This window comes from Chionomys nivalis, chromosome 14 (assembly GCF_950005125.1).
Source record: "Chionomys nivalis chromosome 14, mChiNiv1.1, whole genome shotgun sequence".
Lineage (NCBI taxonomy): Eukaryota > Metazoa > Chordata > Mammalia > Rodentia > Cricetidae > Chionomys > Chionomys nivalis.
Genome location: NC_080099.1, coordinates 37,388,581 through 37,965,296, shown reverse-complemented (window position 1 = coordinate 37,965,296; position 576,716 = coordinate 37,388,581). Strand labels below are relative to the sequence as shown.

The following is a 576,716-nucleotide window of genomic DNA, read 5'->3' as shown; positions in this document are numbered from 1 at the left end:
TTCTGGGACAGGCACCAAAGCTACAGAGAAACCCTGTCTCAAAAAACCAAAAAAAAAAAAAAAAAAAGAAAGAAAAAGATCTTTTTAATCCTGTGACATATGTTGGCAATATGGAGATGAATAATATTGATGTGTTTGAGGGATGTGTCAGTGAATGTCATTAATTTTACTAATAACCCATTACTCCACCTCTACAGAACACTTTTTTTTTTTTTTTTTAATTTTGAGACAGGCTTTCTCTATGTAGCCCTGGCTGTCCTGGAACTTACTTTAGACCAGGCTGGCCTTGAACTGAGAGATTCGTCTGCCCCTGTCTCCTGAGTGCTAGGATCAAAGGTGTGTGCCACCACTGCCTGGTTGAATATTTTTAATTAATATATCTAAACTTTTATAGAAAAGATATGATTGGCGAAATACTTTGCCTCCTTCCCTGAATTTTTAGGCCCTATCCTCTGGAACTTCAAATATTATGGGATATGTAAAAATGTGTTTTTGTAAACATGAGAATTTGGGTTCTTGAGGGAGAGAGATTGTCTTAGATTATCTAGTGAGTTCTAAATGTCACACAACATACTCAAAAGATACTCAGAAGATGGAGTGAGGAAGAGGAAGAGTGAGAGAGGGCTGTGATAGGGCAGAGAAAGATGTAAAGATATTGGCATTGAATGCTGGAGTGATGTAGGCTCAAAGGACATTAGGGCTGGACCCATTTCTCATATTCAAGAGCTTATAAAACCAAGGAATGAAAATCAACACTCTAACTACAGCTCAGAGCAATCTGGATGAAGTCACATTACTTATCCAAGAAGGAGACACGAGTCAATATCCTGAACTGCCCAGAAGGACATTAAGTCATACCTGTTTCCTGAAGCCCAGAATCTTGCAGGATTCCTATCTAGCAGGAGTCTAGAAGAGCATATATAGCTGCCCTTCCTGAGACAGTCAATCACCTGGACAGAAAAACACTAGTATAGGGACTTTAGAAATAGTACAAAGCCTGCTTCAAATGTAGATGGAGTAACAGTCTCTTTGATCATCACCCACTCCTTTAGATCTCTAACGAACATGCTCTGTTTTACTCTCTAGTAAATTCTGCCCATCTTTTAAACTTGCGGCTTGTTAGAATTCTTTTGAGGGTGATCACAAGGCCTGGGGAGTGCAGGGGAGGCCAGAGCAAGATACTGTGGCAATACAATAACAGGAAGAGAGACTGAAGATGCTGTTTTTGAAGATAGAGTTATAGAGTCATAAACCAAGGAATGTCAAGTGAGAACACAGTCTGGAAGAGACGCGAGATGGCTTCTCTTTTGGATTGTCCTGCAGAAGTGCAGACATGCCGATGTTTTAACTTTGGCCCAGTAGTGCTAATTTTGGACTTCTCCTTCTAGAATCTTGGAGAATAAATTTCTGATATTTTATGTCATTAAAATGTGGTATTTTATTACCATACCAAGAACTTGGCAGTTTTTAGAATCAAGAAATGTTCTCTTCTAGTCAACATAGATATCTTAGATCTTTGGGGTTTCTATAACTAAATATATCACAGATTAGGTGAATGGTAAACCAGCTATATTTATTTCTCATAGTTCTGGTGGCTGGGTGTGCAAAATTAAGGTACTAATAAATTGGGGTGCTTTTAGCATGGTATCTGCTGAGGGTTACTTACTGGTTCACACCCTTGTTTTATTGGTGAAAGCGCTGGGCAAAAGTTCACTGTTGAGTGGGGCGGTGGTGGCGCACGCCTTTAATCCCAGCACTCGGGAGGCAGAGGCAGGCGGATCTCTGTGAGTTCGAGACCAGTCTGGTCTACAAGAGCTAGTTCCAGGACAGGCTCCAAAACCACAGAGAAACCCTGTCTCGAAAAACCAAAAAAAAAAAAAAAAAAACCAAAAAAAAAAAAAAAGTTCACTGTTGTATCTTTTATAAACACTTTCTGAATGGCCTAATCTCTGCCCAAAGGCTCTATCTCCTGATACCATCATTTAGTGGGTTAAGACTTTGACAAATTACAGAGTGTGGTACACAAATATTCAGTTTTTAGCATTAAAAGACATGGTTTCCTTCCCTACCCACAACAACTAAAAGTGGGAAAAATATATAAACCAGTAGTTCTCACAACATCAGACATCAGGAAGTGAAGGCAAGTGGCCACTGAGAGACAGAAAGTGACAGCAAGTGGCCACTGAGAGACAGGAAGTAAAGGTAAATGGTCACTGAGAGCAAGGGAGTGAATGATAGGTTTTACACTTGCCTCAGCCTACTGCCTGGAGAAAATTTCCAAGTTATGCACAGAAAAGTATTTGCACCGAGCCTAACCTTATCTCTAACTTAAGAGGTGGAGACGAAAGTTCAAGGAGGTTAAGAAAGAGAATTCCCTCCAAAGAGCAGTGAGAATCCAGTAGATTGGTGATCAGCAAGGGGCTGAGGCATCTATCATGGTGTGTATGTGTGTGTTTATGTGTGTGTAGGAAGATGAGAAAGAGAAGGAGGTAGACCACCTTAAAGATTATGAGGAAAAAGTGATAAAAGCTTATGGTGAACAGGAAATAATGTCTCTAAAAATGGCAATAATGGGGAAAAAAATCTCATACATCATGGGACTTTGGTTCAAATATTTGAAAAGAAAAGAATCAAAATAACTTATCCTATCAGATCATAGTACAACAAAACTACTCAGATATATGGAGATTAAGCAATATGCTCCCAAATGTTGATTAAAGACACTGTAGCAAAAGTTACAAGACTTGAAAGAATGGGCAAGAACAACTTACCAGAACCTTGAGGATACATCTAAGAAGGTTTATAGCTATGAGAGCTTACAGTCCCTAAGAAACAGGAACAATCCAAATCCAAAGGCAGCAAATAACTATGACTGGGGTAGAAATTAGTGAAATGGAAACTAAAGAACAATGCACAGACTCTGTTAAATACAGAATTGATTTTGAAAGAAAATTAATATTGGCACCATGATCCCTGGGAAGCTAACCAAAAGAAAGAAAATTAATTAAATGAATGAAATTAGAGATGAAAATGGTAATTAATGAGATTCCAAGGAAATAATTGTCAGGGAATACTTCAAAAATTTATATTCCAGAAAATAAAAAATCAAGAAGAAATAGAAAAATTCTTTGGCACATGTGAACTATCAAAGTTAAGCCAAGTCAAGAAGCTATAAATATAAACACTTAAAATCAGTAGTTATATATATGTATTCATTGATAAAGCTATCTGGGAAAATCCCCACAATAACCACAAAATAAACAATACAGGAATAAACTCATTCACGGTTGTGAAAGACCATTACAAAAAAAAAAGTTTAGCCTTAAAGAAATTGAAGATACTTAAGAGAATTGGAAAGACTGCCTATTGGTGTAGGAGGAGCTTCTGTCTATGTGTTACTTTCATTGGTTAAATAAAGAAACTGCCAAGTCCTTTTGATAGGGCAAAACTTAGATAGATGGAAAAAAGAAAACTGGATCCTGGGAGGAAGAAGGCAGGCAGAGAGCCTCCAGCTGTGAAGCTGCCAGGTCAGACATACTGAATCTTTCCCAGTAAGCCACGGCCTTGTGGTGACATACAGATTATTAGAAATGGGTTGAATCATGATGTGAGAGTTAGCCAATAAGAGGCTAGAGCTAATGGGCCAGGCAGCAATTTAATTAATACAGATCTCCATGTGGCTATTTCGGGGGTTAAGCTAGCCGGGTGCTGGGAACGCAGCCCCCTTCTCATTACAACAACCTGTGCTCATGGATTAGCAGAATTAATATGGAAATGGCTACCCAAACACAAGTAATGTAAGTCATAATTCAATAAAAGTCCCAGTGACAGTGTACAGAGAGCTAGAAAAGCAATTTCTAAAATGCTTATGGAAGCATAAACAGAGGAGGACTGTGAAGAACTAAAGCATTCTTACGAGAACGAGCAATGCTGCATCTTTCACAAATTCCATTAAAAAAGGCCATAGAATCACCAATAGTAAGGTGCTGGCACACAGTCATGAAATCACTAAGATAGAGAAGCACAAAGAAATCGACAGTGATAGCTTCCTATTTTTTATAAGCAAAGTGGAAGAAAACACAAACTGTAGAAAAAACAACATCCTTAACAAATAGTACAAAATTGGACAATGACATGAAGAAAGGTAAATTAGATCCACATTGCTCCTCCTGCACACATACATTCAAAATGTACCTAACGCCTTAACATAAGACTGGAGACGTGGAAATAGTTAAAGAAAAACATGAGTAAATACTTCGAGATGCAGGCATAGCAAGGCTCCTCTGAAATGGCCTCTTAACAGTACTGAGATGACCCTAAGAACTGCCAAGAGTGGTTCAGTGAAGTTAAGATGCCTCTACACATTTTAGGATAGCAGGCAATGTAATGGAGTCTTCGTACACACCATTCATCCCTCTCTTCCACTAGCCACTCCATCCCCCTCCCTTCTCCAGAGTCAAGAGAGAGCCCATAGAATGGAAAAATACCCATTACCAACTATGCATTAGACAAGAAATCCATACCCAGGCTATCTAAATAATTTTAAAATTAAATACTTCAAAAATCTTCCAATCGATAAATGGGTCTAGGAACTGAGTAAACATTTCTCAAAGATGAAATACAAATGGGCCACAAATACTTGGAGAAGTGTTAAATGATTTTAGCCATCAGAGAAATGCAAATTAAAACACACTTGAGAATCCTGCCCTTGCTCTCATCAAATATAGGGAAAAAGAACTAGAGAGGGTGTGAGGGAAAGGAACGGAAGGCTCTCTAAACTCTGAAATTAGTACTATTATGTGGTCCAGCTGTACTAGAGGGATTCTATCTCATGCATTTTTATAGCTACAGTAATCATTAGAGTGAAGAAACAGAACCAGTCTAGACGCTCAAGAGATGACTGGGATAGAGCATGAATTTCATGCACAATGAAAGCATAGAATTTGCAGGAAAATGGATGCCATTGGCCATCATGATGATGTTTAGCAAAATAGGCCAGACTCAGACTCTAATATGCAGATTTGAAATGATATATGCATATATATGTATCTATTTGTAGTTCATGAAGCTAGAAAGGGGGTCTTGAAGGGGAGCAGGCGATCTTAAGAGAGGTGGGAGATAGGGAAATGGACTACACACACCACAAACTAATGGAAGGCTCATGTGGAAGAAGAAGGGAGCCAGCTGGAGAAGAGAAAGGGGATGGGGAGGCTAATGGAGAGGGATGAATGCTGTGTACAAAGACTCCATTACATTGCATGCTATCCTAAAAATTCATTAAAGCCCAAACACAACTGTTTAGGAGCTTTCCCTGTAAAAGCAAAACTAAATTTAGACTACATACGACTTTCAGTCTTCCAAACAAAACTTAAACACACTATACGAGAGGACAAAAAGTAATGCCCGGGTAGGGGGCACCTATGTGTGTCCTAAAGTAAAATTCAAGGATATTTTTGGAAATGTAGAATCAGTCAGCATTTGGCAAGATATACTTATTTCTTCTTTGTACACTTTGAATAAACATTTTTGTCTCCCGCCCACTGGAGACTGACAGAAGAATCTGCCTGAGGGAAGCCACACACTGACAGTAGATGACTTACCTTTAGAACACATTTCCTGGTTAATAAAATCAATTAACCTGATCTATTGGGAGCCCACCAAGGCCAGCTGGACTGGGACTGAATAAGCATGGGTTGAAACTGGACTCTCTGAACATGGCGGACAATGAAGGCTGATGAGAAGTCAAGGACAATGGCACTAGGTTTTGATCCTAATACATGAACTGGCTTTGTGGGAGCCTAGCCTGTTTGGATGCTCACCTTCCTGGACCTAGATAGAAGTGGGAGGACCTTGGTCTTCCCGCAGGGAATTTGGACTGCTCTTCAGTATGGAGAGGGAGGGGGAATGGAGTGGGGGGAGGAGAAGAGGAGTGGGGATAGGGGGAGGGGAGTCGGGGGAGGGGGCAATATGTGGGAGGAGGGGGAGGGAAATGGGAAACGGGGAGGAGGCGGAAATTTTAATTAAAAAAGAATAAAATAAAAAATAAAAAAATAATAAAAAATAAAATCGATTAACGTTCTCTTCATTTGTTTTTGGCCTCAGCTGCCCTGCAGGATTTTAGAAGAATTTGACTCACAGAGGTGATGTCCTTTGGCAACCATTGGGAAAAGGAACACTTTATTCAGCAATTTATTGGTGTTGGGAGGAAGATGCCCTGGTAGAGCGGTCTCATTTCCTTTTATTATTTCAGTTTTATGACCATGCTGACCATCTGTCTTCAGAAGAAAAACTTAATGGAGAAGGCTACACAATTACGAAGAAATGAGAATCTTGTTAAGACATCAGCAAAATAAAGGCTGCATTAGGAAAACCAAAATGAATGCAAATCAGCAAAGTCTGCAGAGGTGTGGTTGTCAGTCTAAGAATGCTATTTAGCTAACTTAGTGACTTGCTTGAAATCCATCCAAAAATAAAGATTTAAAATAGTTTAAATAGAATAATTTTTGGCAGGTAGACTAGATCTACCCGTGTTGCCTAAAGAGATGTGGGCAGACACTGGAATCATACAGAGGGGTGGGGTTCAGAACACGGGTGGAGCCCAGAGAGCAGCTGACTCCAACCTCTGGGAATCATCGCATTGTCACTTATTAGCACTGTGCTCTGGACCATTTATTTAATATTGTGCGGTCCCAGGTTTCTCAGATATAAAATGAAGACAATAGTATCCACCTCAGAACAGTCCACAACGCACAGAGTTTGAGTCCATCAATACATATTATTCAAGTGTAATCAATAAGACAGAATTAATAAAATTCCATATTAGCTCATGTTTTGGGATGGTATTGTAATAATATAAGATAAAAAGCTTCAATATCATCTCATGCCAGTTTACTGACATTTCATAATTCAGATTCTTTTGGAGTCCGACTTTATTAAACATGACAGTATAAATAATCCAGAAGGGGCAATCCTGCTTGAAATGCTTTACTTAAATTTTTATGGATTAATCGTTAAGAATCAACCTATATATGTCACATGGACATGTAGACGTCAGGATCTTAGGGTTTGCCATTATGGAGAAATAACTGATACATAGGTTTAGAATGGTCATTGCCGACACTGGATTTATTCATGAAAATAATCTTGAAAGATTTGAATAGAACAAATCTGTACTCTTGACTCTACAAAGATTTATCAAACTTCCCTGAGAGATGACTAAGGGAGCAAATACGATAAGGACTTGACATAAGAGTGACTGGCAAATATCAATTTGGAATGCCATTTGGCATAGAAATAGAAAAGTTTGGTTTGGTTGTATCTCAACATGGTTTTAAAAGCTCTTATAAAACCTACTAAACATTAGAGCTATTGAGCGCTTGGAGATTCTTTCCCATTTAACATAAAATGGCAGACTGGAAGATGAAGGATGCGGTCCTTTCACCTGTCCACACTGGTGATCTAAAAAGTTTCCAAAGTATTCAACTTAGAGATAGATGAACTATAATACTGCCACCTTCTTCCAAACATTTGCTTACAGAAAAATACTTTTGGAGAAAAAGAGAGAGAGACAGACAGACAGATAGAGAGAGAGAGAAAGAGAGAGAGAGAGAGAGAGAGAGACAGACAGACAGACAGACAGACAGACAGACAGACAGACACTGTCTGGAAAAGTAGAAAGGATGGCTTGGGAGAACGAATGGAAAGGATGATAAATCCATAAATTGCTAACAAGAGATTTTTTTTTGTTTTGTTTTGTTTTTAGAGACAGGATTTTTCTGTAGCTTTGGAGCCTGTCCTGGAACTCTTGTAGAGCAGGCTGGCCTTGAACTCACTCTGCCTCTGCAGTGTTGGGATAAAGATGCTATAGCTTCTTAAAATAAGAGGGAGACACGATTTATCAGGCCAAGAATCAGAGTGTTTCAGTATCTATCAGGTAGTACGGTTTGTAGACCTGAACAACACACAACACAGTTACATCTATGCAGAGAAGATCAATGCAGAGGAGGTTCAGAAGTTGGGATCAGCGAGGTCCAGGGAGATCGTGTGTGTGTGTGTGTGTGCATGTGTGTGTGTGTGTGTGTGTGTGCGTGTGTGTGTGCTGGTTTTCCAGAACCTGATTGTTCTATCTTGGTCTCTGATATAATAATATCAGTTCTGGACCCACAATAAGCAACCTTTCTCATCATGCCAATATCTTTTTCTTCCTCAATGTTTAAGCCCCCAATGTAAAGGAAGCTTCTGTGATGTGTACCTCTATGCACCCATTAGAGTGACTCATTTAAAACCTCATGACGCCAAAGATATTGAACTGCGATTTCCACACATTACTGGGCATAGACTCTTGGGGCAGATATCTCATACTTTCTTGTAGAGTGAAATATTTAATTCCCATTTTTAAAATTAACTTATTTTAATTTCTGAAATCAGCTTACAATCGTTAGTATTAGTTTTCACTGTGACACTTTTAAACTTAACATGCTGTTGCTGATCACTTCTCTCCCCCATCCCTCTATCCCTTTGTGTCCTTCCATCCTCAGTAGCCCCTTTCTGCTTCTTTAATATCTCTTTCTCCCCTTATGTGAGTTCCTTCCCCGTCATATATCACACACAGATATTAAAAACTAGTACTTAAATATTAGGTTAAACAGGTGATATTGTCTCTTTTGTATTTGCAACATCCCACTGAATGTAATCCCCAGATTCATCCAGTTTTTGAAAATTTTGTTTTCAAAATTTCTCCAAATATAGGTACCATATTTTTATTATTTAATCATCTGTTGATGGATGGATAGCTAGGCTGGTTCTAGTTGCTTGTTACTGTGCCTAAAGTAGCAATTACCGGGATGTACAAATGTCTTCCGGGTAGGATACAGCCCTTTGAGTACACACCCAGCTGTGGTGTATTTGGGTCATCGGGCAGTTCTCTGAGAAACTTCTGTTTTGGTAGTCAAAATGGCTGCACTAATAATTTACACACACACACACACACACACACACACACACACACTCACACACCTTCCCAACATGAAGGATTCCTCCTTCTCCATATCCAGGGCAGCATTTGTTGTTTGTTTTCTTGATGTTAGTCATTCTAATAGGTAACAGATGGAATCTCAAAGTCCTTTTCATTTGCATTTTCTGAGAGATGATAAGCACTTTATAAAATATTGATTGGCCATTTGTCTTTCTTCTTTCATGGGTTATCCATTTGTTTAGTTAACCCATTTATTAATCGGCTAGTTATTGATAAATTTGGGGTGTTTAATTTTCATAGTTCTTTACATATAGCAGATTTTGACTCCCTGTTTGGAACAGAGCTGCTCCCCCTCTGAAGGCTGTCTTGTTACTCTGTAGAATTTTCTCGAGTGTAAAGAAGCTTTTAATTTCATGTAATCCCTTCTTGGGGCTATGTATTATCAGCATTTTTTTTTCAGGAAAGTCTTGCTTGTTCCTATCTCTTGAAACAGTTTCAGCATTTCAGGCTTTAAATTAAGGTATTTGGTCCATTGTGAACTGATGTTTTGGCAGGTGAAGGAAATAGATCTAATTTTATTCTTTATATGGAAATCAGTTTTTTCACCATGGGCTGTCTTTTTTCCAGGGTCTGTGCTTGACACTTGTGTCAAATATTAGGTGTTTATGTTTGCGTGAATTTATTTACAGGTCATGTTTGGGTTCCATCGGTCTACATATCTGTTTTTGTGCCATGCTGTTTTTGTCAGTATGGCTCTGAAGTATAATCTGAGGTCAGGCTTTATGATACCACCATTTTTTTTTTCTTTTTAGAATTGCTTTAGCTATTTGAAGCCTTTTTGTGTTTCCATATAAAACTTTGGGTTGATTTTTCTTGAAATTTTAATAGGAAATAAATGTCTTGTTTACATATGGCTCTTAGATCAGTTCCTTGTTAAAAATAAATGCCAAGAAGTCCAGTTTCTGGCACAGCTAACACTTAAGCAGAATCCAGTTTGATATGGCCAGCTGGATGGAACCTCATGGTGAAATCCCAGCACATTTTTTATAGATACAAGAGAATGGCTGGTTTATATAATGGGAAATAGATGAAACATAACACTTGGGGATTCATTTAATTCTAAACTAAGAGAACCCAGGAGATTCTGCCAAATGACAATTTTCCCAGAGACAGGGAAGGCTTATCACACTCTAATTTGTGTTATTGAATAAGAGCAAGACACAAATGCCCATAAGTGATAAAAATGGCTGTCTCAGCTTCTGTTTTCTGTAATGAAGTTAAGTTGCAAACTGAAATTTTTGTTCTACTGTTGTCTTTGACTCATCCAACGGGCATTCTAAGCACATCAAATGGAGACTCATTACAGTATACTGTGTTTATTCCCATTTCTCCACACTTTCCAGTATTATTTTTCAATTTGTGTGACTAAGCCTTGCTTTGCAAAGAAAATTCAAACTTTAGCAGATATTAAAGTAATAAGGAAAAATCATGGAAGTGCAACAGAGTCCGCTCAGCTATAAACAATGCTAATAACTGGTAAACCTTATTTAGTTGCATTTTAAAACACATATACAGACAGGAAAAAAAATAATTTAGGAAAATAGGCTATATGGCATATTTTCATTTAAATAAAATGATTTTTCCTTAACATTCACTAGATTTTACGAGATAGTAAATTAAACTGAAAGATAGTAATGTTTCATGCTGTTCAGCATTTTCTTTTAAAGACATACCCATATAGCTATGAAAGATTTTGGAAAATTAAGATATGAATATACGTACATGCTTTTCTTTCTCTCTCTCCCCACTCTCTCTGTATGACTATGTATGTAGAGGGCAGATAGTTCACATGTACACACACCTGACATGGTACATGTGTACATGTGTCTGTTTGTAAGAAAATGTCAGTTTGGAGCAAGACTCTCAGAGTCCTCCCATAAACACTCCCTGAGAAAAATACGTTTAAAAGCAGCAGATTCAAAAGAATTACTTCTTCAGCATTTTCTTTATTGTTCCTGTTAGATTTTTCTATTTTGAGGATTAGTTTTGGCTCCTTCTATTTTACTTGAAATTCATCCAGGTCTCCTAGGTTTTCGAAACTATTGGTGTAGAACTTAGGTGGTAGTTTCATCTTCCTTTAACCTCTTAATATTAAATGTTGTCACAGTCACACCTAATTTTGTCAATTTTTAATTTTTCCCCTTTTATTAACAGGGCTCACAGTGCTAATTTATTTTATTCCTTTATTAGAAACAACTTATGGTTTATTTCTTCTATTCATATTGTTTCTTTAATTATAACTTAGCATTCCCTTATCTACTTGCTTCTTTTGTAGCTCGAATTCCAATTTATTATTTTATAAACTTAATTTATTATCATTTAGTTTTTCTTTTTTTAAAATTATTTATTTATTTATTAAAGATTTCTGCCTCCTCCTCGCCACCCTCTTCCATTTCCCTCCCCCTCCCCCAATCAAGTCCCCCTCCATCGTCAGCCCTAAGAGCAATCAGGGTTCCCTGCCCTGTGGGAAGTCCAAGGACCACCCACCTCCATCCAGGTCTAGTAAGGTGAGCATCCAAACTGCCTAGGCTCCCACAAAGCCAGTACGTGCAGTAGGATCAAAAACCCATTGCCATTGTTCTTGAGTTCTCAGTAGTCCTCATTGTCCGCTATGTTCTGCAAGTCCGGTTTTATCCCATGCTTTTTCAGACCCAGGCCAGCTGGCCTTGGTGAGTTCCCGAGAGAGAACATCCCCATTGTCTCAGTGTGTGGGTGCACCCCTCGCGGTCCTGAGTTTCTTGCTCGTGCTCTTTCTCCTTCTGCTCCTGATTTGGACCTTGAGATTTCAGTCCGGTGCTCCAATGTGGGTCTCTGTCTCTGTCTCCTTTCATCGCCTGATGAAGGTTAATATTCAGGAGGATGTCTATATGTTTTTCTTTGGGTTCACCTTCTTATTTAGCTTCTCTAGGATCACGAATTATAGGCTCAATGTCCTTTATTTATGGCTAGAAACCAAATATGAGTGAGTACATCCCATGTTCCTCTTTTTGGGTCTGGCTTACCTCACTCAGGATAGTGTTTTCTATTTCCATGCAAAATTCAAGAAGTCATTGTTTTTTACTGCTGAGTAGTACTCTAATATGTATATATTCCCATTTAGTTTTTCATATCTGTTCTAGTTTCTGGCTATAGCAATGAACAAAAGTTATGCTTATGTTAGATCCAGTTTATGAGTGACTTGCTCTGATAATATTTTACTTTTTGCTTTCATTTCTTTCTCTAATTCTGAAGGCTCAATTTATTACTACCTCATATGACTTCTTTAAGTGACATAATATCTTTATTGAGCTCCTTTTAAAGAACTAGTTGCCTTTCTACAACTTATTTGTGATTATAAACAACCACTACTCTAAACTCTTTCAGGACTCCTATTAAGAAAGTCCTTCTGTAAATGTCTATTGTGCATTCCTTTGATGGTACATTGTGGATAACTGAAATGACTCTGTCACAGGGTTCCTAGGTTAGCCTGCCTTCCTCTTTTCAGAATGCATTTGTATGGGGATATTCACGGATATTTGTTCATGCCAACAGGTCCCAGTAACCAATCTCATGATGAGTAGCAACCCATTTGTGGCTCTCAACTTCTCAGGAAGTTTAGGTCTTACTTCTTGCATGTTCAGGGGACTACATAATCACTTGTTTTATGGCACACTATTACAGGTTTATGGGTTGACTGGAATTTATAGTAGTAATTCTGTATTATTTCCCACAGAGTCTTCAAATAGTAATGTCTCTTTAGCAGAAGTGTTGAAGAGGCAGGTAGGACAAAAACTTTGGAAAATATATCAACTCGTTCTTCTGCAGCCTTCACTTGTTGAGAAATTGGGATTCACTTGAGAATAAAGAAGAAAGGCAAACAAACCATTTGTGGCCAAGAAAAAGAACTTATGGGGATTGATTTTGTTGTTATTTTGAGTCTTGGAGACTTAACGCCTCATTTGTATTTATATTTTGCTGGTTAAAATGTTTCATATAATCACGGTAGTATTTATTCATGTCTGGCTTTTGGGCCGTTGTCTCTGTGTGGAGATTTAGTGGATGACCTGGGTGATCTGTTTCAACATTTATAACCAAAAGTCTGTGCCTGTTTTCAGAAGTAAACAAGTTGAATCTCCCACTCAACAGACTTGAGAAGCTGCTGTGCTGTAGGCAGCTCACACAGAGCTGAGCCTTGAGATCAAACAGGCAAAGGCTTCGCTGCTGGTCCTCGGCTCCAAATCCATCTGCCTGTTCTACTTTGGTAATTCTGGGTGTGCAATTCCGCAAAAACAAAATTCTGTGTTGTTGGTTATTTTTACCTTAGGACTGATTACAGAAGGTACTGGGGAGAAGACACCAGGACTAGGGCATTGCCTATCCCCAGCAATGTACTAACAGTGTACTGCAGCATGCTTCGTCCAAGTTACTAGCATTTGTTCCCACATTCCAAGAATCATTTTCACCCTTACCCCTCAGATACAGTGGCATCGGTCAGATAGCAGCTCCTCACTAGATATCTGACTCCAAGTAGTAACCCTGGTATTATGTGTGGAAACCATTGTTTGAACTTGATAGTTTATGTCAAGGACCGGAGAGTAAGGAACTCTAAAATAGGGCTTGTAAACAGCAAGGAAATAAGGGAGAGAGTTTCTTGGGATTTTGATCCTCCAATTCCTGTTTGGATACTCATTATCCAATACTGTTACAAACACAGCTAACAAAGGAATATGTATTTTGCTGTTAGCTACCGAAAACTGTATTTCTAGATTTCTGAGATGATAATTAACCACACTGCGAAACAAATACAACATGACATCCGATGGTGGAATCATCATGGAGGAGAAGAACCCAGCTTCAGAAACAAAATCTCCAGATGAGCAAAGAACATGAACAACTGAAATACTTTCAAAGGCCATCTTCTACATGTGAACTACTGGACTGGCATTTGGCTAGGAAGCACCAGCCAGATAGAGCCCACACCCAGGTGGAGGAAGTCAGCCCCAGGGCCTAATGTACCTGTAAGGTTTACTTTATTGTTGTTACCCCAGCACAAATATTGTAACCATTACTCTTTCCTGATTGTTTTTTCTTTTTTCATCATTCAGTGTGTGCACACAGCAATTCTGTAAACCAGATTTTTGCAAAGTATTTTTCTTTAATGATGAAAGTGTTTTCTGTAGCTTTTAATCACCCTGGAATTTGTCAGATGGCAAATAATGATTTTTTTTACATAGTTAGTAAAGCTTGTCCTTGGTGTTAGATGCTCCTGTACTGAAGGACAGTAGCTTGGAAATTTTTCAGTCTTGTACGTAAACAGACAAAAATGTGTTTAATGGTATAATCATTTTCAGAATATTAGTCCTACCAGGCCAGGAGCATGGATGGTCTTTCCATGGTTTAGGATCTCCATTAAGTTCCCTTTTCAGTGTCTTGAAGTTTTCATTGCAGAGGTCTTTTACTTCTTTGATTAAGTGTATTCCTACATATTTACTTTTGAAGGGAGCTATTACAAATAGGGTGTTTTCTCTGTTTTTCTTTTTGTCTAAGAGTACAATGTTGGCATATAAGGGTGCTACTGTATTTTTTAATATTTCTTTGCATTCTACAACTTGTGTAAGTATGTATCAGGTCTAAGAATTTTTTAGTAAACTCTACATGCTCTTAGAGGATTTTAAGTGTGAAATTTTATCTGAAGATAGGGATAGTTTGGCTCTTTTTTTGTTTGTTCCAACTTTATTATTAAAATGTTGTAAATAAAAAAATCACACATCTAAGTTAACCAGATCCTAAGACTATACATAAAAATAAATTTGATAGTAAAAGTGTAAAATTCAACATGTGAAACCCCACTTCTTCTATATGAATAGCTATTCCAACTGTGTAGTAGTTCATTGAGTTGTATAATCTTTGACTTCTTCCTTTCCTATTTTTATCTGCTTTATGTCTTTCTATTATCTAAAAGATAGAACGAAGACTTTGAGTAATTTATTAAATAAAAGAAGGAGTAGACACCCTTGTCTCATCATTGACTTTATTGTTAATGCTCTCAGTTTGCCTCCATTTTAGTATAATGGCGGCCACAGTTTTGTTGTGTACAGCCTTTATTATTTTCTGGTATGATGCATCTACTCCTAATGCGTGGGGACAACTGAATCCACAGAAAGCCTGAGAATGCTTGGGAAAGAATAGAGTAAAGCATGTTTTCTTGGTAGCAGCAATTTCTTGGGTCTGCTCTGCTAGAGGTAAGCAAGTGCTCTTATCTAAGAGAGGCTTCCTGACTCAGCTTTAGCTGCAAAAACTTGCAGCTCTCTTAAGAGGTCCTGCCACGAAACACTTAAATGGTGTTGATAAAAGCTGCCTGAATGCTTGTTTGTTTTCAGCTGTAGCAGGAAAAACATTGTGCTGTTTTAAAATGCTGGCATTCTGGTCTGTCCTGCCAGGGCAAATTCTGACTATTTGAGGCAGGAGGGCCGACTACAGAGAGAGGACTTGAGTGTTGTCTGTGGATATAGTATTGCAGCTTGCTTGCTAGCAGGGACCTTGAAATGCCTAGAGTTGTGGCAATAAACGTGGCTACAGCTGGTACCTCAGCCATGAGAATGGAAAGCTAAGGAATGGGCTGAATCCAGCCATCAAAGCCACAACTTTAAACCTACCCATATTGCTCAGTAATTTAAAGACTCATGTGGTCAGAAAAAGAGAGATATACAGTAAAGAGAGATGATTCAAAGAAAATTTCTAAATGGTTTATAGTGTGTTAAAAATATATGCAGGCTAAAAGTTAAAGTTCTTAAAGTAAAATAAAAACAAAAATAAGGAAGAAAGAGAGTAGTTGGGTGTGGTAGTACACACCTTTAATCCCAACACTTGGGAGGCAGAGGGAGATTGGCCTCTGTGACTTCAAGGTGTGGTAGCACATGCCTTTAATCCCAACACTTGGGAGGCAGAGGGAGATTGACCTCTGTGACTTCAAGGTGTGGCAGTACACACCTTTAATCCCAGTGCCTAAAAGGCAGAGACAAACAGATCTCTGTGAGTTCAAGGTGTAGTAGCATACACCTTTAATCCCAATGCCTGGGAGGCAGAGACAGGTGGATCTGTGAGAGGTCAAGGACAGCCTGGTCTACAGAGTTATTCCAGGTCAAAGATACAGAGAACCTGTCTCAAAAAGCAAAAAATAAAAGTAAAAATAAACAAAATAGAGGTTAAAATAAAGCGCACAAAGATGGAAAATACACAGAGAATTTTGATACTGTATGCTATTATGCTCTGTTTGAATTGTTTGAATGCTGAGGAAGGAGCAACAGCTGCTAAAAGATATTTGTTTATAAATGCTACTGAACTAATCCAACATAGATATTTTGAAAATACCTTGACTTCAGAATTTGGATCTAAGGATATGATACTTTGGAAAAGAGATTCTTCTTTTGTTTTCACAGACGATGACACCCTGCGGATTGCTTCCATCCCAATATGGTATGATAGACCACGGCCTCCTGAAAGGTTGCTGTGAACACTTTCAAAAAATTACTTCACTCAATTGACAACTGAGATGAACCTAGCACACAGGTTATACCCTGAAATATCTGATTAATAGCGCCCCTACTCAACAGGAAGCAGTTTGGAGAGAAATAACTACGTCCATATTCCCAAATATTGTTTATAAATGTTCTTTTACATTTAAAGGGGGATATGATATAGGTATGAATAATTTGCATTGATATGTATTTTGCTTTAGTGATTTAAATTTAAGGTCAATTTTGTTATATGTATATGTATTTCTGATATTGATTAAGGTATTGTGATTGTGTAGCTCATGTAAAAATGTTATGTATATAAGTTGTTAATGAATAGTTATCTATAATAGTCAAGTTTGTAGTCATATTAGATTTTCTAGATGTACATAGATATATTTTATATAGACATTTTTCATATCTTTCAAAGACTACGGAATATGCTATTTAATGTTTTAATAACTTGAGTTTTTCATGACAATGAGACACTCTGCTCCTGGCAGCACCAATCTACTTCAAGAGGACAATGGGCATCGAAGAGGCTCCTTATGGAGTTTGATAGCCATTTGGGCAAAAAACTGCTCTTGCCTGGACTATTGCATAAACTGGATACAGAGAACCCTCAGAGAGAGGACTGCTGAAATTGCCTAAAGGTGAGATGACCTTTTGGGGTTCCTGATTCATGAAGGAGTCTGTGAGACATTCTGTAGGACACAGCAGATAGTGACTGAACTGACTTTGAAATTTCCTGCTTCATGGAAATGTCTCTGGATACTATGGACCTGAAGGCTGAAGATGGATGCCCCAAGGGTACAGAGGAACTTTGGGTGACTGTCCAGGCAGCGAGATGTCTCTGTCATTTCTAGAGTTTGACGTTTCTTATTTCTTGTTTGCTTAGGTAATATTGTATCTTTCTGGAGTCTTTGATGGAGTTGAAGAATAGATAGATAGTTATAGCTGTTTTCCTTTGTTATGATAAAAGATAAAATAGATGTAAATATTGTAACTGTAATTCTTGCTTGATAACTGTTTTGTTATATGTAATTTTGCGATGTTAAAGTGAATGCCTTTCCTTTTTGTTTAAACAGAAAAAGGGGAAATGATGGAGGAAGGTCATTTGTCAATAAATAAACTGCCTTGGCCCATTTGATAGGCCATCCCTTAGGTGGGTGGAGTAGACAGAATAGAATGCTGGGAGGAAGAGGAAGTGAGCTCAGATGCAGGGCAGCTCCTCTCAGAGCCAGATGCAAAGAAGCAAGCCGCCAGGTCAGACATGCTGAATCTTTCCCAGTAAGACTGATGCTACAGAGATTATTAGAGATGGGTTGATCGCCATATGAGAATTAGCCAGTAAGGGCTAGAGCTGATGGGCCAAGCAGTGTTTAAAAGAATACAGTTTGTGTGTTGTTATTTTGGGGCATAAGCTAGCCAGACGACCAGGAGCTGGGGCGGCAGGAACACAGCCCGCAGCTCCCCCTACACTAATGTTTCCAGGACTTTTATGTTGAACTTTGTAAAGTGGCATCAGTTGAGATGATTGTGTTGTTCTACCCTTGTCTGTTTATATCATACATTCTATTTATTGATTTACATATATTGAGTCAACTTTGCCTCTCCAGGGTGAAGCCCACTTGAACATATGATCTTCTTAATGTGTTCTGGTATTCAGTTTGAAATTATTTGTTTGAGAACTTTTGCATCTATGTTCACTAAATAAACTGATCTTTAGTTTTCTTTATTTGTTGTATTTTTTTATGTGGTGTGATACCAAAATGCTACTTGCTTCATAAAAGGAATTTGGTAGTATTCCTTCCAGTTCTATTTTGTGGGACAAATTAAGAAGAGTTGGTATTCATTCTTCCTTGAAAGACTTACAGCATTTAGCTGTGAATCCTTCCAAATTTGGGCTTTTCTTGGATGGGGGCTTTTGAGTAAATCTTTTATCTCATTGCTTGTAATGATCTGTCTTCTGACTTCAATTTTGGCAGTTCATATGATTTTAGAACTTTTATATATTTATATTTTTTATTTATATATTTTTAGTGTATAGGTTTTCAAAGCACTTTCTACTAATATTGTGGATTTCATTATAATAGTACTTCTTCATTTCTAATGTTGTTAGTTTCTATCTTCTCTTTCTTTGTCTTTATCCACTCCTATTAATTTTTTTTAATGAATCCTTTTCTAGTTATGCTTCAGACAGAGGCTAATCAGAATGTATAAAGAACTGCAGAATTTAATACCAAGGGATTAAAACTGCCAATCAGCAAATGGGACAATGAAATAAATAGACAGTTTACAAAAGAAAAAACACAAATGGCCAATAACAATTTTAAAAAGCATACAACAACTCTAGTTATCAGGGGAATGCAAATCAGAGCTACTTAGAGTACCATCTTATGTCAGTCAGAATGGTTATCATCAAGACATCTGACAGCAAATGTCAGAGAGGATGTAGGGAAAGAGGAGCTCTTATTCACTGCTGATGGAAGTGGAAATTAATACAACCTTTAGGAAAATCAGTTTTGAGCTTCCTCAAAAAGTGAAAAATAAGACTTCCACACGACCCAACTAATCCATTCCTGGGCATATATTCAAATAACTCCATATGCTACCACAGAGATATATGTACAGTAGTGTTTAGTGTTGCTCTGTTAGATAGCAAGATAATGGAACCAACACAGATGCCCATCAACAGATGAATGGATAATGAAAATGCAGCAATGTACAAACTGGAATATTGCTCAACCATAAGGGAAAAATCACTAACATTTTCAGGAAGATGAATCAACTTACAATGTATAGTATTAAGTAAGGTGAACCAAACTCAGATTAAAAAAAAAACCTTCATATTTTCTCCCAAATGTAGGTCCTAACTTACAAATTGTACATGAATATATGGAAACAGTTCTGTGTGTAAAGGAGATCAAGAAAGGGTAATATTAGGTCACAAGGAAGATTAGAACATGGACAAAAGGACATCAGCTGTGAAAGAGGATATACAATTAATTGTTTTTCTTTTAACTCTGTCATACTTTTTGTTTTGCTAGGTAAGTGAGAAAAATTTAACTGATAATTAAAGTGTAAAAGCCCAAACAAGGCTACGTGTATTTCATAACAGTCATTCTGAATGGACATTCACTGAGATGTGTAGAGTTTAGGACCTGGAAAGTGTTTGGATGGCTACTTTAATTTGGGTGTGAGATGTTTTTATTTGTGAGATCATTACCAAAAATTAATTACCAAAAAAAAAAAAAAACCAACTCCAAATCCAATGCAACTGTAAACAGAAAGCCATCCCATGTGTACAAGCTGACTGCTTTGTCTGGCAAACTGACAGTGATGTCAGTGTGTTTGGTTAAGTTTTCCATCTTGCTCTACATCAGAGTGGTAGAGCTGACACTTGTGCTGGGACCACTTGACTCACATAAACACCTCGGGCAGCATTGGTCACATGTGAATCTGTACAAAGATGCGTTTCAAATAATCCATGCTGTGGTTAATGTTTTGCTTATGTGGATTTATTCTACAATTAATCCAACAATTGTGGTCAATTAATGCCATATATAAGCTACTCTGTGTAACCAGAAACTTTTCTGTCCCACCCAGCCCCACAGCCATATTTTAATAATCATTCATAGGCTTAATATTACTTAAAAAATGTTTAGCCAATGGCTCAGGCTCATTACTAGTTAGCTCTTACATTTTAAATTAACCAATTTTTGTTAATCTGTGTATTGCCATGTGGCCTGTGACTTACCAGTGGTGCTCCGAAATATTGCTCCTTCACTGACTGCTGGTGTCTTTCAGACTCTGTTCTTTTACTGTATCTCTGCTTGCATTTCCCACCTGGCTCTATCCTGCCTTGTCATAAGCCAAAACAGTTTTATTTATCAACTAATGAAAGCAACACATATTCACACAGCATATAGAAAGACATCCCACATAATTTCTCTTTTCTGTCTAATCAACAGAAACAATTTTACTTTAACATTATAAAAGTAGATATAACAAAATGGTTATCAAGTAAGAATTACAGTTACAATATCTAGTCTTTTAGTATTTGGATATATTAAAGAATATACTTGATGTGGGATTCCCCTCTGTATGTTATGATTACCATTAATAAATAAAAAAAACTGGCTTGGCCTGATAGGGTAGAACAGAGCTAGGTGGGGAAAAACTAAACTGAATTCTGGAAGGAAGAAGGCAGAATCAGGAGAAGTCATGTAGCCCCGCTGGAGACATATGCTGAAACTTTACCCAGTAAGCCACAGCCTCATGGTAATACACAGATTAATAAAAATGGGTTAAACTAATATGCAAGGGTTACCCAATAAGAAGCTAGAGCTAATGGGCCAAGCAGTGTTTTAAATAATATAGTTTCTGTGGGATTATTTCAGGGCTGAGCAGTCAGAAACAAACAAGCAGCTTTCCTTACAACAAATTGACACTCTAATGTGTGCTATCTAAATCCACATAAAACCTGAGAGGTCTTGGAAAGAAATCATAGACATTAAAAAACAAAGTTTAGATGCATTTATTTTTCCAAATAGGCTTTACTTGTGGCAGCATGCTGCGGCTCTTTTAAGAGAGGTTTGCCATGGTTTTGAAATGCAGCTTTCTGGACCATTCTGCCAGCCCAAACTCTGACTCTTCTGGAGGTCTGGCTATGGAACATTTAAATGGGGTTTGTGAACAGAGTGCTACAACTTGCTTAATGGCAACATAGACAGGGGGTGTGCCTAAAAATGGGACTGTTAGCATGGCTCTCAGAGGCAGCAAACAGCTCCACCATGCTGGACTGGGTAGGCAGGCAGTCTCATATTTCCCCTAGCAATGGCACCACTTAAGTTCATCAGAAGGGTTTAGCATTTTAAGAAGCACTTCTGGTCAAAAAAAACAATTACAGATACACAATAAGGATAGATTCAGATAAAAAAGACTTCTAAATGGGCCACAGTGTTGGATAAATGTATGTAGTCTTGGGAAAGAAAAGGAAAAAAATATAGACAGTTATAAAAAGAAGTAAATTTTTTTTAAAAAAAGACAGAATATAGACAGTCATGGATTAAAGGAGTAAAGATAATAAAATAAATATTAAAAAGTAATATATTTAAAACAAATAAGCCATGTTGTAAAAAATTATCATGATTTGGGAAATAAACAGGCTAGCTAAAAAATAAAACAATTATATTTTTATTTATTATAAGAATAAATCTCATGAAACAGGAATGAGAAGTCAAAGCTCAGCTATACCCTATGGGAATCACACAGAGATAGTGTACCCAGCCTGTGTACCCATTTTCTCCAGGTCCCAGAGAGTCACACCTTAACTTAGACCCACCTGTTAAAGATAATTGGCTAACAAGGCTGCTTCATCACCTTCCCCTTTTGTCTAAACTAGAGTGATTCAAACCCAATACAAAACTATATAGGAACAGATATCAAGTATAAAATTACAAACAACATAACAATATTAAGCAAGGAACACATGATAAATGTTTTAATAAACATTCTATTGCAAAGAGTCTAGATCTTGCATTGGAAATATAGGCTTGGCTAAATCATAAGAGGATGGTAACTATGATTATCAAATCTTCAACCCCATTGAAGGCCTAAGAAGAGAGATAATATTACTTGAGTAGACAGGAAGTGCAATCAAGCAGCCTCCAAAGTGAGCACTATATAACAGAGACAATTGGTTACCTGAACAATCACCCAAAGTCTCATTTGCAATGTTGAAGCAACCAGCTTTGGCTAAGGCCTAGCATAACTGACAGACCCACTAAGGAGGCTGGAGTGCTGACACACACCTATAATCCCATGATTTGAGAGGCTGAGGCAAGGAGCTAAGAGCCAGTCATAAGTTTCAGGCCTATATGTGCTAAAAAATGAGATTCTGCCTAAAAACGAAACAAAAACAAACAAACAAACAAATAACAATAAAAAGCTAGTGAAACCAAACCAAATAGCAATACCAAAAATACCTCAAAACATTCATGATAGTGCTAATAAGTGTTTGGAAAAAAAGCAAATAGTGAGATTGGAAGACAAACTGGGATGTGTAGACAGGAAATGGCAGAGAACTGAAAGAATCCAGCTGTGATGAACATCCCAGGAGGGTGGGGTGTCTCTAGAGCAGATGAAGAGAGATAGGAAGGTACCCAGAAAAGAAATACTCTGAGATACATGACTAACGGAAAAGAGAAGAGATCAAGGAACACAAGAAGCAAGAGATATTGTGATAAACAATAACCACCATACAGGAACTTGATATGATTACATCAATCCTTCTCTTTACAGCCAGAGGATTAGGTGGTGGTTTGCATGAGAAATGTAGGCTATAGGCTAATGTGTCTGAACACTTGGTCCCCTGTTGGAAATGCTACTTGGGGAAGATACAGACTCTTTAGGAGATGCAGTCATGCTGGAGGAAGTATGTCAATGAGGATAGGCTTTGAGATTTTATAGCCTCACCTCACTTTCTGTTCTTTCTGCTTCCTGTGTAGAGATGAAAGTGGAATCAGTAAGCTTCAGGCCACCAAGCCTGCTTCCCCACCATCATGGACTATTCCTTGGGATTACAAATTAAAATAAAGTCTTTCTTCCTTAACCTTCTTTTGGTCATAGCAACAGAGTGACTAATACAGCAAAGAACTGTGACTACGTCTACAGAATTACGTATACTCTTTCCGTTTCCTTCCTATTCAGTATATTTTAAATGTTCAAATACCCAGTTTGCTTTGAACATCTGCTAAAAGAAAACAGAGAAGATTTTTCAAAATGATATTGTTATCAGTCATTGGCTTAAGGCAAGAGCAAATATTATCAACAATAGAATGAGGCAGAGGGAATCTTTTTCATCTATTTATATAGGGTTAGCATTTATTTCTGTAATTCTTTGGATGTAAAATAAAGCCAAATTTTTATTTCTGTGAACTTTGCATCTCTCAATTGAGAGATTAAACAATTCAAAATATATACCATTATAAGGTTCTAAGTTAATGTTGATAAAAATTGATCATCATTTCTTGATGCTATAGCTATAGAAATATTATTCTTCTATGTATATGTTTAACAATTGAAGATTTTAAGTGTGTGATTTGGGAGAAATGGGCAAAATTTGATTCTGTCACATGGTAGTTGGGTAAACTTGGGATTTCCTTCTTCAATGTAGGGAAAATCATTATTCATTAATTAGAAATATTCATAATACTTTCTATTTTGACAAGTATTATTTAAAGTTCTTTAGTGGAGTTCACATGATCTCATGAATATGTAATTAGATGAAAAGAAATAACTTCTCTGCTTATTTAAGGAGCAAGAATAGATATATTCAGTGACTTAACCAAAGTCAAAGGCAACATCATATACACAAATCTTATCAGAATAGCTCAATCAGATAAAAATTCAATTTTGTAACTAAATTTTACTTTAATTATCAAAATGGGTATACCGATTTATCTGATAAACAGTTCATTTAAGAAATTAATTTTTTTGCTAGTTTTAACCTTGATGACAACTTTTAAACCATGTCTTTAGATAGTTGCTCTTCTTGAGTTAACTACTTCATTTAAAGGATAGGGGAGCAGGGAAACTCATATCTTAGTTAAGGGAGCCACCTAAGGGTTGGCAAGAGACTTGAACTTGGAGTGGCTACCAGGTGCCCAGGGCAATGTCCCCAGTTAGTTCCTTGGGCACCTGAGGATAGGGAACCTGAAATGAACCTATCCTATAGCCATACTGATGAATATCTTGCATATCACCATAGAACCTTCATCTAGCGATGGATGGAGATAGAGACAGAGACCCACACTGGAGCACCAGACTGAGCTCCCAAGGTCCTAATGAGGAGCAGAAGGAGGGAGAACATGTACAATGAAGTCAGGACCACAAGGGGTGCACCCACCCACTGAGACAGTGGGGCTGATCTATTGGGAGCTCACCAAGGCTAGCTGGACTGTGACTGAAAAAGCATGGGATGAAACCGGACTCTCTGAACATGGTGGACAATGAGAGCTGACGAGAGGTCAAGGACAATGGCACGGGGTTTTGATCCTACTTCATGTTCTGGCTTTGTGGGAGCCTAGACAGTTTGGATGTTCACCTTCCTAGACCTGGATGGAGGGGGGAGGAGCTTGGATTTTCCACAGGGCAGGGAACCCTGACTGCTCTTGGGACTGGAGAGGGAGGGGAAGAGGAGTGGGGGGAGGGGGAGAAGGGCGGGAGGAAGGGGAGGGAAATGGGAGGCGGGGAGGAAGTGGAAATTTTTTTTTTCAATAAAAAATAAATAAATAAATTTAAAAAAAGAAAGATTTCACCTTGCTTTCTTTAGCAATGTAATCGGACTTGGAGACATGGAAAATGATCTATTATTTGATCTAATCTGAAGATTTCTAGTTGTCATATTGAGGAAATCAGCTGTTTTGTAGGTTGACACTACTTTTTGAAGTCAGCGAACTGAAATTGGAGCTTGAGCTCGGGTCTTGTCAGTTCTTGTATTGACCTTTCAGGAGCATGTCTGATGTCATTGGCTGGTCGTTTAGTGCTGGATACTGAGCCCTCTCAATACTCTTCCTCAATCTATAATATTCTCACTCAACTTTTTGAATCCAGAACTGTGTTGTTTAAATAATAATGGCCCCCATAGGTTCATATATTTGAATGCTTAGTCATAAGGGATGGTATTACTTAAGAAGGATTAGGAGGTATGGCCTTATTGGAGTAGGTGTGACCTTGTTGGAGGAAGTATGTCAGTGGGGGTGGGCTTTGAGATTTCAAAAGCCCAAGCCAGGCCCAGTGTTTCTCTTTTCCTGCTATCTGTGGATCTAAATGTAGACCTCTCAACTACTTCTCTAGTTCCATGTCTGTCTGCCTGCTGCTAGGCTTCTCACCACGAAAACAGACTAAACCTCTAAAACTGTAAGCAAACCCCAATTGAATGCTTTCTTTTATAAGTATTGCCTTGGAATGGTGTCTCTTATAGTTATAGACCACTGACTAAGACAGGGTCTTTGAACAGTTTGACAAATGCTTTGGTAGTTCCAATGACCTGTTATTATGAGATAAGTTCCAGTCAGGCATGTTAATGTGGCTTGACTCTCTTTCTACCCATTCTTATCATCTCCTGAACCTCTTTCCAGTCTTTAGTCAAATTGGATTATGGACTTTGTCCCATGACCCACTCCATAATTCTGTAAAAGGAACAAGAAATTTTTATCAATTCAGACAAGCTGGCACATTACTTATGGGTTTTTATATTTCAAATACTGAGAATCTTTTAGTGTTGCATAGAAAAGAATGATTTTTGTCTTCTTGGGGCCTAGAGACAATGTAGGTTGTAGAAAAGAAATTAATACACAAATAACACACATACACACAGAAAGGTATGCAGGTTCAGGGAAGATTATTTTGGAGAGAAGAGCAAAGGTAATGACCTTGAGGTTGGGTAGTTTAGGAATTAGTCCACGATAATAATGGAGCCAACAGAGGTGAGGCTTCTGAAGTCATTTTCATAGAATGCCCTTATCTTTATTCGTTGTTTACCTCAGTGTTATTCAAGCAAACCCAGATACAATGAGCAAGAAGAACATTAGCATGGTTGAATTTTAGGTTTTTGTCTTGGCCTAATCTCTTACAAAAGTAGTTCTCAAACTGTGGGTCACAATGTCTTTGAGGAGGTTGTCTATCAGATATCCTGTATTTCAGACATTTACTTATGATTCATAACAATAGCAAAATTACAGTTATAAAGTAGCAATGAGATGATTTTCTGGTTGGGCAGCGCCACAACATGAGGGATTGTATTAAAGGGTCACAACATTAAGAAGTTTGAGAACCACTGTCTTAGAAACATATTTTACTTCCCTTTCCAATTCTAAAACTTGAAAATAGAGAACAATAAGAATAATGTTTAAAGAACAGAGTATTCAAGCACTATGAGATAATTACAGAAGGTATCACATACATAGAATGAGAACACTAGCAATGAAGACAGGAACGAGTTATATAAAGTAATAGTGGATGAACATTTCGCAAAGCCAAGCTACATATCAGAAAGCTTAGAGAATAAAGAGCAGGACAAATACTAAAAGAAAATGATACCTAGATATATTATGCTCAAATTACAGAACATCAAAGAAAGAGAAAATCTTTAGTGGATCTGTGACAGGGAGAGTCTTACTCATCAAGAAGCAAGTATGAGAATTAAATCAAACTTGTCATCAGAAGCTACGCAAAGGAGAAAATGCAATAAAATAATGTGAAATGTTGGAGAGAAACCCAACCCTCCCTACCTAGAACACTGAAATTGTGAACAGGAAAGTTATGCCTCAATAGTGGGTAAGAAATAAGGACTCAGACCAATAACCAAGGCGGGAGGCTTGTCCCTGTATTATTTCATAGGAAAAGAATTTGGGGAGGTAGGAAAGAAGTAGGGATGGGTTGTGGAAGCTAGCATGACAAAGGAGATGTGGTTCTATGCTACATAGAGCAAACTTGTCATAGGTAATTTTGGTTGTCAGCATGACTGTATTTGGAATCAACTAAGACCTAAGCTGATAGACATTATGGTGAGGGATTTTTCTTTTCTTTTCTTTTTTTTTTTACAGTTAATTAAATATATATATATATATATATATTATTCATTTTACATCCTGACTAAAGTTTTCCTTCCATCCTATCCTCCTGTCCTCCCCCCCCATCTCCCCTCTGCACCCAATCCACTCCTCCTCTGTTTGTTCTGAAAAGGGCAGGCCTCCCATGGGTATCAACAAAGCCAACCAAGGCATTAGGTTCAACCTCTGCTCCTGCTGTTAGGATTCCCGCATGTAGACCAGGTTACACAACTGTCACATATATGTAGAGTGCCTAGGTAAGTCACATGCAGAGCCCCTGGTTGTTAGATCAGAGTCGGTGAACTCTTATGAACTCAGGATGGTTGATTCTGTGGGTTTCTTGTGATGTCCTTGGCCCCTCTGGCTCAACATTCTTTCCTCCTTCTCTTCAACAGAATTCCCTGAGGTTGGCCTAGTGTTTGGCTGTGGGTGTCTGCATCTGTTTCCATTGGTTACTAGATGAAGGCTCTCTAATGACAATTGGAGTAGTCATCAATCTGTGAGTATAGCAGAGTATTATTAGGCATCATTACGTTGACATTTTTTTTTCTCCAATTGTGTTTGGTTCTATCTTAGGTCTCTGAGTCAAGGGATTTTTCTTTATCTGATAATTGAAAGCAAAAAGAGCCACCCTAAATGTGGGCAGCACCTTCTGGTGGCAACCTAAAGAAAAGGACATAGGAAAAAAAAGAAACTTTTTTTTTTATGCATGCTTGTCCTCATTCTTTCTGGCAATTCTGTCTATACAGTTGAAAAGGCATTCCTGGTTCTGACTATTACAAACAATGCTGCTATGAACATAGTTGAGCATATACTTTTGTTGTATGATAGGGCATCTCTTGGGTATATTCCCAAGAGTGGTATTGCTGGGTCCAGGGGTAGGTTGATCCCGAATTTCCTGAGAAACCGCCACACTGCTTTCCAAAGTGGTTGCACAAGTTTACATTCCCACCAGCAATGGATGAGTGTACCCCTTTCTCCACAACCTCTCCAGCAAAGGCTATCATTGGTGTTTTGATTTTAGCCATTCTGAAAGGTGTAAGATGGTATCTCAAAGTTGTTATGATTTGCATTTCCCTGATCACTAAGGAGGTTGAGCATGAACTTAAGTGTCTTTTGGCCATTTGAACTTCTTCTGTTGAGAATTCTTTGTTCAGCTCAGTGCCCCATTTTATAATTGGGTTGATTAACCTTTTACGGTCTAGTTTCTTGAGTTTCTTTATATATTTTGGCTTTGTGGGAGCCTAGACAGTTTGGATGCTCACCTTACTAGACCTGGATGGAGGTGGGTGGTCCTTGGACTCCCCACAGGGCAGGGAACCCTGATTGCTCTTAGGGCTGACGAGGGAGGAGGACTTGATTGGGGGAGGGGGAGGGAAATGGGAGGCTGTGGCGGGGAGGAGGCAGAAATCTTTAATAAAGAAAGAAATAAATAAATTTAAAAAAAGGCATTCCTTCACCAATATTAAATCAACCTTTTAGGTATTCCGACAGAGTTAAGGCCAATAGCTCTCCAGGGATCCCTAAGGCTATTAGTGTCAGGTCAGACTGCAGGACTGCTGGGTCACCCAGCTTCACAGTTGCAACAGCTATCAGATATTTGTATTCTTTAGTGTAAGACAACCATTTTGGATTACCCAGTCCATGTCCTGTGATGCAATCTAATAAATCATATATAATGTATATTGTATGTGTATAATATATATTATGTTTATATATAATATGTAAAAATTTATACACATATAAAACTGAATATATAATATATAAATATATAAAACTGAACACACACACACACACACACATATATATGAACTGGATATATCATTTCTGGTCCCTTAGAAAACATAATATGGCTGCTGTACTCGAATACCATGGAGGAAGTATCATGAAGAATTGGGTAATTTTAAAGAACAAATTCATGGAATGGGGCTTAAATGAGGATGGATATAAAAACTGAGAGCTTACAGAGAACACAGCAGGGGGATTTTAAGCAATTCCTGTTTTGTAATTTTAAAGTGCAGATATGTTTTAAAGCTGTTTACGTTTCATTAACTACATTAGCATCTCATTTTATAAAATTCTGGGAAGACTGACTTCAGCTCATGAGTTTTAATGCTCAGTGATTTAAGTTTAGGCTTAAAGTATAGGAGAAATTAACAGACAGAGTAAGGGATTTGCGGAGTAATTAAAAACCCAATGCAGGATATTTTCTAAAGTAATGAGTGGCAATATGGTGTCTGTGGGACATATTCAACTCTGTTAGCAGGGAAGGATTCTTTTCATAAGTGTGTATAAATGCTGCAGCACGAAGGAGCTCCATCTTCGCCAAATCACTGAGATTCCAAGCTCTCAGAGCCCTCGGGAGTCACACTGCAATCCTAAAATGTGAGACTGCTGATAAGCTGATATCCATAGTTTCTTTTTTTAAGGTATGTTTTTACTATGTGTCTCTATGCATATGTGTATGTGTGTGAGTGCCTTCAGAAGTCAGAAGGGGGTGTCAGACCTTTGGCAGCTAAGAGTTGCAGGCAGTTGTGAGCTACCTGACCATGGCTGCTGGGAATGAGTACTCAGGTCTTCTGTAAGATGAACAAGTGCTATTAATCACTGAGCCATTTCTTCGCCCATCATTACTATAGTTTCTTAAGTAACACCTCTCGTACCTGTTGAGCTCTTTGAACACCAGTTATAAACAGACATATGACCTTGATTATTTTTTTAAAGACTTATTTATAGCAAATCAAAACAACTCTGAGATTCCATCTTACACCTGTAAGAATGGCCAAGATCAAAAACACTGATGACAACTTATGCTGGAGAGGTTGTGGGGTAAAGAGAACACTCCTGCATTGCTGGTGGGAATGCAATCTGGTACTACCCCTTTGGATATCAGTGTGGAGATTTCTCAGAAAATTAGGAAACAACCTTCCTCAAGACCCAGTAATACCACTTTTGGGTATATATCCAAAGGATGCTCAATCGTGCCACAAGGACATATGCTCAACTATGTTCATAGCAGCTTTGTCTATCATAGCCAGAACCTGGAAACAACCTAAATGCCCCTCAACCAAAGAATGGATAAGGAAAATGTGGTACATTTACACAATGGAGTACTACACAGCCAAAAAAAAAAATCTTGAATTTTGCAGAAAAATGGATGGAGCTAGAAAACATTATTTTGAGTGAAGTAATCCAGGCACAGAAAGACAATTATCACATGTACTAACTCATAGGTGGTTTTACACATAAAGGAAAGAAAACCAGCCTACAGGCCACAATCCCAGAGAATTTAGACAACAATGAGGACCCTAAGAGATACTTATATAGATCGAATCTACATGGGAAATAGAAAAAGACAAGATCTCCTAAGTAAATTGGGAGCATGGGGAACTTGGGGAGGGGTTGAAGGGGTAGGGGAGAGGCAGGGAGGGGAGCATAGAAAAATGTAGAGCTCAATAAAAATCAATAAATAAGATTTATTTATTAATTATATGTACAGAGTTCTGCCTGCATGTACACCTGCTTGCAAGAAGAGGGCACCAGATCTCATTATAGATGGTTGTGAGTCACCATGTAGTTGCTGGGAATTGAACTCAGGACCTCTGGAAGAGCAATCAGTGCTCTTAACCTCTGAGCTGTCTTTCCAGCCTCCTATTATCATAATCATTAATACATTTTCAACTGCACACATTAATGGGTTGCACCATAGTGTTTCCACCCATGCCTACTGAAAGTACTTCAAACCCCACATCCCAAGCCTGGAGTGTTCTCTGGACCTCAAAAACAGCCTTTTCTTGTGGAAGAAGGGAGTGTAGGGCCCATGGGTGTGGATTATGTCTCATTTTTTTTCCTTTACTTCTGAACACTTGATGTGGAAAAGGGATCTAAGCAGCCAGTGGAAGTTCTGATGTTGGTTCTCTACCACCCCATTCCTCTGTTGTGGACCTGACCTTAGGGAGGTGAGGGCAGCTTCCCACCAGCCCATGGGGCACCTGTTCTCAATTGGTCCTGGAGATCATGATACTGGTCAGCGGTTAGAATGGAGTAGAAGCTTCTTGAAATGCACTCTGCTCCTTTTCACCAAGACCTGAGGGCTCTTAGCTGTAAAGCTGGCCTGTGAGGCATGTTTCTTTTGCAATGCTTTCCCAGTGCCCCATCTCTTCTCTTATTTATGTCTCATGTCAAAACTGAGGTCTGCCAGTCCAATCCTCTCCGCCTTCCTCTCTCAGCCTTCCCTGCTTCAGTCTGCCTGAAATCTAATTTATGTCTGAATCAACATTGTAGAATATGGGTTACAGACCCACCTTCTTTTAGAAAGCAGATCTTGGAAAAGTCAATTATCTATTTGCATTCAGCTCTCTATTTATAGTGGAGCCAATAAGAGCCAATACAGAATACCTCAAGGACTTGATGGAATAGTTATTTTTTCCTATCCTTCCTGCTCAAATTTCTGATGAAGGTTTGAACTTTTCCTGAACTGTTAGCTATAGATTGAATAGCAAGAGAATTCTGTATTGCTTTCTTCTGTCTCACTTGTGGTAGAGTCATGTTTCCTGTCTGCAGTATTAAAAGCACCTTTGGGATTTTTCTCTGATTTGAATGACAGAAAAGACTAGGAACAGAAACCATATGCTTCCCATGTCTTCAGGGGAAAAAAAAAAAAAGGAACTTTCACCGAACCAAGCTTTTACATCAGCATTGATACAAGCTGCGTTAAAAGAGAATTTTTTAATTTTTTTTAATTTTTTTAGGAGAAAAGGAGTTTTATTTGAACTTACATTTCCAGGTTATATTAGGTCAAACATTGTAGCAAAGACAAGGTGGGAACTTCAGCTAGTCACATCACATCCACAATCACGAACAGAGAGAAATGAATGCATTTGTATTTGCTTGCTTGTGCTCAACCTAATCTCTCTGTTTTATATAGTTTAAGACTCCTTGCTAGGGGATGGTGTTGCCCATAGTGAACTGGGTCTCACTCTGTCAATTAATTTTATTATTAAAAGAGAATTTTTCAGCAGTATTGTTGAGTTATTTTTTTCCCATATAATCTTGAGGAATACAGCATGCACTTGGGAGCCTGCTTAATCTCTTCTAGACGATGTGAGCTACACCAGCCATTTCTGATGGTGACCTTCTCGTTTCACGTCATAGCATAGATAGCACAAAAGAACAAGGACACGGAATGGAGTTTCTTCTTACATAGGTCTGAAAAACTGTGTGATTGCCCAACACACTGATGCTTCTTGAAGTGAAGATTTTCTATGTACAGGAAACCCGAGAGCTCCAAGAATTCCAGAAATTTTATGCGTTCATTTGCAGAAGTTTGTTTGGTGCTTGAACTCAGGTACACATGTGAATTCTCTGCACCCCCAGAGTATAAATTGTATGCTGCTCTAAATAAAGTTGGCTATTGTGTGAGGCTTCAGTCCACCTCATTCATTGCCTCCATTCTCCCAAGTCCTGTGTCCCATTGTCTCTGAAGTGGTGACACCTACCTTCCAGCCTCTATCTGAGTTCCTTCCCAGTTTACAACTGAAGCTCTCTAGGAAATTTCCTGATCATGGATTTTCATCTCTCTTAGGATCTTCTGTGAACATAACAAGGCCAGTCTTAAAACACGAGAGTCTAAGATGGATGTCTGAATTGGCTGTAGCTGTGGTTTGCTAGGTCTGGATTGATCAAAGTGATATGAGAATTACAGAAAGAGATGGCAGACCTCTAGAGAAGCAGAGCTGTCCTGTCATCATAACAATCGAAGTACATCAGTCTCTCTGTGGAGTGGAGACTGTATACACAGGCATGGGGGCTTGGGGCTTTAAAGGACAGAAGAGAGAACTTTCAGGAGGGATGTTTTATCTGTAGTAGTTCTTTGTAGCTTTCAAGCTCAGCAATCCCAGCAGATGTTCTCATTACTAGGCTTAGCTTTTTGTCAGGCAGGTGTTCTGATGAGTGCGCTGAAATGGTTTTTTGGCCTCTTTGATGCTCTTTGCTTTAGGTCATTATTTTTTCATGGTTGGCATCTATAATTCCCAGCGTTTGGGAGGGTGAGACAAGAGGATAGCTGCAGATGGAAGGCCATCCTGGACTGCATGGTGTTCATCATCTGGCAGCTTTACTTTGATAGGAGAATCAATTGCCTTGTGACATAAAGGGAGATTTAACAAATTAAACTATCATTTTTGGTGTAAGAAAGAACCTTATGGATTATTTCCTTGTGATGTGCTCATGGCTTTGAATTACTGTGATGAATTGGGTAAGTCTTGATTTTTTTTCCTTTACTATGTTAATGCTTTCTATTAGGAATCAATGGAATTGGATTACCTAAATTTTAGTCCTGGCATTCCTCTATGCAAGATAATGAAATGTCAAATTTCTCAGGCAGAAAAGGGAAATTAATATTGATTAAGAATTCACTCTTCCTTATTAGATTTGCCTTCAGTTTATCATTTAAACTTCCCCATACAAAATAACCAGTAGCTAGAAATCATCTTAAATTTTTCAGATGAAATGGTTTTAGAAAAATTGATTTACATACTCATAAAATGTATCAGATTCATGTATTTTTGTTATGAACAATATTAAAGCATTATATATTATCTGGGAAGTGAATATCTCATTATTTAAGCACCCTTACTCAATAAATATTTTGGGAAAGAGATGTTAAATTTTCTGTTTAAAATATCTATATCATTTCTATGCAAAGACTTTTTTTAATGGTATCTAACATCCACATATACACATACAAACACATACAAACATAAACACATGCATATACCTACATAATACTTATGATTTATATGATAGAGGAATGGAGTACAGATAAAATACTTGGTCTAATATGCACTGGTAAATGGTTGATGCTGTTTATAATTGGTCCTTGGTACCTTGACTACACTACAGTTTTCCCACAGAAGTAGATGATGTTCTTCTCATCATCTGCCATCTCTAAGAATAACCATCATAGCACAGAGCACAAGGAAAGGATGCTTAAGACTTTCTTGTTTAGTCAGTGGCTGTTTGATGAACCAGACTGGGACCTTAGAAAGTCAGGACAGAAACACAACCTACCCAGACTGGTGATGGAAAGAGGTGGGGGAAAAGGAGCATGAAATGTTGTAGTGACAGAAAGTTACAGAACACATGACAGTATACCCTATTTAGAACCAGCAGTTTGATATTAGAAACTTCTCAGCTGTAGAAACAGAAGCATTATTTTGTTGTTTAATGCACAGGATGGTGTACACAGTAGGTTAATGCACAGGACGGTGCACACAGTAGGTTAATGCACAGATGGTGCACACAGTAGGTTAATGCACAGATGGTGTACACAGTAGGTTAATGCACAGGACGGTGTACACAGTAGGTTAATGCACAGATGGTGCACACAGTAGGTTAATGCACAGATGGTGTACACAGTAGGTTAATGCACAGGACGGTGTACACAGTAGCTTAATGCACAAGACTGTATACAAACAATAGGCTCTAAAACTCTACTATTCCTCACTTTAAAAACATCTTTGCAAAAATCATTGATCTGAAGCATTATGTCGTTTTTGCCTTTCCAAACTTATACATTTATTTATTTATAATTTTGAAAAAAAGGGAGTTCTTAAAGACAAGACTTAAGTGGCCAAGAAATACATTCACACACACATACACACGCATGTATAACATCTTTAGCCATCAGGGAAATGCAAATTAAAGCTACTTTTGGATTTTACCTTTCTCCAGTCAGATTGTCTAAGATTCATAAAACAAATGACAGCAGATGCTGACAAATAAGCAGGGGAAAGGGAACCCTCATTCATTGCTGATGGGAATTCAAACCGTCTCAACCACTATGGAAATCAGTGTGGTGATTCCTCAAAAAATGAAGTAGGTCTACCATATGATCCAGCTTTACCATTCATGGTCATGTGCCCAAAAGGCTACATTTTGCTACAGAAATACTTGCTCACCATGTTTGCTGTTGTTCTATTCACAAGTCAGAAATTGGAAACAACCTACATATCCATCAGCTGATGGATGGATAATGAGATATGGTCCATTTACATGGTGGAGTAGTTTATCTTTAATTTAAGGCTAAGTGATAATTTCTCCTAAGATGTTAGACATAGTTAATAGTAACTGCTATATGACTGAGAGTCTATTCCAAGAAAGCTATGTTCTGGGCTCTCAAGTATCTGCTCTAGTGTGGGAGTGTATGAGTTCTACTGTGTGTCTCAGGTGAGCTCAAGGTGGCTTTCCCCATTATTTGTTTAAATAAAAGTTGGACAACTGAGTATTGAGAATTTCCATTCATTGAAAATTTTTAAGATATGAATTGTAAGTTAATGATTCAAATAGCATCATACAAATACAGATATATCCTTTTGTAATTCAATATCTAGAAACTTAACCAATATTTCAGGAGTTGAGACAATAAAAGTGGGCATTTAGCAATAACAATAGTTTTTTGGAAGCATAATATTGTCTATTTTTATACTTACACTTTTGCTTAATCTGTAAGAAAATATGAAAAATATTTTGTCTGTTATTTGACAATGAGATTTTAAATGTTAAATTCTTTACTCAAGTGATAGAATAAATAGAGGTGCTGCCATTAAAGATAAATTATCTTAATTGGGTTGGTGTTCTTTATTTAGATAATATCTAATGAAAAGATATTCCAACAAATCAAGCTAATCTTAAATTTTCTAGTATTTGAATTGCCTAATTAGCTGTTAACTTTTGTAGAGATGGCAATGCATTCTGCTACCTACGATTTTATCTTGCATTGTGAGAAATACATTAGAAAATAAAATGAGTCTAGTCTGAGATTGCTCTGTTGCCAATGAAAAAGAAAGTACAAATCCTCTTGCGGGAGGAAAGTATATTCACCAATGACTCAGATGAATGCTCATGCCTGATAAAAGGTCCCCTTCAGGCTTCTAATTAAAATGTGACTTCAACAAAGCATTGACAGAAATCACCTCTGGTTTCTAGATAAATACACAAATCCAATGCCACTGAAACCTGATAACACAGATTCCTAGAAAGGGATTTAAACAGTCACTTCTAGCTAGCATATTCAGAAACAGGACAATTCCAGTACAACTTCCTGTTTCTGACAACTGATTTTTTTAAAATGGGTGTTTGGGTGCTATTGGCAGGAAATTAGGATTATTTCCATTTTCTAAGGCCTTTAAAACCCCTTTGCTCCCTGTAGCTACATAAATGCAAAGCAGTTAGATAATATTATCAATAGCTGGTGGGAGAGCTTCACTCTTAGCTTTTTATAGTGGAGCACTCACATCTAAGGCTTTTTGTGTGTTTATAGCAAGATTATATTTGCAACCATCTTATGCACTGGGCAACACGTGCTTGGTGTGATGCATAAAGTGGAAGAAGGAATAAAGAGTTTCTCTACTACTTCCTTGCTTAGGATGAAGGGTTTGAAACTCACAGCAAAGCAGAACTGTAAGATCTGTGTGCTAGTCTATCTCTTCTCCGATGGCTTAAACATTCATTGATTGGGAGGCTACTTCATTTCTCGGTGCAGGAAGGTGGAAGGTGTTCATTCGCTGTGGAAGCATAGGACAAGGATGCTATTTTGAGAAGATAGTACCAAAAACCTTGGGACTTTGCACTGGTACTACAGATTGGGTTCCCCATTGATACTCTGTTGGATGGAGATATGCTAACACATAGCAGATTTACTATGGAGTGCTACTGGTGTTCCCAAGATAAGGGAAGGGTATGGATTATGTAGGTGGAGCAATCTAAAGCTCATCCTCTTGTTTTGGATGAAGTTCTGAAGATGAGATGCTACTTCACAAGACAGCAAGCACAACCCTCATCCTCTTGTGAGTAGTCAGTAGATTTAGGCAAACAGGAAGAATGTGTCACCCAAGATCAGATGAAGTCACTGTCTTTTTTTTCTTTTTAAAAAGAGTTTATAAATGTATTTAACTTAAAATACAATTTTGTCATTTTCTTCTTTTGTTTGTTCCTCCCAGCCCCTTACAGATAACCCCCTACCTCTGCTCCCTCTCAAAATTATGACCTCTTTTTCCATAGTTATTATTGTTACACACACACACACACACACACACACAAACATTTTAATGCAGGTTGTTCAAATATGTAAATATAACCTACTCGGTCCATTTAATGTTACTTTAGGAGTATGATTTCAGGACTGATTACTTGGTATAATCAATTAGTGGTTCATCTCAGGGAAATATTTGTTCCACTTTCAGCATTTCTTAGTTGCCTACAGTTCTTTTTCTAGGGCTGAGGCTCCATAAGATTTCCTATTCCATGTTAGGATGTCTACTTGTGACATTCTTGTTCAGGTCTTATTTAGGCAGCCATATTGTTGAAGTATCACGGGTGAAGCTTCCCTAGTTTTTTTATAAAAGACACAATCTCACAGCAACTTTTCTGGTCTTCTGGTTCTTAAACTCTTTCTTCCCCCTCTTCTGCAATGTTCTCTAAGCCTTAGGTGAAGGAGTTGGTGTTGTAAATGTATATTGGGGCAAGTCAAGCCATTATCACTAGTTTTCTGAATTTTGACCATTTGCAGCTTCCTATAATAGTCTCCTATTGCAGAGAGACGGCTCTTTGATGAGAGGTGAGGACTACACTTATCTGTGGCTGGAACTCTATTTAGAGTTCAGTTTGGAATTATGCTGGTTTAGTGATGTGGGAGCAGTAGGTTCTCCTCTAAGGTCCATGACCTCGCTCTACCAGGGTGAACAGCTAGGCTTCTGGTACCAGGCATGATTAGTAGACATTAAGACCACTTAGAGAGCTGTTTGTTGCCACCAAAGTCTGAGTGCTAATATTGTACCTTTAGAGGTTTTGTGTCATTTGGGCCATAGACATTGCAATAAGGTATGACTGTGGGTTGCTTGTTTCCTGGAAAGCTTGCATATCACCACCTAGTACCATGGGAGCTAGATGTGGAGCTGTCTTTGGTTGGAGAAAACTCTCAAGAGTTGGGAACTGCCAGTGCCAACATCCCCAGAACTTTATATCCTCCAGGGGTGAAGATCTGGGTCGAATGCTCTAGTGTTCCTTTGTCCTGGCTATGATAGGTCTCCAAAGCTGCAAGACGGGAGCAGTGGGTGAGAAAGCTTTGACTTTTTTTTTCCCCCTCTGGGAAAATTTACAAGAAAAATCTGGAAGAAACTGATACACATAAGTTACTTTTATTCTTAGTAATTTTCAAATACATAATTCATTTATTTTTCCAGCCACTTTTAAAAATGTATTTCAGCTACTTCCAGTACATTCACATTAATGTGCCATCTTATCAGCTCTACTTCCAGAACTCTTTATCATCCCCCACACACTGAGACTCTATCTATTGAATACTGACTGTCCATTCTCTCTTCTTATCGCCCCTGGTCTTTATCTATCTGTACAAGGCTTAGCATTGTTAGTAACTCAAACATAGGGATCATATATTTGCCCTTTTGCATCTGTTTTATTTCACTTAGCATAAAGTTTTCAAAGTTTATTCATATTGTAATAAGTAAAGAATATTTTTTTTGTTGTTTGCTTTTTGAGACAGGGTTTTTCTGTGTATCTCTGGCTGTCCTGGAACTTGCTTTATAGACCAGGCTGGCCTCGAACTCACAGAGATCTGCCTACCTCTGCGTCCCAAGTGCTGTCATTAAAGGTGTGTGCTACCATGACCCAGGTAACACTGTGTATTTTTATTAACTGTAATCACTCTGTTGTACAAAAGAACTTCAGAACATATTCCCTATGTAAAGTTTGCATCATTAACTAGTATTCATCCACTCTTGATCCTTGGCTTATTGCCTAATAAAGTGGTTTTCAACCTGTGGGTCACGACCCCCTTGGGGGGATTGAATGATCCTTTCACCGGAGTCCTGTACGACCATGGGAAAACACAAATATTTACATTGTGTTGGGAGCAATGAGACCCCAGATCCTGAATTTCTTGTAAACAACTTATTTCCCCCCTGATCTGAGTGCCTACAGCTGCTCTGAGCACGAGACCTTCAGGAGTTCCTGATGGCAGGAGAGTGGTTTCTGGTGGGTTTGGCTGGGGCGTGGCTATCTCTATATAATCTGCCCCTGAACACAATACGGGGGCATTCTTGGGGTTTTGGTATCAGTGTTAAAAGGTCTGCGTGTCGGTCTGTCTCTGCGTCTGTCTGTATTCTCAACCTCCAGCCCCTTGCCCGAAGCTCGCGAACTGGGTTCTAGTGCACAGAGCGCAGACACGGGGGTGCGGTGTGCAGCACATTGTAATTCATAGAAGAAAGCAAAATTACAATCATGAAGTAGCAACAAAAATAACTGTATGGTTGGAGTCACCACAGCATGAGGGGTTGTATTAAAGTGTCACAGAGGTAGGAAGGTTGAGAACCACTACTTGATTCCCTGGTAGCCACTATTTTCTTCTTGTTTCTATGCTTAAGGTTTTAAATTTTTCTTTTTGATTTTTGTTTTTTTGAGGCAGGGTTTCTCTGTTTAGCTTTGGAACTTGTCTGGGAACTCAATCTGTAGACCAGGCTGACCTCTAAATTTCATTTATTTATTTATTTATTTAGTCTTTTATTGAAGGTAGAATTCTTCTCATATAATATATCCTGTTGATGGTTTGCACTCTTTCGATTCCTCTGAGTTCCTCTACCATTCTGTATATGTGTATTCAACTATTTTCTTCTCTTAGTAGAAAACAAATAGGCTTATAAGGGATATTAATCCATAAGATAATAATAATAATAAAATAGAATAAGATAAGACACTGGACTAGAACAAAGCAAACAGAAGGAAAAGTACCCAAGAAAAGGCACAAAAACCAAAACAGATAAAGATGCAAAGACCCACTTGGTCACACACTCAGGAATCCCATAACAAGAACAAATTGTGAGCCATATTGTATACACAAAGTACCTGGTGCAGATCCACACAGACCCTGTTCTTGCTGCTATGATCTTTCTGAGTTCACATGTGCATCAGTCCCGCTCTATCTAGAAGGCGTTGCTTTCTTGGTGTTCTCCATTTCCTTTAGCTCTTATACTCTTCCCACCCATTCTTTCCCAGGGTCCCCTGAACACTGAGGGGAAAGATTTAATGGAGACATTCTGTTTAAGGATAGGTATTGCAAGGTCTCTCACTCCCTGCATGTCTGTCTGTGGGTGTCTGTATTTGTTCCCATCTGCTGCTGAAGTAAGGTTCTATGATGATGGCTGATCAAGGCACTTATCTGAGTATAGCAGAATGTCATTAGGAGTCATTTTATTGCCATTTTCTTTTAGTAGAACAGTAGTATTTGGTTTTACTGTAGATCCCAGGACTATCTAGTCCCTGCTTCTTGGTCACCCAATCAGTGTCAGGTATGGGTTTTATCTCATGGTGTGTACCTTAAACCAAATCACACATTGGTTGGCTACTCCCATAAAGCTTTGTTTCACCATTGCACTGACGTATCTTGCAGTTAGGATACCACTGTATGTCAGATAGTTTGTGGTTGTGTAGCTGTTAACATTTCTCTTTTGTAGCATGCAGAGTCCCTTTCTACACCAAAGACACTAGGGGTGAAGGCTACCGCTCATTTTCACATGTTTCCTCTATTATTTGGCAATTTTATTTAGATCTCCTTCATATATGTATGTATATATTGTAGGAAGCTTCTACTGTGTTCGGTCCATACTCTCCCTCAAGTGGTTCTTCATTTTAGCTGTCTTTCCAGATATTCTTGTCTTCAATCCCCTCTTACCTCCCTTCTCCACTTGATCCTACCATTCCAATCTTCCTATCCATAATTATCTATTCTATTTCTCTTTCCTAGGGAGAGCTATCTGCCCCCACCCCAGTCCCTTACTTTATAATTATAGATTGTAGATCGGTTATTATTGACTTAACAGCTAATATCCACATATAAGTTAATACACATCGTATTTTTCTTTATGGGTCATGCCTCACTCATGATGAATTTTTCTAGTTCCAATCACTTACCTATGAAATACATGATTTCATTTTTGTAAATTGCCGATTGATTGTCTGTTGTGCAAATGTCCACTTCTTTATCAAGTCTTCTGTTAAGGGGCATCTAGGTTGTTTTTATTTTTGACTGTCATGAAGAGGGTGTCAGTGAATAGGATTGAGCAAGTGTCTCTGAGGTAGAATGAAGTATACTTTGAATATATGCTCAAAAGTGGTACAGGTGGATCTTGAGGTAGATCAATTCCCATCTTCCTGAGGAGCTGCCACAGTGATTTGCACTCCCACCAGCAGTGGATGAGTGTTTTCCTTGTTGTACCTTCTTGTCAGCATAAACTGTCACTTGTTTTATTGATCTTAGCCATTGTGACAGACTTAAGACGAAATCTCGAAGTAGTTTTGACTTGCATTTCCCTGATGACTAAGGATGTTGAACATTTCTATAAGTGTTTCTCAGTCATTTGAATTTTCTATTTTGGGAATTTTCTATTTAGATCTGAACCCCATTTTTAATTTGGCTATTTATTTTATTGATATCTAGTTTTTGAAATCTTTATATATTATGGATATCAATCTTCTATCAAATGTGTAGTTGGTTAGAAAAAAACATCTTTTTCCATTTTGTCCTGTTGATGTCCTATTGAGCTTTTTCCATTTGTCCTTTGCCTTACAGAAACTTTTAAGTTTCACAATATCCCATTTATTAATTGTTGATCTTAGTGCCTGTGGAAATAGTGTTCCATTCAGAAAGTCTTTCCCCTTGCCAATGAGTTTAAGGCTATTCCCCATGTTCTCTATATTAAGTTCATTGTACTTAGTTTTATATTGATAGCTTTGATCTATTAGGAATTGAGTTCTGTGCAGTGTGATAAGTATGGATTTATTTGCATTCTTCTATTCATTCATGCAGCCATCCAATACGGCTAGCACCATTTTTTGAAGATATATTCTTTTTTCCACCACTGTGTGTTTCAGGCTTTTTTTTTTTTAAATAAAAATCTAGCTTCCATTGGTATGTAGCGTTATATCTTGGGCTTTAATTCCATTGATCAATACGTCTACTTTTGTGTCAATGCCATGAGATTTTTATTACTATTGTTTAGTAGTACAATTTGGGGTCAGGAATGGTGATACTTCTAGCAGTTCTTTTATTATTTAGGATTATTTTAGCAATCCTAGTTAGTGTGTGTGTGTGCTTCCATATGAAGCTGAGAATTGTCCTCTCAAGATCTGCAAAGAATTGTGTTGGAGTTTTGATGAGATTATATTAAATCTGGAGTTTGCTTTTAGTAGGATGACCATTTTTTACTATGCTAATCATACTAATCTATGAGTATGGGAAATCTTTCCATCTTCTGATATCTTCTTCAGTTTTCAACCTCTTAGATTTTCCTCATACAAGTCTTCCACTTGGTTGGTTACTCTGAGCTATTTTACATTGTTTGAGATTATTAGGACAGGTGTTGTTTCCTTGATTTCCTTCTCACATTGGTTGCCATTTACATATAAGATGACTGCTGATTTTAGTGTGTTAATTTTGTATTCTGCTACTTTGTTGCAAGTACTTACCAGCTGTAGGAGTTTCCCTGTAGAATTTTTAGGGTTGTTTATGTATACTATCATATCATCTGCAAATAACGATTCTTTGTCTTTTTTCTTTCCAATTTGTATCCCCTATATCCTCTGTTGTTTTATTGATTTAGCTAAAACATCAAGTCCTATATTGAATAGGTATGGAGAGAGGGGACATTCTTGTTTTGTTCCCGATTTTAATGAAATTATTTTGAGTCTCTCTTTATTTAAGTGGATGTTGGCTATAGTCTTGCTGTAAACTACCTTTATCATATTTTGGTGTCTCTTGTATCCCTAATCTTTCTTGGACTTTTATCATGAAGGGGTTTTGGATTAGGTTGTGTCCCATAAGTTTAGTTATGTTTTGTATTCATTTTTTTTTCAATTCTAGAAAATATTTAATTTTTTTTCTTGACCCATTTTTTATTCAGTAGTGAGATGTGTTGAGTTTCCATTGGATTGCAGGCTTTCTGTTGTTAATGTTGGTGTGGATACCCAACTTTAATTCATGTTAGTCAGATAGGATGCAAGGTGCTACCTTAATGTTCTTGTATATGTTGAGACTTGTTTTGAGTATGTAGACAAATCTGGAGAAAGTTTGATAAGGTTCTGAGCAAAAGGTATATTCTTTTGTGTTTGGGTGAAATGTTCTATAAATATTTTAGATATCTTTGGTTTATAATATCAGTTAGTTCTTACATTTCTCTGTTTAAGTTTTGTCTGGATGACTTGCCTATTTACAAGTAGGATATTAAAATTTCCCATTATCAGTGTGTGAGGGTCAATATGTGATTTAAACTGTAGTAATGTTTCTTTTATGTGCTTGGATATCTTTGTGTTTGAGGCATAAATATTAAGAATTGCAAAAATCCTCTTAGAGGATTTTTCCTTTGGTGAATATATAGTGTCCTTCCCTATCTATTTGGGTTATTTGTCAGATATTAGCACGGGTACACCAACTTTCTTTTTAAGTCCATTAACTTGGATGGCAATGTCCATCCTTGATGTTAAAGTGTGTTTCTTGGATGCAGCAGAAGGAAAGGTCCTGCTTTTATATGCATTCTCTTAGTCTGTGTCTTTTATTGGGAAAGTGAGACTGTTGATGTTGAGAGAGATCAATGAGCAGTGTTGACTGATTCTGGTTATTTTCCTATTGTGGTGTGGGCTTTCCCAACTTTTTTGATTTGCTGATCTGAGAAGAATTATTTCTTGTGTTTTCTTGAGTGTCATTTACCTCATCAGTTTGAAGTTTTCCTTTTAGTACCTTCCCTGGAGCTGGATTTGCAGATAAATGGTGCTTACATTTGGTTTTATTGTGGAATTTTCTTCTTTTTACTCTATTGTTATTGAAAGAGTTGGTGGTATAATAGTCTGCGCTAGTACTTCTGGTCTCTCTCAAAGTTTGTAGAACATCTGTCCAAACCCTTCTGGAGTCTCCATTGAAAAGTAAGGTGTTATTCAAATAGGTCTGCCTTTATATATTACTTCTTTTATTTCTTGAGGCTTTTAATATTCTTTCCTTGTTCTGTCTGCTTAGTGGTTTAATTATTATGTAGTTAGGGGAATTTCTTTTATGATATAATCTATTTTCTGTTTTGTATGCTTCTTGTACCTTGTGTTGTATCTCCTTCCTTAGGTTAGGGATATTTTATTCTATGACTTTGTTGAAAATGTTTTTTGTGCCTATTATCTGGGGTTTCTTTTTCCTCCTCTATTCCTGTTATTCTTAGATTTGGTCCTGTCATAGTGTCCCAAATACTTGGGATGCTTTATTCTAGTTTTTTTTTTTTTTTTAAGATTTAACATTTTTTCCCACTGAGAAATCATTTTTTCTATTGTGTCTTTAGTGCCTGAGATTCTCTCTTCCATCCCTTCTAATCTATTGAAGAGGTTTTCTACTGTGGTTCCTATTTGCATTCCTAAACTTTTAATTTCCATATTTTCCTTTGTCTGGGTTTTCTTTATTGATTTAATTTCCACTTTCATATCTCAAGATGTTTGATTCATTTTCTTCCATTGTTTGTGTTTTCATGTATTTATTTCTGTAATAAATTTATTAATATCTTCTTTAAAGATTTTTAACATATTCATAAAGGCTATTTTATGGTCTTTGTCTTATTATTCAGCTATGTTGCAATTCTCAGAACCTACTTTGGTAGGTTGTTGGGCTCTAGTGGGAACATATTTTCTTGGATGTTACTGATTATGTTTTTATACTGGTGTCTGTGCATCTGGGTTTGGAATAATTGTAATTCTAGATGTTGATAACTGGCCTTTTTGGTGGGTATTTAGCTCCTTGCTTTCTGTTACACTCTCTGGTTCTTAGGAGGGTATCGTGGTTGTGTTATTCTTGGTAGGGAATTATTCTGGGATCTTGCTTTGTGTGGTCACTGGAGGTTCCAAGTAAAATATGTTTTTAGGTATTTGGAAATGATACTAAGGAATGGGGATGGGCTGGGGAGGGAGCTGAATGGGTCTACAGAAGGAAAGAGAGTAGGGTGTTCTACTTAGTCCGTGGGACTGGGGATAGAGAATGGTGAAGTTACAGAGCTGGGGATGAGACTCAGGAATTGGAATTGGAGGAGAGGAGGAAGAGTGAAAATCTGAAGGTAGCACACCTGTTTTGCTGGCTTCCTTGCTTCTCTGGCGGTTCCCAGGGAATGCTTGCTGGAGTTGGAGATGGGGTTAACAGTGTGAGTGAGGAGGGAGGTGCGAGGAGGACATTTGTGTGATCTGTTAGAAATGGGAGAGAAGAGGGGAAGGCCACACCAGGAGCTCTGCTATGAAGTTGGGGGTGAGACTTGGGTATTGGATTTTGAGGAGAGGAGAGGAAAGAAGTGAAGACCACAAGCGAACTTACCTGTTTCCATGGCCAGTTTAAAATTCTCATTGATAAAGTAGGATCTCACAGTCTTTCTTTGTGTGGAAATATTCATTTTCATTTACTTTGACTTTTGCATCTGTGGAATGTTTCCTGGTATGTATTATTAGAAAATAATTTATGTTATTTATATTTTAATAAAGTGTTTTAAATCTTCTTTTTCTTTAATATTACCTGTTCGTACACCATGAAAAAGGTGAGCATTAAACTATGTTAAATAGTATAATTATTGTGAAGCTATTAATCTGTTAATTCAACAAATATCTGTTAGGTATTCAAGACTGAGTGCAAGATGTTTTAGATGCTTTATGCATGCAAAGATGGAATATTACAGGATGAAGTGAGCATCAAAAGGCAGAATAGTAACCCATATGGGGAGAAGATAATAACCCCAGAAAGAGAAGAATTTCCATGGGACAAACTTTCCTCTTCAAAGGTGATAAAGAAAATGTATATCGAAACATCAAGAAATCTAACAGAAGATGGTAGGATAAGATGACAAGATATTAGTGGTATCAGAGAACAAATTATGAATTAATAGCAGCAAAATGCCCCTCAATAACGAAGGAGTCACTGGAGAAATTAAAAAGGAGATTAAGTTTTGTGGGACAGATGAAAATAGGAAGCCTATGTACTAGAGCCTGCAGGACAGCGCAAAAACTATTCCAAGAGGGACACTTACAGCAGTAAATGCCTGCATCTGAAGGTATGAAAGGGAACTCCTGGTGAGCTGAGCACATGATATCTGCGAGAGTGCCTCAGTCAGGAAGACCACAGGAACTCTGCCTCTCCCTCCATACGTCATCCTTTGCCATTCTTCTTCTCGTCTGCTGCAATATCCTTCATAAGAAACCAATCAACTTAAAACTCAAAGATCTTAAATGAAGCAGTGTTAGGGATGAAACGTCTAGAAAAACAAAAGCAAACTAAACTCAAAATCAGTGGAAGAACAAAGGTCAAGAGCCAATAAGCAAGGCAAGATGAGGAAATCAGCACTGGCTATGTGGCATGAGTTTTTGTTTGTATGTTTTTAGAAACAATTCCAATAAGTTGTTTGTCAGATTGTGAGCAAAAGCTAAAATAAAATCAGATAGAGAAAAGAGATACCATGGAAGTACAAAGGATTATATGAACTATTATGAAAACCACACATCAACACACCGGACAGTTTAGATGAATGAGTGAATTTGTTGACCTAAGTAACCAAGTTTAAGCACACACACACACACACACAAACACACACACACACACACACACACAAAAAACGTCTAAAAGTTTACATGATAAGTAGGAGAACATTCAGCAATAAGTTTTCCATTAAAGAAATGCCCACACACAGCTTGATAGTTTTACTGACTAAGTCAGCAACACACTTAGTAGACGAGTCTTTCTCAAGGCCTATTACATGCACCGTGTTTGCACGTTACTTAAAAGGTCATTTAGTTTTGAATATATTAAATTGCTGTATGTATTCTCTGTTTTCTTATAATCTTTGTTGATATGCAAGAGCCATGGTTTCCGTTACTGCAGGTTAGTATTCTGAAGACAGATTTTGGGATTTGGTAGAACCATGTTATGCTTTATTCCCAGTCTTTCCAAATGTCATGTGACTCTTCTGGCAAATCTACTATATCAGTAAGTCTTTTTAAAGACTCGGGTATGGCTACTTTCTTATCAGTAAACCTTTTAAAAGCTTCACTCATTTCTTACCCAAATGCACAGGATAGAAATGGAGAGTTTGATTGTGAATCTCACTGATTTTAGATTGTAACACGAAATTTATATGTGTATGGTAATGAGTGGTGCCTCTTGGCTGTTGTTGGTGTGGGCACACCCAGATCTGTGTTTATTTCTATTATGAGAGTTCAGTTTATATAGTATGTCAACATAACAGCCTACTCTAGGCCTCTGAGATGTTTTCCACATTTACAGTGGATAATTTGAATTTTGTACATATATAGTCTAGTGAGTAGCCCTAAATAGGAATTTGTTTCTTATCTTTAATGATGCATTATTGGTTCCTATTTTGTTAAATATTCCTCCCAAGGTGTGTTTGTGCCTTAAACTTTCCATTTGAATTCTCTCTCTCTCTCTTTCTCTCTCTCTCTCTTTCTCTCTCTGTTTTTTGAGACAGGGTTTCTCTTTGTAGACCAGGCTGGCCTTGAACTCCCAGAGATCCGCCTGCCTCTCCTTTATGAGTGCTGGAATTAAAGGTGTGCAACACAACTGCCTAGCTCCATTTGTATTTTTGTTATTGATTTTCTATTTTTTCCTTTTTCTGCTTGAAGGGTTTTTTCCATAAGTACAATTATATAAACACTAAATTGCTTGCATGCTCTAATAACTCTTGAGCTAGGGTTATGCAATTAATTTAAGTGTTAATTTTACCTTCTGGCATGAAAATTTTCCTGAGAGATATTCCATAAATAAATCATTCTGATAAGATAGAGGAGGACTAAATATTTGGGAGACACAAGTAAGCATCAGCTCATCCCAGTTAGGGCACCAGCAACAGACCAGAGAAGCATTCCACTTCAGTCTAGCTTGCTGACACAAGGGGTTGATTTGGCTTACTAACAGAATGGGGAAAGGGTTATAATAGCTTGAGCCCTCTTTCCCAACAGTCACACTGTCAAAAAGTCTCACTGCATCATGGATGATGGCATCCCCATAACTGCATAGCTGAAGTTCTCCTTTAATTTTCTACATTCTGTATATTCTAACAATGTCTGAGACCACATGCATCTGGGGCAGAATTATATGCAGCTAGGAGGGACAGAAGAATATGCAGGAGGGAGGAAGCGACTAGAAGGTAACCTGAGAGCCTAAGGACCCTCTCCGGACAGAACCCTATGGAGAACATCAACAGGCTTCATCTTGCTTCATGTCTTTCCAGTAATCAGTGCTATTCTGATTAAGATGAAAGTGACCCTTATACCGGAGGACAACTTTCTACAACAGTTTTTTTTTTACATGTTGTATTATACATTATTTAAATTTAATAGCTCTTATTATTTTATGTGACATGATTACTAATTCTTATCTCTTTTCATTGAGGTATATTTAGGAGCATAATAGTTGTAAATTAGATATGAATAAGATAGATGTGGGCTTAAATATTGACCTAGTAATTGTGTGTGTCTGTGTGGTGTAGAATAAATGAGAATCAAATGCAGTGTTTTGTGTATGTTAGGTCCTACACCTCTGAGCTATATCCCAGATCAACCTTACCTCTTTCTAATCAACAGGTTAGTAAATAAATAAATAACCAAGAAGTTATTTATCTAATTTTTCCAACCTGCCTTTGTCTAATATATATAAAATGAGGTTAATTGTATAAACTTTATGGAATTGTAGTGAGATTTTATTGATAAAAATGAGTAAAAAAGCAGCCTGGTGCTAGAAAATAGAAACTATTAATATTCATTAAATGTATTATTATTATTCCAGAGTTATCAGAGGTGAAGAGATTAAAAATTCAACCAAAAGATGAAAAGCATTTCATATTTGAGAAAATACACTCTTTAGGCTTTTTCAGGGAATGAGAGGCAAGGGTTATTCTTGGCAATGAATGGGAGCATAATTTCATTTGAGGAAGAAAGGAGAAAAACTCCACTGAATGTATAAAAATATTAAGATAAGTCTAAGTTTAGAGTGAGTCATAGCAGATGACATTGACTCTCTCTGTCATAAAAAAAAGTATCATCCATCTACTAAGAAGACACAAGTGTAGAACTGAGGATCGAGTCTGTTCTTGTAGTTATGTGATCCTCTATTTACCAGCTATCCATCCATGTGTATGTTCAAGCCTGATTCAAAGCAATGTGACTTGAATGCTTATTATATAGCAGGTGAGGCACAATGGTACACATATGTCCATTATGTGTACCTTATATATTTGAACTTCATTGTACCCAAATGTAGTAGTATTTTAAGACTTAAAAAACTGGGCCTAGAGGCTTGAGAGATGGCTCAGAGGTTAAGAGCACTGACTGCTCTTCCAGAGGTCCTGAGTTCAATTCCCAGCAACCACATGGTGGCTCACAGCCATCTGTAATGAGATCTGGTGCCCTCTTCTGGCCCACAAGCATCCAGACAGACAGAACACTGTATACATAATAAATAAATAAAAACAAAAAAAACTGGGGCTAAACATCCTCTTTGTACCAGGCCTGCTTTCTTATTCCTATGACAAAATGGGCAAGCCGGGCGGTGGTGGCGCATGCCTTTAATCCCAGCACTTGGGAGGCAGAGGCAGGCAGATCTTTATGAGTTCAAGGCCAGCCAGGTCTACAAGAGCTAGTTCCAGGACAGGCTCCAAAGCTACAGAGAAACCCTGTCTTGAAAAACAAAAACAAACAAACAAAAAAAAAATTGGCAGTGTACTATACTACTTTTTAGGATGTATAGGCAGTTAGGATATTTTCTGAGAAGACCGAGGGAAAAAACTCGCTTAGAATTTTAGGAACACTATTCCACCCCTTGGACTATCTACTTGAATATCCCTGGACCTTATGAGGTTAGCCTGAATGTCTCTTTCCCTATCTCTTTCGCTCCCTACCCTGATGGTTTAATAGATGTTGTGTATACTTGCCCTGGGTAGTTTGTATCTGGGCTCTGTATGTAATAAGTTGTTTCTGTTACTGCATACATTTTGGTGCAGTGCCTCCCTGTATTGCTCTGGTGACACACCTTCAGGGTGCTCCTGGAGAATGGCCACCTTGGTGGGAATAAATTAGGCAAATTTCAGACAAAAGTTACAAGGACATTTTCCAGTATGAACAGATTTCCTGCTCCTTCCCCAAATCCTCAAAATCAATTAAGAAAAAAACCTCCCAACTTGGGCAAAGAACCATACTACCAAAAGCTAAGCTAACCTGCAGATATCCAGCCCCCATCTTAGACAGAGACTCACTACTGCACCAGAAGTCATACCAGCCACCAGAAATCCATGCCACAAATACCAGAAGACCAAAGAAGAATCAGAAACCAAGGGACAGAATACCCATTCAATGAAGACAAACTCAGAAATCATTACCTAGACCTAAAGTTATCCCAAATCCAGATGCCTAAACACCAGCCTAAACAATCAACAACAGCCAGGGCAATATGTTGCTCCAGAGCCCAGGTATCCTATTACAGCAAGTCCTGAATATTCCAATACAGCTGAAGTGTAAGAAAACAACCTTAAAACCAACTTTATAAAAAAGATAGAGGTCCTTAAAGAGGAAATAAAAAAATCCCTTAAAGAAATTGAGGGAAAGACAAATAAAATTTTGTAGGAAATCAATAAATGCCAAGAAAGGTAAGTAAAAACAAACAGGTGAAGAAAACTCTTCAAGACCTGAAAATGGAAATAGAAGCAATAAAGACAGCACAAACTGAGGAAATTTTGGAAATGAAAAATCTAGTTAAGTGAACAGGAACTACAGGCATAAGTATCACCAACAGAATACAAGATATGGAAGGAAGTATCTCAGACATTGAAGATACAATAGAATCATTGGTCAAAGAAAATGTTAAATCTAAAATATTTCTAACACAAAACATATAGGAAATCTGGGACACTATGAAAAGACCAAACTTAAGAATAATAGGAATATAAGAAGAATCCCAGATTAAAGCTACAGTTGTAGAAAAGAAAAGACAAACCAGCATGGTATTGTATAAAAACAGGCAGGTAGACCAATAGAATTGAAGATGAAGATCCAGTTATAAATGTACATAATTATGGACACCTGATTTTTGACAAGTAAGCCAAAATTATGCAATGGAAAAGAATCATCTTCAACAGATGGCGCTGGTCTAACTGGATGTCCATATGTAGAAGAAAATGAACAGATCCATATCACTTACCCTGCACAAAACTCAATTCCAAGTGCATCAAAGACTTCGACAAAAAAACAGCTACACTGAACCTGACAGAAGAGAATAGCCTCGAAAAATTGACGCAGGAGACAAACTTGCTGAACAGAGCACCAATAGTGCAGGCACTAAGCACAATTAATAATTGGGATCCCATAAAACAAAAGAGCTTCTGTAAGGCAAAAGACACCATCAATAGGACAAAGCAGGAGCCCACACAATAGGAAAATATTTTCACCAACTCCACATCTGATGGGGGCTATATCTAAAATATATAAAGAACCTAAGAAAGTAGACATCAACAAGCTAAATAATCCAATTAAAAATTGGGTACAGATCTAAACAGAATTCTCAACAAAGGAATCTCAAATGGCTGAAAAATACTTAAAGAAATATTCAGCATCCTTAGCCATAAAGGAAATGCAAATCAAAATGACTTTGAGATTTCATCTTACACATGTCAGAATGACTAAAATAAAAAATACAAATGGCAGTTCATGCTGACAAGGGCAAGGAACAAGGGGAACACTCCTCCACTGATGGTGGGAGTGTAAACTTTTATAGCTAATTTGGAAATCAATATGGTGGGTTCTCAGAAAATTGGGAATCAATTTATGTCAAGATTCAGTTATATTTCCCCTGGGCATATATCTAAAGGACCCTCCATCCTATCACAAGGACACGTGATCAACAGTGTTCATAGCGGCTTTATTTATAATAGTGAGAAATTGGAAGCAACCTAGATATCCCTCAACCAAAGAATAGGAAAAAAATGTGGCACATTTACACAATGGAGTATTACTCAGCTGTTAAAAACAATGATATCATGAACTTTAAAGGCAAATGTATGGAACTAGAAAGGAAAGTACACTGTCACCTGTGACAATGGGCCACATGAGTGAGAGTGTATTCGAACTTTCCCTGCCTTCTTCAGGTTATTGCTTCTTTTTGGGGGGATGTAGTAAAAGGAGGGTTTAGTTAGTCAGAGGAGTGGATTAGTTTATTCTCTGTCTTGGTTGACGGGCTTGGATTGTATAAACCCTTGCCCACTGCACATGCCCATTGCACAGTGCATCTCACATGTGCCTCTTATACCACCTCATGAGCCACACCCTCCATCCAGGAATGCTAATGAACCCAATGTCCTGGGAGTCTTGTGTGGATAATCACAGTTGCTCTTATTTCAAAGTGACAGTGGCCATGTGTCAATTACACATAGGCTCAAGATAGCAAATAGGGGATTCTTTCTAAGTGTTCACTCAGAGACAGTTTTGCTTTATAGCAAATACACCTCAAACTAGTCCAGGTGGACCAGGCCTACCTCCCTTGAACATGGATACATCAGAAATGTCTTTGAGTAGAAACTGGCCAGGTTTGATGGTCATTAGGAGAGGAGAAACTTATTCCATGGTTAGAGGGATGCATGCAGGCATCTTGAGGCAGGTGGAGATTCTAGGCTAACAAGCTGCTAAGTGCACTGATTAGAGAGAGAGGTTTATGTGCATAGGATGTGGAGTATGGGGAATACTTCTCCATTGCTGGTGGGAGTGCAAACTTGTACAACTGCTGTGGAAATTAGTATGGCATTTTCTCATAAAATTAAGAATCAGTCTACCTTATTATCCAGCAATACCACTTTGAGGCATATATCCAAAGTAGGAACACTCATACCACAAAAACATTTGCTCAGCTATGTTCATAGCAGTATTATTCATAATATCCAGAACTGGAAACAACCTAGATGCCCCTCAACCAAAGAATAGATAAAGAAAATATAGTACATTTACACAATGGAGTACTACTCAGTGGTAAAAAACAATGACATCTTGAAATTTGTAGGCAAATGGATGGAACTAGAAAAAAAAAACATGCTGAGTAAGGAAATACAGACCCAGAAAGACAAATACAGTATATACTCATTCTTAAGTGGACATCAGACAGGAAGCAAAGGATAACCAGCCTATAGTCCAAAACCCAAGAGAAGTTAAAACTCTAATCCAGAAACAGATGCAGAGATCCACAGCTAACCACTGGGCCGAGCTCCCGGAGTACAACTGAAGAGAGAGAGGAGCAGTAATATGACAGATGGGTCAAGATGATGATGGGGAAACCCACAGAAACAGCTGACCTGAGCTAGTGGGAGCTCATTGACTCCAGGCTGACAACTGGAGAATCTGCATCAGACTGAAGTAGGCCCCCTGAATACAGGTGAAAATGATGTGGCTTGGGCATTATGTGCAGTCACTGGTAGTGAGACCAGGGTCTAACCTTAGTGCATGAACTGACTTTGTGGAGCTCATTTTCTATGGAGAGATACTTTGCTCAGCCTAGGCACAGCTGGTCTTGGTCCTGGCTCAATGTGGTGATGAGACAGACTTAGTTGACTTCCCAGGGAAGGCCTTACCCACTCTGAAAAGCAGATGGGAGGTGGGGTGAGGGGAGAAAACAGAGGGAGCGGGAGGAGAAGAGGGAGGGGCAACTGGGCTTGGTATGTCAAAAAAAGTAAATAATAAAAAGAAAAAAAAATAAAACTACTTCAAAGCTAAGAATGCAAGGCAATACAAACAGGTGGTGGTTGGAATAAGTTATCGTGTGTTCAGTATGAAATCATGTGGTGCTGGAGTCGTTTGTTAGATGTATAACTGGGGGGCTGGAGAGATGGCTCAGTGGTTAAGAGCACTGCCTGCACTTCCAAAGGTCCTGAGTTCAGTTCCCAGCAAACACATGGTGGCTCACAACCATCTGTAATGAGATCTGGTGCCCTCTTCTGGCCTGCAGACAGACATAATACTGTATACATAATAAATAAATAAATAAACAAACAGGTGTATAACTGGGAGATGTGTGCATCACTTAGATACTTTCTGTGGAGCTTCCAGTAAAAATGTGACTTGGAGGTCTGCATCAGAGCTCCTTGGTTTATAGTTAGTCATTAAAACCAGAGAAGTCAGTGGGAGAGCTCAACCAGGAGATGAGAGAGAGCTCACTGGTACGCTGCGCAACCTAACAGTTAAGGTCTGCAAGAATTGAAAAACGGATGGGCAGAAGGATAAGAACAAAGACTTGTAGGTGGGGACGGAGTGCAAAGAGGGCAATGTGGTGAAAGGAAGAGAAGCCTCCCTGCTGGGAAGGCAGATTGGAAGCTATGAAGCTAACGAACCTAACGTCAGTGACTCTCAAGTCCTCAGTGGTCAACAGAGCAAGAGTAGCTTGGTGGACAATCGCTCTGCTGTCCGCATCAGAGGTAACTTTCTGTGTCTCTCATTGAAGTCTGAGACTAGCTCTAGCAAATAACAGTTAACAACAGTGACAGTGAATATTTAGGAAGCTTTTTATATTTCAGAACAGTGTTCAATAGAATTGGAATTTTAATTTTCTCAGCACATAGCAGACTCATATTCTAGCTGTAGAATTCTATGCTGAATATTGGCAAATAGTGCTTTTGTAGAAGTTTTAAAAATTCGTATCATAATCATGATATGCAAACCACTGTGTGTTTTTAATATACTTTTCATTGGTTTTAAACTCATTGCTTCTAGATTGCATTTCTGTTTAAAATTACAATGCACAGAAAACCAAAGAGGCCAGGCTGGTAGACATTCTCAAAGGAAAGAGCTGGAAGGATAGCCCTGTGGGGCAAATTTAATTATGCACAGCCTAGATGAGAAGATAAGCGTGAGAGCTTAATGATCCTGTTTTTGCGACAGTAAAGAAGTGTCGAGAGAATGCTGACTGGTGGCCTTTCATCTTCATGAAGGGTTGCAGTGAGAATTGGGTTAGAATTTCTGCCAGAGATAGTTGGTTTTTATTTTTGAGATGATAATATAATTACATCATTTCGCTCTTCCCTTTCTTCCCTCCAAATCCTTACTCCTTCAATTTCATGAACTCTTCTTATTGCATATGTAGTTATTGCATATATAGTACACACACACACACACACACACACACACACACACACACACTCCTAAATCTAATCTGCTCACTCTGTATAATGTTATTTGTGTCTATGATTCTAGAGCTGACCATTTGATGTTGGATAACCAACTGGTGTGTTCTTCCCTGGTAAAGACTATTTCTCCCACTCTTTGCTGAGTTTCCTGTAGTTCTGTGTGGAAGGTTGAGGCCTGGTGGTCTTACATCCATCTGCTTTAGTATGTGTGTTGTTGTCCTTGTTCAGTTCATGGCTACTTAGGCAGTCATGTTGATGATGAGAGCTTGCGGGTGTAGCTTTTGGCTTTGTGGAGACATACAGTCTCACACAGCAATATCCTTGAGCCCCGGGCTCTTAAAATATTTCCATTCCCTCTTCATCAGTGTTTCCCAAAACCTTAGGGGCAGGAGTTGTCTTGTGGATGTATCCATTGGCACTGGGCTCACAATTTTACATTTTGATTGGTTGTGATTTTCCGTAAAAGTCTTCTCTTGAAAAGAAATTTCCTTGATGATGGGTGAGGACTACACTTATCTGTGGGTAAAAGGACAAATATTTAGAATGTAGTTGGCAATGGTTTAATAAAGTGATATTTGGAGGTTCTCCTCCAAGACCGATGACTTCACTAGCCTGGGTAGTTGGCTAAGTTTCCAGTATCAGTCATGGTTTCCTTGCTGATGAGTGGGTCTTAAATCCAATTAGAGAGTTGTTGGTTAGCACCAAGGTATGGATGGCACTACTGCATCCGGTACGTTATTGCGTCATGCTGGCTGTTGTCGTATCACGGGTGTCATAGCTGTAGGTAGGGCTGTTGGTTGTTTTCCTTCTTCAGAAATTTGCATGGAGCCTTCTGGTACCCTGTAAGCTAGTCTTCAGGGAGAATGTATTCAGATCAGTTCCAGCTCAGGAGTTTCTGGCATCTAAAAAAAATAATGAAGTTGGGATTTCCCATCCTGCTACACATTTAGCAGCAGCCAGAGATCATTTGTATTTGTCAGTTCTTTAATGGACTTTTCTGGGAATGGAAAGTCATCATATATCTCAAAGGGACCTTGTTGATAAAGGGAAATAAATCAGAAAAACTTCAGACAGAGACCTCTGACCTCCTCTGGCAAGTTTCCCTGAGCATCCTTCAGTTGTGTCTATATGATGCCTCAAGATGGAGAAGGATTGACTTTCAAACATTTGGAAGTTTTTGAGTCTTTGCTTCCACTGTCTCTGGTGGAGTTGGCTGAGTACATAGTGGGGTGCACTTTGACCTCTTTCAAACCTACGTTATTTTCCTCTGTATGAAGCTTTCCGGCATAACTATTTTCCTAAGTTCTCTGGCGCTTCAGAGTTACTTTGAGTTACCTTTGAAACCAGATAAATGCAATCTGTAGTTCTTTCTGACCCTACTCATGATTCCTGAGGAGTCAGTCAAATATTCACAGGTCTGGTCCTTCACTAGCCATGCTTCTCTCTATTGCCTGGCTGGGCTTCTCTTGCAGTGTTCTTAGATCCCTGGTCCAGGCTGTTGAGCTCCTGCCCTCCTGTGCATGGGAAACACATTTTCTAAAACTGTTACCCAGTCCAAAGGCGGAGAAATTTTTAAATTGACTTTTAAAAATTAGCATACAAAATAATAGATTTCATTGTAGGATTCATCCCGTTCTTGTTTTTTTTTTTTTTTACCTTCCCCAAAGACCCAGTTCTATACCTCATTCCCTAACCATCTCCTGTAGATTCCTTCCCTCCCAGTAATCCCCCTTCTCTGTTCATTTCACATGCTTTCTATTATCATGAAGACCATTTTTCTTTTTTCTAAATTGATTTTATTGAGCTATATATTTTTCTCTGCTCCCCTCTCTGCCTTTTGCCTTCCTTCAACCCCCTCCCATGGTCCCCATGCTTCCAATTTACTCAGGAGATCCATACTTCCCATGTAAATCAGATCTATGTATGTCTCTCTTAGGGTCCTCATTGTTGTCTAGGTTCTCTGGAATTGTGATTTGATGTATTACATTTGTGGATTTGCAAATATTGAACCATTCTTGCTTCTCTGGAATGAAGCCAACTTGATCATAGTGAATGAGTTTTTTTGTTTTGTTTTGTTTTTGTTTGAGACAGTGTTTCTCTGTGTAACAGCCCAAGTTGTTCTAGAGCTAGCTCTGTAGAAGAGGCTAGGCTTGAACTCAAAGAGATCCACCTGCCTCTGCTACCTGAGTGCTGACATTAAAGGTGTGTAATACCACGGCCCAGCATGATCTTTTTAAAGCGTTCTTGAATTCATATTTTAAATAATTTTTTAAAAATATTTTTTATTATCTTTTGTTTTTTTATTAGTTCTTTTTTATTTTATTGAGCTCTACATTTTTTTATGCTCCCCTCCCTGCTTCTTCCTTCCCATTCAACCCTCTCCCATGGTCCCCAGGCTCTCAATTTACTCAGGAGATTTTGTCTTTTTCTACTTCCCATGTAGATTAGATCCATTATGTCTCTCTTAGGGTCCTCATTGTTGTCCAGGTTCTCTGGAATTGTGATTTGTAGCCTGTTTTTCTTTGCTTTATGTTTAAAAACAACTTATGAGTGATTTCATATAATTGTCTTTCCGTTACCTCACTCAATATATTTTCTAGCTTCATTCATTTGCCTGCAAATTTCAAGATGTCCTTACTTTTTTCTGCTGTGTGGTACTCCATTGTGTAAATGTACCACATTTTCCTTATCCATTCTTAGGTCGAGGGGCATTTAGGTTGTTTCCACATTCTGGCTATGACAAACAATGCTGCTATGAACATAGTTGAGCACATGTCCTTTTGGCATGATTGAGCATCCTCTGGATATATACCCAAAAGTGGTATTGCTGGGTCTTGGGGAAGGTTGTTTCTTAATTTTCTGAGAAATCACCATACTGATATCCAAAGGGGCTGCACCAGCTTACACTCCCGCCAGCAATGCAGGAATGTTCCCTATTCCCCACAACCTCTCCAGCATAAGTTGTCATCAGTGTTTTTAATCTTGGCGATTCTTACAGGTGTAAGTTGGAATCTCAGTGTTGTTTTGATTTGCATTTTTCTGATGACTAAGGATGTTGAATATTTCCTTAGGTGTCTTTCACCCATCTTAGATTCCTCTGTTGAGTTCTTTGTATATTTTGGAGATCAGATATCTGTCTGATGTGGGGTTGACGAAGATATTTTCCCATTCTGTAGGCTGCCGTTTTGTCTTGTTGACCATGTCCTTTGTTTTACAGAAGCTTTTCAGTTTCAGGAGGTCCCATTTATTAATTGTTTCTCTCAGTGTCTGTGCTACTGGGGTTATATTTAGGAAGTAGTTTCCTATGCCAATGTGTTCAAATGTACTTCTCATTTTCTCTTCTATGAGGTTCGATGTGACTGGCTTTATGCTGAGGTCTTTGATCCACTTGGACTTGATTGAGTTTTGTGCATGGTGATAGATTTGGGTCTAGTTTTATTCTTCTACATATCACATGGAGGTCACTGATATTCTGAAACAAAAGTTCCCTCACCGCTGTCTACTTTACCTGAATCTAGGTCTCCAACCTATTCAAGTACACTTTATGAAGAAGTAATAAACAAGCCATTTCACCATACTCAACTTTCCCATTAGCTCCTGCAGAGCCATTTCATTTAGCTGGCCCAACTGTGGCACCTTGGCTTCTCCTGTGTGTGCTCCATCTGCTTTCCTTTGCAGACCGAGAGCACACTGTTTTATCTTTGTTTTTGATCTGTAAAATCCTGGCCCTCACCTCAAAAGGTCCTTATAATTTTAAAATGACAAATCATTCCTAAAGTCTTCAAAGGTCCCAAACCAAATGACTAACCAAATTTAGGAGTTAAAGTCTTTGTTCTCTCTTCTCCCTAAATCAGTGTCTGCCACTTTTAGCTAGTGGAAAATGTGTTACCAAGAAAAATTTGTATGTATCTGAGCTTCCAGTTAAGCAATGGCAACAAATATCCCCATAATGTTAATGCTGTGGTATTGCACAGAATATGCAGACTAAATCATTTTTGTATAAAGTTTTTCTAGAAGAATTGGGGAGGGCCTAAAGGGAGTGGACTTAACTCCCTAACTTCCCCATCCACCAGTCTTCATGTCCCGCTAACATCTCTCCAGTGTTCCTTCTGCCCATTTCTCAGTTACCTCTCTAAAGATAGCCTGCACTGTTTTTGCCTTCCTGACAAGTGGCAGTGCTCGTTTAGAGATTGCCCTGTGTTGTTGGATGAAGAATGAATGTAAAGGACCTAGTGATAACAGGAATTCAAGGACAGAGCTCTACTCAAATAGACTGGAGGAATGGGTTTCCCTTGGAGATAAAACCAATTGAAATGGAGTTAATCATAGAACTCTAATAACAAGATAGCATTAGGATGTGTAGCTCCTACAACCTGTGGTGGAATTTTAGGCAGTAATGGGGGATGCACGAGTCAATTTCTAAAGACAGGGCTTTAAACTTTTTTTAAAAGTCTAAATTTGAGCCATCAGAAGGATGAGATACAAGTTGTAATCCGCACCATTGTCTGTGAGAGATTTTCTGAGGACCAAACGCGCTATGACCATCCCATTTATTCCTCCATCAACTCTTCACAATCATCTTCCCTTTACAGGTAGGGAAATTGAATTTTAAAGAAAGCAACTTGCTTGCCAAAAATTGCGTTTGAAGGCTGGAGGCAGGATTTGAACCCAGATTTGTCTGAGTCTGCCTGCTGCCCTCTTGGACTCTGCACTATGTAGCATACAGAATCCGAACACACTGGTTCTCCCTCATCGCGTTGTGTCTGGGTTATCACATGTAAAAGAAGGAAGGAGCACAAGAGTAGGAGTGTAACTTCAACAAAAAGTTAAGGTTCAGGAAGAAGGGCTCCTAGGCCATCTTGATTCATCAGAACCCTTGCCTAGCGTTGTCACATGAGATAGATGTTTAAGTCTTCACCATATCTTTTTATAGATAATGGAGGTAAGATTCATACAGATTTATACCTCAAAACTGGATTCAGCCAGGAGCTATCACCATCCTTACAGCTGTGTTCCTGCCATCAATCCACAGCAAACGTTATTGTCATAAACATTCTCCATAGGTACAAAGTATTCTAGTCATTGTGTACTGCATAGAGCTCCATCCTCTCATCCTGTGCCTAAGGGAGTGGTGCGTATGGGTAGCAAATTAAGGGATCAAAGAGTTCTGAGAAAGCTATGTGTTTGCCCAGCTTTCTTTCATTTCGTTTTCCTTTGCCAAGGAAAATGATAGATTCCACAGGCATCTGGACCAAACATATATCCAAACCTGTACACCAAGAGCACAAGGCTGAGGCTTCTGCTGTCTCGTGGTAGACCTTTCCAGAAAAGCACATCATGATAGGTCCTGCCTTGGGCTCTGGTACAATGGTCTCTGGCCATGCCAGGTGTGTGAAATTAAGTGTATTGATCTGAATCTGCATCTGCTTCAAAGCTGCTTCTCAAAAAGCCAAGGCTAAGCGTTTCCTATTCTGCAGTCACAGGCATCACAAGGCTGATATCATCCCACGCAAATTCTGCAAATATTTGACATGCACTATATATTAAATATTGGAAGTCAGTCAAACAAAATGTGTGCCCCTGGGAAACCTAATATCTGCTGAATTGTCAAATCCACGGAATTTACCAAGCAATGGGAGCACAGATGAAATTAAACTAACTTGGGAGCAACAGTCAGGCTACCTCTCAGGATAATCCCCTATGTCTAAATTATATGTGCGTTCTTGTCTCTCATTTGCATGACCAATTATAGGGAAGTTCCTTATTGTGAGATACAATAATGTGATATAATTGGAATAGCTTCAGCATTTTTGAAGGTGGTTTCCCTGGCAGAACAAAGTCTTGGGGAAAACAAATTATGTTGATTTACTAGCAATTCTGCAAATGAGTTGTCGGGGGGGACTCAGGAGGAGTCTTTTATGGAGTACAAGGAAACTACTCGCTATTTGACATTTTAAATTGCTCGCTTGGAATATGCAAAGCTGCAGCTATATAATTGCATGTTCTAATTGCATGTTGTCGCTTCCGAGGCCACCAATTTGCGCTTGGATTTGGAGACATTCTGTGTGCTAATCAAGAGAGAAACGATACGCATTTTTTCCTCAAGTTTTAGAGGGCAGAGCAGGGCTGTGAACATGCAGGGGAAAGCCAAGACTGTAAGTCTGTAGTAAATTCCTACTCAAGATCCAATCTGGTAACTCTACTGTTTTTCTGAACGTAGTTTATGGGAAAAGGCAGTGACCAAATGGGTAGCATGAGGGCAGATGGCATTTGACAACATAAAAATCACCTAGTCTAATAAACTGAGGACTAGCTGGGTTTTGGAGACAATCAAGGGCAGCCTGCTGTTCACCCTGCCAGCAGGAGGGACAGTACAAAGGAAGGGGCTGGATAAGGGCCAAGAGATAAAACATCTTACACACTAGACAAAAGGCTCAAGTCAGATTTTAATTTAGAAAGACTGTGGATTTTAATGCTACTGGTATAAAACTGGGCCCAGGAAGACCATGCTTTAACAGGTAGAAAGAAGGGAATGTTTATATGAAGTATGTATGAAGTGTGATGTATGTATATAGGTGTTTGGGTTGGAAGTGTCACCCCAGACCCTGGCATTCATCGTTGGGGTGCCGATGGAGCGGAATGCTCCATTCCAAGCCCCCTCCCCCTGGGAGTTGCGTTGGTCCATACTCCACCTCCGGGAAGCCCGCCAAGCGCTGACCCCTTCCCAGGGAGGGTCAGGACCACTTCCCATAGGCTATTCAGGCTGCCGCCAAGAAAAAGGAACATGTGGTCTTCAGGTTTTGTGTGGTGTCGTCCTCGTCCCTGTGTCCGCCCCCCCCCCCATGCTCCCAGCCACCCAGGAGTACTGCATTTATTAAACGTGGGCATTTTTTTTATTCAGTCTAATTTGGTCTTATTGGAATTATTTGCATTGGCGGAGAGGCTCATCTTAAGAATATTCCTAACACTATGAAGGTTTTCACCGACGGGCTCTGTTTTTCCCACAGGCCTCACGCGGCGTGCAGGAAAACGCCTTTCTTACCCGATCTCTGCCAGGCTAACATTGGCTTTTACTCCGTGGGTTCCCCTTTGTGGGTACATGGCCCATAGGGTTCCCAAGGGGCCCATTTGTGCATCTTTCCTGTGTAGATTTTTCTGGCTTTCTGTTGAAGTCATTGATGGAGGTGGTTCTTGTATTTTATCTGTTGCTTTCATTGGTTAACTAATAAAGAAAACTGCCTTAGCCCATTTGATAGGCCAAACCTTAGGTGGGTGGAGTAAACAGAAGAGAATGCTGGGAGAAAGAAGCTGAGTCAGGAGTCGCCATGATTCTCCCATTCCAGACAGACGCAGGTTAAGATCTTTCCTGGTAAGCCAGCTCGTGGTACTACACAGAATATTAGAAATGGGTTAGATCAATATGTAAGAGCTAGCCAATAAGAGGCTGGAACTAATGGGCAAGGCAGTGATTAAAAGAATACAGTTTCCGTGTAATTATTTCGGGGCATAAGCTAGCCATGCGGGCGGCTGGGTGCCGGGGACGCAGCCCTGCCGCTCTTGTTACAACAAGTCATGGCCACGCCAGAAGCCTACCCATGCGGCTACCCCACTCATTTCTTATGCACCCCCATTTTGACTCAAGGGCCCTGTTAGGTGGACGCATCGCAACAGACTTGAGTTCCAATAGGCATGGACTTCTGATGGGTTCCCATAATTCAAAGCCGATTACTCAAATGCCCTTGGGAAGCCTTCTACAAAAAACTTTTAAATTGGGACTAAAATTTGATGTCAAGCAAGCAAGGCTCCATAGCCCATGTTTCTAGATGTGTGCTTCTGCCTTTCTCCCCTCCCCTCTCCTTGCTTCTCTAAGCTGTTTGCCATTTGTCTCACTCTGGGATTTCAAAATTCCCTTTCCCCGTCCTTCTACTCTCCTGGCTTCTGTCACTTAACTGTGCTGGGATTTTTAAGGTGGTCAGCTGACACAGGTTTTACTCTGTCTGTTAGAATAATGAGGTCACAGTATATCTGTGTAAATACGTGGATGGGTGTGCTTCCATAGTATGTTTGATTTATATTTTTGTATGCATGTGTGCTTGTCTTAAGATCAATAAAACTTACAACTCCAGATTAAAACAACTCTGAAAAATACAAACACATGGGTAACCGCCATTTTGACCCCACTGCCATCTTGGGTAAGAGTACCCACATGTGCTAGTATTCTTTGACTTATCAAAATATTCCTTTTAATCTTCGTACATTTACTAGCATTGGTAAACTGTAACTAGTTCAATGAAATATACATTTAAATTTATCTTATATGCCCAGTTTAAAATAAGAGGTAATGGTACCCTGACTCTCAGGTACCCTTACAGATCTGAGAGTATAGCATTTAACAAAAGAGCTTCTAACAAAGAGACAGGCCAGCTTTTGCAGCATCCTATAGCTCCTCCAAGAAGACACATGGTTACAGAAGACCTTCTGCCTTGAGACTTGCCTTGGGTTTGGCAAAGCCACTCACACAAAAAGCGGCCTTCCATCTCATCAGCTTCCTGGATGCCACCTGGGGAATCGATTGTCTCATCCTGCTGAGACAGGTAGACTAAATCTTCCCTCCTCACAGGAAAATCTTTGGGCCTCTTATACTCAGCAGTTAATGACAGGCACTGCTTCTAGGCTAATGTTTTCTAAGGACTAGGGAGAGACTGTGGGATTGCCTGTATAGCTAAAAAAAGCTGTCTCATTTTTGCTCATTTATCCCTCCCAGATCTGTCTAATGGCATTTGATGACTTAAGGTACCGGTAGCTCATTACTTCATTTGTTAAGTCTCCTGAAAAGATGCAGACAGGTGTGCCTCTTTCACAGGCTTCATAGTCCAGGATTAACAGGTTTCAGGTGTATCTTAAAATTTCAGAGTTCCCAATTTACTTTAATTGTCTTCTAAAATGTTCATACCTTTTAACCTAAAGCAATAGCCTTTTGCTGTGACACCAAGATATAAATCTGTTCCAGCTCTCTTACAGATACATACAGGCTCCTGGAAAAGTTCTGCTGTGTTATCAAGAAGCCAGGTCTGGGAAAAAAAAAAAAAAAAAAAAAAACCAACAGTCTCCAGAGCCTATTTTAACCCCAGCCAGTTTCAAGCACATTTTACAGGTCACTCCTGCTGCCTGAGCCAAGACCAACCCACAAAGCACTCTCCAGACAATGCCAAACACCTGCACCAGCTCCTGGAACTTCACCATTAGTACCAACTTTCCTGGATCAAGGACATCTACCAACTAAAATCTGTTTTTTTCTGCGATTGTGTCCCAATTATACGTCCGAGCTTCACCTGTACAACCAGGGCACTTCTTTGTCCCATTCTTTCTGGCAGTTAATGACTTCCATAGCTAGCCCCACTTTATAAGGCCAATAATAACAATATTTTTTCTTCTAGCCACCTGCCTTCTCATCTCCCTCAAAAAGCAGCTGTATGAGGTCTCCAGGATGACAAGTAAACTGGATGCCACTCCAGCCACACCTCTTGCTGAGCCTGAGCCCAATTCCCAGCTCTCCCCTCTCCCACATCATCCCATGCACACAGGAAGTAGCCAGACTTGAGCTGGCAGCCCTATATCCAAGGACTATGGGAAGTTTGGTCAAAAGTGAAGCCGCAGCCCCCTGATACTCCTATATCCAAGGATTCTGGAGTGTTTGGGTTGGAAGTATCTCCCAGGCCCTAGCATTTATCTTTGGGGCACCAATGGAACAGAATGCTCCATTTCAAAGCCCCTCCTCCTGGGAGTTGCCTTGGTCTGGACTCCACCTTCAAGAAGCCCTCCAAGTGCTGACCCCTATCCAGGGAGGGTTAGGACCACTCCCACAGGCTATTTAGGCTGTGGCCCCAAAAAACACATGGTCTTTGGGTTTTGTGTGGTTCTATCCATCTCTCTAGCCATGCTCCCAGCCACTTGGGAGCATTGCATTTATTAAACGTGGGCATTTTTTATTCAGCTTAATTTGGTCTGATTTAAATTATTTGCATTGGCGGAGAGGCTCGTCTTAAGATTATTTCTAACAATATGTATGAATATGAAGTTGTGATGGAAGAGAACAAAATGCAGAGAACAACTGATCATTGGTGTTCAACCCCAGTGGATAGATCTATAGTAGTCTCTGCACCCAAGGCTCAGGGAACACAACAGAAGAGAAGTGGACACACTTTACGATTCAGAGAACTGGGGAGTTCAGAGAGATTGTGTCTCCTAGAAATGACAGGGAAGCTATATCTCAACATTATGACGGCCAAAACAAGACCTGAACAATGGCATCAGTAGATAAGCGATATAGAGTGGGGTGGGGTGGGGAATCATGAGGCTTCACCATAGAGAAAGAGCCCTAGGAAAATAAAGACTACAGAAAGGGATAATTGTTCTTTTCTAAGAATGATTCCCCTAATTGGCTACCCAATATCAAGTGATCATCCCTGAAATCATATACATACAAACACTAAATAGACTCAGCATGTTATACTTATGCATATTTAGGTGTGAATATGCAACAATAATAAAGAAAAAGAAGCCATGAACTTAAGAGGGAATGAGAGAACAGATGAAAGGGGTTGGAAGGAGGAAAGGGAAGAATGAAATGATAGAACTATATTTTTGTCGACCGCCTTGACGGGTTACTTTGTCTAGGGTGTGTAACCCGCCTGGCTGGTCAGTTATTCCTGGGTCACGGAGAGGCACCACCTGAAAGACATAGGCTGATAAGGAGGAAGGAGGCTAGGCATATTTGTCGAAGCCTCCGTTTATTAGAGTCATGGTTACAGCTTATATAGCCCCTGGATGAGGAGCTTGGGGGGCTGGGGCACGGGGTCTTGCCACGTGGTCCACATCCGTCACCGTAGTCCAAGGGGTTACGATCGGTCAGGTCACGATTCCTTGGTCAGGAAGTCACAAGTTGACCCACCTAGTTGTCTAGATAGTTTGGAATGTGAGGCAGGTTCCCTTAACAGATAACTCTCTATTAACAGTTAATTTGGGTGTGAGATAGGCTTGGTCAATAAGACTATTCTCAATACAATTGGAAAGTGAAGCCCTCTGCAAAAACTCCTCACGGTGGTGCTTCCTGTAAATTTTGGGGGGACACGGCTCCTGACATATTTTAATTAATGTTATAAAAAGAAAAAAGCCCCCATTATTATCATTTGATGTTTTCCCCAGGAGCCTTTTTTGAGCAATGGCAGTCTTTAGTTTTGTGAAACTTGTATCTTCCGTTACATTTAGAATTAAAAATATTACGTCTTCATCATTGTTTTTCATAATCCTTTTGATAGAAGTTTAAGCATATTATCCCGAAGGCCACTTTTAGTAGTATTATTCTTAAGAAAACTTAGCCTTACATTCTGAATTAAGCCTTGTAATGGAGTCTGCAATCCGTTTCAATTCTACATGTATTCTGCGTTCCTATTTGAAATCATAAAATGATAGCTTTGCCTTTAATTCCACAGTAGAATTTTAACAAGTCATTGCAAGGCAGAGACCCCAAGAATCTCAACAGCAAGCTATAAAAGCAGAGCTGCTGTCAAGGTCAGATAAAAGAACCATTAGAAATGTTAATTGATGAGAAAGCTTAAGATGAAGTAGGAGGAAGGTTGGACGGAGATCAGGAAGGAGGCTGATGATCACTTGAGGGAGCTCATTCGGGTTTTGTGCTTAGGGTAAGCTAGGAATTTGTAGCAAGGGTAATGTGTGTGACTGTTTATGTCAGATAACTGCCAATGGGTGCAGTTGGAATGAAATTTGACATCCCACCCAGGCATTTGAGCTTTTTATTTTATCTTATTTTGTTACTTTATTTTATGTACATTATTATTCTGTCTGCATGGATGTTGTGTGATGGTGTCAGATCCTCTGGAACTGAAGGTACAGAAAGTTATGAGCTGCCCTGTGGGTGCTGGGGAATTGAACCTAGGACCTCTGGAAGAGCAGCCAGTGCTCTTAGTGCTGAGCCATCTCTCCAGCCCCATCATTTGAGCTTTCTTTAAAAGTGGTCAAACCCCACTAAAATCCCCTACCCTCTAAATTTAAACTGGGACTGAAATAGCCACATTCTATAATTTTATAGGCCACAGCACATAAAACACTCAGTGGGTATTCATCCTTGAAGAAGCGCTCAAGTTCAAAAACTTGCCAATGGCATGAGGTCTAGCAGACAAAATCAACAGAATGTTGGGTGTTGGCCCATGTTTTAAATTGGGTTAGATACAAATGAATTTGCATCTTAAGTATTTTAAGGGTGCAGGTCCTGCTGCTAACTAAATGCTTTCATATATTTTGCGGTCATCGCCATCTTTCATCGACATAGCTCTCTATCATGTAAAACTGACAGTCAAACAGCGTAAACAAGGACTCCGGTCTCCCTCCCCGCGCTCCGCACAGTTCCACTCTACTGTCTGCTGCTAAGACTTCCAACTACGTCCAGGATGTCATAAAAGTGGAATCATAACAGATTTGTTTTAGTGACTGTGTCTCAATTGAAAGTCCCATCCCAACCTCATTTTGAAACAGTTGCCTTGTAGGGATGTTAAGCAGGGAGACCTTTCATGGGTGTGGTTCACAGTACTAGTCAAGATCAAATGCAGTCCTCATTGCCCTCGGGAGTGACACACTTCGCTCCTATGTAACTCCCCTATGAACCTTTCTCCACTGCTCTGCATGACAATGACTACACTCAGATGGGTATCTGTCCTTGCCTAAGCCTAGACAGCTGGGATAACGGAACGTGTGTCTACCCATTCCTGTGTACCCCACGAAGCTACCTGAGAGTTTTCATATGGTGAATAAAACGATCTAAGCAGTTAGAAAAGGTAAGATGTGATAATCAGGTATGGTTCAGATGGTCATGGAGTCAGGCTTGCTTACTGCTGTTCCAAAGCAAGTCACACAATAGTGTGTGTATTTGTGTGTGTTTGTGTATATGTGTCTGTGTGTGAGTGTTTGTGTGCCTATGTGTGTTTGTGTGTCTGTATGTGAGTGTCTGTGTTTCTCTGTGTGAGTGTCTGTGTGTCTATGTATGCTTGTGTGTCTCTGTGTGAATGTCTGTGTGTCTATGTGTGTTTATGTGTCTGTGTGTGAGTGTCTGTGTGTCTCTGTGCTTGTGTGCTCTTGTGTATGGTACTGGAGATTGAAACCATGACTTTACTGTGACTAGGTAAGCACTCCCTCTGTGCTAGATGCCAGCTTTTTCCCATGACCCTTTTCACGCCTTACTTCGAGTCAGGGTGTTACTCAGTTGCTAATACTGGCCAGGGTGTCACTAAGTTTGGTGCACACCTCTGGAGTCCAGGGGTACCTAGAACTCATCCTGTCACCTTACTTTCCTAAAAATCTAGGAGGTTTGGCCACCACTAGGCCTAGCTGGCTTGGAGTTAATACCCTAACCACAGCCTGTGGAACAGAAGAAGCGTGGGCTTTACTGTCCCTGTGAGTTTATGAACATGGGTCATTTCTTAGATGATGACAGTCCACTTGACCTATCCACCTACTTATCCTAAATAGGCATCTAACCTGAAGCTTCAGAAAGCAGGCCTCTAATAAAACAGTTTCTCAGAACCTGTCCAGGTTTGCTAGAAGCATTGGTCTTCATCCCTCAAATGAGGTCCTTTGGAAAACTTGCCAGGGGTGGGGCCGTGAGTTATGGCTTCTGTAGGAGGGTCAAGTGACTCCCCTCCACTCATATCTCACTGCCACAGAGCGTGTCTCTTGACCTCTTTAGAAACTGGAAGAAGGATGATGCCCTTTGGCGCTGTGGACAGTTGAGCCTGCAAGACTGTAATTAATCATTGCTTTCTGGATTGGTGCCCCACCAGCTTCTTCATCGTCATCCATCATCTTCCAGAGGAGATCTTTAAATCCCACTTTGTTTAGAAAGAATAATGTTGCTGCCTTTCATGTGTGGGGGGTAAAAGCCTTTTTTAAGCATCTTTTTTTTTCCAGGTTAAGCAAGAGAGAGTTTAAACATGGATAAGTATATTTGCGAAGGTCCTAAGGTTTTCAAAGTCACACAACCTCGGGAGATTAACACCTGTGCAGGCCACAGAGGATGGTTGTCGCTGATCTCTATTACTCTTTACTTCTTTCCAAGAACCCCGGGTTTCCATGCTTGAACCTAAGTGTTTTCTGGACTCTGCCTCTGCCAATAGCTTTAGAACTAGAAGCCAAGACTACAAACAATCGTGAAATTTCATTGCCGTAACACTAGTTCACTTTGGGGAAGGTATATTTTTCTCCGCTCTGCTCCTCTCTGTTCTTCTCTCCTCCCCCTTTACCCTCTCCCATCATCCCCATACTCCAAATTTACTCAAGAGATCTTGTCTTTGTCTACTTTCCATGTAGACTAAGTCCATGTATGTCTCTTGTACGGTCCTCACTGTTTTCTAGGTTCTCTGGGATTGTGATTTGTAGACTAGTTTTTCTTTGCTTTATGTCTAAAAGCCAATTATGAGTGACTACATATGATATTTGTCTTTCTGGGTCTGAGTTACCTCACTCAACATGATGATTTCTAGCTCCATCTATTTGCCTGCAAATTTCAAGATGTCATTATTATTTTCTGCTGTGTAGTACTCCATTGTGTAAATGTACCACATTTTCCTTATCCATTCTTCGATCGAGGGGCATTTAGGTTGTTTCTGGGTTCTGGCTGTGACAAACAATGCTGCTATGAATATAGTTGAGCACATGTCCTTGTGGTACGATTGAACATCCTTTGGGTATATACCCAAAAGTGATATTGCTGGGTCTTGAGGGAGGGAGAATCCTAATTTTCTGAGAAATCCTCGGGGCAGGTATCTTAAGTTAATATAATGGCAACAAATTTGTAACAATGTGAATACTTGTATTTCTTTTTCCTGTAAAACGAGGGAGAGAAGGGGCTCCTGGAGCTATCCTTTTTCAAACCCAAAGAGGGCATGACACAGAGGCAGGGAAGCATGTGAAAGGCAGAGAACTGAGCAGGAAGAAAAGGGTCTGAAGTACCATCTTAACCTGAATCAACTTTTAGTGATATGAACCAAGAAATTTTCTTTTGTTGTAATTTAACCTGAGTTTAGAATATTGTTTGTATTCTAAAGTGCACTGTCTGATACATTGCCAGACTCAGAAAAGAAGATGAAATTCTAGGATTGTAAAAATCTACTGCAGGCTGCATATGATGGACTGTATACTTTCAAAGTTGGGGTATATTCTCAAAAGAGGGGTGAGCATAACTCAGAGGAGTGTCTGTTCTGTTACCAGTAGAACCTTTTGTAGGAAGGGTCTTAACAGGTGATACCTGAGCTGCAGAAACTTGCATGGGAGCAGAACGCACAGCCAGGCAACCCTGTTTTGATTGCATGAATAAAAGCTCATTTGTAGCGGAGACAAATCTGCCTTTGCATGACTTCCACACACAGAATCACTTGTATTATAGCGAATTCAATAGACATTTAATGAGCACATAGTATGCATCAGATGTTTCACATAAAGAAAATAATAGCAATAGTATTCCTGCACTAAACATTTCAGATAAAAAGAACTGAGAAGAGCTGAGAAGAGATCCTTCCAGATAGGGTGGCAAGACAAGCTCTACGTGCAGTGTTAACAGTATAGTAGGTTACACCTGCCGTTTATGCTCGTAAATGCTTCTCCTTGGTTACACCACACACACATGAAAAAAAAATAGGAAAAATAAGAATAATGAAATAAAGTTTTCATAAAAGTAGAGCTATGAAGTTGAAACTGTTGGCCAGGAACACTGGCTTCTTCTTCCTCTTTAAGGGGAGAAAGACCCCTTCTAAGGCCCAAGGGTTTATTAGTCTATCTGCTCTTGCTTTGTTAACTAACTTCTGAAGATTCCCAGTGTAGCAAAATTGGGATCTTTATTTTCTCTGTCACACTCCAAGTAACTCTTATGACAAATCCCCACTGCTACCTTCCATGGTATTCCCTTTGTAGCTTCCTGAGGGCACCTGGAGCTGGGTCAGGACTTCACATTTCCTTCAGACTTTGGCTAGTCCTCCTTATCTTTCTCCGTCTGACTGTCCTGAAAGAGTCTTCTGGGAAGCTGGTGAACACAGCAGGCCTGAGTTCTGCCCACACATGTATCAGTAATTATCCCATAAGGGGTTTACTAAGTGATGATCTCTCAGGAATCTAGAGAGGAGAGTCTCCAGCAGGGCTGAAAACCAAGATAAGGGGCATTGGGATTAAAATTTAAGGTTTGCTCAGCCAGGAAAGGTGGAAGATGCCGTTAATTCCCAGCCCTTGGGAGGTAGGGCAGGCAGATCTCTGTGAGTTTAAGACTAGCTTGGTCCACAGAGAGAGGTGAATTCTGGGACAGCCCGGGCTACACAGAGAAAGCTGTCTTGAAAAAAAACAAACAAAAATGAGGATGAGGGCTGGAGAGATAGATGGCTTAGAGGTTAAGAGCACTGACTGCTCTTCCAGAGGTTCTGAGTTCAATTCCCAGCAACCACATGGTGGCTCACAGCCATCTATAATGAGATCTGGTGCTCTCTTCTGGCATGCAGGCACACATGGAAGGAATACTGAATACATAATAAATAAATAAATCTTTTTAAAAAAAGAGGATGAAATTTTAGGTTCCCTCTCTCTCAAACTTGGTGGAAAAGGGGGAGACTAAAGCTATAGGCGGGCACTTGTCTCCCTGGGAAGGAAGGTGTGTTGATGGAGAGAGGTAAGAATGAGGCCCCCTAATATGTCACTTTTCTGGATTGTTATTATTAGGTACGTAACACAGAGGGAGTTTTAGAAGGGTGCTCATGGCTGTATGGTATACGGTGGTGGGGAGAGGCAATTTGAAAGTCTCTCACTGGCTGAGTGAATAGGCAGAACCTGAACATGCACCCGGGGTGCCATGCATGTCTTAAACTCACAGCACAGTTTAACCACATGGATAGGTTATCAGAGCGTGCTGATGCATAGAAAGTGGAAAACAAATAGTATCATTTATGTCAATAAAAAGAAATATGCACATGCATAAATATATATTATATAAACAAAACTCACTTGTGTTAATACTTTGGTATGAAATACAGACATAATTCAACTTCAGGTCTTTAAATACAACAAAAAGACTATATTTTTGCTGTAGATAAGCTATGTTTGTCATTGAACTCTTATGTTCTCAGCCCACTAGCCAAGGTCTCTGAGCCCTATTTCTTACTATGATAAACTTCTTAATATTCTTTGTGCCCTGGTGGTGCTGGCTCTGACGGAGGCCACCACTATACAACCCAGAAATCAGTGAGTTCATTTTATAACTCTGAATTGAGAAGTCGGGTTTATGGGATTCAGATGGACAAAAGGTGTAGGAACTACATCTCTCAGAGTTTGACCTTCCCCTGTACTATGGTGATGGAAAACTTACCATTTCTCTATGGCAAGCAAAATAATGTTCTCCCGCAAACTGCCCATATCTTCCCACTGATGATCATGCAGGAGTTTGGTAGCAGTTTTGCTAATACAGAAAATTCTTTCCTAATTTGATGAGTGTAGAGAAAGGCAATGATAATTTAAATATGTGTGGTTTCTTCTCAGGAACATCTTGAAGGAACCTGGCCTTCATCAAATGACCTTTCTATCACTTCATGCTTGTTACTCTAAGTTTCACAGCCAATTAAATTTGCATAGGAGAGAGTCTGTAGAGAGCTCTGGTTGAGAGAACAGAAATGCTGGAGAACATTTAATAAGTTGTCAGTGTAGAAATCACCAAAGTTCAGGCGCAGGAGCTTGTTAGGTTTAGAAGAGAATCAGCAAGATTTACTCAATTAAGGGACTCTCATACTTGAGCTGTTACAGGTGAAGCAACAGGGCTGGTTCTATCTCTGTTACACAGAGAAGGAAGTGTTAGGTTACAAAGAAAAAGGGTCCTGGAATTTTCTAGGTAGCTCTACATAGTAAAGAGATATCAAATTCTCATATTTAAGATTTTTATTTTGAGGTGTGTGTGTGTGTGTATGTGTGTGTGTAGAGTCCACCATAGAGTGCCATGAGTCCTCTAGATCTAAGGGTATATGCAGCTCTAAGCTGCCCCATATGGGTGCTGGGAACTGAACCCAGGTTATTTGCAAGAACAGTATGCACTCTTAAGTGCTAAAGCCTCAGTCTCTCATATTTTACAAGGTCTCAACATAGATACACTTTCTTTGATTTTTATCTCTGCAATGCATTCAACTTGTTATGTTAAAATAAATGAGTAACTACCGGAAATCATGCATCTAGAATATTCAGCAGAACTGAAACTAAATTGGCAACCAAATGGTCTTCAGGCTATGTATGGAAACAAACCAGGTCAAGGTCAGAGATGTAAGCAATATCAGGCAAGCCCGGCACCTCTTCTCCCCTGTTCTAACATTCTCCAACGACATGGCTCCTTTGTAGCTTCTCAGACTTGTCTTGATACTTTTTATTTTTCTATGTTGTGAGGTTATTGAGAGATAACCTAACCCATCACATGCTTCCTTCTGGTCTTTACTAATTTAACACTTCTTAATGAGGTCCCTCCACGGGCACACATTAATATTCACATCCCGTTATTACCATTGTTACTTGCCTACATAACCTGCTTTGCTTTTCACCCAACCCTTTAGGATTGCTTAAAAGATTACATAATATACTCACTAACCTTCTTTTGTTTCTTATTGCTGGTTCCAGAACACAAAACGTAATTTTTTAAATTTATTTTTCATTGTATATTTTGATTGTGTTTTTCTCCTTTCCCAACTCGTTTTCTCTGTTTCTGTTTGTTTGTTTGTTTTTACTGCTCTGTTCTTAATATTTGCGATAACATGAGACATTTAGTAGATTCTGGAATGCTGGTCCATTTAGAGTTTAGAGATTTTTGGGTTGGAGGTCTGTCCTACTCTTCTGTTTGTAGCCCTGGCCCCTTGCAACTCCTGGCTCCCACATCGTCTTAGAAGTTAGATGCCTGCTCCCTAGCTCTCCCACCTCTCACTCATCTCTTAGACCAGTATATAACCTTTTGAAGAATATTTGCTATATAATAAAGCAGGATGGAAAAGAGAGAGCATTATGGAGATACAGGAAGGGAAGAAGCCTCGCCCTTCAGAGTCTAGCAGAGATCTAGAATTTCAACACAATTGACCATCTATGTTGTTAAGAGTGCTGGCACAGAGATAATATCTCTTCTACAGAAGAACATTTTCAAAGAAGGATGTTAACAACAGTAAACTATGCTTAAGGCCCATGTATATGATCTACAGTAGGCCCTGGTGTACTGAAATTTCCAAGGGTGTGGAGAAAGAAGGTACCACCCCTGTTACAGAGTCTGCAAGGCCGAATGATTCAAGTTTGTCAGTATGGAGGATTAAAGGATTGCAAAGCAGAGCTAAATTATCTTTGCCTATTTTTAGTCCATTTGAAAGCAATTTTTTGCTTTCCTATGTCTGATTTAACATCCTATGATTATCAAAACTTTAAAAATGTTTTCTTAGCAGTCACCAATCCAAATGCTAACAAAGTCACCAAAATATCATCTGAGGCCTATGACAGAGATGTCCCCACTTTACTGTGACCCACCTACGTGATGCTTCCACCAACATACTTTCCAAGTGTCTTTGTTGTTACTACAGAACCGAGATGCAACTGTCAGTAGATTGGAACAGAGAATTTGGAATAATATGAATCTGGTTTCTTGGCCATGGTTCCTCATATTTGACTCCAGAATAAACTATCTCTTATTTTCTTTGAGATGAGAGCTGTATTTTTGCACCAAGGGTCTCACTGCAATCCTGAATCTATGCTGGGGAATCTCACAGACAAGACTATTACATTTGTTTACAGTGGCAATATTCCATCTTCCTGTGTCCATGGGATCTAGTTACCGACTGTAATGCTGTCAGGCCTTCCCCGGGAATGACCCCATGATCTCATTCGCATGCCTTAGCAACCCTTTGAAGAGAACTTCAGATGTCACCCAAATCCCATCTCTGGCCATTGTAAAGATGCAATGTAATATGACTCTCCTTTGAGAAGACCACATCCATGTTCATGGGTAATGAATGGTCTCAGATGCAACTTAGAACACTGAGGGCAGAGCCCCAGTGGAGAGAAGCTGCAGTTCCCAGCTAGCTAGACACCGGGATGAAGGCTTTTATGGAGGAGTAGATTGTTCTAACAGGACTTGGGGCTTAGGAATCAAACAGGCAGAGAAGAGTAGAGATAATACAAATCCTCATACCCCCAGATATCCTCCCAGAAGTGTGACCAGGGTCCCACTGGTGAGCTCTGGTGATACTGGGTGTTTCTAAGAACAGCAGCTGGTCTGAACCAGTGGCTAAAGCCTAGGTTCTAGGATCCTGGTTCAATCTTGAGTTTTACTGGGTCCAGAAGTGATAGGCCTCTTGAAGACTCAAGAAACTCACCAAAGAACAGAGTGTGGAGAAACTGTAGCAAGAGACAGGGAGGGAAGTCCCTAGCCTCTGCTCTGTTCCAGTGACATCCATCTGAGTCACTGGCAAGATCATGCAGGTTCTCAGCTATGATACCAACACTGCTTCACTGAAGGCCCATTGAGGATGGCCGCTCATGTGGCTAGGTTCTCAGAACCCTGACTAAGGATGTTAAGGGAATGAAGAAAGGACAAGCACACATACACAGGTACATGAAACTGGCATCAGGTGGGGCTCTGTTACTGCCACAATATGGAGCTTCAACCCGTTTATTATGTACGGTGTGGGGTGGGGAGGTTGTGGGAGTGGGGCTAGGGAGTCTAGATTGGAGGTTCTAGTTTCTGTGTCCCTGAGCAAGGAACTGAGCAGAGACACACAGGTGCAGCCTCCGAAGCAAGGTTTGTTTATTAATAGAAAGCACATTTCCAAGGGAAGGGAACTGGCTGGGGCAACAAACACCACACAAAGACTTAGACTTTTGTATCTCTCAGGGCAGGATTTGGGGGTCATTTACATAGTGCCAGCTACTTTGCAACATCGCCTCCCACATTAGCATCTTAAATCTGTACCCAGAAGTGTGTTTTAGTATTGCAATGGACCACAGGTCACCCTGAGAGCCTCCACAGGGCCCCTGTGTACTGGTGGGTGGATTTAGCCAGGTTTGGCCAAGAAGGTAGAACTAGTCTTTAACTTGGCCAACTGTTTTTTTTTTAAATTTTTCTTTCTCATATGCTAAATTAAAACCTTTGTGTAAGGCTCTCCCAGACCTGATTCTATGCCCTATTTTCCTTACTTCAGATCTACATTACACACAGTAAGCAGGAAAGAGCCAGTTTTATTTTAGGGAAAAAGCTGATAAAGGGGAAAGAGTCAGCAAACTCACCTGGAAAACGAAGGAAACCATAAAAAAAAAAAAAGCAAAAAACAGCAGCTAAGTCTCAGCTCAGTGTCTGTTTTCTGCAGTTCCTCCAGCCTCAGCAGCAGCATCTTGTGCGAGTTTTCCTTAGAGCCTCAGAATTAAACCCTTAATGACTGTCTCATTGTCTTAACTCCAAGTTTTCCTGAAAACCTTTTTGATATGAGGGAATATCTTTGATCACCTGAGTCTTTTGTGACACTGAACAGGCATCTGTGGAATTGAAAGTTGTATATGTGGGCTGACGTGATGGCTCAGTGGGCAGAGGTGCTTGCTACCAAGCCTCCAGGTAATCTGAGAGCAACCCCCAGGTCCCACAGAACTGAGGGAAAGCCTGCAGACTATCTTCTGTCCTCTATAGGCACACAGTGACAGGTACAGGCTCTCCAAACATACACATGTATGTGCACACGCAGAAAATAAATAAACGTAGTAAGTTTTTAAGCCATACATCTTTCGTTGGAGAAGAGAGCTATCAAGTGAAATTGTCATTTCGTGTTTAGCCCTGAGTAGAAGCCAGCTGGGGGATATTAAGGCTTGCAGTGAAAGCAATCCCCCAGGGCTAGATCGCCTTGTGTATTCAGGTGCTGTGCTTTCGATTGCCTTTGTGTGCTCTGATAAGGATGGAGAAGGTTAAGGGAGTATTTTAGATGAGTGAGCTAAATCCCAAATCATATTAACCGAGGACTAGGCTGATCAGGGTTTTAGCTCACATTTAATTTGCCTTCTCTTGTAAATTGGAGAATTTCTCTGGGCGTGTTCCTGACATTCAGTGGAAGAATTAAAGACATTTAGGCTCATATTGATATTGATAATGTTGGTGATCATCTGGTGGCCAAGATAAAAAGACAGTGGTAGTGATCAACTCCAGAGAGGCTACCCAGGGACCCCCAAAATAAGATGGAAAGAACACTGGGTGGTAGTGGTTGATGTTATCAGGCTAGGCGAAAACAACCTCAAAATGTCCTCTCCTGGAGAGTGTGTATATAGAGTGTTGTTACCTTTCCTCTAGTAATCTTTTTAATTTGGTGGGTAATTTGACCCCGATGCATATTCTTCAATCTTACATATCTATTTATAACTTATTAAGCCCTGGGCCAAATGGGCTTCTGAGATAACCGTATCCCTCTTCTGAGAAAGGCTCACCCTGAAGGAAGCACTGGGAGGGGAAAGAGGGACGAGACAGACCTAAGTGCTGTGCCTGCCAGGCTCAAGACTGGTGGCATGCCCAGTGGTCCTCTCCTAAGCGTATTCTCACTTGTTCTAATTAACTATTGACTGTTTGAGCTAGTGCTGTTTTCTGTCCGAATTCTTCATTTACTGGAGCAGGAGAATTGAGGCTACTGTCAGAGTTGAGAGCAGAGGAAAGTGAGGACCTTCCCACAACATTGCCAAAGCTCTTCCTAGATTCGAGACTGCGCATTTTGTAGAGCTTAACTTTAACTGAAAGAAAAATAAAATGTGTTAGAAGAATCATAAACTTTGTGAAGCACAGCTCCCGGACAGATGGCCTACCTTACTGGCTTCCCCTCCGTCCTTCCTTGTTCCCCAGTGTACACTTCTACTCTATAAAGCACCGGAGGAGAGCAATCAGTTCTATTTTCTCCTTCCCGCTGCAGCTGCTGGCGCTGGGATAAAGATGCCCCTGGCTGCTTCTCATTCAAATCCAATTCAAAACTTCGCTTCTTCCCAACCTTGAGAACAGGCACAGGGCAAATGTACATTTTATACCTGTTGATTTAAATTTGGATTGATTAACTCTCTTTAATAAGGAGCCTAGGGAGCGAAGGCCTTTCCCCCTAGAGTTTTATATGGAAGTTCTGTCTGCCTTCTGCATTTGGAGAAATCAGCCCCTGCTGGGTACACATTCAGAGGCCTGTGGTGAAGGACAATTCCTTGCTCTGAGAACTATACCAGGTAAGGTTCCGTGGTTCTAATTAAAGCCATTTTGAAATTTAAATCAAAGCAAATTAAATACAAGGCCATGACAAGCAAGTTGCAGAGTTACTACCTGGTGGGGCTCATTTTAGCCTGAATGTTGAGCCAATAATCTCAGAAAAAGGACGTCCCCGAAGTCCATGTAGCTGCATCTCTGTCACGCAGTTCCATTTATATTATTGTTGTGGGGTGACATTTGGTGTGATCTCTTAGTCTACGCTGTCAGCAAGATCCCCTATGGCAGCAGGATAGCTCTCTGGCTTGTTCTGTCTGTAAGATAGTCTATTCCCCCAAAACTGACAGTGGACGACCAGTGTGTGTGGTTGGGGTAGAAGGGTGTGACAGGCTGCCCTTGCTAGAATCTCTCCAGCAGCCTTTCAGACTGTCACACTTTGAGCTCTGCTCAGGCTGAAATCACATTTAGGAAAGCGACAGAAGCTCTGGCTACAGTAGAAAAGCTCCAGGTTGGGACTGGCAGGCAGTTTAAAATGTTGACCCACCAAACAGTGCTTTGGTGAATTAAGTGTGTATCCATCAGCAGCCAGAGCCCAGGACCGAAATGGAAATGTATAGAGGCCAATTTGTTCTGTTGAGAAAACTGTCTTACTCCGGGTTCTAAAAATTAAAGCCAGGAAACAGTGCTTACTTGTATTTTTATTTCTTCTTTCAAGAGCAAGGCTGAGTTTAAGGATTAGATTACAAATTCAGAGAGAGAGAGAGAGAGAGAGAGAGAGAGAGAGAGAGAGAGAGAGAGAGAGAATAAGAATTCATTGGTATGGGTGAAATTAGCTGGGTGCTGAAACTGTTTCTCTCACTTATGAAGAAATGATAGAGCAAAGCAGCTGGGTGAGGGGAGTGTGCTGCTGGGGAAAGAGGGAGGAGCTGGAATGATTGGCACCTGCTGTGCACAGTCTTGATTTCATTTTCTGGTGCTCTATGTGAGTGCTGGGTAGGGAGATTATAGAGTAGAAGGTTCTGAGAGGTTCTGGACTGTCTGACCACTGAGCGAAAGTGCCTCAAGGATGCCAGACATGGGAAGATGGGGAGATCACAGGCCACACTAGGTACCAAGTAGAACTTCTTTAGAGAAGGGAAAGTTTTAACATGTTGTTGTTGGTGTAAAGATTTACTTAAAAGTAATGACATACAAAATTCTTGTGGAAGCTCTCTCCAGACTTGCAAGGAATGTTTGACATTTTTACATTTTAAAGATGGGAAACATAACCCGATGTTCATATGTTGGGGTTGGCCAAGGGGAGATGGAGAAATCATTGATGCAAGAGACAGACCATTTGGGCGCTTTGCCCTTTATTTATGAATAAATATGCACTTGACAATCTTCTCTTGAAAAATGAAGAAAACAAGGACACATGGCTACTATTATTACTCAATTAAAAAAAGGCTGTGAGGAAGATGGAGAGATGGCTCAATGGTTTGGAATTCCTGCTGCTCTTTCGGGGACTTGGGTTAGATTCCGAGAACCTGCAAGGCAGCTCACAGCTACCTGTAACTCCTATTTCAGGAGATTCATGCCCTCTTCTGGCCTCCAAGGGCCATGCAGGCATGCAGTGCATTGGCATGCAGGTAGCAAAACATCCATACACATAAAAATAAATCTTATTTAAAAGGAAAGCTGGGAAATGTAGTCCATTCTGCTAAAGGACTGTGTGAAGACCAGTGACTTTAGGAGTATTTGGAGGAACCACTACAGTCGAGCTGTATATAGTCTCCCACTAAGTCTTAAGGCTGGAAGCTTAAATTGCATAATTGGTTATACAGATTTTATATATAAATATATATAACATATATTGGATAATTATACAATTGTATAATAATATAATTAATTATTGATATTACGTTATTACATATGAATTATATTATTATATATAATATATAATAAGAATTAACAAGATAATTATATATATAGAATAATTGATTACATATATCAAAGAAGAATAGGCACAGCATTATGAATTCTGGGCTGAGAAAGTGCAGGATCTACTACTTAGTGTCACAGTTCACAACATCAGGAATTTGCAACTTTGACAATGCACCCAAACCAGCTGGGCCTCACTACAGACCAATTAAATCAAATGTCCAGGAAAGGAACCTACGCATTGATTTTTACAAAGTCTTCCTTGAGCAAACTTGCTACAAATGGGGGCTTCATCTCTGCAACTCTGAGTGCCCTTGGAAAGGGGACAGGAGAGTTGGTTTTGAAACACACAGTCAGATGGTGCCAGCAGCCACTAGGACAGAGGCCTGGCCCAAATCCAGTCATCGGTCACTGACCAGCACCTACTGTCATCCAAATCCATCAAGCCGGAGGCCAGTTGGATGGATCATAAACAGTCTTTGGGGCGGTGTTTACCCTTGAGCACTGTTCAGCACTCACACTGGTTTGATGATTCCATCTTGGCTTATGTGTTCTTTGGACCTCAGCTTTCTGCCATCACAGATGGTGGCTGAGGATTCAATTTGCAAATACTTAATGTGTTAAATTGAGAGGGTTTATTCTCCAGATAGAAACCACTGAGAAATCTTGTAATGAAGTTACAGAAATATTGATAATTATACATTCCTCATTCAATTGCCTTAAGCCTTTGTTTTATTTTATACTTGCCAAGAAAGCTATAGTAAACATATATTGTTTGATCCCACATTTATAAAAGGTAAGATTATCAGTTTTTTGTATGTAATTGAGCAGGGTTTTTTATATTTATTTTTAAATGTTTTACATTGGTTTTATTTTTGTATATTGTATACTTATTTTGTATATTGATATAAATTTGAGATTAATTTTGTTAAAACATGCTGTACATACATTTCTTTTTTAAAACTGTTTTTATTGAACTATACATTTTTCTCTGCTCCCCTCCCTTCCTTTCCCCTTCTCTTTTACCCTACTCCATGATTCCCATGCTCCCAACTTACTTAAGAAAAAAAATCTTGTCTTTTTCTACTTTCCATGTAGATTAGATTCCTCTTTGTTGTCTAGGTTCTCTGGGATTGTGAACTGTAGGCTGATTTTTCTTTGCTTTATGTATAAAAGCTGCTTATGAGTGAGTACATATTATATTTGTCTTTCTGAGTCTGGGTTACCTCACTCAATATGTTTTTTTTTCTAGATCCATCCATTTACCCGCAAATTTTAAGATGTCATTATCTTTTTCCATTGTGTAGTACTTCATTGTGTAAATGTACCACATTTTCCTTATCCATTCTTCAGTCTTCACTAACTCCACATTGGATAGAGAGCTGATCTCCAAGATATACAAAGTACTCAAGAAATTGGTCATCAAAAGAACAAACAATCCAGTAAAAATGGGGGTACAGACCTAAAGAGAGAACTCTCAACAGAGGAATCTAAAATGGCTGAAAGACACTTAAGGAAATGTTCAACATTCTTAGCCATAAGAGAAATGCAAATCAAAACAACTCTGAGGTTCTATCTTACACCTGTAAGAATGGCCAAGATAAAAAACACAGATGAGGCCGGGCGGTGGTGGCGCACGCCTTTAATCCCAGCACTCGGGAGGCAGAGGCAGGCGGATCTCTGTGAGTTCGAGACCAGCCTGGTCTACAGAGCTAGTTCCAGGACAGGCTCCAAAACCACAGAGAAACCCTGTCTCGAAAAACCAAAAAAAAAAAAAAAAAAAAAAAAACACAGATGACAACTTATGTTGGAGAGGTTGTGGGGTAAAGGGAACACTCCTGCATTGCTGGTGGAAGTGCAAACTGATATAGCCCCTTTGGATATCAGTATGATGATATCTCAGAAAATTAAGATTATCAAATTTTAAGAAATAATTTATCTTGGTATTTTTATGGAAAAAGACAAGAGATTAAAATACCACTAACATTTGGTTTCTGGGAATGGTTAGCTAGGGCAAGACAGGAGAGGTGTAGTTAATTAAATTATTCTTAATTTTGTTAATAGTCATAAGCAACATGTAAAATCTGTAATATTTATATTTTAAAATTTCAAAAGTGTAGAGATCTCAATCCCCTACATTCATCACAAAACATAAGTAGAAGACTTTAAATTTTTTATTCATTTTCTTTAATTGTTATTGTCCCACAATTATATCTGTGGTTGCTACTAGTAATTGCTGGTTCCTTCAATTAGACGGATGTCAGAAGGCTGCTCTAAAAGGCATTCTTTTTAAAGTTATTTCTTTTAATCTTTTAGATTATAATATAATTATATCATTTCTTCCTTCTCTTTTCTTTCTCCAAATTCTTCCATATACCCCTGCTTATTCTCTTTCAAATTCATGCCTTTTTTCTTTATTAGTTGTTATTATATACATATTTGTGTGTGTATATGTTTTCAGGGATGATCATTTGGTATTGGATAACTAATTGGTGTGCTCTTCCCTGGAAAAGACTATTTCTTCCACTCTCAGCATTCCTTAGTTACCCATAGTTTGTTTTGTTGATGTATCCATTTAGACTGAACTCCATAGCTCTGCATTTTGACTGGTTGTGGCTTTCTGTAATGGTCACCTTCTGATGCAAAGATAATTATCCTAATTAAGTGGTGAGAACTACCCTCATCTGTGGGCACAAGGACAAATGTTTAGAATACATAGTTGAAGTGGTGATTGTGAATTCTCCTCTAATATCCATGACTTCACTAACCCTGGGAGGTTGGCTAGGTTCCCAGTACCAGGCATGATTTTCCTCCTGTTGAGTGGGTCATACGCCTAACTACAGAGCTGTTTGCAGGCATTCTTCAACACAGAGAGATTTGCAGGGTTACAGGACCCACCTTAGTTGATGATAACTCTTGTCTTCGGGATTAACTTTTAGTCTTATAACTGAAGGAAATAGCATGTGTTTTAGGACATTAAAGGATTAAAACTGCAAGAGACTTATGAGTCACTTTGTTTCCTGTGAAGTACAGGGTACAAACTGTTACACGGCTCTCAGCAATGAAGTTCAAAATTTAAATTGTTAGTGTGAATGTTATCATTATGTTTTTATTGCTTAATACAGTTTTAATACAAACATATGGATTAGCCTTTAACTTGTGCAATTACTAAACTTACATAATTCATATTTTGTAGCTCATACATCCATATGTAGAAAGCAAATACTTAGATATTAGTTGCATCATCATTTTACTCAGACCATACATCACATGTTTACTGTCTTTTCTTTTTTAATCAGCTTGACACAAACTAGAGTTATGTAGGAAAAGAATCTTCAAATAAGAAAATGCCTCCATTAGATTTCTGTAGACAGATCTGCAATGTATTTTCTTGATTAGTTGATGTGATTGGGATCAGCCTACAGGGGTTCACGATACCCATGGGCAAGTGGTCTCGGGTAGTATAGGATAGCTGAGTAAGCTATGAGGAACAAGCCAGTAAGCAACACCCCTCTGTGGTCTCTGCTCTAGCTCCTGCCTCCAGGTTCCAACCCTGAGTTTCCAATGGTGACTGTCTCTCAGTGATGGACCTCTTTAAAGGTGGGAGAGCGGAGTCAGTAAATGAAGTGGACCAAAGTCTCATTCAGTAACCAACTTTCTTCAGAGCCTCAGACAATTTATACTCTGAATGTTAATAAAGGTCACCTGAGAAATACATTCAAACTGCATACAACCACAGCGACAACTACACATAACAAAAAGCATGCAGCTTGTAGGCATTATAAACATTTAACTGATTAACATCAGCAAGCAATAATGAGTAATCTAAAGTAAACTCACTCCTATCTGCTACACCTGGCAAGAACATGAAGCCACATTCCAAGAACAATTCCATGTTTTGAAGAAACCGATGTCACGAGACTCTTGTCTTGTTTTCTTCGAGTTTTCTCACAGGCACTCAGAATTCTCCTCTTATGACTCCATTCTTGCACATGTTTGGGTAGACTGTCGTGTGGCAGTGGAAGTAAGTGTAATAAGCCCTGTTCTCCCCAAGTCAAGTTATGGTCATGCTGTCTATCACGGCAATAGAAACATAATTGAGACAATGACTCTACTAAGATATAGGATATTACTTAAGACAGTGTTTTTATTTATGCCATATTTCTATTTGTTAAAGTATATTGATACAATAGATATTTTAAAATCTATAGAACTAGATCCATATTCATATTATACAGCACTTAAAAATTGTATCTATTCTAAGTGGAAAAAGGTAACAATGACTAAATCTTTCCCATGTGTTTGTTCTGTCCTGTTCCAATGTGTTAGTTTTCATTTTTATATTATTATCACTTAGAAGCTGTTTGTTTTCTAATGAGAGAGAGAAAGGGGGTGAATTCAGAAGGGGAAGATGAGAGGGAATTGGGAGGATTAGGGGGAGGGAAACCATAATGAAGATGTATTGTGGGAGAGAAGATGTTGTCTTAGGGTCTGTATTGCTATGAAGAGACACAATGACCATGGCAACTCTTAAACAGAACACAGTTAATTGGGGTGACTCACTTAGAGTTTCAGAGGTTCAGCCCATTTCATCACAAGCACGGTGACATGCAGGCAGATGTGGTGCTGGAGGGGCTGAAAGTCCTACCTCTTGACTGAAACACTGAGTGGTATCCAGAGCAACGAAACCTCAAAGCCTGCCCCACTAATGACACACTTCCTCCAACAAACCCACATCTCCTAATAGTGCTGCTCCCTGTGAGATTATGAAAGCCAATTACATTCAAAAATTACCACAAATGTATCTTCAGTAAAAGGGAATATTTATCCATTCTATTGTGGTGTCAGAAGATCATAGAGTTTCGGTGTGTAAACCTAACTTCCAGCTCAAGGCTTCATTGGCTGCAAAACCTTGGGAGTGCTAACAGAACATTCCTACAGGGCCTTCATAAATACTTCAAATACTGCTTGACAAAAACATTCAAAGCATCAGATACAGTCTCTGACAAGTGTCTGGCTAGTGGTCATCAGGGTAGATGTTCTATATCTGGGATTAGCTTACATCATAGACTCTCAGTGCTCTGATTATTCAAGGTGGGGTCCTGGATATCTTTTATGTCCTGACAGAGGAGAAAGCCAGCCCAGAGGTCTTAAAACAATGGAGTTTTAGTGTGAACTTATCCTAAAACTTCGTTTTCCTTAAGCTATGTCTGGTCCTAATCTTCTCCAAAACAGTCTCCTAGATACACCTAGAATGCTGCCTCTTCACCCATCCATGCACCCTTCAATCCAGCCAAATGGAAACTTAAAATTAATCATTACAGAGTTGGCAAAACCTTTGCTTGGCATTATTATTAGCTTTTTGCCTGTACAGCTATTGTCTCTTCCTAAGTCTTCATTCTTTCTCTCAAAAGTACTCCATTCAAAGTTGAGTTTCATTGGCCATTAAACCCAAAGCAAAAGTGATTAGCAACCAAAACTTATCTCTGTTTACCCTTTTTTAGAAAGGATGTTTTTCAGCTATTCCTAAGATATCCAAAGTGGATAATTTATTTGTATTCTGGTCCTACTTCTCTGAGTTCAGTGCTTCTGATACAGAGGAAGCCTAAAGTCACTAAAAGAATCATAAAAACCAGTATGAAATAATAGGCTACTAAAACATTTTTTAAACGTTGAGAAATAGTGTAACAAAGGTCGGATTTATTGTCTCTTTGCTTCTGGCATTTCACTAAACTGTGTGAGATTTCTTCTTAGTATTAATCGCTCGAGGGGGAAAGGCTGCATTTACCAATTACCTAAAATGTATTACCTATATTTAATCTAAAAATGTTTGTTAAGCAACGATAAAGCTAGATTGTACTAGAAAAGTGGAAGATTTTGATATGAACAGTACAAACTGAGTCCAGAATATAAAGCAGATCATGAAAAGGCATGCAGGAAGAGTCGTAACTTTCTTTGTGAATGAGGAAAGGCTGTACGAGAGGAGGCAGTGGCTGGCAAACTGATAGACATACAATATTTTGATAAATTGAGAAACCTATTTTCATTTACAAAATCATTTCTTCAGTGTATACTATTTCATCTGTTACTGGGTAGCATTAGTGGGGCTTGAATAGAATCAGTTTTATATATTCTCTGTGGAGATGCTCTAAATGATCCTACATACTCACCCTACACCTTTTTCATTTTTTATTAATTCAGACACCCACACTTAACCATTTTGTTGGACCACACATATAAGTTTATTTGCATGAATCTCAGGTATTATTTTTATGTAATTACAGGGCATTATGCCATGTTCCCTTATAATTACTGATTACTGTAATTGATACAATTTAGGGAAATACAGAGACTAGTGTTAGGATGGAATTAGGGGTAAGAAAAAGACTGAAGCACAGAGCTATGTGGCAGAGAGAAAGAAACAGAGCTGGAAACAACAGCACACAGCATATGAAATACTCAGTTGTATTTTTGTTAATATAAGCTCACGAATCCACCTGCTTAGGCCAATTCCAATGGGGATTTCTACGTGTAAAACTGAAAGTACTGTAAATGATGTTAGATAAGGAAAAAGATTGGTATTTCAGGGAAGCTTAGTTTAGATTTAGAAAACATCATAATATACAAAGACTAGACAAGTTGTTCCATAAATGAGGGCACAGGGGTCATGGAAAACAGGCTTTGTTTGAGCAGTAGAATCGCACAGCCTAGAAGTGGAAGACAAGAGGCATCTCTTCATCACCTTCATTTTCTTATTAGGTAAAGGAAACTCAAAGATCAACAGGGACTTATTTTGAGTGAAACCAAATAAGGGCAGAGTTGGAGAAGAAGTTCCTGTCTCTGCCTGCTCCCTTCTTGTACAATAAGAATGCCCTAGATTCAAGTCCACCAGAGTGTGTCTGGTTAACTCCTGAATGTCCCACTCTCTCTTCACACTCAAATGGAACACAGCAGGGTACATCACTTCCTCCTAAATGAATTGCCCTGTGTTGTTATTTGTCTTTAGTTACTTGAGATACAAACCTGATTTTTTTCATCTTGCATAAATATTCTTATGCGAGTCAGTTACATGCCTTTCATTCATGTACCCTGACAACCACAATATTCAAACATGAAATCTTGAATCTTCTATTTGTTCATTTTCACTGTAAGTTCTAAGAAGCATGTTAAACCCTGTACATTCATTACTTACGGTTTCTATTGTTGTGATAAAACACCACAACCAAAATAATCTCAGAGAGGAAAGGGATTTTACTTGGCTTTCATTTTCATGTTATAGTCAATCATCAAAGAAAACCTAGAGAGGAATTCAAGGCAGGAACCTAAAGGCAGGAACTGAAGCAGCGGTTATGGAGGAATGCTGCTTACTGGCTTGCTCCCCTGACTTGCTTAGTTTGTTTTCTTATATGCATCTGTACCACCTGCCCAGCGATGGCACTGCTCACAGTTGATTGAGTCATTAATCAAGTACATGTTCCTACTGGTCAGTCTGATAGGGATATTTTCTTTTTTGAGGTTCCCTCTTCCCAGAGGACCCTAGCTAGTACCAAGCTGGCAAAACTAATCAACACAGTTTGGTGTTTAATAAGTATTTTCTATTCCTAAAATGAAAGTATAGCAGGCAAATTAGTCTACTATACAGTTATCTGTATTTCATTCTCTGTCTCATGTTCTCTCTTTATTGACCTATCCATTCCAATATTCAGTTCTTTACTTACTTTCAAGGTTGGAGAATCAATTTCCTTCTCCTTTCTCTGCTTACAGTTCTTGCCTTCATTCAGGTCATTAATTTTTCTTGCCTCGTCAGAAATGTAAGCAGTTGGTATCTGTCTCTGGTCTTGCATTATTTTCACTCTATCCCTTCCACAAGCATCAAAGACCTTCCTAAAATGGAGATTTTAGATAATACTGTGGTATTTCTGGACACAGTTATTGTTGTTTGCTTGTTTAAGACTTGTCTCGGTCTATTTTCTTCATGGTGCATGGCTTCTGAAGTCTGCTCAAATTTCCAGCAATTATTAACCATAACTTCGTTGTCCATGGTTTAACATTTCAGTCAAACCTTGTTTCAGTTCTCCCAATAAGTAAGCTTTTGTTTTATAAATGTTCAATGGTCCGTGATTTGCTGTTGTATCATTCAGAGAACTTATTTTGTTTTGTATTTAACCTCAAACTTCTTTGGAGATTCCCTCTGTGGTTTCTCTCAAGAGGACACAGTTTTTTCTAATCCACCAGCAATAACTCTGATATTATTTTTAAGACTACTTTTCTAACAGTCATTCCTAAATCAGAGTATAACATTAGTCATGATTTGGTAAGCAGTTTTGCTTATGGCCCCTGTAAAGTGAAATTTCTGCCTGGTGTTGATGGATCTCTTTGTGACCTGGGTTGCTTTCCAATATAACCTTGCTCGCTCATACATCTCTTTGTAATTGCCTAATAATTTTACCTCAGTAGAGCAGGTACCCCACCCAGTACAGGTCCATAGGTCCACACGTCCATAGCCTTTTCTGGTCAAACCCCAAGAGAAGGATGACGACTTCTTCTTCTTCTTCTTCTTCTTCTTCTTCTTCTTCTTCTTCTTCTTCTTCTTCTTCTTCTTCTTCTTCTTCTTCTTCTTCTTCTCCTCCTCCTCCTCCTCCTCCTCCTTCTCCTCCTTCTCCTTCTCCTCCTTCTCCTTCCTCCTCCTCTTTTATTGAAAATATATTTTCATTCAATATATTCTGATCAGATTTTCCACTCCCCAACTCCTCCAAGATTCTTCCATCTTCATACCTCCCCATGCACTCAACTCCACACACCTTTTCTTCCTTACTTTCTCTTTCTTTCTTTCTTTCTTTCTTTCTTTCTTTCTTTCTTTCTTTCTTTCTTCTCCCCTCTCACATTAGAAAACAGACAAAATCAATCAAACAAAACAATGCAACAACAACAACAAACAAAAACAGGACAAAGCAAACAAATGAAAAGCAAGAATATAAATAACAAAAAAGAAAAAACACAAGAAACACAGATACAGCAGGACTATGGTGGTGCACGCCTTTAATCCCAGCACTCAGGAGGCAGAGGCAGGCGGATCTCTGGGAGTTTGAGGCCAGACTGGTCTACAAGAGCTAGTTCCGGGACAGGCACCAAAGCTACAGAGGAACCCTGTCTTGAAAAACAAAACAAAACAAAACCAAAAAAAGAAACACAGATGCAGAGACACACATTTGCTTATACAGAAATCCAGTAAAAACACAAAATCACCCTAATATGTATGCAAAAATATCTCTTAGGTAAAGATGATGTTGATGATGATATAAAATCCAGACAATGTACCGAGACAAAAATTAATCTCAAAAAAATGCCACTGCATTTGTTTTGTGTTGACCATCTATTGCTGGGTATAGGGCCTGTCCTTAGTAGTTTGTATACCCAGTGAGACTCCATTGGAGAAAATGAATTCTTGTCTTTGTCAGCAGTTGTTAGTTGGAGATAGCTTCTGACGAGGGATGGGCACTTGTGTCCACTTTCTCTCTCAGTGCTGGAACCCATTTGGCTTAGACCTGTGCAAGCCTGTGCATGCTGCCACAGTTTCTGTGAGCTCATATGTGCATTGGCTCTGTTCTATCTAGAAGGCCGTGTTTCCTTGCTGTCTTTCATCCTTACTGACTCTTTTACTCTGTTTGCCTCCTCTTCCACTAAATTTCCCTGACCTGAGGTGGGGATTTGATGGGGTCATCTCATTAAGGACTGAGTGTTACAAGGTCTCACTCTCTGCACATTGTCAAATTGGGGGGGGGGGGTCTCTGTTTTTATTCCCATCTACTGCAGGAGGAAACTTCTCTGATGATGGCTGAGCAAAACACTGATCTATGAGTAGAGCAGAATGTCATCAGGGGTCATTTTGTTGCTATGTTTCTTTAGAAGAAAAGTAGTATTTGACTTTCCTGAATGTCCATCTAGTCTCAGATTCTTGGTCATCCAAGCATGACAGATATGGCTTCCATCTCATAGACTGGGCCTATAACTAGTCGATTAGTTGGTAGAAGAGGGCTCTTCTTCTTGGTTCTGTTTTACACTGGTCATTACAGTTTCTTTTACCTGGGAGCTATCATAATTGTTCTTTATGAAGATCTCTGTTGTTTCAGACATTTCCCTTACACAAACGATTCTTTCTCTTCCTGGAAAGTGAGTTTCATCTGGCAGAGCTATGGAGTTGCAAAGGCTTTTATTTTTATGGCTTTCTATTCCCCCTGGGACACCCTTAGATCCCCAAGGCAAATTGGGTCTAGAATTCTGCTTTTCTGGAGTAGCATCCCAATTTATAAAAGTACTGGGGAAGGGAAGGCAGTTTCTCTTCTTTTCTCCTTGCCTCTCTCTATAGTGAGGTTTATCTTTCAAGTGAGTTGAGACGAGGTGGTCAGAAATTGAGGGTTCCAGCTATGCTATGCATATGGAGAATAGCATCCATACAGAGTGAGAAAAGAGATGCCTCAGCATCCTGGTCTGGGCAAACTTCTGCTGTATAGAGCTGGACATGAACAGGGACACCACCCAGCCTACTCTTTCCAAGCAAAGACCCCTGCCAAATAGAGGGAACCCCTCCTTCTGCCCATGTCTTCTCTGCTGCACCCACAGGGTAGAGTGTCTAAAATAAGGAACTAGTTTGAGTATACAGGGTGGCTACTCTAGCTTGAATGTCATGGCTACTTCCTGTTCTCAGTGAATGAGTACTCCTTTCCTTTAGGAACTGTTTTGCCGATTGTAGTATGTCATTAAGGCAATTTTCAGAGCCTCTAAGACTGAAGATGATTCCATATTGTTTTCAGCTGTTAAATTATCTTCCTGGAGTGTCTCTCTGAACTACATGTTCTATCATTCAAGAACTCCCACTCCACATTTTTAACATCCTAGTGTCTCGAGAATGGAAGAAATTAAATAAAAGAATCAAGTAACCTTGGCCTTTTTCACATTGTGAGACCCTGGTCATTCCTTGGAGGCACCTACTGCTTCATCAAATTCATAAAAAAAATAGTGCTCTCTATGAAGGATCAAATTATGGAAAGGGAAAGTTTGCGCCACTTTCCTTATTTTTTTTTTATTTATTTATTTTTTGTTTTTTGTTTTTTTTCGAGACAGGGTTTCTCTGTAGCTTTGGTGCCTGTCCCGGAACTAGCTCTTGTAGACCAGGCTGGCCTCAAACTCCCAGAGACCCGCCTGCCTCTGCCTCCCGAGTGCTGGGATTAAAGGTGTGCGCCACCACCGCCCACTCACTTTCCTTATTCTTATCCAGGTGGTCGAGCGATTTGAACAGTTTAAGAACCATGGGTCTTTACAGTCTTAGATCTCGGCTCCTTTCCCCAACATGTCGCAGCAATCAGTCCCACCATCACACAGTCCCACCTTGTACTCCCTCAAAAGCACTGTGTTTGAAAATGAATGAAAAAAAAGTGAGTAATGTATTTTTCTGAATGTAAAATTATGATTCTTTGAGGGCAGTTATCTGGGCAGATACTTCATCCTTTGTGGTGGAAAGAAGAGTGGGGTGTCAAGGGGTCCTGATGAGGTGTAGGAAGACTTCCTTCCAGAAAAACATGGAGGTTGGTGTGTGCCTCGTGGGATAAAGCTTAGTACTGCCTTATAAGCATCTTTGATTGATGTAACAAGAGGAGCATATATGACTTATGAGTCATTTTTAGCATTAAGAGCCACATGATCATCATATCCTTACAAAGCATAATGTGTTGTTCAATTCATTGTATAGGAATTCTCAATACCAAGAGACAGTCACAAAGGATAATAATAAGCTGAAGTTATCCTCGAAAAACAGCTGGGGAGATGGCTTAGTTAGTAAATTCCTTGCCCTGCATGCCTAAAGGCCTGATTGCAGATTCTCACCCACTATGTGTGTAGTAGGGCCTGATGGTACATCTGCTTCTAATCCCATTGCTGGGGAGGCAGAGACAGAGGATCTCTAGGGATGGCCAGCCAGTGAATCTAGCCAAATTGGTGAATTCCGGGTTCAGTGACAGAACTGCTTCAAAAGATAAGTAGATAGCAATAAAGGAAGACACCCAACGTTTACTTCTAGACTCCACAAGCACATGTATATACATGGCTGTGTACCTGCTGACAGCTGCATGCACACGCATACGCACACACACAGACACACACAGAGACAGACACACAGATACACACACAGACAGACACACAGATACACCCTCATACATACACATAGAAAAGTACAAATTCGATACCCTTTCTACTTCTTCATTTTTACTTCTGATTACTGAAAAAGTTGTACAGTATTATTTTTCCATCAGTACAGAGACTGCACTTTAGTCTCCTGCTGTTTTAGCCAGCAGCTGCAACTCTGCAGCTACTGGCCTGCTGCTTCTGGCAGTGGCCTGGCCATTCATGCTGCAGCCTGTGGGAATTCCATTCCTGCAGGCACCGACTCTGTTGCTGCCACCAAATATAACTTTTAGTTAAAGCTCTATCATTTTGTTTATCACAGAGGTTGGGGTGAAAACCTACTAGCTCAGAGAGGTTAAATAGCAATGAGCTGGCCGTTTTCCTTTGCCAGTTGCTCTGAAAGTGTCTTTCCACTCTGCTGAAATAACAGAAACCATGCCACACAGAGTTGCTCCCTTCTACTTTTTATGCAACTCTCTATTGTCTTCCAGACACCCTCTGACTCTCTATGATGACTTTCTGTCAACTAGTTGCTAACTCAGCCTCCAGACTCGAGGTTGAATTTATTGAATTAATGCAAATGCAAACTCAGGGTTCACATGTGATCGAATATCCCGCAACAGTGTAGGAATCGTTCATGGATGTTGTCTTTCTTTTCAAAGTTCAAATGTTCTTCTCTCAGGTCCGAAATGTTTTACAGTCTAAACTTGAACTTGTTAGTTGCTCTTAGCATACATTTTTAGCTCAATTTCTTATATATTATACCTTAGACGCTAAGCTGGCCTTGTGGCAACCTAAAAATTGTAATTCTCAAAGCAGTTACTGAAGAAGGTGTGGCCATACAACTCACTTTGGGCCCATGATACAGCTTTGAAAGTGCCATATGTGAGTTCTGATAGATGTCCTTAAACGGAGAATCTTGCTTATTACACCTTTTCTCTTTTCTACTGCTGAAATGACTTGATGGAGGCTGATTTAGAAAAAATGTTGGATGTATTTATGTATTAATATTTTGCCTGAATGTATATATGTGTACCATGTGCATGAATGATACCTGTAGAGAGATTCAGAGAAGGTATCAAATCTCCTGAAGCTGGAGTTACAGATGAATTGTCAGAAACCATGTGCATGCTGGGAACTGAACTCAAGTCCTCTGGAAGAGCAGCCAGTGCCCTTAACTGCTGATACTTGAGGGTGTTTCCATAGTGCATGACAGAAGCAAGGATACAGCAGCCTAGATTACTGTCAACCTCCTAAAACTGCTGCAGAGTCCTGCAGTTTCCACCTCTAGATGTTTTAGAGAATAAAGTGTTTTAAAGATGATATTTATTTGCCTTTATATCATGCAACAATGAATATAGTATGGTTTGATCTTTGTATTGTCAATGTATGCTTTAGTTAAAGTCTGATAAGTTTAGTGTTACACTGCTTGAAATTTATTATTCCTTTCAACATGACTGTATATAGTCAAAGGAAGACATGCTCCTTTATTTTTAATTTGAAGTTTAGCTGATGCAGTTTACAATTTTACATATTTAAATGATATAATCTGTCAAAGTTTGACATACATGTGCATTTTAACTAGGATAATAAATATATTCATCAGAGATTTCTTCCTGCTCTTTTTTTTTAACACTACCTCTTGCTTCTTTGATTCCATCCTCAGCACTCAACTCCAGGTAACCATCAATCATCTCTATGGCACTATAGATTATTACTGAGTTATTTTTATTGCTGAGTACTTTTGCATTGCAAATATATATGACAATTTGTTTATTCACTTGAGAATGTAGGCTATTTTCAGTCGGGGAGTATTACAGATAAGGCTGTATGAACATCTGAGTACAAGTCTTTGTATAAATATCTACTTTCTCTTCTCTCAAAAAAATAAGGAATAGCAGGCCATCTGCTCAGTGTGTGTTTTATACTTTACAAGACTGTGAAGTGGAAAGGATGGCAGAATAGGAGGATTTAACCATCATTCTTTCACAAGACCATAATCATAGAACTTATTCATAGATGTCAATACTTCTGGGGAGCCGGGGAGCCAAGGGGAGAGGATTCGGGACAACCTTGGAACACAATACCTGAGATCAAACCTATTGGAGGCTAAGAAAAACAGATCCATCTCCCTTGTGTCAACCCTCTTTCATAAAGAGCTTAGTGCCAAGAGACTGCATCCCTTTCCAACTTCTCCTGCGGTAGAAGGTAAAATGGCACCAAGATAATAGATTAACCTATTTGAATAGATTGAGAACAACTGAGACCAAGTAAGATGGAGGAGACCCCCAGAGCAACTGTAATGCATAGATCAGCAAGAGGTCAAGGATTCTGCTACCCATCTTACAAACTCCACTATGAGATAAGAAATTAAATCTCTTGAAATATTTTGTTATCGTTTACATGTCTGTAGAGATCTTCATATATGTTTTGATCATACTCACCTTCCCTCCCAGAACTCTTCCCTGATCCACTATCCTTCTCTATCCATCCTACTTTATGCCCCCTTCTTTTTTAAAAAACCCTTTAAGACCAATTTGTGCTACTGAGATATTCTCGGACGTGCAGAATGATCTTCCACTGAAGCATGATTGACTTAACCAGGTGTTAACTCTTGGAGAAAACGGTCTCTCTCTCTTCCAAAGCTAACAATTAGCAATAGAGCCATGGGGAGGGGTGAGACTGTGCTTTCTCTCCATGCTGGGATTTTGTCTGGCCTGGGCTTGCACAGGGGTGCGCATGCTGTGAGAGCTTACATGTGCAGCCGTCCTGCTGTGTCCAGAAGACAATTTCCATCATTACCCACTGCTTCTGGCTCTTTCAAAGACTTTGTCGATTTTCTGGTGCTGTCCCACCACAAATGAAACACACATCCTTGAAGATTCACCACTAACATCCACAAATGAGCCCAAGCAAAATAACATTTGTTTTTCTGCGTTATCTTCCTCAGAAAGATTGTTTCTGGCTCTATCTATTTAAATGACTATTTCCAAATTTCTTCTTCCTTAATAGCTGAATAATATTCCACTGTGTAAATGCACCACATTTTGGTAACCATTCATTAGCTGATGTGCACTTGGACCATTTCCTACTGTCATGGCTATTGTGAATAGAGTAACAATGAGCATGAAAGAGTAGTAACTGTGGGGTGGGATTTGGAGTCCTTTGGGTATGTGCCAGAGAGTGGTAGAGATAGATCATGTAGTAGGTCAAGTTCCAGGTTTTTGAAGAACCCCCACACTGACTTTTATACTGATTGTACCGGTTTGTATTCCTCCCAGCAGTAAATAAAATTTCCTCTTTCCACACACCCATGCCACCTTTTGCCACCATGTCAGCTTTTAAAAAGTATTTATTCTTTGAAAATTTCTTACAATATTTTTCTTACCGTATTCTTTGCTATCCCATAACTCCTCACAGAGTCTCCCTGCTACCGACTTCATGTTCCTTTTCTCGCCTCAAAAACGGAGGGAAAAGAAAAAAAGCTACTAAAAATATGGAGTTCAATTTGTGTTGACCAAATATGGTTGAAGTGCCCAGTGTCACTCCATTGGAGAGAACTGTTTTTCCCAGCAGACATCTGTGAATAGCTTCTCAGCTAGAGGTGAGACTTTTGTGTCCACTTCTCCCCATGCTGGATTGGGTTTTGTGGAGCTTGAATTTGTGCAGGACTGTGAGTCGCTGTGAGATCACATGGGCATCTGCTTGAGGGTATCTAGAAAACATAGTTTTTTTGGAGTTGCATACCACATCTGGCTTGTAAAATCCTCTTGGTCCAACTTCTTCATAACTCCCTAGGCCTTGAGGGGAGAGGTGTGATAAAGACATGCCATTTATTGCTGAGCATGCAGAAGTCTCTTGCTTTCTGCATGATGTCCAGTTGGGGCTCTCTGTTGTAATTGTCATCTCCTGAAAGAGGAGGCTTCTCTGATGTGGGTTGAGTGATGCACTCAGCTAGTGATGTTGATATAGCAATATATCATTAGGACTCATGTTATTTCTATACTAACTTCTTAGAACAATAGTTGTAAGTTTTCTGATAGGGTCTATTACCTATCTAGTTTCATATTCTTGACTTTATTGACAGTATCACATATAGATTCTATCTTATTTATTCTTTATACTTATATCTATTCTTATTTAAGGAATAGGCCTTAAATCCGATCAAACAGTGGCTAGTTACTCCACTATCATGAATGTCATTATTATAGCAATGGGCATATTTTGTAAGCAGACCATTATTACAGCTTGCAGGGTTTGTAGCAGATGAGTGAGGTTGATGATTACTTTCTCCTCTGCTATTGTGTATAGCTCCTTTCAATACTGTGAATGTTATCCAGTAGGGATGGAAGCTAGCTGAGTACCAGTTAAATTCCACTGTGTTATATACCACGATTACACAGTGTTTTGTTTTGTTTTGTTTTATCTTGGTCATTCTGACAAGAGTAAGATGAAATCTGAAATCTCAAAGTAGTTTTAATTTACACTTTGATGGATAAGATGTTGAAAATTTTAAAAGATGTTTCTCAACAATTTATACTTATTGTTTTGAGAACTCTGTTTAGTTTCATGTTCATTTTAAAATTAGGTTTGTTTTCTTGATGTGTAGTGGTTTTGGCTCTTTGTGTATTCTAGATATTAACTCCATTGAGTAGTCTGCTCTGCCAGACCCAGGTCATAGGGTATTATGCTGAGCTTCTTGATTTATTTGTAGTTGAGTTTTGTGAAGGGTAGAGTGTAAGGATTCAGTCTCGTTTTTCTAGGTGTAACTATTCAGTTTTACCAGCACTATTGTGAGGTAGCCACCAGGAAAGACCCCTTGGACTCTGGCTTAAGCCAACAAAAAGTCTTTATTAGATGGCTGGTGACTACACTGGGTGCTTGGGATCTCAGTGTAGTTCCAAGCCTTTCTCAGGGAGAGCTTCTAAGCACAAAACAACATCCTGCATTGACACACCTCAGTTAACAAGAACGGTTATCTAGAAGCAGAACCACAGAAGCCAAAAAGCAAGGTTAGTACATTTAGGAACTTTCCCAGAACTATGGACTTTATGGATTAGGTCTTTTTCTCATTTTGGTAAGTATTGCTGTCTACATGCTGAGTTCCAAGGCCTGAACTATACCTCCATCATGACATCAGTTGTGCTATGGCCTGGGACTTGCCCATGTTTGGGCTCCTGTAACACTCTTTTTTTTAAAATTCTTTTTCCCCCCAGTGTGTATTTTTGGCCTCTTTGTACAAAATTAGGTGATGGTAGATGTGTAGACTTATGTCTGTGTCTTCAGGTCTGTTCTATTGGTCAGTGTGTGTTCTTGTGCCAGGGTCATGCTGCTTAAATTACTCATTAAATTAAATGACTCTGCAGTACAGCTTAGGAAAACTCCAGCAGTTTTCTTATTGTTCACAATCATTTCTGTTTGTCTGTGTGTGTCTTTCCAAATGGAATTTAAAGTTATTTTCAAGTTTTCTGTGAAGCATTGCATAATGCAGATTTTGAACATAGAGGCAAAAATTACAATAAAATGCTTGCAAAATGGATTCATGAACACACAAAAAGGATTATCCACCATAATTAAACTATCTTCATCCAGAGACCCTGGGATAGTTTAACATACCTAAGTTTAAAAAATTTAATCTACCACATAGACTCAAGGACAGAAACTATATGATCATCTCATTAGATGTAGGGATTGCCTTTGGCAAAATCCAATAATTTCTTTCTAACGAAGTCCTGGAGAATTGAGGAATACAGAGGAAATATCACAATAAAATAAAGGTAATGTAAAAAAATCCATAGCCAATATGACTCTAAATGGAGAAAAACTCAAAGGCTCTCCACTAAAATCAGGAACAAGATATCTGATCAGATGTAGTCTTCTGAAGTTTGCTTATGCAGCCATTAATCTACCTGAAAAGAGATCCTAGTGGATAATAAAAATATTTATACATTTTAACCAAAATTTAAATTACTTCTATTCAAAGACTAGAGTTAGTCTGAGGTCTGTGGAGTGGAGGAAGCTCTGAGATTCTGGCCTGCAGCAAAATCAGGGAGAGAGGATGGGCCGGGATATCCAGGTGGGCAATATTCACTCTAAGCAGGCCCTTCCTTTCCTACTCTTCATCCAAGCTCCAGTTTGAGTTTCCTCAGTTTTTGAATATAAGTTTGGACATTTTTCACAATACTGCCACATTATACTTTAGTGTGCAGAAGATTCTGGGAAGTGAGGAAATCTTAGTCTCCATAACTGCTGGAACAAATACATCTTCTCACTTAAGTGTGCACCCTAGCCTAGTGTGTGTGCACATACACAGACAGACACACAGACACACACAGATACACAGACACACAGACACACACAGGCACATACAAATACATACAGACACACAAAGACACATAGATGTGAGCATGGATTCACACACTGATACATACATAGACACGCACAGAGATATACAGACATACACAGATACATACATAGATACATCTACAGATACACAGACACACAAATAGATACAGACATGGATACACAGACACACAGATACACAGACACACATGGACACACTCACGGACAAGCACACACATACAGACATACACACATACACACACACAAACACACACATATAGATACACAGACATATACAGGCACATATGCATACAGACATACACACACACAGATACACACACACACAAACACTCATATAGATACACAGACATATACAGGCACATATGCATACAGACATACACAGGCACGCACATACCATGGATGCAGTATAATGTGTAGAAAGGAAAACAAGAAAACAAGATCACTATGCGATGAGCAAGGACTGAATGCAGGTAATGGCCACTTGGATCATAACAGAGGATATAGAACTAACCATGTTTTCTTTTCTTTTGTTTTTTTTTATAGTTTCAACTCTGTCATGAACTTTTCATTTGTTGGTGGTGGATAACGCACATAAAATATATTCAATAGTGGTGAAAGTGTAAAATCCTATGTAAAGCACCAAAACTTCAGAATGGCTATTCTAACTATAGAAGCTGAGAGTTTGGGCCTAGTTAATTTTGATATGTGATATATACATTTTAAATTTTTTATTTATATAAGTGTTTTGACTATATGTTTTTAAGTGTCGTGTATGTGAGCATGTGTGTATGTGTGTGTGTGTGTGTGTACTTGGAACTCATGAAGACTGGAAGAGGGCTCAGATTCCCGAGAACTGGAGTATGGACAGTTGTGAGTGGCAAGCGGGAGCTAGAAATTGAACCTTTGTCCCCTTCAAGAACAACGAGTGGTCTCAACTACTGTACCATTTCTCCAGTCCCATGTGATGTCTTTCCAATCACTGGTCCTTCATTATGAAGGCTTTTTTTTTTTTTAATTTGCTGAAACAAAATATTTTCGTTGTCAGCCACACCTCTTCTGATTTGTTTTGCTTTAGTATGTTTATGAGTATCACGGATTTTCTTTTATTATTTTTAGGTCTTCAGGACAACGATAACCTCTTGATATATTAATGTAATAAGATACATTAGTTGTTGAAGGATTTATGATTGGCATCAGCTAGAGCTTATAGCAGAAACAGGTGTGTTTTGCCTGAGTATGGTGTGAATGTGGAAGTATTCACGTTAAGGAGAATGTGGGGAGTGGTGGCTGAACAATAAGAGCAGTGGAGGTAGAGAGCCCCTTTAGAATGCCTTCAGACTAGAGGAAGCTGAACTTTTGAGGAGTTTGAGAAGAGACAGCATAGCTGTAAATGAAGATACAAGGTACAGGTGTAAGGTCTTTGAAGCTAGAGAGACAGGAGATAGACTATACAGTTTCGCTGGGTCCAATTAGGACTTTCGTCTTAATCTTCCCCAAGCTCTCCAGTCTTCTTCTTTTTTTTTTTTTTTTGTTAATGAACCAGACATCATTTTAATGACTTGATGTGTTCAATTACTTATTTCTCGTGTCATCCTAATGAAAGAGATACTGCTATTTTCCCCTTTTAAAACATACGGCAGGCAGAGGTTAGGAGGATGAGGTAACCCTTCCAGGTTATGTGACGACTAGGTGCCAGAGCCAGTTTTCTGATGGGGCTACTGTGCTCGCTCACTTAACAGTGGTAGAATAGAGAACTGGAAATAGATAACGATGCTCTCAATCATGCTTTTCAGGGACGACTCAGAATACAGAGGAGAGATCTGATGGGAACTGTTCACCAGGTAGGTCTATTGTAATAGTAGATGATAGAAGATAATCTTGAAATGTAGAATCTATTGATATGAAGAAGAGAGATTAATTAAGAGATGCTTGGGACTTCTTCTTGACAGGTCCAGGTTATTAGAAGCACCAGTGATGATAATTTACCTGAGCAAGGAGGTAAAAGATGCTGCTATTTAATGAACAGGATATACTGAAAAGAGGATATTTTAAGGCGATGGAGCTAAATTCAATTTTTCATATTAAGATTATAGGTAAAGTGGTAAAATATAGAAATGGTCCCATCTGCTGCATATTCAGTCATATCAAAGTTTCATGTTTTCATCACATAAATAGTATAGATATTAACAAAGCCAAGGAAAGAGAAAAAAATTGTCTAAAGACATATAGACTGAAAAGAAAAATCTGAACACTCATGATTCTGCAAAGTTTCCTTATTACACCACAAACTCTTCTCAAAATTTTGAATTAGTCACTGCAGTTCACAGTGGGTCCACTAAAATTTATGGTAGAGGGTAGCTTGAAATGCTCATGCGCTGTGTGATTCAGAAAACATTCATTGTTTTGTGATCTAGTCCTATCAGATGAAGGATCAGTTGTGCCCTCTGTTCTGGGAGAGTCATGGATGGAGAAGATCTACCATTATAGCTTAATGCCCATATCACAAAGGATTGAGGAAAGACCTCTAGTCTGTATTTTTTTTCCTGTAATATAAAAGGCAACTGATTTGGAGAAAATGTTTTTGTGTTCATAGTTGTGAGGGTTTGTATATTAAGGATTGGGGGCTGGGGAACAGGTAAGAGCAGATGGAAATGTGATCTAGCATACTAAGTGGAATCAATCAATGTGGAGACTCAGACATAGCTCAATAAACGATTTCATGTTTAACTAGTAGATCAGAAAACAGGAGATTCGTATATTTAAAAATTATACTTATCTTCCACCTATCAATCCACTAATGATACTTAAGGTTTTCAGGGAAAAATCTACCAAATTATAGAAGTTTGTCTTTTGAGCTTTAATAGTGTTCAAACATGATGTTTATGTAACATAGCTAATTATCAGTACATCTGGAATATATTTAAATATGCATGCATTAGTACAGAAAAATGAATCAAGGTAAGCAATTAATAATTTTTAGAAATTGTATCTACTAGCTTTTGAAGATTAGTCTCATTGATAGACAACTTGCCTAAGAAGTTCAAGATTCCAGATTTAGCCTCCAGGACTGAGAAGAAAATGCTATCTACTAAAATTGATAGCATTTTCTTCTCAGTCCTGGAGGCTTTCCTTATGATGTATTTTTACTGTTGAATATCTAACAGAAAAAAATATATATCCATTAAAGAGATGTTTTGGAAAGTTTATCACATCATTAATAATAGCCTTCAATTGAAAAGTCACCTGAATTTTCATATATGCTTAGAAGGTAAATTGAATATTAGAAAAGAATGAACCATTTACAGCCACACATACACTGAAATTCTTTGTTTTGTCACAGACACCAAGATGTTTCAATAGTACAAAGAATAGTCTTTTCAAAAATGGAGATTTAATGACCAAATACTAGGAATTGGGTATTAAGGAAACAAAAAAACCCTTAAACAATTCATAAAAAGAAATCAAGATTGGCCATTTACATAAATCTAGAAGTCAAACTCTAAAGCTTCCAGAAGAAATGTTTTTATGCCCTTATCAAAGAAAAATTCTTCTAACAAAGGACATAGAACATTATGAAATAAATGGAAAATCAGATTTAATCAAAATTATAACATTCTGGTGTCAAAAAACACTATTTAAATGGCAAGGTGGTTTCAGGGTGAGATGACACGTTGGAAGCTGCCTCTGTGTGACCTGATGAAGGACAGCCAGGTTGAGAGAGAGGGCCTCTGTGTGACCTGTGAAGGTCAGGATGGGAGTGAGGTCCTCTATGTGATACAGTAAAGGACAGTCAGGATAAGGGAGAGGTAAGGGAGGGCGGACTGTGTGACCCCGAGAAGGTCAGTCAGGATAGAGAGAGATGACTTTTCTGAAGAGGGAAGGAAAGAGAGCATCAGAGCTTCACAAATGGAGGAGAGAGCAGCTGAAAAGTGCAGAGGAACAGAAGGATGACTAGACAATGAAATAAACCGTGGTTGTATCCACAAAGTAAAAAATCTAGAAGAAATGTATACGTTTTTAGACACATATGATCTACCCAAATTAACTTAAGAGGACATAATAATTTCAAGAGATCAACAAGACATAATGAGTGTGAAGTGAAGAACAGAAATGGCTAGAACTGCCAAATTCTGCCAGGTCTCTAAAGAGGAAACAATGTCAACCTTCCCCAAACTCTTCTACATAAGATGAAAAGAGAAGAAACACTATCAAACTCATTCTACATAATCAGCACTGTAACACAAATAATAAAAACCTAGAGGCAGATATTGGGGTTCAGCTGAAGATCAGAAAAACAAGCAGCCAAACCACTAGAGAAGTCATACCTCTACCAAGGCTGGGCGACTGCAGACTGAGCCCCAAACCTCTGTCTTCTCCCATCTTATATTCCCCTTTAGTGCTGGGACTAAAGGCATGTGCCTCCCTAATAATGGGATAAAAGTTGTGATCCCCTCCACCTGGATCTGTTTCTACATTGATTTTGTGTAGCCTAGGGTGGCCTTGAACCCACAGAGATCTATCTGCCTCTATCTCCCCAGGCCTGGGATTAAAGGTATATGACACCACTCCCTGGCCTCTAGTGGCTTAGTTTTACCCTCTGATCTGTAGACATGTCTTATTTATTAAAATATAAATAAAATATTACTATATATCACCATCCAGAAGTCCAAACCAGAGAGAGACACAATGGAGAAGGAAAGGAAAGGCCACTTTTTCTGATGAGCGTAGTTATTAAAATTGTCCACAGTCTTTGCAAACTGAAAAGCTACACATCCCAAAATACATGGGCTGCACAAATTGAACTTGATGGCTGGGAAAAAAAATGAGTACAAAGTAAAATGCATAGGAAAGGGATGGGTGTGATCAAAACATATTGTAAGAAACTGAGAACGAATAATAATGTCTTTTACTGGAAACAGGGTAGAACTAAAGATTGTAATGGAAGGTGAAGTGATCCAGAATGAAAAAGGCAAATATTGAATACTTTTTTCATGCAGAATAAAGGCATAAATGATATGTAGACGTGACTATATCAGTGTGTATGTAGGGCATGAGAAGTAGAAGTGTGCCATGAGATGGAGGAGGTTTAAAAGGATTCAGGCATGAGGGACTAGAGATGAGTGAGTACAAGTGATATGTACGTGGAAGTGTGAAATATTTGGTAGTGGAAGTGACCCCTGAGGTAGAACAGGAGCATGAACTATCTGGGAGAAGGGTAAATAAGAATAAAATAACATACATGATACTTTGAATATATATGTTACTGTTTGAATATGAATTCAAATGTCACAATATTTGTATACCAACTTAAAGTTTAACAACAATAAACATCTTCTAGTGGTATTAATGGAAAGAGGAGAAAATGAAGCAGTGAGCCACACTGGGAGAAAATATTGTCTTTACATATCTTGTAAAGGACTTATATCTAGACTATCTAAGGAACTCAAACAAACAAATTGTCAAAACATAAGAACTAAAAGCATCAAGACCTTTATGCAGAACTTTGAAAAATTCTATGAAGAAAGTAAAATACAGATATTCTATATTCTTTGATACTGTGGAATAATTCTTCTGTACATTGTGAATATGTATTACTCTCATTGATTAATTAAAAAAAGCTGACAGGCTGCTAGCTAGGCAGGAAGTAAAGGTGAGACAGCCAGACACAGAGGATTCTGGGAGGAGGAAGGGTAGAGTCAGAAAAGATACTACCAGCCCATGAGGAAACTGGATGTATAGAAAATGAGGTAACAATCCATGAGCCGCATGATGAAACATAGATAAGAAATATGGGCTAAGTGTAACAGTTAGCTAGTAACAAGCCTAAGCTATTGACTGGGCATTTATAAGTAATATCAAGCCTCTGTGTTGGTTATTTGGGAGCAAGCAGTTTTGACAAGAAAATTCCACCTATACTTTGATAAGACAAAATAGTATAAATATCAATTTACACCCCAAAATTCATATGGAGCCACTGAAGACCCTGAATAGTTAAAGTAATCCTGAACAAAAGGAATAATTTTGGAAGGATTACCTTACCAGACTTCAAAGATAAGTTAGAGCTAGTGTAATAAAGCCAGAATGGTACTGGCATGACATGTGGATGACAGAACAAAACAGAAGACTACACAAACATAAGTGAATGTAGCTGCAGCCATGTCATATTTGACAAAGATGCCAAAAATACACACCAGAGAAAAGACAGCATATTCAATAAGAAGTGTTGGAAAATTGGGTATTCACATGTAGAAGAATGAAGTTAGACCCATCTCCATCAACCCGCATCAAAAACCACTCCAAATAGACCAAAGACCTCAATTTGAAACCTGAAACATTGAAAGAGCTAGGTAAAAGACATAGGCAGTACCCTGCAAGATATACATGTAAGAAAGGACTTTTCCATCTGCACATGCGTGTAGGTGGTCAACAGTTGACAAGTGGAAACTCATAAAGTTAAAATGTTTCTGCACAGCAAAGAAAAACAATGACTCAACATGAAGCCAAAAGAACTAAGGAGAGAAACTAAGCCTCTATACATCCTAAGGAGGTTTAGTATCCAGAATATACAAAGAATTCAAAACACAAAGAATAAAGAATACTAATGACTTAATAAATGGCCTTCATCTGTGAACAGAGAGGTCTCAAAAGAAGCAAATAAAAAATGGCTAAGAAGGAGCTGGAGAGAAGGCTCAGTGGTAAAGAGCATGCACTACTGTTTCCCGGGACCCAAGTTCAGTTCCCAGAATTTACCCCGGAACTCCCGTTCCAGATATTCCACCCCCTCTTCCTGTCTGCAGACACTGTACTCACATGTGCAGTTCCATAAATGAAAGTAATAAAAAAATTTAAAATCTCTATGGTTAAGAAATATCTTAAAAGTGTCCAACATCCTTAGTATTCTGGGAAAGGCAAATTCAAAGTATTTTGAGATTTCAGCTTTCTAGTCAGAATGGATGAGATCAGAAAAACAGCCAGCAATAAATGATGGCAGGGACGTGGTGAAAGGTCCCTCTCACTCACTGTTATGGGGTTGAAAACTGGTACAGCCATCAGGGAAATCAGCATGGAGATTCTCAAAAACCTAAAAGTAGACCTACCATATGTCCCAGGGGCAAAAAAAAAAATCCCTTTTTTTCCAGAAAATATATTTTATTTATTTGTAAAATTTATTGGTCACTAATTGAAATATGTCAAGTCAATACCAGAACTGAAATGTATGACAGGAACTCTGAGCGCTGGTAGCAGCTAAATGTTTGCTGCTTCTTTTAGGACTTTAGAAACATATTTGTTTTCCTTGTTTCTTTTTGTATCTTATTCTCTGGTCTCTGTAAAATTGTCATATGGCATGAATGCTACAACTTTAAGAAGTGTTACACCATTGGGTAAAAAAAATGCATTTCAATATCAAAAAATCTTACGGAGTCTTTCTCATGTTAGTTAGGAACCTTTTTCCAACCTGGTGGGCCAGGGAACGTTGCCCATTCTTAGTGGGTGGGCGTCCTAGAGTCAGGTTGAGAGGAAGAGAGGTTAAGCAGGAGGGCTGCTGACTGTGGGAGCAGCAATGGCTGCCTGATGTTAAACTAGGTCAAATCCTGTTGAAGCTGCAGCCAGGACATCCAGAAAGCGGATTCGGGCAAATTCTTGCAGGAAAAAAGAAGGCTCATTGATTCCTTCAATCTATATTTAAGCTGAAGATGAATTGGTTTGGAATATAGGCCTTCAGGGCATGAACGATTAGGAAAGGCATTTGTGGAGGAAGCGAGCCTTGTCTTGAAAATGGCAAGAATCGAAAGAGCTACAGAGATAGGTGAAATATTTAGAAGCAAGGGAACAGGGCACCAAATATAGATTCACAGATAAACTTAGTATAAGGGCGAGGAAGGCATCTGTGTGAGGGAATAGAGGGTATTTGTGAAGGTACTGGGAAATAAAATTGAAGTTGTTCTTTGTTTCTTTGGAAAATAGACTTGGAGTCAGAGAAGTGCCTGAGGTCAGCCATGGGGAACACCTTCAGAAAGAAAATCTGTGGAAAAGTGGAGGCAGGAGGAACAGATGCAGAAAGAGGCCGAGCTGTGGTGGAGCCTCAGTAGATCCCCATGGGAATCTCGGTAGCTCTGAGGCTAGAATGTCTCTGTGGTATTGTTTTATACCCGTGCGTGCTGTTTAGCTTGTCCTGAGAAAGTATGGCTTTGGCAAGGGACCCTTCTTCTAACCGCCACCGTCTAGAGAGGAGACTCTGATAGCAGGGGTTAGACGTCCTCTCAGAATGGGGAACAAATTCTTGATCCTTTTCAGGGCTCATGAAAATCATCAGGGGTGAGTGTCAGTGTCTATCCCCGGGAAATTGGGATAATCTCAAACAGTAAAGAACCTGAAGGCAGGTTAGGACTGGAGTAACGAATATAACATCAGACGGTTAGGAGTGGCGGTGTAGCTCAGCTGTAGAATGTTTACCTGTCAAGAGCAAGACTCAGAATGCAGTCAGTCACTAGCACTGCAAACAAGTCCTCTAATGTCGAAGAGAGACTCTGCAGTGCTAACCAGTTCTGCCTCCGGCTCCAGTAAGGCTGTGAGGAGAGCACCTTCGACTCGTGACATTTATGATACAGGAGGCGGGAAACCACCGGAAGTTATGTTTTTCACACTTACTTTCGGCAGCAATACATTTGTAACATTAGATACATATGCATTCGTTACAGGAAATTTCTGTAGTCAAAATCTGACGAATAGACTTCTCTTTGCAACAGGGCGGGAAAAAACACCAACAACTAAAGTCAGCCCGATTTGTATAGGAAATAGAAGCGCTCTGCAGAATTTAGCAGGTGACTCAGTGAATCAAGTGGCATCTTGAGTGTCCAGCTTCTCCTTCTCTGCACTTGTCTTTATTCGGGTATTGGCTTCATTCTTGTACTGACTTCCCTTGTGGTCAAATATGTGGCAAAGCACCCATTGTCAGCCAAACCCAGATCAGAGGAAATAGACCGCTCCTCCCTCTCGGAAGACCCAACAAAACCATCTTGTGGTTGGACTAGAAGCTCCCATATGGGTGTTTTCTGTGAACAGGTAGATGCATAGGCTGACTGACTGAGGTACAGAAGCCATACTTCTCAGGGTGAGGTCATTCAACACAATTTAATAGAACAATTGACTACTACTTGTCAAAGCTGGTAGAGTAACTCCTAGAACGCCTATAGCAAAGGACATACTTTTCTCTTTTCTGTCGGATTTATTTCCATACAAATGTATATATAATGTTGCAGTTAAATACATGTTCCTACTATAATATGTATTTAAAAATGTACTTGCATTTTTAAAATATGTCAGTACTCCATGAATACTGCCAATAGCAATTCCACAGGCTATATTATATAAATCTCCATTTGTTAATTATTACTTCTGTTCTCCAGAAGAAAATGTTTTCCTCCTAAGAGATCCACGGCTAGGTTTTTTTTAAACCTTACTGTACAATTAATGATTTACTACATTCTTATACACATTTTTTTGTATAACAACTTCATGATGTTCCTGCCTTTTAAGACATAGCTGAAGTAAAAATTATCTACCAGATGGGTGTTTTGTTTCCAATTTTTAATGCTACAAACCAGACTGAATTGAAAGTCTTGGCATAAATGTTTTCAGTAGCAGAGGATTACTATAAATCAAAGAAATCTAAAAATCAAGAATTCATTTAAGCAAATGAATTTATTTTAATAAATGACCTTAATCCTCCATTGTTTAAAATGGTAACTTGCATATATGTTCAAATTTCATATAAAATTATGGATTTTTATTAAAAATCAGTAATTTAATTGATTAATTTGGCATTAGAATCATAGTGCTATATACTTATTGCCTTTTAACATGCTTTGTGTTTGGAATAAAATGCCAATTTGCTTTTAATGTTTTCAGAATTTGCTTTATAACACAAACTCTCTTACCATCCCTTTTGATTTTAACCAATTTTTAAAATTCCTTATAAGACTCCTTTTAGATACTTTTAAAATTGATTTGAAAAAATGCACCATTCAGTTGTCATCTTTTGTCTATCAATACACTGTTCTTTCTCTTCACAGACGCTGCCGGTTGCTTACAATATTTAGTTACAATTAAATTATGGCAATTTCTGGTTTGAACAGGCTCATTTTATTATTAAATTTCCTAATTGATTTTTGCTAATAAAATATTGTCATTGATTTCTACCTACTGATGCTGCTACAGTTCTCTTATGATATAAGGCATCATGTGGTTCTTCATTGCCTTTTCATTAGGATCTGATAGTTAACGATCTCTCTGGGTATTCTTAGTCCTGTAGAGACAGACTTTCCCCAGCATCAGCTCACAGTACATGTGCTGCCTGTTGGCAAACACTTGTTGCTTAGTGCAGTGAGGGAAAAGGAGAAATGTGAGACAGTCTCCCACTAAGCCAGGCCTGCTGCTGGCTCTATCTTGTCCTTCCAGATCACCAGCTCTAGAGTTCGGTATCTTTTGGAACGTCTCCTAAGCTTTCTAGCAGGATTCCCACTGAATGTATTTTTGGACTGTGATCAAAGGATTTCGTTTTTTTCTTTTGTATTCATTCTCTCTTGTCTACTAAAAGTTTTGCTTACCTATAAACACAATAAATCACATGGATATATGAATGTGTACATGTACATACTTATATACTGATGTGGGATTCCCCTGTGTATGCTGTAAATATGTTTTAATACCATTGGTTAGTAAAGAAGCTGCTATGGCCTATGGCAGGACAGAATACAACAAGGCAAGAATTCTGAGCAGAAATAGAGGAGGAAAGAAGGCGGAATCAGGAAGACACCATGTAGCTGTCAAAGGAGAAAGATGTCAGAACCTTACCCATAAGCCACAGCCTTTGGTGATACACAGATTAATAGAAATGGGTTAATTTAAGATATAAGAGCTAGTTAGGAATATGCCTAAGCCATTGACCAAGCAGTGTTGTAATTAATATAGTTTCTGTGTGATTATTTGGGTCTGGGAAACCAGGAAATAAACGAGCAGTCTCCATTTACATTATACACATTCAAAAACATTAAAAATGCACAAATGCACACATGGGACTTACAAATGTTGAATAAAAGCCCATTTTCTATTGGGGCCCTTATTAACTTCCTTATCTCTCCTCGTTTTGAAAGACTGCTTTTTAGTTGTTTTTTTGTTTTGTTGTGTAGATTTATTTATGTTATTATATTGTATGGGTATTTTTTTTACGTGTCTGTCTATGTACTATGTGCATGCACTGCCAGCAGAGGTCAGAACAGAACACTGGATCTGAAACTGGAATTAAAGAATGTTGTGAGCCTCCATATGGGTGCTGGGAACCAAATCCTAGTTCTCAGAAAGAGCAGACCACTAAGCCATCTCTCCAGACCCCAAAATAATGGTTCTTTCATGAAGTGATTGTGAAGTCTTATTGAATTATTTTATATGGTTGAGTTTCTGTGCTTGGAGGTCACAATGTAGGGTTTTTGTGTTGTTGTTTTTTTTTGTGTGTGTGTTTTTGGGGGGCAGGGGAAATATCATGTGTTGAGGTCCTCAATTTTTTTATGAGTGGCAATTCAAAATGCCCTTTTACGTCTTGTTTAACGAGTTATATATTTCTCTTTTTTATTAAAATAAATCATTTTGTGTATATTTGAGGTATATAACTTGGTGCTATGGGATACATATAAATTGTAAAATAGTTTCTGTAGTGAAGCAGATTTTTATACCCAACATCCCACTTGTTAGTAATTTGTGTTTGGCAATAGAAGCTAGTGTCTATTTTAACAGAGTTTAGACTACAACCTTAAAAAGTTATCATCCTTATATTGTATGTTGTCTCTAGATTCATTCATCCTACATGTCTGCTACTTTATCTTTATTTTAATCACTTTTAATAGTTGATAGACATTCTTTTAAGTTTGTATGCATGCATGATGCCTGTGCATGCATGTGTGTGTGTGTGTGTAGTTTATCTCATATGTGATTTATGTAGCTATCACCAAAATCAAGATACAAAATAGTCTGATCACTTCGATGCTATTCATATGTGCCCCAGCAACACTGACAACTAAAAAAAATGTTATGAATTCATATTTTTGTCACTTTTGAGAATGTTGTATAAATGGGATAATGAATATGTAACTTTTTGATACTGTCCCTCCCTTACTCAAGAAGCACAACCCCATTGATAATTGTTCAGGTTGTTCCACATATAGTTTGTTTCTTTTCATTGTTGAATAATGTTCTGTTGGGTAGATACACGAGAATTTGTATAAGTATTCACCCAAAGAGCTGCAATGTTTCCAGTTTTGCTCTTGCAGATAAAGTTGCTGCACACCACCACATCCAGATTTCTGGGTATTAAAGTTTTCACTTCTTCAGGATAAACACCCTGTGCCAAGTCACAGAGGAACTGTATGTCAGTTTTACATGGCAGTAGCTGTCACCGTTGTATATTCCAAACATCAGTGGATGGGAATTTAATTTCCTCTGTGCTCAGCATATGGGATTTCTCTGCAGTGTTAAAGTGAGTAGTACTTTCTCATTAAAATATTTAAAATTGTTAATAACACTTAAGAAATAATTGCAAGGGTTATTACAATGGGAAAAGGGTGAAAGAATGGACATTTTATTTGGTACCTCTGTTTGTTTGCTTGTTTGTTTTTTTTGGATTTCCTATGTTTATGTATTAGTTATCTTAGTGTCTGAACAAGAGTTATAGACCTCTGTTTTTTACCTTTATCTTTATATTTTTGCTTTAATATCCAAGTGAATGTTTAACAACAGTTCTTTTGATATTGACACCAAAATTAACATCAAAGTATGCAGACATTGTAGTTCCCACCTCGATGCTTGTTTGCCCTAAATGAATCTAAGTATTCCCTGGTGTTTATAGATTTGTCAGATAACATCCTGTTATAGACACAACTCCATTTGTTGTCTTGTAAAGCCATGGAAAACACCATATAATTTCCTGTTAAAGGCCGTGCTTAATAGCATTTTAGGATTTAATTGCTTGTCTGTTACACAACTGAAAGCAAATGCAGGCGCTCAGCATCACGCATTGCCTTCCTCCACAATCCTGTTTTAACTTTCAATTTGATCTTTTTAGAGGGATGTTTGTTCTTCATTAATCTTTTTGTTTGTTTAGTTTGGGTGGTTTTGGAATAAGGTCACAGCAGAGTAAATGTGTAAACATTGGCTATCTGCTAACTGAATAATGAATCTTGAAGCAATCTATAAATCCTCTGCATTCATCAGACAGAAAAATAGCTTCACTGAGCAGCACAAAAGGAGCAGAGAAAGAATAAAATGCTGCTGACTGCATCTGGCAAGAAAATCATGTTCAGGTTGGGCAATCATTTCCATCACTTTCAAAGCCATTGTTTGTTCTGGATGGAATATTGATGTAGTGACCGACGTGGCTTTTTGTTCCCATGTACTGATGCCCTTTGGCTAAAACCAATATGAATCCAACTGAGAGTAATCCATGAGTTGATTTTAATACTCTTGTGGTATTATTTGAGTATGTTTTGGAGGTGTGGCCTTGCTAGAGACAGTCACTGAGGGCAGTCTTAGAGATGTAAAAGCCTTGTGCTGTTGCCAGGGTGCTCTGCTTGGTGCTCATGGTCAAGATGTGAGCTCTCTCAGCTTCCTGCTCTATCAGCCATGCTTGGTTGCTGTCTTATCCCACTTTAACCGTAAGTCAAATGAACATTTTCTTCTATTAAAAAATAATACTCATTGTAACAGAGGTGTTCAAAAACACATTACAAGGAGTTGGAGAAATGGCTCAGGAGTTAAGAGCATGAACTGTTCTTCCACTGGATATAGTTTGAATTCCCATCACCCATGTGGTGACTCATAACTGTCTATAACTCCATTTTCAAGGGATCTGATGCCCTCTTCTGGGCAATAGGCACCCACATGGTTCACAGACATATGTGCAGGCAAAACACCCATAAGCAAGAATTAAAAATAAATAAATCTTTTTTTGAAAAAAGTTACAAGATGGGAGTCTTGGTTGACAGAGGTCTAGGGAAAGCAACAAGAATTCTACAAATTAGTGTCCCAGTAAGTACTATCTATAAAAAAAAAGGAGAGAAAAATGAAAACAAAATTAGTGAAGAAGTAGCAATCAATATTTTTATCTAAGGGAAGACTTGGTGTTTGGTTCTTACTAGGTAGAACAGTGAGCTGGGTTTTGCCTCTGCCTTGAAGTTATGCAGTGGTTGAATATTACTTCAACTTCCTAATGGTGTCAGAATAAAATTGTTTGATGTTGGTATTCCAAAAGATTGTTAATTAGTAATAAAAATAACATTGTCTGATTGTGGTATCAGACCAACAAAGGTGACCATTTGTCTACTTTCTTCCATGAATACAGAAGACAGAAGACATTCCATCATCTTTTGACGTGGTAGTCCAGAGTGCAACATTTTCTCAGAAAACTTTGAAATAAATTTCATTTATATGCCATAGCTTTTTGACCTGTTTTTCAGTTGTCATTATTCCCAGGTAAAACATTAATACAACGCAGGCTTCCCATCATCCTCCAAGCCAGTCTCCAGAGCCTGCCCTGCCAAGTCTTCTGCCTCCAGGCTAAGCTGCTTAGAATGATCATGAGACATATTTTCTGTTTTTAATGATCTAACTGAAAGGAAGAACATTCAGCTACTACCCTCAGAAGTCCACAGCCTTCACTCCAACCCTTTAAAACTGCAATCTGTTTAGTCCTCCATAGAGAACTTTCCTCTTTCTTATATAACTGAGCTCATTTCCTGAATTGACTTTACAAATATGAACTCGAAACCAGCAAGTTTAACACTGAATCTGGACAATGACCTGCTTTAATTGTATGCATAGTGTATTTAAAAGAGAAGTTTTCATATAAAGTTCATGTTTGCACCTCTGTTAAAGAACAGACCATTTGGAGGTACTGGGAGCAGACTGGAACTGAACAATAACTATCGCTTTAGGTCATCCAAGGACTTCTGACATCTCCACCTCAGACTATTCTTGTATTATTGTAATGATCTGTTCTGTCTCTTTAAGAGACAAGCCATGCCTATTTCCTTACTCCCCCCCACCAGGCAGGCAGATCTTCCTTCCTGCTTGCAGCCTGAGTCTCTCTTCTTTTTGAGAGGGAGACAGAAAAGGAAGAGAGACTCTGGCTGCAAGCAGGAAGGAAGATCTGCCTGCCTCAGCAGGTGAGGGGGGTAGTGGGCGTGACTTGTCTCTTAAAGAGATAGAACAGATCCTTACAATTATACCCTCTGGCACTCATTAGTATTCTTCCAAGACCTTATAGTAACCTGGTATAGGTTCATTTTCTTTCCTGCTTTAGACAATTTTAAAACCAGGATTAGGAATCTAAAGAGACATAGGGTAGTGTGTGCAATTTTATACAATAAATACCATAGTGTTATTTAAATTTAAAAAATAAATAAATAAATACCATAGTGTTACCTGTTTCAGTGAGTGTGAGGCAACTTCCTGATGCCTGTCAGATGTATGACTCTATGCCACTACTTTACCACCACACCTGCTTGCACACCTCCACGTTCCCCGACATGATGATAATGGACTAAACCTCTGAAACCGTAAGCGAGCTACCCCAATTAAATGTTTCCTTTATAAAAGTAGCTGTGGTCATGGTGTCTCTTCACAGCAATAGAAACCCTAAGACAGCTACTCTCTCTGTTTTTATTGGGAATCTAGGATGGTGAATAAATCAAGTCTAGACAGATACAGAATTCAGATATCAACTTTTGTCCATTTGATATGTATATTACCTAATATAATGGCCAAAATGTGATGTATAGTTATATAGTATTCTGTTTTTTTGTCTTGATAATTATTTTTGTTAAATTATTTAATAGTATAGAAGTTCTCAAAGGAATTCAAGACTCCTTTGAGGTGCCATCATTCAACAGTTTTTGTTGAAGGACCAGATAAAATATGTCAAATAAGATTCAAATGAAAGTTGCTGGCTTCATCAACGACATCATCTGGTTTTACATACTGACATCTTTGAATAGTTTCTACCTTGAAAGTGAAAATCAGAAGCACTGTAGCAGCAGTAGATTTAGAAAGAAATCCTACAATGGCAAGCTACTGATTTACTAAGCGGGAGCTGTTAGGTTTTAGTGGAGAGTTTTCCTTTTGTATCAGAGTGAGAATGACACGTACAAGCTTCGTGGTTATGGCTTAAGCATGGACTTGCTCTTCTCATTCATTAGTTGAAAGTGGAAAGCTCTTCTGTGTTTGGTAATTATATAGGAATGCTGTTAGTTTTTCATATCTATAGTACGTTGGCAATTGTTAAAATGTTTATGGAATGATATCACAGTAGAAGGCCCTTGACGGTCGTCTGAGCTTACTGGAACTGGGATTGGATTTGGAGAGTGTTTAACTGATTTCATAGTAGCAAACATGAGTCACAAGTGAAAAGTTAATTTCTTGGGAAATCTCCAATGGTGAATGGCTTCTGTCACATGTATGTGATGTATTACACATATTGATTTCTGTCTATTTCACCATCCCTGTAACTCTGGAATAAAGCCAAGTTGATCATGGTAAATGATCTTTTTGGGTATATTACTGAATATGACTTGCAAATATTTTATTGCGGACTTTTGTAATCATGTTCGTTGGGGATATTTGTTATTAACATAATTTTTCATTTTGTCTCTATCCAGTCTGGGTGTCAGAGTAATACTGCATTGTATCTAGACTTCATCATCATGGCTTCCCTTTCTGTTTTATGAAATGGATTGAGAATTGTTGGTGCTTTTCTTTGAATGTCTTCTAGAATTTACAATGAACTTATTTGGGCCTGGACAGATTTTAGTAGGAGGTTTTGTTTTGTGTTAATTGCTGAGATCTGTTTAGGTTGTTATAGTCTCCTCATTGAATTTTGGTATGTGGAAACTAGTTCAGTTCCTTTAAACAAAATTCAGAATATACAAGTTACTATAGTTATAAGGCTCCATTTCATTTATATTTTTCACCTTAGTAGAATATAACTTTCAAATATTTCCTAACTTTTTTTGGTATATGTTGTAATTTGTTCCTTTTCTCCTCAAATTTTCAATATTTGAAATATCTCTCTATTTGTTTTTGGTTAGTTTGGCTAAGGATTTGCCAATATTTTTAGAAGAACAAATTTTGTGTTTCTTGATTTTATTTTCATTTCTATTTTATTAATTTCTACATTGATTTTAATGACTTACTTCTGTCTAGTGCTTTCTTGTTTGCTGAGGCTCTAAGGGACATAGTTATTTGATTGAGACCTCTTTGACTTTTTCAATGGAGGCAGTTGGAGTTATGAAATTTCTTATTAAGATTGGTTCTGTTGTATCTTCTCTGTATTTGTTTGTTGGGTTTTCATTTTCAATTAACTGTAGAAATATTTTTATTTCCATTTTGATTTCTTCAATGGCCCATTAACTATTCAACAGAATGTTCTTCATCATTCATGCATATAGAAATATATACTATATATTATATGTATAGTTTAATATATAATATATGGCAAATATACTATTTTTACTATATTATATGTATAGTGTGATATATAGTATATTATTTATGTCTCTAGCATTGTTCCATTGTAACAGATAGCATATACAAACAAATACTAATTTCCTTGTACTTTGTGAAGAATTACTTTCTGTCCTATTTTTAAAGACACTTCCATGGATTGCTGAGAAGACTATTCATTTGAATGGGTTGTTTTATAAATGGATATTAGGTGCATTTGATTTATGATATCATCTAACTCATAAATTTCTCTATTTACCTTTTGTTTGGATGATTTATTGGTAAAAGTGAGTAAGTAAAATCTCTGATTATTATTATCTTTGTTCTTGTTACTTGTAGTATTTGTTTTATGAAATTGGGTAATCTCTATTTAGTATGTTTATGAATAAAATTGTAATGTCCTCTGGATGAATTGTTCCCTTTCCTATGAAGTGACCTTCTTCATACGACATGTGAAGGTTCTTTTTTAGTCGTATTAGTTGGTATTTTAAATGCCTCCTGTATCAGGATGAACATCCCTTTCACTAGATTTTGGGAACTTTTTTGCTATTATTTTATTGAAAAACGTTTTCTATGAAGTTAACATAAATTTATTAATCTATGCTCATGACTCTTTTTGTAGAGACTAGTAAGAATAATGGAAACATGTGGGCAATATGTTTAGTTACTGTGGGTATTAATGGAAAGGAATAAAAGAAGAGCAAAACTAGACTTGGTACTGGGTTGATAGAGAAAAAGTAGAAGCGGAAAAACAAAGTGGAAGGGGAGGGATAGTGAGGATGGGAAGGAGGAGATGAGACACAGAGCCTGCAACTCAGGCCAGCCTATGTGAATGCCTTTGAGATGGAAAACGATAAAAGTAAAGAACGGGGAAAGAATATGAGAAGAGAAAAATGAAAAGAATGAGGACAAGGACAGAAGAGGACAGAACCAGCCTGCTAAATTGACATTAAATATCCAATAAAGAAGGAGTGAATACAGTCTATATCACTTGCGGGTTTCTTTCCCAGGCTCCCAGATGGCTGTTCTAAGTGAGCTTTCATGAGATTATATAACAGATGGAGGTCCTAACTGTAGGTGGTCCTTCATGGATCTGGTTGTGATTTCTGTTCTTTGGGTGATTTCTTGAGAAATCTCATCACAGATTTGTTCCATCAGTGAGCTTGTTTTTCACAAGGCAGTCTAAAGATGCTGATCACACATCTGGGTAGACCTTCATATGGTGTCATGTTTTAAATGCTTGTCCCAATCCAAGGAATTATTTTCTGGTGTCTCATGAGCTGCGTTGAACCTAGCACTGACTCCCTTCCCCTAAAGATTCTGGCTCCAACCATGTTTATGTTTCACTGAATATGAAACTTCTTCCCCATGATCTAGTAGCATCATCAAGGCCCATTTCAGAATTTTCAGTCCCCTGGAATTTGCTTCCATTTTCCCATGAGTGAGAAGGTCCAGGCTTGTGCGAAGGCACTGACTCAGCAGGGATCTTTGAAGTGGCATCATGCAGCTGTGGTCTAGTGCTGAGAGGGGTTTCTTGGTGCCTTTCCACTCCCACAGCTTGTGTTGAGCTCTCCTCATCTTTTCTCTTCTTTAAAAAATTTGCTGCTGAAAGCACAGTGCAGATTTCTTGAGCCACTTTATCTTAAGCCATGATCCAATTGCCTACAACAGATTGGCCTGTGGATGTGTCTTGATTGTTAATTGATATAGGAGCGCCAGTCCACTGTGAGTGGTACTATCACCAGGTAGGCAGTCCTGAGTTATGTAAGAAAGCTAGCCAGTTATGAGCCAGTGAGCAAGCAATGTTCCTCCACATTGCTGCCTCAGGTTCTTGCTTGAGTTCCTGCCCTGACTTGCCTCAGTGATGGACAATGATCTGGAAGTATAATCCAGATCCCTCCCACCGCAGTTGCTTTTGGTCAGAGGGAGCTAGAGCCTCTCCTCTATGTATTTGTCTCATTGTGGCAACATTGAACACCTCCTTTTCTCCACACCACTACTCATCTCTTTGATCATCTTATTAAGATTCCAGGAATCACAGCTTTTGCTCTAAATCTCCCATAACAATCTTCCATTAACTTGGTTCATTCGTTGTTACTAATGATTCAATGTTGACATATCATTTCTAAATCCATACTTTTAAAAGATTTTCTTGCTTTTCCCCAAATCTCCTCTCTGTGTCCCTGAATCTCAACTAGAATATTAAATTGCAATGGCTTATCACGATTCCTTTCTTGTGTTTCTGTTGACGGAGATATTTTTCATTGTATTTTTACTTTACATTTCCCCAGTTACAATTTTTTCATATGCCAGCCCATCTCCTTTGCTGAAATGTTGATTTAAGGCTTTGTTCCATTTACTGGATTTCTCTTTCAGTCATTGACCTAGGTGTTTCTAGATATATCCCTCTTATTAGATATATCCTTTGCAAAGATTCTCATCTCTCAGCCTATGTCTTGTATTTTTATTTTCATAAGTTTCCTTTGAAGTGCACCAGGGTTTAATTTTTATAATACTCAGTTTATTAACCTTTATCATGCTACTCATGTAACTGTGAGTTTCCGAGAAATCCTTCCCTAACTAAATGAAAACAATTTCCTATCGTTTTTCTTTTTCCTTTCATGTTATTTTGCTACTGGAGTTCTGACTCGGAGATTATCAGGTGCACTTACCCACCCCTCTAACAAACAAAGATAGGAATATATTCTCAGTATGGCCTGATCAAGGAGACTGCTAGACTAGATATATGTCTTCCCTATTTGGACAATAACTCTATGATGGGAAAAGGAGATAATTAAGGACTCGGAAGATATGTAAATCCATCACAACTTTGGTCATACTCTGGGGTCCTGCAAGCTGAGAACACATGCATGTTGGAAGTCTGGCTCTGCCGCTCCCAGTGATTCCAGGGCTTTGAAGCAGTTTCAACTTACAAGAGAGAGAGAACTGGGAAGGAAAAGACAGGGGGCATGAGAGGGGGGCCAAACAGAGTCAGTCTGGACAATGGTTGAGAACTACTTGTAATCTGAAAATTTAAAAGAGCCCCTGCATAAAAAAAAATGCCTTTTTATAGCTAGCATTTGGGGAATTTCTTAACTATAATTTACACAATGATTTGAATTTTTTATTTAATTTTATGCAAATGTATTTCAGTCTAATTTTATACCCATATCAAATGAAAGAGATCTATTTTAAGTTATTGGTGCCTCAATACTCTTTATCTTACATTCTTCTGTTCATGGCTTACCACTGATCCTGAAGCTTCTCCCCTGCCAGTTTTTGTCATTCAATTATATATATATATATATATATATATATATATATATATATATATATATATACACATATGTATGTATATATATATGTAATATTTATATATTGTAATAGTTTGAATTATAATTGGCTCCCACAAGCTCATAGGAAATGGTACTATTAGGAAGTGTGGCTTTATTGGAGTAGGCATGGTCTTTTTGGAGGAAGCATGTCACTGTTGTGGTGGGCTTTGAGGTCTCCTGTGCTCAAGCTATACCTAATGTGACACAGATCACTTCCAGTTGCCTTGGGATCAAGATGTAGAACTCTCAAAAAAAAAATAAATAAATAAAAAAGATGTAGAACTCTCAGTTTCTTCTCCATCACCCTGTCTGCCCGCATGGTGCCATGTCCCGCCATGATGATAATGGACTAAAGTTCTGAAACTAGAAGCCACCCCAATTAAATGTTTTCCTTTATAAGGGTTGTCTGGTCACACTGACCCTTCATAGCAATAGGAACCCTAAGATATATATTTGTGTTAATGTAATATATTAGTTATATTACTTTATTATATATTATATAATATATTAAATGTACATAATATATAACACAACACAGTATATTCAACATACTATATAATGTATTTTATATGTTAATATTATGTTATATATCATATTAAGTATATAATATATTTGTATAAAACATATGTATATACACAATTATTGTGTGTCAGTCACAGGTGTTTGTTTGTAAACACTGGAAATTGATTTCCCTTTAAATAAAACAAGTAAAATTTGAAGAACATGAGAGAATAAGGAAGAAGAATTCCTAGAAAGAAGGTGTTTCTGCAAAGACTGGTTAACTGATTAGAACTCTTATGGTGTGCACGTCCAGAACTGAATTGCAGGTTATCTTCAGCAGCCAACCTTCTGCCCCAACATAGAAAGCCAGTCCTTGGGCACCAATGCCAGACTTAATGCCATTCCATGGTCACCTATGTCAGTCTTAACATCTGTGACCAACAGATCAAAACCTCTTGGAGTGTATTAACTTAACAGAACACAGTTTCTACCAAACAAAAGACTAAGTCATCAGCCAACATCTGAGACCTATTGCTGAGGGTTCTCCACTTTGTTGTAATCCCCTTCTTAATGTTTCCACCAATGTGCTGACAAAGCCCATTGATTTGTTGTTTTCTTTGTTCTATTACTATGAAAACATCATAACTGTTATTATGCTAGAACATGGAATTTGGGGAAACCTAAATCTATATTCCCAGGTTTGCTCATATCTGGTTCTAGAATACATGGCCTCTTATCCCCTTTGAGATGAAAGCTCAGTTTTGGTATTGACGGGGTTGAAGAACCATTTTTACATTTTAGATATTATTTGGCACAACCTGGATCCATTTTCTTAGGGTCATAGCCATATATTTGAGTCAGAATAAAGTATATATTACAATTTTCAAAGTAAGAGTGATACTTTGTGTTAACACCTTCTTGTTCTTTGTGTTAAGGTTAGACGTAAAGGTGTATGTGTATGTACGTGTGTTTGTATGTGCATGTGTGTGTGTGTGTGATCATTTTATTCAAAATTCAAATTGCAGAGGAAGATAACCTAGAAAATGAAAGTTATCACCTGGCTTAGAATAGTAATGTGTCTATTCTTTAGCTTATAAAGCTCCCTACATTCATATTAGTATGTCACATTTAATTGCTAAAGACTCGTTGTAGGTAGATTGCCATTAAATATAATCTCACAAGAAAGTATTCAGTATGTGTTATAGTTTTAGACATAAGCTTGGATAAGTTTTGATACAAACCTCAGTATACTTGGGAAGAAGTTGACTACTATGGATTAGCCTGTGGGGATTCTGTGGGGAACTTTCCTGATTGATGATTAATATGAGAGGGTCCAGCCCACTGTAGACAGTGCTGTCCCTGGGCAGATAGGTAGCTGAGCAAGCCATGGTAAGCACACCAGTAAGCAGTGTTTCTACGCAGTCTCTGTCTCAGTCCCTGCATCAGGTTCTTGCCTTGAGCCTCCTGCCTGGATTTCCCTTGAGAAAGAACTGTGAACTCTAAACTAAATAAACCAATTCTTTTCCTAGGTTGTTTCTGGTCACCATTTTATCACAGCATCAGAAAGACAAATTAGGATAGTAGTGGAAAAGTCATTTTCCCAAAGAACTTTGGAGTGCTAGTATTTCCTTCAGGGTGGTGGTGGGATAGCCCCAAGTTACCAGTGTTTTCTGTATGTGCTTGAGCTTCACCCTTTGGCCTCCGTGTGTGTTTTTCTTTCTATTTCATATATTGACAGGGTTTGGACAGCAGGTAAGTTTACCTTTATTAATGATAAGTCTGACACAAATTTCTCACTGAAAAACACATGAAAGTTAACTTTTACTAGAAAAAAAATAGACTTAGAGAAAGAAAGAACAAGTTCAGAAAACCACGTTCCAGCTCTGTGTCTGGATAGAATTGACTGCGGGAACTGACAACTCCTATAATCTCAAATCTAAGTTTTCTGAAGCACACGACAAAATTATTCAAATATTTTATGTCAAAAGTTCTCTAATTCAAGTATGTTATCAGGGTACATATTTTTATAAGAAAGTCAATGGTCCAAACAAGAAAATCAAACCCAAGGTTCCAGGCAAAATACAAGTAACTTTGAAATCTGGAGACACCATGACCATGGCAATTCTTTTAAAAGAAATCATTTAATTGGGTCTGGTTTACAGTTTCAGAAGTTCAGACCATTATCATGATGGGAAACATGTGGCATGCAGGCAGATGTGGTAGTTGAGAGTTCTACATCCAGATCTCCAGACAGTGAAAAGAGAGAGACACTGGACCTAGTATGGGTTTTTGAAACCTCAAAGTCCACTCCCCAGTGACACTTTCTCCCACAAGACCACACCTCCTAATCCTTTCAAATAGTGCCATTTCCTGATAACCAGGCCTTCAAATGTATGAGCCCATAGGGATCATTCTTATTCAAAGTACCACGATAAACAACAAATTAATTTTAAGCCTACTAAATATCTGTTGTTTAGGAGCTATAGAAATTTCAATGGTAAAGAGTACTGATTGCTCTTTCAGAGAACCTCCATTTGATTCCCTACACACACAAAGCAGCTCGAAAGTATAACTCCAGGTTCAGGGGATGGGATACCCTCTTCTGGCCTCCTCCAGCACCAAGCATGCAGATGATGCAGACACACATGTGGGCAAGACATTCATATGTGATTAACTTAAAAACCTGTTGTTTACATAGAAATCAAGACTAAATGGTTGCTCTGTGTTTTTCGTGTAAATCTGTCTACCTGGCTATCAGGCAAATACACACATGATTGGTGTCCAGGGGCATAATCAAGCAACAGACAGAAGGATGTTCAGGTTCTTAGATTTGGGTTTTTTTTTTTTTTTACTCATTTCCTTTTATGCTCAAACTATAACAGTTTCTATATAATTTTTCATCAGAACTCAGGAAAATTTTTAGGCTTAATAAGAACCAACCCTTTGGTTACAATATTATCTTAGTTTTATTCTTTAAGAGAAAAAATAATACTTCACACAAATACTTTATGGTCTACTCAACAAAGGAGTTTTCTAATTACTCAAGTTCCTGCCAGGGCTTCACCTGGGGCCCATCAGTAGTTTTCTAAGCAGTTCAGTTGTTTTTCTAGCTACCATAAATATTTTGCCTTCTTGTGAGTTAGGGTTTATCTCTATCAATAGAGATAAATCATTGCTTTCCTTAATCTCTTTTGCTTTGTGCTCGTATACTTATTAATCACATAGAAGCTGCTTATCTTTCATCATCTCGGTTTTGATGGATATTTTATGGAATAAGTCCTGACCTTCAGACCTGAGAAATCACTTGGGGACTCCTGCTTAGGGAAACTCAATAGCTATACAACGGCACCACTGTTGATTTATGAGCTGTTTTTTCTTTCATGCTTTACGTACTCCATGTGCTAAAATGACAGAACATCTTTATCCTGTCTCTGTACTTTGCAATTGCTCATTTTAACTTTGATGTGTAATGTATGGGAGCTAGATCTGAACAGGGATTTCTCATTTATAAGCCATGTTAGAGGTGTTTGGGGCATGGATGCTTTTAAAGATAAAAATATTTAATTTATCAGCAAGCATATGTAACGGCTCAGATGTGGAAAATCTGAATACTCATTTTTTTGGGGGGGGGAGGCTGCAATGACTGTTGTCAGAAAATGTTCTGGCATGAATCTAAATCAGGAGAATGGGGGAGATGATTGGTTGTACACTTAGTAAGAAAGAAGTAAACATGAAGAACAGTTGCTTGATTATATAAAATTCAATTCAAAAGGTAAATTAATTTTGGAATAGTAATGTGGAGGTGATAAGAATTTTACAAGATTATACTTATGAAATAGAATTCCCTAGTGATCTGTATGAAAGCTGAGATGTCTACATTTCTTTTACTAACTGTATTTCTGAAAACCAAGAACAGAAAGATATACTAAGAATTTGCCTATTCGAACATTTTAAGTACATTTAATAAAATAGATCTCTAATTAGTTTATGTTTCCTACAAGATTTTTCTTCCTTCCTTCCTTCCTTCCTTCCTTCCTTCCTTCCTTCCTTCCTTCCTTTCTTTCTTTCTTTCTTTCTTTCTTTCTTTCTTTCTTTCTTTCTTTCTTTCTTATTGTTTTACAAGTTCGCATGTATATCAAGATGAACTCAGGTTCACTATGTAACCAAGGCTGACCCTGTCTCTGGTCCTCTTGTCTCCTTAGTCCTAGGACTACAAGAGTTGGGAGTCAAACACCAGTCTTCACGCTTAGGTGGCAAGTGCTCTACCAAATGTGCTACCACCCCATCTTTTTCTTAGTCTATAAAGAATTTTTATTGTATATTTTCCCAATTTCTAGTTGTTTCCTCTTGTATGAACTTAACTCTATTTTTTTAATTTTGTTATTGAACTTTAGGAAATGTTTGTGTATTCTCTTTATAAATGTAGTTTATATTTTATTATACTGATTTATTTAGATACATAATACATGTAAGACTAAAGAAGAAGGGAAGAAAGAGCCTCATTTTTCATCACCCAAAGTTAACCTAAACTTTAGGTTTTCCTTTTTAATGTTCCATGTTCTAATGGATTTGCCTTTAAAGTTTCCCCCCTTCTTATCCAACTAGTGACATATCAAAATTTAGCTATTATTTTAATATTAGCTATTATTGAAAACAATTGGAGCCTCACTAAATAGTGGGTGAAAAGTTTATTCTCAGTTCTGACCAAGAGTAATCCCCTAGCATCCTCTCTACCTCCTCCAAAGGCATCTGGTGGTCCAAGGTCCACAGCACTGTGTCAGCAGCTCTGAGCTGCCTCTCTACCTGCAAAAGTTTAAGTTCCAGAAAGTTTTATTTACTGCATTAACAAATCAAATATACTTATGATCCATAGAAAACTAAATGCATAGGAAGAGTGAATGATAAATTATAATGGGTAATTGGTTAAATGCTAGAGGGAAATAAAGCCACAGCCTCAGGATTATTTCTTCAGTCATCCCATAATCAACTAAATATAATTTAAATATGAATAGATTTAATTATAAATTTACAGAGATGTAAAACACTGAAGTTGTAAGCAGTGGTAAATGTATTAAAAAAAAAACAACAACTATCTTTTCCCATTTTTCATACCAAATCCAATTCCCACTCCCTCCCCTCCTCTTCTTCTCTCCACCTCCTCCCACCCAATTTCACCCCCTATTTCACCCTCCTAAGAATGGGTAAGATTTCCTTTGTGGAGTCTAGCACATTGCTTTGAGAGAAGACCAAGGCCCTTTTCTCTATTTTTAGACTGAGCAAGGTATCCCTGCTGAGAGAATGGGTTTCAAAGAGTCAGAATAAGAAATAGGAATAAATCCTGGTCTCACTTCCAGAGACTGCTTTCTAAATATAACTCCAGTAGCACAGACACTGAGATCAACAATAAATAAATGGGACTTCCTGAAATTGAGAAGCTTCTATAAAGCAAAGAACACAGTCAATAAGACAAAATGGCAGCCTACTGAATGGGTAAAGATCTTCACCAACCCTACATCAAACAGAGGGCTGATATTCAAAATAAATAAAGAACTTAAGAAACTAGACACCAAAATACCAAATAATCCAATTAAAAATGGGGAATATATCTAAACATAGATTTCTCAACAGAACAATTTCAAATAGCTGAAAGACACTTAAGAAAATGATCAACAAAGAAATGCAAATTAAAACAATTCTGAGATACCATCTTACACCTGACAGAATGGCTAAGATCAAAAACATCAAAAAAAGCTTATGCTAGAGAGGATGTGGAGTAAGGGGAACACTCCTCCATTGCTGGTGGGAGAGTAAACTTGCACAACCACTCTGGAAATCAGTATGGTGATTTCTCAAAAAATTGGGAATCAACCTACCACAAGACCCAGCAATATAACCAAAGGATGCTCAACCATACTACAAGGACATTTATTCAGCTATGCTTATAGCAATATTTGTAATAGCTAGAACCTGGAAACAACCTAGATACCTCTCAACCATAGATGGATAAAGAAAATATGGTACATTAACATAATGGAGTACTACTCAGTGGTAAAAAAAAAATGACATCTTGAAATTTGTGTGCAAATGGATGGAACTAGAGGAAACCAACCTAAGTGAAATAAGTAGGACCCAGAAAGATGAGCATGGTATGTACCCACTCATAGATGAATACTAGCTATAAAGCAAAGAATAAAGAGCTTATAGTCCATGACTCCAGAGAAGCTAAGTAACAGGATAACCCTAAAAGAAACATACATAGATCCCCTGGGAACATGGAAATAGACAAGATCGCCTGAGAAAATTGGGAGTATGGGCTGGGGACAGAAGGGAAGGTTGAAGGGGAGAAGTAGGAGAGAAGGAGAGGAGGAGAACTAGAGGGAATGGTGATGTGGGATTCTCCTCTGTATGCTGTGGTTACTATTAATGAATAAAGAAAGCTGGCTTGAGCCTATAGCAGGGCAGAACAGAGGTAGGTAGGAAAAACTAAACTTAATGCTGGGAGAAAGAAGGTAGAGTTGAGGAGAAGCCAAGGAGCCACTGCCAGAGACAGACAGGCCAAAACTTTGCTGATAAGCCCCAGTCATGTGACAATACACAGATTAATAGAGATGGGTTAATTTAGGATATAGGAGTTCTCGAGAAAAATGTGTAAGCTATTGGCCAAGCAGTATTGCAAATAATATGGTTTCTGAGTGATTATTTTGGGAGTCTGGGCAGCCGGGAAATGAACAAATGGCCTCCTGCTGAAAATTGACACCAACATGGCCAACTAAAATCCACTTAAAACCTGAGAGAGTTTGGGAGGAAATTCTAGGCAAAAAAGAGAGTGAGAAAGAGAGAGTTAAAAATGGTTTAACATCATGGCTCCTTTAAGAGAGGTTTTCCTGATTCAGCAGTAGCAAGAAAAAGAAGATACAAGGTTTTGAAAATGATAGCTTTCTGGGCCATGCTGCCAGCGCAAGCTCTGGCTCTTTCAGGAGGCCAAACATTTAAATGGGGTTTATTGGCAGCATTCTGCAAGTTACTTGGTGGCAGCATGAGCCAACTGGTTAACAGAATTGAAGTGGTAAGTATGGCTCCCACCTGGTAGTCTCAGAGGCAGTGAACAGACTTCTGCAATGTTAGACTAGGTAGAGCAATCAGACAGGGCCATATTTGCCCTAGCAATGTGGCTGCTTAGGTTTTTATGAAGTGCTTTGTATTTTCAGAAGCAGTCCTAGTCTGAAAAGGATTACAGATAAACAATAAAGATAAATTCAGATGGAAAAGACCTCTAAATGGGTCATAGTATTGGATAAATGTACATGGGCTTGGGAAAGAGAAAAAAAGAGTATAGAGAATTGGAAAAGAAGTAATCATTTAAAAAAATAGAACAAAGTCTTTAAAGGGACAGAATGCAAACAGTCACAGATTAAAAAAAATAAAGAAAAATAAGCCACATAAAGATGGAAAATACACAGAGAATCTGGATTATGTTTATTATTGTGTTTTCTTTGAATTTTTTTGACTGTGAATGAGCTAAGTACAGAGAGTCATTTCATTGTACAGACTGTTAAACTAAACCAACATATATATTCAAATTTTCAAAATTTGGGTCTAATAATATGTTTCTTTGGAAAGAGGTTCTTCTTTTGTTTTCCCAGAGGATTAGAACCTGTGGAATTCTTCCAGACTAATACGGTTTGATGGACCATAACCCTCTGAAAGGTTGTCAGGAACACCCCCCAAAATTATTTTCCCCATAAAAAGCAGGAAACAGTTTGGAGAGAACTATGCCCATATTCACGAATATTGTTTACAAATGATTGTTTACATTTAAAGGGGGATATGCTATAGAGATTTGCATTGGTATGTATCTGGTTTTATTGATACAAATTAAAGGTCAATTTTGTTATACAGTGTATATGTATTTTTGATCTTGATTAAGGTATTGTGTTTGTGCAGCTCTTTAAAAATGTAAATCAACATTAAGAAATGCAGGTTAATATACAATCATCTATAATAGTCAAGCCTGTAGTCATGTTAGGTAAGTTTTCTAGATATATAAAGATATATTTCAGTTAGTTAGGTATCATTCAAATCTTTCAGAGACCTTCAGAATATGGCATTTAAAATGTTTTAAGGACATAGGACTTTTCATGACATTAAGACACATCTGCTCCTGGCAGCACCAATCTACTTCAAGAGAATGAGCGTCATTGAAGAGGCTCCTTATGGTGTTGGCCATTTGGGCAGGAGACTGATCTTTCAAGGACTGCTTGACAAACTGGATATGCAGGACCAACAGTGAAATGACTGCTAAACCTGCCTAAAGGTGAGATGATCCTTTGGGTTTCTGTTTCTTAAAAGAGTCTGCTAGATATTCTGCAGGACACAGAAAAATGTTACTGACAAACTCCCAATATAGGTAGAAATATTTTTGACATTTTCTGCTTTGTAGAAAAGACTGCTGGATACTATGGACCTGTAGGCTAAAGATGGATACTCCAGTGTTACAGAAGAAGCTTTGGTGACTGTCCAAGCAGCAAATGTCTCTGTCATTTTTAGAGATTTGGAAGTTGTTTACAATGTACTTCCTGTTTACTTAGGTAATATTATATCCTTCTGGAGTCTTTGATGGAGTTGAAGAATAGTTATAATTATAGTTTTTCTTAGTTATGATAAAAGATAAAGTAGACATAAATATTGTAATTCTTGCTTGATACCTGTTTTGTTATATTTAATTTTACTATGTTAAAGTTAAAATCTTCCTTTTCATTTAGACAGCAAAGGGGAGATGATGTGGGATTCTCCTCTGTATGCTATGATTACCATTATTGAGTAAGTAAGTTGGACTGAACCTGTAGCAGGGCAGAATGGAGGTAGGCAGGGAAAACTAAACTGAATGCTGGGAAAAAGAAGGCAGAGTTGAGGAGAATCCACGGAGCCACCACCAGAGACAGACATGCTGAAACTTTGCTGGTGAGCCACAGCCACATGATGATGCACAGATTAATGGAGATGGGCTAGTTTAGGATATGAGAGTTAACCAGAAATATGTTTAGGCTATTGGTCAAACAGTATTGCAAATAATATGGTTTCTGAGTGATTATCTCAGGAGTCTGGGAAGCTGGGAAATGAACAAGCAGCCTCCTAATACAGAACAGGATGGTTGAAATGGGAAAGGACAGAGATGGAGAACAAGGAAAGAGATATCTTGATGGGAGCCATAATGGGAGTAGCAAGAAACCTGAAACTAGAGAAATTCCCAGGAATTTTCAAGGAAAAACCTAAGTAATAGTAGAGATGGTATCTGAACTGAACTTACCCTGTAGTCAGATTGATGACTATCTTAAATGTCACTGTAGAACCTACATTCAGTAACTGATAGGAAAAAAATAATTTCTTAATCATTATTGGCTGGAATGTAAATTACTGCAACCATTTTAGAAAAAGTGTGAAGTTTCCTCCCAAAGCTAAAAGCGATACCAGCCCTCTGTATATATTTAAACAAAATGAAGTCAGAAATTTGATGTAGTATCAACCATCTTCTAGATATGCATTCTTATATCAATAGACTAATGCAACCCTCAATTCTCATTAGAAAAGCTCAATTATAGGCATCTGATTATAGGCAATACAAAGACACACAACTAGCCAAAGTGTAGAGAATACGTGTCTGTCGAATGCTCAATCAGAACTGGGACATCTATATTACAGTCTCTTCCACCCCTCCCCCAAGGCTTACTGCAGAGGAGGCAGCAGGAAGATTGGATGAGTCAGAGGTTGGGCATGACAAGACCATTCCATCACAATCTCATAACCACTGTGGTTGCCTGCATAAGACTTGTAAGTCAGTCAAAATATCAATACGGATGGGAGAGGGGCTCATGCAGTCCCACCTTTAGCAGATGAGCTATTGACATCAACAGATAAAAAGCACATAAAACACGTCTTTGGGAGAGGAAGAGTCAGTTTTCTTCAACAATGTATTCTGGGGAGATTGTCCATGCTCTAGTGGATGGCCCTACACTCATGCACATACAGCAGCAATGATTGAATTTAGTCATGGGAGAATGAGTGGGGTGGGGAAAGGAACTCAAAGCTGAACTGGAGATGTCTGAACTGGGGGAACCTCTTAGAAGAGTTGTAGGGCAGCTGTGTCATATATTATCAATATTTATTGTAAATGTGTGAAATTCTCAAAGGATAAATAAAAATAAACAATCCCCAATGTCATGCAAGCTACTAACACCAATTACATCAAGCCATGTAAGATACAGAAATATATTTATATATATTTGATTAAAGCCCACTGGTTTATTAACAATGGTCATAAAATAAAAAGATTAAATATTGGTACAGGATATATTATCAAGTTAAATATCATTTTTGGTAAATGCATAAATACTAAATGAATGAGATAAAAGAAAGTACTGTGGGAAAACAGAAGAAAAGCAAGGTTAAATAAATGAAAGAAAAAGTAAGCAGAAGAATAAAAATGACATAGAAAGATGCAAGCAATCATTACAAATTAGAAGAGAAAATTATTTCAAAAGCAAAATTTCATAAATTCAAGAAAGATAATAAATTAAATATTCATTTTAAAGATAAGATAAAATCAAAATAGCTTTCTATTTTCTGTTTCTATCTTCCCTTTGCTGTAGTGACGCTTCAGGCTCTCTGACTTGTGACTGTGTTCAGGTCCACAGGGAAGGATCACATTAAACAGTAAATTCCCCTTCAAAGATGGCATCCACTCGCTTGCCCTCCAAGCCACAGTCGCTGAGTAGCAAAAAGATGCTTCTTTTCTTCTGCTGATCACACCGCCAGAGGAGTCTTACCCAAACCGGAAACTATATCTGAGACTTCTGAGGGCTTCAGGCTTGTCCTGGTCGCCTGCCAGATGTCCTGCCTTTCCCAGAGCATGATGAGTTGATTCTCTTGCCTCTTCAGGAAAGCCAAGTGTTTGGAAGTATGTCTGACTCAGTTTGCATTCAGCAAAACGCTTTTTACTCAGCACATTACCTGTTCTTTCCCTGCCTTTGAGAATTTCCAAAGCTGCGTCTTTCTTTTTTTCCAACAGTGTGTGCTTTTTTGTACTGACTCTTCTTAACCAGGCTACACAGGCTTAACTCTAGTTCTTTCCCAGAACTCAATCTTTGTGCTAAAAAAAAAAAAAAAAAAAAAAAAAAAAAAAAAAAAAAATCTAAAAATCACTCTGAAATGTGATCATTTAAAAATGCATTGTGCAGTAGATGGTAAGCAGTTCTTGAATTCTGGGCAATACAGTCTTGGAGTCACAGGTGATTCTATTAATTTGCCAACAAGTAGTTGATCCTGAAGTTGGTAAATGGTCATCAGTCACCACCTCAGTAAGGCATACAGTCTCTGGAGACTGCTTTTGTATTTTCTTCCAACCTGTCAAGCCAACGATCTCAAGAGCAGGATTGATTTGCTCTGTGCTCAGGGAGCCAGGATTAGAAACGTGATCAATGTGGCAGCACCGAAGTAAAAATTCGACTTCTCGTCGCCGTAACAGACAGTTCTCTTGACTTGTGAGAAAATATAGCCCAAGAACAAAAAAGGTAAAAAGAAGATTTTCTACTTCATAAAATCTGGAGACTTGAAAGGAGAGGATAAAATAAAGCTTCAAAATTGTTTAAATGAAAAATTAAACAGTTGGGAATTGTTCAATAGTTAAACTATTTCAAATTCAAATGTTTTTGCAGTGAAACTGATGAAAAATAATCAAGAAAAGTGATGAATGGGTGGGGATTTAAATATTATACCCCACATAGAGAATTCACTTAGTAAGACAATTGTGTGGTCAACAGGTTTTCTTTTCTGCATCTTTTTCTCCTTTGCAATTTCCTTTCTTAGTACCTCATTTTTTAAGTGTGTGTGTGTGTGTGTGTGTGTATTCCCATACCCATACGTGGCTTTTCTCAGGGAGGTCTGAAGAAATATTGGATGATTTGGGAGCTGGAGTCATAGTCTAAAACACTCAACATAGATTTGTGACTTCTGGGTTGAACTCTGCTCCTCTGCAAGACCAGCATCCACTTTGAATCACTGAACCATCTCTGTAGCCCACGTTTTGCTTTATAGTTCCATTCCAAAGTAATCTGGTATAAGGTCTCCCATAACCTTAGCTTACACAGCTGCTTTCAAAAGGTGAAGGAAATTGATTAATATTAAAAATAAATTCTCTTACTTTGGAGTTATCCCTTTAATACAAACACTACTACTGAGCTGGAGAGACATGGACCAGAGTAGCCTTGGTGCTTCCTTATCTGTTTGTTTTCAACAAAGTCTCTTGCATTTGCATGTGCATACACACGCATTTGTGAATACAGGCACATTCCTTGTATCCTGCTCATGTGTGTCAATCAATAGCCTGCTGCCGTATAGAAAGTTAGCTTGAGAATCCAAAAATAATTGGAACCACAACACAGGTTTTTACTATGCAACTTTACAAGGAAAGTGGGAACAGAATAATATTGCATGGAGATAAACATTTCTCAGTTTGGTTTAAAAGACTCCTCTGTAGAGAATTTCTGGAGTAGCATCATGGAAAGAATAACTGCATTTGGGTCTTAAGAATACAACAGTCTTTCCACTCATGCACAGAATAATATCACCCAGAAGAAACCTAGAACCTACTGAAAGCTCCACTACTCTCTCTGATGCAGTGGGAACCTTGGGGAAAGCTTCCTAACGCTCCCATGCCGGTTCTTCAATTTTGAGATGAGGATGTTGGATTTCTCATATAGCATCCCCCAAAACTTAAACATTGAGAAAATGTCTGAAGAGACTATTCTATCAGAACTAAGCAGATCTGGTGTAGGTATGCTGTCATTCCCAGGCCTGTTTTGTTTTCATGTTGTAACACAAAGTTTACTGCATATCCATCAAAACGCCCATCCTTCCTACAATTGTTTACCCCTTCCCTATTGTTCCTACTACCAAGAAACAGAGTTGGGGAAAATCCAGATATCTGTAGGCATTAGTCCAGACTACAGGGTCTAAGGGTCCCCAGACAGGAGGGACTAGCCTATCCTACACCTAGTGCAGTGGACTAGTGCTATCTAGTCGTTACTGACACGTCACCCTCAGGATACCTGGAAAGAATCATTATTATTCTCTGGACTAATTTGACTTATTGAGGATATTTAATATTTTGTATGGTACCTTCTGAAAACTGTTTTTATGAAACTTTGAGCTTAGGGGGAATATTCAAGTGGGTCAGGTAAACAGGGACATGTTTTCCCTTTACAGTGTCCCCTATGGGTCTGCGGGATGGCAACATTGTGTCCTCCCTTATCGTAGTAGGACTTGGTGAGGAATACAAGCAGGTAGACAGATGCTGGCCTCTTCTGTCCATTGTCTGTCAGCTCTGTCACTGGACTATAAATAGGCATTAGTGGGAATATTCTTTTTTTTTAAGAAGCAGGTACCCCAAAAGAAACAGAGAGGATTCCTGCACACCAGTCATTTTATAGGATTTTGGGTGACAGTGTGCTGAGCAGGATACTGGAGATAAGTTACGGGAAACTTTAAACCACTGAGTCTTCATCTGGCAAATTAGCTGGGGAGTTTTCTCAGCCATTAACTGTTTGACTGGTTGTCCAAGAGTGCAAACTGTTTTGGATTGATTCTCGGTGACAATCTTGTTAAGCTATAATACAGCCTATCGTTAAGGTCTCTATTCTTGTATGAAACGTCCACAGAAAGCCCATATCAAAGAAATTGCATTATAGAAAGAAATAGTAATATTCCAACGGTCAACTTAGCAACCACGTCTATGAGCTATTGTGGAATTACTTTCAAGATGAGAAAAAAAATCTAATCAAGCAAAAATATATCTTTCGCTTTTGATAAAAACAAAGATGAAACATCAAAGGACAAAATCCTTAAGATGTCAAAACTTAGTGGTTCATCTCTATCCTCTCATTAGTGATTTAAAATAAGAGAGCTTCTATCTGAATTCTCTGAGATGATGCCATCATTACTGTGTGCATGATTACTGAGAAGTCATTCACCCTCCTCCCACACTTGTGCCTTTTCTCATGGAAGAGACAGTTTTGAGAGGTCAAGTAATATAAGTACAGTTAATCTTTAATGTCTGCTAATTAAGCACAAATGGAATTAAACTCCCAGTGCAAAATACTCCGAAACAGATCTTGTATCTGTACTGACCATGCAGAATTATTTTCCTCGTCATTATTTCTGAAATAGTCCATTAGCAACTATTAATAAAGCATTTACATTGTATTGACCTTACAGGTAATTTAGAAGCACTCTGACGTACAGAGAATGGCAAGTGTGGGTTGTCGGAATTACTGCACCATTTCACCTTAGAAACGTAAGAATCTGTGGCTAGGGAATCTATGGTGGTCCTAGACTCACTCCCCTAAGGAAAGAGATGACAGATCTAAGACTTTCTTATATAGATATGGATGGTTCTTTATGTTGTTTAAGAAACTCAATTCCACTCAAAGAAACAGTTTGGTTCCCTCTGCGGTCCGTAGGCTTCTCTACCGAAGTTTATGTTGGGGAAGCTGACTCAGGCCCCAGTTGCTAAGCTGCCTCCTCACTAGCCTAGGCATATACTTGAACTTTCAGCGATTTTTTTCTCATACCTCTTGTATGTCACATTATCTTCTCTAGTCTAGTCTTCAGCATTCCTTTGCCTTGATCCAGCTATTGGTCCTCTTTTTTTGCTACATTACCTTAAGAGTATGAAAACACAGACTGTCCACAGGTCGGCAGTCAAAATTCTTTTGTTTCCATTGTCTTTTCATTTTTTTTTTTACTTAAGTATGTTATTTATTTATTTATTCATTTATTTAGTATGTGTGAGTGTGTGTGTGTGTGTGTGTGTGTGTGTGTGTGTGTGATTTCAGATGTCCACAGAGTCCAGAAGAGGGTATCAGATCTCCTGGAACTGAACATGCAGGTGGTTGTGAGTGACCCAATAGAAGACCTTGGAATGGAACTCAGCTTCTGAGCCATTTTTACAGCCCCCATTTGTTAGGAATATTCTTTTAAGGTGTTTCACTTTTGTTTATGTTGCATTTCTTTAATTCCATGAAGCTGTGTTACTGTGCTTGTCTAGAACACCTGAGTGTCTGATAAAGATCTGAATGGCCAATAGTGAGGCAGGAGAAAGGATGGGTGGGGCTGGCAAGCAGAGAGAGTATATAGAGGGAGAGAACTTGGAAAAGGGGTCCGGTTAGGAGAAGTAGCTGAGAAGGAGGAGGACATCAGGGGCCAGCCATCTAGCTACACAGCAATCCACGAAGAAAGATTCACAGAAGAGAATGGTTAAAAACCCAGAGCCAAAAGGTAGACGGAATAACGCAAATTAAGAAAAACTGACACATAAAGCCAAGCTAGGGTGTGGCATGCATAACTAAGAATAAGCTTCCATGTGATTTATTTGGGGGCTGGGTGGCAGGCCCCCCTCAAAAGGGTTCAAACAGCAGAATAACATCATCACACAACATAACTATATATATAACATCACATAACATTACTATACACACTCCCATTGTCCTCATTGAAAAGAGAATGCCTGTTGAATTCCTAATACGTGTTGAATTCCTACCATTCTGTTTAAAGTTAATCCTTGGGTATTATCTGCTAATCTTTTTCAGTTCCAATTTATAGATTGGAAACCGGGGTCAGAAATATTAGGAAACTTTTTAAAGACAAGTAACCAGGAAGTTTGTTGTGATTTCAATGACCACTCTTTTAAGTTCATAAATGGGTGCATCAGCCTTCTCTGTGAACCAGTAATGCATGGGTATTGAGTATTCTCTGTGTGCGTTCTGGCGCTGAGGACTTCCTGTGCGTGATTTCTCATAATTCTCATAGCACCTGCTGGCAGGAAGAGTTCATGCTTCACTGAAGGGTGCCATGACTTTCTCATGACCACACAGGTAACATTGCTGAACAGTTGGCCTGCAGTCATGTGCTGGGAGATGGGTAGCCTTGGGCTGCTGTTCCAGGGTGAATTTTACAGGAAGCACACATAATCTACACGGTCAGTTGTTAACGTGATACTTTAATTTCAATCTGACCATGAAGCTTGCTTTGAGTTAGAGGGCAGAACTAATCATTTGGTCATTAGCCAATCAAAATTAATCATAGAGTCTCGGAGGACTGTGGAGAGATAGGAGACAGGAAGTAGTAAGGCAGGGCAGAGAAAAGATCTCAGTCCTTTTGGATAGAGGACAGAAGAGAGATAGGGGGTCACTGGTGGCTTCTTCACAGCTTCTCTGATCATTTAGGTTCTTTCCCCATATCTGACGCCTGATTTTTTATTAATAAAGAATAATTAGATAAATGCTTCATACAGTACTGAGAGTTATAATCAGAAATCAAGGGCAAATGATAAATGCAAATCTCTCTGTTTTAATTTTAAGGAGAAAATGCATTAAGTATAAGCATTCTTTACTCTCTGCGTCTTGACAGGGAATACAGTTATGAGTAGCTGCCTCGGGTTCCTGTTGTCATGACTTCCCTGCCATGATGGGCTGCAATGAAACTGAGAACCAAAACACACCCTTCTCCATTTAAGTCATAGCAACAAGAAAAATAACTAATATAGGTGCCATAGAAGTATGTCTAAAATATTTGTTTGTGTGGCTTAGGTCTAGCTTGCTAGAATGTGACAATAAGATTGTGGCTGTTATAGATGCTTTGATATAGAATATGTATTATTTAACTTAGTCCTTTGCTAGTCAGTCTTTCCCCAGCTAAAAATCTGTCCAGGTGTTCTGTCCACATCTGAATAACCTTAGGTTCTAGACTGATGCTTTCAGTAGACTCTGCTGTCCTGTCGTGTTGAGGCATTTAGGCATTTTTAAATCAACAGTTTTGAGCCATGGGGTGTAGCTGTGAGCAATGCAGCACTCACGTGTGATTTGAGAAAGCTAAATCTTATTGATTTCTTCTGCATGAAAATGTATTTGACAAAGTAATAGAAAAATATGCCACATTCGAAAACTTTCAAACACCGGGCATGTATTGAGCATATCATCTGTGGATTTCTCTGAAAAGCAATTTACAAACAGAACTAAAATCTAAACCGTCAAATACACTTCTTCATGTACAAAATGCTGCTTGTTATTCTGAATTTGGCTTCTAACATTTTTTAAATGTGGCAGCTGAAATAGTTTAAATATTTCTGGTCAAACTGTGCTGGTGTGAAATAATGAATGGACTTAAAATATGGCTCATTTGTTTTGTATATGCCTTTATTCTAGAACTAAATACAACATTTGGAATCTTGTCAAAGCATGCATGATAGATTATTTAATGTGTGGCAAAGTGGTCTATAGAACTTTTGTTCCTGTTGTTTTGAAATAGGGTTCCACTCTATAGCCCAGGCTGGCCTGAAAACATGGTCATATTTTTAGACCCAGGGTATTCTTTTGACATATAGTTTGTCATGAGTCTAAATAAATGCAATATAATTTCATATATTACAAATGTTTTCCTAAGTTTCATTAGTTTTGTATGTGTATGTTTGGTCTATGTGTGGTGTGTGTATGTGCACATGTGAGTGTTAGTGCCTGCAGAACCTGAGGCATCAGGAGTCACTGGCAGGTGTGAGCTGCCCAACATGGATGCTGGGAACTCAACTTAGGCTCTATAGAGGAGCAGTACATATTCCGAACTGTTGAACCATCTTTCCAGCTGCCCAATATTGCACATCCTAAACATAAAAACAAACATTTTAATCTACCAAATAAAATATATGTATCTTGGATATCTATTTGTTGAGGCTCAATATCTTTCAAAATATATAGAAATAAAATCTTAATAATTAGATATTTTGAAACATCTATATTTTCCTTGAAATTGTATTTCCACTCCTACTTCCATACAGGATTTTATCTTAATATAGTATAACTTAAATTTTAAATTATTGTTAATCACCTTATCACATATTATTGCAAATAAATATATATACAAATATATATTAAGACTATATATACATAAAATTTTAAAATATATTATATATTCCAAAAACTTTTCACCATAATATTAAGACTTTAAATACTTTGTTTATATTGTCATCATTATATATAATGCAAATTGATAATTACAAAAAATGAAATTTTGTTAAAAATATCTTTCTTGATAAATCAAATGGCATATCATGATTATAGGAGTTGGTGGCTTAATATTTGCTTAATGTCCAGTAACTTTGTGTCTTTTGGATGGGACACTTATTAGATTCCTGACTATTATGAAATAAATTTTTTTCTCTTACCAACAGAGCCAAAGTCTGGCATGAAAGATGGCAGAGAGGGGGAAAGAAGAATCTCTTATTTTCTGATTTCAGAGTTATTGTCCACATTGTGCAATGTTTTCATATCCATAATGAGATCTATCACTAATGGGGACCCAAGTCTGAACATGAGATTCATTTACATTTCCTTGACAACTTAAGTAAGTCTGTAGTAGGTTAAATATAGGGGCATTGGAGTTCTCTCCTTCTGTGTTGTTGAAGCTGGGCCTCTCAGTATTTCTGTCTTTGACTGTGTGCTATAGGCTAGATGTTCTACAAGCTTCTGAGCAATCCTCCTGTCTCTGCTTCCCATTTTGTTCCAGGAATGCAGGAATTACATATGCATGCAGCCAGATTCAGTTTTCTCATATGAGTTGTCAGACTCCCATGGCAAGTGTCTTTACTCCTTGAACCATCTCCCAACCCATAAGGTAATTTTATACAATTCTTTTAGCATATCTATATCTTACCTAGGACCTAGCACAAGAGGTCAGGAGTGGAGTTTCCCACGTGGCACATTATATTGATTCCCCAAATGTCTCATATTTTTACCATTTCATACAGATTGTTGGGTCAGAGTACTTACCCTGCACAAATTCACATACTCAGTCCACTGAGGTGACTTTTGAAAAAAGGTACTTTCTCTGAAAAGCTTGATGACCTGAATTCAGTTTCTGGAATCCTCATAGTTGGAGGAGAGGACTGACCCCTGAGGGTTGGCATTTGACCACGATATGCACATAAGAGATGCATGCACCCACCCATTCTCCCAACAAAATGAAATGTAAAAAACAAAGCAAATGAATGTACTCACACATCTGTATACGTGCAATGCATGCACATTTATATCTATGTATATGTATACATGTATATTGCTTATATGTTATTCTTTGCATAGCTCCAGGTCTTGATCTAACTGGGGTGTTGAGAGAATGAAGAGAAGACAAACATACTGACACATGTACACAGAAAAGCTGGAACTAGGTGGCCTGGCTTCTCTGATAGATAGCTGCATCAGCCTGGAGCCCAGCAAGTTTAGCTAGTCTAAGTAGAAGTACTCTGTGTGAAGAGACTAGTCTTTAGGCTGTAACATCCAGAAGGAGAAAGCTATGGTGGTCATTTTCTGTGCACACTGTCAACATTTCCATTTGGACCAGAAGAAGGCTTTGCCATCCCTCTGAACCTTACCTGGGGAAGGTTTGTCACTCCTTTGGGGCTGAGGTATTAATACCTGACTTGGCCATAGCCTTGTCAAACTATATACAGTCATTCAAGACTTCCCTTGCTCCATACAACTGTATAAATTTAAGCATATATGTGACATACATAATCAGTGGTCTTTGCTATTTGCAATAACTATTTTTTTAAATCACTATGAACACTGTGCTGAATCAGCATCATTGTTTAAAGGAAAATCAAGAGTTAGGTTCTTGCTAGTTTCTAGTTACAATATTTTGTCAACTGATTAAGATAGGACTTTGTTTTACATATATTGTAAATAAATATTATCTGAAGATATGTTATTTACTATTGTTTGAATATATTTGCTTAATACACTGTTTAACAATGTTTGATCAGTGTTTGAACATTTCCTATGTTATACTTAGATATTGCTGATTCATTAGCATTAGACTCAAAAGCAGCAGTGTTATAAGTCGTATCTGATCAACATTTCTCTAATACAAATATTTTGTCTATAAGAGCACAATCAAGAGAGAAAAACCTTACCCAGGTGAAATTAGAGGTGAAGATCACGTAAAACTTAAGATCCTGATATCAATAGTCATGCTCATAGAGTGGGGTGAAGTCTACTCTGCAGTCCGAAAAATAAACCAGCTTGTTCCTGTTTCACAGCGAGTGAGGGGCACGTCTGGGCCTGAAATTTGGGCATGTGCACTGATGCCTTTTGGTCTTTTCCTTTCTTTAAAAAAATATTTATTTATTTATTTATTTATTTATTTATTATGTATACAATACTCTGTTTGTGTGTATGTCTGCAAGCCAAAAAGGGCAACCACCATGTTTGAACTCAGGACCTTTGGAAGAGCAGGCAAGGCTCTTAACCACTGAGCCATCTCTCCAGCCCCCTTTTGGCCTTTTCCACAACAGTGCTTCACTGTTTTGAAAGACTATGAATATTTTTTTTATTTATAGGTATAAAATTTTATTAACTTCCAATATCAAAAATACGAGAACAATGACTTTAGACTTTGATGATAGTCCACTGATAATATCATAGAATTTATAATAGAATTTAATTATATATAGATGTGAGGCACTTGATCCTTTGGTATCCAAATATTCTGGAGCCAATGTTTTCCTTCCTTCCTTCCTTCCTTCCTTCCTTCCTTCCTTCCTTCCTTCCTTCCTTCCTTCCTTCCTTCTTTTCTTTTTTTTTCCTCCCCCATCCTCCCTGCATCATATCTTTTCATAAGAGAAGGGAAATACTATCCTAAAAAATCAGCTGTACTACTCAAGTAAGCTGTCAACTGACCTAAGAAAACTATTAGTTTGATATGTTAACTTTATCAGCATTATCAAAACAAGCTATAAACCTATAAGAAGCAAGCACTTTAGACTCAGGAAGAAGAGGCTCCTGGGCTGGATTTTATCTGAAAGCCTATTCCCTGAGAAATAGTTTTATGGAACCTAAAGGCACACTGAAAGTTTCCAAAAGAGTAACTCTCCTACCCAGTCATGATGCCTCTGAACCACAATAATGATCAATATGGCACCATAACCCAAGGGGTGCAGTGGTAACATATATACCTTGACAGTAACCAACAGCTCTCTTATTGGACTTAAGACTCATTTAACAAGAGGGGAATCTTATTTGGTAATGAAAATGTAGCCAACTACTCAGAGCTAGTGAAGTTAAAGGTCTTGAAGGGGAACCTACAACTGCTAGATCACAAAACCAATTAATCCCTGACTACATTATATAAATTTGTCCTTATATCTACAGGTAAGTGTAGTTGTCACAAAGTATAGTTTCATCAAGGAGAGTTCTCTTTGCAGCAGAAGTAGACCATTATAGAAAACCATAGCAAATCAAATTGCAGAGTTGTGTAGTCCAGTTCCAATGGATACATCTACAATACAACTCCTATACCTAAGTCTTAGGGACCGTTGCAAAGAAGGATGGGAAATTTCTAAGAACCAGAGTAGCAGGGAGTTTGCTGTGAAATTGTGTCTCCTAGAAATATCAGAAACTACATGCATAAAGTCCAAACAATATGCTTGCTGAAATATGACTTGAGCAAAGATGACACCAGTACACATGCTAAGGATGACACCAGTGCACACGCTAATGTGGGCGGTGGAAGGCTCACAAGGCCTCAATGCTAGATAAAGAACTGTTGACAACCAAGGAATGCAGAGAGTGGAGGAAACAGTCTTTCTCAGGCATGAGTACACTAATTAGATATCTAATACCAAAGTCCAGCCCTTAAAACATACATATACATACAAGTAACATTTTACAGACCAAACAAGTTTTATATATTTAGGAAAATATACTTCATATATGTGTGTGTGTGTGTGTGTGTGTGTGTGTCTATGACAGTTAAGAGAAAAGAAGCCATGAATTTGAAATAGAGCAAAGGAGTATACTTGGGAGGATTTGAAGAGAGAGAAAGGAGAGGGAAAATGAAGTAATTGTATTGATCTCAAGAAATAAAGGAATTACTAAAAATAAAAAGAAGGCAGGCTGTGTGTGTTCTGGCTGATACAGCATACACTGTGAAACCTTCCACTTTTCATTAAGATTCCATCCTTCCATCAGTGCAGTATAGAACATCAGCTTTTATAGGAATCTGCACACTTACTACCTTTATAATCAATGAAGAAAACACTCAGTGATATGGGTTCAGATGCCTTATCCCAGCCACACTTTCAAAAGCTATCACTTGTTGAATTTTCATATGGTATCTGTGAAGTATCAAGTATGCATATTTATAGCTGTCTGGAAGGGTAATTAGAATGTGACTTCCTTTTGCATCTGCATGTGTGGGAGGTGAGGTTTCCTTGACCTACTTAAATCAAACTTACATGTTAAAACTGACAATTCCAAAGCATCCCTGAGTACCTAGATGTCTTCTGTTAAGACAGACATAAGATATGTTTGCGTGTGTGTGTGTGAGAGAGAGAGAGAGTACATGCATGCATACATACATACAGAGGAAATCCCTCAAGCCTTTTCTTTTAAAAGGATTTAAGGATTATCTGTGCAGGGTCTTACCCTGAGTACACCACTCCCATTATTCTATTTAGCATCAGGCCTTTCTTTGAACTTTCTTTCTCAACTTCTGGATCATAGAACTTGGCTCCAACATTCTCTTCCCTGGTGCTCTTGTGATCCTCAAACTGTTCATTTTGTTTTTCTTCCTGTCTTGTTTGCTCCTTTTCATTATATATATTTATATATGAGTGGTCATTAAAATCTATGTGACACAGTCTATGCTAGGTTGTCTTGAAATCGTCTCTTCTAAGGACATTAGTCCAAAATGCTTTCATTTAGCCTCAGGCAGAGTCTTAGGACAAGAGTAAAATGCAATCACATTCATTGCCAAAATATCACAAGAATGATCTTTGGCTACTTGCTAGTATTCTTCCCTTCTGGAGCCTCTTGAGCTCAGCCTCCACATTCCACATTGCTCTCAGCACTATGGCCTTCCAAGATCCCACTAGGATGGTCCATTAAGACCCATTTGAAGCATCCAGCTGCCTTCCTAATCCAAAGTCCTAACACCCACATTCCACCAAGCAGCCAGGCCTGTCACAGCAATACAGCACACCTGGGTGCCAGTGTCTGTCTTAGTTACTGTTCTACGGATGTGAAGAGACACCACGTCTAAACCAGTTTATAAAAGAAATCATTTAACTGGAGACTTGCTTGCAGTCTCACAAGGTTAGCCCATCATCATCATGGTGAAGAGCATGGCAGCAGTCAGGCAAGCATGGTGCCAGAACAGTAGCCATGAGCTTATGTCTTGATTCACAGGCAGGAAGAAGAGAAAGAGTGAAACTGGGACTGGTGTGGGATTTTTAAACTTCAAATCCCACCCTCATTGGTACACGTCCTCCAATGAATTCAAATCTCTTAATCCTTCCTAAACATTCACTAAGTGGGAACCAAACATTCAAATACATGGGCCCATGGGGACACATTCATATTCAAGCCAAGACACTGAGTTGATGAATTTTTTAGTTGCTCATTTTGATGTATTATATAGTAACTGTCAATCAAGAAATATAATCTAATTAAAAGGCTTTTTGAAGTTGTTGATCATTTTTAAGAGTTTGAGGAGATCTGGAGATTTGGGAATACCCTTCTGACACATCACACACACACACACAGAGTCACATTAGAGTTAACTGTGACCTTCAGATAAATTGTATACTTGAGACCTAGTCTCAGAGATTTTTATTAATTATCTTGTGGTGACTGCATAAAGGCACATTAAAACTTTTTGGATGAACCCACTATATAGACAAGGCTTGAAATCATTTCCAGAGTCTGTCTATATAATACCTTAGCCACAGATACTTACCTACCTGTTGCTATACCTCGGTGACTCATACTGCAGAAAAAATACCTGTTTTAAGTATGTTTACAAATCATTCTGATTTCCTCTTGCTTGCACCTTTTCCATCTGTTTATGGGTACATTCACTGAGTAACTGCTTTGGCATCAGCGCTTTCCTTGTTCAGATAATTACTGGTAAAATATAGCTAAGAACATATTCGTGGCTGGAAATAAATTGGGTTGTGCTGAAATATCTTCATAGGAGGAATTTGGATTTAAATAATGGTTAGGAATACTTCCTTGTAGAGAACTATGACCAGGTTCTGTGCATTGGTTGAGTATGGCTACACTTAAAGGTGGTGCCATTGTAGCCAGGTTTCTCTAGAGGAAGAGAACTGATAGAATGAATATTAACAAATATATCTGTATTTGTACAGGTGCATGGACTCATACACTATAAATATATGATTATGGGATTGACTCACAGGCTGTGTTCCAGCTCTCCAACAATGTATGCCTATTAACAGAAAGTCCACTAGTTGCTTAGTTTATGAGGCCGGATGTCTTTGATGATCTCCAGTATACATTGGAATCGCAAAGAAATAGTCTCTAAGAGTAGTCTCTATTTACCTGCAAGAGAGAGAAACAGTCAAAGAGTGTTTCCTTCTTCCATGTCCTTCATATAGGCTGTCACCAAAAGGCATGTCCCAAACGTAAGATGGATCTTCTCACTTTAAAATATCTGGATTTAAGATGGGTCTTCCCACTTCAAATGATTGAGTCAAGAGACTCCCTCACAGGGGTACCCAGACACTTCCGTTTTAATAAAGTTGACAACCAAGAATAAACATCACAGTGCTCATCATAAAGTTTTGCCAAACTAAGTCCTTACATGAGTTAGCATTTCAGTGACTTCATTTCTTCTGAAATGTCCTTTGAATTTACTAGCTTATGTCCCTTCAGAACATCTGCCATGTTGTGTCACATCTCTTATTAAGGTACTAATCAGAGAGCAAGGGTGATACTAATCAGAGAGCTCAGTCCTTTGTGCTGTCTTGTAATGGCCACCAAGTGTCACTCTTGCTCTTTCTTCTGCTTCTAAAAAATGTTAATAGACAAAGGGACCCTTGGTCTTAATACCATTCCTCTGGTTCCAATTATTATTGCATCATAACTGTATTTCTTGTCTTGCACTACCTTAACAACTCATAGCTGCTAGTTTGGGTACTGCTGTTTGAGTCAATGACATGAACATGAAAGAGCAGGGGTGCAATTGACATGATGGATGTGGGCCTTTGTGTCTTGTCATCTGGGCAGGCTGGGTCACCTAGCTCATTTCTCACCTTGCAGAAAACACTCTGGCATCCCTCTTTGCAGGTGACCATTTAGACTAAATTCCTTATAGATTCCTGTTGATAGCAACAAAATGCTGGTTATTTATAGCAGTGGAACTATATCATTTTAAAGAGGTGAAACAGTTGGAAACTCAATTTTCTTATGTCTAAGGCGAATTTCAGAAGCAAAATATAGGGTACACTATTGAGAAATGAGTGCATTGTAACAAGGAAGCACACTTTGTCAGAATGATGGCAATAAGACTCAGAAATGAGCAGTGTTTTCATTCTTTTAAATTTTATCCTCTAGATTATTGGGGTGAGCAGAGCAGGGGTCAGTAAGGCTGTGGGTAGTGAGAAAGAGTTGATGTTATTGCAAATGTCTACCTAGAAATCATTTGGGCTTAGGTAAGAAAGCACCTTTTAAAATTACTTTTAAATGTCTTTTAAAATATACATTTTTAACTAAAATAGAACTATACCACTGTTCCTTTTCCTGTCCCTCACTCTAGACCTTCCCAGGTACTCTCTCTTCAATCCTTCTCATGCCCCCACTCTCAAATGAATAATTTCTTTTCTTTGATTGTTATTGTTACCTACATAGAGTTATATGTATGCCTGTGTCTACATATGTATGCACAAATCTATAACTATAGCCTCCTGAGTCCTTTTTTGTTGTAGATAACAGCTTACACCAATTTTTTTTAGAATGTGGATCCTAATCTCATGGTCAATAGATAGAAAGTAATATTTTATGACTGTTCAGTCATAGCATAGCTTTTTACAGTTCTTCTCTGACCCTCTTCAATTCATAGAGAAGGGATGGAAGGCCTGGGGTTGGGTCTAATCTCTCCAAGTTTTGCTTTTTCTCCTCAACAAATCCCTAAGACATCATGACTATTCCTAGGCCACCTAAAGGATGAGAGCCAAGCATGGCCCTGTTCCTAGCATATTTACTCATCAGCAAGGAGAAACATCCCAACACTACTATCTCACTGGGTGTGCTGCAGAGGATGGTCAGGGATGGAAGCAGAACATAGGATCGTGTATCTGACTGTCCAGTCAAAGACAGATAGAGATCTAAGATCCCAGTCTGCACTGACTTATAGGCAGAGGCTAACACATTCTCTTACGCCCAGGTTAGGAAAGAACAGGAGACTTCTGGACAAAGAGATGTGGCTGTTTCTCTGAAAATAGACATAGGACATGAAGACATTTGTGTCCCCTATAAGTGTGTACCAAGGGGCATCCTCATGGGTCGGGTGCCTACTGAAAACACTACAAGAAGTTAGGAAACTTATTCCTTGGTCTAGTCCCTTTCCCCCACTTGCCTGGAATAGCAAGACTGTCTTAGTACTCTTTTCATAGAAATATAAGCATTCACCTGATGTTAAGAAGTGAATGAGTAATTTCTACAATCATGACTAAGCTACTTTCATTATTGGTCTGAAGAGAGTTTTGCAGTTGTTAGTCAAGCTGCCAGGCTAACATATTGATTTTTAAATTATTTCACCCATTCAGTCAAGAAAATGGTGTTATGTGTGTATTTTTTTCCTTACCTGAATACAATGAAGAATGAAAGATAGCCAACCTGGCTCATGAATACATAATGAACAGGGACTAGAAGAGCCAGGCCTGGTAGTACTTCCAAGAGTCAGTCAGCTATAGACTATCTATCATTAATGTTCTGCTCAAGAAGATGCCATTGCCTTGAGTTTGCAGTAACTCTACAGGTTCTCACTGTTGGGGAAGACTTGGTGCGCTGGTGATTTACAGGGCATGCATAAATAGTGTTCTCAGCAGGGGTCACAGAGATGGACACACACACACAGAGAAAGAGAGAGAGAGAGAGAGAGAGAGAGAGAGAGAGAGAGAGCAGTTGCTCTGACTGCACTGTTGTTTCTTTTCTTCTTTATTTTCTAAAGTTCTTTAAATTTCTCCTCTTAACCGCAGCAACATTTAAGAAACCTTTTCATTTATTGAATGATGCAGGGGAAGCCAACTTTACAGAACTATTCAAGCATATTTGTCACTATTTTATGCAGTATCATGTTCTCTCTGTCTCTCTCTCTGTGTGCATGCTTGCATGTATTTGTATGTGTTCCTGTGTGTGCAAGTATGTGACGGTGTACACTGCCACATGTGTACAGGTGGAGGACAAGGGTCAAATCTGGATGTCTTCCTTAATTCTCTCTGCCTTATTTTTTGAGGCAGGGTTTTCTTCTGAACTTGGTATCCACCAGTTGGCTAGACTGTCTTGGCAGAAAGATCCCCAAATCCCCCATCCTCTGCATCATCAGAAATGGGCTTACATGGCTTTTCATGTGAAATCTGAACATCTAAATTCAGTTCCTTGTGTTTCACAGCAAGTACTCCACCCCTGTGCCAGGCCCATTTATTGCTCTTGACTATTTGTTATAGCTAGCAATTTATTTTTTTTTTGAGATTCCAGAATTGGCATGATATTTTATTGTATTGTTCATATGGAACCTTGCATTCAAATGTCATTATTTAATAGGCGGTTAGAAAGATAATGGAAGAATGACCAGGAGAATGCCCTAAGAATTCACGAGTGAAGGTTTTTACACTGAAGGTCTGTGGTTATTTACAGCAATGTAGACCAACTACCAAATGTGCTAAGTAAGATGAGTACTGTATACATTCATCTGCATGTGCATGTCGAACAAAGAAGACTCCTCACAGAAGTAAAGAATGGAGCCCTGGGCTTCAGGAGGGGTGATGGGGCCTGCGTGGTAAAGGATGCAGTGGTTGGAGCACATCAAGCTTTACTTAGGAAGGTCAGGTGAGTTATAGAGAGCCATCAAACAGTATGGAACTGTGGAGAAGAATATTATAAACCTGGAAACTGCTAAGAAAGAAATCCTAAATGTTGTTACCACAAAGAAAGCAGAGTATGGAAGGTACTAGATACATTAATTAGCTTTATTCATTTCACTGCATATTAAAAATGTCAAAATATGTCATGTCATATATTGTACATAATCTTTTTAAAAATCAATTTAACCTTAATGTAACTGGAGGGATACAAATCAGACTAGGAGGGAGTGTTTATAATTTTTAAAAAGAACTAATTTGGGATATGTAAATAATTCTTGAAAGCCACAATTAACAATACAAGAACAGAACAAAATGTCAAGATATTTTGATAGGACTTTCACCAAAGAAAATAAATGACAAGCAAAATTTCACATGTTCAACACAGTAGTTATTATGGAGATGCACATTGCAATGATGGTAACATGCCAACATGTAGCTATGGGTTTAAAATTAGACTGAGTGTACCAAGTGAGAGGGAAGTGCCAAAATATTCACACACTCCTGGTGAAAATGTAAAGTAGTAAAATCACTTTGGAAAACCAATTGCACAAGTTTCCTGAGCCACCACACATACATCTAGCTCAGACCGAACTGTTACCTTCCTGACCACTTACAAAGAAAGCTGCAGGCATATGTGTATCCAAAAACATGAATATGAATATTCAAAGACATTTCATTGTAATCTAAAAATATGGAAATAGATGAAACACCCATCAATAGATAAATAAAAAGATAAATAACCCATATCATATCTATATAAAGGAATTTTGGGGTAGTAAAAAGTGGTAAAGTATTGATGTATGCAATAATATAAAGACACCTCAGAATAATTGCTCTTATCATACAGAAAAGAGACCCCTTTCCAAAAGAAGCTTGCTGTATGATTTCATTCACATAAAATTCTAGGCAGTGCTAACTAATCTATGATATACAAAACAGGATTCCTGACACCTCTATTGAGGAGGGTACCAAGTTTGGATTTTGAATACATGTGAAAGGTACAATTTACTGATTTTAAGACTCTATGAATTATCTATGTTATTAGTGACAAATCATGTTTACCTTCATGTTCTGGGAGGCAACCAAGTCCACGGTAATAACCTGTATTGTTTTGAGGACTTTGTTAGGACACCCCTGTGGTGTGGTAAATACTTCTGTATATGTGTTGCTTTTATTGGTTATGAATAAAGAAGCTGCTTTCAATCAATGGCTTAATAGAATATAGCCAGGCTGGAAAAGATATAGAGAGAGAGTAGACAGAGTCAGTGGGAAACCATGTAGCCACCACAGGAGATAGACACCTTTGCTGGAGCCTGCTGAAACTTTGCTGGTATACCATGAGCCTTGTGGTAAAATATAAAATAATAGAAATGGGTCAATTTAAGATGTAAGAGCTAGCTAGCAGTACACTTAAGTGATTGGTCAAGCAGTTATTACAGTTAGTACAGTTTTGTGTAATGATTTCAGGTCTGAGCAGCTGAGAATGAATGAGCAGCCTCCGTCAATACATTTAAGCAAGGGAAATGAGGACTGTTTGGAGCAGGAGTTGATTTGCTTAGGGTTAAGTCAGCAGAGGTGGAAAGATTTAGAAGTCTTTCCATCAAACTAAATGTGTCTGTCTCAGAGTAACAACTTGTGTCACTTCTACTCAGCCTTCTTACTTTTAAGTGAAGGTTGAGTGTAGCCCTCTAGACTTGCAGAAGCAAAAGATGACTAAATGCTCTTGCCCACTGTTAATATCTACCACAGACCATTACCCTGATCACCATATGTCCACCATCTTATATAGTCATCCTTCCTCACCCTGAGTTCTCATTCAATCATAGCATTAAGGTGGAAGCCTAGACTCTCTGAATATTATAATGTATCATCTCTCTCAGGGATAACATATAGTGACTATTTGATTTAGTCCAAAGAACTATGAAGTAAAACCCATCTGGGTTTATACCCCAAGAAAATGAAATCAATGTGCAGAAGAGGTGTGTTGACTGTGTCATTGTACAAAATGACCAAGAGATGGAACCAACCACAGTGTGTGTAAGCCGATGAATAAGGAAAATGCTGGGTACTCACTCAGAGTAACAGTCTTCAAAATGAAATTCCTGTGGCCATTTATAGCAGCATAGGCGAACCCTACTTTGTAGATGCACGGGTGTACAGCCCTGACTGTTGATGGGGGAAAGTGAAGGGCATATGTAAGTTACAGTGCATATGATTCCTGAAGTCCACTGGCAGATATGCAGAAGACCATACACACTGGGAGTGAGGACTTCTTTGTTGGGTCCTAGACTATTCCCAGGAGGAGTACTATTGCTTCCTGGCCCTTAGCTGTGTCCTTCCAGGGGTGCTTCCTTATCAGTAGGCATTTAGTCAGACCTGAAAGGTGTTGAAGCACATGCTATTACTGAAGACTGTGTACACTATTTATCCACTTCCTGCATGTAGGTATTTGAATGAGCATGTCTGGTTTTAGGTTTTAAATACTCGAGGATTCTAAGTTCATTTTTCAGTACTGCTATCTTAACTATATGATAGAATTTCTATCTACTTGAGTCTGGCAATTCTGCTTGCTTGTGGATTCTTCATTCTTTTTTTAAAGCAAAGTTTCCTAAGCTATTATAAAATGCTTAGAAAATGCTGATTTGCCACACCGGACCCCAAATTCTTGTTTGGAATCAATGACCCAAATCTCCCTGTGGGTGTTTGGCTAACAGTTAAGCACTGTTAAGCACTGCTAAGAATGTTAATGTTAATGTCTCTGGTGTAGGGAGCTTTTAATGTTTACTGTCCCTCTGAATGAACACAACTGTTGAGAGTCACCAGTTGGCCCTAGGAAGGACTGCTAAAGAAGCTAGCAGTCTCTTCCTGCATGCCGGGCTACCTTGTGTAAAGGAGTTGTCATATGAAAGCCCCTCTCTTGACCATCAGCTGTCTGGACATTGATTGCTTGCCAGGTTGCTTTGAACCCTTCATAGATCCCTTGCAGATACTACATTCCAGCTACAAAAAATGATGTAAACTTAGCTGTTGGCTTCTTTAATTATTTTTTAAATCGTTTTATTGCCCATACATTTTTTTCCACTCCCCTTTCTTCCTCCCTTTCCCCTGTCTACCCTCTCCTGTGGCCCCCACACTCCCATTTTACTCAAGAGATCTTATCTTTTTCTACTACCCATGTACATTAGATCTATGCAATGTCTCTCTTAGGGTCCTCTTTGTTGTCTATGTTCTCTGTGATTATGGACTGTAGACTGGTTTTTCTTTATTTTATGTCTAAAAGCCACTTATGAGTGAGTATATATTATATTTGTCTTTCTGGGTCTGGATTACCTTACTCAATATGTTTTTTCTAGATCCCTCCATTTGCCTGCAAATTTCAAGATGTCATTTTTTAACCACTGAATAGTATTCCATTGTGTAAATGTACCATATTTTCTTTATCCATTTTTTTGTTTGAGAGTAATCTAGGTTGTTTCCAGATTCTGGCTATTACGAATAATTTGCTACGAACATAGTTGGGCACATGTTCTTGGGGTATGATTGAGATAACTTTGGGTATATACCCAACAACGGTATTGCTGAAACTTGAGGTAGATTGATTCCTAATTTTCTGAGAAATCACCATACTTATATTCCAAGTAGCTGTACAAGTTTGTACTCCCACCAACAATGAAGCATAGGCAGTCATTAGTGTTTTTGATCTTGGCCATTCTGATAGGTGTAAGATGGAATCTCAGAGTTATTTCTCTGATGGCTAAGGATGTTGAACATTTCTTTAGGTGTCTTTCATTCTTTGGAGATTTGTTTATTGAGAGTTTGCCACAACTTCATCTTCAAGAATTCTTTCTCCATCCTCTACTACTTTATTTTTGGTTTTGGTTTGTTTGTTATTTTGTTTTGTTTTCCCTTCTTTTTTTCTACTAACATTTTTCCCTTTATTTTACATACTGACCACACTTTCCCCTCCCTCCTCTCCTCCCATTCCTACCCTCCCCTAACTCCCATGACTGTTGTATAGCTTGGTTTGTTTGCAGTAAGATCAGGACCTGTTCCTGGACCTTAGCTGACTTTTGGGAACCTGTTTCTTGTGCTGGATTTCCTTGCGCAGCCTTGATACAGGGGGAAAAGCTTGGTCCTACCTCAACTTAATGTGCGACACTGCCAGAAAATTTTACTTTAACAAGCATAAATGACCTCCAAATAACCTCCCCTACAGATGCTTCAGGGGATTCTGTTACTGGCTGCTCATGACTTTGTAACTTCAGCCCCTAAATTATGACAGGTAAGAGCACTGTTCTTCCCAGTAACCACATGTTGTCTAACAACTATCTATAACTCCACTTCCAAGGAATCCAGTGCTCTCTTCTGGTTTCCATTGGCACCAGGCACACAAGGAGCACATCACATGTATCCAGGCAAAGCACTCGCACACATGAAACACAAATTTAAAAACAAAGCAACAAACAAAATCTCCTTCAGGATTGAAAGTAAAGAGGCTGTGCTTAAGTTACTGTCTAAGAGTCTTGATTGCTATTGTCTTCACCAATTATGGAATTAAAAAGCAGTAAGAAAGGCAGCATGCCTTATTAAAACTGAAGATGCACACAGGCACACCCACACAAAGAGGCAAACTCCTCACAATATCCCCAAACTCTGGGAGGGCTTAGATATTATAATTTATTTTCTTATTGTATAGGGCAGGCACCCTTGTTGACAGAGGTTTTCTGGCCTGGTTCCTTAGCTGTTCAGTCCCAAAGAAACACACAGAAGTCTACATTAATTATAAACTGGTTGGCCTATTAGTTCAGGCTTCTTATTAACTCCTATAACTTACATTAACCCATAATTCTTTTCTGTGTTAGCCACATGACTTGGTAACTTTTATCAGTGAGGCATTCTTATCTTGTTTTCTCTGTGTCTGGGTGACAACTGCAGGCTGAACTTTTCCTCTTCCCAGCAGTCTCCTATTCTGGTCACCCTGCCTGACTACTGGCCAATCAGTGTTCTATTAAACCAATACAAGTGACAAATCTTTTCAGGGTACAAGACCATTGTCCCACAGCACACCCTTCTCTTATTTTGGCTTAATCAACTTAAACAGGCCCTGTGCAGTGAGCTCAGCCACTGTTGGACTGCCTTTACTGCCTTGACTTCTTCGAGCTAAAGGAGAGTCAATAAAATAACCAATTGGACTACTATTATGCCAGCACTGGCCATTTTGAACATTTCATGGATGCACTGAGAAAAACTAAATGATCATTAAAGCTGACCTGACTCTAGCAGCCTCAGTCATGGCTGCTTCAATCCATTTGTTCCAGAAATTTTGCTATTATAAACCTCAGCGAATTCTTGATGGCCATGAAAGCATTTCTGTGGAACATGCCCCATGGTCACCTGGTAGAGGGATTGTTGTAGTTGGTGTTAGAGGACAAGGCTGTGATTGGTGTAAACATAAGTCTTCATTTGCATGCGAGATGTATTGTGATTAGTCTAAGCACCTTTTCTCTGCTGTGGTATAAAACTTCCACAGCCAGGCCTATGCAGGGAGGCTTCTTGGAATCAGGCACAGGGCACTGTGTTGTACAGTTCCTTAGAGTTTGACTATATAACTATGCCTGGCCACAGACTGAAAACCAGAAATTCCTGTCTAAAAAAAGGGAAGGTAGAGACAGGATTTGAAGACAGTGTTTCTATATGTAGCCCTAGCTGTCCTGGAACTAGATCTTGTACACCAGGCTGGCCTCGAACCTACAGAGATCCAGCTGCCTTTGCTTCCCAAGAGCTGGGATTAAAGGGCATGTGCCTTTGTGTCTTTAACTAAATAGAAAAACTATTCCTCCTAGGAAAACATCATAGAGTGGTCTCAGGTGTCCATATCACACAGTGTTGTCCTTGGGATAGCCTTGCAACACTATCAGTTGGGGATTCTCTATACTGGGTATCAGTGTAGTGTGTGGATTAGCAAAAGGACTTTTAAAAGGCTCTCGGAAGAGCTGTTTTCTTTCTGTGGAAGAAGGAATGCACCTTAATGACCAGGAGCCTCCTTTAAACATAGATGCCTTTGAGGTATCCACTGCAGCATGGTGAAAAACAAACAAACAAACAAACAAACAAACAAACTAATTTATACTGAAGATTTGCATAGGTAAAATAGATTTTATTGAAAAAGCTCTTTGCTCAAATTCATCCAAATCAATTTGAACTCATATTTGGGCAGCCACAATATTTCCTGTTTATTGAGCTTTTAGCCACTGGTCCAGGCAATTCATACACATGTCCACATTTAATCTCCTAAGAACTCCATGAGGCGGCTGCTATTACTATTGTTCACACATGACAAATGAGGACCTGAAGAAGGATGGTAAAGCAAATTGACACCTCTCTCTAGGCAGCCAGGATGAAAATGAGGTGCAGAGTCTTTCTGTAGCATCTCAGGGATGCATCCTGGAACCTGACTGGCGAACCCAAAGCACAGACAGGGTTGGGGTGGAGAATGTGGGTTGGGGTGGGAGAGGTGCTGGTCTCTCTCTTCGCTAGAGTGGGGGGATGAATACAGAGTGAAAACATTTTCTTAACCAAAAGGGAGTTACACCTGGCCCATAATTTAATTAAGTTGACTCAATTAGAGTCTGCAGTTTAGGATCATTCTTGTTAAATGCAGTTAAATAAATAATAAGCTTTTACTACACCGAAGTCAGCTCTGAAAGAAAAATCTGCAGATGTAGGACCCAGAGATGCAGAGAGAGGTGGCCTCAGGACCACCTGGAGTTTGTGTCCCCTTTGATGGTTTCTCAGCCTCCTTAGCAAATGCCATTTGCCATTTCCCAATCCTCTGCAGTGTCCAGGGGACCACAAGGGCTTTGCACATCCCAGAGACGCCCTTTCTTGTAGAAGTTATTGCAGACAGGGTCTTGGTAAGAAGATAACAGTCTAGAATCTTTTAGACTGGTAGTCTGCTCTACTTTATGCTGAGCAGAAATCAGGCAGAAGAATTCCCCCACCCTCTACCTTGGTGGTCTTCTGGAGCTGAACATCACATGTGTCACCTGACCTTCTGGTGTTTTTGTTTGCCAGACACCACCCCCTGTGCTCACAGAGAGGTCTGAGGCCCTCACACAGCAGGCAATCAGAGGAAAGGGGATATGATTTTTTTCAGTGCCCTTGAATTTGCTGCAATCTTTTTATTGGACACATGATTATGAAGTCAACCTGCAGATAGGTTGAGTGTTGCAGAAAATATAAAATGGGCCTTTAAACCAACACCAACTGAGAATTGTCTTTATTTTATTTATTTATTTTTTAAATCAAGCAACTGATAACAAAGGGAAATCCCACAGTTCACAATAACAAGCTGCCTGGTTGCATTCATAAATTGTTGTAAATGCTTTCACACGGTGTGTGTGTGTGTGTGTGTGTGTGTGTGAGAGAGAGAGAGAGAGAGAGAGAGAGAGAGAGAGAGAGAGAGAGAGAGAGAGAGAGATTTCAACTTGAAATATATATGGATATATAGTTGGCAGGACTGAAAGGCGACAATCAAGAGACATCTTTGTCATTCAGAGAATTTATGAAAATTCTTTGCTTCTGAAGGGCTCCCACAGCTCCACAAGCCCTGGCGGGTGAGCTCCCTGCAGCAGCTGGAAGCCGAGCTATAAATAGCACGGTGAGGGAAGCGCCCTAGGAGCCCAGCGGGCGGGAGATCCCCGGCTCTCCCCTGCGCGCCCCCGCCCGCGCCCGCTCTCTGCTTGGGAAAGCCTGCAGGCGTGCTGCGCCGCCTTAACCCCTGCGGCTCCGCGGCTTGAGGTAAACCCAGAGTAGGGAAAGTCCCTGCCTCAGTGATTCCTCCCTCTCTCTAAGCCGCAGTGATCATACCTGAAGCTAGGTTCCAATTTCTCTAGCCCGCACATGCAGAGAGTATGGAATTTGTCCTGGGTCCTTTTATTTTCTGAGAATGTTCGATCCAAACCTTAAAATAAAAATCATCCCAAATTTGGTCTTGGGCACGATGTCTCCAGCACAGGATTCCCTCCTCTCCTGTGCTTTATGCTGTTTAAGGGTAGCTTTCCTGGGAATAAAGTGCCAAGTATAGGTTATGCATGCATTCCTGTGTGTGTGTGTGTGTGTGTGTGTGTGTGTGTGTGTGTATGTGTGTGTGCGCGCGCGCGCCCGTGCGCGCCCCCGAGTTTTATTTTTGGCGCATGCACAGCCCACGGTAGCCTCAAGGTCGGCGACAACCCTGACCGGTCGGGGTCCCCCGCCCACCAGTGCTCTCCCGCCCGCCAAGGACGCGGGAAGGAGGAAGTCCCCCAGTGGCGGCGGGGCATGTTGGGGCGCCCGCGCAATTTCAGCACTGTCGTGCTGGAGCAGGGACAAGCAGGCAGAAGCCAGTTCCCAAAGGTGTGGACTTAGACCTTCACGAGTGGGCAGCCGGGGCCTGGCTGGTCCCAGCCGCGCCCCCGGCTCGCTGCCCATCCCTAGGGGCTCCCTGCAGCCCCTTGGCATCCTCTCTGCAAGCTGTCACGGAATTTTGCTCTGGCTCTGAGAGGCAGCTGGTCCTGGCCAGGATCCCCGGTCCATCTCAAATGGAAACAGTTCCTCCTGAGGAATCGGCTGGGAATCTCAGTGGAAATGCACTGGGGCAGGGCCCCCTGGCGTGTTTAACCAAGGCCAAGCTTACCACTTTGAGGCAAGGGATGCTTCAAATGGAGCTGGATTCCTGGTTACAGACTGAGGTAAGCCCTGGACTAAGGTGACATGCTGGGGACTACAGTTTTAATGGGGCCAGCATCCCTCAGAGGTTTGCCTTTCCTGCCTGACCCAGGCCTCTGGTCATTCACCAAGATTTTCCCACATCGCTTTTGCCTAGCCTCCCCACATTTCTGAGTGAAAGCATTGCCTTATGGGGGTTTGGGCGGGATTTCCTTGGGCTCTCTAATTTCGGTATTTAACTGTTTACATTAGAAGGTCAATGCCATGGCTGGCTTGAAATATTCCCCCCTCCTTTTGCACTTCCATCCCTTCTTTCTCATTTTATTTCTCTGTTCCTCTCTTTCCTTGTCTTGTATGTTGTTATCTTCCTAACTTACCTGCCTTCTCTTTGAAAAATAGGAGACGAAATAAAAAGAGGGTGGGAAGAGTGTTGTGGTTTTGTGTGTGATGCCTTGTTGGGAGTATGGGGGATGGCTTGTGAGACACTCCACTTATTTAAAATGGGAACACCCACCCAGTTCAGCTTCTTCAGCGTCGCGGTGACAGGATGATTTTCTGGACGATAAAGTACACTTCTATGCTTCTCAACCTCCTTCTCTTGGCTATGGGAACCAGAACCTGCAAGACTAGGTGGATGCTAAACTTGAGGGGAAGTAGGGTACTCTTAAGACCCAAGCTAGTTTGAGCCCTTTATGCTCAAGCCAGGGAAAGGTAATGGCAGCACTTGCCCCTTCATAATGACTGCGTTTACCAAGCACTGGCTATACCTGCTTTACTCTAAAAACTTTAAGCATACTGACCCAAATGTTAAAGCTCTGAGGACATGACACAAAGTACTTCTTGTCCCAGATGAAGTGACTCAGGAATGGACATGTTAAGAAGTCATTTGATCATGATCAGAGTAAACGGAGAAGCCGAGGTCGAAACTGAGCATATCTGGTCCCAGAACAATGCTCTTGTGCATTCTGAGTACATCACGTGACCTTGCCTCTCATGTACTCACCTGTCCGTGCTGTGCTAGATGCCTTTCTAGCAGAAGAGTGAACAAGGCCACCTAGATCTTTGTATTCTGCTCAAGGGCGACAGATCACAATCAGTGAACCAGTCCAATAACACTAGATAGTGAGAGACTCATAACAAAAAAGTAACAAGACACTGCACAGAAATGAGCTCTGTGGTGTGGACTGGGTGCAGCCCAGTTGGTCAAGTGTTTTCCCACACACACAAATTCCTTCAAGTCCTGTAATCCCAGCACTTGAGAGAGAAAGGCAGGAGAATCATGAATTCATGGTTAGGCCAGCATGGGGTCCATAAGGCCCTTTCTCAGAAAGCAAAGCAAAGCAAAAGCAACGTGAGCAACAAAAACCAAATCAAAAGTTATTTCCATTTGGAGAATGGCAAGAGAAACCTTGAGAAATTTAGAATACGAATTAGTCAGTATAAGCAGGGATGGTAGTTACCTCTAACAAGTGGAAGGAAAAGTCAAGGCTAGACTGAGGTTCCTTTTTTAAGTATTTGGTTGGCCCCAGATCAAAAGTATTAAGACACTGAAAAGAATGAGTGGTCCCAAAAGGTCTTCACACCTTGCTGCAGGGACATAGAACTTTGGAAGCCAGTAGGTTACTATATAGCATTTTGATCATATGCCACATCTGTGCTCCAACTCTTGAGCAAATGAGCACATTTTCAGTGAATGACATGTGTGCAAAGACACACCACAGTCTGGTTTCCAGTAAACAGAATCATGGAAGGAACTTTACTGCCTGCTGCTAGTGAGTGGCTGGAGCGGTCCGGTGTTGCCATGCGGAGGAATGTCAGACAGCCATCAAAAGCATGTACGGCGCTGGTGAGATGGCCCAGTTGTACTACCGTGCTGGCTTGAGTTCGGGTCTAGCACCTATGTAAAAACACACTGGGCGTGGCTATGTATATCCATAATCCTAAAACTGAGCAGTAGGGAAGAATGTCTCTGGGAGTTTTGTGGCCAACCACTGAAGCTGAATTGGCAAATTGAAAGACTGTCTTAAGTCATATGGTGGAGAGGGTGAGGAAGACACTGAGGTCAACCTCCGGCCTCTACATACATGTATACACACCTACCCACCCACAGCCACCCCCCCCACCCACAGCCACCCCCCCCCACATAAACATGCATACACAGATCTACACACAGTTAAAAAAGTAGGCTAAATGACTCATAACAACATTATTGATTCTTAATGACATATTCGTAACTGAAAAGTTGAGTGTGAAGACCACATATTGCATGATTTTTAAAAATACATTAAAAAGAACTAAGCTAAAAAGCCTAACTATTTAAGAACACACAAAGACAAAATGATGCAGGAAACCAAGAGAACTGTGACCACAAAATCTGTGATGATGGCCCTCTTAGATTGGAGAAGCTAGGGAACCTTACACTTGATTACAGATAAGTCAGTGGTACAATCCCAGCTGAGTTTTGGCTGGGAGGGCCAGGTGTACTTACTATATCATTACAAATCACTTGTCATTTGCAAAGTATGGCAGGCCATGCATGGAAATTAATGAAAGTATGAGACAAGCCAGGTACGGGGATCAAGTCAATGTGTATACCCTAAGCTGAAGAAATGTGGGAAGGAGCTGAAGGCAGATAAATAAAGCTCCTGTTGGTGCCAAAGAGCTGGGTGTTTCTAAAGAAGAGCAAGGCAGCCAGAGCAGGGGTAGCGGGTGGGTCACAGGAATGAACTAGGGCCGGATCATACAAGGCTTTGTAATGTAGGGGGAATAACAGAGTTGAGAGAAGGGAACTGAAACAGCTAGTTGAGGATTGTCCAGCACCAGTGTGGCTTCCCTGCAGAGATTGGGAAAGACAGGCTCTATGGGGAGGCCCCTGCAGTAGTGAAGGGGAGAAAATGGTGGCAGGATTCTTAGTTTCTGCAGCTTGTTTGCTACACAAGATACGCAGCCCGAGGAAGGCTCAAGTCACTGAACTCAAGACCATCCCCTCCTGCCAGCAAGCGTCTAGGTGCTGGGCAGGGATGGAAGAAGGAGTCTTTCACATCATAGAGGGCTCTTTGGCCCCAGGTAACCTGATAGTGACTCAGGATTGTAAAAATAGACTTGAAGAGAAGTAGATGTGTTTTTCAGATCTTGGCGTTTGTATGACTAGACATTTGGGTTGATAAAGATGAAAAAAGAATCAGGTAATTCCTGGAGTTTTCCAGTTCTTTTTGGTATTGTTTGGCTCCGAAGACATTGACTGTATATACAAGAAAGAAGAAGAGCATAGAAGGTTCGTATCCAGAGGGGAAACCATATTTTGGATGTATTAATTTAAAAACGGAAATGCAAATGTCAGGTGGAGCATTGGGCTACATAAAAAGGAACAATTTACAGCAAGAGACGTAGCTGTGGGAATTCAAGGTCATCCTGTACACAGCTGTCATTGTGAGATTGTGAAATTCTTTACCCAGAGAAATTCGACTTTCTTTTTTCCCCCGGCACAGTATAAAGGAGAACAGTTTATCAATAAATATTTACAAAATAGTTGACTAAAAAAGGCTCTACAAACAGTAGGGGTAGCGGTGAGGAATGTCCTAGATTCCTAACTTTGCTGTTGTCTGAGTGCTGAGGATGGCTAGTTTGTAGGTCAAAGCAAGTCCAACGGTGGAGACAGCTCATTAGGAAGATGTAGGCTGTGGACCTTGGGCTTAGCACGGGAGTGCCCAGAGCTATTCGAATCAACCAGAATTGATGGGGACTACACCATGAAGAGGTGGAATAGCCAGGAGGGCGCTGAGTGTTAAACAAAGAAAAGAAGTGAGAAGGCAGAAACCAGGACACATCTCAGAATACCGCAGTTCCTGTGGATGAGGGAAAGTCAAGTCATCAGGAAAATACAGGGTGGGGAGACACCTGGGCCATCAATGGGTCCAGCTTGCTCAGTAGCGGTTGAGCCTCAGGGCTTCATTTAAAGGACCCTGGGCTGCGGGCATCTGTGACAGACTCAGGTAACCAGCTGAGGGCCAGCTGCCACAGTTCCTGTCACATGCAGCACCACAGTAGCTTAAGCTGTGTGTGGTATTTTGTGACATCATTAGGAAAGATTTGTTGAGGCCGTCCCACAGGAGGTATTTCAGCTCCATTTTGGTATGCCTATCATGAAACATTTGATTGTATACAGATTTCTATTTATTTAAGCTCTGGACTCCCATGCTGCCACATCGTCCTATCAACTTGGTGACATCTAATTCCTAGAAAAAAAATTGTCTCCTTACAATTATTATTATTATTATTATTTTTACTTAAATGATTGCCAGGCCTTTTACTTGCTATTGCCTAGCGCAGTGCTCAGTGTATGAAACGTGGGCAACAAGCATGGTGAAAGAAAGAAATGGAGGCAGAAACGGAAGACTGAGAAAGTTTGAGGTCATGCTGCTGTCACCGATGAGATAGGCCCATGGATTCTCTGCAGAGTGCCGAGTGCAATCTTGCTTAAGAAAGTAGACTGGCAATTGACGGGCACTTCCCTTCTGGTCCCACATCTCACCTGGATAGGTCCCATAAAGTGTGGAAAAAAGCGAAGCTTCCAGTGTCATCCAGATCTGGTCTTTAACTGTGACACTAAGGGAGTTAGACTGTGGTACCTGGGCATGTGAGAACAGCCTTATGCTCAGCTATGCACCACTTACAAGGCATTTATCTGTCAATTCCTCTTCTGTGACCAACTGCAAGGAATGTTTCCTTTGGGAATTTGAGCTCTCTTCTTGTGAAGCCAGAGCTCTAGGAGTGGCGTAGTAGCCAGCTTTGGCAGCTGGGGAATTGTTCCTGAGCACGTGGGCATTTGCCGTTCCATTTTACACACGGCGCCATGTGGTTTTGCACTATCAGCTCGGAGGCTGAGCAGTAGTGACGATTCAGGATTTACCGACTCAACTTGACAGAAACAGTAATAGATGCCCGATTAAACCAAGATAAAGGATAACTATGGCTCAGTCCCTCTGTTCAAGGTGTTCCAAGTTCAGTTAAGGAACAAACAGACAATTGCAACAAAACATTCAAGGAGTCACTGTGTTGCAAGTCCCCAACTCCATGCCAACAGCCTCTCACCTGCTGGGGAGATTGGTGTGAACATCTCCATCGTGAGGGGCCCTTGTATTTACAAGAGAATTTACAGTGTATAAATCATGATCACTTTGAATTGCTTCATCAATATTTATAATGTTCTGACATAGGTGGGTTGCTCTTCATGTTTTATGAATGAAATTTAACTTTACCGAGCCAAGGTATTTCTTGCAGTACATTGCGATAGTCTGTCTTTCCAGTACCCTTTGCACACTGTTTCCATTTAAAGGTATCTAGATTGCAATCCTCCTGGAATGGGCTTTGTTTTAAATCCCGATGCCACTTGATAGAGTTGATGGCTAAGTGTAATTTTCTTCCTTGCGTATTTGTTCCCTGTGGACGTTTGTTCCCTGTGGACTTCACACCATCAACATGTCCATGCTAGGAGGGTGTGCATAAGCACCTTACTGGCTAAGGGGCAAAGCCCAGAAGAGGGCAGGATGGTGTCTGTGCTTATGTCAAATTGGTAGACACTTGGATCACTCAGTTTGGTAAAACTTGTGTAGCCAGCAGAAGAGAAGGATAGCATTCAGGTTTCGTTCTTGAATGGCCTATTTGTTCATTCTTTAGTTGGTTATTTATGAAATATTTATGTTTGCTCATATGTACTATACCACAGATTAAGCTTGCCTGGTGATGATTTGCATAAGGAAAGCGAGTTTTTTAGCGTTTGAAAATTTTGCCAATGGAAGTAAACCTCCGACATCAGGAGACTGTAACTACTAGGAAAATGAGTTTGCGTGTCTCAGATCTACTTTAGAGGCTCAGCTTTGTGGAAGATAGTGCAATCGATTTTCTTGTTGCCTGCAGAATCTGTGTTGGAAGGGCAGGAGGTGGGGACAAATTTCCACTACCTCCTTATCTCCTACCAGGCCTGCAGTACAGCTGAAGCAGGAGGTACCCCCTCAGCAACCATGGAGTCTACTGTAGCCAGTTTGGAGGGACAGGCCTGATTAACTGGTCTTTAGGAAAATTCTTATTTCCAATGAGATGTTTGTGAGAAGAAGTGAGTTCTGAGAAGGGAACTTTTTGTTTGCATTTGCTTCAGCATGCCAGGATAAAGTTACATGCTAGGTGACTGGCGAAGAAACCATACCAAAACTTTTGTCTATTAAGCAAGGGACCCACCGTAATGAGTCAAGGGTCTGAATTACAGTGTATGGGGTGTTTTAAGAAATATCTTTAGCTGGAAATAGTTGTTTGTTTGCGTTCAGTTGCTGAGGCGAGAGAGAGAGAGAGAGAGAGAGAGAGAGAGAGAGAAGGAGGGGAGAAACAGAGGGAGAGAGAGAGAGAGGGAGAGAGAGAGAGAGAGAGAGAGAGAGAGAGAGAGAGAGGAATAGAAAAGTCACCATGACCAAAACCATACTGTGGCAGAAAGGGTTTATTTGGCTTATATTTCTACATCATAGTTCATCATCAGGGAAGTCAGTGCGGGAACTTAAGGAAGGATCCTGAAGGCAGGAACTAAAGTAGAGGCCACCGATGGACATTACTTTTCGCCTCTCTCTTCATGGCTTGTTCAGCCTGTTTTCTTACATAATCCAGGCCCATGTCTCTAGGAATGGCAGAACCCACAGTGAGCTGGGCCCTTGCATATTAACCATCAATCAAGACAATGCCCCATGGATGTGCCCACAAGCCAATCTGATGAAGATAATTTCTCAGTTGATGTTTTGTCTTCCTGGTTGTCTCTAGTTTGTGTTGACAACAACAGTCATGCATAGTGGTGTATTCCCATAACCCCAGAGTTCAGGTGTCCCCTATAGGAACATCCCCGATTTGAGATTAGTGGCAAAGTTGAATGCTATCTTAAAGAAAAATGCAGTCTATTAAATTCTCAAATAATTAATAAAAGTATTATTAAAAATCCGAAAATTAAGTATCTTTGTTTTGCTTTAAATCTAAACCATTTTATAATCAAGAATCATTTTGTTTTTCTTTCATGTATAGATTAGACTTGCATGGATTTATTAGTGGGCATCTGATGATAAGTAGGCAAATTATTTAAGGTAACTACTTAAAGAAATTTTAATTTTTAATATTTAATGTTTAATGAAATAGTTACTTTGTTTTTTGTCTTTTAAAAATATTTTAAAATTTATGTTAACCTTTATAGTAACTGTCTTGGTTTTAAGGCGATTAAAATGCTAGGGTATTAATTTACTTTATGGAATGCTTCATTGCTCTGGAGTAAACCTTACCCCAGAAGGATGTAAGTCTGAAATCATTGAACTCTTTAATGAACTCTTGCTATAAATTCATCATGAAAAACAAGTATCTAGTCACAGATAAGGTTTGATTCTATGCTTCACAAGTGTTGACAGTATTGACAGTTTTGATATATTCTGGAATATAGGCCTCACACCCTGAAGATAGCTGAGCTAAGCTCTTTCTCTGTCCACACTCCAGATTCTACTGTGGAGGTAAAGTTTTTTCTGCAGCCTCTGAGGCAAATGATTAACAAAAATGAAGGCCCAAATAATGATCAGCATGTATGTGTCTGAGCCTCTAGCTCTTTTTCGTCAAAATATCTCTGGCCCAAATTAGCATTGATGGAATCTTCCTGTTACCCATTTTATACCTCTGTTGCCAATCAGAAACCTGATTTGGCCTCTGAGGGATGGTAAAGACAGACAAAGGAAAGTGTGCAGGCATGCTTAGAGTCAGGCTTTTCAAAACCAGATTCCTGAGCATCATTCCTGGAGACTTGGACCAGTGTCCAGGAAAACTCCATTTCTCAAAAACTTTGAGCTGATGCTGCAGCTCTGTGGATCCTGTTTCATAGCCCTGGCTAGCTGGTGCTTGAAGAGGTATCTGCAATGATGAAGATGCATTTCAGAAACCAGACTTACTAGCACATGGCCCATCCAGCAGAAGGAGAAGTCACCTGCCCCAGTCGGACCCTCACTATGCTGGCTTTAGCACTGAAATTCTCGTATTCCCAAGAACCACTGGTTTCTGATAGCCTGCTAGTTGGTCTCCCCAGGAGGCTTCTGAAAGAAGCTTCTGACAGAAGCTTTGTGATGCTTGAGTGTAGGTATTTAGACTAAAACTTTAGACCCACATGACGGATGAAGCATGCAGCTGAGGTGTTGCTATAGAGAGCCCCTTCCTTAGACCTCTTCCCTGGCAATTCTGGAAGATCAAGGTTCACAAACATATCCACAGGTGGGAATCACCTGGGGAGCTTGCTGAAGAAAGAAATGCTTGTGAGCCAACACCAAAGGTTTGGAATTTTGCAGATAAATTTAAGAATCTTTGTGGCAGATAGTCTCCGAACACAGCAGCCATTGCTGCCTCCCAGATGACTTTCCTGTCCCTTGCTGGAGAGTTAAGGTCTAGATCTTGGTTCCCTTTAGTCACATTGTGGTCGTGATTTTATTTCCACAACACGCAGGATTTAAGTGATGTGGAGACTGGGGATTCAGTCTCCACGCACAGGTCTGCTGATCCTGAACTCATAGTGCCGTGGGGTTCAAGACTGTCTTGTGGAGAGCTACACATTGGAACCACAGTTGGCCATCATGTGCTAGAGAGGCTTCTTGAATCTGATTAGCTATAGTGAGTGGCCCCAGAAGCAGAAATGCAGAGACACTCCTTGGGCTCCTGTAGTCAGACTCCCTTAGCCCGTCACTGCCATAATTCATACAGCTTTGGGACATTTGTAACTGAACAATATGGCCGAAGTGCAAGTGTATTCCTTGACATCATTGGCAGTCACAACCCAGTGAATGTTTTGAATGGCCATGTAGAAATGAAGAACATTTTGTCACCTTCACTTTAAAGTGAAAAAGAAAACCAGCACCATGTGGCATACTACCTAGAAAGACAAAATTACCATTGTCTCTTGGTGTAATTATTAATAAAAGTAAGTACAGGTGTAGTCTATCAACAATGCCTTCTTTCTAGAGAGTATAGCATAACAAAGTGGTTCTCAGCCTATGGGTTGAGACTCATTTAGTGTGGGTTCCTGGGCTTTCTTTGACTCAAGGATGAACCCCAACATAAGTGTAACGTGACTCTCGGCCACCCTTTCCCCTTCTGCTAGCACACCAGACAGTGTTCTCCCCAGGGGTCTTCAGAGCTCGTTTCAAGCACTCTGCTTTTGTCTTCTGCCCCAAGTGCTTTTCTTAGACTGTTTCCTTGTGTGAGATGGGGCATCCTCAGCCTTGCGAGAAGCTGGGCACCAATGTGTCCTGTTTCTTTTGTGGAATGGGGCATCCTCAGCCTGGGAAGAAGCTGGTTACCAATGTGTTCTGTTTCCTTGTGTGGGATGGGGTATCTTCAGCCTTGGGAGAAGCTGGGGATAAATGTGTCCTTCCTCCTGAGCATCTGTCCTGTATGATTACACAATCCTTAATTTCCCCCAAGCAGGATTTTCTTTTCTTTTTGCCGTGAGGAAATGACTTGTAGTGTAACACTATGCCGTGTCCAGTTATCTCACAAAACTTGCTGCTTTTTAAATTCCAGAGACTTTCTGTGGTTATCGTATTCACCAACAACATCCCAACCTGACAGCAGAACCTGTAATAGAAAGGAATTAAAAATCTGCTTAACGCACAGGATCCTTCCTTCTGTGCTTAATTTTTCTGGAGTATTCATTTGCGCTAGCTTGTTAGAAACAGTTTTTCTCTTTGTTTTCTTTTGTTTTTTTTTTTGTTTGCTTATTTAGTTTTTGTTTTTACATCATGATCCCAGTGTCCCCTTCCTCTTTTCCTTCCAGCTCCCCCCACCAATTCATTTCTCCTTCTTTTCTCTTTGGAAAATGTTAAGTCTCTCATGGATATTAATCAGCCATGGTGTGGTAGTTTGAAAGAAAATGGCTCCCAAAGAGAGTGGCACTATTAGGAGGTGTGACCTTATTGGAGTGGGTGTGGTCTTTTTGGAGGAAGTATGTCACTGTAAGGCAGGTTGAGGTCTCATAAATGCTTAAGTTCCCTCCCAGTTTCTGAGACCACTTCCTGTTCTCTATAAGCCAAGATGTACAACGCTACCTCTCCAGTGCCATGTCTGCATCCTGCGTATCCCAGCATAATGATAATGGACTGAAGCTCTGGAATGTGAGACACCACAATTAAATGTTGTCCTTTATAAGCATTACCATGGCTATAATGTCTCTTCACAGCAATAGAAACCCTAATTAAGGCCTATGGTCTATCAAATTGCAGTGAGACAAGGCACCTTCTGTCCTATTAAGGCTGGATAAGGCAACCTGGTGGGAGGAAAGCGTCCCAGAAGCAGGCAATAGAGTCAGACATGGTCCCTGTTCCCACTGTTAGAAGTCTCACAAGAAGACCAAGTTACACAACTGCAACATATATGCAGAGGGCCTACATCAGTCCAATGCAGGCTCCCTGGCTGTCAATTCATTCTCTGTGCACACCTAAGAACCCAGCTCAGTTGATTTGGTGTCCTCGACCTGTCTAGCTCCACCATCTCTTCCTTCACCTTTTCTACACGATTCCCCTGAGTTCCTCTTAATGTTCGGTTGTGGGTCTCTGCATCTGTTTCCATTAGTTGTTGGATGGAGTGAGTCTAGCAGAATTTTATTAGCAGTCATTTCTTGACTTTTTTTTTTTTTGCCAGTCATGCTTGATTCTATCCTAGGCCTCTGAGTATCCCACCTCTGGGTCCTAGTCCACCAAGCTGTGTCAAGGGTGGGCTCACTCTCTAGCATAGATTTCAAGCTGGACCAGACACTGGTTGGACACTCCAACAATCTCCACACCATCTTTACCCCAGTACATCTTATAGGCAGGACAAATTGAAGGTCAAAGGTTTCCTAGCTGGGTTGGTATCTCAATCCCTCACTGGAAGTCTTGGCTGATTATAAGAGATGCCAGGTTCAGACTCTGTATCCATTGCTAGGAGTCTTAGCTAGGATTACCTTCGTAGATTTCTGGGAGTTTCCATTGTGCTAGGTTTCTAGTTCATCTCAGAGATGCTCCCCACATACCAGCTGTCTTTCCCATTACTCTCTAACTCCATTCTCTCTCCATCCCTCTGTTCCCATCTCTACCCCACCCGACATACCCCTTCCCCCATTCATTGGTGATGTCCATTCTATTTCCCCTTCACAGTGAGGTTCATGCTTCCCACCTTGAGCCCTTCTTGTTACTTAGCTTCTCTGGGTCTATAAACTGTAGCATGGTTATCCTTTACTTTACAGCTAACATACACTTGTGAGTACATACCATGTTTATCTTTCTGGGTCTGGGTTACCTCACTCAGGATGATGTTTTCTAATTGCATTCATTTGCCAACAAATTTCATGATGCCATTGTTTTTAACAGTTGAGTAATACTCAATTGTGTAAATGTACCACATTTTCCTTATCCATTCTTCAGTAGAAGGACATCTAGGTGGTTTCTAGTTTCTGGTTATTATGAATAAAGCTGTTATGGACATAGTTGAGCAAGTGTCCTTGAGATAGAAAGGAACATCTGACATAGGATTCCCCTCTGTATGCTGTGAATACCATTGGTTAATAAAGAAACTCTCTTAGGCCTGTGGTAGGGTAGAGAAGAGCTAGGTGGGGAAGAGGTAGAGTCAGTGAGAAGCCATGGAGCCACCAGAGACGGATGCACTGAAACTTTGCTGGTAGGCCACGACCTCGTGGTGATACACAGATTAATAGAGATGGGTTAAACTAAAATATAAGACTTAGACAGAAATATGCTTAAGCTGTTGGCCAAACAGTATTGCAAATAATATAGTTTCTGAGTGATTATTTCAAGGTTGAGCAGCCGGGAACAAACTAGTGGCCTCCTACTACAAATTGGTGCCAACATGGCCAACTAAAATCCACTTAAAACTTAAGAGAGCTTAAAAAGAAATACTAGACACAAAAGAACAGACTTAAACACGGCTTAATGCCATGGATGCTTAAAGAGAGATTTTCCTGATTCAGAAGTAGCTGCATAGTTTTGAAATGGCGGCTTTCTGGGTCATGCTGCCTGTGCGAACTCTGGCTCTTTCAGGACGCCAAACATTTAAATGTGGTTTGTGAGTAGAGTGCTACAACTTGCTTAATGGCAACATAGACCAGCTGTGTACCTGAAAAGGGGGCTGTGAGCATGGCTCTTGCTGAACAGACCTCTGCCCCACCATGTTGGACTGGGCAGAGACAAAAGGCGAAGCAGCCTTAGAAACGCTTAGCATTTTAAGAAATACTCCTGGACAGAAAAGGATTACAGATTCACAATAGAACAGATTCAGACATAAAAGACAATTAAAAAATGTATGTAAGCTTGAGAGAAAAAGAAAAAGAGGCGTGATCTCAGTGACCCAGACTGACCAACTCAGCTGCAGCCCACACACATCCAGAGCTTGGAGTTGGCCCATGACAACATCTACCATATCTATGATCTGTTGGAGTGTTTGAAGGGCCTGATCTTGTGGAACCATAGCTGCAGTATCTCCATGACTTGGGGTAATAGCAGGATATCTGAGAGGAGTGTGGGCCGTGATTCAGTTTTGATGGTGTACCAAAGCCAGAGGCCTTAAACCTGACCAACAATTCATTACACAATGAACAGTTGCAAGTAATACTGTTTGGACAAAAGGGTCTACTGCATGACACACAGCAGCTCCCAATGCCACTAAGATGAATAAAGAGGTAATGGAGAGGTGGGAAAGATGGAGGGGTGAAGTGTTTTTGCCTTAAAAAATGTTTATTTTTATTATATTTTTACTCTTATTTTTAGTTTTACTTTGAGGGTAGAATAATACAAGTGTGAGAGGCAGGCATGGAGGAACTGGGAGGTGAGCGGGATTGGGGTGCATGATGTAAAATTTCCAAGAAATCAATAAAACAAACAAAACATCTGGTCCTGGGCTCTTTTTTGGTTAGGAGACTTTTAATGACTTTCTATTTCCTTGGGTGTTATAGTTCTATTTAAATTGTTTAGCTGGTCTTTAATTAACTCTGGTTAGTGGTATCTATTAAGAAAATTGTCGCCGGGCGGTGGTGGCGCACGCCTTTAATCCCAGCACTCGGGAGGCAGAGGCAGGCAGATCTCTGTGAGTTCGAGACCAGCCTGGTCTACAAGAGCTAGTTCCAGGACAGGCTCCAAAACCACAGAGAAACCCTGTCTCGAAAAACCAAAAAAAAAAAAAAAAAAAAAAAAAAAAAAAAAAGAAAATTGTCCATTTCTTTTAGATTTTCTAATTATGTGGAGGACAGGTTTTTGAAGTATTACCTAATGATTCCTTGGATTTCCTTAGTGTCTGTTGTTATGTCCCTGTTTTTGTTTCTGATTTTGTTAATGTGGATATTCTCTCTCTGCCCCTTAGTTATATTGGATAAGGATTTGTCAATCTTGTTGATTTTCTCAACAACTTTTTGTTTCACTGATTATTTGTATTATTTTCTTTATTTTTGATCTCAGCCTCGAGTTTGATCATTTTTTTTTTTTTTGGTGTCTACTCCTCTTGAATACATTTTCTTCTTTTTGCTCTAGAGCTTTCAGATGTGCTGTTAGGTTGCTAGTATGAGATTTCTCCAAATTCTTCATGTAGGTACTTAGTCCTATGTACTTTCCTCTTAGCACTGCTTTCATTGTGTCCCATAAGTTTGGGAATGTTGTGCGTTCAGTTTCATTGAAATCTAGGAAGTGTTTACTTTATTTCTGCCTTGGCCCAGTGGTAACTAAGCAGGGAGTTGTTCAGTTTCCATGAGTTTGTAGGCTTTCTGTTGTTTCTGTTCTTGAAATCCAGCTTCATTCCATGGTGATAAGATAAGATACAGGGACTTTTTTCAATTTTCTTGTATTTGCTATGACTAGCTTTGTGAATGAGTATATAGTCAGTTTTGGAGAAGGTTCCATGAGGTGATGGAAAGGTGTGTTCTTCTGTATTTGGGTGAAATGTGTTGTAGACACCTGTGAGGTCCACTTGAGTCATAACATCGGTTAGTTCCATTATTTCTCTGTTTAGGATCTGTCTGGATGACCTGTCCATAATTTAAAATTTTCTCATGTATACTAGCAACAAAGGTAGTTTTAACTTTTAGAGTAGGCGAAGAGGACATTGCGGTGACAGTGTATATTGTCAGGCCGTTGCTTTTCTTGTGGCTCAGATGACTTCCCCTCTGAAGGACTAAGGTGACTGATGGCGGTGATACCCATGTGTTATTTTGTGTGGCTTCTCTTTCCTATTCACTTCACTTTCACAGTGATGTTCCTGGATGCAGAAACAGAGAGCATTTCTGATATGGAAATAGATAGGCTGATTTGCAGAGTGCTTTAAGCCTTTGCCTTTTCCCCATAGAAAACACGGAAACACTGTTCTAAGAATGTGCTGTCACTGTTTGATAATGACAATGATTCAGTGATTGGGTTCGCTTATTAAATGCACATGAAGGTTTGACTCACACTTAATAATTGCCAGGTTCATATCCGTATTCTTTGTGAATGCGAATTCTCACCAGACTGAGTGTAGGTCTTTGGACCTAGCTATTACATTTTGGGTAGAAGGCATGCTCTGCATGCAGAGTTATGATAGGCTGTTTTATATCAGACTTTTCCTTTGTAAATAAAAGACACCCAAGTCCATCTGCACCAAAAAAAAAAAAAAAAAAAAAAAAGTTGATTAGTTTGGCACATAGGCCACAGGTGGGAGCAGCTACATCAGGGTTCAAGCCACCACTCCAGAAAGAGCTCCCTCACTCTGACTTTCTCTCCTTAAGATTTTCTCTCTGTCACTTAGCATTTCATTTGCACAAAGACTCGGTTCCCAGACGTGTTTGGGTTTGTGGCCCCGTGGCAAAGATCCAAACAGATCCAAGCTTTTAGTACTGTTTGGTTTAAACCCAAACCCTAGTGCTGAGTTTAGAAGGAGAGCTCCAAAGTCAATGCCATGTTCAGATTTTGGAAGAATTTGAGAATGATTTCATAAGAGGAAGACAAGATACTAATTCTGTTTTAAAAAGGAAAATATATCAAGATGACAATGAACACAGACGCGTATGGTCATGGGAAGTGGGGAAAGGAGCCACGGACTCCAAGCTCAGAGACCAGCATTTTGACCTCACGTGCCTCTTTCAAAATAGATCCAACGCTCAAGTTAATCTCACATTAACTGATCACAGAGACATTGATGTATAGGCAGAACAGCAATTTATTATTTTATAAATACAATATATAAAACAACACCAAACATCAATGTTGACGAGCAATACATTCCCCCTCCAAGGCAAAGCACAAGAAAATCCGATTGCAAGATATCTGATAAATAAAGATGCATCAATACAAAAGAAGATAGTGTCATCTACATCTACATTAGAACCTGTCACAGGAACTACATACCTGGGATTTCTGGAGCCAGAGCAACATTGCTTTAGTAATAACCTTGGAATGCTTGATGTTTGGCCTTCTCTTTTGATAAAAAAATCAACTTGCAGCTTTCAATTTAGGGTATCTTCAGATTCACCTTGAGTATAGACTTCCAATTGGTGGAAATAAATGTATCTAGACTATTTTAATAGAATGGTAATACATGTGGGTTGAATATATAAGGGATTAAGCAAATAAGTCATCTGTATATTCATGAAGGTATAATTTTATTATCATGTGTGTATCCATCCATTTCCACCTATCTGATCAGAGGTCTATGTATAACCTAGAATGTAAATAGAATTTATTTTTTTGTATATACTAAGTGATGGTTTCACTGACATTTCCTTTAGACCTCTTTCATCAATCATATCGTCCATTTTATGCTTTCATGCCCTACACACATACAGACACACACACTTAACTCCTTTTCTATGTATTATAGAAGTTACACATTATTTGTTTTCTGAGCCTGACTATTTTACTTAATGTGACTTCCAGTTCCATCTATTTTCCTGAAAAAAAATCTCATGATTTATTTGTCTTTACAGATGAATAAAATTCCATATGGATCATATTTTCTTCCTTTCCTTCTTCCTTCCTTCCTTCCTTCCTTCCTTCCTTCCTTCCTTCCTTCCTTCCTTCCTTCTCCCTCCTTCCCTCCCTCCTTCCCTCCCTCCCTCCCTCCCTCCCTCCCTCCCTCCCTCCCTCCCTCCCTCCCTCCCTCCCTCTCTCCTTCCCTCTCTCTCTCTCTTTTTCTTTTTGTTCGTTTCAAGACAGGGTTTCTCAGTGTAGCTTTGGTGCTTGTCCTGGAGCTAGCTCTTGTAGATCAGAATAACCTTAAACTCACGGAGATCCACCTGTGCCTGCCTCCCGAGAGCTGGGATTAAAGGCGTGCACCACCGTTGCCAGGTTTAGACGACATTTTCTTTATCTATTCATCTGTTGATGTCCAGGCTGATTCCTTGGCTATCGTGAATGATGCAATGATCGGCATGGCTGTTCAGGTATCTCTGTAATGTACTGACTTAGCATCTTTTGGGTATATTCCTAGGATTGAGATAGACCCAATAAAAGCTATTTTAAAAAAATAAAAATTTATTTGCTTTTTTAAAAAACAATCTTTTCTCACTTTACATCCCAATTCCCATTCCCATTTCCTCCTCTCCTCCCATTCCCTTCACCTTTCTCCCACCTCACTCCCCATCTACTCCTCAGAGAGGGCAAGGCTTCTTATGGGGAGTCAACAAAGTCTAGCATATCACTTTGAGGAAGGACCAAGGCCCTCCCCACTATATCTAGGCTGAGCAAGGTATCCCTCCAATGGGAACGGGCTCCAAAAAGCTAGTTTAAGAAGTACTAATAAATCCTGGTCTCACTGCTAGTGGCCCCACAGTCTGCCTCAGTCATACAACTATCACCCACGTTCAGAGGGCCTGGTTTGGTCCTATGCTGTTTCCCCCACTACCAGTCCAGAGTCAGTGAGCTCGCATTCACGCAGGTCAGCTGTTTCAGTGGGTATCCCCATCATGGTCTTGACCCCTTTGCTAATTTTATCGCTCCTTCCTCTCTTTGACTGGATTTGGGAGCTCAGCCCCGTGCTTAGCTGTGGATCTCTGCATCTGCTTCCATCAGTTGCTGGATGAAGGTTCTATGATGACAATTAAGGTAGTCATCAATCTGATTACAGGAGGAAGGCTACTTCAGGCACCCTTTCTACTATTGGCTGTCTTTTCACTCTGCTCATTCTTGACCCTTTTCTGTGAAGAATCTTTTCAATTTTATATAAGCCCGTTTGCCCATGATTGACATTTTTTGTGTGTGTGTTCTCAGAAGCCTTTTCAGATGTCCTTTCCTGTATTTAGATCTTAAGGTGCTTTACATGTTTTTCTTGGGAAGTTTTTGAATTTTATATGTTCCATTAAAGTATTTGATTTGTTCTGAATTAATCATTGTTCATCATGAGAGATAGTCATATTTCATTCTCTGTATATGAATATCTAGTTTTGCCAGCGCCATTTTTTGAGGAGACTGCATTTTCTTAATGTGTGTTTTTGGCAACTTAGTTAAAGATTAAGTGGCTGAGACTTTGTAATTTTATTTCTAGGTCTCCTATTACATTTAGTTTTGCATCGGCTGTTATACTGGTACCATGTTGTTACGTCACCCTAGCTTTGCTGTATAATTTACAATGTATTGTAAGGCTTCCAGCATTGCCTTTTCTGCTCGGGGTTTTTCCTCCTTGGCTCTTTGGAGTCTTTTCTGCACCTGTATGAATTTAAGGATTGAGTCTTTTTAGAGGTCTGTGGAGACACTCATTGGAATTTACATTGGAATTGCATTGATTCTATAGATTGCTTTAAGTAACAGAGCAAATACCATAATACTGAAACTGCCAATGCACATGCATGGGAGATCTTGGCATTTTCTAGGGTCTTATTTAGCTACTGTCTTTAGTTTTTAAATATTTCTGTAGAAGTCATTTGCTTCCTTGTTTAGATAATCATTTCCTACTTTCCTAGTTTCTTTCTTCTTTTCCTTTATTTAAAAATTTTATTGTATATGGGAGGTTTTTTTTTTAAAACTAGTTCCTTTCTCAGCAAAGCTATTATTTGTATATAAGAAGGCTGTTGATTTTTGCATGTTAATTTTCGATCCTATCACTTTGCTGAGAGTGTTAATAGATACGAGTTTTCTGTTAGTCTTTAGGGCCTTTTAAGCTTAGAATGTACCAACTGCAAATAATGGATCATCTGTCTTCCTTCTTCCTCTGTAACTGTATCTGTTTTCTCCTTTTTTTTCTTGTCTTATTGCTCTAGCCAAGACTTCAAGCGCTGCGCTGAGTAAAAATGGAGAGTCTGGGCATCCGCATTTCCTTCTCCAGCTTCCAATTTGTTCCCATTTAGAGTAGATATAGGAATGCTCATTTGGGATTTCTCCTCTATTAGTTTTCAAGGATTGCTGGTTTACTGTGTGGAACGTAATTGGTTAATTCCTTTATTCATCTCATTCTCATGAGTTTTACTTTTGTGCTGCTAGCATTGCGACTGTTCTTCTTCCTTCTCTGTGTATAATGTGCTCCCCTGAACATCTTCTGCAGATCTGTCTTGGTGGTCATGAACTGCCTTAGTTCAGGTTGGTCTTTGAAAGTACTGATTTTTTTCTATCAGTTAAAAAAAACTTCACTGGCTGTCTTTGTTGGCAAGTACTTACTTTGAGGGATTGAAATATATTTCCTGAATTTGAGATTTGCTGATGAGAAGGGTCTGATATTATTTTCACGTGTTTCCCTTTGTGTGTGAGCGAGTATATTTCTCTTTATTGTAGGTTTTTGACATACTCGTTGTAATATGTTTTGGAGAGGTTATTCTCAGGTTATGTCTGCTTGGGAATTCGACATAGATTCTGTATTTTGCTGTCTATTTCTGTTTCTAGGTTTGGGAATATTTTCTAGAGTTCTTGGATGTGTGGTCACGCTAATTTTCCTTTTATATTTTTGCACATGCATGTGGGTGTACAGGTGTGTGGGGGCATGTGTGTACTGTGAGCATCTGTGTGTGGAGGCTGGAGGGCAATCTGAGGTGTCATCCTTATGAATGCCATCCACCTTGGTTGAGGCAGAGTCTCTCATTAGCCTGGAACTCATTGTTTAGGCTATACAGGCTATCAAGTGAGCCCAGGGATCCACTGTGTTTGTCTCCCAAGAGCTAAGATTCCAGGTGCTTGGCATTTTCACTTGGGTACTAAAGATTAAACTCAGCTTCCTGTGCATACAAAACAAGACCCTTACCAAGGGAGCCATCCCCATTTCTTTTTTTTCTGGCATTTGAATGAAGTATTTCATCATCATACCTCCATCCCCGGTGTTCTTTCTCCTATGTGGCCAAGTTTCTTGATGATATTTTCCAATGTTCTTTTATTTGATTAATTTATTTTTCATTCCCAGATAGCTACACTGCCCTATGATTTGTTATAAAAGTTCAACAGAGTATTGTCACAATGCATTCTAACTAAAAGATACTGTTCAAAGGAGACTGAAGGTATGTTTCCAGTAAGCGAATAGTATAACAAAGTTTCAAAAGTCATGGTTAATTTTTATAAGATGGGTAAAATATTTAACTCCTTATTATTTTGAAATGTACTGCAAATTTATTTTTATAAATGAAAATAATTATCTGTTCAAATATTCTAACAAATAAATTCTCTACAGTAGTTATACTTTATCTCAGTGAAATAGGCCAGTAATCCACAAAAGACAACCATTTTATGAATTTCTAATATAAAATAGTTTTTCATTTTAATTAGCCATGTTGGGCAGAAACTCAACTTTGAGCTTACAAACTATAGGATAAATATGTATGAATCAGAAAATGTAAAGGCTATCCATGGTCTGCAAGCCTTTCACACCATTTTTATTAGGTCAGTTTGCCTCTGTCTGTCTCCCAGGCCTCATATTTAGTTAGAAAGTTGTACCTGCAATGCTTGATACAGCCTCCATGGTGGATGGCCCTGATTGATGGCCCAGGCTTCCCTCTCCTACTGGCACACACTTGCAGTAGTGGCCCATCTTGCCTGGCAGGTTGGTATTGTAGCTGATAATACTCACAGCTGTGTAAGACTGTGACTCTTCTGCCCCAGCAGCCTGTTTGGCATCTCATGGCACTTTCTACTTGGCATCATATAACACCATTTATACTGGCAACAAGAAGGGATCTTCCAGTTTCATTCTGACTTGATTTCTCTGTGTCCTGCAACCAATGTATAAGGCCAGGTTGTATTATACTGCTTGCTACTTAATACTCAAGCAGTTCACAGAGACTATTGTTTATTAACAGTGTTTTACTCTGGTCACTCATGGCTAAGGCACCCTTTATTTAAATTTATAAGGATTGATCAATCTGTTATATTTGTCTAATAAACCCAAGGCTGTTTTAACAATGTGTCCACTCTCTGAGCCAGAGTTGCCGTCTTTCTGTTCTTGTTTTGTGTCCTTAAACACCCTGTTCTCACTAGAATAATCTCATCGGTTGAGTTCAGAAACACAGTGGGAGGAGCATAGCATTAGACCCGGAGTGAATTCATGGGTTGTCTTCACTTTGCTTAGTTGGATTGTCCATAATTCACTTTCCAAATTTCCTTGTCATTAACTAACTCTTCAAGTGACTATTGTATTGATATATTCACTCTAAATACTTGTTCTGGATTACGTTCTTATTATTATGTTTTACTAATGGCTTCCTGTTAGTGTAATTGCTATTATAACCATGGTAGTAATATTTTCTGAACCCAGATCCACATGCATTGAAGAACTTCTAATTCATAGTCCCATAGACCTAAATGACACTTCATATAGAACCCTTCTCCTTATAGTATATGTGTGTGTGCATGTGCATGCATGCACATGTTCACATGCACAAATAAATAATTAATAATTGTGACAAAATATAAATAAAATCAGAGATAGGCATGGAGTTCAGTTGCTATGGTGCTTGTCTAGCGTACATGAAGCCCTAAGTTAAATACCCAGCACCACATCAACCATGTCGTGGTACACACTTGTGATCCTAATACTTGATTGATGGAGGGAGGTGTATCAGGAGCTTGAGGCCATTGTTCACTATATATGTACTCACTCATAAATGGCTTTTAGAAATAAAGCAAAGAAAAATCAGCCTACAACTCACAATCCCAGAGAACCTAGACAACAATATGGACCCTAAGAGAGAGATACATGGATCTAATCTCCATGGGAAGTAGATAAAGACAAGATCTCCTGAGTAAATTGGGAGCATGGGGACCATGGGGGAAGGCTGAAGGGGGGGGGATTGAGAAAAATATATAGCTCAATAAAAACATTAAAAAATAATTAAAACCCATACATAAATACTTTTAATACATAATAAAATTATATAAATGCTTTTCTGACAAATTTAGAGCTTTTCTGGTTGCATTTTTCAAAAATAATTTTTAGTGAAGCATTATTGTCATTATTTTATGAGAATATAAGGAAGCAATATTAATATTAACCTGATTAACCAAAGTAGGTAAACTATTCCATAACTCTGAGCACGTGTGTTGATTGCCCTTAATACCATTATCTTTGCCACAGCACCTCTCATCATGCTTTCTAAAATTTCATCAGTAGGAAATCTCATGAATTCCAAATGAGTTGCAGTGTGTTCATCACGGAAAGAGGTCGGGAAGCAGCTAAAATAAAAATCTTCCACATGGGAAGACTAGATATTTGTTTTTAAAACAACAAAGAATCAATAGGGCCTCAGCATCATGTCCTGGCAGGCATCCAAGAGCAGTCTCAATAGCTTGCATTGTTTGATGGGACCCCGGGGACACCCAACCAGCAATCTCAAGGAAGGCATTGCACTGGACACTGGACTTTCCATTTGGCAACCTCTGGCTTCTGGAAAAAGTATTGCCCCCTTGTAGAGTAAGTCCTCTTAAGCTCTCTCTATGTATTTTAACACACGCATGCACACACACATGCACGCACACACACACGCATACACACAACGCATATGAAAGTCTATAAAATAGTACCTTTTCATGTAGTTTTTCATACATACTTAGTCCCAATTTTCTCTGTTCCACCTGCTTCCCCACCCTCCTTTCCCCTCCCGCCTAAACCCCACCCCAATTATTTCCCTTCCTGATTTCCTATCCCCTGGGTTCTACTATTCTGCTTTAAAACTTTCTCCCTGGCCCCTAATGGCTCCCTTTCTGCCTTCTACAGGCAGGACTTGGAGAAATGAAGCTGCAACTGACCTGGAAGTTTCTTCCCTGACAGTTAGCTTTCATGGCAGGTGCTATGTAGGCTGATGGAGGAGATGAGTCAATGGTCTTAATCATCTACGACACCTGTGAGCTATGGTAATGACTAACCTGGCAAGATCTGCCCATGGGTTCAATAGTTGATGAAGACTATGGGAGTTAGCACTGCTTTCTGATCAGATTTAAGGCTGATTCCATCAGAAGAAACATGTGTGGTGCTGTATATCTATATGGGGAGTTTGTAGACCTTAGTGGTAAGCCTATTTTTATTATTTTGCTAAATGGGCATAGTATCAAACTACCTTCCAAATACTTATCTCTATGTGCATAGATCAGTGCAGCTTCCAATCCTCATTAGATAAGGTTCTTTATGCAGTGGGTGGTAGTTAGTACAGAGAAACCCAGCTGGTCAAAGCGCAGAGAACGAATGTCTGTGGAATGCTTAACCATAATTGAGACATCTGTACTATATACAACCTACCCCTGAGCCTCACAGAATATCACAAAGAGGATCGGAAAGATTGTAAGAGCCAGAGGTAGGGTATGACTTAGGAAAAATGGTCTCTTCCGGACATTGCGGGGAACCCTGTAGTCACAGAACCACAGCAGCTATGGCTACTAGGTTAAGCAGGTCAATACTCCAGCATGAGCTGAAGAGCTAATGACAGTTGGTGATTGCTAGGGGAGAGAAAGACAGTGTTTTTGGAAGGGCATAGTCCCTGTTGGATTGACTCTGCTCCAGCGGCTAGCCCCACACTTGCGTGTATATGGAAGGCATGAATTAGATTTGGAGGATTCTGAAAACAAACAGGCATGGAGGGGGGAGGGGTTGGTGGGTCTGGGAGAAGTGGGAGGGGTATGGGAAAAGGCTATGATTGAAATACATAAGATAAATGTGTGAAATTCTCAAAGAACAAATAAAAATTGTTTAAAATTAACATCAAAATAGCATTCCTTAACTTTTGCCATTGAAACAGTGAACAGGATACCAGGAAGAGCCCTCGGAAGGATGGTGGGTCACCGCCCAAAGCAGACCTCGCTGCGTTCAGATATGTTGAGGACCAGCCTTTGTGAATTTTAAAAGGATAGTTTTAGGGACAATGACACGGCCCTTGTTTTCTGCTCTCTCACATTGCTCTGCCCTGTTGATGGGGCTTGCTTCCTTTGAAGAATTAGCTAACTGACAGGAAAGTTCTGTGTGTGAGAAAATTAACTCAGAAGTTGGTCAGATGTCCAGAGAAATTAACATTCTCAGAAAAGCCTGAGGACACTCTGCGTTAAAAAGAGCATGGTGACAATTTAATGATGGAAAGAAGAAAGCCAGTCACTTTTAAGTCTCCTCAGAGGAGACAGTCTCTAAAAATTGAATGAGATCCAAAGGAGGTTGTTCAAATATGCAAAGTTACTTTAGCTTTGAAAACAAATTGAAATTCTTCAACCGCGTTTCTTATAAAAGTTACCAGCGTGCAACCTGCTAAGTCAAAGGATGGCAGAAAGAAGGCTTCTCCCTCCTTGTCTTCTTCCTTCCTGTGCCTGTGATGTCTCACAGCCCCAGACCTCTGGGTAACCTGGCCTAGGGCCCAGTGCTGTATTAAAAATGTATGTTAACTGACCGGTGACTGGAAGGATCTGAGCCAGGTGCAGTGAGCACGCCTAAGTCGTCACTTCTCAGGTGCTGAAGTAGGAGCACCACTTGAGCCCACATGGGCGACATAGCATGACCCTGTCTGAGAGAAACCTGTGAGAAAAACAGAAGACTGTGGTACGATAGACACTGCATATGGGAGAAATGTATGAACTCCCCAAATCTATGTCTTCTTTTTCCTTCAAATGTCATCATTTTGTTAATAATTTTATCTCATGGTCAAAAATTTTAGATAAGCAAAAACAACAATAAAACCTCAAAATTCTGATAAATTAAGAAAAATATTTTATTAGTTTTGGATAATTTCTTTCTTTTACTTTATTATTATTATTATTGTTTTTTCAAGACAGGGTTTCTCTATGTCGCTTTAGAAGCCTTTCATGGAACTTGCTCTGCAGATCAGGCTGACCTCGAACTCCCAGAGATTCCCCTGTCCCTGCCTCTCGAGTACTCGGATTAAAGGTGTACAACACCACTTCCCGACAGTTTTTGGTAATTTCTTTACAATGTGTTTTGATCATTTTTATCCTTTCTCTCCAAACTCTTCCCAGATCCCCTCTTTCCAAAACACTCAAATTTGTGTCTTAAAAAAATCAAAACAAATTTATGCTGCTCCTATATCCACGACTGTGTGGCCTTCCACTGGAGCATGATTGACTTACCAGTGACTACACTCTTAGAGAAAACTGACTCTCCATCTCCCAGCAGCTGAGATTGCCAATGGCTCTTTGACAAAGGGTGGGACTTGGCACCCAGTTCCATTCTCTATGCTAGAGATTGATCTGGTTTGGGCTTGCATAGATATTGTGCATGCTGTCACAACCACAGTGACAGTATGTGCAGCTGTCCTGTAGTGTGTCCAGAAGACACACTTTCCCTGCAGTCGTCCACTGCCTCTGGCTTCCATGCTCTTTCTGTCACCTCTTCTGCAATGACACCTTAGACTTAGGAGGGTGGGTGCGGTGTAAAGGCTCCATTTAGGCTGAGCGTTCTGTAATCTCTCATTCTCTGTGCCTTGGTAAGTTTTCAGTCTTGTTGTTATTTACCACCTGTTGCAAAGAGAAGCTTCTTTGATGAGGGCTGAGAGATGCCTTCATCTGTGGGTATAATGAAAAGTCACGAGGAGTTGGTTTAAGACTATGTGCATTTAGTAGACTAATCGTAGTAGGTTCACCCAGAGGGCCTATGATCTGTCTATCCTTAGGTGTTTGGAACAATAATGGTAACGGGTATGCAGTTCACCCTGTAGAGCAGAACTTAAATCCAATCAGAGAGTGGTTGGTTACTCCCATGATGTTGCCATTATTGCACCAGTGGGTATGTTTTTCCAGGGCAGTCAGTATTGGAGCTCTCAGAGTTCACAACCAGAAAAGACTGTTAACTGCTTTTCCTTCTTCAAGGTCCTGCTTAGCACCATTCTAGCCAGTAGGGGTGAAACTTATAAGTCCTGCCATTTTAATTTCTTTATGTTTTATAGTTCAGCTATGAATTACCTTTAGCTATAGGGTCTTACTATTCAGTTCTTAAGGGTCACAAATAGCACTGACAATAGCCTAGAAAGTTTGTGGTCTGTGGGACCTCACTGGCCAACAACTCTAAATGAAAGAAGCCCTTCCTGGCACTGACATTTTTATATGTTAGTTCATGAGAGTCTAATAGGGCATTATTGTTCAATTGAAGAATAATTCCAATTTAATCTTTCCATATATATATGTATTTCTTGATCTGAAAATTCATATATATATATATGAATATTAGAAAATATACTGTATAAATCAATAAAAATACTAGTGGCATTTTTGGATTTTTTTAAAACAGATTTTAGTTTTACTTTTACATTAGATTACAGCATAATAAGTTTCCATATGAGATTTTTATACACATTTCTTCTTGATTGATTATCCCCTTCCTTCTTTCTAGATCTTCCTCTCCCTTCTTTTTCTCTATTGTGTTCTTTTGGCTCCAGTTTTTCTCTCTTTCTATTTTTTTCCTCCCTTCCCAAGCCTCGCCTTTCCATCACAAAGGAATCTTTCTAGTTTTCTGGCTTTTGCACATGTTTATTCCTACCTGGATACTCACCAAGTGGGAATAAACCTACCACCTGGTAGGAATTAGAGGCTAAGATCTACATATGAGGGAGGAAAATACAAGGTTTGATTTCCTGAACCTGGATTAGTTTCCTCAATATAACGTTTTCCAGTCTATCAGTTTCCTTAAAATTTTTGTTATTTCATTTCTCTTTGTAGCTGAATAAAATTCCATTGCGTATATGGACTGCACTGCCATTATCTTCTATTGATGGATATCAATGCTTGCTTCATTTCCCAGCTCTTGTGGAAATTATCAGTGGTAAACAGAGATGGGCAAGCAGAAATATGAACATTCTGGTTGGTTTTTATAGTGCATGAATCTCTTAAAAATACCATTGCTTAAAGGTACCATTGTTCAGGAATTTCTTAAAACTGTGAGTGGCTACCCTGAGGCACCAGTAACAACAAAATGTGATGGAAAATTAATTTTAGCAGAGAAAGAATATTATAAAAGACACAGAAGCCAACCATCTTTGACAAATTTCTTGCACTTCTATTTCAGTGTGTATCTTTGCATGTGCCCTAAAGGTTGAATGAGGCTCATAATTTGTTCAAAAATGTCCAATTCCTCTTGAACTGAAAACTCAAATTTTATCGCACAATAAAATTTTATGATAAATACGGATTTCAAAGTACATAAATAATTTTATATTCATATAGTTATATAGTAATAAGTTATTTTCTTGGCAAATATAACCTGGGAATAAATATAAGGTCAAACTGATGGGAACAAATCTGGATTATTTTGTGTGGCAGACTGTACAATTTGTGTCATGAATATAAATGGTCATTTCTCATGTGAGATGTACTCTGCAGAGGGAGTTACCACTTAGCCACTTTGGTACAGTTTGGAGACCCCGGCATCCCTTTCTCCAGGGATCGGGCTGTCAGAAATCAGAAGCAGTGCATGCCACAGAGGCAGAGGCAGTGCCAGGGGCACCTGCCTGGGTTCAGATGATGTTTAAACATTTTGCTGGACCCCAGAGCCCCCTGCCTCCACATGTGGAGGGATGGCTCAGAATAACAGAAATATACCTAGGTCTAGGCAGCCAAAGTTAATATACATAACCTTACGCTGTGGGACCATCGAGTAGCTGTAAGGTTACCAGGGCATACTGGATGTCATAGTCATGACACCAGGGTGTTCATATACCAGGACCTGAGGGTGAAGGACGTCTTCCTGGATCCTGGGCTGTTCTAGTTCTTCCCTCTGCTTTTGGATATGTGCCCCCCTCCTGCCCATTGGAATGATAATTGTGACAGGTTTTCATTCACAATACTCAGGAATTGGAGAGAAATGGGGACACCCCGCCTCCCCAGACTGCCAGAAACCTAAGGCTGACAGTGTTTTGCATAAGGGCACATGTTCATGTAGAGCCAGAGCAGGAGTGAGTCATTCTGAGGCAGGAGGAAAGGTGTTCAGGAAGTGAGGGGCTGCTCTGTTGCAGGGTTGCCTGGCCAAGGCAGAGATCATGTGGTAGTGAAGGTGCTCTCCTTTCCTACAGGTCTGGCCATTCTGTGCTGTTGAAACAGACATTTGAGGATTCTTTCTTTAGATCTATGAAGTTATTTGTCTTAAATATACTATTAAAATGCTCTTGATGTTTACTCTTTGAGCATATTTAAGAATCCATGTTATTGATTTAATAAGCCTATGTTACTAATTTATAGAACGGCATTTGAGGAAAATGATCAGTTAAGTTATAGTGTAAATCTGAGGAAAAGATGCAAGCATAGTCTAAGAAAATCAGGGCAGTCTAGTTGGAACATTTCAATTTCAAGCTTCTGATGGGTATTAAAATGGTTAAGAGCCATTTCAAGAGTGATGAACGTACCTTGAGGGTGTCACTTTAAATTAGGGAGCCAAAACTGAGAAGCATATTAGTGCTTTACGGGACATTAGAACACAGAACACACATGACTACAGAGTGATAATCTAGATGATAAATTGAGAACGGGAGTTGCTTATTCCTGTCCTGTTGACACAGTATCCAGTAGGGCTTTGCTTTGGGGGCTTCATTCCCTGACTATCTTCAATCATTTGTGAAGTCAGTACCTGTTCAGTGCCTGGCCTATGTTTCAGGGAGTGAGGTACCTAGAATCCTAAAAGATTGAGCAGCATGTAGGGCTGCTGCTGCCATGCTTGAACCCCGATGAAGACACATGGTGGGTAGAGGATGGAAAATGTGCTAGACATCCTCTGAAATTGGATTAAAAGGATGGATTTCTTTCTATGGGATAAAAGGCGCTTTGCATGTTTCTCAAGTTTCTTATAAGAGATCCCGGAAGAGTGCCTGAAGACAGGGAGGTTGGAGAGTGTTGTGTGTGTGTATTTTTTATCGTGGCTAGAGCAAGTGCGGGTAGAGGAAGGGGTTATTAGCAGAAAGTGAGACAGGAAATGAAGAACTAGGCCGTATTTCTGGGACATTGTGATTCCCAGCCCAGAATCTGGACACGGTTTCTCATGTTTACAGAGATTGAGGACACCCTGAAAAGACAGAGGTTTCTGCTAGAATTAATAAAAGAAAGAATATGCCATCTGAAAGATATAGCTTTATAACTCTGTGAGCTAACATAAGAAATTGAGTTGGAAGTTCTTCTTGTGATATTGAGACGTGACTCTTATAAAGTATGTCCACTCTCTCCAGTATTGACAGCGTCAAACAAACAACAAACAAACAAATATCTAACAGCAAGAGCATCAAACAACAGCAAGTGCATCAAACAACAACAAGAGCATCAAACAACAGCAGCAGCCAGCAACCTCCTCGAATAGTCAGTGCAAAAATGTTTGCAGAAACAACCACTCAATCAACTCCCTATGTAAAGTCAAGGTGAAATTTACTACTGAAAACAAACTTATTTCCAATCTGTCTGCCCATTGGGGAAAAGATGTTTAAAATTTTTAGCAATCCAACTCAGAAAATCCGGTAGAAATTTAAATATATTCTAATAAAAGCTTTGAGTCCAGAATTAGTTGTTCAAGTATAAGTAGACTCGCCACCTGGGGCCATGTAGGTATCTGAGGGCTGTGCAGGCAAGGGGCCCATGCACATCTGAGTAGCCTGAGTTGCCACCTGGTACCATGAGAGTACCCAGTGCCAGGCCTCTGCATAGGGCCATGTCTGGATCTGTGACCCTGCAGTAGCTGGGGTCTGGGGTGATGTTCATGACTCCTGTTACCATCAAGGGTTCTACAGATGCCTAGGGTCTGACAGCCACCTGAGACATGCTGGTGTCTGAGTTCTTCTCCTCTTTTTTGTCTATTTTTTCTTTATTTTATTTACTTAGTTTTTAAGTCTCAGCTATCAAAATGATTGGATATAAAACAATGGGAAATATCCAGATTGCCCAGGAAAAGTGTTTCTTTCTAAATACATATGGAGCCCTGAGATTTTGTTTACCTTAATTTCTGACACATAGCAGCACTTGGCAAATATTTGGTTGAAAGGCTCTTAAGTATTATCTACAAAAGCAGGTCCTACGTGTTTCTTTCCACAGCCGTCAGATCTATGAGAAAAGGTAATAAGCAAAATTATACTGAAGAGAGAAAAATCAACAAATAATTACTTGGCAATAGGAGGCAATATCTCAGCCATTGGCACCATCTATCTGCAGACCGAAGGAGGACATTCTCTACACGACTGTCTTTCCTCAGGAAGATATCTTGAGTGTCAGAATCCAATAAAAGTATTCTATCAAAAGGGTAGAATAGAAACCTGAAAACACAAGAGCCAAATTTAACACATGAAAAGAACCCCATTCAAAGTTATGCACTTAACTGTTGGGGTAATACTGTAATATTCTGATTTTCTTGTTGATATAACCATAACTATATAAAATGAGTTAGGTGCTCATGTAAGGTCTCCCTTAGATGTTTGATAGAATATACCAATGAGCCTTTGAAGCTCTTGAAATATCTGGGGAGACAGTTACATCTAATTTTTATTTTTTTAAAGGTATAGCACTATTGGAATATCCATTTCTCCAGGAAACTTTTGAGACTTTTAGTGTCTTCTCTCATTTTATATCTTTTGAGAAATTTATTGGCATGTGTTATTTTTATTACTGACATCTCAGTTGCAAATGATTTGACAAAATTCAGAGTTTTCTTTTTTTTTCCGTGAGAAAAACATGAAAAACACTGGAAATTGAGGGCCACGGATGTATCTGAGTGATTGAATTCTTACCTACCATGGCACAAGGTCGCAGGTTCAATCTTCGGTACTACAAAAACAGGATGTAGGTGAAATGAGGGAGAAAATGAGGAAATGGAGGGGGACGTTAATTAAGGAGAGAAGAGGGGGAACATTGTGAAAGCAGAGGAAGGAAGGAATAAAAAATACCGATTATACTTGAAAATGGCATGAGGAATTATTTTATATCTACCTAAAACTACACACACACACACACACACACACAATTTAAAATAAGGGGTAATAACACTTCCACCAACAGTCATAGACTATCTAATACAAACTCAAGTACCAAACATTTACAGTCTCCTTCTGAGTTTTTGGTCAGCGGAGTCCATGAGATTCCCTAAACAATACAGTCTGTTGCTATTGCTGGCCTCCAAGAAGAGTAAAGCAAGCCCCCGTCGTTGAAGACAACGTATAATTTGGACATAGTTGTAACCGACGAGAGGACTTCCCTGAGGACTTGCTTTCATTGTATTGGAAGATGACATCCAAGCTGCTCAGGGAGGGAAATAATCGAGAGTCACATCGGATTATATACTGCCCACGAGTCACAGCAATGACCAGAATGACAGGGTTATCCCTACAGGTGGAGTGGTGACATTTGTATCTTGCCAGTAACAACAGCTGTCTATTTGTACTCTGGACCTGTTTAACAGATCTTACAATCTTTTCCCAGAGATGCTCCCTGAGCCTTGGCAGCAGGAGTTGTGTGGTGGTTGGACACCCTACAGTCAGTTGTTGTCAGCATTTCAACCTATTGCTGTCTCCTGCTGCTGCAAAAAGAAGCTTCCTTGATGAGGCATGGGAGCTGCACTTATCTGTGAGTGTAAAGGAAAGTATTTAGGACACTGTATTTATTATACTGGTTTAGGAACGTGGGATAAGTAGGTGTTCATCTCAGGCCTATGGCCTCACTAGCCATCTCTAGTTGGCTAGGTTTGAAGTACAAGGCATGATTCTCTCCTGTTAAATTAGTTGGGCAAGCATCTAGGAGCATGCATGCTGGCCATACAGGAACACATTGTGTAACCTTGGGAAAAACCTGCCAAGTTGGGCCTGGAGTGCAGGCCTGTAATCCCAGGGTCCAGGGAGACTGAAGCACGAAGATCTCAGGTTCAGGGCCTGCCTGGCTTCTAGAGTGATTTGAAGGCATCCTGGGCACCGTGGGGAAAACCCATCTCTAAAGAAAAGGTAAAAAGAGAGAGTGGTGGGATATAACTCAGTAGTGGAGTGGGGACCCAGCATTCACTAAAGTTCAGTCACCAGCATTTTAAAAACAAGTGCCAAACTGTCTCCCAAAGTAGTAGGTATGTGTGTGTATGTGTGTACAAGTGAATGTGCGCGCGTGCGCGCACACACAAACACACACACACAAACACACACACACACACACACACCAGGGATTCATGAAAAGGCCACAGGACAGTTTTGGCAAGTTGTTTCTCTCAGACAGGGCTGAATTGTGGAAACTAGGCTAGAAGGCAAGGTTTTCCCTTCTGAGCCATTTTGTTGGCCCTCCTTCTTACATTAGTATTTAATTCCAAAATGGTGTGTGGTATTTTACGGATTTATGTGTCATCTGTAGATCATCTTAGATGAGGTTTCACACCTTTTCCCCATTAAAAATATTTTTAAGCATTTGAATTTTGAGTTGTTTGCATATTTTGGATACAAGTCCTTTACCATAAGAGTGTTTTGCAAATATAATATTTTCTCCCAGCATGTGTCTTACCTTTTAATTCTCTTAACATTATCATTTATAGAATAAGCAATTTTAATGCAATGATCGAATACTCTCTAATCTCGCCTGTTAAAGAGCATTTCCCTTGTTTATCTGAAGAGTTATCAAACCTAAAGTTGTGTAGATTTTACAAATTTAATTCATTTTCTATATTTAGGCTTATTATGATCCATTTTAGATTCATTTTTTATGAAAGATAGCATATGTCGTTGTTTTTGCATGTGGATGCCCTGCTGTTCAGAGGCATATATTGCTAAGACCACCTTTGTTTCTTTGTCTGCTGTGGGTTGACTTTGATATTTTATTTTATTTAGTTTTTGCATGTGTGTTTAATGATGTTTTTCATTTATACTCTATTACCTAGATAATTTTTCTTCCTACCTTTGAGAGTCATTAGGTTCACTGTGTACAATTTATCATGTGTCCTGTCCTGATGCCATCAGGTCCCTGAGTTAAACTGCCCTTCCACTTCCCCGCCATGGTACCTCTTTGCATTTTGGTTTTATTGTGCTTCTTTAGAATGATGGAGTTGATCCCACACTCTGAGACGTACACTGGATGTTAGTCTTTCTCCTACTCAGGGTTTTCAGATGCATGGGAATGTGGTTGTGTCTTATTCATTAGACTCTGATTAAATGTCATGATTTCCTAATCCAAATTTGTTTCTGACTTTGTTCAGCCATAGCTTGAGGTGGATAGCTTGGTGTCAGCCATCTCGGGGATCCCTTGCTGGCTGAAGCCTTGGTACAGGCTCGATACTTTTGGGAGTAGTGTGTTTCTGCTCACCATGTTCCCACGCACAGAACATCCTTTCCGTCTTAACTAAGGACCATGCTCTCCGCTCACATTTGCCTTTCGAAGTACCCTAACAAAATAGGCCCAGACCACTTCCAACATTATAATTTTATGGGTAGGTTTGTCCTTACCTTAAATCATATCATCCTCAGAATATGGTTTCCTTCCATTGTTATTTTGAGAACTTATATCTCTTCACTTGGAGGAAGCAGTTGATAGGTGCTCCTCAGCATTTAAAATTGCCAGTCTTTTTATTCTTGTTCTCTGAGACCACCATTAAATAAAATCAAGGTTACTTGAGCACAGGCAATGTGATATCATGACAGTTAGTCTGATATCAAAGACAGCTAGCCACTGAATGATCACTGAGCTGGTAGCACAGAGACCACAGATACACTGAGACTGAGGGAAAATTAATATCCTTCAGGAAATGGAGGAGGGTGGTCCATTGTCATCTTGTTCCCAACAGCATGCAATTCACTAAGTTTATGCATTTTATAAGTTTTATTATTTGGGGGGGGGATTTTTTCACCTGATGTTTCGGGATTATGGTTAGCCCCGAGTAACAGAAACCAAAGTGAAGCCACTGTTAGGATGGGTAGTACCAAAGTAAAATTTATGAGTGTTTGAATTTTGCTAATTTTTTTTCCATTAAGTAAAGTTCTGTTATCTCTCAACTACTAGTGCATGAGTTTGAAATTTTTCAGGCTCATTTCTAAGCTTCGGACAGCTCTAGAGTAGTTTTCTTGTGGGCTGCTAGTCCTGTTTGAGGTCTATTCCTAAAACGTACATCCCAAGTTCAGTGTGGCAACTGCATTTCGGTTTACCAGTATTTGAAACCCCCATCCCAGTGGATGCTCAAGGACAGCTTCAGCTTACAGAGTCTAGGTTTTTCTCCAAAACTAATCCTTAGTAAGCCCTGTTGTGGTCATATTTGCACAGTGTTTGGATGTAGACAAATGTTTCTGTCCTGCCCGGTCCCACAGCCATTCAGTCCCAAAGAAATACAAAGAGGCTTAGATTAATTATAAACCATTTGGCCTATTATATTAGACTTACTATTAACTATCTCCTACAACTTAAATTAACCCTCAATTCTTATCACATTTAGCCATATGACTTCATGGTGGAGGTACTGGGAGCCATGTTTTTTTTTTTTTTTTTTTTTTTTTTCCACAATTCTGTGGAGGTTCTAAGTCCATGCCACCACCAAAGAAGCATGCTGGTGGTTGCTCATAAACATAATTTAAGTGTTTGGTGGCAGGGCCTCTTAAAAGAGTTGAATGGTTTTTTACTGCTAAGGCAGAGTTAGGAAGCCTCTCTTAAAGGAGCCATGCCTCTGCTTGCCTCTAGCAGAGTCTCCCAAGACAATGCTGCTATCAAGAAGCTGTGCTTGACTCTGTTCTTTATTCTATTTAGAATCCTTTTTTTCTTTCTTTCTTAAAGCTTTCTCAGGCTTCATGTGGAAATTCTTGCTAAATGTTTGGGTACCATTTGTAGACAGAAGTTTCTAATCTGCCCTGTCCACAGCTGTTTAGTCCCAAAGAAATACAAAGAGGCTTACATTAATTATAAACTGGCCTATTACATCAGGCTTGTTATTGACAACTTAATTTAACCCACAATTCTTATGTATGTTTAGCCACGTGACTTGGCACCTTTTTTCAGTGAGGCATTCTCATCTTGTTTCCTCTGTGTCTCGCTGGTGACTACTTTCTGCCTTTCCTCTTCCCAGAATTCTCCTAGTCTCGTTGCCCCACCTAAACTTCCTGTCTGGCTACTGGCCAATCAGCATTTTATTAAACCAATGTGAGTGACAAATCTGTACAGTATACAAGAGCATTAACAGCGTTTGACAGTTGTATAGTAACTCAGGAGCACCCATATACAAACTCTTTTCCTCAAAATTAGTTCTAGAAGTGGATGCTTATGAAATTAAACTGTTTGCTTGGTTTAGAGAAATTATTTATTCTCTTCTTATACTTCCTCTTTTGAAATTTTCAGAAATTTTTTTCAGTCAAGAAACCAAGGCAATGATTATTCTTGTTTTTATTTTAAATCTTTGTTTATCAGGATACATTATAGATTAAACCACAGTCCTGGGCAGGAGAGTAGAAAACAAAGATTGAAATGAACTTCTACAATTTTCTGACCTCCTTATTAATGTAATTTAAGTACAAATTAGTGATCTTAATATACTACTTTGTTTAAAATGCTTTTCTACACATTTATTCTTTTTTAAAGGATGATTTAAAGTCTTTTCTTCATAAGGCTGGGAGTTAAATGTATATTACCTTTTGGGTTGTGTCTCAAGAAAAAGTTTCAGCAAAATCTCCAAGGAAAGTTTTATAGCAGTCAAAAGTTTTAAAGATAAGGTTAAAAAAATCATGATATTTAGATTTTCTAAAGGTATCTTATTTGGCATACTTAATATGACAAAAGCAAGCCAAATATCCAGGAAATGCATTGGCATGTTTATACTTTAGGAGAAGTGCTTCTGTTCTTTTGCAGTGAACAGATATGAATAATTATCTCAAATTGGAGGGCTGGATAAAATCTTCTCTGGCTTATGGGACTTATAAGAAATACTTCATCTGTAATCATCACTGCATATTTGTGCCTCCTTTTATTAAATTTCTTTTGTGGAGAAGTCTGGAATTCATCATACTATTTTTCAACCTTTCCTGTGAAAGAACTGTTTTCTTAGTCAAACCTGAACAACTATTGTGACATTTCAGACCTGATTCAGAGGTAGATTGAAAACTTGAAGCCTTTGCTGTAGGCAGGTGAGTGAGAAATTAAACACACAAACTTATTTCACACTGTTCTTTTTCTTTATATTATACTAAATATTTGTTTTAACTTTGAATATGTGTGCATATGGAGTTGGGGTATGTGTGTGTGTGTGTGAGTACAGTTACCTGGAGGCCAGGGACATTGGATTTTCTGGAACCTGAGTCACAGCTATTGTGAGCTACCTGATGTGGGTGCTGGGTGGGAACTGAACTTAGGTTCTCTGGAAGAGCAGGAAGTGCTCCTAACTGCTGAGGCATCTCTCTCACTCCTCTTTATGTTTTTCTCTTTAAATATATTCATATGATATGTAAATCAAGCAAGGGATATTTCTATAGTTTTCTGTCTTGCTAGGTATTTGGCTTTTATTATGGGAAATCTTATGTCACTACCTTGAAGGAGATGCTGTTCAGATCTACAGTTTTCTCTGCAAAATGCATTTTTCTGCTGTCGTCTGCACTCTGGACACCAGTATCCTCCCTATAGCTTACTTTTAGAGGAATCTCTGCCTAAGTCACATGGTCACAGGGATGCTGCTCCTCACTGGAGTCTGCTGCCTTTGCCCATTGTCCTCTGATGGCCAGTTGAAATAACAGCCCTCACCTTCTTGTTTCATGGTGGTTAGTTGAGAAACTGCATGATTCTATATTGGGCTCTTCTAGGGTTCTGGCACTCTCCTAAAATTAATGATGTAAAAAGATCCCTTTGCCTTTAGGGTCCTAATACTAGATAGATAAAAATTTGAAACTTCTTAGAATATTCAAGTTGTCTACAGTCGGTGAGAATGTGGTTAATATACTACACTGAATATGAATTAAATAGAAACAAAAATTCCCTCAAGGGATCGAAGCCCTGGATCCAGCCATATGTGAACCATGTCTCATGAGATAACATATTCTCCTTCCCTTAAACTAATTTAAGATGTCTTTTGGCCTCTTGCAAAGCAAATTATGTTCCATATTACAGACCTTTCCACTGTATTTTGCAAGAAAAACCTGAGGTTCTGCAGGGTTAGGTAAGCAATTTTTAGTAGGTGAGGCTAAATCCTGTCCTTGTTTCAACTGAATATTCTGCTTGCCAGCTGCCCTGCCACTTATGAATAGATATCTGTGGCTCCCAGGTTCTCTGTTTACTTTGGTTGTATTTTGTCTTGAATTTGGTGTGTGCTCTTGTTATTTTTCACTGGAGGGAGTTTTCTGATTTGCATATGTAGCATCCTTTCTAGGTACCCCAGCAAATATATAGCTGTGTGGGTCGATGGCTCTTCTGTAAATCTCTGTCTGAAATTCCTCATTAAGCCAGGTTTCCATGCTATAGGACTTTGATTTGTAACAAACGTGTATAGAAACATGCTGGCCAGACTTGAGTCATTTTAAATATTACTCTAAATTTAATTGGGATGAACCCCAGCTGACCATCTTATTTTGTATGATTACAAAGTTATCTTATCTTATATGGTTACAAAGCTAACTGTGAAGGTGGGTGGAAGGAAGTAGCCTTCCCATTTTTAAAGTGCCTGTTAGCTGGCACATAGGTCCCTGAATTTCCCTGACATCCTGTGAGACCAAATGCACAGGAATTGCTTAGAATTGAGAGGGAGAAATTACTTCTAGACTTTGTGGACAATGAGAAAAGACAAAGAACAAGTAATGTGATTCCTCAAAGGTTAAATGTAGCAGCGCCTTCCAATTTGGTAGTGCCAGAGAACGGGCTGCTCTGTAAGTGAATTTGGAAGGAACACCTCAAGCAACAAAAGCTGTTTATAAAAATCCACTTTGACAGTTATGAGATTGAAATCTTTCTAAGATCTACTGCTCATTTCCTCGTTTTGCTCTGTGAATCAGAGCCCTCCTGATGTAATCCATTTTCTTAGAGACTGAGGGACCTCTATATTGATTGCTTCTAGATGGCTATGCAGTGGGGAGCTGTCTATTGTTTCTAGTTTCATCCCACATTATAAAAATACTGAGCTTTTTAATTCCTTTAAAATATCTTTTTTTTTTCTTTCTAAGGCTCCTGCTTATGGCTGTTGATGTGGTCTTTGCTTTTGCTTTAGATTACACTTTACGCCTGGTATTTGTGAAGCCATCCCCAACCCTCTCTGGAGCATGGAGTACAGAACATATAGCAAATTCTTTTCTTGAACTGCGTAGAATATTATCTCCTGTGTTTCAGTGGGCTTAGACCCGAAATGTCAGTGGATCTCAGGAAGAAAAAGGAAGTGGACGACACCAGTTACTTAATCAGTAGTAAAAGCTGTCAGTTTGCTGACCATTTGTGAGGTTCCAGGCACTGTGCCAATCTCATTAAACCCCACTGCCAGGAATATATGAAGATTTGCCAAGTGTTGTGCTAACTACATTACACACAGTATGCCATTTAACACTCAAGTGTCTTGCTAAGTGTCAAAGGAAGAAGGTAACTTGGATTTAAAACAGGGATACTGGGCTTTGACCTCAGTACTTTGAATTCTGAAGCAAATTTGGCAGCAGGGTAGAGTTACAAATTCTTTCACATGAGATTATGTTTAATAAGATGACTGGCCACATCTCTGAGCAAATATCAGGGTGGATTTAGTTTTGAGTATATGAGCAGTTGTGCTCTTACCCACGGTCATTTCGCCATTTCACCTGAATTTTGTTTCTCTGTATTTCACCTTCTTTCCCTGCTTGGTTTAGCAGGCTGTGTCTGGGGCTTAGTCTTCCTGCCCCTTTAACTTTTATAACTTTTATTTGCTAGGATGGGGTTCTTTTCCCACATATTCCACTTCCCTTTATATACTTTATATATAAAATTGTTTTTTCTTTTGAATGGAGTTATCCAGTTCTTCAGAACAATTAAATGCACATTCATATACTTCTTCTCCTTTAACTAGTACTTCCACACTGTATTTGAGTCTTTCTCACATATCTGGCCTATAGAACAAGCATATATGTGTTTGTAGACCCTTTATCTTAACTCATTGGTCAGTCCCATAGGGTGTTGTAATAAGAGTGGTGGGCTACGTTCCTGGCACCCGGCCACCCGCACGGCTAGCTTTATACCCAAAATAATTACACAGATGCCCAAACATACAACAAAAGTATATGCTCAACTATGTTCATAGCAGCATTGTTTGTAATAGCCAGAACCTGGAAACAACCTAGATGTCCTTCAATGGAAGAATGGATGAAGAAAGTATGGAATATATACATATTAGAGTACTACTCAGCAGTAAAAAACAATGACTTCTTGAATTTTGCATACAAATGGACGGAAATTGAAAACACTATCCTGAGTGAGGTAAGCCAGACCCAAAAAGAGGAACATGGGATGTACTCACTCATATTTGGTTTCTAGCCATAAATAAAGGACATTGAGACTATAATTCGTGATTCTAGAGAAGCTAAATAAGAAGGTGAACCCAAAGAAAAACATATAAGCATCCCCCTGAATATTAACCTTCATCAGGCGATGAAAGAAGACAGAGACAGAGACCAACATTGGAGCACTGGACTGAAGTCTCACGATCCAAAGGAGGAGCAGAAGGAGAGTGAGCACGAGCAAGGAACTCAGGACTGCGATGGGTGCACCCACACACTGAGGCAATGGGGATGTTCTATCGGGAACTCACCAAGGCCAGCTGGCCGGGGTCTGAAAAAGCATGGGACAAAACCGGTCTCGCTGAACATAATGGACAATGAGGACTACTGAGAACTGAAGAACAATGGCAATGGGTTCTTGATCCTATTGCACGTAATGGCTTTGTGGGAGCCCAGGTAGTTTGGATGCTCACCTTAATAGACCTGGATGGAGGTGGGTGGTCCTTGGACCTCCCACAGGGCAGAGAAACCTGCTTGCTCTTTGGGCTGAGGAGGAAGGAAGACTTGATTGGGGGAGGGGGAGGGAATGGGAGGTGGTGGCGGGGAAGAGGCAGAAATCTTTAATAATTAAATAAATTAATTTAATAAAAAAAAAAGAAAAAGCTAAAAAAAAAAGAAAAAAGTCAAAGAAAAGCACAAGGAACAGATTTTTAAGAGATGTAGGTTATTCTTGCTGAGAGCTTATACTTCTAAGTGAGTCCAGTCAAAAATAAATCTTTAAGGGTAACAAATAAATAATCCTACCTTGAATCCTCCCCAAGGAGTTTAATTAGAATAAATTACACTGTTTTAAAGTCTGGAATTGAGAAGAAATGTTGAAATGAATGAGAAGAGTCAAAGTGTACTTTTTGTTGTTGTTATTATGAAGACTGTTTGGTTTAGGTCTTAGTCCTGTAGTGTTATAGGATTTGTGAAATTTTCAGGCTTTTTTCTGTCCGTTTAAAAATACATTACATGGTTGAGCAGAGAAATCTTCCAGCAGTTAAAAGCACTTAAGTGGTTGACTCTTCCAGAGCACCTGGGTTCGGTTCCCAGCACCCGACCCACATCCTGTAGTTCACAACTGCCTGTAACTCCAGCATTTACAAGGGACTCTATACCCCTCTCTGGACCACATGGGCACTGCACTCATGTGCACCCCTGCCCCCATGTGTATACACAATTAAAAATAAAAAAATAAAATTTTTTAAAAATGAAAAAAAAAAAAAAAAAGAAACTGTATTCTTTTAAACACTGCCTGGCCCATTAGTTCCAGCCTCTTATTGGCTAACTCTTACATATTGATCTAACCCACTTCTAATATCTGTGTAGCCCCACGAGGTGGCTTACCAGAAAAGATCTTACCTGCGTCTGTCTGGAGTGGGAGAATCATGGCAACTGCCTGATTCGGCTTCTTTCTTCCAGCATTCTGTTCTGTTTACTCCACCCACCTAAGGGTTGGCCTATCAAATGGGCCTAGGCAGTTTCTTTATTAATTAACCAATGAAAGCAACAGATTAGAAAGAAATCACTCCCACATCAATAGGGTCCACGTTCTCCAATGTGAGATTATTATGTAGTAGTGGTATAAAGCCTGAATCAGCTGTCCAATAGGCTTGAGATCAAGGTATTAATCTGCAAGTTCTTTGGTTCCACGAACTTGATTATGAAATTTAATTATTACCACCACAATGGCATTTTTCTAAACTTGTAATGCTTAGATAAGACCAGGTGATTAGCACATATTTTAAAGATAGCAACTTATTTTTTCCACGAGATACCATTATTTGAAGGTTAAAAGGTAAAACAGAAAATTATAAACTGGCTTGGATCAAGTTACATTGGATACTGGCTTAATTTTCTAACATCTGGAAATGAGTCCTATTTATATCTATATCTTTTTCTATCTATCTGTCTATCATCTATCTATCTATCTATCTATCTATCTATCTATCTATCTATCTATCTATCTGTCTGTCTATCTGTGGACTTCTAGCATTGCCTATATTGTGAAACACATAACCAAGTAGCCTAAGAATCTATTCATCAGTACATGGAGGCATCACCTTTCTCCCACATTGGCTAGGAGTTATTGTTTAGAGTCCAGGTTAATGACAATCCTCACTTAATAGACTTGATAGGCATTGTTTTAGAAGCAAGCTTTTAAGAAAGATTTTACTTCTAGATGATGTGAAAATTAAGTCAAGGCCCAAGATTAGTTTTCACAAGATGAGAAGTAGGTCCATCTTGCTGTAGATCTCCTCAGATAAACTTTCTGCCTACAATTGAGCTCCAAGGGGATTACACCAAAGAGTAATGTTGTGTTTTTACAAATCCAGTGGCCACATCCAGAGACTGGCTCTGTTCTCTAGTTGGTGATCTGCTCCTGTCACTAGTGCATGCTTCAAATCTGTGCCACAATGGATCTGGAAGATGTGAAATGCTAGCAGCTCTTATTCATTTTGAATTATCCACCTTCCTGAGTACTTCCCTTCATGCCTTCATGACCACCCTGCCAATGTTAATGGGCACAACAGTTCAACATGAGCAGACCTGATGATGCTCTGTCATGCATTATCACATATTCAGCCAGGATTGATTTCCTTATGTCAAGTAAAACAAGCACACATATCCCAATAGTATAAAATTGTTTTCCCTTTTCCTGTGTTTTTATTCCTTTTATTAAACATAAATTCTTTTCTCATACAATGCAGTCTGAATACAAATTTTCCTTCCATCTCCTCTCCCTAGTTCTTCCCCACATCCTCTCCACCCCATTTTGTTCTCTCATTAGAAAAGAATAGTTTTCTAAGAAATGAGATAAAAGCCATTATATCCAAGTTGGATGAAACAAGCCAACAGAAAAATAAGAGATCCAAGGGAAGGCACAAGAATCAGAGGCCCACTCATTCACATGTTCAACCACTCAATAAAAGTAGTAGACTGAAATCTATAGTATAGATACAGACCCATGTAGGTCCTGTGATTGTCGCTTCAGTCACTGTTAGCTCACATGACCTTTGCTCAATTGTTTTAGAGGATCTTGTTCTTCTGGTGTCCTCCATCCCCTCTGTTTCTCCTACTCCTTTTGAATCCTCTTCTTTGGGGTTCTCTGAACTCAGTTGGGAGGGATTTGATGGAGACATCTCATTTAAGGCTCTGTGTTCCAAGGTCTTGCTCTCTGTGTAATGTCTGGCTGTAGTTCTCTGTATTTTTCCCAACTGCAGATGGCCGAATAAGGCATTCATCTGAGTACATCATAGCAAAGTATCATTAAGAGTCATTTTATTGTTACTTTCCTTTTTTAGACCAGCAGTATTTTTCTTTTATCCTGGTCTCTGGGGCTATCTAGTCTCTTGACATCATCCAGATGGTGTCAGGTATGTGTTCTATCTTATGGAGCAGGCTTTAAGTCAGTTCAGATATCGTTTGATTACTCTCAGAGGGTTTTACCCTAGCATAGTTTGTAGGCAGAACCAATTGTAGATCAAAAGTTTTGGGATTAGGTTTGTGTTTATGTTTCCGATTTGGTATCCACAGAGTACCTTTCCATATCAAAGACACAAGAACATTGGGATGAAGGTTCTATGTAGGCACCAGCTCAATCTCTCCTTTTCCAATTAGTTGTGTGGATGTTCTCTTCAGCAATGGGGGCTTGCTGTCAGTTTGTGGAGTACAACCTGTCATCTTGGCAATAGCCTGGGTTGTTTGGTGAATCCCACAGGACCTTTTTGGCCAACAACTCAATTGAATGAAACCCAGTCCTGAAACTGGAAGCTTTGTTTGGTGAAAAGAGATGACTAGTTGAGGTTCTGACTCTCTTTATTTGGAGACTTCATTAGAATTACCTTCATATATTATGGGAAGTTTTCACCCCACTAGATTTCACAGAGCCTTCAAATACCCTCCAATTCTAGCTGTCTCTCCCTTAAACTCTTCTTCAATTCTTTCTCCCCTCTCATTCCCACCTGATCCTCCTGTTCTCATCCTCTCTTCACCCCAGCCTCCAGTATACCCATAAAATTGACTCTATTTACCCTTTCCAGGAAGATCCAGATGTCCTCACAGTCCCTTCCTCTATGCCAAACCTGGTTGTAGCTTGGTTATCATTTATTTAATGGCTAATATCCACTTATAAGTAAATACATATCATATTTATCTTTTAGGGTCTGGGTTACCTCACATAGGATGATTATTTTTTAGTTCTATCATTTGCCTGCAAATTTCATGATAACAAATTTTAAAGATCTGTATAATACTCCATTATGTAAATGTATCATATTTTCTTTATTCGTTCTTCTGCTGAGGGACATCTAAGTTGTTTCTAGTTTCTGGCTATTATGAATAAAACCTCATTGAACATGGCTGAACAAATATCTTTGTGGAAAACATTTTTGCTAATTACATATCCAATAGAGGCCTAATAACCAAAATATATTTAGAAAACAAACTCAAGAAACTTGATATCAGAAATCCAAATAACCCAATTGTGGTAGTTTGAATAAGACCACATAGGCTCATAGATTTGAATGCTGGATCATTAGGAAGTAATACTACTTCAGAGAGATTAGGAGGTGTGACTTGTTGAAGTAGGTTATTAATTCTTAAGTTATAATTTATCATCTTATGTTATCCTGACTTTAAATTATCTTATAAATTTCAACTCTGAAATAAGAAGTGACCAAAATTCATGATTTCTAAACAGTGGATAAAATAGAGTATGCAAGAATGACACATATCTAAGTGTAATTTTATTGTGAATTTGACTTTAGAACTAACTATACTTTACATTTTTTCATTAAAAAAGAAAACATACATCTCACAAGAAGGAAAAATGGCTAAGAGATATCTGTATGGGTGTTCAGCATCCTTAGGAATTAGAGAAATGCAAGTTAAAACGACTTTGAGATTTCAGTCAAGAAGATGACAATAAGCACTTGCACAGGTGCATGCACAGAGGACTCTCGTTTACAATGTTGGTGGCATCGCAACCTGATGTGGCCACACTGGAAATCAGTGTGGGGAATTAATTTTCAAAAAGCTAAAGATAATCTAACATATGACTCGGCTTGTCTTAGTTAGGGTTTACTATTACTCTGAAGAGACTCCATGACCACAGCAACTTTTATAAAGAAAACATTTAATTGAGGGGGCTCGCTTACATTTTCAGAGGTTCAGTCCAGTATGGTCATGACAAGGAGCATGGCAGCATGTAGGTAAATGTGGTGCGGCCTATATCTTGACCAGAAGGAAGCAGGAAGTCAACTGTCATACTGAGGGAAACATGAGAAAAAGAGACCTCAAAGTTCACCCCCACAGTGACATACTTCCTTCCACAAAGCCACACCTCCTAATAGTGCCACTCCCTTTGAGGGCCATTTTCTTTCAAACCACCACATAACTAAAGCACTACACAGCATATTTTCAGAGCTCCTGACAGCCTATTCCACAAGTAACTGTTCAGCTATATTCATTGCTACTCTATTCGCAATAGTTAGGAAATGGAAACTACCTAAATGTCCTTCAACTGACAAATGAATAATGAAAATGTGATTCATATACACAATGGAGTAATATCCAGTTATAAAAAAAATAAAATCATGAACTCTACAGGTAAATGGATGCAACTAGAAAATATTGTATTGAGTGAGATAATTCAGACCCAGACAGACAAATGCCACATGTTAATTGTCTATCCTCACTCTGAATTTTTAGATATGAGGATATAACCTATAGTAATAAGAGAAACCAGGAAAGTAAAAATGGACCAAGGGTAGGGGAGAGAAAAGGCTATCTAGAGAAGGGATCAGCTGGACACGGGTGTTACAAAAAGGGAACTGGGAAAATAGTAGGGACTTTAATTGGGAAGAGAGTAGAGTGGGTAAACAGAGAATAAGGAACAGAGGAGAGAGAGATAACACTAAGATTATCTCAAAAAGGCCACAGGTGATCATGCTTACTAAATTTTGCTGCTTATATTTTAATAGCAACTTGTATATATACTAGAAATATACATCTAATCTATATGTGTATATGTGAAGTGATACCATGTCTAGTAATAATGCACTTCCAAAAGCCATAGACTATCAAGCAAATGCCTCTTATAAGGCATAGGATATATCTGATATATGTATATATGTCATAATATATAAACTAACATGACTCAAGAGCTCATAGATGAGAAAAGAACCTACTCCTACTACTCCTACTACTAGTTTCCTATGCTAATATAATCTCTTCCAACAAACTAAGCGACTCTTACCCTTTATGAAAGAAGATTCTGTTTTGACAACAAAAGGAAACTAAACAAAAGCCACAACTGGTCAAAATGCAGAGGATAAGTGACTGCCAGATGTCCAATTCTAATCAATAATTCACTAACACAACCCCTGTACCCAAGGCTCAGGAAGAGTCATAGGAAAAAAGATTTCAGAAACCAGATGCCCAGGATGCCTTCTGTTAGATACTGTCTTCTAACAGCTCCTGTGGATTCTCAACAATGTATTTGCTCAAAGATAATCGGCAATGACAACACCAGTTTTCATACCAAAGCAAAGAGGAGAAATTCCACAAGACTCCATTTCTGAAGAAGAAAGATCTATAGTTGGTCAACGGATACGGAGTGAGGAGAAACCAGGCTCTTCCAAGGATGGCTCCCACATTTTGCGCTTTCAAGCAAAATGAGCTCAGCATGTTATATAAATGTGTATGTGTGTGTTTATGTGTGTTTAAGACGTGTAAGACATCATGGATTTGAGAGTGGAGGACACCGGATGAGTTATATCAGGAGAGGGAAGGGTTAGGAATCATGTAGATGGAGAGCTAACTTATGAAGTTCTCAAAAAGATAAAAGAAAGTGGGGATCCACTCATAAAGTTGAGTAAGCCTAAATATATGTCAGATTTATGATATAACTACAAAGGAGAAAAATAATCCAAATAATATATAAAGTTCTCTGATTTTAATTTCACTAGTGAAATACCATCTAAAAACAAAAAAGAATTCTGAGGAGATATTAGTTTAAGTGTCTTGTTGGAGGTCATATAAGTACACTGTTGCTATAGTTTGTGTATTACTGGATTTATCAGAGAAGTAATTTTTCTAGGAAACCAGTGTCTCACCAAGGAGGAGGAGGAATAAAATATGAACAGAGAGAGGAAACATCCTCTCTTTGAATGTACCACTGTGAATATATACACGCAAACATTTATGATTATGTATCTGAGTATGGTTGTATCTTTGTGCTCAGACCAAGGAGCTCAAAGGATCCAGAAGTAATGAGTCCCAAAAGACAATGAGGAAATAGATCTCATATCTTGGCTTTTTATATGAAGAGACCAGGCTTGTATAAATGTCAGAATCTGGGTTGGGGGTGCAGATAAGTTAGTTAACACTAAAGTACATTATTATATTAGAAATAAGTGCTCCACAATGATATGGAGATGTTAAAAAGTACAGAAAGGGACCTTCACTGACCTAGGCTGAATAGGAACAGTAATAAATAATCAAATATTTAATAAACAGCAACATAAATGCATAATGATGCAAAGTCTTATATGTGTGTGATTTTTTAAAAGTAATTGTATATTACTGCATACTTAACATGCATATGCATCTATTTATAGTAAGTACTTTAGTAAATGCCTTCACTATTACTTTAATCTTATATAGTTGGATACTAAAAGTGAGTATGTACATACATTCCAAGTTGAATGTTATTGATAGTGTGCATTTTTAAAACGTGATTTGCTTGGCAACTTTGTACATATTCAACTGCTTTTTAAATTGTGTAAGTAGTCTTTGAATTTTAAAATTAAGAAATTAAGGCAAATTAACGTGATGGTGATTGATTTCACAAATATTACTTTTACTTGCACAAGTAGGCCATAATTTACATAGGTTTATAGTAGGCCTCATGTGAGTCTTAACCTACACATATGTAGGTGTCAACATTCACACAGTCGTTTATGCCAATGACATCAACCCAGGTTTTCAAAATACAGGGCACTTTACCACATCCTGATGTCTGGTCATGAAATCATGAAACAGTGGGGCAGACAATGGTCTAGACCTCAGAGCCTCTCCCCCTACAGCACAGAGATCCACATGTTGAGACCAATGCAGATCAGTGATGGAAACCTCTGTGAGTATGTGCAAGGGGCATCTATCTCAAAAATGGGCTTGGAGACAATTCCCTAAGAACGTCACTTGCACTGCTACCAGATCTTAATAAAAACCCAGCCTAGTGAAAGGAAAGGAGAGAGAGAATGACAGAGGAGAAAGGCTCACAACAGCATTTAAGGGTTTAGTCAGCGGACATTATGTTCAGAAGAGGAAATAGTACTCTTTTAATACAAAGAATTGACAAAGCGTGTCAGGAGCCACAAAAGACTAAGTGATTGTCCATTGTCATGTGCTCTTTCTTCTCCTCTGATTCAATAGTGATCATGTTAAATTACAACAGTCAATACATCACTTGTGCATCCTGGGGATTTCTGTCAATAGTGCAGGAAAGTCTCAGATAATTCCTCACCTTAGAGCAGAGACTGTCAATTTTCAAATGGCAGCATGTATGTGAGTTTTTGTCTTCTCATATCTCATTGAGTCTTTGTTGCTTTGTTCGATGGGGGATGCTTTCTTTTTATTTATTGTACTGTTGACATCCCAATATACATAGCTAGACTACAGATCATTTCCTACATATGACACTTAGAGTTTTCGAATTTAAGATAGGATGAAGAAACTATACATTGAATTTTTAATTTTTTCATTTTTTCTACATTAGAGAGGTTCTGTAATGATATTATTGAAGCTGTGCAGAGCAATCATCTGTAGGCCAGGCAGATGAGGAAAAACTGCCAATTCTCGGCAGTGCAGTGTGGTGCCAAATTATGGCATTCACTGAGTTAGATGAATAAAATGTATTTTTCATTTATCAAGGGGTTCATTAGGTGGAACCATTGTGTTGGATACAGTATCTCCCCTGCCAGTCTCATTGGCTGTGAGCATCCTTCAGCAGCCAGTCCAAATCCTCTGTAAGACGACCAAGATTGAGTCGGGAAAATTCTCAACCAAATGACATAAAAATTACATATCTTCAAATTGTGATAAACTTAAGAAACTTCAAACATTTTGAAAAGTTGAAAGCATTTTGCATTGAACAGTGTGTTTCAAGTGCTCTTATAAGATGAGTCAGTCTTAACAGCCCTAACTAGATTTATTATGTTCTCATTTATAACAATGTTTATGTAATGTTTCATTCATCTAATCAAATTGTCTTACAGTTTTGCTTTTAAAAATCAAATATATTTTATATTATTTTGTTGTCAAAATACCAACATGATTTTTTTTTGCTGTTGAGTTATCAGATTTGCTTTCTTTTTTTATTAGGTTCATAAAATTTTCAGAAATTAATGTTAGCCCTGTGGGAAGTTCAGAAATATCTAATGTTGAACTGTGGTAAGTCCTCAGTCTACAGCCATTTTTATTGGCAATGTATACTTATTTCCTTGTACCAAGTTGGTTGAAAGAAAATTGATCATTTTTTACCTATATTATAGTTATTTGGAGATATTTTGTATTTCTCTACAAATGTTTATAATTTTTCCAATACTTATTACTCCTAATCCAATTCTCCACATTCTCCTGTTGGGGCAGGGAAACCTCATATATTGGAAGTTGAAAGTTTTGGCATTGAGTGCCAATGCACAAAATTTGTTTTCTGCAGCTAGAGGGAGATGGCTCAGCTGCTAAGAGCACTGGCTGCTCTTCCAGAGGACCTGGGTCTGGTTCTCTGCATACTGTGATTCATAAACTGTCTGCAGCTTCAGCCCATCTATGGGCAATGCTTACATGTGGTACACAGACAAACACGCAGACAGAACACCCATGCGAATTAAACACATAATAAAATATAAAAGCTGGGCAGTAGTGGTGGCACACTCCTTAACTAAGCAATCACACTTAGGAGGAAAGAGAAAATGAATTTCTGTGAGTTCGAGGCCATCTTGGTCTAGAAATCAATTTCTAGGATAGCCAGGGTTCTTACACAGAGAAACCCTGTCTCAAAGAAAATAAAACAACCCCCCCAAAACAACAAAACAAAAAGAAAAGGAGAAAGGAAACAAATGGTTTCTACCATTCATAGTTTATTTGAAATTTTTTTTTTTGAAATTTAAACTTTCATTGATTCTTTGTGGATTTTACATCATGCTTCTTCATCCATCCATCTCCTGCTCCATCCTTTTTTACCAACCCTCTACCCTTGCAATCCCCACCCTCTCTCCAGGATAAAACAGGTAAAATTTAAAATAAAAGAGAAAAAAATAAAGAAAATCTTGTTGTGGAAGTTGTACTGTGTTGTCTAGCCAGGGTGTAGTGGCCGTTCTGCCCAGTGTTGTAGCTTGTGAGAGGCAGGGCCAGCTCTAGTGACCTCTGGAATGACTCTCCCACCTCAAAAAGACCTCTAGGGGTCTGGGGTGCGAGACCTCATCTACCATATGGTGGTGTGGGTAAGGGAGAGAAGTCAACCTAGTGCCAATATTTAGTTCTTTTAGTGCATGATTGTTTGGGTTCCAATAACAAAATAGTCTATGGCGTGTATCTTACAAACAAGAGGAAATTATTTCTCATACTTTTAGAGGTTATAAGGATCAGGGCAGATTTGGTGCTAGATTTATGACCAACAGAAACAACTGCCTTCTTACACACACACACACACACACACACACACACACACACACACACGCTGTTTTAATGTCTCATCCATTTCCCAGTAATAATAATCTTTGTGGGTCAAGGAGTAGAGTGGTTTAGAAATGTGCTTGCTAAGGAACTCTTCTAGGTGAATGGGTTTTACAGTCACAAAGAGTGATTTCCTCTCATTTGACCTCACAAATTAGGAGTAAATACTGAGAGACTGGCAGCCTCGAGCTCTCTCTGAAGACCAAATATAGCGTTTCCCTTCAGAGTGAGAAAAATAACATCTTCCCAGGACAAATGGAAGGCTCTTCTAGAAATCAATGGAGGATTTAGGAAAACAATTATACTTTAAGATAATTTATAACACCTTTTTATAATTAACTTTATTATAAGTTATAATAATTTAGCAGTTGAGGTGAAATGACCCACTCATTCACATGATGCTGGGGACCCCTTAAATGTGGTCAATTATGTGAAAAGCTTTATTGTTATTGCTATGGAAATTTTCTAGACAGTTTTCTACTTATGTGCATAGTACTTTCTATGAACTTGGTGTTTAACACATATAATAAATACTTCAAATGTAGTGGCATGTAGTAGTAGTAGTTGGGGAGGGACAAGGAGCTGTTGCGGTGGTTTTCAAATTTTGTCAAATATCAAAACCAGCTGGGTAGAAATCTACTTAGATTTCTGTCTTTCTTAATGACACTAAAGTTCTGGTGTGTGTGTGAGAGAGAGAGAGACAGAGAGAGAGAGAGAGAGACAGAGAGACAGGGAGAGAGAGACAGAAAGAGAGAGAGAGAAAGAGAGAGAGAGAGAGAAGAGAGAGAGAGAGAGAGAGAGAGAGAGAGAGAACATGTGTATGTATGTGCAACTAGAGGCAGAAATCAAGGTCAGTTGCTTTTTTTGTTTGCTCTCTGTCTTAAGATAGATCTCCCACTGAACTTGGTGTTTTCTTATTGACTAGATTGACTGGGCAATGAACTCCAGAGTCGGCCTGTCTCTTTCTCCCCAACACTGGAGTTACAGATGTAAACAACCACTCCTGGCTTTCTCATTAGGGGCCCAAGGATAGAGCCACAGGTGCTTTATTGCTGAGCCATCTCCCACCCATTGGATGTCACAGGACAACGTTTAGGGGTCGATCTGTCTGGTTGAGATAGTGCTCTCATTTCTGCTGTGGCAAATACTCCAGGCTAGCAGGATGATAGTCTTGTCTCCACCTCCCATCCCATCACAGGAGTGCTAAGATTACAGATGCTGGAAGACACTTACTTTTCACAAGGCTCTTGGAACACCCAAACTCTGCCAAAAACACATTGACCCAACTTGATTTGTTTTTTTTAACCATTAATTAATTTATGCTGACTGTACCTAAAATAAACTTTTGTTGGGATCAGTCCAGTAAGTATAAACACCAGATAAAAACTAATGTCAAAAGGCTATATATTTTAAATAACCCTTATTTTACAAAGCTAATTAGAAGTAAAAAATGCAATTAGGTGGACAAAGATCAGGAAATATCAATTTTATATTAGGTTTTATTTTCCAGACTAAACTAAAATGATTTATGAAAAGATAAACAACATGTGTTATGGACACAGGCACAAGGCATAGTCCTTCAAAACATGTTATTCTGAACTTAGTAACGGAATCTGTTTCCATTGTCTCAGTTCAAAGGAAAATAATTCCTCCCACTGGGTGAATTTTTTTTTTATATCCAAAGCTTGGACAGCAGAAGTTAATTTAATCAAGTAGCCCATGTCTGAACTGCTTCGTGTTTGACTTCAGCTACTGACAAGGGAATGCACTTAAGGATGGGTAGTGAGTCATGGGTCGGAGAGCAGACGGGAGCCTTAGCCATCATTCAGGAGTTTGATTGGAAAGTTTTCAAAGCATTAAATCAGTTTTATGAAAAAAAAAACAGTTTTATCTTTTTTCCTTTAAAAAAACAAAACTCTACAAAAGAGTATTTAGTCACTTTAGGGGAGGGCCTTTTCAGAATCTAGTCTGCTTGATACCATTTTGCATGTCTGGCCAGAATCACTCTTGCTATTCTTTAAGGCTGTGTTTGCTCACTCTGAATGACAGACAGCTGTCTAGAGACTTTAGTGATTAGTGAGGTCAGGTGTCAGCCTTCTATATCCAACTAAAAACTGCCATGTACTTTGTATGAATACAGTTAATGTAGGGAAAGAACTGTCTGAGCTCGTGTAGGTGGGAAACCCTTTTCTATGTACATCCTTAGGTCTGTACACCAAGGCTCTTCTAAATAAACTCAGCTAAGACAGAGGAATTGAAACATTTTGAGAATTTTGTTTGACTCTTTGTTCCTCATGATACGGGGCCTAGAAGCAAAGTGAAGATCCCTTTTAGCGGCAGTGTTGGAGAGTTCCATACAGTTTTGAACAGAGCAGTAAATGGGGGAGCAGGGGTGCGACAAGACAAAGGAAAGACTTTTCAGCTCACAGAGGGGCAGATTGTGGGGAGGGAAGTGTATGGGGAGACTAATAGAATTGTCGTAGTAAGCTTTCCCGGTGGAGGTCGCTCTTGGCTCCTGCTTCCCTCTTCTTCATGGTCATAAAACACCCCTGGGGGAGGAGAGCCAGAGAAAGTTGTCGTTTCTTAGGAGTTTCCTGATTTTTGTTGGATATGGGAAGGTTTTAGAGGACCTCTTTTTCTCATCTCTGAGATCACCTATTCTTTTAGCTCAAAATAGTTCTCTTGGTAGAATGGCATATTCCAATTCTATGCAGTACTGCGGACAGCAGATAGTGACCAAACCATGGAAATAATTGTAGGCTCTAGTCAACCACTGCTTCTAAGTCTCTTTCCCAAGCTTTCTCATGTATTTTTGTTCTTCTTGTTTTTCTATGGAGTATTTAGATTATAAACAAATGTGCGGAAGGATGGCTCTGCCTGTGGAAAGTTAGGCTAAGGCAGACCCTTTCACTGTATCCTGAACTACACTGGAGGAATTTATCTGTTCATTTATCCAACATTTATTTACTACCTGGTCTGTGCCAGCGGCTATTAAACATTCTAGAAGTAGATCTGAGAAAATAAAATAACCAAAAATACGGCTCCTGTCACAGGCCATGAGTAAAATGGGATAATTTTGCGGGTTGCTGTGGAAGTTGGAAAGCAGATGATATATTAATAACCTAGCTGTTTTTGGCTAGCACACCAGTGTTGGCAGTTTATAATCAATCACTGCCCTGTGACATTTGCTGATTGTGTACTCATGTCCTAGCCTTGTGCCCCTAGGTCCTTGAGGAACTGGTAATCTAGGTGGGTGACAGAAACCAAAGATTATGATGTGACAACCCACGGAGGCAAGGGGAGGATTTCGTAAGGCAGCATGGGGTCGAACACTCGGTGCAAATTCTTAGTTCAGTGTGCAAATTCATGGGACAGTACTGGTAAATTATATATTTTATTTTCCCATGGCAATTATAATTGCTGAACGGTACATAATGTAAAAATAATTAGATGCATTTCTGCATTCCTGTCAAATAATATAATCTCTAGGACAGCATGGATAGAATTCTAATTGTCCTTCATCCTGGAAATCACTTTGCTCTGAATCGATGGACTAAGATGTCAGGCTTTCAGTAGATTCACTGAGCCTAGTAATTATTTTATACAGTTAAATGTACTTAAATGCACTCCTGAGAATCAAGCTGTAGGCAACAAAGTTTTACAAAAACATGAGCCGTTTGCAAATTTTGTAAATAATCTTGTTCCTTTTAAATTTGTCTTTAAGTGTATGGTTAAATATCAGCTATTTCATATCTGCTAAATGTGCTTACTTTTTCCCAGACTGTGGCTATGGTTTTACGTGTCATGATGGCTTAGAGCAATACCTTCTGCTCTAGGTCAGCTGTTGAAAATCTTCTATGAAGGTTGGTTTTACATAACCTTCAGCCATGATTTTGGTTTCTAGCAAATTTTAGAAGACATTGTTTTAACACTGCCACTTATTTCTGCTCTCCAAAATCATTTATTCTTGGATTTTGAGGGCATGGGCTCACATCCTCTTGTTTTACTTACTTAGACACTTACTTATCCATTTTCATTTATCTTAAAATTGCCATGTGCTTCTGTTAGTGTGAGAAGTCATCCAGGAAGGGAAGCAGACAATTTATGGGTCTTTTGGCTTTTACAGTAGGTGAAGGCAAGGAGGCGCTCCAGTCTCCCGAATGGCAGTCAGCCATTAAAACAATTGAAGTAGAAAGCATAGGCACATGTAGCCAGAAGGGGAATTCAATTTCAGGTTTAATTCTTACAGTGAAGCCAGAACAGGAGCCCAGGATGTGACTAAGCTCTTTGTCAAAACTTGTTGAAAAATGGCAAAAGAGTTGCAACCCTTGGGTTCATCAGGACATTTCTGAATCTGGTCATTTTTATCCATATACTGAAGGAGACTGAGGAAGGAGGCCCATATGTCACTGTCTTTTCACCTAACCTCCTCTGACCACAAGTGGAAAGCACGAAGGCGATGACAGAAAGGCTACCTGTAGAAGGTACTTGAGCCACAGCCTGTGGTATATGTATAAACCTCGGCTTCAGAGAAAGAGACAAGTCAAGGAACTGACTGAAATAAGATTTTTCCTCTTTTGAAAGGAATAGGAGTCTTTAGAATGGGGAGAATTTTGGCAGAAACCACTGGATGACCTAACACAGAACAGATAACTAACTTGATTAATCCTTAAGGCCCCCACATTGTGCAAAGTCTGTGTCTCAAGTTGGAGGTGCTTTATCTAAATTAACTCTACAGGTAGATATTGCTGTCCTCTCTCAGTGCTGAAGAGAGAAGTTCTGGGAGTTTAGTTTTCTTGCCCAGAGCCACAAAGCTTGTGAACTACAGAGGTTAGAGAACACCACAGATACATCCTTATATTGGAGAGGTCCCTGGCTGTGCCTGGGCCTTTGTGACATGTGGAGCTGATCTGCGGCACCCACCATTAGCTTGCCTATTGCATAGCTACAGAACTGGAGAGTTATAGAGAAGGTTATCGCTACAGTGCCTCCTTCCTTGGAGAAAAGGGAGACTTTGCTCTCCACAATTTCTAAGAGCCACCATGCTGTGTTGTCCACTTGGAATTTATTTCTCACTGCTTCCTTAAAATACTACAGTCATTTCAACACATCCCTGTGAATATGCACACACACATACACACACACACACAGAGAGAGAGAGAGAGAGAGAGAGAGAAGAGAGAGAGACATCTATCATGCCAGAGACATTGATACATTGATTTATGAGAATACAAGTCTCTCTCTGTGTGTGTGTGTGTGTGTGTGTGTGTAAGCTGCAGAGTTCTCAAATTGCTCATCTGCAATCTGGAGCCATAAGAACACCAACAGTATAAGCAGTCTGAGTCTCACACTATCTGTCAAAGGCTCAGTGGTAAGTGGTAAATCCCTTCACTAAAGCTGTGGGAAATGAGATGAATTATCGTGGATCAGCCCCTGATTAAGATTTAAAAACATATTTCTTCTTCCATCTTCCATTCTATCAAAGTCCTTAACAGATTGGATGAGATGCACTTGTGCTGGAAAGGGCCCCTGTGAAGTCTACTAAATCCACTCCCAATTCCCATGCTAACCTCATCTGGAGACAACTTTATATGTCCATACCAAAATCATAGTCCATCCAGGCATCTGGTGAAGTTGATGTATAAAGTTATCCAGTCAAGTTGATATATAAAATCAACCAGCACACTTGTCCACTTAGTGGGTACTCATGGCCTGTCAAACAAAAGCAAAGCTATGTTCTCTAGGCTACAGACAATATCCTCTTATCTCATTCAGGAATATGTGATGCAAGCAGTACTCAGCAGATGGGTTGATGCTATTGGCCGTGGAGTCTGACAGTTTCACCTCTGATCCCAGTTCCTCAGCTTCTTCAGAGAGAAGATGAGGACAGCAAAACCCACTTACTGGGGGAGTCATGACAAGCTTGCAAACCCCTAAAATACCCAAACACAGTACACTAGATGCTCAGTAGGAAGTACTGACAGCCGTAATGGCTAGTCTTAAGGTTGGTCTGAGTTATTTTTCAGGTTTATTGAAAAAATTCACTGATTTGTTGTAGCAGTCAGGCCTGGTCCTCAATGCTTGAACTTGTAGACCATGGTTTTCACTGCTTTATGATCCATTATATAGAGCACCATACAGGGATGGCACTGATATGGGAGGTCCCTCTGTATATGTGTTTCGCTTATTGGTTAATGAATAAAACTGCTTTGGCTTGTGGCAGGGCAGAATATAGCCAGGCTGAAAAGATATAGAGAGAGTAGGTAGAATCAAGAAGATGCCATATAGTTGCCAAAGGAGAAGGACCTTGAACCTTTCCAGTAAGTGACAGCCTCGTGGCAATACACAGATTAAGAGAAATGGGTTAATTTAAGATGTAAGAGATAGCTAGAAATATGTCTGAGTCATTGGATGAACAGTATTGTATTTAATACAGTTTCTGTGTGATTTTTTTGGGGGGTCTGGGTGGCTGGGAAACAAACGAGCAGTCTCCGCTTATAAGTGGTGCCCAACGTGGGACAACTACGTCCACATAAAACTTGAGAGGGCTTAGGAAGGATTTCTAGACACAAAAGAACAGAGTTAAGCACAGCTTGGTAGCAGTATTTTCTTGAGTGGACTCTGTTTGCTAGAGGTAAGCAGAGTTGCGATTCCTTTAAGAGAAGCCTTTATGACTCAACATTAGCAGCAAAACTGTGCAGCTCCTTTAAGAGCTGGCTTCCGATCCGGTCCAGCTGGTGCAGTTACAGTGCTACTAGTTGCTTAATGGTGAAATAAGCCGGCTGCTTCCCTGGAACTGGGGCAGTGAGCATGGCTCGCAGAACTGATCATGAAAGTACCTCCACCATTTTGGACTGGGCAGGACTGAAAGGCAACGCAGCCTTAGTCTTAGCCATGGTGCTTAGTATTTTAAGAGGTACTCCTGGATGAAAATGTTTACAGATGCACAATAAAGACAGATTCAGACAAAAATAAACCTCTGAACAGGTCACAGTGTGTTTAAAAAATGTACGTAGGTTTGGCGGAGAGAAGAAACAATACAGACAGAAAAAGAAGTACAGACAGTTATAGATTAAAGAAGTAAAGATAATAAAATAAATACTCAAAAGTAATAGAGTAAAAAAGTAAGCCACATGAAGATGGAAAATACACAGAGAGTCTGGGTTGTGCATATTATTGTGTTTTCTTTGTAGTTTTTGACTGCAGAGAGACATTTAATTCCGGAGGCTGCTAAGATAAACCAACATTTTGACTTTAAAATTTGAGTCTAAGGATATGTTACTTTGGAAAAGAGATTCTGCTTTTGTTTCCACAGAGGATGAGAACCTGTGGATTCTTTCCAGGCTAATATAATTTGATGGAATAAGATCCTCCAAAAGGTTTCTGTGAACTCTTATAAGTACTTCACCCAACAAACAGCAGGAAGCAGTTTGGAGAAAATTACACTCAAATTCCCAAGCTTTCTAAAAAAAAAGGGGGGGAGCAGATATGATATAAAGATGAATACTTTGCATTGGTATGGATGTTGGTTTATTGATACAAATTGAAGGTCAATTTTGTTATATGTATATTTCGACTCTTAATTAAAATATTATGTTTATAAAGTTCATTTAAGAGCTAGCTAAAAATATGCCTAGCTAAATGAGTCATTGGCTGAACAGCGTCATAATTAATACAGTTTCGGTGTGATTTTTGGTGTTTGAGTAGTTGGGAAATGAACAAAAAGTATCCGCTTACAAGTTAGTTAATAAATTACTAGTTAGTTAATAAGAAGCCTGAGTTAATAGGCAAATGACACAGGCATATTTCTAGCTAACTCTTACATCTTGAATTAACCCATTTCTATTAATCTGTGTATTGCCATGAGGCTGTCACTTACTGGAAAGGTTCCAGGTCCTTCTCCTTCAGCAACTACAAGTGTCTGCTTGACTCTACCTACTCTGTCTCCTCCAGCCCGGCTATATTCTGCTCTACCTCACGCCAAAGCAGCTTTATTCATTAACCAGTAAGAGCAACACATATACAGAAGGACATCCCACATCAGGTTGCATAATTAAATTGACGTGAAACTAATGTATGGTGTGAAGTTTTGAGAATTTCGGGGTCTTTAAGATGTTGGCTATCAGTGACCTGCCGTTGAGAGGTGGATAGTCACTATGAGCAAAAGGAAGCTCTATGCAGTAAAGAGCATGAAAAAAAGCTAAGCATGGAAAGGTCAACTGTCGCACTTTTAAAATGAACTTTGTTTGGGCAAAGCATTGCAATCTTTATCGTTTAGTCAGAATGCTCTTGATATTTTTCTTAAATGCAAATACCTAATTATACATTATGGAAATGTACCTGTTTTCCGAGCTTTCATTAAATGAAACTTAAGTTCATTTTTCATGTGTAAAATGAGCTCCAGGCTTCAATGTGATGAATGATTTCCTCTTCCTGTCAGCGGCAGAGGAAGCTAAGTCATTAGTGCTGCTCCTGTAGTCTTGGTTGTGTCCTGTTTTATTCTAGGGTTGCCGTGATTAATAAGATTTCAGTGGAGTGATTATGGCTGCATGTATGTTTGCCTCATCAATGGGGCCAGGGCTGGGGGTCTTATTCCAGGTCTCTGTTGGTGTAGAGGCCGAATTTGTTACATTCACAATGCAATAACCTCCAGCTGATGCATTGCCCTGCGGAGTTTGAAAATGAGCTGAGTGAACTTTCAGAGCCAGGCACGTGATGGGACTTTGCATCATTATTTACGAAAGTGTTGACTGAGGACCAGTGCTGAGCAGCGGCTTGTGCTGTGCTGAGAAGATCACGGCCATTGTGTTGTTTCAGAGAAGGAGATCCCTTTTATCTTCTCAGACCCTGGCCAGTGACAGTTGGAGAGGGGGAAGGTGGGTGTCCAGCTGCCTGATACCTTTGTCTGCTTCACTGTCATCAATAATTAGGAAGTAGAATAAATAAATGTGCTTCATATTTATTCAGATAATGGAATAGCTTATCATTTGTGGCATGTCAAGAAATACTGACACTTAATTCCATTCTGTAAATGGAGACTATATTTTATATGCAAGTGTGTGCTGCGTAGTCTTGGTATGACAGACCTAACAGCTGTGTTGAGGGAGCAGAATCACTCTTAGACCAAAGCAAGTCAGACCTCCACCTCAGGCCCTGAACTGGGATGTGTCCTTAAATATTTCTGAATCTACATGTGATGGCTAGAATTGTTAGTGGCTGATAATGTTACTTTTCCAATATGTCTTGAGAATAAGCTAGGATGTGAGTGTGTGTGTGTGTGTGTGTGTGTGTGTGTGCCAAGCCCACTTCCTTCCATCCTGAGTATCTGGGGCTCTGCATCCTATGTGATAGACTGATCAGGTAGTCAGAGGAACTATGTCATTTATATCTTTGAGAACATCCTGAAATACCATGACTAAGCTCATGCCACTGGGTCCTCCTTAGAGAATGGTCATCTAGAAAGCTGGTCATTGCATCTAGAAAGGCAACATTTCTTTTGTTGACTGTGTGAAAGATTAGGCTACTGCATCAGTTTTCACATGATCATTCTGCATAGTTCTGCCACTCTCTCTCAAGCTTGAGCCATACATAGGCATGGAGCCATCGTCTGTTTCTTACACTTCAATCTGTGACTGCAGGATCATCTCTCGTCTTCAAAATCTGGGCTTTTGAAGCAGAAAGGAGGCTTTTGTATCCATGAATGCCTGATGCTCACACCAGGAAGTTGTTACATTCTCTCTACCGTTCATTGCCAAATGTTGGGACACTCCTGTGAGTGTCTGTGTTTATCTCTCTTCAGATCTTTCTAGATCATTGTGCTGATGTTTCTAGTGGGGCATTCAAGCTGATGGCTTTCTTCTTTTGCCTCCAGTTGATATAATGATATTACACTCTTTAAGTGGGCAAGCAGACAATGGGGACATTTCTTGACATTATAGGAACATCTCTCTTATTCTCCTCAATGGCAGCAGCATGAAGGGAGTAATAGGTGCACATCAATCCTGAAAATCACACTGTAGGAATGGCAGGATTGTGTTCTAAAGAGTTCAAAGAAGATGTGGCGTTGGAAGATGTGGTTTTTAATTTCATATCATATAATCTTAACAGTATATTTAACATGTGTAGAAAACAAATTTCTGCCAGGCAGTAGTGGCTCACGCCTTTAATCCCAGCACTCGGGAGGCAGAGACAGGCAGATCTCTGTAAGTTTGAGGCCATCCTGGTCTACAAGAGCTAGTTCCAGGACAGCCAGGACTGTTATGCAGGGAAGCCCTGTCTCCGAAACCAACCCCTCCCCCACAAAAAAGTCCATTTCATTTTTTTCTATTGTGTAACTGAAATTACATTTGTGGATATGAAATATATTAATAAATTGTGGGTCATTAGAAGACAGTATTATGATTGGCTCTAGAAGCAATAATGTAACCAACGTTCAATAAGTAGACTTGGAAAACTGGGGGGCAAAAATGAAAAGCCTTTGAAATTATAAACAGGGTCTAAATAACTGTGGCATTGTGAGTAATACTGGTGTTGTTACCTTTTGCTCAAGGAGGCAATATGGAATAGCCAGGCATGATGCATTGGACAATAATGAAAATGAATTCATGAATTGAGGTCTCCTGAAATTGGCAGGAGGAAGAATCTTTACACACTGATTGGAAAATAAGGTATGGTCTATTCCCTTTCTTCTCATTAATCTATAAATTCATAAAAGTATCATATCTCCCATGAGCCCACAGATTCTGTGTGCATTTTACAGATAAAGTTACTGCTGTTAGTAAAGATCCTGCAAAATTAATGCCATAAGCTTCTCTTTCCTAGTGATCGTCCTGTTGGGAGGATCTTTATTTGCGATACTCAGGAAATAAGCTGCTCTTTCTGCTGCTTAAGCCCCAAATCTGGAACTTAATATCCTCAATAAGAAAAGGAAAGGAGGGACTGGAGAGATGCCTCACTGGATAAAACACTTGGCACAGAAGCATGAGGACTGGAATTCAGATTCCTTTCACCTACCTAAAATGCTGGCCTGTCTGTAGTCCCAGAATGAGCAGAGGGTAGATACAGGGAATCTGGAGAGCAAGGTGGAAAACTAAACTAACCAAATTGGTCAGCTCTGGCTTCATGTGAGAGATCTTGCTTCAATATAAGTAAAGCAAAGAATAACTGAGAAAGACAAGTGATGTCATCCTATGCCTTTACACAGCCACACACACATCACACACATCACACAACTCACCAAACACACATCACACACACATGCAAACATGTAACACACAGACACACACATGCCACACATACACACACAAACTACACATATTACACCCTCAAACACATATACCACACACATACATATACCCTACACACCACACATACACACACCACACACATTCACTCACATTTAACGCACACAGACACAACACATAACACATACACACAAGTCACACATATCACACATCCCCAAACACATACAACACACACATACACAACAAACCACACACACACCACATACACATACCACATACATACCACACACTACATCTCTCCACACACACTGCACACACATACATGCAACCCACAACACACCTCACACACCACTTGCGCAATACATACACACATACAACACACACATGCATCATATACACAAGTACACATCACATACCTAAACTAAAAAAACTAGAAACAGGAATGTGAAGTAACCTATTTATTAGTAGACAAAAAATAAAGAAATAAAAATAAGAGAGGGGAGTGAGACGTAGAGAGTGTAGGACGATGAGGAAAAGAAGCCTCTTAGCTCTACCAAGAGATTTTACCCCAAAGATGGAAGGCTGTGGGCAGTGCCTAATCACTGAGAGCACTGGAATAGAGTGGTTTTTTTTTTTTTGTTTTTGTTTTTGTTTTTTTTTTTTTTTTTTTTGGATTTTTCGAGACAGGGTTTCTCCGTAGCTTTTGGTTCCTGTCCTGGAACTAGCTCTTGTAGACCAGGCTGGCCTCGAACTCACAGAGATTCGCCTGCCTTTGCCTCCCGAGTGCTGGGATTAAAGGCGTGCACCACCACCGCCGGGCAATAGAGTGGTTTTTAAAGTAGAAAACAGGAAGCCCAAATCGTAGGCACAAATCTTTGTGATGAGATGTTGAAAACCAGGGTTATGACATTTTCTCCAAGGAGTAAGGGCATTGGGGGGAGGGGGCAGGGGGAAACATGTTTGTCTTCCCTAGAGCTAGCTTGCTTGCATCAGAGAACAAAGCAAATAACAAGTTATAAGGGGGGCAGAAAACGGAAAGGGCAGCTTGTAGGGAAATGCATGTTATATGTGAAGCATGCATCTGTTTCTTTGAGCCCTGGAACTAGAGCTGTTCATAAGACAGGCTAGTCCTGGACCACTGAGCTGTATTCCCAGCCTTGTTTTGCCTTTTATTCTGAGATAAGGTCTCTTTCTGTATTGCTCCTGTGCCCACGTGTTGCAGTCTACTACCCACTTTCTCTTCTATCAGGTTCAGTCTGGGGGTCGGATTTATATTGAGGTCTTTAATCCATTTGGACTTGAATTTTGTGCATGGTGATAGATATGGATCTATTTTCATTCTTCTACAGGTTGACATCCAGTTATGCCAACACCATTTGTTGAAGATGCTTTCTTCCATTGAATACTTTAACTCCTTTGTCAAAAATCAGGTGTTCATAGCTTTGTGGGCTAATATCCAGGTCTTCTATTTGATTCCATGCTTCTTTTACTAATCACATGAGTCTTTAATTTGCTAAGCAATATAGCTAGGATTAAAGCCATAGCTTGACAGCTGGATCTATGCCATTCCTTAGATTTCTGAGAATCTAGTTTCATTGTAGAGGTACTGGTGGGAGCCATGCTTGTTGCCACAGTTTTATGGAGTTTCAAGGTCCCTGCCACCAACAAGAAGCATCATCAACACCATTTAAGTGTTTGGTGGTGGGGCCTCTTAAAAGAGCTGTGAGGTTTTTGTAGCTAAAGCTAAATCAGGAAGCCTCTCTTAAATGAGACATGCTTGTCTCTAGCAAACAGAGCCCACCTGAGAAAATGCTGCTACCAAGAAGTCTTGCTTAACTCTTTCTTTTTGTCTAGAATTACTTCCCAAGCTCTCTCAGGTTTTATGTGGATGCAGCTGTCCACAGTGATGCCATTTGTTGACTGAGGTTTCTGTTCTGTCCAGTCCTGCAGCCGTTTGTGCCAAAGAAATACACAGAGGCTTACATTAATCTTAAACTAGTTGGCCTATTAGCTCAGGCTTCTTATTAATTAATTCTTACATCTTAAATTATCCCATAGTTCTTGTCTGTGTTATCCACATGGCTTGGTAGCTTTTATCAGTGAGGCATTCCCATCTTGTTTCCTCTGTGTCTGAATGACAGCTGCAGACTTGGCCTTTTCTCTTCCCAGAATTCTTCTGTTCTCATTGCTTGGTCACCCTGCCTATACTTCCTGCCTGGCTAATGGCCAATCAGCATTTTATTAAAGCAATGCAACTGATAAATCTTTATGGGGTACACGATCACTGTCCCAGAGAACTCCCCCCTTTTTTATTTTAAAAAAAGAAGTAGCAGTGGAGCTGCTGCCAGAGACAGACATGCCAGAAAACTTCCCGTAAGCCACGAGCCTCATGGTAAAATATAAAATAATGGGGATGGGTTGATTCTAGTCATAAGAGATAACTAGCAATATGCTTAATTAATTGACCAAGTAGTGATTTAAATAATATAGTTTCTGTGTAATTATTTCAGGAGTCTGAGTGGCCAGGAACATACAAGTATATCCTACAACAATATACTAGAAGGATTTGGGTAGGCACTAGTTTGCTGATGTAATGTTTTCTTTTGTCTGTAGATCTTTTGTATCTTTAATTCACTGTAATTTTCCAAATGATTGTTGACAGATTTTGAAATCACATTTGCTACTGTTGAGTTTTTTTTTTTATTTTTCTCCATCTGTACTTGGAAGTTTGCACTTACTTGAAGCAAACAGCACATCCTTGGTAGAAACTTCTTGTCTGAGTTATCATGAATAAGAGCTATTTCTTAAAACTTTTCCCCTATTTTCATGACATGCATGTGTGTGTATACATGTGGGTAAGTATCCCAATGTGGGTGCATTTACATGTGTATGAGTGCATCCATTTATAGGCCCAACGTTGATGTGGAAATCATCCTCACTAGATAGGCTCTTTCATCTTATCCACCAAGGCAGGATCTCTCAATCAAACCCAGAGACCACTGATATAGCTAGTCTTAAATCTAGCTCTAGGGATCCTGTATCTACCTTCTGAGACTAGAATTGCACTTGGCATTTATGTGGCTCTTGAGGATCTGAACTGTGGTCCTCATGCTTATATAGCATGTACATTAACCATTAACCACTGGACCATCTCACCAGACCTTCTTAATGCTATTGGTCAAACAAATTAAAAGATCTTTCTGTCTTCTGCCTTCATTCTCCATCTATTTTTGACTCAGATCTTCTGGATATACTTACAGATTTGTACCACTTGGCTGTATTTCTCCTAGACTCTTTTTTCCTACCTTCTTTCTAAAAGAAGCTGCATGCCCCTGGGAACTCCATGTACACTGCCTACACTTGAAGTGTTTTGCTTTGTTCACAAATCAGAATTATGATACAGGGTCTCAGCTGTGCACTCTGCTCCTGATTCCCACTGCTGCTTTCCTTCTCCATTCTCTTGCACTGAAAAGTCCACATTTTGATAACCGGTCCATCACAAATGCCTCTCACTTGTTTTAGCTCATAGGACCCCTATTATGAGTGTGCCTACCATCTGATTCTAGCACTTTGATCAGCCAGGATGCTTGCAGAAAATGACGATTTTCTATCCAGTATGATCGGTGAGCAAAATTACCAAGGGGATTTCAAGAACTTTCTGAAGATTGAAATAAAAGAAAAGGGACCTGAAGCAAGTTCTTTCCTTATGTCAACAGTAATTTCTGAATAGTGATTACTTTCCTCCAACGTTGGCACAATTCTCTGTGGGCAATGTGTGTACCTTTGGAAATTGTTATTATAAGCAGATTAAGGTCTCAAAAATCATGATCTGTCCTCTGGTATTTACTGTGGGTGTTACAAGTAAAGAACAGTGTGCCTGGTTTTGGTGATCACAGTAGAAACTGTTATTTCCATTAACCCTATCATTTTTCCTTTGGTGACCTTCTTCACTGCAACTCTCAGCTCATTGCTGAGTCTTCCCCCCAAGAAACATTCTGCCTCTCCTGGACGTTTTTGTTCGTTTGTTTTACTGATCTCGGTAACTCAGGGTAGCCTTTCTTTCTTGACTACTTTATATAAAATTGGCAAATAGCTTCAACATACACATCTTCTATTTTTCTTTCCAAATTTAGCCTTTTCTTCGGACTTGCCTGTTTTATTATTAAAAATGTTTGTCTAAATTTTCTTCCTCCTTCATCGGTTTGGGAAGGTGAAGATAATTTTTTTTTGAGCATGCTTGTGTTTTTAGGCCGGGAATAGTGTTCAGGACACACTGGGCTTTCAGAGGGGAAAATGTTAAATGAATTAATGTGACATCAGGTAAATGAGAACACAAAGTTCCTAGAGTTTTTCCTCTAACTTGTATATGCTGTCATAATATTGCAGTGCTAGAATATGTTGCTTTTAGGGATTTGGTACAAAGAAATTAACTTTCTGTTCCTTTACTAAAAATATTATAATAGAAGCTGAGAAGTAAATCCCCAGGTCATAGACATCTTGAAAAGTCTTGCTGAAGTGAGCTCCCCTTTTTCTTCTAAGAGTGAAATGACACCCTTCCTGTGGTTTTGTGGTCTCAGCTGGTGTCAAAATATAAAGTTCCATTTTGTATCAGTACCTTTTAAATAGTGTACTTAAAATCCATCCTAGTGGGTACTATGGTGAGAAAAGCAATGGAATGCAACTATAGAAAATGTTGCTCTAAATACATGCTGAAATGTGTGACCACTTCTGTTAATGAGTTAAATTAAAAGTGGCAATTCAGTAGTGTTTAAACAGATTGTCTACCTTTTGCTATACTGACTGAATAATCAAGATACGGTTATGTGACTTACTAATTAGAGTTCAGGACACATTATTTTAAGAATCCTGGCACAGAAAATTAAAGAAGGAATTGTATTAGTTTCCCAGGCCTTAAATAATAGAGTACTACAAACCTAAGTGATAAAACAACAGACATTTAATCTCTCCTGATTCTAGAGGTTACAGGTCCATGGTCAAGGTGTGAGCCTCGTCATGCCCTCCCTGTAGACTGCATGTCACTCTTCTGGAGTTTCCATATTGAAATGTCATACAAAGGAGAAACTTATGTTCAGAAAACTCTGGAGACTGGAAATCTAACTCAAAGGCTTTCATCTGAGGCTGCTCTCTATACTTTGTAGGTAGCCATCACGTCTCTGTCTCTTCATGCTGTCCTTCCTCTGAATGTGTGTCAAAATTTCCTCCTAAGAGCAATAATTTTGGCTTAAGGACTGCTTTAATATTCTATTTTCATTTAAAGCCTTATATCCAGATATAGTCAACATATTGATTTGTGGAAGTGTAGTTTAGCCCACAAAGAGAGGGAGTTCTTGTTAGATTCAGATGGGGTTTCCAGTAGCATTCAGTGCTCAAAGGCTATGTATGTGTCACTCCATCTGAATGTGGATTTTTTCTTATATCTCTTCACAATATTTTTCCTGTGCGTGTCCTGTACGTGTGTTTCAGCTTTGCCTTTAATTTTCCTTCTCTTTTCTTTTCACGGTATTAGGGATTTAATTAGTTCAGTGCCTCTTAGTCATTATTATTATTAGTTATTATTATTACAATGATTATGATGGTGGTGATGACGATGATGACTTTGAAGCACAGTCTCACTAAGTCAGGTAGAATAGCATTGAACTGTGATCCTCCTTCTTTGGTGTCCCTCATAGCTAGAAAACTGACCTGTGCCACCAAGTCTGTCTTCTGTGTCTCACTTCTATAATGTACCACTATGTACAATGAGGATCCATGCTGATCATTTACCCCTGTAATGCCTTATTCAAATAAAGTCATTTTCTGAAGCCCTGGGGTTAAAACTTCAACACATAGTACAGAGTTCAACCCATAACAATTGCCATGATTTGTATTCTCTCTGGAACTCATGCTAAATTAGATCTTTCTGTTTTGTTGTCTGTCTACTTCCCATATTACCATCATTAACACTAAATCAATCTGTATTCTGTATCTGTATTATCTATGCAGAGAAAACAAACATTACTATTACAGGTCCAGAAATAGTTATATATAAATATAACAATACAAATATTAATAGCCAATATTATTTGATATTTTTACCTATTTAATTAATTCATTTTATATTTCTCTAAATTCCAGTTAGTGCTTGGTTTCAGTTTAGATGTAGAATAAAACTTTATTTTCCAATATATTTGCTTATTTATTTAGACTTTGTGTATGATGTGGTGTTTGTGTGTGTGGTGTGTATCTCGGTGTGTGTGTGTGCCCATGTCAGTACATGTGTAGTTGTCAGAGGGCATCTTGAACATGGTCTTTCTCCCTTTCCACCATGTACATTCCAGGACTCTAATTCAGATACTCAGGTTTGGTGTCAGGGGCCTTCCTGTGCAGGTCCTAAAACTGACACTGATACATACAGGATTGAAGATTGACAGTTGCTAAGTCATACCTCATCCTGTAGATGCCTTGCTGACTTTGCTTTGAGTGCAGTAGTTCTTGCCATTATTTAAGAATACAAAAGCCGCCGGGCGGTGGTGGCGCACGCCTTTAATCCCAGCACTTGGGAGGCAGAGGCAGGTGGATCTCTGGGAGTTCGAGGCCAGCCTGGTCTACAAGAGCTAGTTCCAGGGCAGGCTCCAAAGCTACAGAGAAACCCTGTCTCGAAAAACCAAAAAAAAAAAAAAAAAAAAAAAAGAATACAAAAGCAGTTGTCTCCAGTTATCTTGATTTCTAACACATAGTAAAACAAACACATCCTTCATCTTTTTTTGAAGACTTTTTATATTGATTTAAAAGATAGCTATATTTTTCCCATTTCTCTGCTTATTCATCTTTCACTACTAGACATAGGACTATTAACATCTATAATCTATATTAAAATCATAATCTAAGATCTATATTCTATATTAAAATATTTAAATCTCCAAGGAGACTATTCTTTTCATATTTTTTTCAGTGAATATACAATAATGGATTTTACTGTGATATTTTCATGCATATATAATATATTCTTTGCTCATACATGCCCTGATACCTCCCTTGTCCTGTGTCCTTCTACTTCTGTATACATATACAAAGACATAGGCAAAAATACATAAATATAGCCTGCTGAGTCCATTTAGGGGTATTTGTATGTATGTGTTTTTAGGGCTGACTACTTGGTATTGGATAGCCAATTAGGGTGTTCATCCTTGGAGAAGATCAGTTCTCTCTCTCTCTCTCTCTCTCTCTCTCTCTCTCTCTCTCTCTCTCAGCTGTCATTAATCTCTTCACCTTCGTGTGTGTGTGTGTGTGTGTGTGGGTGTGTGCGCGCTCGCCCGCATATGGGGGGCCTTGTCATAGGCACGCCAACTGCTGTTGTCATTATTCAGATATTGTTGAGATTTTGTGGATGTACCTTCCCTGTCATAACTAAAAGACCCCATCTCACAGCTGACTTCCTAGTCTTCTGCCTCTTCTAGCCTTCCCACCCCTCTCTGGTTTGCCTAACTCTACAATTTAAATTCGCGGGGCACTTTCTGAATACAACTCATGAGAAGGATACACTAAGGTTTCTATATGGCCAGAGTATTTGCAGCATGGACCCTTGTTGCTGAGTTTATGTAATTCCCTTATCAGCCCCATTTCCTACACTACTAGGAAACTGTGAGTTTCTCCCTGAGTTCTTTTCTCAACTTCTCTCTCTCCAGGAGAATTACACTCTCCTACAAATTGAAAATCCACAGTTTGCTGAAAAAAAAAAAAGCATATCTATCTTTGGTCTTTGATGTTTTGGGAAGGGATTTTTTATTGATTCTTTGAGAATTTCATTTAGTGTAATTAGATCATGATCAAACTTTTCCCTTGACTCTGCCCAGATCCCCACACCCATACTCTATACATTCGATTTTTCCTCTATCCGTTCCATCAAGTCCTCCTTATCCCGTCCGTATACATATTTTTGGCTATGTGACCATTTGCTGAAACAAGATTTATAAGATATCATAGAATAAATCTAACCAAGAATGTGAAGGACTTGTACAATGAAAAGTTTAAGACACTGAAAAAAGAAGCCAAGGAAGATACCAAAAGATGGAAATACCTCTCATGCTCATGAATTGGCAGTATTAGTATTGTAAAAATGGTTATCCTACTAAGAGCAATCTTCAAATTAACACACTCTCCATCGAAATTCTAGTACATATATATATATATATATACACACACACACATACATATATGTATATGTATAATTTTCTAAGGAAATACAAAAGACCCAGAGTATCCAAAATCATCCTAAGCAATAAAAAAGTTCTACAGAGTCATAATAATAGAAACAGCATGGTAGTAGCCTAAAAACATAAACATTGATCAAAGGAGTGGAGTTGAGGGCCCATACATAAGCCCACACTCCTATAGCCATCTGACTTTTGACAACAAAGCCCACGGTACATACTTAGAGAAAATACAGTATCTTCGACAAATGGTTCTGTTTAACAGGAAGACTAAATGTAGAAGAATGAAACTACATGTTGGGAACCGTGAGACCCCAGATCCTGAATTTCTTGTAATCCCCTGATCTGAGTGCCTACAGCTGCTCTGAGCACGAGACCTTCAGGAGTTCCTGATGGCAGGAGAGTGGTTTCTGGTGGGTTTGGCTGGGGCGTGGCTATCTCTATATAATCTGCCCCTGAACACAATAAAGGGGGCAGGCATTCTTGAGGAATTCAAGGATGACCCGTGTCGCTGTCTCTCTGTCTGTGTATTTTAAACTCCAGCCCCCTTGCCCGAAGCTCGCAAACTGGGTAATAGCACACAGAGCGCAGACACGGGGGCGCGGCGCGGGGCAACTACATCCTTATTTCTCACCCTGCACAAAACTCGACTCCCAAATGGAACAAAGATATCAACATAAGATCTGAAACCCTGCATCTGATAGAGGAGAAGACTGGGAACACTCTTGAAATCATTGGCACAAGAATAGACTTCCTGGACAGAATCCAAGAGTGCAGCAAATGGGATCTTGTGGAAATAAAAAGCTGTGCAATGAAGGATATCATCACTTGAGGCAGTCTATGGAAGAACCCTTTTTGATTAAAAAACTATTCTCTTTCTACAATTGAAATCTTGACTTTTATATAGTTTCTCCTAAAGTGCCTTTTTTTGGGGGGCAATGTTTTTCCTTTGCACTTCAGCCATAACTGGCCATTTTCCACAGCACTCTGGAAAGCCTTGGAAAGAAATGAGAAAAAGTAGAGTGGTATTTTATTATCCTTGTACATGCCTATGTACTTTATTATCTCTGCCTTAGAATAATGGGAAAAGTGTGGACCTGAGTATTTTAAAGACAGCTTCTCCTTGTGTCTCTGATCCGCGTGCTTTTATTTCCCAAATTACTTTTTGAACCTGCTCTGGAATGAATGTGTACAGAAGGGGTTCTGGAGGTCAAGGGATGGAGATTGAGGTATCAATATACACTTTAGAAATAAGAATATCTGTGCTCTGGAGAGAGATAGATATTAAGTCTATTATGGAAAAACCATAAGAAAGAGTTTTTATTTGTGTAGACTATCCTAAGGATGCTCATGTATCAGTATCCCAACTGCCTCTGGCAATGAAATAGAAGTAGAAGGTGGGCTGGAAGCAAGAGAATTGGTGACAGCCTCTCACAGCAGCAGTGTGTCCTCCCATTCAAGACTACCCCTGTCCTAACCCATAAATAAAATACATATGGTTTTCTACAGGTAATAATGCATTTTCTGTAGGTGATGAACTGTGCTGGCCACATATGAGAGGAGAAAAACAGATAGGGGTACTGCATGAAGTCATAGCTGGATGGCTACCCATCCTGCTCCACTGCAATTCTTTTTCACTGGGATCCCCAAATAAAAAGGGTGGAAAAATTATTTCCAGGATTTCTGACAGACCCAATAGAAAATATGTACAGATATCTGTATCAAGGCTTTTCAAATACAAAATTAGCAAGGTTTCTCCATATAAAACGGTCGTCAAGCAGCTACCGAGTTTTGTTTTTCAGATGTGAGTGGAGAGGTCATAATTACCACCCACTCAACAAACCATCTAACATAGATGACAGAAATAAAATGAAACTGCATGAACTATACTAATGGGAAAACAGAAAGCTTTTAAAAAATGGCCATTAATCCCAGAGTTAAGAAAAATATTTGATCCATGAAGCTATTGTATCATTATTTATGACAAGAATTGGGGAGAGAAATATAGAAACAATTTGGTGTACAGAAGTGCTCAAAGGGTGCTTGATTCTCACTTTTTATTGAAGAATTTATTCTTGTCCCTGTTTCTCCCGCCTACCACCAATGAACTGATTAGATGAGCAAGACCTAGGGTTGTGGAGACAAATGACCAAAGACTTATGTGGTGTTTGCTTTGAGAAATTGAAATGGAAAGAGTATATGATTATAAATTTAATAATTTACTTAGCAAGACTTTTAGTAAAATTTAGCTCATAAGTGACATATTATTGGTTTAAAACAAAAATAGAAAAACAATGTTGGCAGAAAAATGAGATAAAGCATGCTGTGACCAGGAGTCTTGATTCCTTTCTGTGCTTCAACTTCACTAAGCCCCTTGTCCTCCATATAAAAGCATGTATATTGAGATACTTCTCTGCTCACTCCAGGAAGGCTATCAGAAGGCTTGAGAAAGGGTTTGGTCCATATCTTACTTGGTGAACCAATTAGTTCTCCGATATTGTTCAAGAGCATAGGTGGGCTTGACAGCTGTGCCACTAGAGTCTGTGCCAAAGTTTAACAAAGAACCTGGGGTCTAGGGTGGCAGGACACGCCTCTTTTCTTTAAGATGTGTCCTTTTAAACTAAAATGTTATATGTGTACATGAGCATTTTATTTCCTATCATCACATCTCCAACCCTCAGCGCAGAGATTGCTGCCTGTAATGCTTTGATTGTTTTCATTGTATGGATGATTTATATGATTCTGCAGTTGACGATTCCTCTGCATAATTTTATGCAAAGTCATAAAAGGTTTACTTGAGATTTTTAGATTGTATGTACTCATTTGTAATTGGGTGATGATTATGAGCTAAATAACCGAAAGTGTGAAAATCAAAGCTCTAAGGTTAGAAGTGCTGTTCTTTCTCATCCTACTTCCCTTCTTTTCTCTTCTCCTCCTTCTTCCATAACTAGCAAACAATGTTATTATTTATTTGTAGCCTAAAAATCCTGCTGTCAAGGCTACAACCAGGGTTTGAAGAAAAGGTCCACAGCATAGCAAAACTGAACTTCAGATTTTTCTCTATCTGAAAAGTAAAGACTCACATACATGATTTTAGGGTCACTGTTTTTTTCTTTTTTTTTATTCTGCAGCTCTAATCCCCTTGCTCTAATTGTCTATAATTCATTTCAATATAATTTTATTTCTCTCTTGTTTCCACATTCACCTAGCTTAAATATACTTTTTACAGGAGACTTGAGGCAATAATAAAAAAAAGTTATAAGAAGTTACATCTCATTGGTGATAGCGCATTCATTGAGTAACCGATATGGACAGAGCCGTTTACCATGGCGATGCTCGGTTTCAAGGTTTCTGATGTAAGGTGGTGATGAGAGCCCAGGGTCACAATGCCCAGTGAAACAAGTTGCATAACACAGGTCTTTATCAGTCAGACTTGGCAAGTGAAGAATTGGCATGTTTTTTTTTTTTTAGGTTGTTATATGTTAATAACCTTAACATCTGCAACTTAGACATCGCAACTCTGATCTCGAACATAACCATAAAGTTTTAAATTTATGGTCCATTTACAGAAACATTCAGCATAGTTTAAACTTTCTCTGAGATAAAAATGAGCTAATTTTATGTAACTTATGTTAGACATGGAAAATTGTTATTTCCTTCTGTTTGTCTGAGTAAAAGAAACAAAACAGACTTTTAAATGTCTTACAGTCCTCATGAGCTCAAGAGACAATATATCCAGTTGTGAAGCATATCTTTTTTTGCCTTTTTTGTTATTGTTATTTTATTTCATTCATTTATTTTTCAGACAGGGCTTTTCTGTAGCTTTGGAGACTGTCCTGGATCTCACTCTGTAGACCAGGCTGTCCTCAAACTCACAGAGATCCACCTGCCTCTGCCTCCTGAGTTCTCGGATTAAAGACATGCTATCACTGCCCTGCATGTGACTTTTAATATGTCAAAAATTATACAGCTTAATGCAAAGTCATCTTCCTGACCACCCACAAATGCATGTGCATTTGAGGTTGAGGTACAACCATGAGCTTACAAATATGCATCATATGAAATTACACACTACCTAGGTATTGGGAGACACCATAGCTGCTTTATCAAATGTGAAATTAGAGATAGGAGCAACAGTTTCCAGAGTCGATGGTCCCATAGACCTTTCCCTAATGGGATTCTCCTCCATCAGAGAATCATTCCTCTGGTGTGATGACATCTGAACACTAGTTGTCACCAGGTGTTCATAGCTGCTAAGTATACAGTAGAATAGATTCTCTTGCCATGGAATTTGGGCATCTCCGAGACTAAGCCAAAGGTGGAAAAGGTGCATGATTTTGAAGCTGAAATTTTTCAGATTTTCTTTAGTGAATATTGATTTGTTAGACGAGTTGTTTATATGATTTCTCGTCACATCTGACAATTCCAACATTGATCACATAAATTCTAAGAGAAAAGGGAATGAACAATGTACTTTCTATCTGAAAGATTAGGCATACTGCAGTATGGTTTATATGCTTGGCTCAAGGATTAGTCTGATTTACCACTGCTTAAATCATACAGAATTTCAGAGAAGACAGTGGAACATTCCATGAAGAAAATCGCTTTACAAGGTGACTTCACTGTCACGTGGCCCTTAACTTGATGTTTTTTGCTCTGTAGTAGTTATGTTTCAGTTGCTGTAATAAAACACCATAGCCCAAAGCAAGTAACACAAGAAAAATTTTATTTTGGCTGAGGGTTGCAGAGGGATAAAGGTCCTTCCTGGCAGTAAATCATGACAGCAGATAGCAGGAGGAGGAAGCTGGGTGGTCATACTTTCAAACACGTCCTGGAGCTGGACAAGGGTATAAACTCTCAAAGCCCACCCCTGGCTTTATATAATCCTTTATATATCCTAGAACTTACTCTATAGACCAGGCTGGCCTCAAACTCAGAAATGTACCTGCTTCTGCCTCCCAAGTGCTGAGATTAAAGGGGTGTGCCACCACCACCCGGCTCTTTTTCTTTGAATCATGTGTATATGTATTTGTATGTGCATGTGCACCACAGCATACATGTTGGGGTCAGAGGGGAACTTTCAGGAGTCTGTTCCTTCTATCATATAGCTTCCCAGGGTCCCACTCTGTTTTTAAGGCTTTAGGGAAATGCTTTTACCTCCTGAGCAATCTCACCATTATAAGTTATGTTCTTATTTAGCCAGCTATCGGATTTATTCAACATGTGAAATTCTGGCATTTTTCTCACCATTTTTTTAAAACTTTGCAAAGTATCCCCCCTCCCATTTTTCTTCTTTTGCAGTTCTAGAGATTAAACCCTGTGTTTTATACATTGATAAGTCTTCTACCACAGAGCTCTACCCCCAAGCCCCAGAGCAATTATTCTCATACAAGTTTGATATTTGTCTTTATATGTTTTTCTATAGTAAATTAATAAGTGCATATTTAAAGGTTTCAGAGTCCTACATGGTAAGTAATAACTGTAGTTTATAAAACAAAAGGTTCCACGGTGTCCTCAATGATTTTTAAAATTGTAAAGGGATACTGAGACTGAAATTTTTGATATAAAAAAGTGGAGTTATATTTGCATATAGTATGAGATTTATTTCAGGAGCAGAGCAACTTCTCACAGTGTGGGCACAATCTCCTCTGGGACTTACCAAGGTGTGTGTGTCATTGTCTTACCTTCTACAGACTGAGTTCATGTGCTATACCTGAACACTCAGCTCAGAGACGGATTGTGGTCCAGACAATGTCTAGAAAAGTAAAACATCTAGATTCAGTGAATCATTTCCTAACGTAGGTAGGTGTCATCTATGTAAACATACTTAGCAATTTACATTCTAAATTTGTCTAAAATTATAGGCTAATAATACAGCAAGCCGATAAAAGGCCATTCTATGTGAATAACTCACACTTTATACATCTATGGGGATTGATGAGCATTTCAAATTAGAAGTTTTTTTCTTCATGCCTAAAATTATTTCATCATAAAGTGAACTTGAAAATCACTTTAAAATAATGGAAATTGATATTCAAAAACAGTGGAAATTCATCATCATTGTTATATATAATTATTCAGTACCTCCTAAGCTAGTAAGGCTTTATTTCTAATCTTTTGTCTTCAGAGAAAACTAGTCAGAATGAATTTGTGTTAATAAGGATGAATGTCCTCTTTATCCAGAGAACATAAAGGACTTAAAGGACAACAGGAAGACAAAGTGTCTTCGTCACATCCCTCATTCCCTGAACTGACCCTTGCCATCTTCTATAAGGCCTCCAGCCCCTTTGCCAGGGACTCTGTGCAGAGCTAGAAAACAAGACCCATCCATCCTGCCCCATGACACACAGTTCAACTGACACGATAGCAGGGCCAAGTGCCTGTGTGTTCCAGGTCAGGTAGACCATGAGGTCAGCTATGAAAACAAATACAATGAGGCTCATGTCAATGGAAACTTTTATTCTGTGCATTAAGTTATATTCATTATATTTTCAAACAATAAACCACCGAGAAACTTTAAAGTGAGTTAGACTTTGGGAGAGTTAAGGAAAGGACTTGTTTGGTTCTGTCTTGTTGGTGGCATGGATCACAGAGGCCAACATGATCTTGGAGTTAATCTTATCATTCTTGGGGCTTTAAATTTTTTTTTCTCTAGAAATCGAATTAAAGAGAGATGAAATGGTAGCAGGGCACGAACCCTCTCCAGGTCCACAGACTCTCTCACTTTAATGTGTTTTCAACTGCATTGCATTGCCTTGTTGCCTCCCTCCTTTGGTAGCGTGGTACAGGACAGAGTCCTCTGAAGAGCTGAGAAAGTCAGTATGGAATGGCAGCTCCCTCTCTGGTCTTGCTATCCTATTCCTAACAGTTTTAGTTATAACAAATGAAGACACAGGAACTTTTGATGCTACAGGGACACACTCTCCTCTAAATAAAAGCTTAAAAAAAGCATTTCACTCCTCTAGTGGTAGGAGAGTCTTTATAGAGTCACCAACTCACAGCAGCTTAGAGCTGGAAGTCTGGAATATGAACCACTGATGCACCGTCCAGGTGCGTGAGTTGAAAACTGGAGAGATTTCCTTGAGCTATCACCCCACATGGAGCTAGGGTTACTACTCTTCCTACCAAATTTCTCAATTAAAAGAGGAAAAGAAATACCAATTTTTGAATTCATGCAGTGTGAATTGTACATTCATAGATTAAAAGAAGAAACTAATCTGTTTCTCTTCTTAAAGTCTTAGGATAATTATATTGTTTTACTCATGGATATGATAATTTCAGTTTATTCCGTTTTTCTTAAATATTTAAAATGTGTTGAAACTGAGAAGTCAAAGCTCAGATATTATGCTTGAGAATAAATTAGCATTTCTCCACCTGTGGGTCTTGACCCCTTGGGGGATCACATATCTGATATCCTGCATATATCAAATAGATACATTAAAATTCATAATAGTAGTGAAATTGCAGTTATGAAGTAGCCATGAAATAATTTTATAGTTGGGAGTCACCACAACATGAAGAAATGTATTAAAGGGTCACAGCATTAGGGAGGTTGAGAATCACTACAATAAATGCTTTAGGATAGTCATGAATATGTCATAATTTTTCTGGTTACCATTGCATTTCTGTCGCAATAGTTTAGATTCAAATTGCTCTAGGAAAAATGCCATTCACATTTAAGTCATATTTCAGGGTTTAGGAAAAGTATCATTTTAGTGTCAGGAACACTCTAAAAAGATAGTTTATCTCCGTTTGTGGCATATTAGAAAGGGTTTAGTCATTTTCTCATCTTTTCAAAAATAGTCATTATCAGCTAAGAACTGATCATCGAATACAGCATTATGTTGAGTTGCACCACTTGCATATTTGACAGGGAATTTTTAAAGTTTAAGTCTTTTTTGAGAATGTCATACTTAAGTACTGTATTTATGACACTTCACCCCTCCATCCTCCCGAAGCTTCAAGTTCTCCCATGATTTTCACTTCTTCTGAAATTCATGCTCACTTCTTTAACTATTATCGTCATATTTGTACATGTGTGTTTGTCTATACTACCTACTGAGTCCATTATTGTTGTTCATATGTGCTTAGGGATTACCACCGGGGTTGGATAACATATCAGGAAGCTCGCTTCCTGAGGATACTGACTTTCCCTCTCACAACAGCCGTTTGAGCCTGTGATTCTTGATGGAACCTGTAGTTCTTCATCTAGGAGAGCCGTGTCGAATTTCTACCCTATCTATTGCCATATCAACTAATATTGTTGTTATTCAGGCCTTGTTTTTATAACCGTATTGTTATATAAACATAAGACACTACTTCACAGCAGGTGTCCTGGTCCTCTGGCCCTTATAATCTTTCTGTCCCCTCTTCCATAATTTCCCTGAAGTTTAGATGTCAGAGTAATCTTGTAGGTGTATCAGTTGGGGTTGGACACCCTGTGGCAACTTATTCTCTGTGTTTTGGTCAGTTGTGGATCTCTGGAGTGGTCTTCATTTGTTAAAGAAAAGTGTATTTGATAAGGAATGACAGTTACACATCTCCGTGGTATCAGAACAAGTCTTAAGAAAGCATTTAGAAATTATGTTGGCTTAGGAGAAGAGCAGTACTTCTTTGAATGTGATTCAGTCATTTTATTTCACTATATACATTAATGTGGTTCTTGTAACTTATTCTCTGGCAGACATTAAGTTTAGAACTGAAAGCTGTAGGACCTCCATGACACAGGACAACAGGATATCCAAGAGGAGTCTTAGTGACATCTCAGCATCGATAGTGAAGCAGAACACAGAGGCCTTGAATTAGACCAGTGACTCTTTGCAATGAACACTTGTACACAAAGATATATGGATAAAAGTGTGTCCTGCGTGCATCCCTATGTAAAACGACAGCTTCCACGATGAGATTTTCATTTCTTTTCTTTTTCTCCCCTAAATTTTATTTTATTTTATTTGGTGATGGGGAGGTTGCAAGAACATAGGGCGGGTACAAAGGGATGGAAATGAATGGAACTGAGATGTATGATGTGAAAGACACAAAGAATAAGTAAAAGGAAAGTTTAATTAAAAATTAAAGTTGAAGGAATAAAAAGAACTGAGATGACAATTTTTTTAAAAGATGGCTTTTACTATCACAGAGTGCCCATTCTTACGGGGAAAGAAAGACAAGCTCCAGCTAGATAGGATAGAGAAGGTAGCTCTGAGGAAGAAAGTTTTATTAAAGATTAGAAGAGGGGAAAGAACTTGTTCAAACCAAAGGGTCATGAAAGCATGTTCCGGTTGGAGAACACAGTAGGTATTGATGGAGGAGCATACTAGTATGGAGTAAGCAAGGAAGGTCAGTGTGGTCCAGAGTGAGTCTCATAGGAGATAGGATGTGGCAAACAGTAAAAGGCTGATGGGGTCATCCACAGAGAGATGGTACTGGCTCGAGTAAGGATAGCTAGAAATGCTTTGAGACTGAGAAGGAAGTTTTTGGAAGAGAGAAATCTGGAATCATAAACAAAACATTTGTAGCCAGCAGGATAGCAGTATTGTTTGTGGAAACTGAAAATCTTGCATGTCTGAGTCATCGGGGACAATCATTAGGTAGGGACATGTTTGGGTCAAAGTTTCAGATACATTTAAAAGGCCTGAAAACACACACCAATGTCCAGTGTCATTTTGACGTATGGGATATAGACTCCACTTGTCCCCCTTTTATGTGTACTTCTCTTTAGTGTCCTCGTTCTCACTCTGTGGTGACCTCTGTAGCCCAACCAATGGATCTCCTGCTCTTTGACTTCAAGTTATCTTTTGCCAGTGGGGAGTCCTGTCAAGAACTTCCTTACAGGTAAATGAGTTAGCTCATCACAATACCAAGAATGCTTCAGAAAGTACAGCACCTGTGTTTGGAGACAAAGAAAAATTGTTTCCCACTGAAAAAAAAGCAGCTAAAATAAAATGAGCTTTTTTTTGGGTCTGTTCTCGAGTTCCGATGTTCACAGGACACTGCAAATTTTCAATGATAGTTACAATACGAGAGCCTTTGGATTAGGAAACCGGATGTAAGGTTGGATGTCAACACGTACATGGCTGGGGCAGATCCCCTGCCTTCTAAACAAGCTTGCCATACCACCAGCATCCTTGAAAGGTAGCAACAGAGGCAGCTTTGTCTCCACTTAAAGGATGTGCAGAAATACAAAAATTCCAAGTATAAACTTTCCCAACAATCCTCAGAAAATGGCCCGTAGAAATGAAGCAAGTGTGAGCATTTGCTATTTACTATTTATTTCTCTCCTTTGGAAGTTAATGGCTATGTTTATCCTTCAGCAGAGGACTACTGCTTCCATGACTTGATACACAGCCCTGTCCTACACAGCACTCATAACTCTCTCTTACTCCAGTGTGTAAGAACAGAGAAAAACGCCTCTTTTTCCCTAGTCTGGGACTAGGCTAACAGCTGAAGGACATCATATCCTGACCCTTTATTGTAAATAGCCTCTTTTAGCTAAATCCTTCCCTTTTCGCCCTAATCAAGTGTGCCATCTGTTTGCTGCTGGGATCTTGAATGAGCCGATCTCTCAGTTGTGGGAGCTGAGTTAGTCCTAGTATCCTCTGCAGGCTGAGAAGAAAAGCAATGGGAAAGCCCTGGTCTGCTGGTGTTCTTGAATGGGCCCACACAGGAGTTTTAAGTCACCATAAAATTTCGACTTTTAGCTTTTGAAATGAGATATTTCTCTTAAGAATTCAAGACTGGAACCACTGCGAGGTTCTGCCTAAGATGGAGCTGTGTGCAGTTTAGTGTGGGTGGCTCTAGAGGACAGTCAGTGGGCTGAAAATCTGAGATCTGGACTCCTATAGGCTCAGAAGTTCGACTTTTATGCCACACAGCAAGTACCTGCTTCAGGAAATGCTAGAAATGTCAGTTTTTTATTTTTAGTGAGAAATACCACTGTCATCCAAGTGGAATATGTAAATCTACATATGTAAGTCTACTTATAAGAATGTTTTTGGATCCCTAAAAGTTACTAAGTTCAGCTCCTGGTTAAACAAGATGTTTCCTCGGCTAGCCATCTTTTCTTCCTTGACTTACATTTAAACATGGTATTTCTACTTTGGATTGTCACTGAGTTTCTTTAAATGTGTTTCTGAGATGTCTCGAGTTCTAGCTCTCTTTGTACTTTTCCCCCACATGGCAGTAGTTGTACTTTGCCTCAGGAAGACTCCTATTTATCCATTGTGTGGATTCCATAATCTGTATGCATTAGGAGTTGTCTTTCCTCTTGCCTTCTCTGGGCATCTTGATATTCATGGAGACAGGATGTGAGTTCTCTCAAACATGAAATTTAGCATAGCTAATGGATAATCTTTGTGAAGGATGAAGATGAAAAGCCCAATGAAGTACAATAACAAGCAATAAACATAGGTAAATATTGCTATTATTTTTACTGATGAAATTATTATAAGATGCACATCCTTTTACTGCCAGTATGTGAGCAAAGCTTCTGTGTTTACTTTTTGCCTCGTCTTCAGTGTGCTCCACATTCCTCATGACATAACGGTCAAGCCAGATGAAGACATTTTCATTCCTCAAGGTAGGGACTGCTCACATTTTTTGAAACTTAGAAAATGACTCTTGTACTGAGTAGATTGCTAATTTCCAATGAACTGTGCTATACCATAGAAGAAGGAATATAAAAGTATACAAAGTACATGGGCATTGCTCTAGAGTGAGACGTAATGTAATAATAAGTCCCCCTTGCAGTAAGATATATTTAGATGTATGTGTGGAGCTAAAATCACTCTCACTCAGGAAATCTGTTTTTAGTGTGCTTCACTAGGACCAGGGTGATCCACAAATTAAGTTAAGAATTTATCTGGGGTAGGTAGCACTAATGGTTGCTCTCACTAGATTATAACCCATTTATTTTTGTCAGGGCCATAAATAGTTTAGTTTTATCTTTGCAGTTTCATCTTAGAATTAGGTGGTCTGGTGGTGATGTCATCAGCATCCAGAGCAGGAGACTGGGACTTTCCTTAAACTGTAAGTAGACCTGGATTTGACCAAGAAAGTCAGAAAGGAAAAGAGAGACTCCTTACCCAAGTAACTTTGGAGAAATCTCTAAACAAAAAGGAAAAGCAGACACATAGAGGTGTGGGGGCCACCTTCTCACGGCATCCTGTTATGAGAAAGAAAACCCTGAAGGCCTCACACACACACACACACACACACACACACACACACACACACACCATCACCACCACCATCACCCCCACCACCACCAATAACAGCAATCAAACAAAAACCAAAAATCAATCCCCTCCATTCTTAGACTTCCTTAAACTCCTTGTTGCTTGAACACTTTTGCAGTGCCTCAAATTCTGTTTCTTCTGTCTTTGGTACCTGGCAAAGCACCATGGCTGGGAAATACAACTGTTTGTTTTCTCAGATGTCTGAACAACAGCCAAGAGCAGTTAGGAAACACACACCGTGGGGCAGATGTAGATATCATCTATTAGACCTCGTCAAACTCAGGCGGCTTTTGCACTGCCTGACAATAGTTTGCTGATCCAACTCATATTGCCAGTCAACTGTAGATTTCCAAGGAGGACTACACAGTGCTGTGACTGCTGATGAAATGATGGCAACTCTTCCATTAGGGGGACGGGACTTCCCTTTAACTAAGGCAACTGTGAAAGGAAGAAATGACTGTGGGAATCTCCTTTCTTAGGATCCTTTCCTCTGTAATGCAAATATAATACGAAGAAGCCCCAAAGCCTTCTGGGAAGTCTGTGAATTACATTTAGATGTTTCTGTGGAGTGAATTCTCTTTCCAGCTTTCAGATGCTGAAATTCAAATACCTATTTGGATGGCATGAGGGCCATTGGGGGTAAACAGGTCATGAGAGTGGAGCATTCATGTATGCAAAGAAGAAACATGGGGTCTACACTCTCTCTCTGTGTCATCTCAAGCCAGGAATGAGTTTTCATTGATGTGGGATCTATTAGTAACTTGCTCTTGGGCCTCTCTGCTTCCCACTGTGAACAAATTTTAATTATATGAGCTATCCACTCATATAATTGAACATAACATTTCATAACAAACATAACATTTGTTTCAACAACCCACGAATTTAAAATCATGCTCCTAGCAGATCTAGAATGTGGTGAGGACCCAGTATCTGGTGGCTGCCGTTTGTCAGAGGTCTTCTTACATTTTCACATCCTGGAGGAAAGAAGGAGAGGAACATAATTAGGAAGGGAGAGGTAGGGAGAGAAACAGAAGAAAGGAAGTGAATGAGCAAAAATACACTAGAGAGTTCTTTTTATAAATACTGCTCCTGCGACAAAGGACCCTCCCCCTGATCATACCATTGATCCATTCATGAGGGCAGAATCTTGACGACCTCATAACCTCTTATTCAAGACTAACAGTTTCTACTTGTCATTTATGATTCATCCAGGCTTGTCAGAACACTGCTATTGGTTACTGTCATTTCTATTGACATTGCAGTTTGAAGCTCTTCTTTCTTATTGAGGTGTAAACTAAAGCATAACAAGCACACATATTGAAAATATAGACAGTCCTCCTGGAAAACCATCGTCACCATCAATATAACATTTAATCCCAAAGTTTCCCAACACCTACTTCATCTCATACAAAGCCCAAGAAACCATTGGCCAATCTAGAAGAATTTACATCCTCTAGATTTTTTTTGCCATAGTTTTATACAATATATATTTGTTTGTCTGGGCTTTTCCCCTTGGCAAATTTTGAAATTTTTTTCATGTTGTTGCAAATAGTATTTATTTTACCTCTTGCGGCTAAGTAATATGGTCTTGTTTTTCTGTTCACTGAATTTTAATCAGGTATTGCTGAAGTTTTGAGTTGTTTCCTGTTTTTGAAAAATATGCATTTGTGTATATGTATATATGTAATTTGGAAAGTGTAGATATACATGTATGCACACACGCTTTCCGCATGTCTGTGAGTCAAAATTCTCTATCAGTCTCAGTGATAGTTTTCTCTAGTTCTTCATGCTAGCAGCATGTTTTACTTTAATGATGCAAGTATCCAGTCCTTAGTTGTCTTTTTCAAAAGGATTTGAACTATTTTTGCTTATATGGCTCTAATTTTTCATTCCTGAATAGTAAATCTATATTGAAATGAAATTTCTTCCAGTAACTTAGCCAATTCTCTCTTTAATAAATCATATTTGCTCCTCAGGCTAGTATTCCTCATTCCTAGTATAATAGAAGAGATAGGAATACTTGTTCTTAGCTTCAGCCATTTGTTACAATGATGTTTATGGTCTACTGTGGTGTATGAAACAAAAACTAGTTATTATTCTCATACTTGAAAAAATTTTGCTGTTTTTTTTTCTAATTTGATGGTTTAATAGTCAGTAGACCTAAGAATTCTGGCCTTCTATGTCACCATCATCTCTTCCTAATCTCTAGGAAGAGTCAGGCACACAGAGAGACACAGACAGACAGACACACACACACACACACACACACACACATACACCCTCTGCTGTGTGACTCCTGTAGGCCTTTATATTTGCTTGGTCTCTAGTTGGGGGAACTGCTGGGAAGGATTAAGAGTGTGGCCTTGTTGGAAGAAGTATGTTTTGAGGTTTCAAAAGCCTGTACCAGGCCCAGTCTCTCTGCTGCACAATTGTGGATCAGATGCAAGCTTTTAGATACTGCTCCAGTGCCAAGCATGCCAAGCTGTTGCCATGCTCCCTTCCATGCTGGTCATGGCCTTGACCTCATCCTCTGAAACTAAGAAATTCCCAATAAAATACGCTCTTTTATAAGTTGTCTTGTTCATGATGTCTCTCCACAGCAATAAAAAAATAACTAACGCACACACAGAGCAAACCCAAAAAAACTCCTACATTAATGTTGAAAGCACTTGGAGCTTAGGTTGGGAATGAAACTATCCTTGACGTAAGAGTGGGAACTCTATTTTTTCCATACAAGATTCTCAGCCCATATGGAAGGATGTGAGACAGAATAGGAAAGAGTAAAGGAGTATGAAAGAGAGTGTTCAATTTCTTTACAGGTAAAGACTTTTTGATGGCAAAGAATTACAGAGAAGTAACTGAGCATCTTCAGGGAATTACAGTTGATCACATTTTTTTTTCTCTTGAACTTTAGTAGAAGCTAGGATGAATATCAGATGCTAATTTGTGTGCTCTCACCTCTTTTGCTTCCAGTATGGTCCCAGTTAGTTTCAAGTGCACCTCCCTGGCATGGAAAGAAAAGAGAGATTGCATAAAGAAATGAATGTTTTCCTTTTCCCTCTCCTGGGAACAGGTGGCCTGAAATAGAGGGAGTTAGTAAGATCTCAGCTTGTGGATGTTCTTTTGATACATTACTATGTCACCTAGGAAAAGAATTGACCAATTTTAGAAAAGATTATAGTTTTTATTAATATGAAACAGGGATATATTATAAGACCTTTTCTTATTAACCATTAGCTTAATGAACAACTTAAACATTTCTGGTTGGTTGTATGCATCCTTTACTGCTATTGTCAATAGAAAGTCAACGATTTTTCCCTCACTAGTATATTATTTTGTTACTTGTTTGGAACAAGCTCAGAATATAGTGAATTGCTTTTTAAATAATTACCAAACAGAAACTGGACTGATCTTTACAATGCTACTGCAGAAGCATTCTTTTTGGGCGATTATTTACCATCATTCGATTAAACTTACATGGAACACCTTAGAGGAAGTCAGATCATTTTTCTACCTGGTGATATGTTTTCATTAACTAACTTATCTTCAAATACTCACCAGGAATCAACTTTGTTCACATTAAAATTTGTATTGGTTTATTAAAGAAAGTTAAGACATTAAGGGAATGTTGATGACCACATCATTGATTTTCTTCCTAGAGTACAATCGCTATAATTGGGGTATAGAGCATCAAGCCTCATTCATATATGTTCTGTAGCAGATCGGAACTTTTTAGAATAAACTTACCCAGTCTGATCATGCCTGTATGTCACACCTCCTCATGGAGCTGAGGTGGCCACATTCTCTTCCTGGCCCCTATAGGCTTATGGCCAATCTCATGATGCAAAATGCATTTATTCCAACTTCAGAAGTGACCATAGATTCTAAGAGTCTCAATACTGTTTAAACATCCAAAGTTTCTTCTAAGACTCAAGGCAATCTCTTGTCCATAACCCCTGAAAAACAAAAACAAAGAATACCTCCAACAATCAGTGGTACAGAAAATACATTCCTGTTCCAAAGGGGATGACTAGAGCATAGTGAAAAAAAGAATGGATGAAGGCAAGACCAAAACCCAGCATGGCAAGCACCAAATCCTGTAGTTCCAAGTCCACTCTCACACTTCTTTTTAAAGAGCTTAAATAGCTCTGCCTCTCCAGCTTCGCTGCCTGCAACATATATGTCTCTGGGGCCAGCTTCATTCCCTATATGTAGCAGACCTTGGAAGATGTGCCTGGGCTCTCCAACCCTGTCACCTAGGCATGGCCCTCATAGTTTCATACTATGGACTCTCAGAAACTTCTTTTAGGAATTCTGACTTTGCCCCATGTTGCCTGGCCTCAGCATCTCTAGAAATGATGAAAAGCACATAATACATTAATGTGTTTCTTATCTCTGGGTTATTTTTAGAATTCTAACACTTCTGTCACCTATTCAGCTTGCATCATCTACTATCAACCTCTCATCACTCACCAACACATTTTATTCCATTTAGCTTTCAGAAATTATAGTAGTTTATCATAGCCCATAAGGTATATAGATTTTGTGAAACAGAAATAATAGATTTCTTCTTCTTTGTCCCCCTTGTAGATCCACAGAGATAGTTACAAGATTTTATTTATAGAAGGACCCGTTCTATAGACTTTGGAAAATACAGTGTTTGTAATATTATACTATATTATGGAAACTTGCAGCTTAAAAGAGATAGATGGATAATATACACATACATTTAGATATATGATATATAAGAGAATATATAGGATATTACATAGCTAGATACTCTTTCCTGCTTATTTATTTCATTTCAGTACACAGTAAGTCTTTCCCTTGTTGAAACAAGCAGCTTTATTTCACTTGTTCACATAGGTGTTTGCATTACTTTTCCAGTTTATGGTATTATCTATTTAAATGTTTTTACATTTATTGCCATTGGATTGTATCCAATTTTTCCTATTATGACCAGTATGACAATTAACAAGACATTTATTCTCTTAATGAGGTTGTGTCAGAATGCATCCAGGACCTACAAATAGAATCAGAAAATTGAATATGCACACTCAAATATATATGCATGAAGCATGCACACACACACATATACACATATGTACAAAATTTTATATGAAGCTCTTAAGATTTTGTATTTATCAGAATATAGAGTTTCAGCATGTCAAGTTTCACTGATTAGCCTTTAATATACCATGAATTCAAAATAAGGACTTAAAAATTTTCCACTAAAAACATTCTATTTCCCAGAATAGATATTTTCAATCTTCTTTCTTTTCATTGCTTTCAAATATTGAGAAGTCACCTTGTGGACTGATGAAAGCTCAAGATGTCACAGAATGCTTTTTATTAAATTATTCTTCATTTTTCTTTAATTGCACACTATTTAGATAGCACCGAAAATATTTCTTAAGAAATATCTTTTTGAATCAATTTGAATTTTAAACAGTGACACAAACAGAACTTCCACCGATGGGTAAATGTCCTGTAGAGTTTAGACCTGGTTATGACTTAGGGTAGATCACAGAAACTGCCCTTGTGTGTTGTAAGGAAGCCAGCTGCCCAGCAGCTTGGACCCAAAATAACCACACAGAAACTGTATTAATTAAATCACTACTTGGCCCATTAGCTCTAGCTTCTTATTGGCTAGCTCTTACATATTAATTTAATCCATCTCCATTAATCTATGTCTCACCACGAGGCTGTGGCTTACCATGTAAAGTTCCAGTGTCTGTCTTTGACTCCGCATTCTTCCTCCCAGCATTCAGTTTAGTTTTCCCCATCTAACTAAGTTCTGCCTTGCTATAGGTTCAAAACAGTTTCTTTATTAATCAATGGTATTTACAGCAAACAGAGGGAAATCCCACATTCCTTGTGTTTCTTCATTCACTTCTAAATTGACCTTCACCTGAAATAGAAGATGCTCTTCCCAGAAGAGTAGAAAAAAGCCTTCTGTGTCCCATGTACTCTGCTGTAGAATTCAAATATGTCAGCTACAGTTGCCAGTGCTGGGTCTTCCCAGGTGTGGTGAGAAACCTCCACCTGGTATTCCCTTACACAGTGTGTTTCACAAGGGACCAGTATTTCATGAAATTTAATTTGTGATCAATTCCAAAAAGGCCTGCTTCCTTGGGTTGCGGATTGAAATACAATGTTCACATCCCATTCCTGGGATGATTGCAAATGCCCTGACAGCTGCTAGATTCTAATTAAACAGATTGAATTCTCTGTCCAAATCAAAGCAGGGAGTGGAAACTTACCATCAGAGTCCTTAGTGTTTGTGAAATCAAAGCTGTCAAAAAGCCTTGTTGGAATACTCCAGGAAATAACTTAAACCTCCATTTCCTCTGACACTGCCTCCCTTTTAACCTCCAACACCATTTAGTTGCTGAGCCTTTTTTCATTTTTCTTGTATATTTTGCCAACTTGGGATGTTCAGAAGAAGTATGTGGTTTCAGATGTAGTTTTTCTGAGGCTAGAATAACTAATACTGTAGTATTGATGATAGATATTTCTTCAGACTAGGATTACAAGAAATTCCCACACCTAGGATTCTTCTAGCGCATGAAGCCCCTCTGACAATTTGCCACTTAAATGCAGTGTGAAGTATTCCCCAAAGTTCAAGATCTCTTCCTTTTAATAACTACTTTTGCAGTTTTCCCCTCTAGAGTTTTTTTTCTGCACACAATGACCCTTTCTCTTCTCTTTAAAATAATGTGTACATAAGTCTTTGAATGCATTCATCTTCATAGGATATTCAAATCAAAGATGTCATATTTAACATCTGAATGGGTGATCCTCAACTCTGTAAGGATAGGAATGTTGTTGGTATACCATAGAGGTTAGGAGAAATTTTTTCTATAAGGAGACACTGAAAAAACAGTTACAAACCTGTAGATGAAATGATTTCTGAAATTTGAATGTAATTGCTGAAAGGATACATAATACATAGACATATTCAAGGACACATATTCTGTAGCAAGTAAAGAGATAATTTGCACCAATTTACAGGTGATAAATGACCCAAAATGAAATACAATCTATGAAATATTTCCTATCTTCCGCAAGCTAACAACAGCCCATAAAAATAGTGGCAATTGATCTTTAGTTGGATTGCCATGTAATTTGCCATTTCTCCAGAGTTATTGCGACAGAGGGAAGAGCTAGCTATCCTTAATGTCCTCTATCAGTTCTGGAATGAATCACAAGCTGTATCACCCCAAAGCAGAGGAATTTTCTAAGGTAATTGCTGCACTATTATTTCTTAGGCTAATATGGTACTTCCATATATATTTTTATTGGAGAGAATTGTTGTATGTAATTGACTTCCTCCTTGTTTCTTGTTTCTGCCTGATAATTCCTGCACTTTCTTTGATACCATAAACAAGTTTTTTTTTGTTTTGTTTTGTTTTGTTTTGTTTTTACTGAGTCCTGCTTACATTTTGAACTGCATACAGGTCTTATTTGAAGGGCTGTCCTTGACAATGAAGGATTTTTATGTTACCTGTGACCTCTAGTCACAAGATGCTATTCACATTCTCCTCAGACTGCAGCAACCAGGTAATGCCTGGAGGGAACAGACTGCTTGACAACCACTGCTGACAGAACTCAAAGACTATTTCTGATCCTAGCATTTCTCAAAATTATTTCACATTGCTTGATCATTTAGACATTTTCTCTATTTTACTCATGTCAAACAAAATTATAAGAATTGATATTTTCACACATGAGGAACATAAATTTAAATATATATATATATATATATATATATATATATATATAGAGAGAGAGAGAGAGAGAGAGTGGATGTGTGTGTGTGTGTGTGTGTGCATCTGTATCTGTGTCTGTGTAGTTCATAAAACTTGAAAGGGGACCATGAGCAAAGAGGAAGAGAACTTCTGGGTGGCATGACATGAGAGAGGATAACAGGATACATGCAGCAAGAAAGCAGAAGTTAGGCAAACTGGAACCAGATGGCAGAGAGAAGAATAACTGAGGGCCGTGGGGAAGGTAGGAGCAAATGAGAAATGTATAATAACAAATATGTAAAAAGATGCCATAATAATCTTCTTACTTTATATGCTCACCTTAATAACTAAGTAAATAATAAGGAAAAGACAATTATGTGTATTGAAGCTACTTCCCCAGGCTCAAAACTTACCCTTCATAGTGTTGAATAATTTTATATAATATTTGTAAGATGATTTGGAATTCTTCAAATATGTTGCATTCTAGGTTTAGTTTAGAAGGCGGGGTTAGGGTTGTAGCTTAGCAAAAGACCATCTGCTTACGGTGCATAAGGCTCAGGGTACCAAAGTGACAAGAGTGGAGAATAAAGTACCCTGTGTCTTTGGTTTTGCTTGGCTTATGACACAGGCTGTCCCCTCATTGTCCATGCTGATCGACCACAGTTCTTGCCCTGCTCCTCCTGTTAGCCATGTCTGTCTCTGTTCCAGGTACAACTCCGTTTCATTTACTTCTCCTGTCTTAAGAAGCCTTCCCCTTTTCTTTTAGAGAAAATGCTCCAGGCCAGAGGAAATGGCTGTGCAACAATATATGCAAATATCTTAGTACCTGTAGATTTATCGAGATTCCTACCAGAAATAACTGCATTGGCCCTTCACGGCTATATCACAAATTGGCTCAAAACTCAGCACTTGATGACAAGTTTCATTTATTAACTCGCAGTTGCTGAGGGTCAGCACTTGGCAAGGGTTTGTCTATGTGATTTGGGATTGAATCTCCCTCAAGGCTTTAGCTAAGCTATTGGCTGAAGTTGCAGTTACTTCAAAGATTAACTGGAGCTAAACAATCTATTTGTAAGCCTACTTTAGTTATTGGCATGCCTCTATCCAAGCTATCATTGGAATATTTTTGTTTGTTTGTTTTGTTTTTGTTTTTGCTTTTTTTATGATGGGTTTTCTCTGTGTAGCCCTGGATGTTTTGGAGCTCACCCTATAGACCAGGCTGTTCTCTAGCACGCAGAGATCCACCTGCCACTGCCTTCAAAGTATTGGGATTAAAGGGATGTACTATTGCCTCTTTTTATTATGTGTATGTGAGGTGCCTATGAATGGTGAGCTCCAAACTTATGTCCCTGGAAAGAGTAATGTGCTCTTAATGACTGAGCCAGTCTTTAGTCTTTGTGTGTGTGTGTGTGTGTGTAAACTTCTGTACTTTTCATGCATGCTTCTTAATCCTAGGATTGGTCATGTTTGTGAGCTTACTTCTCCCTAGTGAACACATTAAAGACAGCAGTTACAATCTTTGGTTAAGATCATGGGAAGGTGGCAAACCGTTTAATGTTAACAAATGCCAGTGTAGTATAGAAAGGAATTTCCCAAGGGTTCTGTAGCTTGGTACCAGGAAAGAATGTTGTATCTCATCTACTGGAAGACTACTACGTGACTTGGTGAATATGTCTCCTTTCTTCTTCCCCATGGTGTTTTTAAATACATGTTACTATGTCCATTTAGAAAACAGAAACCAAAGGAGCATCCATACCTGCCAAGGGTCCTGAGAGTCAGAAGGTAATCTGCCCAATCTACTTTTATTATACATGAGTTCTGTTGCCTTAGTAACCAACTGGATCTGCTTTTGGATATGTGCAGATCTCGGAAATAAAATCTCACTTTTGATTTTCTAAAGCTTCTCTTGTTTTATTTCTATTTCCACAGATATAATCACTGTTTCAGCAATACTAGCCACAAATTTCTCCCACATCGAACATTTAAAAGCTTAAAATAAGGACACTTGGCATATAGTAGTTTTCAGATCTTTCTATTTTTAAATAAATTTACTTCACTGTATGTTATATGTAAGATAAAATTATCATATTTTCTTGCAAATTTGATCCTTTTTGCTGTGTAATGGCACTGGTTCATATTTACTATTTAAAGTTTATTTTATCATGTAAGTATGGTCACTTGTCTTAATTACTATTCTATTGCTGTGAAGAGACACCATGACTAAGGCAACTCTTATAAATAAAGCATTTAACTAGGTGCTTTTTTTTTTAAATTCAGAGGGTTAGTCTAATATCTTTATGGTAAAGAGACACCTACTCCAACAAGGCCACACCTACTCCTGATGCACCCCAACACTTCACCAAGTGGGAACCAAGCATGCAAATACACGAGCCCTCAGGAACCAATCTCATTCAAACCATACCACTCCTCTTTCCTTTTAGATTGCAGTTGCACTGGGGCATCTTATTTCTCCCCTTCTCTTTCAGCAGACAAGTAGTCTTAGATGTGAAGTAAATCTCCTGTAGGTAGCATACAGTATAGTTGGGTCATGTTTTCTGTAATCCAGCTCTGCTGTTTAAGGAGATAATTTGGGCTACCGATAAATCAAGACAACTATAGGTGGGTATGATCTTACTATAGTCAATATTTACAATACAATACAATACAAAATTGTAAATTGGCTCTTAGTTTTATTATAATGCCTCATTCTCTTTTAGAATCTCTTGTAGTTACTGACCAGTCTCTCTTTTTAGTTACTCTTCTTAGTTGTTTTCGTTTAGCTATTGTAGGTTCTTCCTTCATGGTTACCACGAGATCTTCAAAATATCTTTGTTTTTAACAAGCTATTTTGAAAGTGTAGCAGTTGAACATGACTTATAAAGATAAAAAGGGGATACACTAGTCAACTAGTCTCTCAATTTGCACTCCTTGCCACTTAAAGAATATTGTAAACTTTGATTTCTCATTTTGTATCATTCTGTATTGTTCTTTCTTAACATTCAAATGCAGTGTCTTTGCCTTTATCTTTCATAAAAAAAAAAGATGCGACTGACTTATGTACCATACCTACAGCATTAAAGCATTCAAGATTTTATCTCTACTCTTACTCCTGGCCATCAAGTGGGGAGCTTCAATTTGCTGCCCATTCTGTTATAGTATATTGCCTTAGTACAGACCCAAAATCTACAGGGCCAATCAACCATTGACTGGACCCTCCAAAATTGTAAGCCACGGGAAACTCTTTTCACAAGTTGATGCTCTGAGGTTATTTGTTATAGTGACTGAAACCGAAAGGTGGCTAACGGTTGTCCCTCCTGTGTCCCTCTCATCTGCCTTGAACTTCAGTATCCCAAACATTTGTTCATTCAATGTCATCCCAACATTCCCATAGGCTTCACGCAACTGTTTGTTTTTTTCTAATATGTTCTTCCAGAGAGTCTTCCTTCTTACTTACCAGTTCTATCTTCTCTTTGTGCTATCAGGCTATAACTGGTGTTATGAGGTGTATTTAGCTCAGTGATTTCTGTTTGATTTTAAGAACCATTTCCATCTCCTTTGAACATATTTTGCTAAAACACTGAAACCTTGCTCTGTGATTTTTTTGAAGCCTAATGAGTTTCCTTAAAACAGATGTTTTAAAATTACAGAGTTTTCCTTACTGGTTAATACCACATCTGTCTGAGGAGCATTACTTTACACATATAGTGAGCTCATGGTTTCTGAGGAGCTCTTGGCACTTGTTATGAGACATCACCTCTGCAATGGCGAGTTAGGTGTGAACCTGTCATTGCAGTCTAGATCTTGGAGCATGTTGTCACTTCTACCATTTTAGCACTAGATGGTGCCCTAAGTTCAGGTTCCTTGTGAGTCCGCTCTTTGGTGCAACCACTGTTTTTGCACTAGAGAGCGATCCAAACCCAGGTATGTCCAAAACCTGAAACTGGGAGTGCTCAGAAGTATAGTTGTTTCAAGAAGCACCTTGTTGTGACTAGGGTAAGTCCAGATTTCCACCACCTTGTCATCAGGTGCTGTAGAATTCTGCCCCACTCTGGGAAGAATCTCAAATCCTCAGGCTCCCATGCTATGCCGGAGGACAGCAGTGTCTCAACACTTGGTCACATCCTAAGGCAACAGTCAACTATGATCTACACACTGAAAGGGATAGATCATGGCTCATACTGCTACATTCTTACATATCTTCATATGTAATAACCAAAGTTAAAAGCAGCCTCAACATACCAATAGCAACCAAACCATGAGATGTTTGGTTATGTTTATAAAGGTAAGTTTCAGTGTGGTATATAGCTCCTCAAGTCAAGTGCAGAGAAATAAAGCAAGTTTTAGAGTCAAATATGCTGCATCTCTTACTTATACTTGTAAACATAAAATCTAGTATACTATTTACATAAAAATTTGATAAGATGTACATGGACTTGCAAAAAACATCTAATATAGTCCATCCTCTGTGCTATGAATCTATACTCAGAGCACTCACCATGTCCTCAATGTATTTTTTTTCAATTGTCAATAGATTTTACTTCTAGGTTGTATGTACATGGGTTTGTAAAGATGTTACTATTTTCAATAATTTACATTTTGAAGCATTTAATAATAATTTTCATTAAATAAGAGAAAACAGGGGGCCAAGCACAGAGTGGAATAGTCACATACTTGTAATGGTTTTGATGGACAGTGATTACAGAAAACTGTCATAGGAGATGGGGTTCTCTGCAGCTCTTTCTGTACTAGTGGAACTAAAATTATAGTTATGATAGATAGATAGATAGATAGATAGATAGATAGATAGATAGATGATAGATAGATAGATAGATAGATAGATAGATAGATAAGAAAGAACTAGCACTAACCAGTATAACAATGCCCTCATGTTCTCATGCCCTCAAAAAATCACAGAGCAAGGTTTCAATGTTTTAGCAAAATATGTTCAAAGGAGATGGAAATGGTTCTTAAAATCAAACAGAAACCACTGAACTTAAAAGTATAGGCTCTAGTAGAAGATTAGAGTAATTTGAGATTATGAAATTAAGACTATGGTGTTTGTGGAGGTTACAGAGAGAAACTGAATTGCTCTACACATTTTTATGGTAATGATTCTTGACATTTTAAGTAGGAGCATATTTAAGCCAGAAATTTAATGAATTTACCAAATGATCTGCCACACTATAAATACTCATGAAGTGGCATCAACCACTATTTTACAGAAGTTATTGATAAGTTGGATTTAGTTTTCAGTGATAGATAGAGGTCTTAAGTTTCATCACTATTGAAGCCTAAGTAAAGGATGAAGAGAAAAGAGGGATGTAGAAACTTCTACTGGGGAAGGTTAATCTCCTCTTCTCAGATATCTGTTCTTCCATCCATTTTCTACCATATTTATGCTTCAAAATGTCTTATTAAAAGGAGAACTTAAGCAGTGAGAATTAAAGATGTTAACTTTACTCTGATGCCCACCTCTAACTCTTGTGTTTGACAAGAGCTACTCATAGGAGTGTGTTTGCAGCTAGATGTAAGGTGCATGTGAAGAAATCTGATTAATAATGAAAATGCTGTTACAATTGTCTGAGTGTCTACAAATGAAATAGGTAAAGGTTTCAGGATAGTCTGTGTTCAGTTCTGAACCTGTCAGAATACAACAATGTTGACTGCAAATCTATAAGGTAATTCAACTTTATAAGCTATTGACCAAAGTGTGTTGAGGGGACACGTAAGCAATATGATATAAGACCACCTTCTCTGAGTTTAGGGTGTCACCTTGACCAGTGAGCTCTGTAGACTTGGAAGTGTTAGACAAGAATTCAGTGTGTTTCTCTGGAAAGTCTGTCAACACAGGTAACCAGAGGCTGCCTTTGAGTCATTCATTCAGTACAGCTCGGAAACTAACTTTTAGCATCTAAGAGTCTTTATCTATGAATTGCAGAATTTGTTATGTTGAGTAGAGTAGCTAGGACATTTATAGCCTATTGACAAGGTTCTTGAAGAGATTACTAGCTAAATAAATCAAAGTGTTTATGTCTACATAGTCCAGATGTGCATCAATGTGCTTCTTTCTGCATAGCCCAGATGTGTACATTGAGGGCATGAGGGCATTGTTATACTGGTTAGTGCTAGTTCTTTCTTATCTATCTATCTATCTATCTATCTATCTATCTATCTATCTATCTATCTATCTATCTATCATCTATCTATCTATCTATCTATCTATCTATCTATCTATCTATCTATCTATCATCTATCTATCTATCTATCTATCTATCTATCTATCTATCTATCATCTATCTATCATCTATCATCTGTCTGTCTGTCATTTACCTATGTCCTGTTTTTGTGTTTTTGAGACAGGATCTCACTTTGTAGCCAGACTGGCCATAAACTTACAGTTTTTTTTTCCTGCCTTAGTCTCCACATATAGGGATGATGGGTACTAGGTTCCATGACTTACTTCCCTCTAAATTTATTTCTCACACTTCTTGTTTGACAAATCCTATTATATTTACATTAATAAATTATAGTCACATTCCATGTCTGCATCCTTGAAGTATTACATCCCTTGAATTAAATTTGTTGGCTGCTTGCAAATGCTTCAGTGCCACATTATAAGCCATCTCTTGTTTTATCCCCCAAAGAGCAAGTTGTAGTGTCAAAGGATAAATCCTAAGGGTGCCCACCCTTGTTTCCAAGCTGTTAACCTTACTCAATGTCCAGTTATGAATGAATGCACTGGATTTTGTTGTTTTTGCTCTCACATCATCTTAGAAAACTTCAGCAATGGAAATACTATTTCTCTGCTGTTTCTTTGAGGAAGTTCTCCTAGCTTATATCATAGGTGTTCCAGGGTCTTTAGAAGTAGAAAAATAAGATCAAATGATTTTCAGATGTCTCTCTTGGAAAGTGTTCCAGTAGTCTATGGGGAGGACCCCAGCTTAGATTCCTAGCAATAGTGGACAAGTAGCCTGAATTGGCCATCTTCTGTGACCAGATTGGTGCCTGTCCCAGTTATCATCAGAGAGGTGTCATCCAGCAACTGATGGAAGCAGATGCAGAGACCCACAGTCAAACATTAGGCGTGGTTCAGGAAATCTACAGAGGAGAAAAGGAGTGTAGAAGCCAGAGGGGTCACAGATGCCACAGGAAGGTTCACACGATCAGTTAACCTAGGCTTATAAGACTCACACAGACAGAAAACTGACAACCAGGGAACGTGCATGAGACTGACCTGGGCACTCTACATATATGTTACAGTTGCCTAGTTGGTCCTCTTATGAATCTCCTAACAGTGGGAATAAGGGGTGTCTCCGACTCTTTAACTGGCTTTTGGGACCCTACTCTTCAGACTGGCTTTCCTTGCCCAGCCTTAACATATGGTGAGGTGTTGGCAGAGGCTACTTGTTTGTTTCCTGACTGCCCAGACCCGAAATAACCACACAGAAACTTTATGACTTAAACATTGTTTGGCCTATAACTTAGGCATTTCCTATCTAGTGCCTATATCTTAAATTAACCCATTTCTATTATTTTTATTTTAACACGAGACTTGTAGTATACCAGTTAGGTGCTGCCTGGCAGCTCACGTCTTTCTCCTTCAGTGGCTACATGGCATCTCTCTGACTCCACCTACTTTCTCTGTATTTCTATTCCTGTCTGGTTATATTCTGCCATACAATAGACCATAGTAGCTTCTTTATTAACCAGTGATAATAAAACATATTCACAGCATACAGAGGGGAATCCCATATCACCTCCCCTTTTCTGTCTAAATAAAAAAGGTTTTAAATTTAACATAGTAAAATTATATCAAGCAAGAATTACAGATACAATATCTAGTGCATTTACATTTGACAAATTAAAGAAAATACTCTATTATCTATCCTATGCTTATGAGTCTCAAGTCTATCTTTCTTCAATTCCATCAAAGACTCCAGAAGGATATGTTACCTAAGTAAACAGGAAGTGCATTGTAAGCAACTTCCATAACTCTAGAATTGACAGATACATTTTTCTGCCTGGACAGTCACCCAAAGTTCTTCTGTAACATTGGGGCATCTATCTTCAGGCTACAGACCCATAGTATCTTGCAGACTTTTCCACAAAAGAGGAAATTTCAGACAGTTCCGCCTATATTGGCAGTGTGTCAATCACTTTCTTTTGTGTCCTGCAGAATGTCTGGCATACTCTTTCATAAAGTAGGAACCCTGAAGGCCTGTCTCACTTTCTTTGGGTAACTTCAGCAGTCATTTTTATGTGGGTCCTGAATGTCCAGTTAATACAACATACCATCAAGCAGTCCAGGCAAAAGCAGTTTCTTACCCAAATAACTAACAAACTCCATAAGAACTCTCTTTGATGCCCATCATCCTCTTGAAGTAGACTGGCATTGCAAGGAACAGATGTGTCTTTTGTCATGAAAAGTCCTAAGCTCTTAAAACATATTAAATGCCATATTTTGTTAGTCTTTGAAAGGTTTGAAAAATACCTATCCATCTGAAATATATCTCTGTACATCTTGAAAACTGAACTAACATAACTATAAGCTTGGCTATTATAGATGAGTATCTATTAACATGTATTTCTTGAATATACATTACATTTTAAAATGAGCTGCACAAACCCAATACCTTAATTAGGAGCAGAAAAATACATATAACAAAATTGACCTTAAATTTGTATCAATAAACCACGATCCATACCAATGCAAAGTATTCATCTCTATATCATATCCCCATTTAAATGAAAACAAACATTTATAAATAATCATTTACAGAATTTGGGCATTGTTCTCTAAACTACTTCCTGCTGATTGGGTGCATTGTTAATCAGGACTTTCATAGGGTATCCTGTGTGATAGATCCACTTCAGTTGGTAATCCTGAAGCTGTCATGGATGTTGAACCATCTGGGCCATTGTTTCAGATGGTCTTGTTTGATCAAACCACATTAGCCTGAAAGGAATCCATAGGCTCTCAGTTTCTGTGGAAACAAAAGCAGAAGCTCTTTTCCAAAGTAACATATCCTGAGACTCAAATCTTGAAGTCAAAATGCCTTTAAAATATATATATTGGTTTAGTTTAGCAGCCCATACAATGAAAAGTCTTTCTGTACTTAGCTCCTTCATAGTCAAAAAATTAAAAAAAAAAACCACAATAATATACATAACCCAAACTTTCTGTGTATTTTCCATCCTTACATGGATTATTGTTTTTTTTTCCTTTAATCAATTACTGTCTGTACTCTGTCTCTTTAAAGACTTTTTAAATTTTTTCTATATTTTTCCTTCTCTTTCTCAAGGCTATGTACATTTTTAAGCACACTGACCCATTCAGAGGTTTATTTCTGTATGAATATGTCTTTATTGCATATATGTAATTATTTTCTGATCAGAAGCAAACAGTGTGGTTGTGACACCCCTGAATGCTGGCTCCACCTCTCTCAGACTTTTAACATGGCAGAATTAACTTTACCACCAGCTCTTGCACTCAGCACATTAACTCTGGACAGGAGCGTACAGCACATAAACCCTTTTTATCTGAGTAAAAGCTAAATCTGTCATGCAGGACACTGTGCAGCCTGGAAATATATCTGTATATGGTGGCAGAAATCCTTCTGCCTGTGTACTCCTAGCAGACCTGATCCTGATGCCTCTCCAGACAGGGAGCACTGAGCTGAGGGCATGTTCTCAGCTACTTTCCTGCCAATCCGGAGTAGATACACAAGCACCTGGACTCGAAGTGGGTGGCAGGAATTAGCCACAAATGTTGGATATCCTTCTGTGGTGAAGGCTGCTTGTTAATTTTGTGGCAACCTAGACCCCAAATAATCACACAGAAACTGTATTAATTACACACTTCTTGGCCTATTACTTAAGCATGTTGCTAGCTAGTTCTTACATCTTAAATTAACCCATTTCTATTATTATGTATTTAAACATGAGACTTGAGGTTTGCCAATAAGGTTCTGGCCGGTGGCTCACGTCTTTCTCCTTCTGTGGCTATATGGGGTCTCTCTGACTCCACCTATTTTCTCTCTATATCTCTTCCAGCCTGGCTATATTCTACTCTGCTATAGGCCAAAGTAGCTTCTTTATGAACCAATGATAATAAAACATATTTATAGCATACAGAGAGGATTCCCACATCAGGGAGGTGCTTAGTCTTATGTCATGTTTTATTGATATTCATATGAGACCTCCCCTTCCCTGGATGAAGATGGAAGAGGAGGCAATAGGGGGGTTGGGGTGAGAATGAGGTCAGGGACTGGAAAGGTAGGTCTGGGGAGGGGAGGCTGCGGCCAGGATGCAAAATAAATAGATGAATGAATAAATAATATACCAAAACATTTTAGACATTCAAAGCATTATCAGTCAATTAACAATATTTAGCAAATGTTTATACTGGATGGGGGCTTTTACTGAAAGAATTGCAAGTGTCTTCTATGTTGACATATTCTGAAACAAAAATTTCAAGGATGAAAATTTTGTCATTTGGGCTTTTACAATTTACCAGTTGTATGCAATAAAAACAGAAATATTTTCCCAGTAAAAAAATAAAAATAAATAAATAAAAGTGTTTTAGTTTAGAAGTTCCTGAGAGGAATCGGCTTTTAGAACATTGTGCGGGTTATGTTAGCCTGGGAACAATATTCATGTTAGTGTCATGAGACTAAAATATAAATAAGCTAAATGGTCTCACATCTTTCTTATTGTGGATACATGCCATTAATGATTTCTTTACCCAAGCTACCAAAATGCCACCACCATGTATCATACTAATCATTGCTCCTGCCTTACTTTTTCTTGGGGCAATCTCATCTGTCAGAGAATCTCCTTTCCTGCCTAGCTATTCTCATTACCACCTGATTTTCCTTGAACCAACGGCACACTGAGCTAGAGGGGTTTCTTTTTTTGTGGGAATCATAAAAATAAACACAGAACTGAATAAAGCAAATACTACATGATTGGTGAAACATTGGTGATATAAAAGTTTGTTTCCTTCAAATTCAGATTTAATAGTTATTTGTGCATATCAGCTGTGCAAATTCATGGATTTTATGGTAACACTTACAAAAATGGGTATATTGTATGTTGTTGATATCCATCCTCCCTGCTATTGCCTTCCAGTCTCTCACTGATTTTTCTGAGTCCCATTTCTTGCTTAATTATACCTTTTCTACTTTTGGGTTTTTTTTTTTTTTTGCTTTTTAATCAAATTTAAAATTTTTACTTTATGTCTTCAAGAGAAAATATCAAATTCTTGTTTTTCTAAGTATGGCTTCTTATACTTTACTGGGTAATATAAGTATATATATGGAGAGAGAGTGTGTGAGAGAGTTGAATAAAGTAGGTTGAGATGTCATAACAACATAGCAAGGAAATCTGCAGAAATAAGTACTATTCTCATTGACTTTTGTTTTTATCTTTAGGGAAAGAAAATCTGCTTATTGCATCAAGATTATATCAGTCCTTGAATGTTAAAAACCCAGTTCCCTCTTCAGTACCTGGCCTTTGTGTTGCAGATTTGTCCCATCCTATAACAAAAGCTCCAGAGGCACCGAAATGAGATAGGACATGGTTTTAGGGATGAGTACAGCAGGCATGGGCATTTACCATCTTAAATTTTTCAGCTCTATTGAAATGCAATATCTACACAGTCTTAAAATTAGAATATATAATTAAAATTTTAATATGACCATAGTTTTTTAGGGTCATCACCACAATATAAATCCCCTCCCACAAGAACAGGAGAAAGCTAGTTTTTAAGTTATTATTAATTTTTTCAAAGTTAGTGGCTTGCTCATTTCCCTTTTTGTCAGTGAGCATTAATTTATTTGATGTTCCTACATAATTCTCTTCTGGATTATTTTGGACACTTGGGTAGATGCTATGTGACCTTTGAATTTGCTTCTTTTCGTTTAGGATATTTTGAAATTCTGTTTATGCTGTAGCACGCACGTACCTGCACTGTTCCCTCTTGTGGCCAAATAATGCTGTGTTGTGTGAATTTACCACATTTCACCTATCCATACATCTGTTGAAAGTCATTTGGAGTCTTTCCATTTTTAGCTCATGTTAATATTCGTTAGAGGGATTCATGCTTCTTTTTGTGAAGGAGCATGTTTTCATATTTTCTCAGTTGATTCCCAAATGGGGAATGTGTGAGCCTTACCATTAGAGGAAGTGCTAAGTGATTTAGAAAGTGGCTGTATCAATTTACCTTGCCACCAGAAACATACCATAGGAGAATTCAATACTACATTTTTACCAAACTTAAATATTGTCTTTTAAAATACTATGCAGTAAACTCTTTCATCGCAGGTTTGAGGTACATTTCTCTGTTAATGATATTGAGCATCTTTTCAAACAATTAAGAGTCATTAGTGTACATTACTTTTGAAGAAATGTGTAAATTACTTGACTCTTTTAAATGAGATTATTTGCATTTTCCTTATTGAGCTATAAGTGGTTTTTATAGTTTCTGAAATCAAGTATTTTGTTAGATGTTCCTTTGAAGAGATTTTCCTCAGTGTATTAGTTATTTTTCCTTTTTTGTTGTTAACTTACCTAGTTTTTGGCATTGTTACATGTACTTTTAGTCTATCCATGAATTCATTATCTAACCACAATAACATAGGTTCACCCCTACCTTTTATTCCAAGAGTTTAAGAAGAATTTTACCGCTCACATTTTATCTCTGATATATTTTAAAATTTTAGTTTTATGTGATGTGACAGGCCCACTGTCTATCTCAGTTTAGTTTACTTGCACATGGATGTTTGATTGTCCTTATACCATTTGCCAACAGGGCGTTTCCATTGTCACTCAGCGGCCCTGGCATCCTTGTGCAAAATGTACTGAGTGTAAATGGAATGGTTTACTTTTGATAGTCAATTATATTTCATTAAGCTATAGATCTGCTCTCATTACTCTTGGTGAATGCACAAAGTTTTTTGGGGGAAAAGAATGAATCTTCCAAATTGGATCTCATTTATGAAGAATGTTTTATCTTTTCTGAGTTCCTTGATTGACATGTGAATTTTAAGATCAGTTTACCAAAAAAGCAAGAATTTTAAGAGGCTCGTACTTACAGATAAATTTGAAATGTAACAGTAATACACTTTCTGATGTATGGATATAAAATTTCCATTCATTTAGATTTTCTATACTCTTTTTTTTTATTGAAAAAAAAATTTTCCGCTTCCTCCTCGCCTCCCATTTCCCTCCCCCTCCTCCCGCCCCTCTCCCCCTCCCCCCACTCCTCTTCTCCTCCCTCTCCAGTCCCAAGAGCAGTCAGGGTTCCCTGCCCTGTGGAAAGTACAAGGTCCTCCCCCCTCCATACAGGTCTAGGAAGGTGAACATCCAAACTGTCTAGGCTCCCACAAAGCCAGAACATGAAGTAGGATCAAAACCCCGTGCCATTGTCCTTGGCCTCTCGTCATCTCTCATTGTTACCAATGCTTTGTACCTTCTGTTCAGATTTATTTTATATGTAGAAGTGTTTTGACTAGGGTTCTTTTTTGTTTGTTTGTTTGTTTGTTTGAATTTAATGCCTAAATATGTTTTAATACGAGACCTTTTTTTGCTCCCAGAGTAACTTAACTCATCATCTGAAGCCAGCCTCCCTTGTGTGACAGGATAATAGCCAAGTGTCCTGATAGTCTTCTCCCTGTCAACTCACGTGTAATTTTAGGTTTGCAGATGCAGATCCAGAAAAGCTAAATGCTTTTTTTCAAACTCAGACACTTCTCCTGCCTTGACATCTAAGGAGTTTCTCAGCTTCTGCTTTCTGCCTCCTAGAGAGAATAATCCTGACGTAAATATGATGCTTGCTGTCCACCTCCATTTTCCTCTTCCTGGGGCTTCTAGATTCCCTTGCCAAACATCCTAAAGTGCCAGTGGCAGTGAGAGCATTTCAGGCTCCATTCCTGGTATATTCATAGCGTATTCTGTAGCGACTGGTTTCGGTTTTTATTTTTAGTTTTGAGTGATAGTGCTACATTATGATAGACGCGCCACAATCTTCAGTGACTTTGTGAAGCAAACCTCCAGACTGGCTAATTTTAGATAGAGTGAAGAAAACGTGTTTGTTGCATTAATCCACTGAGATTTGGGGTGGACTTAGTACTGCAGCATAATGGACCATATCCTTATTAATATAAATTCCAAAACTCAGTAGGAGATGAGGTCACATGAAGCCACTCTAGTTTGCAAACAATATCCTGAATGCTTGTCTAATGAGGAGAACTAAGGACATAGCATTCACCCTGCTAGCCAAGCGATAGCTGGATAGCAAGAACAAATTAAACAAAAACTTTGAAAGGATTTTTCATCATTCATTACTTTCAGTTCAGTGGGCCATGCCTTTGGGTTGGTCAACTATAGTCTGTTTTCATGCCTAATTAAAATAACTAACTCTGGTAGCTGTGTAACACCAAGAGATAAAAAGGATACATATTTAAGCTTAATGTTGCAACTTTGGAACATTTTCTAAGTAACTTTTTAGTAGAACTCTTTTTTAATTTATTATGTATACAGTATTGTGTCTGCCTGCAGGCCAGAAGAGGGCGCCAGATCTCATTACAGATGGTTGTGAGCCACCATGTGGTTGCAGGGAACTGAACTCAGGACCTTTGGAAGAGTAGGCAGTGCTCTTATCCACTGAGTCATCTCTCCAGCCCCCTTAAGTAACTTTTTAAAAAATGATTTACAGATAAACTTAAATTTCATGCTGGAAAACAATACTGAGATTTTAAATTTGCTGTACTATTTGACAGGAGACTGGGATGATCCTAAATTTTTACTAAGTAATCTGTTTTATTTAGTAGTCACAGTCATTTGTATGTTACATCAAGTTTATTTTTTTATTTGCTTTTTGTATTATGCCACTTAGTATGCATTAGGTTTTGATCTAATTGCCTATTATATAGTCTGGAATAACCTACAGAAATGTCTGGATTTATAAAAAGAGCTTTGGTCACCATAGCTGGAATAAAGAACAAACTGAGGATGAGGACAAATGTGAATGAAATAATATTCAGTGAGCACACACTAGCAGAGAGTCCTTTCAGCATATATTCCGAGAAGAAACTCCCCAAATTTGCCAATGGAGGTTAATTAAATTTAAATGGGTGAATGCATATTGAATTTCACCTTTTGTTTGGCAACAGTACGATCTTTCAACCATTTAAACTACATTTAAAATGTCCACACCCTATATGCTCTCAGTGGTACATTAGGAACCATAAATATCATCTCTTTAAAAATTATTTTAGTGATTTCTTTTTAAAAGCATCTTCATCTTGTTACAATCAGATTGGAGAGAGTGTGACATAAACTCGTTCTGTTCAGTATATGAAAGTGGATATTTAACGTGATGAAATGGACATGACTGCTCTTCACACCTCCAATCAAGTCTGAATTTCACAAGCCTTGATATCATTTTGACAGTCATAGTGACCTCGGTTCATGCTTTGTTCTTCTTGGATTATAATCTTTTTTTTTTAACTTCCTATTTGTATTTTTATCAAACAAAACAATGCTGAAAGTTCAACTGGATTCATTCCAAAATGGGACCATTCTACATATATTTCCTGATCTTCCAAACCCAGTTATCTGCTTCTGTGGTGTCAACTCTTGAGTTACAAGCACACACACACCTCCATTCCTAGATATCTGACATTCTCCTTCCCCGAGTATCAGCTCTTTGATCTGCTCTCCTCCCTCTGTTTCCATTTCTGTGTTAAAATGCACCTATATTTCATGCTTAGAACCATATTTTTCTAATGGTAGTTTGTGTGTGTGTGTAAGTGCGTGTGTATATGCATACATGTAGTTAACGAGAACCTCAGGAACCATCCACTTTGCTTTTTGAAACAGCCTCTCCCTGACTTGGGGCCCACTGATGACGCAAGGTCCACTGCCCAGTGCCTCCATACTGCTGCGAATACAAGTGCACACCAGCACACCCAGCCTTTTTTCCGTGGGTTCTAAGACTGAGTCAGGCCTTCATGCTTACCAGGCAAGACCTTAGTGACTGAACCATCCCCCTAGCCCAACAGTGACTCCCAAATGTGTGCCTTCTCTCCATGACATTGTCAACTTGCATTCTCTCAGAGTTCAGAGTCTCCAGGTTGCATTTTATTCCTGAGTTGTTTCTTTTAATAATTCTTCTTAGTGCCATTTCAGGTCATTCATCGTCCCTTTGCATTTTTGTGTATATCCCTTTACTTCTCACTACCACCTCCTTTAGGCTGTCCAGACCATTGCAACAGCTCTCCAACCCTAACCTTGTGGCTCCTTGATGGATCACCTCCTTTCCTTCCTTCTTTTAGGGATTAAATCCAGGACCTTGCATATGCTCAGCAAAGGCTTTACCTGGGACTGTCATCCACTGATTTTTTTTTGTATATTTCTCCCTTTTAGGATCTCATACATGGAGTTCATCCAGATCATGCAGACTGTGATTTTAGCTACATTCTTCATTCGATCCTTCCTTTTGTTCAAATGTACCTTGTAGATATTTACAATGGATGCTCTCCCTGTAGTTGATTGAGCTACTCTTTCCTTGAGAGAAGCTGAGGGAGGGCCCTTGTGGTCACTGCTATGTCCATTCTGCGTTAGAATAAAGCCCGGACTGTGGATCCCTTTTATGATAACTTCTCTCTAACCTATACAGAATTAATTAGTAAATTAATTTATTAGTTAATGAGTAAAGAGGTTATAAAATGGAAAGCGAGTAAGGAAGGGTACTTGTTTAGAGGGAGGCAAGGGAAGGAAGGAATGTAATTATAGTATAATCTCAAAAAAGAAAAGAAAAAAGAAAAGAAGCATGTAGTCCCTCCAGCAGGGTCTTACTGACCCTTGGGACCCAGCCTCCTCATTTGTGGAGGAAAAAAAAAAAACCCATAAAACCCTTTGTTGTTGAGGCAACTCCTCTTTTCTGCTCACAGCCTGCATGTTTTCTTCTGCTGCGCACTCTTGGCTAACTTTTTTTTCCAAACCTATTATATTATATGATCGTTACAGGGAAGCCTCTAAATTCTCTGTGGAGAGATGCTTGCTGGCAGCTTCCTAATTATTTTCATCACATGTCTCGCTTGGGGGCATTGTCCTCCTCTCTCTGTTCTAAAAATCATTATAAGTTTTTTTCTTGTCCTTGAAAGACAGGGAATCAGAACCGTCCTAACACCCGCATCTGTCCCAGAATGACTTTGTAGCACGTTAAATCTGCCTGCGTGCACCCCTTGAGGGTAGTTTTTGTAAAGACAATGTTCAGCTCTTTTTAAAAATGATCTTCTTCTCTCCAATATACCCAATCTGCTAACTTTGCACCAGCTCCAGCCCTTTATGGAATAAAAGGTACATGGGAACAGAATGGACATGTTTATCACAGAGAGTCAAAGTGACAGCAAATTCAGTCAGTGATCTAAAATCCCATCTCAATCACAAGTGACTCAAATCTAGGAAAAGCCCAGAAGAGTCTCCCTGTAGGAAGTACATATCAGAACTTCATATCACAATGGGAAGTCAGAAAGCTGGGGCCAAGTCTGGGTTCTATGTCTCTTATGCTGCTAATTGGATCTGTGCAGGTTGGTATTATCACGACTATACCACAGATTCCAGAATTAGTACACAAAAAGGAATAAATCCACAGCTTTCTGTGTCAGATAAGATCTGTACATTTCTTTTATACTACAAGAAAACCAAAAATACACGCAAATCAGGGCTGCTACAATTTCTAGGTTCCCGGCTTCATCTGAGTTATCTAAACTAATTGACAATATAGCAGTGTCCACTTCAGTTTACAGCACTGTGCTAATCAATCCAGGCTGAAATCACTTCCACTTAGTCTCGGTGAGATTTGAGCCTTCATTTCACAGAGTGACTATAAGCTACTGTTCCTATTCTTAAATTTCAGCTATCCACCATTGCCAGTGACAGCATCTTCCATTCTTTCTTAGGTGAACTGAGATGGCCGGAAAGGCCATGTGTGCTATATATATGTCTCTGAACTCTATAGAGCAACCCACCCATTTTCTAGGGCAGTGACTTTTGGCTTTGGCTGTGCATCTGAATGGCTTGAGATACTTTTAGAAGCTGAACTTCTTCATAGGATACAGGCTGGGAATGGGAGCAAGGAGATGGAGATGTGGGATGGCAGGGATCCCTGCTGTGTTGAATATTAAATAAAAAATAAATTCAGGCATACAGCAGCCACAATAAAATCCAATTTTCAGAGCTTCCATTAGCTAATGAAATCTTCTCTTAGGAGGGCTTCTCTTAGGAGGGAAGTTCAGCCACCACAACCTTTTCTAAGCTCCCAGGTTTTTCTGCTGGAAGCCAGACTCAAACTTCCACTAAGGAAAACATCTCCTCTACGTTCAAAAGTGTTCAATTTCAACTCGCATCACGATGTCTGACTCTGAATGCTCCCCCTAGTATATCTGTCTCAATGGAATCTTCCTTTAAAAACAAATAAACAAAAAAAGAGAGAAAAAAACAAAAAACAAAAAAACCTGGGTTTTCACTCTCAAGAGAATGCACATGATCTCTCAACATCTTTTCATGGTCTCTCATAATCATTTCCAGTCTCTCTGCTCCATTGTGCCTACTCTTGCCTGACCACTCCAAGACCTCTGCCACCCTCATCTTTCATAACCTTCTTCTTCACTTGCTAGACTTCCCGACCATGCTGTTTAACATGTCCCTGTTCTGGGGTCATTGCTAATTTGGCTCCCTCCTGTACCGCTCCTCTCTTTCCCTTCTTCTTCTTGCTACCTGTGTGTCACTATTCTCTTGAATCCCACTGGCTTCTGGTCCTACTGTGCACTGCTTTTCGTTTGTTACCAAGGCTTGTTGTAGAAGTTGTCTTTACATTTTGTTTAACTTATCCCGTTAGTTCTTGCTTTAATGAGGAAACTGCAGAAGAGTAGCCACCCCCACCTCCAAATTCACCTCTCAGAATTCCCCCAGGTACCATAATACTCTCTTGGTCAAGGTTTTCTTATTTAGCCCATGCCAAGGGAGGTTGACAAGAGGTTTCGGGTGTTTTGCAATTAGTAATTTTTATTCCCCAAAGGTTGTTATTTAAGTTTACATTTAGTTAATGATTTGCCTAGGTTACATGTTCTGTTTTAAAAATCCATTTACTTTAAAACATTGAGAGGGTTTTATTTCCTTTTATCCCAGCACCTGGGAATCTGCGGTTCTGATTCTCAACCTGCTGTTTTCTATGTTTTCTTGCTGTTGTTGGTATTCATAAACATATTAACAAATTTTTGGCCTGTACAATTGTTTTCATTATTCCTATTATGGAGAGAAAAATCAAAGAAAAATAGCTTGCTTAAAATACCACAGGCAATGACATGTATGAATTGAGCCCTACGTGTCCTCTGTTCGAATACATCACAAGAGTTAATGCCAAAAGTGTCAAGTAAGATGTCAGGCTTGAACATCACTGTCTATTGAGTGTTTGCTCCGATTCAATGCTAAGCGCTTCAATTGCATTGACTCGTGCCATCCTTACCAGAACTCCCTGAAACCAGTTCTATTTCTTTTTTTTTAATTAATTAATTTATTTATTAAAGATTTCTGCCTCCTCCCCACCACCGCCTCCCATTTCCCTCCCACTCCCCCAGACAAGAAAGTAGAATAGTGGAAAGGTCATGCAGAAAATTAAAAACCCCAGCACTTAGTGTGGGGAGCACTGACTGAGGTCTAGTAAAGATGTCCTAAACTAACTAAAGATTACTAAACTCTTCAAGTTTTGTATGCCAAGTGTCTTTTACAGTTACTCAAATCAGTCATTGGAGCATGAATGTAGACACAGACACCAAGTATAAAGAATGAATGTGGTTATGTCCCCCTAAAGTTTTATTTATAAAAGTAGATGATGTATTTGCCTTGTGAGCCACACTGCTTCAGATAATATTATTTTTTAAAACAAACAAATAATGATAACCTGGTAATGAGGCTAAATTCCATTTCAACTGAAAAGATTTTGTGTTCTTGGCATTAGGTAAACCCATCAGAGAAGCTTAGGCACTTCAAATGAGATTGGTGTGGGAAGTTAACAACAGAAAAGGGGAAGTTGGTGGAGGTAAGGGACAGGTAGTGCTGGTGACAGGAGAAGGGAGGAAGGATGCTCTCAACCCCCACAGCTTCCTCCTGGACCCCCCACTGTGCTCCTTCTAGCTCTGGCTGGTGATGAGATGACTGCTTTAAGAGACTGAAATAATGAGAATGAACTAATGGCGCCAGAGTCAGCATCCATAACTTGGATAACCTGAGTACTTTTCACTTCTCCAATACCAAAAGAACAACAACAACAAACGCAAGACAACAGCAACGGAAACTAAGAGCAATAAGACTCTCTCTGAGGGAACATTGTAAAGCAGCCTCGGTGCTAATCAAGCAGAGTAATTCCACTAGGCCAGCACACAGCTGACTTTCATGTTACAGCCACATGGTTTTGGTAAAGAGAAACAGATGGCGTGTTTGGTTCCAAGTGAATAACACAGTCCACATTACTCATTTGGAACCAAGATCAGAGAGGCATTTACTTATCACCCCCACATAACCGAGAGCTGGGGCTCGGGGAGGAACCTGCTGCCATGCTGACACAAAGGCTTTGCTCTGCCGAGAGTGTAACTGGGATGGGGTAAAGAAGAATTTCCACTTTCAACACGGCTTACTTCACAATTTGTATTAGATAGAAAGGCCGGGAGGAAGCTTAGGACTTTTATTTCTATTGCATATATGTTTGTCACCTGTGGCCAGGTACAAGCCTCAGGCGAGAAAGGGCAGTCCCTTTTGACCTTCAGTACCACCATGAGTAAGACCAACATTCTCAAAGGGAGATTTTGAAGTGGAAAACGAACGTCATACTCACTTGGGAGAAAGAAGCGGAGTACCAAATAAGGAATGTTAAGACTGAGTTACTTGTTTCCCCTGTGAAACAGTTCCTTATGCTCAGGAACAAAGGACTTTCAGCATGGTTACGGGCGAATATGCTTGACTGAGGCAGGGAGACTATGCTCCTCTCCAGGTTTTGCAAACCAGTCCCATCTTCTCACTCCAGTGAAGTCTGTGAATCGGTGTAGAACCCAATACTAGGTCAAGATTACCATCAGAGTGAGTCAACCCTCTGCACATTAACGTTTTTCACCGAGAATTTCTGCATCCCTTACCTCCAGAACCCTTGCCTCTGTAAAGAGACAAGACAGCAAGAATTTGATTTTTCTCTCATCATCAACTGAAAGTTACCTGTGGCCTTCACATCATCTGGGGGCTAGCTTTGTAAATATTCTCAGAAGCGCTTTTTGCAGCCTTCTGTTAGAACATGTAAATTTGTCCTTGAACATTCCTGCCTACCTCAATCAAGGATTTTTTTAAATTTTTTTCAAATAAAGTAAGCATTTATTTCAAAAATAATCTAACAACATTAAATGAATACTAGGAGTTTAGAACGCATTGGCAAAGCATCCTGCTTTGGAGTTAAAATATTTATGAAATACCTACATTTTTAGGATTTTTTGATACTCAGAATAGGATTAGAAAATATGTAATTTCTAGGTCTCTATCACCTAGAATTTATAGCATTTTTTTTTAAATTAGCTGGTCTGTTACCTAAACTATCCTTGGGGACAAGCACAGCCTTTCTTTTATGCTCTTCCAAATCTAATGTAAGCTCACTTGTTTTATTAAAATATGTTGTATCTCATCTGATGAACTCAAAAAAGACTCTTTATGGTTTTCAAATATTTTAATTTAGAGAATAATCTTCCTCAAACAGTATTTTTAAATCCTTCTCATCAGATCAACATTAGATAAAGTAATTTTAAAAGTTTGGATTTTAAAGTTTTGAAACACATAGACAAGAACCCTGGTATTTTTCATCTTTGGTCCTAGAGAGAAGAGTGCATGTGTGTTGACCTCTGGGTTGGGATGTTGCTGAAGACCATGGATATCTGTACGGGCCTCTGTAGTCGCTGATGACCATGGATGCTCAGCTGATTTGAACCAGATGGTGAATACGAGAAATAAGAAAAAACTGAGTGCTATACATACACAGCGCCTTCTCTGCCCTATCTGGCACTTCCATATGAAATTGAACACAGTACCTTCTGACAAATGCCCTTTACTTCCACAAGTTGGCAGAGTAGCCAGTGGCCCAACTTTTAGCCTTCATAGCCACATCTCTTTGTGCAAGACAAGAATTCACAATTGTGTGTCGAGTGACTCTAGGTTAAAAATTTAATTTAACTGGGATTCATTCTAAAGAGTCCCTGGAATGTGACCATTAAGTGGGCTATAGGTTTTCTATACTGAACATGCATATTAGAAGGTAATGAAATACATTCATAAATTCTGGAAAATAAGAACTCAACCTGTGACTCTGTACCACAGTAAATAATTACGTAAGAAAAAAGATAAAATTTGCCAAGTGTGGACAAATACTAACAGATTCTACGTCTTACAGATTTTTGGAGAGAGGATTACAAAAGGATGGAATCCAGCAAGAGAAAAGGGGCATCCAAGGAATGGAATGGGGTGTAAGCAATAGTGGTGAGTACCAACAGCAGGGAATGCTTGTACTTATTATAACATGGGTATTTTATGTAAACAATGTTAAAGTTGAATTGGTTGAATTGCCTGCAAACTGTACTCTCCTCCCTGCGTGTAATTTCAACCTTCTCCCCTGTACTCCTTTTTGCAATGACTAACTGCTTGTTTCTTTCATGTTACCAACTATCAACACACAAGCACACACACACATGATAAATAATCAAATGTATTTCTTGACTCCTATTTGACTCTTGTGCTCATATTTAAGTTTTAAAATTGGTTTCTGATGGAAGACAGCGTTTTGATGGGATTAAAGCTCAGGAAACACATTGTGTCTTAAATTCTGTGTTTAACCAGCCTGTGGTCCATGTGTTTCTTTAGCCTCAGTTTTCTCACCTGAAGCTGAGATAATGCTCTAAGCTTCACTGTGATCAAAACCAAGGTCATATTCATATTGGTGTATTGTATTTGAGACATTTACTCATTTCTTCCATTTATGTATTTCACTTGTGGCTACCAGATTAGTATTTAACTCTACAGTGAAAGTGTTAATGAGGCAAAACACAAAAGCAGCTTGCTTTTATTCATTTCTTTGACCAGTTAGACAAGGAAGCAAAAGTTGTAGTAGAGACCAAAAAAAACCCAAGGACATAGGTAAAGTGCTCTTGGTTAGACACTGTTAGACCCCTATGAAGTGTGCCTGTACACTCTTCCCCAAACTGGCTCTGAAAGCATGGCAAGAACATGAGATGTAAAAAAGAAACCAAATGCTTGAGATTCTTTCACTTAATGTATTGAGTCTCCAGTTGATTCTGAAGCCATAAATAAAATCATTTGCAGACTAAAATGTTTAGTAACAGTGTTCAACAACTGTTGAACCAATTAGAAAAGTTGGTTTGTCTTCTAACACAGCGAGGAAATTAAGTAAAATTTAAGTTCATTGGGCAAACTACAAGATGTATTAGATTCTTAGAAGGAGCTAGCCTTTCTTCCCAAATTAATTTATGGGTTTAGGGGTTCAGCATATTCGCATCGCAGAGAATCTGTGTGTATGTGTGTGTCACATGTCACATGTTTGGGAAGGGGTCTTACTGCCCTAGAACTTACTATGTTGATCAGGCTAACAGCAAATTCAGTGATATATCCACCTCCACCTCCCATGTGCTGGGATTAAAGGTATGAGCCACCATGCCCAGCTAGACCCTTACCTTCAGTTCTTGCTAGAAGACAGTGCTAAACAACAAGAACAAAGCTGTAATTAAAAGCATGTCATATTGGCTTTCTCTTGAGGACTTGTGGCAAGCCTCAAAGAATAATTTTCAGCAAGATGATCCTCTGCATATTTCTCTTAGGACACTAAAGAAATGACTCCCGTTAAAACATTGCTTCTTGATTTGGTCTGGACAATGACAAATACAGCTCGTGGTCAGAAAAGAGAAATGCGGTACATTTTAAAGGATAGCATTCTTCAAAGCTCTCTTGGGATATGTCACTCAGTTATTTTTGTATGCAACACACAGATGTTCGTCTTCTCATGCTCAGCCCACAAGCCGTTGTTGTACCTGGACTGCATTGGTGCCCTCTTAACTGTCTAGCTCACCCGCAGAGAACGGCCAGCTATTCACCAGGCAGAGTAAGTTTTATTCCCAGCTTCTAATCATTGATTCGTAGATTTGGAACACAGGCAGTAATGCTTAAGTTTCTTTAGGTAACTTTGGCATTATCCTAAGGAGATGTGGCTTCTTATCCATCTTCCTGTGATTGTGAGTTCTGAGCGGGACACCAGGGGTAAAAGCCAGATTTTTGGTCCCAATTTCACAATAGCTATCAATCCAGTACATGCTGGAAAATCCATGGTGGAATAAAAAAAAAAAGCAAAGGTTCTTTGTATGTTGTGTTGTCAGTTCTTCTGGAGTTTGCTTTGCTAAAGCTAGTGATTGTAGGTATGTCCCAGAGAGAACATATTTGAATTTAAACACTTAGTCACTGAGGGCAGCATGACGGATACTGGCGCTCATAATCCATCCAGAACTGCCTTCAGCTTCTGTGCCTTCCATTGGGCTGACTATTGGCTGTTAGTATCATTTTTCAGTTTTCTTCAAAAGCTAAACATAAGCCCAATAAATTGTCTATCATTTCATTTGTTCCCCTTTGCTATGTATTTTTAAATAAATATAATTCAAGTTTGTGTGTAAGATAAACACACAATTCAACACTAGTTGGTAGCATCCTTTGTTTGACATTAGTGCTTCTGTAGACCTGGATAGAAAAGTATCCTATGAATAATTGGTCCCCAGAAAGACTTCCAAAGGTTTTAATGAGTATTAGGATGTTCTGCTGCTATCAATGCAATGCTTTGGGGATGTCTCACGGAAATATTTTTATTTACTATCCAAGTCATCTGGAACTAACCACTTTGAAGTTAGGAGACAGAAGAAAGGTTTACACTCATTTTTCTTTTATCATATTTTAAATATGTCAGTAAAATATATAAATATATTTTGAAGTATAAATTTCAAAAAATGTAAAAATAATGATAATTTTTACAGACAGCAAAATTAATGGCATCATTTTAACGGGATGCCGAGGACCACTCAAATATAACTATTGTTGATAGAGATACATATTCAGCATCCAGTTCGGAGTAGAAACCACAGCAATTGTCCTAGCAGGAGAAAGTTAATATAAACAGTTGTCAGTCAGGACCCGGAAACCTGAAAAAGCAAATACAAAATTTTCACTCATCTAGGGGTTAAGAAGGAAGAGATCGGGCTTCTTAAAAGCTAGTTGCATAGATGGGTTGCTCATGGAGCCAGGATTCAAACCCCTGAGAATCGGGCGTTGCTGAGTCATTTCCGCCTCAGCCATGACACGGAGATACTGCATGGGCTCGGAGCACAAGCCTTTGGTAGGGCAGGACCAGAGGCCGAAGCTGGGGTCTGTGAGGGGCACAGTGCTGATGGATGGGGAATGGTACAGAAAGTGCAAACAGCCGGCAGCCATACTGACAAAGCCAAGCGAGCAACGCTAAGAACAGAAAACAGGACAGAAGCAGGCTAGTAGGAAAGCATCCCTTGTCTCTCCATGAACCTTCTCTTCCCTCTCAAGGGCCCTTGTTGACAGAGCCTCGTGTCTCAGCTGGAGAAGAGCTGTGGCTTTCAGAGTCCCAGGCTGAGAATGACAGAAGTAGAGCTTGGGGGAATGGGTGTGAAGCTAAACTACGACAGCGTAGCAAGCAGCCCAGGCGACACACAACACCCAGCTCACCGATTCTGTGGGCTTTCAGTAACAGTATTTGATGAAGGGCATGTTCAACGCTTGTGGCTGGAATTCCATATTCTAAGTAAAAGTTATCAGTTTTGAGAGAATTATCGCTGAATTAGTTTGACAGTGCATGAAAAGAAAGTAGTTGGATAAAGCAATGGACTGAACACGTGTGTACTTTCAATATATCTCATTAATTAGCTGAAATATAATAAAAGTATTATATCGCATTGTACTAACACAATAAGTCATGAAGGAAATAGAAGGATGGGGCAAGCAGGTGGGCTCGTTTCTTGTGGAATGACACTACAGGAAAGGCATAGTGGGAAACAGCTGGAGACCAGCACTGCCTCTATGCAAAACAATCCCAGGCTCTCAGCAAAAACTGCAGCGAAGCAGGAAGTGGATAAGGCTTCTGGGACATTTGGGCAAGTAGCAGAATCACAGTTTTTCTGAGCATAAGGACCAGTCCGCCTCCTCTTTTCCCCCAGAAGTACTCAACAATTTTCTGTCAAGGTCAAATGCTAAAGTGAATGCATTGAGGCCAGAAGTAGTCCATCCGTTGGCTGGTGAATAAGGGCCCAGGCCTTCAACCCTGGCTCCCTGGAACCCACGTCATAGAAAGGGTGGACCAACTCCCAGAATTTGTTCTCTAACTTCTACACATGTGCAGTGGTACATGCAAGATCCTCCCCACCAATAAATAAACAACAACACATAGCACAGATACTGCCACAGAGTTAAACACAAAAAAACCTAGACTGACAAAGGATGTAAGGCTGGAATGATGAGGGCTGAGAATGTGTAGCCAAATGCAACAATTGGTCCTGATATCTGAAATTTTCTGCGTTTGAAGAACCAAAGACATGTTAAGGAAGCTAATTGCTTTTGCAAAGAGAATGTAATATCTACAAAAAAGCAAGCCATTTGGGGAAGATAAATGGTGTCTTTGTAATTAAAATGTGATGGCAGAAATTTGAAGATATCATTACTTAGTTTAATGGCAGATTAGACAGAAATAAGTAGCAAGCCAAGACTCTCCAGTTTGGAGAACAGAAGAGATTAAAAGCAACAGGAAATTTATGTTTTTATTGTGCATGGAAGATGGATTGAACATGTGTTGTATATTTATCATTCATGCATTCTAACCATATTGAAAAGAAAAGGTGGCTACAAGAAATAATCACAGAAATTATATATCTTACAAAATATAACACTGATAAACCAGTAGATTTATTAAGAGGATTCTCTTGACTGCTGTAGTCACTGTCAGTAAAACAATGTGAGGTACAAGCAGAAATTTATTAATATTTAGCAAGTGAGGGCCTAGACGGATAGCTCAGTAGTTAAGAGCATTTGTTTCTCTTGAAGAGAACCTAGGTTTGGTTCCCAGCACCCAGACATAGGCTCATAACTATATATAGCTCCAGTTCCAGAGGAATCTACCACCCTCTTCTGGCTTCCATAGGTACTGCATGCACACGGTACACATATATACATGTAGGCAAAACACTCATACATATAAAATAAAAACAAAGAGATCCTTTAATGTTTAACTAATGAACCAAAACATAAAAGGTAAGCTTCAAGAATACCAATGATGAAGAAAAAAATCTGAAGCGTTTTCTTTAAAGGGATGGATTGAGAAGAGTTAGACTTGGTAAGACTGTAAAAAGAGATATTAAATTGCACAAAATGAGATTGCTTTTGAATCTAAATTCATAAGGACAACCACACAAACACTTAAGCAAGGGATAAAATAAGACACTAATAAGCACGTACAATTCAGATATACAATCATCTACAGAAATTGTAAAAAAATAAACAACGAAAACTAAACAAAATAAAAAATGAAGAAGGACAGAGACTGATGACAAATTAACTTTTAAAGTACATGGTCTATTTAAAAAGCAACAATCTGTGGCTAAATTGCACAAAGATCTCACTAGCTGAAGCAGTGCATTAGTATCAGAGGCACTGAGGAAGAAGAGGGAATCTTTGTTGTTTGATTCAGTAGATGAATAAAAAAAATGTTCCCTTAAAAATGGATGTTTTAACACAACAAAGTAAAGTTGAGTTTTACTGAAATTACAGCTATTTCCTTGTGCGGTTTCTATTGTTAATAATTAGTTTTTAAATAATCATCCTTATGTAAGAAGACTGATACAGAAAATCTATGCAAACATCTAATTTTTAGCTCATTGGGTTGTTTTCTCTTTAACTTATTTGCTTTTCTGATGCTTAAGCCCAAAACACTGTTTTAATTCACTTACCAGTTTTAATCTGAAAATTTTGTCTTCCATGTTTTTCTGTTACTTTACACTGTTCACTTCTGCAGTGTAAATGTTTCTCTGCAGAGCTCTCAGCCAATCTTCTTGTACAATACTTAAAATGATCAAGAAGTTATCGATGAAATGAAAGTTTGAGTAATAAATAAGAATGTCTTCCTATTCTCTTTCTACTATTCCCTTTCTGACAACTTTTAGTTTCAGTTCCTTTTATTCATGAAGCGTCCCTTCATGCCCTTGTCCTCAGAAGTGATTGTCTTCTTTATCCACATCTCTACAATATTCTATACCAGACACTCATCCACTGGGGCTATGCTGACCTCCACCCCAACAGCATCATTAGTTACCTATGCAGCTATGGTCTCAGTAGACTATAAACTCTTTGTGGGGCTGACAAGAGTCTGTATCTATTCATCTTTTAGACTGTCCTCTTGAGTACACCCCCTAGCTATGCCCTGCAATTGACAGCAGTTTTTATTTTAATTGGATAATTACAATAAGCACTGTTAATCCTTTTAGTAGTACACTTGAGTGGGGCCAGAGACTTGGAACCAGAATAAAAACATGTTGTAGTGATATTTTCTTTGTGTTGTAAGAAATAAAGCTTGCCTGAAGATCAGAGTCTGGAGTGAGTCACTAATTAGCCAAAAAGGCTAGGCAGTGGTGGTGCACACCTTTAATCTTAGCACTCAGGAGGCAAAGGCAGCTGGATCTATGTGAGTTCAAGGCCACCCTGCACTTTACAAGGTGGATCCAGAACAAAAGATAAAGAGAGCCAGTCAGTGGTAGCTCACACCTTTAATCCCAGTATTTGGGAAATGCTTGCCTTTAATCCCAACTCTAGGGAGGTTGAGACAGGAAGGGATATGGTTGGGCAGAGAGAGGAATATAAATCCGGAGGAGACAGAAGCTCAAGCCCTTCAGTCTGAGGATTTGTAGAGACAGGATCTTGCCCCCTTCAGTCTGAGGATTTGGTAGAGGTGAAAAGTCTCTCCAGTGGCTGGGTCCTTTACTTCTTCTCTGATTTTTCAGCATTTACTCCAATATCTGATTCTCAGTTTTTATTAAAACCAATTAGAATTCACACTACAACATATGATATTATTTCTTTCATTCTCAGATACATAATAATGTTTTTTTAATTAATCTCCATATATCCCTTTTCTACCTATAAGGGACAATAAGCATTCAAAATATGCAAGATCATGGTATAAACATGAGATACATACTAGCTAGGTATACATGCGCGCATATGAATCTTAGGGTCTTGGCGATAGATATTTGGTGATTCATTTACTCAGTAAATATCCGGGTGTCTACTGTGTGTCAACTCTTGCCACTGATACATATGAGTGTAGGTCCCCATGGAAACCAGAGGTGTTGGGTGTTCCTGGAGCGAAACTTAAAGGAGGTTGTAAGTCTCCTGAGTGGGTGCTGAGAATTGAATGCAGATTCTCTGCAGGTGCAGTATATGATTTTAACAGCTTAGCCATCTCTCCAGCCATTAGAAAAGTCTAGTTGTAAGAGAGATGCTTTCAATTTATTAAATCAAGTTCTATTTCAATTAAAAATAAGAAATGCAGAGCCTCATCTTAATATAAGCCTCAATATAAAATGATAAATGTCTCAATTACTTTCAAAGTTATTTAGATAGTATAAGCAAAATAAATATATGCAAAATTTATTACCATGTGGAACACATGAGAAAATATTGAAAATATTTGTCAGTTTAATAAAATGAAATTAAGTTTAGTGACTTCATTTCAAATTTAAAAGATGTTCTTAACTAAACAAATTTAAAGAGCAGTCAGCTTAAAATGTAAAGCCTTTAACTATGTTTGTAATTATATGAAATAAATTGTGATGTATTTTTCTTATGGAAACAGTGCAGTAACTATCAATAATTGGAAATGGTTGACATTTTTTAATGAGAACACAGACTAAATGGTAGAATGGTGCATGAAATTGAAATAGCAATAATTTCATTAATATTGTACCATTTCTAGTATGGAAATGGAACTTTCTCATTTAACCCTTATTTGAAGAATAACTATGGTTTTAACTATGATGTCATTATTCTGCTGGGAGCTGAAAAAATGCAAAATGGTGCCAATCAAACATAAAACTTTCAATTGTTTAGGAAATAAATAGTAACTAGGTTCTATATATGTCTATATATGAATGCATATGTGTATATACACATATGTATTTGCTTTTTAAGCAACACAAAATTGATATTTTGTTTATACTTGATGATTATAAAAACTCCAACTAAATTGTGGTGCAAATGAGAAAAGGGAAGCAATAGCATCTTTGAAATGGTAGTAGAAAAACGAGACTGAATGAAACAAATACTTGTTTTGGAGCCAGATGAGAAAGAACAGGGAGAAATGCTGAAATGACAGCAATATGGGAAGGGACTTGAGCCTATGGTAGCCATGTCCTTCAAGCTGGAAATCCCCTAAGAAATTTCCCTTTGGGTTTAGAAGGAGTGCTAAGTACATAGTCATGTAGACAAACCATGACATATAGACTAAAAAGTAAAACCATGGCTGGAACACACAGTATAATTGAGAGACTGACTTACAGCCAAAAGATGGCATTATTATTTATGTATACTTGCAATGAGTTGTGTCTTTCTTAAGCAATGATTTGTTCTTTGAGAGTTTAATAATATACTTTGAGCACACTTCACCCACCCAACTCCTCTCATAACTGGTCTCTCTAGTTTCTCATCTTTTTCCGTCCAATTTTGAGATTTCTTCTTTTTTTTGCGTTTTATATTTTAAATGTATTGATAGACTCAGGAGTGATCCTTCTCAGACACATGGCACTGTTATAAGTCATGTTGATAGTGGCCACTGTGAACACAGTTTTTAGACTTTTACTTCTAAATTTTTTTCTACCTAAATGTAAATTAAGTTTTACAGCCACAGTTTAAAAACTGTGACAGCCAATTAAGAAAAAAAATTAGGATGAGCTGGTTGGCTGAATTTTTGTGTAATTAGGGCAGGCAAGTCCTCCAGAGACAGGCAACATCAGATGCCTTAGTCATCTTTTCTTCTACAGCTATTGCCCCAAGAAATGCCTTCTTTTACTGTAGGCTATTACAGGTAGACAGAGCTAAGAAAATTGTTAAATTTGACTTGGCAAAAATAATTTAAATATATTGAGTTCAAAAAATTAAATTCTATTAAAATATACTTTTTAAAGTTATATATCTGATTAGGGATTAACATCTAGAATGTATTTATATATATCACATATATATATTCAAGATGTTAATATATAGAGATGTATATATATGTATGTATATGAAAGTCAGCACTGAGAAAAGTCAACAATTCAATTGGAAAAAGTATCTGATGAAAAACTGACCAGTAGTTAAATTGACATCTTTCAGAAGACATAAAATCAAAACTTGTCACAGGAACATAAAAAGATGGGAAGAAATCACTTATTAGAATATGCAAAGCACAATACCCATGTAACACCATTGCATTCTAGTTAGAAAGGTTATTTTGTGTTTGTTTGTTTGTTTGGTTGGTTTTTAAGCTATTAAGTGCTGGTAAAGACATAATGAAAAGAGAACCTCTACACACATGGTCAGATTTCAGTTCTTATAGCTATGATGGAAAGCAATCCAGAGATCCTTCAAAAATCAAAGCTAGAAGTAATGCATCGTTCGGCACACCCAGTACTAGATTACATATGCAAAAAATACATGTGCATGCCTCTATTTATTGCATCACTATTCTTGATGGCCAGGAAATGGAAGTACCCTAATTGTCCATCAGCTTATGATTGGATAAACAAAACTACAGTTCTTATGCATAATGGGATACTATTCAGTTATTCCAAAAGTTGAACTCCTGCCATTTATGACAATGTTGATGGAACTGGAGGTCTTATGTGAAGTCAAATAAGTCAGTCATAGGAAGACCGAAACAGCTTTGGCTCATACATATGGAATGTATAAAAACTGACTTTCTTTATAGACGTTAAGAATGAAATGACAATTTCCAGAGGCTGGGGAGCATGAGGAAAAGAAAGAGAGAGAGAGAGAGAGAGAGAGAGAGAGAGAGAGAGAGAATACTAACTGCTGTTAGATAAGAGAAACCAGCTCTGGTGGTCTGTCCACTGTAGGGTGACTATAAATATCAATTATGGACTACAGATTTTATAAGAACTGGGAAGAAATATGAGGAGCACTTTTACCTCAAGCAAATGGTAAATGCTTTAAGAGATAGAAATGTTTTTGCTTGTTGAAAATGTAGGTATCCTCTTAATATGCACCTTTTCTATGTCATTTATAAAAATATACTTATATGTACTATTTTTATTTTTAAACTCTGTAATTTATACTATATTCTATGAAAATAATTGTAGAAAATTATAGTCATCTTAGTATTATTATATTCTACTGTTAGGGAACCCAAAGTTTTGGTGTTTTGAGTCAAAGCAGAGTACGGTATATAGAATCAGATATAAAAAGTTCAGGGCTCCATTGAGTAGAGATTTAGTCATTTATTCTGAAGAGTAAGTAGAAGTGTTTATTGTATATGCACAATCCACAAAAATGGATCGTTTTTCTTTGTAAACTTTGTAATAATGTTTTAGAACCAGATGCATAATAATAACTTGCTGACTAAATATAGTTTATTTTACATTTTGATGCTATTTTTGAATTCTAAATTAATCTTAAAGTGATTAGACTGGACAGTTACTTTTCTCCATCAATAATTTTTTAAATTTTGCATATGACTGTTGAATATTTTCGAATGTCCTGTAGTCTTGAGACTTCATGTTTTAGAAGACTTTTTGTGAGTGGAAATTCTATATTCACATAATTAATACTTCACAATAAATCAGTATTAATCAAAAGTTTCCCATATTCTTTCAAGTGACATCTCTAAGTAGACTGACTCTGTAAACTTTTAAAGAACGCCCACCGAGCAATCTGCTGAGGTTAAAAAGTCTTGTTATCAGTGCACAGTATTAAACATTCTAATCACTTCTGTCCTGGACAAAACTAAAGTTTTCAGAAAGCTCCATACCAGTCTCCCTAGGCCCAAAAGAGAAAAAAAAAAAAAAAAGAAAAAAAAAAAAGTCTTGTTATGTTGCCCTGCAGTACCAGCTGGTTTAAATGTGAAGGACAATTCAGGTCAATTTGTCATGATGGCTCAGAACACTGTGTGCAGTAAGAATCGGGATTTTCATAAAAACTCATCAAGAGATGCTTCTTTGGTTGATTAACAGTGTGGACCCTAAAGCAAGGAGATGATTTTGAAGGGAGAAAATAAATATTATCAGTTTTCAGAGGTGATGTTTCCCTTTAATTGTTTGTTCATCAGAAGCAAAATATTAATATTAATAATGTAGAAGTTGAGGGGAAAAAAGTGACCCATGCTCTGGGAACTTGGCTTGTCTCTTCTGTGGAGGATGCTTAGGAGCTTCAGACACTACTGGTGTAAGCCAGTTACTTAGTGAGGCACTGTGATTTCTGTGATTTTCTACCAAGATCTTGAACAAAAATGCCCAAGATGATAAATAAGCTGCACTTACTTGGGGTTAAAATGCTTTATGACCTTGATCATGGCCCTCCTCTTTCCTAAACCTTAGCAAAGCCCTCAAAAATCCAGATTACAGCTTTGTTTAGGAAGAAATTGCTTTTTAGCTTTTAAAGCATTGTTACAAACTACGAAGTTTAAAAATACAAAGGTGGGAGAGTTCATAGTAACTTTTAGAGATGTAATTTGAGTGTCATTCATATCCTGTATATACTCATTGTACTTGAGTGCCTTGCTCTTTACAAAATCCACCACCATCTTATTCTCCTCCTCTATTCTTTACCCTCCCTCCCTCCCCCATCCTTCCCTTCCTCTATCCCTCCTTCCCTCCCTGTCTATCTGTCTTTTTCTCTTCCCCCTCCCTCCCTCGCTTCCTCTCTCTCTCTCTCTCTCTCTCTCTCTCTCTCTCTCTCTCTCTCCTTCTCCCTCCCTCTGTCAACAACCCAGCTTTGTTTCATATTTGACTCATTTGAAATCCTTTGTTTCATGGAAGATTAGAATCCAGGTTTGGCCTGAATGGAGTTCCCTAAAGGGAAAGGGAACTCTTTAAGCTTCTCTGGGGAAAGGAGTGGAGCTCTGGTGAAACAGGACACGTTTTTCTTTGATTACTGAAAACAGCAATCATGGAAGCTTAAGAATTGGCCCATGGTCCTTTCTCTTGATGTTAGTTTCATAGTATGATGAGAGACTCTAGAGTCAATCAACTCTATCCTGAATCTTCTATATAAATATAAGTATATGAAATCTATAATATATGAAATATATATAAGTTAAATATATATGTATATTTGTGTTCTATTGTTAAGTTTCAAAAATATTAGTCTTTTCTTTTCTTTTTTGATGTTTTGGTTTTTAATTTGCTAGTAGGAGTATTTGAGTCAATCATGGTTGAACACAATGAGAATATTGAGAATATCTTCAGTTGTGTTTATGGTGATACTTCTCATTTTTTCAGAAAATTACATGTTTGCATATTTCTACTCTTATCTTGGTCCTCTGCATCATCAATTTGATTGTTTATATTTTGGTTTTGCTCCATTCTTCTCTCTTCTGTTAAAGATCCCTTGAATCTTTCCTGTGGTTCATTGAGTTCATTGAACTAAATTTTTATTGCAGCTTCCATGGCATAAATTGAAACTTGGCTAGAAGACTTTGATTTGGGGAAACCTATTATTGCTGCCTTTGACTTTTTTCGCCAACTGTTTATTGCAGTGTCCTTTTTTTTTTCTTTCTTTCACAGAAGCCATGTCTCTCGTACTTCTTTGAGAATGGAAAACCATTCTGGGGAGTTCTGTTCTGAATTCTATTATGTCTTATTTTCAGGTGTTTCATTTCTCTCCTGATTCTTTCTCTTATGTGGCAATTCTTTTCCTAGATCCCAGCACTTCTCTCTCTCTTATCCTCAGTGTAACACAAGCATTCCAAATCAACAGGAAACTGACTGACCTTGGCCTTGTTCTTTGTCTTCATATGTGATGGAAAGTTTTCTCCGAGGCCCAGGTTGATGAGAGACAAGCAGTCATTGCTTCCATTTAATTTCTAAATCTTTAGAATCTTATATAGTATGTTCTGCTTTGCTCAGAATTCATTTTTATTAACCCCTAGGGACTTTTGTTGTAAGTTATATTGAACTGAGGTACAATATCAAACAAAAAAGATTCCATATGCATTGGGGTACATTTTGCCCGAGGGTTTCTCCCACAATAATACACTGTCTGCGGGAATGTGGCTCCAAAAGTGTACCATGCTGTTATTTCCCGGAAGATGGTGAAGGTCCTACAGTGCTGGTGCATGTGTGCAGCTGTGACAGCGGAGATGTGGAAGAAGGAGGTGAGGAAGAGCCAGTGTCAGTGTCCACTCCCTGAGGGATGATGGCCTTAGGCTGTCAACCTGATGAGATCTAGGCTTCCCTGGATTGGCTTAGGAAGCAGAGTATGATCAAAGGGATTTTTCACGCTTTTACAAGACTCTTCATTTCATGAAGAAAATTCTGGATATCTCATTAACTGTCTTTTGGAAAGGATTTTCCTCAGTTATTTCTATGGGCAGTCAGCAGACTGAACTATTTTGCCTTATTTCAGGAGCTGCTTTAACATCTGAACAGGTATCTTTTCTGTCCACAGGAATATTCTTTTAAAACTTTTGCTTTCTCCTCTCCCACGTCAGAGTCAAGAGAAATACACAGAACATGGTTTCAAAGTCACCTCACTTAGCCCTTCCCTGACCCATGGAAGCTGAGTTCTCTCTTCATAAACATATGATTAGCCTAACCACCACTCCAAACACTGCAGCACAGACGCTCTTCCGAGCATGTTCATAAGATATGCAAATCCACCATGTCCTTTGCTTCATTAGTGCTTCCATTATTTAGTTTCACTATAAAACAGTTGAGGGTGAAAAGGATAATTAATGCAATTAAGCTTGCATCATTTAAAAATTCCCTAATTTTAGTAAATGTTTTAATGGAACACTAGCCTAAAAACGGAAGGAGAAATTTATTACCTTCATTATAAGTGACAAATAGAACAAAAGTAATTACTGTGGAGACCCAAAATATTGTATAAATGAGCACTGGTTATTTAATAGAAGCCATGCCCATTGTTAATCTACATGTTTAGTTTCCACCCTAAACTATATTCATGGGTATGTCTATTAATATGAGAGTAAGGCTTTGCTGTTTTTTTTTTTTTTTTTTTTGTCTAGTTGACACAAACTTAGGAGACCTCAATTGAGAAATTGAATCTGCCTCTGTCAGATTCAAGCATGGGTATGTGTCTGGAGCATTTTCTTGATTAATGATTGATGTGAGAGGGCCCAGCTCACTGTGGTTGGTACCCATCCTGACCACATGGTCCTGGGTTATATAATAAAGCAGGCTGAGCAAGCCATGGGTGGCAAGCCAGTAAGCAACATTGCTCCAAGTCTCTGCTTTCGGTCCTGTCTTGAGTTCCTTCACTGACTTCCTTAGACGATTGACTGTAATGTGTGATATGTAATGTGAAATAAGCTCTTTCGTCCTAAGTTGCTGTTGTATGGGGTGTTTATCACGGCTATAAAAGGAAAGCAAACTAGGACAGATGCTAAAGTGTTTTGTTCTTGTCTCCGTCATTCTTTGTGGAAGCACCATTGTGCCTGGGCTGACCTCAAACACACAGTCATGGTGCTTCAGCCTCTCGAGCCCTGGGATCATAAGCACAGTTCACCAGTATAAATTACCCCTTCCTAGAGATTTAAATCTGTATTGTGATGGGTTAGCTTGTTTGAAACATCACTGAATGCACATCTAACAATCTTTTATCCCTTATTATCTACTAGGATTAAAATTTAGTCAACATTTTCTTGAAAAGTAATACATTTCAGATCCGGAAATGCTTTTTTTCTAATGGTCCCAAGAGCCACGAGGAAACTGAATACATTCAGGCTAGGTGACGTGCTGAAGACTCCCCATCTGCTCAGAAAACGAGTTAGTAGAGTGTGCAGAGGTAGTGTTGAGGATGTGACCTGAGGAATGGGGTGCATTTGAGGCTGTCTAAAATTGAATTATTTTGAGTCAGTTTTGTGTGAATCTTTGTGAGTGTGTAGGTCTGTTTTTCCTCTCCTTGGATCGTACTGGTATAGTAGTTATTCCTGAACTTGCATGGCTTGCTATTCATCTTCTTTATACATTTTGTTATCGTTGTTCCAAAAGCTTCTAAAGGCATGCTTTGTATTATTTAAATTTGTGAACACAACTTGCTATTAGCTCAAATCTAGTACTGGTCTTGTGGTGATGCTTCATTTATATTTTAATAAATAAAGATTGCCTGAAGTTCAGAGAGTAAAATAGCCATGCGCTGATCAGCCATACAGACCAGGCAGTGGTGACACACACCTATAATCCCAGCAGCCACACTAGTTTGCATAGAAACCAGGTGGCAGTGGTGCACACCCTTAATCCCAGCTCTAGAGAGGAATATAAGACAGAGGAGAAAGACTCTCACACTCAGTTTCATTCTGAGATTCTTGGAGGCAGGATCACCATTTCAGACTGAGGTAGAGGTAAGAACCAGTGGCTGGCTGCTCTGCTTTTCTGACCTTCAAGCGGAACCCCAGTTTCTGTATCTGGGTTTTTATTAATCGTGCTTCATGGTCTGATGGTATTTTACTGTGGGGTATTCAAGGGGTTAATTTTCTTAATGGGAAACAGAGATTTTAGTCTTGTAGTTCTCAGACATCACCCTATGGTCTTTAAGGTTGTACCAGCATAGGAAAAGATGGGTAGAGGATCTATACTAATCTTCAGCCAATTTAGCCTAAAGGATCTCATAGTTCATTATTAAACTGAGTTACATAGCCTCAAATGCAAGGAGGCCTGGGGATATGAGGACTATACTGAGTATTTTCACATCATGAGTCTCTCTGGCATATATACCAACTGTAAGAAATAAAGTTTAAATGCAAAACGATCACAGTAACTGCACTTATGGCTAAATAGTATAATTTTATAAGCAAGGAACTGTACTGCCTTCCTGAAAGTTGTCACTTTCAAGAAACCTTCCCAGTGCATTCTGTTTGTTTGCTTTCTAGAAAATATGTGTCATTTCTACAAGGACTACTGCTAACTAACTCTCTTCTTTTAGGAATGAAAGAAATTAAAATTGCATTATTGGTCTTTGTTGTACTCCAATTCAAACCTGGAATCTAATAGCTTGGGTCCCTGCCACTGGGAGTGGATGTAGTCATTGTGTCAGTTCAGAACGTAAACCCTCTAACCCAAGGATTACAAGCCAGAACAGTCAGCTTCATGCTACACACTTGAGAGTACAGTGGCCTTCGCTCACAAACCATATGCCTCTTTCCCTCTGCTGCACTGAGATGGAGGAGAACACCAAGTACCACCCTGTTCCTGACAATCTCTATGGCGACTTAATTTATTTTTGAGCTTGACAATAATGTCTTTATCATCTAGTTACTGCTCTCTATCTCATCTCCTGGTGGCACAGCATGCTCAATGCGCTTCATTTTCAGAAACAACAGCAGATTTAATTTTAATGGTGATGGTGATGGGGGATTGTTTGAAGACTGTGTCAGAAATGATTGAATCATTTTGGGAAGAGGCCACTTCTGAGCTAGTCGGCTCTTTGGGGGGTGATTCTGGTGACTCAAAATAACAATAAGATCCTAATGGAAGGAAACTCATGCCTGGAAGGAGAATTGGGAAGTTGTTTCAGCTAGAAAAGCACAGATTAGATTATAAACCCAGTGATGTAGGACATGACTGTATTAAGGGATGCACTTTTAGCAACCTTATTAAAAATCCACCAAGGGATGTCAGGGTACAATTTAGTGTAAAAGCATGGGCTTAACATGCTGGTCCTGGGGTTCAGTCCCTAGTAGTGCCCCTTACACAAACACACACACGCATGCACGTGTGTGCGCATGCGCGCGCGCACACACACACACACACACCAACAAAGGAGGCTGAGGGAATAAATCCAGAATGGAGCTGCTTTTTGAAAATTTGGAGGTATATAATTAAGGATCAACCCCTGGGTGGGTTGTTTTGAAAATACCACCCCGACAAAGGAAAGGGCAACTTTACTTTTTGGTGTTATTTTAAAATGAAACCTAGTTGAGTCATAACCAATTTGGGGATCAAAAACAGGGGAGGGTGCCATTTCCATTCTCTCTGTGTTTTCTGTAGAATGTGACATGATAAAGGTTCTCTTTTGTCTAATCATTTGGCTTCCTCTTTGTCCTGCTGCTTCTTATGGCTACTCACTGCCACATGCTGAGAAAGGTTTTTTGTCATGTTGGCTAATTAAGTAACTCTCTGATGGTTTTCTTGTGACTCTTTGAACTTTTCCATCTTTTATTTTATTGGTGTTTTTGAGAAAACCTTAGGAGATCTTATTTGATGCCATAGATGTTAAGCTTTGAACTAACTACCAGCTTTAAACACCAGACAGTAATATGCATAGGAGATATTAGGAAGATAATTGGAGTCTAAAGCCATTGAAACATTTGGCTGAGATGACTGTATAGCTAAATTCCACCTAAACATTAAAAAAGTAATTCTTGCTACTAAAAGGTGTGCCCTTGTTGGAGAAGGATATCACTGGGAGTAGGATTTGAGGTTTCAAATGCTCAAGCAATGCCCACTCTCTCCTTTCTCTCTTCCTGCTACCTGATGATCCTGATGTAGAACTCTTAGCTATCCCCTAGTACCATGTCTGCCTGCATGTTGCCATGGTCCCCATTATAACAATGGACTAAATCTTTGAACTATAAGCCAGTGCCATTTTTTTTTCTTTATAAGAATTGCCATGATTGTGGTGTCTTTTCACAGCAATGCAAACCTGAACTAAGACACATACCTTATTTAAGTATGGGATAGAGAAAAGAATTAAAATCTCCATAATTTATTGGTGAAAACTTCCTGACTTTGATACCAAAATGTCATGGAGCTATACCCCCTAAGTCCAGGAAAGCTTATTTTTGTTTTTAAATATTCATGGAAATTTTAAAAAATAAAATGTTTGTCATTTTATAGATGAAATGCCTAATCCAAAAGAGCTGTGTATTATTTTAAAGGATAATAATCTATGTGTAGGAAATCTTAGAAATGCAAACACACTTCAAGTAAATCATTCAAAATTTATTTCACCAGCCGGGCGGTGGTGGCGCACGCCTTTAATCCCAGCACTTGGGAGGCAGAGGCAAGCGGATCTCTGTGAGTTCGAGACCAGCCTGGTCTACAAGAGCTAGTTCCAGGACAGGCTCCAAAACCACAGAGAAACCCTGTCTCGAAAAACCAAAAAAAAAAAAAAAAAAAAAAAAAAAAAAATTTATTTCACCAAAACTATTTAATTGTATTATAAGTTGAGAAAACTCATCAACCATTCAAATAAATTCTTACAAAACAGTAAGAAATGGAAATTCCTTCAATGTGATAAAATTGGTTATATAAGTGTTTAATATTAAGTTTCAAAAAAGAAAACTAATTTCAAAACCACTAAATGGTAACAATAATATAGACATATCTGCTTATCAATTCTATTTTCAATTCATTTTAGAGAATTTTTAGCTAATTGAATTTGGCAAAAATAATGCAGATGAAGGAAATCTCACTTTAGAAAGTCCAATCTTTAGAAGAATTATAGGCAATCAATGGCTTCCAGGAGTGGGGAGAATGAATTTCCTCCAAGGACAATCTCCCTGAGGGGTATCCTTCTCAAGCAGCCTTAAACACATGTTCTTACAAGCAACACTAAATGAACTTAATAGGTCACTTATGTGTATATGTATGTATGTGGACACATATGAAATTAAGCAAGAAGAGGTAATGAATTTGAGAGAGAGCAGGTTGGACACAGGAAGAGTTGGAGGAGAAAGAGGAAAATGCTATAAATATATATTAAAGTAGGAAATCCTTAAAACCTAGACAAAATTGAATTAAATAAATCTAAACATTTGAAAGGAATAAAAATTATTTACTGGTAATATAATTAAAACTGTAACCTCAAAGTCTTAATTGAGAGCTTATATACTGAATAAGGTAATTGCTCAAATGAATGGATAAAAATATAAATTAATAGCTTTTGTATAACCTAGCAAACTCCAAAGAATTCTTTACCCATTGCATTAAAACTTCATCCTTATTATGTAACTTCTCCTAAATACTTGAATCACTTTTGGAATATTTTAGATTGCAGCAGTGCATTTAGATTCTTGTGAAAACAGAAAAGTGTTTTGATGTAATATGCATGCACTCTAATTATTAAATACTATTTGGGAGTGAAAAGTGTGCATATATGTTTATATTTAGCACACTCTAAAGAGAAGTAAACTATATAATACACAAATAAAGATATAAGGAAAATATGCAATATTAAAAACATAATTGACTTAAAATAAAAAGTAAACATTAATGTAAACTTTCTTGTCACAAAAGTTTTGAGTAATTTAATGCACTTGCAAGATTTCAAATAAGCAGACTACCAGAACTTACAGTATTCTAAAATTATTGAATATAAATGTGTGAAGAAGGAAAGAGACTGTCAGGAAAGTTAGGGGGAGAGGGAGGAAAAAAATGGGGAGGGAAGACGCCAAAGAGGGAAAAAAGGTTAATTCGTTTTTAAATGTATTTTGTGGATGTGGAGAAAGAAAGGAAGAAAACATTGCCAGCAGGATTCACTGGGGAGAATGCAGCATAAGGAGGGCCGATTAGCAACTTTTGAAAATACTGTCCGTTGGGTCCTTTCCTCTTTTCAACTAGTTCCAGAAGAAACAACAGCTTTGCAAAAACTGGCAAAAATGAGTCTCAGCATGTCTTGTTTGAGAAACCCTCATTTTTCTGCTCTTTAAATAATGCTATTTTGTTTGCATACAAATGTTAACTATTTAGCTACCTGGGGATACAGCAGTAAACAAAATGTCTTTGCCCTCAAGGAACTTCTACTTTAGTGAAGGGTGTCAGAAAATACAAAACTGAACAGTTTTTGGTGTATAGTATATCTCATGTTGGACAACTGGCTTCTAAATCTAAGTCAACTGACTCATGAATTAGGAAAGGCATTTTACATTCTAAAAGAGAAAATAAAAAGTAAATAAAACTTGTAAGGGCATTTGATCTCAACTCAACCATGTAGTAAACCAACTAACAAGTATGTTTAGTTGTTCCAAGCAACAAAAGCTGGCTTTCCTTTGGGTAGTGGAGGATGTGAAGAATATCAATTTTTATATAGAGAGGTAAATTGTTATAAAGATACATAAATTCTTATCATCAGCCACTGAAGATCTCCAAAGAAGAGGTTCTCTGGAGGTAACTATAAGTCAAATGGAGGTGGAGCCTATCCTATAAAGCCCTGACAAATCTGCCCTTAACAGTTGGCCACCTGATCACAGAGGCTCGAAGATGCTACTAAAAGACTTGACCCTCAAACCCAGGAAGGAAGGCAAATTCACATGAGCTTCTTGCCTACACTGTTCTTTGTGTTGCCTCAGATTCCAGTATTTCCTGAAAAGGAGAGGAGATGGTAGACTGTATTATTTTCCCATTGCAGAAGGAAAGAAACTGACTCTTAGGACTCATAGAAATTAAAGTTTGAATAGTAATCCACAAGAAAGATTTTTGACTTCAGAAAGAGAGAGAGGGGAGGGGGGACACCTTTCCAAACAGTACGCGGTAAGTATTTTCTCATTGAAGTGTCTGAAGGCATCCAGGGCTTTTGGCCTCCCGGCTTTGTATTTATGTCTTCAACTAATGGTGTAATTTGAACCTTGACTCATTGAGCTTAACTCTCAGAGTATGGGACTCTAAAGTCTTAAGCAGAAGTTAGTTTTCTTAGTTGTTGGCTTATCATTTGAAATGATGCTTTTATTTAGGTCTTCAAATTCTTGAGTGATTCTGTAAGCCAATAGTAACTACAAAGATCTAGCTATTCTGTGAAATAAACCAAAAAATGCAAATGACTATCAAGTTACTCAGGAAAAAATCGAAGACATGGTGGGTTCATAAAGCCTTAGCTGTTTAAATCGAAGTCTCAATTAAATTGCTCAGTCATTTGTGAACAAATTCATCAGACCAAAGCAGATACCGAGAAAAGTATTTAAATCCTCAAACAATGAGAGAAGATTGAGGTATCCAAGAAAACTGAAACCAGTATTCCATTGTAAAAACAGGACAATACTCTGCTTTACTTAGACTCTGCTGTTGCTGCTGCTGCTGTGGCGGTGGTATCTCTGGCATGTGGAAAGGAGTGGAGAATTAGGGTGTCTGCTGAGACTCAGAAGTGGCCTGACTATAAGCTGGAGTATTGGCAGCCATGATATCCTTTTATGCACATAATAAAACACCCTACATTTGTGTAATATTTTATACTTCATCAAACGCTTTTGGGTGTATTACTTCACTTAACCTTTCCAAGATTGCTGTGAACAAAGAAAGAAACTAAAGTTCAAAGGAGGAGGAGGAGTTGCCCAAATTTACACAAGGACTATATCAAAGGTGTATACACAGCATGCTGCTGCCAGACCATAGTCATCTCTGTACTTAAACCAGACCTGATGGTCTGCTTCTTTGTCTGCTCTAGAACAATTTACCTGATTTTTAAATGACAGCATAAGCAATTTATTTGACAAACTACAGTACTCTTTTTTAAAAAACAGTCAAAACAAAAATGTAAAGTTGCTAAAATTACCCAAGTCAAGCCTTCATGTCACAGATGGAGTCAGAGTGTCTAAGAAGGCTAACCAACTTTTCAAGGGTTGATAGCAAGTTGGAGAACATTTGGGAACAAATAGGGGCACCTCACTCCTGGCTCCTGCAGGTGCTTTTAGCTTTTGCTTCTCTTGACACCTCTACTAAGCATTCTGGGGGATGCATCCTGTCAGCCTGTTGAATTCATAGGCATCAAGCTTCTCAGGGATATGACTTTCTATAATAGCAATTATTGGAAGACCAAAGTTGTTGTCTTCATTGTTCATCATAGAGTCATGACTTTGATGTTTGTTCTCTGCTGATTTGTTAATTAATTGTCCCTTACTTTAAGTTCTGTCTTCCTAAGGTGCGGGAGGATGGGGGCCTCTCTGATAAATAACCTCTGTAAGATCTCAAGTATTTCCTTGAGCATAAATACACCTAACACTAAAGAGACCAAGAAGTCCTTGTTTGCCTAGTAAATTGCTATGATGGTGTGTGTTTGTTTTGCTAGAAATTTCCTATTATTGAAATATATTTTGATCACAATTTCACGGACATTTCATGATTCCATCTCATCAAAGATCTTCACCACCTCCCTATCCACCCAACACCACACCTTCTTTCTCTCTCTTTAGAAAAGAAACAGGCAAATTTTTTTTAAAGATTTTTTTTATAAATTTAAAATGAAACAAAATAGAAAAAGCCCAAGAAATAAAAACAAAGAGGCACACATGCACACAAGAGTAAAACCCATAAACACAAAATCAAAAATTATAATATTCAAGAAAAAAGACTTTTAAAATGCCCAAACAATGAAGTATGAGCTACAAAATCTCCAGAAGTACCACTGAGTTTGTTTTGTGGTGGCCACCTACTGCTGGGCATGTGTCTACCCTCAAGTACAGTTTGTATATCCAGTGAGACTCCCATTGGTGAAAATTAAATTTTTCTTTGTAATTACCTGTGGATAGGAGATAGCTTCTTTGTTTGGGATGGGAGCTTGTGTCCATTTTCTCCCCTTGGTTCTGGGAACCTATCTGACTTAGATCTGAAAGGTCCTGTACATGCTTCCACAGTCTCTGAGTTCATATGTGTGTCAGTCCTGTTGTGTCTGGAACATTCTGTTTCCTTCAGGTTGTATTGAGAGGCAAGAATACTGGAAGCTTTTAGTTAGGGAAATCCTTGTATCTCTGAAGTTTTGGAAATGAAATGTAGTGCTGATGGCATTTTTCATGCACATGTATGGCGATTGTAATAATGTTTGGGGGGTCTGTGAAAAGAATTGATTTACAAATGCCTTATAATGATCCTTTATTATACCAAGTTAAGTAAATATCATTACAAAAATAAAGAACTTAATATCTCGTATCATCGAGTCTTAATTTGCATTTATTTGAATACCAATTAAGCATTTATGAGCCTCATCAATGCTAGGATATTTCCAAAGCTGACTGGCTTTTAACTCTCAAATGTTACTTCCTCCATTCATTAGCCTCAGTAAGTTTGTTGTCTAATTTACTTCTTTCTAAAATCTACAATGATAAATTGGGAGGGTTTTCACTGTGAAGTAACAAAAATAGAACATTGGTTAGAATGTACTTTATGTGATTTTTACCACCTATCTCTAGTTTGTAGGACAGGAGTGGCCTGGCCCGAATGGTGATGGAATTATCTGTGCCTATCCACTCAACTTACTGTATCTCTTGCTACACATACAAGAATAGCCCTTGGGCTCCACTGGCCCACAAGCACTCGTGAAAATCCATTACATTGTAAATATTAAACTATAAACTTTAATTAATTTGATTTCGTGCCTTTGTTCCATTATTGGCAGCACCCTGGAGTGGTCAATACTGAAACTGAAATATAATACAAAGTAACGTATTTAATAATTTCCAAAGACATTTTGAATGCAAGTTCAAGGTTGAAAGTAAATTTTTAGATCCACTTTCAATTTAGAAATCACATGGCTATGTGAATGAGTGATCCTATCTAACATTTATTACTGGTCTGCACTTACTCAGAACCTGCATACACAGACCCTTTCACGATGGACCTTCGTGGCCTTAGATTACTTGTATGTACCTTTTATTTTCTTTGCTTTAGAAAATAGACTGATGATTCCTACAGCCCCACCGCAGTGTGTGTGTGCATGTGTCTGTGTGCCTGTGTATTTGTATGTATAGGTGTATGTTTGTGTGGGAGAGTGACTTGATGGTTGTGGAGGAGGTGCCAAGGAGCGCAGTTTAATTGTAGAGACATGAGACTCAGGTTTCATTAAGAACTGATTAGATAAACTTGAACTAAATTAAAACTTTGAGTTTGGGAAGAGTAAAGAGCAAGGGAGGGTGCAGTGTTTCCGATGGAAGTCCCTCCTTACTTCAGTCAAGAAGGACAATAACTTAGAACAAAAAACAATGCAATCTTTACTTTGTGCAGTACTACATGATAATAACAATGACCTTGGAAACCTAAAAAGTCATCATAATATGTAGTCAGAAAATCATTATTTCCTCTTTTTACATTTTTATTAGTTTCTTTAAAAATTCATACAATGTATTACAGTAACATTCTTCCCCCAAGTCCTCCCACATCTACTCCCCTCTTTCCTACCCACCCAGTCTTGCTCCACAATGACCTCTTTGAAGGAGAATGTGTGATATTGCCATCCCATTTAGGGCTGAGAATGTCACAGTCTCTTATTCTCTGCACCTTGACCAGCTGTGAGTCTCCGTGTTATCACTACCTGCCGCCAAAAGAAGCTTCTCTAATGAAGGTTGAGAGATGCACTAATTCTAGGGCATAATGACAGCCTAATATTGTGCCCATTTAGCAGATTAATAATAGTGTATTGTCTCCTAGGGCCTAGGGCCTGTCTAGCTCAGGTGTTTTCCCTCAAATGAGTGCCAGGTATGGGTTTCATCTTGTAAAGTGGTCTTTAAATCCAGCCAGAAAGTGGTTGGTTGCTCCGGTGATGTCCATGACACTATTTCACCAATGGCATGCCTTGCCAGACTGGTGATTATTATAGCTTTCAGAGTTCATAGCTAGGTAAGATTGATCATTATTTTTCTCCTCTGGTATCATGCAAAGCAGCTTCCAGAATACTGAAAAGTAACCAGCAAGGATAAAGCTTCTAAGTCAGTACCAGCTTAAGTGCTCCATGTTCACTTTGTAGGGTAGCCAAGAGCATTGACAATAATCTGTAATATTAGGGGTCCATGCTACCTCACTGTCCATCAACTCCAGTAACCCATTCCCAGCATGGGCTTTTTGTTTGCTAGCCTGCATTGTCTAACAGAGTCCTTGTCATTCCATTGTAGGATAACTCCATTTAACCTTGGTCCCCTCTATATATGTATATATTTATGTGTGCATATATATGTATGTATGTGCATACATGTATATATACATATATATTTGTATATTTTAGGATGTGAGAAAACTATAATTTTGTTGAAGACATCACAGTTTCCCCATGAACTTTAAAAAGATTTGCTAATCTTTATTTATGTCGTATAATTGAACAGAAATATGAGACATAAAAGTAAAAGTGTTAATTTAGAGTTCTGTAATTTCAAATATCATAGACATTTAGAATGGGTGCTTTATTAACTTCTAAGACACGTATTAGGATAGTCTGATATAAGCTGCACGTCTCAATATTGCTTTAACACATGAAGCAGACATCTTTTCAGTGCCTACACTGGGCCACCGTGTTTTCTGAACAAAGTTCTGCTGAAAATTCCCAGTATTTATGAAACTGCTCTGAGAACTCCGTCAAGGTGATGTTTGCTGTCATTCTTCTGGAAACTCTCCCTGTCTCCTGTAAATCCACCTTCACTAAGTTGCTCTGCCTGTAAATCGGAATCGCGTGGACGCTACCATGCCCGTCATCCCCCAGTCGGCACTGCTTGTTCAGCTTTGTTTATTTTCCATCCACATTGGCCTCCAGCATTACTGTACTCCAATGCTCGGTTGTGACTTTATCTCTGTTGATCATTCCCTCTGTAGATTGTCATTTCTGTAAAATATCATGTGAAGTTATCTCTAGAAGACAAAAAGGCAACATAGATCTCTACTTTGCTCTCTGCAGGTGAGCTGAGTGACAGATGAACAGTGACCACTCAGGGACAGACTTTGAAAGACAAAATGTCTATGTGCGCTGAAGATCTCACAGCAGAATTGAACTTTATTCATTTCTCAGTAAATATATTCTCCTAACTGAGATTTCAACTATGTTTCTGAGTTCTTCTAGTATCCGTCATGACTGCTGTAACTGAATACACACCATGTAAAGAGAATAATACTTTTATTTTGTGATAATTATTAAAAAATTATTTTTAATTGATAATGACACAATAAACAACAAGTTATAGCAGGGAGAACCCTGGCTGGACGTTCCAGATGCCCTTAGGAAATAAATGCACAACACACAGATCAGCCTATGTCTAATCAGTAGAAAAATTTTAGGAGTTTTTAGGGATGTTTTCTGGAGTTTGTCTAGCATAGATACCACCAAAAGGAACCAGAGATGGCATGAAGAAACTTACATGTTCACAAGTACTACCTGAGAGATCACAGTGTTTGTATACCTGGGGGAAATACACCCTGAGAACATCAGTTTGGAGAAGGCATAATGGAGACATGGACTCTCCAGCTCATCCTGATGTCAAACTCAGGGTGATCATTTTGTCTCAGCCTTCAGTGTGATGAGATTATACGTATGAGCCCCCACACCTACCTAGGGAAATCCTCAAATAGTGTGTGTAGCTATCATATAACCATGGGTCTGGGAGTAGGGAAATAGTATGCGAAGTGCGTATCTCTCAAGTATAAGAAATGGAATTCTTGGGCTGGAAAGATGGCTCAGAGGTTAAGAGCGCTAATTGCTTTTCCAGAGGTCCTGAGTTCAGTTCCCAGCAACCACATGGTGGCTCACAGCCATCTGTAATGAGATCTGGTGCCCTCTTCTGGCCAGCAAGGATACAGACAGACAGAATACTGTATACGTAATAAATAAATAAATCTAAAAAAAAAAAAAGAAAGAAATGGAATTATTTAAGCACACAGACACACACACAGACACACTCACTCACACACACTCATTCACCACCAGCATCACATAAAAGGCAGGTGTGATAGCACAGGAGATGTAAAAATAGATGCTTGAACCTTGATGGCTAACCAGGCTAGCCTTCTTAGCAAGCTCCAAGCCGTGAGACACCCTATGTCAATTAGAAAAAGAAAATGGGTAATGGCTGAAGAAAGACATCCAACTTTGACTTCTCACTGTCACACACAAGTGTACACACACACACACACGCACACACACACACACACGAGCTGTGTCTGAAATGGCACCTGGGGATAAACACAGACTAATATTATCCTGCAGTGTAGCCTCCTCAATAGGTGGCTCAGCTGGGGTGGTGTAAGAAATGCAGTTACTTGATTTCTTGCTTTAGAAATGCTAAGGAGCATTAGATGCAGTCAGGTCCTGAAATATCATGCTGAAAACATCTTGGACAATGTCTTTGAAAAGCTTTTAAGAGTGTTTTTACTCCCGAGTGAGATTAACTGCGGGAGTATTTAAATATCCAAAGAAAAGGAAAGTCTAGGCTGTACATAAGTGTGTGCTACCCATAAACATGAGAATTTAGTTCACACACGTGTAGGGCCTCTGTGGCCCTGGTGCAGCTATGCTTAGGATGACTGACACTCCTCAGTCCATCTCATATATCTTTATGAGTTGCTCATGCAGTGTGATTAGAAAGATGGATGTTGTCTGGTTTGTAGGGGAGAGCTGGACAATTTTCTGTGATGACTCTCACCATTTAACAATGCAGACAGGATTTAGATAACTCTGGGGCCCATTCAGTGATTCCCGGGTGTATTTCCTGAGTCTTTTCTACCTCTGAAAACCTTGATGGATGTCCATCTTGGGAAGATAGCTTCCCTTTGACGAAGAATGGACGCTGGCTGGTTAGGCGGGCTCTGTCATGCTGTGGTCACCAAAGGGAGGTCGAGTAAGATGATAGGACCCGCCCTTCCTTGGTTGGGCAGCAAGAGCTGAGTCTAATAATATGAACAGATGAGGCCTGCAGCCTTCCCTGGGGTAGCGACAGCTGAGTGGGTAGGAGGAGGCTGTGTAAAGGTCCAATGTGCTAGTGTTCAAGAGGAAACATGGTGGTGGTGCCAGCTGTCAGGGTGGCTTTGTTCTCTGCTTTTGTGCAGGCCATTCCCAATAAGGCTGCCATCAGGGACTTTCATTGCCCGAGTACATAACGATAATAATTCATCTTGGGGATGGAAAATTCCAGCAGACACATACACTCAGGCACAGTCTCTACAGCAGTATACTTTTGAGCTACCACCTCACTCTTCCATGACTATCCCAGGATAACCCCTGGTTCTGTACTCCATAGTGGGACCATAATAGTCTTTGTCCTATGTAGACACAACAGAATTTCTGTGTCCTCTGACCTCACACTTTTCCAGTAATTATAAAAACTTGACCATTTTTTCATTTGGTTTGATAGTCCTTCTGGCCACACAGTGTCAGTTTCATACTCAGAAAATATAATATTTGACATTTACAGTAGGGAAGCCCACTAGGGGTGAGAGACTGTGACCCATGGGGCAAGTCTGCCAACAAAGATGGCAAAGTACACCTACTTTGTAAGTGTTAGAATAATACAGTGATTTTTACAAACTACTCCTGATGTAAGGCCCCATCATTTATCTGCACAATGTGGAGTTCATGGGTCAGATGCTGGAGACTACTTATACCTGGGAAGAAAACGGGACATTTGAACATTCAGAATAATGTAGGTTGCTCAGAGAGCATTTGGAACCGAATACTAGGCTTTTCTAAAGTGTCTAGCACCCTACCCACTATGTAAATGATAACTGCAGACGCTGTCCTTGTTATTTAATTATTATCAGGCTTCAGGGATAAAAGGACATTCCGACGTGAAGACCTATCTAATAGGAAAGGTTCTGCTTTTGAAGCTCTTAATGTCACTGCCATGGAAACTGGAAAACAGGCAGGGCTATGGGCCACAGGCTCAGAGCCTCACGACCTAGGTTATAATTCTAATTTTTCTATGTATTTATTCTCTTACCTTGGGGAAGTGATGGTTATTCTGTTTATTCACTTATAAATCAAAGGCAAGACATAGGCTTTCATAACTTTGTAGCAAATAGTATTATTTGCATATAAGAATGTTAAAAGCACATTGGAAACAATCTTAACATCTCTAAAAGTGAAAAACCTTTTATAATACATAACGTGTTGTAGTAAAATCCATGGTGGGTTTTTTTTCTTAGTGGTGCATAATGCATTAATGCTTTTCATAATCAATGATAGGATATAGTATGTAAGGTAAATTATTTACTCCATAGAAATGCTAAGAATAGTGTCTAACACATAATAATTGCTCTAAAGATTAGCTTTTACTGATAGTACACTTTCAAAAATTTTAAACTTGTTGAGAGGAGTTTTTGTTTGAGGTGGACCTCTGGACTTGATTATAGACACTTCTCTGTAGATTAGCTGGAGGGCATACTAGTGCATTGTAGTACAACCATTTTCAAATTCAATTTTAATTTTCTTGATTTTTTTTTTTACTAGTGACACTGAACTTTCCTTCTACATCATACTTTCTCCCAGTAGAACTCCAAACTCTCTTTATATTAGCTAAGGTGGGCAAGAATGTGCCCTGGGCCTTCAATGTCTGTAATGCATTTGTTCTACTTGAGGCTCTCAGTCAAAGGCCACCTATTCAAACAGCAATGACTTGTTTCTTCTAGATTTTCTTCAAGGTCCCCTTATAATGTAATGGCTTTTGTTTTTTACATGGACAGTTGTGGTAATTTGAATGATGGTGAACCCAGAGGCTCATAGGGACTGGCACTATTGGAAAGTGTAGCCTTGTTAGAAGTGTGTCACGGGTGTCTTAGTTAGGGTTTCTACTGCTGTGAAGAGACACCATGACCACTGCAACTCTTATAAAGGAACACATTTAATTGCAGTGACTGGCTTACAGTTTCAAGGATATAGTCCATTTTCATCCTGGAAGAGAGCCTGGTAGTATGTAGGCAGATGTGATGTTGACTACATCTTGATCAGAAGGCAACAGGAAAATGGCTGAAACACTGGGTGGGTAGCTTGAGCAAAAGATACCCCAAAGTCCATCCCCACAGTGACACACTTCCTCCTACAAAGCTATATCTACTCCAGCAAAGCCACACCTCCTAATAGTGCCACTCCCTATAGGTTTATGGGAGCCAGTTATATTCAGACTATCACGCCAGGGGTGGGCTTTGAGGTCTCAGAAGCTCAAGGCAGGCCTCGTGTGTCTCATTCTCTTCCTGCTGCCTGCGGATCCACCTGCCTGCCACCATGCTTCCCGCCATGATGATAATGGACTAAACCTTTGAACTGTAAGCCACCCCAATTAGCTGTTTTTTCTTTATAAGAGTTGTTGTGTCGTGGTGTCCAGAGCAATAAAACTCTGAGGCAACAATAGATCAGGACATGAATATTAGAAGCTTAGGAGAATCCAAATGCACATGATAGTATCTAGAGCATTGATGTTATCCTTCAATTTATAGTAAGAAAATTAATTAGTCTCAGTGGTAGCTCTACCACTACACAGTACTAATAACACCTCTTAATATATCTCAATTAGATATGAGAAAGCTAATGAGAAATTTTGCCACATGGAAAACATTCTATTTCATATAAAATACATTCTTGTGAAGTGGATGACAATCATAGGTAAGATACTTATGGATCAAAGAACAAAGAAAGATGAAGGAGAAATCCATAGTTCAAGGCGGAGTTTTGAAGATTACATTGGTTTTGCAATAAAATAGACGATATCCTGTCATCCAATGTAATATGGTTTAATTTTCTAAACTTATTTAACAAACAGAGAATAGTATCAAGTTTATTTACAGAGAAGAAAATTGAAATTATACTCAAACAGGTCATTATCATGTGGATTCCTGGCCTTAAAAAGACAGATGAATATTACCCAATATAATTTTCCTGGCTCACTTTTATTATAATGGTGCTAATATAAAAATCCAAGTGTTCATATCAACTTGTAAATTGCACTGTGCTCAGGAAAAGGGATAGTGTACAGTACTATTCAGAGGAGGGTTCAGTCTGGAACATTCTGAAAGAGGAGCATTCACTGCGGCAATGACACCAAGCAGCAGGTGAAACCCACAATTGCTCCAGCACAAACTGCAATGCAGGGTGACCCAGGCACAAGGTTTGTGTGCCACATCCCTTCCAGTGGAGGGTTGTTTTAACAGCAAAGCTCTATAGAAATACAGTTCTGTGTTAAATAAAACACAAGTAAATATAGGCAATCAAAATCTAGATAACAAGGCATCTAGATAGCAAGGCATAAGAATAGAAGTTCTTAGGATTCCTAAGCAGTGAGTGCCTTTGCTTACAAGAAAAGAGGATGGAACCCTTCATGGACCTCATCCTTTGAAGTGAAACATAGAACCTTGAACATTCCCTCTAGACTTCCAAAACCAAGTTTTCACTGATGAAGTTACAATATTGAAGTTAGGAATGAGTTTGAATTAGATTAAACATAAAACCTTAAACAATGGTTTCATTATTATCATCATAGTGTTCTCCTCCTCTTCCTTCTTCTTCTCCTCCTCCTGCAGCATCATCATCAGTTATATTTCAACCATCAAATATTGAATGAAAATCATTTTCTTTTGTTTTTCACCAAGTATACACAGGTAGAAATAGTCTGAAATGTAGTGTCCCAGCTTCGTTATTAGGGGAATGTCTTAGTGCCTTTGTAACTTTTGTACAACAGTTTCTTATGTTGACTTTTCTAATAACCCTGATCTCTCCAAGACTTTTATCATGAAGGGGTGTTGAATTTTGTCAAAGGCTTTTTCGGCATCTAATGGGATGTTTATGTGGGTTTTTCTTTCAGTTTGTTTATATGGTGTTCATTGACAGATTATCATATATTGAACTAACCCTGCATCTCTCGAATGAATCCTACTTTATCATGGTGGATGATATTTTGATGTGTTCTTGGATTCGGTTTGGCAATATTTTATTGACTATTTTTGCATCAATGCTCATGAGGGAGATTTGTCTATAATTCTCTTTCTTGATTGCTTCTTTGTGTGTTTTCAATATCAGGGTAACTTTAGCCTCATAAAAGGAATTTGGCAAATTTCCTTCTGTTTCTACTGTATGGAACAATTTGAGGAGTACTGGTATTCGCTCTTCTATAAAATTATGGTAGAATTCTTTCCTGAAACCATCTGTCCTTGAGTTTATTTTTGTGGGGAGACTTTTAATGACTGCTTCTATTTCCTTAGAGGTTATAGGCCTATTTAAATTTTTTATGTTGTCTTGATTTAATTTTGGTATGTGGTACCTATCTGAAAAATTGTTCATTTCTTTTAGAATTTACAATTTTGTGAAGTACAGACTTTTGAAATATAACCTAATGATTTACTCTATTTCCTCAGTGTTCATTGTTATGTCCCCTTCTCATTTCTAATTTTGTTAATTGGGATATTCTCTCTCTGTCTTTTGATTAGTTTTGATAAGGGTTAATCAACATGGTTGATTTCCACAAAGAACCAACTCTTTGTTTCAATGATTCTTTGTATTGTTCTCTTTGTTTCTATTTTATTGATTTCAGCCCTCAATTTGATTATTTCCTCATTTCTACTCCTCCTGGGTAAGTTTGCTTCTTTTTTTTCTAGAGCTTTCAGGTGTGCAGTTAGGTCGCTACTGTGAGATTTTTTTCAAGATTCTTTTTGTAGGTACTTCCTCTTAGCATTGCTTTCATTGTGTCCCATAGGTTTGGGTATGAAATGCATTCATTTTCATTGAATTCTAGGAAGTCTTTAATTTCTTTATTCTTCCTTGACCCAGTGGTGATTCAGTTGAGCATTATTCAATTTCCATGTGTTTGTAGATATTCTGTTCTGTAATTTGTGTTCTTGTTGTATTCTAACTTTAAGCCATGGTGATCTGATAAGATACAGAGAATTATTCCAATTTTTTTGAATCTGTTGAGATTCACTTTGTTACTGAATATGTGTTAATTTTTGAGAAGGCTCCATGAGGTGATGAGAAGAAGGTGTATTTTGTGTTTCGGTAGAATGTTCTACATATGTCTGTTAAGCCCATTTGAGTCATTGTTAGTTCCCTTATTTCTCTGTTAAGTTTCTGTCTGGTAGACCTGGCCATTAGTGAGAGTGGGGTTTTGAAATGCCCCACCATTAGTGGATGGGTTTCATGTGTGATTTAAGTTTTAGTAATGTTTCCTTTGCAGCTGTGGGTACTCAGGTATTTAGAGCCTACGTGTTCAGAACTGAGACTTCATCTTGATGGTTTTTTTCCTGAGAGGAATATGGAATGTCCTTCCCTACCTCTTTTGATTAATTTTAGATTGAAACTTATTTTATTGGGTATTAGGAGAGCTATTCCAGATTGTTTCTTAGATACATTTAATTGGAAAGTCTATTCTAACCTTTTACTCTGAGGAAATGTCTGTCTTTGAAGTTGAGGTCTGTTTCTTGTTGTAGTAAAAGGATGGGTCCTTTCTATTAACCTGTGTCTTTTTATAGGTTAGTTGATTCTATTGATATTGCAAGATATTAATGACCAGTGATTGTTAATTCCTGCTGTTTTTGTTGTTGTTGGTGGTGGTGGTAGTAGCAGTATTTGTGTTTCCCTTCTTTTGGATTTGCAGGTGTGGAATTTTCTATTGCCTGTGTTTTCATGGGTGCAGTTAACTTCCTTGGGCTGGGGTTTTCCTTTTAGTACTTTCTATAGGGCTGTATTTGTGGATAGGTATTGTTTAAATCTGGTTTTGTCATGGGATATCTTGTTTTATCCATCCATGGTGATTGAAAGTTTTGCTGAGTATAGTAGTCTGGTCTGGCATGCATGGTCTCTTAGTGTCTATATAACACCTATCATGGCACCCCTGGCTTTCAGAGTCTCCATTGAAAAGTTGGATGTTAATCTTTATATGTTACTTGGCCTTTTTCTTTGCAATTCTTAATATTCTTTTGTTATTCTGTATGTTTAGTGTTTTAAGTACTGTGTGGTTAGTGGACATTTTTTTTTTTGATCCAGTCTACTTGGTGTTCTGTAAGCTTCTTATAGTTTCATAGGCATGTCCTTTAGGTTGGGAAAGTTTTCTTCTATGATTTTGTTGGAGATATTTTCTATGTCTTTGACATGGTATTCTTCTCCCTCTATCTCTATTATTTTTATGTTTGGTGTTTTCATGGTGTTCCAGATTTCTTGGATGTTCTGTGTTAAGTTTTTGTTGGATTCCTTTTCTTTGATCAATGAATCTATTTTCTCTATTGTATCTTCAATGCCTGAGATTCTTTCTTTTATCTCTTGCATTCTGTTTGTTATACTTCTTGCATCTGTAGTTCTTGCTCATTTACCCAGATTTTCCATTTCCAGTATTCCCTCCATTTGTGTTTTCTTTATTGTCTCTATTTCAACTTTCAAGTCTTGAACTGTTTCCTTCACCTATGGCTTACTTGACCTTTTTTTAAGGATTTGTTGATTTCTTCCAATTTTTTTGTTCATTTTTTCCTCGATTTCTTTAAAGGAAATATTCATTTCCTCTTTAAGGATCTCCTATCATCTCCATAAAGTTATTTTTAAGGCTATTTTCTTCTGCTTCATCTGTGTTGGCATGTTTAGGTCTTGCTGTTGTAGAGCGACTAGGTTCTAGTGCTGCCATATATTGCTCTTTGTGTTGTTGAATGTAAGCTCTACCCCTCACCAGCTTGTAGCTCTCAGGAAAGTGGACCTGTTAGTCATATGACAGCATAGTAGAGCTGGTCCTAGTGGTAAGGGCATGGGATGGCTATGAGAGCTAGGAGCTGGACCTGACTTCTGCCAGCTTTGATACTTGACTAAGCTGGCCCTTCTTCCAGGTCAAAGCTGAAAAGCTAGCCCTGGTTGTGTGGATGTGAGAGTTTCTGTCCTGCCCAGTCCCAAGTCATACAGCTCTCAAGAAACACATAATAATATTAATTATGAATGTTTGACCTATTAGCTCATGCTTATTGTTAATGAGCTCTTACAACTTAAATTATCCCATAAATTTGTCTATGTTTAGCCACATGGCTTGGTACCTTTTCTCAGTAAGGCATCCCCATCTTGCTTCCTCTGCATCGGACTGGTGACTCCATCTGTGCATTTCCTCTTTCCAGAGTTCTTCTAGTCTGGTCACTCTGCCTAAACTTCCTGCCTGGCTACTGGCCAATCAGTGTTTTACTAAACTAACATGAGTAACAAATCTTTACAGTGTACAAGAGCATTATCCCACAGCAAGAGGGCTGTCCCTGAAGGTGTGAGTCCAGGAGAAAAGTTCTTCTCCTTGCCAGCTGCTGCAGGTGAGAGATCTGGTCCCATCCCTCACCTGAGAAAAGCTGGATGGCTGGCCCTGGTGGTGTTGGCATAGGAGGGTGGGCAGCTTGGCCCACTCAACTACTAATCAGGCCCAGATTCAGTCTTTGAGTTGGCCCACCCCAACATGTACCCCATCTAAGAACTGCTGGAGCATATGAAACAGCCAATCCTGCAGAATCTCAGATCTCCATGACACAGGATATCTGAGAGGAGTCCCCCAGTAAAGATCCAGTATTGATAGTGTAGTAGATGTCAGAGTTCTTAAACTAGACTAGTGACTCACTACAGTGAACCTTTGCAAAAAAAGCTGTTTGGAAAAAAGAGTAGACTGGATGACACACCATGACACACAGCAGCTTCCTCAGGGAGATTCTTTTTCTTCATTTTTTAATTTCTCATTATTTTTATTTTTATTATTTCTTCAGGAGAGTTTGCATTGGTAGAGGGTAAATATGGAGACATGAGTGTGATTGGGGTGCATGATCTGAAATTCACAAAGAATCAATACAAATTTTTAAAAAAGAATTTTTCATACAATATATTTTGATCATATTCTTCTCCTCCCTCAACCCCACTCATATCTTTCTTACCTCCCTACCCACCCAACTTCATGATTTCTCTTTCTCTGTGTCTCTGTGTCTCTCAGGAAAAAAGCAAAGAATTCAGTGTCATGGCCCATTCTTCAGTAATTTTGAGGAAAACAAGTTGGTGCAGCCCTTCTGATAGCTGATAAGTTAGACTTCAAAACTGTCAAAATAAATAATAGACAAATGATCCTACAGTTTACAAAAAGGAAAGACTTCATCCATAAGCTGTTCCATTGATAAATACATGGACACCAAAACAAAACTAGTGGACACAATTCAGATAGATACTGATAGGACAAGAACAAATCATTCCTACTTCAGATTCTTCAACCAAACTAAAATCAACAAGGATGCATTATAGTTAAACGACACCATTGATCAAATGTATTTACATATGTCTATAGAATAGCCCATCCACCAGATGCAGAATATATAGTTTTCTCATGGAATGCTCTCTAAAAATAGACCATGTTCTAAGCTACCAATGAAAAATTTCCATATACAATGTGTATCAATAATTTCTTCAATTTCATCAGATCACAGTGGAGTAAAGCTGAGAGATTATAGGAACAGGACTCAGAGAAACTTAACCAGTGCCTGAAGCCTGAATGATGCAATCTCTAGTGATCAATGTGTGATTCAGGAAACTAGGGAAGAAATCAGGGATACAGCTAAGGTACTTCTCACAGAAAAGTTTATAGCTATGTGATTACATTTGAAAACCATAGTGATGTACCTCCAGGTCTCAAAAAAAAAAAAGAGCACTTCAAACCAAAAAGCTGTAGAATGAAAGAAATAAGAGAAGATCAGGACAAAAATTAATGAATTAACAACTAAAAGAACAATGTATAAAAATCAAACAGTTTGTTATTTGAAAAAAATAAGCAGAAGTGATAAGCACAGAGCCAAACGAGAGAGAGAGAGAGAGAGAGAGAGAGAGAGAGAGAGAGAGAGAGAGAAACCAAACTAGTAAAATTAAAACTGAGAGGAGTTACAAGAGTTTCCAATGAAATCCAGGAAGTTATCAGAAAATACTATTAAAATGTATATTCCAAAACTCTGGAAAATCTAAAAGAAATGAGTGAGTTTCTTAATACATATGACCCAAATTCATTTAGTAGTTACTTATCTATTTCTATGCTAAAACACCATAACCAAAACAACTTGTAAAATAGACTTTCATCTAGGCATCATGATTCCAGAGGCTTAGAAGTCATGATCTTCATGGTAGGGAACATGGCAGCAGGCAGGCAGGCATGGTACTGGAGTAGCAGCTAAGAGCTTACATTTTCATCTGAAAGTTGAAAGCACAGGGAGTTAACTGAAAATAACGTGGACTTTTGATATCTTAAGGTTTGCCTCCAGTGACATATCTCTTCTATGGAAACCAAAGAAGTCACACCTCCTAATCTTTTCCAAACAGTATTCAAATAGAGCCTAGGGGGACCATTCTTACTTAAATCACCACATAAATTGAGCATAAAAGATGACTTGAACAGATCCCTGACAATAAGCAATATTGACACAGTGATAAAAAGTGTCCTAATGAAAATCTCAGAACTACAAGACTACAAGACTTCAAGAAGAGTTAACACCAATGTTACTCACACTGTTCTATAAACTAGAAATGGTGAAGCCAAGCATTATTCTGATATCACAACTGGGCAAGGCACAATAGCAGAATTATTTTATAGACTGGTTACCCTTAGGTACACAGATGTCAGAATTCTCTATAAAATTCTTGCAGAGGAAGAGCAAGGGTGCACTGAAGAGATACTGCACTAGGATCAAGTAGTTTTATTCCAATGATACAAGGTTGGTCCAAAATTTAGACATTGGCTATGCAGAGCATTAATAGTCTAAAGGACAGGAATAACATGATCATCTCAATCAGTGCAAAAAAGGCCTGAAACAAAGCTTAATATTCCTTCATTGTAAAATTCCTCAAGACATTAGCGATGAAAGGGAAATACCACAATAAAAGAAAGAATATATATCACAAACCTATAGTAAAACATTAAATTAAATAAACTGAGAGCAATTTTATCTAAAGTCTGAAAAGAAGTATTGTGTAAATTGTCAATAGCTAGCGTAATAAGACTAGAATGAGAAATAAATGGGATAAAATTAGGAAAGGAAAAGTAAAATTATCCCAGTTGACAGACAACATGATGCTCTACTTCACAGAGTTCAAAGATCCTACCAATAACTTCTTAGACCTGACTTATTCCTTTTTTCAAAATAACAGTATATAAAATCAACATACAAAATTCATAACCTTTTTATATACCAAAAAAATGAACTTACTAAGAAAGAAATCTGTGGAAAATCCAATTTACAGCAACTTAAAAAATAACCAAGAATAAAATTCTACAAAGAAGTGCAAGGACTGCTACAGTGAAAATGTTAAAATACTTAAAAAAAAAAGGAAAGGAAAAAAAACATAAAGACACTAGTAACTGAAAAGCTGCCCTATGTTCATTGATTGGCAAAATTATTGTGAAAATGGCCATGTTATTGGAAGCCATTTACATATTCAACACAAATCCCATCAAACTACCAATTATTTATAGAACTATAATTAAAAAATCCAGATGTCACCATACCTGATCTCAGACATCACCATACCTGATCTCAGACATCACCATACCTGACCTCAGATGTCACCATACCTGATCTCAGACATCATCATACCTGATCTCAGACGTCATCATACCTGATCTCAGACGTCATCATACCTGATCTCAGACGTCATCATACCTGATCTCAGGCGTCACCATACGTGATCTCAGACGTCATCATACCTGATCTCAGGTGTCACCATACATGATCTCAGGTGTCACTATACGTGATCTCAGGTGTCAGTCAATACCTGATCTCAGGCGTCACCATACCTGATCTCAGACATCATCATACCTGATCTCAGACATCATCATACCTGATCCCAGACATCACCATACCTGACCTCAGACGTCACCATACCTGATCTCAGACGTCATCATACCTGATCTCAGACATCATCATACCTGATCTCAGACGTCATCATACATGATCTCAGGTGTCACTATACGTGATCTCAGGTGTCACCATACCTGATCTCAGGTGTCAGTCAATACCTGATCTCAGGCGTCATCATACCTGATCTCAGACGTCATCATACTTGATCTCAGACGTCATCATACCTGATCTCAGGTGTCACCATACGTGATCTCGGGTGTCATTATACGTGATCTCAGGTGTCACCATACCTGATCTCAGGTGTCAGTCAATACCTGATCTCAGGCGTCACCATACCTGATCTCAGACAGGTTTGGTGACACAAACAACATGATACCAGCATAAAATCTGTGGAATATAAAGAACTAAGGATCCAGGAAAACTAACACACAGTGACAACTACCTACATTTTGACAAAGATACGCAGCGCATATCATGGATACAAGATAACCTCTTCCGCAAACACTCTGAGAAAGCTGGCCTTCCATATGTAGCAGAATGAAACTAGAACCATGACTCTTACCCTGTAAAAAGGTCATTTCGGTATGGATCAAATGTTTTAACTGAAATTACTAGAGGAAAACTTGATCAAAACATGTTGACATTTATTCATGGGCAAGGGCTTTGTGAAAGGGACTGTGATAGCATAAGAAATCATCCCTGGTTTGATAAATTGGGTTACATGAGATCAAACAACACAGTAAGCCAAACAATTACTAGAATAAAGAGATAGCCTGCAAAATGAGACCGAATCTTTGTCAACTGAATATATTGCAGGTTTTTAAATGGAGAAGTGAAGGAGTGAACACTCACCTCAGATTGAAAACTAACAGACTAAAGTCACACTTGGTAAATCAATGAGCTTATGGCAGATACTATGGATGGGAGTTAGTTAAGAAAGCATATATCTGAAAGGCAGTCGCACCACGGGAAAACCAATGATAACTCATAAACTTATATCTTTAAACCATTCTAAACAACATAGAGATAGCTCCATAAGTCAGTATCTTCCAGGAAGGGAGACTGGTCAGGGATTCTTTTCTCCTCAGTCATTGTTGGTTGCTTTCATAACTTTGGGGATGGGTATTGTGAATCTTGTTAGTTTCAGCATTCTGGGACTTCTGAAGTTCCTTTGCTTCTTGAGTTTCATGAATCTCCCTCACCATTTCAGTAAAGAATGTTTTACTTTGAAAGAAATTGCATATCAGATGAAGGATTAATGTATTAATGTCTAAAATATATACAAAGAAATGCAAAATTCATTGAACAAGAAAAAAGTCAAATCATCCAATCACAAAACAGACTAAAGAAAGAATGAAATAAAGTCATTGGGGAAAATAAACTTCTATAAATTATGGAAATCAGCATGGAGATTTCTCCAGAAACTACAAATAAATTCACATATGACCCAGATATACCACTCTTCAAGATATATCCAAAGGACTTCAAGTCAGCATAGCACACTAAGATACTTGCATATCATACACAATAGTATAAAACAATGCTTGTGAAATGCCACCAGCTTAGGCGCTCATTAATAGATGAATGTATTTATTTAGAATATCTATATAAAATACAGACATACAATTATATATGTGTGTATATCAATAATGGAACTTTGTTCAGCTATAAATAAAAAATGAATTATAACATCTGTATGGAAACCAATAGAACTGAAATCATTATATTAAGTGAAGTAAAGCAGATACAGAAAGACAGATAAGAGAAATCCATTGTTTTATTTCATGTGTAATTGACAGTTACATATATGTGTAAATATATGTATTTATAATACATAATATATTTCTCTATATAAATATATATGCATGCATGTACATAGAATAATTCATGTCATGAAACAGAAAGTGGCTTGTGAGAGTGGAGGGAAAGATCTTAAGGGAAGGGAGAAGAGAGGAGAGTGGTGTCATGTGTTGTAAATGCAGAAGGGAACCCTGGGGGAAGAGCAACAGTTGAGGTAAGAACAAAGTACAATGACATAATGTATGAAAACACTGTGATTAACCCTGTGACCTTGTATGTTGATTTTATAAGGACTTTTAAATTACAGAAAGCTCTGTCTTAGGAGAATGGGAACACAGACAATGAGACTGTGAACCTCTGCCTCCTTCCCTCTCTTATAAAGAGAGAGGAAATAAAGTTAGGATGTTGTGAATAAACATTTACTAAACGGAGCATTATAAATAAGTTCTGTTAGGGTATGATGGATTCCTACCACCGAAGTTGGTGTGTGTTTTCTCTCATCCAGACTTGAGTTTAGAATTGGGGAACCTGACAGAGCTGCTTCTTTGTAAAATTGCCATATGAATTTTTGCTGGAGTTCTCAGCCGCCACATATAGTCTCACGAGAATGGAGAGTGTCCATGTTACTGAGGAACAAAAAGAGCTCCTGCATCATGTTGAGCTCATTTCCAAAGGTTCTGTGAATACAGAGCTGGAGAAATGAAAGCCTGCTAGATTTGCTTTTATGTGCCAGAACAGAATTATGGGCATTTCCAGTACTTGGATGGAAATGTCAGCTGAAGCTATGAAAAGGGAGAGTGCACAGGGCACGTCTCAGTGAATTTGATGAAAATGACATACAGGAGACGGCTTATAATTGGATTTTATCAATGGTATAATGAAGCCTATGGACCCCCGAAGAAACGCAGGCAAGAGTCTGTGAAATAAGCCATATCTTAGTCCATTTTACATCACACCAGGAGTAACCCTATTTGACTGTTTTGAGTCTTGTATCTGAGTTGGTTACTACTTGAAAAAGAAGTTTAATGTTTCTGTCCAAATTCCTAGAGACCATTCCTTGCCTGCCCACCTACAATATAGGGTACATTGTGACTTCCTATTCTAGCAATTATGCCAGTTAAAACTATTTCTAAGGACAAACTAAGGCTTTATCTCCAGCCCCATCCCCATTTTGCAGTTTCTCACAATTTCACCATCTTTAACCATCTGCTTGGTTTTTTCTTCACAGAAAGTATAGAGTCCTGGGCTTCTTTTGACACTTTTGGTATATGCTACTAGAGAGATAATATTACAAAATAGTTGTTTGTGCTTTTAGCAGTTTTTCTTTTCCTTACATGTTAAAATGCTGCTATTAGTACTTATTTCACTGATGCTTATCTGCTTCTAAGTTGGTTTGTCATATAAATTCGAAAAAATCAAGACTATACAATGTAGTTGTGTAATAGAATGTAGGAACATGGATATGTGACTACCCCAAAATGAGCAAGAGCTAGAGCTTCTAAGGAAGAAAACACTCGCTACATCCCACAGGCTAAGAAAGGGGTCTCAGTATTTATTGCCTCGCAGCTTTCTTTCTAAGCATTAAATGTTGTCATATAAGAGAGATCCCCTGATGAAGAAGGGAAAGGCCAAGAGAGAACTGAGTTTGATCTTATTTGAGGATTATGTTCTTGTTGAGCATTAGTCTCAAGACATACCTTGAACTCCATACATAGTCAAGTTTAGCTTTGAATTCATGATCCTTTCACTTCTGCTTCCCTTGAATGAATTACAGGCATGTCACACCACACCTAAACCCATTTTGTGATTTTTAATAACCAGAGAACAGAAATAAATACTCAAAATTAACCATTTATACACATAAGCTTCTTAAGATATGCCCCCTAAACTTTTATTGCTAGAACAAATGTATTTTCAAAAAGTTTATGATTTTGTGGTTGGGGGAAGGAAGGAAGGAAGGAAGGAAGGAAGGAAGGAAGGAAGGAAGGAAGGAAGGAAGGAAGGAAGGAAGGAAGGAAGGAGAGAAAGAGAGGGGGACAGAGAGAGACAGACAAAGAGAGAGACAGAGAGAAAGAGAGAGACAGAGAGACAGAGAGAATAACATAAGAATTACCACACCAGAGACATCTAAAACTTGGAAATAGAAGTGATGGCCTGTGCTGTCAGCCTGACTGACATTCCCCTGACCCATCCCACCTCTTCAACAAGCAGCTTTGCTGTCATTCACATCTCTTTTGAAAGCATCGCCTTCCCCTTGGCTGGGTAGAAATGCTTTTATCCCTAGGAGCTCTGCTTCTGTCTGGGCGTCAGCCTTCAGGAATAGCCTTTCTACACATCAGAAGTCGACACATTGCTCTTGACTCTTTTCCTCATAGAGGAAAGTAATTTTTCCCCTTCAGCTAATCCCTAGGATGGTCTCACATTCCATTCTACTTGCTGAGGCAATGGACCTGGGCAATTGTCTCATACTTTTAATTCCTAAATAAGAAAAGGCTTGCATGCTTAAGTCCACAGGAGAGAAGCCTGACTGTGGGAATGTATGGGAGATGATGGACCTGTGCAGGGACAGACGTACTCAGACAGACTGACTTGCTGCAGGACAGAGCAGAAGCAGAGGGGGACAAATGAGGACCACTAAGTTAATGGTCCCAGAATGAAGCATTCTGCTTTCATTTTTACCTTTCTTATTCTAACGGCTCCATTTCTATCTTGTTTTGTGCGACTGACATTTTACAAATCATGAATATTTAATGATTATTTTTCATAAAGGTTTTCGCTGTTGTATTAAGCTGTTGGATATTTGTTAAATAGTTATCAAGTCCTTATTGTGCAATTAGTTAACAGGTCTTTTTGCAATATGATTTTGGGTCCTTTATTTAATCAACGATTTTATGCCAAGTGTATTTCATCAACATGGTCATTTAGAAAGGGCTAAAGATTCAGCAAAAGACACTTGACTGATGAAATATTTTTATTCAATGAACTTATAGGCTTTTTATTTAGATACTCACTGACAAAATTCTATGCTTTTATCTTATGAAACTATTTCTGGAAATGAAATTAAATCATAAAAATCTATTACAATATATTGTTATAGATTATTTCAAGGAGGGCTAGTCTCAGTACAATGTATGGAAAGATAAAAATATTGGTTTCTCTTTGCTCTTTGTGCTTTTAAATACGTAAATGCACTGTAAGAGACCTTTAAATGTTTGCACATGAATGGAAAATTTTTTCAAGGAACATTTTCTCCATCCTTCATATATACAGATTTATATAAGGCTCATGAGAGTGCAGGTAATAGATTTCAGCTTATCTGAGATGACAAATGGTTTTCATTTCTTTAAAACTTGTATCAGACAGATACACCTAGAGTATACCCCAGTATATCTTCCAAATTCTTCTCTAAAGCTTGATTTACAGAGCCATGTGGCTGAACTGATGTCTGTGTGTTAGTGTTCTCCAAGATGTTATCATTCTACATATTTTATTTTTTTAAAAAAGAGCAGTCCCAAAAGATGTAAGGTTTTTTTTAGCTTGTATGTGTATTCTGTGTTTTAATATAACACTTAGATTTAGCCTTTCATTAGAACAGTTTTCTCTGCCCTTTAAGAATACCACCTATGCTTATGCTTGTGCCCCTTAATCTCCGAAATGAACTTTAAAAGTAATTTAAGTAAAATCTGTTCCTTTACCTGGCAAAGAGTGTTTGGCAATGTTTGCAATTACCTTTTCAAAGTTGGTTCACAATTATATTGAACGGTGTGTTTTTGCTACCCTGTAACTAGTAGTATGCTTGGCTTTAAAAAGAAAATTCGAGTTATCCGATAAGTTTATACAGCTGGGTTTCTGTTAACTCAATAAAAGCTCATGATTACTCTCTTGCTTTTAAAAGTGGTTTGTTTTTAAGCATACCTTGCAAAATGGGATAGCTGTATAGTAGACAAAACTCTTTAAATTTACCCTGACTCTAATTGGAGAGATGCCAGTTAGTGAGTGGTATAGCACTGAAAAGAAAGAAACAGACATAAGATCTACCGGAGGCATAAAAAACCACTCTATGGAGACAGGCTCTGGGAAGGAAGTGGAAAACCAAGGCAACAAGTGAAAACGCCAACGACATATAACTCAGCTGTGTTCCTCGCAGGGTCATAAAGCTAAATGGCTAAATTGGATATATTTGGTCACATCCTCATTTTCTGAACTTTCTGTGTTTCAGATTAACCCATACATTACCTCTTTAACATAAAGTCAAGATAGAAGGAGAGACTTCCGTATTCCAATGGGTTTGGGAACTGCAGAGAAATATTCTAATTCACTAATAGGAAGAGGCAAATACTTTCTCTTTTCAAGTTAAAATCTAAAGAATCGTTTCTACCTCTCTCTCTTTAAAATGGTCACACGGATTTTCAAGGTTGTGGATCACTTTTGGCCTGTTGCTATCTAATGAGGTCAATAGTTAATTTAAACAGACTTGTTGGATATAGACAAGAAGGAGAAGTGAAGGACAGCATGGTAAGAACGGGAGAGTTCTGGAAAGATGGGGTGACTTTAATAGCAACAGTCATATGAATCCTGCTCCTAGATTTGTACGCCAATAGCGTAAGTATAGAATATTCTTTCTCTATGTGGATTACTTGGTCATAAGCTATTTCCTGACTCTTCTGGGTTCCAGAATATCTGGTGTGATTCTGAAAATATGATAGAAATCCTAGTTCGGGCTGAGGGAGAGGGGTCAGTAGGATGATCAGGGAGCAACTGTAAGGAAGAGCTGTATTTCCGTCTTCACAACAGGATGTCCCAGGCTTCTTCATCTCAGCGTAGCTCTGTTTTGAAAAGATATTGTAATTCATTCGCCTCTCTTGCTTCACTGTTGCTATTTATTTTCCATTAATTCGGTCTCTTCCTGGTAGCCTAAGCGCCCTTTCTAAGGTGCAGCCACTAACCAGATTACCACCCTCCAAATTACACCCCATCGTCCTGGAATCTGAACTCTAGACTCTACCTTCTGCACTGCCTGCTTCCGTTCTGGCCTCCAATGTATACCCACATTTACCCAGTCTCTTCTGGGCTCGTGATTGTTTAGCCTCAAAGCCGCTCTACTTCATAATCAACCAGGCATGCATTCCTCACATCGGGACTTTGAAGTAGCTAGCCCTTCAGCCTGGAGTCCTCTTTCCAAAATCTCCCCAGTATTGATTTTTCCTTTCTTCTTTCATCATGTAAATGTCAACTTTAAATGTCATCTCCTCTAAGTGGCAACTGAACATCCAATTTAGTACTTGTGTTTTCTCTATCAACTCAGCCTATATGATTTTCTTACAGAATGTTCTATGCTAAGATTCTTTATTTATTATTTCCTTATTTCTCATTCACCTTAAAAGGTAATAATATGAATCCCATCTGGTTCCTGGTTAGTTTAATTAACCGTTAAAAACTAGAATAGCAGAGAGCCTAGGACTAGTGGATAAAGAAGGATTGATAGGAGATGTGTATTGACGGGCATTATGCACAGTCACTACTTATATGCAAATTCTCAAAGTCTGCTAAACAGAAAAAAGAAGTTATTTACTCAATCAGTAGTTATCATTTACTGTGAATCAGTCAGTATGCAAGACTCATGGGCTACAGGCAGAAAAACGCTATGTGAAAAAAGTGCCCTGCAATCATGTGTTACAACTAGACCTCGGTGTAGTGTGCACAGGGTATAAGGACAATTAAAATCAGACTGAAAATGGCAGCAGAGTAGAAAGATCAATTAATGACTGAGAAGATGAGTTTGGATTTGGAGGCCTCTTTTAAAAGGCTGGGAATGTAAAGATAGCATGGTTTGTTCTGGAATGTGTCAGAACCTGCCATGGCCTCCGTGAAGGATGTGGAGAGGCAGAGGTCCACAGGATGCCAGATGAGAAAGCCTGGAAGAAGGGCAGGAAAGAGATCAGGAAGGGCCATGGCTGGAGCTGTAGAACACTTTGATGTTGTCTCTTAGACAGATAATAACTGCTGTACTTCCATTCTGGAGTGATGGCCGGCACATAGCAGGAGAATGTGAAGCCAGCCACTGGCTCTTACCTCTACCTCAGTCCAAAATAGTGATCCTGCCTCCAGGAATCTCAGAATGAGACTCAGGTTGAGAGCTGTCTCCTCCCATTTTATAATCCTTTCTAGTTCTAGGATTAAAGGCGTACACCACTACTGCCTGGTTTCAATGGCAAGCTATTGTGTGTCATTATGGCTACTGAGATTAAAGTTGTATGTCATTGCTGCCTGGTCTGTAAGGCTGGCCAGTGTGGCTATTTTACTTTTTTGATCCTCAGACAAGCTTTACTTATTAAAATACGAATGAAATGCCACTACAAGAATGGCTACAGGAAGTTGAGATTGTACATGACTTGAGGTGTTTTTAACAAGCTTGTGAGAGGTTATTGAGGCATAAGTTTGGGGCATCTCAAGGACAGGAGGCTACAAATTAATTTAGAAGGCAGTAAAAATCAGGACTTGATTGACTGTTGCCTTGGTGATTCAGTAGTTATATCAAATCTTAGAAGAGGAAAAAGAAAGAAAGCTGTTCACACATGATCCTTCTTTACTCTCCCATCACACACGATTCACCGGAAAATCTTTTCAGTTCTATTTCCAAGACTCTACAATGCGTCCCTTTATCTCTATCCCTTCATTCCTATCACTCTGCTCCAGGATACCTCCATCTTTTTTCTAAACTCCTGTATCCCCTAGGTGGCTCCTTCTCTGGTCCTACAATCATCTGTCCATTTGGCCAGTCATTGGAGGGAATCTTCCTGAAAATTAAATCAGTTCACTTCAGTTCTCCACTTGGAATTAAATCTCAATCCTTTCTCTAACCTCCAGAATGGAATCTTGGCTTTCCTCACTGACTGCGTATTTGCTCTATAACTCAGTCTATTGACCGTATGTCATTTTCTTTTTCTAGAATATTCTTCATATGCTATCACATTTTAATCTCTCTTAGTCAAGCCTGAAACTGTGCAACTAACACATATCTACAATTATGTGTATATGTATACATTCCTTGTATAAACTTATTTTCAAAAGATCTTTAGTATTAGACACCTTGAATATTTTGTCCTTCAGACACAGTCCAGCATCTGAACATGAAGAATATAAATAGCCATTTTTAGAATGAATTCTTTAATGGGAGAAGAGAAAACACCATATCTTGGAGTCTTTCCTTCCCTTTCTCCTAGAAACAAGGTACCTCTCTGAGATCTCTTTCTCTTGTTTCATTTCCTTTCCACTTATATCCAGACATCACCTCTTACAGCTACATGCTCCAGTAGACACAAGGAACTTTTGTTTGCAAATGAAAAACTGGCAGTCCTCAACTCTTCATGTGTTTATTATGTTTGCATGGAGCAAAGCAAGCCACACATCTTCTCCGAGCCTTACCAGGTGAAATGGGAGAACAGAAGAAAGGGAGAAAGTGAGATTGCTGACGTTTACGACTATGTAGTATACAGACAAGCACACAGTAAACTCAGAAAGTCTTGTTTAAGAAAGGGAGGAGGGATTATACATAGGGGGTGAAAGATCATAATAGGGCAACCCACAAAGACAGTGGACCTGAGTGCCTAAGAAATCATGGATGCTGGACCAACAGTTAAGGAGCCTGCAGGGACCGACCTAGGCCCTCAGCATGTGTGTGACAATTGTGTAGCTTGATCTCTTACAAAGGCTTCTAACAGTGGGAGCAGGACCTCTCCCTGGTGTTTAGCTGCCTTTTGGTAACAAGTTCTCCATGCTGGATTACTTGGCCCCGCCTTGATGTAAGGCCTCAACTTGGTGTGCCATGCTTTGTGCAAGCTCATGGGAGGCCTGTCCCTTTCTGAATGGACATGAAGGAGAAGTGGATCGAGAGGGGAGTAGAAAGAAAGGAGGGGGGGAGAAGACAAGGGAGGACTAGCTGGTTGGTGTATAAAATACCTCAAAAATGTTATTTAAACAAAAAAATTTTAAAAAACTATGTAGATAACGGCTGCTGTGCCCTGGACACTTATTTTGTGTGTGTGGTTTTCTGATCTGTTAAACACTTCAGTATAAGTTGTGATAAATATAATACATGTCATGTAAATTAATAGCATTTTCTCAGGTGTTTTGTTAACAGCTGAAGTGCCTATTTAGGAGTCTACAATCCAAAGAGCTCTGTGAAAAGGATTACATTATTCCTAATTGACAACATGAAAACGCTGTTTCTCTGGTAGAGTATAGTGCCAGACATTCATCTAGACAAGAGGATTGCACAAGCCCTTTGCCTTTTCACGATGAGATGGGGACTTTGAATCTATCCTCCCTTGAACAACGCAGTCGTTTAAGTGGAGAGTTCAGTTTTGTGCTCTTCCTGCAGCCATTCATCCTTACCTACTGGTCCATGGTTCAACAAGAGGAAGGCTGAAGCCACCATCTGAATGTCACCCCCTGCACAAAGTGCTGACAAGCCACTCGCAAGGCAGAGAGCCAGGGCCTCTCACATTTATGGAGACAAAGCACAGACTATTCTTTCACCCACCACCTAACAAATGCCTGCACATATGAGTTTTTCTGAGACTTCTTCCCATTGCAATATACTGCTAGTCATGACGGTGGGCAAGCAGTATAGCTCCGACGCAATGCTGGTTCTATTTACTAATGAACCTAACCACATGAGATCGGAAATGATCTTGAGGTGGGTTGCAGAGGTCCTTAGCTGTCGTGTCAACATGACAAGCAACACACGTCAAATCGGCTTTCCATTAGAGCCCAAGCCCAACTAGGCAGGGAAGTTACCTTGACATGAGAGTCTGGGAAAGTTGAGCACATGACACTGATTGATTGTTTGGTTAATCACCAATAACCTGACTGGCTTAAAAACCTTGTCTGAAAAACTAAGGAAGGCTGGTTGGAGTGTAGTCTGTGTCATTGTGTTCAAAACTTAAATCATGTGCTGACAAGACCTATTACTAAAAGAAATTTTAGCTTAAGTTTTTAAGCATTACCCTAAAACCTAAAGATATCCATATCTTGATTTATAACTTCTTGACATCAGAAAATTCCCTTTGACAATCTCTATTTTTCTATTTTATTTCATTCCTACACCTAACCAGTTTTACTGATCCAGGCTTTTCTCATCACAATATTTTTACAACTTATCTGTAGAAGAAAGCAGTCTTCTTCTGTTAACTTGGTCCCTTCATCATTTGTGCCAAAAAGTTCAAGTTTGAGTTAGCCCCAGACTCTGAAAAAGGAAAGAGCTATATTGATATATCCATTTATCAAATTAGTATCTTGGCTCATTAAAGCAGTTTTCAGCTGAAGCATAAAAAAAATGTCTTACAACTTCCAAAATTTCTGTAAGCCTTAACATTTTTCAAGAGAGTTGATTAAGCAGAATAGAGGAGAATGTGAATTTCTGAGCCAGACTGCTTGGGAGTCACATCCTTTTTTGGAATTTTCTAGCTAAACGGTTTGGGAGAATGCACTCAGCTCTGCTCCCTACACACAAAACTGCAGTCATAGTAGAAATTTCTTCACAAGGTCATTTAAAATTCTGTTAGGCCTTAAAAATATTTAAGACGCTAGCTAATACTTGTGTTTCTGAACAATGAATATGGTTATTGTTTTACGAATCATTTTAAGTCCTGACATTGATAGTTAGAAAGCATTCTCTGGGCAAAGAAAGCTCAAGTCCTCTTTGTGAGGTAAAAACCAACCAGTTCTGAGGCCTGGAGAAAGGTTGTATATGTATGGGTTTTATTGTTGTTGGCATAAAAAGATGAGTAGTCAGGTAGCTTCCAACGTTCCCAATAACACTAAAATGTTCATGATCATATAAACCATCTCTGCATCTAAAGTTTAATGAAAACATTTTAAAAGAGAGCCCCCAAAGTGCATATGAAAAATCATAGAAGTGGATGCAAAGAGGAGAACATTTTAATACCTTTGGCTGTGGAGTCAGCACAGCTAGGTATAAGACAGGCCTTCCGAGTCCACCCCACCAGTCAGGCCTTTCTTTCTGAGCCCACCCCAGCCCACCAGACAGGCCTTTCTAAGTCCACCCCAGCCCACCAGACAGGCCTTTCTGAGCCCACCTCACCATACACTTTTTCTCACTCCCTTTTGACTGATCTGGGTCTTGGTGAAGAAGTTGGCAAGAAGATGAAAAGAGAAAGGAGCTTTGAATTTGGGGCTGATGACTTGGACTGTGTGGGGGGTTAGAGATGTGTAAATACCCATCATGTCTCAAGAAACATAAGCTAAATTCAGTGTCCAGAGAAGTCAACTGAAATGATATTCTTGGATTCTTCTTAAAAGTGACAAAGACTTATATCTCATGGAGTTAGCACAAGGAAAGTTGTTTCTTCTTAGGAAAGTTGTTTCTTCTTAGGAGAGTGTGCATTATATGCAATACAACTCGGTGAATTTAGTTGATGTATGATGGCGAGTCCTTTCTCCATCCCACCTTCTGTTGCCCCCTAAACAACTCTTTTTTTTTTTTTGATCCATTTCTGGCCTCCAATCTATTTCTTCCTCAGTGCTCTGCATTATCTAAAGCCAAGTCACCCCCTCTGTAGGAAGACAGCTCAAATTATTTTTGACCCTTCCTTCCTTTATTCCTTCCTCCCTTTCTTTTCTTCTAAATATAATCTTCAAGTTTTATCTCATGTGGTAAATTCTTCATTTTCAGAGTAACTCTTTGTTAAAATATTAAGTAAGAAAATAATATAATGACCAAGCATCACTTTATAGTCTGTATATTTATTTACCTCCAGTTCTCCAGAACAGTTGGGAAACAGGATGTGTCTCTGGAGCAAAGACGCTACCATCACTGCAGTGTATAACATACAAACTTCAACAGGGCCCTCAGCCAATCCCTTTATTCACAATGAGCTGACCCAAAGGCAAGCAAGGTTCTCTGAGTTTGCTCTTTCAAGTGGTGCTGGGTGAGAATACTCCTTCTCAATAGCTGTGTGATGCATTTAAAGGGGATGTAATGCAAAACTGATTTGTGAATGAGAAAAAACCCTCCAGTTAGGTGAATATTTTAAGCTCCATGGAAAGATGTTCTGATAATTCATTCTGTCTTCATTGTTATGGACAGTTCATTTTCTCCTGGAACTTTCAGATATTCTATCTTTTTTCATCATTTTTAACTTTATGTTTTTTATTCAAACAAGGCGTGTTCACTAATTATACTCATTGAATGAACTTTTCTGCATGTGACATGTAATCTGGACTCTTTATGAACATCCTTTCATGAACCATATTTCTAATATTTCTCACGACACTCAGTTTGGACAAATTAAAGACGTTATGTAAACTGAAGAAACCATTTCTTTAAAGCACAATGTTATAAAATATAAATTAGTAAGACATGGTACTTTTTTCAAAAACTTATAAGCTATTGACTAAAGGCAATCCAAAATAAATGGGGTGAAAACTTCCTCTTCATTGAGAGCACAATGAAGATCCTTTCCTTGATTCACTGTATTTCTGTCCATTATGATCACAGTCCTGCCAAAGCTGGAGAAAGGTACTTTAACTTAATATTATGCTTGCATAGCTGTCTTCTTAAAGGTTGCTAACCGTGAGTTAAAAAATAATAAAGTACTTCCCTTTTGTTTTCTTTGCTATCTGTCCACTTTATTCTCTCTCTCTCTCTCTCTCTCTCCCTCCCTCCCTCCCTCCCTCCCTCCCTCCCTCCGTCCCTCCCTCCCTCCGTCCCTCCCTCCGTCTCTCATTTTGTTACAGAATTGGGCAATTTTATTTTTAACATTTCTGGAGGTCACATATCCAAACCAGTTTTATTGAGTCCAAACCAGGTTCCTAGCAAGTTCACACTCCCTCTGAAGCTGTTAAGAGCATTCACTTCCTCTTTCAGGTTTTAGTGACGACTTCTTACTTTCTTGGAACTATGGCTATATTCCTTCCTCTTCACCTGCACTATCATGTGGCCTTCTCCTCTGTCTAAATTTCTTGTGCCTTCTTTCAAACAAGGATACATCAATATCCCCATCATGAAAAACCCTAGACAGATAATCTCCTCATATCAAGATATATTACATTTAAAAAGTACATAAAGTATTTTGTATATACAGGAAGTGACCTGTTGGAGTAAGGCTTGAACATTTGGTAGAAAAAAGTAATTTTTCAATATATCATAAAAATTTACCTCATAGTCAGTTTTACCAAATATTGTTATTTTCATTAGTTAGTCATAAGATATTTAATTTTCATGAGTTTCTTTGTTAATAAAACGAGAATAATTGCATAATATTATCTATAACACAATCCTAATAATACTATGAAATTTCACAATAAATGATAAACATATTTTCCTTTTCTCCTGTTAAAACATTTTTAAGTTTTTACTTCATTGATTAATTTCTTTAAATTGGGAATCAGGTGCTCAGGTGGTTTTCAAATTTTAGTGTTACCTCTCTCTCCCTCCAGAGCAGTGGAGTTTTATACCCAGCTCATTCAACATCATTAAACTATGTTGAAAACATTAAACAACAGAATACTTGCCAAACCTAAATTTTATAGACATATTGAAACTTTACATGACAGCATCTGCAAATATCAACTGTTCTACTCATAGAATTGCACATAACACAGATGTAAAATAGACCAATATGTCTCTAGTTCACAAAGAAATGTACTAGTATGAACAAGGTAATGATGTTTAAAACTAGTTCAATCGCCAGGTGGGGGTGGCATACTGCTTTAATCACAGGTAGGCAGATCTCTGTAAGCTTGAGGCCAGTGTGGTCTACAGAACTAGTTCCTGGACAGCCAGGGCTACACAGAGAAGCACTGACTCGAAAAACAGAAAATCAAAATAACAACAACAACAATAACTAGTTCAATCAACAAAACTGTCCTTGCACTTATTCTTTTTGTTCCCCTTTTGTAGATGCCATGTTCCTTTCTACTGCTGAACTGAGTAGCCCTTTCTACCCATCTGTTTTTCTGAAGGATGGCAAAGACAAGAACTGATTAGATATAGAAGATGGTCTCCAGTGACTGCTTCACTTTCTCCTAGGAGCCTCATTTTTGGAAGGGTGTTATGTGTCAGTTCTCCTTCCCCAGACTAAATGCTGCTGTTTTATCACATACTTTCTGTAATTATTTTATTATTTACTTACCATATTAGTAACTTATCTCCTTGCTGTAACAGAAGACACAGTAGAAGCAACTTAAAAAAGTAAGGGCTTATCTTATTTGACGGTTCAATATGATACAGTTCACCATGGCAGGGACAGTACCATGGCAGGGGCTAGAGGCTACAGCTACACTGGGGAAGCAGAGAGAGATGGATACTTTGGAGCCACTCACATTTGCCTTTGTGTTCAGTCTAAAGTTCCAACTCAGGAGATACTGCTGCCCATATTTAGGGTGGGCTGTCCAATTTCAATCAACCTAATCTTCTCTATAGCCCCCATAGACATAGCACAAATTCATTCCCCACGTGGTTTTGAATTGCTTCAAGTTAACAACCAAGATTAGCTCTCACACTCACAATTCTTAAAAATATGACATTGTAAAAGGTTCTATTATATAATTAACCTGTTCATACACATTGTACTTTTCTTGCTATTTGGAAAACAAAGAATCACAAGCAGGGAATACTTACAATCCTGTGTAGCATAGTGACATTTGAACTGAATGCATTTCACATATAAGACCATGGTCTGAGAAGATAATAGGAAAAATGTTACTCACTATATACATATATTAATGTATGGTGTCCTACATAAATACAAGTGTTCCTTATAAGTTTAAAAATAAAGCATTTTTTAAAGGTTATAAGGAACCATAATGGCCCTATCACCTATTAGCATTGTGCCCATCGTAACTCTATAGTGCAGTGTGTGACTAATTAGTTTATGGTAATGCTTGTATAATATGCCTACTGTACTGTCAATCATATAATTGTATGACCAATACAATTACATAAAATTATATATCAAACATAATTTTTGAATTTGATAATACAAGCCTTAATATCTCAAGTATTTACCTTCTTGTTTTGCGCATATTTGTGTGCATATGTGTTTGTGTGTATATAGTAACATGAGTGCGTGCATTCTATGGCACTCATGTGAAGGTCAGAGGCCATCTTGTAGAAGTTTGTTCTCTCCTTTCCCTGTGGAGGACCCAGGTATTAAGTTCAGGTCATCAGGCTTGGTAGCAAGTGCCTTTACTCACTAAGTTATCTCACTGGCTTGTTTTTACTGCCTCATCATCATCATTATTTTAGTGTAAATATTATTTTATGAAGAGATTTATTGCAAGACACTAATTTAGGTGGTGAGAGCGGCTAATAAGTTCCAAGATTTGTGGTCAGCAAGCTAGGGGAACCAAGAGACTGATGATGTAAGATGATATGGGAACTGGCAGGTGTAAGATCTGGGAAGAGAAGAGCATTTGCTTCAGCCTGACTGCAAAGTCATGACTGAGCAATGTCTCCGTTTAACAGGCAAACAGGAGAAGCTCCCTCTATAGCCCTTCATTGATCAGGTCTTCTGGATAAGGGCCAACATCACTAGGAAGGGAAATCTGCTCTATTCTGTCAGTTGATTTAAAAGCTAATTGTATTCAAAGGTACCCTCACAAACACACCAAGAATGATGTTCAGTCAAACATATGGGTACCATGATACCAGTCAAACTGCTAAGCCATCACATGTTAGATGCTTTCTGACCAACCAACATTGATGGATTTTACTCCCCCCTGGCTAGTGCTCGGTTCTGTCAGACTCCACTAAATATTTAAACAAAGGAAACTTTATTGTATTTTCCCTGCAGGGAGTAAGAAAGACAACGCCAATCTCACTGTCAGGAGGAAGCATTGCCTCTCTCAGAAATACAGGGATCATCACAAATGCAAACTATTTGCACTGTTTTAGTGTTCTTGTCGTGTACTTAAAATACACTAAGTAATCAAAATTCCTATTAGTTTAACATGTAACCAACTCAAAAATTGTAAAACTTTACAGCAGTTGCAATTGTTGCATTGCACAACTCAAGAGTGTTTTGATTCAAGCGGGTGAAGTATCCAGAAGTCCTGGCCACTCAGGTTAGTAGTTGCTATAGTGGGCAGCCTAGTCTAAACTGGTTTCTCTGGAATACTCTGTCTATGCATCTTACCTCATTCCATGACTTGTCTTAGATCCAAATAATATAATATTTGTGAGGAAAGATCATCTATTTGGAGACGCTAATATGACACAAAGAAAATTGAAATGACATTAGTTAGGACAAGCTGCCTGGGAAAATCAGACTTAGGTGATCAGTAACCATCCTCTGTCCACAAATGGCAAAAGCCTGCTTTGTTAAAAGGTCATCTGTTCTTTTTGGACCGGAATTGGCTCATTCTTAGGCAAACCTTCTCCTTCTGATTACTTCCTCTGTATTATTCATGTCGCTTCCTTTCCATGCCATATTGACTTCTGGACCTTGTATGAAATGTCCTGAGACTGGGAGAATGTAGACTGAAATCAGAAACTGTGAAGCAGAGTCCAAGATGGCGGCCACCATGAAGAAGGCGGCTGCAGAAGATGTCAATGTTAACTTTCGAAGATCAACAAAAAATAAACAACTTTGCTCAAAATACGAGTCGGATCACAGAGCTAAAGGAGGAAATAGAAGTGAAGAAGAAACACCTTCAGAATTTAGAAGATGCCTGCGACGACATCATGCTGGCAGTTGATGACTGCCTCATGATCCCGTACCAGACTGGAGACATCTTCATTAGCCACTCTTAAGAAGAAACCCAAGAAATGTTAGAAGAAGCAAAGAGAACTCTGCAAAAAGAGATCGATGCCTTAGAGTCCAGAGTGGCGTCCATCCAGCGGGTATTAGCCGACTTGAAAGTGCAGTTATATGCAAAATTTGGCAGCAACATAAACCTTGAGGCGGATGAAAGCTAAACATTTTATAATACTTTTTTTTACCTTGTTTAATAAACTTGAATATTGTCTTAAAAAAAAAAGAAAAGAAAAGAAAAGAAACTGTGAAGCAGAGCGTGCTTTACTCCTGATGCTTCTGTTGCAGTCCAGTGAAAGGCAAACCTGTTCTAACATCACAGGACATTGCTCACTCCCATCAAATGTGTGTAATGTCATGCATTCTACCCACTCATTTTTTCCCCAGCAGCCTCATTTCAGTAAAATTATGCAATTTTCCTGAGTTGCTTTACACATGCCCTTACTATACTTTTTAAACAATGTGGGATTTCATTCCTATTAACATCTCTCATTATCCGACCTAGACTGCTGAAATTAGGTTCTTCGAGAACACTTTGTCTTCTTCCTTAATAAAGTTTTCCTAGAGTCAAGCTGTCCCCTGGAAGCATCTCTGTCTATCTGCTGTCTACTTTCAGTCTTCACAATGTAAGAGTCTTCTCCAGCTCAGAACACTGCCTGTGGATAGAAAGCTTTGATTGCCTTGGGTGTGGTCAAGGCTACTGATACTATATCTCAGAATGGGGGGAAATCATTTCAGTATTTCAGAACCAATGCCACAGAAAAGTAGTGGTTGACTGTGATGCCTGAATTTTGAAATATATATATATATAATAAAAGTCTTGTTGACCTACAGTGTGGTCACTTTTAAGACTTTTAAGATGTACTTTTGCTTAATGCATTATAGAAGTCTTCTTTTGTTTTATTTTTGAGTCTCTTTAGTGCTTTATGATGAGGATATTTTAATTTCCTTGGGGAGCAATATTCCCTAAATAATGATTCAGCAATTTCCACTTGCAGAGGAAAAAGAATTGTATATCCTCTTAATATTAGAAACTTCAGACTAATTTGAGTACTTGGTTCTAGATGGGGAAGTTTCCAAGTAGGATTATAGTCAAAGCACTTTTTTTTTTAATGTGACAAATCAGTGGGTCTGTCTTCCTTCAGAAGGTTTAGTGATAATTTTTTCTTTATGGGAGACTATTAGGTCCTTTTTTTTTTTTTTGGATGCTAACTCCCAGCTATATTAAAACAGCTTACATCCTACTATTTCCTTCTGGTTCCACTCCTAGAATTTCTCACCTACTGCTTCCCAAATTGGTTCCTCGTGGCCCCAATTATACACAAGATGCAGGTGTACACACTGACATTCACCAAGGCTCCTGCACTTTGGTGTTAGCCAAATCAGAGAGAAGCACAAAGTGCTGATGACTGGAGAAAGTGTCCAGTCCAATGTACCAACTCATTCATCATTCATTAGCATCCTTTCTGCCTTCATTTTCCTGATCTCTGTCATCAAACTTTAGTACTTAAATAAATTTTTTATCACTATTATCCTTCTAATCCTGAATGTCTTGAATTGGGTTTAGGTTTTCTGCTCCCAAGGTTCTTCAATGTTCTATATAAAAGCAATAATCTTCCTGCAAAGCTGATTGTGATAGTTTTTTTTTTTTTTTTTTTTTTTTTTTTTTTTTTTTTTGCCTCAGGAGACTTTCTTTTTCAGCCAACACACAATTGCTATGATGCCTCCTTTACACAGTTACGATCGACTCCTTTTATTTTTCAGGAGGAGTCTTGTACATGGAGCCACATCCAAAGGGTAGAGGACAGAGATCATGTTGCGTGGTGTCTCCTGGGGAGAGGAGAACTCAGCAGACTCACTCACAAGAAAGCAGCCCTGAGTCGTGTTGCTATTTCTCTGCCAGATAGATATATTTGATGTGGTCCCTAAGAGATGGCCCTTGCTGTAGCCAAGCTAAGTGGCATTGATTTGTTTCATTTGCTCTGAACAAGAGTGTAGGGTGAGAAATTCAATCTCAGGAATATAATTGACAGCCACACAAGGAGCTGTCCTAATAGGCAGCAGAGACAGAACAGAAGAGAGACACAACCTCTTTCAGCATCTCAGGTTCTCCGAGGATGGTATGGGTATGGTAGTTGGGGTCCTCTACTTGTCAAGGTTTGGTGCCAAATGAGGAGCTTGCCTATGGATCCTTAGCAAATATACAGACATTTTTACTAAGTTTCTTTTTTCTTTCTTCTTTTTTTTTTTTTGACATGATACAAATACAGATTACCCTCTGCTCCTTAACATCTCATCATTATAAAAGCTGTGTTATGCCCAGATATTAGAAGCTACATTCTATAAATACAGAAAGTGGGTTTCAAACTCCTGGTTTTCTCTTTTTTTTTTTTTTGGCTTCTTGAACGGCATGCACTGTTTGCAAAATGTGACAGTAAAGATACCATCAATGGAGAAGTGAGAGTGTATAGTCATGAGGATCATATGTGCTAACAAGGCAGAGCATAATGTTAGCTTTCATGTAGACTGAAGAAAGTACAGTGTTTCAGATCATAAACCAATAGCAAAGGTGCTAAAAACACTATATATATTTAATCTTCTGTGAAGATACAATTAAATCATAAATAATACTCAATATGTAACCATGCATAAAATAAGAAAAAATAAATATGGGATATATGAAAGATAAATGTGAAAAACTTTAACTACTAGATTATATTAATAATTATAGATAATTTAAGTGACATTCTAAACATAGTCATTAAAAGACTAGTAATCAGATTGATTTACAAAAACTAATTTCATGGTGTTTATAACCTTATAAATTAAATTAACCTTATAAATAAGCGTATTTGAGTATATACAAACATATATATGTGGAAGGAACTATATACCACCTTAATTGAAATAAAGGTGAGGATCTAAATTAATGTCAAATAAAGTGAACTTCACTCCATAAACTATGCCAGGGAAAAAAGATATTACTAAATGTTGAGGGGGTCAGTTTTCTTGGAAGACATAGCAGTGTTTCAGGTTGATGTACCTAAGACTTATGTTTCAAAATATATGAGAGTAAAACAGTTCAAAAGTAAAGAAGAGAATATGTAATTATAGTGATTTGTTTCAATTATAACTGTCTCTCAGAAGAAGTAGGATGAAAAATTACTAAGAAATCTGAAACACTTTGGAGGCATTATTTAGCAACTTAATAAAACCCCAATTTACAGAATATTTGCAAAACAAAAGTGAACATGCATTCAAGTGTACATTAAACATACACAAACAAACCAGATTCTGGGTTAGAAACATCTATGGACTCTTTTAAAGGAGAAGCAAAAATAATTTTATTGGGTCAAAAAGCAAATGCAGGGTGTGATTAAAATACTTTAATTTTGAAAAAGGGTTAAATAGAAGATGCAGATTTCAGAACAGTTATTTTTAACAAATGAGATCTTGTAACAATAAAATCAACAATTCATTAAAACCAATTTTAAAAAATAAAGTCAAATATTGTAAATTAGAAAAGTATTTTTTTAAGTATCCTGTGAAAAATAAAGAAATCTTAAGAAAAAAATCAAATATTCTGAATTGAATGAGAGTAGAAATACATCGTACCAAGTCATACAAGAAAAAAAGCATTAATAGCATTAAATGTTAGAAAAGAATGTTGACGTCAAATCAGTGATTGTTTCCCCTATGTTTACAAGGTAAGAACAGCAAATGAAATTTCAAGTAAAGAGCTGAAACAATGAGCAAGAAAGATGAAATCAATGAAATTTAGAAGAGAAACTGATAGAAAAAAATCACAAGTGTGCTTTCTTGGAGAAAGAATCACTAAAATTTGAAAAACTTGATAGTTAGGATTAAATAAATTAATAATATAGGGAAATGTTTAAAAACCTGCCAAGGCTCACATGAGTGGATATTCTAAAAATAGATGCTTTGGATAGCCCAACGTCTACTCTGAAAATAGATGTTTTGGATAGCCCAAGGTGTACTCTGAAATATGAGTTTCTAGTTAAAAATACATCCAAAAACTAAACTTCGAAGACTCACAGAGGTTTTTTTTTTTTTTTTGTCTTTAATTTTTTAAAATTCTGTTGGTTTCAAGTGTATAGGTGTTTGGCTGTATGCCTGTATGTGTAGTTTATGTATGCCTGCTGTCCATGGAGACCCAAAAGAAGCATTGGATCTCTTAGGACTGGAGTTATAAATGGTTGAGAACTGCCATGTAGATACTGGAAACTGAACCCTGATCCTCTTGAAAAATAGCCAATATTTTTAACCACTTATGCTTCTCTCCAGCCCTTTAAATAATTTTAGTTAGTAAACACAGAATTAGACATCAGGATGGCATGTTGAATAAATGCTTAAGACAAAAAAAAAAAAGCCTTTGTGAAGTCTCTAGGGATACAGAGAGAGAGGGGAATACATTCCAGCTAACTTTAAAGCCAATCTTACTCCTAAACTGAATATCAATTGAGACTACTGCAGAGAAAGAAAACTTTAGGTCAATAACCTATAGATGTAAAAGTTCTCAGCAAAATACTGGGAAATTTAAATTCAGTACTAAAATACAGGATAAGTTATTCAAATGTACTTTTTCTGGAGCTGTCAGCTGCCAACATTTGAAAATCAATCACTGTAATCCATTATATCAACAGACTTAAGAAAACAGTTTATAAGTCAGCTGTATCTGACAAAATTTAGCATCAGTTCATTGTAGGTTTTGCAGGCTTGTTGCTACTGTCTGTTGTGTGGTCACCATTTCCAGGTGGGGGGGCAGGGGTTGAGAAGACACAGACACAATGGCATAGACTCCAGGAGATTCCAATACAGAAGCTCTTTATTGTAAACAGGTCAGGGTTTTTTATGGGGTTAGGGAAATTAAGCAGCTGCAGGAACGTTTCTGGTTGGTCCTTTTGAAACTGGTGGTCATTGAAGACATGTTGTGATTGGCTAGAGGTGCATGTCATTAGTTACTGATGTGGGATTCCATTCTGTATGCTATGAACATGTTTTATTGTCATTGGTTAATAAAGAAGCTGCTTTTGGCCAATGGCTAAACAGAATAGAGCTAGGCGGGAAAACTAAACTGAATGCTGGGAGAAAGGAGGCAGAGTCAAAGGGACTCCATTGTAGCCTCCACTGGGGACAGATGTGCTGGAGCCTTGCCTGTAAGCCACAGCCATGTGTTGATACACAGATTAATATAAATGGGTTAACCAAAGATATAAGCGCTAGCTAGCAATTCGCTTAAGTGAGACCAAGCAGTGTTTTAAACAATATAGTTTCTGTGTGATTATTTTTGGTCTGGGCAGCCAGAAATGAATAAGCAGTCTTCCACCAACAAACTGGCATGCCACCATGGTTGACTAAATATACGTAAGACCTGAGAAAGCTTGGAAAGGAATCCTAAACACAAAAGAACAGAGTTAAGCATGGCTTTTGGGTAGCAGCATTTCGGGAGGGCTCTGTTTGTGAGAAGCACGCAGAGGCATGATTCCTTTAAAAGAGGTCTTTCTGATTCACAGGTATCAGGGAAAAAATGAACATGCAGTTTCAAACCAGCAGCAATGGCTCTGACTCTTTCTGAAGGTTTGGCTATGGAGCATTTAAATGGGGTTTGGGAGCAGAGTGCTAAAACTTGTTTAATGGTAACACAGACCTGCTACAGTCAAACCCTGGATCTGGGATGAAGAGAATGGCTCTTGGGGCAGTGAACATGTCTCTGCCATGTTGGACTGGGCAAAGCAAGCAGGCAGGGTCATGTTGGCCCTAGCCACGCTCACTTAGCATTAAAGAAGGGGTGTTTCTGGCCAGAAACTAGTTACAGATATACAATAAAGACAGATTCAGAAAAAAAAGACCTCTAAATGAGTAACAGTGTTAGATAAATGTACATAGGCTTGAGAGAGAGAAAGAAGAAAAACAGTATAGGCAATTATAATATAAAAGAGTACAGTCATAGGAATAAAGGAATAAAGATAATAAAATAAATATTAAACTTGTAAAAAAAGAATAGAGTAAGAAAAATAAGCCATGTAAAGATGGAGTATGCACAGAAGGTTTATATTTTATATATTATTGTACTTCCTTTGAACTTTTTGACTGTGAAGGACTTTTACATAGAGACATTTCATTGTATGGGCTAATAAGCTAAACCACCATATATATTTTAAAGGTATCTTGACTTCAGAATTTGAGCCTAAGGATATGTTGCTTTGGAAAAGTGGTTCTTCTTTTATTTCCACAGAGGATGAGAACCCATGGATTTCTTCCAGACTCATGTTATTTGATGGACCAAGAGCTCCCAAAAGGTCATCATGAACATCCCCAAAATTACTTCACCCATAAAATTAGGAAGTAGTTTGGAGCGAATTATGCCCAAATTCCCAAATATTATTTATAAATGTTTGTTTATATTTAAAGGATAATATGCTATAGAGATTTGCATTGGTAAGGATCTTGGTTTATTGATACAAATTTAACGTCAATTTTGTTATATGTATCATTTTTCTCTTGATTAAGGAATTGTGTTTGTGCAGCTCATTTAAAAATGTAATGTATAATTAATAAATATAGGTTAATAGAGAGTCATCTATAATAGTCAAGTTTGTAGTCATGTTGGTTAGGATTTCTAGATGTACTAAGATGTATTTTAGATGGATAGATATTCTTCAGATCTTTCAAAGACTACAGACTATGGCATTTAAAATGTTTTAATAACTTAGGATTTTTCATGATATGAGACACCTCTGCTCCTGAAAACACCAATCTACTTCAAGAGGATGATGGGCATTGAAGAGGTTCCTTACAGAGTTTGTTAGCCATTTGGGGAAAAGAAAAAAAAATCTGCTCTTGCCTGGATAGTTTAATGCTATACTGTGTGAATTGGACATGTAGGACCCACAGAGAAATGACTACTGAACTTGCCTAAAGGTGATAATGTCCTTCGGGGTTCCTGCTTCATAAAAGAGTCTACAAGACATTCTACAGGATACAGAAGAAGATGACTGCTTCATGAGAATTTTCTTAGGTAATATTATATCCTTCTGGAGTCTTAGATGGAGTTGAAGGATAATTATAGTTTTCCTTAGTTATGATAAAATATAAATAGTTATAAATATTATAACTGTAATTCTTGCTTGATATCTGTTTTGATATATATAAATTTACTATGTTAAAGTTAAAATCTTCCTTTTTATTTAAACAGAAAAGGGAAGATGATGTGGCATTCCCCTCAGTATGCTGTGAACATGTTTTATTGCCATTGGTTAATAAAGAAGCTGCTTTCGGCCAATGGCTTAACATAATAGAGCGAGGCAGGAAATCTAAGATGAATGCTGGAAGAGAGAAGGCAGAGTCAAAGAAGAGCCATGTAGCCTCCACTGGGAACAGATGCACCAGAACATTGCCAGTAAGCCACAGTTATGTGTTGATACACAGATTAATAGAAATGGGTTAACCAAAGATATAACAGCTAGCTAGCAATGTGCTTAAGTGATTGGTCAAGCAGTGATTTAAATAATATAGTTTCTGTGTGATTATTTCATGGTCTGGGCAGCCGAGAATGAATAAGCGGTCTTCTGCCAACAAGTTACTGGGTTTTTGGCCCACTGACAGGTTGTCTTGGCCAATTTTGCTTACGCATTGTGAGTTTTTATGAGCTTGCTTGTGCTTACGCAATTGCCCTGCCTCAGTTCATGATAAAAAAAAATTGAAAACAGGAAGAAAGGAAGAGAGAAAAAAGGGGAATGAGGGTAGGAGGGAGAAAGGAAGAAGAGAGGATAGACAAGTAAACTAAGAAGCTTTATCCACATAATAGCTTGCATCTACAAAACCTATATCTATATTATAGAACATGTTCAAAGATTGAGTATATCACCTAAAAATCATAAGCAAGTCAAAAATGTCTGCCCCCACTTCTGTTTTTGCTTCAATTGCTTTCTATCTAGTGCTCCCAAAATTAAGCAAAGGAAATAAAATCTAGGTCAATTTGGAAATAAAAAAATAATTTCTTTGTGACGATGTCATGAATATCCATGTTTTAAAAATTCCCAATGTTGTTCTTTGGTGTACAAAAGTATTTTTATTCTGTAAAATCCAGTTTATCTCTTTTTCTATTTGTTGTTCTATTTGTTGTCTAAGAATCCATTGATAAATCCAAGGTTCATAGTTTTTACAAATTCTGTGATTATAGTTCCTTATTTGCATTATTGGTCCATATTTAGCTGTTTCCCATACAGGATAAGTGAGAGCTTCTTCCTTTCTTTTCAATGTGTATTCACAATTGTTCAGTTACCCACAGTAATTTTCTCCCCATCAAACACCTTGATCAGCCTTGTTGAAAATCAACTAACCATAGAATTTATGGCCCATTTACGAACTGTTTCACATCCATATGTATAGCTTTATGCCAATACCACACTGCTTCCATCACTATTACTATTTGAATTCAAGACTGTTCAGCTATTTGAACAGTTATTTGGCTTATACATGATTTTGGGAATCTGTTTTTCTATTCCATGTAGTATTAGAGGTTAAACCTTGGACTTTGCATGCTAGGTCGAAACTAAGTCTAAAGTATGCAGCTCTACTATTTCTACAAAAAGAGTAGGTAGACTTTACATCACAATACACCCAGTATGTAAACCATGTTAGTTAGTAGCACCATCTTAATGGCACTAAGTCTTCCAATCCATAAGCATGGAACATCTTCTCATTTATTTGTGTCTTCTACATTTTTCTTGAGAAATACCTTGTCATTTGCACTATACAAGTCTTTGTCTTTCTTGGTTGTATTTATTCTTACATATTTTAATTTTTTGATGTTATTTTTAAATAGAATGATTTTCTTACTCTTCTGGCATCATTCATTGATAGAATGTAGATCGCAGCTGCATTTACATGTTAATCTTTGATCCTATAACTTTTCTGAACTTATTGTTCTTAAGGACAAATATTTTCCTGTATTTTTCTGTCCTGGATTGGGCATCAATGTAATACAGGCCTTATAAATGTCTACTCCAATTTTTATTTTGGGGGAGGAAGATTAGATCAGCCCTCATTTTGACTGTTCTGTTCAGTAGAATTTTCTTGTGAAGTCTGGTGATGCATTTTATTTGTGGAAAGATTGATTATTGATTAAATTTCTCAGTGTCTCTCTTTATGGATGTGCTCAGATTTCTAAATTTTTCTTGAGCCAAGTTTTCTACTTTGTGTAATTCTAAGAATTCCTGTTCACGTAGGTTTTTAATGTGCTGAAATACAGTTATTTATATAGCCCCTTGTGATCTTTTATATTTCTCTTAGTTTTATAATAATGTTCACATTTTCATTTCTGCCTTTACTTTTTTCAGTTTCTCTTTTATTTCCCTAGTCCATTGGAACATTTATTATCTAAACATTTTCATTTCATTGCCCTGTGTTTAAATAGTTATACTTTGGTTTCATTGATTCTGTTGTTTTCATGTGGTCTTTCCTTTATCTACACTCTAGTCTATTATTTTCAGACTCCTTTCATCTTTGGCTTTAACTTGCTCTTCTTTCCTTGATTCTGGAAGAGGCAATACTACGTTCTTGATTTGAGGTGTTATTTTCACTCATGCTATTATTGGGAGTTGTAACTTCAACTGTGCGGAAAGACATTGCTGTGTCCAGTAAGGTCAGGTATCAGTTTTCTCTGAACATTTCCTGATTTCCTTTGTTGTTTCTTCTCTGACTATCTCTTTCCATGTATGTAGGTGTTTTCCAGTTCCACATCTTTTAGTGATTTGTACTTTCAGTCTCCTGGTGCTGAAGAAGTTACTTTATACCTAGTTCTTTAAAATTTTTTGAGAGTTAGTTTTAGCTAAATGTTTCCCTAGTTCTAATTCTGTCATGATGTGTTTATTTTGTTTTTGGTTTGGTTTGGTTTGGTTTGGTTGGTGGTGGATAGGTGCATACAAAATATTTTATACTGAACGTGCAAATTTTAATTGGAAGCACCACAGCCTACTCTAACTGTACTGAATTTCATTGAGTCTAGTTGATTTTGGTGTGTGATGCTTTTATTTACTTGCAAGTTATTTTATAATAAAGCTAATAAAATAAGTAAATAAATTTATTGAGACTTGCTTTGTGACCCAACTTATGGTCTACCCTAGAGAATATTCCATGCATGATTGAGAAGACTGTATGTTATATTAGAATAATTTTTGATTCATAAAGTAGTTGGAATTATAAAAGAAAACTATTTGGTTGAAATATAGTTATTAAACATTTTAAATATACAGTATAGCAATCTGTGAACTTTTAAATTAAAACCCAGGATAAACTGGACTATCCACAATGTAGCAATGTGCATAAACATTTTATTTTAAAGTATCTACAGTGATATGAAATATACTGGTGATATCTACTGGTGACAATGTCATAAATACTACAAATAAGTCTGTGGTATTAGTAGTCAAAGGAAATGGTACTTTAAATAAACATTAGTAAAGGTCAATATGCCTCTTTCTACTTAGCCCCATCTTGGTAGACCTGATGAAGTTTATGCTCAAGCACTTTTGTGGTTAAGGACCGTCAGTTAAGTCCTTACTTAGTTGGTCTCTTTTCTGTTTGAAAACCTGCTCTACATCAGTAACTTTTACTAGAGCTACAAATTAGTCATCACAGCCCTGGAAAAGGAACTGGGGATTTTTCTGCTTGTGGCTCCTTGGGCCAGAATAGTTAAAAGTGTGAGTTTATCTAGTGTCCTAAAGACTCTCTAGGTGGAAGAAAGGAGTCTAAACTCTTACTTCTGCTGCCATTTGGACTTAATCTTAAAAAATGGTTTAAGAGAAACCCTTAGGCATTTAGTGAGTGGAAAAAGAGGTCACCTTCCTAAGGCTTAATTATTATTTGTGAAGCACCAAGAGGTCTCTGTAGAAAGGGTCTTGTGGAAGGGAAAATTAGTATTTTTTAATTATTATCATTAAAATAGAATATTTACAAGGAGTTGGGCTGAAGGCCATCTGGCCAAGTGCATTACTAAGGGAAGCCATGAGTACTGGTAGGGAGGAGCAGAAGAACTTGAGAGTGAATGACGCTATTTATAGCTTCCCAGGGCTTTTGTTAATGTCATCGACTAGAAAGGGCAGTTAGAAGTTAAGCTAAGCACCAAGAAGCTCAAGGGCAAGAGTTAATGGAATTGTTTTTGATGTCTGAGAAACACTTTTTTTTTCATATTTTGACATGAAAATATGACATTCTATATTCACTCGCATGTATAATCTGCTTGATTTCATTTAACCGAGAGATTGAGACAAGCATTTCAGACATGATTCTGTTTCCATGCAGGCTTAGCAACGACTTTATTTCAATAGCTCTCTGTGGATAATATTTGCTCTTTAGCTACTTGGAAGAACAAGGTATCTGTCAAGCTGTAGAGTGTTCAGATTTTTAAGCTTTACTAATAGATTTACTAATTTATTTTAGTATTTCAAAATAATTTTTACATAAAGAATTAGGTTCCTGGGCCTTAGATTTATTATTCAAATAAGTAGTTTTATCTACCTTTCTTAATTGTTACAAAAGATTATTTACATATTTCAAAAAGTTCAAAAGGATTATTGAATATCAGCATGCATAGTAAATCGATGGAGGACTATAGTAAAAACTAAGGATGGAATATTTAAATAAGGATTTCTCCTGACGATATATTTTAGTATGAAGCTTCTGGGAAATAGAGATTTCTCAAGACTTTTAAAATAGTCTTACAGAAGACTTCATAATTCTGAAACTATATTCCCATAAAACTCAAAAATATATAGGAAATCTATACAAATATATTTACAACAGCATTCTTTATAAAAGTAAACAATGTGATAATTGGGGCTGGAAAGATGGTTTAGTTATTAACAACATTGACTGTTCTTCCAAAGGACATAGGTTCGATTCTTAACATCCACATGGTGACTCACAACCAACTGTAACTCCAGTTCCAGGGGATCTGATACTGTTCTCTGGCCTCAACTGGCACCGTGCATACAAGTGGTACATAGACATACATGGAAGCAAAATACCCATATACATAAAATAGAAATAATTTTAAATCCAATCAAAACATGGTTGGCTGCTCCTGTAACATTTGTTCTACTGTTGCACCAGCATGTCTTGCGGACCGGTCATTGCTGTAGGCTGTCGGGTTTGTACCTCCCAGCATGATTAAAACATTGAATGGAAGTCATAACATATACACAAAAGACCTGTAGTGTGAAAAGAAAGAAGAATGTGTGTGTGTGTGTGTGTATATATTTAAATTGAAATTTAAAAATAATATATACTTTTTTTTAAATAAAGGAAAACCCCTGACACAACACTATGAAACAAAGATCCTCCGAAGATGCCATTGCGTTTATCTTCTATTGAGCATTTACTGCTGGGCATGCAACCACTCTTCTTTTTATGTTTTTTTTTTTTTAATTTTTAGTGAGCTCTACATTTTTCTCTGCTCCCCTCCTTGCCTCTCCCCTCCCCTTCAACCATCTCCCAAGGTCCCCATGCTCCCAATTTACTCAGGAGATCTTAAGAATAATTGTGTTCCACAGTGAGACTCCCTTGAAGGAAACTAACTTTTCCATTGCAAGTGATTATCAGTTGGAGACAGCTTCCGGGTTCCGGATGGGAGCATGGGGCCATTTCTCCTTTTGGCTGTTGGGCTCCATTGGTGAAGAGCTGTGCAGGCCCTGTGCATAATGCCTCAATCTCTGTGAGTTCATATGTGCTTCTATCATTTGATTTAGAGGGTCTCAAGTTCTTTATTTTGTGTTCTCCATTTCCTGTGACTCTTAGACTATTATCACCTCCTCTTTCACAGAATTCCTTGAGCTCTGAGGGGAGGAATTTGATAAATATCCCATCTGAGTGTTTCAAGGTCACTCACTCTTTGTAGAATGTCTGTAGTGGGTCTCTGTATTTGCATTCATCTTGTACAGGAGGAAACTCCTGTGATGATGGCTGAACAAGGCACCCATTAATCTTACTTCCCTAGACTGTAGAGGGAGGGGGGAGGGGGAGTGGGGAAGCAGGAAGGAAATGGGAGGAGGGGACGAAGTGGAAATTTTGAATGGTATTATTTATAAATCAATAAAAAAGAATGGTGTGATTGGTGTTGTATAATGGAAGTTTAGCGATATAAGGAGTATAAAATCTGTTGATTACTAAAGTAATGTAAACGATTTGTAGTAATGTAGGAAATATTCAATTGTGTGCTGTGTGGCAGGCTAGATGTGTAACAGTGTTAAAAGCATAAACCCTCAGCTGTGCATCAAGCAAGCTACTTACCTGTCTCTGTTTCTTTTTATAAAAAAAATAAAAGTAATATTGAACTTTATCATGACAGTACATTCTTTGTATGATAGTCATGAAAATGTGGAGTTAATTATGTCACTATATAATGCCTATATGGTATCTTGCATGACGTAGTGCTCTATAGAGACTTGCTACTGTTATTGTCATTTAACGCAGAGTTGTCACAGTAGACTCAGGGAAAGAAGCCAACAAACACTGGCAAAGGATGTAAGTTCTTTAATATGGACTAAAGATGCCACTTACAGTGGTGAAATGACTCTTCTGGGCAAGAGACACAGAAGTATCCCCAACTAAGGGCTAGACATTTTATGCCTTGGCTTCCACAAAGCTCCCACACCAGTGATTCCAGAGGACCAGTGAGAAGAGCTACAATCAGTCAGCAACTTGATCCATCCTCCTCCCACACTCAGATCAAGCATGCTAGTGGCTGCTGGCTCACTAGGACACGATGCTAGCAGCAGTCCCTGCTCACTCCTAAATCATCACCAGATCCACCTGAATGGGATGTTTCTAAGCATATCTTCCTTCTAGCAAGCCTTGGATTTAATGATGTAAAAAGAATTCCTAAATTACATGTTAGTTTAAAAAAGAAGAGACCAGGGCTGGAGAGATGGCTCAGTCATTAAAGGCTAGGCTCACAACCAAAAATATAAAAAAGAAGAGACCAAAAGTGTAATGTTATCACAAACATGATAACATTGTGGACTGGGATGCAACTCAGTAGCAGAATATGTGTACAATAAGAACAACAACAGTAATAATAACTAATGCAATACCACTGCAAAAAAAAAAAAAAAACCAAATATATAAAACAGCAAAATATATCCACAAGAGACTTTTGGGCACTAAGACCATGAGGGCCACATTTAATTCTCTTTCAATTTTGTTTCCAAAATTCTATAATTTGAATATATTACTTAAAATATAGAATCATATCTAAAATGTAAACTCAGGAGAAACAATGGAGGCATTCATTATATTGTGTACTATGGTTTTCCCTGTGGGCTCATTTCAGATAACAAGGGAATGCAATTTAATTCAGTGCCTTGATGCTATCACCAAGAATGCTCATCCCTTGCATTCTTTCATTCTTTTGTTTTTCCTTCCCTCCCTCTTCTCTTTCCTTCCTCCATCCTTCCTCCATTCTTTCTTGTTCTCTCCACATTCCTTTTGCTTTCACTTAAGCCCATTGCTCTTTTCAGCAGCAAAAATAATACAGGGACCAAACACACGTGAATACTTGACCTAATTGGATCAAGTCAGGTCCCTGAAACATTATCCCTGAAACAATGATTTCGCCTCACAGAATATCTATAGTCCAATAAGTGTAGGTCTTGGATTCACACTGATTTCTAAATCAATTCACTAACTAAACAAGATGAGATTATCCCAACTGGTTTAAGATAGAATTAAAATTTGCTTATTTAAAAAAAAACCTGCTATTTCCAGATTTTCTTTTTTAACTAAGGAAAAAGAAGAAACTCGGTTCTTAGTTATTCTCTCTCCCTTCTCTGCTATTCTTTCTAGCGTTCAGTCAAATTGTGAAAAGTCACATGTCACTATGATGTACAATGTAAAATCTGTCCTCACTGGCCTCAACTGTCTCATCTAGTCCTATCACTGTATCCTGATACCATGGTTGATGCATTGCTTCAAAGCTTATGTCTCCTATTACAATGTCCTTGAATTTTTTGAAAACTTTGCTCTTGTACACTGTAAAGATTTGTCATTTATATTGGTTTAATAAAAAACTGATTTTCCAGTAGCCAGGCAGGAAGTATAAGCAGGAAAACCAGACTAGGAGAATTGTGGAAAGAGGAAAGGCAGAGAGTCAGCCACAAGCCAGATGTAGAGGAAGCTAGAAGAGAATACCTTACTGAGAAAAGGTATGAAGCCACGTGGCTAAATAGAGATAAAAATTATGAGTTAACTCAAGTTGTAAGAGCTAGTTAATAATGAGCCTGAGCTAATAGGCCAAACAGTTCATAATTAATATTTGTCTCTGTGCGTTTCTTTGGAACTGAACAGCTGCGGGACAAGGCAGAACAGAAACTTCTGTCTACACAATATCAGTTTTTGAGCCTTTGTCTTTATTTTTGGCCACTTCTGTGAAATCTTGAAGTCTCTACAGGAACACATGACTTCTATGACTTTGTAAATCTAGTTCTATGCTACTTAGAGATCAACCATTCCTCATTTGTGATGTACTCATAAAATCATTTTATAGAATCACAACCACTCTGAGAGTTCAGCCTCCTGGACTTTACCCTGGCCACCTGAGAATCAAGCATGCTTTCATCTCTTGCCCAGTACTTAGCCTCCCTGCTTTCTTCATGGTAAAATATTTCTTATCCTTGCTTTTAACTTCTTTTTCATTCTAACATGTTATTTTTTATAAACTTTATGGTCTCATTATTCAGGATTTGGTTCTTGTTTTGAAAGCAACATTTTGACAATTCTCTATGCCTTCTCACCTTCTTGTTCTTGCTTCTTGCAAGAATTTGACTTTCAAGATGATTATCTTCATTGTTGGCTTTAAAAAGCCTACCAAGCTGATTTGACTTGACATTGGCTCTAGACAACTCCAAGCCTGACAAGAGTCTAAACTTATCTTCCCTTCTGGCTAGGAAGTTATTCAGTAGAAATCTAGAGAAGACAGTAGAACTGATCTATAGTCATGTTTGATAAATTTTAACTTAAGGGTTATTAAAGAATAATTTATGGTGATATAAAACCAAATTGGCTTATTCAATTAAAGAAAAGTAACGACTAAGTTTTGCCAAGTGACTAGTAAATACAAATATTATCCGTGCATAATCTCTAATTTTCTTCAAAAATATCTTTGTAAGGTAAACCACTATCTATACCTAATTAAGATTCAAAACTGCCAGTAATTGGCATGAAGTGCTACCAACAATATTCAGGTCCGTATTGTCAAATGGCAAAGAAAAGTTTTCCCTACTTTCTTGGGAATTGAGAAGTAACCATTGGAACTACATTAGCTAGAGATTAGGGTGATATTGTGATCGCTAAGCTATGAAGCTGATCTCTCCCATATACATATATATATATAGACATATATTATATATAGACATATATATATAGACATATATATGTATATATATATGGCACACATGTTTCTTCACACTAAATTAGTCATTCCCTGACCATCAGGTCAAGTAGGACATAATAGCATCCAGGCAGCAGAGCCATGTAATGTTCTCTAGTCTGTCCAGGTAACTCAGTCTCTGTAGACTGCGACAGACCAGTAGAGGTGTCATGGTCCCAGAGTGAAGCAGTGGACATAAACTGTACCTTAATCAAATGTAAACACACTGTTTCTGTATTTTCCCCGGATAGGATTAAGAAAGGCCCACTGCATATCACTGGCCAGCTTTTAACAACATGTCAAACACCAGAGTCTGCATGCCCTTTCTAGGAGGGACAACACATTTAACACAGTAACAGTGATTAAGGTTGCCACTTGGTTGCTTTTTTGGGCTCTCACAACCAGGCTTAAGGCTCTAACTAGTTTTCCAGGGAACAAATTCCCAATGGATAAGAATACCATGTAGGGGAGGATGTTTACATTTTGTGTATGGTGGGGGAGTTCAAGACAGGGTTCCTCTGTGTAAACAGCTGTGGCTGTCCTGGAACTTGCTTTGTAGACCAGGATGACCTCAAACTCACAAAGATACATTGGTTACTTTAAATTGATTCATACTTCCCTGGTCAGGAAAACAAAGTAAGGGTCCTGATATCTGCTAGTCACACAGACCCCTTTTATGTACTTGAAGAACAGCAAAATAACCACAAGACTGGTGATAAGACATAAAGGAAAAGAGCTTGGGATAGAAGTGCATTTTCTACCCAACTTCCATAGATCTATATTTAATGAAAGAGCTGTGATCATATTTTGGGTCTCCCAATATTAGATCCCCTCACCTACTCCCTAGATGTGATCATATTTCATTCCTCTGGTGTTAGAGCCTATGTCCAATCATCCTTATAGGTTCTGGGCATTATATTTGCCATATGAAGAGCAACCTGTAATTGGCCTTAGGTAACACTTAGGAAGGATAAAGGAAATCTCTCACGTTTCCCAGCTTCCCTGTCAGCCAATGGGCTGGGGCCTGTGAACTCACTTAGATCTCAAGTCCCACGGAGGGATCCTGATTGATTCCAAATCATCAGCTCAGAGGAGAATTCTGCTGGAGGATTCTTGTTCTACAAGTAGTAATACAACTGTTCCTTTTTATACAGTACTGCTTCTAACAACACCGGGCCTCTGAGAACTGGCCTTATTTTGCATTGTGATAATGATATCAGCCTTACCTATGATGGAAAATGCCACCTACCTCCTGCCATTGTAGACTGTTAATGATTACTGGTATGGTGGGCCAGTTCCACAGTAACATGCATTGTTTTGAACTCTGACCTGAAAGGGACAGCTGCCACAGTAAGTCTCAGAGATGTTACAGGTCTTTCACCAGTAGACTCCCAGAGGCCTGGATGAAGGGACATTACTTTGACTCTTTCTGGAAAAATAGTCAAGATATAAGTTCTCTGATTCTATATAATACATCCATTCTAACCTTCCTACTTCCTCAAGCCTCAATTTTCTACCATGACAGACTTAGCCTCTTTAATTAAGGTTGGGTGGTGTGGAAGGTCCTTCTGTCAGTGTGTTGTTTTTATTGGTTAATGTATAAAGAAACTGCTTTGAGCCAATAGCAGGGCAGAGGTAAGCGGGGGTGGGAGGGAACTAAACTGAATGTTGGTAGAAAGAAGGGCAGAGTCAGAGAGATGCCATGGAGCTGCCAGAGACAGATGCTGGGAATTTTACCTGGTAAACCACATCATCATGGCTATAAACAAATGAATAGAAATGGGTTAAATTAATATGTAAGAGTTAGCCAATAAGAAGCTAGAACTAATGGACCAAGCACTGATTTAATTAATACAGTTTCTGTGTGATTATTTTGGGGCTAAGTGGCCGGGAACCAATAAGCGCCCTCCCTTCACCAACAGTCGGGCATCATTGAGGTCAAGCTGTAAGAGCTTGATTAGCCCATTCTCATTCCTCTTCCCTATCTCTTATCTCCAAACCTTCTTTAACTTTCAGTCCCCAGTTCTCCCCACTATACTTCTATGTGTTAGTGGTTTTTGTTTCGTTTTATTTTTCTTCCAAAAGTAGCCCCATAGTCACTAACTCCTTTGACATTTTAGATTATGTGTGTATACAAGAAATACATTTTAATAAGTAGTCCCACCTAAAAGGAAGAGCACACTGTTTAACCTAAGACTCTGCCATTAAATACATAAAGCTGGCCAAACCTAGGGTGTAATGAATGAAATTACACATTTATCCAAATCACTAAGGTAGCACAAACACATATACAAATGCTTACACTGGTATGGACAGATGATAAATGAGCTGATAGGTTAAAACTAAATTTTTATTTCTGTTCCAAGTACTGACTACAAAACTTAATTTACACTATTGTAAAATTTTGTTAATAATTACAACAATCTGCCGAAGTAATTGTTTATTTACTTCAGGACTCAAGATTATTAAAGAAACTAGAATATTTTATTCTAATGATGTAGGCCTAGAGGAGTTAAAAATAAGTTAATGTTACAGTTTGATTTATATTCGTACCAATAGTGAAGTAGCTTTAAATATACTTAATCAAGGGATATCAGTGATTGTACCCATTCTCTTATAACCATTTTGAGAGCCATCATAATACCTTTAGAATGATTTCTATGGGCTTTTTTATCTAAGAATAACAAGATTGGGTCAGTATATGTCAGAGACAAACAATCAAAGTAAAACTGAAGTTCCATGATAAAACTAAAGTCAGTTATCAGGGTCGAGTCCAGCTTCCTTCTTTCTTGCTCATGGGGAGCTGTGTGACAATGTGACAGTAAGGTTCTGAGTAGAGCTTTTCTCCTGAGTTACATATAGTTCAAAAAAAAAAAAAAAACCAGCATGCAAGCTACAAGGTTATGCACTGAATCTGAATCTTTTCATTGAGAATAAAGTAAAGCTTCTTTATGTATTTTTCTAAGTCCTGCGACAGATGGAACACTTGCTCCGATTGTTCCTTTGAAGAAGGGGCAGGGAAATGAAACCATGGGCCAGAGAAGGGCAGATGAAGTCATGTACTCATTTATCACAGAAACACTCTGAGACCTATGATACTGGCCATGCTAGAGACTATCAGGAATGTGGATTGCTGAGAGCTGTCTGCCTGACTCCATCATATAACAGACAAGGAGAGTCACAGTACAAGCAAGGATGTTAGTGCTGGTACAAGCGAAACATGGAGAGACTTCTAGTTCAGAGTGGACAGAAAGCAGGAATAGGTGTTGTATGTCTCCAGGAATGCCTTTCCAGATGGCACAGAGCTTGTCCGGACCATGGAGGGGATTTTGAAAAGGTCAGGATAGAGTAGCACTTAGGTAAAGAGGACATATATGCTGTCCTTCAAGGCTCAATCCAAATGCAGCAATGGCGTTCATTCCTCTTCTCCAGCTTTAGGGTCATCCCCCTTTCAACTCTAGCCCTTTATTGTATCTCAAGGTACTTCTACCATTCATATCTTTTTGTTTTTATTGTTTTTTAATTTTTTTAATATTAATTTTTTAAAAATCTGTTTTACATACCAATCAGTTTCCCCTCCCTCTTTTCTTCCCATTCCCTCCCCCACCTCCTTTCTACACCTTTCCCTATCCACTACTCAGAAAGGGTAAGGCCTCCCATGGGAATCAACAAAGCATAGCATATCAAGTTGAAATAGGACTAAATTTCTCTCCCGCTATATCAAAGGTGAGGGAGGGGGGCATCCCACCATAGGGAATGGGTTCCAAAAAGCCAACTCATGTACCAGGGACAGATCCTGGTCACAGTGCTAGGGGCCCCACAAACAGTCTGAGCTGCACAACTGTCAGCAAATGCAGGAGGCTTAGTTCAGTCTCATGCAGGCTCCCTGACTATCAGTCTAGAGTGTGTGAGCTCCCCCAACCTTGGGTTATCTGTCTCTGTGGGTTTCCCCTTCATGATCTTGACTACCCTTGCTTATATAATCCCTCCTTCCTCTCTTCAGCTGGACTCCCGGAGCCTGGAGCCTAGTGGTTGACTATGGATCTCTGAATCTGCTTCCACCAGTTGCTGGATGAAGGTTCTACGATGACAATTAGGGTAGTCACCAATCTGATTACAGGAGAAGGCCAGTTCAGGAACCCTCTCCACTATTGCTAGGAGTCTTAGATGGGTAAAGGGCAATGTACAAATACCATTCGACTCTTACGGAACATGGCTACCCTGCATAGGCCTCCAGCTAGTCAATACTCCATCATGTCAATGCCAATGCATGAATGAGAAAGGCAACAAGGAACAGTCAGCCAGTTGATTTTATCCTCTTCTTATTCTGTTCCCCTAGTGAGAATTTTCTCACTGCAGAAATCCATCTCTATGAACCAAGTACAAGAGGAAAAGGATGAGAAGCCACATAGTACCTAGACCTGCAGGGCTAGTGACAAATGGAGCGACCAACACATTCAGGACGCTTATACAACAGCAGTTCACCTGCACAGAAGTAGCAAGCTTCATTTTCTCTATTAGAACAATGATTTCAAATGCATTAAATGGGGTACCAGTCAGATATAAACTCAACTACTCTTTCAAGAATAAACTCAGGAGTGCCTAACCATGAAGGACGCGTTTTCAACTTCTTAGAGGCACAGAGAGAAGGGTGTCTACACAGGATCCCACTAAAACACTTAAAAGGTTCAACTGTTTTGAATATCCATTTACTAGGATGTGTTCAGAAAACCCTGGAAAAACTCTGGCTAGACTAGATACGTATGTAAGTTGTAAGTTCGTGATGACACTAAGTGTGGGCAGATAGAACCGCAGGCTCTTGTTTATTAAGTATCGCTAGGTACAGAGGCTGAGTGGGCTGTATGAAGCAGAATTCTATGTTCTTCCACGGTGCTGCCTGGGTCTAGTAATATGTTCTGTTGTTAAGCAAAAACTCATTTCCCTTTCCCCGAAGGCAAGCGTGCACCAGGAAATGAGGGACGGCACTATCTTCCGTACAATACATCATGGCACTTGAGTGTATTCACCAATCAAAAAATTCTTTCCTCTTGCTACCACTTGACAGTTTTCTATCTGACAAAGGCCCAGAAACAGGGACCCTTTCTCATGGGGTGTCTGGTTGTCTGCACATATGTTCAGGGACTGGCCAGAAGAAGCTCATTTTAACAATTAAGATGACCTTCCCGCCCCCCCCCAATATTATGCATTGGTAAATTTCTTCCTAAAATCATAGTGGCATTGGTTCAAAATAACTTAAAAGTATCAGAGAAAATGTGACTAAAGCAGCTCCTTATCTGCTGTCTCATTTGTGCTTAAGGAAGGTCCTTTGCGGATGTTAGAAATTAAAATTATCCTAGCAGCAATGACTGCCTGGCGGAATAAAAATCTCACCCCACTACTAGCTATGACAATGAATATGAACTCACCCAGCAAGAGGCTACATGAGAGGACTGTCCTTCAGCAGAGGCTTTTTTCACACATAATTAAATGACCTTAAAATTCTCCTTTTCAAAGTTTTTTTTCACCATTCTTGGCTGACTCCGCATCTCTTGGGAAATCATTTTCATGGTGTCTCTTCTCATTCTATGCCTGGAGGCTTTTTCCCTTAGACTTTATTTTATCTAGATCTTCAGGCACAGATTAAGGGATGGAGGCCCAATTAATGGATACACAATTCCTGGGTGTTATGACTTGTATCTTTCTGCATCAGTTTGCGGTGGAACTTTGGTCTCATCTTCAGTACTCTTGGCTCAGACTTTCAGGTTCTTGCTCCTCCCTGTACTGTTTGTACACCTTAGAAAGCTCACAACTTGTCAGTTTCCCCACCTATGAATGGGAAAATCTGTACCATCCCAGAGTGACAGCAGGCTTAATAAGATTATAAATGCCTTGGGTGCTGCAATTGCAGCGCTTTTACTAGCTATTACTACAGAGTGGAGGAAGATTCCAGGTGTCACCATGAATTGTTTCTCTGTGTTACCCACTTCTGTTTGCATCAGTGAATCATGGACACTTCCCATTCCTACCCATGACCCCTGGCTAACACCTCTCCTGAATAGGTAGAATGAACTGGAAAGAAATCCTAGGAACCCTTGAGAGAATTCCTTCCGGATTTCTCAGTCCCCTGGTGAGTAGCACCACTGAAATGCTAATTCACAGGAGGGAAGCAGCCTTAGCTCCCTCAGTGCTCCTTGGCCTGAGTTTCTGGCACCAAGTCCTCTCCTCCTGCTTCTGGCTCTTTGAACAGGCTGTCCAGGCATTTTTGGTTTGGCACCTAGTGCAATGAATTGCTTCTTCTTAAAATAACTCAAATCACTTGATTCGGCTTACCCCTAAGCCTTTCCTCCCTTGATTCATCCCGCGGAAAAAGAAGAAAGGATAAATTTCCACATGGACTCAGCGTAGCTCCATCTTCCCCTGTGCTCTATAAACCCCCATATGGTCAAGAACCCCAGTGTTGCCCTTTTCCAGAACAACTGACCCTGCCCAAAATTCTTAGCACTGATGCCCAGGGCCTTCTAAGGACTAAATGGAACCCCTGGAAAATTTATATTTGCAGAAGCATGAAAGCTATGCTCATGTAAATTCCTGTAGGGGTTAAGCCCTAATGATTGAGGAAGATATAAAATGGAAAAATCAGCCATAACTGGAAAGGATTGCACTTGACACTATTTCTTAGCAACCACCCGGTATTCAAGGCAGTGTTTATTTTATGTGGTGCTTGTCAAAATGATGCCTTTAATGTTACTGCTATGTAGATAGCCAGTTTTCTCGGTAACATATGTAGTCCAGGAAAGAGCTACGATAGGACTGGAAAACGCCACTTGTCATTAATTGTCCAGCACCTGGTTAATTACATCTTAAGTGAGAAACATGCCTTTTGTCCTCGTCTAGTGTATTTATAAGCCATTCTGCCTCTCAAGAATCTTGTTTTGATTTATGCAGAAGAAAAAGGCTTATTAGCCAGAGCTGCTATTATATTTTTCATTGCTCGTTTGACTTCTGCTTATGCTCTTCTCATACATTTAGCTCCATCCTTCAAACATGTATTCTGAAAACTAATAGAACCTTCATTTTCCTTCTGCTGGTGTAGCAAATGTCCCTTCCTTCAAAGAAAAGTAGACCTTCCTAGTCACAAAGGGAACTTACTTTCCCAGTGTATTTAAGTACCCGCTGATGAATGACCTCCAGAACTCTTTGATTTCCCCTCTCTCCAAAGAAAGAAGCTGTATCTGAGAAATTTCACTGAATTCTTTAGATTCTTAACAATCCTGGGTCTACAACCATATGTCATTTGTATATGGACAGCAACCAAAAGTCACTCAAATAAGCTCAACTCCATATTGCTTTTGCTTATAATCTATCAAGCAAAAAAGTATGACAGTGGGGACAAAATATGTGGATTTATGGACAGAGTTGGCATGTGGACGTAGATGAAGATAGAATGTAACGAGAAGAGCTAGACCTGTCTACAGGTTGTCAGAGGAGGTGGCCGGCCTTCTCTCTTCCCAGATTCTATATCATTTCTCTTAGGCATGCATAATTGCAAATATATCTTCCTTTAACATATAAAATAAGTTCCTCTTCAACTCTGAGAACATACATCTAAGTGACGACTCCACTTAGTTCCCCAGAAGGGCGCCATTCCTCGAACACTTTCTAATTTACCCCTTTGATTCACCGGTAACAACTTACTTGTTGCTTTGTAGAAATGTGTGCACAAGCTTTGAGTTCCTTCCAAATTCACCTTTGTGTTACACTGTATTTTGGGTTATTTTTCATATAAAGATATCGCAGATGAATGTATTATTTCTCACTAGATATACAGCATGTGCACACAGAGAATCCTTCCTAATTCTGCTTATTAAAAATGGGCTTGCCTTCTAAGAAAGACACTTTTGGGGCTGTAGGGGGGAAGATAGAGAATTCAGTTCTTTTGTAAGCCTCCCTCCTCCTGCAAACATTTCCCTATGAACACCTTGTGGTGCCAGGGAAACTCCGTTACAAATAATGAGCCAATACTCGGCTGTGATTAGTAATCAAAGGCCCTCATATGCCTTCGGAATCTTTTCCTGTGCAGTCCAGCTCTTTCAGGCTTACGACAGTCTACCCATGCAGGGTCGTGGAGAATAGATTCACTGCTCCCTTGGTGTTTTTCCTATTCATCTCTTCCCTTTTCTCCTCCGAGCTTCTGGAAAAATGGATCTGTTTTTTTACCATCTCTGAAATTTTGCCATTTCTAACACAGGTTTTCATCCCTCAAACGGCTTTTACTTTCCAGCTAAGAACCGTGTCTCTGCCATGTTATTTTCCTTTCGTTTATGCCCCTGAACCAACAGAAGATTTTTTTTTCTTTTCAAGAGTATGATTTTTACCACTGAAGAGTTATTATGAGGCAGCCAAAGTATAGAACAATAATAGCCAGTCTAAAGTGTAGGTGTTTAGAGACAATCCAGGCCCACTCACTTGTTCAGTGACACTCTCTTGCTTATTATTCTCTGAAGCATAAGATTCAAAATTGCTCCTCATAAAAGGATAAATTGCTACATGGTATGAACTTTCAAGGTGATCTTCAAAAGCATGAGAACTAAATCCATAAAAGCCAAAGATGAACAGAAGCCAGTGTACTTGAGTGTGATGCCGAGGCAGGTTTTTCTAGCAAAATCTAAAGGCTTTCATTGCTATCCTGCTCGGTCACAGCTTAGCATGATTGGCAGACTGATTAACCAATGAAACTGAAAGGGAGCAGTCGCTCCAAGGCAGCTATTTTGGAATCCTCACAATAGGGCTCCCAGTCATCCTTGGGCCAAGAAGACTTAAAGGCCCCACATTCTATTCTTCTACGCCTAGTTTGTTGTGTGCTGTTTGCATTTTATAAACTATTATTATTGATGAAGTCAGTGAATTCAAGCAAAACTCTCATCCATTGCTGACACATAGTAATTAGGGCTCAAATGTAGATTGAGCATTTATATCATTAATAATAAAAAGAAGCATAGAACACATAGCACAGAATGCTAGGAAAATAAATACTTATAATACACGTTCCATGGGGAATAGAAATACTCGTCAATTTTTTTTTTACATTCTACTTGCATATTTACATTAGAGATTACCCATCAGGAGCTATTTTAGAACAGCAGGTAGCTTGTCAGTCTCATGAAGCAGAGATATTTTCATCATTGTGGTCCACATTCCTATTTCACTCTTTTCTCAGTGATGAGCCTTAAATAAGTCTTTTTGCCATATTTTAACCTTTCGTGAAGTAGGATTAAATACAGACTATAATAGCTATCACCCTCAGTATTAAAACTCAGAAATATTCTAATATCTGGTCGTTTTGATGTACATTAATCAACTATTCTGACTGATGAAATAATGGCTTCAAAACAGACCACGAATCCCTGAGTGATTTCACTGACACATTCAAATCTTACAAGAAAGGGCTATCTCTGCCAAACAGATACAAAGGAAAAGAAAGCTTGTAGGAATCGTGAGCTATCAAAAGCAAAAGGTAGAGTCCTTATATTTACTAAGGCATAGTCCTTATATTTACTAAGGCATAGTCCTTATATTTACTAAGGATATTACACTGAAAGTCAGTCTTCAAAGAAGCTCACTCACTCAAAGACAAGAAACTCCAGTAGCCCTGGGAGATGCCCATCACATGCTGGGACAGACTTTCTGTAATCCAAGTCTTTCTTTGCCTGCTACATGCCCCATGAGACCATAAAGGCTTATGTAAACTACAGCTACTACAGAATTTTTAGGTCTAGTTACTAAGATGTTATTTTTAGTATTAAATGTGAAGTCAAATATATAAAACCCACAGAAGCAGAACTCTTGTCTCAGAATCAGGGATGCTACTCTAACCTCCTCTTAACTCCTGGGTGGCACCAATATTCTTCAGAGAACTTTCAAAACCAAACTCGGGAACTACAGGTTTGTTTTATCCCATTTGATCCACGGGTTCGGCAAAGTTGGATATCCTATTCAGGATTGCCCCTTTGATGGCATAGGCCTACAAAGCCCATGTCAGTGGTAAGGATCTTCCTGAGGAAACCGTAAAATAGACTCTGAGCTCATGCTACTTTGCTATTAAGTAGCTATAAAATTTTATCATAGACACCAGAATGCACTTGCCTACAAATTAAAAATAATGAGTCTTGTTTTATTTTGGTAATATCGTTAATTACCAAATACTGCATTTTCTTTGAGTTAGTATGTTACAGTTCACCCACATAAGATTAAATCTTTGATGATAACAGTACTATAAAACTTAACTTGATAATCAAAATACTTATTTTATCACTTATAGTGTAAGATACATTAAGGTAATGAACATTAATTTCACATTCCCTGCAAAATATAAGGTAATGTGGAAGGAAATATGATACAATGCTATTGGTTTTGGGAAATGAGGAAGGGGGCAGTGCCTAGGAATATGGATGGTCTCTAAAGGAAAAAAATTCAAGCCAGATTTTCTGTTAAAGTGGGCAGAAAGGAGCAGGTGGATTTTAGTCCAGCTAAACATATATTGGAATTTTAACCCACCAAGTTTCATTGTACAGCTTGAGTGGGGGCATTTAGATCATCCACTTCCTCTAAGGCTCAGAGAGTATCTTAGAAGAAAGGAAAGAAACAAGGGAGGATGCAGTGTAATGCTATCTTCTGGGCATGACATAGCCATTACTACTGTGATTTCCCAGCAAACTCAGGCTCCTGCTACTGAAAAACCCAGGGAAGGAGGAGTCATTAACTTCTGTTGTGTAGTCACTGGTGAGACTACCAGACTCCATTAGATATTTTTATACCCATGGTCACACAGAAGGTTTTGTTTTAACTCAATGAAACATACACACATACATACACACACGTGTACATGTGTGTGTGCCTACATACTATGAACATGAAAAGGGACCTAAATGGAGGATTTGACACAGTGTAAAGGGGGTAAAGATTTTAAAAAGTATGGGCTCAGAGTAATCAATCAGAATGCATTATTATATGCAGGCATGAAAATGCCAAAGAACAAACTTAATTAATAAAATAAAATACAGAGATCTGTTGTTAGAATATGGGTTTTTGTTGTGGTGGTGTTTGGTATGGGTTTTGTTTGGTTTTGTTTGCAGAAGTGGGCACTAATTTATATTATGGAAGTGGGTATCCTCTGGGACAAGCATATAAAATTTAGATGTGGCCCTAAAAGTGGGCATCGGAAAAGAATATGAAAGACTGTACTGAGTATAAAAAAATTTTGTTTGCCTGAAATGTTTCTTTAAAATAATACAGATGCTAATGGCTGAAAGTGATAACAAGAAGTAAGCAGAGGCTGGTAGAGGAAAGGCAAATTTCCTTAGAACATACCTACGAATCAGAATCGACTGTAGAACATATGGGTGATGAAGACAATGCTGGTGATTACTGCCACAAAGGGGGGAACTGGTTATTCTAAACTGAAGGGAAAGCGTCCTCAATGGACTGTTGCAGGAGTCAGAATGGCGCCCTACTAGTACCTGGACAGCAGGTGTTACAAATGATGAGGCTGTGCTGTTGAAATGTAGTGTTGAAGACACAGCCTGATTCCCTCTGACCACTGGCCATTAAACACCAGACAAAACAGACAAGAAGAGAAAAAGGAGTCAGGCTGACACTGAAAACTTGTAGTGTTGAACTAATCATCTGGCTCCTTGTTGCATAGATAAATGTAAGAGACCTGGAAGTTGAAAGAACAAAAAGAGCTGGATGTGGTGATCTGGTGAGTTCTCAGCCTAGCTCGGTTGTGGAAGTATGGACATTCAGAGATGTGTGCAGCAAAAGAAACATGGAGGGCATGGAACTTTCAATGGTTCTTTAGAAAATGCTCCCAATGAGAGTGTTCATCTACCTCTTTGAAGGGGTAAAGATAAATACAAACCCTCTTCCGAAGCAGAAATCTCTAGGAAACTAAAGGGTGTGAACCCTTAGCCAAAAACAGAGATGAGATTATCTAGGGAAGACTGGTGGGAGAATGGTTCATCTAACTGAATGAACCCCTGTGATACACACAGGCCTTCCAGGACCATCTGTTGGGTTTGGCCTTACTTCAGAAGGGACAAGCAGGAGTGAGAAGTCATGAGAGTCTAGGTCTATACTTTAAAATTCCTAACTCCATCTGTGCCCATAAGGAAGAGGCTATCCATGGAACATCCAGAAACCTGTTATGGTGGCACACACCTGAGTATTAGCACTGGTGATATGGAAACAGGAAGGTCAGTAGTTCAATACTATGTTTAGTCACCTGGCGAATTTAAAGCCAGCCTGGGCCACATGTCACATTATCTCCAAAAGGGGAAAAATAAAAGATGCCCTCTGGCTCTTAGGTCCATGTGGGCCTAGGAGTATTACAGACTGCTGACATGTAATGTGTCCACTGAGCTCTGAGACAGGAGCTTGTGTTCAGACTAGTTTTATAGTTAAAGGAATCTAGTTTGCACAACAGTAGGGAGATTATATTCTGTCTTCAAACCAATTATGGGGAAACTTTCAATTTTTAGAACATGAAGATTTCTCTCTCTCTCTCTCTCTCTCTCTCTCTCTCTCTCTTTCTCTCTCAGGGACAGATAATTTTTTCTATGTATCCCTGAGTTGTTCTCAAAATTGTTGGTAAATTTTTACAGCAGAGTCACAATTGTTCTAGTAAAGGAAATAAATAAACAAATAAATAAACCTGTGGACAATAGGTCAGGAAAATTAATGTAGGAGGTGCAATCTGAGGACAGTCATATAAAATGGAACAGCTACTGGCTGGAAAGAAAAAGTACTTAGACCATATTCTGCACCAACATTAGCCACCAGAGGCTTGCAGCCAGAGAGTCATGCATAACTGTATTATGGTCTTCTTAAAATGTAGTTACATCTACAAAAGCAGGCTTTCCTGCAGTTTCTCTGAAAAACCATGAGACACTAAACTTTGTCACACCATGTTTAGAATTTCTTTTATGGATCCTGTAGGATCCATTCTCTGGTTGACTTCATAGACATATGACTAGAGTGGGCATACCAATAAATGACTTATGTAAAGGAGGGTTGCTTAAATAGAAATCAAAACATTTAAAAAGTCTGTTGTATATTCAAAGCCCTTGATCCTGTTGCTTTTTCAATTATGCTCTAGCAGGTGTATACATGCATAGCATATACAGTAATTTGTCAAACAATTCTGTTAGCAACAGTGGATTCAGACTTGGGAGAGAGAAGGTATATTGTTGAAAGGAATACATAGCATATTCCACCCACCTTCTCTTTGATGTGGAATTTACCTCAGTATGCTATGAATATGTTTTATTACCACTGGTTAATAAATAAGCTGATTCGGGTCTATAGCAGAACAGAGTATAATGAGACTGGTAGACATATATAGAGAGAGTAGGCAGAGCCAAAGAAATGCCATGTAGCTGCGGAAGGAGAAAGATGCCAGAACAGAACCTTACCAGTAAGCCACAGCCTCATGGCAATATACAGATTATTAGAAATTGGTTAATTTAAGATGTTAAAATTAGTTAATAAGAAGCCAGAGCTAATAGGCCAAACATTGCTTTAATTAATACATTTTTGTGTGATTATCTGGGTCTCAGTGACCTGGAAATGAAAAAATAGTCTCTGCCTACAAAATGGCACCCAATGTGGGGCATGACTACATCTACATAAAACCTGAGAGAGCTTGGGAAGGAATTATAGACACAAAAGAATAGAGTTAAACATGGCTTCTTGGCAGCAGCATTTTCTCGGGTGGGCTCTGTTTGCTGGCAATGAGCAGAAGTGCCACTACTTTTAAGAGGAGGGTTTCTGATTCAACATTAGCAGCAAAAACTGCAGCTTCTTTAAGTCTGGCTTCCTGGTTCATGATGATGGTATGAATACCTCTGGCTCTTTCAAGAGGTTCTGGGCTTTGTGAACAGTGTGCTACTAGTTGCTTAATAGCAACATAGACTGACTGTGTCCCTGGGGCTGGGGTGGTGAGCATGGCTTACAGAGCATGGCATTGAACGTAACTTTGCCATATTGGAATGGGTGTAGCAAAGAGTTAGGGCTGCAGAGTTGATCCTAGTCATGTTCACTTAGCATTTAAAAAATAAAAAGGCACTCCTGGTCAAAAAATGATTACAGATACACAATAAAGACAGATTCAGACAAAAATAGAACTCTGAGGGCTGGTGAGATGGCAGAGGTTAAGAGCACTGGCTGCTCTTCCAGAGGTCCTGAGTTCAATTCCCAGCAACCACATGGTGGCTCACAACCATCTGTAATGAGATCTGGTGCCCTCTTTGGCGGGCAGGCATACACGCAGGCAGAATGCTGTATACATAATAAATAAATCTTTAAAAAAAATAGAACTCTGAATGGGTTGCAGTGTTGGCAAAATATACTCAGGCTTAGGAGAGAGAGGAAAAAGAGTATACACAGTTATAACATAAAAGAGTGCAGGCAGTCATAGATTATAGGAGTAAGATAATAAAATAAATATTAAAAAGTAATAGAGTTAAAAAATTAAGCCACATAAAAATGGAATATACATAGGAAGTGTGGAATATGTTCATTATTGTGTTTTCTTTGAACTTTTTGACTGCAGAGAGACATTTGATTTGGGGGGATGATAAGCTTATATATATATATATATATATATATATATATATATATATATAGTATCTTGACTTCAAAATTTGAATCTAAGGTTCTGCTTTTGTTTCCACAGAATATGAGAAACTGTGGATTCCTTCTAGTCTAATATGGTTTGATGAAACAAGACCGCCCAAAAGGTCTCTGTAAACCTTAAAAATACTTTGCCCAACAAACAGCAGGAAGCAGTTTTGAGAAAACTATGCTCAAATTCCCAAAATGGTTGTTTATAATTTTTTTTCATTTAAAGGGGGTTGACTATAAGTGATTAGTGGTCACAGTCAATCTCTAAAAAACAAAAAATAAGGGAGATATGATATAAAGATGGATACTTTTCATTGGTATGGATCTTGGTCTATTGATAAAAATTTAAGGTCAATTTTGTTATATGTATTTCTATTCTTTTTTAAGGTATTATGTTTAGACAGCTCATTTAAAAATATAATATATAATTTACAATTGCAGATTAATAGGTAGTCATTTATAACAGTCAAATTTGTAGTCGTGTTAGTTAGGTTTCCTAGATATATAGAGATGTATTTCAGTTAGATACTCTTCAACACTTCAAAGACCTATGGAATATGGCATTTAAAATATTTTAAGAACTTCGACTTTTCTCAACAGTGAGACATGTCTGCTCCTGGCAACACCAATTACTTCAGAAAGGTTAATGAGCATTGAAAAAACTTGTTATGGAATTTGCCTTCAATGTGACAAGGCTAGCCATTTGGGCAAGAAATTGCTCTTGCCTGCACTGTTTGATGGTATGCTATATGAACTGGAGATGCAGGACCCACAGAAAAGTGACTGTTAAACATTCCAAAAGGCAGGATGGTCCTTCAGGGTTCCTGGTTTTTAAAAGAAACAGCCAGACATTCTGCAGGATACAGAAGAAAGTGACTGAAAAACTGCCAAGATAAGCAAAATAGGCTTTCAAATTTCCTACTTCATGGAAAAGTCTGCCAGATACTTTGTGAGTCTAAAGTTTTGTATCTAATTTATTCTTTATCATAACTAAGGAAAACTATAACTGTGTCTTCAACTCTTCAAAGACCCCAGAAGGATATAATATTACCTAAATTAAACAGGAACCGCATTGCAAGCAACTTTCAAAACTTTAAAATCTATCCTGATCTTCTATCATATGATAGATGATAGAGTATTTTCCTTAATTTGTCAAATGTAAATGGATTAATTATTGTAACTATAATTCTTGCTTGATAACTCTTTTCTGTATGTAATTTTACTATGTTAAAGCTAATTTTTTTTATTTAGGCAGAAAAGGGGAGATGATGTGGGATTCCCTCTGTATGCTATGAATATGTTTTATTACCATTGATTAATAAAGAAGCTGCTTTGGCCTATAGCAGGACAGAATATAGTGAGGCTGGAAAAAATATGTGGAGAGAATAGATGGAGTCAGAGAGATACCATGTAGCTGCCAAAGGAGAAAGATGCCAGAACAGAACTTTACCTGGTAAGCCACAGCCTTGTGGTAATACACAGATTAATAGAAATTGGTTAATTTAAGACATAAGAGTTAGTTAATAAGAAGCCTGAACAGGCCAAACAGTGTTGTAATTAATATAGTTTCTTTGTGATAATTCAGGTCTGAGTGGCTGGGAAACAAAAGATTAGTCTCCCCCTACATCTCCTATCATGTTTTGTTGTGGGAGGTCCTTCCGCTCCTCCAGCCAATAGCCGCTGAGATTCCAGCCCATTGGGGCATGGTCTCTCTCCCTTTAAAAAAGCGGCTACTTCCCTCCTCGCTCTCTCTTACTTCCCGCTCCGCTTCAGGCGACTAGACTCCCTTCCTGATTGCGCAGAGGGCTGTTGTCTGGGACGGTGATCTGTAAGTTTTTTCCCCTTTAAATAAATAACCATTATATTAATCATAATTCCAAACTAGCGTGGGATTGTTTGTGACTTACGCCTCCGCCTTCAATGTTTCACACTTTTGAAAAGGCTGGCAGACTAAAGCAGCCAAGAAACAATCAGTCTCTCTTTTTGTCTGTTCTCTCTCTCTCTCTCTCTCTCTCTCTCTCTCTCTCTCTCTCCCACACACACATCCCTGCACACAATGGAGAAATCAATTGTACTTTACTATCAATAAAACATTATGTTTTCTTTGAATTCAACAGAAACTAATTCTTAGTTTTGACACTTTGAAACATAGACAAATGATCTCAGGACTTAACCTGCAGTATAAATTGTGAACAGTCAATTGAGATAGATTCTCAGGGGTCATTAAAAGCATTGCTGATTTTAATCTTCTCATCCTCCCTATCTGAGACAGATGTTTGGGATTTGATCTTATGGGCCTACGTGGGAGCAGAGTGCTACAGCTTTCATATCACCTCGTGATCAAACTTGGAAAACACTCGGGCACAGTGACTTTTTCATCTATCAACATTGGTACCATAACTGCACCACTTCAAAGCACAGACCAAATTACAAACCCAACATAACATCCCCCGTTGATTTTAATTGCATTGTAAAATGCTCACGAATACCTTTGCTGCTTAGACTACGATGTTCACAGGATACTGACCTAGAGTTACATACAGTAAAATCTAGATCAAATGAGTTTGTATACTCCAATGGGTAATTTCATGATTCTGGTTGTGAGTCCATTATTATTGTCACTAGAAGCAGTTCCCTCTGTGATTTAAGTTCTACATCATCTTATGAATCAAAGATGAAACAGAACATGGGAGAAGGTATTTATTGTAGTTTCTTTCCTGTTGCTGAAAGAAAATTGACCTAAGTAATTTAGGAGAAGGAGGGAGCTATTTCAGCTTATAGGATATGGCACATCATTGAATGAGTTAGGGCAAACACCGAAGCAGAAAACATGGAGTAACTCTGCTTGCTGGCTCACAGACTCATATAGGCCGGGATCACTTGCCCAGGGAATGGTGCTGCCCACAGTGGGCTGAGCCTTCCTACATCAATGAATAATTAGGACAATTCCCTACCAACATGGCCACAGGTCAATCTGACCTGGGAAATCTCTCTACTGAGATTTTCTTCCCAGCATCTCTAGACTATATCAAGTTGATAGTTAAAACAAACTAGTACAGCATCTTTTGTGTTTATCACTGAATGAGTATTCACCTAGCATAACTTAGTAAATCAAAGAGTTATATGAAAGTATAACAATGGCAGGGCAAACATCAATATTCGTAATTTTAATTCTTCTTTAGATATATTATTACCTGATTCAGCTAAGCTATTTATTTGGTTTCTAACTCTTCTTCACTCACTGATTGAAGAGGAAATTGGCAGTTAATATAGATATAGATTCTGAGGACATTGGTCATGTTAATTAATATGGGGTACTTTATCAAGACTCATCATAATGACTGGAGGGACATTTAGAACCTTTTATTCTACAATACTGTCAGAGCAACAGCCAATTTGTGGGTGGCTTTTGGTCTTTTGGTAAGTCCTTGGTTTAACCGCAGTCCAGTCCTATGAAATATCATTACCACAATTTATAACACTTGGCTATGCCAGATGCAGCTGAATCATTCATGTGACTACTCTGGATCATGCTATGTGGGTCCTTTAATGGCTATCATCTGTCATACTCCAGTGTCTAATACAAATTTTACAGCTGCACATAAACCAGGGGTTACAGAGTAGACTTTGTAGAGTTTTGAAGTAGCTGAGAAACTGAAGCAGTGAGAAAAGAGAAGATGTAATTATGGTCCAGCCCCCTGCATACTGCCCACCATCTTAGGATGCTTCTGAATGTGGAGTTATGACCCTGTCCCTTGCATTTTTCTGTCATCTTAGGATGCTTCTCCTTAGTATAGTGGGCTGGCTTGTCCCTGTTCTTTTTCCCTTTCATTCCCCACTGCTAAAGACAAGCATGAATTCAACATTGTCCATGAAGCAGAAAACAATCTAGGTAGCAAAACTTTGGTTTGAGTGACAGCCACTAACAGTGCCGGTCTGTATTGTGCCCATGGGGCAATGCTTGCATTCCTCCTTTGCAGGAAAGAGGCCACTGTTTCTGTATTACTGATGTTTGGCACAGCCATCCCTACAAGAGAACTCTATCCCCTACAATTCAGCTAATCTAGATTATTCAGGGGGAACACAAATGAAAACCCAGGGTCACCTTCAGAAACATCTGATCATTGCTCTCACACTGCCAACCCTAGGATAGCAAGTGCTTACAGACATTAATCAAATTCCTTTCAGCTGGCTCAAACGAAGTTTATGTTTCTGCCTTGTATAATTCTTATTTTTGTTCCTTCTGCTTTACTCTCGGTTCATGTCTACCCTCATCATTCCTTACTCACAACCTCACAATCTTTGTCATCTATATGCCCCTCCCTGTATTCCTAACTAAATCGTGGTTCTTGCTGTAGCTTAAATTTCCCTTATGACACTCCTTTTCGAGGATACAAATGATACCATCCTTGAATGATCCTGGCACACTACACCTGTGCTGATGCCCCTCAGTCTTCTGTCAAGTCCATTACCCTCAGGTGTTTGAAACCTCCATTTCCTTCCAGAGGCTCTTCTTCTCAGCCATTGCCTACCACCTCTTCTCTGTTGAGCATGGGAAGACAGCAATGAAGCTGTGTCCTGCCCTTAGGTAACTACATCAGGCCAGTGTTCCTCTGCAGCTCATTGCCTTGTGTGCCCAAGGATCATCATCCTCTGTTGAGGTTTTGAGCAGAGAAAAGGAAAACATTTCTTCTCCTATGATCCTGTTATCTTGATTACCAAGGACTGGCTGTGTCAGAGGGTTTGCAAAGAATGGGTTCAATTTCCCGAGAGCACTTACACTCTTCCTTTTATGACCCTCTGGGCTTTGTGTAGAAACATGGCATAAAGTGTCCTTTTAAAATATTTATTTCAATGTTAAGTGTGTGTAGGGTACCTATGAAAGCTAGAAGAGGGTGTCGGATCTAAACTCCAGTCCTTTCAAGAGAAGTGTGTGCTCTTAACCACTGAGCCCTCTCTTCAACTGCAAATAAATTTCAGTATAAGCTACAGTGTTAATGTCACATTTAGAATACTCCCAGACTAGGGAGTAGCTGGTGTGTCAAACTTATGTCCTAGATCAGTCAGTTTCTGGCATGAGTTTTGTCTTAAGGTACTTCTTGCCAACAAATCTTATCATTCACAACAACAGCAACACACATATAGGCACACAGAGACACAGACACACACACACTGTTAATGAAATATTCCATACATTTTTGCACTTATGCCCCCAGACTGTTTTGAATTGCCAGCTGTAAGCAGTCCTCACATTTCTCAAAGCTGAATTCTGTGACCTTCCTGCTACATAGAGCTTGGCATTCAGAGGTGTTGGAATGGACGCTGTGATCCTATACAAACTTCTTTTTGCTTCATTTCCTTCTCCCATTAAAGGCTCCACTGCAGATGACAGTTTAATGTGTAGCTTAGTCCTCATATCATTCCCCTCACACCAGCAAGCCTCTGCCAAAGTGTCCCCCTTTCCCGAAGGAGACTGCTCTCAATCCATGTGACATGTCCCCAGTTAACCACTGGAGTGCAGTACAAAAGCCACTTTGCAAAAGGTTTGTCAGCTGCCCCAGAAGCATCCTCCTTTGGCTCCCAGGGGCACTGGAAGGTGTGGTACTCTTCCCCAAAGTGATGATTATGTCCGAATAGTATTTTTCTCATTAAACTGGATTTCCCTGCCAAATGGGATGGTCTTGGCATACACGATTTTATACTTCAGTTGAATTTGGAGAATATTAACTGGTGGCCAATGCTTATTAGGTGGATGGCAATGTGGGTATAAAATGACTATGGATACATCCTTGTTTACAAAGCAAGCCCACTTACTCATCATCATGAATAAGGTGAATATTATATCTCCTGACACCCTTCTGCCTTCTATGACCTCATGGCATCACTGGTCGAGGCGCTATTGAGATCATGGGAAGCTTAAGGACTTTGTTTCGATGTTTGGAGTAGTCCAGCTCCAAGGTACCAAACCATAAGCATGACAAAATTTTGAGGCATGAGGAACAACCAAAGATATGCTTGGAAGAAAAGACAATAAATTACTCAGGGAGAAATTTAAGAGCAATGAATAACTAGAGGAGTCCACAGTTATATGAATAAAGAATAGTAGATGAGTTCGGAGTGGGAGCCTTGGGAAGGCACCAAAAAGGAGATGCTCAGTGACATAACTGACTCAGTGTGTGAAATCTATGCTTTCCCCACCTCCTTGGAGAGAAGGCAGTGTGACTCAGGGTCAAGGCTCACAAGCAGGGAGACAGCCACGTGAGGCTATGGTGTCATTGGTATTGATAGATATCAATAAACAAAACCTCAGCAAATGTAGAGTCTACTGATATAAAATGTGTGTTATCAGGGCATTGCGATAAAATGCATTATTATGCTCTAAGCAGAATATGCTATGAACATTTAGACTATAAGTTATAATATAAATTTAATCTACTTAAGAGAATCATTTTCAAGTGCCCCTGAGTACATTTGAATTACTGGTTACATAAAAACAGTAATTAACTTTCTTCTTTAGAAAGTGACCAAGTAGTTGAGAATGACAGTACATTAAACATGAATCCTAGCACTTCAGAGATGAGGCAGGAAGGTCAAGAATTCAAGGTCATCCTTTGTCACATAGCAAATTCAAGGACAGACTGACAGATAGGAAACTCTTTCTCAAAAAATCAATAGAAATGATTAGAAAAATTTGCTCCCTCTAAACATTACCAGTTTAGAGTTTATTAACTTACTTTAACTTGTTTGCACATATTTATTAGTGCGTGAACATGACATGTTACTGCATGGGTATGGAGGTACATGACCATTGCAGGAGTCGGTTTTCTTCTTCCACGTGTGGGTCCCAGAGATTGAACTCAGATCATCAGTTTTGGTTGCAAGCATCTTTACCCACTGAGACATCTCACTGGACTTAACATATTTTAAATTATAAATGAATCTATAAGAAACAGGAATAGATTTCTTGAAAAATGATAATTTTCCATTTAATGCAGAATGGTCTTCTAGTACCCATTGGTAAATTCAGACTATTTATTTTTAATATATATATATTATGTATACTATAAGAATGTGTGTATATTTTGAGCAACTGCTCAACTTTAAGACTAGCTGAGGTTGTATGTAAAAGAACTAAGTAAGTTTAGGTTGCCCTTGAAGTTGCTAAAACTGTGATGAAAATCTTTAATGTTTGTGAAAAACAACAATAACATGAAAAGTAAAAGCAGAAAGTTCCATAAAGGAAAGAGACAAGTTTGAGCTACTAAGGAATACAAAAGAAATGAAGATTTTGCTGATTCATTTCATTTATTTATTCTTGGAATTCTAAAATTTAACTTTACAATCCAGGTAGAATAAAAAGACAAAACACTCTCTATCCTCAATGTTTATAATCAGGAGTAGGACTGAGTAGAAAAGACTGCCGATGTAACAGGGACAGAATGGCCATGCAGAATATTGATGTGTCTCTGTCTAGTCTCTGGATAGTCTGAAGAGATAGACATTTGTTGAACAGAAGCGATGTCTCTTCCACCATGCCTGACTCCCACAAGGCACACAAACCAAGAGAAAAAAGGAACAAGGAGGATTCTGGGAATTATTAGCTTATAAGACTGACAGGGCAAGGTGATCTTCAAGCCGCCTGTCCTACATCTCTGATCAAACCTGACAAAAGCAACTTGCAGAAGGAAAGTGTACTTTGGCTCAGTTCCGAGGTACAATCTGGCATGACCACAGTGGCTTGACCACACTGGTCACCACATCTTTCTTTTTTTTTTTTTTTCTAATAAATGTTTTATGACTTTATAAATAATACCATTCCAAATTTCCACTTCCTCCCCTCCTCTCACTTTCCTCCCGCTCCCCCACTCACCCTCCCTGCTCCAGTCCTAAAAGAGGGCACGGTACCCTGTGGGAAGTCTAAGGCCCTACCCCCTCCATCCAGGCTTAGGAAGGTATGCATCCAAATAGAATAGCATCCCAAAAAGCCAGTACATGGAGTAGAGACAAATCCCAGTGCCATTATCATTGGCTTCTCAGTCGGCCCCCATTGTCAGCCACATTCAGAGGGTCCAGTTTGATCCCATGCTCGTATAGCCCCAGTCCAGCTGGATTTGGTGAGCTCCCATTACCTCAGGCACACTGTCTCAGTGGGTGGACCAACTCCTCCCGGTCCTGACTTCCTTGCTCATATCTCCCTCCTTCTGCTCTTCAACTGGACCTTGGGAGTTCAGTTAGTGCTCCGATGTGGGTCTCTGTCTCTATCTCCATCTGTCGCCAGAGGAAGGTTCTATGGTGATATTCAAGATAGTCATCAGTCTGACTACCAGACAAGGCCAGTTCAGGCACCTTTTCCTCCACTGCCCAAGGTCCTAGCTGGGGACATCCCCGTGGACACCTGGGAACCTCTCTAGAATCAAGCCTCTTGCCAACCCCACAATACCTCCCTTAATTAAGATATCTTCTTCCCTGCTCTCATATCTGTCCTTCCTCCATCTCAACCATCCCACCCCTCCAAGCTCTCCCCAACCATCCCCTTCTCCCTTCTTTCTCCCCCTCACCCCTTCCCTCCACCCCACTCCCACCCCCAATCTCCCAACTTTTGCCTGGTGATCTTGTCTGCTTCCAATTTCCAGGAGGATCTATATATGTTTTTCTTTAGATTCACCTTATTACTTAGCTTCTCTAGGATGGCGAACTATAGGCTCAAGGTCCTTTGTTTATGACTAGAATCCACTAATAACTGAGTACATACCATATTCATATTTTTGGGTCTGGGCTATCTCACTCAGGATAGTATTTTATATTTCCATCCATTTGCATGCAAAATTCAAGATGTCATTGTTTTTTTGCCTCTGAGTAGTACTCTAATGTGTAGATGTGTCACACTTTCTTTATCCATTCTTCCATTAAGGGCATCTAGGTTGTTTCCAGGTTCTGGCTGTTACAAATAATGCTGCTATGATCAGCTTGCTTTCTTGTCTTTATTTAGCCCATAACCCTAACCCATGGAGTATTGTTCACCTTAGTTACCATAATCTAGAAAATCCCTCATGCCCAGAGGCTGGTCTCCTAGGTTACTCCAGATTCTGCCAATCTGCCAAGAAATGTCATCATCACAGGTTAGTTGGCAGGCAAAGCTGGCAATAGGCTATAGAATCACTTAACTGGTATAATAGAGAGTACACAGTTCCTTCTGGGTTTTTACTGGAGCAATTTGAGAAAGTTGAAATCTCGTCAGACTCCTAGGCACCTTCCCAGCTACTTCACAATTCACAGTCATCTGGATCACCACAGCTGCCTAAGATGCCCCTCACATACCTGCTATGAACTTAGGGGACTGAGAACACCATCTGAGAAACAAACGTTAGCAAGGAATGCTAGTTTTAATTGCTTTGTTACATTGAGTCATATATGCACAGCTTCTGCACACCTATTCTTTTCTATATTTCCCTCAGAATATTCAGTTTTTTTCTATTTTCCCTAGTATTTATCGAAAATATCAAAGAGGAAGGAATATTCTCATCAGTAGGTTCACCTAATTCCTCCTTGGGGAAATTCCATTTCTTCCTCCAGGCTGGACTTACATAACACCTCATCTCTTACCCAAAGGAAGACAGGTCTTGTTAACCTTTGTGGATGCCATAAAAGTCATTTTTAGTTGGCAAAATATGGTGATTCGTGTTTTCTAAGGTTTATAATCTGAAAGAAGTAATGTTGATATGACTAGGAATACAAGGGGCACCTTAATGAGTAGTTGCTGTTTGTTTTCAACCAAGGATGAAGAGGTGAAAGGAGGAATGGGGATGAGGATAAACGTGAAGTGTGGGAAGAAAATTTGGCAAACCTGCCACTGAAGGATAAAAACAATGAGAGAACCGAAAGAGTTCAAAGCGGATAAAGATTGAGATGAACACAGATGAGATCTTTTTATCCATCTGTTTGTCTGTGTCTGGATTATGTTTTGCATTTCATTCTGAGATATGTTGTTTCTGTTGAAGGTGATCACCAGCCAATATTCCCTTTTCGAATGGATGCCTTGTAGAAGTGACAAACACAGACACCCTCCACTCCCTGGCCTTGGATGTAAAAGGAGACTTTATGTCATAGGGGCTGACTTCTAATATTTTCCATGTGGGGGATATTGAAATCACAGTCACCAATGGATATGTTTATTTATTTCTGCAGATGACATTTGTTTATAAAATTGGTATTTACCAAAAACTGAAGATTGCCTGGCAAACAACTGTTGATTTCATGTAATTTTTCAAATTTATGAATACAAGTGCTTGTAAATTTAATGGTTTAGGGAAAAGAACAATTTAAAATTTATAATCTAATCTATCACCTTTAAACTCAAAAAATTATTTTGATGTGGGATTCCCTTCTGTATGCTGTGAATACCATTGGCTAATAAAGAAACTGTCTTGGGCCTGTGCAGGGAAATAGAGGTAGGTGGGGAAAACTAAACTGAATGCTGGGAGAAAAAAGGAGGAGTTAGAGCAAAGCTATGGAGCTGCTTCTGGAGACAGATGCACTGAAACTTTGCCGGTAGGCCATGACCTTGTGGTGATGCACAGATTAATGGAGATGGGTTAAATTAAGATGAAAGAGTTAGCCAATAAGAAGCTAGAGTTAATGAACCAAGCAGTGATTTAAATAATACAGTTTCTGTGTGATTATTTCAGTTCTGGGTGTCCGGGAATCAACAAGCAGCCTTCTTACAACATTATTTCTCCCACATAAAGAGTCCTTCATACACAAAAGTCATACATGTACATTCAGGCAGGGCCCTACTTGTGATGGCATCAACTTTACAGAACTGACACTAAGCACAGACAGGGGCTTCCTCCAAAAGCTCATTCTCCTACCCATTTTTTTTTTTTAAAAAAAAGACCCTAATCTTAATAACAGTCATGAAAGTGAATATTTTAGATTCCTAATCCATGCCATTCTTCTTGTCCTGTAGTCAGGTTGTCACTAAGGAACTCAACTTTTCCTTAAGTGTGATGTGGATTCTTTTCTTTCCACTTTCAAATCTATTGCCATATTTAAAGTTCTTATTACTTGACACCTTAATTAGAAAATAATATACTACCTTTGATTCAATCTTCTTACAACCTGTGATAGTTAATTATCATTTTATCATTTCCTTCTTTGTTTAATGGAAATCAGAAAATGGAGATTTATTTAATATGGCCAGATTGAGAAGAGGGGCAAAGAGATCTGGAACTTCCACCCCCACCAAGTCCATCTTAGGTTTTGAAGTGAGCTTAAGGGCCAAGGATATGTATATGCAAGCAGTCCTCATGAAGGTTTGGCTCTACCCTCTATTGTCCCATCCTTACGTGGGCTTTTAGTCTCATTCCTAAAATGTGTTCTGACAAGTTGTCTGAACTGTGTGAAATTTCTTTCTGAGAGTTGGTCTTTCCTTCTGCCAGCATGAGATGCCTGGGGAAATTCCCATTTCCTTGGGTTCTGTTGTTTCAATATTCTGGTAATCAGACTGAAAGATACAAGTGTCTCTTTATAATATCTTCATTTCTGCCAGACCTGTCTGTCATAATTCTCCACTTGTTTTACTATCTCGATTGTAAAGTAGAAGTGTATGTCTGTAACAATATATTGAACAGAATGTAAGTAGGAACGAAGGCTAGAATAACACATTTAATCAGTGCAGGACAGGCATGTGTAAGAACAATGTTTCACAACCGATGGGCATTTTTAGTTACTTTAGGAAGGGCTAGCATGAGTAAATTTTGCCCTGTCAGTTTAGGACAGGATCTCTTCATGAAGCCTAAGCTAGTTTCAAATTTATGATCCTCATGTCTCAACTTTCTATGTGCTGGGGTTACAGGCAAGCACTACCTTCCATGCTCAACATGAATTTAGTTCAGTTGTGACAACTCCCACCACTCCCAGTCTCTGAACAATGTTCTTTAAAGATATCACTGATTAACCATCTGGTCGGTTCCTGTCCATTGTTCCATGATGCTAGGGAAAGATTCCTTCTGTTTGGTTCGATCTGGTCCCACATTGTGGGGATAAGTGACAGATGGCACTGGGTTAGTGCTCAAAATTACTTAGGCTCACGTTTTAGCAACTAAGATATAGAACACGTGGTTCTTAGGTCAGGCACACACAAAGTGCATTGTGCTTGTCCTGTGGGTAATGTCCTAACACCCCAAATCTGCCGTTCAGGTTACTTTGTCAGAAGCTATACTTCTCTAGACTCCTAGCAGATCAGTTTTAGTCATAAGACTTTATAAAAACACAGTCATCAGGTAGCAGACTATAGTTAGCTGTGATGCTTCACAGCAACGAGTAAAACTATTTTGAAAGTTAAGAAATTGTATACAGATTTACAAACATTTAATGGCTATCAACATTTAGAGAATTTATGTATTTAAGAGACATTTGTACATATAAAGAAGGCAACAACACAGCATCATTATACAGAAGGGTTCATTGAAAGTTATTGCTAAAACAAAATTTAGAATCTTTGGTTTAGTACAGTAAGTCTGTAACACTGACTTTCGTTCTCTTTCAAGTTTAGGAAACAGTACTAACTATTACAGATTATGTACAAGATACCCCACATAAACAATAGCAAAATACTTATGTTGTCAAAGTCAACAAATATATAACCCAGGCTTTTACTAGAGATGCTAGCAGACAACTTTTATCCACTAGATGAGATATGATCCATTGCATCATTAGCTATTTGTTCTCACAACTTTCAACTTAAAATCAAAATTCCAATTTATTATATTTTTAACCTTGACTACATGTTAATCTGTTTGATTTTCTAATAATCCTAATTTTCCTCACATACAAGCTTCTAAAAAAGAGAAATCATTATCCTTTCTTTAAAGTGCTAATACAGTAATTTGATTTATTTTATCTCTATAATCAAAATTTTCTGAGATTAAAAATAGTGTATAGCCAGTATTCGATCAGTTCAACCAATGTTAATGCTGTGAGTTTTATTATTAAACAATATTTGAATACAGTGAATGATTTGATGGACCATAGTTCATGTGTTCCCATGGTAACTTTACTCTGACCCATTGGACACATTTTGTCCTCCTTACAGTTCAGTATCATTACTGTGGACTCAGTCCTTTCCCTTTTGCTTGGTCTGATTGCTCCTGGATTCTAATCTGTTCACATCAATGGGACTTCACACAATGGCTGCAGGAAATGGCTATCACTTCTAGGCTGGGCTCTGCTCATCTTTGTTTTTCAGGACACTTAAGGGCCATTTAACAGTCCTCATTTCTTTATGAAGGGATTTGCATTTTTTATGTGGTGACAGTTAGTTGTCTCACAAATTTCTTAAAATGCCTTTTAAATTACGAAATTCTTTGATTTTTCCTTATCTTCTTGCCTAGTTGGGTCTCCAATTCCAAGAATCGAGGGCATTCACTGTACTGTGCACACTCTGTATGCATTGTTTTACTCAGTAATCTCAAGAATACAATTCTAGCCAGGTGTAATGGCATGGGCACTATCGTCCTACGTACTAATAAGGTTGAACAGGAGCTTAAGGCCAATCTGAGCAATGTGGTGGTGACACTCCCTTTCATAAACAGCAAACAATGGGGTCCTGGTATTGACAAAGCTAAAGAGATATGGGGGTGGTCTTCAAATGGTTTCAATGAAGGCTTTATCCACAGCAGAGGCTTCATGTACAAAATGACCAGAGGTGATGACAGAGCACTGAATGTTACCAAAGTTAGAGGTGAAAAGGAGGAAGCAAAGGATAAAATGGGTACAAATGTAGACTATAGACCAAGGTAACATGAGCCATGAGAAAGAAGAAGGGAAAGGAACCCAAGCAATGGATGTTGATGAAAGGACCAAAGTCACATGGAATTAGGAGAAAGAAATCATCTTCAGAGTTGAGGAAAGAAACCTAATTGAATATTTATCCTGACTCAAATCACATTTCCAATGGTAGTGTCAACTTATTGTCTTAAAAACTAAATGATTAAGTAAATGAAAGTTGATCCCCTGAAGATGTGGTAATGTAATTAATTGATATTGGTAAGGCTAAAAGATGATTATTACTGCCTGGAAGTACATGCACAAAAACAGTTGCTTGTCATATTGTTCGAAGTGTTGAATGAATATTTGAAGCATATTTGCACAAGAAATTGCCATTCAACGAAAAGAGAAAGTCTGGAATTAGATAGAACATTTGGTCCCAGATAGGTTTAAAAACATAGGAAATCATTATAAACACAGGCAGGTATATAGGTGATCTATTCCGGAAAGCAGAAATGTTCAAATATATTGGTTCTTTAAAAAGCCTGTTATGACTTCTGAGTTGTAAAAGAATTGAATAATGTACTTGAATGCCAGCTCTTATTCCCATAAGATGAATGCCCAATAAACCATCTTGCTCTAATATTACCTATTAGCTCTAGCTGTTTAATCATTCAGTCCGAAATTTTTGTACATCTATTCTGTCTAATAGTCAGGATTGATGAGACACTATACCAATATTCATGAATTCTATATTCTGGAGATAGGGAGAAAAGAACAAGTAAGCACAGGAAATGACTGCTTTGTGTTAATTGTGAAAACAAGCAACCAAACATGCATACACACACATACACAAACAAAACACAACAAAAGCCAAGTAGGGGACAATGGCACAGAAAACCTCAATGGAGCAAAGGGACAGATGCTTTAACCAGACCTCCAGGGGTGCATTGTTGGAAAAGCAATAAGACATACACGGAGGAAAGGAGAAACCATTTGAAGAAGATGGGCAACTGCATTCCACAAAAAGAAACTACCTAATGAATGACCACAATACTAAAACAAAATTGGAGGTTATTTTTTTAAGTCAATACTGTAGTATAGGGTTACAGAGTATGTGGAAGAAAATTACATGAAGAGGCTAGGGTCTAGACTCTGGAGGTAGAAATTTAGGGATTTATTTTAGGAGAAGAAGCCATGGAAAACTTTAAGTCCCAGAGTGATGTGATGTGATTTTTTTAAAAAATAGTTTTTTTAAGTGCCTTGCCTTCTGCAAAGGGAATATATCTGAGAGAAGGCAAGAGTCAAAGCAAGAATCCCAATTTGGAAGCTGTTGATGGGAAAAAAAAAAAAGCAGAATGGAGAGATTCAAAAGAAATGTTGGAAGTGATAGTGACAGGACTTGCTGAAGTGTAGGATGTGATAGCTGAGGAAAAGTGTCAATGCCAAAGGTGATCAGGAGTCATAAACACAGAGAGAAAATTCAGGCGCTGGTTCAAGTCTGGTGGGGGCAGTATTCACTCGATTTGGGGTATCTGGATTACACTCAAGTGATGATACAAAAAGTGCCCAGTGAGGTTAAAGAATATTTCCTTGCAATAATGAAGTAACTTGCAGTTACTTGTAAAAACAGGACATGAGAAACTGGACATGACCCACTTCAGCATCAAGAACACACAATTAACCTTTTTCTGAATCAATCTGGAGAAGTTTCTCATTTGAAATGCTCCAGAGCAGAATAAAGTTTCCTTTGAACAAATTCACAAAGTTAAAACATGTAGCCAAAGCCTAGCTGCTCACTGACTTGCAATGCTTTCAAGATGCAGTTAGTGAATGACCACACTCAACAGTACTTTCATCCAAGGTGGAGAAAGACCGCTCTTGACTTGTATTGAATTTTAACTTCATCCAAACTAGATTTTTCTTTATGAGACAAATACATTTATATAGTAAAGATTTTTTTATGGCCTTTTCTTTTAGCTTTTAGCTTGGCTTTATTCATTAGAGAGAAAAAATTAAGAGTAAGTCTCTGAATTGTACCTTTGATGAAGCCAGTCACTGGAAATAAAAGATTAAATGCATTGACTTTTCGAGCTACAGAAGCTGGCTCTGTTTTCATTTTCTCTCAAAAGCTTTAACGTCATTTCCTTGAACAAAATAACAAAATTAACCAGCTTTGCACTTTGAGTGCCTTTCTCAGGACCTTTTATGAGTTTTTTTTTCCAAAGGGTCCATTAAGCCAACATTGTACTTTCTCATCTATATTTTAAGTTGTGCTTTCCTTTTTATTTTTTCACAGACAATTTAGTAAGTGAGTACAAATTAGTCAGATGCTATTTCTAGCTTAACTCCTAATACTGAAAACTTCTTAAACTAATAGGACTTTTGTGAATTAGTAATGAATATAGGGAAAGATGATAAGGTAGATCCAAGCTGCCCCTGATCTCTTCTACGCATTTCACACACTTTGGGGGACAGAAGAAAATATTATTCTTGATGCACATATAAAAGAATTTGAATCTCTTATGTCAGGTCTAGTTTGCGGTCTAACGGGTCTTTTAATAACCACTAGTATGTATCAAACATGGTAATTCACATGCTATCCCAGAGAGGTAGGTGCTATCTTTACTTTCCATATGTGGTAAGAAATATTAATTTTCTGTGCAAATAGATGGAGTTAGATTTAAATTATTTTTCTTCCTTTGTAGCCTTTTCTACTATTACTTATCTGCCTTTGGGGGTGAGGGTTAGGTCTGAGAAAAGCATGCAGGAGAGACCATAACTGATGAGATGATCAAGGAAAACTGTTCTGGTGCAGCAGTGGGAAATTCATCAGGATTTCCAAATTTGAAATTCCTCTGTGGGAATGGGAGCTGGCATTTCTTTATTTCTAGTTTCTGCTGATGACTGCTGCAGTCCAAACTCTCTGTCCCTTATAGTTGAAGATGGGCAGGCCAGTGAACTAGGGGATAGAAATCTCATTATTTTAAGCATATCTTTTTTTTTTTAGGAGCAATTCTAGGATGTATTCCAGAAAAATGAGGGAGAAATTCTAGAAAGAGGAAAATATGGTTTTTCAGGAGGTAAGAAGTCCTGTTTGCTTTAGGATGAAAAAAAAAAAAAACACTGAGCTTTTTATGATCAGTGTTGGTGGCTACCTCTGCTGTTGTTATGCATCTAGCATTCTTGTTCTATAAGAGACAATCACCCTACTACTGTTTTTCTCCTATGTCAGACCTACAAGAGATACCCTTATAAGTGTTCCCTAAAAATAATAATAAATAGTTTTGTTTCTCCTCCTCATCACCCTTGAAGGCTTGCCATCCTCCAGTAGAGTTTTGGTGAAGAGAGAGGCCTGTCTGCTCAGAATACTCTGTTCTCTAAGACTTCATTTCTGTGACTTCCATCTTTCCTACCCTTGACATATAATGAAATTTCAGTTCCTAAAACATTACTTTTCTTTAAAATATGGGAAACCTGTCAATATTGGACACACTTCTTTGACAATAGCCAGGTCAGAGCTGAGCAGCGTTAACTTCTTATTGGTCCCCAAATCACTTCAAAATTATAAACACTTCCACTTGTCTAGACTGTTTTCAAACCAAAACATTTTATTCATCTGTTTTAGGACAACTCCTCTTACATCTGAGTTGATAACCCATGCCTGCATCTCTAAACCACACAATACAATGTATCACCTCTCTGATAGGTAAGACTGAGCTTGAAATACAAAATTCCATATTATTAATGAATATGTGAATGAAGAGGGAAATTTACAATCAAGATAATGTCTCACAGATCTTGTCACAAACAATGGAAGAACATTTACTTTGAAAGATTAAATATTGGCTCTGATTAAGTGACTGAAGTCAGGTTTAGAATTCAGGACTATCTATTCCAAAGTCCACATCATTCCCATTACATGATAAAAAAAAATAACATTATTAAACAAAATGGAGGTCAACATGGTTTTGAGAAAAGTGTCTCATGAATTTTATTTCTCAATGTTTCAACTATTAAAAAAAATCAAGTAGGTCATGTACCAAAAGTTGAACAGATTGTCATTGTTTTATTGTGTCTTATATAAACTGCTCCTACCAATGACTTGACAAGAAAAATATATTATATTGTAAAATATAATATAGAGAAATGGCTTAGGGGAACATTAGTGGCTCCTCTAGAGAACTCAGGTTTCATTCCCAGCACGCACATGGTGTCTCACAACAGTCTGTATATCTAATCCCAGGGCCTTTGGTGCCCTTTCTTGCCTCCATGGACATTGCACACATGTGGTGCATAGCCATGTACGTATGTAAAACACCCATACATACAAAATTAATAATATAATTAAAAATATATTTTATAATGTATGGCCATTTGTGTGCCAAATCAATATACATATATATGGTGGTGGGTGTTTTTTATTCCCCTTGGTTAATTTGGTTTCTTAAGCAGAATTATTTTTCAATAAAAATGATTAAATAGAAACAGACAAAATGATACATATATTTCTAGAAAGAAGAATATTTAAAGTATACGTTATGTATCTTATGCATCAAGTATGAAATAATCTAATTTACAAATCTATTATCTTAAAAATTACAGTTTGAGTGTGTGTGTGATTAAAGATCCACTTTTGGCAAGTTTCAAGAGTAAATACATCAATATTAACTATAGTCATCCTGCTGTACATTAGACACCCAGCAATTATCCTGGATAAATGAACCTTTGACCAACACCGTCCCAGTTTCTACACACCTTAGTCGCTCATACTCATGATTCTACTCTTTGATTTTTATGAGTTTGACTTTTTAAGATTCCTCATATCAGGAAAATAACGCAGTATTTTCTTCTGTGTTGGATTTATTTCTCTTATCATGTCTTCCAGTTTCATCCTTGCCATTACAGTGATGGTTTTCCTTCCTTTTGTATCTATGTATTGTCTATATGCCTATACTACATTTCCTTTATCCATTCATCATCTACAGAGACTTGTGTTGATTCTATATTTTCTACTGCAAATATCAGCTCACTAACCATAATGAAATGTTTATAATAAAAACAACACTGGTGTATGATAGTATAATGAAGTTGATCTCTAGGAAATGAGCTCTAATTGAAACTACTGATTCTCAACCTTTTGGATGCTGTGAACCTTTAATACAGCTCCTCATGTTGTGGTGACCCCCAACTATAAAATTATTTTTGTTCCTACTTTATAACTTTACTTGTGCTAGTGTTATGAATCGTAATGTAAATCATTAAGAATCATAATGTAAGTATCTATATTTCCCAACGGTTTGGGGGTCATTACCCAGAGGTTGAGAATCATTGATCCAAGTTAATGCAGAAGTTGATAGGCATTCTTTCATAGAGGAAACTTAGATCGATGCTAAATTCCTATAGAAAGGTGGATGTGCGTCTAACCCTCAGTTCTGAAAGTTAAACTGGGGCTGTAAGAGAGGATGGAAGAGAGGGCGTGAGAGGCACTCTAAGAATAGGGATAAACCCTGGGAGTAGGACTATAAATTAAAGTTTTCAATATCAGATAACTTGCTTAGCATATCACAACAGACTGCCGCCAACTACTGGCTTGAGATCATTGCAGCTTACATAAAGACAACTGCGATTCTGAAAGTTATTCACTCCCAAGTCAAAGAACCAGGAAATGAACTCGTTATCTCGCACCAATTAGCAAAGAAAACATCTACAAGTATAAAACAAAATGCTTTAGAAGTTTTTAAAAATGATTTCTATAAAATATATCATTAACGAGAAAAATTTATTGGAGAATATAATAATGGTAACTTTATTCTTTACTATTCTTAGCTTTAGTTTTAGGGCTAAATTAAGAAAGTTTTAAGAACTTTCAATCTTTTCCATTTTAGCTGATAATGATGTGAACCTGCTGTTGATTAAAACAGAGAATGAAGCAGAAACCAAAGGGGTTTTGTAATATTTCATTAAAAATGTGTGGCCAGAATCATATTTTACCAATCCTCATAATCATTTGATCATACATCATGTTAAAAGATCACCTTAGGCACAGTGCTGCGAGAAGCATGAAAAGCAAGTTCAGCTTCCGTTGAGAGATGCCAGGGACTGGAGCAGGCATGGGGGAGGCCAAGAATGGATGCTCTTCATCACCTGTGCCTTAGGTGCCAGGCATGGGCTGGGATAGGGTAGTTTGGGAACTTAAAGAGGACAGATTCCTCCAAAAAGATTTCTGACTGGATCTCAGTTCACCAGTACATGTGACTCTCATGTATCATCGCATGGTAGAGCCACAGCAAGTACAATTTCCATAAATTCTGGGAAATGTAGAATTGTTTGGAGAAAATCAAAATGGTGAGATAAAAGTTATGACCCCAGGATTTATGGTTTTAAGATTGTGGAGGTAATTCTTATAAACACTGTATGTATGTGTGTGTGCGTGAGTGCGTGCGTGCATGTGTGTGTGTGTAACATACAGTTTTCTTTTTCATTTTTGTTGTTTTGCTTTGAATTTTGTATTTTTTATTATTTTTGTTTATTATAACATCATTACACGACTTCACCCTTCCCTTTTCTCCCTCCAAACCTCCTCATATACTCCTTCTTGCTTTTTTTCAAATTCACGGTCTGTTTTGTCATTAATTATTGCTACGTAGATATTCTTACAATACACAAATACAGCCTGCTCTGGCTGTACCTTTGTTTGTTTTTAAGGCTGACCTTTTGGTATTGGATTATCAGTTGGTGTGCTCTTCTCTGGGGAAGACTTTCTCCTGCCCCCAGCATTCCTTTGCTGCCTGTAGTTCTTTGGATAGGATTAAGGCTTCCTGGGCTTTCCCTGGTCCACATTAGCATATCTGTTTTTGTTGTTGTTTTTGTTGTTTAGTTCATGTTTAGGCAACCTTGTCAGTGAGACTTTATGAGCAGAGTCGCACAGTGTAGTCCATGCTGGCCAAGAGTCACAGAAATTCACCTGTCTTCCCACCCCCTAGTGCAAGGATTATAGGCAAACCTCAACTCTCTGTTGAAAGGTTTTCTTGGTCACCCAGGATTACCATTGTATGTTAGTTTAATCGTGAATTCAAGGTTGGCACTTGGGCTCAATAATGCGTAAAAGACCATTTGCCTCTAATTGTGCTGTGAGTTCTGATGGTCTACAAATTGTAATGAGCATTGTTGTTTACAAATATAGTTAGTTTCTTTAGCAGTCACATCCCTGTTGTTAATTTATTTTATCAGACCCAGTAAGTCTGTCTTGACTTTATTCTAAGCTTTTGATATGCAGTGGGTCAGAAAATCAATTAGGATTACAGAAAGCCCAAGGCTCACTTAGGAGTAACCACCACAGATTTCCTGACTTGAATTTGCACTCCTAAGAGCTCTAGTTTCTTCTTAGTGTTTGGTTAAATTCTGGAAACCAAGGTTATTTATAAGAGAGTGCTATATAGCAGAATTCTTAGATGTATTTAGTGACTAAGATACGTTTTTCATCTCTAGTAAACATTAAAGTAGAACTGTGCATATGGAAATAAATTAAAAGCAGCTGTTATTATAAATGAGTACTCTGTGATCCAACAAAAACATGTAATATTTGTAGAGACAGTATAGGGCCTCATGGTATATTCTGAGGGTAGGGTGTGGGTAGAGGGATCAAGCCATCCAAGCAGACTGACAATAATGCCTATCTCTTCAGTTGAAACAAGGACAATAATTTCAATATTTCTGTAGAAAGGGCTCAGCAGTAAGAGTGCATGCGACTCTCCCAGAGGACCTGATGCTGTTCCCATGACCCAAGTCAGGTGGCTCAGCACCACCTGTAACTATAGTTCCAGAGGCCTGAAGACTTCCTCTTAGTTACATGCCTCATGGCAACAAACCTGCCTGTCACTGTTGAATTACTTGATTGTCTTTTCAGTTATTTCAATCCTGCCTCACGCTATTAGAATTCGTTGTTACACCCATATGAATTTGTAATTGTTTTATTTTCTTAAATAACTTGACACTGCATTATACAGTTGGCTTTTCTACATATGTATATTCATGAAAATTTCATTTTGATTATTACTCTACTTTCTTTATTTTATAGTTGTTTATACAGCATATTCTTGAACTTTCAGCTTACTTGTATTTCTGTAATGTGTATCTACAGAAGAGAGGTTATAGTTGTATCTTTATAAGTTCTCAATAACCACTTTTGCTTTTAATTTGTTTAATCCTTTTATATTTGACATTGTTATTAATGTGATTGCATAAGTGTGATGGATAGCTTTGTCAATATGACATAACATCAAATCATCTGAGAAGTGTCTTAATGAAGATTTGTCTGGGGTGCGTTGACTTGCGACATTTCTGTTGGGAAATAGCTTGATAATGTTAAGAACATTTCTACTGTGGGTGGTACCATTCCCTAGCAGGGAATTCTGAACACTATAATGGTGATCACAGGGAGCAAGTAACAGTATACATGAATTTCATTCTCTCTGTGCTCTTAATTATGGACATCACTAGCTGCTTCAAGTTCCTACTGCTTCGGCTTCTCCCTAATGATGAGCCATCACCTGAAACTGTGAAGCTAAAACAAATACTTTCTCCCCTATGCAACTTTACTCAGAGTGTTTTATCAAAGGAATATGTGTTTGTGACATTTTTAACATTATATATGTTGTATAGATTTTTAAGTTTCTACTTCCTATTTCCTTGAATTAAGTTGATATTTTCTAACTTCTAATTCCATAGTTATTCCCCTTAATTTGTGTGTGTTCTTAGTTATTTCTCTAAGGCTTAAAATATATAACATATCGAACCCATTTCTGATATTAACAATTTCCATCAAATAGAGGAATTGTATTTCTAAATAGAGCTTGTTAGTATCATCTCTCCTCTTTAACGCTACCATTTTACATATACCACAAGTATAAAGCATACTACAATCCTAATAATGTAATGTAGCTACTTTCAAACATTTTATTATTTTAAAAAAGCTATGAAAACAAGAGAACTGTGCATATTTATAAATATAAAATATTTAGCTTGTTAAGTTTCAAATCAAGGACAAACACTGATGTGCTTGTTTAACATATCAAAGCATACCTGGCTGCCAGGTTCTCCCAACATCCCCCCAGTACCTAACAATTATAGGGTATGGCTTGTGTAGCCTGCCCTCTACCTTGAACTCTCCAGCCCAGGGGCTGGGCTGCCCTTTCCCCAGAGGCTCTTCCCTATATAATTCATTTGCTTACCCTCCACCTCTTGGACCTTTGGCCTCTTGGCTGCTGCACATGGCTCCCTTTCTTCCTTCTCTTTTCCCTTCCTCCCTCTTCCACATGGTCCATGTCTGCCTTGTCATGGTCCACTCTGGACTCTCCCAGATGTCCCTGCCTCTGACTATGCCCTCTCACATATCTACAATTGTGGTGAGGAGCGCAGGGCTCTTTTGTTCAGTCCCTCCCGGCTAGCTTACACCCGAAATAACCACACAGAAATTGTATTAATTAAATTACTGCCTGGCCCATTATTTCCAGCCTCTTATTGGCTAACTCTCTCATATTAGTTTAACCCATATCTCACAATCTGTATATCACCACTAGGTCGTGACTTACCAGGAATGATTCTAACCAGCGTCTGTCTCAGGCAAGAGAATCATGGCGTCTGCCACACTTCCCTTCTACCCAGTATTCTGTTCTGTCTCCTTCCCCCCACTTAAGTCTACCCTTTCAAAAGGCCAAGGCAGTTTCTTTATTCAACCAATGAAAGCAATACAAATACAGAAGGACCTCCTACACCATTTCCCCTTTTTCTGTTTAAACAAAAAAGAAAGGCTTTCACTTTAACATAGTAAAATTACATATAACAAAAAAATACCATACAATAAACTTTCCCCTCTACTGTAGGGAGGAACAGTCATGTCCTTTCCTATCTTAGGGTTTTTATTGCTGTGAAGAGACACCATGAGCAAGGCAACTCTTATAAAGAAAACAATTAATTGGGGTGGCTTGCTTACAGTTTCAGAGGTTCAATCTATTATCATCATGACAGGGAGTATGGTGGCATGCAGGCAGACTTGGTGCTGGAGTTGAGAGTGCTACATCTTGCGGAAAACATGAAATCAACTGACTCACTGGGCAATATCAAAGCCCACTCCCACAGTAACCCACTTCCTGCAAAAAGGCCATACCCACTCTACCAAAGCCACAGCTCCTAAACAGTGCCACTCCCTATGAGATTAGGCAAGCCAATTACATTCGAATTACTACATCCTTTCCTTCTTATTTATTTCTCATTCACACTTTTACACCCATAAAACAGCAGCAGCATTAAATAAAAGCCATTTTAAAGAAGAATCTGGCTGTGCCGATGAGGACGGGCTCTGGAACCTGAGGAAGTGTTAGCATCAGAGCTTTCCTCCTGGTGACATAGTTCCATTGAATTCAGTGTTGCAGACCATGGTTCTTTTCCTTCTTAATAACAGCACTAGAATGGCATCAACCCTCTCCTTTGCTAAGACAATTATGGAAGTTTGCAAATAATTACAGAAAGGGAGATAAATATAAAGAAAGAGGATCTGGGAATTTGTCTAAGCTCGATACATGAAAGGGAAATAAGGAAAGAGAAAGCAGACACATCTAGGGTTACTGAATAGCACGAGGTGACTTAATCTGCAGGGCTGTGATCAAGAAAAAGTGGTGGGGGAGACTTAATGTGCCTTCAGTATTTAGAGCTATTTTAAAATGATGATCTTTGATTCCACTTTGCTGGCTCTCTACCCCACCTGGGAGACACACAGGTCTCTCCTTGTCATGTAACGTCTGTTTCTTTTCTCTGGTTTTCATCAGTTTTCCATGAAGGGAAGCAAGAATGATACATGGGGTGGGCCCAAGCATGCCAATAGGGAAAGTCCTTTGAGTCGCAAGACCAAGAGCCTCCTCCTTCTCATCTGTATAAGAACAAGCAAAATAACCCTCCATAGTTGCAGGAAATATTCTTACTAATCTTTTATTTTTTTTTGCTGGATGTAGCCTCAAATAGTGAATGCCCAGAATGGCACTAAAGTCACTGAAAGAGTATGGAATATAGCTGAACATATCAGAATCATGTTGTTGTTTGTTTAAAAAGAAAAGCACTTCTATTCCTGTATCTCTCAATATAATATATTTTTAATTAGACCCTAGGACCAGCAGGGATAAAGTACTTCCATTTCCTCCACACTTAGATTAAATTCTCTCAAATTATCTCATTGATCAAATGAAGCCAACAAGAGGATAAAGATCACAGGAAACAAAAGAGCCAGTGAGAAAACATTCAGAGGCACCACTATCTATTCTTGAGTGAGTCGATGCAACCCGTGTGTTTAATTCTGCAGTGGAGCAAGACCCCTACGATGTGAAAATGACAACCACACAGACCCAAAGACTGTTAAGCGATCTGGCTTGTCCTTGCTGCTCAACTGTGTCACTCTGGGTAGGGCAGACAGTATCTCAGGTGTTCTCCTTATCTGCAAAATGAAGAGGGCAACAAAACCTCTGACTTCTCCCTGGGTGTTCGTGAGATACAAATAAAACAGTACATAAGAAACGATTTTGTACAATCCACTGGGCTTCAAACAGTGATCCATCCTTTCCACACTCCCTCCCTCTCTCTCTGTTTCTAATGGCAAAGGGATTTATAATTAAGAAATCCACAATAAGTTCAGCCTTTTCATCCATTTATAAGTAACCTGAGTTCAATTCTGCTAACAAGATTAATATTTTACCTTTTGTCTTTTGCTAGCTTTTAGGGGACTTTTGTAGATAGGTTAATAAGTTGAGAAATAGTAGGAAGACATTGATGAGAATAAAAAAAATCATTAGAAGGGTTCATTAAATTAATGCCTATGGTCCAACATGATTTATTAGCCTTTGTAAAAGTCATTATTCCAGGTTTAATATTTTATCATGATGCAGGCATGTGTACATGCATCAAACATAAATATAATTTTAATGTTTGCCTCAAATACAATGTATTAAGTATGACACTAGGGAATTTATGATTTGAAATAAGAGTTTGTGGACCTTTGAGTTGTTATCTTCCAGGAAAACTGAGCTGTATTAAGGAAACAGCTGCTGCTGTCCTCATTCTCCTCAATCTATTGCTAAGGAAAGTGAGTTCAGAGAGGCAGCATCACATCAGAGCCTTTGGGTTCAGTACCGTCAAATAATTGACTCAGTCAGGCAATAAAAAATAATTTTCAAAAATGTTCACTTTTTAGTTCCAAGTTCTACTCTGAGCATGCAGTGTAGAAAATAGATGTTATAGTCTCTTGTTTTGGTCACCTGTTGGAAATGAACACCAAATATGTAGGTCAAGAGAGTTCTGCATTTTAATGGACAATGAATGAGAAAGTACAGTAAATCCTACATAGAAGAAAATAATAAAAAAAAATGAACACAGCAGGAATTTGAATAAACTAAGACTGGAGTAAAACCAACTTGAAGCTTTTAAAACTAGGTGTTCGTGGCTGGGGAAGCCCATTCTATGACTGTGTGTTTAGGAATTGGTTATGTTAGTGTGTGTGCCTGTCTACAAGCTTGACATACAACAAATATGGAAAAGGAACCACTCTAAGAGGGCATAAGAAAAAAGAGATTATAGTCCAAAAATGAAAAGAAAGGAAGTTAAGGGAGAAACGCTGCTTAATTGATTAGATTGCAAGTGCATTTTGTGGGTGACTGTGACCTCTGGTGTTAATCTAGGGGAATTCCAGCACTTGCTTGCCTTAATGGAAGGAAAGGGAAGAAATCTGTGAAAGCTTCTCAGAGGAGACCACAGATCTCTGCTTTAAGCATCCCCTCTTTTTCCTCCCCTGCTCCTTTCCCTCTCACTTGCAGGTGTGAGTGCAAAACACCATCCACATCAAAAGTACTGTCTGTCTGCATTAGTGGCTTCACTTTGCTCCTATAGAGCAGTGCTTCTCAACCTTCCTAATCCTGTAGCCCTTTAATACAGTTATAGAAACCCCCAACCATACAGTTATTTTTGTTGCTACTTCATAACTGTTATTTTGCTATTGCTATGAATCATAATATAAATATCTGTGTTTTCCAATGATCTTTGGGAGTCAAGACCCACAAGCTGAGAACCACTGCTCTAAGGAAAAGGTTCCCATGAAGTCAGAGTAACTGTATTTTTAACATCAGCATGTGAACTTTGAAAGGTTGTCTACCAGAGAAACACTGATGACAAGGATGTCTTAATTGACACCTGTTGTGACTTATAGCAATTGTCAAAGGGATTAAGGCATCTAAAGATGGGACGGCTCTTGCCTTTCTAAGTCCATGGCTTTCACCAGGACTTCCAGTCTGTTTCAGGCACAGGCATGTATTAGCAAGGTATCATTAACTGTGATCAGCTTACTCTAACGGAAGGATAGTGAGTGTCCCATTGGCCTGCTCTCCATCTCTCTACACACAATGACTTTGACATTACTATTTTATGAGCTCTTATATTCACCATGCTGAAGTAGGTCAATCTGAGTTTTGGTGTTCCTGAGGTTCATTTTTTTTTTTTAATTTGCACATCTTCTTTGAGAAAAGTGAGGACTCCGTGTCTCAGTAACCCACTCCAAATCAATGTCTACACTCACACATGGGGGTGGGGGAGGGCGGGAAGAGAAAACACAGGTTCAATATTGCTTACCCTTTTGTTTCTGAAGCCCTTGAGAAGCTTTCAGTGTGGTCTTTGAGAAAGTCAGCTTAAGCTGAACATAGGGGGATGCACCTTTTGTTTTCCTGATGACACTTTAGTAAGTCTAGAACCTTATAATTTAAAATGAGTAACAGCTATTGTGCTATTTGGGGAGGTCTATGAAATCTTTTCTAAATTTACGAGCAGGCGATGAACATATTAATTTTTGATATACTTCTTTGAAGTATTTAGAGATAAAGACTAGTCAAATGTTTCAATCAGTCATCGACGAAGAGCAATGAAAAAGAAGCCTGCACAATTTGTTGCAAAGTGCACTAATACATATTGGGTGGATTTAAAGGGTGAATAAATGGAAGCTTTTGCTTTAAATTCAATGTACTTCTGTGCATGTGTCACCACGTCTAGCTTCAGACTTCCTCTGTATGTGAGGATGGCTTTGAACTTTGTTCCTCCTGCCTCCATCTCCCAGGTGTAGGGTTTCAGGCATGCACAACCACACCCTTCTTTCACTGGAATTATTTTCTGTGGTGCATATGTGCACTACCAGCTGCCCTCATAATTCAACAAATCTCTTCGTTCTAAACACTATTCCTTTCCCACTTGGAGCTATAAAACAAAAAACAATCACACTAGATAATAAGATTAATGCCTTTGATTTTTCAGCCACTAAAATTCAATCCTTAACCAAGATTATTAAGAAATTCAATCCCCAAGTATTCATTATCTCCTGTCAAGGATTATAGCTCTAAATGCAATTCTATCCCTTTTCCTTCTCAATCTATTTGCTTGTGTGCACGAAAATCCTCAACTGCTTAACACACTTGCAAAGAATATCCAGAAATAAATTATTCACTCAATGGCACCGAGCACAAACACACACACTTTCAAGCCGATACCTGGTAAGCAACTTTAGGGCAGCTGCTGAGTAGAATGTCAAGAAACTGGATCCAGCTGAGAATTCCAATTACCTAATGAGAGCGATCCGCTTTCGCTTTAATGTCTTGATCTAATCTGTTAGCAATCTCCACCATAAAAACTATTGAAATCACAATTTAAAATTGAAATATCTTATTGGCCAATTTCATCTTTTTTTTCCCTTTAGGAAGACAGGAATTTAAATTCACAAAGAAACACAAATGATAGCCTTAATGATGGAGTATTTAATCAAGAGCCCTCAAAAAGACCTCCTGCCGTTTTGTTTGTGTATAGCTCAATAAGGACACACCATGGCAAAATACAAAGTGCAACTTTACTGGTTTATTAGAGAGTATAATTATTCATTACATCTAAGTCTAGTGAAACTCCATGTCCAAGGGCAGCGACTGTTCAGTCGAATCACCACTACGGCATTAATTGGCAGTTAGATGGCTACTGGCATCAATCAACCTTCACCAGGCCCCTCGCCCAGCCCCTGCAGTATGGCCACGACAAGGAAGATGCTTGGCGTCTGCGCATTAGTGACCCGCCTTTGCTTTGTGTCTGTACTGCAGGTCTGGAGGAAGAGGAAAACCAGAGAAGCTGGCGGTCTGCGGTGGCTGAGCGGCCCCCAGACCCTGGAACAAGACTCGTCTGCAGCACCAAGGTAGCCCTCGGACCTACCCACTCAGGCTGCTGGACTGCCTGAGCGCCCGAGCCCCAGACCCGGCGGCCAGGGGCGCTAGCCCCTCATGTTCCGGAGAACGCGCAAATGTGAGCTGGCGCTAGTGGGGAAAGCCCTCCGCCCCCGCCAGGGGGACCCGGGAAACCCGAGCGGGCTCCTCCCCGGACGCCGGGGATCCCCTCCTTCGGCCCCGCCCCCTCCTCCCCCTGCCCGGGCGTCGCGAGGTTAACCCTATCCGCGCCGCAATGCTCTCCTCTAAGAGAGACAGCGCCGCCAGTCCCGATTCTGGGACTCTGTGAGCTAGCGGACAGGGACAGATCCCTGCTAGGGGTTGGATATGATCCCTCAGAGGCCAAGTCGGGCATCCGGCTCTGGCTTTCTCCCAACGCTGATGCATTCGCATAGGCAGTCGCCAAACTTTTTTTTATTTTTTTACCCCCTACCCAAAGCCTTGCCCCCGCAGTTACTTGGCCAGCAGCCTGCAGCCCACTCTCGGCAGGACGATGGGGGAGAGGGAGTGGGGCTAGCAGGTGCTGTCTTGCAGCCCTACAAGGCGAGAGGACGGGAGAGTGGCTCCTGTTTCGCAACGTACTGGCGCCTGCCCCATGACCAGAGTGGCCAGACGTGCTGCAGTGCCCCAGGCAGGTCATTCGGGCTAACGTGTCCCGCACCAGTCGGGGGGCCGTGACAGTGAGCGAGAGGCATCGCTCTCTCTTCCACCTCTGCAGCCAGCCGCTATGCGTGGGGGAGCTCAGTCTTCCCAGCCATGGTCTCGGACGCACGCGATCCGCAGGTGGAATCCCTGCCCTCGAGTGTCCTCACCCCAGCCGGAGCTGGCCTGTGCCCCCCGGGGTTTTCATTCTGCAGATTCCCCTCCCAACCACTCTCTCACACACACATAAGGTCCCCTAAGCCGCGCGCGCCGCAAACTCAGTCTCGGTCCCCGCAGGTGATGTCATGCCCATTGTTTTGGTGCGCCCAACCAATCGGACTCGCCGCCTGGATTCTACCGGAGCCGGCATGGGCCCTTCCTCGCACCAGCAGCAGGAGTCCCCGCTCCCGACCATAACGCATTGCGCAGGGTGCACCACCGCCTGGTCTCCCTGCAGCTTTAACAGCCCTGACATGGAAACCCCATTGCAGTTCCAGCACGGCTTCTTCCCAGAGCAGCCGCCGCCACCGCCGCGCTCCTCACACCTGCATTGCCAGCAGCAGCAACAGAGCCAGGACAAGCCGTGCGCGCCCTTCGCGCCCCTCCCGCACCCTCACCACCACCCGCACCTCGCACACCAGCAGCCGGGCAGCGGTGGCAGCAGCCCATGCCTCCGGTGCAACAGCTGCGCCTCCTCCGGTGCCCCAGCGGCGGGGGCGGGGGCGGGGGATAACCTGTCCCTGCTGCTCCGCACCTCCTCGCCCGGCGGCGCCTTCCGGACCCGCACCTCTTCGCCGCTGTCGGGCTCTTCGTGCTGCTGCTGCTGCTCGTCGCGCCGGGGCAGCCAGCTCAATGTGAGCGAGCTGACGCCGTCCAGCCATGCCAGTGCGCTCCGGCAGCAGTACGCGCAGCAGCCCGCGTCCGCCTCCCAGTACCACCAGTGCCACAGCCTGCAGCCCGCCGCCAGCCCCACAGGCAGCCTGGGCAGCCTGGGCTCCGGGCCCCCGCTCTCGCACCACCACCACCACCCGCACCCGGCGCACCACCAGCATCACCAACCCCAGGCGCGCCGCGAGAGCAACCCCTTCACCGAAATAGCCATGAGCAGCTGCAGGTACAACGGGGGCGTCATGCGTCCGCTCAGCAACTTGAGCTCGTCCCGCCGGAACCTGCACGAGATGGACTCCGAGGCTCAGCCCCTGCAGCCCCCCGCGTCCGTCGTAGGAGGAGGCGGTGGTACGTCCTCCCCGTCTGCTGCCGCTGCCGCCTCTTCCTCAGCCCCGGAGATCGTGGTGTCTAAGCCGGAGCATAACAATTCCAACAACCTGGCGCTCTACGGAACTGGCGGCGGAGGCAGCACCGGAGGCGGCGGTGGCGGCGGCAGCGGGCATGGCAGCAGCAGCGGTACCAAGTCCAGCAAAAAGAAGAACCAGAACATCGGCTACAAGCTGGGCCACCGGCGCGCCCTGTTTGAGAAGCGCAAGCGGCTCAGCGACTATGCGCTCATCTTCGGCATGTTCGGCATCGTGGTCATGGTCATCGAGACCGAGCTGTCGTGGGGCGCCTACGACAAGGTACGGGCTTTAGCCCCTGAATACCCTCCCGGAGTGGGAGCCAGGTGGTAGGGATGGGCGCCGTCGGGAACCCCCTGCCTACCGGGTCGCAAGTGTCCCCGGTAACATCAGAGTGCCCATCGGAGCAGCAGAAGCAGCTAGGACGCACAGCCATAGTCTGCTGGGCAACTCGGAGAGGAAAGTTCTCCGGGTGCTGAGAGTCCACCGCATCTAGGCTTGTTAATCAGTGGCTCCTGGAGTCGGTAGGGAAAGCATGCGTGTTCCTCTACGGGTGCTCAAGTTTCGGAGGCACCTTTCAACCTAAAGCGCTTAAACTCCGGAGAAACTTCTGTAGCCTTTAGCGAGTCAGGTGCCTTGTTTTAGTCCTTGGTGGTGCCGACCCCACAGCCAAGCTCTGAGCTTTTCCTTGTTCCTGGCTCCACTCACTTGGCTTTGAGGCCGGATAATCTGCATCTCAGAGCCAAGGCTGATTGCCCCCCACCCGCGTCCCCTACCTTGAGTTCAGGTCCACGTGCTCGGAGCTGACTCCCATGGCCTGGAAGGTGGTTGAAAAGTGCTTCTCTCTTAAAGTGTTCCATCTAACTGTGTTGCAGGCGTCGCTGTATTCATTAGCTCTGAAATGCCTTATCAGTCTCTCCACGATCATCCTGCTCGGTCTGATCATCGTGTACCACGCCAGGGAAATACAGGTAACACGGGATCCGCTGGGTTTTTTTTTGTTTTTGTTTTTTGTGTTTTTTTTTTTTTTTAAATGACCCAAAGCCATGTAGAGTAGGGGGAAGGAAAGCAGGACAGCAAGGGCCTTTTCCAAGCCGCTGTGACCTTGCTTGAGGTACAAGAAGACACACACAGTGTTATGTCAGGACCTGCCGTGCAGAGAGTTAAAAAAACAAACCAATCAACACAGCATATAAACAGGCAGACCTTTCTGAGAGGTATTTGGTAGAGTCTTAAGATTTCCCTCAACTTCTTTAGGTGGATCCAGTTCCATCAGTTACATGTTTTTAAAAGGAGAGATACACACTATCCAGAATCTGGGTAGCAAGATGTCCTTTCCTGATACACCTTTTCTTAAGTAGAAAGTCATTACCGGAGTCCGTGCCCATCGGTATTGCCTATAATTCTAACATAAGAAAATAAGTTCACGGTATTGCTAGACCACACCAACGTGAGAAAAGCACTGTTCCTTCTCTTTAGCACATTTTCCAGTGTCTTATTTAGTTCATAAAGTGTGTATAGCTACTAATTTAGTTCACTGGTTACAATCGTTACATGTTAACTATCACTTCACAGCCCTCATGAGCTCTTGTGCAAGAAAACATTTGTTTTGATCTGTTTAGTTTGGCATTACCCACTCTAAAAAAAAAGTCTTGGTTGTTTTCTCTAGCCCACTGTCAACACACACAAGCAAGTATTAAAGTTCAGAGCTTTAAATAACTATAGAATTAAAAAAAAACTAGATTGGTATTTTCAAGCTTAGAATTTCTAAGACTATTGTTGAGCTATTATTAGTCATTGGTAGTACTATGAAACCACAGATGTATGATGCCTTAAAAATAAAATATTGTATGCATTTTCAGGCAGTTTATGATCACTTTAACTTAAACTATCTTCAAATTAGTAATTACTAAATTCACAGTAAAGATAGAAGAATTTAATCTTTTTGTTTGTTTGGTTTTGGATTTTGGTTTTTCAAGACAGGGTTTCTCTCTGTAGCCCTGGAACTCACTTTGTAGACCAGGATGACCTCGAACTCACAGAGATCTACCTATATCTGCCTCCCAAGTGCTTGGATCAAAGGTGTGTGCCAACATGCCTGGCTGAAGAATTCAATCTTAATGACTGTCTAAATGGAGTAGAGATAAAGCTAACTCCAAGAGAGGAGGAAAAAACGACTTCATTTTGCTTCCTTGTTTGTTAAAACTTTGACAGGTGTGTTTTTGAAGGGATATGTTTAGAGCATGAGGGTAAAAGGCGAGTATTTGGAGTGCGTAGTGATAGACTAAGGTGCATGGGGTTGAATTTTAATATTAGGACAGTTTACAGAATCGTTCTTAGTGCAGTCCACATGACGGTGAGATTTTGAGATTCTTCCAAAAAGTCTTTCGTGGTACTCTGCAACATTTTAAGCCTGAGTCATTTTGACTTGAAGAATGGAAGATAAGAAATGATTATTTGATTTAGTTTACAGAGAGGGACAGTCAGAGGAAGTGAGTACCCTTGCCAGATCTGGAGTAAGAGGCCCAAGTTGGAAGTAGGTGCTGCCCTCTCGGCTTCTCCTGGCCTTCTTCCTGATGAGCCTTCCTGCTGCTAGACCAGAGTCCTGCAATACAGAGGGACTTAACCTGTGTTTCCCCTCCGAAAAGATGCCTTTGGTGTATGAATAGGGCTAAGCTTAAAATGCTGCTTGGAGATTTTCTTCTAGATTTTTAAGAACTAAATGACTTAGAATGTTTTGTGTGGAGAACAGCGTGGTTTTGTTTAATCCATGCTGAGAGACCTTGCCAATCAATTATGGTTTCTATTATTCTTAAGATTTCCTAGTGTTGACTCTTCCGCCCCAAAGCACACATCTAAACAAGCATTCATGGGGTGGGAGTGGGGGGCTGCTTGTGTTCTCCTGAGGAACACAATTTCCTCTTAAAATGTCTTTTTAAAAACATGAACTGAAGAATTATAGAGAGAATTTTGACCTCAGAAATAAGAGGAGCTGCCCAGTATTAAATATGTGTCCTAGAATTTTGGTACAATGTAAGAATTCTAGAAATGCACAGACTCTAATGAATACAATTATTTTTAACAGATTATTTTATGCTTGAAACATTGCCCTCATTGGCTAATTTGTATATTTAACTGTGTTGACTAGACAGTTCAGCATGAGTGAGGAAAGCTGGGACACAACTTGGCCCTCTGGAGACTACATGCAGTGGACTTATTTACCGTTCAGAACACAAACATCACGAAATGTTAGGTTGTAAAGTTGGGCTTATGATCTGTGTGCTGCTGTTAAGTCTGCCATGTTTACTACAAGGTAGAGACTTAGGTAACAATACTAAGTTATTTTGGACACAGCTTTTACAAAACGTCATTATTTTATCAAGAGTATTTTCTCTTCTAATCGTCTCATACACAATGCTTCCTTAATGTATATATGGGCTAGAGGGCTGGCTCAGCAGGTAAGAGCACCTATTGCTCTTGGAGACAACTGATTTGGGTGCCCAGCTCCCACATCTCGTGGCACACAACTGCCTGTAGCCTCAGCTCCAGGGGAATCCAGGGCCTCAGGTCTCCTCTGGTCCCTGCACACACACAGACGCATCATTTAAAAACACCATGATTTTTAAAGTTCTTAAAATTTTAACAAAATCGAAAGTAATAAATATATGTGGAAACTCTGAGCTGGAGGTCAAGGAGAACCATAAAAAGTAGGAAGCGTCTCATTTATCCAAAGAACTTAATACTTTGCCCTGAAGCTCAGAGAAACTGAGTGTGTGATTATGATCATCATGGAAAATTAGCTCTGCCCTCCTTTTAATGTTATTTCTATCACTATGGGAAGTGTATTTCTTTCATGTAGCTTTTTTTTAGGCTAATGGACACTTCAGGGCTTATTATAAAGAATACCAAATATATTGACTTATTTCTGAGATAAGGTGGTAGGTACAGGGGCTGTGTTGTCCTTTGGGGGTCTGACCTTGAATGTAAGATATCATCAAAAATGACAGCTTTTGTTTCTTCCTTTTGGCAAATTAGTATGGTGATTTGATAGTGACAGCCAGCCAGGGTGAGTTTCTGGTGCGTGGTGTGTTTTTCCATGGCACTGAGGAAAAGCATTTTAGCTGATGTCCTAACCGTCTGTCCACGAGAATCCCTTAATCAAGCCTGCGGAGGCCCTGACATTTTCACGGAGAACCTTGGAAAGCAAGACTCAGTGTGACCTTTGATAAAATGTTTATACACGATGTGGCAACATAAAATGGTTCAGGTGACTCATGGGTAGAAGTGCTCGGATTAAAATAGTGTGGTGGGGAGGCTTTAGAGCAGAACACAGTGTGGTACAAGTCAGCTTTGGGGTCCTTTTTCAGTACCACAGACAGCTCAATTGAAGGGCTAGGTATATAGTTCATTTTCCTAATTGCTTTCCCTCCTCACAACCACAAATGAAATCACCCCCACCTTTTTTAATTTGTCAGAATGCTTATATAGAGTCGAACAGACTGGGAGAAGGTCTGGCTAAGCAGATATTGGGTTTTTCCAAATTCCTTTTTGTCTTTGCTTTCTGCAGCGATCAGCAAATCCAGAAAAGAAATGCAGGAATAACGTGAATATATAAATAAACAAACTTTAATACATGCCTGTGGAATCACCATCTTTTGGCAAACCCAAGTGACGATAAGGATTGTTGTTAATTCAATTTGAAATTTGTTGTGATGCTGACTGAAATAGCTTTCTACCTCCTGCCTCAAGGTTAAAGAGCAAGAAAAGCAGAATCATGATTTCTGGAGCCATTTCTTTTTGTCCTCACCCCTGCAGTAGAGCTGAAGATAATTTTTTGACAGAATAGATATAAATGAAAGTCTTATCCTTAAGAAAGTTTGAATATATAGTTCACAGCAGCTTTATTATACAAATGAGTTGTTTAGTATTTTTAGATTTGCGAAAACAAGACTGAAAGGAGAGAAAGGAAGCCCCTTGGAGTGCTAAATGGTCTTTCTGGTTCTTACGGGATTCAGAGAACTTGCAGGTCCTATACTTGAAACTGGAAAGTATTTTCCTTTGGTAATATAGTTATGTGATAAATAACACTGGGGAAACATTTAGTTTTCTTTGGATCATTTAGGAAGGAATGTCTCTGCATTTCTTTCAAGCTTGGATTTCAGAGATTGATTATGTAGTTCTATAAGAATTGAAATTAAGATTTCTTGTCACTTGTGAAGCCCGGCCCCACAGAGAGTTTGCTGAGGATGGGCTCTTAGTGACCTGCCTGTCTCCTGAACAGTGGGGGAGGCTTGCCTTCTCATTAGTTGGTCGGCTCTTTTCTCCTTGTAAAGGACTCCGGAGAGACACTGACTTTCACACTTCTACAGGGAGCATGTGGATCCTCCCAGACTATGCCCAAAATATCGCATATAGTTTTGTGTGATTTTACAAAGTAGCAAGTACAAGTGGCAAACATAATTCCGACAGCACAGCTACCTTCTAGGCACACTTAGTCTGTTTCTCAGAGGTGTCTTAGGCATTCTTTAGAAATTTCAAAATCAAATATTTTGATATCTGTATACAAAAATAACTTGCTTTTATTCCTTAATATATTTTGGAGGTGTTTCCCATCAGTCCTAGTGACCTAGCTCATTCTTCTCTTGCACCTGGGTCTTATCCTATTTTATGATGTGCTGTGGATTGCTTTGTCAGCCCTGTGATGAGTACTGATGAATAATTTGGAGTGTTCTAATTATTTCTAATATATATATACATATATAATAATGTATATAGTTAAAATAATAATAACATATCTACATTTTTCTTTTATATATTTGATATGTATGTATGTATATACATTAGAATGATATATTCCAGCAGTAATATTGCTGACTCAGTGATAGGGCCAGAGGTGTAACTCAGCATTGACAAGACCCTATGTTTGAGCCTTGTCACCAAAAACCCCTTGATAGACCAGTGTTTCTGTCCCTGCTTGCTTGAATGTTATTCTTTCACAACAAGCTTAATCCTGGATATTATAAGAGATACTTTTATCATTTATTTCTTTCCAAGGTCTAAAAAGCTTATTATCTTCTTAAAAATATTTACAGATAAAATATTTAGGGCATCACAGGCTTATTTACATCCATTTTTTGCTATATCCAGCAGCCAGTATAATGTCTAGTATCCCTGAAACTGAGTAATCACTGTAAAGATGTGATCAGAAATGAATGCTCTGAAAATTTGTATTGTTTGACTTTAAAAAGTTTGAATGAGGCTAGAGAAGGCAAAGAAGGCTGAAAAGTTAGAAATCATCGTAGATTGGCTTAGGTTCTGTTGTGTGTGTGAAGTAGATGGAAGATGTAGCTACAGGGAGACTATTCGGCGACTCCACAGTTGCTGGGCCCCGAGGCTGATCTGCTGTTATGTGAGAGATTAGCAAGCTCAGGGCCTGATTCTATATTGCCCACACTCTCCCCATCAGCAGCATTGATGTTCTGAAGCCTTTCGACTGTGTGTACTGTAGTAATGGAACCACTCAGGACGAATTTTCTCCACCCGCCGGTGTAAAGATCTCTGCATTATTAATGCACGTGACATCGAGTCAAGTGGTCCGGGTGTGTTTACAGAGCAGCGTCACAAATGAATGGAGAGTAGCTTCAGGTTTACCCCTAGTGGCTTTGCCTGACTGTCTGTCTCATCTCTGGACCACTTTGTGTGTAGCTCGAAGGAAGAGGCCCCGAGGACTGTCATTGTCCCAGACCATACTTGGAAACCTGCATTGATTTAATGCAGGGGAAATCTCTGCTTTTAGAGAGGATATCTTCTTGTTAGGGAATAATATGTTATTAGTTACTTTGCAATATATTTCAACCCAAACTTCCTTAAGAATTCTGTTCATAAAACAAGAAGGACTGACCTTAGTCACGTTTATTCCAGTATCATACCCAGCATGAGAACGTCCTTCATGTCATCTTGATAAAAGTATTTAGCCAGTTGCTGTGTGACCATTCTTCCTGGAAGGTTGTCTGTTCCATCATTAAGCAACAGTTTAAAAGTTTGGAAGTGGTTTGAAAGAATTTTCTTCATGTTAAAAGTGAAGTCTGGCTTTATTCAGTCCTTGATCAATGTTTTGAAGTTTTCCAGGCAGGCACGGTGGTACACATCTGTTATATACTAGCACTCAGGACCCAGCCAGGATAATTATTGTTGAATTCAAGGTCAGTCTGGACCATATAGTGATTTTAAAGCTACTTTGGGATACAGAGAAAACACCTGTCTCAAAATATAAAAGCAAAACAACAACAACTTCAAACAACAGTAATAAAAATTTGAGCTTTTCAAATACAATGGTAAATAATATAGAAAGGTTCATTTATCTGACCTAAAGATCTAGTGAAAAAGGGATAAAATAGAAAAAATAAATAAATCCTTAGAAGTCTGATAAATATCATGATGAGAATAAAAAGGACCGAGACAGAAAACTGGGGACGAAAGACAGAGGGATGAGTGAGCACTCTCAAGGAAGTGGTATTTAAACTGAGACACAGAAGAAAAGAAGGAGCTAGTATCAACAGAGCCAGTGGTAGCAGCCTGGGCAAAGCCCTGGTGACTAGGTGGCCTTTACTGTGCTAAGCAAATCAGTGTAACCCAAGCCGCAATGGAATGGTACCAAACACGTTTGAGAAGATGCAGAGACCTGCTGTGGAACCCGCCCCAGGCCACGCTGAGGGTTTTCAGTACAGTTGTCAAGTCACTGGAGTGTTTAAAGTAGAGTCGACTCGTGTTCTAACTTAATGTTCCAGAAGCGTTTTTTTATTTTACACTGAGGGAATTACATTGACCTGGAGACTGCATAGCAGGCTTGGCAAGCTGCACCCTAGAGAGAAATGATGTTCACTGGCCTTGGGTAGTAGTAGTAGTAGATATGAGATGTGCGATCATTCCAGATCCGTATTGAAAGTAGAATAAACTCAGATTCAAAAATCTGAGGCAAGGTCAATCCTGGTTGCATAGATCACTTCTGGGGCTCTGTCTAGAGAAGTTGAGCTCATGGTGTGGAAAAGGGAAGATTTGCTAGACCTGGTGGTGCACTCTTATGACCTCCGATGCTGAGGCAGGAGGATCACAAGTTTGAGTCCTCCTTGTATTACATGCAGAGTTGGATCTCAGCCTAGGCAACATAGCAATACCCTGTATCAAAAATACATGAATACACTTGCAATGTAGCTCAGGAATAGAGCAATTGCTTGCCTGGAATTCACAAAATGTTGAGGACATACCTCAGTACTGAGAAAAAAAAAAAAGAGATTCACATTGAAGGATAGGATGTGGAATCAATATAATGTTGTTGAAACTATACTGATTTTATATACACATAATTCTCATATATGAAGTTTGGAAGGAAGTTCTGTACTGCGAATTAACTTTAGGCATCATCAACAGACTATTTAAGCTCACAGGAATTGATGAAATCACTGAGAGGCAAGAGTAAGAGGAGAGGGCTGCAAGGCGATCAGATGTTTCTGACATCTGGAGGTTGAGTAAAGGAGGAACTAGAAAAAAAAGGGAGAGAGAGAAGGAAGTGCCTTTGAGGTGGGAGAGGGCGAGATGGGGGTGTGAGTAGAAAGACACTCTGCACCATGCTGAATTGCTCAGGTCCGTTAATTGGGGAGCAGAAGTGCTTTTTAGATTCGGCAAGTTGAAGGTCATTGCTGACCTTGCTGTGCCGTTGCAGTGGAGTGATGAAGACTGCGAACTGTAATTTCCCGTGTAGCAGAATAAATTGATTCTTTCACATTTAAACATTGCTCAGGTCCCCTTAAGTGGCCTCACAGTTAACCAGTCCTGGCTTTGTTCTTCGAATATTCCTCGTCAGGCTTTGAATGCCCCTCTTCACATTCTGCTGGATGGACTCTAATTTGGCCAATTTTTTTTTCTGTAAATGATGTCAGAAATGACACAATGTAGCCAGTCAGGATCACACACACAAAAAAAGTCCCATATTCTATCAGCTGTCATTGATCTCAAATGGACATGCTTCCCAGAAACTGTCGCCAAACGACACTTACAAGATCATTGTTGGATGAAGCGATTGACTTCATATTTTCAGGTGCTGTTCAGTAGCGTGTTGATTTCGTGGCAGTGGCTCTGCTCATCAGTATTGTTCGAGTCGAAATTCTGGTGTTTATGTGATGCACATTTTCCTGAGGTTTGGAGAGGCTTGCCTGTGGATGCTGTGTGGAGTGTGCCCGCCTACAGTGTCCACACTGTGGCTGTGTTCGGCTGCAGCAATGGGTCCGTATCGGTGGTTCTTAGTGAGACCGCGTGCCTGCCACTGACACACTCACCTCTGCTTTCCTAGTTATAGGATGGCAGGAAGTTTTAAGTAGGTTCCTTTGGAAACCAGGCCCACAGCAAGAGAGAGCCAGGGCCAAGGCCCAGAATCAGGTCCCATTTTGTTGCTTACCACACTCTTGGCCATCAGTGATGTTTTCTTCAGCCTTTTAAGTAAAAGCCACCCTGAGTGTTTTGACTGTTAATCAATCCCAGTCTCTCTACATTTGCTATAATAATATCACGAGGACCTGTCCTCTTGCTGGAAAGCCACATTTTAAATGAATTGCAGTGTCACAATTGCCCAGCCTATTCACAGTATCCTAGGACACAAGGTGATGTGTTTCTCATTGTAAGCATTAACATATGTTTCATGATGTATGCCTTTTTCTTTTAAAATTTTTTGCCTTTTGTCCCTCCAGGCTATAAAATTAATAACTCCTCATGGTAGAAAATTGTAAAACATAGGAAAACATAAAAAGGGCTACAAATTAGCCATACCACCCTCCAGAGGTGATGATTTTTCCTGTTAGTCTGGGCGGGTATGGAATAGATGGGTGTGCATTTGCTGTGCAGCTCTGTAAAGGAAGCTCTTTTGATTATCTTTCCTTGCTATTTCTCTGCCATCACGTGTGCTCAGTAACCGTGTTTTGCCCCCACTCCCCCATCACATGGCTGTGACCATTGCAATTCTTTTTCTCACTTTTTTGGATCCTTAAAAAAATTAAAAGTATTTTTTTAAAAATAAAATTTTTCTAATCCCTTGAAGATAAATTACTCAGGGTATCTCCAGTGATTTCCCAAAGATCAACTACCAAGAGAGCAGTTATTCCATTAAAGGGTCCAGTGAAAGGGTGCAGTTATCCCATTAGAGGGTCCCGTTAAAGGGTGCAGTTTCAAACAGTTTGTAAACTTGATCAACTTTTAAAGGTTCCTGCCACGCCTCTTCTTCCTGGAAGTACTTACCGATGACTTCTTTAGGTGCCAACGTGGCATGCTCTGCATTCAGGCCCAGAGTTCCAGCAACGTCTTTAACTATTGCGCTGTGTACATCTGGGGAAGTGCTTCTCTGTAACTCAGAGACTGTTTATTCCTTCATAGCCTGGGCTTTTATTATGAGTTTAGGAGAAGGCTATCCCTGTTTTATCATTAAACTTTAACATAGAAATAGTGTGAAAGCATTATTTGAAGTTAAGTCAAGCCCTCCCTCCCCCCTCCAAAATCTATAATTTCTGAAATCTTTCTTAATCAGCTTGCCTACCGAACAGAGCCGTCTAACCCTCTTTCTGAGTTGTTTACTGTTCCTGCTACATAGTCTTCTGGCTTTGTGTCCTGCCTCAGGAGTCAGCCAGTTTGGATTCCCTCCAGGTTCTATCACTAATTAGCTGGGTGACCTTGCACAAGTTACTAAGTTTCTCCGAGGCTGAGCTTCCTTGTCCTCGAAATGGGGATGATGGTTTAGCCGCCCCAATGGACTGTGAGGAACAACCTTAAAGACTTCATCTGTTTTAGTGGGTTTCCTGCCGATTCTGACTGAGAGGGAATCCTCTGTCAGAGGAAGAAAGCAGGCGTGCCTTTTGAGGTTGGGGTTTCCTGTCAGCAAATGAGTGGGGCTAACGGTTCTGACCCAGCCCTGGCTTGGGTTCCCCTTGAAAGAGGAACTCTTTCCGAGCTGAGTTAACTCCTTCAGGCCGCACAGCTGACTCCATCTTTCTCACCACTAATTAGGACCCTAGTGACTTGAAAGAGTTAAGCAGGCAGTCTGAAAAGTAAGCATAGGGAATACTTTGGATAATGGAAAATTCTGGCATTAAAGCCCTGCTGGAAGGAGAGAGGCAGAAAACAGCCCTAGGCAAACATGTAAGCTTCTTTGGAGATTGGAAGTACCTGGGTGTGTAAATCTCTGTGGGTCCTCAGGTTATTTAAACTAAGAGTACCCCCATCCCTGCGGACGTGACTCCTCGTGAGAGATTTATACCGCGTGTCACCAGGCCTAACGAGTGTGCACAGAGTACAGTGGTCTGAAAGAATTGGGAGAAGTTTTTTGCGAAACATGACCCCTCTTCAGGGATCGGTTTACTTTTAACCAGGGAGTATGATTCACTGGGAACACTCATCAGCTGAGTGTCTATTATGCCAGACTCTGGTTTTGAGCAATGCGTTTTTGTTGGTTTAGTTTTGAACTTTGATTTTTAATTCATGGTACACACTGGGGCATAAACTTTGAAAAAAATTGAACTTCAACACGTAGAGAAGTTCTCACAGTGAAATTTATGCACCAGAAATTTCTGCTTTTTCTGATTTTTGTTTTGTGGGGTTTTTTTGTTTTTTTATTTTTTATTTTTTTCCTTTTTTTATTGCTTTATAAATAATACCATTGAAAATGTCCACCTCCTCCCATTTCCCTCCCACTCCCCCCAGTTTTTGTGTTTTGTTTCGTTTTATTTTGTTTATTCGAGACAGGGTTTCTCTATAGCTTTGGAGCCTGTCCTGGATCTAGCTCTTGTAGACCAGGCCAGCCTTGAACTCACAGAGTTCATCTATCTCTGCCTCCCGAGTGCGGGTTTTTAAGGCATGTGCCACAACCATCTGGCATTTTTACATAAGCATTTATCTATAATGACTGTCTTCTGACAAAATGAGATTGTTTTGAAATAATTTGCCTACTTGAATATGGGTATAGGGCTTTGATTGTTTGGTTACTCAGGTATTCGTCATCTCTCAGGAAGCATTCATGCTCCAATGCCCATAAACATCTGCAAATTACTTTTGTCATGAGAATACTGAACTTTTATAAGACAGTGTTCTTATTATGGGTTTAACCTTGAATTGCAATGCTTTATTAAATTTCGAACTATTGCTATAAAGTTAAATACTACATGAATACTAATTTTTAAGCTATTAATTTTTTTTTAGTGAATAGTTAGGGGATTGGATTTATGTTTTATGGCCACAGAATATTTAAATCACTGAAAAATAATTATTAGCCTGTTGCTGGCTAGTTTTTCATTGTCAGCTTGATGTATCTGGCAAGAGTGCCCTTCAACTGAAGAATTGCCCCTATCAGATTTGCTTGTGGCTATGTCTGAGGCCCATTTTCTTGATTGCTATTTGATATAGGAGGACGCAGTCCACTGTGGAAAGTGCCATTCCTAAGCAGGTGGTCCTGGGCTGTATACGAAAACTCATCGAACAGGAACCAGGGAATAAGTCAGTAAAGAGTTCTGTTCCGCCTTCTTGGGTTCCTGCTTCGACTTCCCTTGCTGTTACCTGAAAGTATAAGCTGAAATAAAGCCATTCATCTCCTAGTTGCTTTCGATTACAGTGTTTATCTCAGCCACAGGAAAGCAAGCCGGAAGAGCCTATTATTGTAGAGACTGTCTGCATATCAAGTAAGATATAAAACTGATGGACATGGGGTTTGTGATAGTTATCTTATGCTTTTCAATATCTGGTGCTGCCTGATATCTGCTCAGGCAAAGCTCACACCGGGAAATTTCATCTATGTGGAACTAGCTTTAAAGTTTTGACACCAGAATTATATTGCTTTGCAATAATTTAGAAGCTTGCAGCAGGTAACTTTTCAGATGGGAAAGGAATCCCATACTTGGATCAAGTTCTCATATTACAGAGCAAAACCTGTTGTGTTTCAGTTAAACCATCTGAAAAAAATACATATACACACATGCAGAACGTATGTGCTCACATATACATATATATCCACACACATACGCTCTACATGTTATTGCTTAAACTTGAACTGACAGCTCACACCTGTTGGTAACACTGTGACGTTTAATGCTGTGAAAAATACTTTGAATTAAGCATTCATTTTTGTCTTATTGGTATTTTAGTCAAGCACTTAACTATTTTCAGCAATATCAAAGGGGATATTTAATGAATATGTATTTGAGCTGGCTACCAAGATTTAAGCAGTAAGTGTTCAAAAGAAAAATCTCTGATATGCTCATTCTTTGAAAAAAAAGAAAAAGCACCAACAATATTATATTCATGAACGAAAGCTTTTTTTTATTATTCTTTGATTTGGTATTCACGCATTCCTGTGGATTTATGTCCTTTAAAAAGGCTCCCTCTTCTCTATCAATTCCTTTTTTTTTTTCTTCAGTCTCTTTTATCCTTTTTGACAATGATTATCCTTTTTGGCTGTTGAGTTTTGACCACACTGTGCCTCTCATCTTAGGCTATGTCTCTTGAGTATTCCTTACATCGGAGAACCAGGATCCAGCACACTGGCTGTCATGTTCCCTGTCTCACCTAGTCTGATATGGGCACGCAGACTGCTTCAGTACAGCCTTTCAGAAGTATTTTATCTGTTAACTGTGTCTTGTTGCAGCTTTATGCTAGCCACAGAAGAAAGGGAGGGCATGTGTTTTAAACTTAGTCCCTGGAACCCACATTAGAACAACCTTAAGGACTGCAGTAGCCAGTGGGTTAGCCTGAGCTCTGTGGACAGAAGCCTTCCCTGTACAATTGTAGGAGCCCAGGTGGCTACAGCAGGATGCTGTGTGTGTGAATGGAGAGAGGAAGCTCATCTTCAGGCCCCAAGCTGTGATGTTTTGCTGCATGGAAACAAAGTTCAACAACTTGGCAAGCCATAGGACCAGAGACTGCTGAGGTGGGTGACAGGCTCGGAGACCTATGTGGGACACAACTCAGGGTGCATTCCAGGCTAATTGCAAGCATTTATTCGTTTGTTTTTCTCCTCCCCTCTTTTCTGTTGCTGTGAATGATGACCTGTGCTTTCCCAACGGGGTCGAAGCAGTTGGTGACTTTACTCCGTCTTCTTAAGAACAGTGGGGAGCCGGGCGATGGTGGCGCACGCCTTTAATCCCAGCACTCAGGAGGCAGAGGCAGGCGGATCTCTGTGAGTTCAAGACCAACCTGGTCTACAGAGCTAGTTCCAGGACAGGCTCAAAAAGCCACAGAGAAACCCTGTCTTGAAAAACCAAAAAAAAAAAAAAAAAAAAAAAAAAAGAACAGTTGGGTACTACGAAGCTAGTCCACACTACCAAGATGATTAAGAAGCAGCAGCCGACTCTTCTGTCCTGTGAGGGTGGTGGCATAGCCAAGAGTATCTGAGGCCACAGATCATCATGCATCCTCAGTGAGTCCCTTAAGGACCAGTAGCAGATCGGGAATCCTGACGTGGCTGGTAATCTCAAAGCACACATGTGTTTCCCCAGAATATTCCCAGATGAAAACAAGTGGAAAGGCTGAGAGCAGTGTGCCAAGTGAATACACGGCGGGGAATCCTCTTAGGCAGGCTGCTTCTCAAATGAGTCCTTAGGTAAACAGTCTGAAGATGATCTTCAAAGTGTGTGTGTGTGTGTGTGTGTGCGTGTGTGTGTGTGTGTATGTGAGAGAGAGAGAGAGAGAGAGAGAGAGAGAGAGAGAGAGAGAGAGAGAGAGAAAATAGAGAGAGTGCTAGCTAACTGGGGATTGATCCTAAAGTCTCGATGTTAAGCAAGCATTTAACCACTAAACTTTACATTTTTTTTCCTTCTTATTTTGAGACAACATCTCAATTAAGTTGTCAGAGCTGGGCCTTGAGCTCATTATGTAACCCTGACAGGTTCTGAACTTTTGTTGCTCCTGTCTAGCCTCCTGAGTAAGGGATTACAGATCTGAGCCACTAAGCTCCCATGAACCCTGCTGCTCCTTCTTTAATCACTCTGGTAATGAGGACTGGCTTGGTAGGACGCCATTGTTCTAATCATGGTGGGTTGCGTCTGTCATTTGTACTTGCATTTATGTTGAATGCTAAAAAGATGTGTGCACCCCAATGGTTAGAAGTGATAGATAACAATTGACGGGGCCTGTCTCTATCAAGGAGGGTGTGGGTAGCAATGCTAAGTAGAAACCCCTAGAGGACAGTGGAGGAGGAGAGACCCAGTGTATGCCTTCCGTGTAGACAGCCACACATGTTTCAGGAATGCAGCACAGTGAGAACTTTGGCTCTGGGTCCCCAGAGATTGGGGTTCACTCTTGTGTTATCGGGAGAAGGGAATGTCACCCTCAGACTCATTTTCTTCATCTGTGGAATGGAAACGATTATGCCCCTCATTGAAATGCAATTAGAAAGTTGGTGACACCATACACACAAAGAATTGACATGTGCCCAGCAAGCATGTCATTGTGCTCAGAAGACATCATCATTGTAAACCAGAGTCTAGAGTCTCAAGTTCCGGATGAGCCTCCAGGAGGTTAACAATGGGATATCTTCCAACGGAGATGAACCAAGTTCTGTTAGGAAAGGACATGGGGCAAAGAAAGAAAATACTGATTAATCAGTGTAGAGGTTTGCAAATGATGATCCTTGCCCCCCCAAGAAATCCAGCCTGCCTGTTTTAAAATCCAAAGTCTCATTGGGGAGTGGCCCAGAATATCTAAGGGAATGCGATATTACCGTGTTTTTGCTTCGACAGCTGCATCTAATAACTACGACAGAGGCCATGTGGTAGGGAAAATAGAAAAAAATTCCTTACTCTCTAGTCCTTTACAAGAAACAGGTGACCAACCTATAGGTTAAAGAAGAGAACAGTCGCCAGGTGGTGGTGGTGCACACCTTTAATCCCAGCACTCGGTAGTCAGATTTTTGAGTTTGAGGCCAGCCTGATCTACAGAGCAAGTTCCAAATTCCAGGACAGCCAGGGCTGTTATACAGAGAAACCCTGTCTCAAAAAAAAAAAAAAAAAAAAAAAAAAAAGGAGAGAACAGTCAACAACAAAAGCAAGGAGAAATAAAATAAGGCCTGATGACTTCTGCACCCAGTTGGTTTGTTCTTTTGGCTCAGGTCTTTTGCACGAGGCATGGTGGGTTGAGATAGAAAACTATACAGCCTGGGAAATGTAAATCTCTCGGTATAAGATCTCTACTATGTCCTGAGTTCTCATGCTTTCTGGATGTGAGGCAAGATGCCATGTGAACCAAACTGACACCACCAAGTAGGAACGCAGTGACTGTGTGGAGAGGCTTCTGGAGCCTTGGAATTTCTCATCATTCTCGGAGAGGCCTGGCAGGCAGGGCCAGTCGTATCCCATCTGCCGTATGGTGTAACACAATCATGGCAAAGCTGGTATCTCTGGCTAGGTAAAATGTCTTTGACGCTGTTGATGGAGCTGGCCTCATTTGGAGAGGGAAACTCCTGTGCTTATCTTTAGGTCCTCTTTCATGGGTGACCATTTCTAGTCACAAAGTGGGGAATAGTAAGGAGTGTTCTTATTTAATTTCTTACGGTCGGCATATCTGCCAGCATAAAGCATACTGTTTTAGTTTGCTTGCTGACTTCTGTTCCTACTGATTAAAGAAATCATCTCTTCCACTCTCAGTGGACTGGGCACTCCCGATGGCAGTCCTCAGGGGGCATTTCCCATGTCCTAGCCAAGCTAGTCTCTCCCCTAGGCCTCCTCCCTACCTCTGAGATTTGCTCTTGGAGAAGAACACCACCACCTAGGACCAGAAGGAAGTCTTTGCTTTCTGTCCTCTCCCACTAGACACTGTGCCCTCTCTCACACCACTGGGTCCTATGGCTGCTTACTGGGCAGTACCCATGACGTCATGGGTACTTTCTGCAGACAGGTGCACTCTTTCATTCCAGTTGTCAGGCTTTGATCTCTCAGGTTCTCCTAAAGCCTCTAGTATTTATATTCAACAGGAATTTTATATTTGTACTATGTATATCATATGCTATTTATATGCATGTGTTTTAATACACAATATATATTATGACCTATAATATGTACAGTAGTTTATATATAACATGTAATGCATTAGATATAACATATAGAAATGATATATGATATCCTTTATTATGTACCAAATGCTATTATATACTTTAGTGTTCATATGGCATTTTATGGTAGCTTAGTACTTTTGTTTAAACTTACTTTTTCTTTTAGCCTCATCTTAAGTAACAATATGGCCAAAGTGCAGAGGATACATGGAGGGATTGGCCCTGACGAGGATAACTCTGCCATGTCTCTTAGGTTCAAGGAACATTGTGGAAAAGGGGCTGGAAAGAACATAAGACTCAGGGGATGGGAACAAGTATAGCACGGAGACGTCTTCTGGATATGACAATGTCATTACAGCCATGCACTCCCTGTAGCTGTGGTTATCTGCAGAAGGCACTCACAAGATTAGGACCCTCAACATTCCATCATGTATAGGGGAGGAGCCCATCGTGCCCCACTCATCCTGGCGGACCACTGACAGTTCAGGATTGGTGGGGGAAGGGTAGTGTCATTGTCGTCGGTTGTGTAGTGGCAGTTGCCATTGCTGCAGTAAATTACATCCCACCCACATTCATCAAGAAGCTCTAATTAAACTCCGTGGGTCACACACAAAGAGAAGACGTGGGAATGAGGGGGGCTTGTTGAGGAGTTCCAATGGGAGACGAGGGGTGAAAGCAAGTATTATCCATTATATAAGGGTGTGGAAGTGTCAAACAATGCAAAATATTTTTAAAAACTAGTACGCAAGGAAGTACAAATAATACAACCATGGTGATTTCTCATAAACAATAAAATAAAATTATACATGAACAGCATGGTCTGGTCCCATCTCAGAGGAGTGTGCAAAGTTTTGGGGGTGGGAGTTATCCTGGCTGTTGCCCTCCTTGGTTTTCACCTGTAATAAAACAGTCTCCTGTGTCACCATGCTTTCCGCTGGTATTCCACCCTCCCTGCTGCTACCGGAACAATTTGATAGTGACTCCCTGGCTTTGATGTGTCACTGTAACATAGCCACAATGTAGCATAGATGTTCCTTTCCAGACCTGGCATGACCTGGCCACTGCACAGCCATTAATACTCCATCCCCATCCTTCCTGACCAAATTCACTATTTCTCCAGCACCTGCTTGAGGTTCCCAAAGGACTTTACACCGTTTCTTGCCCTCGAAGCGTAAAATGTCTTTCTTCCTTTGCTTCCTCAAATCCTGCTGATCCTTGAACATTTTTGGGGAATCACCTCTTTCAGGAAGCCATTGCTGCCTAACTTAACCATCCTGATGATTTAGCAGCTCTCTAAAGACAGAGAGAAAATGCGGGGATAAACAGTCTCAAGGTGGAAAAGAAGATGATTCAAACACGCATTTCTCGAACATAGCTCCAGCAATTTCTGGAAGCCTATTAGCATCTCACAGTTTCGGCTTCTCATCTGTAATCCTGGAGTACATGTGCCCTAGCCCACAAAGCTACCTGAAAATTAAGTTGCCTTTAGTCCAGTTCTGGCTAGTGTTTACATAGACTTGACACAAGCTTGAGTCATTTGGGAGGAGGGAACTTCTAAGATTGGGCTGTAGCAAGCCTGTAAAACATTTTCTTAATTAGCAGTCTGATAGGGCCAGCTCATTGTGGGTGGAGCTACCCTGGCACTAGGTGGTCCTGGGTTCTATATAGAACCAGGCTGAGCAAGACATAGGAGCAAGTCTGTAGGCAGCACTCCTTCATGGCTTCTGCATCTGCTCCTGCCTCCAGGTTCCTGTGCTGGTTGAGTTCCTGCCCTCACCGCTTTTGGTGATGAACTATTGTATGGAACTGTGAGCGAAATAAACCTTTTCCCCATCAAGTTGTTTGTGCCATGGTGTTTTATCACAGCCTTCGAAACCCTAAGACAAGTCTATTGCTGGACACAACAGTCATCAAGCTATCCCACTGGTGTTGTTTTTACCAGTGTAACCATGACAACAATCATAATCATGTTTCTCATAAGCCTCTGTTGATGAGGCTCCATGAGCCTCTGTTTGGAATATATGATGGATGTGTCTGGGAGTAGCAAGGGAGAAGAGTGATAAAAGTACAAGATAAGACTGTGACCTCCAGGTTTAACTGATGGAAGTCATTATTACCATGGGTGCTGTCAGACTCTGTCTGCCTCGACTGTCAGCCCCATGAGGACAAATGTCATGTGTGAACCTGATGGCCATTCCCCTGGCCATGCCGTATAGTCAGCAACCCTGAAATAGCGTCACCATCTTCCCTCCATGCTGTTGAACAGTAGCTGTGTAAATGGTCCCTATGACTTCATCTGTGAAGTGGAGGCAGCCAGCTACTCTTGCTCCTTTTCTTCAGTTTATCAAAGGCTGGTTGAGGAGATGTGTGAACCAAGCCCTCTCCAAGGATCTAACGTGCTGAGAGGAGTTTAATAAAAGTGCCTTTCCTTAGCGAAAAGCTCTCTCTATGCTTTTGTGTTTTTCTGCCATAATGTTTGGGATCGTTAAAGAAGTTTAGCTGTGTAAATCATTTGTATTTAGTTTGAACTTAAATGATTAAGATGCACAGGATTAGAGTCAGCTGTCATTGGTTGAAATCATCGCTATGTTTTCGTTTCTGCTCTTTAGAGCTGTATGAAAAAAAAGACAGGTTTTGTTCGACTTGGTTTTAGGAAGTATGGAAATGGATCTATCCACATGCTGTGGTTTATTTCAGAAGGGCTGTGGAAATTAAGGCTCTGATAGAGACACGTTACCTCTAGATAGTTCTAATCATGGGACAGGAGATGGACCCTCTCCGGGGGCATCCTTTTTATTTTATCCTATTAGATGACCATGGCATCTCCTAATGTGGCTGTACTCTTAGACATCTATATCTTTGCAAAGTGCTCTCTTGAATTTTTCAGCACTCCTTAGTCAGATGCCTCCTTCTCTGTGGAGTCATGTCCAGTTACTCATACACATTCTTCTTCCCTTTTCTTGAGCAGCATACATGGGTGATATTGGTTCCGAATAACTGGGAATAATCTCTGCGGATCTGTTTTATCTTTTTTTGGGGGGGGGTCTTTGCACCCATTTTATTTTGTTTCTTCTTGTAACCCTGACTGTCCTGCAACTTGCTTTGTAGACCAGGCTGGCCTAGAACGCAGAGATCCTCCTGCCTCTGCCTCCCAAGTGCTGAGATTAATGGCATGCACTTTGACCCATACGGTGACTAATCATGTCATTTTACCATCCAGTGTTTTTTGTTTTCTTTTTTGATTTTGTTTTGTTTTATTTGCTTATGTATATATGTATCTTTTTTGTTCTTTTCAATTAATTTATTTATTAATTTATTAAAGATTTCTGCCTCCTCCCCGCCACCGCCTCCCATTTCCCTCCCCCTCCCCCAATAAAGTCCCCCTCCCTCGTCAGCCCTACCTAAGAGCAATCAGGGTTCCCTGCCCTGTAGGAAGTTCAAGGACCACCCACCTCCATCCAGGTCTAGTAAGGTGAGCATCCGAACTACCTAGGCTCCCACAAAGCCAGTACGTGCAGTAGGATCAAAAACCCATTGCCATTGTTCTTGAGTTCTCAGTAGTCCTCATTGTCCACTATGTTCAGCGAGTCTGGTTTTATCCCATGCTTTTTCAGATTCAGGCCAGCTGGCCTTGGTGAGTTCTCGATAGAACATCCCCATTGTCTCAGTGTGTGGGTGCACCCCTCATGGTCCTGAATTCCTTGCTCGTGCTCTCTCTCCTTCTGCTCCTCATTTGGACCTTGAGATTTCAGTCCGGTGCTCCAATGTGGGTCTCTGTCTCTGTCTTCTTTCATGGCCTGATGAAGGTTAATATTCAGGAGGATGCCTATATGTTTTTCTTTGGGTTCACCTTCTTATTTAGCTTCTCTAGGATCACGAATTATAGGCTCAATGTCCTTTATTTATGGCTAGAAACCAAATATGAGTGAGTACATCCCATGTTCCTCTTTTTGGGTCTGGCTTACCTCACTCAGGATAGTGTTTTCTATTTCCGTCCATTTGCATGCAAAATTCAAGAAGTCATTGTTTTTTACTGCTGAGTAGCACTCTAATATATATATATATATATATATATATATATATATATATATATTCCATACTTTCTTCATCCATTCTTCCATTGAAGGGCATCTAGGTTGTTTCCAGGTTCTGGCTATTACAAACAATGCTGCTATGAACATAGCTGAGCATATACTTTTGTTGTATGATAGGGCATCTCTTGGGTGTATTCCCAAGAGTGGTATTGCTGGGTCCAGGGGTAGGTTGATCCCGACTTTCCTGAGAAACCGCCACACTGCTTTCCAAAGTGGTTGTACAAGTTTGCATTCCCACCAGCAATGGATGAGTGTACCCCTTTCTCCACAACCTCTCCAGCAAAGGCTATCATTGGTGTTTTTTATTTTAGCCATTCTGACAGGTGTTTTTAATGGGACTAAGCAAGTGGGAGGCAGGAAAGGAATCAGTCTGCATCTTTTATTCAGATCCTTCTGGATAGCACAGACCTTGTTGAGTAAGGGTTCAGTAGGATGGCAGGGTTACCTCTGTTCATGGTTCAAGTTCTTGTTTAGCCTGCAACACTCACAGATCCAGACACCTGGACTTGTAGTTTTGAATGCCCTTATATGTGGCTTCAGCTTCAGTATAGAATCTTACCCTTTGTTTCCCTAACTCTCCTCAATCCTGGCAGTGTATGAGAGCTACTTCTAACTCTATCTTGAAATCAGACCCTTCATTTTATTACTGCTTTCTGTTTTATGTAGTATTCTTGGTGAGTCTTCTGTGCCTTTTGTGTGATGGCAAAAATGATGATGAAAGAGAGGGAATATTCTTTAAGGAAGTGTGTTGAAAGTTTGGCTGTGTGATGGTAAATATGATCTGAGATGGAGGAGAGTTGCTAGACGAATATGCGCCACTTGACCCTTTGCAGTTGAAGTACCATCGGGACAAAACCTGAAGAACATAATCAATGCAGAAAATCACCCTGGACTTGTTACCTCCTGCTTTGGACCATTCTTCGGGAAAGTAAAGTAGTGCATATGAGAATAGCTCACATACTTTCTGTGGTCAAGGACATCATGCACATGACTTCGGTTCAGTTCTAATTCAGCTAGCGAGTAGCAAAACTGGGACTCAAATTCATATCTTCAGATCTGTAACTTCAGAGATTCCTTTTTGAAGGAAACGGCTATGTATAATTTTATCTGGGATGTGGAAGAAAGGTTGTACCATTTTTCCACTTCAGTTACGATCACAGTTACTGCTTCCTAAAATCCTGGTGTCCAAACATTGGATTTATTTTACTCTGGTTAGAGGAGGCCGTTTCCTCCAAGTGGTATTTTATATTACCTGAAGTTCACCACAGTTGATTCAAGGAGACTGTTGTAGAATAATCTTTATCCATAATTAATTGTTCCATAAAATACGTCTTGTTTAGAGCTTTTCATCTGTATCCAGGGATGTCCACAGAAGTGGGAGAGGAGCCAATACTCAATTACCCATGAAAGTGAAGGAGAGGATAGGAAAGAATGCTGATGATGGCAATCAAATCTGGATGACTCTAAGTCTGTCCCATAATGGTGTTTCACTCTTGGGCGTCCATCTAAATGCCCTTCTTCAGGTGTGACCACTTTTCCCTTCACAATCTCGTCTGTTGGAGCCACCTGCCCATATTAATTAAATGGGTGGTGGTTTGGAATAACAGAATCTTTAATAATCTCCATAATAACACTGAACATGTTATTCTGATCAAAAGCGGCTACGACGTTGCTTTTCAGACCTGTGTTCAACTGAATGGTGGGGCCAACTTCCCTTCCGTAAGCTATGCAGTTCTTTGTGATTTCCTGTCTCCCATTTCTTTGGCCTGATTGTTTATTGACGGTATGTTTAGCTCTGTGCTATTAATGCCTCCTTTATGTTTTTGGAAAGACTGAACCATACCTTTCATTGAGATTTCTGAACTTCTGTGTAGGCCATACCTTGAACTTGGCATATACTACTATTCTGTGTCATTATGCACAGATTATAGCACCATGGCAAGACTCTTGTGATTGTGTATACTTTGTTCTTATTATTCTGCGTGATTGCGGGTTTTGGCTACATGTATGTCTATGGACCATGTGCGTGACTGGTACCTGTGGATGACGGAGAGAGCATCAGATACCCTGGAAATGGAGTTACACATGGCTGGGAGCTGCCGTGTGGATGCTGGGAACCAAACCGCAGTCCTCTGCAAGAACACTCACCGCCCTTGACAGCTGAGACCTCTCCCCAGCCCAGATTGTTTGCTCTTCAGTGGAACACTGAAAGGAAAACTCTGCCTGTTTTGAATCCAAAGTACACAAATTGGAAAAACATAATAAAAATAATATTAGTCTTGATTGGTCCTACCACATGAGCACTCAGAGTTAGTTCCAATGATTTGGGCTTAATTACAGGCATTTTGAATTTTGATAGCATTGCCACTTAGTGTCTGTTTCGTCATTTCTCCTAGCCATGGAAGTATTGCTATAACAGCCATTGTACTTATTAAGAATCTAAATAGAATAGTTTTCAGTAAGAAAGGTTTGAAAATTAAACAGCAGCTACAATTGAGTGGATTTTTACTTAACCGTAACTATGATTGAGGTGGGATTGACATGTGTCATACGGCTGTATTCTAATTTCAAGGCCTTCGTGTAGGAAACCTTAGAAGAACTAAAGAGATTTCATCTGATTTGTTCCATGGAGCACGCACTCCTGGATGTGTTTCCCAGAACCCAGACTTGAGCTGGAGAGCCATACTGGGGGCTTTCTTCCTTCTCAGCTTCTTCACTGGCTTCAGCCCCAACAGTGCCTTTTTGCTGTACATGAAAAAGACAAGAAGGAAGGCCCCGCCCCTGTGCAAGGGGGAGAGGGGAGTTGTTCTGAGACAGGACTTCCCGAGAGTTCACAAGTTTTCTCTCTTTCTCTCTTCTAACCTTTGAGGTTTTGCCTCATGGCAGTAGAGATTTTTTTCCCCATTTTTCCCCACTTAGGTTTTATTTATCAAACGAGAAAAAGAACATGACAACCAAAGCTAAAATAGCCTTCCATTTTATTCCAAGTCTGTCTACCCACCATCTACTGGCAGTTGCAATGGTTATTAAGAATTTGGGTGTGTTGTAGTCCATGCTCTGTACGCTCTATGAATGAGACAGTATCTGTAAACACTATGGTCTGGCCACCTTCTTCATGCCGATGCAGTGCTCACCCCAGAAGTGTTCAGTCCCTTCATTTGCTTTCAGTGCTGCATATTGGAGTTAGAGTTCAGCTTGTTTGACTTTGTATGGTCCTGTTATGTTTGTATCTATTTCAGACCTTATTTTGAATTTGTATTTTTTCTATTTACTCTTCTTCTTATTGTGGGTAACATGAGGATTTTCAAACTTAATTCCTCCTCTGTAGTAGCCTAGAGGTTACATAATTTATATCCTCCATTTTAGTAGCCAGTCTCACTTTTTTAGCAAAAAAATAATAATAATAATAATATTTAACAATGTTTAAAGTACACCAGAATCTCTGACCTTGTAAACAAGATGATGCACCTTCAAGGTTCCTTCCGTTCTCCATTTCCACTCCCATCTGTATTATCAATGTCCAGTGTTTTATTTATATCTTGCTTTTCTGTCTCCTACAAATTAGCCATTTTCAGAATGTTGGTGCTTATAATTATTTATAGTTTTTATTTGTCTACTAGCATATTTTCTTGTTCATTAAACCCTTCCTTCTGATTTCAGTTTGTATCTTATTACAGCATGTTGTTTAACAGTCTTTCTCAGTCTGTGTGAGAGTATTTTTCACACATCCCCAATTTGTGAGTTTCCTGGAGAGATGCCAACAAACTTTTACCCAACCCAGATAGAGCACTGATGTCAACCCAAAGAAACAATCCCACCCAAATCTAGCTTTGTGAACCAGTGGGTTGATTGGGGTTCTTTGCAAGATCACAACTCACTCAAAGGCCACCACATCTCTGGAAAAGACAACTCGTGAAGGCTGCAGCCTTGGATCTCCCTACACACATTGCAGGCAACTCCATCGAAGAGTCTCTTCTTCCCAGAGATCCTTTTCTAGCCTTGGGGGGCCACTTGTGAATTTTGGAACTTTTGGGGTACCAGAGCCCAACAAGTTTCATGAGCTTCCTGAATCGGTGTCCTTGCAATTAGCTTCCTAAGTGGGAAGAATATTTCATCTCTGTGGAAATGGTGATATAAGACCTCCTGAAGGAGAGCCTGGCCAGTGTTTTCTTTGACCAGTTTGAAGATCATACTTAATTATTTCATACTAATTTGTATTTCAACAATATGGATAAGATATTTCTAAAATTGAGACATAGATATTATAGGTCTACATATCACTGGCTTCACAGAAATATTCCTTTACATTCATTTTCTTACCAAGGTCGGCACCGTTTGGAACATGAGGCTGCCTTGCACTGGGATGCAGTGTTGTTCTTTGGTGACTAAATCTTGTGGTCTTTCATTAATTGTGTTAACACACACACACACTCTTTCTCTCCTTTCTCTCTCTCTCTCTCTCTCTCTCTCTCTCTCTCTCTCTCTGTGTGTGTGTGTGTGTGTTTGTGTGTCTGTCTGTCTGTCAGTACTTTATGGGACAACTGAGTGACTTACATGTAATAACTCTCCCTCCAGTCAGTTCTTGCATTCCCTACCAAACTGGGCAAACAGATGTACCCTCATTGGTATGATCACTGCTAACATCTTGTTCTTTCTAAATTCGTTTTATAACTACTAAGTATGTGACAAACAGCAGTTTCCTTACTGCAGAGACACATTCTGTAGAAAGAACACTTGAATTCTTTTCCATCTCTATACTTCATCCATATTACCCTAACTGGTTCCTTAACCTTTGAGTCTTAGCTTTCTCTTAAAATGAGGAAAAAAATACAACACACTGTCTAAATAGTTGTCCATTTGATATGAATCCGTACTTACCTATAATACAGCAGTATCATCATGGTGAGGTCTTTCCAATTCCATCTCAAACACTGCGTGGGATATGAAGTTCTGTATGACTGAAGTTAGACTCAGAGACTTTTGCGGACGATGAAGCTGTAACTTAGAGAGAGCCTGAACTAGGAAGTGCTCTATTTCTGTTCCCACAGGGCAAGAGTGTAATGTGGACGTCTATTTCAATATTTGTTTCTGCCAGAGAATAGGAGGTTTTCCAAGAGCATCCGGGAGTTATATGTGACATTGCAGAAATCATAATGTAAATTAGGGGGTAAACATTCATTTGCTTTATAAATATTTGATTTCCTTTCACCTTTTCAGAGTTACTTGATGCTCCTGTCAAATTATGTGAACTTTAGAGAGCCTGAACTTTAGCTTTGGCTTTTCACTCGCTCACGGGGTGACCATGACCAATCCTTTTGACTGCTTGTCCTTTAATTAAGCTCTTAAAGGGCAAATGTACTAATAATTATAAACTGCCTTTTAGCTAGCTTCTAAGTGCCTAAAATAACAAAGGTGATAATATTATGTTTTATCTATGTAGTGGTTATTATAGTGCTTCAAATGAAAACATACAGACTTTTATTATTATACATTAAATTTTTAGAATAAAATGAATTTTCTCTTATTTAATTATGATTTTGCACTTTTTAGCCTTACTAATAGTTGATTCCCCGTCAATTGATTCTTTATTCCCTTCACATACAATTGAAGATGAAGAAGTTGGGTCATTCTACAGTGTTATTGCACTGAGGAGTGGTGTTAGGTCACACTCAGACTGAGCTGTGCTTGGCTTCGGATCCTGGAGCCTGGATGCATAAACCACAGACCCCAGTATTTGTTGTGGTTTCCATTCCATTGAGAGAAAAAGAGCAGGGGAATTGAGCATGCCACCTTTTGGGAAAAAAGATCACACACATTCTTTGTGCATGTAGAGACTTGTATGAACTGCCGTGTGAGGTGAATGTAATTATGGGAAAAGGCATCAGTGCCGGAAAATGGACACAGTCGCCAGCAGCCCCATGAAAGGGGCCAAGATTTGATTTTAAGTAGAGTAGGTCTGAAGGGCAGCAGATTCCAAAGCCATTATAATCTCCATCATCTCTTGATTAAGTAGATGTTTCTAAGCTTTTATCTGTGGCCAAAGCTCTTGATTAGATTAGCGGAGGACACTCTCAGAAGCTCACACGTCAGCAGTTGTTAAGAATTCCTTTAGAAGGAGGCACAGGTAAAGTTAGTAGTGCTCCTCTAAGGGCTAACTCTACTGTTTCCTAGTCAACTTCTCCTCCATGGCTAAATTTTCCTCTTTCAGAACACAAGTTCTCATTTAATTCCTGTAGCTACTTCCCTTGAGGGTCCAAGGCACAAGGACCTTATCCGTGGGCTGGTGGGTTGGCCTTTCTTAACATCAGCAGAGTGGGTGTTGCCTCAGAATAGCCATGTAAGATTGGTATTATTTCTATTTTATGCTACAAATGTGCAGGTTTAAGTTTAGAGGGTTTAACTCTGTGGCCCTAAACCATTTAGCTAGGAAGTGGTCCAGCCATGTATTGAGTACAACGTTCTCTGGCACTAAAAATCGTGTTTCCTCTGACTCACACTAAGAGATTTCAATGCAGTTGGTTGACACTTGAAAGTCATGAGCAGGAGCCATCCACCCACAGACAGCTTCACCACCCAGCAGCTTGCACATTCTACATTTCAGCATCTGAAAGGCATTCCTTTTGACTAAGTTCTTGACTGTCTCCTTCATGAAGTATTTCCATTAATAAATGGTCTTTTTCTTTTGCAGATATTTACATAGATGTTTAAAGGATACTAAGTTAAATGCGGTCTTAGGTTTTAGTTGTGTAAACTAAATGTAATAGAAAATGCAGTTGCTGGTTCTGTGGCCTCAAATGTCCAGGCTGACATTGGTGTGGTTCTTTTAGAATCTTTTGATTTGGGTCACAAGATGGGTGCTGCAGATCTAGGGTCCACCTGAAGGAGAGAAGGAAGATGCTATATCAGCCTTAGCTGACTTTTTCTTCCTTTTTCTTTCCTTTCTTTCCTTCCTTCTTTCTTTTCTTCTTTCCTTCCTTTGTTTCTTCCTTCCTTTGTTTCTTCCTTCCTTCCTTCCTTCCTTCCTTCCTTCCTTCCTTCCTTCCTTCCTTCCTTCCTTCCTTCCAAAGGCATTCTTTTGTGCCCTTTAGCAACCTTGTGCTCATGACCAGAGATCCTGATTGCATCATATTTGGAGTATAGGAGAGAAAAAAAGGCAATAGATACTGCAAAATCGTGGAGTCCATGGAAGTGGCTATGTCTGTAGTGGGAAGGGTCAAAAATAAAGCAGGAGTATGTGGGTATGTTTGACTCACCACTGGCCATGACAGAAGATGCATGTTCTTTTTATCCTTCCCAACTGTGGGAGCGGCTTGGACAAAGTCTAGCATGGCCCATGTTTCAGACCAGAATTCAGGAAGCAGGATGAGCAGGTGCCCAGGTCTCCCTGTATGAAGGGACCTCATTGCATACTTGTTTAAAGGTTAACAAATATCATTATTATTTTATTCATGTTTTTGGCAATAGTTACAAAATGTAATCATTCAAGGTTCTGCTTGATAAGGATATTTTAGCTATAAATTGGATTTCTGTGTTTGATTCTGTATATGATTGCTCATAACACAGCTACTACTTTCTAGAACTGAACATGTAGACGATGGTAGGAAGTATTTGAATGTCTAATGAACTTCTTCATTCCCATTCTTCCATTTTCTTGTCTTAAATGATTTTCCTTCATTTTTATTAGTTATTAATTTTGTTCACATGCTCCCTAGAATGAAAGTACTTAGGTTTATTGAGTTATTTATCACTCTATCCTTCTCACTCCTAGGGCCCTCAGTTCACTTCCTTAAATGGTGGGAAAAAGGGGTACAGTTTCATGGAGTGAAATGCATATGTGTTGCTTTTCATTTGTTTGTCTTTCTCTGATCTGCTACGCTCACTTTGCTCTTGGCTTCATTTTCGTAGTTAGATTTTTTTATATGCATGACATGCAGTTTTCCTGAAGAGGGCAGGTCTCAGTCCTGGACCTAACTTTATTTTTGATGGCCACTGGCTTCTCTGCCAGTGACTTTACAGCAACTTGTGCTTGCTTATGATGGCTACCTTCTTACCCTTGTGAAGCTCCCATGCGTCAGTGTGCTCTGCACTTTCTGCCAGTACCACATGGTTTTAATTATTATTATATTTCATTGAGTATGGCTACTTCTCTCTTTTCATGATTTCTTAATGAATACATGACTGAAATATTCAATGAGTATTTTCGGATTCCAGTTTTTTTTTGTTTGTTTGTTTGTTTGTTTTCCTGAGCAGTGCTCTTGATTGTGATCTAGTAAAGGATTCCAGGATGCATAAGATGCCGTCCTTGAGCTCAGGATCCTGGAGAGTGGTTTGCAGAAATGCATGAAAGAGAGACAGGTAGGGCCTCTGTAGCTAAGTGGAGCATCCGATTGTGTAGTTGGGCCCCTCTACTATTCTCTAGACCCTCTCCTACCAAGTTCTCTTGCTTTTCATTAATTATAGATAATGAGGTAGACATAGATCAATTTGTGGCCATCAAAGCAAATATAAGACAGTTATCCTGGGAAACTGAAGTTTAATTGTGGGATGTCTTTGGGGGTTATAGTCTGGGAAAGACACAATCTACCGTCCCAGAATGAAAATAAATAACAGTTCCCTAAAATATTTCTTTTTTTAAGAATATCAGAATTTAAAAAAAAAAAAAAGAAATGTAGATCTGATTTGCTATCAGTCATTCTGGTGAGCTCCCCTGCCTGAGAGCTGAAAACAGACCATAGCTCTCACAGAGATTACATGAAGTGTAAATGTGTAATTTCTGCAACTGATTTTTAATGTTGACTTTGAAGGACTGTAATGTTTGTGATGTTTGTGTGTTATGAAGAGATTATTGAAAACATTAACACTACTCTGAACCCAGTAAATACCATTTTACAGTTTGTAATTGACAGCCCACACGTCCTTGGCTTTCAGAAGGCCACTCTTTCCTCTCTTATAGCTGCATTTCAGATCCTTTTATGGCCCTAGCCTTTTAGGTTCTCCAAGACTTGGCCCTGAGATCTGTCAGGTCCTGCTCTCTTTGCTCTCTTGTAGTTTTCATTTGGTCCAATAAACCACTTAAATCCAGATGCTTTCCAAATTTATTTCAAGGTTCCAGGCTTCTCAGTGTGACTTCCATATCTTAATTTATTCTTGGCATCTATACTCAGATGTTAGTGGCCAGAAAAGAATTTTTCATCTCTTACCTCTGCGCTCTGCAGAGTGTAGGAAATATTCTCAGAAGGTGGCGTCGCCATTCATTCTGTTTTTCTCATGATAGAAACTCAATAGCCTTGAGAGTCCTTTTCTTTATCACCGCCACTTGTAACACATCAGCAAATTCTACCTTGGTGGATACTGTCATCGCCATGCCCATCAGAACCACTTTTCCATTTCCATGGCAACCCCTAGTCCAGTTTACAAACATGCTCCAACCACTTGAATGCAGTAGTATTGTGTAACTTGTATCCTTCTACACTTGTGCCTTTTTACTCCAAATCCTGCATGGCAGAAGAATGTGACTTGCAGACTGCAGGTCATGTCCTGTTATTTCCATGCCTCGCCGTCTCAGTGGGTTCTTATTTATTTGGAATGGAATCCACTCTGGGTGCCATTTCCCACAGGGGCTGCCCAAGGGGCTCTTTTGCATTGATGTACCTTCAGTCTGCCCCTTGGCATTTAATTCACCCACTCCAATGTTCCTTTCTTTGAGCATACGAAGCTGGTGCATAGCCAGTGCCTTCACCTGTGCTCTCTACCCTGCCTGGGGTGTCCTCTACATAATGGGTGGTTTTCCTCATCAGTACCTGCCTAAATGGTGCTCCCTGGAGTCCTCCCTGATGACCTTTTCTGCTGTCATCTCTAATTTACCCTTCCCCATCTCATCTCCTGCTCATTTCCTTCACTGCAACATCCAGAAATCTTAATTACTTTATTAAATTGCTTCAAGTCATCTTTTTTGATGTTTTTCTTTCCTGATCAAAGTTAATGTCAGTGGGCAGACTGTCTGTCGTCTCCTGTGACTTCTACAACATGGCTAGGATGTAGCACAGCGCTGGCACCTGGTGTTTAGAATTCTTTAATAGACTATTAAATGAACGAACAAAAATACTTCAGGAGAAGCAAATGGTTCTTCCTGACAATATGTCAGTGTAAACTATAAAGCCTAAAATGAGATGATTTCGGGTGTTACTATCTGACAATAAGAAGGAACTGTGAAATAGAATGGGTAATAAAAGGAAATGAAATAGAAACTTCCTTATGGAAGTTACCAGAGAAAAAAATTATCTGGACTTCCTGTGTGATTTCAAAATCACACACATGCAGTGGCTTATCAGTCAGTAGGATGTTTGGTGTAAATTTGCAGGCTCTTTTGAGTTACACATATGTCCCATATTTGGCGTTCTCCTCTTCCCTGAGTGTCCTTAAAGAACACTAGGGCCTTAGGGTCAGCATAGACATTCTTAAGACAGAGGCATCAAAGCAGTTTCTGTAATAATCACCCATTGAGCCCTGATAGGTAGATGTGGTTGCTGTCTCAAGCTTTAGAGACATCCTGGGGTGAAAGTGTCATTGTCTTCTGTGGAAGGTTCAATAGGAGGTCCATAAGCAACCATAGTGCAGCAGAAAAATGCTTAGATTTGGAGGTGATGTGAAATATACTCTTGAATAAGGAAGAATTGGCTAGGTTATAAGATAGATGGCAAAAGACATGGAAGGGGTGCAGGCATCAGGTTCTGTAATTTGCAACCATGGAAACTGTAAGGAGAGCCATAAGCAATGAGGGTGGGAATAGGCAAAAACCATATGGCACAATGCCTTGTCTATTGTGCATGCAGATTAGATTTAACCATCAGGCAATGGAGGGATTTTGAATGATATTATTCTTGGTAGTAATAGGATTATATAATTTACATTTTTAAGTGACTATTATATGATGGAGATCACTTCCAAAAGGAGGAATCTGGTAAAAGAGGATAAAGGATGAACTTACCCATGGAGGGTCAGCCAGAGACAGTGAGATATAGACCCCAAAGGGACCGTGACACCAAAGTGGGGGAGGAGACGGAAGTCACCAAGAGTAACAGATGAAAAAAGCAAAGCAGTGCAGAAACCCATGGAGGAGAGGAGATTTTTTTTTTTCCTAAAGGAGGCAATGGCAGGAAAGTAAGCTAAAACTTAAGAGTAGATGACTGCTCCCATGATACAGCTGTCTTCCGTGGATCTTCCCCAGGGCCTGAGGAGCTGATGGAGAGGGGAATCCCCCAGAACTGAAGGGTCCCCAAGAGAAACCAACCCCACCCAGTGTAGACAGCTGGCCCTGCTTCTCTTTTGTGTCTTTTGTGTTCTTTTTGGTGAGCTGTAATGGTGTGAGCTTATTTGCATATTCCCCTAAGAGGGAAGACACACGGGTACTAGGGAAAGTGGAATTTGCTTTAGACACATGAAGCTTGAGAGAGAAGCTAGGAGGAAAAGGTCGGGATGGGTGGTGGTGACAGTGTGTGTGGAGAAGAAACAGAGGCCTTTTAATGGCTCTTAAAGATTCTTTGGAGTTGTGTGATTTTCAGCCCCTTTGGAGGTAGGTTTTACTTTTTATTTTTTATTTTTAATAATCTGCACTGTCACTCATAAACAAGTTGGTAAAGAAAGTAGACCCTCAGAAGACTGGCATATTTTTAATAAAAATGTCTAATGTTTTTCAATCTCCTTATATTCAGCATCACACAGAAGAGGCAATATTGATCCCATATAACTATTTTTGCAAAGTAACAGCCAATCAAGGAGCAGTTTGGGTCATAGGAAAGAAGTACCACATACAGAGTAGCTAAGCAAGAGCAGGGATCTACCTGATGTCCGTGGAGGAGAGGAGGGTACATAAGATGCAGCCATGTGGAATATTCTCTAACCCAGTCTGCAGCTCACTCATTGAGAAAGCAACTATGCTCCTTTTGTTGGCTTCCACTCCTACTTACTGGATTACTTAGCAGAAGGAAGAGGACATCTTTCTCGGCAGGGGACACTGTTGGTATAAGGGCAGATGAATCTTCCTAGTCCATGGGATGCAGCCACACAGCAGGATTGGCTCCCATGGATTCCTGGACTTAAATGCCAGGAGCCCCCACAAGTCATCGTGACAGCTAAAAAGTGAAAACACATTTCCAAATGCTCTTGCTAATTCATGCACAGCCAGGGTCTGGTGTCCTTCTTTATAAACAGCCAGGGAAACAAGTCATTCTTTCCTTAATTGTGATATGAAAGATGGCAAAAATAAGAAAAGGAAGAATTGAGTAAGTTATAAAACAATAGTGAGGAAACTAGAATAAATGTTTCTGCCACGTTCATCTGTGGTTTCTTGTGATTTTTCCGAGGCCAAGAATAAGATTTCTCATAAGAATACTCATGTGTTGCTGCATTCTAGGGTTGCACTGACTCCAGCGGCACCCTAAATAGCATCATGCATGGGTTGAAACACCATCTCCTCAAATGGAGAGCAATCTGTTACAAAACAAATCTTACTTTATGATTATCCAGTAATGTGGACTCCTGAATACCTTGAGTCCCTATGCAGCAGGCTGCTCGTTTTAATTTCTACAGAATGGAATCCCCCTCCGGTACCATTGCCCTCGTCTATAAATAGCATACCTGGCTAGACTTTCCAAGATGCCAGCTTTAGTTCGCCCAGTTGCTAAGCATCACCTGTTGTCTGTTTAAGTTCTGCACTAACACTTGTGGAGCTTTCATGCCATACTGAAGCTGCTTTTCTACTTTATTTTTCCAGTTATTCATGGTGGACAATGGAGCAGATGACTGGAGAATAGCCATGACTTATGAGCGTATTTTCTTCATCTGCTTGGAAATACTGGTGTGTGCTATTCATCCCATACCTGGGAATTATACGTTCACATGGACGGCCCGGCTTGCCTTCTCCTATGCCCCCTCCACAACCACCGCTGATGTGGATATTATCTTATCTATACCAATGTTCTTAAGACTCTATCTGATCGCCAGAGTCATGCTTTTACATAGCAAACTTTTCACCGATGCCTCCTCTAGAAGCATTGGGGCACTTAATAAGATAAACTTCAATACGCGTTTTGTTATGAAGACTTTAATGACTATCTGCCCAGGAACTGTGCTCTTGGTTTTTAGTATCTCATTATGGATAATTGCGGCATGGACTGTCCGAGCTTGTGAAAGGTAAGTTTGTTTCTTTTCCTGAGAAAATAATTTGCCATATAGTATCTTCAGAAGTGGGAGAAAGAACACCATGTGCTTGAGTTTTGAAATTTTTTCACTGTCTTTTGAATAACAGTAACAAAGCTTTCCCGAAGGTTTCTGTATAGAGCCAGTGCTTTGATGCTTGTGTACTCTGCTTTCTGACTTGATCAGTTTTCAATGGAGAGTTGTCTTTGTAATCTGTCAGAATTCAGAGTCCAGGACATTTTGTGGTGATGCTGTATGGGAAATGTTACATTGCTGAGGCACTTCTGGTTTAAGTGTTGACTGTTATTGAAGCAAGAAGTCTTGATGTGGCAGGTTTGAACTTTAGGGGACCTGTTAAAGTAGTTTGTTAACTGTAGTGCCAATTTGTACTAATGTGTGCATGGTTATCTATTAAAGACTTGATGGATCATGCGTTGGTTTCTATTGTACATTCAAGAACTAACAGAAAGAGACTGTGTGTTTCTTGTCTGAAAAGTTCTAATGTTTTAGGGGTGCACACAGCTCTGGTGTTTTAGGGGTGCATATGAGCTGTCAGTGTTCAGAGGCTACTCACAGAGTCTAAGCCAACCAATTATATTGTCAACAATGTTCACTTAGCTGCTTAATAAACAAAATACATTTATGAGTGGCCCATCGAAAAAGCCATTTAACAATGGGTTTTGAGTATGGCTGTAGGACCCTGGGAAGGAAATTCAAGGTAAAATTAGTGTATGGGAGATAGGAGTGGGTTCTAGCTTTTCCTCTTGAACAGAAACAAAATTTCACAACTCCGCCATCCACATTGTGACACGGTAAATCTTATTTTAGATCTTTTCCCTCTTCTTTCTATTTCCCCTTTTTCCTTTCTCTGGAATAAATAGTACTTCGTTTACTTTACTTTGTTGTTTTGGTTTTGTTTGTTTATTAGATTTTTAAATTTTTTTTTCTTTTGGCTCAGTTTTGTATATTGTTACCACGGAATCATCTAAACCATTCCCTGTTCTATAGTCCTCCCTCTTCCTCTTTAGATATTAAACTTTTTCATAGTCTCCTATTGAAGTAGTGGCTTTCAGAACCTTTCCCTTCTGCTGTGTCATGTCAGGGAGGGATTTTTGCTGTGTGTGTGTTTATTTGTACATGTGTGTACATGTGCGTGTCTGTACATGTGTGTGTACATGTGTGTATATGTATGTGTCTGTATATGTGAGTGTGTGTTTATGTATGTGTCTGTATGTGTGTGCATGTCTGTATGTGTGCGTACGTGTGTATATGTTTGTGTATCTGTATATGTGTATCTGTGTGTCTGTATATTTGAGTGTGTGTGTCTGGTGCCTTTTTCTTTATTCCTTTACTTATGTCTTTACTTATTTACTCTGGGTGATCCCATTTTGTGGTAATTTCTCTGAAAATGCAGTGTGTGAGAGAATGACCTTGACAACCTAGCAGTCTGTTTTCTCCGACGGTGTTCATGGACAGTGTGGCTAGATATAAAATGTCAGATTGGAAACTCACGCTTCAGAAAAAGAAGATTTCATTTCCCTTTGTGTTCAGAGTCCCACAGTCTGACTCCATTCTCATTTTAATCTTTTTTTTCTTTTTTCTTTTCCTTTCTGAAAACCTCCAGGATTGGCGCTCTAAAATTGTACAAGATTATGAATCTGTCTCAGTTTATGACTCTGGGAACTTTCTTGGCCTGTTCTGTGGGAATTTTGATCACACTCTAAGGCTTAAATAAAGTTTTACCATGAATTGGGGGGCAGAGCTAGCACCTACCCCAGTTGGCCATAGAGACGCCAGCAATTTGGATAAAGGAGCCACACTGGAAGGAAAGGGTGAGGACTTGAGTTTGGTGCTTTCTTTTGTTTTTTGGGGGGACAAGTGAAGAGACACGTCTCTTGCTGGGTCTTTATCCAAAATTAAGGTCAGCTGGTTGCTTCTCAGCTTCTCTGATCTTGCAGGTTTTCACCCCACATCTGACTTCCAAGTCTTTGTTGTTAAGTAGAACGATAAAGACTTAGACTAAACCTACATACAGCAGTCATGGTAAAGTCAGTGCCATGGGACCTGAAAGCCATCCTGACCATGGCCGGAGTGGTTGACAGTGTGTTGACAGGGTCATGGGGCTGCAGTATGTATAATATAAATCTAGTACAATAAATAAAGTATCAGTAGATTCATGTACAGCTACTAAGCCGGAACAAAGACATCACCATTCAGTATTGAAATTCCTGTTTTTCAATTCATAGAAAGGAAATTGATTTCTTAAAGCCCCTGGATTTTGTTGTATGGATAATGATCTCTGTAAATTAGTTTTTAAATTTTTCTTATTTTCTGTCTATCTTTGGAAGACAAGTTTTAAATTTTTCTTATTTTCTGTCTATATTGGAAGACAAGTTCAGTTTGAGTTTTAAACTTTCTGTTAGGGGTTAGGGAGATACATAGAGCTTTTGCCTGACATAACTGAGCTCTAGATCCTCATGACAGTGAAAGCAAGTAAACAGATAAACGTAGTTTTGTTTTTCGAATTAACTTCATCCATGCCGCACATTAAATTCCAGTGTCTAAGTTTTGACCCTATGTGCTCATTTGTGTTTGATAGCCTCTGGCTTCTCCTTTGCTGTTATACAGTGGTTTATTTGTCAATGTTAAGGCTGCTTTTAAAATTCTTTGCTCTTTGTATTTTGTGTCCCCAAATATATGTTTTTTTCTTCTTTTTGCTTGCTTTTTCTGAAGTTTTCCTTCAATGCCTGAGTGTCCTTGGCTGCATGCTCATACTGAAGAACATATGTGGAAGAGTCAATTGGAAGTTTTAGTTCTATCTAGAACTGGACAACTGTACCCTTCAGTGAGGGGAGATTTGGTTGACGGGAAGAAACAGCGTATTTTATATTTCCTCTGCAAATCTGACCACCCTATGAGCAATCATTTCTGTGACCTCATCATTGAAGCCAAAGTATGAATGACTACTTTGTAGGAATTCCTGTGAAAGCAGGGGAGGAAGAGATCTGAAAAGTTCATATGCAAATATTCATTTTCAGGTTCTAGTCAGGGTGTGCTGGAAACCATTCAACCAGTCCACAGACCTGCTCGGCTCTCTCCTGACTACAGAAGTCCAGATTCCCACAGACTTGGCTCAGAGCAACCCTCATTTCCTGAGCAGAAGACGGGGTTAAGTGTTTGCCTCTGTGTAGTTGACTCTCTTCCCCCATGTCCCTCCCTGCAGTGGGCCAGTGTGAACCATGCTGGAGTCATATGTGGTCAGGTCCCCAGTACCCTGAGAGCTGATTCTTGTTTTACCTCTAACCTAGAATTCTGCTTTCTTGAGATCAGCTTTCTGGTATCTTTAGTACTGTGTTGCCACTCATTCACTTTGTATTCATGGATTTATGCTTTTTATTTGCTTAAAGTTATCTAGAGCTATTCTTAGAGAGTTGAGAGAAGGAGCCACAAGGAGCACCCATGGGTGAGTTCATCTGCTTTTCTGCAAGTTTATCTGGGGCTAAGATTTAAAACCATGCATCTAGAACATCTATACTTAAGTATAGGTATAGTATTTGAGGGACTAAAGTGTTTTTGGTTTTGGTTGATTTTTACTGTACTGAAGATCGAACTCAGCCCTTGTTAGATAAGCATTCTACTCTAACACTAATTTCCAATAGTTCCTAACATGTTCTTTTTAAAGAAAGATAAACTGCTTAAGGTAATGCTCATCACATGACAATCATGGTATTTGTGGGCTTAAGAGGCTTTCTGGAGCAGATTACCTACCAAGTTGAAGAATGAATATTAAAAACTTAGTAGACATACCTGTTCAGATTCTAACAACCATTTCTGCCTGGCAGTGTGGCTGTAGTGGGTAAAAAGCATCCTTGGTAATATTTGCATAGGTCTGGGCACTTTCTACTGTGATTGTTTCCAAAGACACTAAGTCACCTCAGAGTTGTTCACCTGCCATGCATTTTCTTTTTTAAAATGCTTCATATCACCATTTTTACCCCAAATATAAAAATTCTGAGGCAAGCCGTGCCAACTTACAGCAGCCCAAAGGATATGTGTTTTTGTTATGTTTAAATGGTTAAATGGTAGCCATTCCTATCTTCATCAACAGGTGATGAAAAGAGAAAATGTCCACTATGCCACAAAAAAAATGCATCTACAGTAGTGACAGAAACCAACCAGCAGAGCTCTGGTTTTGTGGTAAAGGGGACAAATGCCAGTCTCAGGATCGCAACCACAAAGCTGAGTCACAGCTTGCAATTTACTCAACACTTTGATAGACTTTCCACATTGGATTTTTTTCTATTCAGCAATTTTTCCACTTTGCTTTGGAACATCTCCAGATTGTGACTTTTAGATGCAGAGATATGTATCTGTTGGGACCGGGCTCCATCACTCTGTGTTTTGATTGGTTGTGATTTTCTGTAATGGTCTGGCTATTGGAAGGAGAAGTTGCCTTGATGAAGGATGATGCCTACATTTATCTGTGGGGAAAAGGGCAAACATTTAGGATGCAGTTAGAGATTATTTTGGTTTAGTAAAGTAGCAGTTGTAGGTTCTTCTCCAAGATTGTGTCTCCTACAAATGTCAGAAGCTAGAGCCACAAAATCTCACCAGCATGGCTCCCAAAATTTGAGCTGAACAGGAACAACAACAATAATCATTCTTATTGTGTGAGGAAAAGCCCGGAAGCCTGAACCCTATACAAGTGAATAACAGCAGGTAACTACGTAGTGCTGAGAGCAGGAGAAGTAGTCTTCTCTGGGAAGAGCACACCAATTGGTTATCCAACGCCACTAGCCAGCCCTAGAAGAACACATACAAGTACTATTATACAGACCAAGTAGATTGAATTTAGGAATATTTGTGTGTATACATAGACATATATGCATGTGATAACAAAGAAGAAAGGAGGCCATGCTTTTGAAAGAGAGCAAGATAGGATAAATGGACAAGTTTGGAGGGAGGAAAGGGAAAAGTGAAATTATGTACTTGTATTGTAATATCAAAAAACAAAATTTAAAATATATGAGAATATATAAATTATTTCAACAAAGTTTCCATTTTAAATATTATTACACAAGCTTGCCCTTTCCTCCTTGATGTTGGTTTGTCTTTCTGTCCCTCGCTTCTTCCCCTTGCTTACCTTTTCTCTCTCCTTCCCTCCCTAACTTCCTCCCCTCCTTCTGCTTTCCTTCCTTCCCATCCATCTTTCCTTTCTTTCTTTTTTTTCCCTACAAGTCAGTTTTACTTAAGTCAGGACTGCCCAACAAAACATTGTTAGCCATTCTTCATGATCAGAATTTTAGGGTATGAATTAAATTACGGTAAACATTAAAAGTCATGAGACATTTGTTTTGTAATAAATAAGGCAGTGAAATTACTCATTAGAAGCCTTTTTAGCCGGGCGGTGGTGGCGCACGCCTTTAATCCCAGCACTCGGGAGGCAGAGGCAGGCGGAACTTTGTGAGTTCGAGACCAGCCTGGTCTACAAGAACTACTTCCAGGACAGGCTCCAAAACCACAGAGAAACCCTGTCTCGAAAAAAAAAAAAAAAAAGAAGCCTTTTTAAGATAAGCTATTAGGTCTGCCCCTCTCCCTTCTTCTTAATTCTAGTGAAGATTATTTTTATTCTAGGGATGTACTTTTTGGGATTCTCCAAACACTCCATCAGGGCATCGTCTCCCCAGGTGATGCCTTTGTTCTTGTTGGCATCTGTGTACGAGAATCCAGCTGCCTGACCTGTCTTCCTCCCAAACAGACTGTGGAGGTTTGGTCCAGTCTTATGCTTGCCTCCCTCTTCCACAGTGTGGCACTGGGCACACTTCTGAACAAGAGTCTTCTTGCCTTTCTCAACATCACCCATTTTTAATTCGCTCCCGGGTGATCAACACCACAAACACTACCCGAAGATGGACGTCTTATACTCTAGCCCAAGAACACACCGGCTTGCACCTATGTTCCCGTGTCGGTGCAAGTGCACTTGTTCATGTCTTTTCTAAGTATATACTGTTTCATATAAGCATAACTCCCTTACATGTTTGGCCTAAGCAAACCACACTGTTTTATCTTTGTCCCATCTAAATATCCTCTCTACTTCAAAGAAGCATGTTTTATATCTAATAGAAACTCTATTTTTAGTTAATTATAAGAACTTTAAGAATGTTCTGAGGCTGGAGATCTGTCTTGGATGTGAAGTGTACTGTGAACTGCTGTTGCAGAGGACCTGAGTTTGGTCTCCCACAGCCATGTCAGGGAACTCAAGATCTGAAACATCCAATGCCTTCTTCCGGCCTCTGCAGATACCTGCACTTATCCATACCCAGTCAAAAGCATAATTAAAAAGAAAACAAATCTTTAAAAAATAACTGTAAGAATATTTCAAGATTGAAAGAGTCAGTCAACTTTCTGGAAAAGGTTATGTTGATCCCTGTCCTCTTACTAGGCACAGGGTTTCTAGAAGTTTCTTGAAAGTGTTCTCTATTGATGGGAAAGACATCCTATAGAAGGCATTTATGTTTCATTCCTGATATATCATGTGTTCAATATTTATTCACCTGTGGATAAGTGTATGTGTATATATTGTGCTATATACATACTATGGATGTATTGTATAAGCAGTATGGATAATATAATATGTAACTTTATAATTATAAAATTTATATATTTTACATATGTATGTAAGTACTTATATATGCATTATTTGTTGACCCATTTATTTGGGTGAATGATAGGTCAAGGCAGAGAAGAGAGGACTCTAATATTATTTCAATTGCTTCTTTGGTTAGTAAACACCTGCCTTCAGCTAAACGAGAGCCATCATACCCTGGTTCTGGTGTAATCTTTTCCAATGCAAGCTAAGAAGTGTGACATTATCCTGGTAAATGAGCTGATGTTCAAAATGGCTCAGATCTGGACATTTTGTCAGGATTTATCTAGAAGAAATCTAGGAGAAACTTCAGGGGTAATTTTGAAACAGAAGAAACTGGAATATTAGAGCTTGATTCCCTGTACTTTGGGAAGTACCTAGCCCTTGTGTGCATCTCCTCGGACATCTTTAGTTTTGTAGAAATAGCCTAGTGAATGGTCAGTTTGACATGTATCGATGATGTTGTCCCTAAGATGTTCCTGTAGTAGCAATCTGGCAAGCCTGTGTGTGCATGGGGGCTAGTGATGTGTCATATTAAGAAAATCATCTTGTCATTGCTTTATTTTTATTGCTATTGTTATTATCACCACCAAGGTTTGGAGAACAACTAGCATTTAAATCACACCCGAAAGTCCAGGAGGGGGAGTATACTTGCTTGTTCTCATCTTCTGGGACACATTCTTGGTGTATGTTAATTAATACTGAAGTTTTAGAGACTAAGTGCTATTACAACCTTCTGAAGTTTAAGAGTCAATAAAATGGAATATTCCTGTGTTCGGTATATTCTTTTCTTTTGACACAACTTTTTTAATTTGAAAGAGAGGATATATGCAAAGGCAAATGAGTACTGAGCACATGGACTCTGGTGCCAGTGTCCCACCTAAAAGTCATACTGTGCCTGCTGTAATCAATCAGAGGAGTCGGAAATGTTTCTGTCACTGGGGAAAGGATCATGGCGTTAGGATAGGATGTCCATTTACAAATAACTTCATACTCTCATTTATTCATTGTCTTGTCTATAAACATATTTAAATAGATTAACTCATATGCATTAGTTGAGAAGGAGATATTTTGGAAAATAAATTTAAGATGGTTTCATTTTGAAAGTGGAAAAGTTAAGAGAAGAGTGAATTTGGATGTGATTGTTTTCTGGAACTGTGAGCTGCATTGCAAATGGCATGACTAAATTCCAGCACCAAAACCCAGAAGATAAAAATTAATGTGGTATTTATTTTTATAATTATCTGAGAAAAATCTCAGAACCAGAGATTTCCATTTCAATATGTTCATTGTGTTAATAAGTATGTTATAATATTACCCCAATGGAGTATTTATTTATTTTCTACTATGCGTGTGGCAATTTTACGAATAGTCATTTACAATGTATTTTCAGAAGTTTTGTTGTTAAAAACAATGATGATTTCTGAAATACATCTGAAACTTTATTCTAATGTCTGGTGGAATATTACAGGCAAATTACACTCCATAATAAAGTGACAGACAGCATAAGTTTACACAAGTAGCTGTCTTCTGACACCAATGTTTTGAATAGGTTGTTGAGGGAACCTATCCAATGGACTAGCTTTTGATCCAGGAACACACAGCATGAGGGTTTCCTGAAGAAAAAGACCACAGTGCTTTGTAATTAGATAGTCTTTCATTCTTTCAACTTATAGTTAATATATGGGATTCCACTTCCTATGGATAATGGGCTCTGAATCGTGTCCAGTTATATATTAGAATGAGTACTCTTATTCATGAGAACCCAAAAGGTAATTGTTATTAATATCTGCTGCATCTGTTCAGCGTTGTACTGATACCCTTCCCTGACTGCCTTCGTCTGTACATCCAAGGTCATTGTTTACCCTTTGTAGGGCATGCTTTAAAGTAGGCTTCAGTGTGTGCTAAGTGATTTCATGTGCCTGGATCCTAGTCTTCACTTTGCTTTTTATCCAAAAAAAAAGAAATCTTTGAACTTTTATTTTCCCTTTTCATGTGGCATATGCCAACTTTTGGAGGAGGAATGGCTTGTGGCTGTCTCACCTGTTCTATTATGGTTTTTATTATTAATATCGGATTATCTATAGGAGTGTGTAATGGAGAACTACATTTAACAATGCTGGCTCATTTTCCCAGTCTACCAGCCAAGCTTTTATCTTATTTTCAGGAGACTCACTCAGAGGACTGCTGTCTTTTAAACCCTGGCCTTTAGGGTTGCCCGACTCTTTCTCATTTGCTTAAATTTGAGACATGGCATTTATGATGGAGTTTCTTTAATATTTATAGAAGCGCCATTAACTATGCACTGCGATACTAGGCAAACATGCTGCTGGCCCTTGGGTTTGTTACACGGTTCCGGATAACTATATTACTTTTGACCTCTCCAGCTTCCAGCTGTTGCGGAGTGAACACCAAGCATTCATCAATGGATTTGTAATATGTGGCTGATGGTAATATAATATTTGTTTACTTCCAGAGTCTGATTCATACAGTACACTTATGGCATTTTCACGCTCATAAATGAGTCACAGCTTTAAAATGGCCCCTTCCAACTTTAGACGCCTTCAGCATGCGCTAGTGGCTTGCAAAGCCTCCGTGCTTAGTGCAATGTCCCCAAATGAAATGGTCAAAAAAAAAAAAAAAAAAAAGCATGGCCTCAATCTTCATTTCTCTTCATCCCTATATAGATTGATGGGGTGAAGGGGTCTACCTCCGAGGTAACAACCGAGAGTAATATTTACAGCAGGGGGCTTTGATGGCCTCGTCTCAAGAGTGAGGGATGGAAAGTGCCTTCTGGGGTTCTTAAGGCAGCACAGCGCAGAGCTGAACAGCATAAGTATCCAAGCTCAGCAGACCCCTGACAGCAGAGTCAGCTCCTAGCCATCTCAGCCCTCGGGCATCCATGCTCAAGTGCATTTCTTATGAAGTTTGAGCTGTCTTCTTCCCAGGTTTCAGAAATCCCTGAAGTTACAGCATGTAGAATATGTCTGTAAGGTGTATACATGAAAGCTTGGCCAGCGAACTCATGCAGTTCAGTTTCACTGGACCCTTTTAGTTTTTTAGAAAATTCATACCTTTCCTAGACTCCAAACTGGATTGGGGGTAAACAGTGTTTATTATTTGCCCATAGATTTTTTTTTTGCATTCTATTTTTGTTTTGTTTTTTGTTGTTGTTTTAAGTTCTGAATATCAAAGTCAGGTCGTTGGACATGCCAATTTGTGTCTATTTCAAAGCTATACTCATACCAGTGCATCTTATTATTTTATAACTAATACTTCTTTACTGCAAAATTGTATTAAAGTAAAGGAGAAAAATTTTAAGTCAAAAAGATTTCTTCTTATACAATAAAATTTATACATTTTGGCCATGCACCAAATTTAGACATATCTGCTTCATACTGCAACAGTCAACTTTTATAACCTTAATCCATGTTAATGAAGTTGTTCACTGTTAGTAGGCAGGGAATAGGGCCTTTGTGTTCTATTCCAGAGCTGGTGTTAGGTAATAAAGCACCTACTGAGTGTCAGGAAGTCTGTTTGGCTATGCTCCAATAAAGAAAGGCCCGAGCTGCTTCTCTGTTCTGGCCTGGCAGGATAGTTCACAGATGACTCCTGGGATCCCAGGAAGGACAATAGTCCTTGAACTTTCCCACCCTGCCAGCTACAACTCTTCTTGGTCCCTGGCTCAACCCCCCCCCCCCCATGGATTAATAAATACTCTGATCACTGCCAAATTTCCAGGGATGCTGGAATAAAACAGCAATGAGATAAGAAAATTTAGTGTGGTGCTGAAGTCAGAGGCACTATGATCTCCTGGCTATTATTCACTGCTTAGTGAAAAGTATGGAATAATAAAAAATAAAACTTAATTATTAAGAGTTTTAAGCATAATTTTTGACTAAAATATGTTAAAATGGATATTACACTATATTCATTTTTATTTATTTTTTTATTTTTGGATTTTTCGAGGCAGGGTTTCTCCGTAGCTTTAGGTTCTTGCCCTGGAACTAGCTCTTGTAGACCAGGCTGGCCTCGAACTCACAGAGATCCGCCTGCCTCTGCCTCCCGAGTGCTGGGATTAAAGGCATGCACCACCACCGCCCGGCTATATTCATTTTTAAAACAACTTTAATGAAGTTTAATTTATATATAATAAATCTACCGATTTGGATGGTTTAGTGCTGAAGATTGTGAAGACGGATTTGCCTTTCTGGAGCATTCAGATCAACAAAATCAGACAATACAGTAGAAAACCTTCTATCTTCAGAAATATTTTTAAAACCTGTATCAGTATAAAGTTTGTACAGTTTTTCTAAATTATTATTCTTTATCAACACAACATAGCTATTTAGATGTATTTGTGTTGTACTCCATGTTAAGAGTAACCTAGAGATAATCTAAGACCTACAGGTTGCTATAGATGATATGCAAATACTGTGACATTTTATGTAAGGGACATTGAGCATCCATGGACTGTGGGTATTCACAGGCTCCAGTTCCCCATAGACACTAGGGATACTGTATCATTTCTTGCATCTGGCTTCTTTTACTTTGCTTAAACATGATACTTATCTCTGTTACAGTGTGTCTGACAGTGTGCTCCTTTTTATTGGTGAACAGTTTTCTATTATAAGAACATTTTATCCAACTGTTCATCTGATGCACAGTTAGATGGTTTCCTGGTGTGGGTTTTATCAGTAGGGTTCTGTGAATTTTTGTACAAAATTATCTGTGTAAACATGTATTCTGCCCCCAGGTAAATATCTGAGGTGTATTATTTTATATTCCAGCAGCAGTGAACCATATAGGAGAGTATATGAGGATTCTAGTTTCATCATATACCTAACAGTATTGTTAGTCATTAACACATACATATGAAAGGTAATATTTTATGTGTAAATAGGTATATTTTCATATTAATTTTTATGCCTGGATATGGATAAATAGCATTGGTAGCTGTTGCAAGGAGGGCCTGCTTGTTTGTCCCGGCCACCCAGCTAGCTTAGCCCTAAAATACAGGGCTGTATAGACATTGTACTAATTAAATCACTGCTTGGCCCATTTGCTCTAAGTTATTATTGGCTATGTCTTATATTAATTTAACCCATTTCTATTAATATGTGTATCGCCATGTGGCAGTGGCTTACAAGGTAAAATTCCGCATGTCTGTCTCTGGTAGATTCATGGCGTCCTTCTGACTCTACTTTCTTCCTCCCAGAATTCAGTTCTGTCTTCCCTGCCTACCTAAGTTTTGTCCTATCAACAGGCCCAAAGCAGCTTCTTTATTAACCAATGAAAGCAACACAAAGACAGAAGAACCTCCTATACCAGGTAGCGATGTATATGAGCACACATGCATAAATATAGGTATATAAAGAAAAGTATACATATAAATTATATACATTTACTTATATAATGTTACAGCCATCATAAAAAGTAAAATATGGCCTGATATTATGTTTATAATTTTCAGCCCTCTAGTGAGTAATGATTTTGAATACTTTTGTGATCATTAGCTCTTTATAAATCTTTAGGAAAATAGCTATTCATTTTGCTCACCGCTTTTTAAAAAGATTCCTTTGTTTCACTTTATTTTAAGAGTTCTTTATGTAGTTTAATTATCAGTCATCAGAGACTTGATTTACACATATTTTGTGGTTTAATTTTTTAATTTTTCTCCTCATTGCTCTGTAAGTATGTCAAAGTCATGTAGACTGCCTTTCTCTGAATCAGGCTTGCCTTCAATCCTAAGACAATACAGAGGTATATCACCCACAGGTGGGACTCTTTGAAGACACCCACTCTCTCATTGAGTTCTCTTCCCCCAGGCTTCCCTTTCCCCATTCTGAAGTCTTTCTGGAAGCCACAATTTCTAATGTTATCAAAGAGAGGAAGCAACAAAGGTGATTTCTTTTCACCATCACTAAATATCTTCCCATGACATCGATGAAGTTGACAGCTCACAGCATCACTTAGGCTTGTCTTCCTCGGCAGATACTTACTGTTATTTTTGTTTTCTTTTCCATTTGAAGCAATAATTCAGTTTGATTTGGCTTCTGCTTTCACGACCAAAGGCCCGATGTCGAATGTGCTTCAAAGATGTAGGTAGACATTGCGAGTGGCCATGCTCCTCCTCCTTGCTGTGCCTTATGAGTTTCTGACAACCCATGCTCAGGACTTTGAAAGGGGAGTACTCTAGCTGTGGGTCGCTCTTTGACTAGTTGGAGCATCAGTAACAGATTAGCATAATGTATCTAGAGAGATGTGCCATATGCTTTAACGCATGGTAGCTTTGACTCCACGTTGGCACCTGATGCTTGTGTGATTGCTACCCGGTGCCTGTGTTCTCAGGACTCTTCTCTGGAAGCTGCCTTTCTAAAACTTGGTGTGTTAAACACAATGTGATGTCTTAGTTTTCTAAATTATGCTTGATATTCTAGCAAGAATGCAATTTAAGTATAAGTTTTTGCAGACTTTTGGGTATCTATATTACAGTTTTAGAGCCTCATTTGAAACGTCACGCAGCAGTCACAGTATGGTCATCTGAAAGCCACAAAGCAAGGCATAAAGTATCAGAGCTGTTGTGTTTAGCAGAAAATATCTTTTCTGGCAGTGATCACAGTAAAAGTTAAATTTGATGACTTAGTTTCTTTAATGAGTTCAAGGGGGTACATGAAACAGAAAAGGGTAAATGTAATTATTTTATAATCTCAAAAGTAACAAAAATTAGTTTCCAATAATCTATGTGATCATACTTATTAGACGTTATTTGCATTCTGTGTTTGAACAGAGCTGGGCTACCTATCTCTAGAGTCCAGTTAGTACACTGCTAGTTCAGCAGAGTAGGGTTTAAACACAGCAACACCAACACTGTCCTTAGAATTTCTAACGTACGGTATATCTGAGAGTAGATGGTGTTTCCTACATTGGTTATGCTTATACGCCTACTGTGTCCCCATTGTTTTTTAATGATATGCAATTATGGGGCACAGATAGTACATGTATATAACCTAAAGAGCAAATTGAGGGGTTTATATTTCCATATTAAATATTTTTCTAAAGTTTGATCAACAGAATAATTGCACATATTTATGAGATATGGTGTGGCATTTTCAACAAAGTTATATAATCTGTACTTGTCAATCAGGGTAATGAATGTTTACATCTCTTTATCGCTACTTTCTGCATAGAGTGCTCATGTGCCCTCCTCTAGTTATTAAGCATACAGTAAATTACTGTGAATCTTAGTGACCCTCTTGTGTCATGAAACACTTACAACTATTATTTTTTATTTGTGGTTTGTTATCTATAGTCCAATTTCGCTGAAACCTGGCTACTTACACCTTCCTAAGCCTTTGGTGATTGTCATTCTATATTCAGGTTGATGTTTTTATCTTCCACGTATGAGAGGAAACATGTGACGTTTGTCTACTCTATCTGTTCATGCTAGATATAGTATGGAGTAAAATGATGTTCTTCTGTGGATAAAGGGTAGGGTAATATGATATCCAGAACAATATCATACCATTCAGCCATAAAGTACTACTCTATTTTAAAAACAAATTATAAGAATCAGAGGTTTCTATGAAGTGAGAATTCACATTGCTGTTTTCTATTCCTAGCTAAAGACTCTCATTTTTGTAATAACCTGTCATCGCTATGTTACTCATCTTGCCCATCATTTTTTATATCATCCAGATCCCTCATCTTGCAGCCCTACCAAGGTCATTGGTTTCTTTTGATGGGGCAAGTATTTGATAGGCATGTGGTAACTGATGATTGGATAGAAAAAAAGAGCTGGATGCTGGTGGCACACGTCTTTAATCCCAGCACTCGGGAGGCAGAGACAGGTGAACCTCTGTGAGTTTGAGACCAGTCTGGTCTACAGAGCAAGTTCTAAGACAGCCAGAGATACACATAGAAACCCTGTTTTGGAAAAAACAAAAAGGAAGATAAAAGCAGTGTCAACCAAAGGATAGGAAAAATAATAAAGATTCCATGTTGGAAACGTTGCATGTGGTCTACAGAACAAGGAAGATTGCTGTTGTAATCAGTAGCCAGCAGTATGTGTTCAAAACTTCTGTGGGGCCCATGAAATGGCGTAGTGATAAAGGCACTTACTACTGAGAGTTTGATCCTTAGGAGCTACCTAGAGGAAGGAGATAACCACTGCACACAGGTTGTCCTCTGGTCTCCACATATACATCATGGTATGTACCTTGTTCCAAGTAAATAAATGTGATTTAAAACAAACAAACAAACAAACAAACAAACACCCTTCCTGTAAGTCCTATTAGGTTAGATCAGTTCAGTTTGTCAGTGTTCTTTAAATGTCAGTTGTCAGTTATGCCCTTCCTGTTGGACAGATAGAGGTTAAAAAAAACAAGAAACAAAAATCCTGCAGTTCCATCAAGCTCCTTGGTGGGAAAAAAAAAGAAAAGAAAAGCCTTACCTGTACCATCTTGATCCCCATGGACCCTCTTTAACAGACTTATTCATGTACAGATGTGCATGTCCTCTACCAGGTCATGAATAAGACCAACTAGTGTAGCCCAGTGAGGATCTGTGGGCAAATGCTTCTGCACAGATGTGTACCAATCAGGTAGAAGGATGCCTATTAGATGGAGGGGCTTAATATATCAAAATTATGCTCTACAGGGTTCTTATGACGAGAATCGCTAATGGGAATCTATGTTAAAGGCATATGTTAAAGTGGTATCATCTTCTAGAAAATGGCTCCTTTGCAAGTAATTAGTTTCTTGATTTAGTAAGTTAATGTGGCTTAATGAAGAGTTCTGTGCTCACTTCAAACGCCTGGGAAGCAGTGGTGGCAACGGCAGTTGCTGAATGTGAAGACTACAGACACATTGGTCTTGAGAATCTGAAGCCTCCCTCTGAGCTGGTCAGTAAGAGGCCTCACAGCAATGGGGCAGGCATGGTACAGCTCTGTTTGAAGTCTGGCCCTGCGTTCAGTCCGAAGAATTTCTGTTTCATCTGCGGGAGCACACAGACTTCAGACAGAGTTTCTCTGTCTTTTATCTTGGCTGTGGCTTCAAGGGTTCTCAACTCAGTACAGCTGGAGTTGTGGCTGAATTACGGAGGGAAGACAGAGGGGATCCTGTTCTAAGGGTTTTAGTGACAGAGCCCCCAAAGCAGTGAGAAACCTGAGTCAGAGTTCCCTTTCATTACTTAGGGCTGCCTGTTGTAGGTTACCGCCATTGTATCCTCTGCACTCACCTGCAGCGTCCTGTGTGTGTAATTCCAAGTACGGCAGCAGTAACAGGCAGTCTGGTGTGGCTCTTGTTATGAGCACATGGGGGAAGTTCTGCTCCTCTTGTCCACAGAACTGAGTCTCAGGCTGGTTGTTGGGGAGTGTGCCTATAACCTCAGTGCTCTGGAGCCCGACAGGAGGCCGAAGTAAGGTATATAAGGAGTTCAAGGTCAGCCTAGACTGTATAGTATAAGGAGAACATATCTCAGAAGAACTTGACTCGCCTGAAAAAGGATGTTTTCAAATGCCCACCACAAACTCTGGAGGAAAAAAACAAAACAAACAAAAAAAATCATGAGGTTTAAACTATCAGCCGTCTCTCATCTAAGAATATCTTTAAGTAACCACATTAAGAAGTCCAGGGAGCTTTGAAAGAGAAGAATTTTAAAACATAGTTCTCAAACTGGTTTTACTTTTGAAAAGAAATTTCATCAAGTTTGGTTGGTTTTGTTTCTTATGGATGACTTCTTATTTTGAGGGGAAAACAGCAGAAACTGAAAAAATGAAAGTTTTATTTTCAGTGTGCTACGCTAGCTAATTGAGGGATGGACAAGCCATACAACCCTGGACCAGATCTCAGCTACTACTTGATTCTGAAAAAATTCACAAGCTAAGAATCATTTTTGCATGCCTAAATTGAAGATAGAGTAAAGAATGGGTAGCAGAGACATATGGAGCATGCAAAAACTAGAATATTTCTTTACCAGCCTATAATGGTGCAAGTTCATGGATCCCTGAACTGTAGAAGTCACTACTGTTTCTGTGTTGTTGCAAGCAGAGTGTGGTATTATACATCTTTGGGGGAGATTAGATGGATTTATATCTTCCTGAATCAAGTAAGAGTCCTCCCTCCCAACAATATTATCTCTAGGATTAAATCTAGATGTTTGGTGGTTGCCAAACATGGACAGAGGTACAAGTGATGATAGGAGCAAGTAGCTTATAGATGTTAATCAGTGTCCTAAGCTATCCAAGAGATTAGTGCCCATGAGATGCCCGCTTCGTTCTTTTCTTGTACTTGCTTGGCAATCTATATCTTCTGCCCACCCAACAACAGCATTATATGAAACAGTTGTTCTGATCTAAGGATTCTAGCCTCCCAGGTTGTAACTCCACTGTGTTGGCATTCATAACAATTGCTGAACTGTTAAGAAATCTAAAATCTGGATAATGTAGAGGACTAGGTCTTGAGGATGAAGCTTCCAGGCATCCAAAATTTACAGAATGACTTTAACTGGAAAAGTAATCTGGTCTTGCAAGATCACTCTGAGTGATATTTGGACTCACCTCCACGTGTGTGAAGAGCTGGCTCTATTCCTGTTCTCCAGACAGTGATAAGGGAAGCATGATTTTTAGTGTTATTAAATAATGGGGTGGTGTTTTACACAATCACCTTTGTCATGTGGCAAATGAAGACTATACTTCTCAGTGTAGGAAAAACTCATTGCAATTGGGTTTTCATGAAAAAAATCTCTGGAGGGCTGAGAACTTTGTATTGGATAACCTGAAATCATATATACTCAAGAATCATCAAGCAGACTCAACAGGATCTTTCTCTCTCTCTCTCTCTCTCTCTCTCTCTCTCTCTCTCTCTCTCTCTCGTGTGTATGTTTGTGTGTAACACAAAAATCAAAGAAAAAAGTAACCAATTTGAGAAGGAGTTGAAGGGAACAGGAGGGTTTGTAACTAGGGAACTTAGGAGGAGCTGTAGTGCAGAAAGGGAAAATATATAATTAAATTTTAATTATTTTTATTATAAATTTAAGAAGTCTCTGTAGGAACCTCTTGTGAGATTTATTTGCTGTACTTCTTGCATGTTACCACCTTCTTCATAAACATGATACTTATTCCTGAGAATGAGAAGGCAGAAGGCCCATCGTTTGACAGAGGTATCAGTTATCTGGGACAGTGTCATAGTTATGATAACATGTTTGTATTAAAATGTGCTCACACAAAGTTTTTATGAGACATGCAGGACTTTAATGTTGAGCACGACTGATAAGATCTTCATTTTACAGTCATGATTCAGTTCCACTCTCTTACTTCTTCTTCATTCCGTGTTATCCCCCAGAGAGGAATATATTTAGTTTATTTTAACTGATCCTGCCCTGGCCCCAAAGCCCATTGTTTCATGGCAGTTTTCAAGTTTTGGAAGACTAATGTCTCCCTTTCTTCTTATTCATTTTTGATGGGCAAGTTTTTCATACTTAGATAGATTGAGATGTGGTGGGGAATTACATCTGTGGTCCTTTCCCAAAATTCTTGATATTTCAAATGCTGCATATTTCTGTGCTTTTCCAGTACAAGCTGAAGTTGTCTCAAGTAGTTTGCAATCTGTTCTGTAAATACCCTAGATACGCTTGATCTAATCATATATAGTTGAACATGCACACACACACACACACACACACAGAGAGAGAGAGAGAGAGAGAGGGTGGGAGAGAGAGAACAGAAGGAGAGATCAATAATGAATCATCTTTACTGGAGAGGTAGACATTTTGAGGTATAACATGAACATGGTGCCATACTTAAGTAAATGTGTTTTTAAAAGCCAAAAACAAACCAATGCATGTTGTTCTTAAAATAAATAACATTTAAGGGCTAGAGAGATGGTTCAGTATTTAAGAGTACTGGCTGTTCTTATAGAAGAATCAAGTTTGGTTCTCAGCATCCACATAACCCTTTACAACGTTCTATAACTCCAGTCTCAAGGGATTGGACTTCCTCTTTTGGCCTCTGCAGGTACTGCATGCATATGGTGCTTGTATATGGCAACAAACACTAAACATATAAAAAATACTAAAAAACTAAATAAAATAGGTCAAATCACATAAAGATAATTAAATTACATCTAAATCGAATGTGCCTATTGTTTGCCTACCGTGAGTCAAAATTAATCAAATTTGATGGGGTCTTTTATTTAAGGAAGCAAATTTTTGAACCACCATTGTGTTATCCAGATTTTTATTATCATTATTAATTGCTGATATTTGAGAAAGGCAGTCATTTTATTAGTACTTGGATCATTTAAGGAGATTGCTTGTGCACAAGTCTGCTAGGGAGAATAAGACTCCTAGAGAAGAATTTGGCCTGCAAAAGCAGGTATGTACAGGTATGAGTGGGTTGTGTAGACATGTCCAACTGCTAAAAGTTAGGAAACAGCATTTATCTCCCTAAAATCCACTTGTTGACATCTTAGCCCCAATGTGATGTTTTAGGAGATGGAGCCCTATGGGGTGACTAGGTCATGAGGGGAAGACTCTTTAATGGGATTAGCACCATTGAAAAAGACACCTAAAAAACTGCCTCATTCCAGTTAGCCTCCTGAAGACACAGGAAAGACATTTTTCTGTGAAGGCCAAAGCGGTTCGTGCCAGCTGAATCTGCTTCCAACTTTGACCAGAGACTTCCCAGCCCAGCGAGGAGTCCAAGCCTGTTGTTATAAGACACTGTTATAGAACCCTACAGAGGTGAAGGCCCTGAACTGTCATTACAAAATCAAAGAGACTGTGCACATACAGTGAGGAGGACTATAAACACCTTGGCATTCAAGATGAAGAACAGGTTTAAATCTTATTGGAGGTCATCCTTTAAACATCTGTTGGTAAGCGTCACCATGTTATCTCCTGGTATTTACACTGAGCACAGCCATAGGCTGTTTTATTTGTGCAGAACATTGTTATAGACCCCTATGTAACTGACCCAGGATATGGATGTCTCAGAAAGTAGAGTTTATTGATACTAGCTGGCATTTTACTAGAAAAAGGTGAACATTTACATCATCATTTGAACCCATAGATTTTATGAGTCTTGTGGCTGGTATTGGCTGTCCAGACACTATCTTAAAAGCCAACGTCATGAATCCTACTGTGTACAAGCAAATGAAGTTCAGAGGAGTATGTAGGTCTCTAGGACCCAGAAAATGTGCCAGAGAGAAGCTGGTATTCAATGACTGTCTTGTCCATGGAGAAGCTCCAGAAACAACCAATCACAAGGGTTTTTGGTTTTGTTGTTGTTTGTTTGTTTTCCTGAATCTCCTAAATCACATTGGACTACATTTTAATTAATCCAAATTCAGCTGCTCAGGGATGATGGCTTAGCTGACAGCTCTGTGCTTGTCCTTGAGTATAACACCTGAAGCAAAGCCAGTGACCAGTCAACAATGGCCAGACTGGAGTCAGTGGCTAACGCTGTTTGCTAATTTCAAGGTCCGTTCTTAATCACAATGTCACATCTAATTAAATTAAAATAGAGATATATATCTATCTTCTATCCCTAAAAAAGGTACAAACTAAATGGTACACTTTACTAAGGAGGCTACAAAAGGCTTTCAAGGAGAATTTCATACTGTCTTCCGCTCAGTTTAGAGTTGTCTTGACGTACGTTAAGACCTGTTTCTAAAGATAATCACACAGTGGGATCAGGGACGTGAATTGATCCTCTATACAGGTCCAAGACAGAAAATGAAATAGAAAACTCCTAGTTGCTGTGGGGATGTATGACAGTGGCATGCTCTTTGTTCTTTGTGAATTCATAAGGAAGAGGGTCAGCTTGCTAAATTGTAAGTAAGAATACATGCAGCTAGAGAAAGGCCAACACCAACGTCATTCAACTATAATTTTAAAACTCCCAAGAAGACTTTGTAGAGAAGAAAATATTTGATTAGAAACTTTGGAATCAAGTATTTTATAAGGCCAAATGGTGAGGCAGGACAGCCAGCTGAAAAGAGAGCATACAGAAGGTATACACAGGGTTGGTGCTGGGGCATAGTCATGTCTGCCTCCCAGGTGAAGAACTGAGGACTCTTAGAGATTAAGATAATGTATATCATGTGTAGCAAACAGAAGTCTGGGTTTTTACCCAAAATGTCATCCCCAAACTCTTCTTTGGTATTGTTTGTGCCAATTCTATCAGTATGTTTTAGGACATTGATCATATTGGTATCTGTTTTTTAATGCTTTTATGTGAAAAGTGAGCTTACTGTGACTTTGGCAAATACTAAACCTTCATAACTTGTTCTAAATAAATGCACACGTGCAAGCCCTCTTCATTTTGGTTTGACCCAATGTGCAAGGGACTGCCATGTCCCTATCTTAGAGAGATGCGTGCAGCAGCCAAAGATATAAAACAGATATAAAAGAGCAAGTGTCGATGACCTCTCTGCATGAGAATGCGATTTCTAGCAGAAAGCCTCAGTTAGCAACACAGTAGGCATTGCCAAACGGTGACACATTCACTATTAAGAAATGTTTATACTAACACCTGAACTTGGGGCAACAGTGGTGAGACTTTATCCACTTTGGGGTTTCTCTCCTCCGTGTAATCTTAAGAAAGCGGATACAAGAGTATTGCTGGGCCAGGCGGTGGTGGCACACGCCTTTAATCCCAGCACTCGGGAGGCAAAGGTAGGTGGATCTCTGTGAGTTCGAGGCCAGCCTGGTCTACAAGAGCTAGTTCCAGGACAGGAACCAAAAAAGCTATGGAGAAACCCTGTCTCAAAATAAAAACAAGAGTATTGCTGGACAATCTTTCGCAGACTCAGAGAGCCTGCTGCTCTTCTCTACCCTTGATGCCTCCACACCATTGGCGACTCCCTGAGACACTTCTAAAGCCAGCTTCTATTTTACCTCTGGCAGGTGCACCTGCATCAGTCCTGTCTGGGCTATATCTCCTCCCTCGCTGTGCTCAAGTGGTTACTTCCCTTAGCTTCTTAAGGCACAGCTTTGAAACATTTCACCCAAGGAAGGAGACGAGTCTATTTGAAAACAGTTCTTCTGTGCATTGACTCTGCCTAGATAAAAATGATGAAGCAATGTTTCTTTTCCCTACAAATATCTGGGAAACCAGATTTGAATATTACCAAGTCACATAAAATAAAGAAATAAAGGAACTCTGATTCTCACATTGAAATGAGAAGTCACATCCCCTTCGACTATGTTTGTGGAGTCAGTCTACCTGAGTCTACTTGAACTTTTCATCTCTATTGGCTTCATGAATCCTAAATTTTACTGAAAAGATAAAAAATAAGAAATGTAAAATACACACACACATATATTGCTTGTTTCATAGACAATACTAACTACATGCTTTTTACAAAGATAATTCAAAAGAGCTGGGTGTATTGATTTACACATATAAGCTGAGGCAGGAGGATCCTAGGTTAAATAATAAGTTCCACTAAATGTGTGGGAAACAATGTGAGACCTCACAAAATAAAAGCACTCATAATAATAATTAATATATGACATAAAAAAGTTTTGAATCAGCTATCCCTAAGCTAAAGCTCACTTTGGTTTCTCTTCATTGCAGTCTCACAAGTTAAAGAAAGATACAATTTGTTTATGATGTCCTTAGCTGGAGATTTTGCTTGTGGCTCCAAAGAATCTCTTTCCTAAGAAATGAGGTAGAAAATACCTGTTTGTTTGTCTGTCTGTCTGACTGCCATCTACCTATCTGTCTGTCTAGCTAGCTACCTACCTACCTCATAAAAAATTACTAATTTGGTGAATGAAGGAGGTGCCTAGAAGGCCCGTCCTTCCTAGCTCGGTGATTAAGTTGTGTTAATCGCTGTTCACAGTTTTGCACAGTTGAGTCATTTATAGCATGGTTCAGCATTATAATAAAATGTAATCATTCTAGTGAGTTTTGTCGATCTTTCCTTTACTGTAGCGGAATATCCAAGGTAATGAGTGTGAATGAGAAGAGTTTTATTTGGGCCCTCAGTTTGGAGCCTGCAGTCCCTGGTCAGTTGGCCTGGTTTCTTTAGGGCAGTGATCCAGTGGAATAAGCTGATAAATTCATGGCAACAAGAAAGCAGAAAAAGACAGGAAGAAAATTATCTGGATCCCAATGTCATCGTCAAGGGCACAGTCCTCATAAAACTTCTCACGAGGTCCTGGCAAAGTTCCCATCACCTCCGAATAATGATGTCGGGACTTAGCCCTAATACATGGGGCCTAGAGGGATATTTAGCGTGTGTATAAACTACACATGAGTCAGCTCCATTAGACGAAAACAACCTTTACTGAGCCTGATGCTCACTGCCCCTAAAAATGGAAGTCATTATCTCCTGCCTCCTTAGCCGGGACTGGCAATGTCACATGCAGATGGACAAACGTGAACCACAGGGAGCAGTAGGCAAAGTTTATAATTTATGTATAAAATATAGACACGAACGACCAAATGAGATCTTGTAGCATCTTGAGGCACTGAAGTATGGTGTCGTTGGAAACACGAATAAAAATGCTCCTTTGGGGCTGAAAATTTAGCAAATAAGTACAGATTTCCCAGCACATCAATTGCAGAGCTGGAGGCTCAGAGAGTTAAGGTAACCCTCAGCTTTAGTCACCTGGAAGTTAGATTGAGGGGCTGGGCCTCAGACCAGAGCTTGAATGACTCCAAAGACCTTAACTCCCTGTGTACGTGCTAGAGGACTCTGTTCCCTGCCAGCTAGGCAGACTCTGAGGACTCGGAAGCACATGCTGTGTTCATAAATTTTAATCAAACACTGAGGAATGCACTGGCGAAGGAGCGAGGGGTCTGATAATAGCATTTTTAAGCAGACTATGTCATGCATCCGTGTTCTGTGATGGTGAATATCTCAGATTCAGTTTACTTACTGCTATAGTAGCCAGGCTGGACTTAAAACAAAATGCAGGAATTCCATGGGTACTGCACTGTAAATTTAAAGCTCTCATGCCTACTTTTGGCCTGTGGCCTAGGCACAAGCCTAATCTGTGTGAGTAGAACATTACCCTCATTGCTTTCTTTTGGTAAACATCAGTTCTGAGCCCAAGAGACATGTGTTAATACCCCAGTCTGGGAGCTGCTGAGTTCTTACTGAGTTAATGTAGTTACTGCGCATATTCATGTGCTGGTCAGCTAATGGCACAGGTAAAGGTGAATTGTAAGTCCTCATGGTAATTTTAGGTCATTCATATACATTTAGCCAGAACTCCTGGAGTCTCTTTCCTGAGACCCAGACCCATAAACAGCACAGCTCCTTAGTACTCGCCCATAAGGACTCAGCACACTGAAATTTCCTGTTCCCACCGCTAAGGATGCTGCCTCCACACACCCTTTGATAAATAGACCAAAACCCTTCAAGACAAGAAATGATGAGGGGACAGGCTAAAATTCATCTGTTTCCTACTTATTCTGATGAATGTGATGATCCATTCAGTACAGGAAGCCTCAGGAACATGAAAGAAAACAGAGAAAGGGAACATGCCCTGGAACAGGATGCATTTCAAACTTCAGATCCCAGCAGGGAAGTCTTCACGGGACTCTCTGCAAAAGAAATGTGGAATTGATTGCAGCAGCAAAGCTTTAGGCCTTCAGGTAGGGATCCTGTCAGGCAGAATCAGTTGATGTTGGAATCAGTTGTGATGGATAATAATGATGTGGGCTTCTCTAAGGCTTTTGAAAAATGTGGAGCAGATTCCTTTTATCTACGGTGAGATTGACTTCTCTGTACCTTTGGAGCAAGCACAGGTTGCGTAAGGTTTCTGACACCCAGGAGTCTCTGAGTGATAAAGACAGGGGAGTTAGTGATAAAGGCAGGGGGGTTGGTGTTTGCTGTTTATTCTTACGTATCTTTTAAATATTGGGTTGAAGATAGCCGCTAGTGGTAGGCAGTGTAGATTCCACTGTAGAGCGATGGCCTAGTTTGGGATCCAGAAATGGTTTCCCCACCTCTTTGGGATTTTATGGACCTTAACCAGACTTCTTTGTGCCTCTGATTACTTCCCTGTAAAGTGGCTATATAATAACATCAGCTGTGTATGGGTGTTCTCAAGACCCAGCTACTTTTTTTTCTTTGTTTTGTTGAGACAGAGTTTCACTGTAACAACTCAAGTTGATCTCAAACACATTACCCATCCACAACTCCCTGAGTGTTGGAATTGCCAGGACATACCACCACATATAGCTTTCAGTAATTTGATGCTTTTAAAATGCCAGATGAGAGTTTATTTAAACTCTCTAAGATGCTAAATTCATAGCAACCAGGTTTTTTCAGATAGGTTTCTCAGTGTAGTCTTGGCTGACCTGGAACTTGTTCTATAGACCAGGCTGACCTTGAACTCATAAAGATCCACTTGCTTCTGCCACCCAAGTACTAGGATTAAAGATGTGCACCACTACCACCCTAAATAAAATATTTTAAAGGCCTTATATAAAGAATTTGTTGTCATTGAATAACTTGAGTGTTTTAAATTGTATAGATGTATCACTCATATACATGAGAAAATATTTTAAATAAACTGGGTGCTTTCAAAGCATTTCCTGCCTAGAGGTCCTGGTATTTGCAAAGCATGTTAGAGTTGTGAAGAGAACCTTAAGAAACAAAACCTGCTCCCTCTAGTGTGTTTGGTGCCTTAAAGGCTGTGGGTCAGATGGTGTGTTAGTATTACACTCTGTAACCCACACTGGCTGCCCTGAGGTCACTCTTCTTCCAGACGCTTTCTCAGATGGTAGCTTTTTAAACTCAAACACCCCTGACTGCAAATTCTGCTGCTAGACCATTGTATTCTTGTTATTCCCCTTAAAAGACCCCAGCCCTGTGGCAACATGTGAGATGTACCCTGCTGTAACCCTCTGCTTTCCTCCCAGGGGTCCGGCCTCGTTCCTTGTACCTTTCTCGGTCATCTCTCTACCACTCAGTCATCGCTGTGAATGGCTTTGTTTCCCACACAGGCAGCATGTCTACCCTCCTGGTCTCCCAGGTCCTTGGCTTTCCTGCTTTTGTCTGCTGTTCCACCCGAGGCTCTAGTACTCTGGAAAGAACCTAGACTGTCACCCATGCTTTGTGTGTGGGGTCTCTGGAGGTGCTTCTGCTCAGGGTGTGGGACCCAAGACTTTGCATTTCCTGTGGGCTCCCAGGTGACACTGATGTTACCGGACCCATAACTCCAAAGTCTCTAGCTCAAGGTGTCCAGATTCTGAACATTCTATTTTAAAAATATTTCTTCCCCCATGAGGAATTTCAGATGACTGGCCTGGCTTAGCTTCCATGCTCCCTGGTGATAATTCCTTTTCTGTGTACATTCTCAATACCATCTCTCCATCAGAGCTGCATGACCAAGCTCTAGCCGTGATCAGATCAAACTGTCTATCCAAACTTCCCTCTGTATCCAACGTCAGGTCTTGGCTGGAGGAAGCATAGCGTGCTTATGGGGCTCTCGGTTTTGTCCTACTGCACTCCATTGTGTCTTCCTACAGAACTATATGGAGTCCACCTCACTCCTCTTATCTGCCTTTCTTGTCCAAGTCACTACTGTTTCTCATTCATAAGGGGAAAGGGACATAAAAACTGTCCAGTACTTATGGTCTGTCTGGACTTCTTATGCTCATGCTTGGGCCAGGTGTCTTCATTAATAAGATTATATTGCTTTTCGAATCATAAGTATCTCTTAGTTCCTATTGCATTTTGAACAAAACCAAAGATCACAATTCCCCATGCTCTTTCTTCACAGTCATCAAGCCTGTCCCAGCCTCTGAGTCTTTGAACTTCCCTCTGCGTACAATACCAGCTTCAGTTATGCTGGCCATCTTTCCTGATGCCCGGGTCTTGGATCAGGAAGACAGGCCCTACCCTTCCTTCTCTCCCCCATGCATCACTCCCTGACCTCTTAATCTACTATATTTTCCTCCACAGAACTTATTTTCTGACATTTTCTATAACGGAATAACCATCATGTTTTCTATGTGTCCGGCATTATTCTAAGTGCTTTTTAGCTATTAATCTTCTTAACTTAGTGGTAACTCCATTGTAGATTTCGTTTTTATCCTCGTTTTACAAATGAAAACCCTTAAGCCCAGGAAGCTGAGTCACTCATGGAAATAACACAGTTGTTATATGTGGGGGCTAGAAATTGACCTCAACTGCCCTGGCTTACAAATCCGTGTCCTAAGTCACATCGCTATCTTTCCCTGCATGTATGATATAAAGACACAGGTTTAGAAAAACTACCTAATACATAATGCGAGTTTATTACTGTGAATGTCCCACCAATGTCCCAGGGGGCAGGGACTTGTCTTCTAGTTACTTCCATGTCCCCAGCACTAGAGCGTTGCTTGACTGCTTGGCATTTAGACGCTTCAAAGTGTTTATCAGTAAACAACATGGATTCCTCTGGTCTTACTTTCTGTACTTAAAAGCATAAATTTGTTGTTTAAAGAGTGTTATATAAAGGTTTTTTTTTAAGAAAGTCTGAGTGAGGCATTTTTCTTAAATATAAGAGTATATTTCAATTGTGAATTTCAACAGTTATATAGTGTTAAGTTTTTAAAGTCTACTTTCCCTTAAGAAATTAAGTAAAACCTATATCTATCTATCTATCTATATATATATATATATATATATATATATATATATATATACAGTAAAATGAAAACAAATAGCATTGCACTGTTTATTAGTGGCTGATTGACTCAGGCTTACCAGACTAAGATTTTTAAATCGCTTCATTTGCAAATTTGCTTAATTAGATTTCCTTCAACAGTTAAGTTCTGTTATAATTCATGTATTCAATTTCCTATCTTAAGTATTTCAAAGGCTTGAAAAGAAGCATTTACAATACAAACAAGAAAAATGTCTCAAACACTTACATTACTTATTTAAATAACCTATCTTAACTTTAAACCACAGCTTTATAAATATATCTGTTATTTCTAAACTTAACATTATAAGCGGCAGAAGTCTGATGTGCTGGGATGCGTCTTCTGTGTTATAGGTTTTGGTAATACTAGAACACTTAGGCTAATTGTGTCCCCAGGAAATCCAAAATACTGACCCAGTTTTTCACTGAGGTAGGGCACTGGATACAGAGCCTTCTAAACAGAGGCTCACCCGCTGCAGATCTGTAAGCCAGACCCTTTCTCTTAGTTGCTCAACACAGAGGACTCTGAGGGCCTCTTCTCCAGTGGAATCTGTCCCTCTCAAGTGCACCCTCCTGCATCTACCTCTTCTACTCTTGTGTATTTTCCTAACTTTTTAACTTCCTTACAGTGCCTTCCACATCTGCAATATTGAAATCCATGCCTACTGACTCACACCTTGGATCCTACTATTGACTGTCCACATTTAGATCCCTGCATTTAGTCCATTGATTTTCTTTGCTAGAACAGCCTGATGGAGAAATAGCTCACATACCATTTGGTTCATCCGTCAGTGCTTTTCTGTAAAGTCACAGAAATGCAGATGTGTGCAAAGCTCATTAGAGGCAGTTTTGGAGCCCTTGCATCCTCCAGGTCCATAGCCTGTCTCCCATTAATTTTCTCTTTCCTCCTCGAAACTACTCACCTAATTTCTGACCCTGGAAGTCTTCATATTTATGAAATGATGTTTCAAGGTTGGTCTACACAGTATCACATTTTAGTACTTCTTGTGTGGGCATGCCAAACTTTGTTTAGCCTCTTGTCAGTAATGTGTGAGCTGTTTCCACCCCATAGCTGCTGTGAATATTACGACCATAATCTTATTTTTGTGTAGTTTTTTGAGAATATACTTTCAGGAGTAAAATTGTTATGTTATATGATAGAATTATATTGATGGAGTATTCCAAGGTCCTATCTTCCATTGCTGCACACAGGGTTAATATTCCAGTCTCTCCTCAACTTGCTGTTATGAACATGGCTAAAGTTTTTCACTCTTTACATTCTACTTGGTAAGAAGTGACATCTCATTGTACTTTTATTTGTAGCCTAGAGGCCAATGTCTTCATGTTTCTGTTAGTGATATATGTATACTTGGTGAAATTTTTATTTCTTTTATCCATATTTTGTTGAGTTATTTTCTTATTATTGGGATGTAGAATGCATCACATATTCTAGATACATGTCTCCAATCAGATTGATCAATAGATGTTTTCTTCCTTTCTCTACATTGTCTTGTTGTTATTGTCTTTTGAACAATGGGTATTTCAATTTTATGAAATCAAATTTATATATTTGTTCTTCTGTTGCTGGTACTATTGGTATCAGATCTAAAAATCCATCACAAAATTCAGCCTGATGCACAATTGTCCCTGTACTTTTTGCAAGATTTATATTTTAGTTCTTCCCTTTAGGTCTTTCATCCATGTTGAATTAATTTTCATATATATCATGAAATAAGCAATTCAGATTCATTTTTTCACCAGCAGCCATAGAGCTATTCCAGCACTATTTTATAACAACTTCTCACTCCATTGACTGGTTTTACACCATTGATTGAAATTAGTCCCCTGTGCTCTACAGGCAGCTCCATCTATAGACGGCCGGTCCTGCACTCTTGCCGTTCTGCTACCTCAGTAGCACTGTCTCTTGTTTACCATTGCTTCATTGCAAGTTTTGACATGGTAATACTTCAATTTGCAGCTTTGTTCATTTTGTCAGGTTTAGTCTGGCTATTCTCAGCACTTTCTGTGTTCTGGCTATCCTGAGCACTTCCTGTGTTCTGGCTGTCCTGAGCACTTCCTGTGTTCTGGCTGTCCTGGGCACTTCCTATGTTCTGGCTGTCCTGGGCACTTCCTGTGTTCTGGCTCTCCTGAGCACTTCCTGTGTTTGGCTATCCTGGACACTTCCTGTGTTCTGGCTATCCTAAGCACTTCCTGTGTTCTGGCTATCCTGAGCAATTCCCCATGAATTTTCAGATTAATTTGTTTGCTTCTAGAAAGTACAGCTGGACATTTTATGGTTGCATTGAATCTGTAAAACATTTGGGTAGCATTTCTGTTTTAACAAAATTTAATGTATTGATTAATAAACATTGTATAACTTTTTATTTTTCTAAATAGCATTTTGGTTCTTTACAAACTATGTGATTTTAAGCTTCCTCAGTTTACTCACAATAACCCTTCTGCTACTGATATTAATTTTATTTTATAGTTGACACATGAAACTACCCTATGCAATTTTCAGCATATATACATTGTATAATATGCATATCAAGATTAGCATATGTACCTATTCAAACATTTATTGGAATCTTTTTGGTTTGTATAAGTGTGTACACTTGTGGGGTACAGTGTGGCAGTTTATACATATTCATAATATGTGATAATCAACTAAATCAGGGTAGTTAGCATATCTTCCACATTAAGCACTTAAGATTTTTATTAGCACATAATTGTATATACTTATAAGATACAGTGTAATATTTTGATATACCTATGTACTGTGTACTGATCTATTGAGGAAAATCAATGGTGCTACATCGCTATCTCCTATTGATGCCTTATGTTTAGAGCCTTTGATCTAATCCTTTAGCTAATCATATAATATTTAGTGGAGTAATTTATTATATAAAATACATTTTTTGTTTTAAGATAAAATATGAGTGTACTATTTCCACCTTTCCTTTTCTGCCGCCAATCCCTTCATGTGCCCTTCTCACTTCCTTTAAAATTTATAGTAGCGTCTTTTCCTTTAATTTTAAATCCTACATATGTGTATAAATGCACAGATATGCAAACAATCTGTTGAGTCTCTTCAGTGTTGGTTGTATGCAGATAACTTCGGGGCTGACTGCTTGGAACTGGGTCACTAATTAGAGGGTTCATTCCTGGAACGACTAATTCTCTCAGCATTCCTTTGTCGCCTGTTATTCCTTGTCTAGGGGCGGGGCTCCAGGAGATTTCTCCCTCCCTTGTTAGCATGTCTTGGTGGTGTGCTTCTTGAGGTCTTGTTGAGGCAGCCATATTGTTGAGGTTCTCTCGTACAACCCTACAGCTGACTTCCTGGTCTTCTGGTTCTTGAAATCTCTCTGGCCTTCTTCCATGATGCTACTGAGCCTTAGGTCTAGGAGTTGTGTTGTAGATGGAATCATTAGATCAAGGCTTCCCATAATCCCTTCCTCGCTGCATGTTGATTAGTTGTGGTTTTCTCTGATGATCTGCTACAAAGAGGAGCTTATAGGATGGAGTGAGTTATCTGTGAATATAAGGATAGATGTTTAAAATACAGTTAAAAATTGTGCTCTAAGATCCATGATCTTAGTAGCCGGAAAAAGTTAGGTAAGTTTCCAGTACCAGATGTGATTTCCATCCCATTGAGTAGGCCTTAGGGTCAATTAGATAGCTGCTGGTTACTATGAGTACCACTATTGCACCCTTAGGGACATCATGCCAGGCTGATCCTTGTTGTGGTTCATAGATAGACCTATTATTGATCACTTTCTTCCCTTGACTACTTGTATAGTATTTTCTGGTACTATGACATGGTCAAATTTACTAGGATCCTTCTGGTCATATGTCTGAAGTAAGTGACATCTGCAGCAATAGGGTCTTGCCTTCAACCTCTGGGAGGCCACCAAAGACAACAGCAGTAGCCGATGTTGTTTTTTTGAATCTCTTGGATAACTACCCTGACCAACAGGTTTAAAGATGGTTTCCATGCATGGTGCTGGAAATTTTGTTAGTTAATCTGTGGTTTGGGAAGGAACATTGTCAGCCTAAGCAGCATAACTCCTTTGTGTAAATAGATTTTTGTGTAAATGCATAATATATACGAGTAAATACATTTACATTTACTCGCATATATTATGTATAATTTTAAGTAAGCTTAAAAAACAGAAATATTCCTTATGTTTTTTTCCAACATCCATAGTGTTTTTTCTCCTTTGTTCTCTCTTCTTTTGTCTTAACCTCCTCCCACTTGAAGCCCCCAGCTGCATCTTTCCCATTCCACTCTTCAAGTCACCTGTGTTCTGCTAGTCCCCTATCTAGTGTTTCCACTCCCATAGTTCCTTTATAATTTTCTGTTTTTTCTGGTTACTCCAGGTACTATCTGCACATCTGAAAATTCAGAGCTAGATACCACAGATGACAGAGAACATACAGTCTTCATCTTTCTGTGTCCTGGTTACCTCCCTTAGTGTAATATTTTCTAGTTCCAACTATTTACCTGAAAATTTCATTTTTCTTTATAGCTGAATAGTATATAATACTGAATAGCACTCCAGTGTGTACTCTTCTCCGGTGCTAAAGATCAAACCTAGGGTCTTGCTTATGTTAGGCAAGTAATCTGCTACCAAGCTACCTTTTATTATTATTATTTTCTATGTAGCCCATGTTGTCTTTGAAATGATGTTATTCTAAGGTAGAGTCAGTCTACCTTGTGCTTTAGAACACCAGAATTTGCTACTATTTAACAAATAATTCTGGCTAACTGTATTTTTTTATCCATTAAACAGCCCCCATCTTCCATTTCCTTCCCCATGTTTGCTAGCTTCCATAATCCATATTCTGCATGCAAGTTTTTTGACATAGACTACACATAGGTGAGAACGTGTTATACTTACCTTTCATGTCTGATTTATTTTACTTAACATGATGTCATTCCTTCTACCAGCTTTGCTACAAAGAATAGGATAACATTTGTGTGACTGAAAAATATTCAGTTGCATACATATATATTCATTTGCATAGGTTTCCACATTGTCATCCATCAGTGGGCATCTTTTTGTTTGTTTGTTTTTGTTTGTTTTTCAAGACAAAGTTTCTTTGTAGCTTTGGTGTCTGTCCTGGAACTTGCTCTGCAGCCAGGCTGTCCTTGAACTCACAGGTTTAAAGGCGTGTGCCACCACCGCCTGGCAGTGAGCATCTTAAAATTGTGAGGACATTGCTGCACAGGTATCTCTTTAATGTGCAGACATTTTTTTCCCTTTAGATGTGTACCAAGAAGTAGAGTTGATGGATCAGATATGTAGCTAATCACTTCATGCAATATTCTATCATGAAAAAAACACTGGACTTACTTGCTATAGAAGGAACTCATTGCAATAGAGTTAATGCTATAGCTAACGCACTCACAGCCAACATCCTACTGAAAGGGATAAGACTGAACACTCTTTAAGATCTGTACTTTAACGAGAATGGCCGCTGTTGCCTCTCCTCTTCAACATGGTAATACAAACCTTAGAGCAATTAGTAAAAGAAAATGATGGTGGTATTTTAAATGGAACCTTTTCTTAATTTTATTTTCAGAATGTTCAGCACAAACATTCAGCTGATATTTCATATTGGTCTTGCATTTCCTACAACTTTGCAGAACTTATTCTAAATTTTAGCAATTATACGTACAAAATCATGTTTGGGAATGAAGACATTAACACCCTTTTTTTCTAAAAGGATGGCATTTATTTATTTATTTATTTGTTTGCTTGCTTGTTTGTTTGTTTGACAAGTTTCTGTGGTAAAATGCAGTGTTGCTTTAAAATGGCAAACATGAACAGCCTCGTCTTGCTTTAGACCTCAGAAGGAATGCATTCCATTCATTCGGCAGGCAGTGTAATATTAGCCAAGGGGTTTCATTGCGGGTCTTTTTCAGGGTGTGTCCGTACCCTTGTATTCATACTTTATTGTGTACTTTTTCATGAAAGGATATTGGCACTGAAATATGTCAAGAAATTTCCTATGTCAGTTGAAATGATCCTGTTTTTCAGATATAAAACCAAAGTTGGATTCCTAGTAGAGGTCCTATTTGGTCACATGGCATAGTTCTCTTTATGTGTTGTTTCCTGGATCTCCAGGATTTTGTGGGTTCTCTGAATGTATGTCTTCATGATGCAGACATAATGGTCTTTTTTTTTTTCTGGTTGTGTCATAGCCTTGGGTCCACAGTTAATATTGGAATTATAATGAATTAGATTCCTTTATCCCCTTCTGTTTTGGAGTATTTGTGTCAGTTGGAAATTGTCTCATCTACCAGCATGGTGGTGCACACCTTTCATCCCAGCACTTGGGAGGCAGAGGCAGACAGGTCTCTGTGAGTTCAAGGCCAGCAAAGCAAGTTCCAGGACAGCCAGAGCTACACAGAGAAATCCTATCAAAGGAGAAAAGAAAAAGAAAGAAAAGAAAAAGTATCATTTCATTTTACCTGTGGTTTTAGGCTTCCCACCTAGTTTTCCAGCATTCTGAGCTGTTAAGATCCATCCTGCATCTGATTATCTGGAGCATTGTTGCTCGTCAGTGACCCGAGGCTGAGTTTTTAAAGCTATAGTTGTTGTAAGAGGACAGGGACCCACAAAGAGCTCCTCTAGCTTTGTGTATAGAGCAGTTAGTTATATGAGCAGGGGCATAGACTCCTTGTTCATAGTGCATCGTCGTCAGGGTTCCAATTTTGTCATCTCAGTTCTTTCAGTTGGTTCGTAAAACAGATTCTCTAATTGAATTAAATTACTCTCTCTGTCTTTCCCCGAGACAAAGTGTAAGATGATTTTGAGGAATGGAAAGCTTCATATTTTAAGGCTGAAAGACATTTGCTCATTATATGACAAAAAAAAGTTTACATATTCCTTTTATAGCAGTGCGGATGTGCTGGTAGCCTGCTACCTGCCAGCACGAGAAGTCCTCGCTATGCCTCCATTACACATGTGTTTCATGCCCTCCTCATCTTCCACCTTTAACCTTCTAAAATCAAACAACCTAGAATTTTCTTGACCTCTATCTAGCTCACTGGGTCCTCTCTTGTCTCCTTAATCAAGCACATTGAGAATCTGACCATTTTTTTCAAATTTCTGTTTTATGTGTTGGGTATCACCGCTTGTGTACAATATCCAAAGGAGGCCAAAAGAGGGTATCAGATCCCCTAGAACTGGAGTGACAAATGCAGTTACCCTGGTTCTTTGGAAGCGCAGCCAGTGCTCTTAACCTCTGAGCTATCTTTTCAGGCCCTCTTTCAAATAGTTTTCAATTATCATTGACCAAAAACATTGGACATGTCTGTATGATAGAAGTGCAAGGAAGGAAAAGGTAAAAGGGAAGAGATTCAAATTTAATGAGACTGGGTGGAAGGAGAGCAGGTTGACAGGATTACTCCGAGGATTGACCGTGATGGGTTCCCATGACCCTGGAAGTCCCAGGGGCTCTCTCGAGTATTTCTTACCTGGCTTCCTGTTCTTCTATCCAACTCGGACTGATGGGTGTGTTATTTGGGACTTATAACATCTACACTCTGAAGGTTCTGCTTCAGTTAGCGATAACGAATAGAAGATATTCCTTGCCTACATGTGTGTTGATTTCTCCTGGGACATTTTCTTGCACCTTTCAGTAAATGGGGTCTTCTGGAGTTAAAGTAATTTCTTCCTTGGAAAAATCTTTGAAATTTGATTTGGAATGCTCATTAATAGGGCCATGAATGAATTAAATTAGGTATAGACCTTTAGACGCTAAGGCTTGTTCTGTTTAATATTTTAATGATACCTTTTGGCCTTCTCAGCCTGACATCACAGCAGAGTCAATCCATCATAGATAATTTGACTATTTATCCATGAAGAGATAAATTAGAAGCATTAATGTCAAGGTTCTATTTCAAATTCTTTATGTGCCTCCATCTCTTATGAAATTGAAACACATTACAGGCATCTGCCTTTAGGTAAGAGCAATATGCATATTGATCAACGATACTTTAAAAGATGAAAAGATTAAGCTGAATAGATGGTTCAGGGGTTAAAAGCCCTGACTGCTCTTCTAGAGGACCTGGGTTTGATTCTCAGTACTAACATAGAAAGTCACAAACATCTGTAACTCCGGGAATACATATGGTATATAGACATACATGTAGTTAAAACACCCATACATATAAAATAAATTTTGTTTGTAAAATGAAAAGATAAAAGCAATAGAATAAATGGAAACTTTTGGGCTATCTCTGTCTCAATTCAGTGGTGAATCACGCTGCTCATTTCTTTCAAAGGCTATTCTAAGTTCTGGTTCTCTTTCTATGGTCCATATTTATCCAATGAAAAGGTGATAGCTCTTTCGTCTGTGTTCACTGTCAATACTGCAAAATCATCTTATGAAACTGCAGTTTTCCACTTTGTACACTTGATCGTGTGAGGATATTACTATTAGAATGATGCAATAATACATTCTAATAACATATGTAAGCTGTAATAAATGCTTTAAACATAAAACACTAGGCAAATATTAGCAAAATGGTAGTTACAATAATTGATTTCAAGGAATAAAATAACCTTGTGTACTGAAAATAAATTTAATTTAATCATAGATAAAAATTTCTCTTATACATCATTAAATTGTGCTTGCCAACATTTTATTTTGTTTAATCTTTATTTAAATTAAAACACAATTACATAACTTCCTCCTTCCCTTTCTTCCCTCCGACCCCTGCTGTGTGATTTCTCTCCCACCCTCCCTCCTTACCAGTTCTGCTTAGTCCCTCTCAAATTCATGGCCTTTTTTTCTTTATTTTTATCACATATATAAATCCATAAATGTACAAGTACAACCTGCTGATTCCTTCTAGTGTCACTTGTACGTCCATAATTTCAGAGCTGACCACTTGGCATTCTATAACCAATCAGGGGGCTCATACCTGGAGAAAACATTCTCCTTCTTTCAGCGTTCCTTAGGTGTTTATAGCTCTTTGCCTAGGGGTGGGTCCCTGTGACATTTTCCATGCTAATGTTGCTGTAGTGTTATCATTGTACAGGTCTTGTGTAGGTCGTCTATCACTGCAATGTTAGCAGTGTGTTAGCACACTGCTAAGAAACAAGCAGCAGACTTCTCAATCCTTTAGCTCTTAAAATCTTTCTTCCCCGTCTGCAATCTTTCCTGAGCCTTAAGTGTGGTAGTGTTGTAGCTGTATCCATCAGGACTAGACACCTCATAGTCAGCTGTTCTCTGTATTGTGCCCAGTTGTGGTTTGACGTAATGGTCTCCATCTGCTGAGAAGAGAAGCTTCTTTGGCAAGAATCGAGAGCTACATTTATCTGTGGGTAAGAGTATTTAGAAAACGGTTAGGAATTATGCTGATTTAACAAAGTGGTGGCAGCAGATTCTCTCCATGGTAGTTGGCTACCAGATGGACAAGGTGTCCCTCCTCCTGAGCAGGCCTTAAGTATAACTAGAATAGGTTTCCACCAAGATATGAATGTTACTATTGCACCTTAGCTGTGTCTTTCAGGGTTGGTCACTGTTGTGGTCATAGCTGGGTCGGACTGTGGATTGCTTCCCTAATTTGGCAGCTTCCTCAGGGAGGAGGCTTTCAAGCCAGCTCTGATCCCCTGGGACCTGTGTCTGAAGTGGACGGTATCTTCAGCAACAGAGTCTTACTTTCAACCTCTGGGAGGTGACCAAAGATGACAGCAATGGCCTACATTGTTTGGTAGTCTCTTGGGCTCCCCTGATCAACAGTTTTTTTCATGGTTAGAGATGAGGTTTCCATGAAATGGTCTGTGGCTCTTGAGGGAAGCAGTGTGTGTGTATGTGTGTGTGTGTGTGTGTTTGCATGTGCACACACACGTGTGTGTGTGCCTGCATATTTGTGTTTGCACATAAGTGCACATGTGAGTATGTATGAGTGTGTATTATATATCATCGTAGGGAAATGTAAAATAATATATTTCCTTGAGGCTCTTACAAACATCCTATGTGTTATTTTCCCTCTGTCTTTCTTTTCTTCCTGTATTGACCTCTTTCCAATTAAAGCCCTTTCTCCATTTTACCCAATTCCCCCTCATATAACATTTCGAGGGGAGTTTAGAAACCAATATTTATAAAGCATATCATCCATAGTTTTACTGCTTTTTAATGAATGTCTTTTGCTCGGGGTGTTCGGGTGATCTTGACTACTCTCTAGAGTACATTGCAGAGAATCCTGTACTTTATTCATTAAGCTAAGGGGGAATCATCAGCACATTCATCTGAATAAGGGCCTTTATGCTCAGAAAGGCCTTCAGCAACTCCCTGGATTCCATGCGTTAGATATAAGACCACAAGCAATGTCTTTTTGTGTGTGTGGTTTCTGGAAAAAAAAAATACTCTATTTGTCAAGTTTATCAAATGTGTGGTGAAAGTCTTGTTTGTAATTTTCCTTTATTAGACTTTTTAATATCTGTGTGTTAATTGCTTTTTTTCTAATCCTGGTATTTTTGACTTTTGTTTTCTCTCTCTTTTTCTTTAAGTTTCGTGGTATGAAATTTATCAATTATTAACCGATCTTTTTATCAGCCCAAGTTTTGGCTTCCTTGACTTTCTCTACTGGCTTCTGTTGGTTTGTCTCCAATTTCATTTCTAATCTCTAAGACTGCTTCTTCTGTTCTGGTTATGTTGGATTTCTCTTGTTCCTTTTTTGTATAGTTTCCCAAAGCAGAAGCCTTGACAGCTGATATTGGAACTTTCTTCTCTTCTAATGCATACATTTGGGCTTAAAATTTTTCCTCTGAAGCCTGCTTTCAATGTTTCCTCCCACATTTTAATAAACTTTTTACATATTCATTTATTAGAAATATTTTCACATGTCTCTCAAGACTTATTCTGAAACCTGTTTTATTTCGAAGTTGCTTATCACTGAGAAGTTGGGCTATCTGGCTGTCCTGACTTGTGGTGTTTTTCCAGCGGAGCTCCAAAGTGTAGATTGTCTGATACCAATGCCTAAATGTCTTGAGGTATGCTGGACAGTGGTAGTGCACGTCTTTAATCCCAGCATTCTGGAAGCAGAGACAGGTAGATCTCTGTGAGTTCGAGGTCAGCCTGGTCTACAGAACAGGCTTCAAAGCTACAGGCTTCAAAAAAAAAAAAAAGTGTTTAAAGCTCCCAGAAGTAGTATCTCTTGATGAATGGTCTGGGTGAGTTTGAGAAGAAAGTATATGCTGCTACCACTGTACAGAGTGTTCTATAAAAGTCAATTAGAGCCCATTGATTGATGGTACTGTTCAGTTCAACTCTGTCCTTACTGATTTTCTGCCCACTGGACCTGTCCATTAATAAAGTTGTATGGAGTCTCCAAACATAATAGTGCCTTTGTCCATTTTTCCTTACAATGACATGGGTTTTCACTCCCCATTTTTTGACACCTCTGGTGAGCCTCTCCACATTAGTGGCCCCATGCCTTAGTGGGCGTGGACCCTTTCGCCAGCCGCAATTCCTCTTGTTATATAGCTGACCCTTTCATCAGTATGCAATGCCTCCTTTGATAGCTAATGTTTCTCTTTCCTTGCTCTCAGGTCTCCTAGGTCAGAAATTAATCATTCTTTTGATTAGTGTTGTTTTTGATTAGTGTTGTCACAGCGCATCTTTCTCTATCCCTTTCTTTTCTATTACCTCTGGAGAATAATTTTTCTGGGCTATTGATTTTGTTTGTGGGGTTTTCTTTGTTTTCCCTTCTTAATTTGTTCCTTGGCATTATGTGGGAATCCTATTGATTTGAGGAAGCAGAGAAGTGTTCTCTGGCCCTATGATTGGTCCCTGGACTATGATCTTCCGAAGTGCCTCTTAGTCTTCATTTCCTCCCTTTAAGTGAGACTGAGGGAGCTATTGTTGGTGATTTTCCTTCCTTTTTCTAGCAGGCCAAAGAGGACCAATTCATGCTTAGACCCCAGGGGCTGGTACTTACATGCTAAGAAGTACTGCTACCTAAAATTGACTCTATGGATGGTTTCTGGCCGGGATTCACTGGAGGCCAGATGTGCATTTCAGTATGTGTTTGTCTCTGGTTTTGTGGTCATGATTTGTCCCATGATCACAGTTGTCGATTTTCAGTATCACATCCTCTATTTGTTCCTTGCTGTGAGATCAAGTGTGATGATTTCTGTGTTCATTAAGCTGTGTAGCAGAAGCTCCTATTCCAGAGGCTCAGTTTTGAACTCTGACATCATACTTTACCAGGTGGTGTGTATGTAACTCTCGAGAACTTCACTTTTGAAAGAAGAAAATCTGGTTTGATCAAAGATCCAGGTATAACAGAAATTCCTGTCTTAAAAATTATCTCCCCAAATCCATGTTATTCTAGATGCTTGTAATTTAATCATACTTTTTAGGTTCTCATTTAGGTTTTGTCTTCTACATTTTGAGGAGTAAAATTTAAGTACTTACTTAAATGTTACTTGTAGTTCATACAGTCATTTTCAGAATTCTTAATTTAAACATTATGAAGTATAGGCATTCCTTCACATGGAAAATTACCTTTCTCTGGAGGTTGTCATCAGGGTGCCAGATTCATCAGCTGGACAAGCCGAGAGCATTGGACTTGGTTGTGGCTAAGCTCTGTGTAAGGCCCCCCTTAGATCTGGCTAATCCCTGACTGCCACTGTCATGGGTTCTTCACTCTGGAAACCTGGCACTGGTTAGCAGTACAGCACGTTTGTCTTCATCCTGGTGCCCTTGCTCTGCAAAGCTGCCTCTCCTACTTTGTCATCCTCTCATGGAACAGGCAAGGTCATCTCATTAGAGCTGAAATATGAAATGCTACCCTGCAGCTCATCGTCCTCCAACTGAGACTGAGAAGCTGATCTTAAGCATAGGCTTTCCCAGCTCTGGGCCTTGTACTACAGTGGTTATGATGCTGTGCATTGTGCATGGTATTTTGTAAAATTTTATGATATTTCTTGGGTTTTAGTTACTTCATTGGAATAGTAGATGTAAGGATTTTTTTCAGCACCCTTGAGATGGTCTTGGTAGGACAATTTTGGACTCTTATGTGGAAATGGTATGACAATAAATGTTCAGATCATTCTCTCCTTCCCTCTTATAGAATCATTAAACTACTGTAATTGAGAAGACAGAGAATCCCTGAGTTGGATAGTCTTGGCTTTACTTGTGTGTAATTCCCTTAGATGGCTATGGCCTTAGAAAAATCAATCCCAAGAAGTTGCCATTGCAAGACTTTACGTAGCCTTTGCTACTTAATTTGAAACCCTACCTCAGTGGCCATGGGCCAGATGGTTTGTCTCTAGTAGAGTCTTTGTTTCCCCATCTTTTAGACTGTTTTAATATCAACATTTAATGAAAAGCATGGCTTATATTTTTCATTTTGCTAAATGTAGGCATAAGAGAAACTAATCAATGGTAAGTACATTTCAGTTTCTATCATTTTCCCCAAATCTATGGATTCTATAAACCATCTTCAGTGATGGCAATGCTGTTCTAGACTGGTCAATCTAGTCAGTACTGGTAGCATGTCATATTGAGCCTTTGAGTTGTGGTTGGTGATCCTGGAATATTGAATGCATTTTTTGCATAGTGTTATTACCTATTGGTAGTTGTGTACCTGTGGTGGTGTGTTAGACAACACATATTTGGATTTCTGTTGCTTGGGTTTTTTAAAACTTCTATAAAGTATGTGTGTACATGAATATACATTATAAGAATTTTTTTAAAATATTGTTTTAAGTACAAATCTTTTGTCCAAGGAAAGCTATCAAAGAGAAAACTAGGTGCAAAAAAACAACCAAATTGAGTATAAAGAGTGTGTAAGCCTATCAAAGAACACTGAAAACATAGTGACTTTGGCTCAGAGACTTAAATAAATTCCCTTCCTGAAACAGCAGAGTGATTGTCTAGGGATTGAAAACAGTGTTAGTTAGAGTAAAGGGGGATAATGAGAAGGGAATATAGATGGAGGCAGGAGATAGAAACCAAGCTATTGAAGAGCCAGCATTTTAATGAGCATCTTTGGTCTAAGAGGATGTTCATGGCACTGGGAAGGGCGACAGGTCATGAGTCTGGCAGGTCATATGTGTTGCTGTGACTGATGCTCAAACAGTTAGACTTTCTGTGTGGTCAGTGAAACTCTGGCTCTCCTAGGTTTATTTCTGTATTGTTGACTTCTCTTTTTCTCCAATCATGCCTGTCTTGGATTTTATCAATTCCTAAGGACCAGAAGCAAAATAAGATTATTTAAGTGTTTTGACCAGTTTTACCAAAAACAACTCTGAGTTTGTTCCTTCAGCCAATCTGTTCCTGTATTTTCTCTCACCTTCCTCTCCTTCGTCTTATTGAAGCAACTGTGTAGCTGTTTATCTCCTCGGAGAGAGAAAACAGACTGCCACTGTTCTGCCAGATTTGGGTGCTGTGGCCTGGGTGTGATGTATCAATTCCAGTAGAATGCACAGACCATTTACAGTCTACAGTATAGGAGAGCTATAGTCACAACACCAAGAGAGGGCGAGAGCGTCCGGGAGATGGTTTGTACCAGCCTGGTTTAGATGCTCTGCTATATGGCTCACTACCTGCCATTCCACATGTCTGGATGGAATTTTGGCTTGGTCAGTGGCATTAAGGGGGATTAAGATAGGAGAAAGTGTAGAGTTCCGGGGATGGGACATGGCAAGAATAGAAAAGCATATTTCGGTTGCATCTTTTGATGTGCTGGGGACAGGACATAGAAAGGGATTAACAGTTACAATCCCTAATCTTGTTCTTCACTTGAAAATATTTATTTAGAACTTTGGGAAGGTGCCCCAGTATTCCTGAGGGACTAGATTGACCTTACCAACTACAGCAACTATTACAAACATACTTTTCATAATGTCTTCTTCTGTCCCTGTTTTTTTACTAGGATGAATGGCAACACCACCATGTGTCATATGTGCCCCTAGCCTAGCACACTGACGCTAGACTTACTAGCCATCTTACCTTAGCACTTGATCAAAAAGAGAGTCTTAGCTCGTTGTCCTTCATCCTGTGTGCATTTTTTTCTCCACCTGGAAATTTTTGTTGCTCTCGTGAAATGGGCAGCTCAAACTGCAAAGCTCAAGTCCTGAAGTTCACTATTTGGAGAAGTGTCTAATAGCCTTGGTTTGTTGAAAAGGATGCATTTTGTTTATTTCTTGATGCCATTGTAGAACCTGTTAGTGTCCACCGAGTATAATACCTACACATGCCTATACAAAGTAACTCAGTATTATTGCGTGTTTTGCAATAATATTCAGAGAAGACAAAAGTATATTAAGAAACCAGGGATTAGGCATTCAGCAGTTATAATAGGCTTGATATTCTAATGGTATGAGTTAGAAAGAAAGAAAGAAAGAAAGAAAGAAAGAAAGAAAGAAAGAAAGAAAGAAAGAAAGAAAGAGGGAAGGAGGGAGGGAGGGAGGGAGGGAGGGAGGGAGGGAGGGAGGAAGGAAGGAAGGAAGGAAGGAAGGAAGGAAGGAAGGAAGGAAGGAAGGAAGGAAGGAAGGGTGGGTGCTGGCACTGATTGGCTCACAAACTTCTGCTGAGCTGTTCTGAGAGCTGCTTCTAACTTTCAAAACCAAGAGGCACTATACTTTCAGTGCTACATTTTCAAAGAGATAACATAAAGAACATGGTCTGTACTGGAACATGACATATAGTCACACCAGCCTCTGACAAACAGATTTGGGAGCAGCATGCACACTTCCCACTACAGATTCATGCTGGCCCACTCCGCATTCTGTGTACACTGTGATGCATTTTGTTGCCAATGCTACTTACGATGGCGGTTCTCAGTCTTCCTATTTTTCAGGCCACCCACAGATTATAGGAATATACTTGCTCGAGTCCTATCCCAGTGAGTCTAGAGTTTCATTGGCGTGGGGTTGTAGCCCTGTAATCAGGATTCTAAAAGCTTCCCAGCTGAATGCAGTGGTTTATGCCTATGATTTGAACACATGTGTGGTTACAGAAAGAGAAGCATCTTGAATTCGAGCTAGCCTGCGGTACATAATGAGTTCTAGCGAGCCTGAGCTACAGAGAAAAACTCTATCTCTAAAAAAGAAAGAGTAGAAGGTTGAGGGAGGGAAGGGAGAAGAAGGGGAGAGAAAAGAAACAAAGAGAACAATAGAAATTGAAAAAAATATCACCATTCCTCAGAAGATCCTCATGCAGAGTCAGGGTGTAGATGGATTTTTCTTCGGGCCACCAACTCACAAAAGTGACATGGAGACTTCTTATTAATTATGAAAACTTGGCCTTAGCTTAGGCTTGTCCTACTAACTATTATAACTTAATTTAACCCTTTTGTTTTAATCTATGTTCTGTTGTGTGACTCGTTACCTCACCTCTCCAGACTACTCCTGCTGCTTTCTCCACGTCTGGCTGGTGACCCTGCCTTTCTTCTTCCCAGGGTCCTTTCTGTTCCCAGAGGCCCCACCTAACCTCCTCCTGTCTCGCTATTGGCCATTCAGCTTTTTATAAACCAATTACAGTGGCACAGCTTCATACAGTGTAAAGGAATATTCTGCAACACCAGAATACTAAATTAATGTCACTACGGCCTAAGGGCACTTGACTGTAGTTGGGAAACATTTAAAAGCGTATATCTTTAGCAATTTAATAAAAGAATAGGGCAGATGTTAGACTACAACCACAAAAGGGAACCAAGCATCTCCTCTGAGTCTTAGGAAAGCCTGCACTTGGTAGGGCTGGAGGGGTCGAGAGCTGGCTGCCTTAGAGATATATACCTGAAGACCTGCTTCAATATGCTTTGGAATTTACCCAACCACATACTGAGAAATCAGCATTTAAGTGATGTGGCAGAAGCAAAGATACATCCGTCTGGAAGGGTGTGTTGATGGAAGTTTAGGGGGGCACTTATCTCCACATAAAATATAAACTTCTCCCCTCACCCCCCAGCTATCAAAATCCCCAGAGTACATACATTCAAGTCACTGTTTAAAAATATAGGGAAAAACAACCAAAGAATTTCAGTGCCAGGCTTGACACTTCACATATAGATAAATGGGAGGGGCTCTATGTGTTTACTCATCAGTGAAAAATCCGATGAGAAGCATAAAACTGATTTTTTTTTTTAAAGAAAGAATGGAGAGCATTAAAGGAACCAGAGAGGAACCTCAGAGTAGTGAATTGGGAGGCAGAACTAATTTTGCTGAATGTTGCATATTCCTTTTCCTCTGGACACATCTCAAGAGAGATGAAAAACGCCCAGGTAAATGAAATAACTTCCAGAAGGGGGAAAATAAAATGGGATAGGGCTTAGAGATTTCTTTTTTTAATTTTAATTGAAAAATAATTATATCACTTTCCCTCTCCCTTTCTTCCCTCTAGTTCCTCCCAGATACCTTTTTTTACTATTATTTTTACATATATAGATTTATGTGAATGCATGCATGCACACATATAAACCACCTGCTCCGTCTGTATTTTTAGTGGTTTGTGTATGGTTTCATAGCTGACAAACTTCTCATTGCAGCAAGTAGAATCCATCACAAAAAGTCTGGAAACAATGCAGACAACAGATCCTGGGAATCCCAGGTTCGAAGAATACATACCCATCACAGCTGCATCTGTGACGCAGGGAACATTGTAGAGGAGTGGGGGAAAGACTGTGAAAGCCAAAATAACAGGAAGTCTGCTGTAAAACAGTCTCATAGAAATGGCTGCATAAACAAACAGGACTGGATCAATGGTCATGTACAGGTGGAAGGGAGAAAAATCTTGTGGGTCCCCTAGAAAAATAACCATAAGCAACTAATGACTGTTTGGAGAGTGATAATTAGCCTCTCATGGGGATGAGCCCCCTTATTTTGTTGAGTTTTATTTTTAAATTGATGAGCTGTAAATATAATTCTGCACACATCCCAAGAAGGGTTAAAAAAGATCTGTTTTCATCTAGGTGGGCGTCTCTATAGTGTAAACTCAAATCAAACCTCCAATGTGAAAGGCAGTAGGGCAGTGCAGTAGCAAACCCTACAAAGCTGGGGCAACCATAGCCTCCTAGAATTCTATGCCTGCATGCTTCATTTTAGAACAAGAACAAACCAAAGATACTAGGTCATGAAAAGTGACAGTGTTTGTACAGCAAGCAAGTTCTCGCCAAAAGGCCTTGTAAGGACTTCCTTTGGAGAGGAAGACGAAAACTTAGGGAGACCTCTTACACCCAGTAGTGGAATAAATGATGAAATCAAAGGAGCCGCGTGGGGAATATAAACAAACATAGACAAAACTGTGAAAAGCAATAGGAATGAATACATTAGAGGGTCAAAGACTTAAACTAATGTGCTATATAACAGGACGGGTGCAATGTGGTTAGACTAAGGTCTTCTAAGGGACGGTGCTTTGTTCAAAGGTGAAGGCTGCATGCTATTTACTTTTCTTGTTGCTGTGAGAAAATACCTGGAAAAAGCAGCATAAGGAGAGAAGCTATTTACCTCACAGTTTGAGGGTACAGTTAGTCCATCATAGCAGGGAAGGCAGAGTGGTGGGAGCATCAGATGGTGGGTCACCTTGCGACCACCATCAGGAGCAGGGAGATTAGTGCTGCTGCTTGGCACACTTTCTTCAGTTCAGGATCTCAATTCAGAATCCCAGCCCAGGGGTGCATTTCCCACCTCAATAAACAGAAGCAAGAAAAACTCTTAAGTCCAGAAGTTTGACTCCTGACTGCTTTCAGATCCTATGAAGTTAACGATCAATATTACCCATTAAGTGAAATATGTCTTATACTCAGGATAGCCAATACAGATTTGATTAAGAACTAGATGTATAATGCCAAGCAAATATAGCACAGGACATGAGACCCATGGAGCCATGAGGATTTTCAAAGAAATATGATAGATGCAGACCCACAGGAGTTAGCCAAATGAATGATGCTATGAATCTCTGAAATTCTACCTATGGAAAATTCACAAGATAAATAACACACACACACACACACGCACACATACACACACCTAAGCTGCATGAAAATTAAATATTAAGAAAATATAAGTAAATATTAGTCAAAAGCAATTACTGTATTAATATCTTCTCAAATAGCCTTTTAAAACAAAGACTTTATTAAGAATAAAAATGAAATTTACCAGGACATAAACAGACAAAATTTGTTCATATATGTATTTGTATAATCTAAGAGCTTATACAAGAAAACGATGAGAAAATTCAAATAAATATGAACACATTTATTCTCATACATAATTGGAGCTGGATAGAATTCCTAGTTTTAAGGGACATGCAGATAAAAATGAGCAAGATTGTTGATTATTTAATAACACGATCTATGCCTATATCAGCAGTTAGGGAATACAGCTTCCTCTGTAGCATGCACAGACTTTCAAAGAAACTGACCATATGAGAGCCCACGAAACATGTCTCAGTATATTTCATATAATTAGCATCATGTGTGTTTCATGTTCTCAGACAGGAGACAGAGAAGCTGGAGGGGAAAAACCTTCCAGAAGAAATTAAATTTAAAGGAAAAAACATCCTACTTTCTGTACTTCCTAGAAATACCCACTCGTTTCTGGGGAAGCTCTGTGACAAGAAGCTCATATCATTTCAAGCTGTGTATTATTATAGGAAAAAAGTGGAATTATTTCTGTGGTGACATCATTCTGTTTTTACTGTTTTGTTTTGTTTTTTAACTCAGCCGACAGTCACAGGTTTGTTGCCGCAGAGAGCACACAGGTGTCTCCCTGTAACAGGTCACCAATATAACAGCGTATCTAAAACAGGAGCTTCACAAAAGATGCAGCTGGCCTTGTGTCACCTCGATTCACACCCAGTCATCTTTTATCCAATAGCTTGTTCATCCAGAATTCAACTAAGCAAGAATCAAGACAGTGGATGAATAGCCTGAAATACCACTTCTTAAAAGCTGATCTGCCTTATTCATAGAAAAAAATAATTGGCGGTCTCCGTGAGTGCCTTCTGCCTTTCATTAGACACTATTGTGGCGCAGTTCAGAGTCCTGTTTCTCAAATAGCTGCAAATTAAAAAGGGAAGGAAGCTGCTGGCACCAGGGTAATGGCTGTTAGTGACAACCTGACTGCAGAATAAACAAAACAATAAGAAAGTGGCTTCACCGGAAAATAGTCTAGAGCTATTCAGAAAGGTGTGCGTGTGTGTTCCTCTAGTGCATCAGTGTTAGAGCAAAAGAGTATGTGGTGTGCGTGTGTGCGTGTGTGTTTATGTGCATCTGTCTGTCTACTCTGTGTGTATCTGTCCATAAGTCTGTATGAATATATGTCCTTTTTGTGTCTGTCTCTGCCTCTCTCTGTATGGGTGTGGGTGTCTGTCTGTCTGTCTGAAGAACTGTATATCTATCTCTTTATGTGCATCTCTTTGTGTGTGTGTGAATCTATGTGTGTGTAGCTCTGTCTCTTTCTGTCCCTCTGCGTATCTCTGTCTCTGTGTTTGTCCCTCTGTGTATCTCTGTGTATTTCTCTCTGTCTCTGTGTGTGTCTCTGTATCTATGTCTGTCTCTGTGTGTATGTGTGTGTGTGGGGGGGTCAATGTCAGTAGGAGAAAAAAGAGTAGCTTCTGTTATGAGCACACAAGTTAAGACATATTGAATTGAGAGAAAATAAAGGTAGGAAAAGCAAAAAAAAATATTTGGAACAGATGGTTACTGGGTATTTTGGAGTGAATTATCATGAGTTTAGCTGTCATCTGAACAGTGGCAAATGCTTTCACCAGGTGGGGACTCAGTTTCCTCATCATTAGACCTTCTTATGCTTCAGTGTTCAGATCCCACAGTATCCTTTCTGCCTTCACCTAGTACATCCCCATGACCTGCTGTTCTCAGCTGCTTGCCTGACACATGTGGCCAAGGCATAAAAATGGCAAATCGTGGAAGCACCACACTATGGACCTGCCTTGGGGACTTCTAGTCTAGGGCGAAAGATGAGAGATGTGGACCAGTAAGAACAGTAAGGTTTGGAGAGAGACACACGACAAGAGGGGAGCAGACAATCTGAGACAATATGAAATGTTCCATCCTGACAGCACATAAGAATATGGCGTGGGGAAGGATGAGGGAACACAGTCAGGGAGTCTGCTCAGGTGCATGGCAGTGAGGGCAAGGTGACGAGGGAAAGCCTAGTTCTCCCTTAGAGTCCAGATGCCAGGGTTGGGGGCGGGGCATTTTCGGTAAGGGGATGGTTTAATTATCCAAATGCTGAGAATATGGGAATCTTTAACACAGCACTAACAGTTGATTTAAGATTTTTCTGCTTCAGTGGAAGTCTTATAGGTTATTTTCGGCATCTGGCCACATAATGTTCATTGTTCTCATGAAGAAAGAACTTCAGAATCATCAGGAGCTGCTTCATGAAGGTTACGTAAGAAATGTCTTGCTTCCTGAGTCCAAATCAGATGGAAGAGTTAAAAAATAAAAAGAACACAAGGATCTCAAATTATCCATTGCATAAAATATTTAATTTTCTATGAATAAATGGATTTTACTAAAATTATTTTTCTGCCCTTAAGGGCTCTCAGGAAAGCAGTTTAATGAAGGGCACTGATTTTAGAAGCTCTAAATTTTTTATAGTAGAAATAATCCATGAAGACCCATGGAATAGATCCCCGAGTGGCCAGAAATGAATCCTGATGCCAGGTTGTGAGCCTTGGGTTTGCCGACATGGCAAAGAAAGCCTCAACTTGTATCGGAGAGTGAAGAGGCCAGAGTGCAAACTCTCATTGGCTGACCACATGTCCCGCATCCTGGGAGGACCGGTTCACATATCTAAGCCTCAATATCTTAGCTATTAAGTAAAATTGAACTAGATACCTTCTGATGCCCACTCATCGATCCTAATTATAAGGAAACGGACAATGGATATTTGGAAAGAAAACAAAAACCTTCTGAGAGAAGAACTATGAGATTTCCTCAGTGGTGTGCCCTCATTTCCTATCCTCCCTAAACTGAAAGTGACGAAGTACTAGTAAGGTATTTTTTTCTTTATAGTTGTGTGAGCTTTTTGTTTGTTCTATTTTGTCTCTTTGAGTTATAACCTCATTTTATGGGTAGTTCCGGTTTTGTTTAAAATTGGTTGTTTTGTTAACTGCCGTTAAGAACCAGGCGAGAGCGTATTTACAGTGTCTTCACATTTGAACAGCCCCGTGGGATCTTTGGTATTGCAGACATGGAACTGACTAGAATGAGTGCCACAGGTACAGTTTGTCTTCTGTTACAGTGTAGAGCTCTTCTTGTCACGTGATTTTCGTTGTCACGTGCATCAATATCTTTAGAGTCATCAAATGCTACCATGTTAGCGTTATATAAAGAAGATTTTCTCCTGTAGTCAAAATCTAACTTAATATAAAAATAAGATGAACCAGAAACACAAGTTAATGGATGCTTGAAAATTTTCATCACAGTTGAGGAACATGTTCTTTTATATGGGGGAGAAGCATTAATAATACTTTCCAACTAGTTCCATGGAGTTAGAATTAATTGCACTGAAATTAATGTAAAATGGGTATTTCCTTCCAATTTGCTAGTTTCTTCTGTGGTGACTCAAATAAACAATTAGTAAATGACAGGATGACAACAGGAAACAGGAAGCTATAGGTGGGTGCATTGGCATGAATAATCTAAGTTTATAATTTATATCTCTTTGGCTACTGACAGACAGCTCTATTACATTGAATTTATTCTGCCTATTTCCTATTTAAAGCAGTTAATTTCCAAATTAAGACCTCTTTACTTATTAAGCTTATAGAATTTTGACTCCTAACCCACCATGCAAAATGTACTGGGCTCCTACTGGGAACCACGAACTGAGTCCATCATGGGGCTGAAGAGACCTTCCCCTGTGGGCGCTCAATGACTAGTGGCAGAGACAGGTGGCCCAATAACAAAGGAAAGTTATAATTGAGCACAAGGACTCGGCAGTACATCTGGACTCCTGCCTAAGGGAATGGGGAATACTTCTCAGCTGGGAAGAATGTTGAGGATGGAAATGTCAGCTAAGGACAGTTAGAAGCAAAGGAGCAAAAGTGACAGATTTGGCCATGTGGCTGATGACTGGGGAGGCCCTGAGAAAGGTGAGCTGAAACCAAATTGTTAGTGGCCTTAGATACTATGTTAATGAATGAAAGTAACTTTCTTTCTGGGCTGTGTAGACACACCCAGTATGAGTAGACCAAATAACACAGTTACACTTATGTTTTAGACCAGTGGTTCTCAACCTTCCAAATGCTGCTGGCCCATTAAAACAGTTCCTCATGTTGTGCTGACCCCCCAGCCATAAAATTATTCTCATTGCTACTTCATAACTATAATTTTGCTACTGTTAAAAATTGTAATGCAAATATCTGTGTTTTCTAAAGGTCTTAGGTGACCCCTGTAAAAGGTCCCACAGGTTGAAAACTGCTGGTTTAGAAAGTCAGCTCAGGGCCAGGCCATGGTGGCGCATGCCTTTAATCCCAGCACTCGGGAGGCAGAGGCAGGCAGATCTCTGTGAGTTCGAGGCCAATGTAGTCTACAAGAGCTAGTTCCAGGACAGCTAGGGCTGTTACACAGAGAAGCCCTGTCTTGAAAAACAAAAAAAAACAAAGGAAGGAAGGAGGGAAGGAAGAAAGGAAGGAAGGAAGGAAGGAAGGAAGGAAGGAAGGAAGGAAGGAAGGAAGGAAGGAAGGAAAGCAGGCAACAGGGAAGAGGACCGTATAAAGAGACCACAAGAAAGAGAGAGTCTTGTGTGCTACTAAGATGTCTGCTCTGCTTCAGCCTTAGTCATCTCATCTCTACAAAAAGAAAAATGGAAATGGGCATTGCCTTGTTCATCCTACGTCTGTGTTAAGCTTCTATCATGTCAGTTAGCTTTCATTCCCTAGAACAGGGCACGGAGCTTTGAACAGCACAACAAGACACAGTGAGAACCCTTTAGATGATGAGTGATGGTTTGAGAACTGTGGGGCTGGTTCTGTGTACGTGCGGCCTGGCAGCAGAGAGTCTACAACCCATTCCCAGAAGGAGCACTGGCTGACAGTGCCAAGACGTTTCTTTGGAGGTAGAAGATGAAGGAGAAGAAGCTAAGCTAAGAAAGGGTTAAGGCGTGAGAGGAAGGGACAGCATGTGAGTGCCCTTTGTGAGAGCCGCATGTGTCCCATGAATGGAAAGTCCTTCAGCTGGAGCCCAGGAGGCAGAGAACTAAACCGGAGGCAAGCAGGAGCCATGCCAAGAACAATGGCTCAATTTGGGAGCATTTGAAGGTGTATGTGTCGGAACATATGGCTCCTTGATTTCAAGGATGAGGCACAGGTAAAGACAACTCCATCTTGGGGCAGCTTGGTATTTGGAAACACACGCCGAACAGATGGAAAGATGTGAAGGGAAGCCAGCTGAGTGCTGTGTCGGAGTATTTAGGAGAGACAGCACCTACAGACATCTGGCCACTGCCCTGAAGCCTCAGCCCAGCCTTGGGTGTACCTGCCTATTCTGGTAGACACAGTGCTCATGTCTCATCAAATGAATCAGGAAACCAGACACAACTTGAAGTTCACTTCTCTTTTGAGCCATCCTCTAGAGCCTCCTGAACTATTGTTCTCTCTGTACCACAAATTGCACTGAGGCCGGTGACTTAGACAGCCTGGGTCGTCGTCATCTGTACTAGATTTTGTTTGAAGCCGTATGTCAAGGCCACAGTGCCCTTTGAGCTCAGAAAGCTAAGTTCAGATGTATCACACGTTATATAGGATGGGAGATTACAATTTGAATTCCACATATTTATATGGAATTTATAAATTTATATTTATGTACATTTGTTGTATGTATGCATGCACACACAAAGAGAGAGCAAGAAAGAGAAACTGAGAGATGGACTGAACAATATATTAAAAGATATTTGTTTAATAATTTCACAATAATCAGCCCATAATATTAATTATGTGTAAGTATACTGGGAACCAAACAAGTATTTGATATGCTTAAAACCAAAAATTTCATATAATGCTTTTTGTTTCCATTTAAGAAAAATATGGCAGCTACTTCTGACATCTTTTTTCACTGTTTGAAGTCAACACTTTTATGGAGCCTTTAGCTGCCTTTACATCAACAAGAGAATTTATGGAAACGTACAAATAACCAGTATGACTTGAGAAAATAAGCATGTTTTTAAATCAAACACAAGAGAAGAAAATGGGCTGCGTCCTTCATTATTTTAAACATTGAGTGTTGCACCATGGAAACATTGAAATAATTTTGATTTATATCCAACATGATAAACAATGAAGGGATCATCTCTATACTCGTTCCATGACTTATGTATAGTTTTCTGTCAACTTACTACTATCATTGAACAACATACAAAATTTTAAATACATGAATCGAGACCTTGCTTCTGTTTTTGTTTTATTTTGTGTTTTTCAGTAAAACGCCAGGTGAGCAGAGTGTGGCTACCTAAAGATGGAATGACCCTAGTATTTAGGATAATCTGAAAAGTGTTTGATCAATGGGGACCTCCCACAGCCATTCCTTTGTGTGACCCACCTTATACACTGGTTGTATCCCAGAGGGTGGAAGCGGCAGGAAGGATGGGGAAAGGGACTGATTGCCTCCTGGCTTAAGACAATCCCTTACTGTCTGTGGACATCAAAACTATTGGGCAAGGATGCTTGGCCTTCTTTTCTGACCTCAGCCCCTGCTGTAGTCAACTAAAGTACTAAGGGAATCAACACACCTGTACAAATTCATTCACAAAACTGAGTCAAAATTCATCCGTTCTTTCAATGGTAACTTACTTCCTTTACAAGAAGCAAAGCCAGAAAATAAGCAACCAGATGAGAGGGAAGCTTCAACTATTGTGTCTCATGACCTGTAGCTGTGTGTCTGAGAGTTTGGGCGCTGTCAGGTGGGTCGTGTCATATTCCTCTCTCCCATTTCACTCCAGCAGAGAAGATGTTCAGGGACTCCTGGGGATGGTCTGCTGTTACTGCGCTGTCATGAGGACATGTTCTGTCCCTCTCCTCACCTTCTCATCCTCTTCTCCAACAAAGCAGTCAGTATTCCCATATAGCTATTTAGATTTATTTTTAGTTCATCAACATGATCTGAACACCCCCTCTCGGCCAGCTCTATACCAATGGAGCTTTTCCATTCATTTTGTGAAGACTCCTTTTGGGAGACTGTGATGCGGTTCTTACTTAGTCTGGTTTTTGTGTTTCTAGGTCAGGTATTTCTATGAGCTGTCTGGAGAATGTCTATGTAGAGCACACACAGATACTTCGAGGCTGTTAATTATCCCTGTGGTTACCCAGCTGCTCGAGTTGGTGGAATGTTGGTGTTGATCCTTTTGGTTTTTGCCTGTATACTTAATCCTTCACCATCACCACAGAGAGCAGTCAGCAGATGCTGCATTTGGTCAATGAGTTGTCAGCACCCTGTGCTTTTCATTTTAATAGGAAATATCACGAGCTTCATACGCATGGGTATAGTTTAATGGGAGTAAAGATCAATAATGGCTTGTACTGAAGGGGTAGCTAGCAGGTGTCATACAACTGAGGACCACACAGCACATCCATTAGGGATTACTGACTGCAGTGATAGGTGAGAATCTTGCTAGTGACTTTGGTGAGATGGGTGTGTGGCTCACTAACCAGGTGTACTCTCTGCCCTGTTCCTGCTGGTGAGGATCTGCAGGAAGCATTTTTCTGATGACCATGTCAAATCCCTAAAACAGTTCAAAACTACATTTTCACTGTCCAAGCTGCAACTCTAGTAGGTGTTCTGAAATTAATTCTTGAGTCGAAATAGGAAAATGTAACTGGTGAATGTTGAATATGACCTAAAGAATGTATGTGATCACTTTTATCACCTTCAGCTTTGTGTCTCGAGAACTTGCTCTTCTCTGGGCTTGGTGGCTTCGTCTTCTGACTCTGCTCTTCGTCTATGCCTAAGGAATAAGGCAGAGGTGCTCAGGAGTCTTCTGGTTCCCTAGAAGCACAGCCCAGGACCGTGCAGGGATGGAGCCTGCAGCCTCTTATCATCACATGCTCCAGACTGCAATCTTTATTTGGTGTTCTTTGAAAATTAAAAATTTAGTAGCATGTCATACTGACTGCCTACATAGCTGTGGCTCTGAAGAGGAAGTGGATTTGGGCCAGCAGGGTACTTTCTTTTCAGTTGACTTTCTGGAGAGGATCTCTGTCAAAACTTTCTCAGGTGTTCACAGTCCATATAGACATGACAAGGACCCCTGGCTCCCTGTGGACTTGAAGATAGTCATCTAGTGTTAGTTGAGGAGGCAGCTGTGGAGGAGGGAAGGGTAGCTGTAGGAAGGAATGCCTTTTTTCTGTGTCTACTTTCACACACTCAGGTTGGCCTTGCCTACTCTAGAACACAGCATCCATGTGGACTTCATGTCTTTATCTTGATGCTCATGGGTATTTGATGAGACTAAAGGTCAGATTCTTGCATATTGGAGGAAAATGTGACTCAGAGACCAAGATTCATTTCCCCTGGTTCAGACACAGCTAAGATTTGGTCAGTACCTCACATTTCAGTGAGTTCCCTTGCCCTGTGGCAAGTGACTTTAAAAAAAAAAATTATTTTACACACAAATCTCAGTTCCCACTCCCTCCAATCTGTCCTCCCACTTCCACTCCCCCACGGTCCCCCCATTCCTCCCTCCATCCACTCCTCTGAGAAGGTGAGGCCTCCCATCGGGATCCAACTAAGTCTGTCACATCACCTGAGGCAGGACCAAGGTCCTCCTCCCTGTATCTAAGCTGAGCAAGGAATCCCTCCTTAGGGAATGGGCTCTGAAGAGCCAGTTCATGCACTGGGGATAAATACTGGTTCCACTGTTAGTGGTCCCACCAACTGCCCATGCCACCCAGCTGTCACCCTGATTCAGAAGGTCTAGTTCAGTCATAGGCTGTTTCCTCAGCTGTCAGTCCGGTGTCAGTGAACTCCCCCTAGCTTGAGTCAGTTGTATCTGTGGGTATCCCAATCGTGGTCTTGACCCCCTTGCTTGTACTGTCTCTCCTCCCTCTCTGTGACTGGACTCCAGGAGTTTGGTCCAGTGCTTAGCTGTGGATCTCTGCATCTGCTTCCATCAGTTACTGGATGAAGGGTCTATGATAACAATTAAGGTAGTCATCAATCTGATTACATGAGAAAGGCCCTCTCCACTATTGCTTAGATTCATAGCTGGGGTCTTCCTTGTGGTGGCTTCCTGGGAGTTTCCCTAGTGCCTGGTTTCTTGCTAACCCCACAATGGCTCCCTCTTTCAAGGTATCTCTTTCCTTGCTCTCCCTCTCTGTTCTTTACCCAACTCAATCTTCTGAATCCCTCCTGTTCTCCTCCCTGCTCCCCTTCTTCCCTCCAAACTCTTCTACCACCCTCCCCCTCCCTCCATCATGCCAATTTGCTAAGGAGATCTTGTCTACTTCCCCTTCTGGGGGCAGGTCGGGGGATCCTTGTATGTCTCTCTTAAGGCAGACACATGCCTTTTCTATCTTCAAATTCTGATTCATATCCAATAGGGCCTAGTCTGAAACATCCAGGGGGATTTTTATCTTTTTTATAGACAGGCTATTGGGGTATAACCTTTGATCTGGAGACTCCCCACTGGGTGAAATGTGGAGCAATGCTACGACCTATATCGCCCTCAGACAGGGGTCTAGAATGAATCAGCATCCAGACGGAAAATACCATCCCAGCCCCTGCCCCAACAACCTGAATACACATCATACACTCAAAGGTCACTTAGATACTGGGCTGCTTAGTATGGGAGAGGAGAGGCAAAGTCACCTTTTTTCTTCCCTCAACCTTGATTCCGATGGTAGAATGACACCTGCTTTTAGAGTGTCCAGGAGAGGGGCTTTCACTCCCGTGTCAGAAAGATGGAGTGGGGCATCAGGAGAGGGCATTTCTACCCATCGCTTCACTGCACCAACACCAGTTAGGCAAACACGAGTGACGGTGAGAATAAACTGATGTGGTACTGCCACCTAGTGGCTGCCCTTGACCTCTGCGAAGTACAGCAAACAGCCAACTTGCGGTCACCCTTTTGCAAATCTTGGTGGGAGTTCCCAGAACTGGTACCCACCCTAATCGATACAGATCTGCTTCCTCTGCCAGTCACAGAGGCTGCCACGTGGCACATGTGGAATATGCCCGTGGCACATGTGGACTATGCTGTGTGTTTTAGTAAACGACTTTTGGCAAGGGAAGTTGTCAGCCTGGCCACACATTACTGCCTCTCTATACTAGAGTTCATGTCCTGAAGGACCTCACAGCACACACAGTTACACAGATAGAGTTCACCCCAGAAAGTTCAAATAACTTTCTACAGTTAGAAAATTAGGGAAGAAATGGGAATGGTGAGAAGCATCCGCACGTCACAGTTAAAATGTCCCTGTGGCTTTTGCTGTTCCCATGAGCAATGAGACTGCAATTCCTGACACACTTTCGTGCCCAGTTCCAGGCTCTCCTGTTTCACTGATCTGCAGGTGTATGTTGTTGCTGTTGTGTGTTGTTTCTTGAGAACTTACTGGGTATTCCTTACTGGCCCGTAAGGTGGTCCTTTGGTCTCTACCCTCCTTTGGGATTACAGGCCTGTATCACTATGCTTGCCTCTCCAGGACTACTGATATGAAGCTTACTATCAGATTTTCTGATGTCTTTACTAGAAGTTCAGCTAGTTTCTCAATATGCCCTAGGAAATTCCTGGTTTCTTTTTTGATCATCCCTTTGTTTTTTATTTGCTTGCTTGCTTTTTGTTAGTTCCAGGTTGAGGTCAGGAATATTCTCTATTCATAAGTCATACCTACCTGTGAACACACAAAATGTTCCCACTTGACCTTGGACTGCTGAGTGTTTGCATGTAAAATTTTTTCTTTGTGTTTTGTTTTGTTTTGTTCTGTTTGCTTAGAAATAAAGCCATTTTAAATATGAACCTTTTTTACTTAATTGTGAGAGACATTTAATTTTTAAATAACATTCCTAAAATATCAATTGGAGAATATCAGAATTTGTCTTATTTAAACTTAGACTCATTCCCTTGACCTGGGAGGTAAAGTTCTCTCCAAGGCTGTACAGATTTGCCTAGCCATCTTAAGCAAAGAGAATCTGAAAGATAAAGCCTGTTCTCTCTGTTAACAGGATGTTCGTGTGTTGCCATTCTCTGTAATTGTGTGTGTGTGTGTGTGTGTGTGTGTGTGTGTGTGTGTGTGCAGATCTGAGACTGGTAACTTACTGACACTACATATTGCTGACATCACTTCTAGCACAAATGAATACTAGACTCGGACCATGAAACCTATCTGTCATCTTTTCCGGGGAACATAAGGGTACTCATCAGTCTTGAAAACCTGTGTGTGCTCTGCCATCCCCCTCTTTTCCTTTGGGAATGCTGAGCTTTATTTTAAGCACGGCTCAGCTTCTCTGCTCAGAACATATCCACTGATGGCGTCTATCCAAAAGCAAAACTTCTATATCCAAAGTATGAATGAAACTCATGTAAACTAAGGCTGAGAGAAATCATAGATTTTATAGAACCAGAGAAAGAGAGAGAGAGAGAGAGAGAGAGAGAGAGAGAGAGAGAGAGAGAGAGAAACAAAATAAAATTGAGGTAATAAAAATAAAAATTCACTTTAGAACAGTAAAAAAAAATTACATAATTTCAGGAATCTTGTGCTGGTCTAGGCCTAAAGTTAAGCTGGGCTTTAGAAGGAGCCTTGTGCTGTCTCTATCTGCCGCTTTGTTACTTTATGTTCTCTGGGATCCTCGGGGTCCTAAGACCTCATGTTTTGGACACAGTGATGCTCAGAAAGGAGAAGGAAGGAAGGACCTGAGAAAGTCGTGGACTAGAGCAGTTCAGTCTCTGCTCAGAAGTGACTTTCTGAGAACTGTTCCTAGAGTCCCTGTTCAATACCATTATAGCATTTATACTTCAGCACCCGCAGGCATTGGCTAAATTTTATGTTTTAATCCTGATTTAAAATGATTCTAGACATCTGTGTTAAAGTGTCACACATCCCTGTTGTTACTTTCCATCTCTTCTATATATTGTCCCCAAGTATGTCTTTGCACAGGTGTTCACGTTTATTGGAGTTCCTATTCCCTTATTATCCACAATCATGTATTGTGAACACAGTTTCTGATTCATCTGTGTGTTCTCTGTGCTTTATATTGGGCAGTGATGGTGCATGCCTTTAATCCTAACTCTTGGAAGGCAGAGGCAGGTAGATCTCCATGAGTTTGAGGCCAGTCTGTTCTACAAAGTGAGTTCCAAGACAGCCACAGCAGTTACACAGATAAACTCTGTCTTGAGAAACAAACAAAAAAAGAAAGAAAAAGAAAGAAAGAAAGAAAGAAAGAAAGAAAGAAAGAAAGAAAGAAAAGAAAAGTGAAAAGTGTCTTCTTACATGGAGATATTTAACATCTAATTGAATATTTAACATCTAATTGATATTTAACATCTAATTGAATGGAACTCCCACTGTGAAGAAAAAGAGAGAGAGAAATGGGAGCCAAGAAGGAAGGAAAAGAAAGGAAAAGGAGAAAAGAAAAAGAATACCTTTGCTACTTTATAACACACAAAAGTCATGTGGGAAGCTTGAAAGAAAGCCATCCCTATGTCATATCGCCACCTCTAGAGAGTTGGGTTTAATTAGTAGAGGGGCAGTGGACAGTATTTTCTTAATGGTTCCCAGGTGACTGTAATGCATCAGCTGATGAATATCTCTGACAGAGCAAAGTAAATGATTCCTACTCACTCTCCTGTCTGAACCATTGGCTCTTGGTTCTCCTCCGTGAATAGATATCTACCTAGCTTGGGTTGCTTTCCATTCTTGTACCTCTGGATTAGTTGAGTCACACATTTGATTCGATTTGACTGTAAATGGAAATTACATGCACATAGTTGCTGTTCGGAAGCCTCATGTAAATTCCTCTCACGTCTCTGAATTTGCAACTGGAAACACGGACTTTCGGACTCACTGACGTACAGGTTTGCCACCAGTTAGCCATTAGTGCAAGGGCTGCCTGGTAGTCTCATGCCTCACTATGGAATCTTATGGAGTCAGACATACCTCATCCTCTGAGGGAGTTGCCTCCATTTCAGGTAAGCACCACACAGAGAACCATATATAGGTTCTGTCTGCTCAGTGAGCAAGCCAAGCGGAGTGAGCCCGAGAGACACCTGCTCAGTTCCTCATCCTCCTGGATGCCCTCATCTCCCCCACTGCAAAACCAGAAGAAATAGATTGCCCTCTCCAACACATATGTAATCGTTAAATCATGTTAGAAGCAACAATTTTCAGGCTTTAGTTTGGATCATATCTTCTCTTTTACCTGTGACTTGCATATATCATCATCATCGTCGTCATTATTATTATTATCACAGATTCTCTTACAATGTTTTCTTTAGAAAAATGCCTGAGTTCCCGTTTTCGTGTTGAATAAATAATAGGACATTCTTATTTCATCCCTTCTAGTCTCTGTTTTTATGGAAAGACAGTTGCTAAATGCTAAATCTCCACTCCTGAGCTTGCTTTTGGTTTTTAGTTTGTTTCTTCTCCTCTTTCCCTCGTTGTGTTCTATTTTCTAGATGATCTGTCTCAGTTTGCATGGGAATTACGGTATGGCTGTGATTGTTGGAATCTGAATTGCATCACTGCAGTGTTCCCTTGGAGTCATCCGAGCTGATGGAGCTAAGGCACCCACCCCTGTCTTCACCATCTCAGCTTCCTTCTGCTGTCTCCCTCTGTTTTTTTCTTCTTTTTTTTACCCCTCTATTTTATCTGCACCACTTCTTCAGGAAGCATAAAATGTGTGCCCACTGTTATTCATTTATATTTGAGAGGGGGATTTGGAAGCCAGTTGGAAGCACATATTTGTCTTGTAAGACATGGCAAAGGATGAAAGCTGGTATTTTGCCAGGCGGTGGTGGCGCACGCCTTTAATCCCAGCACCCGGGAGGCAGAGGCAGGCGGATCTCTGTGAGTTCGAGGCCAGCCTGGTCTACAAGAGCTGGTTCCAGGACAGGAAAAAAAAAAAAAGACTTGGCAAAGGGTGAAAGCTGGTATTTTATCAGGAGCCCTCAATTTCTTAGTGTGGTTATATTATCTTTTCTTTGGTCCCTTTTTCAATTTTATTTTTTTTATTGTTTATTTATTTATTAAAGATTTCTGCCTTCTCCCCGCCACCACCTCCCATTTCCCTCCCCCTCCCCCATCAAGTCCCCCTCCCTCATCATCCCTAAGAGTAATCCGGGTTCCCTGCCCTGTGGGAAGTCCAAGGACCATCCACCTCCATCCAGGTCTAGTAAGGTGAGCATCCAAACTGCCTAGGCTCCCACAAAGCCAGTACGTGCAGTAGGATCAAAAACCCATTGCCGCCGGGCGGTGGTGGCGCACGCCTTTAATCCCAGCACTCGGGAGGCAGAGGCAGGCGGATCTCTGTGAGTTCGAGACCAGCCTGGTCTACAAGAGCTAGTTCCAGGACAGGCTCCAAAACCACAGAGAAACCCTGTCTCGAAAAACCAAAAAAAAAAAAAAAAAAAAAACCCATTGCCATTGTTCTTGAGTTCTCAGTAGTCCTCATTGTCCATTATGTTCTGAAAAAGCATGGGATAAAACCGGACTTCCTTTTTCAATTTTAAAAAGTCCCTTGCTTTCTATTAACAAGTTCTCATACTCCAATCAGGGATAGGGAGTGAAGGGAAGTAGTAATGGAAACTACTGCTTCATTTAAAACCTGAAGTCCCAATCTTCCCCATCTTTAAACATTTCTGTTCCTCTCTGGACCCTGAGTCCCAGAGTCTCCAATCTGTACCTGAAGAATGAGCTTTGTTACTCATTCTTAAAATGAGTAGTTTGCAAGGACCAAGGAGAGAGGGTACCTACAGATCCATCACCCCTTATCAGTCCTTCCTTTATCAGTTCTGTAACTTACCCGTTGGCTGTGTTGTTGATATCTGTGTAACGGGAGATAACTGGGCCCTTTATATTTAATGTGATTGAGGATATGCTCGGGCAAGTGTGCTCTAGAGCTCTGCGCGCTTGATTTATCTCATCTCTTGCTTATCCCCCCTCCCTCTGTTTCTATCCTTTTTGGAATGGGTATTCTATTTCTTCTTGTGTTTTTTTAATTGGGTTATTCTTTGGCTGGTTACTGTGATGCTTCTTTTGAGGAATGTAGCGTGTCCATAAGCTTAAGTCTATTGTGCCTAAATTAATTAATATCCTGTCATTTCCTGCAGTCTGTCTTTGACTGATAGCTCTCTATCACTTTCCATGCAAGGCTTCTACTTCTTCATACAAGGCATCAATCAAGTCGTTTTACTAGAAGGAACTATACCACTTTCTGGGAGAATCAAGGAGACGCTCTACAGGGCTTTTGAATCTCCCTTCTTTGGTTTTTAGCCCCTTAATACCTTAGCTTCTTTAGAGTCCAACTGTGCCCTTCAATTCAGGGAGAACTTGGAGCTCTGCCTATTCTCTCTCCCTGCACTTTATTCTGTAGATTCTCTTTGGACATTAAGCTGGGACAAATCTGTGGTTTCTTCAGTTGTTCACCATCATCCCAGAATCTTTGTCTATTCAAGATGGGTAGACAATATCTTGTTACCCATTATTTCAAATTTTATCAGATTTTTAAAACTTAAAATACAGTAAATGTAATAACCTATTGCTCCATTGTGATTGAAAGCAGGATGTATTTTCATTCATAAAATAAAAGTTTCTTCATCCTCTCTGGTGCCTCCTTTACTTTCCCTTGGTTGCTCTAAGTTTACATCCTTTTATTATGTTGCCATAGTTACAGTGTTATTTCAGGAAAGAAGTGATTTTAGGAGAGGAATGATGGTATATTGATCACATGCATTTAATCTCTGCGATGCTTTCCGTTATATAACCACGTCTGAAATTTGAGGGCGGAATTGAAATAGTTTTGTCATTTCCAATATTAATAAAATGCTTACTAGAGAAGCATTCATGAAAACTTGTCAGCTGTTAACATCCACGATGAAATGATTTTTGTTGTTATCAAAATAAGTTGTGCATTAACCGTGGGATATAACATGAAAAGTACAACTCATGCTGACAGATAGGCAAGAATCATTTCTCTGTTTGTCGTCTGTCTGCAACTTTGAGCACCTACCACATGGCCCAGGGAAACTCAGACTGAGAATGAATTCAACATTGCTACATCAGTGAATGAACACCAATCCCCCTATGTACTTTTCCCAGAACCAGGCAGCAGTGCAGAATCAAATAAGGCCCAGTATTATTTTGATTCTAAAGGCAAGGTAATTGAGCACATTAGATAGTACATGTCTTGTGACACGTGTGAGCATTTACTGAATGCTGTTGGAGGTATATGCAGGGTGCTGAGAAAAACCAGGACAAACCGAGAGAACCATACTGACTTGTGCGGGGGGGGGGGGGGGGGGAGGGTGGAGAAGGAAACCTGTAAAAGAGAAAGCAATGTGCTAGCTTTTACCATGCAGTACCGAGGGGCAGTGGGAGTGCTGGGCAGGGCGAGCCTTTCCCTTAGTGAAGGTAACCCCTGTGAGCTTGAACAAATCCTCAGTTCAACATCAAGCTGTCATGTCTGTTAAACAGTCGGCAATGAATGAAGAGATGAATAAGGCCCAGGAACTAAAAAGCGGAAGCTCTTTTAAGACAGGAAAGCTATATAAGTTTACAAAGCTGAGAGAGCTGGGAGCCTAGAAAGCGCTGTAAGTGTCTTTTGCTGGAACCCCTGACGTCCTTATTCTAGAAGCTCCACATCATGAGGCATTTCTTCTGCCAGCACTACTATGATTTAGTGTATCTTTTATTAAATTAGCACTCCCATTGATCAGAGGTTGCATCTACCACTTGAGCAGTTTCCTCTTGCTTTCTCAGACAGTTTTTCTTGTGAAAAAGACTGGCATTATCTGACTGGTCTGTGAAACAAACTACATAAGAAAAGTGTGCATACCTCTTTAGTCTTAAACTATGTGCATTAATCATTCACAGTGGTATGACTTTGGCATCACTCCAAAACCTAGGGACGTTCTGAGCGGTAGTATCACCGTGCTGATGAGTCTAATATAATATTTGGGTTTGAGTTGCTAGGAAAAAATTCAGGTGATTATTCTAATCGTGTCTAATTTGGTCCTTAATTACCTCACTTTGACTATTCACAACTGAGCCTGTCTAAATGTCACATAAACATTAATATGAGAATTTTTTTCCATTCTGAGCTGTTTTCAGACAGCTTCATTTCATAATCAAAAGGATAATTTATGGAATCCCAAGCTAAAAATCCCCAACGTCTAGAAGCCTACTTGTTTCCAGTTAGGTTTTTCGCTATAGGTTTATGGTCTCTAACACAGTATAAGGAGCATAACACAGTGTTATCCACTAACAACGCAGTGGCATCAATCAGAACGTCTGGCCCAGGGATGAAGAAAGGGGAGATTTGTTGTACATTTAACATGCTTTATAATCAAAGATAACAAACCGAAGAAGAGTGAGCTGAACGTTTTCAATGAATGCTTCAGGTTCCCCTTGGTGGCCATGTACCACTCGGCACCTTAAGAACCAAATAAAAAGCACTAAAAGGAGAACGAGGTTGAGTTTTCCCCATAGGCAGTAAGAAAGACATTCCCAGGGACCCCAGGGTAGTAGCAATTCTGAAGCTCTTATTTGTAGTTAGTTGTTCTTCCAAAGGAAAAAAACGACATGCAAGCCATTCAAAATGAAGATTTCACCCAGCATGTGTCTGAGACTAGAAAATGAAGCTGTCTAGGACACAACCGTCAATATAAGGATGCAAGTGTAATGATTTCAGCGCGTGATTGTCTAGGTTGTGAAATATTACATATTAAATAGGGAGGTCGCTGAGATGCTACTGAGAACAAAATAAACACATGTATTTATACAAGGCCTTCCTCAGGAGATTAGAGACATGTACTCTTAAGTAAATCAAGCTTTGTCAAGAAGTTTCCTTTCACAAATAAAATTTGAATGGGAAATGAGCTTTTCCCCCTCATCTCTCCTGTGAAGCCCACATCAGTGGTAGAGTAATACGTGACCCCAAGGAATCATGGCAAAGAATATGCACTAACATACCCTGATGTGGGTATAAACCAAAGCTGATTTAATTATGTTTTGAAACAGAGAAGTCTGTGGAAACTGCCTAGCTCATGTTACTGGTAAGCCCAGCACTAGCCGCATTCTGATACACTATGCTACAAAGATAATCAGTGGAAGTGAACCCATTGGTCTCCATGGGATGTTAGGTATGCCTCCTGGACTCTCTTTATAATAAGGATAGCCTCCTGGGACATCCTGGGGATTAGCATCTATAGTTAGACAAAGTGGCCACTCCTTGGGCATGATACAGTCAAGGTATCTATCTTATCTTTCTGTAAGTCAATACAGTAGTTGACCTCACTCCTCCATATGCTGGGGTTGTGATGACATCAGCCCATAGCTTCTTAGTTTAGTACAAGTAGCAGGAAGCAGGACTTTGGCTTCTCTTTATTTAGAAGCAAACACAGCAAGAAATGAGGAGAGTGAAGGATTTGCAACTAGTGTCCAAGAGAAAGAAGGACAGGTGGTTGTAAGTGGGAGGTGGGTACAAAGCAAGGAACCTTAACTGTGCTGGTGACCAGAGTTCAGGCTTGAGTGCTATAGAGACCTGAGAGGGCCACTCAGCCTTGGCTACAGAGATGTCAATCACAGCATCGTCTTCCAAGGCTGATGATCAACATGGCCTAATTATCATATGTACATGTGCTGAGCAGTGTGTACTTGCTTCAGTCTAACTGTATTGAAGGGGACAAGGAGGACAACAATGGTAGTAGACATAGTCCCAGGACAGGACACAGTGTGACACTTCTACTACCCATGTAGTATGAGATTAGGACAGGGCATGTCGTCACAAAGATTGGGCACATCAGCTGGGAATCACAAAGGCCTGAGACTATCTACAAAGATAAATGTATGGCCTCTTGTAGCAGCGATAATATAGGTTTTTATACTGTAAGTTATTCTTTTGGGGTCTTTTTCATAAGTTGAGGCAACTTCTTGACTTTATTTACGTTTGTAATCCTTTATTGAAAATATAGTGAAATCATCAAATTAATTGAATTATCCTTAGCCACTATACTAGAGTCATTATAAAACTCTGGCTTTGTTTGCTATCTTTCAGGTACCATGATCAACAGGATGTTACTAGCAACTTCCTTGGAGCAATGTGGTTGATATCAATAACTTTTCTCTCCATTGGTTATGGTGACATGGTACCTAACACATACTGTGGGAAAGGAGTCTGCTTGCTTACTGGAATCATGGTAAGTGTCCCTCCCCTTCCATCTCTCTTATTTATTCTTTAGAAGAAACCCAAACCACCCAATCCATATGTATGAATGATTGTGAGTTACTTGTTTGCTCGTAAAAACAATTTTGAAATAACTTGGGACCCTAAAGACCTCTATTGCAATATATAATAGTATTTATTCTGTTATTGAATGTTGGTTGGGAGAGAAGCATGGGTCTGGGAAATGTGCAGAGAACGCAGCCAAACCAGGCACACGCTCTCCCTGCCCTGCTTCCTGGAGGTCTCCAGTAGAAACACCACATTTTGAAAATAATTGACAAATGATTACACTCAAGTTCATATAGAAAGAAGTAAATCTCAAGTTGTTTAGGAAACTGGGAAATAGAACTAGGGCCTCATCAGAGAAATAACCTATGGAGAATTGACTTAAGATGAAGTAAGACTTCTGGGTAAATGGCCAGGAATGGGGCACATTCTGTTTGAAAGCCACAAGTTAAGAGAGTTTAGTTTGTTTAAGCAAAGTGAGTAGACAAGAGGAACATGGACGTTCATGAGTTGGGGACAGGAAACCAGGAATTTCAGGACACTGCAGGAAGGTTTGATGTAATGGTTAAGATTTGGGTCTTTTCCTAAGAGGCCCTACAAACCCAGGCATGTTATTTGCCCCTCCTTTACTGTGGTGTAGCCTGAACTGCTTTGCACCACTCGTTATATGAGAACTGGGAAGGCTCTTCCATCTTTGAGAAAGGTAGCAAAGGCTAGAGGGCTTTTCCAGCCAAAGGACTGGCAGAGACCAGCAGGAAGGCTAAGTAAGCTTTAAATAAAAGTACTCATGGGGGCAGGAGAGGTAGGCAGATCTTAAGAGAACTGCTGCGCAGCCTTGAGTTCCTACCAGATTTGATTAAAGTTTAAGGTGAAGTAAGAGTGACCATACTGTGGTCACTGTGCTCTGCCCTTGGGTCTGTTGTACATAGATTGTGGCAAGGAAAGTCCTACACTCAGTGTATGGGGTAAGACCTTAAGTGAGGAACTGCAGTTGTATGCCAATTTGCCTTAGCAGTGGAACATCCCTTGTGGCAAATTGTGTGGTGAGCATTTGAAACCAGTAAGGTAGCAGAGAGGTCATGGGGCACAAGAACTCAGATGTGAAACCTAAAGTGGGGAACACCCCTCACCATCCCTATACTGTCTGTGCACCGCGTAGCATGAGACAATACTGGGTGGCTTCGTTAAGGTCCCTTGAGTACTGTCCACTCAGAATGGAGCCACCTGAAGCATCTGCTGAGGAAGATTGTTGCAGGGATTTTAATTGAGAGCCTGAGCCCCCTTGGTAGAACTGAACAGAGATAGGAAACTTGCCCATGCCAGTTTTAAAGGCAACAGCACTATCAGGATGACCATTAAGCCCAAATTATGAAAATTGTAATTTAGCAACATGATTTAGTATCATTTCCTTGTGAAATGAAAAGTTTTATGAGTGTAGTGAACTTCAGATTTTTCTCATTATACTTGGTATAGCTCATTAAATGTTTGATTTTAGAATATCTCCCATTTTCCCGCAAATAATAACATTTTATTGTATAGCATAAAACTTTGGTAAATAAAATATAGAGAGGTATATTTTTGCAAGGCCCCATAACAAGCCCACAAGGGACATGAATGACACTATTTATATAGACAGAACTGATAACTACAGTCTATCCTCCATGCTTCTCAAAAATAACTTGTTTGGTGTTTCTTTTGTGGCAAGAGGTACCCATTTTATTATTAAGTGAGGCGTGACTTTTGGGGCTCATATAACTTTGGAGCGGACACCAATTTGACTTTAACCTTTCTGGGGCACAGAAACCTTGAGATACATCTACCTTCTTTTAGTATTGCTCTGTCCCTAATGCCTCCAGAACTGCCCCTTCAAAATCTTGTCTGGTGGCCCAGAAACTTCTGTTTACCTCCTTCCTCTGTTTCCTTGATTAGGTTTCACTATTGATCTTAGTTTTGGAAAAGAAGTGCTAAGCCTCATTTAATCTATACAAACGAAAGAAGGTTCTGTGTAATGAAATGTACATGGCTTCATTCTTCCTCTGCCAGTTCACAGCACAACAGTCAGTTCCTAAACTCAGGCTCCGTTGTCTCTCCCCTATAAGAACAAATTGTTTAATTGATCCAATCAAAGAGTGTTAACATGCATATACAGAGAAATTCTCAAATCTTGGAGTAGCCTTCTTAAAAGTGCTTTGGAAGAGTACAGTGGCTCTCTCTTGAGGCCAGGCAAATTTCCATAGTGTTGTCAGGCTACTGGACAGTCTTTGGGGGTTAGCGTCTAAGGAGTTGAGTATACCCTGTACAAACGCCTTAGAGATATAGAGCAATATTTGGAAGCAAACAAGATGTAATGTGGGGAACATCTGAATAAGATTATAGATTCATAAGGTTAGTTTCTTGAAGATGAAGTATGTTTGACAGATTTTGTTGCCTTTGCTTTCTTTTCATTAGGGGAAGTACTATAAATACTCAGAGACTTAGCCTGAAATGACTTTATATTTCAGTGTTCATTAGCCTATGCATTGATGGATTTCCCATGGGTGTCTCCTGTCTGCCTGTCTCCCCTTCTCAGCTTTAGCCTTTAATAAATAGTGAATAAGAAATACAATTTACAATACTCTGAAGAGAGCACAGGGTCATCAGTGCATCTTCTTGAATATTACCTCTGGAGTACTGTGCCTTTTGTTCACCTCTATCACTCGGTTTCCCTATCCTTGTGTCATGACATTTTGATAGAATTTACACCTTTATGTAGCTTTTTTTCATTTAAAAGTAGAATTGGTCTACACACTAACACTTACAAAGACTTCCCAAAGCCCTGCTTGTTTTCTTTCCAAGGCTGATCGACACTGATCATTTATAGAATGCTATCATCCTCAGGGCATACATTAGTCAAAACTCAAAATTAGGATATAATTTAGAAGTTTTTAAAAAGCTGAATTTGTGCCATGGGTCATATATTTTTAGAGAAGAGGACATTAGACTAAGTTTATACCTATACTACTCTGGGCAGAAATATATTATTAAATCGTGAGAAGAGATTATTTTCTATAACATTTATAATAGAAAATGAAGGAGCATTATCAAAAACTAGCTTGTCCTATTTGAATTGTTTATTGAATTGTTGATAGAGCTTTACCTATAATATCCAGTTGTGTTTACAATATTAGATACAGGTGTTTATGGAATTCTTAAAATAGGGAGAGCTTGGACACTGCTAGGTTTCAGGAAAAAATTAAACATTGGGTTTGGGAAATCTATCTCAGTCAAAGCATACTTGCCTGATATTCTGGAGGCCTACAGTCTGATTTCCATTATAATTCATTAATATTCTCTCTCTCTCTCTCTCTCTCTCTCTCTCTCTCTCTCTCTCTCTCTCTTCTCTCTCTCTCTCTCTCTCCATCCTTCTCTCCCTCCTTCTTTTCTTCCCTCTCTCCTCCTCTCAGCCCCCCATGGATATTATCTTTAAAACATAAAATCACAGAATAGTTTAACAGAGGTCACACTACTTTTTCTTTAACATAAAAGCATTAAGGTTGTAATTACAGATTCTCCCCTTTAGAAGAATAATTTCTTACTCTTGCTCTGTTTGAGGAAACTCAAAGAAACGAAGGATTTCCTGTTTGGGATGTACTTATAGATGGCAGACTGGATTCTAACGAGTTCCCTACTTTTCACTGAAGGTGATAGACAAATACATTGTCATGTTTTTGTGCCTTTTTTGTCGGCACCAGCTTGTTTTTATCTCCAATTTTACAGTAGAATTGATCATTTTCCTTAGCACTTACCCTTTCTCCCACTTTCTATCTGCACACGTGAATGTAACACACCTTGAAAGCTATGCATGTTCCTTTATTTGTGAATATATGATTGTTTCAAGAGGAACCATGTTGACAAGGGTACCTTTTCACTTACTAGAAAGGTCATTCATATATAACTTTTGCTTCCATTCCTCTTTAGTATGATTCTTCTTGGTCACTTAGCCCTTTAGACAATGGATAAATGAATTTTGAGGCATAATTGTCTTTAATATAGAGTAATATCTATCCATTCAAAGGTGTGAGTTGTAAGAAGTTCTTTAATAAAGATCTATAGAACCGTAGATTTGATAGAAACAACTAGAGTGAAGTCTCAAGTGACTTAGGTTTCTTCTGTCACCAACAATTCTGCATAAAAAATTCCCAGTTCATGACAGTTTGAAACAACCACACTAAGTAATATTTTTAAACTTTAATTGGAAAGAAAGAAAAAAATGTCAGTCCAGAAAAAAAGCCTCTGTAGAACACTAGATAGTTTTATTTCTATGAGAACACTAGATAGTATTTCCATAAGAACACTGGATAGCAATCTCATAAGAACACTAGATAGTAATTCCATGAACATCAAGTTTGCTGGATGTCTTGGTGTCAGTTGAGTGAACACCCTCTGAACTCAGTTCAAAGGCATTCTTTCTGAGTTAGAGCAATGAATTGGCTCCAGGTCCCATTGAATTCCATCCCATAAGGCCCATTGAAAGTAGTGTATTTTGTGTTCATGAAGTAGTGCATTTTTAGAAAAGGAGAAATTCTGGGCTTTTTCAGTAGGAAAACTAAATTCCTGATCAATTCCTTAGCCAGAAGTCTAGTTCTTCCTAGAATTCTTACCTCACAGATAATTTTTATAAGGAACACACAGCTGCTTTCTTCCAGCTCAGGAGTTGTGACCTGCCAGCATATAACCATCTCAATCTTCTAACCCTGCAAGACTTTAGTTTTCGGAGCCACGCTTGACTCTGTAAGGACCTGAGCCCACACTGCACCCTTTCCAGTAAGGAGCTTTAAATGCAGAGTGACTCCGAGCTGATGACCAGTTTCATGCAGTACTTCCTTCTTTCCAGCCCAAGGTTACAGGAATGAGTTGACTTAGCAAATCACAGGGATGAATTTCCTAGTCCAGTGGGCTTCTCCCCAGACTAAAACACACCCCTACACACACACACACACACACACACACACATTCACACACTCTTCTTAGGAGGAGACTTGAAACAGGTCTCTGACCTCCAGTGGCATTGCCAACGTGATTTGAAGAAAATCAGAGGAAGGACATTTTTGATAGAGGAAATTATTTTCATGACCTGAGAAAGTCTTTAACACTCTAATGGGTTGTAATATTAAACTTGGGTGATTTAGAGAATTTTATTTGCCAAAATTGATTGTTTTAGATATTTATTATGAAAGCATAAATATTTGTGTCAGGCAAGGGCAGTAAAATATATTTATGTTTCTTAACTATTGAATCAGTGAACCTCAGAAATACAAAAGCAGGTGATAATGTCTTCTTGAAGAACTGACATATGAAAATAAAAGTTAAAGGTTAGAATGATGTCTCCATGTTCTTACAGAAGGACATGGGTTCACTTCCCAGCACCCAAATGGTAACTTACAACCATCTGTAACTCCAGTTCCAAGGGATCTGGTGTCCTCTTCTGACCTCTGCAGGCACTAGGCATGCACATGGTACACCAACATACATGCAGACAAAACACAAATGCATGCACATAAAATAAAAGTTAAGGGCTTCTGTTCATTTTTAGGTTAAACATGGCATTTAAGGAGCGTATTTTTAGTAAATTTTGATTATCATTAAAATGCTGTTTGCACTCTAATGAACTGTTATACAAACCACATGAGGATAATTTGAGCCTGAACTACTTTGACCATTAGTGGTTTTATCAGGCCATTCACCATAGTGGTAGGGATTCTGCAATTAAAAACAAAAATCATGAATTCCATTATTAAGTTGGATCTTTGGAAGATGCCTGTTTATAAGCAATAGTTTAAATCTTTCTGCAGAGCTCTGTCAAAGGCGTTTCATTTTTTTATGAAACGAAATGGCCGTGTCTTTATGTTATGTAAATTTCATCCCAAGTAGTGTTTCAAGATGTTGCTGGGAAGCCCTTACAGGATCCACCATCACTATGTGGCCTGGAATGACAACATCATGCTGTTGAATTTTTCCAGCATTAATTGAGGAACAGTCTTGGGAAGTTAGACCTTCTCAACTTCTCTTGCATCCTAGATGTCAGAATAGCTGATACTTCTGTGGTCTGATGGAGGACAGAGAGGGAAATTATCGCTTCATCTGTCCCTAGTGAGTACCTTCCAGGTGTTGAGGATGAGTTGCAACTTATGCTAGCTTTCAGTTAAGTTTGTTCTGGCTCAGGGTCAGGGTCATTAACTGCTTCCCTTGTACTTGCTCTTCTTATACAAATTGACTCTGCCCCACACCCTTACTTCTCCAGTTTTTTTTCTCATTTAGCACTTGATTTCTTAGATGAAAAGATGATAACTTATGTAAGATAGGAAAAACTTACATTCTTATTTTTATTATATGGGGGTCAGAAACATGCTGTCTTCAGGTTAGATTTAGGTGCCCAATAGGTTTGTGATTTGCTTTGGTTTTTCATTAAAAACAGAAATTAAAATGGGAGAAGAGAAGCCAGGATTTATTCCCTAACTTTGGTGAAAATACCATGACTCATCGTCTTAAAGGCATACAGGGATCTTCATTCCAGGGAGGAACATATGTTAATCCCAACTGTTTCTTGTGCTGGTGACAAGCACTGGAGAAAATGCACAAAGCACACTTCCATTCTTACGTTATGAAACAGAATAGCCCTCAAATGGACACCGAGTAGACAGTAGCAATTAACAATCTACCATTGCCTCAGTTACTACAACCTGCTGCCAGGAATTCTCCGTGAACTCTGAAAACTTTCTGACATGAACAGCTCTGCTCTGCATAACTCCAAAAATTAAACAATTGAAGGTCTTTTGAAACATAATTCTACACACACACACACACACACACATGTATATGTGCATATCAAGTCCTCTTATGATGCTCTAAGAACCTAGGTAAGTCTCAGCTTACAGTTTCTCTAATTAAAGCAACACTGAAACATAAGGAACAATAGCTTTGTATTTAAGTGAAGGTTTTGTATTAAATTAAAAGGTTTTCCCTTTTCCTCCTTCTTTTCTGATTTTATTTATTTTATCTTATTTTATTTTTGACTTTTTAAGACCGGGCCTCTCTCCAATACCCAGGTCAACCTCCAGCTCACTCACTACGTAGCTGAGGATGACCTTGAACTCCTCTTCTTCCTGCCTCCCCAGGCGCCAGGTTTTACTGGTATGCCCACCATATTTGACTGCAACAAATGGGTTTCTAAGTGCCTCTTTGGGTGCAGCTCACAAGCATACAGTTAGGATAATAGGATGAAAAGTATAAGTAACAGTTGGAAGATTATACAAATTGTTGGGCGCGCTTGCTTCTCTGCTTTGCTCCCAAGGTGCTCATTTTAAAGCACAAGTCTTTGGTGAGCGAGAGAGCACTCATCAAGAAATGGGCCATCAACAGGAAGAGGAGAGCCCAAAATAAGCGCAAGGAAAAATTGCTTCCCAAGGCTCTTGATGCCAGTGATTTTCCACTCCTATTAGGATTTTGACTTCTTTCCAGAAGGATCTCAGCAGTAGCCACCTGCCCAGGGAGAAAAAAAAATGCATTGTCTTGTGCCAACAGCGCTCTCATGGCTGCTTGTGGCACTTAAGAGCCCCTCGAATTTCACAGTCTCAGCTTATTAAAGAAGCCTGGCTGCCCCCACTGAGGAGCAAGAGAGAGCAAATCAGCAACAGGTGCCTGTGTTGGTCTAGCAAGTACTAGCCTGGGAAGAGGCAGGGGCAGATGCCTGTCTGTGATGGTCTAGCAAGAGCTAGCCTGGGGAGAGAGAGGGGCCAGTGGCTAGTGAGTCATCAGTCCAGCATTGTCTGAGACTGTTCTTTGGACTTTGTGGCTAAAGTTTAAAAGCCAACATCAAAGGTGCAGATGTTTCTTCCCCAAGTCTGTTCCTTTCTTTCATCAGGATCTAGCCCTAAAACCTCTTTAGTTGTCTTCACGGAGCACAGAATATTGTGGCATCTGTCACACCTCAGACTTGCATCTTTCTAATAACTTCACAAGTGAAAGTTTCTTTTTAAGGTGATGCTGTGGTTTGCTGTATGTTGTTCATAGTCTCCTTTATCTAAAACACAGGCTATCAGGGAATCATATACCGCAGGACTGTGTAGATTGCAGATACCGTGTCTCAATGGTAACAAAATCGCCAAGTGAGTCTACTTCCTGATCAAGGCTATGAACCACTGATTTCAAAGTTATACTAGTAATTGGGCTGGAGTCAAGGCTCTGTGGCTAAGAGTGTGCACTGCTTTTGCTGAGGACCTTACTGAGGGTCCAAGCAGACATGTGACATGTGCTTTAAAAAGTCAGCTGGGTGGTGCTGGCACCCAAGTGGGTCTCTGTGAGTTCAAGAGCAGCCTGGTCTAAAGAGCTAGTTCCAGGACAGCCAGGGCTAGACAAAGAAACCCTGTCTCAAAAAACAAATAAAAAGTTAAACCATTTATTGAAAAGGAACAATGGTGACTTATTTGATATTTATCCATAGTGCTCAATAAGTGAATTTTCATCCTTTGAAGAGTTTACCTGACAAAATTAGGTGAATTGACATTCCTTTTGAAATACAATGTATCATGAGTGCAGAAATGATAATACATGAGAAAATATGTGATACTAAATATAGATATCAATATCATGGTGTGGGCTTGAGGGAATGAAATGAAATCATTGCTAATCCAGGTTCACAAATGAATCGCAACTTAACTCAGATTTCAATGGATTTTAAAAGCCAAGGACTAATGAGGCAAGGTCTGGGTCTTTCTGTGACTATAGCTCTTCCTTTCTGGTGGTACCACTTGCTTCACATAACTAGGTAAAAGAGGATTATCAAACACACTGTAGATTGATGTAAAGAGTATCTTCTTATCAGAGCCATAGCATTGTGGTTGTAATTTTCAGGCTATAGCAAGGTGAACAAGTGTATCTATATTTCACTTTCCTCTTCTCTTTCTTGCAAGAGCACATTCTCAGGGAGCTCCACCCCGACTTCATTCTCAGGTTCCACAACTCAGTTCTAAGTCATATTTATTCATTCAAATAAAAAATGAAAAATTTTGTAAACTTACAATAAAGTATCTGTAAATTGAATTTATTAAAGCTTTGATAACTATATTTAATAGTAAGATTTTTATTTTCTTAAAGCACAAATTTATTTCATTTTTTGAATGTTTGACTATTCATACAGAGTATAAATTGTTTATAGAAGCAGGCAAGTTCTTTTTTTCTTACATTTTTTAGATTATAATATATTATTTCCCTGTTTCTCTTCCTCCCTCTAGAACCTCCCAAATACCCCTCTTCTCTCTTTTAAATGCATGACCTCCTTTTTAATTAATTGTTGTTACATGCATATATGTATATATGTGTATATTCCTGAATATAACCTGCTCAGGCCATATAACATTACTTGTATATGTGTTTTCAGGGCTGACCATTTGGTGCTGAATACCTAATTGGTGTGCTCTTCCCTGGGGAAGATGACTTCTCTCCCTCACAGCCTTCCTTGACAGCCGTGATTACTCTTTCTGTAGGGCTGAGTCCTCGCTTTTGCCATACCCAGCTTGGCCTATTGTGCCCTCGTTCAGCTCAAGTTTAGAGAGCCACATTAGTGAGACTTTGTGGATAGAGCTTCTGACAATACTGGGAGATTCAGCTTCATATCCAGTCCCAAATTTTCTGTCTCTTACAGTCTGTCTACCCCTTCTTCTGCCGCCTTGTTCAGTCTACTGTCTTAGAGAACCCAGACTGCCAGCCCAGGACTGGCACCATCCACCATGAAATGGACCCTCCCCGACCAATCACTAATTAAGAAAATGCCTTGCAAGCTTGGCTAGGTCTTATAGAGCCATTTTCTTGAGGTTTTCTTCTATCAGATGGCTTTAGCTTGTGTCCAGCTGACATAAAACCACCTGCACGGTTTCAATTTTCTTTCCCGTTTTCCACTGTTGCTCCAGATATGTACAGAAATCAAAAAACAAGCCGGGCGGTGGTGGCACACGCCTTTAATCCCAGCACTCAGGAGGCAGAGGCAGGAGGATCTCTGTGAGTTCGAGACCAGCCTGGTCTACAAGAGCTAGTTCCAGGACAGGCTCCAAAACCACAGAGAAACCCTGTCTCGGAAAAAACTAAAAAAAAAAAAAAAACAAAACGAGAGCTTCCAGAGAGAGACTGTGATGCTTTTCTTGCTGAATCTGAGTTCCCTCGCTAAGTATGATCTTTCTAGTTCCAGTCATATACCTACAAGGTTGATGGTTTCGCCGGTTTTCTTTACAGCTGAATAGTATTCTATTGTGTATGTATAATATTCTCATTATCCATTCATTGGTTGAAGGACCTTTAGGTTGTTTCCATTTCCTAGCTATTGTGAATAGAGCAGCAATGAACATGGCTGACCACATATCTGTGGAGTAGGATACTGAGTCCCTTGGGCATATGCTAAAGGAGTGGTATAGCTGGGTCATATGGTAGATTTATTTTTCACTTCCTGAGACTTCTCCACACTGACTTCTAGACTGGCTGCACCAGCCTACAATCCCAACAGTAGTGACAGACGTCCCTTTCCCCACACTCCCTCCAGCATTTGTCAGCTGTTGATCTGTGCCATCCTGACTTTTGGTAAGATGAAACCTCCACGTTGTTTTGATTTGCATTTTCCGAATTTCCAAGGAGCTTTTATTTACATTTTAGCCAATTTTCCTTCAATTGAGAACTCTCTGTTCAGGCCCTGAGACTATTTTTTAATAAATATTATTATTATCATTATTATCAATTTGTTTTTTAAGTTCTTTATATATATTCTGGATATTAATCCTCTGTCATACGTCCAGCTAGCAAAGAGTCTTTCCCATTCTATAGGCTTCCTTTCACCTGGTTGATTGTTAAGTACAGTTGATATAATGCTGTAATAAGTTCTGATGTTTCCCTATCTGTTGGATAAAGTGGGTACCAAAATCGCTTACTGTTAATGGGTTGATATTAATCTGTGTCTTTAAATTCAGTGATACGTTTTTTTTTAAATGAAATTAGGTGAACCAGAGATTGGTGTATCTATGTCTTCTTGGTAAACTATTCCCTTGATTAGAATGAAGTATCCCTCTCTATCTCTTCTGATTGGTTTTTGTTTGTTTGAAGTGTTTTCTCAGAATTAGGATAGCCACGCCCGCCCGCTTCCTGGTTCCATTTGATTGGAGTACTGTTGTCCATCCTTGTACTCTAAGGGTGTGCCTCTCTTTAAAACTAGGAGGTGTATCTTGTAGATAGCTGATAGATGGATTGTATTTTTTGATCCATTTAATAGACTTGTTGTATCTTTTGATTAGACAGTTGAAGTCATTGATATTAAAATATATTGAATGTGTGTTACTTGTAATCTTTGTGCTGTTGATTTCAGGTATTATTGTTTGTATTCTTTTTTTCTTTTTTCTTTATTTTACATACCAACCACAGTTCTCTCTCCCATCTCCCATCCACTCCTCAGAGAGGGTAAGGCCTAAAGCCTGACACTTTGGCAGGATCAAGCCCTCCCCACTGCTTAGAGGCTGAGCAAAGCATCCTACAATAAGGAATGGGCTCCAAAAAATAATAATAATAATAATAAAATAAAATAAAATAAAAAGCTCATGCATCAGGTCCCACTGCCAGGGATCCCACAAACAGACCAAGCCACATAACTGTCACCCACATTCAGAGAGCTCAGTTCAGTCCCAAGTAGGCTCCTCAGCTGTCAGTCCAGAGTCCATGAGCTCCCACTAGCTCAGGGTCAGCTGTCTATGTGGGTTTCCCCATAATGATCACACTGCACTGCCCTTGCTAATATAATCCCTCCTCCTCCTCTTTGACTGGACTCCAGGATCTCAGCCCAGTGCTTGGCTATGGATCTCTTCATCTGCTTCTGTCAGTTACTGGATGAAGGGTCTATGATGACAATTAGGATAGACACCAATCTCTTTACAGGAAAAGGCCAGTTCAGGCACCCTTTCCACTATTGCTAGGAATCTCATCTGGGGTCATTCTTGTGGATTCCTGTATTGCTCAGCTGGAAAAAAAAAAAAGCCATCATGAAATTTGCAGGCAAATGGATGGAACTAGAAAAAAAATCATCATGTGTGAGGTAACCCAGACCCAGAAAGACAAACACAGTATGTACTCACTCATAAGTGGATATTAGATATAAAGCAAAAGCAAAGGATAACTAAGCTACAATCCACAGCCACACAGAAGCTAGGCAACAAGGAGGACCCTAAGAGGGACGTACAAAGATAGCTCTAAGAAGAGGAAATAGAGAAGATCTCCTGGGTAAACTGGGGGTGGGAGGATGGAGGATGAGAACAGAGGGAATAGGATAATTGAGTTGCAGGAGGGATACAGAAAGGGAGAGCAATGAAAGAGACATCGTGATACAGGGAGCCGTTGTGGGATTAGGGAGAAACCTGGTGCCAGGGAAAGTCCCAGTAATTCACAAGGATGGCCCCAGCTATGGTTCGTATTCTTAGTGCTACTTTGTGATTTCATGACCATTGCCTTTCCACTTTCCACTGCCCCTCTCCTAGAATCACTCCTCCTTCCAGCCTACAATACTGCTTTTTGTATTTCCTTTAGATTTGATTTGTTGAATATAAATATATTTAGGTTGTTTATATCTTAGTTGTTTTTCTCCCCTCCAATTATGGTAGATAATTTTGGTGCTTATATTAGTCTAGGGTGGCTGTCACAGGTTTATACTCTTGTGGGACTTGAATGCATTATTCCAGCCTCCAGGTTTTCAGTTGAGAAATCAGCTGTTATTCTGATGAGTTTTTGTATACGTGACTTCCATTTTGTTTTGTTTTTTTTCCACTAGAAACTATCAACACACTCTTTGTTTTTTATATTTAGTGTTTTAACTGTGATCTGTTCTTTATACTGGATGTTTTAACTATGATGTTCCATGGGGATTATCGTTTCAGGTCTCATCTAGTTAGTGCTCTGTATGATTCTTGTATCTATATTGGTGTGTGTTTCCTTAATTTGGATAGGTGTGTAGATATTGTTGAAGAGCTGGTGTATGTCTTTGACTTGGGGTTCTTATTCCTTATCTCTGCCTAAAATTCTAAGATTTGTTTTTTCTCTTTTTTTATCACGGTATCTCACATTCCCTGTGTGTTCCTTTCCTGTGTTTTATTAAAATTTTTCACATTTCTTATTAGGAATCCTCTACTTTATCTTCATGTCCTGATAGTCTATCTTCTGCCTGGCTCATTCTACTTGTAAGGCTTCCTTTGAGTTTTCTACTTTAGTTATTGTATTTTCAGTTCCACCTTCATTTCATGTTGAGTCCCCTTCAGAATTTCTATCTCCTTACTGAATTCTGTACTCAAGTCCTGGATTGTCTTCTTTATTTCCATTACCCTTATGTCTGTGTTTTCCTGTGCCTTACTCAGACATTAAGTTTGTTCTCCTTAATTTCATTGGCTTGTTTCTTTGTATTATCCTTAAACTTCTTGGGTTATTTGAGAAAGTTTATGATTGATTGTTCTTTTAAATTCTGTGCCCTATGGTTCATCTGGGCAATTTTCATGGCAAACTGGTAGGTTTAGGAGAGAAGATACTGGCTTGCTCTTTCATATTTTGTATTTTTGCAAAGAGACCTTGGCATGTGAAGTTGCGTTTTAGTTTTAAGGTTGATGTGCATAAATTGTTGGGGAAGCAAGGATGTATGGGTGGGTTGGGCCTAAAGGTTGTAAATTCTTTGTGTTGAATCAAGTCAGATAGACAAAGGGAATTGGGCTAGTATACAGGATATACATTCTCAACCAAACCTGGGAATGGGTGTGGAGGTGGATCTAGCTGGGTGGAAAGGTTGGATGTGGCATGGGTAGAGCCTGTGGTTTGGGGTAAAGGCAGAGAGGGTCCTAGAAGTCCAGAAAATGCTTCTGATGTAGGCAGGGGAGGCAAGAGGTCATGGTATTGGATGAGTGGATGAGGATGAAGGCCTGGATAGGAAGGGAGATCTTCAGGGCTAGACTCGGGAGAATGGTGTGAAGGATCTGACTTGGTAGAGAGTCTAGATGCTAAATAGATGGGACCTATAGATGATGGTAGGTATTACAGTCCAGGTTAAACCCTGGATAAGAATGTGGGGAGTCTTGCTGGGTAGGGAGATTGGGTGCAGCACCAACTGTTGGTCATTAACAACACAAACAGCAAAAACAGTCCTAAAACTTCAAACCCTCAGAGATAACTAACCTCTCCTCACAAATGGACTTCTTTCCTAATTTTTTATTTTTTTAATTTATTTTTATTTTTACTTCCCAATGGGTCCATTTAGAAAGAAAAATGAGGCCATTGTATAACTTGCCTTTTAAACATTGTGTTCTATCTTTTAATGTTTTTCAAATAAATTTTAACTAACCTGTGGTTCACGGGCTCCCCATGACCAAAGATAGCTGTAAATGTTGCCCAAAACAAAATCGTAAGCTTTTAAAAAAAAATCTACGAGGGGTGTGTGTGTGTGTATTTAACTCAGTGGCTCTCAAGAGTGAGTGCCATAGGAGAGAGATGAAGTGGGCAGTAAGTTACATAACCATTACTCTTCAGTATTATCTATTTAAGAAAACTGGTGCATTTTGAAGCCACCAACTTGCCATTTTAATGTGGAATTTTTAGTCCTGTTGGTAATGAGGAAAAGTATACTACTTTGTGGAAATTTGAAACTAGCTTCAACTGTCTGTCCTGGGAGCACTCTACCCTCTGGTGACATCAAGGGAATGTTACGAGAAGCTACTTGAGATTCAAGAGTACAGAAAGAGGCAGCAGTATTGTGTCTTCCAGCTGTGTATGTGCCTCTTGCATTGGTTCCTTAATGTATCCTGCCCTTTTCTCCTCTAGTACTTGTGTGTTGAAATTGGCTTTGCCACTTTATTGCTCTGTTGCCTCTCATGTCAGGAGCTATGGCCTCCCTTCACAACCACTGCCATGACTGCTTACTTACAAGGAGGTTTGCTGGACCTCAGGCTGATGAGGTGGCTGCAGCATGGAGCCTCATGTGGCCCTGATCTGTTTCAGCAAAGATGACACTGCCACCCTTCACAACTCAGGGTGAATGCACCTTGACCGTAGAAAGAGAGGTCTAGAATTCTTGGGGTACCACCAGTGTCTCCTATACCGTTTTGTCTAAGATAATCTCAATGGGCCATGATTTGAAAGGCAACATTATTGCTTCTCCAAATGAAGGTATCTCCTGGCTTTCTGTGCATCATGTCCTGTGCTGTCCTGACTTCCATCACTGCATTTGTTGTCTATGACCTTGTCACACTCATGCCACAGTCTCCATACATGACAGTCTACTACTCTCCTTCCTCTTGGGTAGCCACCCACTCACCTGAAAGCCTGCTGGTCTCATCTCAAGCAAAGATTCTGAACTAGTAGTTTTTTAAATCTTCATTTCTAGTCCATGTACTTATGTTAATTTGCTTAATATGCTTTTATAATTATAGGTGTAGAACAGATTTCCTGTTTTTACCGAAAATTTATGTCTGAAAATTCAGGAAGTTGGGTTTTAGCTATTTATTCCTTGTGGTAAAATCTTGTTTTATTCATTATTTTGCTTTAGTTTTAAAAATAGGTAAACTAGGATTTTACACCTTAAAGGAACATTGCTTACTGTTGCTAACCATATATTTTTCTGTGATGCATAGGGAAGACACTAAAAAGTATCATTTGTTTTAGCTTGAGAAAATTAATGCATCTGATACAAAACAATCTCTAATGTGACTGGAATCAGAAGTATTAATTAATTCTTGGGGTTCTCCTCTTTCCTTGCTTTTAGGGTGCAGGTTGCACAGCCCTGGTGGTAGCCGTAGTGGCAAGAAAGCTAGAACTTACCAAAGCAGAGAAGCATGTGCACAATTTCATGATGGATACTCAGCTGACCAAAAGAGTAAGTAGACGCCCTCACATCCTGCAAGAGGATGCCACTGTCTTGTTCACACAACAGGAAATAGAGTTTTTCACTAAGACTTCAGAAGCAGAGATGCCATAGATTGAAGACTGCAAAACTCCTGGAGCTGGTTCCATTTCTCCCATTTTACAAATGAAATACCTAACTTCAGCTCAATTGCAGATAAAAGTAATTACATAAAAATAGATATCATAAATCTAGACAAGTAGGCATATTCAACATTTCAGCACAGTAATCGGTTTTAGGTTGGGTGGAAAAGAACACACTGCCTGTGGAAGGCGGGAGTTTTATGGTAAGGTCATTGGAGGAAATAGTGCTGAACTTCTATGAGTATGTCTGCATTCTAGACACAGGTGTTACAAATATAAACTGTCCGTGTCTGCATTCTAAACACAGGTGTTACAAATATAAACTGTTCTTTCTATGATTTGAAGGTCATCACAGATACAGCAAAAATGCCATAGCATCCAGAAGCAAGATCACCTTCCAATTATTAGAAATAAACAAAACAATAATCTGTCCAGGTGTGACCCATGTATGAACTTCATCGTCAGCAAGCTCATGAGGGAAGCCTTGTTATGGCTATTTGATACAGTTTGGAAGCTCTGACACAGAGAACTCAGGCAGCCTGCTCACAGTCATGACATCAAGGTAGAAAGCTAGAAAAGGAAAATATTTTTTATTAGACTATACTTTTAGCTTTTTGGATAGGCACTTGAAACATCAAAATACCGAAGTCAAAAATACCTAAAAATTATCTTGTAACATCTTGTAGCAGTCCTCGCTTCCCAAAGTAGAATTTCATCAGGCTGTCATTGAGATAATTAAATGCATTGTCATTTGGTAACTCTGCCCACAAAGAATCAATAGAATTCTTCAGACAAGTTTCCAACTTTCAGCATTTACCTTATTTTTGATTTAGTTCTAAGTACAAAAAGGATCTTTTTAGCTAAGCATACTTGCAGTTCCATGTTTCTCCAAAGGGAAAAGAAGATCAACTGGGGCCAACCAGGTCAGTGTAGTAGGACCCTGTTTCAAAACACAAATAATAGCAACATTGATTAGTATTTCCAATACAGTAGTTATTTTATTACAAATTCATATTTATATACATTCATTTATGAAAGGGGGCATGAATTTCTGTAGCTTTGCCCATACTTCAGACCCTAGAGCTAACAGTACTTCAAGAGTCTACTATGGGATCAAAGCCCCTCAATTGCATATGCTGTTTTTAGCCTGACTTTGCTACTTCCAAATACCTTTTGAATTATAATTTTATGTAGTATGATAGAGGGTACTACGTGTGCTATAGTGTGTGTGTGGAGGTCAGAGAAAAACATTGTAGAGTCAGTGCTCTTCTTTCAATTTTACATAGGTTCCTGGGTTGAAGCTCAGTTTGCCAGGCTTGCACAGAAAACCTCCTTATCCACTGAGCCATCTCCCCACTCCCTGTCCCAAATATCTTTTATTTCTCCCCAGTTTCCTCTTATTTTTTTTCAATTCCTATTTCCATTCTCAAAACTCATGAGTGTTTCTAATGTGACGACTGGAGAAAATATTAAAGTGAAGAGCTGCTTGGGTACCCAGGATGATGCTTCTTTTCAGAGATCTAGATATGGAAATGCAATTCCATGCATGGTTATTAGTTCAGATACAATCCTGGAGTCATCGCATGCTCCTCCAAGCATCTCCTAGGTCTGACCAAGAAGCTTCTCTTTTGGTAGAGCTTGTGTTAAGAGGCACAAGCTCTACCATATTAAAGAAGCACTTTTATAGAGTCTTTTGTAACCCATGTTTTTCTATCATAAGTATTATACTTTTCTCAGGAATCAAATAAGTGCTACAGTGGAGAGGATGTTGCAGAGGGAGTCTTGTTGCTTTCTTACTAAAAGGCTGTTCAAGTTTAAAAAGTCACGTTCGACAAAAGACCCATTGACTTTAACAACGTCATCTCGCCGCTGTTTCCTAGAAGTGAAACTGCTTTGCAATTGAAACCTCAATCACGTACTTGGCCCAACATGTGACCAAAGCCCCCTCTAATATTCATCTATTCAAGATTTTATGCAAAACCTTCAACTTAATGACTGTCATTTGCTGGGAACACACTTAAGTGAGTTGTTTATGGAATTTCTAAGTGGAATCCATTGAAAATTTTAACTTCAAGTAAGAATTTCAAACTCTTCAGTGATGTCTGAGGGAAACTAAGAGCGAATAAGGACAAACGCATCTTAGTACAAACTCGAGTACTATATAGCTGTAAACTAGTTATAATGTTATTCTAAGGCAGCTTCTTATTATAAAATGAGATAACAGGGCTTCAATAACCATCATCTCTAGCATGCTCATGTTAGAGAAAATCAAATTCCAACAGGCTCACTAGGCACTGGATCTGACTTGGTTACTGTAGACTCAGGACTCAAGATCATTTCCCAGTTTTCGCTTGAATTTTACTCTTCCTCCATCACTGCCTATCCTGAGTTGTCTTCCTCCACTCTGTGCCCAAACAGCCTGTGGCTTTCTTCACTCGAGGGTATTAAATGGGAAAACTTCTTAGGATAAGTAAGTAGCAAATTAGTTGGAGAAGTTAGTTCTGTTTTCTAGGTTCCATGGTGGAGCCAGGCAGAGGAGATCTACCCTGCCTTGATCTCTGTCAGTTCCCAGGACATCTGGAGATTTTAATCAGAAAGCATGTGATTAGATAAGGTGACTAGCCTTCGTTGGGTGCAGTTACATTGGGACAGTCACGTCTGTTCTTCTCTTTCGCTTTCCCATGAAATCATGATAGCATCCCTACAAGTGAAAGTGTGCTAACAAGCAAATACACCAGCTATTTTGGGAGCTTACGTGCATGAGGTGAACTCATACATGGAAACATGCCTTGGCTACACTGCACAGCCAAAAAGCCCGAGTGAGCTTGCAAAAGGCAAGATTGACCTTGGTATTTGGCATTTTGCTGTTCTCTGGAGAAATAAAGAACATGGAGAGAGGAGTCACTGTATAAGTGGAAAATTCAGCATCTCTGAATTATCTTTAAATGAGGTATTAAATAAAAATATAATTTCTTGTTAGAACAGGTAGAGTGTAACACAGAAAGAGATCAGTAGTATCTCCCTAATATTTCACTCAAGTGTTCCCAGACAGACGAAAATTCTTGCATAAAGGCAGATATACTAGAAAAACAGGCATTTGAGTATCAGTTTCTAAAGCTCCAGTACACTGTGGTTCTTAGGATGAAAAACACAACCTCAAATGAGTGCAGGGAATCTACTTGAGGATGTAGCGGCGGCCTTTCTTGTGTCTTCTAAACAGGTGAAAAACGCAGCCGCCAATGTACTCAGGGAAACGTGGTTAATCTACAAAAACACAAAGCTCGTGAAAAAGATCGACCACGCAAAAGTAAGAAAGCATCAACGGAAATTCTTGCAAGCTATTCATCAGTGAGTACCTGTTTTCATTTCTATCTTGTTCTTCTTCTTAGCCTTTGCTTTTGATTCTTGTGCTTGCGGGTCCTTTCTTGTGAGGGAGGAAAAGAAAAAGGCACTGTCATGTTTGTTTCCAAGAGATACCTCAAAATCTAATAATAGGTTTTTTTATGACTGAAAATTGTGCGTGTTAATCAAAATATCTTTCTTCAGAGGCCATGATTTCTGTTACAGAGGCCATAATTTCTGTTAGAATTATATTTAATTAAAGTATTTATTTATATAGTTTGACCTGAAATATTCAGCTTGTATCCACTGTAGAATCTTGGAGGGAGGGGACATTATATGATCCATCTGAATTTTTACATTTTATATAACATAGTATATTTAATTGTCTTAATTTTACAATATTCAATAACTTCTTAATCAAATATCTGGGGATTATCTATATGCTGTTTGTTCACTATGGAGTTTAGCACTGGTTATTAGTTTACTATTATGTAACTGACGTAAGGCCTTCATGCCTGTCTTTGTTATACAATTACTGGAGTCTTTTAAGATAACTGTCTGTACCTCATAAGATTAATGATGACTGAGAAACAGACCTTTCCAGGATGGCATTGTCTTAACTGTAAGTGTTGCCCCTGTGGGTATCCTCTGTGACAACAGACTTGCTCTTCATGCCCTTTATTCGTGGTCACATCTGTGGCTCACGAACGTGGCTTTCCTTGTGAGACACAGCAGGGTAGCAGTGGAAATGTGGGGAGCCATTAGGTCTTTGCCTGTGCCACGCCACTGGCCTTCTCAGATCCATCCAGTACACCAGACAGGAAAGCTGTGAATCTGAGATTTTTATTTTACGCATTTAGTTAATTCATAGGCAACATGGTACCACTAACCTCCTGTGAGGAATCCATAGACTTTCATCTTCTAATTCTTCCCTGGTCCAGCCTCTGCCCTGCTTAGTTAGCCTATTAAGGTGTCCCGCTGAGTCTATAATGTGCCTATAATGATGCCCGCGTGCATACTTCTGTGGAACTGAAACCTCCATTAGTCAAAAAAAAAAAAAAAAAAAAAAACCCAAGTAACTCTGGGATTAAAATAGAGAACACTTTGCACATATGGTAGAATAGTTTATCATTATTGCTCGCAGCCACTCACTCATGCTCCGTATTGCCACCAACGCACTTTCCTTACAAGGGGATGGGATTTCTCTAACTCTGTGACTCGCCTAGGCATATAGCCGCACCACTCCCCCAAACCCTGTAAGGAAATGACAGAGCTAGAATTTTAAAATTATTCTGTTAAAAGTCAGGGGAAAACAAGAAGTAGAATCATGTTAGAGTTGGTTCACAAAGCAGGAGCTTGCTCCTTGGAGTGCAGTTCCTTTTCTGACCCAGGGCCAACCCAGGAGCCGCAGCCCAGATGGCGCATTCCTTTTATTCTCTTTACTAGAGAGTGAGACCCCAAGATGTACTCGGATTCTTCCTGGGTTTCTCGTCTAGACACCCATTTCCTCGGAGGGCTCCCCTATAAAGGGCTCTTTAGGAAAAGCATGTGCTCTAAAGCCTTTTGACACAGGAACCCCAACATTGACAGACGCCACTACAGCAAGCCATGGAGAAATCATTTTTGAACTTTCAGTGTTCCTTGGTAGTCAATTTTGTTTGAGCATGATAGAAAACTTCCCTTTCTGGGTGTGAGAGGATACACCCAAAGGTAAAGACGGTGAGATGAAGCAGGAGTAAGTATGTACACGTGCTATGACCATGCTTCGTATTGTGTGCCTGTCGGTGAAATTACCCAAACTACAGTCATATTGGATTTGCATCTTTGATAAGTTTTTGAATAAAAAAAAAGCCAAAGCATGCACCAGTAGATTTTGTAATGCAGTCCTGTAACTATGGATATGGTGGCTCTTTAGTGTCTTTTGCCATGTGCTTTGAGTTATAAGCATATTCATGCTAATGTGGAAGAATATTGTTATTTATTCACTGCAAAAAATTATTAATTATTTAGCTTTGCTTTAAGTTTCTTTTTAACAAAATATTATTTATAAAAGTCATCTCTGTACAAGGAAGCTGATTTTATGAACTGTCCAAAAGGAAGTGGCATATTTGTCCTGCGGGGCATGTCAGCCTGATTGCAAGGGCTCGTGGGAGGAGCTTATATGGAGTTCTTCAGCTGGCTGCTCCGGGTAGTGGGACAGAAGCCACCCCTAATTATTCCTCTGCTTCCCTCAGACATTTCCATTATCATCCTTTTCTTGCCTTTTTAATGTAATGTGTACATCTAAAGCAGATGAGTTTAATGAAATTCAACTGTTCAGAATTGTGGTGTAAGTCATTGGGGGTTTGCTGGGTCTCCTTTGCTGTGGAGGATACTTAAAGTTTATGAACAATTACAGCAGAATAAGTTTGGTTACAAGGGCTGGGATTGGCTAGATCATTCTACTGGTGCATAATCGCTTGTCATGTTAACTTCGTATTGGAAGTTGTAGAGTGACGTTGTGAAAGACAGCACAGAGGGCTCGATTCCTCAGGGCCAGGCCTTCACTGCCCACTGCTCAGACTCAAGGATACTCAGCATCATCTGTCAGTACTGCATATAGTAGACCTGGCTAGACATAAACTCACAAGTCATTTTCTGGAGCTCGTCTGGCTTTTGCTACTCTCTGATTCTCCCTGAGAGCAATTTTAGGAGCTCTCTCCTCTTCTGCCAGACGCTTCTAGCTCAGCTCTTTCTCTTTTCCATATTTTATGGCCTCTTTCCCTACATGTGACCTCTCTAGCCTCTGATGATGCTAAACTCTCTAGACCAGTGCCCTCTTTTCAGTAATGTGTTTGTCATTTTGAATTGTCACTCGATGCCATGAAGTGTTCTCTCTCTAACTTTCAACCCTTTTTCTGATAGCAGCTTTAACTTTTTCATTCTTCTGTCTCAACCATGGATCCATCAATCAACTCGAACTTGTCTAGAGCCAAGAAAGCTAATGCGCATAATTTACATTAGAGGGGATTCCGAATAGCCCCGATCTGGAAAAGATATGCTCCCCCTTCAAAAGAATCATTATATCGATCATTCTAAGCCAAAGTGTTTCCTATTATTTCCTTGAACACTGAGTATGAAGAGGCCAACATGACTTTTACGCACGTTCTTCATTCTGAATTCTGGTTTAAGAGGAAGCCAAGTGCTTTCAGGTAGGCAGAGCATAGTGGCAACAAAGGATGGTGATGAATTGAATAGTGCCAATCACTGTCAAGATCCTGCAGGGTCTTCCAGCTGACGAATCGAGCCCCCTGTGCACAACTGAACACCACATTGTGTTGTTTTGCTCCAGAATACTTTACAGTTTCTTTTCTTTTGTTTTGTCTTTTTATTTCAACAAAATGAAAATAGAGCTCGGAAGTAAGTTGTGTGAGCTGTTCCTTTCAACATTTGCAGAGTTTTCTACTGGCTGCATGCACCCAGCAGATCCTTTATTTGTGAATTTTGGTAGTCTGATTGCTGCTATGGAAATGTGATCCAAAATCATGATATTTTCCTGTGATAAGTGAAGTTCACAAGGAAGAAAGCAACATCTGTTTCTTAATCTTTTTGCGGGGAAAAAAAGAGTGTACTATCCATGTGCATGTTACCTTTTATTCTGGCAGCTGCAGCTCGAGCAAGGTTTCTATCTGCTCGCCTAGCCTCACGGACAGTCTCAGAAGGCAGTCCCCTGCCACAGGCAGATCAGAGGGCAAGACAAAATCATTTAAATCCAAGAGCTAATGGAGTTCCAGTCAGGGTCGGATCACAAATAAATCAATCAAATTTGTTACTAATCTAGAAAGCTACATCATCTGACATAGCTTTGTAGGTTAGTAATAAACACCACGGGCAAAATTCTACTGTCAGTCATAGCTGAATCTAGCTGAAGGACGCTGGACTAAAGTGCTTTAGAAAAAGTTCCTACTTTATCCAAAACCAGCATTCTCCCCCTACTCCTGTTCTGCAAGATTCAGGACTCTCTCTTTACTCACAGATTTCTGGAGGTATCTGGTCCAGAGCTCTAAACTCTAGGCATTAGTAAACATTAAAAGAAAACTTGATGTAATCCCATCATAAAGATAGTCAAGTTGGCCCCAACTGACCACTTTAATTCTGGCATTGAATTATAGCCATAGGCTAGAAAGCTCTGAGCCAAGATCTTACCTCTCCCCTGTGGGGGAAAAAAAATCAGGAGGTGGAGATAAGATAGGACCTGCCTGACACTTATTTCTTGTAATAATCCAGACATTCATGGTGGTTAAAGGGAAAAGCTGTCTTTCCATATGTTTTAGTATTAAGGTCTTATTTGAGTATCACTTAAAGTCCATTTATGGTACCTCCAGCACTCACGGTATCCAGCATTTCATTCTATACGTGAGGAAACAAAGTCAAATTGGGGTGAGTGGAGTCCCCAGCTAACATTGCAGCTTTTCCTTACTGTTCTTGTCTTCTGATTCACAGATGGTCAAGATGTTTTTTGCTTGACTTTTGCTGGGTTTTAAAAGGTATAAGTAAAGAGTTATAACCTTTCTTGATGCTTAGAGAAAACTCTGTCAACAATATATTGAATTTAAATATGTGTTTATAAATTTCGTTCAGGTTAGACCTTATTCTAATCTCTACAGTAACATCAAAAGGAGCCAGTTAACTTGGTTCTGAGTTTCTAATGAACACACAGCAATGAATCGATAAATCTGAACTATTTTAGAGTACTTAAGACTGTGTTATAGATGGACACCATTTAGACTCTAACTGGCAGGAGCTGTATCTTCACTGTGGAGCAGACTCAGCTACATGCTGGCTGTCCTAGGTGCAAGATGAAATCACTAAGTGCTGTAAACAAATTAGGAAAGTCTCCCAGGCAGTAAAATCTTGCCCTGTGAATCTTTTATTTCTCTTATGTAGTTATATACTATTTAAATTAAAAAGTGTAAAATATTCTCTCCATTAATTGAAGCCATATTTAGTAAATGATTCATTATCAAGCATAAGTGAAATAAGCATGATTTCTTTTTTTGTTTGTCACAAAACAGCTCAGAGAAACTGAGTTCTTTTCTTTTCTTTTGAGTCTGGCTTTAAATAGCTGGCTTATGGAACAATAACCCACCTTTCTCTTTTGAAGTCTTACTTTCTTGAACCTAAGAACCATGGAATACATATTTATTGGGGTACTACAATAAATAAATTAAAAAAAATAAGAGCTTCATTTAGAAAAATGAGTTTTTAAGAGTGGCCTTGTGACTGTCAATCAACATGCAAGAACATTTTAAAGTAACAAGAATGAACCTTAAAAATAGATGGTCTACCCACTATATATATATATTGTCATTTCTTAAAAACTACAATGAAAGCTAAAAGAGATTCTCCCAAAGAAACGGTCTGTCCTCTGTTCAAATTCCCTGTCAGTTTAAGGTAAAGTCAAGCAAAACAGAGTAAGAAAATGATAAGTTTGGAGTTATCTTGCTGCTGGTTGAATAAAAGTGGTTTTTGTTAACAAGAATCTCACTTATCACTGTGGTTTCATCAGGTTCAAATACCTAACCCAATTCATTTCCGACTAAACAGGGTTAATTCCTGTATCTAGTCACGTAGGCATAGGAAGGTGTTCATTACTCCAACACGATGAAATTCCAGTTGCTTTGCATCTTTCTTCCTATGTCTATTTGTCACGATACTGGGGCTTTGAGGAATGTTTTGGCTTTTTCTCATGTGGTTCAATCCCGATGCGTCTTCCTGAATTCCACTTACCTGATACCTAGTTGTCCTGAGGACATCTCATCTCTTGCTCTCCTTTCTTTTTGCGGTGTTGGGGAAGCATGCTTCTCATTGTACCAGATACATAACCAGTGTGGACTTTACCCCCCAATACCAGGCATTATCCATGCAGTTATTTGCTCTTGTGGATTTTGTGCATGCCCCTTTGAAAGCAGTAACCTAGCCCGAGAAACAAGAAGACCTTTCTGACTTCAGCGTCTGTCTTGTAGATTGAGAAGTGTGAAGATGGAACAGAGGAAACTGAATGATCAAGCAAATACCCTAGTGGATCTGGCAAAGGTAATCCCAAGGGGCTCAGCCCTCATGGTTGTAACCCTGGAAATTAACCACTGTACAGCAATGAGCAAGTACAAATTTAATAAATAAGGCTACCAAACCACCCCAAAATGATGATCCAACTTAGAAGTATTTTTTTTCTAAAACTCATATTGAGTTCATATGTTCTTTCCCCATATATCCAACCTCAATGCTAAAAGCTTCCTTGGGGGGTGCGCTAGAAATACTGTAAGACATCTTAGTGGAATATGGAATGATATCTCGTCCACGGAAGGACAGAACTACATCTTGAATGTCACTATGAGGTTGGGGGATAAATAGAGCTCATCATTCTCAATAATTTTTTTATATTTTTAAGCAAACAAAAAACTAGAGAAATTGATATTTTTAAATCCTGGAACTTATTTTCTAAAATAAAATTTGTGTTTCAGAAGCAATAACTCACTTTTTATGGTTTTCTCCATTTTATTACTTTAATAATCACATTCTTTTTTTACCAAGTACATTAATAGTTTTCTAGTTCTTTGTCACATCTAAAAGATTTATCTGCTCTTTTATTGTTCCTCCATAAGTAAAAGGCAATTGGAAAATATGAATATTTATCAACTGTGCAAACATTACATCCTGTTGAGCTAGTTCCAAAGGATACTCTAGAATAGGAGTATGGATGTGTTCTGCCTTGTAGCGCAATCGCTTTGGCGGAGGCAGCACATACATCCTGTTTTATATTTGATAAGTCATATTATGTTTTTGCCAAATCTTTAAGTATAAGCTATGAAAATTAGACATTTGGCTTAGTCTTATTAAATAATACTTCCAAATTATATTCGCTTTATGCATTATCAGTAACACATACTAGGTAAACATATTCAAGGTAAGTGTTGAATGACGCACCTTAGGGATCATGCATCATTTATATAAGCCGGGCAGTGTACACACATGCAGGACACAGACATCCCCCGTTCATGTGGCCTTCACTTGGGGCAGGGAAATAATGCTTAGGTGTTGCATCACTCTGAGGCTAAATGCTTAAAAATATTGGACATTAAAAAATAAAACAGACGCCCTTAAGTTAGTATGAAGGTGAGGAATGTAATTTAAGAATATAGTAGGAAACTGAAATCTGCCCCACCTAGCACACGTGAGATGGTGCGCATGTTCACCAGCACCACTCGTATACACAAAAGATATATACAAAGTCAAACATGAAAATATTTGTTATTTCTGTAGTGCCATACTTACTCTGATCGCAGGATGATACATGCCGTAAGAGTTCAGTGTTTTTCTCATGAACGGATGTTGCCCAATTTTTCCCAAGAATGTAGTGAAGGTAAAGAAAGTGCTCTCGGTATCCATGACTCAACCAGAACAAGATGCCTTTGTTCTGAATGACTCCCTCAGTCAGTTTGTTATCATCTTTAAGTAGCAGTGAAGCTGGAAAAGATACAGGAAGAACTGAAGGAGGAGAGGATGTGACACAAAGAGCCTTGGATTTGGGGAAGTTGGTACTAGACTCAGTGTAGCATCTCTAACCCCTGCTCTTAGCCCCCCTCTCTCATCTTTAGCTCTGAGCTGCTCAACCCTGCAGCTCTGCAAGTTTCTTAACTCCTCCAGGAACTAAAACTTTGTCTCAGACTCATGACTCCCTCTGATCAAGACAGTTTCATTTTTCTGTACAAGAAAGCATTTTATATTCCTACTCCAGACCATGTAGCTCTGAACAGACATTCCAATAAGGCGACCTGTAAATTTTCACTTGTGTGGTATACGGAGCACACATTCAGAGATTTGTGTCTGCTAGGCACGTGTTCAACCACTCAGCTTTTCCCCCAGCCCTGGACTAGTAACTTAGCATCCTCCACAACTATTAATCTTATTGAAGATTTATGTTATTTTACATTTTATCTGTGAAATTTTTTCTTGGATTCAATGAAAAGAGGTCTGAGATTTGGAACATAAGGCAACAAAAGATATGTGAGTACTAGCTGTTCTAAATTACTATGTGCTCAGTTCAATGGATTCTAAACTTTATTCCTGTTCTTCTATCCTGTCTTTACATTTCGCAATCATCTGGCTGTTAATTTTTTTGGTCTTTACATGGTACTGTTATTATAAAAATTGGCCAGGTTGTCGTGTCACCTGTTGAAAATGAATTTGAAATGCTAACTTGTATAGAAATCATCATTACATCAATAATAAATTAAAACATTTTCATCTGACTCTATGCCACATAAAACATTGGAAATTTCACAAGCCATAACTACACCTTACTTTCTAAATCATACCCAGTTAATGCCTGTCATCATTCATTTAAATCTTAGCATTAAGAATACGTGGAATTTACTTTGTGACCTAAACTATTTGGTAAGCTGACACACCTGTCACCAGCAAGAGGCCAGTGTTAAAGTTTGAAGAGCTGATAGTTTGCTTCTGAGGCAAGAGTAATTAAATCTCTTACTTCTCTGTTTCCTGTCTTCTCAATCTTGTTTTCCAGACCCAGAATATCATGTATGACATGATTTCCGACTTAAATGAAAGGAGTGAAGACTTTGAGAAAAGGATCGTCACCCTGGAAACCAAATTAGAGACTTTGATTGGCAGCATTCATGCCCTCCCTGGGCTCATCAGCCAGACCATCAGACAGCAACAGAAGGATTTCATTGAGGCTCAGATGGAGAACTACGACAAGCATGTCGCCTACAATGCTGAGCGCTCCCGGTCCTCGTCCAGGAGGAGGCGGTCCTCCTCCACAGCGCCACCAACATCATCAGAGAGTAGCTAGAAGAGAATAAGTTAACCACAAAAATAAGACTTTTTGCCATCATATGGTCAATATTTTAGCTTTTATTGTAAAGCCCCTATGGTTCTAATCAGCGTTATCCGGGTTCTGATGTCAGAATCTTGGGAACCTGAACACTAAGTTTTAGGCCAAAATAATGAGTGAAAACTCTTTTTTTTTTCTTTCAGATGCACAGGGAATGCACCAATTATTGCTATATAGATTGTTCCTCCTGTAATTTCACTAACTTTTTATTCATGCACTTCAAACAAACTTTACTACCACAGTATATGATATATAATAAAAAAGTTAATTTCTGCACATGCCTGTTTGGTGTTCTTCTCATATCTATAACTTCTCTTATGCTGTCTTCAGGGGAAAATGGTTTTCTGATCCACGTTGATAATTTCAATTTCCAAAACGTGTCCTGAAATGAAAAGACTACGTTGTTCTCTGTCTGCTTTGCAAAGATTTTCCTTCCTGAAATATTAATACCACAACTATTTGGCCCTACCCTGTTCTCAGCTCACAGCATATTTTAGTGTGCTTGGCTTCCAAATGATATGGAAAGTTGGGCAGTTTGATCAGAACTTATGCAAACAGGGGGAAGAGGTGCTCTCAATAATTATTTTATTCCTATTTTATAAGCAAATATCCATGAACGAAGTATCAAGAAACATCATTGTCTGCAATCTAATGTTGCAGAATTTCAGCTCTAAACTAGGGACTTACCATGGAAGCCCCAGGCTACACTCTTAGTTATTTGCCATATACATGTCTAGCCACGAAACTATCAATATATAGACTGCCATCAGAATCATAAGTATATATGAACAAAACCAACCTCTTTCCTAACATATGGTCCTTCCTTGGACTCTACTAACACATGAAGGACAACATGCAGTGAATTTCACAGATTTTCCATGCTTGTTTCAAGAACAGCTGTAGGCAGTGTGCACGAAAGGGAACTGGGTAGTTAAGCCTACAAAAGTCACCATAAAGCCAGGCGGTGGTGGTACATTCCTTTAATCTTAGCACTCGGGAGGCAGAGGCAGGCGGATCTCTGTGAGTTGGAGATCAGCCTCGGTTACAAGAGCTAGTTCCAGGACAGGCTCCAAAGCTACAGAGAAACTCTGATTAAAAAAAAAAAAAAAGTCACCGTAAGAAGAAAGTAGGTTTGGAAAGAGCAGGCTAAGGTGACCACATAGAAGTGCCACACACAGAGTTGTTCCCCAAACTCTACAGGAAAAAAGAGGAGACAGAGTGAAAGGGCCAATGCGCTTTGACAAGTTACAGCCTCTTTTAGACACTCCAAAGACAACCCGCTTCCATTAGCCTGATCCTCAACAGTTTTTAGTTCATCAAAGTCCGTTTGAGAGCTCACACTCTCCTCCTAATTGTACCCCACCCTCCACTGTCAGACTTTCAGTGTTGCCAGTTGCGAGCATTATTGCTTTCTTCTCTGGCAAAAGCTGCAGTGATATATATGATCTTCTTTACATAGTTCAATAGAAAAAACTTTCACATCTAATCTCTATAACTTCTAAATAAATAAATAAACCATCTCCCAGTATCAAGTACAGGTGTTTGAGATTGCAGGAGCCCTACTAATCTTCCAACTCTCCAGTCTTCTGAAACCAAGCCTCATCTATATATATTTCCATGAATGCCGGACGATGATTGGAAAGGCTTTTAATATTGAAGGGCAAATGAGAACACTGCTTATGGGATGCGTGCTGCCCAGTTAAGCAAATGTCAACATCCTACCTCATCAAGATTTCTCAGTTGTAGATGCAATTAAACTGTCTTTTTTATATATTTACGATCACATAGCAAATATTTGGTACAAACAGTGAAAAACAAGGAGAATATTTTTGAAAAGACGATATTCTTGTAATTGTGTTTTCTACCTCTGTTGTGACTAAAATCAGAGTCGACATAATTAAGTTTAATTAGCACTTTACTGATCAGTTGGCAACCTAAGAGAGTAGGAGAAAGCAATATATTGCTCCTCTTGTTGAGGAAGAGAGAAGAGAAAATGAGAATAAATTTAGGTTGCACTATGTTAATTTTCTTCCTCTTTGCCATAGTTCCTCTGGATAGGGTATTTTTTTTTTTTTGTGCTTTGAATCAATTTTACCTTGGCTTTTCATTTCTACAGACTATATAAAGACTGGCAGACATATCTTTCCTCTCTTTTCTTTTACTGCAAAATAATCACAACTTAAAAGGGGAGAGACCCATCCATCCAAAGGCATGCCTTTTATCATCGTGTTTTGTTAATTTCCCATTATGTGGCATTATCAAATCTCCCTTCAAATGGCTTTGAGCATTGGTAGAATCCTTATGTGCCCTTCAGAATGCTCAGTAAGACTTGAGTTCTGTTTGTCTTTCAGCTGACCACACTATGCCCTTTTTCTCTATAACTAGTGTATATCTTTGTAAATTGCAGGCTCCGCTGTCCTCAATGAGTTCTCCCATTTCCTTCGACATACAGTATGTCTGTGCTAGTCACTAGAAAAAAAGGAAGTGAAGATGGGCCAGATGCATAAGTGGTGTTCAACTTGGAAACCTTAGGTGCCTTTCCTCTTATTTTCTCCTCTTTTTATGGCTATTTCCCAAGAGGCTCTTCAGCAAAGTGCCTGTAATAATCAGCCATTATGTTTGTACACAGTGCGTGGGCACTGAAAAATAAGCTGTTGTTAAGAGGTGATAGGAACCTTCTTTTCCTTTTATTTCGTTATATTTAAACTTTGTCCAGTCTTGAGAAAAGATGGTAAAATAGAATCTAACTGGAATTCAGGATTTATCTCTGCTTCCTCCTAGTGCACTTGAATGAAGCTCATCCTTTAGTTCTAAACCCCTACCCATCTATAGAATGGACAGCAGAGACACATATCTGTGGAGCTCTACAGAGCCTGGTATTGATCTCTCAATTGTGAGAAATATTTTTATTACTGTGTTTGGGATATGGCCACAAACATTAAATATCCTCATTATCTACCTTTCTTCTTGTATCTCCTAACTCTTTGGAGTACAGATTACAAATCCCATCCCCTCTGCTTACCTGTCTAGTTCATTTTTGCCACAAATTTCTAGACTCTGGATTAGTACATCCATTTGCTCATCCTCTGCACTGTTGTTAATGTGAACCAGAGATGCTTTGTGTGTCAAATTCTGTGACTCCATTCTGTTCATAAGAATGATCTTGAAATGTAGGGCAGTGATGGAGAAGGTAATCTAAGAGAAGGAAGGACCATAAGGCTCAATTCCTCTTCCAAATCCATCCTTGTGTGCTGGGACTAATGAGTCCTGGCCTTCAGCTGCTCTTCCCTGTCTAGAGCCTTCTAATTGAAGTTACTAGAAGCTGTGCCTAGCTTAGAGGATCAGAGGATGGGATTTTCACCTGTTGGCCATTGACTGCAGTGTATTTAAGCCTCCATGGTGCTATTAAAGAGGGCTTTGTACTAGTGTTTGAAAGTCCGTGTGTCAGTCTGTCTCTGCATGTGTATTCTCAACCTCCAGGCCCTGCCCGAAGCTCGTGAACTGGGTTCTAGCACTTAGAGCGCAGACGGGGGCCACGGTGCATGCGCGGCACTTCTGGGTCCTGGGCCCCAACTCCTCTCAGCATATAACAACACACTGTTGTCATGCCTGTGTCCCATCTGAATTGTCATGTCATTCCACGGAAGAAAAAAAGTCATCTTGTTGTCTGACAAAATCCTGAGGAAAGGGGATTGAGTGGAGTATCCAGGCACAAGGACTACAACAGACGTCTCTCCACTCCACTGTCACCGCTGTCATGGTCTTTATCGGATTATTAGGCTAGGGCAGAAGAAAATGTGTATACTTGTGAAGGATGCCTTCTAGTGCTATTAGATGTATCAAGCAAACGCACCCAGAAATACTGAGTTCACATTGCAGTTTCACACATTTCCCAGTTGCCTTTAAAAAAAAAAAAAAAAAAAAAAAAAAAAAAAAAAAAAAAAAAAACGCTTGTACTCCCCTCCCCATGAAATGCCCTTTTCCAATCGTACTTCCTTCTGCCCCAAAGTGTGTGCTCCCCAGCTAGCAGTATGTGTAGCAGAGATATGACCCAGCCCGTCAGAAGGACTGATGTATTAGAAGCCTGCTCACATGTGGGGTCAGCTAAAACCTGAGCACAAAAGGGGCAGGAGTGACAAGCTGCAGCCAGTCAGAAGGACAGACAGAGGGACTTTCCTACTGTTGCTCACTGGACCCCAGCAGCACGTCACAAACATAGGAAAGCCTTCATGTCTTTCTCCATGACCCATCTCCTTTTAACTATGACAAAGACAAGTTTTATCTAATCCTTTCGGTAGCATAAGTATATAAGTATATTTCTATTGTACAGATGAAGACACTTCGAGTGTCTATTTCTAAAGTATATTTAATATAGGCAATAACTTCCTTTCCCATAAATGCATTCAGTTTCCTGGGAACTCCCACTCTGCCTGCCCTAAAATATAAGCCTATGAACAAGATAAGATGATTTAATACTTTTCTCTTAGTTTCTTTTTTTCGTAACATCCTGGCTGCAGCCTCTCCTCCCTTCCCCTTCCCCCTCTCCTCACACTCCCTCACCACTTCCCCTGTACCCCCTCCCTCATTCCACCCTTTCTCCTTATTTCCTCAGGAAGGGATAGGCCTCCCAAGGGCATCAGCAAAGCATGGTATATCATGCTGCCTTAAGACCAAGCACCTTGTCTGTATTCAGGCTGGGCAAGGCAATCCAGCATGAGAAATGGGTTCTCAAGAGCCAGCCAAAGCTCCAGGCACAGCGCCTGCTCCCATTGCCAGGAGCGGAGCGCCACAAATAGACCAAGCTACACAACTGTCATATGTATACAGAGGGCCTAGTTAGGTCCCATGCAGGCTCCCTGACCGTTGACTCAGATTCTGTGAGTTCCATGAGCCAGGCTAGCCATTTCTGTGGGGTTTTCCTGCAATGTCCCTGACCCCCTGGCTTCTACAATGTCTCCTCCCTTTCCTCAGCAGGATTCCCTGAGCTCAGCCAATTGTTTGGCCATGAGTCTCTGAACTGGCCTCTTTCAGTCACTGAATGAAGGCTCTCTAGTGACACCAGGGGATAGCATATTCAGGCTGCACTTTCACTGCTGCCGGGAGCATTAGCTAGGGCCATCCTTGTAGACTCCTGGAAGTTTCCCTTGTATTAGGCTTCTACCTGACTCCATGGAGGCCCCTTTCCAGTCATCTCTCTCAGCACTCTCCCCCACCTTTCCAGAAAAGTGATCCCTCAAGTTCCCATGCCCACCGACCCCCAGACCAACCAGGAACTTTTTTCTACTTCCCCTTCCCAAGGATATCCAAGCATCCACCTTGGGTTCTCCTTGTTACCTAGCCTCTTTGGGCCTATAGATTATAGCATAGTTATCCTCTATAGTTAATACCCACTTATGAGTGAGTACATACCATGTTTGTCTTTCTCAGTCTGGGTTACATCATTCAAGATGATCTTTTCTAGTTCCATCCATTTGCTTCAAATGTCATTGCCTTTAAAAGCTGACTAATGCTCAGTTATAGAAATGTACCACATTTTCTTTGTCCATTTTTTGGTTGAGGGATATCTAGGTTGTTTCCAGGCTCTGACTGTTACAAATAAAGCTGCTATGAACATATTTGAGCAAGTGTCCTTGTGGTACGATTGAACATTCTTTGAGTATATGCCCGAGTAGTATAGCTGGGTCTTATGGTAGATGGGTTCTCAGTTTTCTGAGACTACCACACTGATTTCCAAAGTGGCTGTTCAAGCTTGCACTACCATCAGCAATGGAGGAGTGTTTCTCTTGCTCTACATTCTTTCCAGAATAAGTTGTCATTTGTGGTTTTGTTCTTAACCATTCTGACTGGTGTAAGACAGAATCTCAGAGTCGTTTTGATTTGCATATCCTTGCAGGATGAGGATGATGAACATCTCTTTAAGTGTTTTTCAGCCATTTGAGATTCTTCTGTTAAGAATTGTCTATTTAGGTCAGTACTCCAATTTTATTTGGATTATTTGGTTTATTGATATCTAGTTTCTTGAGTTCTTTACATATTTTAGAGATCAACCCTCTATTGGATGTGGGGTTGCTGAAGATCTTTTTTTCATTCTTTAGGCTGCCATTTTGTCCTATTGACAATGTCCTTTGCCTTACAGAAGACTTTCAATTTCATGTGGTCCCATTTATTGTTAATCTTAGTATCTATGCTATTGGTGTTCTATTTAGGAAGTTGTCTCCTGTGTCAATGCATTCAAAATTCCACCATAATTCTTTACAGACCTTGAAAGAGCAATGCTTAATGCCATATGGAAAAATAAACAAACAAAAAAGGATAGCTAAAACAATCCTACACAGTAAAAGAACTTTTGGAGGTACCACCATTTCTGATCTCAAGATCTACTACAGAACTATATAATAAAAACAGCATGGGGTTGACATAAAATCAGACACGTTGATCAATGAAATCAAGTTGAAGACCTAGACATAAAACCACACTCCTGTACAGACACTTGATCTTTGACTAAGAAGCCAAAATTATACAATGGAGGAAAGAAAGCAGCTTCAACAAATGATGCTGGCTGACTGGATGCCAGCATGTAGAAGATTGCAAATATATCCATATCTATCACCCTGCACAAAACTCAAGTCCAAGTGGATCAAAGACCTCACTATAACCTGATAGAATAGAAAGTGGGGAATACCCTCTTAGTTTCTTGTGACAGGATCTTACTTTTAACTCAGGCTAGACTTAAACTCATGGTCCCCATGTCTCATCACAGGATTATAGGTATCAACTGTCACAATCTCTACAACCTAATTATTCCTTGTACTTAATTTTATTACTTAAAAGCTATTCAAATAAAACTATTTGTTTAAGACTGAACACTCAGCCATCACTTATTCTCAGTACTTTGAACAGTCATTAATCTGTGTGTTCATTATGAAGAGAGTTTTCTGTGATTATGACTGAGAGTAGCATTTGTCTGTGATTAGAGGCTTAAGTATTTAGAAGGCAACTTGGTACAAAACAATATCACTAAACAACAGTAGTAAATTCCCCTTTGGAGCCTATGTTCTCCTCCTTCCTGTTTTTTTACTTGAGTTTATATTTTCAGGCATGAACTCACCCTTGTTAATTATGGGCTCAAACCTAATCAGAAAGTTTGCAGTTGTACCCCATAACAATCATGCCACTATTGCAGTGAGGATGCCTTACCTAGCAGGTTGGTATTGTAAGGTTCATATAGCTTACAACTGGGTAATACCACTGATGCCTGTCTCTCCTGGAAATTTCTAGTACATTTTCTGGCACTATGAAAATTGGCTAGCAGAGGAAAGGCTTCTAGCTCAGTTTCAATTTGGTTTCTCTGTATAGTGTGTCTTCAGCAATAGGCTCTTATTTTTTTCTTGATGGGTAATCAAGAAAAATGACAAGAATTGTTTAGGGGGTCTCTGGGAACGTCACTTACCAGTATCTCCTATGAGGTTATTCTACTCTTGCCACTCAGATTTTTGGATCTAAAACAAAAATATATAGTCACCACTTGACTAATGAAAAAAGAAAAAAAGCAAAACATGAGAATATATTCATAACCTCCTATATCCCTTACTTTAACTATTTAAGTTTACTTTAACTATTTAAAAAACTTAAAGCCCCTTGCAGGATCTATGGGGGGGAAAATCAGATGGAAATTAAAAAAAACATTAGCTATTTATATTCCCTTAAGAATGAGACTTACAATCTAGTGCTTCTTGTGGCAAGTCTCGGGGGAAAATGGTACCCATGAGACATGTGGAAAAGGAAGAAGAGGATTTGTCTCCCCAGTCCCTGCAAAGATTTCAGAGGAGTGGCAAGTTGTAAGGATTTGTCACATCTGTCATGCTTTAGGGACAGACAAAATGTTTGCATGTGATGCCTGAGCAGATAGCCTGACGCGCTCTCACAGTGTTCTTCACACCAGGCTTTGGCAGTGGAGGAGCACAGTGATCCATGCGCCAGACCCAAGCAAAGCTTCTGAAGCCAGACTAATGTAGAGGCAGCTCAACATCTCCTATGTGACAGAGAACTTGACAGAGTACCGGAAGCTTGGAAGCCTGGGGGTCTTGAGGCTGTAACTCAGGATGCAGAGAACCCCGGAAAAGCAACAGTTAAAAATGAGGCATCTCATCAGCAGGGTACAGCCTGGATGAGGACCTTAAGAGACGGTCTCTGAGACGTACACAAGGTCTCGGAACTAAAACAGGACTCCAGTGCTAGCATTTGAATATGGTTTGCCCATTCGAAATTTATTTTATTCCCAGTGGACCAGTGTTGGGAGGCAATGGAAACGTCAGGAGTTAGGATGGTTATGAGGATGGGCCAATGACTTTCTCGTGAGAACAGAACATCAGAAAGCAAGGCAGATATTCATGGTTTGCCATCTCTGCATGAGCTCTACCCTTTCTTCTAGTTTTCTGCCATAGGGATGTAGTATGAGGTCCTCCTCCAGTGTGGCTGCCCAATCTCTGACTGCCTCAAGAGCTGTCAGCCGGCAGAAACCTCTTTTCTTTATAATTTTGCCAGTTTTACGTGTTATGTTATAGCAACAGAAAGTAAACTACGACATTGCGGAACCTCAAATTAACCAAAATTATAGTTGTGTAGACTGAAATTTCTGCTCATCACATAAGATTTTCTGGAGAATAATCCTAAAATGAGAACTGTGAAATGATTTCAGGGACCACATTTGCATTTAAGTTTGCAATTATGTGCTTGTCAAAAAGTCCAAACATCTTAGCAGCTATATAATAGAAGGCTTGCAGTAGTTAGAACAGGGAAGTGGAATTTAGCCTCCATTTGACCAACCACAGCACAAGCACAATAGCATTTTTTAATCAAATATAAATAATTTGCTTATGATGAATGCAGAATTTTTTCAAATTTTATTGTTCCTGTGTATTATTTGATTGGTAATTATATTCAACTACCAACTAGAAATCTTATCCTTTCTCATGATTGGATGAAATATAAAGACCAATTTAAATGTCACTACAATTTTAACCTTCTCTTCAATGAACAAAGTAGTTTTGTAACTATTCATGGTGTTTTAGTATGTTGAAAGTGGTTTATTATAGTTTGACTCTAAAATATGTTCCATAGCCTCATGTTTTCAATGCTTGGCCCCCCAGGTGGGAGCACTATTTTAAAGGCTATGAAGTGGTTAGAAAGTGGATGCTGGCTTGTAGAAGTGGGTCCCTGGGGGGGCGGGTCTTTGAAGGTCTTGTTCCAATTAGGTTCTCTGTTACTCTCTGCTACTACAATACTAAGTCACTGCCTTATGGTCCTACTCCGTGGATGGAGACACTCTGCTTTGTGAATTGAAACCTCCCTGAAATGGTGTGTAGAGGTAAATCTTGCTTCCTTGGATCATGGGTATAGTGATGATAACAAGGCAAAAGCGTTAAAGAGATTCATGCCAATAAAGAGAAAAAAGAATGTTCATTGGGATAACAGGAAAACTTCCTGCTAGTGAGACCCCTCACTGTAAGAACCCCAGCATATGAAAATGCAAAGTCCTCTGAAAGAATTTCATTTGGTAGGAGACTGAGGGCCAGGAGTGGGAAGGCAGGATACCTAAACAAGGAAAGTGTTCCAGAAAGTCTGCTGGAAAAGGACCTCACAATGAAGTGCTTTTCTAAGCTTAGCTGCCCAGGTCTTCTGTGGTCATGGTCCAGTTGGTCCTGATTATATCTCACACTGGCAGCAGAACTTGGTATCATCCATGCAGTAAATGGGGAGAGGAATGCGAAGCATTGTTTCATAGCCACGCAGAATGCAAGAGTCACAGAGTCACAGAACCTGTGGTGCCAGTGTAGAGATGGTCGGATTCCACACAAAAATCCCAAACAGAATGACACAGGATGCTGGGCAGGTGAGACTCAAGCTACATTGGAGTCCTTGAAATGCAGGGAGCGTGGCTAAATTCTGAGGAAAGCCACAGATACTCAATGGAGACCACAAAAGAGAGGCTAGCTCTACTACAAAGACAACACCATAGAGGCGATAAGTCTCGAACCCTGGGACAAAAAGCCTGGGGTGCCTACTTAACATACCAAAGCGGAACTGGCCACCGGGTTATCCAAGCATCCCTCAGTCCCTGTTTGGTATGGCTGACATACCCAGTTCTTTTCCCAGAAGCTCTTCCTGTACAATCCAACCATTTTTGTTCCTCTGGTTCTTTCATCTACTCTCCTTCGGGCCTCCTTGCTGCTGTACGTGGCTCTCCTCTCTCCCCTCCCCTTTTCCCTTCCCCTCTGCCCACATGGCCCAGCTAGCCTAGTCATGTCCACTCCAGACTCTCACAGATATCCTTGTCTCTGACTACACTCTCTCTCCTTTCAACTACAATAAACTTTCTCCTCCACCATAACTAGGAGCAGTCATGTTCCTTCCTGTTTTTATTTCTTTTTTTAAATTTTTTTATTTAAAAGTTTTTTGCTCATTTTACATACCAACTACAGTTCCCCCTCCCACATTCCCTAACCCAACCCCCCATCCATTTCTCAGAAAGGGTAGGGCCTCCCATGGGGAGTCTACAAAGTCTAGCATATCAAGTTGAGGCAGGACCAAGCCCCTCCCCTGTAACAAGGCTGAGAAAGGTATCTCTCCATATGGAAAGGGCTCCAAAAAGCCAGTTCATGAACTGGGGATAAATCCTGGTCCCACTGCTACTGGCCCCACAGTGCGCAAGCCACACAACTGTTATTCACATCCAGAGGGCCTAGTTCAGTTCTACTCAGGTTCCCCAGCTATCAATTGAGAGTCAGTGAGCTCCTGCTAGCTCAGGTCAGCTGTCTCTGTTGGTTTTCCCATAATGATCTTAACCCCTCTGCTCATAAAATCTCCCCTACCTCTCTTCGACTGGACTTGCCCCAGTGCTTAGCTGTGTGTCTCTGCATCTGCTTCCATCAGTTACCGGTTGAAAGTTCTACGATGACAATTAAGGTAATCATCAATCTGATTACAGGGAAGGCCAGTTCAGGTACCCTCTCCACTATTGCTAGGAATCATAGCTGAGGTCATCCTTGTGGATTCCTGGGAGTTTCCCTAGTACCAGATTCTCTCTAACTCTATAATCTCTCCCTCTATCCAGATATCTCTTTCCTTGATCTTCTTCTCTGTCCCTCCCCCAACTCAACCATCCTGTTCTATCATGTTCCCTACCCCCTCCCTTTTCCCCTACCCCTGCACCCCCAATTTATTCAGGAGATCTTACCTATTTCCTCTTTCTAGGGGCATCCGTGTGTGTTTCTCCCAGTGCCTTTGTTACCAAACTTCTCAGGGTTTGGGGAGTCTAGCCTGGTTATCCTTTCTTTACATCTAATATCCACTTATGAGTGAGTACGTACTCTGCTTGTCTTTTTGGGTCTGGGGTACCTCATTCAGGATATTTTTTTCTAATTCCATCCATTTGCCTGCAAATTTCAAGATGTCATTGTTTATACTGTTGAGTAGTGCTCCATTGTGTAAATGTATCACATTTCTTTATCCATTCTTCAGATGAGGGGCATCTAGGTTGTTTCCAGGTTCTGGCTATTATGAATTAATGCTGCTATGAACATAGTTGGCTGAGACATCTGTAACCCCACTGATCTCCAGATCGCTGATCTGGTTGGTTAGGCTGGTGTCCCCTTCCTCCCTCACTGCTCCATGTATGTCCCTCCCAAAGCAGTTGACTCAAGTGAAGAAAGTGACCTTCCAGGAATAGAGGAGGACCGGTCTTCAGCCAAGGGTATATGAGTAACTGTGTTCCCTGCTAGAACCTTCAAACAAGCTCTCAAGGTCCATTTTTAATTATTTTTTCATTCAGAGGCAGGGAAGACAAATCCTCTAGAGTACAGACTGTATCATGATGTTTCTGAGAAGCTGTACAATGATACAGAATTTAACATTTGTCTTACCTAGTTTCAGTATCACTTTGGTCCATGTTTTCCTCATTACCCTCCTGTTATTCCCTTTGGAATAGGAGGGATTTCTTTATTCTGTTCTATAGCATACAGAAACACATAGCTTTCTTTTTTATTTGATAGAGGTTCACAGAGAAGAAGTTGCCTTGAGTCTCAGAAGACAGTTTGGATTTTGAACATTAGAACTGTTAAGCCTCGGAAAAATTCATGGAAGGAAATGGGGTAATGTTTATGACCATGCTTCATTAGATTTATCTATGAAATTCTCATGAATAAACAAAAGTCAATATGCAAAAGACTATGGGACCTAAGATGGACTAAGTACACTTTGCATTCTAAGAAGACTATGGACTTTGAAGGCGTGTGGGATTGGAATATAATTGTCTCTCGGAGACTCATGCTTCAAAGGCTCAGATCCCAGCTTGGGGCATCATTTTGAAAGCTGTGGAGCGCTGAGGAGCAGTGGGGTCTGGCTAATGAGTCTTTGGAGGTCACAGTTCGGCCTGTTCCCATCTCTCTGAATACTGACTGCCACTAAGTAAATAAGCCACTCTTTCACTTTCCTTCCACCACAGACAAAACTGTTCAGCATCGCGTCCCCTACTGTGGCAAACTGAGATCTCTGGAACTCTAAGCAAGAATAAACTTCCTCTCCTTGAAGCTGCTTCATCGGGTATTTTGTTACAGGAACAAGGAAAACAGATAACGCACAGTATTTAACTTGCTTTCATTGGCAGAGCATGATAGAGTGTAAGCTTATTTCCCGGAATCATGTATCTAGTTGGGGTTCTAAATATTAAGAGGAGCGAAGGTCTGAGTATAACTCAATTGTCCTCTATGTGTTGGTTTGCCCAAAGTGAATAATGAATATAGGCACAAATATGTAGACAAATATATTTTACTACCAAGTCTAATGCTATTATGAGCAACTTTGCCATCACTTAGAATGTTTCTTCCATTCTTATAACTCAAATTTCCTTATTTTATAGCCTTAATTATATTTAATGTATAAATTTACTTTAACTCTATATTTAAAAAAAAGCCACAAGCATATAGAACTTATGCCTAGCTTATATTTATGTCATTTTAGACAACATTAAGATGAGAAATAATTCAATGCTGATGACAGATAAATCACTGAGCCCACACTCAAATTTGAACAGTTCTGCCACAATTCAGAAAGCACTGCACAATTTTATCTCCTTTGCGGCCATTGTGATGTATCACAAAGGAGTGTAGTTTTTATTACTTGAGATCTTTTTAAATTTTCCCCATGTATTTGATGCCTCTCAAGGATCTTGAACCATGTGGAACAGAATGCATCTCTTACTCCTAGAGCTAACCCTAAATTATAGACATTATTCTCTTCTTTTTGCAGATTAGAAGATACATTCAGTAAGGCAAATTACGTTCAAAGCCTTTCCCTGATATTTGGCTCACACGAGATCAAATTCAACTGATTCTAAAGGCTGACTTTGGTTTCTTACATATTAAACTTCCAAAATTGAAAATGTAGTCGGTTTTACCTTTCTCTTTCTCATGCACAATGACCCACCAAACCAGCTCTGGGCCTTGCCCATAGTCAAAGCACTCTTACTGTCTCCTTTCCAACAGCCTCCGATTTGCCCAGCTCAGACCTTTATGCATTCCTTAGGCTGCTGTGAAATTATCTTTCTGTTCTGCCCAGCTCAGTGTCTTTGTATCCCAAGCTATTCTGCCCAGGTCCCAGCCTCATCAGAACAACTATGTGACAGAACACATTGAGACTCTGACAATCATGTGTAGATCTGTCTTAAATTCTCTACATGGCGAAAATGTACTTCGTCAATTTGCACGTCCAAGTAGTAGATGTGTATTCTCTAGCTTTACAGCCCTTCCACTGGGCAGCTTCTGGCCCTACACTATGTCCCTTCAGGGATCTCTCTTTGGCCATTTAGGACTGCCACTTTGATGCACGAGTCTCTCTCTCCCTGGTTTCGGGCTAGACAAACAGAATTCTGGCTAGTTTATAAAAGCTCTCCTTATCACAGGGGCTAGCTCTTTGGCAGAAAAAAAAAATGAAGTGGGAACCTATCTGCTCTCTGACTCACTCTTTGGAGTCACTTAGGAAGGCTTAAGTCTTGGCAATTGCCTCCATTCTACAGATAGAGCCCTGTGGTCTCTGATCTTCCCTGCTTCTCTGACCTAAGACAGGCTATGCTGAACTGATCTTGCATAGCTTCTTACTTTCTGGAAGTTTTTCTTCCAAAGGCTCTGTCGTTACTCCCTGTAGTTTATCCATGGCCCATCTAACCTCTGTGACAGGCGTGTTTGTCTAGGTCAACCCAAACATACATGTCATATCAGTTCCTTGCCCTGTTGGCTCACATCCTCCAGTGAGCCAACAGACAATGACGTACAGAAAATGACTAGTGAGATATACCACTGGTATATCTCAGTGTCCATTACAGACCAAACGTGACTTGCTGGTGTTAATATTTCCATGAATTTGAGCCAAATATTTGCAGTTCATGGGTATCATAATACTCTTGCTTTCATTTATGATAAAGGGAAGCCATAAAAAAGACCAGAAAATGGAGTTGGTTCCCATTGGGGAATTCTCATAAGTGTGGTCCCTAATTCCTAAACTGGTAGCCTTGGAACGATTGGAATCTGATACCACAGAACTGTAGTATCTAAGACCCAGAAGACTAAACTTGCCACTTATTTGGAGGGTCTAATTTGCATGACGAAGCTGCATTAGCTAGAAATTACCTGCAGGGTACATCAGGTTCACCGGTACAGCCATCATTCTGGACGTCCTCCCATGAATACTGCAAATTGTCTGCCAGAAACCTCACACACAATCTTAAAGGTATTTCTCTCAGAAGGAGCTGTCCTGCCCTCTCGTAGCATATTTGATGGCAAGTCTTCCTATTGTGGCTAAATATTGGATTCATTCACTTCCTGCCCTTCTCCTCCACTCTACCTTAGTGGCTGATGTCTGTCTCTGCTACAGTGTAAGTGGCTGACCACCACTTCTGTGATAATTTAGTTCATTCTCTGGAATGCGCTTCCCTTCCCCTTCTCATTCTGTTGTGAGAATATTACTTCTTCTCTGGGGCTCAGTTCAAATGCCACTTTCTCTACAGCCTTCACTTGTATGTAGGCTTTCAGACTGCCTCCATAGAATTCTCTGACACCATCCTACATTGTTCAGCTAAGAACACACAGACCTCTGATTTGTAACAGAGAGCAGGGCTTCATCTGGGTATTGCTCAATTTCATCGATAGCATCACATTGAACTATATACATTACGTGCCTTTGAATGTGTGTTAAACAGAAATTTGTTAGCCTTTGAGACGGTAATTTATTAAGGATTCAAAGTCCTGATTAGAAGAAAAATGCTCACTGCCTTACCATTCTGGGCTTTCTTTCTCTGGGCATTGTTTTGGACAGGTTGCTGCCTTCACTAAAGAGCTTGATCCTGCTACTTGGAACCTTCTAGCAGGTTGAATGTAGCTGAACTACACCATGGCCAATCTTCACAGATATTTGCTTTCAAACACTTAACATTTGCTTTGTGTTACCCTTTGATTGGGAAGATTAAAATTGAAAGGGAATCAAGTGAGGGAAGGGCTTTCCTCTCTTCTTTCTGCAAGAACAGCTTGTTTCCATGACATTTATACAGTGAGCTTTTTCTAAATGACAAGCAGATTGGTAGAAGATGTTATTTTCTGCCTCTTTGCTTTGGATCTTCACTTAGTGGGTGTAGTGTGAGAGAGACAGCCTCACTAGGAGGATGACTGTCAGGTATATGGGCTTGGGAGGGAATGGGTAGGGGGGCTGTCAACATGTCCTTTGAGGGTTGCTATGGTAGCAATGTAGCAGATTCTGTCTAACTGTAAGACGTATTGGTGGGTTTGGGTTTTGTTTTGATTTTAAGAGTGAGTAATATTTATACCTATGTAAGTATCTTTCTTTTTAATTTTTCTTTTCTCTTTGAATAAAAGCAAATGCTTACAGCATATATGGTCCATGTAGATGAAAAAGTCAAGAAGAAATGGCAGAGTTCTCTCTGAATTAGAGCCTGTCTTCTGCAGAAGAGAAATCAGCCTAGGAAGAATTCAGTCACATGCTTGTTCATCCAGACTTCGGACCCTGAGGCTGTGATAATGGAAAAGGGGAGGGACCAGGGATCTCCAACACCAGTCCCCGTCATGGTCAACATGTCAGGTATTTGCCCACTTAGCACTAGGTATTAAACATTTCTTTCATCGTCCTTTGAAGCAATTCCAGTGACATGGTTTTATTTCACATCAGAAGGCTTTTGCTGTTACCATGCTCCTTTCTTACTGATACCTTTATATAGACTTCATTGAACTCACCTGGACTTGTACATTGTGCGTCTCCAGCTCTTGGCATCAAACCTACTCTGATTTTCCAATTGGGATAAATTACCCAACAACAACAACAACAACAACAACAAAAACTTGATTGTGTTACTCCACCCAAGTGAAAAACTCAAGATAAACTTCAATTTGCTTCTACTGACACAGAAGGTTCGTCAGCGTGTAATTATAAAAATCCTTTCTACCGGGGTTTCCACTGCTGGGAAAAGCTGCCTCTAATCTTTGTCCCAATATCCCATCTATGGCTTCTTCTTATCCTCAGATACACAGTTTAGGATGCCCACTACCATAGGTTGAAAGTAAAACCATATTCTATATGCATATTTTTGTTTATTTGGACAGAAGAGCTTTTAGGAAATTATTTTGAACTCGAGTGGCTTTAAACAGGCACATTCTCTCCAGTTTGCCACAGGCCCTTTTAATATTCCACCTACACCCTTCATTTTGCATATTTAGATGACTTGTCTGCCCCTGAAGGCATATGAATTTATGCCTCTTGAATAGGAGCTGCCTTTCCTTCCTGGTAATTACATCTGCACTTTTCATGATCTAGGAAAAAATATCACCAACAATTCAAAGTACAACACAGCCCACCCTGCAAGGGTGCATTACTCTGTTTACTGGTCTCCCCGCACTCTGTTCTTCCCTTTACAACAGTGTTGACAAAACCATTATATTTATAACATGTCTTTCCACTCAGCCATGTTGATAGCTCTCCCAGAAGTTACTCTTAAAAATTTCTGTGAGCCTTTAATCCCAGCACTTGCAGGCGGATCCCTGTGAGTTCGAGACCAGCCTGGTCTACAAGAGCTAGTTCCAGGACAGGCTCCAAACCACAGAGAAACCCTGTCTCGAAAAACCAAAAAAAAAAAAAAAAATTTCTGTGAGCACACGGGGCCAGGGTGCTGAAAAAATGAAGATGTACTGGATAAATGATGGGCAATTTTGCAGGGGACAAGATGAAAATGCATATTCAGGGACACCCATGGTAAGTGACAGTGGCCTAAGGTGACTCCTAAGACCAGGCTTTTCACACATCTCTGCACTATGAGAACCTCAGGAACTACATCAGGCCGTACAAAGGGTCATCACGCATTTGTTTTAGTCAAAAGTCAATGTACCCCATGTAATGCTTGAGGTGAAGAACACAGCAAGAGAATACCAAAATCTCCCCCTTCATCTTCCTAATATAAACCCAAGAATGGCGAGAATGGTCTGCTGTGTGTCCAAAAGTAAGGAGAGAAACAAGAAGCAACCCTCAAAAGGGGGGAGGGGCGATGGTTTTTAGAAAAAAATATTAGAGGTACTTAGAGAAACAAGCATTGAAGAATGATGAAGTCGAAAGGTAGAAGGAGGAAAGAGGAAAGAAAAGTTACAGTGTTCAACATCCTCAGCAAATTAAAGCTTCTTTGTGACTTCACCTTGCTCCAGTCAGAACAGCTACAATCAGGAATACAACTTTTGGGTATATACTCAAAGGATGCTCAATCATACCGTAAGAACATGTGCTCAACTATGATTATAGCAGCATTGTTTGTCAGAGCCAGAACCTGGAAACAACTTAAATGTCCCTTGACCAAGAATGGGTAAGAAAAATGTGGTACATTTACACAGTGGAGTACTACACTGCAGAAAACAATAATGTCATTTTGAAATTTGCAGGCAAATGGATGGATCTAGAAAACATCATTTTGAGTGAGGTGACCCAGATCCAGAAAGATAAATGTCATATGTACTCACTCATAAGTGGCTTTTAGACATAAAGCAAAAAAACAGCCTATAAATCACAATCCCAGAGAACCTAGACAACAATGAGGACCCTAAGAGAGACATACGTGGATCTAATCTACATGGGAAGTAGAAAAGGACAAGATCTCCTGAGTAAATTGGGAGCACAGGGACCATGGGAGAGGATTGGAGGGGAGGGGAGAGTCAGGGAAGGTAGCAGAGAAAAATGTAGAGCCCAATAAAATCAATAAAAAAAATTAAAAAAGAACAACTGACAACAAATTCTGGAGAGAGAGGACATGAAAAGGGGGGCCTCCTTCACCATTGGTGTGAATGCAAATGGGTATAACACTCTAGACACCAGTATGGAGAAATCCCCCAAAGCAGAAAGTATATACTCCACTATATCAGACCTTGGTGCATGCCCAGAGAACTTAAGGCCCATTCCACTGACACTTGTTCATTGCTGCTCTATCCATAATACCTTGGAAATGGGAACAATCTAGATGCCCTTCAACTGATAAATGATGCTAAGACTGTGGCATACATACACACATGGAATTCTATTTAGCTTTAAGGAAAAATGAATATATTAAAACTTGAAAGTAAATTAATGGGTGTTGGGACTAATGAGTCCTGGCCTTCAGCTGCTCTTCCCTCCTAGAACCTTCTAATTAAAGTTATTAGAAGCTGTGCCTAGCTTAGAGGATCAGAGGATGGGATTTTCACCTGTTGACAATTGACTGCAGTGTATTTAAGCCTACATGGTGCTAATAAAGAGGGGCTTTTGGTACCAGTGTTGGAAGATCTGTGTGTCGGTCTGTCTCTGTGTGTGTTTCCTCAACCTCCAGCCCCTTGCCCGAAACTCACAGAGTTCTAGCGCTTAGAGCGCAGACGGGGGCCGCGGTGTACGGCAAATGGGAACTAGAAAATATTATATTGAGTCTGGCTAACCCAGACTTAGACAAATACCACATGTTCTCTCTTATTTGTCGATCCAAGCTCTGATTCTTTAAATATAACTATATAGTCTGGAGTAACCACAGATACAAGGAAAGTAAAAGGGACCAAGGGACAGGAACTCCACAGAGGAGATAGGAGGACACAGATGGCTAAGAAGGCAGAAAATGGGGAAAATGAGGGTGGGCAATTAGCTGGGAAGGCGGAGGTTAAATAATAAAGAGGGAAAGAGGAGAGAGAAATAACACTGAGGATGCTTGAAAAAACATTTTCATGTTTACTTAAGGAATTCCATATATATGATATATGTGTATATAGATACATACATATGTATATCACACACACACATACATATGGTGCTTTTTAAGTAAACCCACCTGGAGTGATAATTTTCCAAGAGACATATACCATCTAACGAAAACCCCAATTTCAAGCAGGAGAAAGCTCACTTCTAGTCTCTTGCCGGGAGTTGAAAAGACTCCCATTGCTCTTTCTCTTGGCTACCTTCAGAACTTGAACTTAAGACCCTATTGCTGAAGACGCCACCTGTTTCACAGGACTAGGAGGAATTGAGCAGCTTTGTCTCTTTGAATATGAAAGTGTTATTCAAGTTGCCCAGGGAGAAAATCAATCAATAGTCCTACCCGTGTACAAAACTTCCAAGCCACAAGAATGGCCAGCCTAGGAGATTTCCCTAAGTGTTAGAGCCCGTGGGCCCCAACAATATAAGGTGCTATGGAGTTAGGTGATCCAAGGATTTTTTTCCTTTAAATCGTCCCCAATGCATCTCCAGGTAAGATATGTCTATTCAAAATTAACTATACTATCATTACAAGTCTAATGGTTACCTGGAGAAGGTACTTTCACTAAAAGCTAGGAAGAGATTTGACTTTCTATACCACATACTTTCTATCCTTAATGACAAAGAAAAATGTTACTTTCACTCTGAGAAAATGCTTTACAACTTCATGAACTCTGGTTATGAAACCTGTATTTGCTCTCCTTCTATTCCTTCATTGTCGTTTATTTTCTTTCTTAGCAACAGTAAAGAGCTTTGTAAGTATTTAGGTTTTGATGTTATTTTTGTTACTTTCTTAAAAGTAGCAATTTTGAATACTTTGCCACCCAAACAAGCTGACAGCTACTGGCACTGTAGATTTGATTTTTAAAATGTTATTCTTGGTATAGTTACAAATGAAATGTGCAGTTTTCTTTTGCTCACTGAATAGCCCTTCTGGTGAAACATTCAAGTCATTATCTGCTGTAGTCTATCCTGAAAGAAGTCAATTTTCTGTAAGGGAAAGTCAACAGATTTTTATGGGAGACATTAAGATAGAATCCTTGAGTTCAAGGCACTGTGGATGCTGGAGCCGAGATGCCTAAAGGAGGTAGAAAGGAAGACCACAAAGGCCAGGTGAGGCAGTATATAAGCCCTGAGGAGATTGATGCCCAGCTGCAGGTTTAAAAATAGAAGGCCAACAAAGAAGGTGGACAATAAGAAGGTAGAGATGGAACTTTAGGTGACCCCCAAACGTGAAGATGAGAATGATGAGTACCAGCAAAGGCAAGAAAAAAAATGGGGAAAGGCTCTGACAACCAAGAAGGTTATGTAACTGGGCCTTGATGGGCCAAGGGATATTTCAAGGAGAGGAGAAAAAAAAAATCGAGAAGCAGAAAGCAGAAGAATGCTACATGAAGATGTATTCGACTGGGAAGACAGAGCAGACCAAGGCTGACCTTGATTGCCTGACAATCATGATGGAGGAGGCAGCAAGAAAGAAGAGGAAAGCAAGAGATGACGCAACTTTGTCAGGAGAAAAAAATGCAGTTGTTTTCCTTGACGAGGTAAGCTGGACTGTGGGAGGAGATGCTAGGATCTGGGCCATGAAGCCTGGAGTCTGCAGTGTCTCGCCTAGCCTGCACCCTGACAACCGCTGCAATAGTCCCTCATGGCCAGGAGCCCCTATGGGTCTGGGGCCACTCCTCTTCATGTTGGCACAGAAATTGTTCAGGAGCATGGAGTGGGGACAGTCTTGTGGAGAAATCTGCTCTTTTTGAGATAGAAAGATGCAGGGCAGCATTCTGTACATAACCATTTGAATGTCTTTGCTGTTTTTAGAATTTGGAATGCTGGTTGAGGTGCGGTGCCTTGGAAGTGGAGCAAGGAGATTTCATTTGCCCAGTAGAGCGCATGTTAGGGGTGGGGGCAGGGTGGGAACAGCGCCAGCAGGCGGCTATTGTGGGAACTGACTGGGTGCTCACTCTTCTGGGCTATCAAGAAGCCTAAGTCCCTAAGGGTCCAAGGTTTGTGCCTGGCCAGTTCTGTACGATAGAGTCATCTCCTCTCTGACCTGCTTTATTCCTTTCCCAGTGGGACAGTGTGCATTTTACACCCTGTTTTAACCATACCTACTGATCACATCAGGAAACCTCTAGTTACTGTGCATCACCCAGACAGGACAGGCTCCACAAATTCAATTTCAATATTTGGCAGATTAAGTTTTTTTTTTAATTGGGTGAAAAAAGAATTCACAGAACAATGATTCAGACATAAACACTGATATTCTGTTAGATATTACATTGTTACATGCAGAACTGTGTAAGACATGGCCCCTTACGTTGGAGTCACAGCCGAATTTTGTAGAATTGAGATGGGATGTTTCTCAACGATGCCAGGTACAACCCTATGGCTTCAAATCTCTACAAAGACTAGGATGAGGTTTCTTCTACAGTGGTTCCAGTTTCTATCCCAGTCGGACACAATGATTTTTGACCGGCAAAAGACTGAAGTGAAATCAGATAATGTAACCTATTGCTTTATCAATTACCGGCTAAATGGTATAACCAGCCTTCCCAAACAGAACACGGAAGAGCCCTTCTCCAAGGATGCTGCATCATTCTCTCAGCACCCACAGCCTCTGTCAAAGTTCCACCAAGTGAGTAGGCACCAATCAGCTGACGTCATTGAATCTGTGGATACCGGATTTTACTTCCAGCCAATCATAAGAAAGCTGCAAGTTTTGGTTCTCAGTCTTTTCCAACCCATAGACTTGAGAAACAGATGAAAACTGTATCCTTATCAAAGAGGAATAAGTACAACACACTATTACATTTCAAGGGACCACCCTGAAGCCCATCTCTGATCTAAATACTGGGGATTTTATCTATTATTTTAAAATTTAGCAAATACATTCCTGTCACTAAAAAAAGTAACCCAATAACTGCTATTCTAATTATATATTCAGAGTTTCATTTAGCCTAAGTCTACTAAAATTTCTTTTGTAATAAAAAATATCTCTAAAGAACAGCAGCCAGATTCCATCGATGATGTTGCCAGCCTGCCATCAGACAGCTGTGTGACTGTGGAGAAGTCCCCTGAGTAGCCTGGGCTTTGGGAGGCAGTAAAATAAGAAGTTTGAATTAAAATGATTTCTGAAGCTCCTTATGGCTCTGAAATTCTCAGCTCCAAAGCACTGGAGGTTCCCAGATGAAATCGGGAGTGTATCCAATGTAAATAGTGATTTTTTTTTTCCAATCTGGCTTGAGGGGGAGGCACTGAGTAGCAAATTTAATGAATTTTTTGAAAAACATGACTTAAGTAAATTCTCCCAAATATATGCAGGAGTCTACAAGTTGGATATTTAGCTTAAATATATACCAATTGTCAGGACCTCTGGAGTCCTTCAGGGATTCCTTTATAAGTAGGCAGGTGGGTTTCTTATCATTGGGCATAGACTTTCTCATTAATGTGGCTTCTCCCTATGATCTGTTCTTCCATGGGTTTATTATGTTCAGGGAAAAAGCTGACAATAGTAACAACTACAGTGATTGACAGCATGCCAGTGTTAACTTCAGGAAAAGACAAGGGCACTTCTCTGTGTGGTTCACAGATAGTAAGCAGCGTTATGGTGCTGGCTAAGGAGAATGAAGTTTATTCTGATTCTAGGACTAGGCTTATCCATATTTAAATAGAGAAGTGAGAAAGTAATGGGAAAGAGGAAATTTGAAAAAGAGGTATGAAAAGTAGAGGAAATATTATAGATTAGATTTAGAGAATGGAATGAAATAAAGACCGTTTCCAGTAAGATACAAGCTTTGATTTAAATCTTTGTGCAGGTGTGTGATGTACGTGTATCTGTGAGTGTATGTTCAGTGTGTGTGTGTGATGGCACACATGTGGAGGTCAGAGAACAATCCCAGGTATTAGGTATTGGCACGTTCCTTCTGCTTTATCTACTGTTGTTCATTGCCTCTGCTATGGTCCCTGAGCTTCTAGGGATCCTCTTGTCTCTGCCTCCTAGCTCACCATGAAGAATGCTGGAATCACCAATGTGTGCTACCACATCCAGCCTTCCTAATGTGAGTCTGGAGGACCAAAGTTCAGGTTCTTCTGCTTTCATGGCAAGGACTTTACACACTGAGCCATTTCCCAAGAGATGCGAATGAAAATGAACAACAGACTGGTTAAAGCACAAACGTGCAAATACTGAAAAACCCAAAATGTTAAATTACATTTACAGTGATTTAAATAAGCAATACAAAGAAGTAGAAGGTATTCTGGCCTGGGCCAGTGTTCCTTCCTGGATAGTGAGATATGCCTTCTCCCACTCTTTGGTTTTTCTTTTTCTTTTGTTCCATCCATCTTTACGGGGGGGGAGTTTCATTAGTCTCAGTTTGAATCAGTCTCAGTAATTCAAACAAGTTAAATCAGTGCTTTTTTTTTTTTTCCACAGAGAATGTCTATGGTTAAAGAGTAATTTTTGACAGACCTCTCCTGCCTCTTTCCCATAAGGTTGCAAATTAAAAATCCACACCCTTGTGCTTGTGTGGGACTGGTGGTGTGCAGAGGACAATCTGGACAAAGGCTCTCAGGGAGTGTAGTTTGATAGTTGGTCAGCACAACTGTGTTCCTCTGTCATCAGTCCATCGGGACACTACAACAAGCTTTACCACAAACTTCTTGCAATCCTGTTCTCCTAGAGCTTGCCCTGGCAATAGGAGGGTGGGTGGATATCAAGAATCCCTCGTCTTCAGATCCCCTTATTATATATACCATGATGCTATCTCCATTTTCTGTTCTGATTGAGGTCTCTTATCATCAGGATATTACACCACGATCAAAGTTCTACCTTGAACTTTTTGTGACCCCCTCCCCTTTGCTTGTCTGGGCCATGGCAGGGAAAGGGAGAATAGGGTATTTCAAATTTCTCAACTTCAGCTCCCACAGCCCTCTTCTCTTACTGTGCACAGAGATTTTTATTTTCCACACTTGCACAGGTTGTGTTGAGTCATTGGTGGGACCTAGCACTTCTTGGGTTGCTTGGTTGCAGTTGGGATGGGGTGGAGAGCTGCCTTCTTTAAAGAGTAAATTTGAACAAGTAGTATTTCTCTAGTGATGTTTTGCTATTCTAACTTCCTTCCATCCAATCTCTTGGTCTCCCAGATGTAGTATCTCATCTGCCATCTTGAAGTCAGAGTTCATCTTCATAGGATGCAGGTCATGCAATAGCCATGCTACTTGTATGACAGAGAACTACCTATGCAGCTGTGACCCAAGGCTAAGTTTCAACACAAAGAATGTAAGTGTTCACAATGAGAGAAGAGGCTTAGCAAGGTAGACTGTGGCTGAGCCTTTCATAATTATAGTTTTAAAAATGGAATCAAGTGGCTATCCATCAACAAAGGAAGGAAGGAATTGAGTATGGTACAATGTGACTACTATAATAAAATAAATGAATAGCATTTGGGGTTATTTCCTACTATGCCCTAACACTGTTCACTAGGAGAGTTAATTCTGCCAACTACATGGGGGCCATGAGGTCCACATATTTTTATAAACACGATTCTGGCCATGTGTGAGTTCTGAGGAGGAGAGAAACATTTAAATCAGTAGCTTGAGTAAAGCAGATGGTGTGCCGTGTGTGAGCGCACTCCATCCAAACAGCTGAAGGACTACATGGAAACAAAAGAGGAATAAGGGAGATTCATTTTGATTCTCCCTCTTCCCCTCTCCCTCCTTCTTTCTCCCACTGTCTCCACGCTCTACTCATTCTGTCTCCCTGCCTACAAGGCAAGGCATTGTTGTTCTCTTGTCTTTAGGTTGCTACTAGAATTCACAGTTAGCTCATCTGAGTCTCAAGCTTCTATATTTGGACTTCATGCCATAGGTACTCCTTGAACTTTCACTTTCTAAATATAGACCTTGGTACTTCTCAGCCCTAATAATCATGTAAGTCCATTCCAAATGTACTCATATATATTCTACCCACATCAGTGCACATATATATCCCAGGATAGCTATAGATGAAGCTATACTTTGTGCTGCATAGGGGTCTACATAGAAGCTATATAACTAAATATTTTTAGACCACAATTTGCAGTGTCAAAATATTGGAAAACCCTGAAGTGAACTGAAACTCATTCAATAAATAAGGTGCATGAGAAATCAAATATGACAGAGATAGTCAAACCTAGGAAGTCAATCAAACAAAAGCAAAATAATAGCAAATCTCTTACTGTCTTCTCCCATGATAATAACTTTGAATAGTGAGGAAAAATAAGTGGCTAAAAATAATTGCAGGGTAACAATTGGGATGCCATTATTGCAGCATAACGATAGAAATCATGAGGGTTTCATTTAAAATAATGTTCACTCACCAATTCGACAAATGTCAAGTGAATTTTAACTTCTGGATTTGTTCCAGTGGGCAAGAACAAACTTGAACTTGTCAGGTTTGGAATGAGATGATCAGCTGGGTTTGAGATATTTAAGTTGATTCAAGATGAATCATAGCATGCAGGTGAAGTTGTCAGTATATAACTAGATACTGAAACTGGAGAGTAGGAGACAGATAAGGAATAGAGATTCAAATTTTAGATCTCATAAAGATGAAATTTAAACTGCAACGGGGAGGACAAAAGATCCCATGACACAGGAGAAAAAAAAATGATTATGGGGAACTGAAAATGGGAGGCGAACAGAGGAAGAAATGTAGCCAAGAGTAGAAGTTGGCAGAGACAGAAACCAAAGTGCGGAGTACAGGAGGAGAAATAGGGTAAAGGAGAGAACTCTTTCAGATCTGTTCTGTGCTCCGTTCAACCTCTCCACCCAGTCAGATTTCTGCACTGCTCTCCAGGGCATAGCCCTGCAAGTCTCCCTGCTCTTCCCCATCCAGGCCTTTCCCTTAAGCTTCCAGATCTAGCCAATGGCCCACATGTAGTGTCCCAGCCTCATCTCAGCACAACTTCGCCACAACAAACCTCGAGGTTTCCTCTAGACCTACCTGCCACTACCTTCTGAGTAGAATCCAACCTCTCCACCCAAAGAGTTCTCTCACATCCTTCCCTAGGCTTGAGCCCAGCGAATATCCCTAACCGTCCCAATCAGTTCTTCTACCCAACCAGTAGGGATTCCACAACTATTGCCCCAGTATATTATGTCCACCCCCTTCTTGTACCCTACCCAATGCCCGCCGATGCCTGCAACCACCCACAAGTATCTTCTGCACCTCAACCAACTTCTTTACCCAGAAAGCTATCTTCCCTAATCCTCCTCTATATTCATGTACCTTACCTGTCTCCAGATCTATCTCTGGTCCTTCTTCAGTGTCCTGGCCTAGTCTGGGATCCCCTGTCTACTTGACTTCATCCCACCCAAACCATTTCCAATATCTAGACAAAAACCTACCCATCCATCCTCTCTTGTCCTAGCCTGCTCTGTCCATATAAGCCTTAGAACTAACAAAAAATGCATATGCCCAGGACCAATCACAAAAGTATAAGCAACATGAAGGAGCAAGTCAGTGTCCCCTCTCAAAGGCCTACCACTTCCATAGAAATGCTTGCCGATTAGAATAGCCTAGATGAACTCCAGGACACATAATTCAAAAAGAATAATCACAAACATTATCAAAAAATAAAAGAAGACTTGAAAGAAACAAATCAATGAAACTACTGAGAAAGAAAATTAAAGAAACTAGACACCTGAGTGATAACCAAGGAGACACAAACAAAATACTAATAGAAATGATGAAGACAATACAAGACTTGAGAACAGGATTCCATTAGGAGATAAAAACATTGAAGAGGACTCAACCTCAGTGAACATGGAGTTGAAAAACCCAATAACTCAACTGACAAGCTCACAGTAGAATGAATCAAGCAGAAGATACACTATAAGAACTTGAAGATAGAATGGAGGATCTAGACCAAATAAGCAAAGAATATAAAGTTTTTTTTAAAAAATCCCACAGGGAAGGAACATACAAAAAAGATGGGACATCATAACAAATTATTGAATTATAGGCATAGGTAAAGGAGAAGAATCCCAAGGCAGATCATCATAGAAGAAAACTTCCCCAAACCAAGACATGCAAATACAGATAAAAGAAGCATGCAGAACACCAGACAGACAAGACTAGAAAAGAAAGTCCCCATGACATGTTATATAAAAACACTAAGTAAACAGAACAAAGAAAGTGCATCAAACTTTCCACAATATGAACAGCCTAAATTTTTATATATCTACAACAAATCAAATCTAAATAAGATGCAGAAAGCATTGTTTCTAGCTAAAGAGAGGAATGAGCAAAGTTAAAAGGCTGTGAAATGAAATACAAAGCCATAATTATTAAAATACAAAATACCACTGAGAACACAAACACAACCACCAAAAATCAACCACACAATGACCACAGTTAACATACATACATTTCAATAACAACTTTAACTATTAATGGCCTCGATTACACAATCAGAAGATATAGGTGGACTGAATAAATTGAGAAACACAAGCTCTCTACATGCTGTCTACAAGAAACACATCTTAACTTTAAAAAGATATACCTGCCCTTTGAGTAAAAGGATGGGGGAAAAGTACTCAAATCTATAGCAAGCAGTATTGCTATCCTAATATCTGACTACAAAGTAAAACTAATCTGTGCTAATAACTAAGAAGTCATTACTACCCTATATTACTTGAGAAATTCACCAAAATCTTGTTGTACACCTAATTTCATAAAAATGTAGTATTGGATCTAACAATGCACATTAATATTAATCCATCAACAGTAGATGATTTCAATTCCTTGACTTCTCCAACATATAAGATATCAGAACAAAAAATAAACAGAGAAACATCAGAATTAATGGGCATAATTGACCAAATGGATTAAACAGTTTATCTGCAGAATATAATACTCAAATACCAAAGGAGTCTACTCAGCAGTACACAGAACCCTTTCTAATAATAGACGACATCCTGGGACAAAAATACAAATCTCTACAAAAGGAAAATATTGAAATAACCCTTTATAATATCATATATCACCACAATGCAATAAAATCTAAAGTTGACAACAAACAAATTTCTAAATACACAAACTGAAGGAGATTGAGCAACTTGTTACTGAATGATGAATGGTTGAAAGAAGAAATCAAGAAATAAAATTTTTCATGGAACTATATGAAAATGGAAAACAATGATATCATAGGAGTACAACTGCACATTGAAAGAAGTCCTGCAAGAGAAGTTTATAGATCTAAGTGCCTACATTAAAATATCAGAAGGATCACAAATAAACAACTTAATGATGCAACTAAAATATTTTGAAAAATGAGAACAAATCAAACCTGAACCCATTTGATGGCAAGAAATAAAAAAAAATCAGTGCACAAATCAATGAAATATAAATAAAATCTTACAAAAAAATCAATGAATCTAAGAACTTGTGTTTGACCCAACTAACCAAGAGAAAGAATGAGAGGATAGAAATTAACAAAATTAGAAAAAAAATGAAACATAAGAGGCACCAAAGAAATTTAGACTATTTTAAGGGAATATTTTAAAAACTGTGATCTATTAAACTTGAAGTCTAAAAGAAATTGATGAATTTCTAGATGCAGCTAAACCAGCAAAGTTAAAGAAGACGTCAACAGCCTAAACACAGCCATAACAAATGAGGATATTGAAATAATAATAGAAAGCCTTCCAGCTAAGATGGTCTATAGCTAACTCTTCAAACTCCCCCACAAAAAAAATTTTAATTACAAAGAACACTCTAAAACTCCGATGAGCCCAGTATCACTCTAATATCCTAGTCAGGTAATGAGACAGCAAAAAAAGAAAACCACAATCCAATATCACTGAGGAACATACACTCAAAAATGCTCAATAAAATACTTGTAAAAAAGAATACATTCACACTTAAATAAATTATTTATCATGACCAAATAAGTTGGTTTTAACTCTGAAAGCCAGGGGAGGCTCAATATATCCAAGTCAATAAATGTAATAAACCGCGTAAATGGATTTGAAGACAAAAATTACATGATCATCTCAATAAAAGCAGAAAAAGTCATTGGCAAAGTATAACATGGCTGCATAATAATGGTACTAGAGAATGTAGAACTAGAGGAAATATAATAAAATTCTATTCTCAATATAATAAAGGCTATATATGAAACCACACACCCAACATCATCCAAAATGGAGAGAAGCTAGAATCAATCCCACAATGTCGGGAATGAGATAGAGATGTCCAGTTTTTCTACTCCTTTTCAATACTGTGCTTGAGATACTAGAATAAGCAATAAGGGAAGAGAAGGAAATTAAAGAGATAAAAATAGGAAAAGACAAGGTCAAACTGTCTCCATTTTGCAGATAACATTGTACTATGCATTAGAGATCCCAAAAATTTTACCAGAACACTAGAAATAACAAGCAAATTCAGCAATGTGATATGTACAGACACACACAGAATACAAATTATTCTCAGAAGACCACAGAACTTTAGCATAGACCACATTCTAAGCCACAAATTAAATAACAACAAATGGAAAATAATCAAAATAATGTTCAGGTCAGAGGAGAATAAAATTATAAGTAGCAAGAAATCTTCAGAAATGACACAAACACACAAAGAGTGAAGACTACACTTTTAAATGATGGTCCTTTCCAAAAATAGATTAGGGATATATTTTTTTAATTCCTACAATTTAATGAAGCTGAAAGAACAATTTTTACAAAGCTTAGGAATGAATCTCAAGCAGTTCTAGGCAGATGGATAATCACATTAGAAATGAATGATGCATCTCCAGATCTTAGAAAACAAGAACAATCTAAATTAAAACACATATTAAAGAAATAATAAGTGCTAGCATAGAAGTTAATAAAATATAGAAAATCATATAGAATCTTTCAAAGTTGGTTCTTTGAAAACCTAAGTGAGACTAATGAGTCTTTTGTCAAACTAACCTAAGATCCAGATTAATAAAACTCGAGTTGAAAATCTAGAAGAAACAAATTCCTAAATGGTATGATCCACCAAAATTAAATCAACCCAATATAAACAACCTAACAGAGCCATAACCATCAATGCCCTTCAAGTGCCAGTAAAATGTTTTCCCAATAGAGAAACCCCAAGGATATGAAGGGCTCATGACAAAATTCTAAACCAGTTTTCTGAAGACATTGTTATAACATACATAACTGGATATAACCCCACAGACCCTGAATTGTCAAGGTGATACTTAGGCAGAAAGAGCAACACTTTATCTCAAATTATACTTCAGAGACAGCAGTGACAAAAATAATAATAATTATGCAAAAACACTTGTATAGATCCACTAAATTTAGTAACAGACTACAAAACAAAATCCACAGGTCATCAAACTGTTGACAAAGTCCAAGTCATTTGTTTGAGAAAAGGCCATCTCTCCAACAAAACAGGCTGGGATATGTGTGTGGTTAGTGATTGACAGCTAGATAGCATCTAGACTCACCTAGAAGATAGAGCTCTAGGCAAGCCTGCGAGTAAGTTTCTAGGTTAGTCTAACTGAAGTGGGGAGACACACTCTAAGAGCAGCCATTGCTCTTGCATGTGCTTGGGTCCCAGACTGTATAAAAAGAAGTAAGAGAGCAAAGAAGCAGCATTCATCTCTTTCTGCCTTGGACTCCATCCCCTAGTTTTAAAACACAATAATCCCTTCCCTCCTTCAACTGCTTTTAACAGGTGTTTTGTCACAGTAATGAGAAATTACAGACAGACACACACACACACATGTATACACATGTTCATGTATATCATAAATGCACACTTACACACACATATATATGCATATACATGTGTGTGCATGGTTACACTTGTATGTATATCATAGGCACACATGCATTTATACATTCATATAAATGTGTGTGATTACATGTATATGTACACGCATGTGTCTGTGATTACATATATATACATGTGTGTGAGTTTGTATATATACGTGTGTGTGTATTCTCACCTGTATTCTCAATTCACTGAGTCAAACACCTTAATGTAAAGTTTGAAACTTTGAAAATCTGCCTAAAGAAAACATAGGTGAACATTTCATGATACATGAAATCTTAGACAAGGACTTTCTAAGATGAACTCCAATAACACAGGAAGTAATTTCACAAACTAATCAACAGTATTACATGAAATTAAAGGCTTTCTGCACAACCAGTGTGTAGAAACAACCTGTAGAACAGGGGAAGGACTTATTTGTCAGTTACACATCAAGAGGTTATTAATATCTACAATGCATAAAGATTGGAAAGTTTGACACCAAAAATTTCTGCAAACAATAAATTAGCTAATGAACTGAATAGATAGTCCTTAAAAGGAAGAAATACAAACTATTAGAAATCCTCAAGGAAGTGTTCAACACTGCTAGTCATTGGGGAGATGCAAATGCAAATTGCTTTGAGATTCTCCCTCGGCAGTGAGAATGGCTATTATCAAGAAAGCAAGTGGGAATAAATCCTAGAGAAGAAGCACGAGAAGATGAACCTGACACACTGCAGGTAAAGAATGTAAACATATAAGGAACTAGGAAATCAGTACGGAAGCTTTTCAGGAAAACTAAAAATAGAACCACCTTATGACTCAGCAATAGCACTCTTGGGTATATGGCCAAACATCTCTAAATCTACACCTCAGGGACAACATCCAAATCTTTTGCTGCACTAATCTCAACAGCCAGGAAATGGAATTAGCCTAAAAGTCTATCAAGAGATGAATAAAGAAACTGGAATGTAAATATAGTGGAATTTTATCTGGCCATAAAGGAAAATGAAGCCATGATACCAATGCAAACCATTATGTTAAGCAGAATAAGCCAGCTTCAGAAAGTTACACCCCGTATATTTCCTCTCGAAGTGGAGCCTTGATTAAAATTGTGTGTGTGTGTGTGCGTGCGTGCGTGCGTGCATATCTGTGTGTGCAACTTTGTTATGCGTGTGTAGGTTATGAAACTAGAGATGGGATTGGGACAGGAGGAAGAAATCCTAAATATAGGTGGCTGAGAGAGTACTTATCAGTCACTATGTATTAATCACTTTTGTTGTTCTTATGACAAAATATACCTGACAATAAAACAGCTTAAGAAAGGAAAGGTTTCACAGAGGAGGGTATAGTCCATCACACAGGGGGATGGTGTGGTCTTAGAAGCAAATCTGGCCCCAGCAGAAGGAGTGAGGAATCTTGAATCTTGTTACATTGTACATGGAGTCAGGAAGCAGAGAGAGATGAATGCTGATGTGGGCGTTTCCATCTCAGTGAGAATTCTGTAGAAACTCATTCACAGAGAAGCCCAGGGGTTGGAGTCTATACTCCGTTTACCTGACAATCAAGATTAACCATCTCCTTGAGAAATGCATATATGGGACATGGAACACAAAGAGGAGGGCTCTTTAATAGCCTAGGGATCAGTGGCCTGAGGTGTACAAGGGAAGGGGAACAAATTAGGAGAACATAGAATGATATTTCTGTATGAAAATAGTAAAAATAAAATCTGTTACTTAGTATATTAACTTACAAATTCTTCTCAAATTAAAATTAATTTTATTTTAAATTTTAATGTAATGTTATTGGCAAAAAGTAAATACACAAAATGCTGTGAGTTTATTAAGACTTATATTGTATCCCATAAGGTTGTTGTGAAAGTTGAGAATATTGCTGTTTGTATTCTATGGGAGAATTCTGAGCAGGTGGGGAGTGGTTTATTGTTCTTGGTACACCAGGCATGGTGAAACATCAATAAAAACTACGAACCAAAAAGAAGACTAGGCAATAAGGTAAAAGGAGGAAAGAATAAGTGCAGGGAAAATGAACGGAACATTTGTGACTTGTGAGAAGGATCTCGTGGACTTTCAGAACTGAGTTATAACTATGGCATAAAACAATTCACACAACCGAAAGGAAGGTATAGGATCTGAATACACAAAGGTAGCAATTGAGCTTATTACCTGAGATTACTAGCTGTGGAATGAAGAGATAATACTTGTAAGAAAGCTGGGGATGTATATTTTAAAACTATAATAGCAGTACTTCCTCAGTTCTGGGTCACACTATACATGCAGTATTTTATTTTATTTTTATTTTTATTTTATTGGAAGTGTAAGCTAATGGGGCACCTTTAAAATTCTTCCAGCACTGGGGAGAGGCAGACTGACTTTAATGGCATTCTTAAAATTCAAATCCCCAAGTATAAGAGACTGATGGCTCAGCCCCCTCTTCCTAGGCTGATAGCTATTGTTCCAAGCTCTTGTGAACTGGTGACAGCTCCTGAACAGACGGGCTATAGCCTAAGAACGTCTAAAAGTTCCTCAGGAGCGACCCCTGTGTCAGATACTGTTTAAGTCACATTTCTGTTGCTGTGCTAACAGCCATGGTGGCAGCACAATTTGGCAGTGCCTGTGTAGGGCTGGTTTTGTGCAACTGTGAGATACAGGCATAAGAGAAACTCACAGCAGGGTTCCAGACAGGTGTTGAGGATCCCAAACCTCTAATAGGGCTGGATTTCCTGTGGAGAGCTCCCCAGCGGGCTGTTAAAGAAGCTGTGACTATGAAGCCAATACAACGGAGGCTACAAGGTATGAAGAAGGCGTAAATGTGTGGTAACTGCTGAGGAAAGATGTGGGCATTGTGTGGAGGCCCCAGGGGGAAAAATGAGGCTACATTTTTTTTTTGTTGTGGGCAACAGAGGTGGATGGCTATGAACAAAATATGTAGGCCAGAGGCAAAATAAAGTGTGGATTTAAAATGTCCCTCACAGGCTCACACTTGAACAGCTGTTGCCCAGTGGTAGGTAGACTTATATTGGGGGTTATGGAACTCTTAGAAGGTAGGCTTCTATAGAAGTGTGAGAAGGCTTTGTGGCTTGTAGCCACACCCTATTGTCTGTCTACTCACTGCTTCCTAATCTGTAGATGAAGGAAGCCTCACAAAACACCTGCCACCACAAAGAAGACAAGTGACTCCCACCACCGTGTCACCCTGTCATGACTGACTGTACCTTGATCCAAAATAAACCTTCCCCCTCTAAGTTGCTTCTTGTCAGATATCTGATCACAGTCACAAGAAAAGGTGCTGATATAAGTAAAGTTTTTTATAGTTAAATAATAGGTAGATAAATAGATAGATAGATGATTGATAGATATGATAGATCAATTGACAGATCAATAGGTAGATAAAGAGATGATAGATAGGTATGATAAATAGGTAGATAGAGATGATAGATAATAGATAGTAGATAGATACAGTAGATAAACGATAGATAGATAGATAGATAGATAGATAGATAGATAGATAGATAGATAGACAGACAAACAGAGGAGTTTGTGCATATGCTTGTGCATATGTGCTCATCTGTAAAACAGTACTCACATATTCATCATATTCATTGGTTACAGGGGTATACATTGGAAAACACATCTTTAGTTGATTCCATTGCATGCAAACATCACAGTTTGCATGCACAAACCACTATGTCATTAGATTATATCACTTATGATACTATGTCAATATATGCTGTCTGTTGTTGACTGAAACATTGTTATGGGCCACGTGAAATCATGACTTTTCTATTCCAGTCAGTTTTTTCTTCTAGTTAACATTAAAATGAATAACTCTCAGCATAGATAGTAAAAATGTAAACTACCTTTGGTGAAGCCAGAAGAAAGCAATGTTTCCATTATAAAGAAATGACAAGCGTTTATGTAAATGAATAGGTTTAGCCTTATTTATTCATTATTGAGGGAATACATGTGCTAAAATTATAACATAATACCCACAAATATGTAGATCATTATTTATATTTATTAATATAAATTATTTATATTATAAGTCGGAAGTTTTATTTATTTCTAAGTCAGAAGTTTTAGACAAAGAAAATAAATTTTAAAAGAGAAACAAAAAAATTAAACAATGTATATCCAGACCACTCTCAGGAAGACTATTCTGTATGGATAAATGAAAAAATACAAGTCAAATATTGTATATAGTAACAACTCATTTTTACAAACAATTCTTTGTCTTGGTTTAAGACAATGAGAAAGGAAAATGGCATAAGATATACCCTTGATTATCTCAGGAATGTCAAGACAGAGAACTTAATTTTTTATTCAACTTGCACCATTTTACTTGTCATGATAATCATGCATTTATCTTGTAATTAAAAATATCTAATGTGAAAATAATTTTATTCCCAATGGAAACAATGTATATATTAAAGTATGGCACATTATCTTTTAGTTTGCTATTTTATGATAATTATATACTTATATTTACTTTAAAAGCACATGTTATTTGCATTAAATGCTACAATTCTCGATCCTACAATGAAAGGTGACAAAACATCTCAAGGAATGAATGCTGAGCTCAAATCTATAGCACAGTTTGGGAAGACAGCCAAATGTGCTGCCCATGAATTCACTGCACTAAGGCTTCACATGTTGACTTGCCATCAGTCCTGATGACTGAAGTTAATTAAAACAGCGCTACATAGAATGAATCCAAGGGGGCTTTCATCAATGTCCTAATGAACCAATATTTTGAAAGCAAAACTGCAGGCTAGAGTGGATCTGTTTTTAACAGTGTCAAAAGTCAGTTCCATTTACAGCTTTTCAATACAGATCGAGAGATCTCTGGAAGGTGAGGGATGAAAGGGATCAAAAGAGCCAAAGCTTGTTCTGTGAAATACCAAACGGTGGATGAGTGCCCAAGATGGGCTACGAGGACCCAGGTAGGATGCCACAGAGGTCTTCAGGTAGTGGCTGTGGTGGGGGCCCCATGGAGGGAAAACCAAAGACAAGGAGTGGATACTCATCCTTAGACTGTGCTGTCTGCTCAAGGACAAGATCAAGTCCCTGAAGATAGGCCTATTCTCTCTACCCATTAAGGAATCCAAGATTATTGCCTTTTTTTCCTTGGAGCACTTCCAAATGGTGAGGTTCTAAATACCATGCTAGTGCAGAACCAGACTTGGCTGACAAGCAGACCAGATTTAAGCCAAGACCACCTTTGATGCCATCTCTAGGACCTACAGCTGCTTGACTCCTGAGCTCTGGAACTATTCACCAGGTCTCCCTATCAGGAACTCACTGATCATCTTACAAAAATCCACACCAGAGTCTCCTTTCAGACGAGCTCTGGCTACACATATGGGTTTTTCTAGAATAAAAATAAAGTGAATTAAGTGTTGTGGTGAGCAGGGAAGACACGAGCCAAAACTTAAAACAAAAAATTATTTGCAACCACATTCAGAAGTGCAGAAAAGCACAAACACATATACAAATACTTAGAAGGAGAAATGCTGGGGGAACGGGAAACAGTACAGATTTTGATGTCAAGAAAATGTGTACATGTAAATTTCTTTTGCAAAGTACTTTAAAGCACAATATGTTCTTTATTTATCCTTTGAACATTTTGCTTAAACTTCATATCTTATTGTCAATCTCTGTACTGCCTCTGCGGATAAGCTAAGAAAAAGTCTAGCCTGTCATCAGCTCTCATACCATTCTTTAGGAATTAGGTAGCATTACTTTTTCCTCAAATGCTTCTTTGCTAGTCTACTAAAAATGCAAGTAATGCACATCTCCATGAAGGTTGCTAATGTGATGATTTCCCTGGATCTGGGTGACACCAAAGCAAGCAAAATCTGAGGGACCAGAAGCACTGTGATAATAATGACAACAGAGGAACCATCTCACTGCAGTGGGAGCCCAAGGGCTGCCGAAGCTGGGTATTAAGGGCTGCAGAATGTATTCTCGAAGAGCTGACAACTGAGCTGCTGGGGGTCTCTTCTTCAGATGGAACATTCTTCCATTTGGATGAACAGAAGAAGCAAAACACTAATAGACCCAGCCAAGGGTAGGTAAAGGACCCCTGAAGTGAACCATGGGATAAAAGATGATCAAATTTGACGAAAAGGTTCCATTCCACCACCACAAAGCTAATGCCTCTAGCATGAAGAAAAGCCCCGCCGTGCCCTCCTTCCATAGCAAGTCTCAGCACTGCAGGTTGCCATGTGGAGATGCTTCACAGTTCCATGTTAAAATTACCCTTTCAGTGAAAGGCAGAAGAAATGGGGGAAAGCCAGGGCCACAGAATGAAATGCTGTGTGTTTCTAAAGAGAAAATAAATGCAACCAAACTTCAGTGGAGGGCAAATGCTTTCCACCCTTATAGATGTGGACACGAAAGTGTTCACTAAGATAGCCTGTGGGAGCGAGGAGAGAGAGGATATGAACAATTCTTAAAAGGAGGTTCAAGAAGTTTTTCCAGAGCACTATCTAAGTCAGGCAATTTGAAAGCATCAATACTCTAGACCTTAGAAATGAAAAGTCTTTCTCATACTGTTCCACATAGAAACATTTTTTTCCGATAGGGCCCCAATCCTAATACATAATTCATTTATTTCTTTCTATCAGAAGCACGCATATCAAGAAGAAGGAAAGAGAAAGATTTCCCTGGGTGACTAAGAGCAAGTACTCTTGAACAGTAAAAGTGTGGGTATTTCCCTGTCTTCCAGTTACCCTGTCTGAGAATATTGCCAGGAATCAAGAAAAACAAAACAACAACAAAAGAGGGTGATTTATTGTCATATTTATTCTTTCCAAGGTCTCAAAATGTTAGATTCAAAATTCATGAGACTTAGTTAAATATGTAAAAGATTGAGAATTCCTGGTACTAAAAGTGAAAAAAATAATGTAGGTCATTTAGACTCAGTATTAGCAAAACCATGTCTTTTTTGCCTTAAAATGTCACATCCCTTCCCTCTGGGTGGATTCATAATAACACTCTTTTAATATTTTTAAATTACACAAATTATAATTGTTTTAATAGTTTTTTAAATTTCCTTTCAAACTATCTGATTCCACTAGGAATCAATTCACATAGGAGATAAAGCCTCAGCAAGATTTAAGTGATGGCTTCTTTTGAAAACTAAAACATCTGCTTTTAAAATAACTGCAGTGTTGTTTTTGCATACTGAGGCAATTCTTTTAATCAGTGATGTAGAACTGGACTGCTGGGTAAATGTGAGTCTAATCCCCATTGTAGGTGCTAAATAAGTTGGAACTTAATCCAGTTATAGTATTTGTAGGTAAAACTTTGGAAAATGATTAGGGATAGGGAAGGTCCATCAGGATAGAATCCTCATTATTCATTATAGAGGATGATACAAGGACAGAACACACACACATACACATATGTGCACGCAAATGTACACACACACACACACACACACACACAAACTTCCTACATCTGCTCTGTGAGGTACTGTACTACGTTTCGACTCTGCCAGCAGAGAGTCATCAGAGGTGATTCCGTCCTAAGAGCAGAACCATGAGCAAGAATCATAAACCTAAACAAACCCCATTTATTTACTTAATTGTCGAGAGTCAAATAATAAAAATACTAACATATCTATTGTGCTGTGCAGATAGACATTTTCGGGCATTTTCCCCTTTGGGTAGCTAGTTAGGTTAGCAGTTCCATGCATTTTTCAACTTTTCTTTTATTCTGTAACCAATTGCAATATATCCTGGTACAGATGAGCAAAGACAACAAATTAAGAAAGACATTGGCCCAAGATTTTCGGAAGATTTACTTTAATACACAGATTTGGTCATTTTTACTAATGATAGCATCTTGTGTCATTCGAGAGAATGCGCAATGGTTAATGTGATAAAGGTGGCATCATATGAATGCAGATCAAGAGGAAGTGGGCTCCAAAACCTCTAGACACTAGTGGGAGAAACAGAGGGCTCAGCTGTGATAAACAAAACCTAAGAGATTAAATTTTAGAAAGTTGTCTGTTAAGAATCTTCTCCAGAATCCCTCAAAAGTCAGGATTTCTCATGGAAAGAATACCTCCTTCAGAATCTGGTTAAAGCCTATACACCCCTAGCAACTAAAACTTCTCTAAACCTATTTTAGTCCTGTTATGTTGGAGTTAAATCCCACCTGAGTATCTCCTCCCAGGGCATGCCCTCTCTCTGTTTTCCAACCAGAATAACTCTGAATGCATGTGGGATGAACTTCTAAGACCCCAGCTTCAAGTAGGACAAGAATGACAGGTAGGACAATTAGAAAAAGACAGCAAATACAGCTCATCTTGAGGTCAGAATAGAAAATATTAGGTTGCTAGCTTGACCATGATCTGGGAAGAGGATTATCAAACTCAATAAGAGGATGCTTCTTCCTCCAAGGTATTAAAAAATATTTACTAGCAGGCATTTGATTGACAGAAAGAACTCTCAATAAGATACTTGTGGGTCTTCATGTGGAATTATCCCCCATATAGTGATGATCTAATTACAAAGCTAGGTGTGTGTGTGTGTGCATGTGTTGAGTGTCTGGTATATTACGACATGAATGCCTGGTACCCTGAGAGGTCAAAATAGGGTATTAGATCCCCCAAAACTGGAGTTATAGATTATAGGCAGTTGTTAGCCATCTTAAAAGAGTGCTGTGAATAGAACCGAGGTTCTCTGCAAGGAAAGCAAGTGCTATTAACCCCTGAGCCATCTCCCAGCCCTGTACTTTTCTTCTGTCTTTTTAAATAGGCAGATCTAGACCTTGGGAACCTCAGTGAAATAAAGAGCCCAGCATCGAGTGTAGAGGTTTTGAGAAACTGATCCTAACTTAAAAGCTTTAATTAATTGTCCCTGGTCTGACTACCAATAGATTAATGTTTCTGCTCTTGGCACTACTGTCTTCATAAAAAATACATGGTGGAAATGTGAAGAAATGAAGGAGAATAATAAATGTAGTCACATTTAAAGATGGAAGGGAGTGGAGAAGAATCTTTTCAAATGCCACAAGAGAGAAGAGCTTTTCCTCTTTGCCATGCATAGAGTGCCCATCACGGCTCTTGCCCACGTACTGAGCTGCACTTACGTTTTAGTTTGCACGGAGCCTTACAATGAAACCAATTTGGGACAAAGACTCAAACCAAGTTTCTAATGATCACCACAATCTTAATCATTGCTTTCCTTCATTAAAAATTAAAACTAATAAACCAATATGGCTAAGTCCTACATATTAGGGTCTTCTCTAAAATAGATTTTGTTCAGATCTGCTTTAGGTTCACAACAAAATTGAGCTAAAACTACATACAGTTCCCATGGCCTTCCTGCTTCTCTCTCCCTGAATGACCGTCTGTCACCACATGAGTGCCTTTGGTCTAGCCAATGAAACTACAATGGACACAGCCTTATCTTATAATTTTGTAATTGATGTATGAATTCTTGGTGTTACACATTTTGCGGGTCTAGAGAATTTTGTGACACCATCTATCTCTAACATTAACTGCCCTAAAAATCCTTAGTGTTCAATCAATCTCTTCCTTCTGCCCTGATGCTTCCCTGCCAGTAGATAATCTTTTCACTTCTTTCAGTTTTACCTTTTCTACAAGGCAGTGTGTGTGTGAGAGAGAAACAACACAATATTTATCTTCTCTTACTGATTTCTTTATTAATATACACTTAAAATCACTTTTGTCATAGCTTGATAGCACTTTCCTTCTTGGTGCTGAAAAGCAGGACATCACCTAGATAAACCATAGTTTACCTATTTGTTGACTAAAAGGCATCTCACGTGTATCCAAAGTTGACCGATTATGAATGGAGCTTCTACATGCATCTGTGCAGCCAGCATCTGTGTGCAGCCAGCATCTGTGTGCAGCCAGCATCTGTGTGCAGCCAGCATCTGTGTGAAGCCAGCCTCTGTTTGCAGGCAGCATCATCTGTGTGTAGCCAGCATCTGTGTGCAGCCAGCATCTGTGTGAAGCCAGCCCTCTGTTTGCAGCCAGCATCTGTGTGCAGACAGCATCTGTGTAGAGCCAGCATATGTGTACAGCCAGCATCTGTGTGCAGCCAGCATCTGTGTGAAGCCAGCCTCTGTTTGCAGCCAGCATCTGTGTGCAGACAGCATCTATGTGCAGCCAGCATCTGTGTGCAGCCAGCATTTGTGTACAGGTATCTGTAGGTATTTGTTAGGACACAAGCTTTTAACTCTGGTAAATATGAAGAACAGTTCTTGCTAGATTCAATGATAACTTACTTTTTCAAGAACCTGTTAAAATATGTTCCTCTACACCACTTTACCTCTAACAGTAGCCAATGAGAGCCCCTGTTGCTCCATGTCCTTGACAGGGGTTGGTGGTTGGTGTTTCTAATTTTGACCATTCCAATACAAATAATAAGCTTTTTGCTTTAATTCACATTTCCCTAATCACACAGAATATGGAGTGTGTTTTTAAGTTTATTAACCATTTGCATGTTTTCTTTGCTAAGATGCCTGTTTGAATCTATTCCTCATTTAATTGCACTGCTCATATTCTTATTGTTGAGATGTAAGAGCTCTTTGTGCATTTTGGATAACAGTCAAAATTGCTAGTTCTCTGTCACCATTACAAGTGAGATGATCAATGATGAAGAGAGGATGCTTGCTCAAGTCCATGGATTTGGAACTTCTAGTGCCTGCTAAGTAAGCTTTGGTGTTTGCACCTGTGATGGAGCATAACAGCATGCTGGGAGCACACAGAGGAGTAAAATCACACTTTATCAAGAGGAAGAAAAGAGAGGTCACAGAGCTTCCCATTCCTCCTTAAGGGCAAGCACCCAACGACCTAATGACCTTCCACCAGGCTCTAGTTCCAGTAGACTTCAGCACTTCCAACAATACTACTTTGAGGTCCAAGCACTGGCCACACTGATCTTTGTGGGGGACTAAGGTCCCAAACTATAGCAAAAATCCTTCATCATATATTCAAGTTACAAATATGTATATCCCAGTTTCTGGCCTCTCTTCTTTCTGTCTAGATATATTGAGCTTAATGTCTTAGAAACAGGGTTGTTTATTTGAGAGAATAGGATGTTTTGTTGGTCTTTGTCTCTTGAGGGTATACAAAACAGCAGTTTACAATCTCAGAAGTAATAAATATTGCTAGGATCCTCCCACATTCCAAATGACAGGTATTTTGGCTAGTATGTAATTATTCTGGTTCAAAGAGTACATAGACGTGTTCCTCGATGTCTCTTATTCCACCATTTCATTATTTATTTTCCTATTAATTTCAAAACCAACACCCTTACCTCTAACTGATCTTTGCTAGAAATGAGCAGGGAGTTTGGTCTTCACCTCTAGGAACTGAGGAAGAAAAAATCAAGTTGGGAGGGGGAAATTCTATCCAATTTGTATCCCGATTATTCCCAACTGCCTGGTCATGTTTGACTTTCCAGCAAGCTAATTTCTTAGAGTTTAAGTCTGAGAAGTCACAAAAAGTATTTCTTGAGTCTTAAGTATGCTGGAGATGAAAGCGCACGTCGCTGTGGGGAAGAGGACAGCAGTTCCTCTGCTCTGTGCCTCATTAGAGCCCAGCAGAGGCTTTGCTCAGGCTTAATAGTAATGGCCATAAGAAGGAACACAGCTGATAAAGATCAATATACACGAGTTCCGTAGCCTGGGCAAAATAGGAAGGAGGTTTACCTTATACTAGTTTTCCTAGAATGAAAATCAATAGTTCGTCTTCACAGAATATATGAAGGTTTCAGGACAAAACTGCCACCTTTTGGAGTTAAACAAAGCATGTTTTCCCCGGGGGGGGGGGGAGAGCAGCAGAGAGGGGTCCAGAAAATACTCAGCGGGTTTCCGATAGAAGGTTGGGTCTTCCTGCCAGTCCTGCTTTCCTCCGCAAGAGGCACAGTTGCTGGCTATTCCTGAAGTCTTATGCCAGAGCTTTCAAATGAACGGTGTTACCAAAATTGGCAAAGGATTACCAAAAGCTTATCCCCTTCAGAATCGCAGGGTCCCCCTTGCTGACTTCTGCCAAATTTACACTGTATAATGCCTTCTTTCATGATCAGCCCGAGACAACTATCCAGGTCTACATGTCCTTGGTGTATTAAGGAACCTGGAAGGAATGATCAGGTAGGGAAGTTTATGGAGAGGCCACCTACAACTCCTGTTGGAAACGCCAAGCCTGGCAGTAAAGGTGCATTCCTTTAATCCCAGCACTTGGGAGGCAGAGATGGAAAAGAAACTCCAGATGGTTAGACTGCTCCTCATTTAAATTGAGCTAAGAACCCAGCTTCTAGTACGGGCTTTATAAACTTCATTCCCCCATTCTTCCAACTCACATCGGTTAATAAACTCCTGTACGGGAAAGAAAAACACAGCCTACAGAAAGGCCCACTTTAAACCATCATTAATAACTCTTTGAAGACACAAGCCAAGGGTCTTCTCTGAAATCTGGTCTCCAGGAGCAAGCTGTGTCATATCACCAAATTAGAAAATTATGGACATTTTATTTTTAAAAAATAATTAAGATGCCTCGCTCCTTTTGATAAATTGGGAGATCTGGTGATATTTGGTTCTTGTTCCCAAGCAGAGTTCTACAGAATGTGAGAAGCTGATGTTCCCCATTGAGCTTGTTGTCACGCCAGCAGTCCCCGACCCATTATCAGAAGCTGACAGCTTTCCTTTGTCAAGAGGACTCTTAGGAAACGTAGATCCACAGTTGCTGATATATAAGAAATACGGCCTCAGTGAAACCAGAGACATCCAAAGAATTGCATCACAGAAAGAATAGAATCGCTGGGGCATCTTGGACGGTGGGCGAAGGAGCTCCATTGGCCCAACCTTCCATAAAACTAATGGGATTCCTTGAAAATTTGCTGAAACTAACCCTTCTGGAACCCTGAAAATACATCAAAAATTCCAGTGACTCAGGGAACAATTTCTTCAATAAAAACTCAAGTTCTCAGTAAGAATGGTAGAGTGTAGGCTAGAAAGATGGCTTAGGAGTTAAGAGTATTTTTTTCCTCTTACAGAGGATCTGGGTTGGGTTCCCAGCACCCACATCCTAATTCACAACCATTACTCCAGTCCCAGGGGATCCTATCCCCTCTTCTAACCTCTGCTGGTACTGCATGGGAGTGGTGCATAGGCAAATAACTCAAGCAAAACACCCAGGCACATAAAAAATAAAAATAAATAAATCTATTTTTTAAAAGAATGGTAGAGTTTATGGCATTTTAACTTGGCATATACCTTCCCAGTTTAGCCTTTAATACCAGCAAACTCCCAAGTAGAGTAAGTATATTAAAATCAGCTTGAATGACAACAAAGGGTATAGAGTAAATTGGAGATTCTCAAAATAGCTCACGGCTCTAGCATGGTCACTATTTGTTCTCAAACAGTGAAAAACTAAAACTCCACACGGGGGAGGGGTCACTTACACAATTCAACCTTACTCAGTGGGAAAAACCCATCTAGGAATATCTGTGAGAAGCAATAAGCTTTTATTCTAATAATAATTTTTACTTTTTGATAAAATATGATTACATCATTTCCCATTTCCTTTCTTCCTTCCAACTCCTCCCTCCTTGCTGTCATGCTCATAAATTCACTGCCTCTTTTCTTTGTTATTACATATATATAATATATGCATATGTTCTAAAATACATAAATATAATCTGCTCAGTCCATATAACAGTACTGGTACATATATATGATTTCAGGGCTATGACTCATGGATCATAGCCAAAGAGGAGACAGAAGGACTAGAAGAGACAGAGAATCAAACATCAAGTTTTCTGTGAGATACTGTCTCCAAGAACTATTCAAGAGATTACACCTAAGAAATCTCATCCACATGGCTTCCTGAATAAGATCTGAGCAATGATGTCACCAGTAGAGATGCTAACATGGAAGGCAGAGGGTTCTCAACTCTAAACAAAGAACTACAGATAACTCAGGAATGCAGAGAGTGGGAGAAATTGTCTTTACTGGGGAAAAGCCCCACACATTTTAATATTTCCTAAATGCAGTTTCCTAAGGCTTTTTATTCCAGTGATAACAAACAAGATTCCAACCAAAGATTTTTAAAAAAGGTCTAGGGAATTAGATGAAGGTTTTAGAAGTCAGTTGTATTCCTGGTGATCCAGAAGACCCCAGAAATGTGTTCAAGAACAGAGAGGTACTGAGAGGACGCTCAATGTTCCTCTTGCTTCCCTACAGGGTATGAATGAATAAACTTAGTACACAAGCCATGTCCAAACAAATGCACAAAGTGAGAATGAAAAGATTTGATTGGCGGATCAAGTTTAAAACTTTGTTCCACCATTAATTGACCAACAGAGAAGAGAGATTTACATAGACTTTATGGAACACTTTGACCCTGAGATCACTTACTCTTTTCAGAGAGTAAAGTTTGACTTGGGTCATTTTACGCATGAGTCATGCGAAAGAGAGAAAACTAAGGGAATATAGGAAAGGAAAGAAGGCTGTCATTCTGAAATCTGAATATATTACCAGCTCACTGAGAAGGAGAAACTTCAACATAACTGACAAAATCAAGATTGTCCACAGAAACAAAATTTCCTAAGGGAAGTTTCATGCAAGCATTAAAATGGTAATTGGCTTATGTTCATTTAGGACCAGAATGCTTGGAATTGCCCAGCTAAAGCAACACTCCTCTCTTACCCCCAGATTTGAACAATGTGCTTCATAAAGTTACCTCACACTTTTTCTGATAAAAGGAATTTTTTTTGTTGTTTTGTTTTTTCGAGACAGGGTTTCTCTGTGGTTTTGGAGCCTGTCCTGGAACCAGCTCTTGTAGACCAGGCTGGTCTCGAACTCACAGAGATCCGCCTGCCTCTGCCTCCCGAGTGCTGGGATTAAAGGCGTGCACCACCACTGCCAGGCAATAAAAGGAAATTTTTAAGGAAAATAAGAAGCCGGGCAGTGGTGCTGCATGCCTTTAATCCCAGCACTCGAGATGCAGGCTGATCTCGGTGAGTTCAAGGCCAGGCTGGGCTACAGAGTGTGTTCCAGGACAGACTCCAATGCTACACAAACCCTATCTGAAAAACACAACAAAAAGGAAGGAAGGAAGGAAAGAAAAAAGGAAGGAAGGAAGGAAGGAAGGAAGGAAGGAAGGAAGGAAGGAAGGAAGGAAGGGAAAAAAGAAAAGAAGGAAAGAAAAAGAAAAATAGGGAAATTACTTTGTAATTTTTAAATTTACTTATAAAACTTTGCTTAATCTTTAAACTTGGTTATAAATTACAACTTTTGAACAATGTGAATTCAAATGCCATATAATCTCAATCTTCCTCCTTTTTATTCTACTTATGCTTCCAAACAATAAAGGAAGAAAAGATCACAATGAGAATTTTTCTTTTTCCTGACCCTAATAGGATTCTCCCTTCGTGGTACACCTACCTCATAAGTAAAAGGCTAAGAAGACTGAAATTTATATTGATGAAATTTATCATTTCTTCCATTATAAGTTTTATCTTTCAAAAAAAACTCTCCTTCCCTAAGGTTATTAAAATGATCACAAATACAGAAAAGCTCTAATATGTAACAGTTGGTGCTGTGAATTATTGTGTGAATACTTCATAAGCCAAAATATAGTACCATGATCGTGACTATGTTTGGCTTATTTCATTGAGTTTGGTTATAAATAATGTCACTAATTATTACAAGAATGGATTTTAATCTTAGGGACAGTTGCACCCTTCTGATAATGACAATGAGTTTGACCTGAGGCTTATTAATGTATTCTATATGGAACAGAGTCCCTTATCATGTGTCATGTGTCTGAATGATCACAATGAGCCATGCAATTTCTCTGCAAATAATTCACTTCATTCTGATTATCTGCAGAGAGGAAACTTCTAGAATAGTAACTGAAGTCCCATAATGACAATGTTATAAGAATAATGTCTAAGTGGAGCTTAAATGTTGTACTAAGGGCAGATTCAGCAGTAAGGAGGGGAGGTATGTGAGAAAGTGCTGTTGAATGTGCTGGAGAAATGGTGCCAAGAGTTTTTGTCTGAGAAAAAACAAAACAGGGCTTGCCGAGGTAGTGACAGTGCCCCCACAGTAAAGACACAGCAAAGATGTCTTTGAGATAACAATAGGTTAAAGCAAGATTGACTGATTAGGCTTGAAATAGCAGGCAAGAAAAATTGGTTCTTAGAGATTAAGAAAAATATTCAGTAAACAGCAATAAAAATTCAATCAGTAACAAAGGCCACTGAGAAAAGTGAAAAACCAGGATTTTAGAATTCTCAGAATTGACTAGAACAGACAAGTTAAGCTAAAGTACAGACTATTGAGGCTAATATAGGAGCATACCTCTGAGAAAGGGCAGCTTATACTCAGTAAAAATACAAAAATGCAACCACTAAATTGTAAACTATGGAATAACACCCCACCTTATTTTTTTTCTCAAAAGTCAGACATTAGAATTTTTCCTTTCCACACAGAGGCTTGTATCCTTGAGAAAGAGTTATGTCTTTGTAGTTGACTAAATTGCTGGAGAATCTATCAACAGTTCCATGTATAAATTATTCTGTGTTGCTTGGATTCAAAATGTATGACATTGTATTGTGTTTCATTAAATTCCCTGTTCTAAATACTGATGCTTTCCAGGCCAAGACCATTTTTCATATCAAAAAGAAACACAATGGCCTACGTGTCCTCAAGTAGGTGTTAGAGAATTTTCAGACAAAAGGAAACGGAAATGTTTCATGTGGAAATGTGTTTTCTAAACGCTATTTTTCCACCTCCATTCTTAGTTTTGTATCACCAAGTGACAACGTCCATTCAAACCCAATGTGTGTTTATGAATGGAAATACATTTCTAAATAATGCTGATACTTTACAAAGTAGAAGCTCAATAAACTGTTCTAGGCAAAACAGTTCTACAATCTGGATTTTTTTTAATTAAAAACTAAAAGACTGCATGTTTTAATTGCAGTCACACATACCCACACAGAGGAAAAGAATGCTAGGTTATACCTGTTCTGGATCCAGCCATGAGCCAAATAATCCCAAAGGAGAACCTTTCAGGCTCTATATTTAGACTTTGAGTAAACTGAGAGGGACGAGTGTATGCAGTACTCAATGGACTGAGAAGCAAGGTATTTAGATGACAAGGGTAACCTCTACTTTCCAGGCTGTGGAAAGTATGTGGAAAAATGAACATGAGGGAGGAAACAATCAGAAAGACTGTCACACACATATGCATACACGCGCACACTCACACACACGCATACACACACTGATACAGTCTACATATTCTTCAGTAATTGCAATGTTGAGTAAACATAATACCTTCTAATGGAGCCTGTTCTGGCTTATATAAGGGGCTAGTCTGTCACTACACACTCTCTCCCACAGACCCCAGTCATGAATATCACAGATAAAATCCCCATTCTCTCTTCTCAACTCACAATGATCTCCTGCTTTTCTTCGTTAATGAGATTGTTTAACCAGATCAAGGCAAGATGTGAACTTGATAGAAGCCCACTTCACGTGTATAGCACCCCCCCACACAAGCCCTAGACAGTTCCCCCATTCAGATGTCATCCCCACATTACACAGGCACTATTTAGTACCCTCCGGCATCACCTGAAAAAGAGAAACAGAACTAAAACAAGGCAAAAGACACCATAAAATTAATTTTATTTCTCTAAATAAATATTAGCTTAGTTATGAAAATCAATGAAACATCTTCCACAGAAAAGACGAAGAAAACATTAAAGCTGAATTCTTAAACACAGATCACTTGCTGCCATTTATTGCTAGAAGGAAAACAAGAGCAACTTTTACCTTAAAGAACAAGGAAGAAATGCTCAAGAATAACACATCATCTTCCTTTCTCCTACAACTGCCTTGGCCATATGACTAAGGAAGACAAAATAGCTTGCTTTGTTCCATTCTAAACTGTTGAATGATTATTTTGTGCAAGAAATTGCAGTTGCAGGCTATAAACACTGCAAAGATGGCAACAGCCGAGGCCAGAACCACCACTCTTGTGTCTCATTCTCCACCAAGGCCTCCATACACATTAGTTCTGGTCATCAAGCTGTCACAACAGTTGGCAAGATGGTATTCAGTGTGACATCTCCAGACAAGGAAATTAAACCTCCAGCGAAATCCAAAGCACCTCACGAAACTTAATGAACGTCCTTATGCATTTGAACAAATGAAAGCTTAAATTAAGTGACTCTAGATCAGGGTGTTAAATGTGTGCACCGTTCACTTGACTCACCAGCAATGTTCCCCATAACCTTTTTTTTTACTCCCTTAAAGAACCGAATCCTGGGCAAATGAGGTAACTATGGAATGTTACACAGAGTTTTAGATGAGGCAATTATTCAGCAGATATGGAGAGGAAATCTCAGAAGGTCAGAGGGGAGCATCACACTTTCTAAGAGTGGCAGTTTAGAGGGACGCTGGGACCTCCATGAATCAGCATAATGTGTAGTGAGACTTCGTGTACGTTTGCTTTTACATTGTCTGATTTTTTTTATCTTTTTAAAATCTAAATAAATGAGAAAAGTAGATGACTCATGACTTTTAAGACCAGTAACAAAACCTCAACTTGCCATGAAATTGCCTTACATAGCAAAGAGTCTTGGAAAGCAATGAGGAGGCCTGTGCCTCGAGAAGTGGTTCTCGGGCCCACTGAATTAAAGGGGAGTCTTCCCTCTCTACCATCAAAAGGTTTTTCCAAAGAAGAGTGAATAAAAATATTACCCAAGGCCCCCTAAAAATTGGCACCTTCCTCCTCCTGCCTGTTGAGTGATACTGAACAGTACAGAAACAGGAGCTATGTCTTCCCTGATCTGGGGGCCTCACTGTATCTGAAATTAAATATTTTCTAGGAAAAAAATCATCTAACTGTAAGTCTGAATATTGGCCTAGGCCTATTCACTGTTATACCAACCATTTGAAAATATAAAGAGAAATATCAGATATGGCTTTTTTCAATTAAAGCCAGGCCATGGCCTTAGACTTGAGGTTGGCTAATGCCCCTGGCTGTGTGGGAAATGAGCATTAATAGGAGAGAATGTACTAGATGGCTACTACAAGGAAAACAAATTCACAATGGCGTATCTTTTTAGAGGAATTCACTAGATCAATGATCCATTAGTATAAAACTGGATACTTCCCAAGCTGCCGCTTACCTAAAAAGGTATGCTTAGAAAATTAAGTATAATGCCAAAGGTGAATACTGTCTTTTTATGGTACCTGAAGAATTGGTACGAAAACATTATATAATTATATATATGTATAAATATTAATATATAATATAAATATAAACAATATGTAAATATATATGGCATCAATCTGACCTTGCCTAGTAAACAATTCACTTTCACTTCATTGAAACAAACATATGAAGAGACCAAAGAGAAGGTGGCCTGTCAGGAGGTGAAATAATACCACAGGCTAGAGAAATGAGACTGTGAGCCAGGCAGATACAAAGGGAATAATGAGAAGGGGCATTTGAGGCATACAGGACACCGAACTGGCAGCTGTATTGACTGATAGATGTAGCAGATAAAGAAGGTAGAAGGTAAGAGAAAAAAAAGATGAAGAATATTTCCACACTGGCAATGAGAGAAGATGATAAAATGCCATTTGCGTGTCTTTAAGCAGGAGAGTTTAGAACTGCAGTTGGGCCCCTCCCTAGAGGAACCATGTTGTGAGAAGACTGCAGAGCCAGAGAAGGAATGCCAAGTTGGATGTCTGAGAAAGACCAACACCCCAGAGTCAAGAGAGGGAAACAATCTAGGAAAAAGCTGCTCAGAGTAAGATAGATAATGAGAAAAGAAATACATCCTCTTGCCATTGTTCTAATGGGTTTTTGATCCTCTGCACGTACTGGCTTTATGGGAGCCTAGGCAGTTTGGATGCTCACCTTACTAGACCTGGATGGAGGTGGGTGGTCCTTGGACTTCCCACAGGGCAGGGAACCCGGATTACTCTTAGGGATGATGAGGGAGGGGGACTTGATGGGGGAGGGGGAGGGAAATGGGAGGTGGTGACGGGGAGAAGGCAGAAATCTTAATAAATAAATAAACAATAAAAAGAAAAAAAAAGAAATACATCCTCAGCATTAGCAATTAAGCCTTATTTAAATAAGAATAACATAAACTCAATGGAAGAAGTGTTTGAAGTTGTCACTTGAGATAAACAGTGAAAAATGTTCTGGGGATGCGGAGATGGATTAGTGGTAAAGTATTTGCTATGTAAGCAGGAGGACCTGAGTTCAGATCTTCAGCCCCCACATGAAAATTTATGACACGGCACCTCACATTTGTAACCCTGGTCACTTTGGGGAAGAATGCAAACTGAGGAGCTTTTATAAGACTGTGTCCAAATGCTCCCTTTTTTCACCTCTCCTTATTTTAAATGCAATTGTTATGACCTTTGCTTTAAGTAGGGATAGAGAAAGAATGTATTCTCCAGCTAGTGCACTGAAAGCAGCTTGGAATAGAAATCAGTTCCTGGAGCCAGAGGAAAAAGAGTGAGACCACGCAGAGGTGATGCGTTCCTGTCGCTGGGATGTACCAGGCTGTAGAGAAATGACGTCTGATGCAAGCATTCCTCGATTTGAACAACTCAGTATTTACATCGGGTTTGACTCTTCTGAAGGAAAAAGGAAATATTTTTCTTTTTAAAGAAAAATAAAGGAAAGAGAAAAGCAGGGTGAGAGCTAAATAAAATATGTCCCGAGCCTCCAGTTTGTAGGCTTGCCTACAGTCAATCTATCACTTAGACAGATGTAGAAATTTATGAGTGGCTAGTTTTGCAGACTGGAATCCACTTTTATTCACAGGGCTCGCCTATTCTTAATATATCATCTTTTCCTTTCCATGTGGCTACAATCTTCCCCACACAAACAGCTTTTTTGTCTCCTTATACTTCTCTGTTCTTAAGAGTTATGATGCTCTGCAGGCTTTGAGGATGGAAGGAAGAGCGCCCCCCCCCCCATCACACTCTCTATCCAAGAGTGTTTTGGAATCTTGGCTTCAAAATGATTCCTCTCTTTAAATTTCTTACCATATTGACTCAAGGGGCTAGATGGTGCTCGTAGTAGCCAGTTTTTACTATCCCATCTTACCAGCTGGTTCAGGTCCATAGTAAACAGCTTTCATTATCCTATGTCGGTAGCAGGCTAAGGCCTGCATGGTCATTTCCTTCTTAGGCTCTCACAGCACTTTGCAAACAGCCATCTCCTATGCTCGCTTCGGGTTCAGGGGGAAAACATTAGTTGTGCCAATGAAGATCAGGGCTGGACATAAATCTTAAGATTTGGGAGAAAGAATGGAATCCAAGACAAAAGTAAACAAAAAATCCCAATATGACCATTACTGTTGCCTATGTAATGTACCTTAACTAAATGGTAAGGCCGTATTGCTGGAGACACCACACACTTTGACTATGATAGGAAGTCAACGTCAAACTAATCAGGAAACTCCCTCCCTGCTGGACAACTTTCAGGACCTAGAAGTAGAAGCTGTTGGGGGGAAAAAGACATCAGTGATTTTACTCAGTTCTGGATCCTGAATGCTAAATACCAACTAGCTAGGTAAAATGTACCTGTTGGCACAGTAGTGGCACAGCTGTTGTGGAATAACTAACTGCTTTCTGATAGATTTTGAAGCCTGCTCCATAAGAAGGAATTTCATGTAAAAAGCCCAAGACTGGGAACATGAAAGGTCCAAGGATAGAACTTCTTATTTTCCTAAATGATCATGTTGTAAAAGTGCCTCATGAATATCTCTGTTTATACCCATAGTCTGGTCTGCTCTTACCCACGGCAAGGAAAGCTTTTTAATTGCAGTCGAGAGCAGTCAAAGAAGAGATATATAACTGATCAAATGCTGAGAGTAAGAGACCGAGTGTTCAGCCCTAAATGACACATATACAATAACTCCTCCATTACCAAGGTTAAGGCAACATCATAGGAGAAAGAAAAAAAAAAAGAATGTAAGAGCTAGAGAATGGGGAGGAGCACTATCAAGAAAAACATTATTTTCTGCTATGACCTAGCTATCACAATCAGGAATTCAGATCAACTGTGGTTACTTGCACAAGACCTACACAAGACCAAGCTAGCCACACTTCCAGCACAGATAGGGGAGACGACCTCCAGCTGCATTCCATACAGAGGAACTCTTGGCAGGGAACAACTACTGGAGAAAGGAAAATCATTCTGTCTTAGGATGTGGCCACTGATAGGCTACCCAGGTTTCAGTGGAAGGCTCTACCCCATGCACACGTGAGCAGCGCTAACTCGATTCTAATGAGTTATTAAAACAGCATATTAAATTGCCAAAAGAGGGTGTTGGGAGCTATATTTGGAGAGTTGGAGAGCAGAATAAGGGAAAATAGGACCGTATTTTATCATATACATGTATGAAATTCTCAAAACTAGACCTCAAGCCAAGCAAAGCCCCAGCATGGAGAGGAGATACGGTCACCAATCCTAACTAAGGAAACATTGGCAGTCGACTGGTACTGAGAGAAGGAGAGTTGGCTCTCTTTAAGGGTGTGGCCCATGGAAAGTCAACCACACTTCCGTGGAAGGCAATATATCCAAGAGTACATGAGCATCACTAGCTGGATTGGAAGGGTTATAAAAAGAGAGAAAGACAAAAAGTTGAGTGGGCCAGGGTTCTTGAATAGAAGTTAACCCAGGTTGAGCAATAAACTTAATTATAAAACCTGACACTATTAACTTTTTCAAAGAAAAGTAAAAGGAACTGTTGACAATATATGACTAGTCATTTGAAACAAAAGATACAATCCATAAATAGGAAATCATTGATTAGACCTCATCAGAATGTCGAAGTTGTTGTTAAAAAGACTGCAAAGAGAAGGGAAGGCTGTGGACAATAGGAGCAAACAACAGAACAAGAAAAGATTTGTCCATAGAAAGGAAAAAGGACTCACAACTCCAAAGGGAAAACAGTGACCAAGTTAGAAAAGAGGTGAAAAATGAATACATCGTTCTTTAAAGAAAACGTACAGACTAGCATACAGGAAGAATTTTGAGAATGGTAACCATTAGAGAAACTCAGACTACAATGCAAATAAAATGTGAGTGTGCACCTATGAGAATAGCTCAGATAAAACACAGTAATATTGCCAATGATCCCAGGGATGCGAAAAGACAGGTTTATGTTGTTGGTGGGAATGTAGATGGCAAAGTAGTTTCCTAAGAATCCACTCTGGAGAAAACCATGGTGGTTTCTTACAAAACTGAGCAGACCATATTCAAACATAACAATTGCACTCCTGAGAATGTATGCCTGAAAAATAATCATCTTCGGAGAAACATGCATTCACAGAAAAGCTCTTCACAGCTTTATGCATAACGGCTCAACCTGGGAACCACTCATGTTTTTGAAGGGTGAACAAATGGCAGTGCATCCACACCACGGACTTTTCTTCAATAAAAATAAATTATTGAATTAAAAACAAACCAGATGAAACCCAAGGGTGTTTTGCCATGTAAACAAAAAGGACAATTTCAAAGTTATTTTGTTTCCATTTATGTAATAGTCTTACAATGAAAATAATAAAGATGGAAAACAGATTGATGGTTTTATTAGTTTAGAATTCTTAAAAAAAAGCTAAGCATACTGAAAAGAGAAAGTTTCTGTCTGACAAACTGAAGGAAGATATTTGCCTCTTTCTCAATCATAGTGCTTTTGATCTTAGAATTCCACACCAAATAGAAAAGCATTTTAGTCATGACAGAAACACAAAAACTTTAAAATGTACAAGGAAACACAAGAAAAACTGGTAGCAATGACCATCTCAAGGACTGGTAAACAGGATCTTTATAATATATATGATATATATCATATATAAAAAAGACTTTATATGCACTATTGATTTAGACTCTAGTAATTATCTCAAAAATGGTGAAAATAATTATAATAGAAGAAAATAACTAATTTCAAAAGGTTAATTTGGCTGAAAGCTGAAACAGTATTTTTTCCCACAGCCTCCATTATCTCTGAAATTATTTATTATGGGATTTTCCATTTGTAAATGTATGCTTTAATCACTCCGCTTGAGGTTTATGCATTTCCAATGATCACCTTTCTGACTTACTTCCAGGAAAAGGCTAGCAAGCATTTTTGGTTTTGGAGACGCATGATCTCTCCCTTTACCATGCAACCCCGCCACTGTGCTGTGAAGCCGTCACAGAAAACACACATGGGTTCCAGGAACAGTTTCACTAATATTTGTATCTTGTATCATTTTAATATGGCACAGCAATACTGTTTCTTTTTTCTCAAGCACCTGAAAATGTATTTTTAAAAATTGCTTGGGGACCATACGGAAGCAGCAAAACTTGGCTTTTGTCCCCAGGATGTCCTTCACTAAATGTTCTCTTGAGCAGTTGCGCTCCTCAGCTGTCTGTCTGTCTTACCCTAGAAACATATGATTCCCTGGGTATTTTAGCTACGTAGGTTTCCTGCATTTCATCTTTAGCCCTAGTGCGCATTTAAATAGTTGTTTGGTTAGGAATTCACACCGGCTTATGTAATTCTACTTAAAATTCTTAAGAGTCTGGCTGTCTACTAGACCCAGTGTAGAGATCTCAAATAGACTTCAAGGGCTGAAGAGGCAGTCCACTGCTGTTTAGGGTAGTAGTAGATCCTAGGAATCTGGTAAATAAGTTTGAACCCATTATCTCTTAATTGACTTGCAGTAGATGCTGAAACATTCCCATGGGGTCAATTTAAACTGAAGATCTCTTCAATTATTCCTAATTCCTCCAGTAGGTAGGGATAAGAAAGAAAGATGAGCTGGGTGGTGGTGGCTCATGACGTTAATCCCAGTGCTCAGGAGGCAGAAACAGGTGGATCTCTGTGAGTTCAGGGCAGTCTGGTCTACAAGAGCTAGTTCCAGGACAGCCTGGGCTGTTATGCAGAAAAACCATGTCTTGAAAAATAAAAAAAAAAAACCAAATAAACAAAAAAAGATAAGAAAGAGTTAAAATAAGATGAAGTATGAACAGTAAGAGCACTTTGACCATAATCCTTGGGGGAAAATAAAAGTCATACATCCCACATGGATTGTGTTATCTGCAAATATAACTTGATAGACTCTTCCTCCCCAAACCATACCCTACTATTCCCACCACGGAGGAAGCTCTGACTCTATTTACAATGTCTGTATGCATGTGTATGTGTGTTTTTACTATCATTTTCAAAGGCACAGAAGTCTATTTCATAAGCAAGTGGGAGTGGTTCAGACAACAGCTGGTCAAATTCAACTGTGTGAGGTTTTTTTGGTTTTTCAAGACAGGATTTCTCTGTGTAACTCTGTTTGTTGTCCTGGAACACAGAAATCTGCCTGTCTCTGCCTCCCAAGTGTCAACTGTGCTTTTACCCACCTCGTTTTGATTTGTGAAGATACACAACTATCCATCTTACCTTCTCCCATCTTTCCATCAAACTTTGGCAGTCAGCATTACTGCCTTCAAAGTCTCTGATTTTATGCCTTTAAATCCAATTCACTTAAGCTATACAGCTCATTAACATGAAGCTTTAGTACTTGCTTGCTTTCTAATAAGAATGTACACAATGCATTAAAAGTCTTTTCTCAACAGTACTCAGAACTTCTCATCTGCTTCTCAAAAGTGTGTACATAATCATCAATGGACCTGATTCTCCCCACACATTACATCACTTTCTCCTACTTTAAAATTCTTACTGCACAGCATAGCTCTATCCCCTCCAGGTAACCTCATCTAAATCAAGTGACTAATTCTGATATAAAGCTCCAGATAGCTTCGTAAAAGGAGGCCATATCTCTCTTTTTACACTGGATCTTCAAAAGAAGTTTATTTATCATATTTGAAAGTATTTAGAGAAAAATTAACTTTCTGAAATGGAACTTGAGGTCTTAATTTCCAATTAATGCAATATTACCAAAGCCATAGTAAAAGATATTGGCAATAATGATCCTAATCTGATTCTAGGGGATTAGATACATCACAAACCCTCAACTCCCAATCCTATTTCATTTTCTTCAGAATGTTCTCTTGAAGTCAATATAAAGACAGTTTCTACCACACCCCTGCTCTCTTGTTCCATTTGTTTTGTATATAAACATATATTTTTAACTTTCCCTCATACTTAGTTGTATTTCCATGTTTCAGTCCAGTCCCATATATTATAGCAGCATGTTGGTTCTTAAGCTCTCTGATATTAACAACATTTACCTATTAAAAAAGAGACTATCCAACCTTTTTGAAATCCTAAAGAAATGGGTTTCTGTGGGGACAAGTAGAAAAATGATCCAGAACTCTGTCAGTAGGTGTCACAAGAACTCAGCATCTGCAGTCAAAAATGACTAAGAAGAGGCGACAGTACCACCCATAAACACTCGTTCTTGCCTTTACCCCCCCCCCCGCCAGACTTGCTACTCCTAATTCATCCTACCTCTGCCAATGGAAATGCTGGAATCTAAGAGTCAAGTCTGATCCTTCTTGTTCCTCTTCTCCCATCATTTCATCATCAGGAACTAGCATCAGCTCACCCTATAACATATGCACTGTATCCATCTACTTTCTCATGTCAGTGGCTGCTCCTTAGTCTGGGGCATCAGCAGTTCTCACTTTAAAACCCAATACTCCTTTTTAATTGCATTTACTATTATTCTCCTACATAAGAGCAGTTAATGATCATCTTTAACACACCAGTCAGAAGTCTTACTTGAAAAAAAAATACATTGTGCTTTCAGTGGGCTGCAGGTAGAAGACAGTACAAAATCACGTAGGTCACAAGGTCAGTGACAAAGGGTCTATTGCTTGCATTGACTTCCTTTGGTCTCCAGAATTCTCAAAAGTACAATCACATTCCGGTACCACAAATATTCCTTATTTAAGTCTACAAAATCATTTTGCAGTTGAGACTTACATTGCCATTCCAGAAAAACTTATGTGGGTTTTTAGTCTATATATTACATTAGTAATCTGCCACGAGCTGTCTAAGCTCATTGAGAAACTAGCTATGGAGTTAGGGTTGTGTCTCAGCCCTATTTCAGATCTAAGCCTCAAAGTGTCCTCCAAGGTCCTTTATCTGAGAATGGGCTATCCCCCTGACTATGTGACAGAGAGGGAAAAGGGTAAAACAGCCCAAGAGTGAAAGCATTGTGCCCTGGAGAAGAACTAGAAGGTAAACTACTTCCTGCAGTTACTGCAGTTTGTCCTGTGTTATAAGATGTACCTGCAGTGAGAAAGAGAAGCTGAAAGCTAAGCTATAGGATGTTCAGCAGTGGACTGAAAGCTCAATTAAGAACTTCTGCTATGTTCAGCGAGACCGGTTTTGTCCCATGCTTTTTCAGACCCCGGCCAGCTGGCCTTGGTGAGTTCCCGATAGAACATCCCCATTGCCTCAGTGGGTGGGTGCACCCCTCGCAGTCCTGAGTTCCTTGCTCGTGCTCACTCTCCTTCTGCTCCTCCTTTGGATCGTGAGACTTCAGTCCAGTGCTCCAATGTTGGTCTCTGTCTCTGTCTTCTTTCATCGCCTGATGAAGGTTAATATTCAGGAGGATGCTTATATGTTTTTCTTTGGGTTCACCTTCTTATTTAGCTTCTCTAGAATCATGAATTATAGTCTCAATGTCCTTTATTTATGGCTAGAAACCAAATATGAGTGAGTACATCCCATGTTCCTCTTTTGGCAATGGGTTCTTGATCCTATTGCACGTAATGGCTTTGTGGGAGCCCAGGTAGTTTGGATGCTCACCTTAATAGACCTGGATGGAGGTGGGTGGTCCTTGGACCTCCCACAGGGCAGAGAAACCTGCTTGCTCTTTGGGCTGAGGAGGAAGGAAGACTTGATTGGGGGAGGGGGAGGGAATGGGAGGTGGTGGCGGGGAAGAGGCAGAAATCTTTAATAATTAAATAAATTAATTAATAAAAAAATGTAAAAAAAAAAAAAAAGAACTTCTGCTAACGGCCTTAACATCCCAAACTGGTTTCTGCTGGATGGTTATAGCCCCAAATTGATGATGATACCTTCCTACTTTTATTTGTTCTTTTACATGGAATCATCTATCACCTGATAAGACACTACTCTACTGAGGATGCCTGTCTATGAGGAGCTCTAGCTAGCCACTTTAAAGAGGTCTCCCCAGTTATTATTGGTGGGTATTCTGAGCACCTGACTTGATGATGTTTTGATAACTATCAATCTGCTACTTGCTATTTAGTCTTTTACTTTGGCTTGTTGTATGCTTAAAAATACAGTCATTCAAAACTGAAAATATAGCAAATCATACAGAACAACTGTATCAGTTTTCTGGGTCTATTGTAATAAGTTACAAGTACTGATTTGTGAAAATACAATCATATTCTCTCACTAATCTTGAAGTTAGATATCCAAAGAGGTTGTCACTGAACAAAATCAGTGTATTTACAAAAATTGCAAAGCAGAGCTCTCTCTCTGTCTCTGTCTCTCTCTCTGTCTCTCTCTCTCTCTCTCCTCTAGAGGAAAACATGTTTTCTCTAACCATACTATTCCTGTCATCAGTATCTCCAGCTGCCTCAGCCTCTCACATGTAAGAATACTTTGGATGACAACCAGAGTTTATTCTGGTGATCCAAGATCATCTCCCCACCTCAAGATTCTTACTCTCATCTTCCAAAATGCTTCTCATCAAATAAGGTCCTATACTAGTACTAGGAATGAGAACCTGGTGTGATTGTGGTATTACTTTTCTGCCTATGTTAAAAGGCAACTGCGGTTTTTTATTTGCAGTAATGCAGGCAGACATCAGGCTCACCCAGTTCTTGAATAATAAAAATACGCTTAAGCTGTTGGCCAAACAGTTTTGCAATTAATATAGTTTCTGTGTGATTATTTTGGGCCTGGATGGTCAGAAAACAAACAAGCAGCCTCCCACTACAAACTTCCAAATGCACAGCATGAAGCTCTAACACAAGGGGAGAGCAGAACTAACACACAGCAACTGCTAAGGAGTGTAAACCTTCACTTTTGAACTTACCACAATGCCCTTTCTGCACCCTCCTGTCAGATTCCTACTGCTTTTAGAATACACTTAAATCCTTAATGCAGCCTATAAATCCAGTGTGACCCAGCAACCTCTTTTTTCTCTGTCATCATTTCATCTTATCCTTCCCATGTTCAGCAGCAGCTTTCTCAATAAATGCAACTTAGAAGACGTTTCCCCCCTGGGTGCCTCTTCATGCTGCCTCTTCTCTCCTGAATTCTCTAGATGCAGATTTATTCTGTCATCTTCTGCTGTTTATTTATGTCGCACTGCCATGTTTTCATAGGCGCTCCTCTGTTTCATTTTCTACTGTCTCTTGCAATTATCTAATTTTTCTCACTTATTTATTGTTGTAACCATTTATTATAAATGTTATTAGAATACAGACTGTCTGGGTAGAAGCTTGTTTGTGCTTCCTAATATATCCCAAAGGTTTGGCATAGAATGCATTCTCTTAACATGTTATAATAGTGCAGGGATGGGTGGAGAGATAGTTTAGGGGTGAAGAGTTGTCTTAGTTAGGGTTTCTGTTTCTGCCATGGAATTCCACAATGGCCATGGAAACTCTTACAAAGGGAAACACTTAATTTGAACTATCTTACAGTTTCAGAGGTTTAGTTAATTACCTTCATGGTAGGAAGCATGGTGGTACCCAGACATACATGGTGCTGGAGAAAGAGCTGAGAGTTCTACATCTCAATCCCAGGCAGCAGGAAAAGACTGAGACACCCTAGGCCTGGCTTGAGATCTGAGACCACAAAGCCCATCACCGGTGAGAAATTTCCTCCAAGAACACCATACCTACTCTAACAAGGTCACACCTCCCAATAGTTCCATTCCCTATGAGCCCATAGAGCCATTTTCATTCAAACTACCACATTTCACTCTCTGGTACCCACAGACTACCAGCTATATCATAGTGCAAAATATATCTAGTTCAACTTCAAAAGTTGCCATAGTCAATAATAGTCTCAAACTTGTTTAAAAGTCCAAAGTTCAAGTCCTTTCTGAGATTCATGCAACCTTAACGGCAATTCCCTATAAATGCCAAAATAAAAAAATCAGATCACATGCAATGACACAGAACATATGTTATCATTCCAAAAGCATGGAAAGGGAGCTCAGAGAGGACATACTGAATCAAAGAAAGACCAAAAACCACCTGGGAAAACTCTAAAATCTGTATCTGCATGTCTGATGTCAAAGTGACCTTCATATCCCCAATTCTTTTCAGCTATGTTGATTACAACATACTTCTTTCTCTTGGGCTGATTCCACTCCCTGCTAGTAGCTCTTCCAGACAGCTATCCCAAAGCTCTGGCCATCTCCAACATTTTGGGGCCTCCAAGGCAATCTAGGCTTCACACAATGGCCTCTCTAGGCCTCCACACAGGTATACCCTTGATATCTTCCTTGACTCAGAGACTTTCCTTAACTGTGGAGGTAGATTCCATAGCCCCTTTCTTCTCTCCTTGATTCTAAAACCAGAGCCAC

The 576,716-nt window shown here is 39.2% G+C and overlaps 2 protein-coding genes and 2 pseudogenes across 4 annotated transcripts; 3 read left to right on the top strand and 1 right to left on the bottom strand.

The window, feature by feature from the left end:
* Nucleotides 1-156,800: 156,800 nt before the first annotated feature.
* Nucleotides 156,801-515,312, top strand: Kcnn2 (potassium calcium-activated channel subfamily N member 2). Of its 3 annotated transcripts, none has more exons than XM_057788672.1 (12): nucleotides 156,801-157,210; nucleotides 237,730-237,791; nucleotides 268,687-268,772; nucleotides 384,715-384,913; nucleotides 385,774-387,050; nucleotides 387,644-387,739; nucleotides 420,706-421,124; nucleotides 486,626-486,767; nucleotides 502,596-502,706; nucleotides 506,037-506,164; nucleotides 512,164-512,233; nucleotides 514,725-515,312. In XM_057788672.1, exons 4-12 carry the CDS (start codon nucleotides 384,892-384,894, stop codon nucleotides 515,010-515,012), a joined length of 2,553 nt encoding a protein of 850 aa, XP_057644655.1. In that variant the 5' UTR covers nucleotides 156,801-157,210; nucleotides 237,730-237,791; nucleotides 268,687-268,772; nucleotides 384,715-384,891; the 3' UTR covers nucleotides 515,013-515,312. The 3 variants fall into 3 exon arrangements, with proteins under 3 accessions (XP_057644655.1, XP_057644653.1, XP_057644654.1); XM_057788670.1 differs by lacking the exon at nucleotides 237,730-237,791 and adding an exon at nucleotides 217,313-217,430; XM_057788671.1 differs by lacking the exon at nucleotides 237,730-237,791.
* LOC130886648 (prefoldin subunit 4-like) lies at nucleotides 324,416-324,821 on the top strand (annotated as a pseudogene).
* LOC130886649 (cytochrome c, somatic-like) lies at nucleotides 426,709-426,993 on the bottom strand. Its single transcript, XM_057788673.1, has one exon. The coding sequence runs from the start codon at nucleotides 426,991-426,993 to the stop codon at nucleotides 426,709-426,711; it is 285 nt and encodes a 94-aa protein (XP_057644656.1).
* A 20,124-nt stretch (nucleotides 515,313-535,436) lies between the features above and the next one.
* On the top strand, nucleotides 535,437-536,348 carry LOC130887016 (28 kDa heat- and acid-stable phosphoprotein-like; annotated as a pseudogene).
* The last annotated feature ends 40,368 nt before the right edge of the window (nucleotides 536,349-576,716 follow it).

Excerpts from the sequence above, each read along its gene's own strand:
- Kcnn2 (XM_057788671.1), top strand. The coding sequence starts at position 384,892 with ATGTTCCGGAGAACGCGCAAAT. Across the intron at positions 384,914-385,773 it reads GTTCCGGAGAACGCGCAAAT|GTGATGTCATGCCCATTGTT; the intron begins GTGAGCTGGCGC and ends CGGTCCCCGCAG. Across the intron at positions 421,125-486,625 it reads ACTGTCCGAGCTTGTGAAAG|GTACCATGATCAACAGGATG; the intron begins GTAAGTTTGTTT and ends GCTATCTTTCAG.
- LOC130886649 (XM_057788673.1), bottom strand. The coding sequence starts at position 426,993 with ATGGGTGATGTTGAGAAAGGCAAGAAGACTCTTGTTCAGAAGTGTGCC.